Below are 511,895 nucleotides of genomic sequence, written 5' to 3'. Positions count from 1 at the left end.
ATTTAGTAGATTTGGCCGAAAGCGGGAGAGTTCTGGTACAAGCAAAGTGAAACAAGCTGTACTGACGATTTTTGCAACAAAATGTCTTGAAAGGATAAACCGATAATAGAGCTTCTGCTGCCTTTATTACGCATCTTTGGCAAAAAAGGCAAATAGCTGAACGCACTAGTTCTTCCTGGAAATAATCGATTTTAAAATTTCCATTTCCCTGCCCAGTTTTATTTACTATTTTTTCGCAAAGCCGAAGTTCACAGAGTGCACACCTATTTTTTTAATGGAAACAGAATTATCATTGTGCAAAATCCGTTTGCCTTTCTATTAAGCGGGCCAACTCCATTTTCCAATTATGAATTTCCAATCAATTTTACAGAGAAAACATCTCATGGCACTTTAAATCATAATTTTACCAAGTTCTTGCTAACTTGCAAAAGACGATAATGATGTTCGAACTTCGAATCCACATGAAAAGCTGATCCCAGAAGCAGACTACATATTCTAGCCATGTTTTTGCTATTTAAATTCCTTAGTCTGAGCAACCACCTATAGGAGCTTTTATTTCATATTTAATACATACCATATTTTGTATGAAACAAACCGATTATTAGTAGTGCATTTAGGCCATTGAAATGTAGTCTGCTATTTTTATATAAATTAATTAATATTTATGAGATCACATAGTTTTAAGGCAAAAGCCCTGGGGGGGAAAGCTCTTCTGAAGAGAAGATGTTCCTTATCGCCACCGATCTTATCTAATCAAAGATTTCGCCTGGCTGAAACGATCTTTTGTGTGGCGACAGCTGCGGAAGATCAAGGTAGCCTGAATAGACAACCGATTGTAGTAGTTATATTTCCATATAACAATCATGTCAACTGTGCCTTTGTTTATGACCGGTGGTGTACACATAAAGAACAAACGAGATGTGCGCTTCTTAGCGGATTTATTAACAACAATAACAATGGGTTTAAATATAAGTCATAGGTACTAGAGACTGGCCAAGATGGCATCAACTGACTTGCCCTTGGTTTCGGGCACGAAAATAGCGATGAAAATTGCTGCGAGGAAGGATAAGCTGGCGAACATGAAGACGGTTCCGTGCATTCCTAGGGTTTCAGTGAAAGCGGGCATTAACTGTTATGGGAGAAATGAATTGGATTACTTTTATGAACTCGAATATCTGTGCATATCTTACCTTTACGGCGCAAGTGGAAATTAACCAGAGTATAGACATAAGAATCATAATGGCAGTGCTCCTAATCTTCTGCGGCATTATCTCCGATACCACCAGGAATGGCAGAGAGAGCAGTCCGACCGCAGCCAGGAACAACATGAAGGAGAACCCGGCAATGGGCACCCAGCTGAACGATGCCACTGGGTGTCCGAGCATCTGGAAGTAGCTGTACGTGCCCATCGCACTCTGGCCCAGTCCGATTCCCACGGCCGAGACCAGGAGCAGGATCTTCCTGCCCAGTCGCTCGACCAAAACGGTGGACGCATAGGTGCCCATTAGCTGGATGACACCTACTATGATGGCAGCCACCGTGGGCGGCAGGCTGGAGCCGGCCTGCTCGAAAATCACGGCCGTATAGTTCAGCATGGCGAAGCATCCGCACAGCTGATTGAAGCTTATCAGTCCGAGTCCGATTAGGAATGCCTTTCGAGTCTTGCCCTCAGCTGGTTCAGGAAATTAAGAAGTTAGATACATTCGAGATATGGTGCACAGAAGTCAAATTACTCCTAATACAAAGTCATAGTCATGAAAAGCTAATTTGCCAACTTATTTGAATAAGTTCATTGCATTTTGGTTCAAATTTGCAAATGCATCGAGTTGAAACCTCATTATATCGATCTATGTGGTTTGTTTTCATACACGCCCCAAATGAAATAACGCATTCGCAGCGTTGTACAAACTAGGTGTTTGAGGTCCCTTTTGAAGTGAACAGTTTTGAATTGGTTGGTCAGTGTGGTGGCTTCGGGCCAGCATGAATTCGAGTTAATATTACGCTACGTCCTCTTTAAAACTCCTGTGGAGACCCCTCTGCTACTTATTCAGTCCTCATTTAAACCACTTTATATGCCATTATAATTCACTCTGCTCTCACCGAAGTCGGACCAAGTCACGCCGGTGGCCGCGTCCTCGTCATCATCTCCATCCGCAGTGGTCTTCTCGGTGGTCTTCAGCTTCTGCAGCTCCAGCTGCAGCTCCTCGCTGAGTTCCTTGGCCGGGTTGGACTTGATGTTGCGGTAGTAGCGCAGCGAGTGCTCCGCCTCCTCAAGCTTGTTTATCTTGGCCAGGTGCTGCGGTGTCTCCGGCATGAACCAGAAACAGCCGACGAACACAAAGGACAGCGAGGACACAATCCAGGACACTTGGGCATAGTTGAAGTAGTAGCCAAGGACGAATGCCAGCACGAGACCGAAATTGCAGGTCAGCACCAAAAAGACGCCCAAAATGCCGCGAATACTGCAAAAAAGGATTTCAACTTGATTGCTGCTGGTTAAATTCTGGCGAGGAACCTACTTGTCCGAAGCCAGCTCGGCTATATAAATGGGAATCACGGTAAAACAGCCACCGCCAGCAGCTCCGCCAATAAATCTAGCGATAATTAAATGCATTGGGGTGCGCGCGAACGGTATTATCACCCAGCCCACCTGTAAATACATAGTATTTTAATTAAGTCCGTGAAATATTTCAATTACCAATTACCAAATTGGGCAGCGCCATCCACATGAGGCACCATTTCCTGCCGATTCTGTCCGCCAGCCACGTAAACAGGAAGGTGCCCACCAGTCCTCCCAGGCATATATTCGACGCCACCCATCCCTGGTCCGTTGGAGTCAAAGGACCCGTGTCCAAAGGACTATTCTCGGATGACAGTTCCAGGAAACTGGACGATGGCCAGCCGCAAAAAGCGCCATACGAAATCGAAATGATGTTGACTGTGCAGGTGATGCGGAAAACAGCAGTTGAAATGCCGTTCAACGATTGGTTAAAGGCGATTATGGAATGGGAAGAAAGATTACTTCAAATGGATTTCTCAAATTTCAAACAATTTAAAAACTTTAATTTTGGGTAAGGCGCAGCGTTTCATTGGCACAGAATGCATTCGCATTAAACATGGTTTTCACTAAAATGCGCGGTTGTGGTAAACCGTCTACTAACCACTAATGGCAGCTAGATACTGGTATTTGTCACCGCCGGCGGAACTCATTTTGTAGAATATTTAAATGAAATCCTATTATCGGTGGTTCATAGCACGACGAGTCCTCCTCCGTTTAGGCTGATTTTGACCCGGACCCGGCCGTCAAATATCCGTAGGTGTTCGCGTTTAACTAAGCGAAACCAGTGGCTGGATGATAATATTTATATAGTGCACTAGATCGTAAACGAGCTCTGCTGAGCTAATGGTACGAGTGGCGTAGATTATAGACCGTTATCGCCGCCTCATTATGCTCCGGCCAAATGAGAGCAAAAGCGAGTCCGCCACATGCAGTGTCACAAATCTAGTTAATTACAGCCCGGGGTGTCAGTGCAAATTTGTTGTTGCTAACCCTCTGACGATTACAATGGTTTTTACAGCTTTTGTTTGCCTTTTCCTGATTTGATATGCGTTCAATGGGAGACTGGGACTCTCTCTGTTTCTCTCTATAAAACGCCTACTAGTCAGCGGCGAGAAGAGAGAGCCACCATTGTAAATTACTCGTGCGGCCTAATCGTGGCTAATATTTGGCCAGTCAAGATACCCAGTGCAAACAAAAGTCCCGCATTTTGGGCCAGCTTGGTCGTCCGTAAACGCGTAAATTTGGATTAGGGGCTGCTGCGAATTAAATCGGATCATTTACACGCAAGAATGATGCGTGTTTCGGTGAGATTGGCGCCATGAAATTCCCCAGTTTCCCTTAATGCACCCAGTGCAAATAAAGACATATTTAAATATGAGGAGCAACAAGTGGTAAACTCATCCTCTTTTATTGGCCTGGAGTATAACTTTGATTAGATTGTACACAAAGCATGAGACAGGGGCTCAACTCGGATGATTTGGGATGAAACGAACTTCCTCGCTGTCTTCAGTAGTTACACGTGCACCGAATGCTACCTCTTCAAACACTTTTCCACATAATCGCAGACGAAGCTCACTGATCGTAAGTTTTATCACAAGTTATTCCCCCTTGGGGTTACCTTTTATGGCCAAAGACCGTAAGGCTGATAAGACCCGTGGCAAAACAACAAGATTCGGCGTAAGTGATAAAGCTGGTAACTCAAAACTCAAGTGACGTGCGCGTAATATAACTCTTTTGGATTCCGGATCTTGCCGTTGCCAGCCGGATGAGTAATCACGAATTAATCAACTACTCCATGCACTTCGTTGCATACTTTTGTGGGTCGAATGCGGTGAGCAGCATCACTTGGAGAAATAAGTGCTGGAGAAAAGTGCTTTATTTTCATTATTTGTTTATTAAATAAGAGCCGCTGGAGGATTAAAACTAAATTCGTTACTAATATCGTTGGTAAAGCTAACAGGAGGGAGTACTCCAGCCTCTCAGATGTGCGTGGCGATGTGTCCGTTCGTCACCGCCGATCCCTTGGCCACTCCCCCATCGTCCACATAGCCCAGTTCGCGCTGCACCGCCGAAGGACGACGGTTGCGGGTTTCCGGCAGAAGTGGCAGGGAGATCAGACCCACGAATATGGAGGCTCCGGCAAAGACCCACAGATACAGCAGCAGCCCGGGGGCAATTGTGGCCTTAACCGCATTGAATGCCTGCAAATAATCCGCGTTAATAGACTCCTTCCGCAAGGACTCACTTCGGGTACACCCACCTCTATCATGCCGAAGAGCAGAAGCCACGAAACAGCGGATGCCAGTGAGTACAGCAAGTCGTGGAGCTGTAAGGGGATGGCAGTCAATTAAATGCTAACAGCAGGTGTTAAATTTAGAATTAACGTTTTAGTCTAATTGAACTTAACACGATGGCTTTAAGTAAGGTATGGGGTGGTACACTAAAGTTCATAGTTTCCCCAAGCCAATTTGCCAAGTCAAGACATTGTAATATCCTAATGGATTACCTTTGTGGGCAGAACTTCGCTGCTAACGACTGCGGCCAGGGGATAAAGGCCAAAGCTGACAAGAGCCAGCTGGATAGCCAGCAGGACAATGGGCAGATACCGATCCGCCCAGTTGCCCAGCAGCCAAAGATGTCCGTAAGCCTTGAATAGAGCCAAAGCAATGACTGCCGCCGCAGCAAAGAGCGAGGAGAGGCACAGCAGGAGCTGCAAAAGGGGATATTAATTGAAGGTGAGCAGTGTAAAGGGTGTTCTTGATGCAACAACGCATGTATCTAATCATGTTCACTACATTGTGATTTAAGTGCACACCAACCTTTCGCGGCAAACGCGGACCAACGAGCCGCGCGAGTAGTGCTCCGACGCACTGGGCGCTGGCCAAAACCACATAATTGGTTTCCGTGGAATAACCGGTGCGGCCGAGGAAGTCGGCTGCGTAGTTGAGCTCCACGAACACGCCGCTCAGTTTGGCGCACACGGTCAGCAGGAAGCTGACGAAAGTCAGCCGTATGATATAGCCATGCGACATGGGCGTGGAGCCCACGTTCTTGTCCCTGCTCCTCAGCTCCGCGTGGAACTCGTTCAGCTCGCTGAGATACTCCGGCTTCTCGCGATCGTCGATGTCGCGGATGCCGCGATACCAGCGCAGCGACTTCTCCAAGCTGGCCATGTTGTTCGTGCGCAGATAGTAGTGGGGGCTCTCCCGGACGAAGGGGAACGTCATGGTGAACACAAAGGACACCGCACAGCCCACGATGTTCACGAAGGCGTAGGGGACATAGAAGCCCAGGACAAATCCAATCAAGATGCCCAGCGTGCGCCACAGCTCAATGGTGAATGTCAGGCCGGCTGCCTTTTCGCGCGACTCGGCAATTTCGTTGATGAAAATCGGAAGCACCACAAATGCGGCACCGGATGCCACGCCCGCAAATAAACGGGAGGCGTATATGTGCACGATGTCGTAGCCAAAATGGATGCAGGCCCAACCCGTCTGGAAGGAGGTATGGTATTCAGTTTTATTTCCATGAAAAAGTCGAATATTTTCCCTTCACTGATTCAAATACTTAGTAAGATAAATTAAATTACGGGTTTTCCCTATGGAGCTATTAAATTTATGCTTTGACTTGGCTGTTTAGACATCACAACTAAAATTTTCGTATCTATTGAAATATATTCGTGAGTTTAATAAGGCAATTCAATATGTCTTGTACTAGGTCATGCGTCTTTAAAATCTGTTTAGATATTTACTTTCACTCTACAATATTTCCAACAGTGTTCTTTTCCACTTCAAAAAATGCGACACACTGTTAATTTAAATTCCACGCATTGTACAAAAAAAATGAGAAATCTCGATATACATGCAAATTTTCCGATTCAACGAACCATGTGTTGGAATTGATGCAACTACTGACATCCGCCTACCCCTGGCAATCATTCTAACACAAGCCCCCATACTAGTGCCACTTTTTACTCACTATTTGGAGCAGGCCAGAGCAGAGGAGCACGGACTTGGGTCCGATTTTCAGGGCCAGGAATCCGGAGACCAGGGCTCCCAAGGCGGCGCTGAGGAAGAGGTATCCCGTCAGCCACGCAGTTCCCGCCGGATCGGTGGCCTGGTTCAGCGGGGTCCTCTCCTCCGACTCGTAAAGCGTCATGTGCGCCGGAGTAATCCCAAACATGAGGCCAAAATTAAAGCAGAGAATGTTGCCTGGAATGGGGTAACAAAAACATTTTAGCATTTTATTACGTACAGAGAAAGTAGAGCGCACATCTAGTGGCCACTAACTAATATTAGTATGCAATTTATGCTGAAACTACTTATTTCTCTTTAAGCAAGAGTGAATCCTGTGTAGCTCACCTAAAGCCGTGGCAACGCTCTGGATGGCCAGACCACCCACTCTTTTGGGCAGGCACATTTTAATATAGCTTCTGTATCCAAAATCCAATGGGGGAGCCTGGGGGAAAACACCTGTAATTCACTGCACTGACTGCTGAAATGAGAATCAGTTAATGGATGCTGTGGGGTATTTATGGCCATGGCATCGGCGCCGTTATCTCACCCTCGTCCAGAGATAACAACCCTACTATGCGCCACCAGTTGAACCCCATCCACGGGCCACGAAACGGCCGTAGACTGTGTCCGGACGTGTTTTCGTATAGTTGGCAGTTGAGATGGCCGGGATGAGCAATCTGCAGATATATATTTGCCCAACGTGAGCATACAGACCGATTTGGCGATAAGATCTGAGGACGTCTGCCGTGGCAGCTAGTTTTGTTTATGGTGAAATCTGAGGGTGGCTCACAATGCTTTTTAATTAAAAAGAAGCGAACCAATTGAAGGCAATTGAACGTTAATTGGGAAAAACAATTTAACTGAAAGGCCAAAGAGAAAAAGCATAAAGAAGCTAAAAAATATAATGAAGAATATACTAAACAAGCAAAAATAACCAAATAAATAAACTTAATTTCTAAATTCATTTTGAACTCGATAACCACAACGCATGTGATAACGATTTGCTTGAAATGTGATTAACGATTGGAAGTACTGCAAGCAAGTGGAAACATGCTGTATGGGTAATCGATAACGATACCAGCGATCATGATTGAAACTTGGCTAAACAGATGATTGCTGTATTTGCCGGGAGTTTTACTTTTTAATTTTGTTCAGAAACTAAAGCGTTTAATTATTCTAATTGCTATAAAATGAGCGACGAACAGAGTTTGTGGCGCTCCCAGCTGCTTCTCATATGCCAGCAAACCAGGTAGGTTTAATTTCACTATTATTCTTACCTGAAATCCTAAAGGACTCACATGTCTCACTTCAGATCCTGCAGCGAGTCCACCCAGTTTGCTGCGCTGAACGATCACCATGCCAGGCTGCAGGCTTGCGAAAGCACGGAGAAGGCGATGAAGGAGCACTGCCAGGAAAAAATAACTAAGAGTCGCAGGACGAGAAGAGGGATTAACCATGCAGACTACTTGTTCGAGATGCCCCATAACTCAGTTTTTGAGCCAGAGTGTAGGGGCTTCTACGAGAGCTGCCAGCAAACAGAGATGGCCTCCAGTGATCTGCAGGCTCCGCCGGTGGAGGTTTCAAGCACTTACCCGGACCAACAGCCCCTTAAGGTCAGACCGGAGGGGCAGCTCCCGGAGTCAAGGATTAATTCCACAAAGAAGATAGATGCGCAACATTGCCCGTCGGAGAGCTCATCCCAAAGCGGCTTTGGCTTTCGCACTGCCCGGGAGCAACTAATCCTGGACGAATTAAAGGTTTGTTTCAGGCGAGATGGACGTTTCGGACGAAGGGGATTCTGAAGAGCTAGAATACATTTTCCCAGAACTGAGAGCATTTCATAACTTGCACTTTAAAGCGTTTCAAACTCTATGGCCTCTATTTTCCAATATTGCAGAAAAAGAATCGACAGGCGACAAGCGAAGTGGATGCAGTCCCAACCGGCATGATGAACTTCAGGAAAAAAACGCTGGGTGGCAAGCGAACTGTGAGCTCGAACTTCGTGTCGCCCGTAGCGCAAAAGGAGAATTCCACTAGCTCGTGAGAAAAGTGCAATAATTCACAGGCCTAGCATATTTCATTGTATCCAATTCCCTACAGACGGAGCAGCAGCATACCACCCGCATTGGCCCACTTGGATTCCAAGATGGTTGAGCACATTCTTGGCGAAAGCATGCACGATTTCAAGCCTGTCGGTATGGTAGTAATTAAACAGGGTCCCTGACCGTTCCGTTCATAAAATACCTGTTCACCGATTTCAGCTTGGGAAGATATTGCCGGTCTGGAATCTGCAAAATCCACATTCCTGGAAGCCATTATCATGCCACTCCGGCGGCCTGACTTGTTCACAGGAGTGCGGTGTCCTCCACGAGGCGTTCTCCTGTTCGGGCCACCTGGCACAGGCAAGACTCTCATTGCCAAGAGCATCGCTTCCCAGGCAAAGGCAAAGTTCTTTAGCATTAATCCGTCCAGCCTGACCTCAAAGTGGGTCGGCGATGCCGAGAAGCTGGTGAAGACATTGTTTGCCGTGGCCGCTGCACATCAACCGGCTGTAGGTGAAACATGGCAATAGCATTTCATCCTTTTTGAACCCTAATTAAGCTGATAGATTTTGCAAGATAACTTTACAAAACTGAATTGCAATTTTTGTTATGCATTTCAGATAATATTCATAGACGAGGTCGATTCCCTGCTGTCCAAACGTTCTGGGAACGAAAACGAGAGCACTCTACGCCTGAAGAACGAGTTTCTCATTCACTTGGACGGTGCCGCTAGTAATGAGGAAATCCGAGTGCTGGTAATAGGAGCCACCAACCGACCGCAGGAGCTGGATGAGGCTGTGCGCCGCCGATTTGTAAGGCGTCTGTACGTTCCCTTACCCACGAGGGAAGCGCGTCAGAAAATCATAGAGAAGTTAATTCGTCAGGTGAAGCACAACCTAGATGTTGTGCAAGTAACCGAGCTGGCTGAGCTTACCGATGGCTATTCTGGAGCGGATGTGGATACGCTTTGCCGCTATGCATCCATGGCGCCACTTCGCTCATTGACACCTGACCAAATGGAGGTCATAGAAACGCATCAGGTATGCACTGTTGTTTACTAGCTTGTAAATTATGCCGTGCACTAATCGCTCAAAATTGAATACAAAGAAAGTACCTGGACCGTGCTAAGAACTTTTCAGGCGGAATAAGGATACTTATTAAATTCCGTGAATCTGCACATCCAATAACAAAATTACCGCTTCGTTGAGCCCAAACGACGTTAAATAGTGGGGATATTTACGCCTTGTTTATTATTGTTCCGTTTTTTAAGCTGCCTGCCGTAACTATGGCTGATTTCAAGCAGGCTTTGCGGGTTATATCTAAAAGCGTTTCTGCGGAGGACTGCAAACAATTTGAGGCCTGGAATGAAATATACGGCGTCCGGCATTAAAAACAGACACAGCAACGGTAATCTTTTGAATTTTATTAATACTCTGAAGTAACGCATAAACGCTTAATAAAGACTAACAATAAAATATGAAATACAATTAATTTCAATATATTTCCATCGTTTAAAACTCACAGCACATCAAAATTACGTTCGTATACGGATTGTGACAGACTGTGAAGTCCGTTTAATGTCCTTAACTACCTTAATGTGTACACAGCTTGGGAAACTTCGCACGTCAAGTTAATCCGACACTGTGCCGACAATCTAAAGCCTACTGACTAAACACTAACTCAAGTTGTACTTAATTCAAACTTTGTTCCGGCACATTTTAAACTCTGCATTATGCACACACAGACGGAGATATTTGTACACTTCGGATAATCGTATAACAATTAACGAATAAGGACGTTGGGGGCAGCGTTCCATAATTAGCAGTAACGATTAAGGACATAGAAACTATTTCCTCAGTATAATGAGGTCTACGCGAGCTTATTCTCTATTTTCACTGATCGGCGGAAAGACGTAATCATCACTAAGACTGTTGATGTCCACGTAGGTAGTCTTTGGACTGAGCACCTTGTACAGGGCGTCGAAGGTGGGTCGCTCCTCGGGCTCCTCAAGCCAGCACTGCAGCATGATGGTGTACACCTGCGGGGTGCAGATCTCCGGTCGCTCGAGGCGGTTTCCCGCCATCAGGAATGGGATCAGCTCACTGTTGCTGATCGTCGGATATGGCGAGGCACCCAGGGTGCCGATCTCCCAAAGCACTACGCCATAGGCCCAGATGTCGCTCTTGCTGGAATAAACATTTTCGCGAATCGCCTCAATGGACAGCCAACGAAGAGGGAGCTAAGCGAAGAGATAAACAAAGTGAGTGCTGATATTTATTTTATATTCTAACCTTGAGGATATACCTAGAATAATGTTTATAACTAGCTTACCTTTCGCGTCCTTGTGTTCGTGTAAATTCCGTGCCTGGAAAGGCCGAAATCTGAAATTTTAAGGGTCTTATTGCTGTCAATAAGCACGTTGCGTGCAGCCAAGTCGCTTTAAGAGGGAAGAGAAGTTATAACCGTTTCACAGAGTTGCTGGTAGTGGGTCTTACCGGTGCGTTATTTCCTGCTCTTCCAGGAAACGCATCCCATTGGCAATTTGCAGGGCGAAATTGTGAAGTTCCTTGTTGTCCAATATGTACTCGAATGCATCTTCGTCCTCGACAATGGTGTAAGTGGCTGAAATTAGAGTCTCATTCACTAACTTTGCCCGACTAGTTACTCCCAATGCTTCCAGCTTACTTTCGGCAAAGGAGGGATGAGGCTGCCGAATGCCATTCATGTGTGCACTGGAGTCCTCCTGTGGCATTTCGATGGTCTGGCTGGACGCTTTCAATTCGATGTAGTTCACGCTTTGTGACTTGGGCGAGGACGTGCTGTTGGTCCTGGTCGTAATCGGTCTGCAGGAAGTGTAATTGGCATTTCTGTTCCTCAGTTTGCTGGCCTCCTGACGCACAGTTCGCAAATAGCTTAGCTAGAGGGAAAACAAAGTCAGTTTTCATTGTTTGTTATGACTTTGAATGTTAATTATCATCCAAATTACCAGGTTTCCCTTGTTTACGTATTCCATTATCATCAGGTATGGCGGCTTAATGGTGCAGCAGCCCAGAAAAGAGACCACATTGTGGTGAGTCCCCACGCCCTTGAGCATCTCGATCTCTGCCAGGTACTCAGCTACTTCATCCGCCTTCGGATTGGCTAAAAAGAAAAGTTTTCGCTCTGGATTCATCCAATTGAACTTTCGACTTTTGCTCACGTTTTAGTTGCTTCACTGCCACGATGGTGGTGCCCCTCATCCGGCGCAAGTTGATGGCAGTGGCCTCGTGCACCTGGCCAAAGGCTCCCTCTCCCAACATCCTGCCAATCTGGATGGCCGAGTGGGGAACCTCGAAAATGTCTGCCAGTCCCAGGACCTGTGACTTCTGAATGGATGGTTGTGACTAGGATTCAGGTTTATAAGACTTTCTAGTGACTTACCTCCACATATTTGTCAACGTAGTTGACATTGTCCTCCATCCTGAAATGAAGAAGTACATCTAGTAACAGCTCCATTAAGTACACGTTCCAATACTTACTCAATGGCGGAAGTGGCGAAGGTCTGGATGTAGATCTGCTCCTGCTTGCGCAGCTTGGCCGTTGTCCTGGCTCTTCGGCGACGAAGGAGGAGCATAATCAGGCCAGCTAGGATAATGGCAATCAGCATGGCGCTCATCACAATTATGGAGTTGCTCTGGACAGGAAACAATAGGGAATATTCGGAGCGTATACGGACATTTAATCCTGGCTTACCACACTATCGCCTTCAGTTAGCAGCACAGGATTCGCAGGCACTTTTCATGTGGAAAATTAACATTTTGGGTAAAGGAAATCACCTTCCAGTGTGCAATTCACTCACCTGGCACCTTGGTTACACTGCGTGGTCCCTCGCAGCCCGTAGGATCGATAATCACAGCCTGCAGACTGAGGGAAGCCTTCTCCTTGAGTTGTGTGCCCAGTCCCAACTTCATGACGCCCTCGAATCCCTTGGGAGTTGCCCTGAAGTTCAGTTCGCTGAGTTTGTAGACGCGGGTCATCAGATGCTTCAATACCCCGCCCCAGGGAAGCGAGGGGTTTGTCTCCTCATTGATTCTGTAATTTCAATGTTATTAGCTTAGTTATAGCTATTATTTCACACCTCAATCTCTTTAGTTTGGAGTACATTTTTGAGTGGACAAACTGTTGGCGGCAGGAATTTGTCTGCAGTTGTCATTTAATTAAATGCCAATCGAAGTTCAAAAATACTCGACTGTATGGCATTTTCAATAATCTTGAATGATTTGGGTCACTACAGGACGCCAATGCAATTTCAGGATTCTATTGAAATGCAAACAAAAGTGAGGTATTGATATGTTGTTGCAATTTGCATAGAATTGATTGACTGATTATGTCTACTGTATTGAAATCATGTGAAATTTAAAATTAAATTTTCGAGCTTCAGTGGAAAACGTCATTGCATTTAACACAGTAATTTCAATTACCCGTGTTAATTGGGATTATGATGAGTCCATTATGGAGCGCCCTTAACAAATAACACCCCGCTGCGATTACTCACTTCAGCTGCATTTTATATGTCCTCAATGTCTCGTGCAGATGGGAGTCCTGTTCCTTGCGCAACAGCTCGCTGGCCAAAATCGAGAGGTTGATGCTGATGGTCTCGTTGCTAAGCATTTTGGCCACGGCCAGGACTTTCGGCGGGGTGGGCGCCAGTTGGCAGGAGCACTTGCCCTCCAAGCACTCTGTTGGAATTATGGATAGAAGTCATCACAAGGAAGGAACTCACACCCTTAAGGAGGGAACTCACGTGGAATGTAGACGCGAGCAGATCTTCTGACCATCGCGTTGGATGTCTCCACAATGACCTGGTACTGGCAGCCGAACATGTAGTTGCAGTCCACGGACTCCACGTTCAGGTTGGGATTAACGGGCAGGTTGACGAAGTGGGTCTCCGAAGACACATTCTTCTCTTTGATTCCGTACTCGCTGCACGGCGCATCCGGACAACGACTGTTGTTCACCGCGCTTACAAGGACATTGTACGAAGTGCCTAAAAACAACAAGTCCCGGGATTAAAAAGAATTACTTATGTTTTCATCATATTTGGTACCAGTATTTAAATAGCACACCTAAAAGCTTTTGGAACTGACAGGCTACTCACTAAACACAAGTAGCATTAAGGACATACACTCACCTTCTGGCAAATTGTCCTGCCATCGCACCTGTAGGCGTGGTATTTTCTCCATGTAGAGCGTGACATTTGTGGTCAGCTCTGTGATTTCCCCATCAGGATTGGGCTAAAAAATTGTACAAATTTAGAAATAGTAGTTCCCAGCTGCAGCAACTTAATAGCACAGTTGGTAATTCTAAATACTCGGTCGGAATAAATCCCTTAAGGTGATTTGAATAATATTCTTTGACATTTCTGAAACCTTCGGGTGTACTCACGTTTAGACGCATCCTGGTTAAGGGTTCCAGGGCTATAGGGTCCGGCAAGCCGGTGACATACCGATGCGACTCCATCTGCTCAGGCTCCTTTTCCGAGCTCCGGACCAGGGATATCAGTGTGGGATTGGTGGCGTTTTCCCTGGGAACCTGGCCAACGGCATTGCGTGCTAGCACCAGCAGGAGAATCAGCACAATCCTAGTCGGAACGTTGTTCGAATGATGCATTCTGCTGGCCAAGTTTCCACATAGTTAATGGCGTTCACTGCAACAGAAAGGAAAACTAAGTTATCTATTTGTGCTCTTTTCATGGGATTACATGTGTTTTTCCCCCTCACAAACACGTTTCTAAATGCCGTGAAAAGGACCTACTCCATTTAGAAACCAGCGATTGCAAAATCCTTTCGGTTTTTGAGTCGCTCTCTATAAAAAGATTATAATTAAGTGCACTAACAAAACCATTCACTGGATACATGATTCATTTTCCCTCTAATTAATCGATTTGTGATGACACACGCGATCCATGTGGCGCTTATTTTTTTTCGCACAACGCGACCTTTGCCATGTTATCCTCCCATGAACTCCGAAATGCGCACACAAATTAGGTTACCTAATACCTCTGTAAACAGGAATGGAAAGTGCACAGGTGGGGTGATGGAGCTAAACAAATGGATCCAAATTAGGGTCGTACACATTTAATTTTTTCGTTGAAATTAACTTTTCAGAACGGCAAGAACTACTTGAAATTGCGTTATAATTATACCCACAATGCGAAGCCAAACTAATTATACAGAGTTTTTCCCCCGGCTAAATGTTTGCACCAGTAACTGCCTCTAGTTCTAAGCAAAGTAGCAGCTCAAAAGTAAGAATAATGCTGAAAATAGTCGACGGCACTCAGAAAAGGTTGTTTACTAAACAGCAAAAAGCGATACCTTTTCAGGTGATTGCACGTTAAGGGAGCACGTGCACCCACTTTCTTATCAATTACCATTTTGCCATTTTGCCCATAAACAGCGATATGTAAACCTCTTTTCGCTGGACAAGTGACATTTAAGGGACCGGACAATTGGAAAACTTTACAAGCTGACCGCTGCTTCCATTTCCAGATGGGTTTCCACTAATATCGATTTTCTCGAATGTATATATTCACAATATTTGCTGGACTTTTGTAAAAATGTTAGGGGTGTTAAAACTGTGCTAATTTAAGAAGAGTTAAAGCTTAAATTTCATACATATTTTAAGGTATTTTATTCATGTGGCACAGTGTTTAATTTTATAATTAATCGATTCGTATAAAAGGAAAATATTTAACTATTCATCAATTATAAAGATTTATGTTGATAGAACTTAAATATATACTTTGATCCCATTCCGGAATATCTATGAATTCTTTCCCCATTCGTTTCTACAATCATAAATAACGAATCAGCTGCTATCGCTGATCCCATCGGTAGACAATCGCAATCGTGGTGATTCAGCAGGTTCTTGATATTTATGACTCTTCTTAATGTTGGAAAGCAACGACCTACTCCAAGATAACTTGGATTTGAAATTTGGGAAAATAGTGGACTAAAAAACATCGAGTTCACTTGAACTCATTATTTATTAAGAAATGCAGCACATGGACTAAATTAAGTTTGAGCTTACTGAGAACTATGTTTTCTCTTCGAGTTGAGCTCCTTAATTGATGGGATGCTTGTTTAAAGGATACGACGAAAATTAAATAAATATCTTAACCGCCATTCAAAGTTTTGGTCATGTTGAATGCTTTTAAAATTCCAAAGATTTCCATAGCACTTGCACATGTCCCACTCATCCGACGCTGGAGGGGATTATGTCGAGTGCTGATGAATAAAAGCGCCAACGAGCCTGTTGACAGGTGGCTAGTGTGGGGGTCATAAATCAAGCCCTGTCTGCTCCGCTACTTTATTGGGTGCTCCTCCCGCGGCTTCTGTTTCCAGCCCGTGCTTTGTTTTGGTTTAATGCCCTCCCAGTCCAGACAAAAACACACTCCACATACATACTATCTGAACTTTATTCCGCGCGGAATTAGTCATACATGGAGCGACCCTTGGTCTCCTCCAGGCAGACCACCACATAGAACAAGCAAATGACGCTGACGGCGCCACAGAACCACATGGTGGCCGCCAGACCCAGGTGGAACATCATCAGCGGGAAGGTCTTCAGCGAGGCGAAGGCAAAGAAACTGAGGCAGCCCAGACAGAAGCTGGTGGCCACCGCGCGGATCTTCTGCGGCAGGATCTCCACCAATACCACCATCGTCACCGAGATAACGCCCACGTTGGCAATGAAGATGATGAAGGCCATCAGGGTGACGGGCAGCCAGGCGGAGAAGGCCGACAGGTCCACCTTCTGCTCCTCCGCATAGAAGGCGTACAGTCCAAAGGCGGACGTTCCGATGCCACTGCCTGCACAGGACACTATCAGCAGGATCTTGCGCCCATAGCGATCCACCAAGTATATGCTGGCCAGTGTGCCCAAGATCTGCACCGCTCCAATAATAATGGTGTTCGTATTGGGATCCAGCTGAGTGTGCACGGCATCAAAGATGTTGGACATGTAGTTGTTGAAGGCGAAGGTGCCCGTGAAGATGTTGGCTACCATCAAAACTAATCCCGTGGCCAGGGCTTTCAAGGAGCGCTTGGTGACTGCAAGGATGTGGATCTAAGTATGCTTTCGAGTGCGTTCGGAAAACCTCTTACGGAAATCGGAAATTGAGAGGCCGTTGTCGTCAGAGTCCTTGTTCTGCTGCTGGATGGCCAGCCGCATCTCGTCCAACTGCTTCTGATAAGCTCGCTCCTCCTCCTTGGAAACATTGGGTCCGTCGCAACGGCGATAGTACCTCAGTGACTTCTCGGCCTCCTCCTCGCGCTTCCACCTGATTAATTGCTGCGGTGGCTCCGGGTATCGCGTTGCCAGGAACACGTACAGCACGGGCAGTCCCACGACGGCACAGGGTATCACGTGATAGGCGATGTGCGAGGACACCACGAAGCCCACCATTATGCCCGTGTTCATGGTAAGCGTAAAAAAGGAGCATAGGCGACCGCGAATGCTGGTGGGTTTTGTGAAAAAATCTATTATTTGTCAAAATTCAATTTAGATATATTCCATAGACCCTTTGAATCCACACGAACCCAAAGGTGTTCAGCTGAAGATTACTTTTTTGTCGTCAAAAACGTTAACATAGAACTATGCAAAAGCCAGGCTTATGTGAAGTTGCTATGCGAAAATTAATATTTTCACTTGCCACGTTTGCGTGTCCATGTCATGGTATTATAAAAAGCGTCCAAAAATGTAAGCTCTTATTTGATCAAACATACAACCAAGCTATCTTTCCATTATCCAAGGACAATGGCAATGCATACAAAAACTGGCTTACATGAAATTACGTATACGACGTGTTGGACAGCAGAGACAAGGAACAATGGTTTTGGTATAGTACAAAAAGTCAGAACTCAATTGTCTGCCTTGGCACCAGATATCTTTTAAAAATTCCTCCTTTTCATGACACTTTTCTAACGCAAATGCAATATTTTCACTTTCACTCACCTATTGTCGGCGATTTCGCCAATGAAGATGGGTAAGACGACAAACATGCCGCCACCAGTTAGGCCGGCACACACCCTGGCCACATAGAGCCACTCGATGCTCTGGGCGAAGTAGAACAGGAACCAGATGCACTTCGGTATGCAAGGGAGAACCACATGAGATGCTAGTTACCATCGAAAAAGTTCGCGAAAACTCACCGTGTGCGGCACTGCGAGGGCGTAAATCGACACTTTCCGGCCAAAGCGGTTCATCAGATAGGAAAATGAGAAGTTTCCGCTAATGCCACCGATGCTTATGACTGCTCCCAGCCAGGAGGCCTCGTTCACGTCAATGTAGAAGGAGAGTGGCGACTCCTGGGGGGAGAGCAGCTTCGGCAGCATGGGCGACAGCCAGCCCAGGGCGATGCCATGGCAGAAGGTTATCAGGGTGGCTACAAGAACATTCAGATCAGCACATGACATCATCATCTCTGGAGGGCGAATCGACAGCTCAAGTGCCTCATTTGCATAGGCACACACGTGAAATTGGAAACTTAATTTTCACCCGTCAACTTTGTGTCGACTTTGGGGACACTTGGTTGCCATGGCCGCCGCAAATCGCATTTGGGAAAAGTTCTTTGTCCACAACCTGACATGGATATGGATTCTTTCCATATCCACTTTCCACTTCCCAGTTGAGCTGTAAATCCGTCTTATCTTCATTAACATACCACTCAAAGAGACCAGCAGTTGGCGGCGGTACTGCCACTGGAAGATGCCCGATTTGAATATGCTGATCAGCATTCTGGCGGGAGTCCGTGCGATTTAATTTAATTATCCTATGACTTATAACGTCTACGGCTAAATCCTTGAATCTCGTATATCACAGTTGGAGAGCCTCGGTGTGAAAAAGGTCCTAGGTTGCCTTAAAGCACTTGCGTGTAAACTTCCTGCTCAAATGTCCTTTTTCCATGCTCTGTGTCCTTGGTTGTTCCGCGTTGACTTCAACGGAGTAGCTTTCCTACGAAAATGGCTTGTGAAATAGGCGGCGATGCCGCCTTTATACCCAATCCATATCTAAATCTGTGGGTAAACATCTACTATTTCATCTAAGAAACTGCCAACGATTACGCAGTTTGGGAGTCCGGAGGCAGCCACAGATTACGGGATCCGTCATACCGCTTGTCTAGATGGGTGGTGCCCGCTGCCCAGAGCTGTTGCTCCGTAATACTCGGCACACATCAGTAAATCTTCCGGATTCGCTTGGCGTCTGTTTGCCCTTCTGTTTGTATCCCAAGTTCACGATGTGTTGATTCGCTTCAGTTGTGAAGATTCAGTTGTGACGATTCAGTTGTAGTTATGTTCCGCGGATTCTGCAGCAGATTCCCTGACCTACGCGCATCTATTTGCACTCCAAACACCATTTGCGCGTTCAAATAACAAAACACGCGCGCTTTTAAGGCGTCACTCAATGTACAAAAGAGTAACACTATTACGATAAGCAAACACGACGGGGTGACACTGTTATTATATGCAAACACACACGTGGCAACACTTTTCTGCCGCAAAGAAGAACAGTTCGCGAAGGTAATTTCAACACATTGCTGAGATAAATTAATTTACAATAGTAGAGAACATATGTATGTGGGTTTCGATTTGACCTGACCAAGGTGAATTTATTGACACTCGTAATAACACTTATACATATAGTTTAAAAATGGAATGGAGCCCCAGGGCTTGTTGCTTATTTGCAGACAATTGCAATGGAATTTAAATGACTTTTACAAAAATACTAAAATGTTTGAGCATTGAGCAGAATGCAATGCAAATTAATAAACAAATAAATTCAGCTTGCCCACAAAAGGGAAAATAGAAATTCAGAAAATACATACAACTTTGACATGATTTTTGGAAATAACGACCATGATAACGCACTGCTAATAAGAATCGATTGACTGGTTCCATTTTATTGCCCTGATGATTTAGTATGGACTTTGATTTGTCAACAACCCCTGATTGTGGCTGATTTCCTCCAGTGTTCACTTGTAAAAGATATTGTTTAGTGAACACTGAGTGTGGCCTTAAGAAGGGCATTTTAACAGATTCGAATCCATTATCGCAATGGTCCTTTATGATCAGGCTCAATGGTTTTTCAATATCACATCCACTTTGGCCGAATGACCAGCACTTTTTTGTATGCACATATATCCATTTGGGGCTTCAACTGCTCCCACATTTCAGGCATGACGCATTTAAACCATTTTGGGGCGGTAAACACGGTCCAGATAATGGCTCGTGGGAGAACGGGAAGAGTTTAAAACTTTTTGTTCATATAGTGTGATAAGTGCAAAGAACACGGCAATCAATGGGAGGAAGGTGGTTGGGCGAAAAACATACTTATATACGCAGAATTTTCAGATATTGTTAGCCTTAAATAAAGCGTGCTGATACGGCTATCAGCCTTTCAACGTGAGGTAGGTGCCCTGATTTCGATTCTGTCTAACCACCTGACTTTTAAAGCCCAGCAAAGGTGAGGACGGCGAGACCAAGTCGTGGGATACTCGTAAATTAAATGCCCTGTATTTTAATCAACTGATAAGTTTCCAGCCACTAAGTGCCAGCCACTGCCAACATAACTTACTATTTACTAGATTTCTTAAGAGAATGTGAAATCATTCTATATCCATATACATATGTTCCTGTTCTCGTGTTCTCGTGAGGATCGGGGCTTCAATACTTTTGCTTTCCATATGCTGCGTTCGGGGGTGCTAAATGAAAAATATACAACTGTCAAGGGGAACGACTTTAAGCCCTTATCTCCCACCACTGCTGTTTTTTCCACCTGTAGAAATTCGCTGCTCTTGGGTTTTTGGGCTCGCTTCGAATTTTGGTCGCGTCATTGCGGGCTTTTTTTTTTTGTTTCTAATCGTTATCGCCCACTCGATTTATTGATAAGTTCAATTTGTATTCCATTTCACGGCAACTTGAACAATTTGTTTTGGTTTGCCGGTTACGATGGGAAAAAGTACACACAGCTTTCGACGGCCGCAGGCCAAAAACTAAAAAATGGTCTGTTGCCGAGGCCACAGTGTGTACATATGACAGTATTAGCGCCTTGCAAAAAGATTGTCTGTGATATGCGGTTCATAAAGTAAGTAATGTACAACTAATTTGGGGCTTCGTTGGCTATTTCTGCGCAGACTTTGGAAGATAAGCCAGCAAACAACCTTAAGTGCCCCAAAGTGGACTTTAAACCGGGGATGAATGTGCGCTGGCCACCAAACTGGTGAGGTCCAGTGTCCATAAAACACGAGTTGGAAAATCCCCCTAATTGCCGATGTATATCAGCCATATACACCCGAACAACTCGAATTTTGGCTCACAACTTTTCAATGGTCAATTGGTCAGGGCTTAGGTCAAATGCATGCTACATAACTACTAAGGTACTTAGAACAACATTGATTTGCCAATGTTGGGCTCATACATAATTCATAGTCATAAAAGCAAATGTGTCCCTTAGTTGAATGCTTTCCTTATGGCCTTTTTCTGTGTCCTAGTATTGTAAAGTTTCTTAAAAGCACATTACCAGTGTTAGAATGATTCATAATTCATATTCAGAAATGCTAAAGTACAAGCATTGTAGTGTGTTTGTGAGATAGTACACGAAATACACACGAAGTGAAAACAATTTGACAATAACAAAAAATCAGAGAGAAAACTCGACTATGACGCTAGCAAACATCTGTGTGAATTGCGATTTATCAGGACTGAGTTATTTTGGAAATCACTATGGTTTCTTTTCAACATGTGAAGCATATGGCTTCGCAGATCGAAAAACTAAAAGAAAACTAAAAAACGAAGGTTTATTTTAAATTATGAACAGCAGTACTAAGGTTTGAATATTACTTTAAAGTTTGGAACTTTCATAAATTAACGCCATTGTTTCTGGAAAACCATTTTCTGTTTACTCAACTTTGCCGTTTAGTTGAACAAAGTTTTTATTTCGGACTTAAGGCTCTTTGATTTACATTACATTTAAATGGCTCTTTAATCTTTCTGCTCTCGGAAATTAAAAGGAATTTCGGCTTAAAAGGCTTGCGGGACTTAATTTGAACTTTGCGCACATAAACTTTGTTTGAGCTTTGATGAAATCAGTTACAAACGCACTCGAATGGTTGAGGCCAAATAGTTTTAGGCTCCTGAAAAAGCATTCCTCAAAGGCGAAATCAACCTCAAAAGTTAAAAATTGAGGGTTCGGGGAATTAGAATGATGAAATCCGGCTAATTCCAGGCAATGGGCCCAGAAATGTCGCTGTTTAGTCTTTGCCATTATTTATCAATTGGGGCGCGTGTTTAAGTAGATTAAATGGGGCTACTTAATCATGTGCTATGCCCTGCAGCGTATATATATATATATATTGATACTGTACTTGTGTTGTTGCCTCCGCCTTTGTTGACCATGCTCTCAATAATAAATAACATGCTTTTAAGCTGCAATAAAACGCCGGGGAGAGAGAACCCCTGCCAGGTGCGAGCATGCTAGAGCAGTGTGATAATTTTCAGTTCAATAATTAGTGGAGTAACTGGCCTGACAGAATATAGTATGTACATAATATATAGCGCCTATATACGACGCACAATCACAAATGCTGGGCGAAAATGGCGACACTTTGCTTATCACTTAAAGTGGCCGCTACCGCGCCGAAAAAAAGAATTGCAAGCCAAAAATCGAAATCGAAAATAACCATGGCACAATCTAATAAAAATTGAAACACCCCCCACCCCGCATCCATTCCCCCGCCATCCAGCACGCACAGAATATCGAAAGGGGAGAAGAGCAATTTTGGTGTCCCCCAAGGGGGCGTGGCATGGGGCAATTACCTGGGTGAGAAATCAACGCCCCATCTAGATTGATCGGAGTCAACTGGAATATCAATTACGCAGTTTGCGCCGCAATTGGAGCGATCATCAATAACGAACGATAAAAGTAATGCACTGAACATGAGAAATTACTAGGGGAGTTCCGAGAAATTCCGCGGGCTTTTGTGCCACCCGAAAAAGCGAGGGTTTCTTCGCTATCTAATCAAGAACTTTGAAGGCTCAAGCCCAGGAACCCAACTCAATCAAGTGGGATTCTTCTGCTTTGGACTCACCATTTGCGATTCACTCTGCGCTCGAGTCTCCTCCGAATTTGTTGACTTTTCAGCTGATGGCCTCGCGGGCAATAATTTTAGGTTTTCAAGTTTTTGTTTACGCCCAACACTCTTACGGGCTCTTTGTTTTTCCCCCGACCACTGGCCGGTAAACATTCACTCGTCGAATTTGTATAATTTTTTAGAAATAAAAGAAACAAACACTGGGTGGTTTTCGGGGGCGGGAAATGGATATTCCAACACTCGGCACTTATGCGGGATATTTGCAAAATAATTATATTTCCGCTCGTCCGTTTACGCTTTTATTCATATATATTTCACAAACAATTTCCACTTTTTGTTTACTCTGGATATTTATTTTTAATCCTACTTGATTTTCATTATTTAGGATTTCCTTCACTCTTTCACCATAATTAACGGGTCACTCACTCCCTTTATGCATATGATTTGCATTGTAATTTATTCCATTTCCGTTTCCGCTTCTTTCGCGCGGAACACCGAACGCACTTTGCACAAACTTGCACCAAAAATATTATGAATCAATTTAAATTTCCTCCTTCCATTCACATTACCTGTTGTGCAGGCATAATTAAATCACTCAATTCAATTTTGAATTTCCACTGAGTTCCGCGCCAAATTCCGTTCGCAGACGATCAATCGATTCGGAAATTCAACCGGTAGGTGGGAAAAGTTACGTAGCCGACGCGGAGTCCGGGACAAGTTGAAGCAACAAGCGTTTTTGGCCGAATGATAACAATTGCCGACTGCCAACCTTTGCGTTTGCATTTACTGCGAGCTTTTACGCAAAAGCTTTACTGCACGCATTGTTTTTCGGGCGTCAGATGCGTGGGATAGGTACAGTCGGCGCCTGATAAATGGGAAATTGAGGTGTATCCAAAAGAACAGGGAGCAATCTTCTTGAAAATAATAAGAAAATGGTTATATTTTTTAAGTATGAACTGTGAACTGCATTAGAAACTGGTGAATATGTTCATATTCTTGAATATTTTAAAGTCTTACTATTAAATTCAGCATCGTCAGTTAATAAATATATAGAATAGATAGTTAATCGATTAGAGGGAATCAGAAAAGCTTTTTTATATTAACTAAAAACTTTAAAATGGTCAAAACTCTTTTCTTTTTCCTATAACATGAATTTAAATTTTCCCGCCATTGGGTGTAACTAAAAATCGAGTATGGCAATGCTGCAGATTGGTGGTGGGTTTTGGTGCTGCGATAAATGTGCTAACGCCTTTTTTTAAATGTTTGGTGTAAGTTGCCAGATGGCAAGCGCAGAAAAACGTTTTATTTCAAATTCTGGGGGTGATGAAAAAACAATACTAAGGAAATAGCAAAGCATTTACGTGATTTTGGCAAACAAAGTATATACGCATTATTTACTTCAAACATTGTGGCGGGCAGCTACCAGATGAGCACTGTCATAGTCATAAAAAAAACTGGTTTGACTGGTTTTTCGTCGTTCTTTGTTTGACTGCGATTTGTAATTGCACACTGGCGGGCAGGAAAACAAAGGAGTTTGGATGGAAAAACCTCCCCGCTTCAGGAGTTCTTCAAAAAGAGCAGTGAAAACACGGGTTAGAAGAAAAACACCCCCGCAGAAGAGAGAGTCGTAAACAAAAACCATGAGCGTCCCTCTGCGAGGGGTTTCGTTTCGGTTGCCATTGGAAAGACAGCTGATTGCGGCGCTCTCGCGCTCTTCCTCGTTATCTGTGAGAACTAATACTAATCAGCGCAGTTCATATTTTCAACTTTCCTGAATTCATTTTCATTCCGTGCCATGCCAACGGCCGCTAAAGATCGCGCTGTTCTTCGGTTCTACACAAGATATAGCCATCTATATAATTACGCGCGGTAATTCTCAGTCCAGTAGCAGTACTGTGTGTGTGTGTGCGTGTGTGAAGTGTGTGAGCTGCACTTGGCTTATCAGTTGTTGCATTGCCACAGTGATAATCGCTCGGAATCGAACTGAATATTTTTGTGGTTTGCCTTTGGTAGCCTTTGGCCCGCATCGCCCCCCTCGCAACCAACACCCTTGTACCTGATAAGCCGCAAAAAGCCTCAGAACCTGATATACTTTTTAGTGAGAACTACATACTAAACACTTAGTTAGGCCGTCTAGAGCAACAACAACGCGGTGCTACTACCCATCGCGAAAGACGTGAAAATGAAGGAGGGTCCAATAAGTCGGCGGCTAGGCCAACACACACACACTCGCAGATAAATCAGCTGCTTTTTGGGAAGCATGGCGAAGAAATAGGGCCTATTGCGATTAAAAGTGCGTCCCAGTTGCTCAAAACAAAGGCTAAAGAGAGCGACGTGCTAAATATACATAAATACACACGATTTGCATCATAAAGAAGAAGATCGAGTGCATTTGCGAGCGCTACACAGCAAAACCAAAACAAAGGGCATATCGACATTTAGAGTAACTTCGAAGCAATATATTTATTCATATATGTGTGTCCATATGTGCATTTGTTAAAAAAATTAATACAAGTTCTTATAGAGACGAAATTAATATATAATAGAACCATTGTCTGTAATTCCATCAAAAGTATTTATAGGCCGGACCGCATTTGCTGTAGCGCAATAATCTGGTGTCTTCTCTCCTCCTCCCCCGCAGAGCACGTTCTTTGTGAGCGGCGACTCTACGTGTGGCAATAACAACAAACATTGTTTATGGCAGTGGCGTAGAAAGGGGGTTTGAGGTAGCGCAGATACTGTAATTTATTGTATCTATGTGTTTATTATGCCCGCTTGTCTTTAGATACACAAATAACTTAAACATGTAACTTAAACCCCCTTGAATCTGTTTTAAGTCCGCCCCTGTGTGATACTCTCTCGTTTTACATGTGAGACCATGTGTGTTGGTGCGCTATTCTTGTTTTGGGGCATGGTCTGATTAGCAACAGGCGACCGAGTGTTCTCCGCCGTTCGACTTTTTATTAAATGGGTTGCCTGCAGGTCTCCCAGAGCCCCTCCTCCGTTGAGCCCCCGCCCCTACGCCCTTGGCATAAGATAGAATGGGAATGAACTCACGCACACATAGACACGAGGAGAGCGAAATTAAAATTCAAATGAGCAACAGGCACGCACACACTCAAACACCGCGAAATACAAAATATTATTTATTCTAATTGCTTGACGCGCCTCAAAAATTAACGCAAAAAGCAGGCCTACGACGAACAAACGGAAAGCGCAAATTAAATGGAGAACGCGAGCTAAAACAACATAGAGATAAAGAGAAAAGTGAAACCAACATTGCAGTTAAGGTTACAAAGCCGAAGTATCAAAAGTGCTAGACAACATATTGAAATCTTGAAATCACGACATGTCCAGTTGGAGTTTGGCCAGTGCCGTGTCGCCAAATGTCACCGGTGGCGATGTCATCCGGTTGAACCACCTAAAGTCCAGCTCGGAAACGCATCTGCCATCTCGGGGATCCGGATCGGCGTCTGGAGGGTCTGGAGCACTACCTCGTCCCACGACGCCCGTGCCCTCCAAGAAACTGTCATCCAAACGACCTCCGCACTTGACCCTCAACATAAAGGCCAAGTCCCACGATGCTCCGCTGGCCGAGACGGAAAACACAGTGCTCTCGACCAGTGAATCCGTCTATGGAACTCCGCTGGGCGCCACACCCGTTTCGTCACCTGCCAACCAAAGTCAACGCAGTCAGGCGAGCCAGCATAGTGACGAAAGCCGCCACAGCAGCAGCACCGCCACCAGCGGAGGTTCAATATTCCCCCACGAACAGTACAAAACCATCAAGAAGATCAACATCGGCTTCGAGAATATACGCTACACTACCAAATTCGGAGTCTTCCAGAGGGGTAAGTTCTTCCAATCGGTACTTATTTGGAGGTGATCATTGTCAATTTGGGACAGTCTTTTGACTAGTCTGATCTAACTATGGAAATAGGAAATATCATCTTAAATAACAGCTCATTTTGATAGAATGACAAACTTACTATACTATAACAAACCCTATTTACTGTTTAGTTTAGTCTTTTAAACAATCTTGACATTGAAAAACAAACCCCTCACGTTTTTGTTTGTTTTGTTCAATTGGAAATAGGACACGCGCCACTTTGAAAGAAAAATTGTATGGTATTCAGAAAAGAGGAATAAATATGATCCATTCATAAAGTGTGTATTTGGAATGGTATTTTCACTTAATGGTTTCAAAGAACGAAATGTTCGAAACTAAGTTAAGGGGTTTCCATAGAAAGTGTATCTTTATACTCTTTGCGAGCTTATGTAAACAAAAAAGATTTTGATATTTGCCTGACAAGCCATAGACTATATGGATTTCGACACTCTGAGAAGCCGTCGCTTTATACTATATATTTTCGGTTCAAAGTTTGGAGTCCTACTTGAACAAAAGCTGTCATCTGGAGAGCATTCCCCCCAAGGTCATTAAATGGTTTTTTTGCTCCCAGTCACGCATTGTCGGCAATTATAATTAAGGGCTGGCTATATGCTACATATATGAACATGTACATATGTGCATACTAGCGTGGTAATGTCCAGTAAACCCAATTAAAATCGGCCAGTTATATGACACTCGAATGGGTCTTTTAAATAAATGGTCAAATAAATGGCCTTAATGTCAAAACCATCAAAACAAAAATAGTGCCACAATTATTTAAATCGTCAGCACTTAATGCTGTGATATCTGATAATGTTTCGGTTCATCAATCTCGAGATAAAGCCAGATAAAGCTGCACCTAGGTAACTTTGAGATTAGGACACTTGCGTAGTATCAACTTCTTGACGCTGTTCATGGGATCTGAATGTGGGGCAAAGTCCGTCTTGCAGGAAACAAACTGGGCAAAGTGGGGAATATCGGTTGCCTTTATTGGATATATGTAACGATATGGGACTCTTCAATTCAGTATATTGACATGATGCTGATTGGACGAATCACTGGGTTCAAAGAGCCTGTTAAATTAAATTGAATATATCTTGGGCACACGCAGAAAATAAAAAAAGTGTAGTTGCAGGGTCGGGTCTAAATTCTTGGGGTCAGGTGATTTTATTTAAGCAGAGCCCATGGACCTATTTGCACAACGTGGAGTGTGGCGGCTTTACTACACTGTTTGTTTATGATTCGCCCATCCCAAAGTTTCAATGGCGATAAGACCGCCACTTACAACATGAATAAATACCCAGTCGCAGCTAGTTGATACTTCCCTGGAATACCATTGGTTATCGTGCATACAAGAAGGGACATATAGCATGTGACTCACGATAGTGCACCATTGATAGATAGGCATTCCCGAAAAGATATTTCCCCGAACAGTGGCCCAATAGAGTATCCCAGGTGACTAACGTTCTGAGTCATTCGGGTATCCGATTATGATCCTGGTGGAAATTATGACACGTGCCTTTCGCTGATTATATGCACGATAAATCATGGGCAGTCATTATGGGGGTGATTACCATGAGTTCGTGTTTGGATAACCAGTGCTTTGTGCTGCGTACAAGACTAATTGAGGTGGATAGCTCCATGTGTCCAATCCTGCGTAATTGCAGCTCACATTAAGTTAGTACACTCGAAAAACTTTTAACACGGCCCATTTACCGATTCGAAGGCGAAGCATAACGGAATCCAAAGTGTTCCCAATGTTACTCGTGTTTCATATCTGCAAACTACTTTATCGCCCACACAACTATTGATAATAAAATGTACTGCGTGTATAACATACATCAGTTCTTCGCCGTTAATGTATTTTCGATTATTCAAAGTCGGCAGCCGGTGAAAGCAAATTGATAGTTCGGAACAAATGATATGAGATTTGAACGACACGGTTATCATTACAATTCCCAGGCATGTTATTATGACGGCGAATAAAATAATACACCATATACATATGTATTGCCCCAGTTAGATATCTGATATGAAAACATTTTATAGCTGATTCTACGCGCTATGAAAAAAGGCGCAAGCGTTTTAATTGAAGTCACTTAAATTCCATCCTAGATTTCCCGTTGCTCTTCGCGTGTCTTCATTGACTCACTAATTAAGTGAATTTTCTCATTTTCCCTTTTCAAGCGCTGCAGTCTATTAAATATATTTACAAAAGATTCCGACTTTTAAAAACAGACTTTGGATATGAGTCAGGTGATTTGAGATTGGAGCTTCCTATTTCAATTAAGATATTAGCACGCTTTGGATGTAATTGCTGGTTTCAGTTTCCTGACTAATACAATATAGGATTTTAAAATGACCGGAGATCTTTGGTTTGGCGTGCTGAGATTTTTCGGAGGCTTAAATAGATACTTTCGCTTTCTTGCAAACAATTAGATACTTCTTAAATGGATAGATTCGTTCCTAAATATAATCAGTTAAAATTACTAACAAAGAGTTTGGCCGAAGTAAATCTAACCAGAAATTTCCAGATAAGGCTTGTTGCATTCTCAAAATTGTATTTAATTACTAGCGCAATTAGCAATCAATTTGATAAGAAAGCCGATCCCATAACTCGATGCCACCTTCTCGAATTCGAGTGGTAATCCCAATGTAATATGTTGTGTAAATATGGAAGGTGGTCAGATGCAGGTGGTACTCATAAGCCCCCCTTACCAAATGCAGTTCCAAGTACAAGGCCATAGAAAACACTGATAAGGAGGCCAACTCCAGTGGAAGTGCAATAAACACCGCTCGTTGTACACCTGTTGGCCCAGCGATGAGTCTAGTCTAACATCTGGCCCACGGCATTGAAAAAAGGCGTAAAGGCAGTTTAACGACATTTTTGGTCATAGAACTTGAGTGCGATAAGATTCGACTACGGAGTGATTGATAAGTGCGCGCGCAGACCCCTGAAATCTAAATTGGACAGGAGCCATGGCTAATCGACAGATTAACCGGGCACATTCGACATTCAGAATGGGCGCCTACAATGTATTTGGCCCAGCGAAACGAAAAATTGAACTTATTGAACTTAAGGTTTATATGGCATTATCATCCAGCCAGTGGGGATTCAGAAAAGCGTGCAAAACGAGATTAGACAGCATTGAACGCCAGTAATCTGAGGCATTGGGATTTCCTTATCACTCGGGATGTACGAGTTAAGTTAATCTGGGAATGTGGGGCACTATACAATGGGAATTAACTAAATAGAAGCAAAGTCAATCGGACTTCGTTTGCAACTCATTAATACAAGATATTGCTGAAAGTCATTCATGTTCTTATGTAAAGCAGCCACCCTCAATATTTTATGAAATAATCTTTTAAAAAAAAAAAAAAGGAAAATCATAAACTAATCTAGAAATTCAAATAGTAGCACTTCGAGTTTGATTTAACACTTTTAGTGAGTAATCAAATTAAGCTGAAATTCTTGAAAACTGTGGTCTGTCAATGATTAAGTAAGTTTATAGAACTGGCTTACTAATCAGCTATAAAGCAGACCAATAAATGTAGTGTGACTTCTTGAGATTAAATGATTAAAAAGTACTTTTTTAATTTGTAGTCTTAACGACATAAGTTTCGCTTTAATTTTCTTTGCTTTAATTTTTTGACACTTACAGAAACCAAGGATGTGCTAATGGGTTTAACGGGCTACTTCAAGTCGGGAGAACTTAGTGCCGTAATTGGACCCTCTGGAGCTGGAAAGAGTACTCTGCTCAACATTCTGTCAGGATACACGTAATATATCCTGCATCTAAATACTTCTATCAAACTGAGCTAATTTCTTATTGCAGAACATTTGGCTTTTCGGGGGATTTCCGGGTCAATGGCAACAGGCGGGACTTGAAAGCCTTCAAGCCGAACGTGGCGTTCATCCGCCAGGATACGAGTCTTCAGGCTTTTCTCTCCGTCAAGGAGGCAATGCATTTTGCGGCCAATTTGAAGATCGGCACTCACATGACACACAGCGAGAAAAGGGAGCGGGTAAAGTGCATCCTGGAGGCCATCGGTATGTACGAAAACCGGCATACCAGGACGGGGCAGCTCAGTGGAGGTCAGAGGAAGCGTCTTGCTATTGCCCTGGAACTGGTGAACAACCCACCGGTGCTGATCCTGGACGAACCTACAACGTATGTTATTGTGCATCAAAACGTAGCTAAAAACTAATGAAATGCATATACCTTTCAGTGGCTTGGATAGTTTCACCTCGAATCAGCTGATAAATCTGCTAAAGAAGCTCGCCATCGAGGGACGCACAGTCATCTGCACGATCCACCAGCCAAGTGCCTTGACCTTCGCCATGTTCGATCATCTTTATGCCATTGGCGAGGGCAGGTGCATATACGCCGGAGGACCCCAAAACCTGCTGCCCTTCCTGGGCGCCCTTAATTTGCACTGCCCGGAATCCTACAATCCAGCGGATTACTGTGAGTTCGGGTTGGTAACCTCCGTAGCAGATTGAAAATGATCAATATTCATCTAATTAACAGTAATGGAAATAGCAACTCATGACTATGACACGGCGGAAGACAATCAGCTGGAGAAGCTGGTGGCCCTGATGGACAATGGTCGCAATGAGGATTATAGACAGAGCAAGACTGCGCGAGTGGCCCAACTGGCGGCCATGAAGAAAGTTGGTAAGGCAATGGGTAAATTGTTAGTATACTTCAATGGCTAACCAATAATACTTTGTAGACCAACTTATGGCAGCGGGACTGATCACACCGGTGACAGCTCCTGTGATGTCCACATCCGTGCCAGCGCATTTCATGCAGGGCAACACCTTCAAGCCACTCACCCCCATCAATGAGCTGTCCTCCCGTGTGTGGGACAGCCAAACGGCGGGAATCGGAAAATCTGGGAGCTGCTGCAAGCCAAAGAAGAAAAATAAATCCAGGCCAGCCATAGAATTGGATCCATCGCATCTATGCAAAAGGCAGAACATCTACGCCACTCCGTTCTACCGACAGTTGAGCATTCTGCTCGTGAGGACATTCCTGCTAATTTGGCGGGACAGTTCGTTGACTACGATGCGCTTCGCTATTCACCTGATCACAGGCATCCTAATAGGAACCCTGTACTTTGGGATCGGCAACGATGCCGCCAACACGCTTAATATCTTCCGATACCTCTTCTACACGATCATGTTCATCATGTACTGTGCGTTCTCAGGCATACTGGTGAAGTGTAAGTATGGAAAATGAGTGAATGGAAATGTAGTTATCATTCTATCGCCCGCAGTTCCGCTGGAGTTCCCCATCGTGTCGCGGGAGCACTTCAATCGCTGGTATTCCCTGCGGGCGTATTACGTGGCCATCACCGTAGCAGACCTGCCCATCCAGATAATCTGCAGTGCCCTGTTCATAGTGCCCACATATCTGATGACCCAACAGCCGCTGGAGCTCTGGCGATTCGGAATGTTCTTCCTGATTGTGTTCGTTACGGCTCTGGTCTCGCAGAGCATTGGCTTGGCGGTGGGAGCAGCGTTGAGCCTCAAGCTGGGCTCCATTCTGGGACCCTTCTTCATCTGCCCGTTCCTCCAGTTCAGCGGGTTCTTTCTGATGGAGAAGGACGCTCCGGTGTATCTGCGCTGGATGTTCGACATATCGTTCCTCAAGTACAGTCTGGAAGGGGCCACGATGGCCATTTTCGGATACGATCGCGAGCCCTTGGCCTGCAATGAGCTCTACTGCCACCTGAGGCACCCCCAGTTCATACTCAAAAGTCTGGACATGGCCAACGGAAACTATACGCTGGCCCTCATCTTTCTGGTCGGCGTTTTGGTCTTTCTGCGCATCCTGGCGTTCTACATCATGTCCTTCCGCCTCAGATTGTTCAGATGAGGCACACGGCTCGAGCGACCAAAGGAAACCTGCCACATTCCGCCGACAGTTAAATGTTTTACTTTTATATTTGTGGTTTCTATTTAAGCATTTATTCGAGAGAAACATATGTGCCAAAGATTGGTGAAGCCGGTAGAGCGTAAGGAAATCGTGATATATATCAGAGACACAGGATCATAGAGCCCTCACACACACTCACACACACTGACAAGCATACACACACGGCGGTAACCGAGATCAATAATTGTAAATAGAACATTTTTATAGCGTAGCATATAAACAATTGTATTTTTGTAACGTATTAATGAACCATTATTGACTAGTTGTAAAACTGACCTGATTTTCAGGCGTCGGCTGCGAGTATACATTTGAAAATATTATAAAAATATTTTGCCATGAAATCTGAAGATGTCTGTTTTAATTGTTTCTCTGACCTTTAATTGTTTCACATTTAATTATTTCCCATAAAGACTCTAAGCACCTAATTGTTTCGAGTGCTTAGCAAGTTTATCTGCATTCAAGCTAAAATATTCGAAGTCTATGAATACAATTTACATTAAATGTTTTATATATATAAAGTTCTTACTTTTGAAACAGATCGCAGAAGTATGCCACGAATTCCGATCCAACTTGATTGCAACTAAGTGCACTTCAAACATGTTGGCAGATGAATTGCGATTAATAGCAGTAGCCGGCTTTCGACTTCCGAGCAATTGAAATCAGTCGCGTTTTGAATATCAACAGAAAGTGGTCGGCAACCGGGGATCGCAATGTCTCCTCTCTCTTTGAATCGGTTAATGTGATCACGACTTGAAATCTTAATTGGCGAGAGGCGTACGAAACAAAATGTATACAAAGTCGCGATCAAATGTCATAAAATATCGATTTAGGAATATAGGAAAACATTTGAATATTAATAAGCATAATTGAATGCAAACTTGGAGTTACAAGCCCGATTCGCACCCATCACTGGAAGCCTATGCAAACCAGTTTTCCAAGAAAATAAGTCGTGCAATTAAAAAAATGTAATCACCAGATTTTACAGTAGTGCATATGGACTGACTGCTGTAAAAGCAAAAGTTCCGGGTAAACTAATATCATTGATAAGCACCAGCTGTGCGAAGTTAATAATGAACAAAGGCAATTAAAGGGTCTAACTTCTATTATAATACGCAGATTGGGCTGCACAAGTGCAGTCATGTTAATGGGTGTGTATTATCAGCGGTCTTTGTTTCGTGTTGAATACTGTGTATCAATTACCCAGTGGCGTCGGCCAATTGTTAATTTCACTCTCTAAAGAAGGTCATTTGGTTTCCATAAAATCGGTGCTCACTTTCAGGCGGAAAATTGAAAAAAGTGGGTTTCATGTAATGAAAAGGTAGTCCCATGGGTAAGAGTCTAATTGATTAGGCTATCAATACCTTTGGAATTATGCCCGCATTAATATTCCTATTCTATTCCCCTTGGATTATCGCTAAACTATTTTCAGCCCACTAGTTATCTACTCGCCTGACCTCGGAGAAGATCCCATCGATACGGAGTGGGTGGAACTGCAGTGGATTGGAGAGCCAACTCGTCAGTCGAGCTCATGCACGTTGTTGTCCAACAAGTTTGTTTGGGGTTGGACGACCTTGATCCAATCCATCCAACTTTGTGCGATAAGATTATCCGCGATCCTCCTTATAAAAGTTAGGTGAAAGCTTCGAAATGTATCAGTCATTAGGAACAAATATGTTCTGCATTTATTAAGAACTGAGCAGTCGGTTGTTCAGTTCGCTGGTTTATTGACCAGCTCAACGTTCAGTCCCGCGCATAAACAAAAGGCAAAAATCGAATAAAAGCAATTCCCCACACGGGTATCTGGTTCGTTCATAAACAACAATCTGCTGCCGTCTAATGGCCGATAACGCGGTGCAAGCTCAGCCAAATGGTCTGGGCGAGAAGCAAAAGGCGCTGGAGCTGCACTTTAGCCAAGTTAGCTACAGCTTGAAGGGGGCCACCAAAGGATCCACTCCCATTATCAACGATGCATGCGGGGTCTTCAAATCGGGACGACTCACTGCCATTTTGGGTCCCTCGGGAGCTGGAAAGTCTACCTTGCTTAATGCATTGGCTGGTTTTAAGTAAGTAAGAAGTTGATTTGAAAATGGTATTATTATAATTGTATCTACCATTTATAGACTACAGGGAGTAACGGGCCAGTTTCTGTTGAATGGACGCCCCAGGGATATAATGAGCTTTCGGAAAATGTCCGCCTATATTGCTCAGAACTTTGTGATGCTGAATCTGCTCACGGTTGAGGAAACGCTGCGTGTGTCTGCGGACCTGAAGATGCCCAGTTCCACAGCTGCTCAGGAGAAACAGAAAATTGTATGCTTTTGAGATAAATATCCTATATGATTGGAAAATCTAATCGTAAACCTCCCAGATAGACGATATTATCGACATACTGCAGCTGCAGGCCTGCCGCAGGACCCTGGTGAAGAATTTATCCGGAGGCGAGCACAAGCGCTTGTCCATTGGCATTGAGTTGGTAACGAATCCGCCCATTATGTTCTTCGATGAGCCCACCAGCGGATTGGATTGTGTGGGCAGCTACCAGGTGATTTGCCATCTGCAGCGACTGGCTCATGATGGCAGGATAGTTGTTTGCGTGGTTCATCAGCCAGGATCACGACTCTTCCAACTCTTCGACGATGTCCTGGTTTTGGCTCACGGAGAGGTCCTTTACGCTGGTGAACAGCGGGAAATGCTTCCCACCTTCGCACAATCCGGCCACATCTGTCCACAGTACTACAATCCCGCGGATTTCGGTAAGTTTTGTCTTCGATCTTTAGCCTTACCCAACTTAGTTCAATATTTTTGATAGCCCTGGAAGTGTGCAGCCAGTCCTCCACCACAGAACGCTGTGAATCGCTCATCACTCAGAACAAGATGATGCACAGCACCGCCAGTAATGTTGTGAAGCTTCAAGTGGATGAGGAGAGTAAGTGGTGATGACCGGCATAATTCTCAGGATGGCTTTTCTCATACAAGTCCCATTTCCGCGCTCCTGCACTCGTAACTTACTATTTTCCCCTACTGCACTTCTATCTTCTCTGCTCTATCTGTCGCCTTTCTCTGCCTGCTCTAATTTTATTCCAGCAGCCTTGATTGATGTCCACAAGGATGCCTTGGACTTGTCCCACCTGCGCGGTAAGGAGCAGGTGGGTTTCTGGACCCAGCTAAGTGTCCTGCTTCGTCGTCATCTGCGCTCCATGTCCAGAGATATGGTGAGACTTGGTTTGATGCAATCAACTATTGTATAGCTTGAATTATTCCGTGATCTTCCAGTTTGCTGTCCAAATGCGTCTGGTGATGCACGTGGTGGTGGCCCTGCTCTTGGGCGTTGTCTACTGGCAGATAGGTGGCGATGCGCAGAAAATCGTGTCCAATGTATCCTGCCTGTTTTTTGTGATACTCTTCGTGTTCGCCGGCAATGCCATGCCTTCGATCCTGCTGTGCATGCAGGACTCTGCGGTGTTCATCAGGGAGTACTACAACGGATGGTACTCCCTGGGAGCCTACTATCTGTCCAAGGTCCTGGCCGATCTGCCCCTGCAGCTGACTTGTCCCACAATGTTCATCAGCATCGGCTACTTCATGACGGGTCAGCCTCCGGAATTCCAGCGATTCGCCATGTGCTGGGCCCTGTGCGTAATGACCGCCTTCATTGGTCATTTCATCGGAGTGATCGCAGGCTCCCTGTTCACCATGCAGTTGGCCATATTCCTAGTGCCCAGTGCCACCATTCCGTTCCTCCTGTTCTCCGGCTTTTTTATCCGGTTGAACGAACTCTCCTGGTTCCTGCGCCCCATCTGCGACGTGTCCTTCTTCAGGTACATCTTCGAGGGTCTGATGAGGGCCATCTATGGATACGATCGCGGGGAACTGGAGTGCTATGCCACAAACAACTTCTGTTACTACAGAACGGCGGAGCAGTTCCTCAAGGACTTCCAAATGCAGGGCAATGAGTTCGGTTGGGATATGACTGTCCTGGGAATGTTTCTCATCCTCCTGCTGCTAGCCTTCTTTGTAACCCTGAACGCAGTCATCCGGCGAGCTCTTCGGTGATATGGTTAGTAAGGAATCTGGTCTTTGACAAATGTAAGAGATATTGTTAGTGAATGCTAATAAAGTGTTACGGATTGTTAAACCTTTTATCTAAAATTCTTTCTTTCGACACATTTTTTACATACATCTTACATTGCTTATTATCTACAATTTAGTGGAGTCACGAACCGAAATACTTGAACTCGACATACAACTTTTATTTTGCTATCTTGAGTTAACAATAGATTGGTAAAACTAAACAATTGTATTCGAGATATATTATATTTTAGATAATATTAAACTTTTCGATCAAAAGTATGTTCTACCAATTATATATCTTATTATATGCCCTTCTTAATAATTAAAAATATTTTTAATTCCTTTTAATGGCTTCCATTCTTCTACGAATATTTCCTAGAATTCAATCCCATAGAATCTCCCATGGGTTCCCATCAACTAACATACTTGCAGTTTAAATTAAATATTAAATTTTCATCCATAATTTTCAATGTAGATCCGCTCGCTTTAATCTCTTTGATGTTGTATCCGACTGCCGACAGACTTATTTTCTGGCAGCGACATAATTCAAGCCTCGAAAGCGCCGTTACTTGCAGCCAAAACACACACACTCATCCACACAGACATGCAGCATATAGGCAAGGACATCTTGGAATTTGGGCTGACTTACTGCCGCTGTAGTCTGAAGTCCCGTGGCCTTTCTGCATCTTCGACACTTTTGGGCTTTGGCCCGAAATGCATTTTGCCAAGCTTTTTGTGCCGTCTGCGAAACTTCCGGTGGAAGGGGCAGAAATTCCATTATTTTATCCGCAGTCATGTTGCAAATAGATAGCAAATTCGTTTAGGAACATTTCCCTCTGAGCTTTGCACTCAGAAATATATGTGTTTGGCTTGTGAGCGAAATCAATTAGCGTCCTTCGGGTCGGCGAAAGCCCTCAATTTAATTATATTTAATGAGAAGCCACCTGTAAGTCAGTTTCGGAGACCTACGGCAAAAGTTCCATGCATCGGAAGCCATTGCCCCCGTCACATAATCAATTTAAAGAACAAACAATTTGGGCAGACAGCAAACGTTGGCAAAGGCAAAAATAAATTTTAAAGTGAATTGAATATATCTGCAAAATTTAAGCAGCCAATCGAAAAGTTGGGGCCTCTTTTTTGAGTTGGCAAAAGCATATGAAAAGTTCTTGAACTCAGTAAATCCCCAATGACCCAAATAGAAATGCTGGCGAACTAAAACTTTTTGGGTGTGAATGGGAAAATGCGGACACGTATTCAGATTCGTAGGTGGAAATTTGTTAAGTATTTACGGGTGGGATCAAAAATTTGCGATTTAATAACATATACATTAAATAGTGAAAGGACCTTTGAAAAATAAATGTTTAAAGCATTATGTATTCACAAAGTGATTAAATAATTTAAGTTTTGTTATGTGTCCTTACATTTATAATATACCATTAATTTATTTATTAAACCCCCAATGGACATTTGTAAACAAACATATTGTGTGAGTAAATGCATCACTGCAGACAAACAAATTGCTTTATGCAACTTTATAAATGGTATCACAAACTTGCCATGTTTTCGTATAAATCAAATCCAACATATCTGCGAAAAGTGCACAAAACTTTGCGGGCAAAACACTTTTGCTTTTATTTCATTTATTTATTTTGTGGCTGCCTCAAGACGCTGCACCACCGCCTCCGGCAACCTTGGAAATTTATGTGCAACACTTGTTACACATACGACATGTTGGACGTGTGCAGTGGCTAAGACAAATCGATTGCTGTTGCAGCCACTTCTTTTGTGGCGCAAACAATGGCAAGGGCGTAATTTATTGAACACTTTGTTGCACTTGCCACCGCCGAGCAATTCTCGGATTTAACCTCGAACTAGGGTCAGATAATCCCCATTTTCTATTGAGATTTATATCGGCTTTGGGTCCTTGAAACTTGTAAAAAATTGCTCCTCTAATTAATTTTCCTTTGAGCAATTAAACGAGAATTTTTTCGTTCGTATATATACAAATAGCCCAACAAGTGGACATTTTGTATAAACAGGGTTAATTTATTTTATTGAAGGACTGCTTTTGCTTTGAAAATTGTAGAGCTTATGAATTTATTCAGAACTGAAAACTATGCTCAAAGCTAACAGCCCTTTCAAAATGAAAGGATTTTTCATGAATGAGCAACTATGTTGTTTTTTTGATATCCTTGTTATTTGGTTATTTGGTAAGCTTCGCCAGGATAAACGCACTTCTGGCATGCAAACATTATGGCCGCCATCGGATTATTAATGGACTATGCGCATTTTGTGCACTTCATAATTTATTTCTCGCCATTAATGAAATTTTAATTGTTGCAGCCAACGCAAACAAAATGTTGTAAATTTTATTGACACTGTATGCGAAAATGAAATTATAATGAAGTTTTCGAGCGCAATTACCAAAACATTTATTAAGTTTATGGATTTCGCCATGGTTTTACTGGCTGCAACATAGAATGCTTTGGCGGTGGGTTTAATTGGACCATTTGAAAATGTCTGAAATTTAAGCAGAACAAACAAAGCCGGAAACAAAGGAAAACCAAAGAAACTAAGACAATAAAATTGAAATTGTTTTGCAATTGCATTCTGGTTGCCTGGATTGTTGCTTCGTTTGCTTTGGGTTTCTATTCTTTCAATGGCATACTGCCCCAACGAAATGTGTACTATTTGCACTAAGAACTGTATTTTAGCTAAATATGTTGTGTATGAGCCGACTAATTGTGCAAGCTTATAACCTGTTTTAAGAGTTAAGTTAATTAATTGGATTATACATTAATTTTGCCAGCAGGTTTAAGTCCACAAGTCCACTTTCGCCGCCAACAATGAGAGCTTCGCATTCCGGAAGTGAACTATCCTTTCATTCGCTTCCGCTGCCGTTGGACAACCGCACACAAGCAGTGCGTTTCCGGTTATGAATGGTCGATCTGCTTTTCAGTTCGATTGTCTGCGGCTTTAGTGAAATGCAATGTGCGCTGTTGTTTGGCTGCTGTTCCATTGAAATTGCATCCTGTTTGTTGGCTGCCAAAAACTTACATAAGTCCGGAACAGCAACAGTTTTTTGTATGCCGCACAGGACCGGGATTCGACTATTTGAAATCCGTATTTGTAGATCTGTAACCCAAAGTGTTGGGGGCTTAGCTTTCAGGTGGACAGCAAAATCGCTTCACTGGCTTCTAATTCTATTGCCCCATCGCCGGGTTCCGCTTATTTTTAGCTCTTTACCGGCTTCCCACTGAAAATGTGTCCCGAGTAAATATGGAAATCCTCAATCACAACAACACAGCAATATTGTGTCCGTCTCCACTTGTTTACTCTTGGGCATTGTGGCTGCCAAAAAAATCTATTTTGGTTAGTCTTGCGGTTTCCCCAGTTGGCACATAAATATGCATGAAGTAGGGATGTGGCCAGTGAATTTGCATAATGGATATTTAATTGATTTGGGTCTGCTTCAGTGAATTGACACGAAGCATTTGTCGAACCAAAATAATCAAAGATTTATGTTCAACGACTGGCCAATAATAATGGAAATCAATGTCTAATTAAACTGAACATAAAACTTATTTAACACATATATAAAATTACTATGAAATGAAAAATATTTGATATTATCCTTTTGCACATTTCAAAACGGAAATATAAAGCAGAGACTACTTATTAGATTACACCCTGGGGAATAGTTGATGGTGAATATGTTTCTGCTCGTTGCCAAAGCCCCGAGAATAACTCCACTTGGCCATAACTTCGTCTCAGTACTGAGTACTTAATTTGGATTACATTCTCTAAAAAGGGCAAAGGGGTAATAAAATCTGTTTATGCTCGTTTTATGCCAGCCCAAGCTGCGAAATATCGCACAGCTGGAACCATGGGACTGTGCTCCGTGGCATTTTTGGCATTCACTTTTATTGTGCGAGTGGTTCAAGGTCTTCAGGGCGGGCTTACATGGTGGGTGGTGGTGCAGAGCAGTTTTGTCTAAATGGTTGCAGTCGAAGGGAATTTTGGAATTGTGGAACTTTCGGGCCAAAACTAAAGATGCATAAGAGAGTGGTAATCCCGGCAAATGGCGTCTAAATGCCCAAGTTCACCCAGAGGCACTCGAAGTGCCCTAAATGTCTCCCTGCCCTGCCACTTATAAATGAGCGAGTATTTATATTTTTCATTTTGCTGTTTCTATCGCAACTTTTGCCGAGCTTGGAGCACTTTGCCATGGAAAACAGGCGGGCAATTTTCCATGCCAGGAAGCAGCTGCTCCCAGTGCACTTGGCACCGCAGAAGCCATCATTTAAATTACTGAATTTCAACTGCTCCGACATCAATCAACAGCGTCCAGTGGCAGTATTAGTTTTAGCCGGGAAACTTTTATAATTGGCCGCTATAAGGATAATGTCGAGTGCAAGGTAAAGTAATTAAAGACGAGCATGGCATTGGCCCGAAAAATCCCCTAATCAAGCAAATAAATTGGGTCTTAACCCGGGCTCTGTGCCACTTTCAATAAACTTTCCAGACGCACCCAAAGTTTTGCAGTGCAAACTGCCAGCAGAGACCAACAATTAGCTTGCCAGACTAATCAGGCCTTTGAAGTGGCTTCCTAAATGCACGTATTCATTAGAATCTGCCCCCTCCAAATGTCTCTTGCATATTGAAATGGACTCAAATTGTGTCCTGTCACATGTGATTAGTAATTCAGTTCGACTGATGCGATGCTGGTCGTATATCCTTTCAGGCGACCGGAAACAGGAAGCTCTGGCAACTCTCGTTGCAATTAATTTAGAATTTTTGCAATACGGTTTCGTAACTCAGTCAGGAAATTGACAGATCCGATTGCCATTAGTTGCACTGCCTCCCTTGGGGGTAAACTACCTACTTATTTATTTTTAGTTCACCCAAGACAAACTTCAGTCGTAACATTATTAATAGTTTTTACTTCACAGCTCTGATTGAAATTGCTATTTATATTCCACAAAGCCGGACGTTAATTTCTTATGTAAGCTCCAATGAAATTGTGGCAGCAATCCGCATTTTGTCACAACACATTGGCGGTGCAAAGTGTCCATTACTGTGAGGAAAATGAAATTGGAAATCCCACAGTCCGCAGTCAGCCTGTGGCGTTACGAATCTGCATTGCATTTTGAAAAGTATGCAAAAAGTATGAAAAGCCACACAAATGCAGATACTGCAAATATGAAAATCAGTATGGGGGCCAAACTAAAAGTGTTTTCGCTGAATTATTAGGCGAACCATAATTTCATTGTATTTTTGGGGATTAGATACCAACACTGCTGTTTACAAACGAAAGTAGACATTTTCGTAAACAATTCCATATATTTATTTTGTTCGCTGATTATGTGCCACTATTTTAATGGCTTAATATTATTTTTTGTCGGTTGAGAGAAGTTGACAAAGATTTATGGCATACTTGAGGCGTCGTCTAGCAAACACAGAAGAGCATCATCAATTTTAATAAAACCCCCCATTGTTTTCGCACATGCATGTGTGCATTTGAGTTTGAGGATGAGCAAGTTTTTTATCACACAACTTCACTGCGAAGAGGAAACATTTGTCAGGCGAAGATGTGGTGGTTAAATCGGAACAATATTGTACAAATTCACTTAAATTTGAGTTGCTGCGCTCTTCATAAAAAATTATATTGCACATAAAATCCAAACTAAGCCATGGAGACAGCAATGCGCTATTATATTTCCATTTTGCTAAGCTCGATACAATTGAAAATTCCACAACGGGCATATGAAAATTGATTCCGCTCCGCAGGATTTCCAGCTGCTTTTCCCCAGTAGCATTTAGTTTTGGCCAACAATGGTCGCCGATAATAACTCAACAGCTTTTGTATTTGACGGCCATTTAATACAACGAGACGGAACGAAATGAAACAAAGGCAATGACAGCTGCGAAACAATTGCACAACTAATCAATGACGGCCATCAATGGAGTGCAGTGGAAAATGGCGGGAGGGGGCGAAGGGAGAGTAACGAAAAAACATTAGGAAAACAATTAAACTAATTGACGGCAATTTATACGCGGCAAGGAGACAGAAACAAAGCGAAAACAGAGGACCAGCCGAGAGAAACTTGCACAAAAACCAAAAGTTTTATAGGAGAAAATTGGAGCTGGAAAGTTCGTTCGCAAAGTAAACCGCTGAAAATGGGGGCAGCAAGCGAAGATATTGTGATAAAAAAGGCAGTGGGGCTCCATTAACTTGGCCACTAATGAAACCGCATTGAAAGAGCACCCTGCACCGGCGGAGAAGAAGCTGTCTAATTGACACTGTCTGGTCTGAAATGCGAATTAATTCACTGCTCGGGAAATTTCTGATTGCATCGCTCATACGACCCGTGCGCCATACTTTATTCGCCTTGCTACCACATTAAATGCGCCGATTGTCGCGAGACTGAGCGGCGAGTTTAATTAAAGTCCGTATTTAATTTAAGCTCAAGTATAGTTGCAAAATGCACCAGTTACCTTCAATCCCCGCAGTTCCTTGCCACAAAGAACACACACACCGTTCCTAATCCCATTTCCGCCATGAAAGGCACACACACAAAACCAAAGGCAACTCAAAGGCAGCTGAGTTCCATCTTCCTGGCGTCCTTGTGGTCCTGGCGGATACTGAGGATACTTGCTCAAGTGCTCATAGAGAGTTTAAGGTGGGACTTTTAAAAATGTTAATGTATTAAATATAAAACCCATATTAAACCAAATTAAAAAAAAAAACAATTTTCAAGTTTTCAGCCTCAGAAAACAACAGCAAAGAGTTGATTAACATTTTCCGCGTTGATGAGCGAGATTCTCGCTGATTTCACTTAAATTGATAAGAGGCGGCGTCCAGTGCAAATAATCTTTTCCATTCCTTGACTCATTGCGAGCCTCGATTGTCACTCGATAATGCGTAGGCTCGTTTTTTCACATTTATAGCATTTATTGCCTGATTGCACATTAATATCTGATGACACTTTTATGTTGTGCGATGTCAGTTCAGTTTATAATACAGCTTCATATGCTGGGATAATTGCCATTTCCCGATGCATTTAATAAAGTCCGATATCGTTATTATCGCACTGTCGCCAATAAATTAGTTATTGGTATTTCGCTTAATAAGAAAAATAACCATCTTCAGGGCAATTCAAACACAAATTCCGGCAATCAGCCCGAGTCCTTGGGATACTCGTCCTTGGAAAAACTTCCATAACAGACCATTACACTGGCAAAGCTGTTTGCCGTCCGCATTGCGGTGTCCTTAGCTGCTTGTGCAATTGCATTAGGGGATCGCCCACTTCCCATCCCGCTGGACACGCCACACACCACACACCACACACGCATAGACTCATATAATATTTATTGCACTTTTGTTTACCAAGCGGCGTGGTGTGTGAAGTTTAATAAATCTTAAAGCTTGCCTTGCAGCATTTCCCGGCTCTTGAAATTTATGCGACCTTTAGAATGTGCCAGCAATGTTATCGGATGAGATAAGTGCGTTATCACAGTGGCAGCATCAACGGCAAGTGGCTTATCCGCTCATCCCGCACCCAGAATCCCCGATCCACTTAGAGTCCTTCGAAGGCGGAGTCCTGCTGTTTGCTTTATAGCCCACCCGCCTGCCGAGTGTGACACACGTCCATACATTTATTAGCATATTGGCAGCAGCCAACTCCCCGCCTAATGATGCAGAAATGTAAAACAACTGGGACTCGGAGCTTTGCAGCCATGGAGCTCCATTTCAACGGTTTCCCCACATTGCTCCATCTCATGTGGAGCGCAGAGGGATTGTCATTGGCAATTGCGATGTGGCATACTGATTTTGTTATTCTACGAGGTGACTCCGCGTGACGTACGCGCTTTTTTATCTCGCAAACGTGCTGCGAAATCGAAAACTGCAAAATAACCGGGGTGCAGAACTATCACTGGAAATGCGAAATCATCGCCATCGAGTTTTGTCCAGCTTGCCGGATATTTGTGTGGAAATTTCCTAATAAAAGTAAGAGTCATGAGGGCTACTTTAAAAACTTGAATTGCACGCACTGAAATATTACCCTTACATATAACGAAATGCATTTTTCTCTCTGTCTTTCAGAATTTCAAAGTTATTGGTGAGATTTTCCACCTTTCTGCGGAATGCCCAAGTTACCAGTAGTCAAAACTCGAGTCATGCCATGAGTTCCTCTGAAAGGGTATTTCCCTTAACTCAAGTATTGAAGCTGAGTGTCTAAAGTTTCTACTGAAACTTTTCTTTTGGGCAGCAAAGTGGCGTTAAGCTCTACTGTTCGCTGTTTTCTGATGTAAAATTAATAGAAATTTATGAAAATGTATTTTTCCAAGTCAATAAACAAAATGTATCCTATTTTCAATAATTTACTTCATATTTAATTACACCACGCTAAGTCCCCTTTTGCGTTTTTTTCCATAATTCAATCGTGAATACATTTTTTCAGCTCATCTTATGATTGACTTCTATGTCTGCCTCTTGGTGAATGCCAAAATAAATGCCAATTTATACACCTACTTGGCCAAATTGAATTACACGAAATAGGCTTATGTCTGCCAGAAATGAAAGGTAAACTCAATTCTCTGGCAGTGGCTTGCAATTTTGGCAACAAAAGGGAACAAAACGTGGGGAAGGTGGTATTCAAAATGTATATTTCAACGGAAAGTGTAATAAACCTTTTGTTAGCGATATAAATCTATCTATGTTTATTATCTGTTGCGGTTAAAAAGTCGGGCCCAAGCAATCGTTCATTAACAAAATTAAGGCACCATAAATTAGAAACCTTGAGACTCTCCATCTGGCCAGACAATTTATTCATCACCTTTTTCATTCCCGTTTTCATTTAAGTTAAAAGTTAAGAGTCCTCTTCGGAATGCATGAATGAATTTCGAGGGAAATTCAAATAGAAGCCAGATGAACGGATCAGCCTGAAGTGAAAGGTAAATGCGTGAATAGTTGGCTGATTAAACGAGTGCCTAAAACACTTAACAAACATGCCAAGTGCCCTCGAACTCTTTTCACTGTCGCAGTGAGTTGAATAATTTGAATGCTTTGGACCCGGTTGAGTGCATATCTATAGTGACTATTAGCGAACAGCAACTTTTCGCAATGCAACTCCTTGGCTCTTTTACAATTTTCCATCCGACGTGCCAACAGTTTTTGGCCACATTATCGCACGCCATTGAAAGCACTCATACGCAGCGTAGGCCAATAACCGGGGCATGATTTTGGCACATAGCTGACGATTTCATTAGGCCAGGCTGCAAAATATTCGCTGGGCTGGCAGAAAGTTTCGCCACCACTGGAAGCACCACTTACCAAAAACAAAAGATAAACATGATTTCAATTTGCTGCCACGAAATGTATTTCTCCATCCCAGTTCTGGCTATTGTAACCCCGTCTTTAATGACGGAAGCCACTCAAAGTTCGACATGCAATTAATGGCGTTGGCCCAAACTGTTTTGGTTACCTCAGTTTACCTAGTGGGCACCACAACTGGGCGTCCAGATAAATCTCCCCCTGCATATTTTCACCAGGCGAGCGCAGGCAGAAGTTAAAAACTTTGCAGCAACAGTGCCATGCCAGGCCATTCATTAGCATGCAAATTTGAAAATTTATCAGCTGGTGGTCTACGCTCCTGCACTGAGAATAAGGTTTGCTAAGTATAGACTACCAAGAAACAAAAAACCATGAAATATTGATCTATTAAGTTATTAAGTTAAGCCTTAGCTTAGATTAACAATAATAATAATATTTTACCATACAACAATTTGGTATTTAGAACAACTTTTTCCTGAGTGCCTGTAAACTTCCTCTCATGGTGCAGACCCTGGTTGTGGTCCTGGCTTGGGTACTGCTCCTGCTCCTGCGAGCGTAACTAACCCATACTCCTTGGAGCGAGGACTGCATCTGGGCTGGTGGAAGCTTCACTAACTGCATCAGCTCACATGACAAAGTTTGTCGCACAAATTATACACAGATCGAAATTGGGGCCAGCTGGAGCAGCCTGCAGACTAGCTCTATGTTAACGGGTTGGTGGAGCATCTGCTCTGGGAACTACATATTTATGGCCATGACCTCGCAAATATGCTCAAGTGCTTTGGTTTGATGGCAGTTGGCTACCCACATTGTTGTGGTGGTTCAATAAATGCGAATGAATTGTTCGCTTGCGCCAGTCATAAATTATATTAAGGAGACAAACATATAAATTTTTAAGTAATGATTCATAAACATTGAGGGATCCAAATAGTTACGCATATCCTACTCAAAAGTAACTGACCCAAAAATAACCACCTGACGCGTTTTAAATTATCTGCAAATTACATGCCATTTTATTTTAATAATGGCGAACTTGGCCGCCTTCCCTGGTCTATTTTTCTTATCGTAAGGTCCAAAGATTGGGGGGCTGGGAAATTATATGGTAAAATCGATAAAACAAGAGTGTATGTGTCTTGGCAAATATTGACAGAAGTTATTGATTACAAACGTAAACAGAGCGGCGTCTGATATGGCTGCACTGATTTTAAGGCAACTGATAGTGCCAATAAACACTGTTTTGCCCATTTGGAAGGAGTGCTTACTCAGGGTCGGAATGATGACCCTTAGAGAGATAAGATACTTGCTACTGTCTTGGTTTTTCGGGCATGGAACCTCTGCTAGTATCTGGGTATTAACTAACCACAAATTTACGTGTGCCAGGGCGTTGGCTATCTGTATCTGTATGTTGGTTTCAAAAGCATGAGGAAGACCCCGAAGATAAGAATCGATGTCTGGGTTTGGTTTTAGTTTTCCCAGAACTTTGCTGCCATCTGCACAACTTTACTAGCGGTTGATTTTATTACAGCACCATGAACCTTCGTATTAAATTAGCAGCGGAATAAACGTTTTTATGTGAAGTTGATTTAAAAAAAGTTTAAATTTTACATACCCTGATAATACATTAATGGTGGACCGCAACAGTGGAGTTCAATACGAAAGAATGCCGACTGTTACTTTCAGGTAAAGTTAACAAATATAATAATAATATTCTCATAAAGAACTTCCCTAGTAAGTTAAACATATATGATCATGTACTATTAATAAAATGAACTCTAATCCAGATACTTAAACTTGTGAATTTTCGTTATATATTTTGCTAAGTAAATATGGCGTAATATTTACACCTAAACTCGACTCGCCATTTCGATTTCAGACGCTCCATAGATGTGTTAGGTCTTTCATAATATTTTGACCAACATTTAACACTTGTCACGTAACTTTCTCTGAGGCTAATGAGTCAGCCTCCAGGTTTTTCCTTTGTATTTAAAACTACAAAGCTTGGGCTACCGTTGTCACCCAAGTAAATTCACCTACAACGTCACATACACGTACAATGAAAAAAATTAGGAAGCCTAAAAAGTGAATCATATGGGTAAACATTAGCGTTTCTTGTGATCGCCAAACTGATCTGACCCAGTAAACAAGCCAAGAGCACTGAGAGCCAGACTGCCAAAGTGGCCGAGAGATAACCGGCGAATTCTGCTATGGGAAGGCAGAGATTTTTACAACCCTGTATATACGATAATTAACAACATTGATGAGCTTGTTGTGATGACATCATATTGCCGTCGTATTGTTACAGATTTCAAAACAAATTCAAAAACCGAGTAGCCAAAACACTATGTACAACATGCGGGTACATGATTCAGGTCCGACTGATGAAGTGCCAATAGGCTAATAAATTAGGGCAATAATAGGACTGCAATAGATGTATTTACATACACGGATCACACTCATACCTGTACGGTAAAAATAGCAGGCTAATAATAACGCTAATCAGTTAGTCAAATATCGTCTGCCCGATAGCTCCGACAATTGGAGTAACTGCCTCAGAAAGCCTCAGTCTTCCCACTGACACGAGTCTGTAAGGGCGCGGAAAATCGCGTCTCGGAGATCGGTGATCGCGATCCGTCTGATTTCATAAATTGAATTGCGACTCGGCCCGGAAATGTCGCTAATTAACTTGAAATCGAAAGACATGTACGACGAACCCATTAATCTGTGGAGGACCAAACAGCGGGTCCATTACCACCACGATGTGATATCGAAGGGAAATGAGTTAGTTTCGCATTAAAATTCTCAACTGCAGTGGCACATATACACAGCGAGTTTTGGCTATAAAAGATCTCAAGATAAAGATATTTGTAGCAGACTAGCAGACAGTAGACTTTTCCATTCTAAATATTTTAGAGTACTATATCTTATCATAGTGGTTCGTCAAACCCCTATAGATGTCGTTCTGTGACATTAGCTCTTTTTCGTGTGAAAGCCCTGGCTCAAATTCCAGACACTGATTGCAGGCAACAAAAGGAAAACGTGATCACTTAATGTTTATGTAAACACCAAGAACTTATCTACCCCTTGATTGATGGGACAACATACCCCCTTTTATCTGTCCACTTATATACAAATTAGAGGTATTTCCGAAGGAACACGCGTGGTTTCTTAGCCAGCTGAGTGATAATATCTCAATGGACGTGCAGAAATCGATCAAAAACCAATCAAAGCTGCGAAATACATGAAAATGTGTGCGATTCCCTCAGGGTCAGGTTGAATCCACATATTGATAATACCAGGCACAAGAATCCAAAGTCGGTATAGAAAATTCAGTTCATCGGAAAGCATTGAACCTGTCGGGTTGCGTCTATATGTGCCACTGGCCGGAAAATTAGATATCCCATATCCTTATTTCGCTCCTCAAACAGCAGCCACAGATCCTCCGATGCCTGCGAATACATAACCATAAGTGCGCCAAAGAAGTCGGGTTCGTTCTCGAGATCCCCGCCAAGCTCGCTGCCCCCCTCGGTACCTGGTACACCTCGTCACTCGGTGGCCGCCACCTCGAATCAAGTAATCCGATACGCCCGAACATCCTGTGATCACTGCGGGCACCACAGCATTCCGGTCATGTCGCCGCATCCCATCTCTCCGCTGGCCAAGTCCCAGACCAACCTTGATCTCGTGGAGCACGGCAGTCAGCGGCAGGCCCTCCTCCCGCTGCCCACCGTCGGGATGCACCACGAAGACTCCGCCTGCACCTTGCAGGTGTCCCGCAGGCCATCGCTGCTCCTCCAGGAGATCCTCACCCAGCGACCGCCGCTCTTCGGGCGCAGGGACGGCAACGGCTTCTTGTCGCCGAGGACTGCCAAAAATGGGTACATTTATGGTTCCCTAACATAAAAATGCCATCAAACGGCATCCAAATCGCATTAAAAACTAACCAATATTATGTGTTTTTATTCTTATACTTCCCAAATTGGACATCTAACACTTTACATATTTCTAGAACTTCTATTACTTATAGTACATATTACTTCTTCTATTTTTCAGTAACCTGCAGGGAACAGCGAGCGGCAGCACAGCGACCATAAATTTCCAGAGTGGAGCCACCAGTGCCAGGAATGGATCCACGGCCTTTTTCGACAATGGGGCCAAGAGCTTTCAGGCCAAGCAACAGAAGGAGAAGAACCGACGCACTGGCAAGTAAGTTACATAAACTTATATTAAGTTAAATAAACTTCTTCTAATCTGTTAATTGTATCTTTTCAGCGATGCCATAAGTTCAGCGCTATCGGCAACCTATTGCAAACTGTTAGTATTGCTAGGAGTTTGTCTGCCGATCACTGAAGTTATATCCGATCAGATACCGACCTATGTGTACCAGGGATTCTACGTTTACCTCTATGTGGGCAGCATTCTCTTTGTGATCTTTCTGTACATCAGTGCCTTCCGTAACCGATCGCTCTTCAATGCCTTAAAGGACTTTCGTAAGCTATAGAGGAATTCTTAATATAATTTTGTCATTACAAATACGATGTTCCACATTTGCAGACGAAAAGAACAGCAATGTGCATCTAAAGCACAAGGTAACCCACTTTGGCAGCTTTTACTTGAGAGTGGGAGCCATCGCCTTCGCCATTGGAACTATGGTGTATTCGGGCCTGGAGTTTGGCCAGTTCTTCGAGCTGAATGGCCATCCCGGCTGCCGGGATGTCTTCGTGGCCATTACACCCATCTGCCGGATGGTCCTGTGCATCGCCCAGGTGCAGTTCATCTTCTTGAACACCACCTACATGGACATGGCCCGGCACAAGGTGACCTCCCGCTTCGGACTCATGCACATGGTGGCCACCAACTTGTGCGAGTGGCTGTACGTCCTGGTGGAGGAGACCAAGCACGAAATTTTTCACATCAGCCAGCACGAAGTGGATCCCGCCCACGACCTGGTCATCCATAATAGCTCCCTGAGTAGAACGGACTGGGCCGCTGTCAATGAGTCCCTGCATCAGCATCATCACCATCATGCCCTTAATAACTCCCTGCTGGCCAATGTGAGTTCCGTGATTGCCAATATTACCATTACTCCCTCGCCCACGCCCACGCCCACGCCGGCTGCCTTCAGCGGCTGCTCCCGCACCACGATTATGGGTGCCCTGGTGCAGCAACTATCGCCATTCCTGTTCCCCTGTACCATCGAGTACTCCCTCATTTGCGCCGTAATCCTCTTCGAGATGTGGAAGACGGTGAAATCGATTCCGGACATCGACAAGACGCGCAAGAATTCCGTCAAGCCCGCTGCTGCCAAGCCTGCCCATCACTTCTCCGTGGACTGTTCCCAGTCGCACAAGGGACTCTTCTTCGGGATTCTGATCATAGTCATGACCATTATCTCGATGATCATGTACTTTGTGCTGTACACCCAGCCGGGCTACGAACTGGTGGCCACACAGGAGGTCACCCTCTGGGAGACCTTCATGTACTTCATGTGCGCAGCGGCTGTCATAACGGGTGAGTGGATATACAAGTTGTTGTGTGTTGTGTGGGCACCTACATCGATATTTATCTTTCTAGGCATGATCCTCATGCGCGATCTGCGCTACATCAAGAACACTAGCGACGAGCACCACTCAATGGATCTAGACAATCTCCTGCTGATTGTGGCCCAGACCGGTGTGTACCTGTACGGAATGTTCAGCATCCTGGGCAGTTACTTCGCCAAATGGGACACAGTGCCCGACCGGGTGGAGGGCATTATAGCGGAGGTCTTTGGAGTGGTGCAGACCTCGCTGCAGACCATGTTCATCCTGCACTCCAGCCATCGGCGCTGCAAGGGCACCAACCAGGTGAGAAGGAAACCGGGCAGGGAGATCATCACGTTCCTGCTGGTGGCCAACATTGCCATTTGGTTCGTCAACACCCTGATCAAGGGACGAGCCGTCTTCAGGGAGAGCCATTTGGAGTTCTTTGGAGTCTGGGGCTGGACGATCATCACCCACATCTCCATGCCGCTGGCCATTTTCTACCGCTTCCATTCGACCATTTGCCTCTTCGAGGTGTGGAAAATCACGTACAAGGCCAAGGCGCATTAGTGGCTTAATCGAAACTGTTGATTAGTTTTTACAGCTTTCATTTGAATAAGTTAGTTTAAAACTCAGTCGACTACTTATGAACATTAGTTAATTTATGCATAAGTGCGAAATTTGTTGACAATGCTAGCACAAAATAAAGATTTAATTTATTCAGCAAGATGGTTTGTTAAAATTTTTAAAATATATCTTTTATTGGAAGATTTTAAAGCATATTTAATCACGCTAATATTACGTGATAATTGTTTACTTTCTAGTTATCGGCTGAGGTGTCAACAGATTAAACAGTTGTTACGTTGCGATTGACTAATATCAGTTGACACTTCAAATTTTAATCAGCCGAAAGTGAAATTATAGTTATAGCTCATTAAATTTGTAGCCAGATAAGTAAATAAATCGGTGTTCCGATTATTCAATTGATTCCCTAACGAATTACCTTTATCCATGAACACCTCGTAAGAAATCTCATGCACCAAAAGCAAAATCAGGTATTCGTGTTTCAAGTTTATCGTGGCGCACATAAATCTTGGCCCACACAATTGACAAATCGGCGTTTCCGTTTCCTGTTCCGTGTGCACCGCCAAGAAAAATGTCAAAAAAGGGAGGCTATTGAAAGGATGTGAATGGGGGCGGGGCGGTGAAATGGGACTATGTCACGGGCATACATTTGATACGCCCAGAATACTGGAACTGACATTGATGTGTGCGGGTTATTTTAGGCAAAGGACCTTCGAGCGGAAACATTAAGGTAAATAAAAAGGTATCGAACCATGAAGCTGATGAATTGGCGCATTTAAATTATGTATTTATGGGGAAATCGGAAAAATTGCTATTCAGGTGGCTTACACAGCGATAATAAACGGGCAATTCGGGGTTAACAAATCGAGTGATGTATGCCTTTATCACGTCCTTCCGCTGAACACGTGATTGGAATACCAACAGAAAGTCCAAAGCCAAACAATCAATTTATTCAGTAGACTTTAAGCTACCGATACTCTGACCCGCCATTATACTTCATAATTAACATTTAAATAATAATAAACAGAAGGCAATTTGTGTTTTTAATAATATTCCGCTCACGTGCCGAGAAACTTAATGCCAACTCAAACACAGGACGAAACTCACATGTTTCACACGTGACCTACGCGTATTAAAGATGCAATTATCGAGTAAATATGAGAAACGATGCCAGCAACGAAAAATAAATATCGTCTTAAACAATATTTGCATGGAAAGAATACAGCGAAATTTTAATAATTTTCCATTTCAATGGAGTGGTACTTTTAAGATGTTTATTTTAAGATTTCACTAAAGAATGGTCGGATATGTGAGTTTAAATATTTGCAACAATTTTAAAAATACCTTAATTAGAACACATTCGCCACTTTCAGCAGACACGTGATAATCGCTGGCAAAAGAGTATAAAACGAGCAAAAGGTGAACTGAGGAAACTAATTAGAGTACTGTGAAGCGAATTGAAACGGCGCAACATTCTGCATTATAATTTAATCTAGAGTGTAAATAACTCCACAGGCTACCGACTCTAGTTCAAGTTCAAGACGAAACAACTCCATTACATTGGGATTGCGTGGGGCGGGGGCAATGTCAACAGACTGCCACGATTGTCAACATTAATAAATCAGCTGGGAAAAATTGCAGTCGATGGCGCTTTTTATGATGCCATCACCAACGCGCCGACTATTCCAGATGTCAACCACTGCCCCCCAGCCGGAAAATAGAAAATGGAATCGGGAAAAGAGCACGAGCGAAGGACTTGTAAATGAAAATGACGCGGAAGCGCTAAGGACAATGACGGACGTCGACGTCGACGTCTAGGATGACGAGTTTTCAGTTTTCAGTTTGAAGCTGATGGCCTCCCAGGCGCCTTTTCCCGCCGGAAATGACATTGCCATGGAGTTGACACCGCCAGCGGAAGCGGAAATTTAAAAACAGGGCAAATGGGCCAGCAAAGCGGGCAAACAACCGAGGAATGCTAATCAAGATGGGAAGTGGGGAAAGGACTCTCAAATTATCGAGTTATAACCAGGAGCCCAGCTTCATCATCGCTGTCGTAAATGTACTCTTAAATTTTAGTTAATTATTAATTATATATTCGCTTGAATGGATAACACCCTTTTTTGAAGAAGTTCGTTCTCCATGACTTGTTAAACTTCTGGTAGCGCAAGTAGTACAATGTCTATTCTGGCCATCTCAACTTCATATGGGGCCAAAACTTTATCCAGTGGTTGCTGGCAAAATCAAGTTTTGAGAGGGCGAGGAGTTTTTATTTGTTCGATTTGAAAATGAATTTCCAGTTCCGCCAAGTTATTTGAAGCCAAGAAGTTTGTAGCCGGATATTGTTGCCTAAAGTTGCAGCTCGCCAGCTAAAAGCTGATGAAAACTTGCATATACGCAGTGGAAATCTATCAAAATTGCATGAAATCAATTGGCAAGAAATTTAGATACAACTGCAACTGAAAGCCTGACAAGAAAATGTGAGTTCTCTAAGAGCATTCAAGCTGCAACAGAAACCCAGCCAGTAAATAGAAATAAACCCATTCACTCCCCATCAAATGAAACCTAAGAGGAACGAGCATCACGTAGATCGAGAGCATTTTTCTTGTCTTGAGGACAGAGACTGAAACAAGACGTGTTTCTGGTGGCAAATCCTTTGCGGCTCCCCTGTTTTCCCTCCTTTTGCACCCCAAACACGTAAGCCACGCACACGGATGGCCAAAGACATTAGGACGACACAATTAACCTTTTTAAAGGAGGATGTCAACAGTTGGTGACGGGTTGTGGTGTCATGGGGTTGGTTTGGAGCTTAAAGGGCGTCGAAACAAACCTTGTGTAATAATTTAATTTCCATAATGTTCAAGGAAACTAGTGAACGAACTGACTTACAATAAATAAACATATAAACTTCAAATATTTGTATAATGCCCACCTTGATGGAAATTGGAAGATTTAAGGTTAATGAAATGAGCACTGTCTTGGGAAATTTAATCTCAACGTTTAATTTTTTTGCAAGCACAGTAAGGCAAGTATTTTAAAATTGTAATAAGCCACCAAGGACACCTTGAGGCGCTTTCAATTTGTCCTCAACGACGTGCACGAGGAACTCCCATTCAATCTGGCCACAAAGCAAGCACATGGGACAATTTCCCCACCCGGAAAGCATACAAGACTCTCTTGAGGGGGTAACGTAATATTTTTTGTTGAGTAGAAAATTAAACAGAAGCAGACGAGCAGAAGAAGAGCAGAAGAAGACGACTGACATATCATATTGCAATGCGACGGTAATAAGATTACTTTAAAGATTGAAATTTGGGGAACTCAAATCGGCTTAGAAGTAGACAGGTAAAGTTTAGCACTTTGTTTTAGTCGAATCGAAAAAGTCAGCTATCAAATGTAAATGAACCGTGCAAATTGTCCCCTAATTGGACATTAAACTGCACCGAACTTTAGTTATATTTTGCAGCGGAAATTGACATCTTGCAATAAAAAATTTAGTGGCCATATCTAGTTATTGCAGTTATTTTTTATGTCCGCATTTTACGACAGTTGCCCTGCTCTCTGGGAGCTGGAAAACAATATTCAATTGCGATGCAAGAAATGCGCAGAGCTGTCAATCATTGTCACGGTTTTTTATTTCTGTGCCGTAACACATGGCGTATGAATGATTGGCGGAGTAGGTGAACTATGGATATGAGTAATGAAATAAAAGCAAATGCTGCAAATGACAATTCTAGAGTCAATAAGCCGGGGCTCAAATCCCAGCAGCCGAATAATGAAAACATATCCTTAGGACACACATAAAAGCTCACTCGTATATCAATTTTATGGGCGGAAAATAACTTTCTCAACGTGTGAAAAATCGTAAATGGTGAAAACAAATCAAAGCGCTGCCCGCAAGCCAACCGAAATAGTTCCTCTTATCTAAATATTTCCCTTTCGTTTCTGTAAGATAAATGTGGCGAGCGAGTATAGTAATAAAATATTTATACTCTCAAATGCAGAATAGAGACGCAAATGTTCGCTAAGCTTGGCTTTTTCGTTTCGGCCATTGTTCCAAACCATTGACTGATGGAAATTTGATGGAAGGTTCACATCACGTATACGCCCCAGGGGACGTGCCAAAATTGAAACTTTCGTTGGTCAACAAATGTGACACATTCGGAGATTTATTCTTTAAATGTTTCTTTGATTTTACAGCAGTTATGGGGGGAACAGATAACCGAAAAAGTAAACTGAACCCGGTGTTTAATTGTTATTTTATAAGTATATATAACATATATAATATATATAATATAATAATATATAATATAATATATATATATATATATATATATCTTATATTATATATAATAATACATATATATATATATATAATGTATATAAATTATAAATATTTAGAATGCACCCGTATATTTTTCCTTATTTAAGTCACCTGTTGCCTGACGTAGGTGCTTCTCCGATGCAAGCTTTATCATCATTCTCTTCCTGGCCAACTCGGCCTTCTCGTCTTTCGACATATTGGACACTATGCATCTAATGGCTTTGATTTTCTCATCAGTAAGTGATAGTTTTCTATATTTTTGGTAAGAGGTTGGAAGCACAGGGTTCATATTTCTAGAAGAAGTCCCCGGGCTTGCCATACGACTAACTTCAGTCGATTTTGGTTCAGAAGTTAATGGACCATCCACAGATATCGTTTGTGATCTGCGCACTCTTTTCTGGCCTGATGGGGGGGAGCTAGTGACATGTTTTATCTTAAAAGTGTTTTTTAGATTAACAGGAGTATTGGGTGCTGTTTTAGATGTATTCCTCGAATTCCTGGATGACTTGGGAGACAGAGAATAAGTTCGCTGGGAACTAGTCCTTTCTTCCTTGGCAGTCTTATGTTTAGATTTCTGTTGTGGCTCCGTTTCAGATTCAGATTCTTCAAGTAACTTCCGTGAGCTTTTAGACCTTGATGAATGAAGTTCTTCTTGGAGCTTGGGCTTTTTAGCGGCAGTTGGGGAAACATCTGGGCTACTGCTCGGACTACGATATCTCGATTTTCTTTCTTCCGACTTTGTCTTTTTAGCCTTTGTCTTGGTTTTTGTTTCTGACTCAGAAGCCTTTGACTTTTTGTTTGACTTGTGATTATTTGCTGAGTCATTGTCATTCTGAAAAATTTGATAATTATAAATACCATATTGCTTCAATTGCCTAGCCATTGCTGCATTTATTGGTGGTATTTTAGGTAAAACGCCAAATGAGGCTAGATTTATGACTGCGGTCAAGTTGTTGCACTCATCGCAACAGTAATTAGAACGGAGTCGAGCCAATCGCTGGCAACAGTCTGAAGAACAGGTGCCCTTTTTCTTGGAGTTTTCGGGAGGAACATACTTCGCAAACTCTCTAAACATGTTGCATTGTGTTCCCGTCGATACGAAGACCTTTTTAATTGTTGGTTTTGGAGCATCCCCTGTGACTTTATCCTCCGGCTTTGGGTTCTTTTCCTTCGCAGTCCGTTTTGGTTTTTGATCCACCTTTTTAGCTTCTTCTGTAGCATTTTCATATTCGACTGCTTTCTGTAACTTCGTGGATTGTCTGCGAGTTCTTGAAGCCTTTGGAGCAGGAGTGCTCGGATTGTGTACCTCTAAAGGCTCCTGGACAAACGTGGATCTCCTGCGTGGATTCTGCCTGACACCGACTGAATTGATAATCCTGGCTCTTTTTGGAGTTTTGGGGGATTTTGGAGTTTTTGGAGTTTTTGGAGTTTTTGGAACTCCTGAGGTGGATGAACTCTTCTTATAGGTGCACTTCAATAGTGGATTTTTGCGGAAGCACTCGGTGCAGTAATAGGTGTCGTGCTGTACCCCGATACTTGCGGGCAAACCGATGCAATCTCCATGGAACCACTCGTTGCAATTGTCACAGCATCTATAAAGGATCAAATACTGCGGTTAGGAGCAAGGATGAAGGACATCAGCTACCTACATCATAAATCCATTGCTGTGGCTCTGGCGACAAATGCAATACACATCCTTGGCGGATACCACAGAATCGGCTTCCTGAATATTATTATTATTATTAACGCGTATATATCTCATTGTTAAAGAAACTTACACCAGAAACGTTGCTTTTCTGAACTGGGACCATTTTTGATTTCCGAATGTCACTCACTTGAACAGAATACTTTTTTATTGTGTGCGCAATTCTATTTCAGCTTTGATTACTATGACTCGCCTACTTTTCCCATTTATCGATAAAAAAAAGTGTGACCCCCCATATCGAGCTCGGCGAAACAGAAATCACGCCAAAAAATATTTTTTATTGTATTTCGGTCGCTCAGAGCACTAAAAATTCATGCAACTTCGATGTGCTACACTCCAATTGCAACTCCATTTCCATCAGACTCTCTTTGGGGCATGAATTATTTATTTGCGAGTGTACATGGTGCAATTTTGTATTACCAGTTCACTGCCGGCGGTACATTTTCAATGAACTTGTCACGGCTACTTGCTAGCTAGGGACGAAAATTTTGTCTCTGAGGCCCTGGTTCATCTGTCATATCTGATAGTTAAGGCTAAATAAATATTATGTTCCGAACCAAAATAAACACTAAACATATCTTAAAATTGAATTGAAGATGATCAAATTGCAGCCAATTGCGATGGCTGTTGGAAAGAAGAAACTTATTTAAACACGAGATTATGTTTCTAATTAGCTGTTTCCAGAGTCGTTCTGCATTTAATTATTTCACAAATTTTGCCTGTAGTTCCTTATCGCATTTAGTTCTTGCGCAAGCAATTAATTTTCTTGTTTACCCACATGGCCAACAATTTTTGGGAGCTAATGCGGTTTTTATGCCCACCCACGTTGGCTTCTATCTGTTTCCCCCCATTTTTTTTTTTGTTTTTTGATTTTTCGAGCTCTCTCCCAGTGGAGCCATTAACGTTTTTCCATCATGTGCCTGGTTTTTGCAATTTAGATAGTTGAATTGCGCCATTGCTGCACTTGGCACAGCGCAAAAGTTTGATGGAATTTAAAATTAAATAAAATGCTCCTAAATTCCCGGTTAAGCTAACGCGCATTACTCGGCAAATTAAGCATTTATAGCACATGTGGGCTTAAAAAATCAACGAAAGACAGAAACGCTTTCAGGAAGTATTATTGGTTACCTGACACACCCAATTAGCGGACTTCCGATCGAATTAAGTTGACCCCCTTTTTCCACCGCATGTCGCATATTTCATGCCATAAACATTAACCCACTCGATTTTATGTCACAATCGCTCTGGCTTTACTTTTGCAGCGCCCCCAAAAAAAAGTGAATTGGACGTGGCACGAACAACATTTACATATGGCATTTACACTTATCAACATTATGTTTGGCGACGCCTGTTTGTGGTTATGTGCCACACATTCGGGCTAACAGTGGGTATGAATAATTGAATATTCCTCGTTTTTGCTCTCCGTTTTTTGCCAGTTGTTTGATTAATTGTGCACACGCCGCGTGTCCTCGCGCTGGGTAAAAAACGAGATGGCTTCATCATACTTTAAGGCCGGGACAGCAGATGAATACAATTGCATTTTGACCGCAGAACGACGGCTTCTGACCTAAAAAAGAAAACGATTGACAGGTGCACAAAACGAATGTTAAGGCTCAAAGGCAGCAGCACAAAACCCGTACACAATATTGTGTAAACATGGCTTGCTCAAAGCCAAAAATGGCATGTTTCGAATAGCTACTTAAATGAAAAAGTACACGGAATGAAATTGATGGATAAATGCTTTAGAAAATAGGGAATGTGAGATTTCAAAAAAATTTCTTTTGGTAATTATTTTCAATACTTGTAACTCGAACAATGAGAGACCTTAAGAAAGGGTAGATAAACTTAAGATTACGAGTAGGAAAAGCAAATACCACAACTTCGATTTGCATTTGGGTCGTAAAGGTAAATTTTGGCTGAACTTTCTGTCGGCGAATGGAAAATGCAATCGACAAGCGTTTTGGAAGGCAAGAAACTGCTTTTGTGAGCAGTCAAAAGGCAGCAATAAAATTACTTGCGTCACACAACGAGCAGGGATTTGAAATCGAATTGCAGGCAGAGATAAAAAAATGCCAGGAACACACACTCTAATATTGTACGTACATATGAGCGTGCTGGAGATTGCGGATGTAGAGTCCTGATTAGAGAATTTTGCTTTCAGCTCGATTTGCATTTGCTGGCCAATCTGCTGAAGAATGGAATTAAGGGATTTTTGGGATTCCGGCATTTCCTGCAGCGAAATTTAGATGATTTTTAAGCAGCTTGACTTCTTAAAAATACGATGTACCCCATTCATGAGATGGAAGTCAAACGTGTTCTTTAAAATTGTAGAAGAATCTAGCATTTTAACTCGTTTCAGGGCTTAGGAAGTGTATTTAAAAATACAGCTAAGCAAAGGCAAGAAAATAAAAGATAATAAATATTTAAAAACAAAAACTGAAATCACTAGCAGAGCAAGGTTTCGATCCTCGGACCTCTGGGTTATGGGCCCAGCACGCTTCCACTGCGCCACTCTGCTGCTGCAAATTACGGGCGTAAAAAACTAACAAGAGCTACGGTAAGGATCCTTAAAGCTTGCAATTAAAATCAACCCTATTTATATTTTTGGTTTAATAATCTTGTTAAGATTTTAGAGGCAAGTAAATTGGGCGTATAATTAGTTCAAGTTCTCTAAGCAGATATACGACCAATTACATACAGTATTTTTGAGATCCAGTTATATAAAGTAATAAAAGCAAACTGTAATAAACTACTTTTATGTGGCCATATAATGTAAAGTTTCCATTTTTAAAGTCCTCAACTCTGAAAGTGCAGCTATAAAAATAAGTCTTCTTATGACTTAAGAAAACGGAAATGGAAATTGGCATATAAACTCTACTAGAATATACAGTCCACGATTGTAATAATTTTAAAGTAATAGATTTCGGATACATTTAATGAATGCTTATTTTAAAAATGCTTTTAGTGCGTGTTTTACAAATAAGCTCAAATTTAAGAAAAAAAACTTCTACATATAATTGTATTATTTTTTAATGATATGCCGGGACTGCGTTCGAAAGCAATAAATATAGACAATTTTGTACTGATTGCGTTGCATTTGGAAAATTAAATCATAAAAATGCAAATTAGTGCTCCCGAGGCTATAAAAGGAAATATCGTGCCTCTTGAAATAAACCATAAAAGTGAAGTGAAGGATTTGTGAATAATCTATTTCCCATAAAACGAACGTGAATCGGAAATGTTTATTGAAACAAAAAGTTACTGCCCACTTTATATATCAGTCTAATTGATTACTTTAGATATTAACTTTCCAGCTACCCAGCTGCCCACTAGCTAATCATCTTCATAATCAGTTTATTGTGTGTGGCTCATTAATTAAAAAACAAAAACTTGCGTTTTCCCCAGCCACTGAGTATGTCAACCAAAGAGTGATTGAAAAAGTTTTCCTCCTTTCTTATTTTCTTAGTTTCTTTTCAATGGAAAACTCGGTTGAGCTTTTTAGTGGTTTATAAATTTAAATGGGGCTTCAATGTGAAGCAACATAATACATCTTCAACTTTCAATATTGTGATTGGAAGCAAGGGTTACAAATTGACTCCTGCTCATAGTAATTGCTGTAACTTATGAAGATTATTTAATGGCTAGAGTTGTTGAGCCTGCAAGCCTTAAATTTTAAGTGCTCAAACCCAATCCTTTAATTGGAGGCACTAAACTAATTTAACGTGCTGTAACATTTTGTCAACGAAAAATGCATGTCAAAACCATGCTGGTTGCCAAGTTGAGGCCGTGGTAATTTCATTTTCTATTCAGACACGCACTGACATATTAAATTTCAGAGCCTGCCGCATAAGTGGGTCCTCACTTAGTTTCACTCCGAGGGCAATGAAAAAGTTTCGCCTAGAAAGTGCGGCGGTTCGTCAATGTTTCGCATGAAGGTTGTGTGTCTGACAGAGTCATTACCAGCCATATATATACACTCGGATATATGTTGGCTTACATATATGTGCGTAGTGACACATTTCAGCACACAACACACTTATGCACTTAGTCGCTGATAGTAATTTGCTCATAATTTTCAATTATAAACTTGTGGCGACAATGACTTAATTGTTGAGTGTGGCAAGCTGGTTGATGGAGCAAAATGGTTTGATCCAAGAAGAATCCATCAAGTTTGCAAGTTAGATTGGAGGGTATTTTCCCCAATAATTAGCAACAGGTTTCCCTTTTAAAAGAGACCCGTGGATCTGTGACAAGTTCCACACAATGCGTAAACAAATAAAACGATGTGTCCCCATGCAACATGTTGCAGCGAACGTGTTGCACGGTTGGGAGAGGTCTTTCGACCTTTTCCCCGGAAAAATTTCCCTTAGCGATTACATTATTATGTTAGCCGACAAATCGTTAGTGGACAGAATTAGTGTTAAACGAATGCTCTAAGCAAACGGTTCACTGGAGTTGTAGATTTTTAAAAACACCCCCTGTAGAGTGAGCGAAATACGAGAATATGATTTAATTTTTATACACTGAATATAATGCTAGTTCTTTTTTTCGATTTTACATAAGCCGCATAAATCCCTGAAATGCGCACTTTATTGCAGATTTTTTCTCCGAAAATTGGTGTGAAACAAAAGGGTTAAATGTTGTACAAGCGAAGGGAGTTTGAAAAACTTCATAAATGCGACAATCCATAATTTAAGCACACATAGTGATTTTCCAGAAGCTGCTCCTGAACTAAGGACTGCGTACTAACTTTAAGCAGTAAGGGATAAGCTTTAAATATAGATTATATAATAGTAAATGGGCCGGCAACTCGTCCTAAATTTTGAAATCTTGACAGGAAATCAAATGAATTTATTGTTTACTTATCAAATAATGAATGCAATTATCACGTAACTTATAGCCAAGGGAACGAGACTCACAAACTTAGGTAAATAATTTGAGATTTCATGTTGTTCCAGAAAAAGCGAAAACTGGAGTCAAAGCGGCTTAAAGTATCAGCCATCATCAATCTGCAGCGCTAGACAAATGGTATATTTACATTTCGATTTAGAATCGTTGCCAAAAAGCAGCTGAAAGCTTTGCAAATATTTTTAGTGTAAAGCGGAATAAAAGTGCTGAATGGCAAATATTTTGTTTAAAATCATTTTAACCCTTTAAATGAAAAAAAGTGACTGTATACAAATGTGCTACAAACCTTTAAGTCTATCAAGATATTTTGCCTTTGACAAAGCGAAAACCGCTGAACAGCGAACGGCAATTGAAATTGGCAATGGCTGAGGCTAGGGCAGAATAAAACCCCAATTGATTTAAAATCCAGCCAATAAAACTGCAACAAAAGCGAAGCAAAGTGAAAGCAAACAAGTTGCTTGCACGCCGATAAAATCAAACGAAAATGGGGGAGAAATTTTAAATAAATTCGCGACGAGGTGAGGGTTCGCTGGAAAAGCACGCGGAAAAACAATAAGAAACCGAAAGCTTCAAATATAAAATCTAAAATTGACCATAAACCCAACGGTGGCCCAGAAATGAAGATAAGCGGCGAACGCGAAAAGGAAAACACCAAATTGATATACGCTCCCTTTGTTTTTGGGTCTGTGGATGCTCCTTTTTTGCCAGGACGAGCCGTAATTTGCTGGGAGGATTCGTGGGAGATGGCAGGGCCATCATAATAATTTAAAGTGGAACTGATAATCTTTGGCAGGCTAAAGTGTCCTTGGCTGGCAGGAAAAGTCGAAAAGGTGGCTGCAAACTGGAGGCGAAAGTGCTTAAATAAAGCTGTTTTTGTTGCGTTCGCTTGGCGAGTATTTGAGCCATCTTTTGTGTTTTGGCTGCCAAAATGTTTGCCAGCATTTTCCCAGAGACAAAACTCATGTCATTCTGCTGATGTTCAAGCTGTTGGCTTTTCGGGAACAACATAAGTTTAGTTTATTATCAGTTTTATGCTAATCGATTTGAAGACACTTGACACAGCTGTCACCTCCAGTTAAAGTTGCAAATTTTAACAAATTTATATACAATGTTAAAAAGTTTCATACTAAAATAAAAATGATGACATTATTTATATGAAATAGAACTGCTGCTTACTGAATATTACGAGTATGAGCGTCGCTTGTTTTCAAATTATACAACTGGAAGAATTTAATAACCATACCGAGAGGCACAATTGTGTACCAAAACCAATTTACATGAAGCCATAACAAGCCAGCTCATAACTCAAAAATTTCAGCAATCAACAATGCCCTCATATCTATTATTTTCTTGATGCACACACAATTTCGCAGCCAAAATTCAAATGAGGAATGGTGGAACTACAAGGGGGATATTCTCACACAAATTCACAAACAATCGCACTCTAATGCATGTGGGCCTTGGTAATGCATTTACAGATGAGTCGGTAACTAAAACTGGCCGAGTTTGAATGGCAAAGAAGGCCGTCGAATAATATGGGCTAATACGGGGCATTCAGTCGCAATGTTTCACATAAAATGGGTTCGATTAAAGGCAATCAAGAAGCTGTTTTATTGGTAAGCAATTATAGTGATTTCAAATTATACTATTGAGTTTTTTAATTTTCCTGCAAACTTGTTAAATTTTTATATATTAAAGTAATATATGAATATTATTCAAAAATACCCCTATTTCAATTTTGTATTTACTCACAGATGTCCGAAAACGTACAAAAAGTCAAAAATGCCTGGAAAAACAAGCTGTGTACTGTGCACCCTTTTTATCAAGTCAAATATGCAAATGAGCTTGCCAAATGTGCTTGACTCAAGTGGGAACATATGCGAGCTCCGGTCAGTTTCTTGCCACTTTTTTGTTTCGACTGACAAATCTGATTATGTTATTTAGATTAGCCGCACAAGTCGGTTGTCAGTTGACAGTAAACCTTTTTCAGCCGCCTTCCTGCCACATGGGGCAATCATAAATTATTACGTAACATGCCACTTCTTCCAGAGGCACCAGAGTGACCCAAATTGGGTGAATTTCAGTGAGCTTTCGGCTGTCAGATCAAAAGGGGAATGGTTTCAATTGATGCTCACCTGCCTGCTTTTTGCCCGGGGCGTTGATTGCAAATCTTCAAGTGGGTTTGACAGCCACCCCCTGTTCTTGTATCCTTGTATCCTTGTATGCAGACAGGACATGAGCAGCAGAGAAGGAGACCGAGGAGCTGCTCCAAAAAAGCAGAAGACGCCGTGCAAACACGCAGGGAGCTAACAGAAAATTGGATTTTATGCTTATTTACATTTGCCGGTTGCCAGCAAAAAGAGGTTACGATGCGAATGCGTGGGGCATATCCTCCTGTTTGATATATGCACATATATTCATCCGCACCAGACTTAAAAGTGAGCCATAAAAAGTAGGCAACTTTCCGCTTTCCGTATCGGATCCATTAAAGCCAACTGTTGCTGGCCATATTCTGTGAAATTTATACGCGCTTGCATATCGATTAAACTTTCATCGCACGATGATTTTTACAATGATTTTTAAGCAGCAAGCTGTTGCCCTCGTTCACCTCGTGCCATTGTGGAAAGTGGATTTCAGTTTTTTCAAAATTAATAATAAATGTTTTTACGCGTTTCACCCAGGCGCCATGTAAAGGTACACATATCAATGGGATGAAAATGTGTTGCAGTAAGGGGATTTTCAAATTCAGTTGGGCACGCTTTTGTAAATTTCCTTCGCCTTTAGCTGCTTATAAATTACCAAAGATTTTATCGATCCGAGCAGAAGAAATGTTGCGTCACCGTGAAGGTCGTCGCAGCAGGAAAACTTATTTATCTTTGGCTCACAAATTTATACACTGCTATTGAGCAGGACCAAGTGGTCCCCTGGGTATAATAATAATGATAGCAGGCGGCCGCTCGAACGGGGCGTATGAGTAATTTATGGTAAGCAATTGACTTGTTGACATGACCGAGGGCGTATGTGTGCGCCGAGTATACGCATTTATATATGCATTCCAAGTAAAGATTGCAGATAGTCCCAGAGCACTCATAATCCTCTCAAGAAAAAAGAAGACCGTGCACAAAAGAGCCACAAATCCCTGGTAATCTTCAGCGTAATTGACATCTGATTGAAGAAGCATCTGGCTGCTTGCCAGGTCCGCTACGTGCCACCTGGCTAATCACACAGCCAGGCACGACAGGTGTGGATAGAGATGTGGAGATGTGGCGCTCCGGAGGAGCGGCGCCCACGAACAGGTGATGAGCTCGTGGCGGCCGGGTGCGGCAACTGAAATCCACGTGAAAGCCAACACCTTGTCACCCGGCGACACCGCGCACAAAAACCATGGCTGCCACCCAATCCCACACCTCTTATCCACACATCAAAAGGACTCGGACGTGACATGTGCTTATATAACTCCTGACGACCCAAATATCGGGCAACGCAGATGAAAAACGACCGCGGTCAGCGGGATCATTGAGTTCCACAGATAAAAGCTAAAGAATCTGACGGATGCTGCACAGCAGGATATATTTCACAGGCCTACAGAATTACAAAACAATTAACTACCTGGGGACTATCCGTTTGCATTTCTCTTAATACTTATTCCATTCTGATTTTGCTTTTATGATTTCTTTGCTATTTGTCCATTTCTCTTGCCTCGAGATTTAGGCCAGTACTACTGTGCTCCATATTTGACGTACCCAATTCTATTGAATGCCTAGGTAAACTCTGAGTTTCTCCCTTAACCGGTCGTTCTCTATTGATTAGCCGGAATTCTCGGGGCTGGGACCAAAACAAATGCCACGTCCTCCAAGTGGCTGGCCAACAATGACGGCAACACACACGAATAACAAAGCAATCTATGGGCGAGTGGAGGGCAGCTCTAGTTGGTGTTGCAGTCGCCCACGAAGGAAGTCCTTGGGCAGCAGGCAGTGTTTGTGTTTCCCTCGCATTCAGGCCGGAAGTGGCTCGTGGACATTCAGAGCAGTGCCAAGAACATGAACGCCGCCAATGTTGCAACATGGGCCCGCATCTATATCTATTCCCCCAAGCGGCTTTCACGCCCGGACTCCCAGTGACCCCCATGTCTTGCCACCGACGATGATGATGTCGATGTCTCAGTTGCCTGCAATAATGCCACAGATTTCCTATCAGACGTTTGCATTACGCTGGACTTGACCCTCCTACCCGGGATTGTTGCCTATTTAAGGCGATTTCCTGCTGCCATCATCCGCTGCGGAGTTTTTCACGGACATGTTGGCACGTTCTTGTACACAGTATATTATCACTTAATTACAGAGGTCCACAAAGGACTCTGGGTGCCTTGCATTCCAAATACTAAAATTCTAAATAAATATATGGGTATTTTATAGCTCTTGCAGAAGGTGTTCGGTCCTAAAGTTATTTGGGGTACTATGGGTACCTTTACCAACTTGCGCTTACCAAGATGGGTCACTACTTTTATGGTTTGATAACTTTTCCACAACTGGAACGAATGGGTGCATTACATTTAGTATTGCTAACGAGAATGCTCGTTGAAAATCAAGGGATTTTCCGATGGCCAACTAACACGCCTTTTTGGAATGCACACGAAAAGCCGTAAATCTGCGAGTCGCATTGAACCAGATGCATTAGGCTGCATAAATATCTGCTGATGCGGACATAATTTCAGTCATGGGCTGCACTAAGTACTCGCACTGACTGTGCATATATTGCTGTCAAACACTTTCGGCTTTTGGCTTCCGACCGAATACGCTTTTCCAGCTTTTCCGGCTTTTCCGGCCCTCCGGCCTGGCCGCGCCCCTTATCTGCGAATGCGAAATTTGGCCATAAAGGGAAAATGCAGCCGAGGCACGCGGATGCCTTTGAATGCTGTCTTCTTGCACACAAAAGAGCGGATGATGAAATTTTATTGTTTTAGCTGGTTGTCATGTTACGCAGAGATAACAAATTCGTTTACGATAATTCCAGTTAGTTTACAGCCAGGACATTCGAACGAAAGCATATCCTTTGTCTGACTGCAGATCGTTAGTGAGTTTTATGCCATCCTTTGGCAAACTGCAATCGAGAAGCCCTGATTGCACCACCACACTATCCAAGGCTTAAAGCTTGATATCCCCTACATCGAACTTAAATTCCGGCCGAGTTGTGTCTGCGACAATTGCTCACAAATTATACAAACATTTCGCTGCCTTTCACGTAGTTTGGCCATAAAATTTCAGTCAATTTAATTTCCAGCATTTGTTTTACATACATATTTATGTGGAGGCACGTGCCAGAACGTCCAGAACGCCTGTCTGTCTGCTCCACACTTTTGCTTTTGCTTGTCAGCCGCCGAAGGACGAGGGTAAGAAGTCCTTGTTTGGGGGCGCAGCCAGTCAAGGGCGGCTCCAGCTCGGGAATTTTCAGTCATGTTTTTTAGTGCTGAAATTAAAGCAAACATGGGCGACCCATGTTGGGAATCGTAAGCAGAGGAAAATGGATATTTTCACAGTCAATGCACTGTCAAATAAATTATGTGTCTTAAAATATATATTAATAGTTTCGCAATTCCCGTTGAATTGACACTAAGCTTTTCAATGGCGCTGCTTCTTTTAAACTGAAAATATCCCTAAATATAGGTTTTAATATTTCTTTGATTCGAACATTGCCTGACTGTTGGTGCAATCATGAAGCCGGAAGTTAGTTAGCCAACATTGGAGTTTATAAAATTACACATTGTTGACAGTGCGAACAAAGATGGCAGAAAAAGTCGTCGGAAGCGCGTGACTCGACTGGAAACTTGGCAGCAAACTAACCAACAGTTCTCGGCTAATATGCAAAAGTCACACGACCCAGTCGGTGGTCACGTACTAGGTCTATATTTAATGTGTGTGTGTATGTACATACATATATCGCTGCATGCTATATGCCATGTTTAACTCGGGAATCGCGCATGAATGAAGCCTGCTGCAATCGTAACCTCACCTGGCGGATGTGGAAGTGGCGATGGAAGGGGAAGAGGAAGTGGAAGTGGAGGTTGGGGTCCAGTTGGAGGCAAAATAAATTGTTGTTGAAATGAGAAATGCGGCTGCTGTTTGTTTTGTTAATGAAGTCGCTTGTGGCCCTTCAACTGCATGTTCTTTTGTTTGATTTCGAGAGAAGTTTCGGAAATTATTTGCTTAAACAACAAGGCATGTACATATAACTTTTGGTTTTACGAATGGAGCTGAAAGGCAGGGAGAATGCCTCAAGCTCTGAGGCGATTTTACCTGAAACATTAGCATTTATACAGACTTATATATATAGAAGTACCAAATCCATTAAACTTTTATAGAGTTAACAGTCACGTACTTTATTGCCCAGATTTTTCAGCTGTCCCATACTTGTTATATGTAATTTTCCTTTAAATTAATTGAACGATGTTAGAAGAATGCATTAAAATGTATCCTTCATCTGGACAAAGTGCCGTTTTTTCCCATGCCACGCAATTAAGTGATTAAGAAAGTGCAGTGAAAGCAGCTGCAATTTAATCACTTAACTTAACACTTTGATTCACCTTTGCACCACTCCGGCATTATTTCAGTCGCAGACTTGACTCCTTTTCGCCTGCCTCCAAACAGCTGTCGCTAATTGAAACAAATGAAATAATGAAGGCAATAAAACAACCAACTTTGACTCGAATTGTTCATAAAACACCATGGCAAAGTTGCCCGGTCTTCGCATTCAACAATTCATTTCCGCTCCGTTGGCCGCCAGTGCAGAACTGAAAATGAAACCCAAACCCGGAGCCAAACTCAGCCGCTTCCCTTCGGGGTCCTGCAGCCAGGATCCTGGTTTCTGGGTCCTGGATCCTGGGTACCGAGTCCTTGGTCGTGGCGTACTTCTGCGGCCTGTTGTAAAGTATGCCCGGAGCCATAAAGCTCACAGCACGAGCCCTCCACTCGTACTCGCATATTTTTTCTGTTTTTTGTTTCATTATTGTCTTCGTTTTTAGCATAATTAAAAGCAATTTAGTGTAGCGCCGCCACTCCAGGACGAGCACATGGGACCACTTGTTGTTGCTGGCGGAGATGGAGTTCGCAAGATGGGTCCACGTTCCGGGTTCCATCAGGTTTTGGCCCTGAAACGTCTGAAGAATTAGTCATTCGTGTTGGTCTTCGAGGGGCTGGGGGCTCTCCATTAATTAACAGGGGTCCTTCTAAGCATAGAAAATTAAAATGCAAGAATATATTTTCATTACTAGAAACGTAAATGTTCTTGGCTGTAAATCTAGCCCTAATTAAGCATTAGTTCAAAGCATTCTGTAAATTATCATGTTCCTACCACACCAGAATATACATAAGCAACATAATTTGCAACACAAATTAATAGGAATCATACAAAACCCATTAGGTGCACCCACATAAATTGATCATATTTCATGCTATCTAATGGCAATGAACTATTCCAAATAAACAATTAAAGGGAAGCAAACAAACGCAATTTAAGGGAAAATTATTTAATAGTCCGAGCAGCAACAAACTTGCAAAATAATCTAGCCGAGTGTCGTAAATTCTGACAGGCGTTTGCATAATGCCACACTTTACGACAATTTTATGCATTTAATTTAAAGCGAATGACATGGCTGCTCCCTGGTCGGATTTTCACCAAAGACCTTATCAATTGTTGGCCTACAAATGTTTATGCAGTTTGCCAGTGAGGGGGGAATTTGGGTTTAACTAATTTGCAGGTGTGCAGATGACATTTCAATTGTGCCTCGAGCCTTAAGGGGCTAACCCTTGGGCTTGGGCTTTCGAGCTGAGCAAATACTACGGCCTGGCATCCATAATTGTGCAACAACCGAGAGTCGTTGACTGGAATGAGGCCTGGGATATTTGCTTAAATGTCGCAATATCCTGCGCCACTCCAGCTGCATCCTGCTGCAACCGGCTCATCCGCCCCAGGGATCTGGGCAATGCGTGCCAGCTCCGCAGATGAATTAAAAAGGCTGCAGCCCACAAACGCCTCCTGTCCTGACTATTAAAAATGAATATTCCGAGGTGGGTGGAGGGGGGTGTTAAATCGGGAGGAGCCCAGCCAGACGACAACGGGCGGTGCTTAACCATTGTCTAAGCACTGCAGGCAGAAATGTCAGGAAACGGGTGCAGAAAGCATTTGCGATGGCAACAGAATGACGCCCCGAGTGTTTACACCAATTCATTGGACCGCCTCCGCAAAACAAAGGAGCTGCAAAAAAGTGAAGTCGGGAGGGGTGAAAAAATATAAAATAAAAAGTAGACAGGATGCGTTTGATGCCGGGGCTAAATGATTTTGGCCTGAAATACTTTAAAAGCTGATCCGAGAAAAACCCATGGACAATGGAATGTCAACAGGATATCTCTCGAGGGGCCGAAGGATGACAGTGCGACAGTATGACAGTGTACCTGACAGTTCGACAGGCGATGGGCCATCCTGCGGTCAGGCCGGAGTCCCTCGTCCTGGGAACGGGATGAGCATGGCTACCAGTTGTGGCCACATTTATTTACCTTCTTCTAGCCGACGGGATTTGGCCACACTGTGCAAATATGTGAGTTCATTGTGGCGTTGGGCTATCGTCGGGATGTCCCACCTGTCAGGAGGTCGGCGAAGCCCCCGGCTGGTGAGGCAATTTTACAGCAGTTGATTGCAGCAACTATACGGCTCCGGGGCCCGGCTGATTCGCCTTTGATGTTTCGCCCTGGGCAGGTAAATAGAGCATCAAGTGCCCGATATGAGGGTGCTCTCATCCGAGCCATTCGTACAGATTGTTGACCGGTTCCATTAGTTGGGGCAGTAATTCTGCCGGAAAAATTGCAGCAAACGGGAGGGGTTAAGAAATATTGAAGGGTCTGTGGGTATATACTTTCAAAATAAACCGATAAAAGATAGTCCAAGCAGTGCATTTTAAAAGGGGTCCACTCTACTACTTGCTTTTGGCAGCATACTTACGGGCGGTTGTAAATAAATGAGAAACTATTAATTGGAAAAAATATTTACTTTACATTAAGTTAACCTACGTATTTCTGCCATTTGGAAGTTTTAAAGCAAACTATGTGGGACACAGCAAATTGGTTACTTGTGTTAGTGCTTGTCACAGATGCTTTTCATATCAGCCGACGAACCACCAAACCACCATAAATACTCCTCCACTTTCGTCCTGTGATAAAAGTTGGTCCTCGCCAGCGTATGTGTGCGTGCTCTCCGGCTTATACAGATGAGGTTGGTCGCCGGAATAAAAAAGGATTTCGACCGCCAAACTGATAAATTTTCAAATTTGCATGCTAATGAATACCGCGGATCTGCGTAGCTCTGCCAAACTTTTCAACTTATGCGTTTGCTACTCTGGCGCAGAATATTTTGGCGAGTGTTCAGGTTTATGCCAGCACAGTGGGTGGCTTATGCATATAGCATATATATATATATATATACACACATATGTACATATACAAACTGAATGAAAGGTGGCGACACAACATCCCGTGGCGAGCAAACCGAAATGGATTTTGTTCAACACTTTACAATAGACATGCACACGGCGGAAGTTTAACCGCCCGGTAAACGGGAGCTTTGTTTTGAATACTCGAATAGTTAGCTGAAATATTTTAGAAACTTCGCTTTTGCGGGGCAAAACATAATAACTCCGTGAATTATAGACAAAGTATTATGAAAACTTTTTGATCGGGATTATAATTATTCCCTAATTTGTCGCAGTTGATTGTAACATTATAACACCCGTGATTGTGTGGTTCAAAAGCAATACTTTGCTTACAGCACAGAAATGGCGATAGATACGAATTTACCACAATTTCTTCTCTAGTTTTTCCTTTTTTTAGCATTTTCTCTATGCCACTGTTATTTGGGTGATTTTTCTTTTGATTCTGCTGCATTTCAATTGAACTTTGTTGCGGTTTTTGGCTGCCCATTTGGGAAACTAAAAAACCGCACTTTGAAATTGAAGTATGACCAGCAATTGTATCTGTCCATGCTAGTTGTGCAATTTATAGTCTCAGTCTCCACTGGTGTAATCACTCCTCAAGCGAGAAAGCAGAATGTGGGCTAGAATTAATTGCGATCGGTCGGATGCGTTAGCGGAGAAACGCAGCGAAAAGGTTAAACGTTGACAGCCATTTGAATTCAGTTTATTAAAATGCTCCCCCTTTTCCGGATGGGGCTTTCCCCATGGGGGAAAATCTGTGTGTTTCCCCGCTGTGTCAGCATATAATTTGGCTCGTCGCAAGACAAAAGAATGCCATAACACATGAGTTGCCATCGCAGACGCGAGAATCTGAATGAAAGTGTCAGCGACTGGAGAACTGGGCTATATACATGTACACTTGCTTATATATTCGCATATTCTCTTATATGGAGAGACAGCGACTCTGCGAAAGGACAATGTGTGTGTGCGCTGGATTATCCTAAAAGTCATGGCTTAGACAAATGTTTTATGCTCCACTTGGCTGCATTAGCCTCGCGTATTATGCTCAAGTGCCGCTGGCGCACGCTGCGTATGAGTTATTTATTGTTTATTTAAGCTATTTGGCTTGATTTTCCAGCTGTCTCTGCAAGCCAAAGCAATTTATGACTAGGCAAAAGTTTTTTCGCATATAAAAACGCAATCCGGATTGGAAAATATTCAATTTAAAGCTACTGAAATCGCTCTAGGTTATTACCAATTTAACTTTGCAACTGCAAAATAATATAACTATGAAAATGTTTATCAACTACTGACAGCTATTTGGCAGGAGTTAATAAAGATAAAATTTTACTGCGCCATTCAAAAAGTGTTTTTCAGGAACTGCGGTGCATCTTAAATTTGATGCGACCGCATTTCCGCAATTCGCGGTAAGTAATTCAATGGCATTGGCTTGAAATAAATTTTGATGCCCCTCATGTGGCAGTTGGTGGCTATGCATATGGCTCATAAGTTTTCATCGTTCTCATATCCAGGGTACATCAAATGAAAGAACCTTAATTCACATTAAAGGACGCAAGGACGGAGGAAAAGGAACGAGACCTGTGTCGATGCATCCATCAATTGCCACTGCACATAGGCCAAGGACATTTCTAAAAGCAGGGCGTGCCACGCCCAGAGCCAGCAGTCCAAACCCTTTGGCCGCCCCTCTACAACCCTCTTCACTTATTTACCCAGTCAACTGTTCAGGCATTCACTTTTGCCCGGGGCACAGGGGCGTGGGTTTTCGAGGGGGCTTTTTACGAGGGGATTGTTCGCAGGAGCAGGGTTTCCACTTCTCGACGCATTCATTCAAACACGGTTTGTATTTGAATTTCACTCATTGCGCATTCAGGCGTTTCATGACCCCCTCAGCCAGCGGCCAACTTTTAACCAAAGCCAAGGCAACGCAATACACCCAGATTATAGTTGGACTGCGCCTACGCCCTTGCGACACTTAGAGAAAAAGCTGCTAACTTGAACCTTTAAAAGAAACTTTTATCAATTGTTTCACAATCACGTTAAGAAAGCTTTGGTAAATATAATATAATGGCTTTGAATATTATATGTAATAGGAATAAATTTTTTTGAGTGTACAAGCCCTAATCCATTGGCGGTTGGCAGTTAACATTGCCGTGCTGGCGACCGCCATGTGGCCTAAATAATCGCACGTTCCAATTGGCCTACTCGGTGGCCAGTTAAAGCGAGGAGGTGGCCAACTAGAACTGGCAACGCTCTCGGAACCTTTTGTCACTTCTTTTGTACTGTCAACAATTGCATTCCAGCAGATTCGGATTCGGATTCGTATTTGGATTCGGATTCAGATGCAGCTACAGCTGCAGCTGCAACTGCAGAGCAACTGCAGACAAGTTGACTGCAAACATTACGGCTGCTTGCCTTCTGTGCTGCGCTGTTCTGTTTTGATGAATGTGGCAAGATATTCCTTTGTTTGGCGTGACGTGACGAAAATTGTTGCCCCAACTGACGGTCCCCCACTATAAGGGACTGAGTTGTCACAGAACAAAGTAAAGCGCAAAATAATATAAAGGAAGGCAAACAAAGAGACCGCAGCAGACTGACATTCATTTAAGTTTCAGCGGTCTTGAAGGTAACTTGGTGACAGACCCGCTTAATAAGAAGTTGCGCTCCCTAATTGATAGATAATCCCCATAAATATCAATTCCCCGGTTGGCCAAGTAAATCCGCCTCATCCACTTTGCCTCCTTCCAGCCGACGGAGCGTGAAACTTTTCTAATAAATATGCGCTCGGCTTGGAGGGCATAATCCATTTATATACACTCGATAAAAGGCTTTATTAAATTGACAATACAAAATTGCTTTATTGGATTCGCAGAAAGTGCGTGGGCAAACGGAAAGCAATTTGCGTTACTTTGATGTAAATGGATGGATCTTTCGCTAACTCAAACAGAATTGTCCAAGTGCAAATGTTGATGGGGAAATTACAAGGCGAAGTACTCAGAAAAATCCTTTCATCCGCACCAATTTAAAAATTAATGCCCCTCAAAATGCAGGCCACCATTAGTGCGGATAAGTAAGTCTAGCATTTCCCGAAAATCTTTTCCATCATCTGGCCTAGTGCAATTTAAAATCTATAAATCTGTAATCGCCATCATACATCTTATATGTAGGCGAATCGATTTCACCCACGTCCACCGCTCGTATACGTGATGCGGTACATGATCAATATTCAATCGACACACTCGGGAAAAACCCCATAAATTACCTACAATACCCATAAAGCTCCCCTGTTCATTGCATCTACTCCAGGTCGTCTGTCCGCAGGCTTTACACATAGATATACATATGTAGTGAGAGCTCATGTAGATATAGATATATGGGGATTTGATTACACTCTGCGCCACATTTATCTTAACCGTGCCCCATAAACACAAACAATCATAAAATATGAATGCGACAATGTAGCGAATCGAATTGGTTATTTATGATGGGAAATATATTTGGAGGGCTTGCTTTTACAAGGTTGTAAATAAAAGAGTTACGAAGTAAAACAACCCGCGGTATGTTGTTTGAATTAACAAAATGAGTTGGTTAATTGTGAGACTAGTTCCCAGCATTTGTTATTTTAAAGCACTCCTCTGCCAGCCAGCAGTGTCCCTTTGAATTAGTGCAAAAACCACTCGCCACATTGCGCATCCGCCCCGTATGCACTCGTTCTAATGCACAGTCATCCTTGTGTGGTGCGGTTGCCGCTCCCAGCCACTGGCATTAATGTGAAAAATTTAAGTTTTCAAAGTCGCCAGCCAGACCCCTTGGAACGGCCCTCCCTTGGATCTCCTGCCCCACGGCTGTTGCCACTGCCATTAGCAGAGTTTTACTCGCAGACGCGTTAATTCACTCACATCACGCCGGCTGTTTGCATAAATCAACGCTCCCCGGCTGAAAGCCGAGCTCCATGGGCTATGTGTGCAATATCTGTGCCGGCTTTGGTCGCATCAACTTTACGGCTCCTACTTAAAGCCGCAAAAATCAGCATAGCTCGTTACGCAGCACCCCGTTCTCCAGGTGGGTATCCGGATTTCCACCTGGGCCGCAGCGTATGCCGCCGCATTTATTACACGGCCCGCTTGCCAGCGATTTACAGCTTGTTTCCTGAACGGTTTAAGCCCTTTAGCCCGGCTAACTCGAGTGGGGCGACGTTCCTGCTCATTTGTTAAATTATAATGAGTTTTGCTGAAGGGTTGGTGTGTGTGTTGGTGGGCGTGGGGGGGATGGATCAATAAAATATAGCACCTGCAACATCTACGGCTTGCGGTCACCGAAAACCGACAAAAGCCTCCGCCCCCGAAAACACAAATATAGGTTTTACCACGAACAAAGGAATTGCGGAACGCCTCCGGGTTTTCGGCGACAGTTTCCGCGGCCAAAAGTTTTGCGGGTCGAAGTTCTGTGGCAGCAACTTGGATTTCTCCCGATGACGTCCACCAATTTCAAGCGGCATCGCGGTCTGGAATCGCAGCTTTAAAGGCGGATTTAATTACTCACACTTTCCACGCACTCTTTGCTGTGCTCTATTTTTTCAAGAAAAGGATTATTATTTTAATAGGCACGAACTTTTGTGTGAATTTCAGCAGCTGCCTCTCGTTTTTTGCAAACGCCTCCAGGCGAAGGACCAACTCTAATTAAATTTCAATGTGAAAAGTGCTGTCCTCAATTAGAATTAGATAAGGAGAAAAAAAATGCGCCATAAAGCGCAAGGATTAAGCCAGATTGAACATCTTGGCGGGTCTGTGTGGCCCAGAGACAATTTGCATACTTAATTGGTAATCATTTGACTGTCGACATCTCGAGGGCATTCTGAAGAGGAATCCGGTATTCGAATCGGATTCCGGCGTTTAGTCGCCGATTGTGCAACAATTCTTTCGCCTGATTAGCAGAATATTTAATTTAATCCTTTGTGCTGGCAGCTGCAGCCGGGAAAAGCGGTGGGAAAGCGAGAAAAACTAATGAAAAGAAAGCGTAACGAGAGCAAGGCTGGCTTTGATTAGCGATGAGTCGAGTCCCCCGATTGATTAATCACATTCGATGCCTGGCACTGAGCTATATTTTAATTGGAAAGCCACAGACAGAAATGGCAGAGCAAGTTTCCGAATTTGAATGGAATATCGCCCAGGTTTATTTCCCCTTTCCCAATCCCTTCTGGCTGAGCGAGTGTACTGAATGGGGAAATTGATGTGCACACACTTGTACCTCCGAGTCCTGGAGTCCTGGCGCCTGGGCACTGCTATTTTGTAATGAAAGCATAACAAAAACAGAAACGTAACACGGGAACAGATGAAAATCTCTGCATGAGAAATGTCTGCTCAACGGCAACCATCCAAAGCCGAGCACAACCCCAACTTTGCCGTAGTTTGTAGTTTCCGTTCACGTTTCTGACATGAATAAATTGGTAAATATAACCGGGATCAATACGCCCCGTGCTCATTCGTCAAGCGAAAATCGCAGCCACGGAATTGCATCTGCGAAAGCCAAAAATAATATGTATCTAAGTGGATACGCAGAAGGAAAAACAAGTATTCATAAAGCCGTTCGAAATTAAAGTTATTGAAAACTTTTAGACACCTTTATCCGTGATGCTCTGCATCAACCTTCAAAATATTGAAAGAATCCTTACAAATAATTCCTAAACATTGTTCTTTCAAGGAACAAGGACTTTTACTCCAACCCATATTTTCTGTAAGTGCATGAGTAGAAAATCTGGAGCTCTAGCTGGCATAATCAATGGCTTGAAAGCAGCGAGCGTGGATTTTGGCCAGATTCCGACTCTGGTTACATTTCTGCATCATTAAGTGGCAGCCGCATGGCGGGAATACAGAGGTGGTCAAAAGTATTTTCACAACGCACAATATTTGCAAACTTCAACTTCTTTTTGTTATATTTCTTCTTGTTGTTGTCCGATTTGCCTGAAATAGTTCTTATCGCTTAGCTTGATCTATGCAGAAGGTAGTCGAAAAGAAATACGAAAGATAACGGTTCATAGTACAAAGCTTAAAGCAAAAGAAAATATGCATGCAAGTTGTCAATAGTATTTTCACATGTTTATTGCGCTTCAAAAGTATTTTCACTCAACTTAATTTAGTAAATTTCAGCTTAACATCTAATTTCAACATAAGAATTTCTTTATTTTATATAAATACAATACTAATATTTTGTAACACCACCTTTGGCATCAATAACTGCTTGAAGTCTTTTTGGTATTGACCTTACCAAAGTTTGTGCAAATTCTAATGTCAATTTGGACCAAATCTCCGCTATTTCAATGATGGCTCCCTCTCGTTTTCTATTTTTATCAATAGTTCGTTGGTTTTTAATAAAAGCCCAAACGTTTTCAATGATATTAAGGTCTGGGCTTTGGGGGGGCCACGGAAGAACCGCCAGATTAAGGTCGTTTAAAAATTTTGTTGGTATCCTACCCTTATGGCATGGAGCATTGTCCTGCTGAAGAATCCATTCAGTAGTTGGAAAAAGTCTATTTCCAGACGTAAAAGCATGGTTGTTTAAGATAAGAAGGTATCCGTTCTGATTTAAAGTTCCTTCTATCGGTACCAAGTCTCCGAATCCATAATAGGAAAGACATCCCCAAAACATGACTGTGCCCCCACCAAATCTATTGGTTGGCTGGGCTGCCAAATGCTTTTGATTATTTTTCAAATGCATAAAATGCTTGCTGTATGACCCCTGGTACTGAAATGCAGACTCATCAGTCCATAAAATATTAAACCAAAAGTCAAGAGGCTTCTTAACATATTCCAACGCAAATCGAAGACGTTTTGTTTTGTTGGTTGGTGTGATCTCAATCGTTTTGCGAACAACGTATGTCTTAAAATCAGCTTATTTTAGCCTGCGACGAATTGTAGAACTACTAACTTGTTTGCCAATTGTATTTTTTGATTCTAAGGCAATTTTTACCGGACTGGCACTAGGATTCTTCGCCACAACTCCAAGTATTTGCCTGCATTGCCTTTGATCCAGCACAGGTTTTCGGCCTGATCTTTTTTTATTTTTTAATGTGCCAACTGTATCAAACTTTTTTATTAAGTAGTAGACAGTTCTACGCGAAATTTGATATATTTCAGCTATTTTGGCCGCAGGTGTACCGGCTTTAAACCTAGCAACAATACCAGCCCGGGCCTCAACTGTTAACTCTTTTGTTTTGGGCATTTTATTTAATAACTGTAATAGGAAAATGATTAAATCTAATTTTTATTCAATAATTTAAATGTATTTAAGCAAACAAACCGGCACTTGTCACTCTAAACCAATCACTGAAGAAGAAATTGCGTTGTGAAAATAATTGTGATGCGACGAAACCGTGTGCAAATACTTCTGACAACTGATAAGGATCTCTTCATTTGCCTCTTCCTTGAGAATAGGAACAGTTATTTTTTCAATTCTTCTTTCATCTGAATCTGCATAGGTTTGAATTTGCAAAAGCAAAAGTTTTTTTGCATTTCACCTCCCCCCACTTGCTGCACAAGCAACTGTTTGTGACCCATGCACAAAAATGCACTTTGTGAAAATAATTTTGACCATGACTGTATGCTAATAGTCCTGTTCGGAGAGCCGGAGCCACTCGGCGGGTGGCCATGTGAGTTGTGCACAACATTCCGCTGGCACATCCTTCGGGGACGCGGTAAGACAATCGTCCTGCCCTCTCATGTGCCCCTGCCCCTGTCCAAAAGAAAGTCTTAAGGGATCACACGGCTGGGAATGCTTACCATTTCGCATTGGAACGCGTTTCTTTTTATGGCAAGGATTTGGCAAATACTTTAATAGTTGGCAAAGGATTTTATTCAGCCGCAGGCGATATTCCCGAGTGGAATCTGACATTTCTCTTCTTCCGCTTTAAAGTGCACTTCACTCGGCGATGCCATAAGTATCTATGAGCATTCTGCTGCTCCTCCTGCCGCGATAATTCCCCGATGCAATTTCACAAACTGCGCCTCAGGTCGAAGGCATCTCAGCTAGCAAAAATGTACTACCATGATATTTGTGCATTTAGTACGCGTTTTTCTATATATTTACCTTCGTCTCGACCCAGTTTGCTTATCCCAACTGGGCCTCGGTGCCCCGCAGAGTGTTGATAGCCAGAAATTTATGGGGCTGTAAGTATGGTCAGTTCACTCCTGCTTTATGTGCACCTGTAAGAGGAATTTTATTCACCTGCTGGGATTCAACTCTGCGGTATAATGTTGAGAAATTGCCGCAGGCTGAGGTGCCAAGTTTTTAAATGGCAGGGCAGGGAAATGTTTTCACAGTGCTAGGTGTCAGCTTAAAGTTGTATAGTAATGAAGATCCCTTAAACATTCTGTGGTGCAAAGCCTTTTCCTACTTAATTTTCCCTTTTCCATTGCGCTGCTCTACTTCAAATTGATTGCGGAAAATATTGAACTGAAGGACAAATATCGAAAACATCCGCTTGACATCGCATCTGCCTTTGGTCGGAAGCAAAGGACCCTTCATTTGGTTTTTAAATCACCAATTATGCGGAACTTCTGAATGAGGCGATGGTAAACGAAAAGTGATCCCTGCAATCAGGCGAAATGCAGTGCACTTTTATTGAAGGCAAATCGAAACCTCTTTAAATTATTGGGCGAGGAAAGACTGACGAATATTAACAAATGCTCATATTCCGGTTAATTAAACATGTCTTCTTGGGTACACACATTTATAAACAAACACGATTTAATAAGCTTTGAGGGATAAATGTAAAACACGACTGTGTAAAAGCATTTCATAATTATTGAGAACAAGCTGAAGCCACACGAATCGTTTGAAATGGAGCAAAAAAGGCCAAACAATGAGCGGTTGTTATTAACATTTCGAGTGCAAATAAATGAATTCCAATAAAGCTGTAGTTCCATGGGAAATCCATAATGACGACGATGTAAGGGAGAGGAAAAAGTCGGCCCAATTCTCGATTCGTTAGCCTGTTAAGTCCTTTGTTCCCGCGATACCCGTTGTTATGGTTTTTAATTTTCGAAATATTTTTACTGCTTCCCTTTAAGCGACGAGAATCGACGATGTGCAGACTCCAATAAATGTGCAGAAAAAAAGCAGAAGGGCCATATACCACTTGAATAAAGAAATAGCCACATGTCGATGCCAATGAAGTCCAATCGAAAAAATTTAAAATTTTCATAAAGTTCTCTTTCCCGACATCATCGCCATGACAATCTACTTCTCTGCTCTTTTTCCCGCTTAAAATTATCTTGCATATGCGATGTGCCAGCAGACTCATCCGATTTTTGGCCAGAATTATTCAGCCGGATGTAAGCAAATTGAAATTGCCTCAAGCCGCCCCTTTTAAGTGCACTTTGGTGTTTCACGAGAACATTTGCCGAAAGAAACTCATATGTGTATTTGCAAATTGCCGTCTTGTGGGTAATAAGCATTTATTTTAGTTACATTTGCGCTCATAGTTGGTTGGTAAATATTTTCCAGAAAGTTTATTGCAAAAATAAACAAGAAACATACGACGGCTGCGTAATTAAAATTGTTACTCATAAGCAAATGTTCTTCGTCGAGTTAAAGACTTCTTGGGATGGTATAAAATCGCATTCAGAAACCTTTATTTCAAGTCCTTTAAGCTTTTGCTCACAAAACAAACAGTCGAAATAGTTTTAGTCGGGGAATACAATACCAGACATGTGTCATTTTAACTTTCCAGATGAATGAACCGAGGGAAACCCATTGCACACATAAAGGACTCAACGTGAATGCATTCATATCTTGGTTTATTTTGCCTGGTGTGTGCTACATATTTCCAGAGCGCACATTGCGACCTATTTCTGACTGCATGGGGACTCCACACGGCGTATACGTAATTTTAAGTGCGAATCAAATATAATTGGCTTACCAATTCGCAATCAAAACGGAGCATGATTAATTATAGCACATAAAAGCCTGAAAATTTGCAAACTATTGCGAACTACTATGCAAATTAGAAGCAACACCAAATTGGTTCAAGCTTTAACAAAAACAAATTGTCATAGGACAAGAGGCCACAAATCACATAGTACATTTTTGCAATTTTAATTAAAACTAAACGATTTTGGGTGCAACAAACAACTGTCACCCACTCGAAAAGCACCTCCCTTCCAACCGCCCACAGGTCAAGAGCGGGTTCACATGAGCAATGATGTTGAACTGCATTTCCCAGAGTTTCCCCCGATCCTGGTCTGCCTGCGGAAAGCCCGCCATCTGACCTCATTGCCATGCTGGTCAGCATTCCCAATTAGTTGGTCGTCCCCGTTTTATTTTTGTTGTGTATCATTTTGCTGCTGTTGCGGTGCAGTGTGGTTTCATTAGTGGTTGGCTCACTGAGTGGTTGTCCGGCGAATCTCCTACCTTTATTGTCAACAATTTGGCCCTTCAGCTACGACTGCCCCAAATTCGTTCGTTACCTTACCTCCAGCATTGTCGCATACAGAATAGTCAGATGTAAACCCCATAAAAAATAACGTTAGATGCTTCTCAGGGGATTTCCTGATGATTTGTAAACTTCTTAACAAAAATTGGCCGAAATATTGATTTTCTGAATCGGCAAAGCACCATAACACCCCAAAAAATGATCGGAAATGGGAAAGGTATACCTCATTGCACTCGTAATGAAATTCCAAATCGAACTGCATTCCAACTTAGAAATCTTAGATTTTATCAATTTTTGCAAAAAATTATGATGTTACCCCTTTCCAAAAACTGAAAAAATTAAAAAAAAAAATTTTTTCGAAAGTCAACCAAAAATGATACGAGTTGTTAGTTTGGGTCATTAGCTATTCAAAACAGTAAAAATATTGATTGTAAGACAATTTTGAGCCAAGTTATGGCAAATAATTCTAAGGAAAATGTGGAAAGTAACTTTTAAAAATGCTTGAAATTGGGAATGTTAGACCTCGTTGAATCGAATCGGTTTTAATCGAAGCCGTTAAATGCCTAAATCCAAGCGAGGACCTGCAAAAACTTAGCAAGTGCGAAAAAACTCGCTGAATCCGATTTGAAATTGTTGGGCTCAGCGAAAAAACAAGACTGCAAACGCAACTGCATTCCGCCACTTGTATTGTGTTCACTCGATTTGCGATTCATTCGACAGCTGTGTTCAACATCAAATATATTTCTCTTAAATATTTAATATATATTTTTTTAAGACACCTTTGTATTACCAAAGGGACAGTCCAGTTTACAAGATGCACAGTATTAAGGTAATAAAGTTTTATATGTTATATTGCCTTTAAATACGGCCACTGCTACTATTTTGGCCATGACTGTAGGTGTCGGATGCGTCGGTGAATATTTGCATGGCCAGCAGAAGTGGGCAGCTGTCATGGCATGGCATCTCGCAGGACAATGAGAGTAGACCAAGGCGTGCAATTCGAACGCTGCCACGAATTGCCTTTTGCGGCACGCTTTCCGCTCTTCGAAGTTTTCCGAGCTTGCCACCAACTCACCGTGCTTGCTTCGACTTCTTTTTTCGCCCACTTGCTGGTCAAACAACTAGCATAGATAAGTGGCGAACGCTGGGTGGCAATTAGGGAACTATCGCTGCACCTGCGTACAGCTAGCCAATTAGCGCTGTTTATGCCCACGCAATTAACAAGCCTGTTAACGTCTGTATGTTTACACGCACACGCAGTCACACACACACACGCACACATTGTCAACCTTTGACGCACACAAGCACACTCTCTTGAGCTGGGCAAACAAAATGTGAGTGAGTAATTGACGCTTTAATAAGTGCCACTCGACGGGTTGCAAGCGCCACGTGCCCCGCGTTTCATGCAAGGAAAAGCCTGTTGGAAGGAAGCAATTTTTCCAGGAAACATAGCTTGTTTTTTAAAATCGGTTAGCTGCAACTTTATGATTTTTCAAAATATTAAAGTTCCTTCAACTGCTAAAAAGAATGATAAAAGCTGAAAAGGTTTTCTTATTTTTATGTTTTTATTGTGCCCCATATAATCCTAGGGTGTACATCATGCCCAATTCACTTTCCCTCGCCAAGGGGTTGAGTACATATATACCAGCTTATACAAAAGGATATCACTTTGGAATTGTCAGCTGGCTGCGCCGGCAAATTAAATTATGTTGACACAATACAAAAGCTGGGTAACGTATTGTTCGACTGGCACACGCGGCGTATGCGTAATTTAAGCATATAAATGTTTACCCTGCTGACAATGCACAGGCAGCTCACCTCATCCACTTTAAATGTCTGCCCGAGGAACACCTGTGCCCTCGTCGAGGTGCCCTAAAAAATGCACAGTGCTCCGGAGGCTGACAGGCCAGTCGACTTTGACAGACTGACAGCAACAGGATGACTTCCTGCCATGCCGGTTAATGCTGTCTGCAACTAAAGATAAGCAGCAGAACTGTAGAGGATTGAAGGAAAGTGAATATTAAGGTTAAGTGGAGCGAATCTGGCTTACAGACTCAGTCTTAAGCCAGAAAGCATCTGGAAAAAGTTCCATTTAAATGTGTTTAACTTTGATTGCACTAGTATCATACTGCTAAAAAAGATAAAAATAAATTGGAAACTATAAATAATTATTTTGAAATGCGAAAATATTTACTGACTTAAATACTTGTCAAAATAAATAGGGCGTAAAATAAACATGGGAACACAGTCAACATTTTCATGTTAATGAGCCCCAAAACAAATACGAAATAATTTGGCAATTGGTGGCCCGAAACTCGCATGAAAATTGCCATGCAGCAGCAATTTTTTCCAGGGAATTGAGTCAGGAGAAAATTGACAGAGCTTTCATTTGTGCCGACACATTTGCTCAAGCCGTCGAACAGGACCTCATAAATATGGAACGAGTTGGCGTGTGGGGTAAAAATATATTTGCGATCTGAGTGGATATTTTCTGGCGCAACGTGAGCAACTAGACAAATAAGCTGGTTATGAAAACACAGATGTAGACCGCCACGGAAACGCATTTATATTCAGAGTCCTCGCACTCCGCTGAACTCACATATCGATACGATGCCATTTGTTGTGCGTCCGTGCTCCGATTGATTTTGGGTTTTGTTTTTATGCCCGACGTCTGACAATGCGCAGCATTCACACGCTCGATTAACCTCCGAGGATAATACTCATAATTGGAGCGGGGGCCAAAAGGACACGTCCTTAAAAACAACAATCGAAAGAAGCGCAAAGGTTGTATTTAATGTGCGTCATGAGATTGCCTGGCCTAAGCACACTTGAATCCTGAAGTACTTGCACTTTAAAATGTATCTTTAATACTATCTGAGCGACTTGGCACATTCATTTATGTGAAGTACATCATTTATCACAATATGTCAAGCTGTCACTGAAAAATCCCGCACATTCGCCAATTTTTTGGGCAACAACTCCATCACAGTCAAAAACAAAACTTTAAAATGCAAATGCACTTTCTGAGTGATGCATATAATTATGACTGCTCGCCGCTCAAATCGTATTTTAAAATCGTTGGCTCGCTCAACTGAGGCGGAAAATTATAGATACGATATGCGTATGTAGGTGCACATAAATGGGAAGTGGGGGCCGAAATATGGACCAATCAACGCCATCATCAATTTTCAAAGAGTATAGACACGGAGCCCCTATCCATTTGCCCGACACCTCGAATGTGTGCGTTTCCGCATGCGAAAACAAACAGTATTTGCAGGAATGAAACTGAGTACAAAAAAAAAAAATAAAATCAAACATCAAAACCAGTGTATCTAGGTAATTCCACTTGCCTCGAGCGGAGAATTTAGTGCGTTCACTGCAAATGGCATTCGAAATTATGATGAAGCCAATGTTGGCCAAAGCTTAATAGTTTCAGTTGATTGAACTTAAAAGTAGTGCACATTGATTTGATTAAAATTAATTAACCGCATTGGCATGTTTTTCACTCCGGATTGCAGAACTAATTCACTGCTGCAGACGATAGGCAAACTTTAAGATTCGTTTAAAACACACGTTGATTGTTATGGAAATCTCACTACCGTAATTGGCAGTGGTTTCCGGAGCAGCTTTGCACAGCAGCAATTAAAATTCTATTACCATTCTAACGTCCTTACTTTAACCTAGGAATTTATAAAGTTTGCAAAGCTAAAGATAAACAAAACATTTTACTGAGCTGCAGAGGACTTCTCACGACTTAAAGCTATCTAAAAAGTTTGGCTGTTTACACAAAGCTGAATATTTAAACAAAACAATCTCTAGTGCTCGAAAATGTGAAGTCTCTTTACTGCATCCTTGATAAATAATTACAAAATCTGTGGGTTTAGGTAGTTCATATTCTATTTCATATTTTACATGTAGCCCAGAAAACTCTCGCACACTCCGATACCCTGGCATAAATATTCATGCGACCAATAGTTTTTGTCAAGTTGTGCAGGAGTGTGAAAAATTTATGAATAATTCCAGGCCAACAAGACAGAGCGGATATTTGATCAGAATGAAAGGACTAATTTCGCTCAGGGCGAAAGCTTTCAACCTTCCGACATTGTCTTGCTTAAATTGTGTTTATTGGTTTTGAAACAAATTGATTGCCTGACTGGCGTTTCGGAATAATGGAAAATCTTGACTGGGCAATAAGGCCAACCGGCTTAAGCAGAGAGCACACAGAAGTTCCATTCTTTCAGCCATGGATTTGTGCCATTTCCCCAGCAAATATCACTGGGATTTGGTGCCAGGAGGAGGTGGAGAAGGAGCAGGAGGAGGAGGAACACACACAGAGGCCCCAGTTAGGCTCTGCATAAACACTTGTTTAGCCCGAAGTGCATTTGTTTGCCATGCCGATACCAGTGGAAAAACTCAGTGGGGAAAGCAGGAGGAAAGCGGATGGAGCTTTTCCAGCCAGACAAAGTTAGTGACATGCTCGCTTTTATTTATTTCTTCTGGCGAGCTGGGGGACTCCCACTCCAAACTGAAAATCCAAATCCAAATTCGAGCTCCAAACTCTCGAACTTTGTTCGGTCAGCGGCAGTCGAAATGTTCATTAAAATGCAATTGAACTTTTGCCCCGACGCATGACGAGCTGCAGCGCCAGTTGCATTCGAGTTTCAATTACTCGAATGCCACCTGGGGAAATGGGACAAAATCGCATTAAAGTCAGCTCCGAGTGAATGATGATTTTGTGGCCATTTTGATGCTGCTGCAGCGCCGTAAAAAAGTTTGCAGCTCGCTGGCCAATTCGCCGGCGCTTCAATTTCTTTCTTTCGTTCGAAAACTTTGCCCCGGCTTGTCTTAATGACTTTGAAATTGTTGGTCATGTGTTGCAGTGGCCGTGGAGCACCTCGACGTGGCCAGGATGCCACAGGAATCTCAACCGCAACAGGCACGTTTACTCCTTGGCTGCCAGTGCAGCTGCACCACAATGATCTCAATTTACGTGATGGCCGCCCTTCAATGCGCTTGATTGCAACCGAGTTTTCTTTAACTTTTCCGCCAACCAATCGACATTAGGCAACTGTCAGCCAGTCGATCGGTTCTGACATATTTGCTAGCCAAATCTGGCTATATGAAAAGCCCTTTATGCAATATTTTAGAAATAGTAAAACTTGTATTAACTTCTTAATCATTTTATAGACACTTTTATATGCTATTGCCAAACCGTGGTTTTTCCTGTTATTTCACAGATTCAGCGACTTTTTGTAATCCTAGTTGGTCAGCACCACAGGTGATAGAGACCTGAGTGAGTGGGTGGGTGAATGGGAAAGCTTTTAGTGACTCCAGTGACGAGGATTGAGGCCGAAACGTTAGATGGCGCTGGCTGCCGGCCATGTGTCAAGTATTACGCATACGCAACGTGTGACACGGTCGAGCAGAAAGCCATCAAATCATAATTGAGGCGCCCCGGCTGTCCATCAATAAAGTCAACCAAGAGAGTGACGATGACGATGACTATGGCGATGGACCAAATGACAGGTGAAACACGAACGGATCCGGATAAGTGCAGTAATAAAAGTGAGAAATTATTGATGCACTTTAACGGAGTGGGTTTAAAAACAGTATGAGTTACCTGTCACTTAACAAGAGATTCAACTTTAAAGGCACAATGAAAGCAATTAGGTAAGGGTCACTTCCCTTGGGTGAAGACAGGAGCACAAGGAAGGGTTTTTGTATAAATTTTGACTGACGGGTCTTGAATTTCTCAAGTGGCTTTATTGAAGGTCTTTACCTAATTACATACTGGTATTCATGACTGTTCTTCCACAACAGCTGTCACAATTATTTGACACTGAGCTGCTAAATTGAAGGGATTTCCTTTGAACCCACAACAAAATGAGACAAGTGTTTCGTTATTGTCACAGTATTATTTACCCACTCTGGGGTCTTTGTTTAAGGCTACACAAAACAAATACTCCGTGCCACGTTATGTAATTCATATTTTTTCATCACAGCGCGGTTTTTACGCCACGTTGTTTGGCCAACACGACCATTAATATAAATATTCAAGTGCTTACACAAAGCATTGCTCCATTCGAGTGCCTGAGTGGCATGTCATCTGAAATTTAATTAAAAATGCTGGAGAATTCTTAAATCCGTGCATGTTTCTAACATCTTTTGCTGCTGCTCCTTGCAGCTACATGCAAATCTCGGAAAGTGTCAAAGAAAACGCTGAAAGGACTGAAAGTCTAGAAGGAAACACAAAACTTAATTGGCAGGAAAACTAGCAGGCTAGCACGAACAAGAACAAGATAAGCTGGACAAAAAGGCCAACGAATTTAAGGTTTTCCTTACAGCACAGGAGCCATTGAAATGGGAGCAAAAAACTAGGGGAACACTCAAAAGCTGGGACAGTTTTGGGTAATCTAGCACTCGCTTAATATCAAACCGAAAATTGTTATGAAAATGGCAGTTGCAAAAAGACGGTTACAAAAAATAGTGACCCAAAATGGAAAAAAAAAAACATGGAAAACACGAAATGAGAGCAGCGGCAGAGTTGTCAACTTTTGCGAACACATAACCGGCGGCTAAAATCACACAAACAGATGGGTACATGTGTGCTCCTAATACGAACATCGGGCGAGGACACGTAATCAGGATTAAAACATAAATTTTAATTAAAATCCCAGCCACAGTCTTGGCGCTCCCAAAATTTGCTTGTCAAATTTGGAGGAGGAATAAGCGTTTGGCGAACTAGAAATTGTGGTGTGGTGGGGGTGCGAATTCATTTACATAAAATGTACATTTTGATTACAATTATGAAGACAAGATTACAACGGTTGTTTTCACAGCGATTACAAAAATAAATAAGCCCGAATTAATGCCCAAATCCGTGGCAGATATGTAGCAAAAGAATGCCCGAAACCAGACGGACCAATATTATGATTGCGTCCTCTCCAGACGCCTCCAATGTTTCCATGAACAGACACTCCATAAATATTGGTCTACTTTCGGGGCAAAACCAATACGGCCTACAGTCCAGACAGTCCTCGATTTAATTCGATTTATGGAATAAGAAGATCCCAATGTAAACACTCTGGCGAATGCAAATTAGAACAAATAAATTTGGCAAACAAATTGCAAACAAATTATGGCCACAATAATTCTCGTAATAATGGCAGCAAAATCAACTTGCCGAAGGACACGCGTTCAGCTGAGGAATAAAAACGAAACGAATTTACAAATTGATTGCGCTAATTTCGTCGAGATGGCCATTAAATTTAGATGGAAATGCGGCGAAAGAAAGTTGCGTAAAATAAATGTTCCAAATCGATTTATGGCTGAATGCTACTGAATGTGTAATACTAGAATTTAGCTTGCAATTTTATTTCTAGAATAAATTCGAAACAATGCATATAAAAATATTCAATCACTTGAAACGCCTGCTTCTCACTGTTTCATAGATTTATATGTGCACATTTTGCCTACGCATTATCTAAAAATGCTATATTTTCCTTGCACACAGTGGACATTTAAAATTCTCGCCCATTGTGGACTCGGAGCAACTTTAATTACAGGACCTCCAGCTGTAACTAAACACCAAACAGTCTGCACCGAATACCCACTCCCGTCCACAGGCGACAGTCATTGCTCTTAACACCTGATTCAAGGATACTGCCACTTAGCCACTTGTTTGTGGAGTCCTCGGACGAAATCCGAACGAGGAGAAGGTGTTTGTGGTGACTGAGTAAACAACGCTATCAGTTACACCTGGGGCTTGGGGCTTCTATGGGGGCTTCCATGGAGGCGGACAGTGGGATTCTTTTCGCACAAAGGCGTGTGTAAATTGTATTACATGGAGAGAGCCCATTTACTTGTGAAAAGGCCGCTGTTTATGCGTGTGTGCGTGCGTGGGTCGTAAGGTATTTCTAATTATGCAAAACCAAGTAGCTCGGCGATGCGTTAATGGGCCAACTCCCACTCACCCTTTCAAGGACAACACGTGCCCCGAAAATTGGGCGAAAAGGGCAGGTCCTTTACGCCAGCAACTAACCAGTTTGCTCCTTGCAATTAATGTCAAGACTTTAAAGGCCAAATCCCAGCCTCAAGTCATTTGCCCCTAATGACTGCCAGATTTGTCAAAATGCGTGTTTAATATTTTATGTTTTCTTCCAGGACCCCAACTAATGGCTTATCCCAGTTGCCCCAACTATTTCCTTGCCACTAAACATGCAACATGTTCGAGGCTGCGGCCACAAGCGAACTTGTTTGATACTCCAGTTGGATCTGTTAAAACTTAAAGGAAGTTGATGGTTTTACAAAACTCGAAATTGTTGGCTGAATTTCCACTTGACCACCAAGTATTTGAAAGATGTTCTTGTAGAAAAATGCATTGCTGAATTGGATTATGCGCACCCGCACCACGAGTCATAATGAAAAGCACTTGTCACTTTGATTAAGCCCACAAAATCCATCTCGAATCATCTTAAATTTATTTGCAGCTTTGTGAAGAGCCCGGGATATATTTTATTTAACAGTTCATTGCCCTGCCGCCAGAGGCATGCCAATCAAATGAATGCCAAGCCTCTGAAAAATTACTTTTCTCATTTGATTAATAACCTGGTGAACAATGCGTGGCCCGAGCTCTGAAGAATTTTGGCCAAAAGTGCTCATAATGGTCCTGGTCTTGCGGTGCTGGCATATTTTGCGGTTGCCAACGAGTTGGGCGGGTTGAAGGAGCGGCACTTTAATTAGGGAAACACAATTAGAAATTGCCACGAAGGGTCCGCTCGGGGTTTTACGATCAAATCCAAGCTTAAATTCCAAATTAAGATTGGAAAATCCGGGCAAGACCCGCAGAAAATTGTATCTTAAAGGGGGAAGCGAATGATGGGAACGATGATGATGATGACGATAAAGTTGCGGACCGGTTGGCAGTCCTTTGGCTTTGCTTTTTCTAGTTCGTCTCCTCCTGCGGGATTTTCCGTAAGGACACGACACTTTACGTGACTTCCTTAACATAAACAATTTGTTTGCAGGTCTTCTACGAATTTCGGCTTAATTCCAGCATAAATGGGCGGGGCAGTCGTGCCTTTGTTTAGTTTATGGCCCGGTTCGCCGGACAAGGACAACGACAGACTTCCGGTCCGCTAATGCCGGAGACAAGTGAGGAACTCCGCTTTTCCGGCCGTGGAAGGACTGGAAAAACGAATGCGACCGTTGACAGCTGACGTACAAGAATTCTGCCTCCACGATGCCATAACAAGCTGATAACCTTCGGACATATTTCCCTCCACTTGGCCACTTGTCCACTTGACACTGGTGCTGAGCACGGCGCATAAAACGTTTAAAGCCTGTTTAGCTATTGAGCTTTTTCAATAGCTGTTGCGAATAATAAACCACAAGAAAGTTTGTTTTATTACGACAGTTTTATTTTGCGAAATAGCGATAATTTACGATAGCGACAATGGTAAGGTTGGTCTTTTCCGAAAAGCGAAGAAATTGCAACAGGCGGGCAGGCAGCCGAGAATGCTGCGCCCAAGCTTAGCGTAGGTAGCTAACAACAACAAAGGAATGAGCGCCGTACAGATAAATGCACGCGAGAGCAGCGGTTTGCACTATGGGCATGCTACTGATAATTTGGCTTAAATATTAACAAGTATGAAATTAGTCTACTGCACAGTTTTGGCGGCTGCATGACCCAACATCCTCCCCCCGTTGGAAGCTTGTGTTCCAACAGAGTCCTTAAGGGGGAGCAGACACAGCTTGTTCACTGCCCGTCTTATTACTCCAGACGCGGTCCTCAATTCTGCAACTCGAGCGACGCCGTCTCTGCCAGGAATCAACTGCATGGCTCTCGCCAAAGGCCATCTCATTGGGGGTAGATTCTCGTCCTTAACAAGAACGACGTTGTCCACGGCTGCGCCAGGCTTTGGGGTGCGCCACTTGGAACGCTGCTGGAGCAACGTCAAGTACTCTTCCTTCCATCGCGACCAAAATATATGCTGAAGAAAGGAGATGCGCTGCCAAGAGTCAAGCCGATTATAGTTTAGGCCCGTTATATCTGGCTCGTCAAACGACGAAGGCGGACCACCATTGAGAAAATGCGCCGGAGTGAGGACATCTAGATCGGCAGGGTTCTCTGAAATGGGAACTAAAGGTCTGGAGTTAATAACTGCCGAGATGTGGCAGTTATTCGGGTGGCGGCCATCAAAGTCCAACGACGAATTCCGGAGGCGACCGCCAACTCTAAGAAGTCCGAATTGATCCAGGAACGGCGAGAGTGATGATATGGGACTAGACGAGGAAACTCTTCCCAGCGTTTTTAGGGACTGCAGGTCCTCCCATAAATGCGCGCGCTGCACCAACCGCAGATGTTGGAATTTCTCAACGTTGGAGAGGTCCGGATCGCTGTCGATTATGCTCGTGAACACGGAGTGAAAATCCGCCCAGTTTGCGTAGCCGCCGCCAAACGTTGGCAGCTGCACAGGCGGCAACGGCATCGGCCTCGGCCGCGGCTGCGTTTGAGGACCACTACACTGGTGGGGCACAATACCTTCCGCAAGCGTTGAGTGCGGCGCGAAATGCACATTGCGTTTGGCTATTTCCGCGCGCACCCTAGCCTTGAATTCAACGATGAATTCAAAGAAAGACTCGCTCATTTCACTGCCAATTTCGTCGAAGTCCAATTCCTCCAGTTCTGTATGCAGAACATTGAAGGCACTTTGCAGCTCATCAATCTGCTCCAGCCTCACCGTAAGAGTGAATTCGTCGTATCCGCTTAGCGTCTCTATAGACAGCGACGTTTGTAGCCTCTGCAACCTGCTGAACAGCGCATTGGTTTTGCGCTTTAAAAAGGTCACCCTGTTTTTTTCACCTTCAGCGGGCATAGCAACAAATCGCCTTTGATTCGGTTCAGCGGGAAGATGAGCACAAAATAGATGCCGAAAATGCAAGCGGGGTCAATGCACGCAACGATATATGTAGCAATGTATGTATATATGCAATGCTAGCTAGCTTAAACACAGCCACTATCACCGAAATCTCCACTCACTTGTCCAACCGATTGCGATTTAATGTATTTATATTTATTTATAACAGGGATAAGTGCATTAATTACTGCATGCAAATTAACACAATCACGTCGGGGTCACCAAATGTTTAGCTATTGAGCTTTTTCAATAGCTGTTGCGAATAATAAACCACAAGAAAGTTTGTTTTATTACGACAGTTTTATTTTGCGAAATAGCGATAATTTACGATAGCGACAATGGTAAGGTTGGTCTTTTCCGAAAAGCGAAGAAATTGCAACAGGCGGGCAGGCAGCCGAGAATGCTGCGCCCAAGCTTAGCGTAGGTAGCTAACAACAACAAAGGAATGAGCGCCGTACAGATAAATGCACGCGAGAGCAGCGGTTTGCACTATGGGCATGCTACTGATAATTTGGCTTAAATATTAACAAGTATGAAATTAGTCTACTGCACAGTTTTGGCGGCTGCATGACCCAACAAAGCCTTCGAATAAACCCACCGAATTAATACTCCAACTAGTCGGGAACTTGAGTGCGCAGAACAACTTCTTTGGCTCACTTCCGAGCAGGCAGCTTCCGCATAAAGATAACATAACAACGGCTAAGTGTGCGAGTATCTTTTGTGCATCCTTGGGCCGCTCCTAACATTTCCTTTTTGGCTGCAATTGCCAGCGCACAGGCGAACGCCATCGCCAGGTCCTTTTGGCCATAAATGAAAATGGTAGTGGCGAGAAGCTGGCTAGCATGTCAGAGGTTTCTGGAATCGAAGCTTCGAAAATGTTTATATTCTGTGAAGAACAATAAAGTTTTGGTAATTAACTCTCCTTGAACAATCTGTGTCTGTCAGTTTTTCAACTATTATTTAGCCATTATTTGTGTGGAATCTCTAAGTGATTAATATATTAAGCTTTCCATTCTTGATATATACTTTTAAAATCTTGCACAGTTCAGCCCATGAGCTAGCTGTAATCCATGTCTTAGCCACTTTTTCTGCAGCGCCTTGGTGGCCAACACTGGTGTCAGTGCCAGCGGCAAGGAGCTTCGTCCTGCCGCCACTACTTTGGTCCTGCCCTGCAGCCAGTTGTGGTGGTAGTACAACTAACGTCATAATCAAAGTGCCTGAACCTTGAACCAGTCGCACAATAAAAGTAAATGTCCTGGGCAACGGTGAAGGAGCAAGGAGCTGCAAAAACAAAACATGGCTAAACAATGTCCTGGCTAGTCGGGAACAATTGTTTAACTGTGTGATATGCCGCAGCTTGTGTGCTCATAAAAAGAGCATAAACATTTTTATGGCTTTTCCCCTTTTTTCCCCGATGTATTACATTGGATGGCGCTCAAATTGTTGCAAATTAGATGTACTTAAAAGCGAGTGGCCTAATGGAATACATTAAATGCGCTTTTTGTTCTACATTTATATTATATATCTGTTGCTTATTGAAAAAAATTGGGCGTGCCATTGGGGCAGTTCAACAAGTTCTCTATTAAACTGCTGGTCTTTTGTTGAACTTACTAAGTCAGCAGGGTCATAAATAAGTATTTGGCCTATTTTTCTGCTATCAGGAGTTAAAGCTTTATAGTTATAAAGGCTATTTAATGAAGACCAGATCTTTTTTCCTCAATGCGTACGTGCCATTGTATAAATCACATTTTTTCCTTATGCTATGCTTTTCCCCCATTTATTTCGTGGATAATAAATCATCTTTTTGCCATTTTCGATTTGTCTTCATATACAAATAGCAAACAAAAGTTTCCCATTCAAAAAAAGAACCATAGAGCTAACCAAAAAAAATGTTTATCCGCTGGGTAAACAATGACTAAGTCAAGCTGAGTGACTGAGGAAAAATTTTCGGGACTTAGCCGCCTAATGTTAGATAGGAAATGAACACGTAGCCTTATGTAATAATTGTTATCGGCCTGTTTGTTTGACTTTGCATAACTGAGTAAATTGTACGGTACACAACCTTCAGCATTTCGTTACTAATTATTTATTGTCAATAGCAATTACTTTACACAGGCAGGTAGGTATAAGCTAAAATTAAAGCACAAGCCATTCGATTACTTAGTGGCCGATGAATTGTTTATCTACCCAAAGCTGATTAGGCACCCCGAGGATATTTCGAATGCCGGCACCGATATCTAGGGACTGCTAGCCCTTGTCCTTGTGAATGGAAATATCCTTCGCTGGTGATTAGACCACATATGCACAAATGCACCCCGAGGCGCAATCATCAGGCGCACTTGAGCGACGTGTTATGTTGCGATTTATAATCTTCAAATTACCAGTGCTGTTTGTTCAATATTCAACAGCACCGCCAGGCACACAAGCAGCTCCCTTACACTGCGACAAAATAGCATCTAAGTCGAACGAGAAATAAACAAATAAATATCCAAAGCAAGTGCGAAATGAGAATATATAAAGAGTAACCTAAAATTCATTATCAAAATAAGTGAGCCTGATTAGACAAGTTATGATCCTTGCAGGTCTTCTTTTTTTTGGTAGTGCAACGACGAATGCTTAATATGCATGAAGCTGTCTGTTTCGGGGATATTTAAAGACCATCAAAATGAAGATGAGAGTGGCGGCGCCGAATCGCGGGACGTGGCAACTTAAAATGCCGGCAACGTAAGTAAAGTCGGGCATATCTCATGACCGCCAACCACTCAAAGTTGCACGAGCACGGAGCCAAGTGAGCAAAGTGGGCAAAAGGACCAAAAGGGTGGGGCATAAAGACAAATTGCATAAAGGATAACGGATACAGGGTATGGAAGGGCTGCAACGGAATGGGATGTGATGGGCCCAAGGAGCAAAACTGCAGTAAAGGACGCCTGTCTCTCTATGCCAGCATGATTGGCACTGTGTGCGTGTGTGTGTGCCAGTGAGTGTGTCAGTGTATGGGTGCGCGGAAAGGAGTATCTGTGTGAATGGCCGCCCGAGAGGGAAAATCGCTGAAAACGTAAAACCAACGAGCGCCAAGATTTAGCGGCCACCCATTGTACAATTGGGGTGTCGCCGGGTAAGCCAGGCTGGAACTGCCACTTTCCAGTGCAGCCGGCTAAAAACCGTCTGAGAAACTGCTGAATGATGGATCGAAAATAATGTAGAATAGGTAGGGAAAATTAAAAGAAAATATGAAGTAGGGGGATTTTGCTTCAAATGTTTTCCTTTTACCAATGATTAAACCATAAACTCACCTAGTGGTTTGGGTATTATTCTTACTACAGCATTCACAGAAGTGTATTTTATATGGTAATTTGTAGATTGGTTTTAAGAGCGTCCAAATTTGCAGCACTATTCCTGCTGTTGCAGACATCCATTGCGAAATCCGCAGCGTAATTGACGTTTGATTAACGCATAGCTCAGCCCCGAGTTTCCAGCCCCCAGTTCGCAGTACTCCCAGCTTCCCCAGCTCCCCCCATATATCCACAGATAGAGACAAAAGCGCAAAGAGCAACGTTAATCACATCGGCAACCCGAAACCGACTCAGATAAATTGAAAGGCAAACGGAACGCAATAGCAGGTCCTTCGGTGTGCCGGAAATTTCACTTACGTTCACTTGCGACGTCACACGCCCCCGTGCTGCTGACCAAAGTCACAATTTTAATGAGTTTAATGGCCCTGCGGCGTAATGATATGAAGCGCACTAAATGGCATTTTAATGGCCGCAAATGTTTTTTAATTACATCAATGTCAGGGTGAGACACTTTATTGCATTACATTCAATATAAATTTGTTCAGCCAGATAATGAGATTCAATTTAAACTGATTTCCAAGCTGAAAGTATAAGGTTGGAAGGCCAGAGTTCAATTTTGGTATATTATCTAGTTAAAAACTATTATTAAATACTTTTTGCTCCACAGTTCAAATACAGCACTTTTGCAGATTTTCCCTTTTGGGAAAATTTGTCGTTGTTGGCGCTCGCATATGGAAACATTTGCACTTTAACTGTGTTGATCTTGTGGTGAAACATGCGGAAAAAGGCCCAAAAAAATGTGTAACTATTATTTATAGTTCAGCAGAATGTCTGAGGGAGTGCCTGCCTTTTTTGGCCATTTTGCTTATCTGCAGTCCGCCGTGGTGGGTGTAATAACAAACAACAAGAGCAGGAAGCGCTTTTTTCGGTGATGTCGTCGACTTCCATTGGGTCATTCGGCCAAAAAATGGTAGCAATTTTTCAAAAGCGGAAACGTTTGTTTACTTGCCTCGACCAGAAACGAACCGGAAGAGCCAGCGCCAACGCCAACGCCAACCCATCTATATCTCTATATGTATGTATCTATCTACATCTATAGCTATGGTGCCGGATCTGCCCAGACTGTATCTGAAACCGAGTACGAATCCGCAAATGTATCTGCTGCGATGCCAATGCCAAAACTCAATGTGGTTTTCCCCGAAATGCGGTAACTCGCCTTCATCTCTGCGTTGTCCTTGCCGCCGTTTTTGCGTCCTGTGCGCATTAAAGGTCGATATTTAATTAAAAGTTGCAATTAGTAAATGGAGTTTTTTACTTTTTTCGCTCCTCTCTCAGCTGACAAAAACTTTTGATATATTGTTTTTTATGGTCGGTGGCTTGTAAATCAGGCGAAAGCCATTAAAGCATTATTCACGCGCAATTTTTGGTCAAACAAGCAATTATGTGCCGTCACTACATAAATAGTTGTGATTTTTAATGATTTCATTTGTTAAAAAACCGCAGGAGTAAATTATGCTAGAAAAAAATTAAATTTTAATTACACACTCCCCGGAGATGTTCTGATTAAAATCACTCTACTTCACCGCCAGCCGCCTGCATACTTGTATCATAAAAAATGTAACAGCTGGCAGTCACTTTTTTAATTCCAAAATAGGTCGCTCCAATTTCTAATACAAACCACAAAATACACACGACACTTCCGCACGCGACGTCGCAACTAAATAATTGCTGGTTTTAATAAATGAAATATTTCCGCTATTGTATGATAAAAAATTCAGTATTGCGGTGGAAATGAAATAATAGATAGTCAAATATATTCAAAGCTAAACTTTAAAGTTTTGTAAATTAGTGCATATTTGAAACGAATTTTGCTTCACCTTTCGATAGATTAGATCTTGTGATTTTAATTAACATCCAGCTCACATCTTTGAAAATAAATCTGAAGCCGCATCGCACACCAAAATATTAATTAGTATTGTCCACATGCTGTGCAGCCAGGATGTTCTCAGTTCACTCAATCTACGTGATTAATATTATAAAATATGAATAGCCAGGATGCGATGCATTTGATTATTTGATTGAATCAATGCCAGCAATTAATGCTTATTGAACCAGCTGGCAGTCTGTGTGGAATACAAATTAAATGTTAAAAATGTTTACCTTTGGCTGTATTCCTTGTAATGGCACTTAAATACTCTTATTTCATATACAAAGTATGTAATTTTATCTGTTACATTCCCTTCAAGAAAAGCCATTTTAATGTTGCAATAAAAGGCTATGCAACATAAGTATCCTGGCAATCGAGAGAAGCGATTGACATGCTCGCAAGTAAATGTGTAATGTAGGTAAACAAAAAGATTCGGTACACGAATTCTGACTATTATTTCTCAGTCATTTCCGTGACTTGTTAACTCAACGAAGACAATGGAACTTTAACAGCTTGTCAAATAAACATTTACATACACGAGGACACACATTTTCATATGCCACTTGCCACTGCCAACTGTTGTTGCAACTGTGCAACGTGCACCAACATTTTCCGCACACCCGAAAAATATGCAATAGAAGCGGAAGTTAACAAGTGGAAAAGCAAAGTAAAAAAGCTGGGAATGCTGAGGAAATTGTTGCTCCTTCGTAAAACATATAGCAGATCCACAGACAGATTGATTGTTCATATTTGTTGCCAGACAACAGACAATTCTGCATCCACTAAACTGAAGGCAGCGGAAATGCAGATTATTATCGAGCATAAGCAGGAAAATACTTCTCTTTGTTTTCCACGAAACAGTCTTTCCCCAATTGAGCATTATAAGGCACTATGCAGCTCGCCTAATGAGAGATGACTTTTGAAAACCCAGTGAAAGCAAATCCCTCATTTAGTGACTGGTTTTTTCAGGCGCTGAATTGCTGCAGTAAAGTTGAAAAGTTATCGCAACCCGTTGCCGTGGCATTAATCTGACAGGATAACCCAAGAACCCGAAGTACAAAGTGCTTGACTTTCACTTTCGCACTCAAAAAAGACAAAAATGTAAACACAATGCTGTCAAAGGGTTCATTTCGCACTGGAAAACTTTTTCCAGCCTCGTCACACTTCCGAAAGATTTCGAGTGTGACGAAGCGATCGCCATCGATTAAATTAAGGGAACAAAAAGGTCAGAGTGACTATAAGCGGCTTGTAGGATAATTTCGACTTGGCCAGGAGTGGGCTCAACTTTTTGGCCAACTTTGCCACAAGGCGGCAATCAATTTGTCATAAGATGCCAGGACTGGACTTTGGGCACGTGCACTAGTCCAACTCCATTCGAAACGGCCTCAATGGCTGGGCGTAAAAATAAAATTGAATTTTTATTTATTTTGCAACCGGACTCGGAAGGTAAGCGCTTATAAAATATTTAGTGACAAGCTCAGCACAAACACAAAAGTTGCCATGGGCCCCCAAACAGGGTATATACCCATAGCCATGTGGACATACTTGGAATGGCGAGTGTGTCAACACAATCAGCATAATAACCGAGGGTCCAACACCCAGCCACCCAGGGGCTGCAATAAAAGTGGATTAAATGTAAACATGTGTGAGATTGCCTCCGCAGCGGCGATTCCTTGAGTCCCTGAGAACCCGCAGGACCCTCAGACGGATTGATCCTGATCCTAATGCCAATGCCATTGGCATTGGCCAAGTCAATGCCTAATGACTTTGGTCACATGCCGAATTAGGCAGGACAAATGACATGCTAGCACAATCTCGGGTTACCAGGTTTAAGTGCGCATTTCGGCCCGAATGGGTCAGCCTTTTGGCCCGACTTATTGTGCCCATAAATGGGGGCCAGGGAATGGCCTGGGATATCTTTGTGTGTTGCCAGCAAATTAAATGTACTTCAAATAAATTATTTAAATCTTAATCTTGGCAAAGGACCGAAAAGCACCGGAAAGGCGTGCAAATTTGGTAAATTATTTTATACACTTATGTACCCTCTCATAAGAAGTTAAAACTCATCTGCAGTAACTAAAGCAATAGCCTCGAGACATAATCATTATAATTATAATTTTAATTTTAGGAGAAAATAAATTCTATATGGAACTGGTATTTTAATCGATATGATTTTTTCTTTCGTGTGCTAAATATTTATTTATTGCCCATAAGTTTGGGGCCAAGCTGCCCAGTCCAGCTTCCTTTCAGTGATTAGATTTTTCCGATACCGTGGTTGCATGCCCCAAGGTGAATTCGCCTTAATTTAATTAACACGCCCTTTGTTTTTTCCTTTGACTCCATTCCGCAGAAAGAAGTGAACAGCCAAAAACACAAAGGCAAACCAAACAAAAGCTGCAAAGGAAACCCGAACACTCATGGGGGAAAAATGGCTGTGGGAAATTCAGCGGGGAAGTCGAGACAATAAAACGCTTTTTTATGGCTCTTTTAAATGCTTCGCTCGAAGACATTAAAAAGTCTTCAAAGTTGGTGGAAAAGTTTTCCCTCATTGTGTTCCATTGTTTTTCCGGTGGCGGGGCCGGCGAAAGGAAGTCGCCAGTTTGACTTGAACTCGTCATGAATAATGGTAATTATGAAATTGGACCTAGCTCCCCCATAATCCGTCGGGTGCACTGAACTCCGGCACCTCCTTGTCTACATCTATTTTGGCCCAGAGCACGCCAAATGGCTAAAATCAGTTTAGCCACCGAATTGCTCACACCAAATAATTCACAACTTCTCGAGCAGCTCATCATTGGCGCCATTTTGTGGCGCTCCTTGGTCCTCCGTGGTCCTTCGGCGCTCGGCTGACAGCCACCAGAGCCGCCGGGAAATTGCAAGAAAACTTTTCCAGCCCCCTCCGCCGCCACTCACTTATTCATGTACACTTTTTAAGAATGTACAAAGGCCAGCTACTGTCTGCCTGCTTTATTCTTCGGGCGCGAAATGTATGTCAGAGCTGTCAGCGGAAAAGTCCGGGGAAAACTGTAGGAATCGGGACTCGAGTGTTTTCTCGGGGCCAAAGTGCAAATTTAAGTTCTTAACGTTGAGTAAAATACGGTCAGGGCTGGCTGAAATTAAATTTTCATTTGCTTTAATTGTTTCCGGGCAAGAAGTTTGTACTTTCGGAACAAGGCGCGAACAAAAAATTGTTCGAAAAAACGCCAAACAATTTTATAAAACTTTAAAGTTCTCTCTAAGCTCTTTTAAAATAATAAATTCCACTCTCTTCGTTCTATTTTTTGTACAACTAATGCATTGTTAAATAGCACAAAAATTAACCCGGTTGCCAGTTTAGTACTTTTAAGTTGAGTACAATAACCACATAACCATTTCATAAGCCTTATTGCTTTTTAGGCAGTATGTTTTGGCTTGCCAAAAATAAATACAAAGCAACAGCAGTGAACTTTTTGGTTAATTTTACAGCAAAAATCACAAAAACCCAAAATTATTTTCACAAATATGTTTTGCCTATTATGGGTATTTAAATGCGTATTAAATTTGTACGGCTCAATAATAATTATTTATCGAATAACCAATGCTTTCCAGCGCGCAAATGTAGCAAACGAGCCATTTATAAAATATTCGAATTAATTATTAAACATTTGATGTACAAAGCAATATGTATCTGGAGTTTCTTAAGCTTTTTAAAGAGCTCCTAAAAAAGGTGGCAAAGTTGTTTTCGTCCCAAAAACTTCACAGATATTGTAGTCACTTGTTTGACAATTTTCCGACAACGAAATAAGCTGCTCAAGAACAATTCACAAGGGTCTCACAGAGAAAAATGAGATATTTTATCAAAATATTTTTTATTTTAGCTGAGTTCGGGGTCTGCAATTGTTTTGCAATTTCATTCCTGCTGCCTTTGCTTGGCTCTCAACTTTCGGCTTTAGTTGATGGCGTTTCATTTTGCTTTATCCCATCATATTTTTATCAGCCCTCAGGCTCGCCTTAAACTTATAGCTTGATTGCAGGAAAAAGTAAAAAAAAATAAAATAGGGGGAAAAATAAATAATTACCCTCTTCAATTTGCATGGCAATGCCACCAAGTTGCTGACCGAAACTACCAAATAAATATTACCATAGCTGAGCAAATTTCCAGAACTAGGAGACTTTAAAACTTTATCCACGATTGTGCAAATTGTCCATGTACACACTTTTTGCAAACCGCACAGCAAATGTATGCAAAAGTAATTTACAAGACAATTTCGCAGCGGAAACTTTCGACTTTTGCAAATGGCATAAACTTCAGACCTAATTGCACATTAATATCAAAGGAAAGTGCTCGGAATATATCTTTGTGCCAGCTACGTTTCTTAATTAAACAGCCAAACTGAGACCACAATTTCCGCACTTACCCACATTGATTTACTCACAAGTGCAAATCTAACACATATCAAATCCCCTTCGATGACGAGGGTAGCGACAATAATTCGACACTGTTTTAATTAAAACAGGATGAAAGTGGAGCTGCTCATGGACTCCAAATGCCAGTCATCCTTTGGGCCAGGAATTCGTACATTTGGCCATACATTTCGCCTCCTGCAAAACAGGCCGTTAGTCGGCAAACGTATATGTTTTCGAGCAAAACGCAAATGCAATTTTGTGGCCAACACAACGTGTACGGGCCCATTGCCGTTCCCACTGCGATACCACTACTCTTGATGTTTGTTTATGGCCAACGCCTTTCATTAGTGGCCAACTTGTTGGCAGCCTGACGGGATTGGGCGAATGTCCAGCCTGTCAGTGTGCCAGTATTATGTCATTTGTAGCCCACGGCATGACTGCGCCGAATTGTATAGTAATTCAATGAAAGCCCTCTGAGGGCTCAAAGAGCCCGAATCATCGCTGGCCGGACCCACTAGTTTGCAGTCCGTTTGATGTAATACATAAGCTATTAAACATAAAAAACATGCGCAAGACTTCAAGCTTTAATATTAATCAAAAATTGTTACTTATTTTACCAATTTTTCTAAGCAAAGCATGCAGAACGATCTATATACATTTCTATTTATTTTTCAGATCCAACCCAAACTCTCTCTAATTGAATATTACTTTTGTAGTCATTAAATAAACTGATACGACCTGCTAGGTTTTTTTTTGCTTTTTGCATTACGGGCATGACACGAACCTTCGCATCAACGCAATTTAAGGGATATCAATGGTTTTGTGTCCGCCGCATTCTGAAAAAAGAATCCCATAACTGTCATCGTATTGTTTTGGCTTCAATGAGCCATGGGCTTTCTCGTCGGCTGAACTGGACACAAATATCCGTCGCCGTTTCGGTTTTTCACTTCCACATAAAAACCTTGACAAACTGTCCCACTATCCGCATTCATTCTATTCGTTCCATTTCGCACAATCATTTATCTATCTCTGCATTTTTCGGGACAAATGACCCACATGGATAGCTGAATATGCTTATTTGTGGCTTAATTATGGCAAAATTAATACGATATCTCATTAAAACAGAGCTATGATACCAGAAAGAAAAGTATTGATACCAAAATGGATTTATTTTTTGATTAAGCTAATAGAATATATGTTAAAACTAACCTTCCAACGAGAGGGCATCAGTGGTTTTCCCACAATCAAAAGTGGTCCTAGTCGCTTTTCCCTTCAAGCATTCAGCTTGCAGTTTAATTGATTTCGATTGTTGCCTTTCCGTGGATCGCATCGCAAACTCTCATTTCCCTGCAACGTGCAGTTTTTCCGATTTCCAGCGTCCAGCGGACAAAAACTCATAACTGTCATTGTTATTGCTTCGACGAGGTCGCATTGTGTGCCAATACTTTGCATCAAATGAGGCGTAGGCATCGTCCCGCCTGATGAAGTCCACACAAATATATCCCGTGAAAAGGCAATGTGGACCGAAAAAAAGAAAAAAATTGAAAAAAACAGAAGCGGAAAAAGGAAAAACTTTTCCCTCTGCTGGTGTCTATTTTCCGTTTTTGTGGGCGAGCCCATTTATCAGTCTGTGTGAAGTCGTTGAATGAAACTGTTTTGCTGCTGAATGCAATTTAGCGTGAAATAATAGTTTTTCTCCCACTTTTTTGCCATGCAATTAATGGCGGGATGGGAAGCCTGTTCTTGTATTTATGGTTGCATAATTGCGGCTATAAGCGACTGCAGTGCAGCTCTAAAAGATATTTCTAATTTTCATATGCACTACCATCTACATTCATGACCAGATAATTGAGGCTCGCAAACACTTGCCAGCCCAGCAAATCCTTTTAGTCCGAGGGTAAGCCACCAGCTCACGGAATCCATCACAATGAAATCAGCCTAAGTAAAGGAAAGTGTTTTTCCCCGCCGCCGAAAAGAAAGGAAAATTTCACAACAATAAGACCAAGGGCACACACACAAAACACTCATCGAAATTGGCCTGACTAATAACATTATTGAGTAGAAATGGCCGGAAAAAAAGAAAAGAAATGAAAAGAAAGGAAAGAAATGGTTAGCAGCCCGAGGGCATTAGAAACCAATTTAGTTGTGCGGGCCTAGAAAAAATTAAGGGAAAATATAATCAAAATCAATTGTATTGCCCACTGCGGACTAAACAGAAACCATTGAAAGCTAAACTTTGCGGCTTAGCAACGTTCGTTTCTTCGTTTCACTTTCTTATCGTTTTGGCTTTAATACGATTTTAATTAGAAATGGAAACTTTGCTTGGGCCCCCGAATCAGTGCTTAATTGGAAGCACTTTTAACGCTCGACTTGACTGGCAAACAGAGGGCGACCCACAAAGGTTGCCCCCGGTGACCTTTGCCCCCGGCCACTTTGATTTTCCCCCCGACGGAGCATCTGTCAAATTAAAGTGCATTTAAATAGCCCAAAGGCTGGCCAAGTGGTCTTCTGGCCAAGTCCCTCGAACTCCATTCCTGTCAATGGCAACGATGACGAGGGTTTAACCCTTTATCGACGTGAAATTATGGGGCCCAGAGACGGCTGGCAAAAAATGGAAATAAATTGCTGTAAATATCAAACAACGACAGCAAACATGTGTAATTTATTTATACACATATACATTTTCCGGCGTCCGTGCATTTTTCACAAATTTTAAAATGGCCAGCAATGCAGTTTCATCCGCGCCTCTTTATGATTGCCAGACGCCAGCGACATGTGCGGTTTATGAATGTCATCCAGCGATCTACCCTGTCCAGACAGATATATACATATAGTACTACACACATGAAAATCTATATGCATGTGCATACATATGTGCCACGGAAAATAAACACGAACAAAATGCCGTTTCGTGCAGTTTTTCGCCCGAGTCTCCGGCTTTTTCCCGGCTTGCATTTGAAGTTTAATTTAAAACTTTTCCCCAGATGATAAGATGATAAGTCCCGCTGATGTGTTTCGCCCGTGGGGCGAACTTTAAGTCAATATTGGCTGTGTAAATGGATGAATTTGTTAATTAACTTGGCGTTGACGCGCGTAAATATATTACATATCCGTGCAAGATTTACCTGCTTACCTGTTTGCATTCCGCGGCATGCACATTGTTCGCCTGTCAATGGGTAAGTCAGCTTATCGCATGCATTATGCAAATTACCCACTTGCATCTTGTATCCGCGCCATTGTAATGCCATAATGCGCAAACAAGTTGAGCTGGAGGAAACCGCTTTGATACCTTATGACAGCTGGCCAGCCCTTTGGGCCGCGCTAATTAGCCATCTAATTAAGCCAGTCAAACGCACTGGATTCGCCGCAGTTCAAACGCCAAAGGACGAGTCTCTCCAAATCAATATGACCACTCCGCCTCGATTGCCACTAAAGTGACTTTTACTGCTCCATTTAACTTCTCAAATGTTTCGTAAAAAATCTGTCACTCCATTATGATTGATGTGATGATGTCTTCTGACTGCAAATTATCAACGCTTGATTGGTTGACCTTTTTGGCATTCCGCCTAAAGGGACGAAAACGAAACTGAAATTTAATGTGGTAGCTAAAGCTCTGAATGCTCCACTTTCACTTTGGAATAATGACTGCAATTACGCGGCAGGCACTCAATTATAAATCCATTCAATAGTGTCAATATAATTTGCTGCTGCATAAATAATGCCATTAATGAAAGAGCATAAACAATGCTGCACTGAACATCTGACGGCCTATTAACTAAGAAAATAAATACTTGTTAAGTACAAGGTATTGGCACAAATACTTGTAATACCTAGTCAATGTACTTAAACAATCTAATGCGATTGCATTGCATTAATGTGTAAGTCAGCAGGGTTTGGCCTCCTGAATAATAAATGAAATGATAAGCAATGAAATTACATTCAATGATTCTGGACACTTTTCACACCTGGTCTGCGATGCGAGTTTGCAATTGCAAATTGCCAGTTCGTATAAATTATTTATAAAATTAACGCCGCCTATTTAAAATGCAATTTAATTCCTCGCAAGGACAATGACAGGGCCCCCTGCACACGCACTCGCGCATTTTTAACACAAAGGTGGCGCAAAAAGGACTCCAGGAACAGGACCAAATTATACGGCAGTCCAGGTCCGAGGTGGAAAACTGAAAACTGGGCAGCTGGAAAGCTGGGAAGCTGGATGCTGGATGCTGGGTAGCCGGTGAACATTGCAACGAGAGTCGCATTGCAATTGAATTAATTAATTTTTAAATGCTTCCCTCGGTTTGCACACTTTTGCCTGTCTCTTACATGCAAATTTATTGGTCTTTTGCCCCACTGGATGTGCCGCACAAATTGAATAAAAATACAAAATAAAATGGAAGCGGCAATGGCAATGGTAACGGATAAGGATAAGGAAAAGAAGTGGCCATTTTATTCAGCATTTGGCAAAGATGCACTAACGAATTGGTCTTGAGTTGAACTCACAGACCGGCAAGAATTTAAAGCCGATTTTAATCTTATTATGTATTGTTTTGTTGGCTGTAAAATTGTGCCATTTGCCGCAGGCCATAGCAATTAAGCTGAAAATAACTGAATATCAAGCCCAGGTAAATTGCGAAATCCTCTACTCCAGATGCAAATTCCATTCAAGACGGAAATTATGTGGTCCATTCCCGTCCTTCCTCCACAAACCCATCAATCTCATGGCCTTTGACTTATTTATGATGCAGAAAGACAGCTTAAATCAGAGTATCTGCGAGGACTCGTGCCGGGGGAATTCAATCAAAAGTTGCTCGTGATGTTGATTGCTTGCATTCCAAATGGAAAACGTGTCAATAAGGACTTTAATATTCATACAAAGCACTAAAAGATCGAAAGAGAGAGAGAGTGAAATGTGGCTGCGAATAAAAGTTGCATGGATATTCTTTAATGAAATTTAAGATGACTTCGGCGCGCTGGAAAATGAACGTATATAATATTCTGTCTCACGTGTCCGATATACAAACGTCCATAAATGGCAAATAAATTGCATTTGCAAATAGAGCTGAACTTAAACTTGGCTTGCCAATCGAATTGCACAATAAGCTGGCCGAACTGGAATTAATTAAATATATTTTCGGAGCTTCATTTTCCACAGCTTCGGAGGCTCCTGTCAAATGCTGCAAGTGCAGTGCAGATAAACGAAGCTAATTAGCAAAAATGTTGAACTTTTCGCCAGCAAAAAGCAAACTTTGAGCCACGTTCCAGTGCAAACTTGGGCAGGGATTCTCGGCTTTTTAGACAAAGATTGGCTCCGCCGGAAACGGAAAAGGCTCCATTCATAATCATAATCACCGTCGACGTCGCGACGCCACTTGTTAATTTTTGCTGGCAAGTTGGGCCAACTTTTTCCACGCTCTACTGCCAAGATTATCTAAATGATGTTAATAAAATGTTTAATAAAGCTCTCAGTTCATGAACCACCCACGCATGACTGCAAGCTGGTGGGGAGGGGGGCCAAAAGCGACATTGATGGCGCTAAAATATTTGAAGGCACTAATATTTAGCCTAAACTTACTGGCTTGCCATTCGAAACGTGCAATTTGTATTGCGCCCCTCCGCACTAATTATTGCCGAAAACTTTGAGGAAAAGCTCATTAAAATCATCCAGGTCTTGCATTAAGCGGACCTGCATTAACTTTTTTGTCTTTGCCCCCCGGCAAAGTTTGCCTGCCAAACTTTCACACACCTTGTGACGTGGCAAGGATGCTGCGACAGGACAGCTCAAGGATAAGGGCACAAAAAAGCTGGCGAACAGCGGAAAAAGGGACATTTTCACATGACTAAGGAAACTGGATGCAGGCAGCAGCTGTGCAAGTTTCAGTTGCGAGGGGCAAAAAGTTTCGAACGCAGTTTGATGTCTTCGCCAGCTGCGATGCCAACTTCGATATCTTCTGGCCAAATCTGGCCTACAGACTTCGAAAACAGAGGAATGCCATTTTCCAAGTGACAGATAAGTGTGCACTTTAAATTCAGTTGACAGTTTCGAAAGGTAATTTCACTGGAGGTTTGTTAGAATTCACATAGCACCGATAAATCTTCATTCTATAATGAAATCCTTAAATTATTTCTAGCTCTCGAAAGTGACTTCTTGATAGGACAACACTATGTGGTAGCTGTATGTTCCACTCCAGATGCTGGCTTGCATTTTTGTGGCACTTTTTTGGGCTGACAAATTCCCAAGGCAGTTGTAAAGTTATGCTAATTTCCAGAGCAATAGCAACTGCAAGAACAGTTTGAATTTTATAACAACCGAATAATAAAAATTTCATGGCTGCATTACGATTCAATTACCTTCGTGCGGCAAAAAAATCCAACTTATGCAACATTTTGTTGTGCCAGTGAAAGGAATTTTATTTTTATTTTCGGCGAGCAAGTCCTCTTACGTGTGACATTTCCTTCAAATGTCTTTGGCTTTTACCGTGTAAGATGCGGAACGTGTCGCAGGCACGTGACAGTGCGGATGGTCAGTGTAAGGCCAAGCGAGTGGAGTGCATTTAAGCCCTCTTTGAGCTGTCAATATTGTGCGGGACTTTGTGGCTTAAAACTTTTGTTTTCCATGGCCAGCGGGAAAAGCGTATTGCTGCATTTCTCAACTTATCCCCGAACATCTCAATAGCTTTTCATACTTTGGCATTTCCTTGTAATTTCCACTGCATAAGTAGAAAATTGCAAAGCAACGCAGCTGCTTGGGGGCCATGGCACTTTTTCCGGATTTTTTTTCCGCCTCTTCCTGTTGCCGAGGAAAATTGCTTGTTGCAAGAGCTTTTTGCATTTTCATTAATTTATTGGGAAAACTCATCGCCTGCCGCCTGTTCGTCCTTCTGAGTTTTCGTCCAACACCCAAAGTTCGGCAGCAATACAATCAGGCGATTGCCCGACGCCAAGGAAATGTGTTTCCTTCTAGCCATTAGCATTAATATTTCAATGCCTTCGGGGAAGTCCCGGCCCCGAGAACCCCCTCGGAAACCCCCTCCCTGCCCCACCAGAGCTGTGCACAACCATTTTTGAGCTATGCGATGGCGTTTTCGGGCAGCGTAACAAGCTAAAATTCTGTACTTGTCAGCTGCTGCCAGATTTACGTGTTGTTATTGTGCCAGCAGCAGCCAGAGAGGAAAAAATTTGGCTCGAGTCTAGTGAGAAAATATCAGATTATGTTAAGGAAAACCCGAGAAAAGCGGAAAATATATACATAGGGTACATTTGGTTTGCATTGGAAAATCTACAATAAAAAAGAAGTTTCTTTTAGGCTTTAGGTTGTTTATATTTTTATTAAATATAATTTACTAGCTATAATCTGAAACTTGAAAATGCAGGTGCATTGCAAATATGGTTTTCCAATGAAGGTGAAATCTCTCTATAATTTTTCTGAGTGTTGAAGTGTCACCGCCCTTCCCGGCCGCACACACACTCTCAACTTCTCGCCTGGACTTGTTTCATAAACAAGTTCTGTTCGGTTTGGTTGAGATTTTTCTTTTTTTTTGCCGTGCCGCCCTTTGCAATATCCCCAAGTGAAGGGAATGGTGGAGGGGTCGGGATTTTAGGGAAATGCCGGGGCCGGGTTATAAATTTACATGCATAGTTATAGTTCTTTCCCCGGCCCCAAGGCGAATGGCAGTGGCGCAGCTGATGAGAATTGCCGAGCTGCCTGTAAGGCTTCAAATGCAACTTACTCGCATATAGTGGCACATAGATGTGGCCGTTGTTGTTTTCCCTGTTGCCTCTGAGTACGTACAAAAGTTTCACTGAATTTATTATGAGTGCTGTAGTTGCTGCTGCATAAATTATTGTTATTAATTTATAAAACTGTTGCCAGCCCTCAGTACAATTGAAATATGTTCGCACTTTCCACAACTTCCCATTCCGCATTTGGCCCCACTTCCTTAATGCACATTATTCAGCTTAAAGCTAGGCCAAGGCGCTTTATGACATGCATTTGTCATTTCGGTCAGCGGAAAAGGTTCCGCTGGGTTCGTTTCCGTTTCCGCTTCATGCTGCGTCACTTAATTGACATTTTATCTCCATTAGGACTCACTTCGTCACGCTGATCTAGCTTCGTTTTATTTAGCCAGTAGAAACCCATGTTGCGATTGCTCTCTGAGTGAAAAAGTGCTCAAATGAAGATGTACCCACTGCGTATGCGTAATGTTGGTCTATATCCAGATACCTTAATAATAAGGTCTAATTAATATCCTATTTGAAATAACAGCCAGCAACTTAACTCGATAATAGGCCCAGGTCAAACATGGCGTATACTTAATGCGAGCATTCAATTAAGTATGCGCAACGATCAAGATGTGTCGCCCACCTTAAGAACATTTCCTGACGGATAAACTGAATGCCTGGCGATAAGCCCGAGGCGAGTTGCCTTCGCCAACAATCTTGGCTAAGTGCAGTTGCATTCGGGCTCCTCTCATGTTTACAGATTTTAATCTAAAGTGCGAACTCATTTTCCATTTTACACTTGACTGCAGTAAGCGCATGTAAAACGCAGCCAGCTGACTTGTAAAAGCGATGAGGACATTAAAAGTGTCATGGCAACAAGCCGGCTGCAGTGCGTGACATTAACTTTGCCCAGAGATGGGCGAAGCGACCTCCTATTCTAGAGTTTGCATAATAATCCCGGCTAAGAGAAATTGGAGTGCATCGTGTCTGGTTCCAGCCACCACCAATCAATTAAAAATTAATTACTTTGCTACAGGCCACCGCAAAACGAGAGATTCTCTCATTTCCGCTGGAAGACGTAACCCTTTTACACCGCCAGGCACAAGAAAGAAAAGACATGTTTCCATTACAGAATGACATAATTTTTGAAAAAATGAATTTTAATAGAAAAATTATGCTCATCGTTTTCTATCAATTTCCTGGCGCTTTCTTGGAATAAATCAAGTGCAGTTTGCTTAATCGATTTCGACGATGGAAACAGGAAATTAAAAGTCCAATAAGCCAAGATATATTCCGACTGAATGAAGGGAAATAATATGCCAAATTATTTAACACATTCAAATGGCAAAATTTAGCTCTAGGAAAATAGTTCGCCTTTTTAAAGTTTCCAAAATTTAAACCACCTGCAGACAAGACAGACATTTGAAATTCTTTTGACGTCGGCAAATAGCCTTTTCCCCAACTATTTTCCGCTTTTCATTAGCCACACTGGCAACAAAAAAATGCCAACTGCCGGCAAATGAGTAACATAATTAACACCGGAAACGAAGGGACACAACAAAAAGCTGTGGCAAATTAAAAATTGAAGTGTGCAGCTGAGGGGCCCAGGAAACGAAGAAGGACCCTAAAAGGAGGCGGCCCAGTCCTCGTGCTTTCCTCGCATTTTGTAGGGCGCCGGCACATATAAAATTCCCTCACAATGTTGCACCAACAGAACTGAACGGCACACACTGGGCAAATAATAATTTGCATGTTAAGCTGCGCCGAAAATAAAGTGCAAAAGAATTTGCAGTTCGCATAAAATAGTCATAAACGGAATTCGCTCAGCCTGCTCGGAAAATGCCCCTCGCCGGAAAATGGAGGAGGCTACAAAGTAGCGCATCGGTAATTTCATTTTCTATTTACATACAAACCGACACACGTGCACTGCATATATAGGGTATGGTATATAGGAACTCAAGCACATAGGTGCAGAGCAACGCATGCACAAATTAAAAATGCATTAAAGTCAAATTGCAGCGCTGCAACTCGCATATGCCAGCCGAACAGTGCGTGCCATGGCTGTAAGGCAGATTAAGAAAAAGCAGGGGGATTGCAAAACTTTAAAAAGCTTGCAGGCCAAATATGTAATACATAATTTTGTTATTGAAAGAAAAAGGATGTTTTGATTTATTATTTATTTTATTATTATAAGCTCTTCATTTTGTAACGAACCTTGCATTTATCTGCCAGCGAGTTGTCATTAAGTTACGAGCCCCAAAAAGTTTTTACAACTTCAAGGATACATGTTTGCCAGAATGGTTACATAGCCCAATTTTTTGGCGTATCTTAAGATTGGAGTCCCAGCCATTAACTGAAACATCATTCGGGTTTTATACGAGTCATTAATATTAATTTAAAGCACATAATGAGAATAAATTAGTGGCTTATTTAAAGAGAAAATTGTGTGTTTAATTATTGTCCCTAATGCCATTCTGATTTGTGCAAGTGTTCTCTAATATATTTGTACTAGTTAAGCCATATTTGACCACGAACTGATTCCAGTAAGTATTGTTCATCCATTTCCATTTGCATACTCCATATTCGGTATTTGCCGTCAATAACTCACGAATGTCAAGCCGGCAAGTAAACACAAATTAATTTCTCCTGTCAACGGCTAGACAAAGCCTTCCGCCGATGACTAGGCAATGTGGAGGCCATGAATTAGCAGTCTACCCCCATATTTTCCGACCGCCCCCTTGGATGTCCTTGACAATGGCAGGATACGGGGAAAATTATCAGCTCATTTGTCAGTCGGCGCCGAGAGGTGGAAAATAAATTACGCGACACTTCAGCCAGCAAGCCTTGTAAGTTGACAATTCAGTTTGGGCTGGAGTATGTGGTCTGGTGGCGCCAAAGTTGACAGCTAGGTGGGTGGTTCCAGCGGCTCCTGGGTTGTTTTAGGGTGGCCTTCTGGTGGGTGGTCGATTGCCTACATCCACACAAAGTCACGCACAACAGCAACAAGACGTGTTCCCTCTGTCTGGTTGGCTGGCTGGTTTGTTTGTTTGTTTGTTTATTCCGCGCGGCTTTTGTTTGACACAAGCCATTTGTCAACTCATTATTAGCCTTCGCAGCAAGTGTTGCTAATTGAAAACGTGTTTCAAGTCCAATTCCGCTCCAGCCGTAAATTCATCCGCTTTTTATTGGGCTGTCACATCGCTGACCGCTGGCCAAGAGCATTTCCCAGCCGATGGCACTAATTAAACCGCAACGCAGGCTTCACAAAAATCCTTCATCGGAGACAGAAATTAAACCGTGTGGATATACAAGAAATCAATTGAGAATGACAAGCCAAATGCTCTTTTGGAAAATGGGTTTTCCACATTAATGGCCTTAAAATTCAAGCCGACTAAAAACATGGCTGAAAGTCCTTAATAAAAAGGTTTAATGACACTTATGCATTTTAAACCCATTTTTCACTAGTACTATGAAGTAAGTATATTATTTTATTGAAGTGTATAGACAATAGTATAACCATATCACTTCGAAAGAGTATTCAACATAAACAATTATCTTTAAATGGCTTTTAATGAGTTTCATTCGACGGATCGCTTTTTTCCAGCATCGCAGCATGTCAGGTGGATTTTGGTTTTGTGGCCATGTTGCGCAGGACATCCGTAGGGAGATAAGCCCATTTAAAATGCATCCCATTGCCGAGTGACCCCGGGCAAGGGTCAGGGGTCACTAAGCCGGGCCTTGAGCTACGTGATGCTGTTCCAGCTCGCTCGTAAAATCTGTGCACACATAAAACTTAAGCAAACACACAGCTTGAGCTGCTTTATTTTCGGGTGAGCTGTGCGTGAGTGTGTGTGTGTGTTTCCTTTAGCCCCGATTCTTTTGGTTATAAAACTTCCAGTCGAAATAAAAGGGTCAACATTGTGATTTTATGTGTGTGGAGCAGGAGCAGCAGCAGGAGCAGCAGAAGTAGCAGAAGCAGCGTTTCCGTTTCCGCTCCTGGCCTGCCGAACTACAACTTACTTAGCGCACACACAAAGTGAAGTGTAACATGATATGTTGACATGTGTGGGTGCGTAATTCAATAGCAAGCTCGAGTATTTGAAGTGCTGTGGTGCGTAAAGATGTGGAGTCCAAAAGCCCCACCAGCGCATTACCCCACCACCCAACCATCAACCCACTCGACCATCTTTCAACTTGGCTCTTAGTGTCAGTCATGGTGGATTAAGCAATCGAAATTGGATTAGACGGAGTCTTCCCACTCAGTCCGTCCAGCAGCTTCAATTTGCATGTGTCGGTAATCCCGCTATCTGAGCCAACCAACTGACATGTCATTCCGCAGGCTTATAGCCAAGTAACCCCGCCCCTCACAAGTCCACGTCCAAGTCCTTCGGCCACTGCACTTTGCTGCCCCTGAGGTAAACAGAAAGCTCTCTTGCAGCTGGCAAATAAATTAATGTTGCCTCCTGAGTTCGAGTTCAATAAATTATGGACCTGCACGAAAACACGCCACTCAGCGAAAGCTCGAGTGAGATTTCATTGTAAGCAATTTCCACAGATATCTTAATATTTCCAAATTGCTTACATGTATGCAGTGAAAGAAACTTTAAAGTGTATTGTATTACTTAAATATATTGCCACAAATTGTAAAACTTTAGAGTGCGAATTTTGCCCATGTGCTCCATTCATCGATTTGTCTTCGCATGGATAACAAGTGTAAGGAACATAAATACCATTCAAGATGTTGCCAAGCGACCGCAGGAATAAAAGTAAAAGAAGTGAGTAAAGTTGCGCACTTTGATTTGGCCAGAGGTAACTGAAGCAGCCGCAGAACACGGCCAAGTATCGAGAAAGCGTTTAAAAAGTTCCCGAACGAAAACATTTAACATTTGGCCAGGCCAAAAATAAAAGGAAGGAAAACTTTCCCAAAACTTGGCCACAAGAGAGCAAACATTAGGTTAGACAATGGATTGCCAATTCACGTAACCGATCCGGCTGATTGTGGAACGTCAGGTTGAAATACAAGAGCAAGTGACACTACAAAGTGGTGAGATACTTTGTTAGATTCCAAAAGGATTCCATTAAACGAACTTCCATACTTTGCAGTAAGAAAATGTCAAACTTTAAACTTGTTGCTCCTTGCAAGCACACCATCTGCTAAATAGTAAACCCAGCCACAAGAGGAATTTTCACACACGGTTTCCTTATCAAAACCCGCCCAACATTTTGTCCTCGTAAATATGGTTTTCAGCTGTTTCCCTGCATTTTGCTAATTGGCGCAGAGACAAAAAGCTTGCGGCTATCTTACACTGAGAACACACAGAATTTCATTAATTTAAGAGTCGACCATGCGACTGCACTTAATCCACACGGCAGCCGAGTGGGCCGGGCATATTTTATAAATGAATTAAAATTCCCAGCAAACATTTAAACTTGCCAAAGCGGCCGACAAAAAGTCGCATTGGATGAGAGGGGGGTGAGTCTGAGCGAACATTTTGGTAGGAATATAAAATTTAAGCCACTACTTAAAAGTTTCGCCTTTGCATCGCAAAGTTAGCCCGGCATCAAAACTCAAACTCGCAGTGACCTCAAAAATTTCTGGCCAAGGGCCGAGCCGAGGTGTGTTTGTGCCAGTCCTAAATGCTGCTGACCCCAAGGCAAAGTTAGAAGACTCAATAAAATTTTCAAATTGATTTCGCTAATTTGTTGTGTGAACTTTTGCTACTGGCCTAGACGATTTTTCTGCATCCACACATCCAGCTCGATCCACGCCCACAATCGTAGGAATTTTCCACAGCCAAATAGCAGGCAAAAACCACTGCCAGACGTTTTGACAACGCAGCTGAGTAAGCACAGATATCAGTTACCAAGGGATGTTCCAGGGTCCTAGATAAACTGCGGGCAAGCTCCCTTGCCACCGTCCAACGCCCACCCATCAAGTAGATGAGCTCCCATTTACATGGCACGCTTCTAAATTCTTTTAGGTGTTGTGCTGGCCATATGAGCCCGGCTAATTAAAGCAATGCGATGACGGAGTGCTGTTAACATGACAAGCAATTTGTTGCGCAGGATAATGTGGCAGGGTGGAAGTTGAGTTGCAAGAATATGTGGCACTCGAGAAGCGTGGATGTGTTGTCACAATCTAAAGGCATTATTTAATAATGCTACCAACACTTTCGAGGGCTTAAATATCCTTCCTTCCTGCCTTCAGATATTTAATTCTTAAAGTATGCAGTATGTTTACCAAGCACAGTAAATACAAATTACCAAATCTTTCTGATTATTTAATCTTAAATGGAAAAAACAGTACTTTGAATAATTTAATTGTATGCATTACTGTTAGCTTCATTTAAAAAGCGTGGAAGTTATGTTAGTTCCACAGAAGCCGCGTTCCCCAATTCTTCTAGCCACTTGCAACATGTTCGATGACACAGGTCCTGTTCAGCTTTCCCATAAAATTTCCCTTCGAACAGTTTCAGGACTCTGTTACGTTGAACCAGAAACAGTCGAACCTCGCTTAACATGCCTTCGAAGTTGGCACTCCACTTCAGTTCGTCGTGGATTCTGTAAGTGTGCGGTTCTGAGATCGGATTTATCAGTGCGGCCACAGATTTGGGCATTTGAAAGAAACCAAAAAATAATAGTTAAATAAGTGAGAAGAGAAATGGCAATAAATATTTAAAATAGTAAAAGATAAATAATAACCATACCATACAAAATTGTGCAAAATAAGATCGGATTAAATGGTTAACCCATGAATACTTAGTTACCAAATCCCTCAATTTTCCTAATGGATAGTTGGCTACACTAAAAGTTGATCGGACAATACCACACCCAGTCATTGGATTCAACGCTCTTGGAATTCATAGGAACTGGAACTGGAGCAGCGATTTCTTAGCCAAGAAATCAATAGATATGAATTTAAATTGCTGAAAGTGTGTTTCGGCGAGCATCAATAAGCAATATCGCATATGGTTCCAGCCGACTGGCTGCCCCCGTAAGTATGCAACGTTCGATTAACTTGTAATTTCAGCCTCTCCCAATCACACACACACACACGCGCGCATAAGTGGGGAGGCATTTCACTCGCTTAAAATTCATGCGATAAAAAGGAGCAAAAAGAAGCAAAAAGGAAGCAAAAATTGGCAAACGCAGCACTGCGTCGCTTCGCAAAAATCATGCATAATTTATGTGTTCCCGTAACCGTTACTGTTGCTGTTACATTGCCGGTTAATGTCGATAATGTCGGGTGCCTCATTGCCTCCGATATGCCAATATATGCGCGCGTCAATATACACATGTATGCTGTGGCCATTTGGCCAACAGTTTGTTCAGCGTTTTCGGGCCCGCTGGACGCCTTCATTAACCCACCCCTGCGTGCGCCATTGCAGTTGGCTTAAACTGTTCATTTCCGCACTCGGACAGCGACTGCCATTTACTTATGCCTGTTTAACAATAATGCATTCTCGATTAATGCCGCACACGGAGCTCTGGCGGGCGGGAAAATCCTTGGCTTCAACTGCAATCGCGTAATGGAGAATCATTAATTGATGGAATATCTGGCACACATCCGAGCAGATACATCCTGTAATTAAGTCTCCCCACTGCGAGAGCTCAGAAATGTCCTTGCCTCCTTTATGGCACTACCAATACATCAGCGGAGTTGAGGACTTCCTGTTGATATGGAAGAAATATCAAAGATATCCCATTTATAGCGAATCGATCCAAGTCCATCCAATTCGTATATCTATACCATAAGCTTTAATTCAGCTCGTTTATTCTCATTGTAAAAATTTCCACCAACTCTCAGCTGCATTTGCACAAGCACAACCCCAGGAAAATGCCATCGGAAAACCCTATCGTCAATTTGTCAATTGTCTTGGCAGTGCAGTTGCCAACATTTCGGCGAAAAAGATTGATGATGATGCCAAAATACTTTTCGACTTTGAGCCGATTTCCCTGACTTTTTTTTCGTCAGCTTTGGAGCTGCCATAAAAATGTGAAGAGCAGATAAAAAATCAAAAAAAAAAAAGAGAACGAGAATAATTTGCATGGCTTAGGTTTATTGCGGTTGCCTGGTCGATGCGGTGATTGTAATAAATTGTCTGATAAAACAATTCAAAAGTCATTAAATTGGCTTTCTTGTCGCTGGCATTGCATTAATTTTGGACATGGCCAGAATTTAGGGCGCTGACCCAAATGCATTTTTTATGCTCCGCCATCGAAAGTCGAAGTAATTTAATTTCGGTTTTCCTCCTGCGCCACTTTTATGACACACAGAGCCATGGCGTTGACAGTTTTCTTGCCACTTTTTTATTTCAGTTTTTTTTTTTTTTTTTGCTTGAGGCTTTTCTCACATTTAAGCTGTTCCTAGTGAAAATCGGCAGCCAGGCGGAAAAGTTGTGAGTCGAGTTGGAAAACGAAGGGAAGGAAAAATCAAGTGAAAAGCGCTTTTTTAACTTTGCCTTCGTTAAAACCTTACAAATGGCGCCAAGTTTACAAGCCCAGAGACAATGTCAATGTAATTTGAAGGCAGCTTTTATTAGCACACGTTTCTGTCCGCAGACAAAAGCGTGAAAAATGCTAATTAAATCTAATGTAAATACTGAATGCCCTTCGAGGAAGAAAAGAAAAGTCTTCTGAAGAGCGAGGAAAATGGCTGAAAAGTTCCTTCGTATTCAAACACTTAGAGAGCCAAATTACTTTTGTGGAGAAACTTCTACTAAATGAAGTATAAAGTGCTCGGCAGAGAACTAATTCAATAGAAAAATTGTTATTCTTACTACTTGACTTTAAATAAAGTTGTAAGTGTCAAATGTGGTTAATTTTTTAGTATCAAAGGCCTATTAAAAAAATTATTAAAATATATCGGCTTAGTAGCATTACAACGCATATGAAATGAAAAAAATTGTTTTGTAAATAAAAAGTTAATATATCAAATTCTACTGTAATATTATTCTCTTTTTAAAGTTGAAATAAAAAAGTGCTAATTAAGTAATTTTATTTATTTAAGTTATTTTCTTACAACTGTTGAGTAAAAAAAGAGTGGGAAAATCAATTTAATCCAGCAGTTCTGTAAGCCTATCAAAATCGCATATATTCCGTAATAAAAAACTATCATTACAAATCAAAAGTTGTAAGTAAATAGATAAATGGATACCAAAGCATTTAATCGAAAATTCCCATTTGCGGGGCAAATGCAATAAAGTGATAAATATGGCAAATCAATGGTTTTTTCCGATTCGCTGGGTCTATGCAAAAAGCAATAAATAACAACAAGAAGTAGAAATAAAGCAGAGCATAATTGATTTTAAATCCCGGGCAATATTAAAAAATTGAGAGCAAACTACAAAAAACAAAGCAAGCGAAGTGAAAGTAAACAAAATAGCAAAACATTCGAATAGAACGTTAATGGAAAATGGGGAAATGTAAATAAGCCATTTAAATCGTGGAGCAAAATAGTTATATAAAACGATTCACCACGATTTAACTAAAAAAAAAGAGGCAAAACATAGAAATCTAAAAAAAAAACTGGATCATTTAAAGAAGAAAACTCGATTTAAATTCAAAACAAAAATTTGAATATAAAATGATAATAACATCCTAAACTTAATATTTTAAACAAAGGAAACTTAATTCAAGGCGAAAATAACTTGACCAAGATGAAGTCCTAAAAATGCAAAAGCGTCGAAGGTTCCCGCTCCTGGATTTTACACCAGTCTGCGGTTTCTTCTTGGCTAAAAGTACTTAGCCAAAAGCAACGCAAATTTGTTGCCACTTTCTTGTTAGCTGATTGTTGTTGTTTGTTTGCCGCTCGCTGTTTGCACTGCCAGTGCTGCTTGTTGACAACGGCGACAACGACAACGACATCAGTTTATTTTTATCAGTTTTATGCTAATAGATTCGAGGACACTTGCAGCAGCTGCTTCTTGGGGTTCCGAATCGACGCCATCGACCAGGACGAGGGCCAAAACCGTGACTTGTTTGGTGACTCCTTGGTGGCCAAAAGTTGAACTGAGACTGGCGTTAAAATATGCAAAATATTCACGATGCCAACATTCGCAATGATGTTTAACAGGCAAACTTGCGTACAATGGCATTCGTTCGTCCGCAGTCACCACTTGAGCCACAAACCAATTTATTTCTGAGCAAAAACACCAGTCTGCCATCACCAGCTGCATTCTGCTCTAATTATATTATTAATAATTAAGCTTGTCCTGCGGCCGAGAGCAGGCAGGGCAACCAACAGGAATCTTTGCGGTCCTGCCACAGACTAAACGAAAGACGAATTATTCTTGAATCTGTGATAATGACGCCTGGCCAAAAGGATATGTTGTGTGTAAATGGCGCACTTTGCATACGCTGTGCAGATGCCAATTTAATGCCTTTAGAACACTAATCAAAATACATTTATCTCTCGTGTAATTATTAAAAGTGGTACATTTTGCCATTCATTTCCCTTTCTATGCCATCAGTTGTGGTGCCTGCGGAACCTCACATCACTTAATATTCATTCCGCAGGACCTCAGTGATTTGCAATCAATATGCGACCTTCTCGGAACAAGTTTATTCTGCTGCGTATAATTGATTGATTTTTTCCTACGAATAAATTCTGTTTTATTTTTGGCCTTTTGAGCGAAGAAAGTGTAGACAAGGGCGTTTGGTAATGGGCATTGAAACGAAATAAAATGTCTCAGCCATATTGATATTTTGTCCTTATTCCCCCAATCTGTCCCCCCATCGATTGTATTGTTGCCGGGTTAGTCGGCCCAGCAGCAATAGAGAAAAAATCCAACGTTGTCAATATTAAAATTGAAAATATTTCATTTGCCAACCTTTTGCATAGATTCGAGCCTGCAGTCTGCCGACATGATTGGAATTATAATAAGCTTCTGTCCGAGCCAACACAAAAAAAATGCCAGAAAGATTTATCCCATCTCCTTCTTTGTCTATATCCTTGGCGATGGGCGTCTCCGTCCGGCACAACTTGTAGTTAAGTGTGCACAAGTTTGGCCCGAATATATATCATAAGTTCTCTGTGTGTTCCGCCCTTGTTGCGCTCACTCGAGCATGGTAATATTCTGCTGCCCCGAAATGTAGGCAACGCCAAATGTAAACATCTACAAACGCGCCACGGAAAATAGTGCTCTATGGCAGGGAAATTGCATTTAATTGGAAAAATAACATTTTTATGTTTGAGTTATTGCTGAAGTCATTTTATTTAAATCTGCATCACATAACAATTTATTTATCTGAAACCTATTTTTTTCCCTGCATGTTTAAAATATTCGAATGTTACTAGTATTTTGTACACAGCTGTATGCAGATAGGGGCGCACATCCTTACGTATTGATGCTTATAAGCATACCCACATTTGTGAGCATTTTCTTTGTTCACAGTCATATCGCATTTCCCTTACAATGGTCACTTTACCACTGTTTACTGGATTATGCAGCTTTTAAGATTTTCATTTTTACATTAGAATACATCAAAATAGAAGCAGTCTGTTTGCCATAGTTCAACATACAACTGCAACATCTGTTTGCTTAGAAAACTACAAAATATTCTCTTATGGAATTATCCTTTGATCCAATTTGACACACACACACAAAAATGGTTCCATTTGCTAAGCTGCAAAATTGACTCATTCAATATTGTATTACACTCGATTTATTTACAGACTCGCCAAGAATAAATTTTATTTGAATGGCAAAGCCAGTAATCCCTTTTCGTTGTCAAAATTGAAATGCAGATTGTACGCAAAAATCATTTATTATGCATGGCTTGTGTAATGAACAAAAATAAAAGTCGTATGTACATTCATGTATATAAAAATACACATCGAGAGTAGAGTGTTGGCTTAATTGGCAATTTGTGGCTGAGAATGTCAGGGTGAATGAATCAGGAGTGGATCAAAGGAGCATTCCAATCCCCATCTGCCACTGGCACCATTGACATTGATTTTCTAAAGATTTTCACGCTGACAAAAGACGCCCACAATAGCCGAGTGAGCATTAACGTAATAGAAATTGAGTTTCCTTGCCCATTTCCATACTCCGTTGGTCAGGTGCCAAGGACCACATCCTGTGTGTGGAATTCCTTTTAGCCAACTCACCCGGCGTCTTCCGAATCGTGTGTCTGCATATTTAATGGGACATGTAGATTTCATCCATATACGCTTTCGTCCACGGCATCGTTATCCTTTGTGCGTGGTTAATCTTCATTAAAGCCAACTTCCGCCGTTGCCGGTTTTCCATTTCCGAATGCCTCAAAAACACCGCGAACGTGTTGTGGAATTGGGGAATGGGTTTCTCGAGCACAGCCTGTTGATATTATTCGCTCTTTATGCCCATTTTTAATGCATTTCCGTCTTGTACTTATTTCTGAGTGGATTCATTTTGCGTTATTATTATGCTGTACGTGTTACAGAATCCATTAAAGTTATTTCACTACATGAAGTTACCTATAATCAAAGCACAAATGGCTTAATTCGGTGCCGTTTTGTTAACCCAATTCTTACCAATTTTCCGGAAAATTTTTGCTCATTGATAACCTTGAACCCATCCATACATCAGTCGTGATTTTTGCGCTTTGGCCCCCAACGCATCTGCAGTGATTTAATGACTGCCATCGACCCTTCGACCCAACTCCTCTTCCCTTTTGTGTACGCCCTTATTGATGATCCGCACATGTCTATGGGCTGATGAGTCGCAAGTGGCCCCAAAGGGATAATAACCCTGACCATAACCTAACGCACACAATCGCGCACACGCGAAATGGCCGACACGCAGTGATTTAAGCTTCATTCCTGCCCCGGCCACGCGGCGTATGAGTAATGTGCTGCGATTGACCGCAACGTTGACTTGTTGACGCCGCGCGACCCATTGAGCCATAAAACGTCGCACTTTTTCGCAGTTTTGATATTCGATTTGCCCCCTCCACTGAGGTGGCTGGTGCTAAACCAAATGCCGCCTATATGGAGAGCGTAGAAATTGGAAAACCGATGTGGGAACTAAATGAAATTGAAGCTTATGTGGCTCCAGAGATTCGATCGATGCGCTCAGTAAAACCTGTGCACTTAGAAAAACTTATCCTATAAGAACTATTCTTAAAAAAAATATGTGCAACCGCAACTCCCACTTAAAACAGAACCATTTATTTTTAGGAATAACTTTCTAAATTTCTCTTTGTGCAGGCAACTTCTAATCCTTCGCGTAATTGACGTTTGATTGGACCTGCCCGGCCATGGAAACGGCCAACTTGCCACCTGCCCGCCACGTGCCCATGCATTAAATAGCCAGGGCAGTTAAGCCGCAGGTCCACCCACCCACCGCCCACCAGACCCCCCCTCCCGAAAAGGAACACACACAGCCCCACACACATGACCGCGTCACGAGCGGCGAAACGAACGTGACACATGGCGATGTACTTTTATGCCAGCAAGATATCAGCCATCGCCTGCGGAACGCGTTGCAAGCAGACCGTGCTGCAGAAGTCGCGGGGTCAGCGCGACCGGGACAAATGCCACCATGGCCATCATGGCCACCACCAGCACCACCGGCGCCACCACCGTCGACGGTGCCGCATTAGCAGTAACAGCAGCAGCTCGGACAGCGAATCTGCGGATGACTGCTGCCTGGAGTTGGGCGAATCTGGAGCGGATTCGAGGGAAGGCGGAGCAGGCGGCGGAGCCGGATTACAGGGAGCCCAAGGCGGCATATTCTCCCTGGATCCGGGACATCTGACGGCGGAGACAGCTCTCCTGGGTGGCAATATTCGCTACAGGCGACGACACAGCGCCGAGCAGTTGAGTGCCTACGATCTGGAAATGGGGTTTCAGCAATTAGAGGTGAGTGAAACTCCCTGAAAACGCATTTTAAGCTGTCTATGAGTATGAAACAATATTTTTAAGTCCAAAAGCATCAAAAAGCTGTAGAAAACATTGAAATGCCATCATAAATATGTATGTCCTTGTGGCTTCTGTGGCACAAATATCTGCCAAAATGGGAGGAGGAAGTCAATATTTTGAATAGCTCGAAATATTTCATTGATTTTGGCTTTGTTTGTCTGACTTGCAGCTTGGCACCACAATATCGGTTGGGCCGAAAAACGAGGATTTGGTCCAGTACGATGTGCCCAAAAATCCGCACAAACGCAGCCAATGTGATATTAATTTTGAGGTAAGCTGTGCGGTAATTAAGAGCCACTGTTTGTCCCCATTTGCCAATTCAATAATCATTTTTAGTTGGCCGTCAACGAGCCAGCATTTAATTAGCTAAGTAAATTGGTTTGATTTCAGTTTCCATTGTTGAGCAGCAAACATTTTTCATTAAACTCATATTTGACTGCCGTTTGTTTCTATTTTCACAGAGCTCGGTTTTGGGCTCCGGCGGCATTATGTACATAAATGGTAGAATAGTTTCCGGGCCACTGGACTCCCTCATCGAAACGCTGCTGCCCAAGGATGTTGTGGACTTAGATAAGGTGGGTTTACATATTCGAAAAGGTATTTCATAACGCTCTTTAACTGCTTAATTAAGCGTAGCGAAATACCTAATAATATATTTTAAAATATTTATCGGCGTAACTACGAAAAATGAATCAATGTACCCAATGCATATTTCATAAATTCCATCGTGTGCAATTAATAAATATTAAGCTTTTCATTTCAAATGTGCTTTCGCATTTCATCATACAAATAAAGTGCAATTTTGCTATCCATATTTCAACTGGTGAATAAGGCAATAAGTTAAACGAAAACATTTTGGCGCACATAAAGATGACATCAATTATTTTCATTAAAAATATATGAAAAGTTTAAGATTCAATTTCTCGAACTGGATAGCCTTTCCGGGTGTTTTGCTCCTTTCCCCGCCGTATTGTACACGCCAAATGGAATACAAATCAGTTCTTACTTAGTCGCAGACACTTAAAGACTTGAACGCTCGCCAACTTGCGTTTGTTGGCACGAGCCAAAAACCACAAACCAGAGGGCAACCGACAAGCCGGCGAGTCCTTTTCCCAGGATCAAGGACCCCAGGCCCAAGGGTCTAACGAAACAAGGACCAAAAGCCAGGGAACAAGGACATTCTTGTGTGTAAGCACGACCATTCAGAGGCCACAGGCAGCAAGTGCAAAAATAATTAATTCGTTGCAAACAAATCCAGAGATTAGCGCTAATTTGATAGTGCTGAATGTGGAATGTGGCCTCCGGTCAGGGAAAACTTCTGAGAGCTGGACAAGCACAACGAAAACACCACTAATTGGGGGGATCTTCTAGTTGAGGCAATTCACTGAGAATATCGCATTTCCAAGTGGAAAACACACATGTATAATGTATTAGAAAATGAAAATGTGCTTGGTTGTTATAAAGTTATAACAAAACAGGATAAATTCGAATACATAATTGTATCCTTTAAGTTAATTGCTCTAGGTAGTGAGTGATGAACTTGAGCAGTGCTCTACTCTTATTTTGTGGCCTACATCCCTTGTTTTTCCTTTTAACCTTGTTTCCTTTCTGCTTATTTGCGACTTGCAGGAATTTGTATTCTCGTTTTTATTATCCTGCCGCTTGTTCCTGCGACCCCACGAATTGCTGGGCAGACTGCTGGACTCGGTACCTGATAGCGAATGCTTGGAGTCCCTGGTGTCCCTGCTGGCCGAGTGGACGATGAAGTTCCCCTACGACTATCGGGATGAGCGGATGATGAGCCATGTCAAACATATCGTTGCCAGGTGAGGAGAAACTGCTGTCCAAATGGCACCCAATCATGAACTCAACTCTCTTCCACGCAGATGTTCCAATTCGCATTTGGAAGCCGCTGTCTCCCAAACACTGAGTGCCTTACTAAAACGACTGACTGATTTAGAGAGACATGAGGCGGACCTACGAGCCTGCCAGACCAACGACAAGGTGAGTGGATGGTTGGTCAGTGCTGTCAGCTGTGAAAAGCCATGTCCCAAAAATATTTTAAAAAAATTTAAAAGCATATACTTCCTTTTGAAACTTAAACCGATATAAGTCTTACTGTAAGCTATAATATAACCTTACTGAAAATAGCTTGGTTTCCAAGGCAAACTATCCAAGTTGCCAGCACTGACCGGCCTGAAAGCAATCTGCCTAATCTCCGGCAATTGTCCTGTTTTCCCTTCTTTTTCCATTATGTCTTTCTGTGGCGATTTTCCCCGCAGTCTGCATCAGAAACTCCACTCAACTGTCCAACGGCCACGCAGTACGCACAAATCGTTTGTCGGGTGGAAAAGAAACTGGCCAAGCACATTGGTGGCGAGGAGTTCCTCCAGTGCAGCAGCATGATCCTCCTCGATAAGCAGGTGAGCACCAAGAGAAATTGAAGTGGAAGTTACTTAAAAACTCGTTTAAGAAATCACAAGATATGTCTTTTAAATTATACATTTCTCTACTAATTATGCAATTAAAATATATATATGCACACCATTTGCATTTGTAAGAAAAATATATGGGGAGCTGGCCATATTTTCGCCTAAATGAACACCCCTCATCTGAATTAAATTATATTCTCAAGTTAAATACTCTCCTGATGGCCAATGTTTCCCTCTGCATAAGTCAACGCAAGAAGAATCTGCAGTTTTGCATAAATTACACCGAGCACTCTCGCACATAAACAATCGCACTCTCACGCACACACTCGCACAAGCGCCAGGACCTACAAGGACATGCAATTAAAATGACGACAAGCCGCTTCATTAACAATGCCCCTCGCCATTCCACTGCGCACCTCATTTCAACAACCATTCTGAATCCTGTGCCATTTTCCATTCTTTAATGCAGAAGAAGTGGGACCAACCATCCACGTCGGGCGCTCCGCCAGGAGCCCAGGATCCGAAGAAGACGTGCAACCTGGAAACCTATCTGGATTGGTCGGCACGTCTGCGTCTGTTTGTCTGCAACGAGATCCTGCAGGTGAGTGGACGAGCTCATAACCATTTGGGGGTCAGCACGAACACTGCGCCGCACTCCATGCCAACCGAGTCCGATGCTGAAGTTAAACGGAGCGCATGAGTCCTTAGACCCAGTGGATTGAATTAAAATTCCCATGCATGTTGAATATGCTGGGAGAGCACGTCCATCCAAGTGCTGCTCCCTACATCCGCGGTCGCAAGAATAGGAATCACTTAAGCTATCTATAAGTGTGTGTCTTACAAATAGTGATATCTTACATCTGAACATATCGCTTACTTCTAGTTCAACAGTAAAGAGCTCATTTGTGGGCTATATATTTAAATATCGTTCCTATTCTTGTGGCCGCTGCTGTTCGAGGGCTGTATGCATACAGAACGACTGGTAAGATGGCTTATAATTTATGCCGTTCGTAACTGTCTCATTGACAGTTTGCCAGTTGGCCGTGTAAGCGACTCGTTAAAACTTTGCCCAAGTCACGTGGGTCCCGGCATGTCCAATGTCCTTTTCCCTCCCTCCCCTTGCCCATGCTGATGCCCCTGCCCCTTATCGTCTAACTAACTTCCGTAATCAAATAAATCTTTCATTTTGCCCGTGCCCGCTGCAACATCATTGTTTTCCCCCCGCTTTTCCAGAGCGTCGGCATCGAGGGACGCAGTCGAACCGTGGAACTCTGGAGCGGAGTGGCCCAGTATTGCCTCCTGGTGGGCAACTACAATAGTGCCACGGCCATTTTGGAGTCCCTGGAATCGCCGGCCATAGCGCGGCTTAAAATTACGGTAAGTTTGGCAAATAATATCTATTTAATTTGTGCAAGCCTGTAATTAATGGCGACGCCCGAAAAAATAGGGCTGATATATATGGCATCATGTATCAGCGAGCGATAATGTCTAATTTATATTGGTTTTATTTATCGCAAACAAAAACTAATTTGATGAACAATTTATTGCTGCGGGATATAATTTGTTGGCTGTAATTAACCAGCCGCTGGGGTTAGCATTCAAAAGGAATTGATACAATTTGGTTCGATCGAATTATCCTGATGACGGAAATGACTGGCTTTGAAATCAATTTAATTAGAAATTTAAAAAATAAATTGATAGCAAATAAATGCACAAACAAATCGTTCTTTTAACGATACTACAATTTTAAATGCGACGAAATCACTGCATTTCCTCAACTTCCGCAAAAGAAAGTTAAGCCATATTTTCTCCAATTCCGAATTTAACTATAGCGAATATCACGCAGTACGTGCTGCTTCATAAATTTGAGAAATAAGCGCTTGAAATTAAATAGACAGCAGTTTTATAGGCAAATTACGTGGCAAGGCAGCGAAATGGGTTCCTGGTTCATAATTTCCCATGGCAAAGTGCGCAGTGAAACTTTAATTGGACTGAAACAACACAACGCCGTTCTTTGCATAATGTGATGCGTAAACCAAATGGAAAATCATTTGGCCCCCGACATCAATTCCTGCCTGACATTTCCACATGACGTACAGCCAGCATTCGAGGAGCAAATTTCCATAAACTCGGGGATCTGAAACTTAAGCTTAGCTAAAGTTAGTCGGTACAGTCGAGGAAACGAGCAAGGATAATAAAATTGTTCCCTTTGCCATGTGAGAGTGCGACTGGATCCTTACACTCGTATGTGCACTGTAATTGTATGCTGTTAAAAGTTAGAAAGCAGCGCCTTGGGCCATTTTCATTCATGGATTGAGCCAAAAGCGCTGCTGTCTGTTTGGTCGAAGGCACAAATACACTATTTTTTATTAAATTAAGATCTTCAAAGCTGCTAAGCTATGTGCAGTAAAGTAGTAATTCGAGATATTCACTTTTGAAAACTGAGATTTGAACAGATTTGTTCGTCCAAGGAAATGAAACTAGAAATGTGATATTAATGTAAAATGTTACTTTCAAATGAAGGACTTTAAAATGCAAGTCAAAGATGCGACTACCTCCTTGTTTCTCCCCAACCATCATATCCTTTTTCTTGCACTTTTCTGTGTGTGAATCCGAAGCAAATCCTTTTGCCTCGAGGCTGGACGCCTAGTGCCTAGGATATTTGTTCGTGTCAGCAGATATTTATGCAGCCTAATGCATTTTGGCGAAAAGGAGCTTAGGAGATTTAGGCTGAGTTCCTTGAATTAAAGTCAAATATTGAAAGAAGTAATGGAGAAGCTTAGAAAAATGCTGGTTGTTTGGCCTGTAAATTAAAGTATTTGAATTCGTAGATACTCTCCAGAAATACGACTTTCTCTTATTGCAGTTGGTTCTTACTTACCAAGGAATATATTTAAATAATAATTTTGCGCCACTTTGTCACAACAACAGAAGTTTTCTCCAGCGATAAAAAGATTTTTCTCCGGCTGCCAAAAAAAGAAATGAATTGCGGGGGCGAACTGAAAGAGAAATGACCACGCCCAAGCAACCACATTTTCGCTGCAGTTGGCCCAATTTCATCAAGTTTATATATTTACTCACTTATTTGGCACATTGCCCACACCTTCGTCCTTCGTCCTGCGTTCGGTGTCCTTCCGCCCACTCCTTCAATAGACCGCAGCGTGTTGCCGTGCATTCAGCAGCAAATGAAGCTAGTTTTCATTAAAAAACTTTTTAATTAGTTAATGGATTCCGCATTTCAGCCCTCCTTTGTTGCCGCCACAATTTAACACTAGGCTTGGCCTTCTTTTCACCCACTCATAATGAAAAAATCAAGTTAAAAGTTACTTAATGTTACTTTTTGGTGATTTAAATGCCTTCGGCTTCTGCTTTATACATTATGAATGGCTCTTCTTTTTCCCACTGCTATGTTGTGTGTGTTCTTTACTCTCAGTACAAATGTGCAGGTATTTAGAGAGCAAACAGCACTGAAATATTCCAGTAAGAAAGAAAGAAAACTTATAAATCAAACCCAATTAACTTGTCCAGAAGCCGCACAACTTTCTGCTTTCGCCTGTTAGTTGCTTTAATGAAAGTATGTAGAGAATACAAATATTTAGTGCACTTATTGAGATATAATTACTTTTCATAATACATACATACTCCCAACACTTTGTCCACCTTTTCTCTGCAATATTTAATTCCTAGTGCTGCTGCACTTTTTCCTCTATAAATTCTGTGCACAATGGGCGCTGCAAAGTATGCAGCGAGAAATGAAAAAAGGAATCCTCTTGCCAAATAAAAAATGAAAGGGAATTGCATAAATTTACAGAACTATGCAAAATTCGAGCAGCAAAAAGTGGGCGTGCATTGTACTTTCGAGAGATATATGTGTACAAATATATTTCTATAGCTGCTGTTGAAATGTTTATGTGCTCGCATTGGATGATGGTAATAAATGTGGTCGGAAAACTGAAAACTTTAAATTATTCGCCATGGTGAGAGGTGTAAAAAATGTTATTATAAATGGGCTTCTTAACGAGCAGCCAACTTTCGGATTCCGTGTTTACAACAAAAAAAGAAATGTTTTCTAATGGAAAAGCACAATAAATTCGCTGAGATCCAGATTAAGATGCCGTCCCTTTTTCCAGTTTAATGCGTGTGAAATCCCGCAAAAGCATTTCCCTGATGCCTCGGGAAATCCTAATTAATATGTTATCACGCGAAGGCCAAATGTAGCCCATAAAATTCGATCTAAAGCTTTGCGGGGCAAAATTACAAGCATAAAACTCGCACAGACCGACAGAACAAACAAAACCATAAACTTTTACAGCCCCAAAAAGCGAAACAAAAAACAAAAAAACACCCAAGTGGGCGGAAATCGGGGGAGCGTATCAAGATTGCCACTAAAAACGATGCTCATTTATGGATTTCGATTTGATTACAGTGGAGCAAATTGCAAGTGACGTGTCAACAATTGGACTGCATGCAGCGCCACGCCGAGGGTCATGGACATTTATGGCAGAAGCAGGCCATCTCCCTAAATGAGCAGCAGGAGGGTCTCAAGACTGATAAGCAGCCGCCCAAGCAGCCGGCGGCCCAAGGAGCAACTCCAGCGCAAGGCGCCGTCGCCATCGCCATCACAACGTCACCCGACTCGGATGAGAAGCCATCGACAAGTGGCCGAGTGGCTGGCATAGCAGGTATTTCCGGTACGAATGCAATGCGGTACACTGGGAGAAATACTTTAACTCAGCTGGTCTTAGTTGAAGCAAACTCTATATATACCATACATGATTATCTATAGAACTATATACAATTCATAGTGCTTATAAGATGATATTCCTTTTTCTCCCTGTGCACCCACCAGCTGCAACAATGGAATCCGCTCCAGTTCCTGTGGCAAGTGGCAGCAACGTGGATGCTGCAACTGCGGCAAGTTCGACGGCGGCAGCAACCACACCATTAGCAAGTTCGGGCAAGCCAAATGATTGGGTTGTTATTCCAGTGTTTGCGGATATTGTTAAACTGGCGTTGGGCGAGCGTGAGAACTGTTTGCAGCGGTAAGTTCAATTTGCCTGCCCTGATTGATGGCCAAATCCAGGCCAAATATATGTTATGTGCGCGCGGCCAAAGGGTCGTATGATTAATATATATGGCCCATCCGCCATGGCCAACTATCGCATTTCCAGTGGACTTTCGTTTCACTTAGCGCCCAATCGTATTTACATACACGCTTGTATTTATTTACGCTTTAAATTAATTAACCACAGAGTGGTAAAATAAATGATTATGTGCCAAACGACAGGGCGGAAAATCATTTTAATGGATGTTCATAAAAAATAACATAAATATAAAGCTCTTTAGCCGTTGAATTTATTTGTTTTTATGCCGAGCGTTGAAGAGTGAAATCGATGGAAATGCGTATTTTTTCGCATTTCTAAAGCATTTATATTGAATTGACTTTAACAAGTGACCGAACAATCGGAAAATAATTAAAAGAGATTTTGTTTTTAAAGCCTTTGTTCATGAGTACTGTTTAATGTTCTTAATAATAAAACGGGATTGAAGTTTTTGAACATTAATTGCTGTTCTTATCCCTTAATTGGGTTGTGATTATAATCAAAAAAAAAATCAATAACATAAATCATTTGGCAGAACAAAAAAAGTAAAATCATTTGAATACTTCCCGAAAATAATACATGTAATTGAAATGAATATATTTCAATAATTAATACTTTTCTGGCTGCCGCTATTTTCCCATCGAATGCCAAATCTGAACCATATCATCCCCTTAATGGGCCCCAATCCCCTCATATGCATTGCTCCCCTTAGGACCTAGCGATACGGAGCTCAAATAAACAATAAAGTATGCACCACCGACCACTGGTGGTCACAATTGACCTCATTAGGCTGGCTGGACTGCGGGTATACTACACATTCCGGCGTTGCAATTTATTCCCTGAAATATAATCAGAACGCAGTAGTTGCCGCAGAAATAGGCGAAATAAATCCGCATTGATTCAGACAATTTCAATGTCGCATTCAGTTTCACCGTGAAATGTAGCGTGTAAGCGTGAATCGAGTTCTAAAAGCGCTAATTAAGCGATTCGCTGTTGCATTAATTGCGAGGAATGCACTGCAAAACGAAAGAGACCGCTTCGAGTCCCTACTAAATGGGATGCTTAAAAATTTTATGTCTTTAATAGAATACAGATGGTGATAAATAGCAGCAGCACTTTTCACTGTAACTCCGCCCTTTTAAGCCCTTTTTGCATTGCCTTTTGCATTTTCCATTTTGCATGGCAAACACCAGCCATGGCTTTTTATCAGCCAGCAAAACATACTTTTCCCACAACTCGCACTTATGTTCTCCGCTTTTCCTCCCTTTTTCCGCCCTTCCAGCTTAGCAAATGGCCACATCAATATGGCTGCCTTCGATCGAATGGCCGCCATTGTTGGGGCATTCACCAAACACATGCAGGCGATGAAGGCGGCCCAGGCGCCATCTAGCGGCGAGTACGAGCACTTCTGCCGCCACATGCAGCAAACAACGAAACTTGGCGAGGCGGGTAAGTAATATTCGCCGGGGGGTCAAAACTTTTCACCATACCCTCGGACTTGTTTTCCACTTGTTTTTTATTCGTTTGCACTCTCCACGTATTTTATCGCATTTTTGCACATTTTTCACCGGCATTTGGTGACTGAAGGAGTCTTTGTACCCTTCAAGAAAAAGTGGTTTTTTCAAAGAGTGCAGAAAAATAGTTCAAGATAGACGAATCTACTTGGGGGAGGTGACCAAATAAAGTATATAAAATAACTTAGAATATTAAATGTGTGTAAATGTTGTTGAAGATTGTATCCATCGATATTTCAGGTTAATAAATGGCTTAGACTCCTTTGGTAGTGACATAAGAGTCCGAACGAAAGGGTATTCCACACTTCGGCTTTATAAGACAGCTGCAATCGCCTTTCCATTGTTTATTTTCCTTCAGTTTGTGTAAACTTTTAGAGCAACGTGGCCAACAGCCTGCGACTTTAAGTGGAACAGAAGAGGGACTTCCCCTGAACTGCATACATACATAGATATGTATGTATGCGCACAAGTTAAATTGTTTGAAAAGCCTGTGGGAAAAATTAAATAAATTCGCGACTGCTGGCACAGGACAATTTGAGAGTCGTTTTACTAAACGATAATTAAAACACAAACAAGGGAAATATGGAAGCCAGACTATGAACATATAGGGCTAGAACCGCAATTTTTGTGGTAAACCAAATCTGGTTATTCCGCGTGCTCCAAATTGCTTTCAAGTTTATAGTATTAACGTCCCTCTATGTTTGCAGAGCAGCTTATTTAATATCGCACTCCATAACTATTTTCTTTCCGTCCCTTTGGCTCTAAACCCAGTTTGAAGCAGATTTGCCGCTAATTAATTCAAATTAATAACCGCAATAAAACCGCGGACAGACACTTTACGACCACCAAATGTTTATGAACTTGGATAAAACTTGGCGAGGGACTAGTTCCATTCCCTCGTTTGCCAGTAGTTTCCATAGTTACACCCCCTGCCCCCTCGTGAACCCTTGTTTTAATAACAATTCATTTCCGGGCTGTTGCCTCTGCGCTTTGTTTTTACTACTGATGCTGGCAAACTAGGAGAACGCGATTAGAACGGGATTTGGTGGAAAATATTGTTTGTTATTTATGATAAATTAAATGGCGTTTTCCTCCTGCAAAAAATATGCATGGGAGAACCTGGTAAACAAATTGACTGAATTTAAACCCGCATAGTAAGAGGGTACCATCTGAGTAAAGGGTATTTGATAGTAGCGACTATTTCCTTGGTGTGATTTTAGCTTGTGAATATTTAATTGCAAGCCTTAGAAGCAAAACGTGCCTCAATGAACTAATTTTTTGGTAAAATCACTTTGCTTTTATACTTTTCTAATCATATTTCTGGCAAATAGCCCGCTGCCCAGGCCCTAAAGTTGCAATTAATCCGCACATCCTGCATCTTGAAGATAGAAAAGTTCTTGCTAGCTCTGTAAATATAAACTAGGAACTGGGGAAACTTGCCATGTCCTCAAGCCGGAGACAGCGCAACAAAGATATAAAACAGCGCCCACAGAGAGGCAACAAAACAACCTTGCAACAAGGTGCACCACGTGTTTTCCAAGAGCGTAAAAAGTTTTCCCGAGCGTTCTCCTTTTTTTTCGCCCTGTAAATCCTTCTTGGAGCTGTCGGCAATGCCCGGCAAGTTGATATATTTTTCACGGAATGTGCACATGACAAAAACCTGAAAAACTATGTGGGTGCAGCGGGGCGGGGCATGTCGCATGAAAGCGGGCAAAGACATCAAACAGCAGCAAGAAAGTGCAGAAATGAAAAGCGACAGAGATGATAAATAAGCTTTTTACATGTCTATGCAGTTCTGAAAAATAGTTATTATTACTTAAAACTATTTGAATGCATAAACAATTATGTTAACTGAGATCCTTGAAACGGCAGGATTATAAATCTACATGAGTTGCTAGGTAGTTTTAACAAATTTGGAAAAGTATTTGAAGTGAATTGACGCTTTATTTATTTATTCCGAAACAACATCTCTCAGATACCTAGCTACATTTTGAAACTTTGAGGCATCTCAGATGCTAAAGCAAACTCTGGGCACACATATACATACGTAGGATCTACGAACTCATTATAAACCCAGGCAGTAGAAGGCAACTTTTAAAGGCTTTTGCCACTGGCGAAAACAGCACAAATACCAACAAAGGCGTGGAGTGAAGTTGTCTTTGGGTGTTGCGGCAAAACGCATCTTGACAGAAGCGGAAGTTAAGAAGTAAAAATGAGAAAAAATGCCGGAGAATGAAAACTTATGGTGGAACGCGCGTTTTTTTTTTTTTTTTTTTTTTTTTTGTTTGTTTGGAAAATCAACAGCCTGAGCCTCGAGCTGGAAAACTTTATCGGGGAAAACGCTTCATGTCGTGCATAACGGGGAGGTAAATGAGATTTGCTGGGAAAACACAAAGCGAGGGCTCAGCTAACCAAGAAAACTCTATTTACACGTATGCAGTGAACTTTTCGAGGTGGAAAATGTTGGGGGAACGCTTTTCTTTGTGTATTGCAAGGGCGCATTATTTATTTTTTTGCATTTATCCTAATCAGGTCAAGGGACCTTTGAATTTATTTAAGTAGGCTTAAGTAGACTAAAATGAAATAAGCCTATGATTTCTAAACACATTTTCACCAAATCCTGTTTAGCAATCTTATAAAAAAATATAAATATCTTGAGGCGTAGACTATTTTACTATAATCCTTCTTTAGAAGTTTCTTCAAGAGAATTCATGTAGCAGCTGGAGTTTCTTGAAAAAAACGGATTAAAAGCCATTTGCATTCGTTTTGTTTACGGCATTAGGACTTGGCCAAGTTCCGGTTGAAAGTTGGACTTGTTATTGTGGTTATATTTGCTTTCGATGCTGCATCGATGTCAAACTTGTTTTCCAGGCTGTCCAAATGGCTTTCCACCTCTCCAGTGCTTTTTTCTTGCTCGGCTTGGTGCCATTCTTTTGGAGTTGCTTGTTTAGCCAAGTCAAGCGAACATCTTCTAAATCAGTTTCCTTTCTAAGAACTCAAACGAAAAAACTGTCCACCAAGTTGAAAAGTTTGGCTAAACTTTAAGCCGACGTCAGCAACGCAAATGCTAACCAAGTCCCATGAGGAAAAGAACTGTAGGAGTCCAAAAGTTATTTCCAACTTTGATGCACTTTCGAAAACTGCATAAATAAATGTTGGTCTTTCTTACATCACTCGGCGTCTCGGAGCTGAAGGCATTCGCAGTTCCTAAATTATACTGACCGAAATGAAATGGTTCCTCTGCGTCATTTTAAAGTTTCCGCTAATGAAACGGGGAGGGGCACCCCGCAGACTTATTTATCAGGTCCACACACACACAGAGAAAGACAGTGACATAATTGGGTTTAAAAGCAGCGAAAACGGAGGAGCGACCACCAAAGCGCCACCTGCTGGCTGCTGAAAAATACGCCATGCGAGTATACTGTGTATGTTCTGGAATTTCTTTTTGCGATGGTCAACCTCGGCGGGGCGGAAAAAAAAACTTTAATAAACTTTCTGCGGAATTACATGACTTTAATCAACCTTTGCCGTCTTTATAATCGCTCCTTGTCTCTGGTATCCTTTTTTATCCCCTCGTTTTATTATCCTTTGGCCCCGTTAGACCACTTGTACTGCATTTTAGTTGATTTAAGCCATTCGTGTTTTCATTCCCTCCCTGCTACTAAACAAGTGCTTATTCTCGGTTTTTATGCTCTTAATCTTTAGAGGCGCATTCTTGAAACTTTTTACCTGACATTAAAAAGCAAACAGCAGCAGTGCAGCCCAGCGAATTATATACACTGTGGCCCTCCTCCCCTTCGTCCTGCACTCACTTCACCCACTGCGAAATATGTTGGCCATGTCGGGAATTTTTTAATAACAACCCCTTAATGTGGAGGTAATTGTCTGTTGGCTGGTTCACTCTGTTAAGACCTCGGGGGAAAAGTATGTCGGATTTAAGTCGACTGAAATGTCGGTGGAATGCATCGTTTGGTCGGACCTGGAAAATGCAATCAGGAAAATCTCAAAAGAAACAACTCGGATTTATCTCCCGCTGGTGGATAATTTTGACAGCCATGCCAAGGCAGAAAACAAAAGATATTTCACCTGTTCTATAAATTCTATTTAAATGAGAATAAGATAACATTTTAAATATTGTTCCCAAAATGCAAGGCGCACGAAAAGGAAAAAGCTTTTAAATCGCATCAAAGGATCAAAAACGCATTTAATTGTTTTCCCCATTCGCTCCGCATTTCTCTGGCCTTATTTTCATTTTTATTTTATTTCATTTTATTTTATTTATTTTGCCTTGCAAATCTAGCTGCACACACTCTCTGCTTTTTTTGAAGACATGAGCATTGTTATGTGAACCAGGCACTCCAGCATGTGATATGACTGGCAAAAGGAGGAAGGAGTCAAAAGGACAAACGTGGCACCGAAAAAAAACGTCATTCGCTCGAATGTGTGGCAGGTCCTTTGGCTGTGCTCCTTCCCTGTCCTCCTGATCCTGGCCAGCAAAATGTGAGTCTAGATGTGCCTATTCAAGGCAGCACGTTTGCAAGGAGAAGGCAAAAAATGGAAAAGTTGAAGCATCTCACAAATGCGAAAGCACAATGTATAGGAATTGCATTTGGATGTGCGAAGAAAGTGGCCAGGAATACAATTTTCTTGCGAAAATGTTTGCATTTTCCAGTGGCTGCTAAAATAATAATCGCACACACACACACACACACAGTGGGTGTCAAAAGTCAGGACCACAGAATTTGCACTCGTGCTGCATTAATCGTTAATTGCCACCAACAAAGCCAACTTCATTCGAGAGCAGGCCAAATACCACATAATCAGGTCAACAAGTCCGAGGAATTTCCCACAAGCACCCCGAAATTCTGGCCAAACACCACAGAATTAAGATTTCTCCAGCATATTGCAATGGGCCATCGAGTTGACCGACCAAGCGTTATTTCAATTGTGCTCATTAGACTCTGGATATGGTAATTAGGGCCGAACCAATGATTGGAATCCAAACCAAGGCATTAGGCCGGAATCCTTGGCCAAATCATCCCTGCTTCAATGGCGGCGCAAAGTCACTCACTAATTTTCATCATCATTATTATCGTCATTGTTTGGCCTATTCAGTACATTGTTTGGCCGAGAAATTAAACTATAAATTGCATAGCAAATTGCAAGCCAGGTACAAATGGCTCTTATGCTAAGCTTGGCCATATGTGATTTGGCCAAATGGGATTTCGACTTGGGAATTAAGTGCTGTGATCATGATTAATTTTTAAGGAGACTGTATTTAATTAGAAAATCACTCCAAACGCTTTGGTTGCAACTTTAAGATGTGTTTAAGCACACAATAAATTTACTGGATATTTTTTTTAAATTCAAACATTTAATAGATGGAATGCAACCTACAACTCTCTTTTCCCATTGAGCAGTGAAAAATGCGCAGATTTATATTGTTTTAGACACTGTCGGCAGAAAAACCTGACAGGTCGGCCGACATTTCAGACATTCCAGATAAATACATACAGATAAGTCGGAACTGCAGTTAGTAGTAACTGCCCCCCCTTTTCGCCCACCGGAAAGTCACATCCCATGGGATCCTAAGCCCACTGACAGCAGCACGTTATTGGCATTCAGTTGTGGGCAGATTTCATTTTCCTTGCTGCCTCACTCACTGGGCAGAGTAAACTGAATTTCGCAGGACCTCCAGCTGGGGTGTGGAAAAATGACCGTAGACTGTCCTCGTTATCTATCACCTGTCCAGCCTGTCATCCTTGAAGCCCTCATCTCGGCCGGAGTCAAAACAATTTTACAGTAGTTACGGCTGTCTGTGGCCATTGTTTGGTCTTCGAGCCGGAGCAAAGTAATTGATGCCTGGCTGAGTCTGAAAATATATTTCTCCGGCTACGGCTAGATGCCCATTTTTTATTGTCTTCAAGGCGAATCTATTATAGTTGGTCAAATGCGTGACTTGTGGTCTTTTGTCAGCTGACATGAAGGCAAACCAAAATTGGGCATAATTTTTAATAGGTTCCAAAGTTAATGGACTCCCAAAATGATAAACTGAAACCACAATAGCTATGCGATGCTCTCTCTAAGTGCATTCTGAAACAAAATGACTGTTGCACTCGAGTACATTTTTTTCGAGTTTCCAGGGGATTTTTTCCCAGCTAACCGCTCGTTAGACATTGTGTGGGTGGGAAAAACACCATGTTACGCCATCTAAAGTAACCAGATCCTAACGCAACCGAACCAAACCGAAACCCAACCAAACCGAACCGAGCCGCCTCACAAATCTTCAGGCGAAAGGGGAAATATTTACACGCCACACACGACTCCATTAAAACTAAACAAGAGCGTGGAAAGAAAGTGCTCAGTCCGAGGTCCTCAATCCTGGCACACAAGCACAAAAAAAAGAATGAGAAAAATGGAAAAAGGGGCTCCATGGTGTTAGCCATGTTCCATAACCAACGGCCACATTTCTTCATGCTGCTGGCTCAACTCGAAAAAGCTCATACTCCGCTCCATGCGGATGTTTTGTAATTTTCTGTGCTCAAGCATACGGAGTATGTGAACACAAATCCGATAAACACACAAACCAAGGCAAGTTGGGGGGCGGTGGGGATTTTCGGGGCAGCAAGATAGTGGCCAGGGGGCAGGACATGCCACATTTTGCGGCAAGTCAAGCGCACATCTGCTGGCCAAAAGCGCTGACCAAACGAGGCTGCTACCAAACATTGTAAAATTTTAATGGGACTCATGGTGTGAATCGGACACCACCACCTACTGCCCCGCCACTCTAGTTTACCCATAAAACTGCGTGGAAAAATTCGCCCCTTTTTTCTTACAACTTTATTAAATTCCCTTCTATTAAAACGCAAGTGGTCCGACCCAAAAAAAAGATGCCACACTTGTCGCCACTTGACCAGAAGTTAACCCATCCCGAAATGAGTTTCAGTTGGGCCAAGTCCTCTAAAATAGTCGTATGAAATTGCACGGAAATGTAGCACAAGTTATTTAAAGGATGGTAAAACACTGTTCCCATTTTCGAGAAAAACTCCAAATTTATCATGGCTTTAAGTGAGTATTTATCGCAACTTAAATATGCAAATGATCTAACTGGCATAAATTAAAATGATTATCAAACAGCTTCCCACGTGCTTAAATAAAATAGCTGTGCACATTAAATTTTAATATTTTTTCCTGACGGGGCGTCTAAAAATAAGTAAACAAAAGTTTTGAAGGCCTGGAATTTCGCACGCGCTGGTTGAAAGTGCTGGTCACTATAAATAAGAATCGAGAAACCTTTAAGTCGAAGCTCTAAATGCCCTGCAAGTGGAATTTTCGAGGCTTCTATTGCTATAAATATCCTTTGCCAAGCAAGTACGTTTTAGCCAGTAACAACTCTTTTTAAACCAATCATGGTAAACAAACTGAAAGGACTTCAGAATCAAGTAACCATTTACATTTGTTATTTTTGGGAAGAGGAGCATCAAGCATTTTGGCACGCATCACTGAGATCTTTTCGGACAATTTGGATTGTGTTTGCGTGAATGTATTTATTTTTATTTTTGGGCCATGTCCTTGGGTCCTGACTACGCCTGAGTGTCGTTTTCAATCAAGTGGACAAGTGGAGCAGCTCGAGTAACTGTTTTGTTATTTTCCTGATTTTTAGTCGGCCCACTTCGGTGGACAAGCAGCACTTGTTTTACCCATTTCTACCAAGTACTTTGATAACCAAACCAAGTTGTTTGTTTTTTTCCAGAACTAATGATGGCCTCATTCGACTGCGAGGAACCCAATAATGCCGAGAAGCTAATGTACGATTTAAACTAGTAGGATATGCGTAGGCTTCACTAATAATAGCGACTAAGAAAGCATTTAAAGTTAGCCTAAGCAAGTACTGTACATAAAAGTTAGGTAAAGCACTTGGATATTTAGCGTTAAGTAGATAACAATAAACCAATCAGCTGTAAAAACTATTCAACACAATTAATACGTGTGTACATGGACTATCTGTAAAGTAATAAAGTATATGAATATTTGGCATATATATTTCTGTGGATTTTGCTTACAGCGGAAGATAATTAAGAAAATAGAAAGAAGGTAAGTTCGAGTTTAATACATTTTTACAAAAAGTTCCACGACAATCAATAAATTGATAAGCAACTGCTGCAAGGTAAACAAAAACATCCTTCATCAATAACACCTGTGCAAAAATATTCGATAATTTTGGACTTCGGCAAATAAAAATGATCAGCTGCATAAACTAATATTTAATAAAATCAATAAGGCGGGTAAATAATTGAATAAATATATGGGTCATTGTATTAAAATGTGGATCAACATTGTCAGCTGCATAAACTAATATTAAATAAACTCAATAATCAGCTGTAAAAATGCCGGAAAATAATTAAATAAATACATGGGTTATTGTATTAAAAAGTGGATTACAATATTTACATATATGTATATTGAACCCGTTTAATAAAAAATGCATTTGATATTTTCAGGCCAGCGATTCTTGATTCTTAAATGACTTTTTCAAAAAATTTCAATTTTATTATTTTGAATAATATATTCCTCTGGAAAAGTATTAAATATTTTAGAATTTAAATAACCATATTAAATTTACTAAATTAAATAAAATATTAATACCGCCATAACCCTTCTACTTGAAGGTTCTATCAAATCTCTTTAGGCTTAGTCCATAAAATGAAATACGGCACATGGAGTGATAAACGAGAATTTTGACGATCATACATTTATTTAAAAACAGACATCTTTAATCTTAGACTTGCAGAACAAGTTGCAGCAATTCGGGTGCTTGTGGGTGTTGACATTGATTTCCAAACACTCCCGACGGCTTCGATTGGGCAATCTAAACAAATCTGCAGGAAAGTGTGATTGTGAATGGATTCTGAATTTTATCAAGGATATGAGTGTCCGAACTTACTTAGCTTATTTCTCTTGTCGCGCACTGAATTGATGTCGTCGATTTCTTCAGGACATGTAAGGACCCAGTTGCAGGGCTTGTCCCACTCGGAGCAAGTGAAGTCGCAAACGCATTGATACTGAAGTTTTCCCTTGCACCGGCAATTCGAGTTCGTGACCGCTGGGCACAGGTTTTGGGAGCACTTGGCTGATACCAGATCGGTGACAACAGCAAGGAGCAGCACGCTCAGCAGAATCTTGGCAACCATTTCGAAGACTTCTCAGATAAAGTGCCAGGAGGGTCGAGCCTTTTATAGTCTATCGCGGCTTAAGGAGGTCTATTTTTACTTTGGCAATTGTGTAAATATAGGGCGATATGCGGGTATAAAAGCAGGCTGATTTTGGGTTGATCATTTGAGTGACCTATTAACCAACATGAGGGCCACACGAGTTCTGCTGATTTTCCAACTGCTGGCTTGCCTAATGGCCGTAATATCGGCCTGCAAGCAGGGCTCCTGCCATCCGTTCATTGGCCTGAACAAGTGCAATGGTAATGGCTATAAGGAGCCCAAACTTCCTCCTCGGGATAACGCCTGCTGCGGTCCCCATTGCGTCTACCAAGGTCCAGGTTGTGAAAATCCCGGTCCATGCGACTGCAAACCCGTGAATCGTTGCATCCTGGACACGCATTGTGGCAAAGGCGTGGCCTTCTACTTCGTATGCAAGTCAGAATGTGAAATGAGAAAGGAAAATGAAGCTCGCCTGGCAGCTGGATATGCCCGTGAGTATTTAGATAATTTGACGAGTTCGTTTGCTTACTTATATAACTTATTTTTCCATGTGGTTAGGTCTTCTTTCATTTTCGTGGGGCAAGCAGAAATGCGAGGGCATGAACTACAAATGCGGCATCAATTGTTGCTGTCGTGAAGATTGTCCTAAACGGTTTTGTAAATTTTAATGCGGTCAATAAAGGTTATTAAAAAAATTAAAACCCGTGTACTGGAATGAAAGGGAGAAATTAAAGGGATTTTATGTGTCACATTCAACTTGGCGCTCAAATTCAAATAACACACACATGCAGTGTTGTCAAATCCGCAAGATTCCGAAATGTGTGCTCACAGTGTTTGATTCTCCATGCAATCAAAATTAGTTGCCAGTTTGCCCAAAGAAACCAACAGCAGTCGTGGCCGAGCGGTTAAGGCGTCTGACTAGAAATCAGATTCCCTCTGGGAGCGTAGGTTCGAATCCTACCGACTGCGAGAAAGTTACAAATTTTTTATTTTTTAACATTCTCGACTATACCATTTCTGAGGAAATGGTTAAACTATTATAATAATTATTATAAAATAATAAACATATGTGTGCTGTTTGTTTACAAGTAGTTATATTTTTCATTCTCCAAGTACACAGAACACCCTATACTCACTACATTGCCAGCCGTATGTTATCGATAACCGATGAGAAAACATCTGTTGTATTTTTATAGAAGGAAACAAGCTACTATATCTTATTTCATGAAAATAAAAATTTATAGGAGAAATGAGAGCGTAAGTATCTGCTTTTGTAAATGTGCGTATCCTAAAGTCCTATTTCGCCATTTCAGCGCACTCAAAGACAGATGCCGAGTCTGCCTTGGGTTCAGTGAAAACATGGTCAACATTTTCGAGGCAAAACAAGACCTGCTGATTTCAATAGCACAAATGATCTCTGAATGCACCGACTGTGGCATTGAAAAAGGGGACACTCTGTCGGAGTTAATTTGTGCATACTGTTTGGAGGATGCCCAGAGTGCATTCGATATCATCAGAAAATACGAGCGCAGCTACACCATCTTCTGTGAGGCGCACGATGCGGTTCTTGAAGAGGATTTCCTAGACGGAGAGGTGTACACAATATCGGACAGCGAGAGTGGGACGTCGCACGATACCAATTGGAACCAAAAGTGCATCAATGCCGATGAAATCTATGAGATATCAGAAGATGAATGTGATCAGCAACATGATGAAAAGGAACCCAAAGAAAATGGCATATTGGACAAGGATGTCCAGGGCACCCCACGAAATGAAAGTTTTGCACCGGATCATCAGCAAGGTGAGACTGACACCGAAAAAGTGACTTCCGACGACAGTGAATGTGTTCGGAGCGGTGCTCGAAAGGGATACAAGTGCTCCCACTGCAGTAAGTCCTTTGCACATCCATCCACCTTAGAGGCGCACATACGCGTCCACACGGGAGAACGACCATTTAAATGCCCCAGCTGTCCGATGACCTTCCGACTGAAATCCTTTCTTAAAAGGCACAGCATCCTGCATTTGGGAAAACGACCTTACACGTGCGACATTTGTGCCAAGTCTTTTGCGGACAGAAGTAACCTGCGCCAGCACAAGATGACACACACCGACATTCGACCCTTCGAGTGCCCTTTCTGTCCGAGTTGCTTCCGTTTGAAGAGCCACCTGGAGCGCCACACCAAAGGTCACACGGGCGAGCGGCCATTTAAGTGTGACCAGTGCGGTAAGGCCTTCGTGGTACGCTGTAACCTCGTCAAGCACATAAGGACCCACACCGGAGAACATCCCTTCAAATGCTTAATATGCCAATCGGCCTTTACGGCCATATCGAGCCTCAATGCACACACGAAGATCCATTCGAATAAACTACCTTTCGAGTGCGATTGCTGCGACAAGCGGTTTGTGGATAGGCTGCGTCTGGCGGCACATAAAATGACCCACTCGGGGGAACGAACCTTCAAGTGTCCTGACTGCCAGTCTTGTTTTTCAACGTCATCAGACCTTTACCAGCACGGACTAGTACACAAGGCAAAATGACCTTTAAAGTGAAGTGTGAGGATTGTCAGGCCAAGAGTCACGACAAGTTGTTAAAAATGTAATCTTATTTTAGCCATAAGCTCCTTTACCAAATACCAATTTATTATAATTTTGTTGTTTTTTGTTATTCAAGAAGCGGTTTCAAACTCGATAACAGTTCGGTGAAGTAACATACATATTCTTTTGCGCCTAACAGCCCACTGTTGTGGGAACAGGGTGATCATTCCACTAGCAATCTGAATGCTAAAATGGTAAACAAACTATTTCCTCTAATATATAAAACGTCTCATTTCATTTTAAAATATCTAAAATACCACTGCATATTTGTAATGACGTTTGATCGATTTATAAAGGCGGCAAAGTAAGATTTATTCAAATACAGGGTAATGGAGAATAAGTGTCGAGTTTGCCTGGCAAACTCCAAAAACATGGTGAACATTTTCGAGGAAAGGCGGGATCTTCCAGCTTCAATAGCCCATATGATATTCACATGCACCGGCTTCAAAGTTGAAAAAGGTGACTCATTCCCGCACTCAATTTGCCCACCTTGTGTGAAGGATGCCCACAATGCGTTTGCGATCATAAAAACTTACGAACGCAGCTACCAGGTCTTCTATGAAGCCCATGACACGGTTCTCGAGGAGGAACTCTCTGAGGATATCATCGAGCTATCAGACTCCGACGATGCAATACTCATCGATGAACAGGAGGAGAAACTCCATTTGAGTGAAAACAAGGCACCTACGAATGAAGTCAGTTTCCAGGAAGAATCTAAAACTGCTCACTCCGAGGAAGTTTCCGATGATAAGCGTAACGTCTGCACACAGTGCGACATGTCCTTTCGTAGACCTGGTCTCTTAGGGCTACACATACGGCGACACCACACGACGGATGACACTACCAGCACGAACGCGGTCAAAGGAGAGTTAAGGAAGAAAGCCAGGCAGCTTTCAAAGAATTCCTCGTACACCTGCTGCCTATGCAACAAGACCTTCTGCAGCATATCAAACTGTCGCCGCCACCAAAAGACCCACACGGGGGAAAAACCCTTTGCCTGCGAACTGTGCCAAAAGCCATTTGTGGATACTGCCTCCGTCAAAAGACATCTGAGGACTCACACGGGCGAAAGACCCTTCAAGTGCCTTACCTGCCAGTCGGCCTTCTCGGGTGCATCTGCTCTAAGGCAGCACATTCTAATTCACACGGGAGAAAAGCCGCACAAGTGCGATATGTGCGATAAGTTCTTCCGGGCTCGGTCAGATCTTCGAAAGCACATGTGGAGCCACACCGGAGAAAAGCCATTTAAGTGTTCCCAATGCGAGCGGTGTTTCCGCCACCAAAAAAGTGTGCGTAAGCATGTGATGCTTTGCCATAAGGACGAGGTCGAGAACGCGGCTACATCTTAAGCTTCATTTAGTTTAAACATTTAAAACACTTAAACAACGCTCAATAAAAATGAATCCCGGTCTGGGCTATATTTCAAAAACGTTATTTTTCCAATAGTTTACGCTTGCAAAAGCGAAAAAACAAATCTAGCACAATTTTTTGAATACATAAAAAAAAGAAAAAATTAATAAACTTTAAATTTTCTTTTCTTTAAAAATTAAAAAAAAAGAAACTCTTGTCATCGCAGTCGGTAGGATTCGAACCTACGCTCCCAGAGGGAATCTGATTTCTAGTCAGACGCCTTAACCGCTCGGCCACGACTGCTCTTGCAACGAGTGATGTAAAAACCAGTGTTAGCTTAGGTGTAGAGAAACTGTAAAGTAAAACTGCTTACCGATTTAACAGCGAAATTTGAAATGTGCAGAAATCAAAAATGAAATAAAGAAAATATTTTTGTCCAACTGTTATTTATTTGTTTTAATATACATTTATAAATACGTTTACAAATACATTTATAAATATTCCTCCATACTCCACTACATTGGTAAACAAATCGCGCATCCATCTGACTATCAACTTGGTAAAGTTCAGAAAAAGTATACAAAAATGAAGCCGACGTTGGGCAAACTTTCATTTGGTTTCTCTTTGATTTCCGTGAAATGCATCGTAGTACAAAATGAATAGTTAAAATCATATTCACACTTACAAAACGAGGTCTACACTAAGGCAATATTCTTGCTATTTTATATACTTGTGGTGCGGTCGAGGACTTATAATTTATAATTACTGTCATACATCGTATATTGTGTGCGGCTTGTGGTGTACATTTCACATATAAAAATATACGTAATTAAAACCTGTTAGATCACAAAGGAAAATGCTAATAAATAGGAATTTGCTTAGACATAAGTACATGGATACATGTGGTCGCGTTTACTAACTAAGGTACGAGTTCAACTGATACATTGCATGTTTGGCTCTTCGAAAAGTCATTAAAAAGCATAAAAACCGTTGTCAAAAAACTGCAATTTCCATTTTAAATGCACTTTGCAAAAGTATACATCAATTTATGTTTAACTGCTTGCGCGGCTGATAATTTATAATTGCTGCACAACGATATCATATGTTAGAACTATATGTATGGGGTCTTTCGGGCTCTCTTCCGTTCCGATGTTCCTTCAAAGATTCATATCCGACAGCGACAACCAATTTTGACACAGAAGCGTTAAATAGTCGTGTGTGCGTGTGAAAATAGCGACCAGGCCTAAGGGGCCACCTTGCCCACTTCCTGCATCATGACCAACGACCCAACCATAGCCACAAGCGTGCGATCCAGCCAAGTGACTGGGTTCGGGTATAGGAAGCCGCCCTCATAGAAACCCAGATGACCGCCATGGGCCACCTCCACATAGGCGGTGTTTTGGCGCGTCGCTGAGGGGAGGAAAGATTGAATAAGCAACGTGATAGCGAGGAGAGACCTGTCTACTTACTGGCATACTCCTTGATGGGGTGCAGCAAATCCTCCGGGATCAAGGGATCATCCTTAGCGTTGATGAAGATCATTGGCTTCTTGATCGTGTCGAAGTAAAACAGCGACGAGCTCCACTTGTACAACTCCTGGGTGGAGGGAAAGTTGTACACTCTCCGCGTGTAAGCCTCATCCAACTCGGGCAGAGTGGCAGCCGCGATGATCTCGCGCTCGTTGAGATTATGCCGAGCCTTGACCTCGTCGGACAGGAGGACATGTCGATGTCGCAGGATAATGCTCTTCACGTTCTCAGTCATGATGTATAGGTAAAAGCGGCGGAAGTTCTGCCAGTTAAGCAGCCACTTGGTGCCTCTGCAATATAAGTACTAAGTATTTAGCTCTGATTTCCTATATAAATAGTTTTTATATCAACTCACTCGACGGCATTGTAGCCTTGGCATATGGATATGCCTCCAATGACCTTGTTTGGCTTTGTCTTCTGGTCCTCGCCCATGTACTTGGTGACCAGATTGCCGCCCAGACTGAAACCAACCGCGACAATTCGACTTTGGCGGTACTTCTGGTGCAAATGCTCCACCATGGCCGCGAAATCCTCCGTGTGGCCGTAGGTGAAAATGCGCGTGGACGTCACCTGGACACTGCGCAGTGCGCCAATGTGATTTAGCACCGCACAGCGGTATCCATTGCACTGGGCCAAGTGCACGAAGGTGCGAATGTACACCGATTCCGAGCTGTTGGCGATGCCCGGGCATATGGCCACCGTGATGTCATCTATGCGCGAGATAGATACATTTAATACAGGCAATGCATCGGGATTAGGCTGCGTAACTCACCCTCCTGTTCGTTGAGTGGCTGGTACAAGTCGTAGGTCAATGTGGAGCCATCCTTCAGCGACATGTAAACACGTTCTCCGAGTGGCCAGGGACATCGCACTCGGCCAACAATGCTGTGCAAGACCGTCTGCACGTGGCCACTAAAGCCCCAAAGTCGCGGGGGAACGTATCTGAAAAGAGTGAAGAGAATGGGATTAAAAGTAAGCATGACGTACTTTAGATTCTTTAATCAGCAATTACGGTATACTATAAATGTTGATTAAGCTACTTCTCTTCCGTTGGCCACCTATGGTAGATATATTTCATTTTATTCCGAACTTGTTTGCCCTTGACATTGCACTCTGAATTATGGCAATAATAAATCTGCGCACAATTGCTTCCAGTTTAGTTAGCAGGCAATTTGCCAATTTTGCGCAAATACTCGTATTATTCATACAAATTGAATTTTGATCTGAGTCCAAGTTTTTTCAATGCGATGCCTTACAAATTCGCAACAGAATGCCACCAAATGCACAAAGCCGCAATTCAGCAAGCAGCATTAGAACCAATTGAACCTAATTGAGTGCACGCAGCTACACCAGAATTAGATGGAGAAAGTCGGATGTTCTCTGCCAAAGGTACTCTCAATTGAAAGGTATATATTTTTAGAATTTAGATTCAATAGGGTATAGAGCTACATGGGGGTTTATATTCAAGCCTTCTTTTTCCAAATCAAGCCCTATTTGATTGAGTTGATTTAAGCACTTTTTCCCTGCGTGCATCAAGAATCATGTCAGCCGTGCAAAAACGTGATACAATTTTGTGTATCCACTTGTGAGCTCAGCAACAGTAGCCATTCAATTAGTATCAATCAAAGTAAAATGGTGAAAAGTTTGTGGGCAGGGGCGTGGCCACTTTGGGAACTGGCACAAATGCCGGCGTATCTGGCTTTTCAATTTTTAATCAGTTTCAAGCATGAATTTCCGAACAGTAATCAATATGAATGACACCGTCTACTTAATGAATAATGCCCTCGCATACATATATGTAGAAATGTATCGTTAAAAGTTAATGTGTCGTTCGGGGTTCGCCAGCCAAAAGGCAAAAACAGCTGCAATTCTTTCCCACCTTCAAGTTGTCAACTAAAAACGAGCAGCACACGGTGCTAATGAGTCATCCTCCTGGGTTTCTATCAACGCCGCACCTCCAAAACAATCGTCTTCGCGGAAATTAGAACCCTGTGGAACCTTTTGACACTTGATCTTTGCCCAACATAAACTTAATATGTTAGTGTTCTTATAATGGCCATATAATCCCACGTTTTATGAGCCTACTTGGCAAATTTTCTACGTAACTATTTACTTAACTTAAATACCCTTTTTTATAATAGGAGGAAAAGTAACTACAAGTAAGAATATACAACCATATAAATGCATCGCCTATTGAAAATAAAATCAGAAAAAATTAACTACACTAGAAAACGAGCTCTATTGTTAAAATTTCTATAGCATTTCTAATCTTTTCGTGGGCAGAACAAATGCACAGGAGGATGACGGAAATTAACTGGCCCTCCGGTTTTTTAGCCGAGTGAATCTCACCTTTCAACCGGTTTGTCAGGTGAGAAAACACAGATGAGCGGGGGTAGAAAGCAGCGCAGCCAGTCGAGAGAACTCTGCTTACGCAATCTTTGTTGTCAAACAAAAGCGGCAGACGACTGGGCAGAAAGCCAAAACAAAAAGCAAAAACATTCACAGGTAGTGCCGGCATTTGAATGGGCCAAAGTGCCAAAAAGAAAGAAATCGCCGGCAATCTTTTCATTATCAACCTACATTTCCATACACAAACATATACAATATATGTATCTTGAGGAAACCCCACGCGATTATCGAGTGACAGGGAAAATTTGTGGCCAAAATCGGGTTGCTAGGCGTTAGTCGCAGTCTCAACTGCGTAATTGCGGTGCGAACTTTGAGCTATATTGTTATTAATCCTTATCGCGCCTGCTGGCAGACGTCTTGAAAAAAAAGTAAATTAAAAACGAAAGAAAAATTCCATTTATTTATGCGGCTTCTGGTCAACGAAAGAGAAACGCCGCGGGCTTTCACAGATTTACACAAAATAATGCAAACAGAATGAAAATTTTCCAGCCAACGAGAAATGTTTATCAAGGAAGTGATAAAAGTTAATGAATATTTGTGCCATTAAACTTGATTTCTCTATCGGTTGGCTGCTGATAACCTTAGCTATACTGGCAAATACAAATCCTAATTTAAAACAATTTCTACACACAAGATAACCTATTGAAATATTTTTAGCCTGTGACCGCAGATGTACATATATAATGAGTAAGGGTTACTATATCGCCGATAACGAAACCTCAGACCTCAGGAAGGAGTGCTCTCTATTTTATAGAGGGGTGCATATATTGAACACACCAACCATTTTATTGGCTGATACTGTTGGAATTGCATTTAATCAATGGATTTGTAGCTGCATTTCATAGATATAGATAGTAGTATGAGCACATGCTGATGAGTTAGTGAATTATTTAGACAGCGACATCAGTTTTATTGACTAATTGCCATTCATGATTCATTCGCCAGCTGGGAAATTCGACGGAGTGCGTGAAACAATGGCTTTTAGTTTGCACATGCTACTTAATTGGCGGTTTAAAGTAATTTGAGGTGATTGCTGATTTGCTTATCAGCGAAACCGACTGGGGCAATTATGAAACCTGAGGAAACTAATATTTTGGCGCGACTGTGATGCTGATGACATAGTTGGCAACTCAGCTGCGATGGCATGAGCAATACAATCTTTTACCAAATTTATTAAGCTCCTTGAAACATGAGTCGTTCACAAATGAGATCATAATTACCATATGCATGATATAATGATGATATGTAAGGATTAAAACAGGAAATCCATAGTTCAGCTGTACTATAATATCGATTTCGACGGATGTAACCCTACAAAAACCGAAGGCTGCTATAAATTTTGGCCACACCTGTGACCCGAAATGTGTTATGAAAATGAGGAAAAAGACCAAAGGATGATTACAACATGATTTCAAGCTGATTGTGTCCGGATTACTTACGGTTCCCTTAGGACGGGCGCGATCTTGTAGAGGCAGTCGAGGAAGTGGGCATCCAGGCACCACACACTCGGCTTCAGCGGCTGGCTGTGGACATTGAGGATGCGGAACAGGATGCACACGATGACGGCGATGACGGTGAAGAAGGCGGTGGACATGGTGGCGCTGGGTGCTGCGAGTTTCTAGCCAGGATCCGAGGAAGTGGCCCGCCTTGTCATCCAATCGAGCTCCACTTATCCTGCGATTTGGTGCACCTCCTTGCGGCTTCTCTTCGTGTTTTGCAGGGCAATCCGCGTTGTGTTCGTCCTTTCTATGTGCGTTTACTACGTTTTTGGGGTGGCGTAAATAAGTTAACACTTTCCACTGGAACCGGATTTAAATGCTGCTCGAAATTTCCGAAAATTCGCCTGCTGCGATTTTTTTTCAACTGCCAGATATGGTGTGACCGCTGGCGAGGCCATGCGAAAATACCAACTGCGTGGGCGGTGCTACACAACTATCGGTTGCGCACTTGTAGTATTTTAAGCTTTGGCGCCAAAATTTACGCATTTAAAATGCTGGCCATAAAAAAGTATTGATTCTTATTATAATTTTAATAAAATGAATATATAACATAATGGCTGTGCCATTACAACTTTTGGTTTTGTTTTAAAAGTCTAAGTAATGACAATAAGCTGTGGTATTTTGTGCGCATCCTGTAACTTTACCATCTCTAGTCACCAATAAAAAACAAACATAATATTATTAAACAAAAATGCCTAACTATATGCGCAAAACGCCGAAATGAGATACCGCCGATTTTCGCGGAGCAGTGGCGGCCATGAAATCGGGGGTTTCCTTACGAGCGGCCTCCAGTAGATTCGATCAGCACTTGCCACGAATGTCGCCGAGCTCTTTGCGAACTACTTTTCCGTAGTGAAAACTGAGTGAACTCGATAATAACTTAACTATTCTTTAATTAAATGTACAGTAAATAAATATATTTAACGAATTCAAAGAAATTTGTGAGGCCTTGAAAGAGGTATCTTAATCTCAACCTTGTAGGTAATCCATCAGGAAGGGCTTATCATCTGGAGCATAGGGCGTCAATGGAACGTCGTATGGTAGTGGAAACGCGGGCACGCCATCACGATTGTTGCCCAAAGGAAAGGTGTCCTCGCCAGTCTGGAAAGCAAAGAGCACCAGTTGCATTGAACTTTGATTCAAAAATCTCACAAGACCTACCACAAATCTGGGCAGGAATAGGACGCCAGCCTCATAGTTGGCGATCCTCAGGCAGGGTTGGATATTCGAGCTCTTGTTGAAGCAGCCCCAGGCTGCCTTCGAGAGATTCGCCGAGGTTAAAACGAACCAGTACACCGACTGGTCCTCCAGATTGAAGCGCGTATAGCTCTTGATGTGTGGCATTGCGCGCGAGCGATAGCGATCGCTGGACTTCCACTGCTGCAGATAGTCCTTGAGCCAAGGCTGCTTATCGTTGGTGTTCTTTCCGTAGGGCAGACAACCGCCGCCCAGCATTCCATCATGACTGCCCGAGACGTTGCCGTAGCTGGGATAGATCATCTTGAAGGGCGGCATCTGACGCAGCTTGCCCACAGGCGTGGAATCCTTCTTAAGGCTATTGACGAAATCTTGCTGAATCCAGGCCTGCACGTTGGCTCCCAGGCTGCCGATGCTCGAGCTCTGGCAGACGACCGGTATGCGATCGTCGATGGGTGCCGCGTGCTTGGCGAGCAAGGAGGCCAGGCGGGCGTGACCCCACGGATGACCTCGCACGCTGCCCTCGCGATGACCTCCGGGCACAGAGCCCAAGAAGAAAACGCTGCGGAGGGAAACAATTGATAGGTTTAAGCTGCAATACTTAAGTTGTGTCCTACTTGATGGCACTGAAATCGCTGTTTCGAATCCTTGCTATCCAAGGCTGCAGCTGGCTTATCTTGTACTCCACCAAGTAGAGCATCAGATCCTGTTTGAAGCCCGTCAGACTTTCGCCAGCGCCCGTATCCGCATCGACCGGCAGAGCAGGCAGCTTGGGACTGATCCACAGGCCCTGCGTGCGGTTGTGCCAGTCGTCCTCGTACAGATTAGCCGTGGAGATGACCACCCGCATGGAGCCATCGCTGTAGCCGAGGAACATCATCTTGGTGTGCGAGGTGGCAAAGGGCGTGGGCATCTTGACACGAATGGCCGTGACCTGCTGCTTGAACTTCCCAATGCTAAGCAGCTCCGGCGATTCGTCGCCGTAGAGCAGCAAAAGTGGCTTGTCCCTGCAAGTTGAGAATTTTCATTACCCGATTAAGTAGTTTAGTTAATTAGTTATTACTTACAGTATCCCCGCAAAGTAGTAGTGTCCCAGGAGCCAGCCAATGTCAACCATAAAGTTAATCTGAACGGTGCTCTCAATCTCGCCCAGACTCTCGTCCAGGATTTCCTGGAGCGTTATGCTCAATGGTTCCGAGTGGGTGGGCTTGGAGTCTGTGATCGCAGTGAGGAACATGTTATAGGGAGCTGCCCGCTCCAGCTTTTTGGCCATTCCTCCCTTTTCGATAACAACAGGAATATAATCTCTGATGTTCTTGGCATTCAGCTTCTGTTTTTTGGCCAGATTTGAGGTGTCTTGGGAAGCAGCTGGCCTGGAGGTTGAGGATCCACTGGGCTTGGTATCCAAGGGCACTGAACTCGAGGATCCACTGGCAACCGGAGCAGTGACGGCTGGTTTTGAGCTAGATGAATGAGCTTCCTGCTGCTTCTTGGCTGTCTGCTTGGGAAACAGTTTCTCCAGCAGCTTCAACTGGGTGTGGATCATCTCGCTGGAGTACTGGTCCGGTATCTCGTAGTCCCCCGATCCATTTCCCTTGGCATAAATCGCATCCACTGAATAAAGCGAAAAATATTTTTTAATGCTCCATTTTATCGGAATTTACTTACGGTGGGCATGGGAGAACTCGCCAAAATGAATGGGGTTCTTCCTGTAGCACTTTTCACCATAAGGACACTCCTTCATGTTGCTAACTATTTATTATTTGATAACTAAAACAAACACAATTAACACAAATAGAATTTCGCAAATGCTGTGCAAAAAAAAAAAACAAAGCGCGCTCAGCTGGCGATGGCAATTAATCGATTGCAAAAATACCGTTGGCAAATTAAAAAATATCAAACTTTTGCATGACTTCCTTTAATTTAATTCAATATCAGCAAATATAATTATAGAAAAATAAATCACTCACATTACAGTTCCAAAAATTAATTTACACATAACATCGATAACTCAATATATATTTAGTTGAGCTTGTTTCTAATTGTTTTTGGCCATAATATATATATAAATAAAAACCAATTTTAAATTCAAATAATAAACGATAGTTTCCGGCAAGGCGATAGTCAGAAAGGTACATCTCTACCTATGGTATACCGTATGGAAGCTAGTATATTTCGGCAGTCATGGTCACACTGTTTTCAATGTGTGTTGTGTGTGTTGCATTTCGTGATAAACAATTTTGAAAAACAATTTACGCACATTTGCGTGTCGAAAAACCAAACAAAATGTCAAAATAAACGAGCAGTTAGTGCCTAAATCCACGCGTGAGTAGCTTCCAGGCCGTTTTCAACGATTTTCCCCACAGAATATTCGGTTTTTAAGTGCAATTACGTTTGTGTGAAAGAGAAGAAAAAATGTTTGCCTGTATTTGTGCTGTGATGCTGCTTCTTCTTCATCAATAGCTGCGACCGCCACACATTTGTTGTTATTCTTGTTGTTGTTGTTGCTATTATTGTTGTTGTGTTGGGGGCAAAAACAGAATTGGCTTTGTAGTTGTTTTTCTTTGCAGGGACGATCACCGTTGATTTCTTCCTATAAGAATATGCTGCAATATGTGTGCGCGGATGTGTGCTCGTTGTGTATGTATAAGTGCGTGCGCGCCATTAATTCAACCAAAAACAAGAAGAAAAAACAAAAAAAAATCGAAGAAAAAGTAGCATCACTTATAAATACACACAATAAAATTAAATTTTTATTATGTTTTGAAAATACTCGAAATTCTTGTCTGAACATTTCCCTTCCAATTCCACTTGAGCCTCTGCCGCTGCCTCGGTCGGCGTCGCTGCCGCCTGCACAGGTGCGGAATTTCTAAATATTATTATGCATTTCAAGTGTACCAAAACAAAAACCAAACGAAATGCGCTGCACATTTGGGTGAATAATCGAATTAGAAAGGGAACTTTGCTCTCTCTTCTCACCTTTATGACTCAGCTTTTGGGCTTAATATTGATAAGTGCGCTCTCCACCCTCTGGCTTTCAAACGGTAAATAATAAGCAGCGCGGCGGCGCTCGAATCTTATCAGAAACGTTGCGGCCAGTGATGCCCAGCTCCAATTGGAAGCAAAAGGGGTGAACCAAAATCTAAAATTTTGGTATTTATATCTTGATTTGTATGACTTAGCTGAAATGTATTTAGTTTAGGTAGATGGTCATAAAATAGAAAAACTTTTTATTATTTATTTATTTCATTTTGTGTGCACTTAGTGTGCTTATCTATGCTACGCCGCGTTGGATGCGCTTTTATTTGTTATCAGCGGGGGAGGAAAATGAGCGGGAACCGTGTGCATTGGAAATTGAATTGCAGTTGCTGTCGAAATAGCTACTGCAACAGCAGTTCTGTCCAGAAATTACAGCTAAAAACTGCATATTTCGGCTTCAATTGTAAATAAAACTAGATTGATGCAGATAAACGAAGAAAATCATAAAATGAAATGTAAGGGAAGTATTCGAATATTTTAAACATTGTTTAAATATCATATATACCTTGAACTATCCATGTTGTGGGCGGCAAGCCAAGCGCACATCACTGCACTTGCAGCCAAAGTGGTTCCTTTGTCGAATGCAACTGAAGCGAATCGCGACACAAGACGGGAATATTTGCAATGTGTGCACTCAATTCCACTTGGCGAACCGCTCGACATGTGGGTGGGTGGGTTTGATTTCTGTAGTGGTTCCGATCTGGGTTCTCTTGGGTTTTACTATATTCCATTTCTGCGGTTTGCTTCGGTGATTTAAGACAGTGAGCACTGGCTTAAGATGCATTATTATTATATGTGAAATAGATTCAGAACCTTAAGAGGCATAATATTATAGGAAGAGATTAGGACTAATGTTAGATTTCACCAGCTTTAGATTACTTGGTAGCACCTCAAATCTTTTTCTGCACGCTGAATCACTTTAAAAATTCCAGCTAATCTGATTTGTGACTTGCATTCGCTATCTGCTGTGGGGTTTTTCAATCCCATTTTAGTTGTCGTGTTAATTCCCGGGGCAAGACCACAAATCATTTGGCGAAACGCCGAAAGAAGTTCTCAATAAGACTTATGGTTGGTCTGAAGTAACGCCCCCGATCCAAAGTTTCTGGCGCCCACGCAGGACAGTTGGTTTTGCCTTATGCTTAAAATGCTTTTCTAATGATTGTTGCATATTGTTTAGCTAGAAATTTGCCTTCAACTTATCGTCCCTCTCTTTGATTGGCAATGCAAATTTGCCAGGCCGAAAATTATGTGCGCAAAGTCAATATTTCAATTTAGGCATAAACCAACAGTGGGAAAATAAACCCAAAATGCATATGGGCAATTTGCATACGACGCTGGTTGGTTGGTTGGTCCAAGTAACTGGTGATTTGCTGGTTTATGTGGCTCAGCTCGGCCTACGCACCACAAAAAGTGGCAAATGCAGTCGCTAACTCAACGGCGGCCTCTTGAAATTGGCTTCGAATGCTGGCTGCGTTTTGCTTGCCAAATAATTATGTTATTAATTGGATTTATGCGCAGTTTGTGCAACAAGCGACATGCAAATTTTCATGTCAGTAACTCGGCGAAATTAATAAAAACCTAAATCAAATGTGATCAAGTCATTACATTATTTATGGCAAACAACTGTAGGGTATAATTTGATAGTTATTATTACACAATAACTTAGTTTCTTCGATATCACAGATAATGCTGAATTCTCTAAAAATTTTATTTATAATTTTACACTTGTTTTTTGATAGTTATATATGCTTTTTTACACCAAACTCACTGCAATAATCTGGCTTTGGCTTATCGCCGGAAACTAATTTTAGATCTATCGAAAGCGTGATTTACGCTTTTCGGTCTTGTATTCCCATTTTGCTCAACCAGCGTCAGTGGGCGGCCCCTCTTGTTATTTTTTGATATCCACATAAATGTGTTTGCCCCACCATCCGCCTGTTTGGTCCTCCTGCTTTTGATCTTCTTGTCGCGATAATCCGTTCGCGCAATGGTAATAAAACGGCAAACAAAACTCGGCAAAGCCCAACGACAGAAAAAGCAACCTAAAAATTGTCAACACGAATTTGAACTTATTTTTAGACCCTGTCGCAATAGGATTTTCGCTTTGATTGTCATAATCCAGGCAACAACTTTATTAAGAAGTACTCCAAAGCAGATTCTTATCAACGTCTTGCTGGCTTTGGTCTTGGCTTCAAAAACTCGCAGCATTGGCTTTTAAATCAAAGATCAAAAGTGGCTGCCTTGAGCGCAGAGCCGAAGTGTTGTATACTCTTTTTTGTAAAATAAATAAATTTATGGAAAAGTAGCTTTTGGAACACTTACTACAAATGTAAACCCAAAACTCGTTCCAGTTACATATGTAGGTGCTTTTATGCGTTCTTCTATAAACCAGTAATACTCATATTAATAAATAACATTGTAATAACCCTAAAAAATATATATTCCCCGCCTGACTCGCTCGTAGCCCGTAAAAGTGCCACATTGAGGGCGCGAAATTGAAGCAAATGGCAGCTAAAAGAGACAAACTGCGCCAAAACTTATGAAAACGCAACTTTAAACTGCAATAAAGTGGGAAATTGCAGCGCATAAATCTCTGTCGCCGAACTGTCATGGGAATAGTTATGGTTTGGGTGGGGGGGAAGGGGCCTAAAGGGGCTGGCAAGGCGGCGAAGTCATGCAACAGGCGGTGGAGCCAACACCCACGCAAAGTGAGCTCGTCTTGAATGAAATTAGCCCGTAACTAGAGTTTACAGTTTGGCAGCTACTGGCGATCGCTGTTGGCCAGCTTGCATACCAAATGCCCGTCGTCTTAGCCACACACCGTGAACTGGCTAAGACTGATTCGATATTCCGGCGCAGTGCTCGATCGGCGCTTCATTGCCCATATAACGCTTATAATTATTGCATTTAAAATCTAATAAATTTGTGCATTGACAACGCGGAGTTGGCTGACTGGCGATGGGCAGAACCACCATTCGCAGCCGCTCCTATTTTAATGGTGTAGATATCCATCAAAGGCTGGCTAAGTGGTGGTGGTAAATTTGTCTTGCAACTAGTTGGATACTCTAACTTAAGGATTTCACTATTAGATTAAGTGCAGAGTTAAGGGATTTGGCAAGGTTTGATCAACTTGCTGATCACCTTCCTTGTGCTGAATCCCCACCAGCTTCGGGTCTCTTGGCGCTCGTCTCCAGTGGATCGCCGTCCAGCTTTGACCATAATTGTGGTGCTTGTCATTGTTTGTGTCGCATTGGCAACATTGAAGTACAGACTGCCCCGTGCGTGTTAAATACATGTAATTAGCCATGTTTGTGCCATTTAATCCACTCGATTGTGGACTTCTCCGCCCCAAACTCCCTGTTTTTTTTTGTTGCCCCATGTTCAGAAGCCGCTTGGTCGCGCGGCGACGCTTTTCTAAGAATTCTTTTACGTTTTGTTTTGGCGCACGCATTAGGCGCCACACTGAAGCAGCACGTTTAACCCGCAGGACAGGCGGAAGGGTTAAGAGTCGGTGGTGGCTTGCGGGGTAGGAGGGGAAGGTGGGACAGGGGGCCGAGGGGCGGGTGGAGCCATCTCGGAAACTGTGGCGCATACTCCACATATTTATGGCTATTTAAGCGAACCGAACGAATCGTGGATGCCGATGACGATGACGAACTTGCTGCTGCTGCAGTTGCTCTGCTGCACGTTGCACTTTAGGACCTTTTGCCCAACACAGACGAGCTCAGCAGAATAGTGACGAGAAGTTTTTAATAAAAGTTGTTAGTGCATTACATATGTGCTACTATTTTCATTTATGTTGAGGCACTCAGAGTAAATTCAGCAAGTTATGTTTAGTTGAAGTAATTTAGTTTGTTTTACACCATACTTCGACTAAATGATACCCATCATTTTGGACGCAAGTGTTGCTCCTGATTCCTGCCACTGCTGCTGTGGTCCGGCAGTCATTGGCATTGATTGGCAGTTGAACACGCAACAATTGTTGCATGTTTAGGCGTCGGCAGTGACGGTGAGACGAAAACAACTGCACAACAACACAACGATGCAACAATGCAACAGAGGAACAGTTCAACAAACACTGGGGCATAGGAGCAAACATCACAACAAAGCTGAAGACTTCAGCTACTGGCAGTGGACTTTTGTCACATGTTTAGCGAGCTTTAATTGGCATCGAAATTTGTCCACTTCTATTAGAAGATCTGCCATTCTATTTGATGTTAGGATGGAGCAGAAGAACAGAGGTGTCATCATTTATAATTTATTAAAAAGAAATTCAGTTTGTTATTCTTAGTAGTATATCCTACTTGAAACTATGATTAGTTTGTATTATATGTACGCATACGCTTATGGCGCGTTTCGTTACTATTCAACTTGTATACTAGTCATAAATGTGCATCAAAATTATTTTTTTAATCAAGATGGAAATGAAAGCTATTTATTTGAAAGTAGTGTAGACCACCCACCACCGACTGGCAATTTTTTTCTTTTTTTTTTGCGGAAAAGCGGTGGTGTCCCCGTGTTGACAGCTCAATTACTCACATGACAAAGCCTCTGCGTGGCCCCCTGCAATTATCGCGGCAATTATTTGCAATTAGAATTGAGTTAATTTACTAAAAAAAAGGATTTTCTGCCGTGCCTGCGCATTTTTGCCCCTTGACGTTTGCACTTCGGCACGTGTGTGTTTTGAGTTTTCCGCTTTTGTGCAATTTGCGTGCATAAATTTTTATTGTTCCAAAGGGACTACATAATTATTTTGTTATTTTTCGTGGTTTTCACTTCTGCTTTCGAGGGGAGCGCGCTTCATTACTATTTCGATTTTACTGCGACTGTGTAATGCTACCCATGTTGGCAATAAGTTCGCGTTTAGTAGTGTTAAACACGCAATAAAAACGGAGGGAGGAGCGATCGCACATAAACATGCTCGCATTCTAAGCACACCTACAGTCCGTGCCAAGAAAATAGGTTTGCTTGACTTTGTAACGAAAATACTTGAGCTTCATCTAACTTTCGTTGATAGTTTTAGGAAAATTTCAATATCCCTCCTGATTTCCCCATTAAATAGTTGGCAGTGCATTTCGTTTTGTTGCCGTTTATTTTCGTACCGAAAACACTCTGCCGGCGGAGAGCTCCATCGAATTTTAGGTTCAATTACTCGCCGGTCCCACGCACGAAAAAATTCGTTGACGCTGCCTTCTCTTAAACTCCTCCCCTGAAAGTCCCTTCCCTTCATTTTTGTTTTTGTGGTTGCGGTGGGGTGTTTACAGTTTGATTGTGGCTGTGGGTTGACGCCACCTCCACCACCACCAAAGGCCGTGCACTGCAAACAAATTAGTGTGCATATAAAAATAGTATACAGCAATGTCTTTTACTTAGAAAAGAGTAAAGTAAAAGATATGAGCAAGCTATAATTCGCTGATATGATTATAGAGTACTTAAATCTTAAATGTTAGTTCCTTAAGTAAAATTGTTACTCGAAATGCTAATTTTGCATATTTTTCTCGCCGTGTAATCTGCTGCACACAAACACGTTCGCGCTCACGTGCAGGCGCCCCAACTGCAGATAGGGCATTTGATTTGTTTAAAACAAAACTTTCGGTGCCTGCGTAGTAGTGGTGTGCACTTGGCGGCCCCAAACACACACTGAAACCAATTACGAGCACAGGGATACGAATACTATACGTCACTTCAGAAATCAGGGCTGCGGACTAGCTGGTGATAAAGTGGGGATTCACTAGGGACCCATACACTAGAAAGGTGAAAATGAGATTTTATTATAATACTTGTAAAATAACGAGTTAGGACTACAATAAGTAAATTACTAAACGGAGAAATATTTGGAAAATGGAATATAATAAGTACATTTTCCAGTCTTAAGCTGAGTAATATATCCAAAAAATTAATTGGCTAAAGATTGCGTTACCTTTAGATACTTTAGGGTGGACCTGCTGCTTCGCATCCCTGGCGAACTCACACAGATACGCCATACGAATGCAGTTTGGGCTGCGTTCAGTTCGTCACTCACTCAGTCAGTCAGTCAGTTCGTCAGTCCGTCAGTCAGTCAGTCAACACTCGGCGCACTCAGTTTGGTGGGCAACCCGTTCGGCATTCGTTGTCGATCGGTCGTGTCGTGCAGTTGACTTGTGATTCGCGCTCGCTGCCATTTCCACTTTGCGTAATTTGCGGCGAAAAAAAGAAATAATACGGCAAACGGCTTAAATAATTTAAGTTATTACCGGTGATAACGATTGAATAAAAGACGCGCATTGGAAATGTAACTGCCGGAGAGACTCGATTGGATGCCCCGATCGTCGTGGAGGGTCGCGTTTGCGATTTGCATACGAATAAAATAACATTTTGATGCTGAATTCGATTTGCGCGCCCGTGTGTGCGTGCGTGCGTGTGTGTGTGTGTGCGTGCAATAAAAATAAATAAAATAATATCTGCAATCTCAACATCATCATGTGTAGGTTCTTAGTTCGTAGTTCTCGTTTGCCTCGAGTTGCTCGATTTTTGAGTTTTCCTCCTCACATCAAATCGAAACTTTGGCCTGTTTGGTTTGGTCTTTATCTCTGCGTTTTTTGTGTGTGCATTGTTTGTTTATTTTTAAACATGGGTCCAAGTCCCTATTTTCTCTGTCTGTTCTCTTTTTGTTGTTGTTGTTCTTATTATTGTTGTGGCACTAGTGGTAGTACCCCTTCACCACGCTTTTTGCCCGCTTTCAATGGCAGCGGAAGTGCTTCTGTACTTGTGTACTTGCCATCCATCCACCTTGATTTCTACCTGGCTCCCATGATTTACGCCTTATTGTCACTGCCGCATTTATGATTGATTATCGATTGGAATGGTATGATACGCATGCGCGAATGCGTGCCTGCCATAAAAGTGCCTCGATATCCTCGCTCCTCCGCTCCTCCAGTTGAGTTATGATCCCTGACTAGTGATGCACTGAAAAGAAACTGGCAATGATTGGAATCACTAACCAGATGAATATAAACCATTTGATATGCACTTCTTCAATCTAGTTACTCTAAATATAAGACTCAAAGTTAATTCACTTTAAACCAACCATCTATTGGATTTGCTCTAAAGTAATGAAGAACTTTCCTTCGAGTGTGGTTTTCTTGGAAGCAGAAAGAAGACTGGGCCACTTTGGGCGGGGCAAAATGGAAGGCAAAGGGAGTTGGGTACGTGATCTCAGCTCGGGTAATATGTAATTGCGAATTACGATTATTGATCTTTAATTGATATGGGGAATGTCCCATATGACAATGGATCATAAAGGACTTATTATATTTATATTTAGTATCGTTCAACTCAAGAAGCATCAAGAGACAAAACAAGAAAATCGTTTAAGTGCCCAAAGAAAGCCACTTTGTTGTTTGGAAAACCAGTAAATACCCGAATAAACATTATAAATATGTTGAATATGTTGTTATGCTCGTGTAAATAAAGTTTTTATGCAATTCCAGCGAATTAATGGTGTAGTTTCCCCCTTGAAAATCGACTGATCGAGGAGAACCCCACCTGCAATCAAGCTTTGCACAAACAAGCCGGGGGCATTATCGAAATTTGTATGCCTGCCCCATTCAAATCAATCGAATTCCACAAGAGCACCACTGCCACCTAAAAACACACGACACCAGTCAGCTGGACAAACACATAGAGTTCTCTATCTTCATTAACCCCCTCGATAAGTCTGTCCGCCAAGTGTCACTCCGTTTGTATCCTGAGCTACTGAAGAGGCGAGACCATGTGAACTGATTGTTCGCCAGCTTGGAACTCGAATTTATGTTTAATTTTGGGATTAGTTATAAGGAAAGAGTACCACTTTCGGTAAGGTACTGATTGTTTGTTCCTAATCCTAATCTTTTGGAAGAGGTCTTTAAGCTAGGGTTGTTAATCAATATTATATGTGAATATCATTATATTCAACATTGAATATATTTGTGTAGGGTAGTGATGAAGTTAGAGCTTTCTTAAAGTTCTTATATCTACCGCCTGAGGCTCTGGTTGACTTTGGGCAATTAGAAAAGTGGCTGCCCCGATCCACTGGTCCCCGTTGACCACGCCCCCTTCCATGGGCGACAACATAAAATTGTCAATGCTGCGAGAAAAAAAAACGGCAACGCCCCAATGTTTTAGGCCTGCGTTGCGCGCGAAAATCGAAATTAATTCACGCAACGGCTAATTTGGCCAGAAATATGCGCCATTTGGTCTGTCGGTCCAATCGAGAGGTGTTTTCTTGTTGTCCAAGTGCTGCACTTGTTGATTTATCGCCGGCATTTAATTGCTTTTGAAATTGGATTTACCAGCCCGTTTGCTTGCCACAAAAATGGGTGGTTCAACCGAGCAGGCTCGCCTTGTGTGGCTCGCCGATTTTTGCTCCAGCGTGCACAAATTAATTGCTACTACAAATTTTCATTCAATTAGGTTTTGTCACTTTTAAATTTAATCAAACATTTTTTGACACCTTGAGTAAAACTACGAGATTGAGGCTAAGACAGCCAACTGGAGCGGAGCCACTTGGCCAACGGGGAGAAGTTCCTCAGAAATGCTGTTAACATTGAAATGTCATAATTCAAATGGAATTGTTGTCTTTGGGAGGGGAAAAGTCGGGGGACTTAGAAAACAGGGGGGAATACCCACAATTGTGGCGCTGACAAGTCGAACACCATTTGGTTATCATTTGCGCTAATTATGAGATGCAGTTCTCGCCACTCGGCTCGGATATTACTGCAGTACAGTGGAGCCTGACTAAATATAATGAAGCCAGTGGGTTTTTATTACCATAGTTTAGTTATTTTTCTGTTGATTACCCAATTTCTTAATGCCAATTTTCTAAGAATCGATAAGGCAGGCCGAAAACCAGCACATGAAACTATTATCTGTGCTTCATAAATTTACCTTAGACCTATGCCTATTATTCATACATTTTAGCAGAATTGTTGTTTTCGAAAACTAATGCTATTAAAAACGTTGAAAACTCTTTTCGTTCGCAATCTTTGTGGTTTTTTTTTTGGAATTCAAAGAACTGCCAGACCTCAAAAATACCCTTCTTACAATAGAATCGTTTCACAAATGACGTCAGCTGCGATTGAATACGAACAATAACCATATTTAATAGATAAAAATAAGTTTCCAACGAAATCGGGTTTCGATTAATCAGCTAGTTGGTTAACTGAGGCAATAATGGCCATTATTCTCAATGAGAAAATGTTGCAGGCAATTTGCATGCAATTGGCCGCCAACATCGAAAGTGGGAGGAGTCCGTTCATGACAGGAACCTCCCAACGACTTCATTCACTAGCCAGAAACACGATCCATTGCCAGACCCCATGGATACTCACTCCTCCTCCGATTTCTGCTGGGCACTTGGCCAAGCGGGTAAAGACACTCGAAGAAAAAGGGTCCCCTTTTGTTGGGTATAAACATGTGCACCACTGAATTGAATTAGATGGGAAGTTTAGTATAACATTTCTCTCAGTGCATTCGAATTTTGCATGCGTTGTGTTGTGGGCGTTGCTGAGACAATCTAAGCTCGATGATGAATGCCTGCAATTCTATTTGTATTTATTATTTATATTTGCTTTTTACTTGCTCTTTCCACAGACTATCCGCCCGCTGATAGTTATACCGGTTATCGGGTGACTCCACCCCAAATCAACGGCAGCACTACCAGCACCATCAGCAGCAGCGGCAGCAGCAACAACAACAACATCCACCACATCAACAATAACAATAACCACATCTGCAGCAGTGGCAGCAGCAACAACCTCAGTTTGACGACAGCAATCAGCGGCAGCAGCAACAGAATGGACACCGACGATGTGGAATCGAACACCAGCAGCGCGATGTCCACACTGGGCTCGCTATTCTCCTTCACATCGCCGGCGGTGAAGAAGCTGCTGGGCTGGAAGCAGGGCGACGAGGAGGAGAAGTGGGCGGAGAAGGCCGTCGACAGTCTGGTGAAGAAGCTGAAGAAGCGCAAGGGCGCCATCGAGGAGCTGGAGCGGGCGCTCTCCTGTCCCGGTCAGCCCTCGAAGTGTGTCACCATTCCACGCTCGCTGGACGGACGATTACAGGTGGGTCACCCGCCACATGGTGGCGTAACTAAGTAACTATGATTATTAACTCTTATGTCCGAATATCAGGTCTCCCATCGCAAGGGTCTGCCGCATGTGATCTACTGCCGCGTTTGGCGCTGGCCCGATCTGCAGTCGCACCACGAACTGAAGCCGCTCGAGCTGTGCCAGTATCCGTTTAGCGCCAAGCAGAAGGAGGTGTGCATCAATCCGTACCACTATAAGCGCGTGGAGAGTCCGGTGCTCCCTCCAGTTCTCGTTCCTCGCCACTCGGAATTCGCGCCCGGACACTCGATGCTGCAGTTCAACCATGTGGCCGAGCCCAGTATGCCGCACAATGTGAGCTATTCGAACAGTGGATTCAACTCGCACAGCTTGAGCACCAGCAACACATCGGTGGGCAGTCCGAGTTCCGTCAACTCCAATCCCAATTCGCCGTACGACAGCTTGGCGGGAACACCGCCGCCCGCCTACAGTCCCTCGGAGGACGGCAACTCCAACAATCCGAACGACGGTGGCCAACTGCTGGATGCTCAGATGGGCGATGTTGCCCAGGTCAGTTACTCGGAGCCCGCCTTCTGGGCGTCGATAGCCTACTACGAGCTGAACTGCCGCGTGGGCGAGGTGTTCCACTGCAACAACAACTCCGTGATCGTCGACGGCTTCACGAATCCTTCCAACAACTCGGACCGCTGCTGCCTCGGCCAGCTGAGCAATGTGAACAGGAACAGCACCATCGAGAACACACGCCGTCATATAGGTGGGTCGATTTGATCACTTAAATTAACTTACTCATAGAGATTTCCCATCAGCAACTATCTTTAAGTAGTTAATAACTAAGATTACACTTTGGTAATCTTAAATTAGAAAGTGACTTGTGCTTATCAGTTATAAAAATAGACATTAGAGGAGCAGAAAGCTATGAACTTGAGGAAACTAACTACCAGTCTCTAACTATCAAAGTATTTTTCTTCTTCCGCAGGCAAGGGCGTTCATTTATACTATGTGACCGGCGAGGTCTACGCCGAATGCCTGTCCGACTCCGCCATTTTCGTGCAGTCGCGCAACTGCAACTACCACCACGGATTCCATCCGAGCACCGTGTGCAAAATACCGCCGGGCTGCTCGCTGAAGATCTTCAACAATCAGGAATTTGCTCAGCTGCTGTCGCAGTCGGTGAACAATGGATTCGAGGCCGTTTACGAGCTGACAAAGATGTGCACCATCCGGATGTCGTTCGTCAAGGGCTGGGGTGCGGAGTACCATCGCCAGGACGTGACCTCGACGCCCTGTTGGATCGAAATCCATCTGCACGGGCCGCTCCAGTGGCTGGACAAGGTGCTCACCCAAATGGGCTCTCCGCATAATGCAATTAGTTCGGTATCCTAAGCTTAAGATGAGGCTCGAGTCCTCAATGGAGACGGAAGAGAAGGAACACAAAACCGGTAGCTAAATGAGTGCGTGTGAGTGAAAGCTAAGTGTGAAAAGACGTAGAGAACACAGGACAATGGAGAGAGCATAGGTCTGTGCCTGAGGATGGAGATCCATGCCACTCAGCTGCAGATTTATATAGATGTACGCCAGCTACTCCAATACCCGCCCTTTGCCCATATTTTATAGTTTATCGTATGATTTTCTATGCGAATGTCATTCCTAATGCTAAAACAGAGTAATGAAAATGGACAGCGAGCTAAGAAACCAATTACAAAATGGTATAACTATTTACAATGATCTACATGCTATAATATTAATGATCTATGCCCATTGGCAAACAGTTCTTGTTCGAGTCTATTTCAAGTGCTAATTATGTGTCATTGCAAAACTGCTTTAAATATAAAAACACATTGAATTAATCCTACCAACTTTAATTACATAAGGAACAAGAAACTTACATAGGGATATGAAAACACTTATTGCAATACATTTCTTAAAATGATTTTGAAGAAGCCCTAGCTTATGTTTTATTTTTCTCATTTGCGGTTCGCCTTGGATCAACGAATTCAATGTTCAATATAGTTGATTTAAATATATGGTTTAACTAATTTTAAGTTGCAAACAAATCGAAAACATCAAACAAGAAAAGATACCAGCGAAATTTAGGAATGGGAAAATGCTACTGAATCAATACGTTTTTCCAGACAATGATCTTTTGTTATCTTAAGTAAAACTAATATTGTTTAGACCACGAGAAAATTGCCTTTTTATATAAATATACATGTATAATTTTACTCTAGTTTTCGTAAGCTTATGATTTTCTCTGATTTTGTTTTGAATTACACTTTTTGTGCGCAGAAAAATAAGTAGACGATAATAAAAAACACAAAGGAAATGCTTACTTCTTAAATAAAACTGTTTTGACTTATGAGTTCTTTTATTACTTTTTACGCTCGGATTTAAGTAAGATATACAAACTACGGAATGTAAAAATAGCTGTATATGAGAGGCTTGGGCAAAACTTGGGCCTTACTTAAAAAAAAAACTAATAATATTGTAATATTTGTGCCTGTGCGATATTCCACGTGGGCCTTTGATGTTGTGCAAAGTGTGGATAAAACAAAAAATTTAATAATGCCTTAATATCCAAGCAGCGATACTGATTACCGAACGAACAAGAAACAGAAATAGTTGCCTTGAAGTTTACTAGTTTTTGAATGCTATAAATTGCCTTAAATACGCCTTGCATGCCTCTTAATGTTAAACGTACTAATGTAATAATAAAAAAGTGAATTCAAATAAAATTTAAAACATAAAACCCTTGCCTAGATATTTTTCATCTGGACAACATTTTTCATCTGTTCGATGTGGAAGAGTCCGTATCCGAACTTCTCGAATCCGGGATACTTCTTCAACAACTTCAGGTCATCCTGCAGCTGCAGCAGAGCTTTGCCATAAAACCGCGGGCACGTATTTCGATCATTTAAATAAATATATGGCTAATTACCTATTACCCAACAGATTGCGTTTAAAACAAGTTATATATTTGCATACTTTTAGAATTGTAAGTTACAATTCTTCCTTTTATGAAGGTAACTAAACCTTGCAAATAAAGTTCAGTTTTTCTCTACAATAATTCGTCGCTATTCCCTTGTTAGAATTTGTGTAAACGCAAGCACCAGTTTTAAGTTTTTTGGGCTGGCCTTTTTCCCAATTTAGGAAGCGAGCTGGTTTCCCGGTGGTCTGGGATACGAAGGTACCGTTTTTGTTCTCGGCGATGCCAATCCAGTAGCTGGACCCGCTGGCCGCCTTTGCCATAACCGCCTGGAACTCCTTGTCATCCTCGAATTCGGCCAGTTGTGCTCCCTTCCTGCGGCAAGATGATCTGGCTATCACAAAGTTTGTTTCTCTTTCCTTTTCGAAGTAGAAGCGTCCGTTTCCGATCTCTTCGAATCCTGGGTACTCTTTCTCTGCGGAAATGCCCGGAAATCCATGCGGACTTGCGGTGAGTACCGCGTAAAACAGAACTAGCGACAGTATCCGCATTTCCAAGATGATTCACTTCGAATTCGGTGGATGCGATGCCAGCCTACGGCCTTATATCCAACCCAGCAGAGCTTTTTTATATAACAGTTGTCACGTTTCTAGCCATTTTAAGTATGCAAATATGTGGTTTATGGTTAGTTGTTGAATATTTATTCTGATTTTGGTGCGGGAGTGCATAATTTGTAGTTTCCAATAAAAAAGGGACCAAATAATTCAGGAGATAAGCCCATGTTTATTTATATTATTCAAATTATTTACAACTCACTTTTTAAATCATCGCTACGGAACTAGTTCAGTTCGCACGCTATCGATAACTGAGAGTTCTGCCTGTGCCATCGCCAGGTGTGTCAGTTGCCCACCTCTATTGTTTTTCATACTATCAACATGAGTGCCGTGAACGATCCGCTGGAACTTTTGACGAACAAGGGCACCCACGAGCCTTCTTTCCTCTCGCCGATATGGAATCCGCTGGCCTGCGGAGTGGCCGGCGTGGGCGTGGCCATTTTCGTCAACTGGGGCTTCCGTAGGCCCGTGTTTTCCGGTGAGTTTTCGCCCCGCTTCCATGTGACGTAACGATTGTTTTTGTCGCCTATAACTAACTAAATCGCATTGTGTTGCAGGCATCCAGAAGCACATCGCCTTCGGAGCTGTGGGTGTCGGCGCAGGAGCTTACTTCGATCAGAAGAGGAACGAGTACCTGGCCAAAAGGGACGCCGTCCTCCGGCACTACATCGAACTGCATCCCGACGATTTCCCGGTGAAGGGTGAGTGCTCCATGGATGCATTCTAGCCAATACTGATCCTTTTTGTCCCTTCTAGAACGCAAGACCTATGGCCAAGTGCTGGAGAGTTGGGTGCCAGTGCGCTAAGTGGATCTAAATCTTTGTTGTCAAGCGAACGATGGAAGTAGTTAATAAAACAGCTTTAATTGTAAAACATATGAACACGAAAATGGAGCAAATGGATTGGGCATTCTATGTTTTTTTCAATGGAAAGGAATTGCATGCATATTATGGAATTTGTTAAGAGCAGGATTTATAGAATATTGGTATAATGTTATGGTTTAAATTGATGGAATGTACCTAGGGCTTAATTTTTTCGCAGCTCTTTAGTTTTGAAATAAATTTGTTAAGCTATGTTTTGGTTTGAGTCTCAGCTAGCGATTAGCGCACTTTTGTACCTGAAATCGGTGCGCGATACCCAGCAGTTATCGATTGCTCCATCGGCCCAAGTGCCACCTCCAGAAAGAGGCTTTGGCGAACAAACGCTCTTTTGTCGCGGTGAAAAACGGATCGAACTTTTGGTAGGATGTGTCTGCGCAAAATGTTTGTCCGCGAATAAATTACCATTTTTGAATAGCAGCCAGGAAGCTGAAAGAACGCGCTAAAAAATCAATAAAAAATTCGAAACCCAACCAGCCAGCGATTGGATTTAAATATATACGCAACAAATCTCCGTGAAACAAACAACGTAATTTTAAGCCCAGTTTGTGTGCGTGTGTGTGTCTTCGTTTTACCGTTACAATTTACGAAAACCGAAATAAAGTGTAATCAGTGAAAAATAAATGCCAATACTAATAGTCAAACACAGCGAAACGAATTATTGCTAATTAATTGGCATTATAAGATTGTTTTTTTTTTTTGACCCCGTAAAAGGTTAAGCAACTGAAAGTTTGGCGAAAGCCGTCGGCTCATTTTACCTGCAAATTTTCTTATCAGCAAACAACGATTATGGCGAAGGTAAGAAAAGGCCGAGCTCTTAATTTTATTACCAACTTATTTATTTATGAACAGATGCTGGGCTTTCCTCTCCCACGGCAAATGTTTGTCAATTTGGTTTTTATTTCATTGCTTGTGTGCGGGTGGTTCTGGTGGGTGGATTCGTTTGTATAAATTATGCATGTTCAGTGCGGATTCGCATTGATTTCCCTGGATTGCGGCGAATCGATTCCCCAGCAACCGTTACTTTATGATGTGTAAAATTGAACGGGCATCGCATTTTTGTGTAGCCATAAAAACAGTTATGCCAAAAGGTGCTCCCCGTGCGGGGGAGTGGGGCGGAGTTTCGGGGGCCGTCGTAAAAGAAACATAGAACATAGAATCGTAAGCGCTAGAATAGCAGAGTAAACAGTGTAGTAAAGTTTGAAATGATAACTGCGCTTAACTTCATTCTAGAATTTTGCTACTAACAAACAAGTTTTGCAGTGGTATGGTATTTAATAAGATAGCAGCGTAAGTCTTGTTCTATCAAATGAAGTATGTATTAGTTAGACAATTTCTCTTATAAATGCCGCATCTTACATAACAGCTCTCAAAGTTTTCCAGCTGGCGACATCTCTGCTCCTTTAAACACTTTACTATCCTCTTCATCAGGCTAATGAGCGAGTTTCTCAAGCACTTGCCACCCACTCCGCCCGGAAAAGCGGAAAATTCCGCTTATGGCCCAATCTGCACGCTATTACGACGTAGGGCATAAAAAGACAAGGAGCTCTCAATCCCAATCAAGGGATTAAAGCTCCGTCCGCAGGACGTCGAAGGAGTAAAGCCATTTCTCACTGGCCAGCTACTTTTTTCGTGGCCGAAATGAGGCACATTATTCTCGAGGTTCTTGGCTTGATATGTGCAGTTCGAGCCAATTTGGCAATACATTTTTTATCACCCACCACGTGTGGGAATCGGGAGTGGGTGGTTATGGGTGGTTGTGGGTGATTGTGGGTGGTGTGCCCATCCAACCACTGTCGCGTGTCTGCCTGAAGAACTTTCGCTCGTGACAGGTTTGTTTTGCTCTTGATAAATTACCTTGCCACTTGTCGCTCAACATGAAATTACTTTCCTCTATCTTAAAGTTTTCCACTTTTACTCAACCATTCAGCTCTCTCCATTTTCCTCCCTTCGTTGGCTGGCTATGAAATTTTGATTTGCACGCCAAATGCGGCCAAATGTCCCCAAGTCAAGTTCATACTTTACAATAGAGATTCTCGAGGCACTGAGTTAACCATAGGTACTACTATTATTATGTGCTTAGGACGGAGTGTCCTTGAGTGGTTTTCCCAGACGGGTAAATACGATGCTCAAGCAGGGATATAAAATCCTCAAAAACCGAAAAATATATAAATATCACTGATATGTGTAATAAAAGTCTTATTTTCCGCACTGAATCGAAAGTTATGGCTTTAAAATTGATTTCAGTATATTTTCTTTAGGCAATTTTACTTTTAATCCAATCAGAACGCCCCATCGTAATGTCTACAGGGTACATCCAGAATATATGTACTATATCCTTCAATGAGTGGGGTTTTACTTTTTTGCCTTTGCCTTTTCCAGCGACAGCCTCATAATCATCCGAGTTCTTGCCGCCCACTTTTCCCCCACTTTTCATCCATTCTGTCGTCTTGCCATGGCCCCTATATCATTATGTGCAGCCTGTAGCACTATTATATTCCTCTCATACAATTGTCGACAGGGGGGCGCCTCCTACATACACTTTTTTCCGTGTCAACAGCAGCAGGCGCAACCGCAGGACCTGCCTGCAAGTGCAAGGATAACGGGGCGAAACTAACAATAAGTTGAAGCCATTTTTCTTGTAGACGTACATGTTTGTTGCTACCACCCACTTATGCGGAAAAGATGAAGAAAAACAGCATGAAAATTCGCTCATGAAAGGCTAAGGGTGATTATTTCGAGAAAAGCTTCGGATATATATTTAGTTACATAAATTGAAAACTATTGAGATTCATGTTCTGCACTTCGAACTTGACCTTAAAGGTATGCGAAATACTACAGCTAAGTAGAATTCGCTATGGGAATAGTATTAACCATAAATGTATAATAATACATATACAAATAATACTCTTGTAATGGCATCGTTTTTCCAGTTTGTAGCATCTGTTTCCAAACGAAGAGCTTACCCACTCCTCTACGTTTCCACAGAACCCCTATATATATGTATATGTATACTATTCCCACTAGCTGATCCACTATTGGCTTGCCATTTATGATATATGCTGGCGGCGGTGGCATTTGTGTATTGACTCAACGCGAAATGCGTTGCATGCCACCAAAAAGGGCTTCTGGCATCCATTGCGAATCGCAATTTTCCATTTATTTATGACTGCGTTTGCAGCAGGAAAATGTATGGATACCGCTTTTCCTTACCGCCCACACATTGAAATGCATCTGTTGGAATTTGCATTGGTATGTATTCGCATTAAACAAACAGGTGAACCCCATGTCGATATAATCTATGCTAATTCGCAACATCATCGGTTTCGGTTTTGTTTGCTCTGCTGTATGATTTGGAAATTGTTAATTAATAAAGTTCGCAGCTGGGGAAATGCTTCCATGCTAACCGACAAACGTATGGTTTAATTGCTGCAAAAATCTGGAATTAGTTTTCTGATATTCATATGTCTGTAATTAAAACCAAATTCGTTCCAAGAGATATATGTAACTTGAATAGCTTATTTCCCACCAAATTGGAAAAGTTAGCATAAGATAAAACATATCCAACCAACTGCAGTCTAATTAAGATTCTTTTCATGCAGTAAATTCTGCATAGAAATTGAGTGAATTAACTGCACTGAAATGTGTCTTATCCTTCGCTTGGAAGCTCTCCAGCGTCATTATCCTTGCATATTTGTGGGCGTCGCATGCAGCGTGGTTGCACCTCCTTCCCCCTCCCCCGCCCTCTTGCACCGTTCGGAATTTTCCAGGACAAACACGTGGGTCGCCAGAAACGCGGCAAAATGTTGTAAGATTCCTAAGCTAATTTCATTAAAAATTCATGGCCACGACACGACAATGCACACAAAACTACACCATAGACGGGGCCATAGACGTGGATACAGCCACTGACGTCGTTGCAGGTTCTCATCCGCTGGATGCTACTGATACACTGGCAAAAATATTCAGGAATTTCTCGTAGAGAGAGAAGATTACCTAAATCATTCAGTCTAACAGTAAATCCTTTATTACAAGTTTAATTGGGGTTTCCTATTATATTAATACGGTATGGAACATTATTACCTTTGCATATTTTAAAGAACATATTTAAAATCCAAGTGTAACCGCTGTCAAAATGTCAAACGAGCTTAAAGTTGCCTCGCCAAAATTTGGGCGAAAAAGCCGCACATGTGTGGCTTAGTCGATAAAAGGAGGAGGACGACGTTAAGTTCTTGAGAAAGGGGAGGTGTACACACATCCTTCATTCATCCATTGTTGTGCCGAAATTAATAGTGTTTGCATTTGGGACCCAGCCGCGGCAGCTGCCCCTGACAAATTTTCATTCAATCATTCAGCGCGGGGTTTCTAGGTGACTTGATTGCAATTTGATAGATCGATGTTTGTATAAATACAGAAAAAAATGTACAGACATGTGATAAATGTTGTAGCCTCTGCTAGGATGCCAGCCAATTGTCTAATGCGGCATTTTGCACCCTGAGCTTTTTGCCCCTACACCACTAATTTAATTAAGTGCCACAAAAAACAGGACTTGGTGCGGTTGAAGTGGCTGAATTGCAACCGGGTGCATAAATAAAGGGTGGCGCAGATAAAAACCCTTGGAACAACATTGGGGCTGACCCCAGACAGCAAGTCGTGTCCTTCCGACCCGGAGACCATTAAATGGCCTGACAAATGGTATATTAGCATTGGGCAAATTTAGCCAGAGTGAATAGGTTCACTGAGCTGAATGGATACTCCAGCTAAGTGGACAAGACCTGCAGGGATTTGGGATGAAGCTTGATGTCCTGTGGTAATTTGATTCCACTGGGAAATCAAATCCATTTATTGATTAGGTAATAAACAATTACTTTTCAAAATATTACTAATATTGCATAATAAAAAAATATATTAGACTATTTTACAATAAAGTACATTAGTTTCTGATATCAGTTATCAGTTTCAGTTTACTTTATTGTTTTATTTAGAGCATTTTATAGGGCAACTTATGGTCATTCAGAGTGCTTAGATGTTTTCCACTTTCGCAGCACTGTGAGCTCCACAAATTTATGGAGTTTTTGTCTCCCCATTTAGAATTTTACAATTTCTTGCCTTGTTTGTTTTTTGTGCAGAGTGGCGGGGATTTGCTGCCAACTTCTGTGTTTTGTTTGCTTGACTTGGGTCTTGGCAAATTTCTTTGGACAGCTTGAGAAATGGCAAATGGATAAAAGTAGATTGAAGATACTCATGTCCACAATAAATTTGTGTGCCATGCAAATTTATTCGACGATTTAATTACATAAATATGGCGCTGAAATCGTTTTAAATGGGCAAATAAGTTTGGCCCTAATTAAATATTAACACGCACACACATTTTATGGCAGCAATTTGAATTAATTGTAGTTCCAGGTTTACTAAAAGCGCAATCAGCATAAACCGTGTGAAATCCAATCAAAAAATATTCAATAAAGTGAAATGAAAACAGACGGCAAGGTAAACCGTAGCATGTGGATAGAGAACCGTCTTTGTGGACTCGCATGTGTGCGGAATGATAAAAAAGTTGTCATTTCAGTGCTTTTTGGTTGTATTTTTTTTAACTGTGCCCGCTGAACACGGCACGGCGAAAGGTGCGGGTGAAACCGGGTTAGAGAGAAGTGGGTTCATAAACGAATCAGGTTGTCTTTAAAGACTGAGTAAAGTGCATTAAATGTGTATTTTAATGGGAATTTTAAGAGCTAACCTAATCCGTTCACTACCGTTTTTAATATTAGTCTTGCCAAATCAAATTACCATCATTTTTTGCAGCACAGAAATCGCCGTGAGCCAAATTAAATAAAAACGAATGTGCTGAAAGGTGTAAAAACCGTGTAACTATCCGCATTTGTGTGTGTGTGGATATGGGCGGATATATGTGGTTGGTGCACCTGACCACATGATGGCATTATAGCCGGGTGGTGCGGTGGCTCCGGATTGGGTGGTTGTGCGATTTAGTCCGCTTCTCGCACTTTATGTGTCTGTAATTGAAAATTAAGCGCCTGTCATCGGGCCAAGGCAGTAAGTGTTCAGAGCCCGAATGCACTGAGAGAAATTTTAGCTTGTAAATAAAGTATTTCCTTTTTGAGAGCTTGCTAGGATATACTATGATAATCAAATAAGTGATAGTATTTAAATGAGTTTTTTCGCTGTGTACTTGTGCTGCATCGGGCTACTAAGCTGCCAGATATGGGGCGTGTCTTTGGGTCACACATTTCCAGATACGGATATACACGGATAGGTGAATCGCATTTCGATTTGCTGCCTGCACTGGGAAATTGCCAACTAACCATGCCGTGCACCCAAATCCCCCGGGTGCCTGTAGCTCTCCATTCCTGCGGTTCCTGCCATGTGCGGTTAATTTGTTTCAAATCAGCTTGGCGAAGAAGGATGACGTGGAACCCGGGTCCTGGCCGTGTGGGTAAATAATTTCACCACTTGCCGTGGAATTGGGAGCGCGGACTACGGGGATATAAACCAATTAACTTGTGGCATGATCTGACAACTCGATTGAATAACCGGGTGTGCAATGAGGAGTATTTGAAATTAAGTCAGTAATGACGTACTGATGACCATTAAGCATATAATCATAAAAAATCGTTTTTATTCGCTGGTTATTAAAAGCATGTTTTTAATTTTCCTGAGCATCCTCTCAAATCCTTTCCCTCTTGCCAATTCATGCAAATTGAAAGCTTCCGCTAGGAAAACATCCATAAATCATAATGCTCAGAATGGAAATCCCTAGCTGAAATTTGCACTTGCTGAAAGGCAATTGTTTTCCTATTTTTTTGGTTTCCTCGCAAGTGGAAAGACCGAGAAATGGGGAAAAACAACGGAGCACCGAAGGGAAAACAATGGAAACAGAACTTACTAACCCAATTTAACTCCCATGTATATAACTACAATAATAGCAACAAGCGTTGAAAGCGGAGAGTGGGGGCGAAACCACAATAGTAACAACAGCACTACTAGAAGCCACTGCGAGAACCAAACACGCGATGCCAGCATAAAATATGAACGAGCAAAAGGCGCAAATAAAAGACGAAAGCGTCTAAAATTACGGAAATACCCGGCCGGGAAAAGTCGGGCGGGGAAAAATGGTGGAAAAGCGCCTCCAAGTCACCGCAGTCGCTAACAAAATACAAGCACATAAATGCGGTCGCTGTGCGGCGTTCATTTTCCTTTGCCGAGGTTACGAACAGCGTTTTCCCTCAAATAAACGAAAACTCTACGTCCGGCTTAAATGTACGGAAAGTTTGGGGCCTTTCGTCCTGAATGAAAGGATTATTTTCATGTCCGTACTTAGTCTTAATTATATCAGATTTTGTATACAATTTGAAAATAAGGAGCTTAAAATCGAAAATATTTACCCTTTACCTTGACATTAAGTCATAGAATTCAATCTCAGTGAATAATAATAATAATACAATAAATAACATTAAAACCAAAATCAGTGGGTAATTCATATTTTTACCTCTTTCTTAACTTTCATTCAGGGTATCACATAACTTCATTGCTTTAAATACCTTGTAAGCGACAAGAAAATGAATTTCGCCGTTGGGAACCGGGATTGTCTTGGGCAGACATTTTGTGCGTTTAGCAGGGAATTCCGAGTTAAATATTATGCTCGGTGAATAATTCTACCAGTTGCGCCATAAAGCACTCAGAGGTAGCCAAGTTGGGCAGTGTGAGGGTTAAGGGGCCTGCTGGGGCCCAAGACAAACTAAGGGTTAGGCCACAGGCGTCCGTTTTAATGCCCATTATAATTATGTGTGCATGTGTGCGTGGCGCACGAAGCTTTTATGGCCTCTTCCCTGAAAACAACGAGAAAAATCAGAACAAAAACAAGCTTACTTAATGACTTGCACCTTCTTCTTCCCACTTGTGTAACACGTCGCATTTCATGCCCCACGTTGGGCGCCACAACAAATGTTTATGAATCGTATACGAGTGTGAGTGAAAGCTCTGTACACCTGAGGTGCTGACACAACTCGGTTGCAGTGCATTTAATAGACTCAGCGTGCAAATTACACGACAAAATGTGTGTATGATGGAGGTGCAAAAAAAATGTAGCACAGTTCGAGGTTAGTCAACTCTGCGCGGAGTTCAGAGCGTTAAAGCCGGTGATATCACCGCAAATGAATGCTTAATTTGAATGTCCTTGGAACAGTAATAGAAGGGGAAGTACTTCATAGAATTCATATTTTATTTAAATTTTAATTTCATTTAATACATTTTCCCTTGCATTCTAAACTGACTAAATCGTATTATTTTGTTACGTTCTGCATTTCGTTTTTATGATTACGACTTGTTTGCCTTGCGTAGAAAGCTGATATCTAATGTATCCAGACGTTCTCAAAGACTTTAAGCCAGTCATTAAATATGTAGCATACTTTTGTGAACGTCGCACGACCTTCGTCCTTGTGTCCCCTTTCTTCTGCTGTCCCTCCGCTTCATTCGAGCATAATTGAAAAGGATCGGTGAAGGGTGTGGGGAAAGGAAGGATAATGGGGGAAGGACAAAATGCAAACCAAAGCTAGGTAGAAAGATGAAAGGTTTACAAAGCGTTTGACTGCTGGCCTGAGTCTAAAATGTGTGTGCACCAAGACCAGCGAACATCCTGCATCCTGCAAATAGACACAGACAGATATCCTGGCGACCTTCATAGAACTATGCAAAGCAGCTGCCAAGGGCTACATAAAATGCTCGGAAAAACTATATAAAATTGAGGGAAAACGTATGCTATCTTTTGTGCATGAAAATCTTATTTATGCGCTCTGGCATATGTAAGATCACTGGAATGGTTTATTAACTAGATTAGTTTATAGTCCGAACTTTCAGAATTTTAATGCAATTATTTCTGTCCAGAAACCCGGGCATTATCTTAAGCCACAAACTTGAGGGGTTGATCTGCGGACTACAGCATAGGTCAAAAGTCGAGCTGCATATTTATTTTCCCCCATCGCCAGATGCAATTGCATTGCCGGGAAAGTTTTCTCAACCAAAAGTTCAAAGTGAAAACTATGTGAGCTGAATTTGCAATGCGGCAAACTGAGAGAGCAAAGAGAAAAAAGCATCAATATTTTTTGTTTAGTAGAATTTACCATTTTCACTGCAGTCAAGTGCAAATTACAAAGTTACTAAAACAACGCAAAAACATCGATGAAGCAGCAAAAAATTAAAAACTATTTTTGCAATTTCTCCAGCTTTCTAGTGAGATACTTGTTGTTCGAAATGATGCAAAAAGTTTTTGGTAGTTAATTTTTGGCAAACAATTTAAGGCATTATCACAGACTTTAGTAAAGTTAAAGCAAGCTCAGTTTAAAAATTGCGAATTCCGTTTGATTCATGTCTTGTACGATAAGATGGTTTTCAAATGATTTAACTCGCAATCACAGGGAAATAATTCATAAAATATCAAGAAGCCAAGGAGAAGCCTTTTTCGTTTGCGAGAGAAAAACTATTTCTCATTTGCATAAATTTCAGCCAGCTTGCCCCGTTCGCTGGCCAAATCAAAATCATATGGAAATTGAAATCAAATTTCCAGAGCACTTGAGGGGATTCCCAGCTGACTCGGCAAATGTCCATCTGCAATGAGTTGCTGTCACACTTTCCACAACTTTTACTCTGCCTGACTGGGTGTTTTTTTTCCAGCTGAGCCCCCTTCGTTTTGTGTCGGCGACAGTTTGAAAGGCTCAAATTGCAGTCGATAGTTGACCCAAATGCCCAACCCATTCCGCCCCTCGCCACGCCCCCGAAAAAACAAGCTGTCACGAACGGAGACGAAAAAGAAAAACCAGACTGACACACACACAAAGGCCGAAAGTTTGGGGAAAAGTGCGAAATTCAGAGGCGAAACGAAGTGGAAAAGATAAATTCTAGCATTTTCCGTTTTCCGATTGAACTACCTAAAAGATATTCTATTAAACTTGAGTATATAAATATTTGTATTTAAGTCATATTATAGTTCCCCAATAGCTATATAGCTAGATATAATTCCACACAATAACCGAAATCTGCCACTTTCTGCGAAAGTGAAAACTGGAATGACAGATATATACGTTTTGTGCAACTCATGGCTTTTTTCGCCTTCGTTTGTCATTCTGCAATGGTGCAGCGCATGTAACTGTCAAAGTTCGGGGCAACACAAACTTGAGTTGCTATATATCTCGCACTCTGCCCCGCTCTCCGCAGTCCATATATCTCTAATCTTTTTGCCTTTTTCTCTACTGACAGACAACTGCGGGCTTCTATGTGACATTGTTTACCTTTGCCAACACCCCAAAAAAAGAAAATGATTTACGATTTGAGTTCTGTGCGCTGGGAAAACATTGTCATTTCATTTTGGCACTAGACAAGGCTAACGAGTACTGGGGAAAATAATAACAAAACGTAAGCGGAAAGTGCAGCGAGTGCAGCTACGTAGAGCTTAGGCGAAAACGTGACCACGTGGCGTATGAGTAACGAGATATGAAAGGGCTAATATTGTCATAACGGGCTAATTTATAGGAATGCAACCAAAAGGGAAACAAATATGAATATTTAATAGGGTTGGAAGATCTCTTGCCATGATACAAAATATACATACAAAAGTATCAATATGAGTTTAGAAAACTGAACGTTACTGATATAAAATGGGTTTTGTGTTAGTAATGATTTTCCAGGACTTTTTCTCTAAGTCCTTTAAACAAAATTATGAGTGCTGACACATGTTCGACCCACAGGAGAAAACCAAGTGGGTTGCTAAAATCTTGTTTACAGTACACAGCCAACATTTCCAGCTACAAAACCGCACTTGGGCCACATGTGTGTGCGATGTCCGTAAATGCATTACGACAATTTCAGGCAACCGCAGAGAACTAAAACTGAACAATGACGCAAACAGTTCCAGACTGGCCCAAATGCACCCCAACCGATGGTAGAATAACTAACGCAGCAACAATGACAATGAACACAACCGCAAATGTTCATCAGCTTCATTATTGTCAACAATTTTCTCTCGCAAAATGCCATTAGCAATTGCACGGAAAATTTCACATTTTTTGCTGCATTCTATGTTTAATTATGTGAAATGGGAGATTCCAATACCATAAATGAGATTAAGTAATATTGACAGTTTAATGGGTATTGGTATAATGGAAAATATAATTAAAGTACAAAGGGAATATTTCTAAAACTTATTAGAAGAATGTTATTAATTTACAAAATTTTCGTAAAATAAAATGGGGGTAACAATTATAAAAACCCATTGCTTTCACATTCACACTTCAATTATAGAAACCATTAAATATATTGACCGGTAATCAAGGACGTGTGTTTACACCTAATAACGAAAGATTGCCACCAAGTGCAATTTCTATTACACGGAGTTCCGACCTTGATTGATGTGTTGCTGGCTTGGTTTCCATCTCACACGGTTGCAATTCCATTAACCGGAGCGGTTTTCCTTGGCTTTTCCCAGCCCCCTCATCCATTGACCACAACAAATTGCGCATACGCCGTGTTGCACTTGTCCGAATGGCGGCAGAGGCAACAGTGCGATAATATTTCTCATCTTATTCAGAATGCATAGAGTTGGCAGAAGGTGGGCGAGGGAAACAACATGCTTTGGAATCAATCGCAAATGCAATTTACAAAATTGATTGGGGACGAAAATGAAGACACGAATGCAGCAAGAAATGCTGATGAAGATGAGAAGGGGGGCAGCCTTTCAGAAAATGGATGCCCCATAGAAAGGCCGTGGGGCATAACAACTCGTGTTGCAGCAAGCGATTTACATTTTAAATTCGCGTTGCTCCAAAAAATTTGCAATGTCAAGGAGAGCGGAGAAATATATAGTATGTACGCAGATCCTTGCTCGAGTTGCACACTTGATAAATGTCGTCGTCTTCGGATTGTCCTTCCCCTCGGTCTGGTCCTGTTCTGTTCTGTTCTGTGCTGTTCCCTGGAGAATAATAAATTATGCCCAAATGCTTCTTACATACCAAATGGAAGCATATTCTAGACGATTTCTATTGGTTCCTTTGGGTTAAAAATGTCGTAACGAAACGTATTCGAATTGTGTGTGCTTAGGCTAAGTTAACTTGTCTATTTTGGAGAATAGCAGGGAAATGAATATAAATTCAAGTTACTTTTCAGTTCAGTGAATGGACAATTTATAAATCGACTCATGACATATGTTCAATTTTAATAAGTACTAAAAGTGAATTTCTTGCAATAAATAGCAATGAATGCAATAACCTTTAAAATGGCTGCCTGAATGAATCCAATTCCCTTATAATCCAGCTTTAATCCTCTTACTATATTTCTCTATAATCTTAAGCAGCTTAGCCACATGCGATTCTCCTTGGAGGCGCATTAATTAGAGCTTTATGTCGTCAAAACTTAATTACAACATTAAATAAATCGTAAACTCTTGGGCGAGCACACAATGAAAATTCCTTTACAGCAATCGTGAAGAACACGTTTACACAACACTTGAGCAGTTTTCCCTCTCTTCGCCAGTGTTTACACAAAACGAATTAAAATGGAAAACTGGGGGCTTTTCTTGCTACCTACTGCTTTGTTCCGACCTTTGAGTTCTTCTCCCCGGGGCCTCTTTAATCAAAGCCTGGCAGTATACTATATGTTCTTCGTTCAGCTCGGCCGATTTGAAACTTTAAACCAGGGTAATTTCTTTACTCGTTGAGCTCAGCCTTAACGGCTGCCACTTGAAACTAGTCAAGATGCACATAAATCTGATCCAGCCAACGGATACAGAAGGACAGTGTCTAGTGCGAAATATATATGGCTGGACGGGAAGGAACATTAATTGTCAGCTTGACAGCGGAAGAACGAGAATAGGTCTATAAAAGTGATTTAATTTTTACGCACGCCGGCAGCTGGCGCGTCTGGAAAAACTCGGCAAAAATCATAAACAACAAATGATGGTCTACGAGAAGTCGCAGCTTGTGGCACACATCTCGCAGAGATATTAAAAAGGTTATGCCGCAGACATTTCGGCGATTTATCGAGGCGCCAACTGGCGCAGCGCATTAAAGTATGCTACAAAAATGGCCTGCAGCTGCGCAATGTTTCTTTTCGGTCGGATTGGCTCTTTTTTATTGCTCGGCAAAGTATGCAAAGTATATTGGACGGCTGCTCCCATCTAATTGCAAATGCTTGCCACTCTGCTCGCCGGTGTCCTTGTTGTTGCATCCTTGTAGCTTCTCGTTGTCCTGCACGAGATAAACCGCTTAGTGCCTCTGATGATGGATACGAGCTAATGGCTTGTGAAAATGTTTTCTTTTTTGTAGCTCCCCGAGTGAAATAAACAGGGAGCCGGCAACTTTAGTTTCCATAAGTTGATTGAGCTCGATTCTGGATGAACGTAGGTGGCTGGGTGGCGAAAAGTCATTAGGGTAGTTTACCGAGTATGTGCTCCTAAAGCCATACAAGTGGCCTGGAGTTCTTCTACATGCGAAATATGAAGCACGAAAATGCATTTACTACGAAAATGTTTACATTCGTAGAGTGACTGTATAGAATGTATGCTTGAAAAGCTAGGATAACAGCATTGGAAAGTAAATATTTGTATATAACTTAAGTTTTGTTTGCCGAGAGCCCGAACCTTTCAATGATTTTGCTATTGTTATACAAAAAAAACAACTTGTTACTTACTTACTCCCCTTGTGTAGTATTTACTTTATTTATGGTCCGTGTATAATAGGGTATCTAGATTTCTAATATGCATATCAAATGAAATCACAGCCAAGGCTATTCAGATAAAGTACTTTCCTTCCAATCGATTGAGAGCGGGGGGAAATCATTCAATAAATGTTAAACCAGTTCAGCATTATTTCCCCCCTTTGCCTTTTCATAACCTCGACAATCGCTATTGATTGAAGGGTGGGGCTGGATTTGGCGAAAGGGGGCCCCAAGTTGGCAATGCAAATTATTCATGCATAAGCTCTGAACACAAACACAAGCAGCCGTTCTTGGGTATTTCATGCCAGAGAACTGCAGCCCGCCACTGGCACTCTACGTCCACCCGATAAACACTCGGTCTCTAGGCACCCCGTCTTTTTTGACACCCTACTTGCGGCAACAGAAAATATTCGGGTGTTTTACCAACGTTGTGTTTTTGTTACGAGTAAAAAAACCACCCGAGGCCTGCTGCGCAAGAGCCGTATGGGTGAGTGGACGCACAGTCAACGTTCGGCCGCAGGTCATTTTTTGTACGCCTAAAATTTGTATGGGTGGAAGCGCGACGGGTATAAGAAATGAAGGGTAAAAGGGAATACCCAAGAAAAATTTCGTGCTCATGTCGGGTGCCACCCGTTTCGAATCATTGCCTTACTAATTTTTCACAAGTCGCTAGCTGAATACTCTAATGACAAATATTCGTACATAAATTCATTTTTGAAATGAATTTTGTGACATTATGTACATAGATTCGGCTATTAGCATTATTACTATTACTATTATTTTTACTATAATTTACATTTAAATAATAAAAACGTTAATAATATATATATTATATAATAATATATAATATAATATATATATATATATATATATAATAATTAAATTACATATATATATATATTTATAATATAATAAAATATAATATAATATATATAATTATAATAAAATATAATAATAAGATGAAGGGCATATTTTACAAAGTATTCGACAAAGTCTAGAGCCACGCCGAAAGAATAGTGTATAAACGTATGGAGTGTAAAACGTATGGAGTTACGCATCTTGTCTGTGACTCGACTATCTACAAGAGTAGATAGACTGATAGAGACTATCACCCGAATATTTTTAGAAACACCCGAGTATTTTTGGAAACACCCATGTGTTTAACGGTAAACCCACAAGTGTTTTTGTTACTCATCCCTTTTTAGGCATTTGTCTTTTTCTGACTGTTTGTCTTCTCTACCCTCCGTTATGGGTGCCGAGTATGATCGGCACCCGCGACGCAGGTCACCGTATTGATTCGGGTGCGGGCACAACGGGGTGTCTTGTCTACATGTGCAGATGTATACTGTGTGTTTGTAAGTACCCGCGATGTGCGTGGCGGGTAGCACCCGCACACAAAATTGTTGGGTGTGAGTCGAGTGGTAAAAAATGCCACCCTTGCAGTTCTCTGTTTCATGCACTACTAGGAGTAGAAAATCGGCTCCCTTCGCCAGACGCTATTAATATCGTTGGAAAAATGAAGTTTTATGGTGGACAAGGGGCGGTTCGCTGGGCCATCTATTATAATTCTCCCATAGAAATCGATAAATTTTTATTCGGTTCCGCTCAGCTCTCCCACTTCCACATCCACTTCCGCTGCCTTGTCATGACTACAGGACATGCGTTTGCGCTTAACCCACATGCAACTGCTGGTTGCTCGGTGGTGCGGTGGTTGTGGCGGTGCCACTCCATGGTGGTGGCAGGTTCACTCTGTATTCCACCCCCGATTTCCCGGATTCCATGGGTTGCACCACCGGCACTCAGTCGCCTTCTGTCGCTTTGCTGTGTCAGTATTTATTTGTGTTTCAACCGATGCGTGTCCTCATTGTGTCGTATCCTTTTTGTCCTCGCTAGTAAACACACACGTTGTTGTTGTGACAAATATTTGGTGCATCGAGTCGATTGCTACTCAATTTTTTCTTGTCCAGAAGGTATAGCAATATAGTTTATTAAGATATATTTAGAGAAAAAGTAGATTTATAACTGCAATATAAAGTTAATTACGAAGCATACCGGAATTGGTATTCCAACCTACTGGTCCGAAATTTCCGGGCAATTCGTTTAATTAATTGTTTTCGCTTGAATTGGCGGTTCAGTAAGCCCCCCATAATTTACCGCTTAATCGGAATGTTTGCTTCATTATCCTGCGCACGAATGCCCCAAGGACTCGACTCATATTGCACTGCCAAAAGGTCATTATGCAAATTCCCCAGCGTGCTTATCGATAACATTTCATATCCCAGAAGCAGCTGCTCCAGCTCCTCGGTAATCGTGCCACATTCGAATAATTATGGCCACATATGGTGGCGTTGGCTGCGAAAGGAGCAGTTCCTTGTGTGCCCTCGTCCTTTTGGCGGAAACTTTTGTGCAGTTTGCACTTGATAACAATCGGCACTCGGTTGGGGCACAGGATGGCGCAAAGTTTCACGCGAAAAGTTCAAGGACACAGAATGGGCCGGAATGGGTGTGGCAGCCACATTGTAGATTTTATTTCCACATCCCTGTCCACCAAATCAGAAAAGTTCGGGACGCAGGCGGCGCTTGTTTAACTTGTCTGTTGAAATTGCATTTTCGATTAAGTCGGCCTGTGTAAACTGCCATCGAGTGCATTTCATATTGTATGGCATGCAGCAAATTTCAGCGCCTCAGTAGCCCCAAAAAATAGAACCCCGGATGAAGATGAAGAAACTTTTCCTTGTCAGTCTAAACGTTGGCAAAGTTTGCGGTCGGATATTGTTTGGCAAGCATTTAGCACATTAAACTAACTTTTCAGGCCGATGGTGTCGATGTAATGGAGCGGATATAAATTGGTTTTCCAAAAAGTTCTTTCTATTCGCCATTTGCATAATGGAATACAAGATGGAATTAGCCCTAGTCCTGCGGATCTACGCTTTCAATTTGTAATTTTCTATTAAAACTTGAAATAAGGTATTGTAACAGGTAGCAAGGAAATACACTATGTGCTTTTTGGCTTCAGAAGTCCCTTGGATCGCAAATACCTCACGATGAACGGTGTGGTGCCCAATGTGATGCTGATTCTGGCTGGCGCAAAGATTTTGTGAACGGCAAAGGCCACAACAAAGGTGCTTCCTGCGGCAACTTTCTCCGCAACTGCCGATGAACCCATTCCGAGGTATTCCAGTACGGGCACCAGGTTTATTCCACTGGAAACAAGTGCATAAAAGCCTCCAAGAGAAATGACGGAAATGACCACATGAAAGACCACAATGGTTGCTCCATACTCCTTGAATGCCCGCTTCAGTTGTTCCCTTTTGGTCAACTTTAAGGTCGTTGCGGTGCCCGTGGAGGCGGATTCGGTACTATAGTTTTGCTTAAAGCATCCATGTTTCGTCCAGTTCATGTCTTGATATGAACATTTGTATTCTTGTCTTCTCTTGATTGAAATAGGTTTTTTTGTTCCACTTATGTAGTTTTGCATTAAGGCCGCCGAGTGAAAGAGATGAACAGGTGACATCGTCTTGAGTTGATTAAACGCAAACCCATAAGGCAAACGGGCTGCAAGAAGCACACATGTCTTTCCCGACTTTGGGAACATTTTTTCGTAGTTTGTAGAAAATTTTTTATCTGTGAACTAAAAAACTAAGAAGCCCTGAATGATGACGATAGATTTTAGGATTAATTGTAATCGAAATGTAATGACATTTCTTCAGAGTCCCTCCCTTAAAATGCAATTAGCTGTGAGGGGTTGAAAGGGATATATGTACTCCACACAAAAAAGAGAGCTGTAAAGTTTCGGTGACATCAGCAAAAGGATTTTGGCTTTTTGGGAGAGAAACCACCCCGTTTCTGGATACTGCTTTAAAGTGCGTTGAACTGGTGCCAAGTGGAAACGCCCCACTGAACTACTTTGCACCATATTGGCCACTGCCAAAAAGTCTGAGCACGTGCTGAATGCGGATAGCTGAACAGATCTATGCGGCGCCAACGCGACAGGCTAATACACAAGAAAAAAAATTAAAGTATGCGCCAATAATTCGTAGTACTAAAGAAAATACAATAGGTTTTCCTAAAATCGCCCTGAAATCGTAAATTATTAAAAAATGGTCTGAGAAACTTTTATATTTATATATTTTTTCAAAGTGTACTTATTCGAGGTCATGGAAAATCCTAGTGAAGGGAAATCAAGCGGATAGGGCGCACACCATCTGGAGTAATTTGTGTGCAGCAAGCGTCTCTTCTGATTTTGCACTTAATTACGTGTTTTCTCTTTTCTTACAGGATCCGGCCACAACTCGCATTCCCCGCCTGGATGGCGTCTCCCGCCTTCCGAAGCCGAGTACTTTTGGCCTGGCCAGCAGCAGTGGCAGCACCACCAACAGAACCACCACCACCAGCACCACCCAGCACATACGACCACCGACGAGCGCACCCAAGGCCACTCAGATATTCCGAGCACCCGGCGATCCTGCCAAGCCGCGTCCCGCCAGCTCGTATGCCCCATCTTCAGCCGCTCTGCGGGATTTGGGCAGCAGTCTGAAGAAGAGCGCCAGTGGAGAGCGGATAAACAATGCGGTGAGCCTGCTCAGCAAGCGGACCACCACCGTCCTGAAGAAGTACTTCAGTCCCAAGTCGAGCGCCAGTGCAAATGCAGTGATGTCCAGTCCATGCGACATGACGAGCTCACTGCCAGTAACCCCACTTCCGGTGGGGAAACGTGATATGGTGACAAACGATCAGTTGACCAGCAGCACGCCGATGCCCCTCTTGAGATCCGAGACCTTTGTCTGCGAGGACGAGGAGCAGTCGAACCGAATGAAACTGGAGAGCACACGATTGTCCACCTTTGGACGAACAATGGACATCGATTCGCCAGTGCCAAATGAAACCAAAGTCCTGATCAGAGACGGCACGAGAATTATGAAGGGTTCACCATCGACGGATATCACTCAGATAGTGAGACCCGCTCAGAAAACACCATTGATGACATTCTGCTCATTGGATACCACTCATGAAATGACAGTGTGTTCGAGAAATAACGCAACACACTCGGTTAACTCGTCGGGAATAATGGGTAGAACAATGCCAGTTATTCCGGCCAAGGATGCCACCAGAACAATGTCTGCCAATTCTTCGGGACTTGGAAATCTTACGAAAGTCGTGGGAGGAGTTGGAAATATCACCCAAACTTTGGAGGCAGCAGGAAATATCACAAAAACGTTTAAGGGAGCTGGAGATCTCACGAGAACGGTTGAAAAAGAATCTAGTATAAGTAAGACTTTTGAGGTGGCAGCAAATTGCACTCAAACATTTACAAGAGGAGTAAATCTCACAAGGACAATGAATGATAAGAATGAAGAAGTCTCTAGGACAATAGACAAAGGACGAAGTAATACAAAAACCATACAAGCTGGACAAAATTTAACCATAACAATGGACACAGCATCCAATCTTACAAAATCCATTGATAGAGGAGCCACATTGACGAATCGAGGGGCGAATCTAACAAAATCGGTCATTGAACCAGGTGACTTCACAAAGGTGATCCACCAAGGAGCCAATTTAACCCTGAGCATGGATCAGCTACCCCTGCTGGAACACATATCCATGCCCTCTGGCTTGGACATTCTGAGTTCCAAGTGTTCCGGCAACGTTGAGAAACTGGGCCAGGAAACGGACGACGCGCTGGACGTGACGTTAACCAGTTTGGCACCGGACAAGACCAACATGAAGTTGCCGTTGAACTCCACGCTCAACACTGAAAGATTGCTGGACATCAGTGCGTTGCAGTCGCCAAGGCACATCCAGTTGTTGAACCTAACCCAGGAACTGGAGAGGGGAACTCCAAGCAGGGTCCACCTTCAGTCGGGGCGAAGATCCATTCCCCAGCACTCGCTGCTGTGCCTATCCCCCCAGTCGGCCACCACAACGCCGCATGGAATGAGAATGATGGGTCAGGCTACTCCGCAGCCAGTTCATCTGCTATCACCCCTGTTGAAGCAGGCACAAAGTGCCCTGGTTTTGCCCACTCGAACGCCGGATGGTGACATCACCATGGATGGCAATGGAGCTCTGGACAATACACTGACCTCCACATCGGTTAGGGGTCGGACCCGCTACAGTTTCGGACTTGATTTGCCAGACACCACGCTGGACTGCTCCATAGAACTGGTGGACAACTCGTTTTCCTCCTCAACCCAACTGCAGCAATTGCAACAGCAGCTTTTGAAGAAGCAGAGCTCCTTCGATCTGGACGAGAGCTTGGGCATCCTTACGCCCGATCAGATGAAGGATTTCCTGGACTCTCCACACAACAATCTTATGCACAATCTGGAAATGATCAGGATGCATCATCCGAATCTCCTGCAGTTGAGGATGGAGCAGACGCCATCGCCGGAGGAACTGCCTCTGGATCCCATTGAGATTAAATCAGAGATTGTCAAGCAGGTGGAGGCGTCCCAGAACCAGGTGAACACCTCGCAGCACTCGAAGCTGAGCAACAGCTTCATAACGAGCGTGACCAGTGTAACCAGTTTGGATACGGGCTACCAGGGCGATGGTGAGATGTCGCGTCCCGCTTCTCGCGGAGCTTGTGATCATTCCCCAAGCAATGGACCCCATTTGGGCCGAGTGAGTCGCCAGCCCAGCTTCCCTCCTCCGAATCCGGCTCCTTTGAGACGTCAGGATCCCATGACAGACTCGGATTTCTTTACCGAATCCGACGCGGATGATGTACTGCATCGCGGCGATCGTCGTGCCCAGGTGATCGATGGCCAGTTGTATGGTCCGGACATGATGCAACCTAGTGCCTCCGTGCCCCAGATGGAGGATTCATGCATGGAGTCATCGGGTATTTTCACGGACGTCGAGAATCGCTGCGACGAGGAGATGCGCCAGCCGGAACTGGAGTTGGATGTCGATATGGACATGTCGCCAGATGACTCCTCACAGACTATGCGCAAGGGTGAGATATTATCATTTATTACGAAGTTCGATCTGATATATAAGCATGTAGTGGCTATGATATTCAATACTTCTGATGAGCCCGTCCAATGCTAATGCCCTCTCTCTCCCTTCTCCTAGGTCAAGGTCAGCCCACTCCCACCCAACAGCAGCAGAATCAGCTGGCCCCCCAGCAGCGCCCGCCCAGCAGCTGTCTCTCCTCCTCCTCGGCGGCCACCACGCTCTCTCAGTCGCTCTCCAACCGCACCTCGTACTGCAGCGTCGACGGCGGCAGCGCCCGAAGTTTTTGCGGCGACGAAGCTTTCGCAGCGGGACGATCGCCGACGACGACGGCGGCAGCAGCATCGGCGGTGCTCTCAGTTCAGAAAACCACCTCGCCGCGTCCACACGCATCGCTGTCGTCGCTCTGCACGGTGGAGAATTACCGCGGTTCTGTTTCCTCGAACTCATCGATCGCCTCTCCCAAGTCGTGCAAGTCATCGGCTACCAAGACCTCTTCTGGCAAATCGCGCGTTTTAAAATCGCCAAAATCCCCAAAATCACCCAAATCGCCGCTAAATCGCAAGGCGCACACCCCAAACAAATGGGATGCCGTGATGAATAAGATCGCTAGCAATAAGTCTCTGATCAAGACAAACTACAACGATGTAAAGTCAAAGGTGTCGACCACACGGATCATGACCCCGGCTTCCGGTTCGAGTCCGGTTTCCGGTTCCGGTTCGGGCTCCGTTTCGCGTACCGCTTCGAGTCCGCGCGCCAGTCCCAGTGTGAGTGTCCGGCGTTCGCCCTCGGCCACGCCCAAAGTGCCGCCCAAGGTGCTTCTGGCCAAGCGACCGAGCAGCAGCAGTGGCAAGGTCAATGCCACGCCCTCGCCGCCCCCACACGCGACCCCGCCAACACGGCAGCCACTGGATAAAGGCTCAGTTGGTGCCGGGTCGGTGGGTGGTGGTGGCGCCCGTGCGGGGAAGACACCCAAGTCGCCCACCTCCCCCACTACACCCACCACGCCCACATCGCCGCCCGCCAAGAGACTCCAGTCGAGCCTCGTCAGTCGGTAAGTGATCACTGATAGGCGATACTATTTGATTTATTTCGAAAAGATAATGGTGTGACAATCAGCTGTTACGTTTATGGGCATGTAGATCCATAGGAACTTGGGGGAACATCATCAGTCAATCTATCACAGAAGGGCATTCGTATGCCCCCCAAAACCCAAAGTTTTCTTCCTTGCTTTAAGCATATCTCTTGCATACTTTCTTATCGCGGCCAGAGAACATACCAAGCTTATCAATCTTCCACCTTATCACACCAGTCTTTGTTGATGGACTTTTTGCGTTTGTTTTGGGCGCTCCACATTTCGAAGCAGTTTCGATAGGCCAATCGAGTGGCCATTTACACACCTGTCTTAATGAGTTCAGGGTCGTTTGTCTTGTGCGTTGAATAGATAGCGTAGATTGCACCCAGGTCTTTAAATAATTCATCAAGCATTTCGATTCACTTTGAAATTCAATGAGTTATGAGCGAGGAATAAGTAAGCAGTTGTGGAAAAATGAGAAATGGGGCGTGCCTTTCGCCCAGCACTATCTGAACTTTCTCAAAAGGTGCGAATACATTTGCCACATCTCAGTTTGACGTCACTTGGCGGTGTGAGCTAATAAATAAATAAATAGGCTTAATTAGATGGGTAATTTATCGAAGTGCGTAGGAGGTAAGCAGACTAAATCCAAATAAACATTAATTAGTTTCCACTTAGATTGAGTGAATTATTCAGCAGCGCAGAGAAAGTCAAGTGCGCCACAGTACGTAGTTTATTAAACATTTAAGCAGGAATTAGTTGAATGCGAAGAAGATATGGATTCCTGTATAGAGCGAACTATCCATGCTAATTTCACAGCTTTTGCGCTGTTTCGTCATGTGGACACAAATCTCGCTTGCGGTTGTCGAAATGATAATTTCGGTTCCCGAGGTGCATGCATTATACAAATTAAAACCAAAGTCACACAAACAAACGGGCGAGTTAAATACCACCAAAGTTTGACTTTTCAACTGGAGAGGGTTGAGTGCCGAAAGCAACCCACAAATTGTTCACAGACCCAAGAGAAGGCAGAACTAATTTCCATTTAAATATATACATTTTTGTTTTCGCCCAGGTCTTTCCTGTTTTGTTATTTTTCTCGCAGTTCAGCTAACATGCAAAACATTTTCAATTACAAATTTTTCCGCAACGCAGCGGCAGGGAAAATAAACAGCTTACAAATTAACAAGGCCCAAAACAAAGCTTGTCTCTAAAAATTATCATCTTTCGTCTACAGATTTGTTGTATTTTCATTTACATGACGAACGCCCATAAAAATGCATTAGATAAGAGATTTTCATCTCGGGTTAGCCACGATTCGGGGAATTACATGTAGTTGCTAGTTAGCTGTTGTTTTTTTTACCGCGACTTTTCTTTAATTTCAATCTGATGTCCATTATTTGAACAAGCCAAAGCCGCAAGGCAAAGTATATATGTATATACTTATCATCTGAGCCGGCAATAACAAACCGAGCAATGTGAATGTATCTTTGAGTGTGTGCTTTGTTTGACTCTCGATTCCGATTCCAATTCCGATTCCGATGAGCGTGAGTGTGTGAAAAACGCCCAAGCTCAAGCTCAAAGCGAGTTAATTTGAGTCAACTGGTATGCTAATATATATATGTATATGCGTTTGAATATCCATACGGCCAAGGTGTGTATGTAGCTTTGGTTTTTATTTTGAATGGCATTTGTCGGCAAATTACGTAAATTCGTGTATTGTTCGTTAGTAATGAGAGAATTTGTGGTGCCGAGAATTTTAAGCGAGGTTTCAGCTTTAGTTATTTAAATGGAAATTAAAAGCGAGTCTTTAAAGTGGCATCAATAATGTACATTAGGTCATATCTAGTATTGTGCCTAACCTTATAACCAATTTTCATGCATCGTGAAAAAAGCTGACAAAAATAAAGCAAATAAAGGGGAAATATCTCAACACGAACACATGTTATCAGCCATGGCGAACAACGTGTAACTTGTAGATAAACAAAGCAAAGAGCCCAAAGCTGGCCCAAAAAAATATCATAAATTTCGACAAGGTCAACAGAAATACCAGCAATTAGACAGGCACACGAAAAAATTACGATCTCCGGATATGAAAAACTTCAAACTCAAACTCAACGGCCACTGAAATGCAAATATTGGTTTTGGGTCTAGAAATAGATGGGGCATTTCCTCTGGAATCAAAATGAAAAACAGGAGAGTGATGAAAACTGGCAAGGGGAATCAAATTGGAAATCGAACATTAGTCAGGCATAAAAACAATTTCTGCCTTGTAAGCGGATTCATTAACACGTGCATGTGAAACTTGGGCTTTTCCATATGTTTTTTTTGTCAGGCAGTTAAAAAGATTTTTATGTTGAGAAGTCATAAACAAATGTCTGATAAGCTACACAAAGAGAAACTTTATTGTATTTTTTAACTCAACATTGACCCAAGGGTAAGCAACCAAGATATTTGAAACCATTTTTTTACAACGATAATAAAATAGTTTTCTCGCCGTGCATTCATTAACATCCATCAGATACAACTGTCTATATTGTGTTTACGACTTTGACCTTTCGCAATGATATGGTAGTTTAACTCTAATGACGTCGGCGATTGTCTCTGCCTCTTCGATAAAATAGCCATAAATGTCATGGTGTTATTAATAAAAGTTGCCCATCACACTCAATTGGATTCGCTGTTGATTGCGATGCGATGCGATTGCGAGAAATGGCATGGAAAAGGCTAATAAAGTCGTTTCCATCTGGAAAAAGTTGCTGCCGACTTTAATTCGCATAAAATTCACAAATTCACAAACCAAGACAGACATTTTGAGGAGACTTTAAAGCCTGGTGGCAAATATTGTGACAAGTGTCATGGGGGCTGTCAACACTGTAAACTCCCCTTAAACGCCCACAAAAATTAAAACGCGAGCGGTTTTAATTGAAAATGCAACCAGTTTCGTTTCGGCTAGTTTAAAGTTTAAATCATATTATGTAACATTTTGCCCGGCAGCAGTAACAAGAAAAGTTGTGTACACAAAAAAGGCAAACTTGTTCGGCAAACAAAAAGGAAAAGTGCGAAAGGTGGAAAAGTCGTGTTCATTCTGTGGGCTCTTTTCATTTTTGTTTACCCTTTTAATAAACAATTTTTTCGTTTACATAGCGGGGGCCATTCATAAATGCTTAATGGGATTAAAAAACTAATGGATATAAATATTAAATTAGCTGCCTCTGGACAAGCAAATAAAGATAACATTTTTGGACGGACTTGGCAGCTGAAAAATATATGAATTGGAATAATTTTATACTCTCGAGAATCCCGTTTACAGATAATATTTATGCGCTTTAAAAAAAACCAGTATTCGAATTGCTCAGATCAATTAATCGATTCTGAGAACAATTTTTATGGTCGGTAATTGTTCATTCTTTTGTTCATGAACAAAAGTTTCTACTTTAGATCAGAAGTAAATTTCAAAAGGAACTGGAATAAAAAACTTAAATGGCCACAGAACAACACTAAAAACTTAATCAAATATAGCATGAATTTTATTAATGTTTACTTTAGGCTTTCTACTGATTGGCCAAATTTAAAACGCAAAATATCTGCGCAGCATGAAATGGAACACATGTGTGCGCCGATTAAGATCTAAAAGTTAATAATCAACTGAGTATGGGTGAATTATAATAAATAATTAAGTCTTAGCTGATTGCCAACCAGCCATGATCCAAATAAATGTTAAATTTTTGATTGACAACAAATGCTGTTAAAAGTTGAAACTCACAGAGCTAATTGGCAGCCCAATTGTTCGGCAGCTTGGCCAAAATAAAATGAAGACCCGAAGTGTTTCAAAGTGCCGAAAGTTAACAAGGAACTAGTTGAGTAAATTTACAATTTACGTGTGAACTTATCCCTTTGCGAAAATTACCGAAAGTGTGGTTAGCTGTTGTTTGCCATTTGCAGTTTGCTTAAGAGAAAAACCAACAGAGGAGTTTAAAAAGTTGTTAAGCCCATCCAGCTAAATGCAAATGAGTTGCCATCGGTCTGGCTTATAATACCTTATCTGAACTGACCCTGAACTTGGCCAGAAAGTTGAGCTCCCCAGTCGAATCGAATCGAATCGAACCTCGTACCAATTAGGCGTTGCCTGAATATTTATGCGCTAATCAATGATCGGCTCATGTTTACGAGCGTTTCTGGCTGAATAAAATAAAATTCCAAAAACCGTAGGGAGGGGACAGCCCATTTAGGGGTTTGGTGGGAAATTTATTGTTCGCCTGAGTTGTGACCCCAAACACACTCCCCCTTTCGACCTTTTGACGAGTGGCACTTTTTGGGTGTGAAATGCGGCCAAAATGTGCAGGAACAAGCTGGAAGGCCATAAATCATTATTAGAGTGACAAGTTTAATATTTTGGTTGGGTGATTTTGGGACTGAAAACAAAAGAACTTTACAGTGACTTTGTTGCATATTAAATTGCACAGATTTCTCAATTTTCAAACGAAATAATTTAAAGGCGAGGCTTATTAGCAGCATATTTAATTTATTTCAATTAACCTGCCACTATAAATTATTCTGTGTCTTTAACAAGCTCTAAGTGGGCTTATAAAAGAAATCGTTTTATATTTCGCCAGCCTAACAAATGGCAAAGCTGATTGGGTTGACCCCAAAAAAAATGGTAGAAATGTCTTGTGCTCGCAGTTCTAATGGAACGCAATAAATCTCTCGGACACATTTACATTTAAGCGCTGTAACGAGTTTCACAAACGGGCAAGGCTTTTGTTTCATATGATTTGATTTTTTTTTTGTATTCTCAAAAGGTTTCCATTTCGATGGATTCAGATGCGAGGTCGCTCGGGGGGTTTGCGTTTAATGAATTAGACAAGTTTTGTGCCTTGTGGCTGATTTGAGCCATGTTGTTAGCCCATTTGAAGATTGAAACCAGAACGCACCCAATAATACCGAAATTCCCAGCAAAAGTTTGCTTTGCGAGGGGGGCCAACTCAATCGAGCGAAACCGAATCAAATGGTCAATCAGAATTAATGAAATTGCCGCATGCAAATCGCAGCTTTTGTTGCATTCTGACGTCAATTAAGCGTTTCATTCAGACCGCCATTCCATCGGATTTCCCCTTGGCAGCCGGCAACGCCTTTAGAATTTTCATTTACGCTCGTTGAATATCGCCGCCAGCCGGACATTTTGCAGTTAGCATTTTGCATTTTGCGAATTTGCATTAACAATTCATGCCAATTTCCAGCTATATTTTCGCTGTCGGTTTTCAGCTACACAGAGTAATTACGAGTGCGAGTGGTGGGGAATTTACAATTTTACAAGTTTTGGCTTCTTCGTTGAGTGTGCAAGAAACAGAGAATTTGAAATTGTAATGAAGTTGGTTTTTGCGGCGGCCAAAGTTTTCCAGTAGCTAGAGAAAATTGTTTATTAGCTGCTGGGCGGGGAGAAGGGCGTGGCGAAGGGGGAGGTGCACGGCAAGGTTGCCAGTCAGCATAAATTATAAGTGAGAATTTAAAAAAATATTACGCAGTTGAAGTTTTGGTTTGATAAATGAAACTTAAGCTAATTTACAGTGCGATAAAATGTATCCCATAGCTATCAATTTACTTCCAAAGCTGCAAATTCCTAAATACAATGCAATCTGATTATACATTTTGTGTTGGTATTAAACAATTTCTTAGTGACACTTTTACAATCAAACAAATCTTTGCTGATGACAGCTTACAGTCTTAAAATCGCCTTTAAATTTAAATTAAATTTCCATTGCAGGTAATTGGATTTGTGGGTGAATTGCCTTTGCTGGCATTAACTACTCATAAATCAAAATGTGCTTTCAACATTTAACGATAAGTTCCACATTTCTCAGTGCCTCTATTTGTGCCTTGTGCAAATTAATTTGAAATATGTGTCACATTGCCCGGTTTACTTGGGAGTTTTTGCTTTTGTTGGCCAGACGGGGTACATTAATATGTAATTAGCAGCAAATGACCTCAATTTTTGCGGAGGGCTTGCCGTTGGCAGCCAGGAAAGTACTCTCTCTGGATTGGGATGATGAAAGTCCCACGTGTCCAATGGCATTTGATGGCGTTTTAAGTGCCACCGAATGAACAGCTGAGTAATGCCGCCCTGCGGCATTCGTTGCTCATCATCGACATCATCATTGGATACTATATAGCCCGAATTGAGGTTCCATAACAAAAAAATGTGGAAGGAATACCTCCAAAACCATAAATTTATGTGAGCGTGGCAAACAAATTGCCTTCCGTATGGGAAATTATTGCGTGTGTGCACCCAAATGAAGTGGGAAACAGACGGTGGAGTGGAAAAGTCGGAAAAATTGTGGAAAGCCGAGGCAGCGGGTGGGAAAGTGGGCGGCAACAGGGCACAGGAATCGACGACAAATCATGAATTTGTCAAGGCACATCAGCAAGCTGGAAATACCTGAAAATACCTGAAAATACAACCATGACACGTGAGCATTTACACAATCCACGTTAAGTCACCAAAATTGTGGACAGCAAACGCTTAATACGAGTAGTTCTTTTAAATATTTAAATACAAAAAAATATTTTAAAAATTTAACAAAGATAAACCCTAACTAACTAGTTGTGTATTGCTAGCTGCCTAATATAAGTATTTATTTATTTAAAGACTTACCCAAAAAGATCAAAACTTTTTCCGTGTGCTTAAACAAGCAACAGAAGTCACTTGACTTAACCCATGACATGTGTCGCTTGTTTTGACCCCCTTAACACCACTTTGCCTCGCTTTTCGCCAGCTTATTTCGTTATTGATTTCGGGGTGTTGAAAGATTTTCCTTTTCCCTGGGGCGTTGGCAACATTTTGACTGCCATTAAAGTTCACCAAATCTCTGGCATGCGATTTTTCTCACACGTTTCGTAATGTCGATGGGAAAAATCTTATGTGGCAATCGTCTGGCGATTTTAATTTGTCGCCTTCTTTTCGATTTATCTGTGTGCTTTCGGGAAAATGTTTTACAAGTTGGTGAAATTTCTCGGCATTTTCGTTGCGTTGTCTTCTTGAGTTTTTCCCGATGATTTTTGATTAATTGCTCCTCGCTGCCCGAAAGCGATTTAAGTTTTTTGTCTTTGCTTCTGTTCGCTTCTTTATAAATTGGATATTAACTAATGAGCTTAAGTGATTTGGTTGCATTTTCAGCTTTTTCCGTTTGTTTTTTGTTTGAGCATTGTGAAAGTATCAGAGCTGAAGAAAAATGTATTTTCGCTGTGTGTGTTCTATAGAAAGGGAAAATTAAGTTGCTGTTGATGTGCGCGTGGGAATTACGAAAGTCATTCATGGTTGCATTAGGTGAGCCATCAATGGATTATATAAGTCACTAATTCATTTTATTTCGAAGTAATTCTATTTTAAAGAAATTGTTACTCAATTCTAAACCGAATTTAATATGTTTGATGTGCACCTACCCCAATTCAATTTCACTTAAACGCCCACAAATCTCTGTTTGATATCTCTATGCCCATATCGGTGGCCTGTGGACTTCAAAGCGACTTTTAGCCAGCCACTTAGACGCCCATCAAAATGTTCCGACTTGGTAAAATAAAAACGGCGAATAGAAAAAAGAATTGCTTGGCCCACAACAAGCAGGGCACAATGCCGGCTATTACACTATACAGACAAATAATTCCAACTCATGAATCACATGACTTATTTATAAACGACACCAGCGGCCCATCCATCCGCGGCACTAACTCAACAAAACTCAACCCAGCGCAGCCCAAACTCTATTTTTGCCCGATTTTCTCGCTCGATAGACCCGGCAAAAAATAAAAAACCGGCCATGGGAATAAAAAAAAGTTTCGGCGGCCGAAAAGAGCAGCAAACATCATCGGTAGTACGGAATCATCTATCCCAACTAATGCAACAAAAAACAAAACAAGCGAAATTAGTTCAAATTCTATATTTAAAAGTAGGACTGTCGGCAAAATGTTGCTGCATCTTTAGCTCCACCGCTTTTCCGTCGCTTTTCCAAACGAAGCGCAACGCCGTGGAAAACACTTGTTTCGCTTTTCGGCCTTTCCGAAATACGAAAGCAACACAAACTTTGTTGCACGGTGTTTGTGAGTGAATGTGGCAACATCCGCAAGGTGAAGAGAAGACCATCAAACATAGGAATTATATAGATTAAAGGAAATTTCATAAATTTTATTTAATATAAAATATATATTGGAGAATATCAGAATGCTGTTGTGCTGCAAGATACTTTTATTTATTTTGTAGTATATTTTAAAGTGTTGGTTGACTTCAAAGCTAATGTGATAATTACACTTTTTATTATTATACAAATAGAAGAGTATCTTCAAGTGGCTTAGGCCAAACTTTAATCAGAGCTCGACTATCTTTTGTTCCACTATTCCTTATCTCGCCGCAGAAATCGCCATTGAAAGAGTTGTTGAAATGTTTACGCTCAGCTTCGTCCATTGTACATGGATGATGGAAAATATTGGGGGGCACTCGAGCAAAACGGCGCCGGTTGCCGAGGCCCAGAATCAATTAGGTTTTTGCTTTGTAACCAAAGTTGGCCACTTCCCTCCTCCATGGAAAGAGCAAGATTTGGCAAACTTTTTGTACACCAATTAATACATTTATGCATGTTTTTAATGGACACTTTTAGCGTTTCTGGGATTTCCGTTTCGAGCTTTTCCAGTCGAGTGCGCTAATGTGCTAAATTCTGCTCGAAAACCATTTCACATTGCTCGAACTTGGCTCTTGTTTTTGTTTGCACTCAAACGAAAAATGTATGTATGCGTTCTCTTTGGAAAACAAACAATTTGAAGAATAACCATAATTCTTACAACGAAAAGACCGAGTGGAAAAGCCAATATTTGGCTGGATTGCTATTTATACAGCAATTCTTCAGTTGACCGCAATTTCGACGAATATGAATTTTAATGTTTTGCTGGCTCCTCTGCGATGCGATCATAATTTAAGACCTTGGGGAATATGATGCAATTTTGGTATTTATGAATGCCTTAATGTTACGGTTTATACAAACATGTGGCTGTTTTGGTTTCTTTAATTTTAAACAAAATTACAGAACTTCCACTGATCCACATTCAAGTGTCAAATAGCTGTAAGAAAAATTAGAACAAAGCCTCTAATTAACACAGACACGAAGGCAGCGGCGATAGATCTTCCTACAAACACCCCGACTAATGACGACTTCAGATGAAATTCCGCCTAGGAAAACCAACATTTACATTTCTTATCGCACAGTCACTTCAATTTGCACATTTCTGCGCTCCGTCGGCTTTCTGTGAAGTATCTATCTCAATCATTGAATCACCGAGTATAGCGTGCTGTCTTCCCATCCAACATTTCCAGCTATTTGCAATGGTTTCCTAACCCCAATGCTATTGTAAGCCATATCCCACTGCCCATATATGACATAAACTATTGCAGTATGGAAGAAAAAGTGTGGCACTGCCAATGAGCAGGTTGTCAGCCAGCCAGCCAGTCTATATGCCCATCTATGAGACGGAGTCATTAGACTTGGCTAACAAGTGGGGGAGTGCTGGCTGGTAATACCCCTTCCGCAGAGGGGTCTTTGCCATTTGGTAATCGTTTTGAGACCGCTAAGCAAAGTCTGACAAACTGATCAAACAGAATGTGGCAAACAAAAGTATGATTGTGTGAATAACCACTTTACAATATTAGATACAAGATGTATCTATGTACAGTAACTTATATATTGATGAACTCATAGTAAAGTGCGCTATATCATAACCGAAACCCATTCAAAACCCATCTTGTATCGTGCGAAATTAGCTGAGTTATATGAGTAGATCTAATTGAAGTGAGCCACTTCTACTTCTCCAGCCACTTGAACAGACTTATGCCCACTCCACCTCCGCTATGACTTCCATTAGAGCTGCTTAGTTCTCGGATGGAGTGTCTCCGGCTTCATGGCGACCACTTTGGAGCACTGCACTCCAGTTGAGTGTCGTTATTGTTACCATCTACCATCTACCATCCAGCATTTACCATGGCGATGACTTGTCTGCGGTCTGCGACGACATCAAATGCTGCTAATGTTCATTAATAACTCATGCGTTAAACAAAAGCTGCGATTCTCGTGTGGTTTGGTTTGGTTTGGCCGGTTAGATTGGAGCTCTCATTGTGCTTCACTCTTGAAGTTGTCAGTCTGGTTATGTTGTCATTAAAGAGCATTTAATTTGAGATAAATGAATCGAAGTTTTTAAATCTATATATTTGAAAATGAGATAGCCTGTTTTACTCTGCTGCTCACTACGCCAAATTCCACTTCATTATTTGATGTTTCTATTAGAAGTGAGTAGAGCAATTAGATTCCAGCATAATTTAAAACAAAGGGTCACCTAGTTACGTTGGAGAACAAAAGAATTGATTAATGAGAATTTTCGCAAGATACAAACCGTGTATATATGTAAATAAGATCTCGCATAATGAACTCATTGTGCCGCTCTCCGCAAAGGAAGTGAACAATTTAATTATTCTACATTCGCAGAAGATTCTTTTGAGGTTAAGAGGGCAACCGCGAAGTGCAATCACTGCCAGTCGCTTTCAATGGCCATTAAATCGAATTGGCCTAGCCAAGTGAAAGTATGCAAATGAGTTAAGTACGCAACGTTTCAACGAGAGGATATAAACTTCAATTAAAATTGTGGCTTATCGATTGGGCATGTACGCAAATAAAACCAATTTTGAGTATTTAAGTACACTACAAAAGTTGTAATACCACTAGAAATGTGCTGTGTACTACTGGGTATGCAAAACACAATAAAGCAAGAAATGCAACGAAAATCGAGGGGGAATACGTTGTTTGGGGGATAAATCCCTCAAACGTTTGGATCGTCCAATTCCCCACTGCCATCTCCTTCCTTGTAGAACGAACAAACAAAGCTGAGTGCAAACAGAGCTGCAGCTGCAATTAAGTTTAATGGAAGCTCATTAAGAGTACGAATTGTTTCTGCTCCGACTGGAGTCGAGGGAGATGGCAAACGGTTGCATAATGAATTCAGATGCATATACAAGCTATGTATGTATATGCAACTGGCCCGTGGTCTGCAGATGGATGCCTGCCACAGCAATAACGACGAATTATTGAGGAAACTGCAATTCGAAGTTGCTGTTTGCTGGCAACGAGAGGAAGTCGCCTAATTGCCCCGTCAATTTTTCTTTTCACTTTTTGCATTTGCCAAAGGCCAAAGATCAATTGCTGGCCTGGCCAAGTGCCATCAAAAAATAGTCAGAAAAAAAAACCTGGAAAATGGCAGCTCAGTTGTCAGAATTTTTATGGATTTTGTCATGGCTCTTAATGTCGTCTGTGTCCTTGTTGCTGTGGCAATTAAAATGCAGCCAGTGGCATCTATTCGCAAAAAAAAAAAAAAAAAAAGACAAGGAATTAATTGTCAGCTTGTAAAAGTGAACATTTACAAGTGTCGCAAGTGAAGAGGGAAACGGAATTGCTTTGGGGATTTCGCAATAAACACCTGATTCAGGTGACGAAAGATAATCCTCGTAAAACTAAGATTTAAAAAGAGTTTTCTTTGATTCAACAGTCAAAAAAAACTACTGATGTAGTGGATCTTTATATTTTCATAAAACGCGTAAAATATTAAAAAAATATATTTTAAAAAATATATTTCTCAATTGCACATGAGGTGATAAGCCAGTTCTCGCGAAGAGAAGGGAATGCTGGCCATAGTAATCCTGATGACTGGAGGAGTTGGGGTATCCAAAAACCCCAATCGTTCTGGCCAGAAAACTGCCTTCAAAGTGGTGGCAACATCGGTGAAAGGGTAAGCGTGTTTCTCCAGCCCAAAAAGCTGACAAATGAGAGGCAAAGGTGTGTTCCTAGCAGGTGAAAATTTGGGCTGGAACTTTGCCTTTGCCTGTGATTACATTCCTACACAGTACAGATAATTCTAGGGGATTGTCTGTGCACTTTGAGATACCTTTTAGAAAAGGGGTATATCCGAATAGGAACTCACATCATTCGCCAAAGTGTTGGTAATTACAAGGAGTGTATTGAATGGATTTCAATTTCAGTAATTTAATTTTTATATCTATAGTATACGTGCTTAAATCGCGTACTTGTCTCCCCTCTTAGGTTTTCGTTAATGTCTCCCCTCAGATTTTCATGAATGTCTCGACATTTGCATTTCATTAATAATGCATTTTAATTACGAACCATCGCAGTTGCAACTGCTCCTCAGCTTTTGCACTTTGTGGTCGGACTGGGGATGATATAATAAATATTTATAACAACGTCACGGGTTTAAGGCGAAGGAACAGCCCCATCATCGGTACATTGCTATTTAAAAATTTACAATCTGTTTATAATGCGAGTACGCCCAATAGTGCCCTCTCTTTTTCGGCAGCCTCTAGCCGACTCTTTCTGTTCAATCGATTCTCTCACTCGATTTCCGCTAGTGTTTAACGCTTCAGCGAATTCTTCAGCGTGTCGATGGGTTCGTTTCACGTTTTGCATAATTAAATCTATTTACCGCCCAGTCGCCGACTTTCCACCCGCCTTTCCCTGGATTTTTGTATAATGCCTGAAAACTCCACATTTGTAACTCGCACTGGTTAGCTGTGCTGATGAACTTGTTTCCTACTTCAGCCTTCCCAGGCGGAAATGTTCGCTTTTCTTCGGGGATTGGCGTTTTAGCTATTTCTTGGCTTTGGCCAAGGCGGCGCCTTAAATGGTGACACAGAAAGCAAACCTTGGCAGTGAAAATATAGTATTGCCAAACGGTAGCTGGGCTTGCCGGTAAACAATGTTCGCTGCAAAAACTCCGAATGACTTGGCATAGTTTACGCAGTGAAATTGATTTGTGTTCGCTTTTATTTTCTTTATGCACGCGGCTTTGCCGACAAGAAATTAAGTATTCTGAACTAATGTTGATTTATGAGGAGGGGGGAAAGTTGCGTGCTAAAAAACAGATTTTCTTCCGGAAAAAAAAAACCAAACTCGAAATAAAATTGCTTTGTACAATTTGGTGGTCATTGCTGAATTTTTATTTATAATTTATACATTTTCCATGTAGTATCATCAAGCAGTAATGCCATTTTGATGCTTGAGATGCTCATTCATGAAAGTGAAATTGTTACTTGATGATAGTACATTTATAGCGAGATGATCTATCCTTTTGGCTCTGGTCCACAATTTGAGATTACTGAGCTTCCAAGCTACTGCTAATCTTTGCAGGAATTGATAGTTCAAGCAGCCTTTCCGTCTGTTTTTCAACTTATGGGAGAAACGTTCCCACTTCTAGCGACGACTCTTCGGATGTCGCCCCGCTGTATATCGAAAGAGATAACTAGATCCTTGTCCACGCCCATTGAAGCCCCTGCGTTGTCGTACAAGCCACAATAGTTGGGTGCCGAGAAGACGGTGACCAACTGGCGTTTGGCAAAGAACTCGTATCCATCCTCCACCACCTGGTGGGCACGACACACCAGATCGAAGTCGTTCTTTTGCAGAAACTTCTCGAGTACATCGCGCCCATAGAGGTAGCTAACACCCCGATCACTCGATGTCCAGCCGAAGCCATAGCGATCCGGATCGCTCCACAACAGATCGCATAGCAGACCCGTTTCGGGCACTTCTGTGGGACGGGCAATCGATTCGATGTTGCTCAGCTCCTTCAGCTGCGGACTTAGGCCGCCGTGGCAACAGAAGATGCGGTGGGAAATGATGGCTGCCACGGGCATGCAGTTGTAGCAATCGACAAAGGTTTTCCACAGCTTCACCGTGTAGCGCCGCTTGCACTCGTCGAAGAATCCGTAGACTTTATTCACCGACTGCGACTCGTGATTTCCACGCAGTAGGTAAATGTGCTTTGGGAACTTGACGCGCAGTGCCAAAAGCAGGGTGATCGTTTCCACCGAGTTCTTGCCCCTGTCCACGTAATCCCCAAGAAATAGATACCGTGTCTGCGGCGGATATCCGCACTGATCGAGGATCTTCATCAGATCGTGATACTGCCCGTGTATATCGCCCACAACTCTAATGGGTGCCGTAACATTGAGCAGCATGGGCTCGTCGAGGAAAAGTTCACGTGCCAGGGTGCACAGTAAGTTCACTTCTGTCTCCAACAACGGAAGCCTTTGCATCTTTGAGCGTCGGAAGCTCATCAGTTTATTGAGCAGATCATTCAGATTTAGGGCCGCAGGCAGACGGTAGTCAGTACTCGCTTCGCTGTTCGACAACTGCCCCGCGATATGTAAACTTTGCATAAACACGGCCATCGTTTTGGTGTGTGAAATCAACAAGTGTATTCTCAAATAATAAAAAACTGACAGTAAATGGAAAGCCAGGAAAAATTATGAAATTTTTGACTAAAAAATGTCTTACATTATTGTAAATGGTAGCTCATCATCAACTCATTTTAACTGCAATTAATGCGACATGAAGTTAAAAGTTAAAACTAACGATTAACGGTCCCTAACTCGGTCCCGTACTGGTCCCGTACTCGTCCCGTACTCGTCCCGTACTCGTCCCGAACTCGGTGGTTTCCAGTGGTTTCCTGCTGAAATTTTCCCCTTTTTTGTAAAGTTTTTAATTATCGAGCTGTCGACGGAAGTCGTACGTAAAAAAGTGCAAGCGAAAAAATAGTTGAACAGCGGCGACGCAAATGAAATTTCACCCACTTAACGGAAAAACGGCGGTGCATAAATTTGACGCGTCTTCCAATTGATTTTCCAATTTTCACCTGCTTTGTTTGTTTTGTGATTGCTCAGCGACGCTTGAAGAATGTTTGCAATAATTTCACAGTCTTATGAATTTTCAAGTGCCGTCGCTGCGTTGCGAAGTTTTCAGATTGTTCGAAAGGCTACGGAAAATGCGAAAATTATGGTTGTGGGGAAAAACTAACGATGACCGGTTGAAAAGTTTGCATTTGTTATGGGCACATTTTCAGTGAATTGATTTAATGTTTATTGAGCAGACGATTGTTGAGTAATTAATTTGAAATTATAACTAATGGATGTTCATTGTCTTTCCTTACAGTGGACGCTCGTACAGCAAGGACAGCCACAAGAGTTCGCACAGTGACTTGAGTTTAATGTGCAATGCCTCATCGTCCCGGCCATCGAACCCTGCGTCTGGAAGCGGATCGCCGAAGCTATTGGCAAACACTCAATTGCGTAAGTATATTTATTTATATAATGTAATAGTGTACCTTAATATTATATATGATATAGTTTTGATTGGGTGTCAAACGACTGTTAAAAATTATATTTTGTTAGGTTTTTACCAAATGAATCATTTGTAGCCATCACAGTTAAGTATTCTACAAAGTTTTGCATATGAAATTGAGGTATTTTTACTTTAATGTGAAAGCCTAAAAGTATGCTTCACAATTTAAAACTTCTGATCGCACTTGTAAACTTTCTAGCGCGCAAGCAGTTCACAGCATTGCGACCAAGCAGTGCATGTTGCAGCAACATGTATAGTATAGTGCACTACCACAACCAGATAAACGAAACTATCTCTCACCGCAAATAAACTTTGATGTCTCGAGCCAAACTTCGAAACTGCTAAGTAGAATACTCAAAGTTTTAACGCCGCGAACCGGCTTTTCATCGACCACCAAGCGGCTGCTCGCTAAGAGTTCCGTTTTATGGCGAAGAGCGCTAGTTCGTGAGCGCTGAAGTTGTAGATACAAATGTATCTGGTGTCGTCGATAAAACGGCATTTGGCTTTTGCCTACAGTTTGCTTTTCGCCGCTGTCTCTTCAGTCGACGGCGGGTTTTCAATGCTAACGTGTGCCGCTCGCTCGCCGTTCTTCGCGTTGTTCGTGTTCTTCGTGATCTCGATTAGATCGCGTTTCGTGATCGAGAGGGAAAATAATTACCGAAATTGGTCATGAAACAAGGCCCAAAGTGTTTTGTGTGATAGTGATGGATCAAAAATCAATCATTTAATGTTATCTATAGTCCATTGAAACTACAAATTGCAGACGGGTCAGACTATGCACATAAATGATTCATAGTTTTTACTTAAAATGGCTCCCCTTTAAAGCCCTTTTTGCACCCCTAAACCGTTTTTTACCTTTATATTAACCCCGTCTGTAAAACAGGTTTTCCAACTTTTTCATAGAATGTCGGTTGGCTGGTGTTTCTTATTTATTTCGAAAATGTGTGTAAAATGTTTTCAGCTGAAACAAAAGCATCGTCTGGCATTTCCAGACTCACTTTTGACCACCGAAACTCGAAACCCATCCAACCACCTTCGACTGCATTATTCATTTGGTCTTATTTCTCTGCTCTTGACGTCATCTCTGTGTATTTCAATTTGGTATTTATTTCGCTTTTTACGTGTTGACAATGGATACCCAAAGAATATAAAAACACATACAGGATTTTTAGAGTAAAAATCGCATTAGCTTGGCAGGGCAATCAATCAATCAGTGGGTGCTCTCCCCCTTTCATTCCATTTTCTTGCCGACCCGACAAAGAATTCTTCTCGGCTTCTGCTGGCCATAAATTATGTTGGTCGTAATCAGTTTTGTTACAGTTTGTGCCTTGGCTTTCTCACGAACTTTTGCGAAGCCGCAAAATCACCCCAACTCTCTCTGCGTCTCTCTATAGACCCGATTACCGTTAGCTTTTGTCTAGGAGAAGAATCCGCCAGGTGAATGAAAAGGGGTGGGGAGAAGAGTTCATTTACCTATGGCAGTTGAAAACGTGCCTCTCGTCGCAACTCTGGGATCAAACTACATCGGCATTCAATTGGAAGCTCTGCAAGGCTTCTACTTACCTGCCTACCTTTGTCCAGCTGCCAAAGTTTCGCGAAGTGTAATCCCATAATGAATGGGTAAGTCGGGGGTGATGGGATGAATATAATGATGCCGGGATATAAGCTTCTCTCGACGTTGATTTGGGTGTGCGGAACATTACAATGAGATCACCTCAACACCTGGTGACATCAGTGGGATGGAGATTAAAGTTTTGCTTCTCTGTTGCTTGCTAAGTACGCATAGTTGACAAATGAATATATCGATGTTTGTCTGAGCTTAAATCTTCATCACTTCGGTAACTGACGAATGGGTATGAAACACTGCAGTAAAAAAGTTTGTTTAGCTAAATACTCATACGTTTGCTGGTAGATCAGAAAGGAATTAAAGTTTTGTCATTAAGTCTCGTATCAATTCTGAATAACAGCTTTAGTGTCAGATCGTAAAGTCCAAGAAGACTATTAAATCACTTATCCGCTTATGTTATTACGGAAATCATCAGTGGGAAATGGTCAGTAGGCGTAACAAACAGTTTCCACACAGAGGAATCTCACTAATGTTCTATATCCGTAGCTCAACGGATATTAGCCCTATATGGTTGGGCATGTTTAAGACCTTATTTATGGGGTTTTCTAGACTCTCTTACCTCCAAAGACGACACCTGTTTCCGGCCTTATCTACTGCTTTCGATCGGGCATCTTTTTGAGTCCACTCTGCCGTTGGCTCTGATTTTTCCACAACTGGCTGCTGTGGCTATAATTTTCATCAAACAGTCGACAGTTCTCGTTGTTGCTAGAAAACAAGCGGCATTTCGTGGTGTGCGTGGCTTTCCATCTGTGTGCATTTCTCTTCGTCTTTCATCTGTGTGTTTGTGCGGCATGAACGACTCTTTCTTAATTTTCACTTGACGTGCTGGCATGCTTTTGTGCTTTTTTACATTATTATTATCATATTTGCATTTTTTCTGCATCTCTTGTCTGCTCGGCTTGTCGTTGTCCGCCGTCTCCTCTCTTTGCCTTGCATTAAATTATTATTTACTGTGTACAGTGGGGCCTCGGTGGGGAAGATGATACTCCTGGGGTTCGGTCTCGGCTTCAGCTTTTGTCTCTGCACTGATAAAAATATTTGGGCGGCAGAATTTTCAGTATTAAAATCATAAAAGGAATAGTTTGGTTAATCGGAATTTACTTTGGAGCGCAGACTGCCTCTTTAAAAGTCATAAGTGGTTAAATTAATCTCTACAAACGAACATATTTACCAATTCTTTCTTTAAATTATTGTTCTCTGTGTATTTGGGTTTAAAGCGCCAACTCTTCAACTAATTTTTTGCTTTCATTTTGCTCTACCTCACCCTATCGCCCTTTCACTCTATCTCTCTCGCTGTCCCCCTCTCGCAATGGCGCTTAATAATTATGTGGGAAATTGCAAAATAATGCTAGACAGAAATATTTCTAGTATTTCTTTCATTTTCTGTGCTTTGTGTGTTTCGTTTCGTTTTGCACTTGTGTTTTCTTTTTTTTTTTGCATTTTCCATTCGCTGTTTTTGTATAATTCGCTTAACTATGCGAGAAAGTGTTGTGGGCGTTATGTTGTAAAAAATTATGCTGCAAAATATCAGCAGCAAAAAACTGCAACACCGCCGACCAAAGAAACTAAAAATGAAATGCATTCAAATGGAATTGCGGCTGCTTTTCAATTTGCCAACATTGTAAAGTGAAGTGAAGGTTGCTCAAGGGAAAAACTGAATTTCCATCAAGGAATTTTCCAGTTTTTCCAAAGGAAATAGAAATTTAAGGAAATTTCAAGTAAACAGATCATTTACAGATTATTCTTTATCAAAAAAAAAGGAAAGTTGATACCTCTATTTATAATAATAATAATAGATTAATTCGCATTGATCATTTGATCCCGGTAACTTTCTCATTCCTATACCTTTTGGCCATAATGCGATTACCATAATTGCATGGAACACCCAAAAAACTGATACCTTTTCCGATTCAAGTGCAAGCTCACCTCAGGAATAAACTATACAACAAAAATGTATCTTTAGATGGCTGTCAACTTTCACTTGATATTTTTCGATCGATGCAATCGGAAGGTGTATTGTCTGTGTTTTTTTTTACTTTGTTATGTTTTTTGCATAATTTCCTACGGCTCTCGTTGTTGGATAAGAAACGAAGGCGAAACACTTTTCATTTTGCCATAATGAAGCGCTTATATGCCGCGAACATCATGTGTCTGCCAATCACAAAGACCAAAAATGGTCAGAAATCAGCTGTTTGTGTGCCGGCCAAACAAATTTCAACTGGTCACTGAACCATTCACTCCATTCAGAGAGCTAGCCAAATTGATCAAAAAACTGGGCTGCCGATGTGTTGATAATGTTAACGAAGATTGAATCGGCTGGTGTTGTTAGAGTTGCATGTACCATGAATATCGCATTTCAATTCTAGCGTGCCGAGTCTTATGCTGCTGTCAGTTTTTTAACGAGCTGTTTAAATAAAAGTAAAATGGGAAAACTAGAGCAGTTTATGATAAGGTTTACGAGACACTTTGTTGAATTGCTGTGTTAAAGTCAAACGGAAAACAAGTAATAAGTTTCAGGCTGATTGATTTTGCATGTGATGTATTTATGTGCATGTATGGAACTAAAACTGGCTAAATATATTTTAGCTGTCTAACTTTACCTCTACTTTTTATAGGGTATTTTCTTGGCCATTTACCATTGGGTTTTCCATTCCCAGAATCACCTGCATTTCGTGTTTGATTGATCGCAGCATTTAAAGCCGAACGTTGTCTTCTTGCTGAGTTGTTAACGAGTGAAAGACAGGGAAATGAGATGGGACCCCCGAAGATCCGATGCTTTTAAACTCTGCTCAAACAACATCAACTTGAACACGCATTCGTGGCTAATTTGCATATCGAAGTAAGCCATTGAATGCCGGGACTTGAACGAGTCAATTGGTGGGTCTCGACTGGTCAAATGGATCCGCTCGTCGCGGAGTCATAAAGTGCATTTAGTGCTTAGTATTCGGTTTAATTCAATAAATTAATTGTGTCGTTAGACTCGCTCAACTTTTACCACACACTTCCTGCCGACCAAGCACGTAACTTGCGTTGCTAGAAAATCTATGCTATAAGTGCTACAGCCCGACAATTGTCATACAGATGGTTATTTAATGACCCAAGCCAAGGGCCCCGCGTTGGGCGCCAAATGTTTCTGTTTGGGGGTCGCACGTGCGGTCGCTTAGAAAATATCGCCAGACAGCCGGAAGCATTTCATAGGCCGTTGTTAATAATCACTCTCGTTAGATGCCAAAAAACACACACTCGACCAACTATATTGTTTGTCTAATGGAAATCTGTGGGACTGTTTTAACAGGTGCCCAACAAATTGATGGCCGCAATTCGTTTTGGCTTTGAAAGTGACTAGACAATTTTTTGGGTTTTCAGAAAGCGTAAAGGTCTCGAATCGAATGGATTGGATTTGGCTTTTTACCAAGATTAGGTTTGATTTCTAAATTTAAGTTGTAAGCAGATATCTTCTTCTCAATTAAATATTAACTTTGCCTAATTTTTACTTACATCAGCTGGAAAGTTATTTACCTCTGTTTATGAAGTTAACTCTTTGTTTGTTACTTAGTTTTTAAATAAGAATTGTATTGTCAAGGCAATTGCACAAATTGGCCAAATTTGAGGTAAAGTGATGTCGACAGCTCAATTAGACCACAAATGAGGTTGCTGTCGTCATCGAAAGAAGACGGCAACCTACTGAGGGATGCAAAATTAGCGTTTGAAAAAAAAGTCAAAATGAGGCAAGTGTTGGCTTATGCAATTCACACATTGTTCCAATGCATTTTAAGTCACTTGCTGTGCAAACAGTGCACTCAAAGAAAATGCCAATGTTTTCAGTTAATAAAAGCCACTTAAAATGTCATAGAGCTCTTTTAAATCAAAGATTCTGTTTTATACATCATATTGTAATATATTCATTTATACTATATGCACATTTTTTGTTAGTTTCCAATTCTTTTTGCGTGCATCTATTTAATGGATATTTTTTGAAAACAAATTGCCGCCACTTGCGCAGTCAGAGGAAAAAGTGTGCCACATGAAAATGAAATAAGGAAAAATTAGCTGGCAAATGTACCCCCCTTCGCGGTTGAAAACAAAATCCCGGGGGCAAACGACAGCGTTTTAAAAATAAAATTGCATTATGAGCGCATTCGCATTTGTATTTGCCATTTTCCCCTTTTAATTTTTGTTTTGGTTGGCAATAAAATTGTGTGCGGGATTGCCCAACTGTTTGTGTACTTGCGAATGGAAACTTTATTATCATTTGCCGGAAAATTGGGTTTCCCATTTAAATATTTTATTCGAATAATTGAGCACTAAAATGTTAGTGTTTCTATGCAATTAAGCTGAATGTGATTCATGCATATGATTATTTAAATGTGTGTTTTTTCTCTTGAGAGTGAGTTCCCTATCTATTCGCTCAGCTTTCTAAAATCATTTAGAGAATATTAACCCCGTTTAGAGTGGTTTCAGATTTCCACCAACTTATGAATCATCAGTCGGCTATCTTTCCATTCTGGTTCTTTTCCACTTACAGGGTATTAGCTTGAAGATCTATGCCATCTTCTATATTTATAATATTTGGCCCAGCGCCCTCTTTTTTGTTCAATTTACTGGAGCAAATGCCGAGGAAAATGAACATTTCAATGACATCATTTGGCAGTTTTTGGCGAAAATCAGAATTGGGGTTTACGAGTGTGTCTCAGTTGCTTGCCGCCTGGAAATTTTTAATGTCCGATGCAGTTTTCCGCTGTTTGCTGTCAGTTTAACGATTGTTTATATCGGATCTGCGGGGGTCTAGCGGTCGATTTTATTTCGGTACCGTTTCCGCGGACATCGGGCGGAGTTTCCTTTTACTGTTTTGCATGCGCATTGGCAGACCCCAGCTGATGGTGATTTTTAATGGGTGCACACTTTTTATTTTTATGCACGCCACATTAATAAAAAGAGTGGGAAATTTGTTTTCCTTTTCGCATTGGTAATTGTTAATTTTTATTGCCATCGGACCGGGGGTAGCCCCCCCATAAAAACTCATCTATGGGTACAACGAACTCACAGTTTACGATAGTTGCTGGTCACATAAAAAACCATGGCACAGATCGAACTGAAATGGTGAGCCGTAATATATTTTATAATCGCCCAGTGGGTGAGGTTTAAAGAAATAAAATGTGGTATAAAATCCAGATTAAATGGATTATTGTACTGGCGCAAACTTGGCGTTTCTCTTCTATTTTATGGATCAATCGAAAGTTGGTCTGCATGGGGAATATTTATGGTGCTTAAATCGGCTCAAAGTAAGAGCATTTAAGCCACATTTAGTTGCGGGTATTATTCAATCTAGAGACGCCATCGTAACTTTTCTCCTTTTGCTGCACTTGTCTCGGCTAAATTATGTAGATTTATGCCCACCTCCGCCTTTGTGTTGTCCTGGCTGGAAAGTTCCTTCCGAGCTCGATTAATTGCTTTTGCAGCTTCCGCCGCTTTTCACCTGCTTTTCACCCGCCGGAGGAAAGCTTGCCAATGAAAAATGTTTGAACGCCCACACGACGGCAACGTCCAACTTTTAATTGAAAGTCATATCCAATTTTTGCATATTAATTTACCGGGGGGCCCGCGGCAATTGGGTTCATCAGCTGTCATTGGCAGAAAGGGAAAATAAATGTAAAAATAAAAGAAAAAGCAGCTGCAACACTGAGTTGCCCTTGAGGACTATCCCACAACTTCCGTTTCACATTCGTTTTTGTTGCGGTGGAGAACTTCCGGCATTCGAGGCATGTGACATTCGGTATAGAATGATGTGCCAAGTCATGTGAATTATGCTCCCCAAAGTTTTTCAATCGACTAAATTTGGAGCCAACAATAAAATCGAATGGCACTCGAATTCCCCCCGAACATTTGACACCTTTTTGTGTTGCATTTCGGGCTAATTATAGTTGGCCTGGTCGGATTGACATTTGCAGGCCTGACTAAACTCACTAAAAAGCCAAAACTAAAGAGGGCGCCGATGCTATTCATAGCATTGAGGTTGTGCCTGCTCTCTGGGATACTGCTGCCCATTAGTCCAAAATCTGTGTGGGGTATGCTGGGTTTTGTATTCAACTAGCTCGACATTACCCAAGTAGCATTGTCTTTGATGGCACAAGTTATCCTTCAGTTAAAAAAAAAGGGATAGATAAATATGGTTATGAAATTGTTTTGCCATATATTCATCAGCCAAAAGATAATTTTGAAATATGCGCATATCTTAACCACTGTGCCAGCATAAATTTCGCTTTTTTTTCGAAACCGCTGGGAAACGCGTGTCTTTTCCGCCGTTTTGTCTTTTCACTCAGTAGTTTTCGGTGTCGCTGTTCCCAATTCAAATGCTCTGCCACAAATCATAGCGTGCAATTTGTCAGCTCATTTGGGTTTGGGTTTCGCTTTGGCTCGCCTTTGTCCGTCGCGTTATGATGACATTCAAACCTGTCAGCAACTGCCGTGCAAAGTCGGAAATTCAGGCACTTGGAGTGGGAAATGGGCATTTTCCTCCGCTCGAAGATTTATTTGGACTGTGTTGCAATGTTTTCTTGGCCATCCATGCACCTGCTTCACTTCGCTCTGCTGTGCTTTTTCCGCAGCCAAAAAATCGGGGTCGCATTATCGCATAGAGTGCCTCCTATTTTCTAGACCATTTATCATTCATGTTGCGAAATGCAGCCTGCAGTTAGTACAACAAACAGGGGCATTTATTTTTGCACACACAATGTAGATTAAATGGGATCTGGTGGATGGGATAGTCGAGTGTCCAAATCTTCAAATACTCTGGCAGAAAATTGTATCTTAAAGTGGATCTGGGTAATGTATCTTTCAGATATGCAAGTTTAATTTGGAGCATACCCTCTGGAAAGGTGTGATAAATAGTTGCATTAAAACCGCACGCTCAATTAAATGTAAAATGTCTGGGCTATAAAGTATTCGTCTATTTCGGATTTGTGTGTCTAGGATGTTGGCATCCTAAAAAGATTTTATGTCTAATTCTTGGAATGCCTTTCGCCTTTAGTATGTGTAAAATGCCATAAAATTGGAGCACCCATGGATAGCGCCATTAACAATAATTTAATTAATTCGGATTACAGGCCAAAAACCAAAGGGGGTTTTTGTGGGGGAGTCATGAGTTAAATGAGGCGGCTAATTGAATCGGCTAATGGCCGCCAATTAAATCTAACCATTATAAATCCATTCAATGTCAACAACAGGAGGAAATATGTACATGGCAATAAAAAACTAAACAAAAAACAGTATTGAAAATGTCAACCTTGTGGTAATCATAGAGCAAACGTTGCTTTGCAAAAAAAAAAGTGGTACACCGAGTGCACAAAGCTAAAAAATGCATTCAAGCGGCAATTGTCAGCGACATCAAATTAAATTCGCCGCCATCGTCGACGTCTGGAGATTGTGCGCGGGTGTATTAATCGAGAGCCTGTGAAAGTGAAATTTGAAGTCGTGATATCGATCAGATTCAGTTGAGAGCAGGCACACACTCTCCGGAAAACTCTTGTGCGGATCAAAGACACTTTGTACAAATCGAAAATCCAGCCAGTCAAAATGGGTGCCCACAGCTCGAAGGAGAAACTATCGCGTTCGTACTCCGAGCGCTACATCCACAGCCAAATGATCGAGCGCGAACGCTTCGGAAGTTTTGGCAAGCGGGCCTCCAAAGGCCTCACCAAAGGTGAGTTTCTGGCGGGGATCGGGGCTGTCAATGCTAATGAGTGGAGTGGTTATGGGCTAAACCCACATCGAGGGCATTGGCTTGCAGCGTAAACAGAGCCGGAGTTGCGTAAGCATCAACGTGGTTATCTTAGATGATAAGCCATCACCTTTTGGTGACAAAGGGGGCAAACAACTTAATGTTAAATAAGAGAAAATTCCAGATAAATATAAATAAAAGAACCTGGCAATGGCTAAAAAGGTTAACTTTTATAGGATACATAGTTAGCAAGCTCGGAATGAAATTTTACCAAATGGCTAGTATTCAAATTTGTCTGCACTTAATGTTCAACTTCGTACAAAAGCAGATCCACCCAATTCACATAACCCCCATTTCAAACTTAATCCCTTAGCACTTTTAAGCTTTTTTGGAAATTCCAACTGCGGTCCGCTTATCAAACCCCCACTATGCCACAAAAGGATTACGTGACTCGGTGCAACGCTCCGCGCACATGAAAAAAAAGATTTTCATTTTCATTTGGCCTAAGCCAGGTTGCAGCCAGCGTGCAACTTTTATTTCCATGTCCATGTCCAGCACAATTAGCCGTCAGCTGGAATAAATTTATTACGTTGTCCATGCCGCAGCTGCTTCTGTGGTCAACTCGGAAATGCATTTTCCCGCCGGCTCCGTTGATTAGCGGCCCTAAAGTGGCCAGCCAGGCCCACAAATGGTGGCTAACAAGTGCCGAGTTCGGGCCAACTGGAATTGAAGATGGACAATGGATGGTCGTTAAGGAGGCCCCTAGTTTAGGTGAATCCAAGTTGATTAGTGGCGAGCAGGGTATGAAATATGATTGATTGTCAGTGGAGATTTGTTGCTACCAAGTGGAAAATTAGATTAGCCAATATGCGGAGTAAAGAAAGTTATAAACTGCTGTGTATTGTATTGTATTGTATATATAGCTTTTTATTAGTCATTCAAACTGTTGTAATACCAAAAGCTAGAACTAAAATATATGTTTAAGTACCACCAGCAATGTCTAAATCATTTCTTGAAATAACTAAAGTGCACTCAAGATCTTGAGATCATATGCGATGGAACTCGTTCTCCACACCCGTTGAGAACTAATGGACGTCTGCCCGGGCATATTACGATTTCACCCTCCGTTTGTGTACATATGTATGTACATCCATTGCGGGGCAGACACTTCAATTATGGAAACGCTTTGTTTTAATCCACAAAATGTTAAAATGCAAATAGCGGGACCCCCAACTGTTTGGAAACAAGTGTGATTTTGCCTTTGAGTTATTAAATGGGAATCCGAGTGCACAACTCGGTTCAACCCAACCCAAACACTTTGAGGCTTTGCGTTTCGTGGCAACGTGTTTGCGCATAAATTACGCATCCGCATCATCCACATATTGATTTCCCAGCAATTTTTTTTCACATTTTCCCCTCATTTTTGTCTCTTGCAGGAGCTGCCAAAAAGCGCGATGTGCGCAATCTGAGCATATCGCCAACCGATCTGGGTCCGCCACCAAAAACCCAACAGACGACCAAGGGACAATCGACGCGCAGCAAATCATCGGCCACGCCCACGCCTACGCCCACATCCATACGTAAGTGCAGAGATTTACATATCATATTTACTAGGATAATTTTGAAACTTAATGGGTAAAGCCTTAAATACAGTGCTATTGTCGTATATTTCATATTATATTATTTATTTCAAGAGTTACCAACTTGCTGAGCTTTGAGCAAAGTATAGCTTTGAATATTTTAGAATAATATCAACCGAATAGCCTCGTTCCAATTATACGGCTGTGACTTGAGCTATGCCACTTGAAATCCCATAAAATCTCCGACATCGTTCTTACTCTGTTCCAGACGGAAGACACTTTTTACAGCTTCTTGGAAATCCCCTTGAAAGGTGTCAACTGTTGTCAAGAGTCCGCCCTGCAACGCCCCACCTTTTTCGCTCACTAGAGTTGTTATAGCTGGCTAAATGCGAAATCATCACTCAGGTGAAATGCTGCACAACTTGTTGCCCTCAATGAATTGCTAAATCTGTCCACCTGGCCGTCGGTCTGTTCCCTTATATCACTCACCTTGCTCCGCCGTAAAGGTGTCGTATCTTGAAGTCACTGTAATTCAATTGAGGGCGTGTGCTGGCTTCCAGTTGGAGTTGGAAAAACAATTTAGCGCTCCATTCCCACAGTTCAATGTTTCGAGCTGGGGGGAAAACTGGGAAAAATCTGTGCCAGCTGCAGTTGGACAACAGCTGCTGAGGTGACACTTTGTCTGCAGGCAGGCTCCTTCGACGCAGCTTGCCCCAAACTCCAAACTCCTGGCAGAGTACATGTTGCCACATGTGCCTGCGAATTCTGCGCCAATTCGGCTCCGTTGACTCATTCCCTGTGAGTCATCTTAAATCCCCCATCAAGTTGGATTGAATGTGGTAATTGCTTCATTGATTTTGTTGAGATGTTCAGATGTTTAAGAGACAAAAGATAAAATTTCTCGAAATGATTTGGGAATTCTACGATTTTTCAATTTTTTGTAAAAAAATATTTGGTATTTTGATCAAAACATTGGAAATAATTACCCAAATATGGAATGTCATACCTCGTTGAGTTTGTTTTTTAAATCCCAATCGATTGGCATTCAAGTTTCGGAATTCTAGGATTTTTCAATTTTTCGCAAATTTTGATGATGGTACCCCTTACAAAAAATGCGAAAATTTGGCCAAAAATTAATTTTACAAAATCAGTTTAAAAGTGAGAGGTGTTGTTAGTATTGGTTGTAAGGAGTATAAAATGGTACTTATTTTTGCTCTGTGACAATTTTTAGTCAAGTTATTACCAAAAAAGCAAACTTGAAAATTAAGTTTTTTGCCAAAAATAGTTTCCCAGATTTTTTGTGAATAAAATATTTGGTATATTGATCAAAACATTGGAAATAAATACCCAAAGGTACCTAACATAAATCTAGAGGAATTTTAAAGTACTGTGTTGATAGAAATCATCACGTCTGCGGAAAACCCAATTAAATCATTTTTGCCACTTACTCAATTAACGCATTTCGTTCATTGTATTCGAATTTCGATGACCCCATAACTTTGTATATTTATGCTGATACAAAACTGGGGCAAGCAAAACTGAAACTCAATAAATCATATATCCGCTACAATTGTTTTAAAGAATTAGAAAGAATTGAAGAGTTAACTTCCCGGAGTTTTAGTGGTAGTTTTATTATTATTTTTTTTTTTTTTTTTAAGTTTCTGCCTGACTTTGTGCGGGTTCCATGATTTTGTTTCCGATAGTGTACGGGTCATGCAAATTTCTGCAGGCCTGCATAAATTAGCCTTAATAGGGAAATGCATTGTGTTCGCCTGCCGAGATGTTGCTAAATTGCCTGAAATGTCGCAGGGCTGGAAATGAAATCGCTAAGAGAATGCTTGCCCCTCCGTTGGAATCTATTTATAAAGTCGGACTAATTTAAAATGACTTCTTTTGTCCCGATCTTTTTTACCCCGATGATGATCACATTGTCCAGTAGGAATTTCCAGAGTGCACATGCTTATCGCACCATTTTCACAAGCAGAAAAGCATGAAAAACGATGTGGAAACGTGTTTTGCATACACGATGGGGAAAAACGAGCTTTTGGCTTTCGGCTGGAATTTCTTGTACTAATTAAGATTTATTTTGCCAACATGCAATTTCGTGCAATTAATGCCGCTGTAGATTAATCAAAAGGAAAGCATATTTACAAAACTGAGTGCTGCCCATTCTAAGCCAAGACATGATATACATATAGTTGCTCTATTTATTAATGGTTTATCAACCAAAACGTGCCGTGGGTTCTTTCACCTCGCCACTATCTCCGCTGATAAGCAGAAGTTCGATTAACACACCCATTCCAGCTAATTGGATGGCCCATAATCGAATAACTATTCAGTATTCACTGGACAAGCAGCGCGATGGGGCAAACGTGATGGTTTTCAAGCCCACACTGCACTCTATTAACCCACGTCTGCCGGTTTTGGCCAAAAGAAAACCACTAAAGAAATGATTATTGGCATAATTGCGCAAGATCGATTGAGTCGTCGGCACTTTCGCACCTCTTTGTATCGTTCAGATTAGCTGCCCACGCATCTGATTTTTGTAAGAGTGTTGAAAGAGATCCGGTTAGGGTTTACCTGCCATATGGGTTTAATTCACCCATTGAAAGATGCGGTGGTCATAGCAGTTCTTCATGGGTGGTAGCTCCAATAAAGTTCAGAACTCTCGTCTGACATTGACATTCGTGGCATTGTAAACTCTTTTTTCGGCCTGCACAATTCCATTGTTTGTACTTGTGCCCGGTTTTTTTTTCTAGACTTGTACTAGCCATTTATGGCTTCTGGCGCTGGTTTGTTTAGCGTTTTGTTTTGCTTTTTTTCTCCTTATTTTTGCCTTTTTGTTTTTGCGGTTAGCATTGAAACCGAAGCGGTGACAACCGGGCTAAAAAGATTTCAGCACGAGCTGGAGAATTGCAAAGACAATATGGGAGATACATACGTCTACATATTCGTATTCGAATTCCCAAGTGGAAGTGGTCGTGAGGTCAGTTGGTGGACAGTACTATCCGTACAGGAAAATAAACATAACAAAAGCAGCAAATTATGCTAATTATTCAAGGAAACCTGTATTGTCTGCAAGTCGAAAGAGAAACTTTAGAAACTAAAGAGTTAAGCTAAGAGTTGGAAACTTAAGAGAGCTGTCATATGGCTTTCGTGTTAAGAGAGATCCTTAGCAACATTTAACTGCTTGCCTATAATGCTTTAGCAACATTTTAATGCATTGGAGAAAATGACTAGATTAACAAAAATTAGATAAATTCTTATAACATATTTAAAACGAATGCACATGAAATAAAACTCCGCAACATGTTGCGCTCTCTCGCCCAGCAACGTGTGAACTGCTTTGTGGCACTGCTTGCTGCACGCACCTGCCTTTTTCATGCCACTCCAAAAACAGGTGTTTCTGTTTTGGCATTCTTTCCCTGTTTTGCACCTTGTGTTGCAGGCAATGAAAAAAAACGCATGAGCACTGCAACCTGGAAATGCAAACTGGTTTTCTTTTGATTTCATTAATTTGGTCAAATTATGACATGCTGGGCGGCCAGCGACTCGGGATCGCTGTTTCCCCAGCACCGAATTGAGATTCGGATTCAGTTGCAGATGCAGATTCTTGCGCTTTCTGCGCTCCCTGCCACTTGAGCGTTCAGGTGCATTGATAGCCGGAAAGCGGCATTTTTATCATAATAGTTGAACCAAGTAGGCTCAATGAATGTGACACAAATCGTACACAAATTACAAACTTTGCCTTATACCACTTTGAAAAAATATATATTGCATCCGTATTTTCAATCTTTATATCATATTTCGAATGAGACTCGGTCCTCGGAGTGGTAAAGTGAAAATATGGGCTTAAGTAGGTTTATTCGCAAGCATTTTGGCAGTAAAAATTCATTGGGCAGTGCGGGTAAAATTATAGAAAACATAGAGAACGACGAGTTGGAAAGTGAGTTTTTGCTGCTGCCTGAAAGTATGCCGCATTGTTTATTACCAATTCATTGACCAACAATTTTTCTCGCCCATTCATTGCAGATAAACGTTTAAATGGCACCTTGGCCAGTCCGGCAGCAATTGCGACACCCATCAAAGGAGTGGCCACCAAATCCGGAGCCACAAACAAGCTGCAACAATCGGCAAAAACTAAATCAACCTCGATTATCAAAGGTCCAGCATTTGTCGGCGTTTCCGAGGGTAAGTGTCAACAGAAAAGTCAAACATTTCGAATAAGTTAATTAGCCGCGCGAAGGGAAATCGAAATTGGAGCAGCTCAAATTGTAACCCCATTACTTATTTCCTATTTCCCTTCGGCCAACGCGAAGTGAAAGCATACGAAATTCAAGTTTACTTCAAATCAAATTAATTTTTATCTATCTGAACGTGCCGCCAAAGTTTTTTGTCTGGCCAAAAAAATTTGTTACATTGGCGCACAATCACACAATGGCCGATGAACAAAGTTGGCTGGTCCATTGCAAAATGCTCTCCTGGGGACAGTTTTTGTGCTCAAAAGTTGGCTAACTTTTGTAATTAATATTAAGGCGGCTAATTAGCCGTTCGGGGATTACGAACTGAGGAGCTTCTGCGCCACATTAGTTATACTATACAGCTAGTTCTATCTTGCCTCACTTGCTGGTGTCAAATGCGTGGCACGCCTCTAAACGATTTCAATGGCAAACTCGGCACTTGGCTGTGGGTTCGTTGTTCGTTTATAAGCAAATAAAATATTTATATACTCCCAAGTATATGATTTGCATTGAGGTGGGGCAGAATGCCACTAATAGGCGGTGATTATCTTTATGGGATTCGTCTATACGACTTGTTTAACTAATTAGGTCTTCTTCGATGAAAAAATATCTTAAATTTTCAGGTAGTAATTAAGCCAGCTTGGTTTGCAAATACTACAATGATAAGAATTATCTAGTAATAGTTTAAAGACGCTCTTAAGTTTTCCCATTCGATTCAATTTTAGTGGCCGAACTTCTTGGCTTTTTAGCTATCAGTTGCGTTCTTTATCTGCAGCCCGTTCAGTAGTTGAGTAAGCCAGTGAATTTAATGGCCAAGTTTTCCCACATACGTATATGTACACATGTGTGTTTTGTGTGCTTACATAATCGTGTGCATGACCCCCACTTGGCAGGTGGTTCTACATTATGGCCCACACACACACTGAGAGAATTCCCCCCCTGGTTCTGCGCACAAATGTCACAACTTGTTTATGCCGCTTTGCGTTCACTTGTGCTTGCCCCTCCAACGAAATTTGCTTTGATGTTCAGCGAGTTGTGGCCGCCGTGCGTTTTGTTCTTGTTTTTCATACTGGGCGTTGGTGCACACTCCAGTGACCCCTACTCCACTTGTGAGCCACTGCATCGTTTTGGCTTATTTGAAGTTAAATTGTTTGTTAAATGGCATAATGCGCCCCCGCCCTGTAATTCTCACCACAAACTCTGGGAATATTAGACGAAAGCCAAGCTCGAAGCAATCAGTTTTCACCCACATCTGTTTTTGGCGCTGAGTTCGACTATTTTGTCGAATTTTATTTATTGCTTTCACACCATCCACTTTGGGGGAGCGATCAATTAAGTTGTCATTTAATTTTGATTGTGCGTGATTGTGGCCCGCATGTGAAGTAGACGTTGGGAAAGTTGCGATGATATCTGAATGCTCTTCTGCGGTTTGAAAGAAATAGTAATGAAATCGAGCATATATATATATATATTGCTGCTCATCTTAAAGACTCCTACACCAAATTCAATCTTAAGACCAGCTTCTATTATTTTTGATAGGGTATAGAATAAACATAGATATAATAAACATAGATAGAATCGGGTCTGTAGCTTTGTGTGGCCACAGGCAGTCCATTCCGCGTATCTGAGCGCTTGTTTTCACTCTAATTTATGGCTCCACACATCAAGTTCATTGATTTCAGCGCGGTGTCGCCGCTATCGTGGGCTTTTCTTTATGGCCACTTTTCACGCTCTTAACCGATTGATTGTCAAGCGCTTTTAGCCATCTGCGTGCGATGGCACGCTTCGAGAAAGACAACATCATCGTAATCTATTAACTGTTTTGCATTTTGCAATGGCAAATTGCTGTTGTACACTGGGTGGGGAAAAAAGTTAATGGCCGCCGCTCTTCACAAGAAATCAAACACCAACACGCACCTTTCCAGTATCTTTGCGTCGTGCCTTTTGTTTGGAAATACTTTTACTTTTCTTCGACGGGTTTCTGCCATGCGTAACCAATATGAAAACCTATTACTACTTTTAGTATTGAGTACGCCAGCGTTTCCACAACAATTTGCAATTCATTACGGGCCCACACACATGGAACGCTTTTGAAAGCCCAAAGATTTGCAAGAAAATGGCTGGGCTCTTTTAGCAGATTGCTTTATTGGTGGCACATAAAGTAATTGAAATACTGTCGCCCCAATAAACTATGCTTTCCTACATAATTTTAACTACTAAAACAAACAAAAAATTAACCCACAAAAATGTATTGAACTGTCAGCGGTAGTTTCACAAACTCAATTCGCATGAGAAATTTATGCAAGTTGAGAAGATGGGGATTTCTCGGTTTCTTATAATTTGCACACAAAAGTTGACTTAAACCGAAGCCAAATATTGCATAAATTGTTGGGAGCTCTTAGGGCTTGAGTAATTTCGCCTTTGAATAATATATTTTGGCGTGAGAACTGCGATTTGCGGTAGTTATGCATAAATTTCGATCGGGATATTTATGGGCATATACATTTTGAGCCAAATTTTAAGCCAAATTTCGCAAGCACTGCAATGCGAGTTGGCTTTCTTCGATTCAACAATTGTTTCGGCCGCTTATGTAAGTCACCGCGAGTTCCTATTAATCTGAAACTTTCGGTTTTCGGATTACCTACAATATCCATCCGGCACACGCCATGATTATTTCCTTGTTAAATCAATTTCTGTGGCCTCTATTTTGATTTGAATGTTGGCTGAATCCGGGTCGAGTTGGTTAATTCTATTCAATAGAAATGCTTTCTTCGCGCTCCGTAATTATCCCAGCTTAATCTCGGCAAACCTGATAAAGTTTATAGCCCTCGATCTTCTAACTGGAGCGTGGCTCTTAATGAGCCGCTGTGTTCTTACCATCCGTAATCATTATAAACTTTTCTCCACTTCTGTATGTGTATAGCTAGTATTTTGTATTTTGCATACACACACTCGGTCGAAAAACAACTTTTGCTGTTGGCCAACTGTGACGCGAAAGTCATGGCGACAATATTTGAAAAACTCAAAAAAAATATATAATTACATTTGCCGCAAAAAGGTAAAAAGTTGATATGGTTTCGTTGATAATAGTGAAAGGGGCGGTTGCTTTCGATTGAATGTTGAATCCATTTGGTTTCCGAAATCTGTCATTTGAAATTGACACTTGGGTCGTGCGGGTCGCTGGAAATTCAAAATATTTTAATAAGTTTCGACAAAATTTGTTTCCGTCGTAATATCCTGCTATTCTAGTTTCAAAGCGTTTTTGAAATTCAAATTCAATCTTTCGTCGAATGTGCTAATTTACGTTTTACTTGAGGACTTTTTTGGTGGCCCGCAAGCTTTTGCCATATCAGTCGCTGGGAATTCGAGTTGGAGTTCGAGTTGAATTGGAGTGGAGTGGAGTTGGAATCGAAATCGCAAGACCAAGTTAAAGCCGGCGACCGAAAGCAGCGACGTTGGTGTCGACAGAGAGATCGAGAGATCGAGAGAGAGAGCGATCACTGTGGGGATACACTTCAGTTGCGCGGCGAACTCCGAGAGCAGCGGACGTCTTTTATTCGCGCAGTGTATGACCAGTGGCTAAGCAAGCAAATAACCAAGTAGCAACTGTGTATAACAGTGCAAGTGCTGCCCAGTTTGAGAGCCACTGAGAGCCCCAGGCGCATGCTCCAGAAAATGGGTCTCAACGAGTTTGTGTCACTTTTGTACGGCTCCTCACAAAGTCTGAATGCCCACAAGGACGCGTCCACGTCCACGTACCCATTGCCATCGGTCGCGGATTGGAAAGAGTTCCAGCAGATGTTGAAAAATCACAAAAATGTGCAGCCCAAGAGGTACGGCTTCAAGGATTACCATCACTCGCAGGACTTTAAGTATGGAAAAATATATTCGGGAATCGGACGCACAGCAGAAGGCGCAGGCAACGGCGGCGGCGGAAACGGAGTAGGGGCAGTGACCAAGGGACATGCCTCCGATGGCGCTGGCCAAAACAAACTTCTGAACAACAACAGCAGCACGCATAACAACAACATGGCCAAGACATCGCGGATACCCACAACCACCTCAAAGTCCATGACTTCCTCGGCTTCCTCCTCCGGCAGCAGCGAACTGGACATTCTCCGCTCGTACACAAAGAACACCATCAAGTCCTCGCTGACATCGTCGACGCCATCCAGCTCCTTCCTGTGGAACTCCTTTCGCATGCCACGCAAACAGAAATCTCCGCTGGCCGAAAAGAAACGAAGCGGCGGTGAGTAGATGAAAAAAATCAATTCCCACACTGGGAAAGTCGGTTGTGCACAAAAATAGATACTAGATATCAGAGTGATGTTCCTAAACCGTACTATCTGTACCCAATTGTTAATTGCCTGGAGCTGATTGGGATTCAGATTAAGATTCCGAGTGACCCATTTAGTTCTCCTTTTCTCCTTCACTAAGAAAACAATGGGGATTGTTTTTTGGCTTTTGGCCGTCGGCTATTTGGCTAACAAGTGAGTGAAAGATGAGAGGCGAGATCTTTGAGCTGGGCTACACAAAAACCAGCGAATCGCATTGTATAATTCGAAAATTGCTTGGGCATGACCCACAACCCAAAGCAAGAAGAGGAAGAAGAAGTAGCATAAGTCTAACGGCATCCGAAACTATCTTAGTTACAGGGTATGAACAATCTTATGTTCTCGACTAATGCCAAACGAGGCGTTACAACAATAATTTCCACTGAAGTCATTTGGTGTTTGTGCTCCTAATTTCCTTTTTTTAATACTCTTCTTCAACACTTCGTTTTTTTTTTTTTTTTTTGAGTTATTATGCTCAGCTTGGCAAATACGATTTTTCGTCTTTTTGCCATTTCATTATTTTGGCTCAATTATGAAACTTCGCCTTTGGCTCAACCGCTAAAAATAAACTCAACATAAGTAAGAAATAACATCTTAATTGCTGGAGTTTTTCCTTTTTCATGTGCCAAGTCATTTATTTGGTTTGAATGTTGACACATAGTGAGATCACCAAGGCAAATAAGTGATTTGACAAAAGTTTTGAGGGTTTTAGTTGAACGATCGTTAGATATTGATATGCTTATGTTTTGGCGGGAACCATTGCATAAGAAAAGTTACTATAATAGATGGACATGATAATGATATATCTCTTACTCATTTCAAAGTAGTGGTCATACTTTCCCTGTCATTTCTTGGCTCTATAAGCTGTTCTTGATTCTTTAAATATGATATACTTAACTGATTGGCAAGTCTTATTTAGTATTTATGATTCCAAACACATTTACACGAAAACATTCAGACATATTCTGCGCATGTCTCGCCATCCGAAGGCGCAACAAGAAGTGGAAAACCGCAAGCTGGCCGGTTGACTACTCCTCTTCTTGGCCATGGACCAATATCGATTTTCGTAGGGCGCCTATTCAGATGCCAGCCTGTTTTTTTTCTGGTATCTTAAGAATCCCCTACTAACTACCCCCATTGATGATGATGATGACGATGATGACTCATCGGCGGCGAGCTACCCCAACAAAAAAGTATCCAAAACTTTCTCTCTCTGTGTCGCTTGGCTCAGCATAAAAATTGCATAATGTACTTTTTCGCTTGTGTGTTTGTTGTGTGACACACTGACACTCATTGTGTATGAGATATATGACAGCCGCAGCGGCAGGACATGCGCAGTTCGTTGCAGAGAGGCTCCACTGTTATACGCTCTTGTTTACAGTGCCCGCCAAACTGTACTGAATCATTTATGGTGCGTTTTCCCTGGGCTTTTAATATTTTCATAGCCCGAAGTGAATTAATACATCGAAATGAGTGAATTATGCCGAAAGGTAATTAAATCATAGCTGCTGCGCTCATTAACGGTGCGGTTGCGCTTTTTGGCGCTACCAAACTGTGACCACATGGCTTTTCTTTAATGGAGTCAAGTGCAGGCAGAAAACAAACGAAAGAAGTCCGCATACAAGTGGCGGCTTCTGGCCAACGGAGCGCAACAAATTGTTGCCACTGGCGGGCCAGTGAATCCAGTGAGAATCCGGGGGGAAAGAGACCGCCACTTGATTGATCCATGACTTTCGGTCTCGATTTTTGGCCGACGGCCAAGTTGTCAAGCGCGCACAACGGGGCGTATGCGCAATGCCATTAAATAGCTACGGATAAGCATTGAACTTGCCTTTCTTCTGGCCAAGATTTGCCCCGATAGCCCCTATAATTAAGGCCATGTGCCTGTTGCAGCTTTTTATTAAGACACCAATCGATATCAAATGGGTTTTGGGGACTATTAAAAAAAGGGGATTACTAGATTGCAATAAACTTAACTTGGCTTGCATTTAAAATAGTGAAATGCAATAGAAATAGTCAATTAAAAGGGAACTTCAATTGTGAATTGTCTGCCACACACATTTAGTTAGCCATAAATATATTTTTAAGCTATTAACACATTTATTAATTAGTCGAATTAATTAAATACCTAATGGCTTTATAATTATGATTTTCTATCGCACATGGTTTTATGGTTTTTCTAATTTCGCAAAAATTTCCAGCGATTCGCCACGCTGCCCACCGTCCATTTGCGCGTTATAATTTGAAATTTGTGCGTGGATAATTTAATAACTTTGTGTTACCCATCCGAAGTCTTTCGCCACTACTCTGGCCTGTCATTCCCCCCATTTCTATTCGATTCTTTGGCCAATTTGTCGCGACGTAGTGCTTTGCGAATGGCTCGACAGGCCAAATAAAAGCGAACAGAGACCCTAGATAGTAAACCGTGCCACCAACTTTTCTATTGAATTACACACCGCGACGTGCAAAGTGTCGGGCTTTTCGCTCTGTGTACTTTGTGTCTGCCGATGGCAGTGCAATTAACACTTGTTGACAAGTTCACTGGGCCATGCTTTTACTTAACGTATTTAACTTATTGCGTGAACCGCCCACGCTCTTTGTGGAACAACAACAGCTGCCATGATTTTGCGGCATTAAATTTTGATTTATATTGGGTCATTAATTAGCCAACAGTCGCCCAGTCTTTTGGCTTTTGTAAGCGAAACGAACAAAAATTAATTAAGCATTGCTCATACGCCGCGTGGCCCGCTCGTTTCGAGCGCCTGCTATGGCAATTACGTGACCCCCAGTGATGCACTGCGCCATCCTCGACTGCTTTTGTCACCAGAGCTCTCCATTGAGCATGATAATAATTTACTATGCCTCTGTCTCCTTCTGTGACTGACGTCACAGTTTGATTTTGTGTCTCTTTTAATTATGGACGATTTTTGTTTATTAATGCAAGGCGTACATGAAAAATACACTAGAAAAAATTGGGATATTGGGGCTCTTTACTTTATTAATTGTTATTCTTTCTTAATGTTACTAGTCTTACTACAATTTTCCCTAACGTGAGTTAAAACTCTCTCTTAAGTTCCAATGGGTGTCCCATTTTTTTTCACTGTGTACTTGTGCGCCATTTGTGGGATCCCATAATCCACCACATGGTGAAATCGGACCCAAATTAGCAACAACTGCGTGGCGAACGATCAACAACGGCGAACAACGAAGATCGACGATGAACAACGAAGACACAACGACAGCGAGAAAAGCGCGCCTCTTTCGTTTGATTTAAATTCACTAACAGTTTATGCTTAGAAGTTTGCGCTATCGCGTCGCTCGTCGTTGTTCGATTAATGAATTTCCACCGGCGGTTAACCATTTTTTATGTTGTACGTACGCCGAGAATCGGAAATCGGAAGTGGAAAATGTGAATGCGGTGATGATAACCAGTGCCTGGAAATCCCAGTCAAAGGGCTCAAACTCATTAGCGAGGTCCCCAAGTGTCGCCAATTAAAATCGATCCATCCGCCATGGCAGCTCCGCGTCCATTAATTGAAATCCCAGTGCGGAATTAAGCCAAATAGAGCGGAAGCACCATGATGGCACTGTGCGATGTGGGCAGAGCTGGATCCACTGCATCCGATGGAGCTGTCAACGCAGATTTGTTTGTGAACTGCGATTATGAGGACGAGGGAATTGGCGGTAAGCTGGCGCAGGGATTTCAAATTGATAAAAGGGAATGCTTTAGTTTTTCTTAAATTGCTGAAATTAAGCTGTTCAAAAATATCAAAGTTGCGTCGCAATTTTCGTTTTTCTCATTCATTCGTTTTTCAATGCACTTTATGTTTGTATATCAGCAAAATAAATGTTGTGCAAAATAAATAAAAAGGCCGACAAATATTAAAAGCAACAAAACTGAAGCCACAAAGCATATATATGTACAAATTTTGATGTCTGGCCTAGAACTTTGGCACATGGCACAAACATGAATTTGGCATAAACATTTAGCCAGTAGCAAAAAAAATTAAATTATGTATATGAATATATATTAGAATTTTTATTAACAAAGCACTGCTTGTGCTTTCACAGCATTTTATATATATATTAATTATTTTCTTTAATTCAATGTGCCTAGGGTATTGCACATTTCAAACCATTTCAATGCCAATTTCCTTTACTTACTCATTTGCTTTCCAGTCATGAAGCTTTTTTCTGTGGTCTTTTCTATCGTGGGACTTTGGTTATTATTTTTTTCATTCGTATGGCAACCGCAAAATAATCTGAAAATCATACATAAACCGATGATATATGCGTAGTAAAAGTTCGAAATTAAACGCACACTCGGTCATGTAATGATTAATTAGACATTTTGTATATATAGTGCACTGATTTCGTCTATTTTGCGCGCTTTGTTCTGTTTTTTGTATTTTTTTGGCTTGCGAAGGCAGAACTTATCTAAAAATAATCATTAGAACTTGAGCCAAAAACGAAAAGTGTTTTAAAGGCTTATTTAGCCGCTGAGAAGAGATAGGAAAATGAAATGGAAATGCGCCAAGCGACTGGGCGACCTTGAAATGTGCGTTGGCCGAGTGAAAATCATGAACTACAAACGAGAATTAAATACAATATCTAGCCATAATGGATGAAATAAAAAATCCATGCCAGAAATCCCTTGATATGCGTCTTTCATCACCGCCGACATCGTGGGCAGTTTGAAGCGATGATCTGCCCATCATGGAGTTTTTCCGCCTTTTGACTCTGCCTGATTGACATTCTGCAGAAATCGATCGTCTTCATCTACAGATATATCTAAAGATATATATATATCTGTAGAATGGGCTGAAGAGGTCTTCCGCTGGTCCTATTACCCCCTTAATTCGTATCCACTGTTTATTGGGAGTTGTTTATAGCGACCCAGCTGCTTTCCTTGACTTTCAAGCTAACAAATTGGTTGGCACAAAGCATAATTTAGTGCAAATACTGTTTACATTTTGTCTCATTAAGGGTCGGTGAAAAACGATTTGAATGACGTGCTCATCTGTTGTTTTCAATTTCAATTGAGGGAAGTGTACATTTTGGTTCTTCGAATGTTGATGGCTCTTCCGGTTTGTAAAATATATTAATTATAGCACTACAAATCTTGGGCAAACTTTTTGTATAAAAAAGCCTACATACTGCACCACTTAGCATTTCCTTTAATTAATTATTAAAAGCTTTTTGCTATCAAGATCCTTGGAATTTCCATGTATTTTTTTTACACTAATGAATCGCCTGCATACTTAAGATATTTCTTCATAGCATATTTAGCTCAAATACGTCAAGTAATTTGCACAAAATCGCCGCCAGGCACTTGACTCTCGCCCACAGAAAGTGCTTCTGTCTCGTTGCTAAAACAATTTGTTGTTAAATTGCAATTAAAGCGTTGTCTATTTCGCTACGCACCCCTGGTAACCCAACCCCTTCCCCCTCTCTCCCTCGACTGAAAACACTGAAATAAAACAGATACAAAGTTACATTTACAGACAGTCGAGTCCGAGTGAAGTAAAGTGATTTTGGCTGCTTTTTTCGCTTCTCCCAAAACGCAGCTAATTGAAATGCCAGTTTGCCAGTTGCCAGTTTCGACTGGCTGCTGTTGTTCGCTTTTAATTACGCGCATTTTCATTGGACATGTTTTTGTGGGTCGCCATGGGTTAAGACGGGTTGTTTGCTGTCGGCAGCAACGAGCCGAGTTTTCCAAAATCAAAAAATCCGCTAAAAAGGCGACGGCAACAGCAGCTGCCTAATGCCAAATAAGATATTTCGGAATTTCAATTATTTTCCATCGCCCAGTGGCAGGTACGTCCGCCCCACAGTCCCGCTGTCCCACTGTGCAGCATTCAGTGTCACACAGTGCCCACTGTGCACAGCACAGCATCGCATCGCATTCGCATTTACCTCGACACATGGCGGGTTTTGGCGAACCGAAACCCAAACTAAAACTCAAATCCCAGCCCAAACCGTCATTATGAGCTCGGCTGACCGAATGCGAACCCTCCCGGAGACACTGACTCCGAGTCCGAATCCGAATCTCTGTGCGCTGATGTTGATTGATCTTGGGTGGGGGAGAGTTTTCCACACCTGGTGGATGGTGGATGTCGGATGTCAGTGGTGACGATGGAAAGCCACCAACACTTTCTATTGGCTTTCGCAGTCAGTGTGTAATTTGCGTATTTTCAAAAGAGAAGTGATTTTTGGGGAGAGATGAAACACTTTATATATTATTTCATAGCCTTTATGAAACTACAAGTAATACAAAACTCATACGAACCTGTTTCAAAAACAATTACACCCATTCACACCAAATTGTCGGTGGTATTTGGGAAAATCCGCGCGCCCATGTCAACCAAACCAAAAAAAACCAAGCAGGACGAAGAATTTCTGAATGAAATCACCCGCTGCTGAGTTTTTCCGAGACCCATAAAAATCCAAGTGTGAAATGGGCTGGGAAATGGGAAAAGCATGGATTCCGGCCATATAACTACTGAGGTGGTCGGTTTCTCAGCCATAAAATGCAGACCCATCGCCATCAGGGGTCTGGGTCACTCCTTAGATATGTCACCAACTTGTTGCGATTCTACGGGAACAAAACAGGGCCGTGAGAATATTCTGTGCGAAATCAGGGGAAAATCCGCAACAGGATTTTCTCGGCCTTGCAATTAATTGGTCGTAGCTAATGTCACTTAATTGCCTAATTGCCATGAGAAATGCCGTCTTCAAAAGTCGTGTGCCAGACTTGTTTCGGTCGTGTGTCATTGAGTTTGTTTCAAAGTCGATGTGGATGAGGTCCACAGGTGATGCTGAAGGTCGGTCTCCCATTAATAATTATTATTAAATATGTTCTAGGAACATTCATGGAATTATCAGGGGGAAAATCCAATTGCAGTGCCTCAATAATGTCTGCAAAATGTCCAACTTGTCTTTGCCCAAATCAAAATGTCATTCGGAATGTTGAAAGCCAGCAATAATTTATGTAATAATTTATGCTTCGATTTGCTAAACATAACACATACATTTCAGACGAATCCGGTTTCGTTAACTTACCGTTTGATTGGTAAACATTGCACAATCAATTAATGTGGCTAAAATCGAACGCCATCATTTTATAGCCACTTTGCTGGTTGTCTTCGACCAATTTGTTCATTATTTTACAGCCTTAATTAATTTCCTGAAACAGCGGGTTTTGTTTTATGGAAGAGATGGTATTTCTTTCGTGGAAAACATAGAATATAAATCAAATCTGAAGTTAATCCTTCAAAGAAACTGCTCTCTCTGATTCGCTATCATCTTAGTTAGTATCTCATGACCAGTTAATTTACTTTCGATGTCTAAACATACATCCCGGGGTAATGATCTTGACGACAACTGCGGAAGGCTTGCTTTCGCTGCGAGCAATTGCGATGCCAACATAGCAAACATGTGCAAACATTGACAACTTTGTATGCGCGACTCTGGCTATGAATTTATGCGGTAACATAAAACCGTCAACGCTTGATTATGGCCACACATCGGATATACATTTGTGTATATCCATGCCGCAAAGTTTTGGGCTTGGCCACAGCTTCGATTTGGAATCGGGCAGACGGACGGCGGCATGGCTAGTAAGGAAATCGGGCCAAGTTATGGCCAAAGCAGTCGGCCTGGCTGGCTGGCTGATCGATGGTTTGATCATGGCGGGGTTGCTGAACTTCCTCCCGCCACTTTCCATGCCACATAAATATATATATATCTATATCCCCCCCAATCTGAGGTCTTGTCAAGGCCAATTTGTTGGCCAAAAAGTGGCCACGCATCCTCTCTAATTGACGGCCCCCCGGTGCGAGGAGCCATAGCTATCGGGTAATTGATGATGATGAGATGGCCCGCCTCTGACCCAAAGTGTTATTAGCTGGTGACGGAGGGCGTGGTGCTCTTTACACCTAGATATATAGCTTTCCCTTTTGTCAATGGAATTATGCAAAAAGAAAAGTACTCTCATTGCTGTTTTTTTTGTTTTGGTCTTTTTGCGGCCACGAAGCAATTACTCATGTAATTTTTTTTGGCCTGGAGAAGCGACGTGGATCCACAGCTGCGTGAATCACGGTTAGCTCATCATCGTTAGCTCATCTTCACAACAGCTAGATTTTCATCTGCCAGTTGATGAGCGAAGACTTTCGCCACACGAAGCTTGCGTAATCCTAGGGATTTGTTGGGTTACAATTTAATAATAGATGGCCCTTTCGATTTCGCGTTCGGCAATTCATAAAATGGTTACTCGTTGAAATAAAGCACTTCTGACTTTGCTATTTCTTGTGCCTTTCCAGAATCCCTGCGCTCTGGTGTGGATCAAACCGAACTCCAGGAGCTAAACAATGGACAATCCGCTAGCGGATGTCCAACTCCGCCGATGGCGCGGGACTCAAAACGTACGTCCATTGGAAATGAGTTACCCTGTGAGACGGAGGCCAAGTTGAAGCGATGCGAGGAGCAGCAGGATCCACAAGCATCCACGACGACATCACCCCTAGCGCTGATCAATCCACAGGAACAAGAGGCCAGTGTCCCGTTCAAAGAAGCAACAATCACCACTGCAAATGAGGTAAATCGATCTTAAATGTATATATATATATATATTACCGAGAAAAGCGAAAATATTTATATTATATTCACAATCTTCTTTATTTCCATATTAATTATTAATATTAATCACAATTAATTTTAAAAACCAGCCAAATGCCTTGTCCTTGCCCGACGAAACCAGCAATTCGATCAGCTCGACGACGATGCTGGCCACGCCCCGCGTAGATATAGCCGCCCAGTATCCCGTCCTGAAACCGTTCGCGGAGAAAGGAGAGCTGGACTGCGCCCGACTGGCCAAGTTCTTCCAGGACAACCAGCTCAAGCGGAAGGAGGAGCACCGCCAGATTATGGGCCTCGCCGTAATTGTGCAGTTCCTGTCCAAACAGGTGAGTCTTAAACTAGCGAGTAGCGAGTACTGAAGGATCAGTGAGGGATTTGCCAGGAACACAGGCGCCAGGGATTTATATCCCTGCCGTAGCCCTTTGAAGGCAAATCGAATAGATGCCGGTATAGACACTTTTCGCAGTCCTTTGTAATTGCCAGGCACATGTGCCGGATCGCCTCGGATCGGGATCACCTGCTCTAATAATTCCCGAATTGTTTCACATACACGTGCTCGTATGCGGGCCGCATTGTTTGAGAAATTTGCCTTAATCTACGCTTAAAGTTGAGCTAATTTTGTTTAATTGTGTCAGTGCCGGCTAAGCCGAGCCCCTGAAAACTGAGCCGGGGATATGGGTGCACTTTTTGTGTTTGCACTAATTAAAAACTATACGGAAATTGTCGAACAAAAGTTGGAAAAATCCCCCGAACCTCTACTATTCCGTATCCGTCCCTTTCGCTTTGTGTGGAAGCCTTTCTCCGGCGAAAAATGAAAGGGTGTGAGACGGTGGCACTTTCAACTTGGTCCACGAAGCAGCTATTCAATTAATTGTTTGCCATTTTTCGGTGTAAAGGATACTGATGGAACAAAACGGGGAATCATGGGTGTACGTGTGAGTTTTGGCGAGATTTCTGCTTGAAAAGTATAAATGTTAAAGGATACGGAAAAATGCGGCTTAGTGGCAGGCTTTTTAGTAAAATTTTACCTGTTATTTTGCAGGCAGGCAAACCTCACTTAAATAACAATAACAAGGCAATAAAAATCCGCGACAAACGCGAAAAACATTATTTTAACATTTGCATATATTGGCGGAGAAGGACCGCCTCTACAGACATCATCTACACACATCATAAATCGATTTATGATGATGTTTGTCTGCTGACTTCTCAACCACAATTGATTTAGGTAGAAATGGCCAAATTCCGATTTGCCTCAACTTGTCGGAACAACAGACACATTTCCCCAAGCCACCTACGTGTGTTACCGAAAATGTTGACAACTGCGTATGGCCATTGTCTTCGGGGCAACACATGCAGAATGCTGTCAGGATAATGGAAACAATTGCCAGGACCAAGCTGCTGCTGCTTCAGCTGGAAAATCAACCGATTTAGCCGGTCTTACGCAAGCTGAAAGTGACACAATACACAGAATGAAAGGATAATTCCTTGTGCCATTGTATTGATGTCATTTGAGTTGGCCATTTGCGAACGATTCTCTTCTCTTCACTTTTTTTTTTTTTTTGAAAGGAAAGTCATTAATGTGGGGAAAAATTCCAGAATCCCTTAAGCTGTTGTCGGAATTTTTGCACCTTGAGCTGGGGGAATTTGCAGGAAGTTGCAAAGTAGGAAAAAAGGAATTTAAATCATTTAATTCTTCAGCTGGCAAAATTGCTTTCTTTACCTAAGTAAAGACATATATAAAAATATATTTTCAATGATTCTTTTTCATACATATATAAGCTATTGAGACTGCTTTTCATGATTTTCAACAAGTTTTTTCGCCATTTTAAAAAACAAATCTGTAAATGGCATAGAATAAATTGCTTAAATCCTTTCGTTGCGCAAGCAATTTGCATATTTGTTCAGAGTTTCTTGTGTTTGTTTAAGGCACGTTTCGAAAAAACAAACCCGGCGTTATTAGAGGGAATTACGGGAGAGCACACCACAATATTTGGCTAACTTGTTGGACGCGGCTACCGGTCAGGCCGCAAATGCAAACATGCAGGGGATTTGTTTGGCCGGATGGAAAATTCCAGGGAACGCGGCAATCGCGCAATATTTTCCCACTAAAAGCCTAAACTGATGTTGCAATAGTTGCAACACAAATATTTATTTAGATGTGATCCAGCGAGATTTCACAGCTCGGTGTGAAAACCTAGGAAGCAAGGTAGGGACAAGGACATCACATCGTTTGCGGAAGGACCAGGCTCGTGTGCATTTTTATTAGGTTTTTACGATGCACTATTAAATGCGAAGGACAATCGCCGTTGCTTTAAATCCATAAATTACAAAGTGCGCTACGTGAAATTGCCTCAACTGCTGGCGAAAGGATTAAATCATCCAGTCGAGCCGAGTCGAGCCAGTTTCACGGCGGCAAGTCACTAATTTCAACACTTTAATTGCGAACACGTCCTTGTCAGGTAAATGTCGCTGTCTTCGACTGGCCATCTACAATCCACTCCGACTGTCACCCATCGAGACATTGAGATTTCGCCGGAGACAGCCACATGATGGCTATTAATTTGCTGGACAGGATCGACGGCGACGGCAGGCGTGGTTGAGGCAATTTGCAATCGCTGGTCGGCAACTCTTAATTGGGGATCAGATTTGGCTAGGCGACTATCGACCACAGCAATTTAAAATCAGTTAAATAATAATTTTGATAACTATAGTGCACACGGGACTTACATCTTAAAAACTAACCTAAATTATTTGCCTACACTTAAACACAGTTCTTTACGCTAATTTGTTAACTTAAGTGGCAACTAAACTCCTGTGCAAATTGCGATTTGCAATAGCCAGTTCGAATTTGTGACAGGCACTTGAGAATCGATTCCATTAAATACAGTGTGAGATCCTTCGAGGCGCTCCGAAACTTCGACACGCATCCACCCAAAGTGTTGCAGAGAAGGTGCGCGCCATTACGGCGGAATTGAAGTGCCTTCTGGACGCCCCAAAAACGGAAAATTGCTTTCCACGTTCAGCTGGCGGACGCGTGACCAATGCCTCGATGGGTTGATCCCAAACCACATGAAGTTGGCCAGCTAAGATCGCTAAGCCTTTGGGTGGATCCGCCCCTGAGAATCCTCGGTCAGGCAGGGCGTGGCCCACCAAAAGGGATACACCCACCCATTGCATGGCTCAGTTTTTTCGGTGCCTGTTCATGCTGGAGCAAGCATACCGAACCCTTCACCCTTTTCCCAGCATGTTTTTAGAATCGCATTTTTACTTGGTCCGTCTGCCTCGGAATCCCTTGTAAATATTTTGCTGGCCATATCCGGGGAGGTTTGTTTGATCCCTCGCTACCTGCGGAAGTCCTCCTCCACTCTGATCTCTTCCTACCTGCTGGTCTCTGCTATAAAAGCGGATGCTGGCCAAAAGTGGCCATCAGTCTACTACAAGTATTCGTGTTCAACACACAACTCTGCGCTCAGAACGAAGACAAAATGTTTGAGAATTTTGAGTTCACCAACGAGAATCTATCGGCACAGACCATGGATCTTGACATCGATCTTATCAGTTGGACCGTGCCCAGCACTCCGACTTCCACTACTACTACGGATAACTTTAACTTTGCTCAGGCATTCGAACAGCAACAGGTATGATTAGCATATAGCACAAAGTGGACACCAAAAATGTATCCAACTTATTTACATAAAGTAAGATTTTCAAGAAATGGAAAATCACTATATCCGCTAAATTGAAAGTAGTAGAAATTTATTGAGTGGGATTTTCCCGGCAACCTTTGGCCATGATACGAACCTCTCGAACGAGACCCTCAAGCCATTGTCTTGCCGCGGAAATTCCCTGGCTCAGAGACATTGTCTCCGCGACATTGCCACTCAAAAATTTGCCTTTGTGCGACCTCCGCGCAAACTCTCGAGATCGAAATGGAAATTTCTTTTAATTACCCAAAGAGGCTACCTGCAAGGACGCCGAGTTTATAGCTGGATTTATAGCGACTCTAACCGTGGCTGTTTGTTTCTTTTTGGGATTACAGCTGGATGCGTTTGCCTGCAAGGAGACCAAACATCAATGCGCCCGGACCAAGGAAACGCTGGAGAAGACTATATTGCTGCTACAAGATACGCAAAAGGATTGCGAGCGACTACGCGAGGATCTGGAGGATAAGGGCCTAGAGTGGACTCAGCGGCAGCAGGAAAAGGAATATCTGTATCGCACTGAACTGAAGCAAGGTGGGTACTTTGATTCTTTATGCTCTTATGAATGGTAGCTAATAAATTCCCTTCTGCTTTTCAGCTGAAGAGAAAATATTGGAGGTGCAATTGCGTGCCAAGCTAAAGTTCTGCGAGCTAGAGTCCCAACTGCGTGCCAAGGACGAGGAGAGCAAACAGGCGCAGGAGGCCTACAGAATGGAGGTCTCCCACAAACTTGCACTAAAGCAGGAACATCTGCGCACTGCCGAGCAGAAGATCCAGGAGCTGCAGACACGTCTTCAGCAGGTGGAGACCAATGAGCAGGGACACCGCGAGGAGCTGATCCGCAAGGAGAACATTCACGCCGCCCGGCTGGCCGAGGCCAATCAACGGGAGCAGGATTTGATCGACCGGGTCAAGAGCCTTACCAAGGAGCTGAATACCCTGAAGGCCAACAAGGAGCACAACGAACGCGACTTGAGGGATCGGCTGGCGCTGTCCCAGGACGAAATCTCTGTGCTGCGCACATCCTCACAGCGCCGCAGCCCCTGCGCCAGTCTGCCGGAAAACGCGTCCGCCGAACTCAACCGCTTGACCAGCGAGGCCGACAGCTTGCGCTGTGTGCTTGAGCTCAAGCAGGCGGAGATTTCCGCCCTCAGCAAGGCCAAGGCGGATTTGATTCATGAAAGCGAGGAGCGGCTTAAACTTAGTAACCGCGTGGCTCTTTTGGAGGCGCAAAACGAGATGATGCGCACCGAACTGGAGGCCAAGACCGAAAAGGAGAAGTAAGTAGCAAGATGTTTTTACTTTTGCATTTATAAAGATCTCCAATTCACGTTCACTTGAGTCAAAACTAACCCACATTTGATCTCTTCCAGGGAAATCCAGCAAAAGATGGAGGAACTTCAGAAGGCCTACAAATACGAGAGCATTAAACGCACGCGGCTGACGTATGACAAAGAGGAGCTACAGTACCACCTTAAGCAGAGATCATTGCAGCTCCAGTCGGCTGAGTCAAAGTTGCTAGATCTTTCCACTGGTTCCCACGATAACAGCCTATCTGGCCACAGCCGATGCAGCCTGGGTCGCAGTGGCCTGGAGATCGCCGTGACCAGCTCCTCGCCCACTTCCCCAGTGATGAAGGGAATGATTGAACGGAATGATTCCGTCAGCTGGACGCTAGAGATCGAAGATGAGTCGTTCAAGGGCAACACTTCAAAGATTGTGCGCAGGGCGGGATCACTGCGAAGCAACAACGAGCGGTGCCCCATCCAGCGGCGACAGACATTGACAAGCAATGGCCACTCCAATGGGACGGCCACAAATGGCGGCTCTTCCCCCGCTCATCCTAATCCCCTTAGCCAGAGCATGTCGGCCACGGCCCTTCTGAGAAGCAGCTGTAATTCCGGGGAGTCAGAGGGTCGTCCTTTGTCCCGGGCTCGCTCCAAATCGATGTGCATCAAAGCGTCCGCCACCAGTCCGGCTGTGTGCGAATCGTCTGGTCAAAGGAAGAAGCCACAAGACGAGTTGAATCTGGCCGACTGGCCCGAGGATATTCCCCTGTGCTCCAGTTCACCACAAGCGCCGGGAATAGAGATGCGTCCGCGCAGCTCCACCATGAAGCTAATGTCCAGCGAGGCAAAGAAGTTCCAGGAAATCCAGGAGTCCGCCGGCGAGGCCATGGTCTCCGGTGCTAACTCGGAGGACGAGAGCTGTTCGGCCTCATCCGAGGACATAATGCGCAGCTCTTCCGCCTCCAGCACCGCATCGGGTGGATCCCTATCCAAGAGGCCAAAGCAACCACCATCCCGCATGTCCATCGAGGAGGCTCTGCCCTGCACCCCCATGGAGGTAAGCTGGTCAGAAGACGCCACCGATGCCAACGGACTGGCATGACATGCTGCCTACGAGGAGCACGTCGACCAGATCGCCGAGGCGGCTGAAGAGGCTTACGAGAGCGAGGACATTGAGGAGGATCACGATGAGCTGATCGTGGGCGAGGAGCAGCCGGAGCACAGCGACAGCGATGATAGCTTCTAAAGCGCTAAAACCAATTTGTAAAACAAAATAATGAGGCAGTTAGAGTCGGCACTTGCGGCGAAGGTGGAAGTCATAGTCGGAAGCATAGCTTAGCGTTTTCACTTCTATAGACCCCGTACATAAACTTATAAAGATACACAAAAATATATAATGCTAATTCGTACGTTCTTAACTGAAATGATTGTGTAAATAATTGCATTTAGCAGTATGGTAGCTCATAGAAGGCGCTCATGAAATATAATAATAATCTAACAATTAGTCGAGCACAGCAAGCGGAGCCGTCACAGCAACTGGGGGGAATTGAAAAACATAAACGAGGGATGTACTTTTTTAAACGGGCGCGGACGAGGATCGAAGCCACACCCACACACAAAGCTAAACCAAGTTTAGAGCGTATAGCTGCGTATTTAGAACAGTTTCAAACTACACAGAAATCAGTAATGGGTAGAGCATTTAGATGAAGCAGTATGAATATTTGCATAAAACCAACAAACTTATTACTATACCACACACTATAAGTATTTGTATGACTAGCGATATTGATATTGTACTCTAACCGCAACTCGCAATCGCCGATGTCGAACATGTTACTCGATCCAACCCAGATACTAACCTCTCTTGAGCTCAAATATACCACTCACTCGATGTCCTTAATTGAAAACCTAATGCCACGCCTATATTATAATGTACCAATTAGAGTGTCAGAGGTCTGAAGCTGCATCGCCGACCGAGCTAAGCTTTAATTTGTGTTTTATATATGTATGTATTTATTATTTAGTCTTTAATGCCTTATGAAAGCGTTAAACAAATGCAAGAAATTGAAATCACTTAGTTCGTACGGAATGAGTTATATATTAGTTCTAGCCTAACTACATTAGTTTATGTTACGTTTTTATTTTGTTATCATTGAATTGTGTCCGAAATATGCGAGTTTTATATGTATAGGTTCAGGATACGCTAACTTTGTAACATGCAGCATTGTCATTAACTTTTAAGTATGTTATTTTTATTATGTGTGAGATATTAAGAGCTCCCGGCACCCATCAAAATGAATATTATGTAAGAGACGGTGCGGAAACTGTCAGAAAATAAGTTGCAAGAGAAAATAAGTAAAATGGTACAGTTAAAAAATCACTATAAATATTTTTTGCTAAATAATTTCAGAACCCTTAAATAAATAAGTAATTGTTTCAAAATGCATAAATTTTTTTATATTTTCGGGTATTGGGAATGGACCAGAACCATTTAAATCATCTACAATAAGTTCTCATCTCGTCACGCTCAACTTCGGAATTTTGCTAAAACGAGGACCCTGCCCATCTTGTACAAATAAATAAAACAGCATTTTTTATTTTTTAGTATGGTGTAATTTTAATATCCACAATATTCATGAGTGATAATTTTTGGGCGATTATTTTATACATCAAGAGAGATAACGAATGTTGTAGTCTCCTTCTTGGGTTAGTTCGAGGAATGAAATTCATTACATGCGCGACTACAAACTGTAGGCTTACAACTAGGCAATAAAACTATAATATGCGACATACATTATAGATAGAGCATAAAAGATATATTTGGTAAGTTGGGACGTCTGCTGCCGTCTAGCTCTCAAGGAATGTCGGGTACTGAATTGTACGGTGCACAAAGCGTTAAGTGTTATGGACTGGGCCTCTCATCTTGCATCATTTCAACTGCCCGGAATCGCAGCGACTGTAGACTAAATTTTGGACCGAAGCCTACAGCCCTGCAAGACAGCAGTTAGGCAGATTCAAGCCGATCGGCGCAAATCCAATCTGTTGACTTATCTCTTCTAGCTGTGCGTAACTGGGATGGGGCGAGCCATTCCTTGCAGCTCAACAACGTAAATTCATTCACTAAGTATGCTAACTAGGTGTCGATGTGTTCCGTGGTTCCACATGGTGCATAGAACCCGAGTATTGGGTGTGAGTGACGGTGAGAGGGTGATGATCGTGTGGGTGTTGTGCTATGCCACATCCACAACTCTTATTCTAATCCTCTTTCTAGCTTAGTTAAACAGACGCTTCAGTATGCTCTGGATGGTCTTCAGGGACTGATCCTCGATGAGGAAGGTGCGGTGGTTGCCCTCAACAGTGTGTACTTCCACGGGCTTTGTGCAGACCTAAGAATGTGAATAACCATTTAGAATTTGCGTGTTTATTTTGGGTTATGTTGAAACTCACCTCCTTAAGGCGATAGTCCTCGTCCAGCTTGGCAGAGTTGTCTGTGGGCTTGACCAAGGTCACGTTCGTCTTGAGCTTCAGAGTAGGCTGGTAGCCATCGGCCAGCTCCAGTTTCTTGTAGAACAGAGTGGCGGATTTCTTGATCTGCAAGTTGGCGTACAAATCGTTTAGTAAGTTGTGATATATATTTGCAGGAGTCTCTGTGCTCTTACCGTTTCCACGGGCTGTGTGATCTCATTGCTCATCAGCTCAGCGAACCTCTCGAGTTTCTCCTCCCATGTGGGGATCACTATTAGCAGACGCACCAGCTGTATAAAAAATGAATTTTTAATTACAATTCGAACTATGGCTAAATTTAATGCAGCTACTTACCGCTTTGTAGTCAATGTTGGCCAGCACGATTCCAAAGTAGGCCAAGCCGTAGCTCTGGTTGTCGTTATCGGCGTTGGTGCCGTCAGTGTAACGCTGCTTGAAGCTGCTCGTGTACCAGTTGACGTAGCTTGGGGCTCCGTCCAACATGATCACATTGGCCACCTCGTTGGTCTCTTCCAAAATACCGGCCATCACGTAGGTGAGCAGGCAGCCGAAGGAGTATCCTGCTAGCTTGTAGGGACCCTTTGGCTGGACGGTGCGCAGTTGCTTGATGAAGAACTTGGCTGCTGATTCCAGAGAATCGGAGGGCACGGCTTCCGTGAACTGCAGTCCATAGGCGGGCACCTCCAATCGCTTGGCCAGCGGCTCCAGTGCGGAGGCGAAGCCCTCGATCGGGGAAATGAAGAAGATGGGGCTCTGTTTGCTGTTTGCAGGTGCCTTTGTGTCCAGTTGAACAATTGCCTCGGTGGGAATGAGGGACGTGGTGAACACCACCTGCGTTCCATCGCCCAAGGGACTAGCTGTGCGCGAGGATCCACCAGAGGTAATGTTTGCCTCTGGGACTCCAGCGGCGGCTGCGGGAGCAGCTGCGGCTGGCTTGACATCAGCGCCACCATCCATGGCCTTGAGGGCTCCGAAGGTGAGCTGACGGATCTCCTGGGCGGACAGAACAATGTCAAAGTTTCGCTCCAATGTCTGTTTGATCTCAGCGCTCATCAGGGAGTCCATTCCGAGATCAGCAAGCGATGCTCCGTCCTGGATATTCTTGGTGTCCCGGAGACCAAGGATGTTAGCAATGGTGGCAATTAGGCTGACTCCAGCCGACTGATCCGACTTGCGCTTCTCGGCCACAACCATGGAGGCAACCACGGGATGGGGCTGTTGCAGGAACAGGTCGATGGTCTGCAGGCAAGAGGGCATCCTCTGGGGCAGGGTTCCTCCAATCACGGTGTCATTGTCACCCAAGTTCTCCAGTACCAGACCGGTGTCTCCGATGGCTCCCCACTGAATGGCGGTGCCTGGGAATCCGCTCACCTGGCGCTGCTCGCAAATTCGCTCCATTGCGGAGTTGGCCAATCCGTAGTTGGTCTGACCAATGTTACCACGACCGCAGGAAACACTGGAGAAGCAGATGAAGTAGTCCAGCTCTGTGCATATAGCGCGAGAGAATTGATCCAGGTACTTGGTGGCCGTCACCTTGGGATCAGCCACTGTCTTGAAGTCCTTGGCGGTCTGATCCTCGATCAAAGCATCGCGGAGAACAGCGGCCAGGTTGAAGATACCTCCGACCAAAGCCAGTTTGTTGCTGTTCTCCAGCAGCTTTTTGGCTCCAGCAGCGGTGGTCACATCACTGGTGTCAATCACCACCTTGACGCCACGTTCCTGCCAGCGACGGATCATCAGACCCTGGTAGCCGGTCTTAACTCCGGAACGAGAGGTCAGCACAATGTAGCGGGCTCCACGCGTCACCAACCAGTTGGTCAGCTCCAGACCGAATCCTCCAAGACCTCCAACCAGGATGTAACTCTTCTCCGGGTGCATGTAGGTGCGTGGAATGGCGTTGATCAGGCGCGGCTTGGGCTGCAGCGCCTTCTTGCCTGCCTCCTCATCACGCACCTTGATCACTACCTTGCCGATGTGCTTGCCAGAGGCCATGAAACGGAAGGCCTGCTCCACCTGCTGGTCGTTGAACACCGAGGTGGGAAGGGGTACAACGGCTCCGGTCTTGATGCCCTCAGCGACCAGGGAGACAACCTGGTTTTGCATCTCCTCCTCGCCCTCCATCACACTGTCAAGCAAAATGCCGTGGAAGGAGGTGTTCTTGAGGAAAACGGACATTCCGAGTGGGCTGTTGTTGCTCAAATCGAACTTGCCGATCTCCAGGAAGCGCCCATTCAGACCCAGGCAGCGGATCGAAGCCTGCAATTTCTCCTCGGAGAGCGAGTTCAGCACCAGATCGACTCCGCGTCCCTTGGTCTCGCGCAGGACCAACTGCTCGAAGGAGGTGTCTCGGGAGTTGCCGATGTTACGCTCCTGCAGCTTGGGGAATCGCTTCAGCAGGAACTCGCGCTTTTCCTTGCTGCCCACCGTGGTGAACACGGTCAATCCATGGGCCAGAGCCACAGAGATGGCCGCCTGACCAACTCCTCCGGAGCCAGCGTGAATGAGGATCTTCTCACCCTTCTTCATCTGTCCTCGCACAACCAGAGCGTAGTAGACGGTGGAGTAGACGCAAGGAACGGTCGAAGCCTCTTCCATGGTCCACTTCTCAGGGATTTGCCACATCATGCGCTTGCTGGCCACGCAGGTGGTAGCCAGTGATTTGGCCGGCACCATGGCCATTACACGACGACCCTGGGTATCGCGTCCAGCGAACTCCAGACCCAGCACACAATCTTGCTCAGCCAGATCTCCAGGCAAGGCATCCGCGGCCAGCTTACCAGAGGTCAACATAACGTCACGGAAGTTGATGGGCGCATAGTAGACGGTGCAAGTTTCCAGGTTCTTGTCGACAGTTGCAGCGGTATCCGCCTGGGCAGCCTCGATCCACTTGAGCGAAGCAAGATCACCCTTGACCAGAGCGTTAACATAGGCGTGCTCCACTTGAAGTGTGGCCTGCTGGGTCTCCAGTTTCAGGTGACGGAAAGTGCCCCAAGCGCCGTTCTTCAGCACGTTCGAGATGAGGTCCTTCTCCAGCTGCTGGCGGTACAGGGTCGATGTAAGGGAGAACTTCTCAGCCTTGGCATCTTGCACGAAGACCAGGCGAGCCAGTTTGCCGCCATTCTCGTTCTTGATGCAGGTCATCAGACCCACGGCTCCAAACAGCTCCTCTCCCTGGCAAACCACGTACACATACTGCTCCTCCGTGGCAGCAGTAGCCAGAGCGGCCTTCAAGTCATCCACCCAGTTGAAGTTCTGCTCGGTGGCCACAACCACAACGGACTTGCGGGTTTTCAGATCAACAGCCTTGCGGGCGAGGGCCAGGACACGGGTGGCTCCTAGACTCTGTTCCTGAACGGCAACGAATCCAAATTTGGTCAGCAGGGCACGGCCGGTCTTGGTATAAGTGGGCAGCGTCTCCTCAAGGATCAGGAAACCGTTCTCGCGAATGCTGGCGATGGAGTTCTCCAGGGTCTTGGTGTCCGGTCGGGAAAGGACATCGATGCCAAAGACGAAGTGACAGTTCTGCTCTACCGGTTCCTTCAGCACATCCTTGGACACAACTCGAACTCCTGAATCTCCTAGGGCGGCGGTTATGGTCTCCTCATTGTTGTTCGAGGTGACCACAGCCACATCACCAGTGAGCACGGGCTCACCCTCGATAATTTGCAGCAGGCGGTTGGCAACCAACACGTCGGGGTTGCGTCCGTTGGCCAGTTCCACGCCCTTTAGCTTGACGGCTCCGCTGGAGTTCTCGATGATCACCTGGATGGCCACATCCAAGGCATGCAGGCGAGCCTTCTCAGAGTTCTCGTTCAGATCCGTGGTGTTGATGTTGGGCACAAACTGGTAGCGCTCCAGAGTGGGAGGTGCCTGTGTGCCAGGACGACGCTGGGCGAGATTGGCCTTTAGACCGCGCAGCTCCACGCCCGCACTCTTGATCACGTTAATGTCGCTGTACCACTGCACAGGTAGTCCAGTCTCAACCTGTTCCTCCTTGGTGAGGGCGCTCAGCAATTCAAAGTGCTTGGCGGGATTGATCACCGCTCGCTCGATGCGAGTGGGCAGGTACAGCTCACGAAGGTTCTTGCTCAGGATACTGAACTGCAACATGGTGTCCATGAAGCTAATCCAGTTGTCTACCCACTGAAGCTTTCCAGTGGAGGCCACCGTGTCGGAACGAACAATGCCGCGGAAAATTCCAGCATAGTCGTAGCCTCGGAGGCGCAGCTCCTTGTAGACATCGTTGGTGCCTAGATCCTTGGCAACAGCGCTGGGAGTTTGCTCCTCCAGGGGCAGCTCCTCGTTGTCAATAGACTCGGGAATGGTGATTTTTCCAGAAACCGCCAAGCTACCGCTCTCGCAAATCTCAAAAGCGCCAGTTCCATCGAAGAAGTTAATGCCAAACTTGACCACTGCGTTCTTGTTAAGAATAGTGGCGCGGTGGAATACGAGGTTCTCCATTACCACCGGGGTCTTGTGGAACTCACTTCCCTGCATCTTAGCGAATGTCTGCCAAGCCAGAGTCATGTAGCCAGTGGCCGGGAAGAGTATACGTCCGTCGATCGTGTGTCCAGCCAGGAAAGCATCATCCTCCTTTGAGAGATCGACTTCCACGATGGTCTCACCAGAAGAAGTTTCCTTGCCGAACTTGGCCACCAGCCACTTCTGGGTGTGGTCCCATCCGACCTTGGAGTTCAACATGGGGGTTCCACGACCCACCGGGTAGCTAATAGGACGCACTAGAGTAAGTACCTGAGGTTGGGCTCCGGCGGCGAAGAGTTTGCCCACATTGGTGAGGAAGAACTCAACGTTGTTCTCGTGGCCGCGCTTCACCAAGCTAAGATTGGTGGCATCAGGACCCAGGGCGCGCTTGAGGATAGCCTGGAGCAAGCCGTGGGGAGCGATCTCCACGGAAATGGCGTTCTTGGGAACGTGCTGAAGGGCCTCGTGGAAGAGCACCGGCGACAGCAGATTGTTCACGTGGTAGGCGGCCGAGGATTGCTTGGCCACCGGTGTGTTCCAAGCGGATTCTGGGATGCTGGTACTGATCCAGCGGGCGGTACGGTTCTTAGCGTTGGGAATGATCTTCTCCAGGCTCTTACGTAGTTTGGGTCCAGCCTCAGCAATGTACTTGCTGTGGAAAGCGTAGCCGGATGAGTTCACAGCCTTGGCGAACACTCCCTCCGCATTCAGTTTAGCGACCAGAGCCTCGATGGAAGCCTCCGGGCCAGAGATGGTGCAGTTGTCCTCGCTGTTGTGGCACACAGGGAAGCAATCGCTGGGCACACGGCTGTGTGCATCTTCCCAGCTCAAGCCCACAGCTGCCATCTTGCCCTTGGCCAGTTGGGTGTCCAGAATGCTCTTTCCTCGCCAGTAAGCAGCCAGCACGGTCTGCTCCGGGGTGAAGCAACCATCGGCGTAGGCGCATCCAAGCTCTCCCACCGAGTGTCCGACAATTCCGTCGGGGTGGATGCCCAGCGAGCTGAGCAAATCGGTAAGAGCCACCTGCATGGCAGCAATCGAGATGAACGAGTTCAGAATGTTTTCGAAGCTCTTGTCCGTGGAACGGGTCAGAACATCGATTAGATCCACTCCCTCGGGCTTTAGGACATCGGCACACCTCTGAATGGTCTTGGCGAAGGCCTCGATCTGCATCAGATCCTTGGCCATGCTAGCCCACTGGCTGCCCATGCCGGAGTAGATGTACCAAATAGGACGCTTATCGTCGTTGGACTCGATCACCTCACGCTGGTGGGTGCCCTTGCTGCTCACCACTCCGTAGCCACGGAAGAAGTGATTCGGAATAGCCTTTGAGTGGATCTCGTTGATCAGTTGCAGGTACTCATCATCATCGGCATTAGTAGAGGCGGATTCGAGCAACTGCTCCACAGCCTCAAAGGTGCGTCCTGAGGCAAGGACCACTTTCAGTGCTCCATCCTTGGGGGTCAAAGCCTTGGGCTTGGGGTTCGACTTTAGGATTACGTGGGCGTTGGCTCCTCCGAAACCAAACGAATTCAGGCCGATGATGCCACCGTTCCACGGCAGATTCCTGTCGACCACCTTGAGACGTCCATCAACGAGTCCATAAAGATCGGGGTTCGGCTTGTTGTAGTGCAAGTTACCGGGAATGACGCCCTCCTCCATGGCGATCAGGATCTTGGCCACAGAGCAGACACCGGAAGCGGGCTCCGAGTGACCCATGTTAGACTTGACCGATCCAATCAACAGAGGGGTCGTACGGTCCTTGCAGAAGAAGTCAGTGATGGAGTTCACCTCCTGGGGATCGCCCACCTTGGTTCCGGTTCCGTGGGCCTCCACGTAAACCACATCGGCGGGGTTAAGACCAATCTCTTCGTAGGTTTCGCGGATCAGACGATTTTGCATCTTGCCAATAGGGTAGGTGATGCCTTGCTCCTTGAAACCATCCGTATTGGTGCGCACATTGAGGATGGAGGCATACACACGCCTGGCAGCCGAGGTGCGCTGCAGGAGCAGCACCACACATCCATCGGAACGGACGTATCCATTGCCAGACTCATCGAAGGCCTTGCAGCTGCCGTCCGGGCTCAACATGTTCAATCGCTTGAACTGCAGCGACATGGTGGGCTTGAGGATCAGTCCAGCTCCGGCGACCAGGGCGTTGTCGACCTTTCCTTCGCGCATATCGGAGAAAGCCTGTTCCAAGGCGTAAAGAGAACTGGAGCAAGCGGTGTCAATGCTGTAGCTGGGTCCCTTGAAATCAAAGGTGAAGGAGATGCGGTTGGCAAACATGGCACGGGCACATCCTGTCAGGCCGTAGCCGTTCACCCGGTCGGCATCGCTGCACCAGTGCTGCTCAGTCTCCGAGTTCGACACACCGATGTACACACCAGTGCGAGAACCGCGCAGATCACTTGGGTTTAGGCCAGCGTCAATGATAGCTTCATGGGTGAGCTCGAGCAGCATGCGGAGCAGTGGGTCCATGCACTCAGCTTGCTTTTGGTGCACACCGAAGAACTGCTGGTCGAAGTTCTCCAAATCGCTCTCCTTGAGCTTGCCAATCCTGTCGGGAAGTCCATACAGACCTGAAATGAAGGTTGTAAAGTCATTAGTTAGTCACTACTCAAGAATGGTATTCTTCATGAGAAGTGCATTGGTAGTTGATCTTACCACGCTCCCAACGGCGGGGGTCATCGTTGACCATGTCGACGCCGTCGAAAAGGTTCTGCTTGAACTCCTCGATGGTGGAGCTCTCCGGCAGACGGCCAGAGAAACCGGTGATGGCGATCTCATCGTTGAGGTGCTGCTGGCGGGGCACATAGTGACCACCACCCAGGTCCAATTGGGGGGCGGCACGCTGTGCGGGCTCAGCGGTGATGACTTCCTCGGCGAATCGGGCGGGCATATTGATGGATTTGGGGTTGAATTGGGAGTTTAGGTGGTCCTGTCTATCGTTGGGTGCAGAGTGCGGGGTGGACGAGGAGGTGCTCGGTGTTAGCTGCGCGTCGGTATCCCGGAAGGCGTCAGGTTGCTGCGAATTCTGCTGCTGCTTGTTGCGTCTGCGGCGTCGACGGCGATTGGCGCGAGCGCTCTTTCCGTTGTTCTGGGTGCTGGGTGAATGTTGGGGGTGATGGTTGCTGCAATTGTTGGGCTTGAAAGCAACAGGATGCGGCTGGTCCACGGCTTGCAACAGTTTTAGTTGTAGGGGCTGCAATTGGAGAAGAGGACGCGAAAGTCTTGTTAGTATTAATAATTTCGTTTATTAAATATTTTAAAACTGTGATCATTCTGCCACATCTGCAACTTTTCTGCCACCCCTCGCTGTTAAGCAAAAGCTCTTCGCCACCCGCAAGCGCAGAGCTTTCGCTCTCTGGAGCGGGATGCCGGGCGATTAGTTTTTTTGTTTGAATGTTCAGCTGGTGGAAAGTTGGTGTAGAAATTGCAAATCAGGTGATGCCGCGCCGGCGGAGCTTTGACCGCGCATATACCGGCACACGGCATTATTTGTTATGGGCGGCCTGCCGCTTTGAAGCCAGCGACTGGGCTGACAGTTAACAGCAACTTGTGGCAGTCGCGTTAACAGTGCAACACCATTCGCGTTAACATAGGCCGCACACACTCACACCGAGCGACAGCGAACGGCAAGCTGCTTTCTTATTCGCCGAGAAACTCGTACGATGTGCGAAATCGAATGATTCAACAAAAGAAGGGAAACTATATAATGAGCGGAGCTGGCGGAGTCGCTTTAAGCTGAAATCTGGGGAAGCCGAAAGCGTCGTTAGAAGAGGAAGAACGAGAACATGAGCGGTCAGCAACACAGCACAAATAAACAGTACACTCAGAACAAAATGAAATACGAATCGTGCAGACGTAGTTTCTTTGGAATTCAAATGCTATTGATCATGAATGTATATATTTAAAGGAACCATTTTCATATGATAACCCTTTTTCTTTGCGTGTAGCCACTACAAATTGCCGGTAAAAATCGGGCGACTCAGCAGGCTTATCTATCAAATGGCCGTTGGCTCGGCCAGACTTCTATGTTTATGTTTTGCTATTGTAATCGGCATCCGAATCGGAGGTGGGTGCCAAAGAGAGCGGCGTATAGTCAAGTCGCAGCCCCAAAAGTCCCCACCGCCATGTGTGTGTACACACACACACACAGACACACGAGCTCGACGCGTGTACCATTTGTTTAGTGAGATAAGGTGGCGTGATTTCTCAAGTTCATTGAAGTATTATTTTCCTAGTCTCTCCAGATCGGTTGATCTACCGGTGAATAAACTTGCAATCCGATGGTGAGAACTATCCTTTTACAGCAATTGAACGGGGTATATTGATTTGTCGATGGCCCCCGCCCCCAATCGATCCATCCATCATCAGGCCATATTGCGAAAGTTGCGTCATTGGATATGTAAACACGGGCGACAAACATAGCCCCCTCCCCTTTCCACTCTAAACTGTGTTTGTTTATGCACTCGGTTCCATTCCCGCAGCCATCGATTGGGGCCCAAAGTACTGCTGTACGCGTCAGCACAGCCCCCGCCCGAAACCCACATCCAACAGCCCAGCACATCGAATGTGGCTGTGACGCTTCAAGTTCATGAACAAGATGATAACGCCTCTGACTGGGACTGGGCCATGGGGTGATTCCGAAACGCCCTGGTGGTGATAAGAGTGATAAGGCAGCGCTGCCTACTCATACGACTGTGCACCTGGATCGGAAATGTTTGATCGCCGGCGGACGCGTGTTCTTCAGGAAGCGACGACTCTATTAGCCGATAAAGATTAGCCAGACACTCGAAATTTTCCAATCACACAATCGCACGATTCTTGTTTGTTTTTGGCTGCGGAATCGGGGAGTGTGGCCGCCTTTATGGGTTGCTGCTGGGTGTTGTTGTTTTATGCAAAGCGATCGCTTGATAACTCACATTGAACTTTTTGGGCATTCAGCTAGTAGAGCTAAGCAGTTTCTGAGAAGTATTTTACTTTAGGTGCTCAAGTTTTGCATTTGATTTTGTATTTAAGCAAACAACTTATTGTTATTGCACATTTATCACTGCAATTTCAAATGTAATTACAGTAAAATTTATAATATTTGTTTGTTTGCTTGACTTTAGCTAAATACGCAGAGGTTAGCTCTATTTTCGTATTAAAAGCAATTTCAAATTTAATTTTTAGTAACTGTCTTAATGGCTGTGCAGTTAGCATGGTTGTAAAATAATGAAAATGGCACACGCAACCGGAAAATTGTTGGATTTGTCATTTCAGAAGGTTTTGGTTTGTCGCAAAAATGTCACCGGACTTATTTACATGGGAATATTTAGCAAGGATTTCCGAACTGCAAAAGGACTATAACGTTGTCTGCCAAGGAAATCGTAGAAATAAACCAGCTCCTGCGTGGCAATTAGAAAGGGAAACCCTATCGCGAAGCCCCTACTATATGGAGCACTTCTTATAACGGCAGACGCGAGGAGACTGGGACTTGGACTTCCCCACACCGCCACCCCCACAACTTGCAATTAGCGTGTAATTTGGTGTCTCAGCGCAGCAGGAACTGCTGTTTTGGGGGGCGTTTGGAGTAGTAGAACAACACTTCTAAGGGTCCTAAAGGTCAAAAGCACTGGAGGGCAAGTGCGAGCTTAGTAATTCGTATTTTTAGCCGACTTGACGAATGATCACTTGGAGACGCTCGATCTAACCATTTTTCTCCTATTTTTTTCACACTTTTCCGTTGTTTCTGCTTTTTCTTATTTTGTTTCGTTAGCAATTCACTTTTTGTCCAGCGAAAATTTCGTTTTCATTTTCTCTTCAGCACACCAGCGCACACACACACATTCGAACAGGGGCTGTTTTATTCCTGCGGCTGCCATTTTTTGTACATACCTAGAAATCAGGCGATTCCTCGACAGCTGTTTTTCGAGTTCTTGGAGTGGAGCGGGCGGAGGGCTGCGCGGAGGATTCGAATTCGGATTCGAGGGTGTTCCTTTACAGTTGGTCCTGACTGAGTGGGGAAACCGTTATAATCCAGAAACTGAAGTTGCTTTCGACTCGAAGTTCTCCGTTAGCTGCCGTTAATAGCTTAGTTAGTAGCTATTATTTTTTGCAAATTATTCTGCCACACACAGTTAGTTCTTTGGGATTCAAACGTAGCGTACCGGCTTGTAAAACCACGACAACGACGGAATGCTGCGACGAACGGAAATGCGAGAATCAGGTGAGCGCCGGCCTTTTTATATGACGCCCGCCGCCTCCAAGAAGAGCTTTTGGAGAGCTTTACGCTGCGCTGCTCTCTCCCGCGCTGTTAAAAGTTAACCGTAGCAGGATGCCCTTCCCCTACAGAGGGTACTTCGAATTCGGTCCGCCGCTTGGGCTGTCATCCTCGACCTTACCTTGTAGACCTTATTGATAAGCCGCTGTTTACGATCTACTCACGGATCTACGGTTTCATTCGATCATCCACAATCTACCTGAAATCTGTTACTTGTACATTTCGCTTATTAAGCTTTAAAGTGATTGGTTATAGATTAATTAGGTTGTAGGTTTTTTAATATTTATAGCATTTAGAAAACTATATGTGGGTTCAATGAAAATACGTATAAATAATAATTGATAGTGTTTAAAAAGAAAATTATTATTTAATTAGCCGAATTAAATTAATTATTATTTCAAAAAGCAGCAGGTCCTAGTTTAAGCAGACTGCCGAACATTTATTCCGCAGTAGGGTGTTTTTAATTCGTCTTAATAAAGCCACTGTTATTGGCGTAAACCTCTGTTATAGTTGCTGGACTCTGTGCGGCGCTTAAATTCGCATTAACAGCGATAAGTGGTCAGCTGTTGTGTGCGTGACGGAGATGTAGAAATTTTGATTTGCCCGCCATAGTCGGACCACTTTTGCGCCGATTATTAATCGTCTGGCAAGATCACTGTCGCGATAGAGTGGGCGGCATTATCAATTATGGAAAGGTACGCCGAAGTCGGGTCAATAAAGCCAGCCAGCACGGGTCAGAATGTTCGGATCGCAGTGATTCATCGTGGAAATCATGCGAGTACCACGCGAGTAAAACTGGAAACACGAGCGAACTTCTCCGATCGTTTTATAAGCCAATTACTTTGTGAAATGCCTCGCGATAGTATAAATTTGGAAAATTATCTTGTATTAGACAATGTTCTGATTAGTGAAGTTCGACCGTACTAAATGCGTTCATTATTCTTAAACAATCAATGCGCGATTGCTACGTGTATTGTATGGTTAGGGTATATGTACATTAAGTTCTACAGGATAATTCATCAGCATAATCGTAGGAACTACTTCACTTCCACTAGGGACGCTTCCGCAGGACGCGCTCGATGATCTGCAGAGTGTGCGGCTCCTTGAGGAAGGTCCTGTGTGTGCCCTCCACCACATGCATGTCGATCTGGGCACTGCAAATCTGCAAGGATTGAAGGGGAAATAGTCATTAGATAATGCTGTAGATAGATTGATCGATTTGTTAGGCACTTACCTCCTTGAGGCCATAGTCCTGGGCCATAATCGCATTGTGCTCGGCCGACTTGATCAAGACCACGTCGCTGTGGAGCTGCTTGGCGCCCTTGTAGCTCTCAGAAAGTAGGAGCTTCTGTTTGAACATGCAGGCGGCCTTCTTGATCTGTGACGATGTTCAAATAATATGGTAGGTTAGGTCTATAAGCACAATATAATGCAACAATATGTTTTTAAGTGCCTCAAGCTAATTGCGAAGAATATGCACCATAATAATACACGAACTATTTGCCCGGCATTTATTCAGGCACTTTTTCCCGTCTGTTAAAAAGTACACACTTGTGCAGTGACTCCCGGTAATAAATACTACTTGAAAGTATAAACACACCCATAAGTGCAAGCAAATGCATCAACTTAGTCTACAAGTACTATAGTTAAGCCAGTACTTAATCATCAATCAAATAGATAGATGTTCAACAAATGCTTGCCCTTTTACGGTGGTTTGGAAATCTAATTGACACATATATTATCAAGCAATATTGTAATTAGAATCGCTAGAGACCCACCACTTCTCTGGTTTGCTGCGTGTAACCAGCCAGAGTGTCTGCTAGCTTGTCGAGCTTGGAGGGCCATGACTGGACTCCATCGAGGAGTTGCAGGAGCTGTAAGGATCAATATATTTATAACAACGATTCATAGGATCAAGCACAACAAGGAGCCCCACCTGGTTGTAGTCCACGTCGGCGAGCAGAGCACCAAAGTAGGCCAACGTCATGGACTGCTGCCGGTTGAGGTCGTCCGTCTGCTTCTTGGCCTCCTGGACATAACCGCTGGCCATGGTGGGCGCTCCGTCCAGCATGATGACCTTGACCCCGAAGCGGCGCTGCTCCAGCGCCACAGCAATGGCGTGGGCGAGCAGGCAGCCGTAGGAGTAGCCCACGATGTGGTAGGGTCCGAGGGGCTGGAGCTTCTGGATCTGGCGAAGATAGTAGGCGGCACAGGCCTCAATGGAGTCTAGGGGCACTTGCTCGGTGCACTGCAGCCCGTAGGCGGGGCAGGTGAGCGAGGCGGCCAGCGCCTCCACGGCTATTGTGAATCCCTCGATGGGAGCCAGGAAGAAAACAGCTGGATCCTCGCTGGCCACGGGCGCCTTTGACCGAAGGCGCACCATCACCTCCTGGGGTAATACTTCCTTGGCGAATACCTTGCGCGTCTCATCGCTCTGGGGCTGAACCTCCACACAAGCCTCCTCCTTAATCCTGGATAGGTTGGAAGAGGCTGAGGGCGATGAGACTGAAGCGGAGGGCGGTTCCTGGGCGTCTATCTGGCGCAGGGCGCTAAAGGTCAGCTGGCGGATCTCCTGGGCGCTCAGCACCAAGTCAAAGTGACGCTCCAGCGTCTGCTTGATCTCTGTGCTCATCAGCGAGTCCATGCCCAGGTCGAAGAGGGTGGTCTTGTCGGAAACACTCTTCACATCCCTAAGTCCCATGATATTCGCGATCGTGGCTATCAAGCTCAGGCGGTTGGCCTGCTCCGTCTTGCGCTTCTCTGCCACCACCATGGAGGCCATGACGGGATGGGGCTGCTGCAGGAACAGGTCCAGGGTCTCCAGACAGCTGTTCATCCGCTGCGGCAGAGTACCACCCACAACTGTTTCGTTGTTGCCCATGTGCTCGATGATCAGTCCGGTGTCCCCAATGGCTCCCCATTGAATCGCTGTGCCCGGATAACCATATTCCTGCCGCTGCTCGCAGATCCTTTCCATCGTGGAGTTCGCCAGTCCGTAGTTGGTCTGTCCCATGTTTCCCCTGCCGCAGGACAAGCTGGAGAAGCACACGAAGTACTCCAGTGCAGGACAAATTTCCCGGGAGATCTTGTCCAGGTGTATGGTGGCCATTAGCTTCGGTGCACTTACCTTTTCAAAGTTCTTCGGGCTTTGATCTTCGATCAGTCCATCCCGTAGCACTGCCGCCAGGTTGAAGATGCCTCCAACCAGGGCCAACTTATTACTAACCTCTAGGAGTCTCTGACAGCCGACAGCGGTGGTCACATCGTTGGTATCGATCTGAACCTGGACTCCACGGTCGTGCCAGCGACGAATCATCAGGGCCTGGTAGCCGCTCTTCACCCCAGAGCGAGAGCTCAGAACCAGAAAGCGGGCTCCTCTGGAAACTAGCCAGTTGGCCAGCTCCAGACCGAATCCCCCAAGTCCCCCCACCAAGATGTAGCTCTTCTCTGGGTGCATGTAGGAGCGCGGTATGGCCTGAATTTGCCTAAGTCGCGGGAGAGCCGCCTGCTGTTCCTCCTCCAAACGTACCTTGATCACCACCTTGCCAATATGTTTGCCGGACGCCATGAAACGGAACGCCTTCTCGATCTCCTGCTCTGCAAAGACTGTGGTAGGCAGCGGCTGCACTGCTCCACTCTTGATACCCTCCGCCACCAACTTGGCCACCATTAGCTGCATGTCCTCCTCCCCTTCCATCACGCTGTCCAGAAGGATTCCGTGGAAGGAGGTGTTCTTGAGGAACACCGACATCCCTAACGGAGTGTTGTTGCTCAAGTCAAACTTGCCGATCTCCAGGAAGCGGCCATTCAGAGCCAGACAGCGGATGGAGGCTTGCAGCTTCTCCTCGGAGAGAGAGTTCAGCACAAGTTCCACTCCATTTCCGTGGGTTTCGCTCATGATTAATTGCTCGAAGGAGGTGTCTCGCGAATTGCCAATATTCTTAGCCTTCAGCTTGGGGAATCGCTTCAGCAGGAACTCCCGCTTCTCCTTGCTGCCCACAGTGGTGAAGACAGTCAGTCCGTGAGCCAGAGCCACCGAAATTGCCGCCTGACCAACTCCTCCAGAGCCGGCGTGGATGAGGATCTTTTCACCCTCCTTCATTTGACCCCTGACCACCAAAGCGTAATAAACGGTGGCATAAACACACGGAACGGTCGAAGCCTGCTCCATGGTCCACTTAGATGGGACTTCCCAGAGGAGATTCCTGTTGGCCAAGCAGTTGGTGGCCAAAGATTTGGCAGTAACCATTGCCATTACACGACGGCCACACGAATCCCTGCCTGCGAATTCCAGACCAAGAACGCAGTCCTGGTAGGCCAAATCCCCAGGCAGAGCATCCACTCCCAGTTTACCGGAGGCCAACATTACATCCCGGAAATTGAGCGGAGCATAGTAAACGGTGCAGGGCTCCAATTGCGACTGGATGGGACTGGAACGAGGACTCTCGATCCAGCGAAGTGATGAGAGATCCCCCTTGACCAGGGTGTTTACATACGCCTGCTCCACTGGCAGCATGGGCGCGCGGGATTCCATCTTCAGGTGACGGTAGCTACCCCAGCTTCCATTCCTGTACACATTGATGACCATATCCTTGGCCAACTGTGCGGCGTAGAAGGGATCGTCCAGGGAGAACTGGGGCACACCTTCATCCAGAATAAGGTATAGCCGTAGGAAATGCCCTCCAGCTTCCCTCTTCAGGCAGTTCATCAAGCCCAGAGCTCCTGAATTGGGATCACCCTGGGCCACCAAGTAGAGGTTCTTCTCTTCAGCTTGGGCCTTGGCAAAAGAGTTCTTTAGCTCGTTGACCCACTTGAACTGTTTATTGGTGAGGTGAAGGGTCAGGGCTTGGCTGGACTGCACCTTCGATAGTTTTCTGACCAGGACAAGCACTCGGTCTGTACCGAAGAACTGCTCCAAAACGGGAACCAGCATAAGTTTGTTCAACTTCTCCTTTCCTATAATGTTATACCGGCTGGCTGCTTCCTCCAGGAGCAGGAATCCCGAATCGGTCTTGAGACTATCCAAGCAGTGCTGCAGATCCTTGACAGAGTTCTGGGCTAGCATATTCACAGAGTATACGAAATGGCATTGCTGCTCCACTGCACCAGCTGTGATATCCTTGGCTATCACCCGAATACCGTGCTCCTTGAGCTGCTCACCCAGTTCGGATTCATTGGAGGAGCTGGTAACCACCGCCATGTCACCCACCAGAATCGGTTCCCTTTCGATCAGCTCGAGAAGGTGGACAGCACTCAGCGCATCCAAAGTGGACCGGGATCCAGCCAGTTCAACGCCCTTGAGCTTTACAGCTCCACCGCTGTTCTCGATGATCAATTGAATGGCCACCGCTAGAGCTGTGCTCCTTGACTTTTCCTGCTCCTCCCGCTGACCCAAGTGCTGGTAATGAGGCCAGAATCTATAGCGCTCCAAGCTGGGTGGAGATTGGCCACCAGAACGCCTCTGGGTCTGGGCGGTCTTCATCTTGTGTATCTCCACTCCACCGCACTTGACTACGGAAATGTTGCGATGCCAGTTGACAGTTAGCTTCTGTTGGTGCTTCTTAGCCAGCTCCAGGTGCTTGAGAGGGTCTATCAGCGCCCTCTCTATTCCCGTGGGCACGTACAGTTCTCGGATATCATTGCTTAGGATGCGAAACTGCAGCATGGTGTCCATAAAACTGATCCAATTGTCCGCCCACTGCAGCTGACCCGTCACCGCCGAAATATCCGACTCCAAAATGCCCTGGAAAACACCAGTGTAGTCGTAGCCTCTAAGTCTTAGCTCCTTGTAAATGTCCTTGGTGCTCAGTTTGTTCGAGCCGGCTATTCCCGGTAGAGATGACAGCTGAAGCTGCTCCTGCTGCACATTGCTCACCAGACGGATCTTGCCAGATGCCACCAGGCTGGTGCCTTCACAGATTTCAAAGGAGCTGCTGCCCGGAAAGAAGCTGAGTGTTAGTTTTACCACAGTGCCCACGCTGAGGATCGTGGCCCGATGGAAGACCACATCCTCGAATAGCACGGGCGTGCGCAAGTAATCCAACCCCTGCTGTTGGGCCATACTCATCCAGGCCAGGGTCATGTAGCCGGTTGCCGGGAACAAGACTCTGCCGTCGATCGTGTGCCCCGCTAGATAGGCGTTATCCTCCTTGCCCAAATCCAGCTCCACACTGAGCTGTCCCGCCTGTCGGCCGCCCTTGAACTTGGGATAGTTCCATTTCTGTGAGTGATCCCAGCCCACCAAGGAGCCCAGCATGGGAGTGCCACGTGAAACGGGATAGGGGATCGAAGGGAAGATCTTCAGGATCTGCGGCTGCCCTCCGGCAGCGTAGAGTCTGCCCAACTGGCTCAGCAAGAACTCAAAGTTATTGGCATGACCTCGCTGCATCAGACTCACATAGCTAATCTGCGGACTTAAGGATCGGAGAATCGCCCTGAAAAGTCCATGGGGTGCGATCTCCACGATGAGAGCGTTTTGGGGAATCCGCTTGACGGCTTGGTGAAAGAGCACGGGGGATATGAGGTTGTTTATAAAGTAGCCAGCCGATGCCAGGTGGTTCTTATCCGACTCCCACTCCGCTTCTTTCACACTAGTACTAAGCCATCGAATACTCTTCTTCTTGGGCTCCGTGATCAGTCGCTCCAGACTGCTACGCAGCATGGGAGCCGCTCCTTCAATGTACGGACTGTGGAAGGCATAGCCTCCAGAGCCAACCTCCCTCACGAAAATTCCCTTTGCCGTGAGGTCCTCTATCATCGCGTCCATGGATGCCGGTGGCCCAGATACCGTGCAATTGTCATCACTGTTGTGACACACCGGATAGCAATCCTTAGGGATCTGTGATCCGATCTGCTCCCAGCTCAAACCTACAGCAGCCATCTTTCCGCGCGGCAAGTCCGGAGTGTCCAGGACGCTCCTGCCGCGCCAGTAGGCGGCCAGCACTGTTTGCTCCGCCGTTAGACATCCGTCCATGTAGGCTGCCCCCAGCTCACCAGCCGAATGGCCAATGATTCCATCTGGCCGTATGTCCAGCACCCGAAGAAGATCCGTCAAAGCCACCTGCACGGCGGACACGGAGACGAAGGAGTACAGCATGTTGTCAAAGGTCCGCTCAGTGGAACGGGTAAGCACGTCTATAAGATCAAAGTCCACCTGGGCCAGAACCTAAAAAAGATTATGACAGAGAAACAATTATATGCATAGTATATACAAATCTATAAAAGTATTAAAGATGAGAAACGACTTTTAAAATCTTGCAAAAGTTAAAGAGATGTCAAATGGATAGGTTGGCTTATAAATAAATAGTATTTTATGTATAATAAGCTGCATTATAAGCGATAAGGCTGGCACTACGTAGCAAAAGCTTTTATATTTTCAAGGTTACTTGGGTGTCTACGTAGAATTAAGCCAGTTGTTGTTTGTCTAGCCAAGTTAAAATATCTTTTTTTATTTATTAATTAATAGCAAGTTGCATTACGTTTGTCCAATGTAGTAGAGTTATAAAGTTGAATTTATCACACAAATTATAATCACATTTTCAACGACAGTGCATTAACAATTTTAGTCATGGTGCAAGTGAAGTGTGATCTTTATTTGCCTTCGATCAAAACATATTACAATATAATAACGAAAGAAGAGAATGAAAGAATATAAATGGGATATTTCGGGTATAAAATGTATTATTTATGGCCCCAAAGGCAAACGCCATCGGGGCTCTAAGCAAAAATTGTGTTTAGACTCATTAGAGTGTTCCTCTCCACGGAAATCTTTAGTAAAAGGCGAAAGATTTATTCGACAATTGAAGAGAAACCAGAGTAACTTTCAGCTCCTGCCAAGGATCCCTAGACTCGTTCTGTGATAGAACTTTTTGGGAATTCTAGGGGACGAGAAATCGAAAGGTACGACCCGAAGGTAGGCAATGCTAATGGAAGAGGGTTGGCACTCCAGGTAAGAAACTCGATAGAAATACTAAGGGATCTTTTTCGAAAACAATTAAGTTGTCCGATCGAAGCATGATTTTATCTCATAAACCATTAAGGAATATATTATTTTATACAATAAAGCGAATTGCGATGCACTTAAAATAATAATAATGGAACTTACCTCGGCGCAGTGCTGTATGGAGTTCCGGAACACCTCCAGCTGCATGAGATCCTTGGCCATGCTGGCCCATTGACTGCCCATGCCGGCGTAGACGAACCAGATGGGTCGCTCCTCCTCCTCGTAGGGCAGCACCTCCTCCTTAACGCACCCGCTGGTTCCGAGGACTGCGTATCCCCTGAACGGATGCAGGGGAATAGGATGCGAGTGGATGTCATTGATAAGGGTCAGCAGCTCCTGATCGTGCCTCTGCTCGGTGGCCACTTTCAGCAACTGATGCACTGCATCCTCCGTGCGGCCGGAACAGGTAACTAGCCTCAGGGACTGTTCGGCTTCCCCAGCCTTCGGGCATGCCTTAGGCTCTTTGGCTTTAGTGTGGGACTTTAGTACCACATGGGCATTGGCTCCTCCAAAGCCGAAGGAGTTTAGACCCACAATGCCACCCTGCCAGGGAAGATTGCGATCCACCACCTTAAGCTTACCCTCGACCAGAGCCGGAACCGAAGGATTGGGCGTGCGATAGTGCAGATTCTTCGGAATAATGCCCTCCTCCATGGCGATGATCATCTTGGCCAGGGCACTCACTCCCGAGGCTGGCTCCGCGTGGCCCATATTCGACTTCACTGAGCCAATGAGCAGCGGAGTGGGTCGCGAGGGGCGGCAGAAGAAGTTGCTCAGCATGTTGGCTTCCTGGTCATCGCCCACCGGTGTGCCGCTGCCGTGTGCCTCCACGTAGACCACCTCGTCCGGATTGAGGCCGATCTCGCTGTAGGTCTCCTCCAGCAGGGCCTGCTGCATGCGGCCGTCTGGGAAGGTAACGCCCTGCTCCTTGAATCCGTCCGTATTGGTGCGCACATTCAGGATGCTGGCGTACACCCGCTTGGCCTCCTTACGCCTCTGGAGCAGCACAACGGCGCAGGTGTCCGCCCGGGCATAGCCGTTGGCCGCCGCATCGAAGGTCTTGCAGGCGCCGTCGTGGCTCACGATACCCAGCCTGAGGAACTGGAGGGCAAAGATGGGTTTTAGGATGAGATTCACACCCGCCACCAGGGCGTAATCACAGCGACCCGCCCGCATGTCCGCGAAGGCGTGGTTGAGTGCCACCAGCGAGCTGGAGCAGGCGGTGTCCACGATGAAGCTGGGCCCCTTGAAGTCGAACGTGTAGGAGATGCGATTGGCGAACATGGCACGCGCACAGCCCGTCAGGCAGTAGCCGTTGATACTGCTCGGCTCCATGTTGGGGATCTCGTGCTCCGTCTCCACAAAGGACAGGCCTATGTAAACGCCCGTCCGGCTGCCGCGCAGCTGTGCGGGATTGATGCCTGCATCGATGATCGCCTCGTGGGTCAGCTCCAGCAGCATCCGCATGCAGGGGTCCATCAGCTCCGCCTGCTTCTGGTGGACGCTGAAGAACTTGTCGTCGAACTTCTCCAGATCGGAGTCTTTCATTTTGGCCATACGCTCGGGAAGTCCATAGATGCCTTTTAGTGTTTGATGCAAGTTTTAACATTAAAATCGCATTTAAAGTCTTAGTAACGTGTTCGTTAGATGGTTTCATATTCATTTCTAACGGCCCGGCAGCATTTCGCGGCCAGGCACTAAAAAAATTGCCTCGGATAACTACTCATCACTCCGCTCCATTGCGTAAGCTCTCGCTCCACAACTGAAGCGGCGATCGAGATAGATAAAATGATCCCCTACACTCGATGGGGACTCTACGTTGTATTGGCATAACCAGTTGGGAATTACTTGGGCGCCTGAAGGAAAACGAGGGCGCTCGAAAATATGATCGCGAAAGCGAACTAAGAGGGGTGGATGTGTGCTATGAGTCACCCACTTGAGCGCCTCTAGAGCGGCTTGCTTTCAAACGAGGGGAGACTCAAGCGATAGTGTTATGCCTTGCTTGGCCAATGGAGCACCCGATCGAAAGTATATTGTTCTCTTTTAATTTCTTGATATAACATTCTCATAGGCATAAGGATAACTACCTCTATTAAAAAGCTGTACAAAACAGTCCACTATTAATCCATTATCAAATATTGTCGTGGGATTAAGTATAATTAGCTCTGTTTATTAAATGCACAAAACAATCCAACTTTAGCTCTGCGATCTGGGTTTTTGGTCAAATTGTGCTTAGAAAACAGCTCGAAAACTATAGTACTTTTTCCAAAAGATGTCATCCCGATTTTTTTATATAAATAATCAATATTTTGTCTATAACTATCTAAAAAATGATGCAAGAGTGGAGTATCATAGCTCCCTGAATTCGTAATAAAATTTACTATCGATCTGTGTTTAAGCCTTGAAATTTTTAAATTTTGAAATTTTTCGCAAAATTTGATGATGGTACCCCTTATCAAAAATGCGAAAATAAGTCAAAAAGTGAAATTTCGAAAATTAGCAAAAAGTGATATGGGTGGTTACATCAGTTAATTAGCTGCATAAAACAGTAATTCCCTCAGCTCTGGGACCTTTTTTGGCCATATTTTGATGAAGAGACCCATTGAATTTATTGTATTTTTCCCATAAGTTTGCATTTTGTTTCCACTCCCCCAAAAATTCCATTTATTAATGTGATCTATGCTTGGTACTTGCCTGCCTCCCAACGGCGCGGCTCATCTGTGACCATGTCGATGCCATTGAGCAGGTTGTACTTGAACTCCTCGATGTTGCTGCTCTCCGGCAGCTTCCCGGAAAGTCCCGAGATCACAATGTCCCCATCCTCACCAGCGGCCGAATCCGCCTGGGCTTTCTTCCTGCTCGGCATTTTGACGTTTCTTTTGTTCTGGCTCAGTCTGTATGAGGATCTAGAAATATCGCAAAAGAACCCTGGGTAAATATCCACAATACGTGACCTTATAGCATCCATGATTAAAAGGAATAGTTTTGAGCATATACAAATCCATTTCGCACTTAGTAATTCATATCTATATCTAAATGCCAGCAAGGCATAGAAAATTTGTTATTTTCAACTACAAATTTAACCTTGAATATGTTTTAGAATTTCCAACAACTCGATTCAACTTAATCGGACTCTTACTATCAGCATGTAAACAACATTTCCATCACAAGAAATTGGTCACCTTAGAGTAAAAAAAAAAAAACACTGTTAGCTGATAAAGCTATTGTTTTATGATTTGGTCGATTTTGTAGAAATGGGTACAAACAAATTAATCTATCTATCTATAATATGGGTGGAGTGTGAGTTTGTGGAATTTCAGTGGCCTGCACTTCATATGACTATCATTTCAGAGGCGATCTACTGAAGTGCATAGATAAGGTGCACCATTAGAAAGTGCTCAATCGGCAAATCATGAGTAATATGCTCGAGATCGCAGCGATTCAGACCACTTGGTTTAATGAATATTGTCGCCCTGCTGATAAGGAAGCACTGCACCGGAGTCACCTTTCCTTCCCCATCAACACTACGGAAACGGATCGTACGATTCCAACACTCAGTAGAATCCAACCTGGAGCCAGCGAGCAGGGAGCAGGGAGCCGGGTGCGGGTCACTGGGTTCCCTGTTGCCAAGTTACGGGAGTCGGCTCTCGAGATAGTCGTCCAGCTCTCGACTGCGTGCACTGCAACGGGTCGGGATCGCGGACGTGGACGCAGAGGGGCAGAGATCCGATAAGCTCCTGATAGAATATTCCCCCAATATGGGGACTCAACACTCCAATCAGCGAAGGCGACGCGTGCCAGAACTCACACAATGGACACAACGTACTGAATGTTCGCTTTGCTGGGTTCAAAGGTTACCGGAATACAGATTTAAAGCGTTTTGAGAAGTAATTGCGATTGTAGGGGCAGAATCTTTTATGATCTTCAACGGTTTCTCACTTTTTAGAAATGTTTCTTGCCACTTTTTATATGTTTAAGGATTCCTAATATCCTAGGAGTTCGATTTTTTGGTAATCCATGGGTTTTTGGCAATTTTTACAGGCTTTGATTGGTTTCAAAATATTTCGAGTCCTTATTTCACAAAAAATAAATCCAAAGGATTCGTAATATCCTAAGAGTTCGATTTTTTGGTAATCCATGGGTTTTTGTGAATTTTTTAAAGGCTTTAATTGGTTTTAAAATATTTCGAATCCTTATTTCACAAAAAATAAAAACCAAAGGACACATACATATGGTTTAATATATTCTCCTATTAGCATTCACAATTCATTGGCATTTTTCGATTAGGGAGCCCACGTTCGGTTAATTGAAACACTACACCATTCTCATTAGACACTTGACGAAATTCTTTGAATTAAAGATAAGTAGCCTGACTATTGGGAACTTCAGTTTCGTGGATTCGATTTGTATGGCGTGTTATCCTGGCTGGGGGAATTACGTCTTGGTTTTAACAATTCGCTTTTCTCGGGAAAAAAATATAGCTCGCATTTTAGAACACGCCACTTCTTTGGTACACTTCACATGACTCACATTTCGTATGCCACTAATTCGGATCGTATCGTTTTTGGACGGCACCTTATTCACTTGGGTTCACTGATCGCGTATCCTTTTCGAATGTGCCGTGTGTTTTGCGGGACAACCAGGATGTCGGTTGGGCTAGTAGGTCCTTCTAGTTGGCTGTGGTTGTATATCCTTTTGGTGGGCACGTATAGATCCGACTTGTTGCGCAGACAGACTGAACAAGGGCTGCACTCGCCGGATTCCTTATATATATCCGGTTTGCGGGGTCCGGGGACGGCGGTGGCCACCCGATGGCGCATTTTAATTTCCCCGTAACCATAGCATATAGAAAACCCACCGATCTCATTATGGCAACCAGGCGCGCTGAATTATTCATTTCTATGCAAAACGCGCCTCTAACTTCGACCAAATGAAATAGAAAATGCGACGTCGAGCAGGACAGGTGTATCCATTTGGTTTTCATTTTTCCGTGCCCCTGCCCTGGTAATTAGTCCAAGTGTGCGCATCGCAGCCGACTACGCCTAGTTAACCCAGTTGCTCCACAGCCCGCCCGTCTGGTTCAATAACACGCCGGGGGTTGCAAGCCATTCGCAATTGTATTATTTATTGGACGGAACAGAGATAGCCATGGTTTGTCCCCAAGTTACTTCTTTGGCGCTACCCCAGCAGTCTTCTTGGCCCTTTTTAGGCGTCCTCCTGACCGCTTCTTGGCCGCCAGCTTGGTTGCCGAGATCATCGCCATCCGCTGCTTGACCAGCTGGCGTCCCAAGCGGACAGGGATCCTGTTGCTCACGGGCACCTTAGTCTTGTGTGTACATCTGCGATAAGTAGGGGGAATGCGGACCTTCCTAGCGGCCAGCGAGATGATGCCCAGGTTGACGCCCAACTCCAGGGCAAACTCCACCGCACGCTTGAGGCTCCCGAAGGCTCTGACGTGCTCCTCGAGCATAACGTCCTTGATGTTCTCAACCAAGTCGTCCACAGAAGAGCCTGAAAATTTGGAAAGTTATTCTTTAATCGAAAGCTCCATTAAATCACTTACACATTTGCGGCTCGCGACTTAGCATGTCCATAATAAACGGCAGCAACGTAGGTTCATGTTTATCCATTAAAAATTTGGGTTTACAACTCGTAGTCTCAAAAGAGGAGTGTTTGTGTGCCGATCCAAATAGATCCAATATATTGAGTAGAATAATTTTTTTGTGTTGGCCCTGTGAAGGTTTCTTGGACTGGGAACTTATTTAAAACACCACGCATCCTTGATCGAAAGTACTTAAGTGTCAGACGGCTGCTTTGATTCGCCCGTTTCACTGTTTAAAATACAAAATTAAATCAAATTAATACACTAGACGAAAGAAATGCGTGCTAACGAAACCCTAATACTCTTAATCGTATGCAAATAATTTCCGAAAGAATGCCATAAGAACCGCGACGTTGCTCCAATTTCGGTTTAATATCGGAATGGGTCATCATTAATAGATGAATTCGGGTACTTGAAAGTACACACTTCCTACCCATCATCCTGGCGCTACCCCAACAAATAATATTATTGCGTAAGGAAACCCAATTGTGCACATCGTAAACACGTTGACAAGTTCCATTATCAAAGCAACAACAAGCTCACTCAGTGGATGATATTATTATGTTTAAATGCTTACATATCTCAAGTACTCGGGTTTGTTACCGCCTTGACAATTTTTCCCAATAATAGCTAATTTCATTCAGACATCAGATAAGCGCTGGGATTTCAAGGTCTTCCGACAGCTCAGACTAAAAGTTTCCCTCAGCAATTTTGGCTACTCTAGTTGTGGGTACAACCAATATCAGGAGAATCTTAGGCGTATTATTCCCTGAAAGAACAGAGCATTTTACTATCTATATTGGTTGTGACTACTTTAAGGGTATTTCCTCATCGGCTAGCATCGGTTTGGCACCACTCCAATCATATCAAGAGTGACGGGCCCGGTAACAAATTGAGAGCTATTAATAAAAACCAAAACAAAACAGAGACGCGTGCATTCTTCGCTTTTTTCGCCGGCTATGTCGGATGATAGCGGCGGTGGAGAGGCTTTTCGTTGGCTTTTGGAAAGCCTCGACCCCGGCGATAGCGGCCTGGTCGTGTTCCGATGCTCTGGAGCGTTGCGAACGCATGTGAGCGATGTGATTAGAGCGGGCTGGCCGCGTGCTGCGGAATCACCCCGCCGCCGGCCACTCAACCTCTGATAAGGAATCTGTTTATCGGGCGCTGCCACGGCAGCCAGCCAGCCAGGCGATGGAATAAATTTAGACGCACGGAAATTTTCGCAGGCCGCTGGCGTGTGTCGTGCCTCGTCAACATTGGTCCCGGAATTTCACTAGTTTGCGATGGGCGCACGACCGGGAGTATGCTTGCCGAAGTTGAATCATTTAAGCTGCAGCTACACGACGACCTTCAGGTACAGGGCGCTGCAGGTCCGTGGACGTTCACGGTGATTTAAAGGTGATCCCTGACGGAGGCCAGCGCTCTAATCACGCAGATCGTCGATTATTTTATATAGGAAATATATTTATATGCGTCAGTGGCTTGGCCTGGAACTACAGTCTTTAACCCGCGCAAGTGATGCAATGGAATGGCGTCAAAGTTTTACTGTTTCACTAAGTAGATTGCTCTAGTGTTTTAATTAACCAACACAAGCCTTTAATGCAACAGAAACAACAATATCAGCCTGCTAGTCGCCAGTTTCCTCTCGCAGCTTCACCACAATTTTGCCCCGGAGGTGCCCGGATTTCATCTTCTCAAAGGCCTTTGGCAGCTCACTGAAACCGTAGCTGCTATCGATCAGCGGCATCAGCTAAAAAGGAAGAATGTAATTAGTTTATAGAGTAGCTCGGGAGAACAACTCTTACCTTTCGCTGCTCCACTAGTTTCTGTAGGAATTGAATTCCCTGGGGGGCGGGACTAAAGAAGCCCCATTTGACAAGGCCTCCGCGCTGCGTGACGGACCTTACGTTGGTCTGGAAAAGATCGAACACATTCTTAAGCGCTCCCACTCCCAGTCCCTGTTTGTCGATGTTGGCCAGCAACGGAGATGAGAAGGTGATGTACTGGCGAAAGTCAAACTTCGATTCCGCAGCCTTCTGACCTCCTTGTCCAGCGCAGTCCAGCACAATGTCATAGGGTGCGTATTTGCACAGCTCCTCCATGGCCTGCGGGTTGTTGTAGTCGACCACTAAATCGGCTCCCAGATTGCGAACCATTTCAATGGCATTTTCGCTGCAGGTTGCCAAAACTTGTACTTTCTGGGACTTGAGGATTTGTATTGCCAATGTGCCAACGCCACCGGAGCCGCCAAGGACTAGGACCCGCTTGTGGGCACCTCCACCGGAAGCAGTTGTGGCTCCACAAGGACCACCAAGGCCTCCGGTTATGTACAGACCCGACCAAGCCGTCAATCCGGCATACAACACACTGGCGGCCTCGCTGTCATCCAGTTCTTTGGGTGCAGGAGCAAGCTATGGACTACAAGTTACTTGAAAGACCTTGTAAGTAGTTCAACTACTTACACAGTATGAAGGAACAGCTACGTACTCCGCATGCGAGCCAATGGTGGCCTGTAGGGGTACCACTCCCCAGACGCGCGATCCCAGAGGCAGCGAAACACCCATTCCCGTCTGCACCAGCTCACCGCAGAACTCGCGGCCCAAGATAAGTGGAAACTCGATGCCGTCGCCAGGCTGGCAGCGCATCTTGTTTAGCACTGTGGCCCCGTAACCACGGAGCATAGCCAGGTCGATGGGGTTTACTGCCGTCGCCCTGATGCGTACCAAACACTCGTTGGAACTACGGATCTGGGGTATCTTTAGCATGTCAGAGAGCTGCAGCTCGTCTATATCGCCGTAGTTATGCAGCTGCCATCCGCGCATTTTGTCCGCGGATTTCGATGTCGGTGGTGGCGCTGCCGGGTCATTTGTTTGTGAGCCGGAAAGCACGGATTCCGCACGGGCTGAAAACTGCCGTCTGTTTAGGCGGACTAACTGCCTCAGGCAGAGGATCGAATTAACGCCGACTGCCGTCATCAGCGGGTTTTCGATAAAAACGCAATAAGAATTAAAAATTAGAGATATTGCTGAAGAAAATATGTTCCTTATTTTGTTTTGTTTTTGTTTGCTGGCCAAACAGCTGATATTATGTCAACAATAATCGCGCAGAGCCGATACCTAGTTTTTGTTATCGACCGTTCAAATCGACCAATCAATGGTTAAACAAACTAAACACTAGGGTTTTATAACTACATACAAAGATAGTTGGCAAACGGTCTATGTTAGTATGTAACCATGGCTTGGGTAATAAGAGTACAACCTAAATGCATTATATAGAACACCAATTTAATTTCTTTGAGAGTAGTGAGGTATTTAGGGGTTGCTAACTTAAAAAATCGCTTTACAGCACTCTTTCGCAAAACGCAGTATGGAATATTTAGAACAATTTCTTAATTAAAAACAAATCAAACGCGAAATGCTGCAAGTTTTGTAAATAGCATAGGAAAACATCGTATTTTTAAGTGAAAAGCGAATTTATAGTGCAATAATGTTTCTGCCCGAAACAGCCACCTTCTGTATCACCCTGTTGGTCTACGGAGCAATTCTCCTACTCCTGATTTACTATGTGAGTGTGGTTTTCCATTGAAGAGAAACATTCTGAAAGTACAATTTTTTAGGTCCTGACACTGGCTGACCTGGAGTGTGACTATCTTAATGCCCAGGAGTGCTGCCGACGCCTCAACTTCTGGGTAATACCCAAGTTCGGATCCCACGCCCTGCTCTGTGTCCTTTTGCTACTCGGAGGCCACTGGGTGATGTTCCTCCTGAACCTGCCGATGGTTATTTGGCTGTTCTACGAGCTGCATCGCCAGCGGCGCGATAGCCTGGGTGTCTACGATCCGGTGGACATACACAGTCGGGGATTGCTGAAGGTCCACCTGAGAAATTGTATGATTTATCTGGGCTACTACTTCGTTATGTTCTTCGTGGGGTTGTACTGGTGAGTTAGAAGTTGAAAACTGCATGTTCATCTCTACGAAGTTATCTGATCCTTGTCTTTACAGCCTTATTTCGTCACTAATCAAGGGAGATCCCATCAAGCGTTATGAGGACGACGAAATAGTAACGGATTTCTGAAGTTTAGCCAAATAAGCCTGCACCAAAGGGCTTCCAGCAAATTTCTTCATCCTAGGCCGAACTACAAAGTCTGGTTATAGTTTCTATCTGAAATTCTGTAACTAAAACTTAGGCGTACATCTAACAAAACAAGTATCCTCGAATACTTTCGCAGAATTTGATTAGAGCATTTGACTGCTTCTCACAACCTAAACCCAAAATGGATTGACAATTTTCCTTAGACTAGTTAATTTATTATTTTTTTTTTAAATCATTAAAAAAGACTGTAACACCGCAGTGTGTCAATCGCGTTAACAGGATAGACGAAACACTTGCCCAAACCAACCTAGTCGCACTTCATCTTCACTTTATTTATTTAATCTTTAGCAATATAAGCGTATTCGAATAGAAATCACAAAATACATAACCATACACAGTAAGCTGTTCTTGAGTCGATCCTCTGTTATTGCAAAAAGTCGACAACCTCCTCCAGTTCTCTTTGGCGAGCCTGTTTCTGGGCCCAGCGCGCCTCCGCGGTCTTTACGCTGACCACCCAGCGATCGTGAGCCAGCTTGATTCCGCACACAGTGTCCTCCGGAGTTTTTGAAACGTTGGCTCCTCCTCCCTGTGACCTGCCCATATAGGTCTGGGCATCGGAACGAGGATGACGGCGCGCGGCGGGACATAATTTGCCGCCCTTTGGAAACGGAGGCTCTGACAGGTATTTCTTAAGGCAGCCCTGGTGAAAGAGATGACCACAGTAGACACGCTCGATGAAGAAGTCCGCATTGTCATCCTTTTCTATGTCCTCTGGGTACTCGGGTAGCACGGTACTATCACATATGGGACAACGTTCTGTGTGAAAGTCACGGGTGGCCTCCAGGCAGAACTTCAGCGAGCGTTGCAGACTCCTAACAGGCCGAAAATTGGCTAGAGCCTCCTTGCTCATACGGATCGGCGGCTCCACGCACTGCCGGGCTATCTCCTTCGACTGGCCGTTTAGGTAACGCACGAGCACGGCTGGGAGATTGGAATCTTGGCCGCGCAGTTCCACACTCTGCATGGGATAGCTGTCCGGAACAACAGCGGTTACTCTGTAGGTGTAGCGTCCGCCCTTGGCGACCAGCTCTACGCTTTTGTTTTTCTGCTTCAGCTTCAACTGGCTCTCCGTGCCTCCAGTCTTGATGTCCGCTCTCAGCTGCTTGATCTCCTCCAAGCACACGCACAGCGGATTATCAGTTAAATACTGTTGGGCGAAGGCCAGCACTTGCAGTGCCTGTGGCTTCCCGAGGAAATCCCTGGCATAGTCGTCGATCAGCCGGGTAAGCTCCGTCAGAAGCATTTCGGAGTACACACGACTCTTCAGCTCCACCAGAATTTGGGTGCTCTGCGGGTAGTTTTCTGGAAATCGAAGGCACATAGTCATCGAGCGATTCGGCCGCTCCGGGTATATGTCAACCCGGATCAGGGAGTTGGAGCAAATAATGATCTTCGTGTGCGGCACCTGCTTCTCACATTTTGCTCGGAACTCCGTGACTTCTTGGTCAATAAAGCTCATTGTTGAAGTCGGAATCTTTTGCGAATTCGCTGCTGTTCTCCTATTGGACTGTTTTTGAACAGCTGCTAAAAGCAAGTAGTGTTGTGAAAGGGTGATATGAATGTTTCAAATGGTGACGAATAAAGTGTACGTTTTAGGCGATATTTACATTGTCAGTTATGTTAATCTGGTTAAAAAGGGTATTTCTGGAAAGAAATGGCTAAACGGAAAATATTAAAGAACATTGGTACAAAATTGTTGGGCTAACTTTTCAGAAGCACTTAGAAATTTGATGAGTCACAAGAATGCACTTCGTCATAATCTCAGCCATGATATGCACTTACCCCCATCGCTTTCCAGCACTGCCCAGCTGACGAAAAGCCTAGCCACGTTGTGAAAACGCCGACGAAACGCGAGAGAATCGAAGCTAATCCGCCACTGGAACTGAAATAAAGCGTAGCTAAAATGGTGCTGGATCTGGATCTGTTTCGCAGCGACAAGGGCGGCAACCCGGACCTCGTGCGCGAAAATCAAAAGAAGCGCTTCAAGGATGTGGCGCTGGTGGAGACTGTGATTGCCAAGGATACGGAGTGGCGTCAGTGCCGCCACCGTGCCGACAACCTGAACAAGGTGAAGAACGTCTGCAGCAAGGTGATCGGCGAGAAGATGAAGAAGAAGGAGCCGGTGGGTGCCATGAGCGAGGACCTGCCCGCAGACGTGACTAAGGATCTCACCGAAATTGTGGCCGAGACACTGCAGCCGTTGACCGTCAACCAGATCAAGCAGCTGCGCGTGCTCATCGACGACGCAATGACAGAGAACCAGAAGTCGCTGGAGCTTGCCGAGCAGACAAGGAACACCTCACTGCGGGAGGTGGGCAACCACCTGCACGAGTCCGTGCCTGTGTCTAACGACGAGGACGAGAACCGCGTGGAGCGCACCTTTGGCGACTGTGAAAAGCGCGGCAAGTACTCGCATGTGGACCTCATCGTGATGATCGACGGCATGAATGCGGAGAAAGGAGCCGTGGTATCCGGCGGACGTGGTTACTTCCTTACCGGAGCCGCAGTCTTCTTGGAGCAGGCTCTCATCCAGCACGCCCTGCACCTGCTGTACGCCCGTGACTACGTTCCCCTGTACACGCCCTTCTTCATGCGGAAGGAGGTAATGCAGGAGGTGGCCCAGCTGTCACAGTTCGACGAGGAGCTCTACAAGGTGGTGGGCAAGGGCAGCGAGAAGGCCGAGGAGGTGGGCATCGATGAGAAGTACCTGATCGCCACCTCAGAGCAGCCCATCGCCGCCTATCATCGCGATGAATGGCTGCCGGAGGCTTCGCTGCCCATTAAGTATGCTGGTCTGTCCACCTGCTTCCGCCAGGAAGTTGGCTCGCACGGACGCGACACTCGCGGCATTTTCCGCGTCCACCAGTTCGAGAAGGTGGAGCAGTTCGTACTGACCTCCCCACACGACAACAAGTCGTGGGAGATGATGGACGAGATGATCGGGAATGCGGAGCAGTTCTGCCAGTCGCTGGGCATTCCATATCGCGTTGTTAACATCGTTTCCGGTGCCCTCAACCATGCAGCCTCCAAGAAACTGGATCTCGAGGCCTGGTTCGGCGGCAGCGGCGCTTACAGGGAACTTGTCTCGTGCTCTAACTGCTTGGACTACCAGGCCCGTCGTCTGCTCGTCCGTTTCGGCCAGACCAAGAAGATGAACGCCGCCGTCGACTATGTGCACATGCTGAACGCCACGATGTGTGCAGCCACTCGCGTCATCTGCGCCATCCTGGAGACCCATCAGACAGAGACGGGCATCAAGGTGCCGGAGCCATTGAAGAAGTACATGCCGGCGAAGTTCCAGGATGAGATTCCGTTCGTCAAGCCCGCTCCCATTGATCTGGAGTTGGCTGCCGCCGAGAAGCAGAAAGGCAAAAAGGAGAAAACCAAGAAGGACCCGGCCGCCGGTTAAGCCTAAAGTTCACATCAATTACTACGAAATATACTGCAAAACTAAGCTTGCAAAGTCCACAAAATTTTTGTTACTTATCGACTTATCTAATATTTATGGCATTTATAGAAACTATAACGATTAAACTGGATCAAGCTGTGCTTTGAATGCAATCGCCCGTCTTTGTTATTTGGGGGTGAAGGTTTTTTTAATGGCGGTATATAAAATAATATCTGCCCAATAGATCCTAATCTAGAATGTAGGTCTAAACATTAATGGTTGATAGGGAAAGTCACCCCGGCCGGCAGTTTTCGTTGTCAGGACAATAAGTTCAACTTGTTTACGAAATTTTTCCAAGTTCACATATCAATTTTAAATTGACCAGAACTACGTAGACATTTTGAAATAATTGTTTTACAAAGATGTCGCATCCTAAGCGACGTGAGAAGCCCAGCAAGGAGACTCGATGGGACCGCATACGCAAGCGCCACCTGCAAGCGAATCCTTTGGGACTGAAGACGGATGCAGTGCGTCGCCTAATCGAGACGGACTACGTTGGACGGCGACAGGAGCGGCTTCTGATTGAAGGAGAAGATTCTAAGCAGCTGAATCCTGGTCTGATAATGGACATGCGGCATAAAATGGTAAATAAAATATATGTACTTCTGAGGGATTATTCTCTGGACTATGTATATATCCTAGCACTTGAAATTATAGCCTTAAGTACCAATGAATAATAAGAAATTGAAATAGTTTCAGAAGATACCACACAAACTTCCCCTGGCAACCATAGCCCATGACCCAAACAACTCCCTGGAAGCCACCAAAGCGCACAATCTTGAGGTGGAGCAGCGTTTCATTGATAATCAGCTACAGAAGTTTCGCCAGCAGTTGTCCAGGCAGTTCCAGCGGAGCAAGTCCCACCGCGTGCCGCCCACCAAGCCGGATTTTAAACTGAACAATGGACCGCTGGTGAAGAGTCTGGCACAGGCAGCCCAGCACATAGATAACTTCTATAACACTCCCGTCCAGGCCCTGAGTCAGGTGGCACAGATGTGCTCCGAGACCAAGTCGGAGGCAACCAAGAGTCTGATCCAGCAACTGAGGGCGGAACCAGAGAAGGAGGCAGAGGCGGACATGGATTGTGAGTGGACGGAGAAGGAAGCGCAGGTGGTAGAGATACCCGCGTTTGTAGAGGAGCAAGTGATTTCATTTAATGCCCTTGAGTACCGTAACTTCACCAAGCAAGTGCAGGCGGATGAGAGCAAGGCGAAGCTTCTGCGGTGCCGCACTCCAAGTCCGCTGACTTCCACCGAGGAGTTCTTTCGTCCCATGCGGGCGGCTGCCGAGCGCCAGATGCTCCATGTCCGTACCGTGCGCCACGAGGAGGAGCTGCTGCAGGAGAACAAGCAGGCGCAGCATCCAGAAGGCGAACCAGCATCGCTAAAAAGAGAGTCCTCCACCTGCTCAAACACCAGCGATGGCATAGACTCCGTAATATCCGATTTGGCCGAGGAAGCGCTATATGAACTGCAGTTGGAAGCAGCTGAGAAGGAGAATAAAGAGCTTGAAAAGGAGTTACCCATTCCGCCAAAGCTTGTGCAGTTTCAATTGCCCCCAAAGAAGACTCCAACACCCACAACACATCCAATTGGAGATTCGGAAGCTGAGCCTGAGCCAGAACCGCTGCTCATCCGCCGCATAGACCTGCCGAAAGTAGTCGTCAAGCCCAAGGAACCCGAACCCAAACAGCCGTCCAGCTCCAGTGAAGATGAGTCGGATGTTGAGCCCACACATGAGAAGCAGAAGATCATCGAGCAGTTGTTTCAGGCCAGGGCGAACACCCAGTTGGTAGTGATGCGCAAGTACTTTCTCAAGTGGATACACTTCACAACGATGGAGAAGATTGAGAGAGAACAGGGGCAGTCGTGTCAGGCGCGAGACACCCGGGTGCAGAAGATCAACGCATTTCTGGACAAAGTGCGACAGGAAAAGAGGCGCCAGCGCACAGAAACGGTTGCCGAGACTAGCAAGATCACACAGAAATCTCTGGAGAAGCGCGAGGAGGCCGTCAAGATGGCCAAGCAGTTTAAGAACAAGTAGGTCTCAGCTACACACAGATGACACATGTTTCTAAAAAAGGATTTCCTTCTTCCAGACTCAAAGTGCAGCAGGACATCATTGACTTACAGCGCATCAAGCTGGAGCGGCAGGAGCGACTGATTATGCAGCTTAAGTTGACTAAGCTCAGCGACGAGGCCAAGGAGGCGCGTGAGGATCTCAAGCAGGAACTCAAAACGGTCATCCGGTGCGGGGATCCCAAGGCGAAAGCCAAGGCGAAGTGCTTGCAGCTGATCGGCAGCCTGCGCGATGCGGATGACGAGGAGATGGACCGGCTGCAGGGCAAAGCCCTGCTCCAGCCACGGTTTCTGCAGCACATGCAGGAGCGGGCCACAGAGCGGAGCATGCGTCATGAGCAGGCTCGTCAGCGGAGGGCTCAGGCAGAAGCCGAAAGGGAGGCAGCCAAGCAAGCTCTAGAGGAGGCTAAGGTTTGTTACTACATTGATTTGAAGCATTAATCTACCTGAACTTGTAAAAACAGCGCCAGGAGGACGAGGAAGCCAAGCGCCTCAGAATGGAGATCCTTAAAGAGAAGCGTCGCCAGGAGAAAATGGCAAAGGTGCTAAAGGAGCGCGAGCGACAACGTTTTATTGAGAACCAGCGGAAGGCCGTGGAGTTCAGTCGCAAGCTTCTAAAACGGACGGGCATGGAAGGCTTCAAAAGACTGCTGGAACGAAAACGCGAGAATCTGGTTAAGAGCGAGGAATTCCGTTGTCGGGTAAGCTTTCATATGGGTGTAGCTTTTCCTCACTGACACCCTCCCATATTCCAATGGCAGCTGATCACAAAGAACGCATTCAGTTCGTGGCACAGCTATTCGACATACAGACAGCGCGAGAAGATCATCAAGGCGGAGATCTGTTGGCACAACATCCTGAAGCGCCGCGCTCTGTACGCGTGGATTTTGTATGTGCAGAATGAGAAGAGCAAGATGCTAGTGGCGATCGATTGGTATGCGCTGCGTTCCATGGAACACTGGTTTGCGCGGTGGCACAAGTATTCCACGCACTGCCGGATGATTGAGGACAGCAAGACTCGGCAGGCCATCTCGCACCATGAGTGGTGGGTACCTGTAAAATACAATTCACTGTATTATGATCATTTTCAATTGAACCAATTTAATAGGCACCTGAAATGGAAGGTCCTGGACTGCTGGCGACGTTTGCCGCAAATCCTGAAGATCGAGAAGGAGACGGAGGAGCGACGCCAGCGGTGGCGCATGAAAATCTGGGAGCTCTTGCCTGACTACAAACCGAGAGAGGACAGCTTGTGGTAGCTACTAGGTAGATCATTATTACGCTTGTTCGTTGTGCGTTTTAAGTTACTTAATTATATTTATTTTGAATCAAGTTTAAATTGCAATTAAGACGTTAAAGCGCTACTACTAAGTACGACTACCGAGAACAGCGTTTAGATTTGAAATACTTTAGTATCTGGGCGACAAGCTTGTGCTGTTTGCTTTTTGGTGTGTGAGTAGTCACTTCAAGATGGCTCGCCAGTTGCTCCAGATTCGGTTGCGACCTGCGGCGTTGGAGGCGCGCTTGTATTCGTGCAAGGTGGATCCCTTCCACCACAAGTAAGCCTGTCTAGCTAGTATAAAGGCTATGTAGGACGAAATGAGCAGAGCATAGCAAGCCACCACAAAGGAGATTCCGAGACTAGACACGGAGTGTGGATAAGAAACGTTCATTGGAAATAGAAACAAAGTATCTACTCACTCGAAGCCTTCGAACACCTCACTGCAGTCGTCGGGCAAAAGAACTGGATAACCAAGCGGTCGCACCACCATAAACGGATGGCAAATGGAAGTGAGGGTCAAGTTTGCGCCGAGCAGCAGAGCGATCTCCGACAGAGCCAGTCCAACAATGTACCACACGTAGTTCCGCTCCCCAATGCAGCAGTTTAGCCAGTAGCTGTGGTGATCGCGCCTCTTCACGCAGGTTCCGCAGACGGGGCAGTGGTATGCCCGCCTTGGAGTCACCTTCCGGCAGATCTCGCAGATATTGGGCTGACCGTGCATCAATCCCGATCGCTCAGCAGTGTCCATATCCACCACCTCGTCATCATTCAAACTCAGCACACTCTCCATCTGGAGTGTGGTCTGGGCCTCTGCCTGTTCCTCGCCACTTGATGCCTCGGCGATGCCAGGCAGCTCATCCTTGGGCGTGGTTCCGTATTGAGCAGAAACAAGATTCAAGGGCGACAGTGCCTTGGCGGAGTAGAGGCAATACAAAGCGGTACAGGAGAAGAACATTAACGCGTAGTTCTCCTCCGGAGCCAGCTCCAGTAGAGGAACCTGAAACTCAAATATGATGATCATGTAGAACACCGAGAAGACCAGCCAGCTCAAAAAGAAGTTTGTCCGCGTGGCGGTCCGCTTAGCCAGTTCCATGCCCCAGATGGTGAAGCCCACCAGCGTGAGCATCAGCACTATGGCGGTATTCGAGTTCAGAGTGGCCAATCCCAGCATGAGGGGGACAATGAAGGCGGGAGCAACGGCTGCGGGCGATATTCGCTTGGCTCCTCCGCGCCAAGGCAGGCGCAGTCTGTCCTGGAAGGCGATGAGCATGCCGTCGATGTTCCTTCGATCAATGGCTCGGCAGGTGACAAGTCTGTGGTGGATTTAATTGTAATTGCAGGCGGCCTTTCTTGTATGTTTCCTACCTCGTGCAAACTAAGTCGAAGTCCACGCAGTTACAACAGCATCCTAGGATGTGGGATCGCTGTCGACTGTCCTCAGCCACGTACTCGCAGCAGCAGAGACTCCCGTTCTTTTCCCGCTTGGACTCCTCGGCCTCTGACCTCCAAGCTGCAGACACAAAATCGGAGGAGCCGGCTGACATCAAGAACATCGATTTGGACAGCAAATGGCGCGGCGATTGAGCGTATTTTAAGGAGTTCCGAGCAGCGTGTACGGAAACAGTTTAGATTAGATTAGTACACGCCCTACTGGCCAAATGGAGAAATGTTTTAAAAGCAATTATCAGATCCGGGCGAGTTAATTTCAATTGTTTTATTGGAGTACAACGAACATGCTTACAATTTCTCCGGAATACCGACAACTACAACAACACAGCTGACGAACGTCCCTCCCTTACAGGGTGCCCCGCGTAAAGTGGGCTGCCAACGTGATTTTATGCTACCGTTATGTTTTGAACTTAGATCTCTTATCATTATTACAAAGTTTTAGAATTGTGTTAAAATTAATTCCAAAATATATTTTATTTAAATTTCAATTGCAAGATTCCTCTTTTTAAGTTTTCGTCTGCCTGCCAAACACTCTCACTTTGGAAAACATTACCCAGCCTAATGATTTCTGAAAACTGTTCCAGGCCGCCACCAACTCCAAAATAATGAGATTTTGCAGCAACCAAAATGACTCCATCGGATTTCAAGCGACCAGCAAAGGTATCCAAGAGCTTTTGCTGATTTGCAATATTGTATATAGTCTCTGAGGTAAGTATTAGATCGTATTTCTCTACATCCCTTGTTAGTTCAGCAAAATGAGACCAATCTCCAGAATATAAGGTTGTACTGTTGTCCAAAAATTTCAGCTTTTCGTCTTCAGATAAAGAGTCGTCTACATTTAGCAGGATATTTGGATATGTTATGTATTCCAGCACATCTTTGTTCTGAAAATTTATAATTGAAATCAAACTATTTCAAGACTTATTGTTTGCTTACGTAGTCCTGAAAATCCACTCGTGCGCCGTGTTTCATTGCATATATTCCCAGCAATCCGCAGCCACATCCCAAATCTAAGACTCTTTTCTCCTTCCAGAATGAGTCCTCGTACTTTTCGGATAGATATAGTAGAAGATCCTCTGTGCATTCCCATATTTTAGCACCCCCCTCGTAGACACCGGAAATCAAATCTGAGTGCTTTTCCTCAGACTTCCTGAGATCCAGGTTTACCAGGTGGGATTGCTCCTTCAAATCCTCTAGCAGAAACCCGGCCACAAGATGTTTTATCGTCGTCTTTCCCACCTCCATTTCCTTGGCGTTAAGCTCATAGAAATCCATTGCCGAAATTATGTTATCCAATGGTTGTACTTTCTCCGACTGGTACCAATCTATATCCTTTGTGATACCCGACTCACGTTCTTCCGAATTTTCCTGCTTGCTAAAAATATCAGTTTTAACGGCCTCTGGATCTTCCGAGGATTCCGCCTTCACATCAAAATTAAATTTGAACATGCTTAGAAGGTCGGGGGTTGAACTGTTTTGATTTTAGCGGATGCAGCTTGTTAAATATCGTACTGAAATGGACAAATTAGCATTGTTAGACTTCTAATCTATTAAATATTTTAATATTTACCTCCTTAAATCAGCTGTCGGCAAAAACCACGCTTTTCGTACTAAGATCACCCTGTCAAATTGGGTTGCCAGCTCGATTTGGCGTCACGCATTTTCACATCGAAATATATCGATATGCCTCGGTGGTACAAAAATATCTTGTCGCCCATCACTAGAATTGTGGTTTATAAAAAAATTTCGGCTCGGTTTGGGTTTTTATAGATTAATTTAATTTATGGCGGACCAGTTAAACAACGAGGTGAGTTTGCTGCAGAACCAAATCGGCAAGACATCTATTGAATGGCAATCCTTCCAGCCCGGCCAACCCACGCCGCTCATGTCCATTCGCTTCGACCAGCAGCAGCACGAAAATGCGGCGGCCAATGGAAATGAGAACGGCAATGGGAATGCCAATGGCGACGGCGATGCCTCTGAAGATGCTGTTGATGCCGAGAAAGCGGCCGGAGAACTGGTCCTGCCCAAGGCCTTGGAGGACGTGCTGGCTTTGAAGGATCAAAGGGCAGCCGAGTTTACGGTGGACGCCGATTCGCAGGGTGGCAGTGGGGGTGCTACCCACGACGGCGACGAAGCGGATGTGGGCGAGGACAGCGAGGAGGATGCGGATAACCAGGTGAACGGGAGTGCCAGCCAAAAGCCCGGCAAGCAGAGCAAGGCGGAGCGTAACAAAAAGAAGAAGAAGCGAAAGAAGCAGAACAGGAAGATACGCCACCAGATTGAGTTCGAACGGCAGCAGCAGTTGGCCCAAGCGGAGGAGAACGAACCGGAGGCCAAGGACTCGGAGACAAAAGCCCAGGGCAGCGAGGACGAACAGGTTGCCGAAAAAGAAAAGAAGGACAAACGCAAAGAGAGTCGCAGCAAGCGCAGGAAGGATCGCGGTGATGAGAAAGATACGGACAAAAAGGCTGGCGAGGCCAATGATGAAAATGTGACCATTGAGTAAGTCATAGCAGCTCGTTCCGAGGATCCACACTAATAAACTTTTATCCCTTTCAGATATGTGCCCGAAAAGATAACCATAGCCGATTTGGCTCCAATGTACCGCCAGTTTTATCGTGTGTTCGAAATCTTCAAGCTGGAAAACAAACCAAAGCCTGTGGAGAAGGACAAATCTTCGCACGATTCTGAGTCCCATCCCAGGGACAAAAAGGCTACCGACAAACAGCTCGAGGACGAGGACGATGACGGCGATGATGACGAAGAGCGCAAGGAAGACAAGGAGAAGCTGTCCAAGCGGAAACTTAAGAAACTCACCCGTTTGAGTGTAGCAGAACTGAAACAACTGGTCTCTCGTCCTGACGTAGTGGAGATGCACGATGTCACAGCGAGAGATCCCAAACTACTGGTTCAACTGAAAGCCTATAGGAACACAGTACAAGTGCCGCGGCATTGGTGCTTCAAGCGAAAATATCTGCAGGGCAAAAGGGGTATCGAGAAGCCTCCGTTCGATCTCCCCGCCTTCATCAAAAAGACGGGCATCATGGAGATGCGCGAATCGTTGCAGGAACGAGAGGACGCCAAGACCCTCAAGGCTAAGATGCGTGAACGCGTCCGCCCCAAGATGGGCAAAATTGACATTGACTACCAGAAACTTCACGATGCCTTCTTTAAGTGGCAGACCAAGCCCCGCATGACCATTCATGGCGACCTCTACTACGAGGGCAAGGAGTTTGAGACGCGCCTTAAGGAAAAGAAGCCCGGAGATCTCTCCGAGGAGTTGCGCATTGCTTTGGGAATGCCCGTGGGACCCAACTCACACAAGATTCCGCCACCATGGCTCATTGCTCAACAGCGCTACGGGCCGCCGCCCTCGTATCCGAATCTTAAAATTCCCGGCCTGAATGCTCCGATCCCAGAAGGAACCTCGTTCGGGTATCATGCAGGAGGTTGGGGCAAGCCGCCAGTGGATGAGAACGGAAAACCGCTGTACGGTGACGTATTTGGAACCAACTTATTGGACCTCGATGTGAGTGGCAACATTCGCGTGGCACTTCCTGTTTTAATTGAATTGTTTTATATAGAATGGCGTAGACGAAGCTGACATCGAACGTAACCAATGGGGCGAACTGGAATCGGAGTCCGAAGAATCATCCGAGGAGGAAGAGGAAGATGGCGAGGATTTGGGCGATCAGCAGGATGAGACTGGCCTGGTAACGCCAGTAGAGGGACTAGTAACACCCTCTGGACTCACCAGTGTTCCAGCTGGCATGGAAACCCCCGAGAACATTGAGCTTCGCAAGAAGAAAATTGAAGCCGAGATGGAGGAGTAAGTGAACTAATATTGCTAAGATAACATCACGATTAAGCCCATTATTCCAACTTCTTCCAGCAACGAAACCCCTGTTCTGTATCAAGTGCTGCCCGAGAAGCGCACCGACCGCATAGGGGCTTCCATGATGGGATCAACCCATGTCTACGACGTCAGTGGCAGTGGGGCTAACAAACAGCCACCAGTTCGATCAACCACAGATCGCGAGGGCATTGTGGAACTGGCGCTCGATCCTAGCGAATTGGACTTGGACAATGACGCAATGGCCCAGCGTTATGAGCAACAAATGCGTGAGCAGCAGAATCACCTGCAGAAGGAGGATCTGTCAGACATGTTGGCCGAACATGTGGCGCGGCAGAAATCGAAGCGCAAGCGACAGCAAACGGATCCGGCCAAGACCACAAAGAAGTACAAGGAGTTCAAGTTTTAGTTTGACAACAAGAAATACAACTTTTCCATTTGTGCGCTTGTCAAGGATGTCATTAAACATAGTAAAAACTACAATGAGTTCGCTTCATTCAATTTAAATGCGATGATTTAAAATAAGTTCTTCAAAATGTGAAGTTAACACAAAAAAGCTTATAGAAGAAACATGGAACAACTAAAATCGTTATATGTAATTACGATAGAATTGGTTTATTTTGATGCAGACTCAAAATCATTTGCGTATAACTTAAAATTTGACTCGTTAGGTTTAATTCTCATTTATACATTGAAACTTATTGCGACTAAGAAATTACAATTTGTGGTTTGTGCTGGGACCAGGACAGTATCTAAACCAAACGAAGCAGAGTGCAGTGGAAGGCAAGGACTGAAAAGAGAACTTGTCCAGCAACTGAGTCCAGGGCTAGCTGCCTCTCCCGATCCTCCTTAAGCTAGAGCTGGAGAGTGCCACACGATGTCGATGTCAGCTTTGGCTCAACGCCTGTCAGCTGGTCACTCGTCCAGCTGCTCGCTGAGTTGGGCTAGAAGAGCCGCTCGCTTTGATTCCAGCTCGCCGTCACTTAACGCCAGCTCCTCGTTTCGCGATCCAGCCGACTCGACGGACTGGGCAGGACTGAGGGGCGTGCCGGATCGATTGTGCCTATTGTGTCGCTTGTCCTTCTTAGCTCGCTTCTCCTTCTTCTTTTTCTTCGCGGGTGAGTGCGAGTTTGAGTCGTTCTGGAGGAGAGCTTGAGTTCCCGGCGACTGGATGCCTGGAACCTCCGATTCGCAGGAGGACTGAAATGTAAGCCGTGTTAGATAGTATAGTTATACAAAGACTGTCCGACTTGCTACGTACACCTCGCAGTTTGTTCTTGCGCTTCTTTTTCTTCTTCAGTAATTTTTCGCTCTCGATGCTGCCAATTGAGGTCAGGGAATGCTGTATGTGTGTGACGTTATTATTTAATTTAATAGTTCCATTTAATGTTATGCTTAGCATACTAACCGATCGTGTCTTGGAAAGCCTTCGCTTTGACTTCTCCACTTCTATATGCTCGTTCTCGATGTCTGATCTTGAGACGGACCGTACTCGTTTTTTGTGCTTCTTGTTTTTCTTAGATTTTCGTGACCGCGAATGATGATGGCTGCACGCATCTTCGCTTTCCTTAACAAAGTCCTCCCAGATCTTCTCCACACCGATTTCCTTTTCATACAGGGCAAATGCTTCAAGGTGCTCCACCAGCTTCTTGGCGCTCTCATAGGGTTCGGCCACTGAGACGTTCGCCTCCAGCCATTCGTTTTTAATTTCATTTTCTAGTTTCCGCAACCTTCGCACCTCCTCTTTCATCCGCTCCTTTTCGATGGCCTCTGCCTGTAGATAATAGACAAAATACAAATATATACATATACACATATATTCCCACTTCATAGTTACCTTTTCCAGCAGGGAGTTGTATGTGAGCTTCACATTTCCCGCGTCCAGGCTGGCTGACCGCTTATCTTCACACACGACCGTGGCAAAGTCCTCGAAGGATGTCTTCGCCTGGACAACAAATACTTTTTCCTTGAGGATCTCCCTTATTATTTTCTTTTCATCATGGAAGCGGGCTTTCAGGTTTTCCACATAGAACTTGAAAAGATCCAGGGGTGTAGACCCGCTCTGGCCGAGCATAGCGGAGAATCGCAGATCGGCTGATATGATGGGATACAGCTCCACCCACAGCGACATGGAAGTGAGCTTTCCCTCTTCATGCAGGGAGTCGAGTAGCGCCAGAAAGGAGTCCCTGTTTTTGCGCTGCTGTCGCTTCATGCGCTTCTTTTCCCGCTCACGTTCCTCGTCCTCCTCCTTCTCCAAGGTGCGAATGTGCTCTTCGAAGACAATAAGGGCGTCCTCCTTGTCCATACCCAGCAGGGTCACATCATTTTTAAATGCTGCGTTGTCCAATAGCATAACCTGGGCCTCTGACCAGGTGGTGGCATGATTAATTGAAGTCATCGACTCTAGCAGCTCGCCCAGAACCTTCATGTTGCGTTTTTTCAGCAACCGCGCTTCTTCCTTCTCTCGCTTCGCTAAATTAAATATACAGTCCTCGTATATATCGCGCCGATCAGGTTCCGGCACCGCGGTCCATGTTCGCGTTCCGGCAAACACTTCTTCACAGCGAAAATATTTCATCTGCGAGTTCATTTTATCGCTGGACATAAGGAACTGCTCCAAGTCCTCTTTTGCCTTCTTGGCTTTTAGGCGAGACTCCTCTCGCTCGTCCTTAATCTTCTGCGTCTTGTAGGCATTGAATGTTTGCTTGCGCTCGTTCAGATTTTTGAAGGCTGCGTAGCGCGGATCCTTTGATATGATTTTCACACACTGGTCCCAGTTCGCATTTGATGGCACATTGCGGTCCCGCAGCAGCTCCTTGAAGGACTCGATGGCCTCGCGTTTATCCTTAAACACCACAGCACTATCTGACTTGTCGTCCTTCTTAGCTGCAAAAAAAGACATGTGACTTGGACGGTATATTTTTAGAGCTTATTTTATTTACCATTTTGTTGTGGCACCTCTATAGCCGCTAACGTGGCGGCCATGGCTTGATCCATCGCTGAGGACGAGTTCTCATTGCTGCTGGGTGTCAGCGGCGAGTGAATCTCAGGAGTGGGTAATCGGGGGGCAATAGGCAGGGCAGCGGGAAGAATGCTAGCCAGAGCAGCGGGTGGCACCATGCCGGCTAAGCTGGATGATGTCATGGCTGCCACGGCTTTGGCAGCAGCAGCAGCTCTGGGTAAACAAAGAATCATATTACTAAGTGGCAAGCGATGCACAACTAATTTACTCACTCTTCCGCCTTCGCCTTAGCCTTCATGTCCACGTACTCCGGCGGCGGCTCCCAGCAGGTCTCCTTGGTGGCCACGTTGTGGTAGTACACTTTGCCCGTATCAGAGCGATACTCCTTCCAGGGACACTGGTTGTGCAGCAGCTCGGCGGGCGTCATCAGAGCCTCAGGCTTCTCCCACGAGCTTTGCTTCGTGTTCTGATTGTAGTAATATGGGCGTCCGTCCGGCGCCTTGTGCTCCGTCCACTCGGTGCTGGTGGCCATCACCCCGAAGGCGGCGGCCAGCTCCGGCGGGGGTGGGGCCCCGAATCCGGGTGGTGGAAACTGCGGCACGATTGCACCGGGCGGCGTGTAGCCCATGCCCCTTCCCGGTGGCGCTCCTCCATTGCCCACGCTAGGAGGAACATTCATTTCACTATTTTGCTATATGGGTAATGGGTGCACTAAGCGTCTACCGGTCGTTGCGTGCTGCGCCGGCCAATTCACTTTTCGTTCGGTAAATGAAAAAATCCGTAAAATTCTCAAAGCGAATGCCGCTTTCCACGCCAGAGATGTCGATTTTGCTGTGGAACTGCCCACCCCATCGACTTATCGAGTCCGCACAGGAGAACTGTCCACCCGGTCGAGTTTCTGTTATCGATTAGCTTCCGCGGAACGATAACAGCGCTTTTTGTTGTGGTTCTCCGCTTTGTGCCTTTCAATTGTGGGAGTTTTCTTGTCGTCGAGGGCGATTAAGGCATCTTGCCCAGCCGACGATGTGGCGTACATAGAGTAAGAAATAGCTGGAATGTACAACATTTAAGTTGAATGACGGTTACACTCTTGCTTGCCAACAGATCTCTCTGCAGTCATGCTCCTCCGGTTGCCCAATGTGGTGGCCCGTAGGATGTTTATCATCCTCGTCCTAATGGTAATTGTAGGCCTCTTCTACATCTACAGTTCGGAAAATAAGTACCACTCATGCTTCATGGAGGGCCAAGTACTGGCAACTCAGGAGGCGTTAACTGCAGATGGCGAAACGAATCTGTTGGACGACGTCCTCCAGGCGGATTCCAAGCCCTCGCCCGGAAACAGTATCTTCTTTCATGAGACCAGTTGCCGCTTATCTGAGAACAGGCAGCTGGAGACGCTGAAGGTCACTGCCCGCCAGGCATGCGCAATCGAGTCGGCAGCGATGCATAATCCGAATTTCCAAGTGTTCGTCCTGTTCGCCGGCCCCACCTATCGAATCTCCAACAACAATAGCCATCCCCAACCATTGGTGGAGGCCATTCTCAGTTACAGCAATGTCCATCTACGACGACTGAATCTTGAGAGTTACGCATCCGGTACGCCCATGGAGGAGTGGCTCAAAGATGGTCGCTTGTCGCGGTCAAAGTGAGTTTAAAGACACTCCCTAGTTATTACTCATTGATGACATTTCCTTTCCAGATATTTGTTCTCGCACATATCAGACTTTCTCCGCTACCTCACCCTCTATCGGTATGGCGGTCTTTATCTGGACATGGATGTGGTGGTGCTTCGCAACATGGAGAAGGTGCCGCCCAATTACACGGGTGCTGAGTCCAACACCCATTTGGCAGCTGGCGTTATGAACCTGGCAGCCACTGGCTTTGGCCACGAGATCGCCGCGTCCTGTTTGCGCGACTTTCAGCACAACTTTAACGGCGAGGACTGGGGCAACAATGGGCCAGGGGTGATAACCCGGGTGGCTCAGAAGATATGTGGCACCAAAGACATTGCTCTGATGCAAGAGGACCCCAAGCGCTGCATGGGCTTCAAAGTATTCGGACGGGGCGCCTTTTACGCCGTACCCTGGAAGCGGTGGCGCGACTTTTTTGAGCCGGAAAAGTTGGAACAGACAATGGCCCGGTGCAAGGACTCGTATGTAGTGCATGTGTGGAACAAGCACTCGAGCAAGCTGCCTATCAAACAAGGATCTAAGAACGCCTACGCCTTGTATGCCGAACAAAATTGCCCGAGATCGTACAAGGCGGCTGGCGAATACTTCTAGAATTAGTACGGTTATCAAGCTCTTATCATTTGTATATGAATGTTTACCGCTGCAAGCCAAAGTCGTCGCCCTGCAAAGGTGCCATTGCTAAATGTATCCCCACCCATTTGCTGACATGCAGTTGGCATTAAGTTTCATTGTCATTCCAAGCGATGTCAGCTTACCCAAACGCACATCCGCAGCACATTTCAAGACAAACGAAATGGTTTTTTATTTTATAAGCTTTACCTCTCGTCCAATTGCACATTATACATATGTATGAATTAAATACTGATTGTGAATATCATTCGACAATATAAGCAAACGAACAACTCACAAAGACAACAACAAAGAGACAATTCTGTAAATTTGTCTCAACTGCAAAGTTAACTAACCTCGAATAAGTTGGAAAATCTTGTACATACTATTTATTCAGGGAATGTTACTAGCAACCCACAAATAAAAAACACGTATTTAAGTCATTACTAACATAGCATCTGAACTCAATTTCGATAATTGAAAAATAATTTGTTAAAGCGAAATGAACGTTAATAGCCCCGCAAGTCATTACATACATTGCACTTGGGAATATCGCAGACAGGCACCCACGTTATCCTCTGCGTTCGCCTTGCCGGCGCCCTGGCCATTGCCGAAGTGGACACCAATATAGAACGGAGTCACAGTGCTTTCAATGCGACAGGGCCACACGCCCGAGGAGCAGAATTGGGCGCCGCAGTGGACGGGCTCGCACCCAGGAAGTGGGCCCAGACCGGTTCCTATGAAATCCTCTATGATGCACGGCATTGTAATCCGGTCGGAGCAGGTGCTGAAGAACTGGCGGGCCTGGCGCCGTCGCCACTTCAGCGGCAAATCGATGGCATTCCGAATAATACCCATGATGTCGAAGCCGCCACTGGGACGGGGACGTCTGGAAACGGGAGATCTCTCCGTAGTTGGACGACTCCTGAAGAAGAGAAACCCACCGTCGTCATCCTCATCATCGCCAACCTCACCACCCGATCCCTCCACATCATCGCTGGCTGGCGAAGATGCAGGTGCTGCCGAGGTGGTAGATGCCTCTGTACTGGATCGGAGCGGTGTGGGAGTGGTTGATGTTGTCGTCGTGCTCATGGCAGCGGTGCTGCTACTGCTGGTACTGCCCGATGATACTGAACTGGCAGCCTGGGTTGAGTTTCCGCTCATCATGGTCATCAGCGTTGTGGTTGTGGAGTTTGCCATGTTGGCTAGCATCTGCATGAGGGTGCTAGAAGTGGGTGCTGTTGTGGTCACTGCAGCATTCCCTAATGTAGCTGCTGTTGCACCTGCTGCATCCGACTGGGCTGGAGCAGAACTCGACGTTGCCGTTGTCGCCGCTGCTTCAGAAGTGCCACCACCTCGGCTCGCCATTCGCCCACCTCCGCCGATGCGGAAGGACTGCTCATCGCATGGCTGGTACATAATGGAGCACATGTCCAGCTCCTGGCGCACACAAATCCTATAGTTTTGATTGGCCAAATGTCGTCCATTCTCGGCGAAGTTAAAGGTCTGCATAATGCCCTCGGTGCCGGTGAGATATTGTAAGCAACCCGCCGGAGCTCGCTGGCTGAAGGGGATCTGCACCACACTCATCTCCCAAATGCGGAGGGGCAGAAGGCGACTGGACAGGCTCAGACTGATGTCGATGAAGCGATCGCCCGTGGGGGTGGAGTTGCTAGGGCCAGTACTCGCATCCACAGGGCGCAGACTGCCGTACAAAGTAGATTGCCGTGGCGACGACCGTGCCCCCACATCGTAGTACACTGAAAAAATAGGAGCATGATTTAAGTACTCAGGCAGCTTACACACATGTATACTCACAGTGCTGACCACTGTTTTGGCCGCATAGGGAGAAGTTTCCGCCCGGTCCACCGCCTATGCTGAAGACATCGCCTTCGCACACTCCGGTTCTTCGGTTTGGCTGGCCCAGTGTGAAGTGATGGAAGTCAATCCGCACCTGGCTGATCTCGTCGCTCATCATCTTCACCCGCAGACTGCAGCCAGTGAAGTTGCTGGGCATGAAGCTGGGAAATTCCGGCGACACAATGTAGGTCACGTTGTTGGTTATCGTAGTGTTGCAGCTGGCCAGGAACACGCAGCACACCCCGAACCCCATGGCGCACTCACCCTTCGCCTGTCCGTCCTTCTGGCGGCACTCGTAGGCATTCAGGCAGTTGCCAATACGCCGACCATCGCTGGACATGCAGTAGCCATCCACGGGAACCGGGAACAGATGGATCACTAATGAACAGATTACTTATATTGAAATATTTGGATGAGATTTGTAGCTCACCTTTTCCCTGTCTGCTGTTCGCCTGTCTGGAACTACGATCAGAGATTTCCTGCAGCGACATCTCCATGTCCAGTTCCTCCGGTGTTCCCGTTTGCAGCCTAAAGTCCGCCTCATCCACGAAGGAATCCTCCTCAAGACCGCCCGGCTCGCCCAAGTGGTCGTCCCAAATATCGTAATGTCGCATTGGTGGCCAGGCCGTCTCGTTGGCCGGCGACCTGGCGCTGACTGCAGGAGCCAGTCCCACCTGGAAGATTAGTAAGCAAAGTGCGGCGGAGAGGGACGGCAGTAAGTGGCCACAACCGGCTCCAGTGACTTTCTTTTCACTAACACTGCACTTCTGGCTGAATAAAGCTTTTGCTCTGCCATCGGGTTTCCAGTTGGAGTCGGACTGGTTGGTAACGTCTTGGCTCGACGTCAGCGCTTTTATGGCTTCCATGTCCATGTCCACTGCCATGCCATGTGTTCAGCTGCGACTTCTTCTCTGAGCAGACTCCGAATATTTTATTTGCGCGTGCGATTCACTGCGCAGTTGAATGGTAAGTGCGCCCGTCTCCATCTTCCGAGATGCGCGGATGCTGCTCGATCTGAACCAGATGACAGCTGCCCGATGATGGTGACTCTGCGCTTGTCTGCAACTGCTTTTCTCCGCTTCTCGGGTTTTCTCCCATAATACCCGCCTACTTACTATTTTCGGTGGTCCCATGCTCCATTTCGAGTGCGCACTAAAAGAAGTGTGTCTCGTACGAAGAGCGATCTTTTCACCCGACCAACTAAGCAGATCAGTTGGCAAATGTATACAATCAACTGTTATACATCGGGTATGAGCTCTTTTATGGCAGATACTTGAAAATATATTCATTTTATGACGATACAAATTGTGTTATTTTTGATAAGTAGCTACTTAAAGTAAGGATCGGAGAATAAAGAGGGTCGCTGTTAGAATTCATATCTCTTACTGTTATCGCTTACTGTTATGATAACCTTGAGAGCAATGGGAATACAGTCCACGGCGATATTTATGTGGGATTCCCCTTATTTTGATTACCCTTTGCGCTACGGCCTTGCTTCCATGTCGATGTTTAGGTTTCCGAAACATGCATCCCACCCGACCGAAATCAATAATGCACGGGTATCACATGATCGTGGTGAGATAGAGCTGTGGTGAATAGTGGAACTGCATGGAAGTGCACTTGAATAGATCTAGAAATCGGCGCAGTACTTTGAGTGCACCCGGGCGTAGGTGCTGATTCGTTGTGTTGTTATTATCAAATATACAGATACATGTGGTTCTGAATGACACACCCCTATCTTTGTATAAAACGTATATTTATATAAATACATTTATTGGTAAGAAATACATATACTATCTACATATAGAAAGCTCTTTGTAGGGAAACTAAAGAGAGTGTTCTTAAATTATATGTGTTTGTAGGTACTATCTGAAAATGTGCAAACAAAAGCTTACTGAAAATGTAGACAAAAATGAAAAAATTCAGACTTCTATCCACATTTAACAGGAACCACCGACGAATCAACTCAAAATGTCTGATAAGTAAGTACCAACCGCTACAATAAATTGAGAGTATTGTGCGAGATTTAGTTTTCAGAACCGTCAAGTTGAATAATCCTCATTTGGAAACCGCACGATCGGATTATTTGTACCACCTGGACATCAATGTGGCCAATACCCGAGACACCAGTGAGTTGCAGAACAGATTCGGCGATGTTAGGGTAAGATAGTGCCAATCAAATGCCATCGGATTGCTAATGTGCGGGAATCCGTAGGTCATCTGCATGGGTGGAACGGGATCCAGAATGCGGCAGTTAGCCCTGCACCTACGACATATCCTGGTAGTACCGGAGTCCGGCGATCCGGTGGATTTGTGCGAGCGTGGCAACCGATATGCCATGTACAAGGTGGGTCCGGTGCTGTGCGTGAGCCACGGCATTGGATCCTCCTCCTTCAGTGTCGTGCTCCACGAGCTGATCAAGCTCCTCAAATACGCGCGTTGCCAGGATCCCGTTCTGCTTCGGATTGGCACCTGCGGAGGACTTGGCGTGCCTCCCGGCACAGTTGTGGCCACCAAAAATGCCTTCAATGGTCTGCTACGCAACGAGCATGAGATCGTAAGTTACAGTTTGACTTTTCGGTTTAGCAGAAGTATCTACTACAATTAACAAACATTTTAGGCAATTCTCGGACAGCGAGTGGTGCGACCGGCTCAGTTTTCCGAGGACGTGATCAGGGATATAATTGCATTCGGTGTCGACGCCAACGATGGATTTCAGACCATAAGTGCCAACACAATGGGAACAGATTGCTTTTACGAAGGTAGGTGGGACCTTTACCCCGAGCCAGAGGTACTTAATGCAATGGACTATTTCAACCAGGTCAAGGTCGCACCGATGGAGCAATATGCGAGTACTCGGAGAAGGATAAGATGGAGTTCTTGCAGAAGTGCTACGATCTGGGAATCCGGAACATCGAGATGGAGGCCAGCATGTTCGCCTCCGTCACCCAAAAAGTGGGAGTCAAAGCGGGCGATGTTTGCGTGACCCTGATCGATCGCCTTAAGGGAGATCAGGTAAGGAGGGAGTCCCCAGTTATATAGCCGTAAACTTTAATCACCTTGCCCTTCAGGTTACTATTACTATTGACCAGAAGCACGAATTCGAGCAGCGCCCCTTTTTCGTCGTGGGTCGCTACATTAAGAGGTTACTGCAGCAGTGAATCCTCAAGAATAATACATCTTCTTTAAAGCATTTTATATTGGTTTACAATAAAACTGCATGCTGCACTTTTCTCTGTGCCATTCCAACTAACAAAGTAATAACTTTCAATCCAAGTTTCGACAAAAACAAGCTAGACAGAGTAGCACTTTGTGCCAAACCTCGATACCCTGTTTTCTTACCTGAATGTAATCAATATTAGCAAGTTTCTGCTCAATAAATACAACAATTGATTGCAGTAAAATATCCAGAAAACATTTACACTTAAGTCTCAGCGCAACTCTCCTCACCCGCGTCCCAACTGATCTTTATCCGCCTAAGCCAATCCCCACCAGAAAACACAGAAAAAGGAGCCAAATGAAAGGTTGCATATTTAATGACCCCAAAGTTAAGACTCACATGTTCGCACCTGGAATCTGCGAGGCGCGACCGAGACCAAAACGGCGGTGGATTGGATAATGCATGAATTAGCCGATGAGCAGCAAGAGCGGTAAAACCAGAACGGCCGAAAGTGGGTTGGCTTGCATTTCGAGCCCTTTACTGCCGCATCTTCCTGTCCCGCGAGCGGTGATCTTTCTGAATGAACGTGATACGGGCAAATTGGCCAAGCAGAATCAGGCCAAACAACTCGGCGGTAGCTTAAGTTTGTCCCAAAAACCACGTAGCAAAGCGAGGAAAGCGTAACAGTGGACCTGTGCTCATTGGTCATAAAGAATCGCAATCAAAGTACTTAGGAAATCAAAGGCCCATTGATGAGTATGGAAATATGTTATTTGTTGCATTGTATTTCGAGTTAGCAGATTTTTCATGAAAGTGGTTTTCCTCTTGGCATTCAAAAATAACAGTCAAAGTTTACAATAAGTAAATAAAGTAATTGTGGGCATACTCCATCAACTGATCAGCAGAGTTAGAAACTAATTAAAAAGAGTGACCCCAAGAAAGTTGCTCCAAATCGAAAATAGACAACAATTGCGTTGATTACTTGATTCTGCGGAGTCATCGCCCTGAACAGTTTATATCGATTCGCATCCAAATCGTCCAGCCTTAAGTCCAGTTAAGGCTGGAATTTGAATCTAAGCTGATCTAACAATATATGCACAAAATGAAGTCTGCCATCGAAAGTGATGTTAAAGTCTACGTCAATTTATTGCCCTGCATCATGATGAATCAGTTGCTGGAGTATCCCAAATATTTGTTGAGTATTCTTTCGCCTTTAGCGGTAGCTTAAGCTTAGGTTGTGGTTTGAACTTTGTACAATGTTTAGGGTTAAATATTACGGCATAAGTTAGCTTTAAACATTAGAGTCTAGGCGTTAGCCCGCCTTAGGTTGCCTCCGCCCCTGGCTATCTCCGCCGGCTTAGAGCGGCTCCAGGGCCGCCGGTCCATGTGGACTGCCCTCCAGTTTGCGCCAGACCACGTTGCACATCTCGCGGACCAGCGCCTTCTCGCCGTCGTCCATCTGGTCGAGTGCGCTCCCAGCCAGGTTGCCCAGCCGATCGCGCTCCAGCTGCTCCCGCACCTCGAGCACCTGGAGGGCTCGGACCACCGCCTCTGGGCGTCCGGCAATCGGCTCCGGCAGTTGGATAGCAGCTGCTGCCGCCGCTGCAGCGGCCACGATGTCTTGCTGCTGCTGTTGATGTTGTTGCTGCTGCTGTTGCTGTTGCTGCTGGTGGGGCGATGCCGCTGATTTGGCTGGAGTGGCTGCAGATGTGGCCGTTGGCGTGGGCGTGGCCTGCGGCGTGGGCGTCGTCGGCTGCTGAAGATGGGCCGTGGGCGTGGTGCGCTCCTCCTCCAGTTGCTGGATGCGGCGCTCCAGCGAGCGCACATACTGAAGCGTCTGGTCGTTCAGCGTGTGGGCATGACGTAGATCCTGTTGGGAATCAAATTAAAATCGTCATAAGGTCATGTTCTTATTGGTATTCGTTCTATTTGCTCACCTGGGGTATTTGCCGCTGCTCTGCATAGTTCCTCAATGCGGTGATGGTCTCATCTGCATTCGTGCTGGAGCTGGAACCATCGCCGTCATCTCGAAGCGCATTCCTAGTGGCTGCTCCGCAACCGGCGCACAGCGCATTGGCCGCCACATGGGCACGCTCCTCGTCCAAGTAGAGGCAGAGCTCCTTGAGCTCTAGATTATCGGTGATTAGCTCCTGCTGCTTATCATCCAGCTGACGTAGTTTGTTCTGCAAAGAGAAAGTCAAGTCAATTAGTACTCAAAGATCTGGAGTGTCGTTCGGGTCTGGACCCACCTGGTAAGCGGCCACCTCCTGCCGCATCACGCTGGCCGTGTATCGCCCAAATCTCTGCCATTCTCGCGCCAGCTTGCGTCCCTTCTGCCGGTCGTCGTCCAGGAAGCAGCACAGATCCCGCAACTCCTGGTTATCGTCCAGCAGGCGCTGATTCTGCTCCTTCAGCGCACGCAGTTCATTGACCAGCGACTGCAACTGGCGGTTCTGCTCGGCGGTCAGGCGACCTCCGCCATTGGCCGTGGGTATTCCCGTGCCGCTGGACGTGACCGAGGCATTGGGCGATGGGTGTTCCTGGTCCGGCTTGCGCACAAACTTCAGCATATCCTTCGCTCCCGGCTGGTGTGCTGGCAGATATCGCGACTGTTGCTGCTGCTGTTGTTGCTGCTGCTTGATGGAGTCGGGAATGTAGATGCTAGATAGCTGGGGGATATCCGGCGGATACTTGAGTGGCAAGTGCGGCTTGAGGATCCCGGTGGCCGGCTGGGGCGGTGGCTGGTATCTCGGCGGGATGGAGTGGGCGGGTGCCGGTGCCTTCAGCTGCGGGCTGCGCAGAGATTGCTGCTGATGTTGCAACTGGTAGTGGAAGCTTCGGCGCTGCTGGCCGGCTAGATTGGGCAATTCTTTAGCGGATTGCTGCTGGATGGGCAGGCGGGAAGTCAATGCCTGCTGCTGCGTGGAGTGCGGCTGGTGTATCGTGGCCACCGTCTGCAATTGATGTGATTGTTGCTGCTGCTGCTGTTTTTGGGCTGCCGACTGAGCTGTTGGCGTTGGCGTTCCGCTTTGTTGCTGCGATGAGTGTGGCTGGTGGGGATTTGTTGCTCCTCCTGTTGCTGGCAGCAATGAGCGTCGCTGGTGGATTTGTTGTTGGTGCTGCTGCTGCTGTAGCTTGTTAATTGCCTGCGTTGCTGCCTGACTTTTGCCTACTATTTTGTCAACGCTATTTAATTTTATCAAATTATGGCCCAAAGTGGTTGCTTCGTTTGTTGCTGCTGCTGCCGCGTTGTTAGTTAATGACTTCTGTTGCTGTTGCTGCTGCTGTTGATTGCCGGACATTTTCGTGTTGGTTCCTTGTTCGCCTTGTGTCGTTTCGGTTTTCCGTCCGTCCTCTGCCCGTCCCTCGCCCTGGTTTCCCGGAGTCTACGACCTCGCAGTCATATTGTCAAGTCACTGCAAGATAGCACACAAAAAATGGGCAGGGCATTAGCGAAAATCTTAAGTGGAAAAAGCTATAGGCCAGCCATAAATCAAGCCATTGCTCGGTGTAATTTATGCGACAGTCGAGGGCATGCCGCCGGAGCAGCATAATTAAACCTCCATTAGACTGCCGCGAGACGCTGATAGAAAGTGAAATGAGCATTTATCGCACCACTGGAGCCATGACATGGCACACGAGGCGGGCACACACGTCCACATCCACATCCACATCCAAGTCCACGTCCTCGCCACGAAGTGCTCAACAAAGTGCAGCGAAGCGTCGCCAAAATGTCGCCAGCACACGGAGAAAAAGGGTCCCCCCAACTTACATATATTATATATTATGATTATTTCATGTGACTCATGGCATTTTTATGTTTTTCTTTTCACTGAGAGTTGCCATTAGGATTCATGTAGGACATGCCATCATAGAAATTCTAAAACAACACTCTGACATATAATAACTTTTTTTGGAGGCACCTATTTCTTTCGGTGTGGCAAAGGGAACATGTCGTCGGTCTCCGCTTTCTGGCTGGGATCGGATGGGCTGGCGCTGAAGCGTCTAATCACCAGATGTGCGTCGACTAAACGGAGGCTTCCGCTTCTGGTTTGGAAACCGAAAGCCAGACCGATGCACTGAATCACCGCATATCACCGCATTTGTATCTGGAAAGTGAAATTGTTCATGCTTTGATGGATGGCGGCTCTCTGGGGCAGGAAAATTGAAATGTTGCAGAGTTCGGAGATTGACGTGATTATGGTAGTTAGGTAGGGCAATTTGTGGTAATGTCAAGATTGGTGTTGCATCAGAACGTTTAACCAAAATATGTTTTGGGCAATATATTTATATAATAGTGTATGCTGTCAGCATTTTTAAGGATCCTAGTCATATCAATGATCTCCATTCGAAATGGAACAGCAACTATCTAGCCAGAAGATGTTTCCCCTTGAAGATGTAAATTGGCTAAGTTAATAGCCAACTACTAAACGCAAAGTAATCAATTTTATTTAAGTTCAGATAGGCGAACATCTGCATATCAGTTACAGCTGACATATGCCATAGGTGGGTCTAAGCCACTCTTTCCCCTTTCGAGCTATTTAGGCTGTCAACTTGTCCAAGGACTCCCCCTTTTTGAACGCAAACATCACAGCAGGGCGAGAGAAATGACAACAGGTGTGAAATGTAAGATGCCCGCGAAAAAATTTACAAAAGGCGACCACTTCCCCCAGTGCACCAAACTCATTCAGATCTTCGGGGTACGCGGGAATTACAGCAGTACCCAGCGAAATGAAAAAGAATCCTAAAAAAGAAACAATAAGAGACTGGGGAAACATTGCAAAAATAACAAAGGAATGTGGCGAAGGCCTGGTCGAGGCTGGGCCCTTCATTGTTGCACCCAGAGACGCAGACACCCGGGGTCTGAGGCACACACATAAAGCTGCGCTGGACAGCCAGTGGGATCTGTGGCATTCTGGAAAGAAAACTTACAAAACAAGGCAGCGGTTGTAAATCATCGAATTACCTCAAAATAATAGCAATCGCTCTCAGCCCGTTTGGGGGGCCTGAAATTGGCCAAAAGGAAAAACGAAAATGCAAAGCGAAAAGACGAAGTGTCAAGAAGGCAGCTATTCGGATACCCTATTTCATAGAATAAGTGTCTAAAAGTGTGCAATCATATATATATTTATACAATCATAGTTTCCTTATGAATTTATTTGCCTAGTAAATGATGTAAGTCACTACGAACTTGAAGGAACCATCGCAAGAATACTCATACCCTTCGTAAAGGGTAAACAATACAATGCAGCAACTCTTCTCTCTCAAAAAAAAAACAGAAGGGAAGAACGGGGTCTGGGGGCCAGATCTTGAGTCACAGCCTCAGTCGAAAAAAACTCAGTCCCGTTGGCGTAGTTTTTGGCGACTTGCGAAATGAAGAAACCCTCCAAAAAACAAAAAACTTCGTGTGTCAGTTACGCTTAATGAGCACAAATATTGCTCTGGTTGTTGTTGTTAGCCCGGCTATTGTTGCTTTTGGTGTAGATTTACTGGCTTTGATTGCCATGCCGTGTGCAAGTTGAAACTGGGATCCAGTCGGGTCCCCAGTCCGATTGTGAGGCTCTGAGCTTTGAGCTCCGAGCTCGATTTCAATGAAGACGAGTCTCGGTCTCCCAGTCGGAAATGCCAATACTTAACCCTCAACTGCCCCCCAGACCCATTCGCGGCCAGCAATTCTCCCTTTTTTGGCCGGGCCATGGGAAAACGAGGGGAGACATCAAATGAAAAGCTTCGCGGGCAGCAAGTAATGATGAAGGAGTGAAATTAAAGTTGCGAGTCACAGGCAGAACTCGGTATACTCTAACTATGGAAAAAGGGATGTACTATAATGCGTAAAAGGGTAGTAAGCCAGTTCATATTTCTTAAGAAGTTTATGATCAATTATAATGTATAGTTACCTAATTAGAGCATCAAACTACTTGTAATTATAGGTTTTGGTGACTCATTAGTCTGCTGATCTATAGCCCAACTTATTCGGCCCACAAAGGAACCCCTAGGGCAAGGGTAGACCCATAAAAAGCCTTCAATTTGTAGCACATGTACACATACTGCGTCTTAACCTTTCCAACTTCCCTCCTTAACCCCTGGCGCACCGAAACGAGTCCCCTTTCCAGCAAATAGCGAATCATCACCTGGTGCCTGAAGTCGAGTCCAACGTGAAAAGGGGTAAATAATAAAAACGCAAAAAAAAACAAAAATAATAAATAAAAATGTACACATTTCAATATGCGTGTACAAGAGCTTGTTTGGCCTTCGGCGATAGATGTGTATGTCCAACGTATTTACTCGTTTGTTTTTGCCTTTTATAATTTAAATATTTTACCACTTTGTGCGTGAGGGCGTGCCTTTCCCCCGCCCCACACGATTCCCTTCCTTTCGCTAATAAACTTTGATCTGGCCAAAAGCTAACGACCATCGTTGTTGATGGCTTAGAAGTGGGCATGGGCGTTGGCCTCAGCTCGTTTTGGCCAATAACAAATTGCCATAATTAGTGCCATTTTAATAAGGGGTTCCAGCTCACAGCTCTCGCCCAGCTCCATGTAAATGTGAATTCCCAACGAATATGCCCCGTGGGCTTCCGATTCTCAAACAGGAGGAGGTGAAGGTGTCGGAGTGCAAAATTATGAAAATTACTTTTCCCACCACTTTGTGGGTGGCTTCCTCCGGCTGGGAGACTGGGAACCCGCAACCTCCAGCTCCCCACAATGGACAATAAAACCAGAGTGGCACACAAAAAGCATAATAAGCTTTTAATGGGTCTAGCCATGAATTTATTTGTTATAGATGGCAACTGCCAGATACAAGCCGAGTTAATGGAAAACATCTTGAAGGGTTAAACTGAAAGTTACACGCAACGCGATGGGCAGAACAAAAACTGGTAGCACGATATGCAAAGGAAGTGGATCTTATATCATAAATGCAAGGAAAGTATGGTTAACTTATTACTTTGGTACTTTTACTTACTTACTTACTTAAATAAAAAAAAATCGAAATCATATTTTTCAACAAATCAACATCGTGTCATTATTTTTTCGCAAAGCTAGCTCTTTAAAAGTAATGATGCAGCAACTTTCTAGTGAACTTGATAATCGGTTGCTAGCCATTGCAAATTGCTGTCGATCGCCTTTACATAATCTTTGAATTTAATCGCTTTTTGCCGATTGATCATTATTTCTGCAAATGAGCTTCATCAGCTTGAATTTTTTTTTGCTAATCTCTGGCATTTTTATTTATGAAATACCTCTTGGATTGGCCAACGGACCGTGAAACAAGTGTTTAATTAAGGAAATGAGCGTAGAGTCAAGTACGCGGACACGCACACGTGCAATCGGTAATTTAATAAACCCAAAATACAATCAGCGAAAAAATTGGTTAATAAACGCAGAGCCAAAGGGGGAGCATAAATAAACATGGACGGATGGATGGATTGGATTGGATTGGATGGCTGGCTGGCTGGCTGGCTGGTTGGGAAACGCTCAAAGTCACTCAAGGTTAAGAAATCTCTTTGCGCACGCATACGCACTGTGGCCACAACTCAACAGATCGCAGGCAATGACAGCTTTTTGGCCTTTTCGAGTGATGACAGCCACGGGCAGAAAGCGAGTTGTTGGCCCGCACTGAGGAAGGCAGAACCGCAAGTCATGTGGGTTAAGTACACTTACTTAACAACAATCCCAAACTGACCGCGCGCCCAGACAATGAAGTCCGTGATGAAAAGGCAGGCACAGGCTCTTGTTGTACTGCGCTATGCTGAATCGCAGGGAAATAGGCCAGAGCAATGATTCCAGCTACTTGCAGGATGATAATTATGGTCAAAATTTAGATCACTTAATGTACCGAAAACAAGAAATTCTAGTTGTAATAAACTGAAACTGAATTGACATACCCAAGTAATTAAAAGCCTTATTTGAAATCGAATATAGTTTACAGCAGGAAATGGCGCATGGTTATACATTTATTTTCCCCCTCAGCCCTCCCCAGATCGCCGCCAACTCCACTTGGCCACCCACAAGCCATGGCGAATGCGACAAGCAAACCTGCACACCCACATCGAAACATAAGAATATGGTAAGGTAGGTACAGAAAGTCTCCGGATCGGGGCTGCACGCTCCATTGGATTTGGAATTGGCTGCGGATTTGCATTGCACGCACCAGAAAACGCGTGGTACAACGTAACAGCCCGTCTCCATATATCGTTTTTCAAACGCTGCTCCACAAAAATCCGGGGAAAGCCTGCGAAACACACACTTACTTACGAGTATATATCAAACGCCTTCGCTGCTCGGATCGAATGACAAACGACAAGCGTCGCTGTCGGCGTCGACATTAAGTCATACAGATGACTTTGCCTTTGGCTCCGAGGAAAATAAAATAAGTGAGAAACTTTGGCGGAAGAAATGAAGCGAAAATATTCGTGAATGAACGAATGAATGAAGCGCAGACACAAAAGGATCCACACACCACACCAGCGCCATTCAAAAGACTTAAGACACAAACTCGCCCCTCGGCCTGAAGTTCCATTTATCAACGGGCTCGGCTTGAGAAGATTTGTAACCATCGAAAGACGATTATGTTGCACGTGACACTCACTCCGTCTCTGGAGTTCTCGGAAAAGAATTCAATCCGGGGCCATGGAAATGGATACGCTTGAAATGCATACGCCATACGATTATAGACAAAGTCAAAAATGATTTGACTCTAATTTTCAATCGCTCACGAAGAGGCCACCCACAAATTTGTCTTTTCCAAGTTAAAGAGCCATGTGTAGCACAGTAGGCAAGACTCAAAAACTAAACAATGCAAAAAGCTAACGAGTTAGACAAAGGCAGGAAAACAAAAGACGGTAGGTGAGAGTTAAAACTGAGTGAAGGTTAAGCGATAAGTCAAAACTGTGATGGTGGGGGTTGAGTTGATTACCAATGCGGCGGCTTTTCCCAATGAAAAGCTCCAAACTGGAGCAGAAGCTGCTGCACAGCAAACAGCTGTGGGAATTATAATTTTCAGCTGGCTAATGGAAAGAAGAAAGGCTGAACGATAAGGGATTAAAAAGTTGGGACTTGGGTTCAATAAAGATTAAACATAGATATAGATGTGTATAAACATTGGCAAATTTACACCTAAGCAAGCCAAGTGAATTAGATGATGATAGGTGATTATACAGATCAAAGAACCATAATTTTATACAATTTGTCTTGCTTTCTCTACTAACTTCTATAGCTTCTCCCAAACACGATCCCCATGGGTCTAATGGCCAATAATCTGCTTAATTATGTGCTGAGCTGAACAATATAAAAAATGTATAAAACTCTGAACGGAATTAATATGTAGATTATGTTGCAAACCTAGTGGAACTCTGGAGGTCTCCTATCCATATTTCATTCAGTCAGGCCTAATCGAAGCGACTCAAAATTAACCTGAATAGGCATCAATTCAGAGCCACTCCCTGGGCAAATTCGAATTGGAATCGAGAAACCATAGCTCTCGCCAATCCCTCAATCGCCGGAATACAACTTCCATTTCTCGGCTCTACGTTGTTATGGTTTATGGGTATCATTTGTGTCAAGTCTGCGTCGCATATTTGATTTTTACGACAGCCGGGTAGACGGGTCTCCGAGTCTTCGGGTCTCCGGGTTTTGTGGACCACCGACCGCCCGTCGATAGCCATAAACTTGGCCATTTCATGCGCGAAACTCCCAGGCAACGGCAAACACTTTTGTGCAAATTGTTTATGCATGTAAATTACCCGAAACGGACAAAAACTTTGCCAGCAAATGAAAACCCAAAATCGTTTCGGTAACTTTCGAATTTATCGCATAACGAGAATCTTTCGGTGAGAACTCATTACCACGCCCTCCGAAACACACACAAATCTAAAGGGGGATCTATCTGCAAGCAGTTACAACATCCACATTAACGAACAACAAGCCGCAAATTGTCGGAATATGCAAATTTCGAAGAGCCGGCGTACGGGGAAACATTAATCTTAAGGCCAGCATCGAATGGAGTAACTTGTAAGGCGACTTCTCGCCAAAAGCGAGAACATAAAAACCCAAGATCAAGCCGGACTTAGTAGAGTCCCCCCTCTTTACCATAATCTATAGACATTTTTTGTTCATTTTTTGTTGGCCCCGTAACCCAGTAAAGTTCATATGTACAAATATTTAATTATCATCGGGCTGGAGGCGGTTCAAAAACATTCTTCATCAGCAAAACTAAACATTTCTTTGGCTCAAATTTCTGTTTCATCATGCCTCCGCTCTCCACATAAATTAACCTCACAAAATTAATAAAGGGGAATAAATTCATGTATGCTAATGTTTGAATTCTTTTGTTGTCTCGGCATTTCATTAGTTTTCGGGCTGCTGAAATTCTTTTCGAACTCCTCTGGCCAGCTACTTTCGATTTTTTGTCTTCTATGGCTTTATTTAGAGAACACAAAACCTCTCCACATAGTTCACAATACCCAAAAATTTTGAATAACGTGGGCGGCAAAGAGCGCGTGCTCCATATGGTGTGATTTTTTGGAGATTACAGGTTGCCACAAGTGTGGGCGGAGTAATCAATTATATATGCTCGGATTTGACAAGAATTCAGCCTGAGTATTGTTGAGTTACAACACTAACCTAACCTTATCTGTGATAGTGATACATAATTTATAGTAAATAACTCATATACTCATGCATATAAATGGGATTGAGGATGCTAGCTGTTAATATTAACCAAGAACTTGCACATGTTTCTTTCACTAGGGGGTTCTCAATGGAACGATCCTAGGAAGGTCACAATTTATACCAAATTATCCCAATTGAATCATATAAATCACAGTCACACGTTGATTTATACCTATGAAAGGTTATCTGGTACCATCTTCAACCTTTCACAGTCATAAAAGGAACTGGATCAAACTGTGAATGGGAACAGGGACTATTCATCATTTTCCTAGGCCATGGGATTACGAAACCCGAGATGATAATTTATGAGGGCCCTAAAATGTCCTCGACTTTCTCGCCCTTCCGCCCAACTGGGACTACCTCACGTACAGAAGACGTGAAAAATACGTGAAAAAGACGTGAGAAGGGCGGCGAGGAAACAATAAAGAGGCCCGAAAACAAAGCATTATGTAAGCATTAGCACGCTTTAACCTCCCGCACGTCCAGTTAAACAAAAAACAAAGACCGGAGCGTGAAGAAACCATAAAGAACTACGAACTCCGACAACCCAGAGCAATAACACTTAGCGACAGCGAGAAAAGCTGCGCGCATGCGCAATAAATGCCTAAAGAACCAATTTCCCCCCGACCCCACGGGCCCATCCAATTAAATTTCTATTAATTTTTTACCAATAATAAGGCCCGGGCAATGCCATAAAAAGCGGAAAGCTCAAAGAAGCTGGGTTCGGAAAAATCGAATTTTTGAAATTTAAAAGCTGGAATCGTTTGCCCATTTTTTGCCCATGTTTGCCCACCAATTAGTTTTTTTTGCCCACGTCCAGTTTTTGAGATATGAATTTTCGAACAAGTTCGAAAATTTTCGAAGATCAAAAATTTCACTTTTTTCAAAATTTTTTTTTTTTAATCGCAATAACTTCGTTTGCCCACGTTTGCCCACCCTTTAGAATTTTGAAATTTTCGAAAATTTTCGAAGATCAAAAATTTCACTTTTTTCAATTTTTTTTTTTCAAATCGCAATAACATCGTTTGCCCACGTTTGCCCACCCTTTAGAATTTTGAAAAAATTTTTACTTTAGAAAATATAAGACATTCAAGTTTACCTCGGTCTACTTCGCCAAACCTTTAAAATTAGTTTATTTCGTTTGCCCACCCTTTAAAATTACATTTTAATGTTTGCCCACCCTTCAAAATTATTTTTTTTCGTTTGCCCACTCTTAAAAATAAAAAATTTCGATTGCCCATCTCTTAAAACTAAATAATTTCGTTTGCCCACCCTTTAAAATTACATTTTAACGTTTGCCCACCCTTCAAAATTATTTTTTTTTCGTTTGCCCACTCTTAAAAATAAAAAATTTCGATTGCCCATCTCTTAAAACTAAATAATTTCGTTTGCCCACCCTTTAAAATTACATTTTAACGTTTGCCCACATTTCGAAATTAGCTTTTTCCTTTGCCCACTCTTAAAAATAAAAAATTTCGATTGCCCATCTCTTAAAACTAAATAATTTCGTTTGCCCACCCTTTAAAATTACATTTTAACGTTTGCCCACCCTTCAAAATTATTTTTTTTTCGTTTGCCCACTCTTAAAAATAAAAAATTTCGATTGCCCATCTCTTAAAACTAAATAATTTCGTTTGCCCATCCTTTAAAATTAGTTTATTTCGTTTGCCCACCCTTTAAAATTATTTTTTTTCGTTTGCCCACTCTTAAAAATAAAAAAATTTCGATTGCCCATCTCTTAAAACTAAATAATTTCGTTTGCCCATCCTTTAAAATTAGTTTATTTCGTTTGCCCACCCTTTAAAATTACATTTTAACGTTTGCCCACATTTCGAAATTAGTTTTTTTCGTTTGCCCACTCTTAAAAATAAAAAATTTCGATTGCCCATCTCTTAAAACTAAATAATTTCGTTTGCCCACCCTTTAAAATTACATTTTAACGTTTGCCCACCCTTCGAAATTAGTTTTTTTCGTTTGCCCATCATTTAAAATTTGTTTATAATGTTTGCCCATCGTTTAAACTTAGTTTTTTCATTAACCCACCTCTTTAAAATATATATTTTCAGTTAAAAACGTTTGCCCACCCCTTAAAAATGGTTTTTTCGATTTTCCATCTATAAAACCAAATTTGTACATATGTATGTAATAACTGTAAGTTGTGGCGCCAATTTACATATGTATCTTAGGATCGGCGGACAGAAGCACTAATATTATATGATTATGTATGTACATATATATATATATATATATATATATATATATATATATATATGTATAAATATATATTTATGTTCATCAACACTTGCATGAAATTTATCAATGATTAAGAAAAATTGATAATTGATCCGCCGATCCTAAGATACATATGTAAATTGGCGCCACAACTTACAGTTATTACATACATATGTACAAATTTGGTTTTATAGATGGAAAATCGAAAAAACCATTTTTAAGGGGTGGGCAAACGTTTTTAACTGAAAATATATATTTTAAAGAGGTGGGTTAATGAAAAAACTAAGTTTAAACGATGGGCAAACATTATAAACAAATTTTAAATGATGGGCAAACGAAAAAAACTAATTTCGAAGGGTGGGCAAACGTTAAAATGTAATTTTAAAGGGTGGGCAAACGAAATTATTTAGTTTTAAGAGATGGGCAATCGAAATTTTTTATTTTTAAGAGTGGGCAAAGGAAAAAGCTAATTTCGAAATGTGGGCAAACGTTAAAATGTAATTTTAAAGGGTGGGCAAACGAAATAAACTAATTTTAAAGGATGGGCAAACGAAATTATTTAGTTTTAAGAGATGGGCAATCGAAATTTTTTATTTTTAAGAGTGGGCAAACGAAAAAAAATAATTTTGAAGGGTGGGCAAACGTTAAAATGTTATTTTAAAGGGTGGGCAAACGAAATTATTTAGTTTTAAGAGATGGGCAATCGAAATTTTTTATTTTTAAGAGTGGGCAAACGAAAAAAACTAATTTCGAAATGTGGGCAAACGTTAAAATGTAATTTTAAAGGGTGGGCAAACGAAATAAACTAATTTTAAAGGATGGGCAAACGAAATTATTTAGTTTTAAGAGATGGGCAATCGAAATTTTTTATTTTTAAGAGAGGGCAAACGAAAAAAAATAATTTTGAAGGGTGGGCAAACATTAAAATGTAATTTTAAAGGGTGGGCAAACGAAATAAACTAATTTTAAAGGTTTGGCGAAGTAGACCGAGGTAAACTTGAATGTCTTATATTTTCTAAAGTAAAAATTTTTTCAAAATTCTAAAGGGTGGGCAAACGTGGGCAAACGATGTTATTGCGATTTGAAAAAAAAAAATTGAAAAAAGTGAAATTTTTGATCTTCGAAAATTTTCGAAAATTTCAAAATTCTAAAGGGTGGGCAAACGTGGGCAAACGAAGTTATTGCGATAAAAAAAAAAAAATTTTGAAAAAAGTGAAATTTTTGATCTTCGAAAATTTTCGAACTTGTTCGAAAATTCATATCTCAAAAACTGGACGTGGGCAAAAAAAACTAATTGGTGGGCAAACATGGGCAAAAAATGGGCAAACGATTCCAGCTTTTAAATTTCAAAAATTCGATTTTTCCGAACCCAGCTTCATTGAGCTAAAGCGGAAACCATTAAAATGACTCTGAGAATCTCACTCGACTGATCGAGTGAAAAGGAAGGGGCGCGGTAGGAATTCTATTTCCTTTCTTGGGCACAAAAGCCGCTTAGAGCCGCACTTCTTTTGTCTGCCAGCGCAACAAACTTCCGGATTGAACGATCTATTGAAAGACCCGCGTCCCGGGACCAGGAAGGAAGCCACTTGGTGGGCTTAGCCCAAAGACAGCGAGATACTGTACTGGAAAGGGAAGTGGAAGTGTTACACATCGGCGGTGAAACTGCGTTCCAGCTTTTTCACGCTGAATTTATGAACTAATTAAAAGACAGTTCCTATCGGGCGGCGATGAAAAGAGCAATATGTGGGGTAACCCAACACCAGTACGGTATGTGCACTGGGGAAAAATATTACCAAGTATCGATCGTTATGTATGCCAAATACTTTTTGAAAACCAACCAACAATGGCAACATTGCAGTTGGTAGACGGAGATTTGAACAACGTAAGAGTTGCAATATCAGATCGAATTTCCCCCAGTGTTCCTTTTGGTCACTGAGCCATGTCGATCGGCTGTCTTCTGCTCCTCGGTGTCCAGTGGTTGGTCCACCGATGGAGGCTGCTCTTGTTTATAAATCAAGTCACATTAAGTGTAATAATAAACGCAGATCGAGGCGAACTTGAGCCGGTTCTTTGGTTCAGCGTCGATTGGGTTGGGGCTATATTAAGGCTGTTCTGCGGCTGGTGGCGAATTGAATAAGTCATAACAAGAGAGAATGCTGAAGTCGAGCTCACCGACTGTCGGATACCCCTTACCCAGCTAGTGAAAGTACCTGTTACATACATTTTGAACGAATCTAGTATACCCTGCTACTTACTCCACGAGTAACGGGTATCAAAAGGGGAGGGTGGTGGCGCAAGGTGGGAATTAATAAAAATCTGGCCAAATTGTGGCAGCGCGTTCTTCTCCGCTTCGATAATTATGGAGACCAGAGCAAGCCAAAAGAGAGAGGCTTTGGCAGAGCTGGGGAAATGTCAAAACGTACGCTTCATTGCCGTCGCCTGTCTGCTGTCTTCTGTCTTCTGGCTTCAGTCTTCAGCTCAGTTCACAGTCTTCTGGTCTCTACTAACGATAACGACAACAAAATGCTGATGGCACAAATTATAGTCAAGCAAGAAAGAAAAACGGAGCCGGAGTTGGAGTTGGAGTAGAAGTTGGAGCTGCAGTTTGAAGCTTGGAGTTGGAAAGAGCCGCGGCTGAAGACCGGCAGGCCGGCAGTAGAAAGCAGAAAGCTAGCCAGAAAGCCTCCGTCTTTGGGTCCCCAGTCCCCAAGCCCGCTTTGTCTCGAGCCCCACAATTTCCGCCATTTATGACAGTCACAAATCGAGTTACACTCACATACCCACCGCCTCGACTTTGTCTATAGCTATAGCCATAGCTTTGGCTTTGGCTTCAGACTCAGCTTTAGCTTTAGCTCGGCCTCAGCCTCAGCTCCAGCCCCAACTTCAGATTGAGCCTCTCCTCCAGACCGCCGCGTACTTTCTAATTTCTAGGCGCACTTTTTCACTCGATGCTCTGCCGCCTGGCTGCCGTTTTTGATGTTTAATACCCTAGAAAATGGAGGGGCACACGAAACTACACAATACATTTGCACAATATTATAACTTCAATATGTACTCCCATTTTTGTATTTTTAAAGCTTGTCTTCAAACAAGATGTTTGTTTCGAAATAAGCTTACTATCTACTTCTGATTATGATAGTGTATGCCACATTCGTCATCTGTGGTTTGCATTTGTTTACCAATATGTTTGTTGTCACTGCTTTCTGTTGAGCAAACAAGTTTTTTGGTATTTTTTTTTTTTATTGTCCATCTCTCGAGTCTCCGCCAAGTGTTAATGTTCATTTGTGCATGAGATATTCACCAAATTGCATGCAATAGAAATTTGTTGTCGAGGTCGCACCGCTCCGCCAAACGAGCATCAAAACAGACCCAATGCCGCCACTCGGTTCCGTTGATACCCCGGTTGGTGCCCAGTACCCCAGCCCCCCTCCAGCGCAGATCTCGAACCCCAATCCACAATCCCCACAGCAACCATAACCATTCACAATGCCAAAACGGCAGCAGCGGCGGAGAAAAACGACGCTTTTGGAGGAGGTTTTTTTGGTAGCTAAGTGATGGGAGGTCAAATCAGTTACAGTTACGTGAGGCTGTTTTGGGCCAACAGGAGAACGTTTTGGCCAGAAGCAGAGCGAATGGAAAGTAAAGAAGGGGGCCTCCTAATGAACGCCAAGTGGAGCACCCCTCGAAGCGAACGAAAAGCGCCGGATCTCATGCGATTGGAGACCATTTGATGATCTAATGGCAGTTCCAATCGACTGGTCTCATTTAAATTCCTTCGGCATTTATGTCGAATGGGATCATTGCCAATTACAATGATATGTGTAGAACCCATCTGGCATATCATTTTCGATCGTAGAGTAAATAGATTAGAATGCTTAACCATGCATATTTTACCTAACTGCAACTTACTGGTTTCTTTCAGCAATTCTATAATGATCATGTTCCATAAAGAAGACTTGCACTTATCATTTGCGGTGTTCTTTATCTGATTTACATGCTCAGAACATGATATGTCCATCTATAGATCACTTATCATACATTTCAACCGGTTCCGTTTCGATCATTTCTGGAATTTATAGCATCCCGAGACGAGACTTGTTTTTTTTTATATTAGAGCATTCTGATACAGTTATTCCGAATCAATTTTCCCGGCGAATGCTTAGAATATTTTTTTAGATTTCCGTAATTTAGTGGAGCTGCTAGCTGCTCGAGACGCCCCCTTGTGCTTCCTTGTGGGCCGGAGCCACATGCTCATGACCGTTTGTCATTTCCAGAGGCGCGCCAATTGCCAGAGTGGCCTGCCAAGTATTTCTGCGCTCTCTGTGTGAGAAAATGTGGCCAAACGGTTAATAACAGGGGAGTGGGTTGGCCAAAAGGGGGCTTCCTCCAGGCGACCGCAGAAACGGCAGCAAGAGTCAACATAACTTAGCCCAAAGGCAAAGTCACAGTAGCGCTCAAGCGAATAGCACCAAAAATGTCACTCAAAGATATTATAAGTTTCATAATCTTGCTGATGACTTTATATTTTAATTACTGGCATTCTAATATTATTATCTTATATCATGCTTCATTAAAGAACATTGCAAAGGTTATCCACAGATCGCAAAGCGAAGCTTTTAAACTAACCTACTTCTAGCATTCCCACCGCCACTATAAGCATGCAAGTATGTGACCATGTGGAGGAGATTCCAGCTATAGCTGCCGGGACAGGAAACTTAAACTAGTTCTAGTTCGAGTAGCTGGCTTCTAGCCGTTCCACAAACTGGGACACTTGTTGCGCCAACTTGGACACTCGATGGCTGGATGACTTGGCTTGGCTCGCAAGCAATCAAACCTGCAGCCCCAAGATGACAAACAGACGAGGCTTCCCACGCAGCAGTCACTCCCATGCCGCCCCTGCCACTCCCACGCACCCGATGGCCGAGTCCCGAAGGCCCGGAAAAGAGAAGCCAGCCTAAATCGTCTTAATGGACCATGAAGAGGAGCCCGCGGAGACGTAGAGATCCAAAAGATCATTACACTCCAAAGAGATTCTGCAGATGGCGGCAGGCGCGCGTAAATCTCGAAACCGCCCAATTAAACAGAAAGATATATGTATATGGATGGGTGCTTATAGGAATATAAAAAGCAGGGCGACACACAAAACAAAATCACCGGCGAGGAGGACAGAAAACGAAAGAGTGAACGGAGGCCCGGCGGCGATGTTGGCGTGGATAAGCCCAAAAGAAAGTTTTCTTTCATTGACAAAAATTTCTTACTCGACTGAGCTGTCTTTTATTTGCCGCCGCGTACAACGAACTTGGCCTCAGTTGCCCACGGGCGCGGATCTTAACCCATTAAGATGCCGGGCCAAGTCAGGAGGAGATTCTTGTGGATACTTTAGAAAAAGCCACAAAAAAGGTTTCAACTCGGACGAAGGCTATATACTCGGATGAGTTTATAATTATTAAATATTCCACTTAGACCCCTAAGGAAACATACTCTTTGTCCGAGAACTAATAGTGTTAATAATTGTATTTAATAATTGCTATTTACATTTTCCCAATTCAAACGATGCCTGACTGTTGCATTGTTTGTGGTATGTGGCCAAGCACTTTTCCCAACTACACCATCTCCCGCCTTTCCATTTAACCCATGGAAAATGCATTTGCATTTCTTGGCCGATTTCTCCCTTTCGCGTTAATGGGTTAATGCTGCTGCTGCCTGGCATTAGTTACAGTTTTCCGATACACGAAATTGACTTTACATATTTCAGGCAGCGGGCGATGTAACAGGTTGTTGGGCGCCATCTCTTTCGCTCTTGCGGGCATTTCGTTTCGAAACGGTGGCGTCGCTGCTTTTACCTGTTGCATGCGGCGTGGTTGTTGCTGTTGCTATTGCAACTGCTGCAGCAACAGCAACAGCAAGAGCTACAGCATCAGCAGCAAAAACAACGGCGATGCTGCAGCGTAGTCGGTTTTCGCTGCTGGTTTTGTTTGATCTTGTGTCTTATTGTTGCGCGTTGTCGTGTATCTTTCTGCCTGTTATTTGTTGCTTTCCTCGGATGCGATACTATCGCCATCGCTCCTGCTGCCTCTCCTTCTCACTCGCACCAGCAAGCAACTGTTGAATTTATTGGCGCATATAAATGCCTCAAAATTGATGTTATTGTCGTCCGATATTCCCTTGCTTGCCCCCGCGCCGCGTCGCTGGCTCGTTCCTTTGTTTTTGTCCTGCTTGTTTTGAAAATTGATTTTTACTCGGACTTTTATGGCCGTAGTGGCCGAGCGATAAGTGGAGGAAAAACCCGCCTTCGTTTGGGCACCGTAGAGGGAAAAGACAAAAGGGACCAGAGACAAAAGAAGAACAAATGGGCAAGGTGGGCGTAGCGCTGACAAAGTGGGCGTTCCCGAGGAGAATAGAGCAATTTTCGGGATCGAAGGGAAAAGTGGGGGCAATGAGTTAATTTTCCGTGGGCCGAGGCCCATGGATTTTCAGCCGACTGACGTGGGCTTGGTACACGTAGAAAAGTATTGATTCAATGTTTTTTCAATAGTTGAAGAGCCTGAATTGAACTTCTTGTAAGTGAGTTATCATGTATACTATAACTATTCAAATAGTTCCTTGCACTCTTGTGAACTTATGTACATATATTTATTTTTCTGTGTGGAGAAACGTGGGCAGGGAAAATGGCAACTTTGGCCAAGGCAACTGCAATTGCTGCAATTGCCAATCTAACAGCAAAACTCACCTTTAGCGAATGTTTTTTATTCCAATCCGATCGAGCGCTCTCTCTCTCTCCCTATCTATCTATCTATCTCCGTTTCTCGCTCCTTCTCTCCTTTCAAAACAAATCACAAATATTTGCGCATGCGCGACTGCGCATTCCAGGGATACAGATACACACAGACACACACAATACACTGGCACACAGGGGCACTCGATTCCGGCGTTTGTTTTGCGGCTAATTGTTTATACAGCGCAGATTATTCTTCGCACTGGATGTATTTGTTTGTTCATCCGGCTATTTTCGTTTGTTTTTGCTCCCCACGAGCAAATTTGCAGCGCTCACGCAGCCGAGAATTCGCGCAATCGCTTTTTCCTGTATGTATCTTTTATTGGCCGCAGTTCGCGAGTTTTCATGCCCTTTTCGAGAGCCCAAAAGACGCGTCGCCTGCTGCGTTTCGCGAACTATTTTCGGTTGGCTAGAAGCCCGAAAAGGCGGTTTCAGCCGGTGTTCCCCTTGCACTTAACAAACACTCAAGCGGCGATCGCAACTCAAGAACAAAAAGTTTGCGAAAATGCAGGCGGTGTGATTAGTCGCCAACACGAATGTTCCGAGTGCAGGGCGGGGAGAAGTGTAGCATAATTTATGCGAAAATTTACAATAAAATAAACACAACGCGATATTTCAGCCGACAATGCGCACTTTTATGTTTTTTGAACCGCAAACGATCGCAACGATCGCAGTTTTGTGACTGAAAGCGACCGATTTCTAGAGATGCGTTCAACCAATCCTCAGTGCTGTCGACTATCGATTGTTTGTGATCGACTAAAATATCGGAGTGGAACGTGTTTTTAATGTGTGGATATAAATCGGTCTATCGATCAACTTCTATTTTAGTACATATTCAAATTCAAACTTTTACGTTAATGAACTAAACGGAAATTTATCTTGGCTGGTCCTTAAATAAGAATAATCATGAATATCTTGGCTTGACGCTTTCATAAGAAACCCTTTTATTAAAAAGGATTACGGGTAATCTGCTGGTGTATATATTTTTGATATAGTTTTGACCATTTAGCCAAAGACCCAGTGTATTCCAGTGCCGGAATTGTCCTCGTATATCGCCGCCACACCCCAAAGGCAGTTCTCCCAATGGCCCTCAAACCTAAACTGTGTCTCCGATGCTGGCAGCTCCTCCAACTTCAGCTGACTCCCGCAAAATTTACTGAGTATATACGTGTCGCACCAAAAGAAGGTGTACCCAGTGAGTCCCTTTGACTCCTCTGGTGGTTGCCATATTAAAGAATTTGTCCTCACGTTAAACCTTAAATTCTGTGGGTCTCGCCGCTGGGAGTTGGCCAAAATGGGCACTTTAAGGACCGAACTGTTCACCGACCTCCCCAAGAAATTCTGGCTCCAAATAGACACGTTGGCCGGCTTTGTGGGATCCCAGTCGTAGAAGACTGCATGGTAGTCGTTCTCCAGCCGCGCTCTGTTGCTGAAAATGGAATCACATGTACCATATACGTTAAAATTGATACCTAATGGCTTACCCCGTATCCGATTCTAAAATGTACGTAAAGTCGGGACCTCCAAATTCCAGCAAAGACAGACCCACCCAATAGACATAAAGTTCCGTAGAGCGCGGTTCGTACGAAAATCCATTGGGCACGAACTTCGGTGGACGATCTGGTACGGATGCATTCCCCGATACATTGAAGGAGTAGTAATCCTTCGTCCAGGGCGAGCCTGCAAGATTGTAGCGTGTCCAGAGACGCACTTCGTACTGAGGATAGCGATAAGGCGGCATCCTGAAGCACACATCCTGTGGACTACTGAAACCAGCTTCCAGGTGGCTAATGATACGAGCATCATAAGCTTCGTTCGATAGCAGGCTAACGCGCCACTTGAAGGTGGAGTTGCTATTCCGCGAACTCCACTGGCCATCCACACAGACCACATTGTCCCTCCTTGAGATGCTGGGTGAATAGTTTCCCCACAGTGGCCTTGTCATTTGGTCGTCGACCAGGTGAAATTCGTACCATCGTGCAGCATCGATGGCTTCCACTGCAAAAGTGAAGTTATGTTTTACGCCGGTACTGTTGATCGGACGCGGCAGGGTGCAGTGGGCACCAGCATTCGCATCCGGCGGCTTGCAAATGTGATATGGAGAACTATCCATGCTCAGGGAATAGTTCTTGTTGTTCGCGACTCCCACTATGCGAAGGGTGGAGATGCACACCACATCCGGACGTGTGTCCTCATAACGACACTTAAATTTCCAATAGTCGGATGCCCAGGTGCTGGGCACCAGCAGAAGCAGCAAGCTCGTCCGCCAGTCCATGTCGACGGACGTGAAATGGCAATCTTTCGCTGGGGTGGAGGTACTTATTGGCGCATCATATCAGCGCCAGATGTCAAAGTCCACTGAACTCTGCGATCAAGTAATAAATGTCGAGTGGATCTATCTCTTAGATTTTAGTACATTTTGAATTAAACTCTAGGACTTATAGCTCATGTTCTCCTGTAGAAAGTCGAGCCAAGCTAACCCAGATTATATTGTTCAGATAACTTACCTAATCAGCCGCCGTTCATTTAAAAATAACTAAATCTTCTTGGCTGTGCATTTACTTGGACCAATTTAATACTTTCAAGTTGGCTTTACATAACTTGTGTAATTTGATCTTGCTTATGTATGTACATAAAAGCATAAAATATATTGCAAAAATACATATGTATACATGGTATGTGTGTTATATAATTCTCTCTATAAACGTTGTAAATTTTGCGTACGGCTGGTAATTAGAATATTTGTTTACATCTGAACACTTAAGATCCACCGTCCTGATTCACTTAAAACATTTAACCTAAATCTATCTGTTTAACGCGTTGAGTGTTTCTCGTTTTCTTTTTAGTTGAGTCCGTGTGCAATAACTTGTAAATCTGTTCAAAACTGCATTGTTCGTTAAAAGTTGTTTTTTAAAATATAAATATCGATAATTTAACAGGTAAAAAGAATAATTTCGTAAGAGTAGCTGGTTAAAACAAACAAAGGCTAACAAATCCGTAAAATATGTATACACAATCTTTCCGTTCCAAGCGATCATAAAGACCCCTGCTCCGTGACCAGCACAACGCTCTGTTCCTGCGCAATGGCAGCTAGCTCCTTGAGCCACTCGTCCATGAGCACAGCGCACAGGGCCAAGTCGCGCGATCGCTCGGTGCCACTCGTGCTGGCGATGATTCCCATGGAGGCCACCGAGTCCAGGGACGCCGGCTCCGAGTTGAAACCACCCGTCGACGGGCCGCCATCCAGTCCGTGCAGGGTGCTCGCCGAGTGGGTGGTGGTGTTCGACTGGGCGGAGAGCGTTAGGGTGGAGCCTGCGATGCTGCTGTTGCTTCCCGATGCCGCTGTCGACGTCGCGTTGGCTCCTGTGCGTGCTGCTCCCGCTGGGGGCTGCGTACTCAAGCTGGTCTCGCATGTGCCTGCGGACGTCTGAGCTTGGGATATGCCTCTTCCATCGTTGCTGGCATTATTCCCCACCAGATTCGAGGCAGCTCCTAAAAACGTAAGTAGGGATTAGCAACAGCGCACGAAATTGATCTTTTGGGTTAATTAAAAAACAACAATAACCACATGTATATATGGGATTCCACAAATGTTTTTCATATTCTACTAATAACTATTTTTTTAGTGGAAAGCATAATTTACAAAGCTCTACGAAAGTAAAGATACTACGCACAAATATTAACAAGACTATGCCATATTGGGTTAGGTTTGATTAAAACTTTAAATATTTTATCAAGCGTGAAATATTTACCGGTGAAGAATGCGTAAATTTGTGATAAGCCAGATGAAGCTAAGATTTGTTTGATTTTTTGATCGATTCGATAAAAATAAAGAAATAAAAGAAATTAATTTATTATAAACGATGCCTGCGGCATTTTACAGAGATGTGTGTCAACCAAATTTAGCCCTGAATGAGACCTGTTTACTATTATACCTTTAATAGTTCATTTAAATGTTAAAATGATTGCTTAGGTTTACTTTGCATTAGCTAGTAATTAACCAGGCTCTAATGCAGGGCTCAAGTACGTGTGTGTGAATGTGTTTTTGTGAGTGAAGTGTGTGTGTAATTTGACCCAAAACCAACTTTCTTCCAACATCCATCGCTGCAGATTTGTAAACTGTTGGTAATATCTAGTTTGTTTGCTTGGTTTTTCTTTTTGAAAAATATAGAAGTTGTGCAAGAGTGTGAGAAAAACAGGCACCCGATTCTGTTACTCACCGGAGGAGCCATTGGTGGTGGTGGAGGCGGACTTTCTGCTGAACATGTTGGTGATGGATTTGCTGATGCTGCGCCGCTTGTTATCACTGCGCTTGAACGGATCGTAGGCACTAGTGGGCGTGGCCTGCACGGGCGTGGCAGCCGAGAGGGTCGCGTAGGCGGATCGCAGTAGTCCCTGCTGCTGGCCGGAGTTCGTTACCATCTGTTGCTGTTGGCTGTGATGCATTGGTGAGCCCTCGTTGCCCTTGCGCGCGTTTGCCAAACGGAACTCTCGATCAATCAGCGACGAACGCGCCACATCAATGATCTCCAGCGAATCCTCCGTCACTGGCAGCTCGGCATCTATTTGCTGCTTCAGAATGCGCAGCACCTGGTGAAACGAGGGCGTATCCGAGGTGATGGCTATGTCCGAGCGCAGCAGCAGCGAGTGAATCAACGGCAGGGGATACCAGGCCAAGCGAGTGATCAGCCCGGTCAGGTGGAGATTGACGTACAGCGAGTTGCTCGTGAAGGTTTGCAGTTTGCCCCAAATGGCATTGAGAAAGGGACCTGGAAATATACATAGATACAGCAATTATTTATAAGGAATTACGAAGAACAATTTAATTCTCACCTAAGCTTACGGTGCCCTGCGCAAACAAATCTTCCGAGAAGTCAAGGTCCGTCAGTATTAATTCGTTGCGATTGTTGTTCGAAGTTCGCCATGCCTCTCGTTTGCCGGATGCACCCAAAACGCTGCTAAGACTGCTGATATTGTGATCCATATCCGCCTCGCTGGCTGTCGTGGCCAGAGTTGTATCCGTGGCTTCGCTTTCCTCGTCCGCTGGCCGCCACTTGAAGGATTCGTAGCCGCTTGACTCGCCAATTGACTGCAAGCTGTCCAGCTGCTTCTCACCCGTCTCGTTGGCGGCGATGGGACCGCCACCGAACTCACTAAAGAACTGTCGCGCCAGCTCTAAGGCGTGGCCATGGACTCTTCCTTGCCCGTGACGAGGCCACTTTTGGTAACGATAGCTGTTGGCCCACTTTAGGCAATCCTTTTGACACTGGGCGATTCGCCAATGAGCCTCGAATAGATATGCCTGTATATTCGCATACAAACTATCACCCGTGTGCACTCCATAATAGTTCCAGTTGGCTCCAATCGTCTTGCTCATGACCGGAGAGGGGAGACTCGGCAGAGGCGTCAGTTCACTCAGCACAGGCTCGTGGACGCTCTTCGGCCTGGCCAGATCTCTGGCCCTCTTCATCACATCGGGCGAGAGCTCGAGAAAGAACTCACTGCTATTCAAATACGGATCGATTTTGTTGATCTTGTGGCGATGTGAGATGGGCACATGCTTGCCCGGCAGCATGAACTTGAGTAGCAGCTCCAGCATCAGGTCCTCGCAGTGCAGACCCAGCAGGGTGTCAAACAATGCCATCGTGACCATGCACAGGTTGGCATCGGGCGAGTTCAGGCGCTCAACCAGGGCATCGAGTATCCGTTCGCCGTCAAACTTTTCCGTATCGAGCAGAAACCGAACGAAGGCCCTCAGCAGTCCGGGCTCCGTGATGGAGCGCAGGATTAGGTCCAGGTACGACATTGCCGAGATTTGCGAGTCGATGTTCGTCTGAAAATGTTTGCCCTTCAGTGTCTGCGAAAATGGAGCGCAAAAAGTTGTTTCGAGATTTCGAGGTGTGTGTGTGGTTAGCTACGGGGAAGGAAAAGACACAAGAAACACACAAGAGACGGAAAGCAGAAGGCGGTGCAGTTCCCTAGATTAAATACGAGTCTTACTAAAAAAGAAGATATCGGTTAAGCAATACTTGCATTGTATCTTTAGTTTTACGCTTTCTTAACCAGTATCTAAATAATGTTCTAGCTTAAGGACAGGACATAAATGATTCGCTTGCAACCAACACCACAGAAATGCATCGAAGACAAATTTTCACGAAGAGAGACCGAGACGAGACAAAAGCGTGACTTCACTCACCTGAAGGATCGCAGGTCCCAGCACGGGAACAATGAAGCCCTGGTACATGAAGTCCAGCAGCTGCTGCTTGATCATCTCGTGGGCCACCTGCACCACTGCGTTGCAAAACTCGAGGGCGTTCATGAAGAGCGTCAGCTCAGGGATCTCTGTCACATCGTCCGGCGTTATCCGGTGCCAGTCGATGGAGCTAATCTCGATGCTGTTGGGCAGACGCGAGTAAAGCCCACCCAGGCCGGTCACCAGCAGCGGGCAGATCGAGGAGTACTGGGCTATGTACGTTCCAATGTTGGAGTTCTTCTGCGAAAGCGCCATGCACAGTAGCAGAGCATCACGCGCTTGGTGACCAAGGCTGCCCTCACGATGCACGTACGGGATAAGCAGCGAAAATATTATGAAGCTAAAACAATAAATACAATATTTATCAGACACAGAAGATACTTAGAATAGAATAGGATAAATGGAACACGTCCAGTGCAGTCATCACTTATAATTGGAATATTACAAGGTCACTTTTTTAGTATTGCCTTATCTGGCTAATGTCGCTATATTACTCGATGAATCATAACACAAATATTAATTTATCGCTATTCTATTTTATGCTGAATGAATTGGAATGTTTAAAATTTACTTACTTGGTAGTGGTTCCGCTTTTGGGTGGCGCCACGTTGCCATTTAATATCTGCTCCTGCACTTGCGTCTGGGCGGAGAAGAAAAAGAGGTCCAGCAGGTGGACATTCTGCATGAGAACCACGCACAGTTGGTTCAGCAGAATCACGAGGCGCTTCTCGAGATCGGGCGGAAAGATCTCGCCCTGGCTGGATGCCAGTATCTTGAGCAGGGGTCGCAGGAAGGGCTCGTGGCAGAGCAGCTGGTGGCGCGAGTGGCTGACGAGTAATTCGTACAGCTTCAGCTGTTCCAGCCTCACAGCGTTGGCATACCGTCCCGTGGTGCAGGCCCACTCGTACAGCTTGTCCAACAGATTCTCGCTGAGCAGGAATTCCAGGCAGGGCGCCGCAGGCGGACCACTAGCCTCTGCCGCCGGCAGCGAGACTTTGTTGCAGTGATGCAGCTCCACGAGCAGCAGGGTGACCATGTAGTCCAAGTGCGAGACCACGCCCAGCACGTCGTCGTGCGAGGGCGGCGCACTGTGCTGGATGATCTCGAAGGCCTGCTGCCAGTGCTTGCAGAAGCTGTCGTAGCAAGCGCGCGGATCGCAGTCCGTGGCAGCGTCGATGGGTCGCTGTCGCAGTGGGCCGCCGTGTCCGGCGGAGGCAACGCCTCCACCGCTGCTCTGGCGCAGCCACATCGTTGTCGATACGGTGTGTGTGCGATTCGGTGGCTTTTAGTGGCGCTGGTCCGCTGATAACTGCTCCGTGTGCGTTTCGTTTGGCATGAATTGGTGCTGGTGCTCTGTTATCTCGCGTTTTGTGCTTTTGTCCGACTGTGTGAGTGGTGAGTATTTCAATGTTGCTCGCTTTGTAAATATTTAGAAGCTAAAAGAAGACGCACTTTAGTTGAATATTCGCTATTTACTTTTTTCTAATGTTCCCAAGAACAACAAGTGACACACTTACGCACACAGCCACACACACACCTGTGTACGTGTGCCCACCTATTTGGGCACTCTCTGTGGTTGTTGTTGCTGCTGCTCGCTCACCTGATGAATTTGGATTTGATCGTCGTCATCGTCTCCGCTGCTGTCCGCTCTCCGTGCATCGTGCATCTACGTCCATTACTGTTTAGGGGCCCTTCTTAGATGGGTTTTCACGCTTGCAGCATTTGCAGCGCTTTTTTTTGGCACTTTGGCAATTACAATTACAAATACAATTAAGTGGTAGTACCAACACTTCCGCAGATTTGCGGACTAGATTTGCGTTCTTGCAGCTCGAAATTCGCGCATTTGGCGCGAGTTTTGGAGTCAAGAAAGGGAAGGCAGTCCGGCCCGCACTTTATTGCCTCATTTTGCACTATTTTAGTGGGTTTTCCAAAGCAATTCTGCGTAAATATTTACAATTATATCTGCACGGAAATAGAAAGTTAGCGATGTGCAGCTACCAATATAACATATCGATGTTTCGATTATTCCTAAGCTATATCGGGAATTTTTGGCTTCGACGTGTAGCAATTACATTTTATTTTTATTTTATTATCTTATACTTTTTTTAAAACAGCGTGCTATAATCACGAGTATTAGTTTATTTGAATGCGTTCTGTTTCATAATTCCAGCATTCCCCTTCCCAGTATTTCATATCGCCTGTGTGGCCAGATTTTCGCATTTCTATCAGCTGTTCGCGCTACCGCCATTTGAATTTAATGAAATGGTAAATACAAAAATTTGATTTATTTCATTTCATTCCCTTAACCATTTTTTCCTAAAGCGGCGCAGTCTGGCTCCTAGCCAACGTGGACCACTGCGTCCCGAGTCGCGCCACTCCTTCACGCCGCCACTGCTAAAGAAGAACAAGCGATCCTGCCAGCAGGAACTGGAGCGAGAGCAAGAACTGGACAGGAGACGACTGGGCGCCCTCCGAGATGCCAGCAACACATCAGAGCTCCCACTGCCTATTCGCTTCACGGCGAACAGCGAGTATGAGCTGGCCATTGCCAAGGTCCTGGCACGGAAGTTCAAGGTGCCCATGGACAATTATGTACCCGATTACGGAGGTAAACGGGTCCTGGGCGTGCGGCGCTGCATTTCCCGGCGACCCCTACACGATCCGATGGCCTGCAATGCCCTGGTACTTTTCCATCCACCCGCCTACACAGAACATGAGCGCATGGGCATGGATCCGACCAAGGTTCTGGTGCACGTCGTCGTCGATCCGCTGCTGAGCAACATATTGCGGCCGCACCAGCGCGAGGGAGTGCGCTTCATGTACGAGTGTGTGGAGGGAAAGCGGGGCAACTTCAATGGATGCATCATGGCCGACGAAATGGGTCTCGGAAAGACGCTGCAGTGCGTTACGCTGGTCTGGACACTTCTAAGGCAGGGTCCCGAGTGCAAGCCGACGATCAACAAAGCCATTGTCGTGTCTCCATCGTCGCTGGTCAAGAACTGGGAGAAGGAGTTCACCAAGTGGCTTCAGGGTCGACTCCTTTGCCTACCCATGGAGGGCGGGACCAAGGAGAACACCATCCGAGCACTCGAGCAGTTCTCCATGACTTCTGCCCGGCTGGGGACACCTGTTCTGCTCATCAGCTACGAGACATTTCGCATCTATGCGGAGATCCTGTGCAAGTACGAGGTGGGAATGGTGATATGCGACGAGGGCCATCGTCTCAAGAACAGCGACAATCTCACGTATCAGGCTCTCATGGGTCTGAAGACAAAGCGACGGGTCCTGCTTTCCGGCACTCCCATCCAGAACGATCTTACTGAGTATTACAGCCTGGTGAACTTTGTAAACCCGGAGATGCTGGGCACGGCGGCCGTGTTTAAGCGCAACTTCGAGAGCGCTATTTTGCGGGGCCAGAATACCGACTCCACGGAAGCGGAGCGACAACGGGCCATAGAGAAGACACAGGAGCTGATAGGTCTGGTCGATCAGTGCATCATTCGTCGCACCAATCAGATTCTAACCAAATATCTGCCGGTTAAGTTTGAAATGGTTATCTGTGCGAAACTAACGGCGATTCAGCTCGAGCTCTACACGAATTTCTTGAAGTCTGATCAAGTTCGACGTAGTTTGGCGGGTAAGTCATTACGCCATATTACCACAATATTCCTACCACGTACAATTCCTTTCAAGATTGCAATGAAAAGGCTTCGCTTACGGCGCTGGCGGACATTACAACGCTTAAGAAGATTTGCAGTCATCCGGATCTTATATATGAGAAGCTCACTGCGCGGGAAAAGGGATTCGAAAACTCCCAGAATGTACTGCCTAGTAATTACAAGCCAAAGTACGTTGTCTGTTGCGCGCGAATAGCAATGGCTATTAATGATTCTTTTGTGTTTCAGGGATCTCAATCCAGAGCTAAGCGGCAAGTTCATGCTCCTAGATTTCATGCTGGCAGCAATACGAGCAGAGGGCAACGACAAGGTGGTTCTCATTTCCAATTACACACAGACCCTGGACTTGTTCGAGCAGCTCGCGAGGAAGCGAAAGTACGGATTTGTCCGGCTCGATGGCACCATGTCAATCAAGAAGCGATCCAAGGTTGTTGACCGATTCAATGACCCGGAGTCGGACAGCTTCCTTTTCATGCTGAGCAGCAAGGCAGGCGGCTGCGGCTTGAACTTGATTGGAGCCAACCGCCTGTTTATGTTCGACCCGGATTGGAATCCGGCCAACGATGAGCAGGCAATGGCCAGAGTGTGGCGTGACGGGCAAAAGAAGCCCTGTTACATATATCGCCTTGTTGCCGTGAGTATCTGAATTACTTCTGCATTGAACTTTTTTGTTCAACTCGAGAAATCTCTTTCAGAGTGGTTCCATCGAGGAGAAGATCCTGCAGCGACAGACGCACAAAAAATCCCTGTCGAGCACCATCATTGACAACAACGAGTCGGCCGAGAAGCATTTCACCCGCGACGATCTGAAGGACTTGTTTACATTCGATGCGGACATTCTGTCCGACACACACGACAAGTGAGAACTGGCTTTGGTTACCCTTTTGATCATTAGTGTAACAAATTCTTTAAAGGCTCAAGTGCAAGCGCTGCGTCCAAAATGTCCAAATGAAGCCACCGCCCGAGGACACGGACTGCACCTCGCATTTGTCGCAATGGTACCATTGCTCCAACAACAGAGGCCTGCCAGACAATATTCTCGCCCAGGCCTGGATGGATTGCAAGTGCGTGTCCTTTGTCTTCCACCACCGATCGCAGGCTAAGGAAATTGTGCCGAGTGCTGAGGAGGAAGCAACAGATCAGCCAGAGGAAAAACCAGAACGCCGCAAACGGTCATCCACGCCCCCCAGTGATGACAGTGCCGATGAGGACTTCCGTGGATTCTAGCAATTGTTTGCAGTTTATTGTTTCTCGAATTTCCTTTTTCTTCGCACTTAAGTCTAGACTTAAGATAACTTTTCTGGCTTCCTTTGCAATCTTAACAAGTTATTCGTTTAACATTTCAAAAATGGAACCAGCACAAAATGTTAACGTGCTAGGGGTGAAGGCTTCTATGAACTAATCTGGCAATGTAGGAATCAGTCCAGAAAATAGTTTACTTTTTGTGAAATACTGATCAATTTCTATACTCTCAACTGGCCGCCAATTGGGCAAAGTAGTAGGTTAACACAGCTTAGGACAAATACAAACAAACATCGAAATTCGGATTCTAGTGTGTGTTCACTTGCTTAAGCGCAAAGTTACTTAAGTTGGTTACTTAAAATCAACAGCCATCTCCGCTAGCACGTTATTCTCTGCACATAAAAAGCAATTTGGCGTATAGCAACGTCCGGATTAAAACCCTGTCAGATACAGATTAATATTATGCGTGTGTATATATATAAGTATTAAACCATTCGCAGTGTTAACACAGTCAATTGAACACTTGATGTATTCGGGTCTATACATCAATGATTTTATGCTCCAGCTCCACCCAGACGTTGCTCTTCTCCGGCGCCTTGAGGAGCGGCTGCTGCTGTAGCTCGGCCAAAAACCCACCGATTGCCTGATAGTATCTAAAGAGCAAGCACACCCATGGATAAATGGGAAAGTGAAGATTAATTGCCGGCCATACCCGTCCACTATCCAAGTGTCGTTGTGCGATCCGCCGGGGAACTCGAGCAGGCGCTTTATCTCGCTGCCGCATTTGGTATACAAGGCACGCATCATGCGCGGTGGCACTAAGTTGTCCGCAAGGCCCGAAATAAACAAAAAGGGAACCGAACACTTGCCTATCTTGCTCATGGAGTGATACTGCATGTGGATCAACAAACAATAATGTGGTAATTCGATAAAGTTAACAGAGGCCTTAACCGGCGACTACTCACCTTATTCTTAAATAATAGATTTGGTATATACTTCACAGCGGGATGCACCAGCTCCACGGCCATTTCCGGTATGCTGCTAAAAGTGTTCTCCACAATAGCGCACATTAGCTTCTGTCCATATACGGTATCGGCTGCAACGTCGACCACCACAGCTCCGCCCAGGGAGCGTCCGAAGAGTATCAGTTGCGAGTGGTCCAAGTCGTGGCGGGTGTGCAGGTAGTCAATGGCCGCCCTGGCGTCGGTGACCAGACCCCGCTCGGTGGGTACACCGGTGGATAGACCATATCCGCGATATTCCACCATCAGAACATTGCAGTGCAGATGGTGGTAGATTCCCCACACCTGAGAAGCGTGTCGGAGAATTGTAAAATAATGTTGTTATCAGTATTGGCGCTCCCCTTACGTTTTGCATGCGGTGTCCCATGTTGCCAGCGTTGCCGTGGAAGTAGAGCAGCGTGGGCGCCGACTTAGAGCGCTCCTCCGGCTGGGTAACCCAGAAGGCGTGCAGAGTGACATCGTCGGGTGTCTTGATGCTGACCGTAATGTGCGGCAGGTTGTGCATTGTCGGAATGGGTATGTAAATGCGGGAGTTGGCTGGCAAGTCCGGATGGTAGAGAAGCAGGTCCTGGGCATAGTAGAATATCACTGCAAGGGCAGGCTCTTAGTGACGAATGGCTGGTCAGGAGCAGAATACGTACGCAGGATGATTCCAGCGAAGAGTGCCAACGTCATGTAACCGCCGTAGAAATAGTAGAAAATGAAGCACAACAGGAAGGCAGCGAGTACTCCCACGCCCACGCCGCGGGACTTGGGCAGAGCGATGCCCACTTCTTTCATGTTCGCCTGTGGTCCAGCTGCGCTACATGTCCAACGTTCTACTTTAATTAAATTGCATCAATTCCAGCGCCAGCAACACAAACGATTTGTAATTGTACACCGCCCACAGCTGATTTCCAAGACACCTGTGCAGTGCGAAAAGTTATCGATAACGCAGTACAGTAACTACTAACGATCAGCGACACCGATAGGGTTGTGATCTTGTGACTATACATGAACTACTTTAAAAATATTATCGTTATTATTTAACGATTATTATTCAACGATGACTTATTCAAATCATAAAATTACATCAGTCAAGAAATTACATAGTTTATTTCTGTGTGATATATTCTAGATAACTTTAAACGCTAAATTTATTATTTATATGCCTGTGGAAAGGAAAATATAATGTGAATATAAATTCTATTCTAGATTCTATTTATTCTATTTTATATGTTTATGTTGTACATGTTTTTTTTTATTATTATGCAAGCGATATATTCCGCATCATCACTGTCGCGCGGTGTGCCATCTCTACTGCAGCACGCACGGTCCCACTAATTCAAGATGGTGGAAAGATTTCTGCTGCGTCGCATGAGTAAAACGTGAAAAACGATCATTTTGTTTCGAAAAAGTGCATTTCAAAACAAGTGGGAAGTGGGAAAAACATAAACATTCACCAGCGACCGCATGCAAGTGAGCTCCCTGTATTTAATGAGCGCTACAAGGCAACTGTGTGTGCTACCACGACAATATAATGAGCCAGGTGAGTAGGCCTTGAAAAAGCTGTGGATGTCAAACATCGGTGTGTGTGGAAAAATCGCAAAAACTATGAATTTCTTCTATCATTCGAAACCAGACAAGTCACAACAGTTTGATCCAGGCTGTCGTGTGAGTAAATACCAAATCAAATGCTACACACTAAGCAAACGCTCAGTTTTGTGGGCGTGGCTGCTCAGCACCGAAGTCTGTAGAAGTCCCCTCGTCGCGAGACACCTACACTTTGATGACTGGCTGTGCGGCTGCTGGCGGAGCATTTGGATAAAAGGATGGATTTCTCCACTATCCCGAGTGTGTTCAATCCTTCCGACAGTGCCTGACAGTTCCCAAGGCTTCAACGTGGCAGCCAATGTGGATTTTGTGGAAATCCATTGGGTACCCATTTTCGCAAATTCTACTCAAATTCAAGAATTTCTGTTTGTTTTCATTAATAGCGGCTGTTAAAATCCTTCAATTTCCATGGATTTCCTTCCTTTTTCGATCAAATTGAAAATTTTCACCGATTACGTAATCAGAAATGGCTAGGTGCAAAGTTTCCTCTCTTGTACTTCTGACCAAATTCCAGGGATTTTCGAGCCCGCCAAAAGGCTCCAAGCAATAATTTTCCTTAATTCCTCCTCTTTTCGACAGTTACGATGATTAAAAATAGTTTTTCCCGATTTGCCATTCCTATATCCACAGTTTTGTGCTTTTTTCAGGGACAGATTCCGCCCAGAACCTCGAATTCCCGCTTGTTTCTAAGGATATCCGGGTTTCTAATCACCAGGAAGAATTGTCGCGTGATAACCGCGTTTTGTTCAAAGTAGTCATGTGATTCTGTCGTGTGCTTCCTGGAACAACAAAACGTAATACATTTTGTCTTACCCTTTTGGCCAAAAACTGCCATAAACTAATTTCTGGAGAGGATTAGTCCTGTGTAAGCCATAAGAGTGCGTTTTTATGAAAGTTTCTTCACGCCGTTTCGTTTTATAATCTGTTCAGCACGGCCCAAGAGCCAAGTTTTCGAAGTTATCCGTGGTTTTTCAGGATTTTGTGAACTCTAAAGTGCGACCTCATTCTGGACAGGATTGAGCCATCTTCTTGTTTTAAAATGTCACTTTAAGTCGTTCCCTATAGTCCAGTGATTGTGTAACCCATTCCTTACATCTAAGGAATTGAATAAGTGGAATATTAAACATGTTATGCCAATTTAGATGCACTCTGACCTAATACTCACAATTTCTGGCCAGGATTGGCTGGTCCAGAGCCGGTCTGTTACTTCAACCTTTTCGTATCCGACTGTTTATCCTTAACCAAGATTGATTGATCTTCAACCTAGATTGATTTTGAAATTATTTTCATCTGACCAGGCACTCAATGAATCGGCGAATAGTATTGGCTCAGACGAACAAGATGACACTCGGGAAGAGGCCAATGGCACCGACCATAGTGGCAGTGGCAGCGGTAGTGGCTCCTCTGGCTCAGACTCAGATTCAGACAGCTCCTCGGGCAACTCTAGCGATGGACGTAGTTCCCCAGAACCCGAGGACAAATCGTTATCGGTGGCAGGGTTTCCACCGACAGCCGCTGCTGCCCAGGCGGACAGCAAGACGAACGGGTTCACTGATGACCAGGAGGACAGCTCCAGCGACGGGTCCAGTGGCAGTGATTCCGATTCAGACGCCGAGGGCCTATCAGATCAAAGGAACCAGAGCATCAACAATGCCACAAGCAGCAGTTTGCCTAAGCCGGAGCAGAATGAGGAGGAGGACAATGAGACTGAGGCTGGTCAGCAGCAGCCAGCCAGCGATGCCTCTGCCGATGAATCAAGTGATAGTTCTGCCAATGTCTCACCCACATCCTCCAGCAGCAGCAGTGTAAGTTTGGGCCGGCGATTTCTTCTTAAAAAGTTCCTAACCATTCCCCACGCAGGAGGAGGAAGAGGAGGACTATAGACCCAAGCGGACGCGCCAGGCGCGCAAGCCACCGACTGCTGCTGAGAAGTCCAAAAAAGCTCCAGCACCCAAGAACAAGAAGAAAACGTGAGATTCCCAGCATCTTCTTACCAAATTATTTTCTTCAAAGCATTCGTTTCATTTTGCCAGCTGGGATTCGGACGAAAGCGATGAAAGCGAGGACAGTGATGACGAGGTGTCCACCGCCCAAAAGCGAAAACCGGCAACAACTACCTCTCGCAGCAAACTCACACAGCAACAGCAGCGGCGCAGGGTGAAGCCCTTTAGTTCTGAGGACAGTGATGATGACGACGCTAGCAAACGGTAAAGATCCCAGTCCTTTGCTTTTTGCCTTTCCCTGACCCATGTTCATGTTTTCTAAAAAGCTGCGCTACTCGTCGCAAGGGTGCTGCCGTTAGCTACAAGGAGGCCTCGGAGGACGAAGCCACCGACTCCGAGGATCTGCTGGAGTTTGAGTACGATGAAAGCCAGGCAGCCACCACTGCCGCTGCGGCTGAGGAGGAAGAAAAGTGCGAAACCATAGAGCGTATCCTGGCGCAGCGTGCTGGGAAGAGGGGATGCACGGGCAATCAGACAACGATCTATGCAATTGAGGAAAACGGCTTCGATCCACATGCTGGATTTGATGAAAAGCAAAGTTCAGACGCGGAGACCGAGACCCAGTTCCTGATAAAGTGGAAGGGCTGGTCGTACATCCACAACACCTGGGAATCTGAAGCTACCCTGCGTGATATGAAGGCCAAGGGCATGAAGAAGCTGGATAACTTCATTAAAAAGGAGCAGGAACAGGCCTGCTGGCGCCGATACGCTGGCCCCGAGGACATCGACTACTTCGAGTGTCAGCTGGAACTGCAGCACGAGCTGCTAAAGTCGTACAACAACGTGGACCGCATCATTGCCAAGGGCTCTAAGCCAGACGACGGCACCGAGGAGTATCTGTGTAAATGGCAGTCGCTCCCGTACGCCGAGTCCACATGGGAGGATGCCGCCCTGGTGCTTCGCAAGTGGCAACGCTGCGCAGAGCAATTCAACGACCGCGAGTCCTCCAAATGCACTCCCTCCCGCCACTGCAGAGTGATCAAGTATCGCCCCAAGTTCTCTCGAATAAAGAATCAGCCGGAATTTCTGTCGGCGGGCCTAACTCTAAGGGATTACCAAATGGACGGCCTGAACTGGCTGCTGCACTCATGGTGCAAGGAGAACTCGGTGATCCTGGCCGACGAGATGGGCCTCGGCAAGACCATCCAAACTATTTGCTTCCTGTACTCGCTGTTTAAGATCCATCACCTGTACGGCCCGTTCCTGTGCGTGGTGCCACTTAGCACAATGACGGCCTGGCAGCGGGAGTTCGACCTTTGGGCGCCGGACATGAATGTAGTCACGTACCTCGGAGACATTAAATCCCGCGAGCTCATTCAACAGTACGAATGGCAGTTTGAGGGCTCCAAGCGGCTTAAATTCAATTGCATTCTTACAACGTACGAGATTGTGCTCAAGGATAAGCAATTTCTGGGCACGCTTCAGTGGGCTGCGCTCCTGGTGGACGAGGCGCATCGTCTTAAGAACGACGACTCACTGCTCTACAAGTCGCTGAAGGAGTTCGACACTAACCATCGACTGCTCATAACAGGTACCCCGCTGCAGAACTCGCTGAAGGAGCTCTGGGCTTTGCTGCACTTCATCATGCCGGATAAGTTTGACACGTGGGAGAATTTTGAGGTGCAGCACGGCAATGCGGAGGACAAGGGCTACACTCGGTTGCATCAGCAGCTGGAGCCGTATATTCTGCGGAGAGTGAAGAAGGATGTGGAGAAATCGCTGCCGGCTAAAGTGGAGCAGATCCTGCGAGTCGAGATGACGTCGCTGCAGAAACAGTACTACAAGTGGATCCTCACTAAAAACTTTGACGCACTGCGCAAGGGAAAGCGCGGCAGTACGTCCACTTTCCTCAACATAGTCATCGAGCTGAAGAAGTGCTGCAACCACGCGGCTCTCATCCGACCCTCCGAGTTTGAGCTTATGGGTCTGCAGCAGGATGAGGCATTGCAAACTCTTCTTAAGGGATCCGGAAAGCTTGTGCTGCTCGATAAGCTACTCTGCCGACTGAAAGAGACGGGCCACCGCGTGCTAATTTTTTCCCAAATGGTGCGCATGCTGGACGTGTTGGCTGACTATCTGCAGAAGCGTCACTTCTCTTTCCAGCGCCTCGACGGCAGCATAAAGGGAGAGATGAGGCGCCAGGCTCTGGATCACTTCAATGCAGAGGGCAGCCAGGACTTTTGCTTCCTGTTGTCGACAAGGGCTGGTGGATTGGGTATTAATTTGGCCACAGCCGATACGGTGATTATCTTTGACTCCGACTGGAACCCTCAAAACGATTTACAGGCGCAGGCGAGAGCGCATCGAATTGGTCAGAAAAACCAGGTTAACATTTATCGCCTGGTCACTGCCCGGTCGGTGGAGGAACAGATCGTGGAGAGGGCCAAACAGAAAATGGTACTGGACCACCTGGTCATTCAGCGGATGGACACTACAGGACGCACTGTTCTGGATAAGAGCGGCAACGGACACTCGTCTAACTCGAATCCGTTCAACAAGGACGATCTTTCTGCTATCTTGAAGTTTGGTGCAGAGGAGCTGTTCAAGGACGAACAGGAGCATGACGACGACTTGGTTTGTGACATTGATGATATCCTGCGCAGGGCGGAGACCCGCAACGAAGACCCGGAAATGCCAGCAGACGACTTGTTGTCCGCCTTCAAAGTGGCCAGCATAGCTGCTTTCGAAGAGGAGCCGAGCGATTCAGTTAGCAAACCGGACCAAAACGCCGCCGGCGAGGAGGATGACAGTAAGGACTGGGACGACATCATTCCGGAGGGCTTCCGTAAAGCAATCGACGATCAGGAGCGAGCCAAGGAGATGGAAGATCTCTACTTGCCACCCCGGAGGAAAACTGCCGCTAACCAAAACGAAGGGAAGCGCGGAGCCGGCAAGGGGGGCAAGGGAAAACAGCAGGCAGACGACTCCGGTGGCGATTCGGACTACGAGTTGGGCTCCGACGGCAGTGGTGACGATGGACGACCTCGCAAGCGCGGGCGGCCTACCATGAAGGAGAAGATCACCGGATTCACGGATGCGGAGTTGCGTCGCTTCATTCGCAGTTACAAAAAGTTTCCCGCTCCTCTCCACCGCATGGAGGCCATCGCATGTGATGCTGAGCTGCAGGAAAAGCCACTGGCGGAACTGAAGCGCCTCGGAGAGATGCTGCATGACCGCTGCGTTCAGTTTCTGCACGAGCACAAGGAGGAAGAGAGTAAGACTGCGGCGACGGATGAGACGCCGGGCGCCAAGCAGCGCCGCGCACGCGCCACCTTCTCCGTGAAGCTGGGTGGCGTCTCCTTTAATGCCAAAAAGCTGCTGGCCTGCGAACAGGAGCTTCAGCCGCTCAATGAGATCATGCCCAGCATGCCCGAAGAGCGCCAGCAATGGAGCTTCAATATCAAGACACGCGCCCCGGTCTTCGATGTAGAATGGGGCATCGAGGAGGACACGAAGCTACTGTGCGGCATTTACCAGTACGGCATTGGATCCTGGGAGCAGATGAAGCTAGATCCCACGCTCAAACTGACCGACAAGATTTTGCTTAACGACACGCGCAAGCCCCAGGCCAAACAGCTGCAGACGCGTGCCGAGTACCTGCTCAAGATCATCAAGAAAAACGTGGAACTGACCAAGGGAGGACAACGCCGACAACGGCGCCCCAGAGCATTGCGAGCCAACGATGCCAAGGCGGCAAGCCAGTCTGCTAGTTCGACCACCGATGCTAAGCCGCACGATGGCGAGGACGCTGGTGGCGATGCACGCACCGCTGCCGAAAGCAGTAACAGTCAAGTAGATCCATCTACCGCGTCGCCGCACAATGCTCCAGCTGCGGAACAGCACGGTGACCCTGCGAAGAAAGCCAAAAAATCCAAGGCTCGCTCGAAGAAAACCAGCGCCTCGGACAACAACGGCAACAAGCCGATGCACTTTACGGCGAACAATGAACCAAGGGCTTTGGAGGTGCTGGGCGACCTAGATCCCAGCATATTTAACGAGTGCAAGGAAAAGATGCGGCCGGTGAAGAAGGCCTTAAAGGCGCTGGACCAGCCGGATGTCAGTCTTTCCGACCAAGATCAGCTGCAGCACACGAGGGATTGCCTGCTTCAAATTGGCAAGCAGATCGATGTTTGCCTCAATCCCTACGCCGAGACAGAGAAAAAGGAATGGCGCAGTAACCTTTGGTACTTTGTGTCCAAGTTCACTGAGCTGGATGCCAAGCGCCTCTTCAAGATTTACAAACACGCACTAAAGCAGAAAGCGGGCGGCGATGGCGAGGCGAAGGGAAAAGACAAGGACTCTTCAGGAAGTCCGGCCAAGTCTAAACGCAACGGCGTGACTACCGAAGAAAAGGAAAAGGAGCGCGACAGGAGTGGGGGCAAAAAAAAGAAAAAGGACAAGGACAAGGAACGCAGTGGACAGTCGCGGTATCCGGAAACGGGTACACCCGCCTCGGGTCGTTACGCAGACTCTCCCCTAAAGCGTAAGCGGGATGAGAACGACGCTGATGCAAGCAGTGGACTAGCAGGTGCCCCCGGCGCAGGCATCGGCGACCACCTCAAATCCATGTCCTTCAAGCGGCTGAACATGGACCGCCACGAGGACCGTAAGAAGCACCATCGCGGTGCCGACTACTACGGTGGCAGTGGCCCACCCATGGGAAGTGGTAGCTACGAGGGCGGCAGCAATTCACGGCGCCAGGGCCCCACCTCCCCATCCACACCCCGTAAAGGCCGGGGCGGCTACGATCCACCGCCCGCGCCATCCGGCTACACGCCGGAAATGGAGCGGTGGAATTCCCGCGAAAGGTAATGATCCAAGTGGCCTTCGTTCCTTCAAGTGGATTTCTAATATGCTTTACTTTTGCAGATACAGCCAGGATTACAAACGGGATCGCTACGATGGATATGCGCGCAGTGGAGGAGGTCCAGGCAGCTATCATCGCGAACGCGACCGTCGTCCCGACAAGCGCAGGTAGTTAATCACCCAAGCATACATCCTTCTCCTAAATTTGTTATATATTGTGCATCATACATTGTGCATCATTTGACTCATTTGGTGATCCTTCATTTCAGATATCCATCTGGCTTGCCACCGCATCCTTACTCAAGCCACTACCTGCCGCCCAATTACTATGGATTGCCGAATGGAGGCGTTCCAGTCCTGCCGCCACCGTCGTCCGGCTACCGCAGTGACCCACGCGGATATCCGGTCATGCCGCGAGACTATCCTGCCGACTACAGACGCAGCGACTACGAGCGGCGCACACAGACCTGAGGGGTCGGCTCTGGGGGCCGACTGTCGATTGTACATAAAACACTTAGACTTAAGCGCGGCTGGCGGGCCATCGTCCTGGCCAGCCACTCGACACAGTAAAACCAACCTGCATACAGTACGTTAAGCGTAGCTCCATACACCTGTACAAGTAATACCTAGCAGCTAACTATACTTCTATAAATAACTATACATCCGATCGCACAGAGGGCCGGCATTGCATCATCCAGGGTTTAGTGGCAATACCTGCAACCTAATCTTAGACTTTCTGTGTATAAATCCGTAGCGTAGGCTTTAACTCGTCGTTCATCATTTTTATACTGGCCAACTGCACGGAATGTGCGTCTGTAAGGTTTATTAGGTGGCCCACGGTGCGAACCAGTCGTTCAAAAGCTTTTAAAACAACAACAAATTCTCACTATATTTAAACACTATCATATGATTGTAAACACGAAAGCAATGGGTCCCTTGAAGATTCGTATTAAGGTTATTAAAGCAAGCAGCAGACTAATCATTTGTTTAATGTCTCCATTGCATTCGAACTTTTATAAGACGTTTAAAAATAAAGGAATCAGTGAATGATCCAGAGAATTGTAATCTAGTTAAAATTAATTATATATAAATATTTAAATTACGTTGTAGTGTCTGAGAAATCTATTATATATATATATATCAATAAATTATAAAATATATAAATTGAACCCGACGTGTTTATCTGTACATAATTCTAAAAAGCATCCTTAATATTTAAATTGTTTACAAAATAAAATTCCCCAAATTCCTAATTTCCCCGTTCCATTTTCGAAACCAACATTACGGCGCTATCTTGACCCGACGCACATGCATCTTCAGCTCAGCTGTTTCGAACATCGAAAACATAGGATTCCGCATTTGATTTGATTGCTGTGAAACATCTACAAAATAACCACGAAATAATGGATAGCGAGCTGAACGGATCGGAACTGGGCACCAAGGAGTTCTGGGAGTCCAGCTACAACCGGGAGATACGGAACTACAAGAGCCACGGCGACGTGGGCGAGATCTGGTTTGACGAAAGTGCCCAATGGCGAACGATCGACTGGTTGCTTAATGAGCAGAAGATCGATAAGGAGGCGAGTCGAGTGCTGGACCTGGGCTGCGGCAATGGCATGTTCCTAGTGGGCTTGGCAAATGAAGGCTTCACCGGAGACCTGACCGGCGTGGACTACTCTCCCAAAGCCGTCGAGCTGGCGCAAAACATTGCGCAGGACAACAAGCTGAGCATCACATACAAGGTGGCGGACTTGACCCAGCCGCAGGACGAGCTGGGCCACTTTGACGTGGTGCACGACAAGGGAACCTACGATGCAGTCAGCCTCTGTCCGGACAATGCCAAGGAGAAGCGTGCTCTCTACCTGGACACGGTGGAGAAGTTCCTGCGAACTGCTGATAGCCTGTTTGTAATCACGTCGTGCAATTGGACCGAGGACGAGCTGGAGGAGAGCTTTGCCGAGAAGTTTGTCAAATACTATACCATTCCCACGCCAACCTTTAAGTTTGGCGGCAAGGTGGGCAATGTGGTAACCTCAATTGTTTTCAAAAGGAAAAAAGAATAAACATGTTGTATCTCAAAGTGAAAAACTTTTTTCTCCGAGACTGGGCACTTTTAAACAAATATACTTATTATAAAAACTTTTTTAATTACAAATTTAAAATCAATTTTTAAAATCCTACATTATAAAAAATATAATAATCCATTACATTTTAAAATGAAGATCATGCTGGAATAAAATTGGTTAGATTGCGCTCTTTTTTCGACAAACAGGAGAGCCAAGTGGCACCACTTCCTGGAATGGAATGGCCTGCTCCTCGGCGAAGGCCAGGAAATCAATGCCGTAATGCTGTATCAGTTTTGTGGTCATGGCTACATCAGCCTCTGCCTGGTGGGCACTAATTGCTGGTATCTTAAACTTTCTGGTGTACAGACTTCCCAAATTATAAACTCCGCGGGGCGGATAGCGTTTGTTCTCGGCGCACTTGCATCCACTGAACAGCTGACGTCGCGACCTGAACCCTTCGGGTTTTCGCTTGGGAGGGGTCTGCCCCTCCAAGTCATCCTCATCGCCGTCGCGTAATAACGCACGCTTGGCGAACGCCTCTTTAGGCTTTAAAATTGGACGGTTGGGAGTGGTTTCGTTTCTGGTTCGCCAATCGATGTTCACGACCGCTTCTGGCTCCTTGAGGCAAGTTTCAGTATCCTGTTTGGGTTCTAGTTCCGGAATGACGAGAATTTCCTGCACATCGTTGGGGACTTTGAACTGACTGGTTTCTTTTTGTTGTGTGTCGTCAATCTCCATGAAGGCGCGCAGTGAGTCTACACAAGTCAGGGATTGGGGAAGCTCTATGTTCAGTTTCTCAAATGCCTGCCTCAGAATGGGAAAATCGAAGCCCCAACCATTGTGAGCCACCAGACAAACCGGACTCGGCAAGTGCTTTAGAAAGCTGACGATGAGTTGCGCGGCGTCCGTATCCAGCTGGGACTCCCGCTCCAGCAAGTAGTTGCTCAGACCTATTGGGTGATGAAATCATTACGTGAATGATTCACGGGTGCATTTTGTAGCTAACCTGTTATTCTCTCCGCTTCCGGGTCCACTACCATGGACGGCTGGAAGAGCAGATTCAATTTGTGCAGCACCCGCGGTGCCGCTGGCAGCTCCTGCTGCTCATCCTGGTTCTGCTCCTCCTTTTTCTTCGTTAGGAGCGCGGCTTCGAAGGCGTAAATGCACAACTCCGTAATGCTCACTCGGTTGTTCCTGTAGGCAGGCAAGTTGGTGGTCTCCAGGTCCAGAACGGCAAATGTGGAAATCTTTGGCTGCTCCTCCGCCTGCTCCGCAACTGCATCGTTCGGAGCCATTTAGAGCGCAACTGGTGGCTAAAAGTGCATGCATATTCCGTTTTATTCAAAAAGTTTGAGGACCAACACGAAGTTCTCAGTACACTTACCAACACTACTGTCGCCTTGGCAACATAGAGATGGCATAGTGAACTATCGTGACAAACTTATTAACTCAGTGTGTGCACTAACAAAATTTATAATTTAAAAAAAAACGAGTGGAGAATATACCAGATAATTGCCCAATCTAGTCAACTATAATACATGATTAGCAAGGAGGCGCGCTGGCAACACTAAACTTAAATTTGACACTAGGGTTCCGTGTCACGCAAAGCAGGCCAGGATTTGCTGTCTCTAGTCCAGCGGATGAAGTACATCTAATTCCTCACATTTGCAGCGAACGCCGACAAGTGCAGTTAAGATTTTGTGTGAGTATCATAACTAATTAGAACTATTAGGAAATGGCGGCCACCTACCGCCAGGAACGGGAATGGCTCAATGCCCGCGCTCCCATGAATGGCAATGGTTCCGCCAACTATGGCATCTATCGCGGCTATGACGGCTTTTCCGGTCAATTCGGCCAATCACAGATCCCGAATCAGACCCAAATGGGTCACACTTTGAACGGCTCTGCCTCCTGGTCGTTCCCCTCCATGTCCTCTGACTACCATCAATCCCCTGCTGCCCCGCAGGCAAACTCTAACTGGATCCGCGAAAGAGTCAACTGGAACAACGAAATGCGTCGCGACGCCCCGTATCAAGCTGAGCCAGGCAACACCATGAATCGCTCGTGGCCCGGGAACGGCGGCCCTTCCAACGGGAGCCATTGGCCCACTTCGAACTCATCCATGCAGGTGCCAGCGGGTAAAGGGGGCCTGCCGGACCATATTCGCAGGGAGCTAACGCTCCTTGGCGCCACCAAGCGCAGGAGTTTCTTTCGCTATCTGGACACGGGCATCAGCATTGAAAGGGCCCTCATTAAGGCCTCGGAAAAACGCACCAGTCCTGCACGTTCTGAGTGGTACGACAAGTCAGTTTCGGCTGACCGCGGACGCAGGCGTCCGGAGCATACGATTTCGGAGGATCGCGTTCGCAAGCGTGCGAATGATGATAACGCGTCGGGCGGTAGAGCCTGTGAGGAACCTAAGAAGCAGAGGGTCCCAGGGCCGTTATGGACCTTCAATCAGAATAGTATTACCATGGCAGTAATGGCGGAAAATTATCCGGATTGCGAGCTGACCAATCAGCAATTGCAAGAGATCGAAGCCGGCCTTGTGGAGGAGTTGAAAAAGGGTTGGAAGTCCAGCATCAACTTTTGGGGCATCGAATTCCTTACTGGAATGATCCAAGTTGTCTGCATGGACAAGAACTCCCGCGAGTGGCTGGAGCATGCGATATCCAAGCTCACGGCGTTACCGAAAACTAAACTAATTTGTTGTCCGGAGGATGAGGTTCCCGCCACCAAAGGAATTACTGTGAACTTACCACGTTCAGATGATGAGCCCGATAAGGTCACTTTTCAACTCTTAAAAGACCAGAATAGCGACCTTCTGTCGAAGACTTGGGAATTCGGCCGTATTAGCCAGACCAAGGATAGAAAGGTGATAGTAATCAGCTGTGGCATTAAGTCTTACAACCTGCTGCAGAAGAAGGGCTTTTGCCTTAGCTACCGTTTTCACCAGTTCACTTGCCGCGAGATAAGTGGCAAGGAGGCCCTCAAGGCGGTTCGCAGTAACCACCTGGAGGCAAACAAGTCCACCGCCGAGTCATCTGAAATTGACCTAACCGAAGAGGACGGCGAAGAGTTCATTTCTCATCTTGATCTGACCGTTGTGGACGAAGTGAGGGGAGATGACGATGATGAAAATGAGATGACTGAAGATCATGATGAGGTAGAAGAGGTAGCTGAAAAGCAACACGATGATGTGGAATTCATTGTAGAGGAGCCAGGTGAAGAGGTCAATGATGAAGAGGTCACTTCTGAAGCGGAGGGCGAGGAATGTGAAGAGCCTCATCAGGAGGAAGAAAATGGCAACCCTGGCGTGGTTGAGGATGAAACATGCTCCTTGTAAGCAAGCCGATGGGCAACGGGATTCATGGTAACGAAAAACTTCCTTAGTTTATAAAATGTGCTTTATATTTCAAACTATCTTTTCTTCTAGAGATGACTTAGGCGCATCAATACAATAGGAAATAAATAAAACACCCTAAACATATTTGACATAAGGACAGCGGCAGCGGAACAAGGAACATCCAGACTTTACACGGCGGACAGCAGTAGTATTGTGCAGTTCATAAATCCTCACGCTTCATATTATAAAATACACCAAAGAAATATGTAATGTGCTTCTCAATAAACACTCACTACCACATTTTAAAACTCTTTATTATATAATGTGTCATATATTGAACATTTGATAGGGAATTCTCATGTGTAATTGTGCAACAAGGGAAATACGATCGTTAAATATCGTAAACGTCGAAACAGCGTTTAATACATGCGAGTCTTACCAACAATCGTCTTTTTACTAATTAAGGATTTCGAATCCCATCGTCATTGGAGAATATTACATATTAAAATACATTGGTGAAGATGCATGGCACGCGTTACTTCTGGCACAAGCGAACTAGGAACCGGCGCTGGTCTTAGATCGACTATCCTCCGACTTGGAGTCAGCTTGCCCATTACCCCGCTTCACTGAAAACTGCATGTAATCCTCACGGGTGGCTGCCTCATACTCTTGCACCAGGCAGTCAACAGTTTCGCGAGATTCGTCCAGCTCATTGAGGTCGTCCTTGAAGATGTCCTCGCGTCGAAACTGGTCAAGAAAGGCGCCGCGCTTGCGAAGCTTGTCATACTGATTGAGAGCCCGCTCGAACAGCGAGCAGATGCTGGTGTGGTTGGCCAGCATCAGTCCGGACACTCGATGGTTGCTCTGCACGTAGGGCGATGAGCGGGAAAGTGCCACCTGGATAGAGGTGGGGCCCCAGGGAATGAACTGGGCCATCTTGCGGTCGCGGATGCGCTGCAGCGACTTGTGCACTTGAGTGGGATCCACCTCGCCCTGGATAATGTTTAGAATGGAGATGTAGCAGTGATGATTTGACTTGTCCGGACCTGTGGACACCATCATATTCTTGGGCTGCAACAGACGCCGCATTACATCTAGAACAGTAGTCTTTCGCACATTAACCTGCTGCTGGGTATTTATATCCGAATCGCTAGTCAGCGGCGTGTAGCCAGTCATGAGAAAATGCAGCTGTGGTGTCGGGATTAAAGGAGCCGTCAGCCCAATGAGATTGTTGTTCATGTATGATGGATACCTCAGCGTAGTGGTGCTGACGCTCATTATGGTGGAGACCAGGTTGTTGATCTGCGAAAAGCTGGGATTCTGAATGTGCAAGCGATCGCAGGCAATACGATTAAGAGCAGTGTTGTCCAGGACAACCACACTGTCCGCAGCAGTGGTCAAACGTTTTAGAGTGAGCATGGAGTTGTATGGCTGCACCACTACATCACTGATCTCGTCCTGATTGGGAAACACACTGAATGTTTGGATAAGTTTCTTGGGATAGCGGTCCGCCAGGCGCTCCATGATGAAGGACCCCATTCCCGAGCCTGTTCCGCCAGCAATCGAGTGGCAAAGTATAAAGCCCTCCAGCGAATCGCTCCCATCGGCCTCACGGTCGATGATGTCGAATACCTCTTCTTGCAGCTTTTCGCCCTGGCTATAGCCGGAGGCCCAGTTGTTGCCCGCGCCACCTCCGTGCTTGGATAGGTACACATTTTCCGGATTGTAGAGCTATGGGAATTAATAGTAGGTTTGGCACAAAGAATTAAAAGTTTATTAGCGAGGACTCACCTTGGAGTAGACGGAACCCATTATGGTATTGATCACCCTCGGCTCCAAGTCAAGGAGCACCGCGCGGGGTATGTAGTGGTCGTCGTCCGCCTGGTAGAAGAACACATCCTTGCGGTCCAAGCCATCATTGGCAAAGTCCTCCAGCACGCCGCTAGGGGAGATGCCATGCTCCAGGCACAATCTTTTCCAGAACTCAAATCCAACTGCGTATAAACGATTATAGCAATGCAAATGGTATTCGTCCTGATTTCAGAAACATACTTTGATTTCCGCACTGCCCAAGCTGCAGAGTAATTATTTCACTTGGCATTGTGGTGCGTTGTTTCCGGCCAGAGTCGTCAAGTAAAATTTCTCGTTTAAGGTCAAATTACTGGAAATTGAATATAACACAACTAAATAATCGTCGAATTATAACACAATTTTTTAAAAATCCCACAGCGGGACGTACAACACAATTGGACAATTTTGTGAAAGTCCAGTGTTGGTAAAACGGCAGCGTTTAATGGCGTACTTCATTGAAAGGTGACGCAGTGTGCCCTTGTTATAAAGTATATATGATTACTTCAGACATTTATTGTGAATTATAGATTAAAAAATTAAAGAAATAAAAGTAAGCAATACATTTTTCTATTTTGTATTTTGGAAATGCGAAAAATGCTTGCAAATCTAAGACTATGAGTTCGAAATATTGAAACATGTCATGAATATTATCTAGCATTAAAATATTAAGCTTAACTTAAATATACTTTGTCTATAAGAAAGTTTTTCAATTAGGTTACTGAGCTCCACCCATTTTGTACAACCAATGAAGTCGAACTTTTTGTACTACTAGTGACGTCACAAGGTGCAATAATTGCTACACTAGGGACGGCACACAAATAGTGTTGTAAGCGGACCACAGTCAAGCCGACCGGCTTGCAAAAATCGCGTTGCCCGCGCAGTTTTCTTTTTGTTGATATCGGGTGCTGAAGCAAGCGGCATTGGCTGTGCAAAATAAGCAAAAGAAATAACTGGAAAGGCTGTGAAAGTAAATACAAGTAATTTTTGAAAACCTACCAGTCCGAACAGCAGAAGTCCATAATGCCGCGTGTCAAGGCCGTGAAAAAACAAGCAGAGGCGTTGGCATCTGAACCCACTGACCCCACTCCAAATACCAATGGGAATGGAATCGACGAAAACGCAGACTCTGCCGCCGAGGAACTCAAGGTGCCGGCGAAAGGAAAGCCGCGCGCGAGAAAAGCCACCAAGACAGCTGCATCTGCGGAAAAGTCCGAGGAAGTCGAGCCGCAAAAGGCGCCCACCGCAGCCGCACGTGGCAAGAAGAAGCAGCCGAAGGATACAGACGAAAACGGCCAGATGGAGGTGGTGGCCAAGCCGAAGGGACGCGCCAAAAAGGCAACTGCAGAAGCAGAAGCAGAACCCAAAGTCGTTCCACCAGCTGGAAAGGCATCCAAGGCGCGATCCAAAAAGGAGCCCATTCCTGATCCTGACGAAGTGGCGTCTTCACCGCCTAAGGGACGCGCTAAGGCTGAGAAACCAACGAATGCCCAGGCCAAAGGACGGAAGCGAAAGGAGGTGCCGACAGAAGGAAATGGAGTGGCCGAAGAAGCAGCAGAGCCGCCGAAACAACGGGCCAGAAAGGAAGCAGTACCAACGTTCAAGGACCAAGCTGAACCTGGGACAATTAGCAAGGAGAAGGTACAGAAAGCTGAGACAGCTGCCAAGCGGGCACGCGGTACCAAGCGTTTGGCTGACTCTGAGATCGCAGCTGCTCTCGATGAGCCGGAAGTGGATGAGGTGCCGCCAAAGGCTGCTAGCAAGCGAACCAAGAAGGGAAAGACGGTTGAGCCATCGCCAGAGACTGTAGGAGATTTTCAAGCAGTACAAGAAGAAGTGGAATCGCCTCCAAAAACTGTAGCTGCACCCAAGAAACGCGCTAAGAAAACAACCAATGGTGAGTCTGCGGTAGAACTTGAGCCAAAGCCCGAGGCAAAGCCCACTAAGCAGCGCGCTAAGAAGGAAGCCAAGGAGCCAGCACCCGTGAAGAAGCAGAAGAAATCCGCTGATAAGGAAAACGGTGTAGTTGAAGAAGAAGCCAAGCCAGGTGGGAAACTGTCAAATCAATGTAAATATTGAAACCATGATTAGCTAACTTTAATCCGCAGCTAAAGGACGGAAAAAGGCTCCAGTTAAGGCAGAGGATGTCGAAGATATTGAGGAGGCAGCAGAGGAAAGTAAACCAGGTGGGCACATTGTCAACAATTAATATCAGTGCCGTGCTAATCATATTCTATTTGCAGCTCGAGGCCGAAAAAAGGCGGCAGCGAAGGCTGAAGATCCCGATGTCGATGAGGAGAGTGGATCGAAAAGTATGTTAGCGGAGCAATCCGGCTGCGGTGGAGCTGCCGTATTAAAAAGCTTGCAAACCATGCTCAACTTTTGTTTTCCAGCCACCAAGAAAGCCAAGAAGGCCGAGATCAAGACTACTGTAACATTGGATAAAGACGCTTTTGTCTTGCCAGCAGACAAAGAATTCAACTTGAAAATCTGCAGCTGGAACGTGGCCGGTCTGAGGGCCTGGTTGAAAAAGGATGGTCTGCAGTTGATTGACCTCGAGGAACCAGACATTTTCTGCCTGCAGGTTAGCTATAGTAGATATCCACACAAAATTGAAAAACACTAATTTCATATAATTTAAAGGAAACCAAGTGTGCAAACGATCAGCTGCCAGAGGAGGTGACCCGACTGCCGGGATATCATCCCTATTGGCTGTGCATGCCAGGAGGCTATGCCGGCGTCGCTATTTACAGCAAGATAATGCCCATACATGTGGAATACGGCATTGGCAATGAGGAGTTCGACGATGTCGGGCGCATGATTACGGCTGAGTACGAAAAGTTTTACTTGATCAATGTGTACGTGCCGAATTCAGGCAGAAAGCTGGTTAACTTGGATCCCCGCATGCGCTGGGAAAAGCTCTTCCAGGCGTACGTGCAGAAACTGGACGCTCTTAAGCCGGTGGTCATCTGCGGCGACATGAACGTTTCCCATATGCCAATTGATCTGGAAAACCCGAAGAACAACACCAAGAATGCCGGCTTCACCCAGGAGGAGCGTGACAAAATGACAGAGCTGCTGGGCCTCGGCTTTGTGGACACGTTCAGGCATTTGTATCCCGATCGCAAGGGCGCATACACCTTCTGGACATACATGGCCAATGCGCGAGCACGCAACGTTGGATGGCGTCTGGACTATTGCCTCGTCTCGGAGAGATTCGTGCCCAAGGTGGTGGAGCACGAGATACGCAGCCAATGCCTTGGAAGCGACCACTGCCCGATCACAATATTCTTCAATATATAAGATGTACACTTCGTTTGTGTTTAAATGTACTTCTGCATTCGTCATTATTACTTTGTTTCCTCTCCATATTTGGTTTTTATTGTATTTGATTATCCATCGCTGTATAAATTTACGTCCCTATCTAATCATTTGAAATTGCCATTACTCTGTTACATTCTGTTGTAGACCCACCATCCAATCTCGTATTTTTTTAATAAAGTGAGCTACATGCGAACTTTTTATGCTCAAATTATTGGCCATAATCGTTGGATTCAAAATTTGAAAATCGCTAGTGGTGACATAACCGGTTGACGTCGATAAATGTAATCGCTTGCCTATCGGCTCGAACCGAAGCAATAACTAATTCCCGCCAATTTTCGAGTATTACTCGATTTATTTTGGGGAAAACATACATTTTTGCGAAATGGTTTCAACACCAGAGAAAGATCGGTCCGACCAAAAGAGCATTGCGTTGCCGGCCGACAATGAGGAGTCACCAAGTAAACAGCAGGCGCCTGTCAATCGGGATGAGATGAACTACTTGGATCTTCTGAGACACATCATCGCAAATGGAGAGCAGCGGATGGACCGCACGGAGGTGGGCACTCTGTCCGTGTTCGGCAGTCAGATGCGCTTCGACATGCGGAACTCCTTTCCCCTGCTGACCACGAAGCGTGTCTTCTTCCGCGCGGTGGCCGAGGAGCTGCTGTGGTTCGTGGCGGGCAAGACGGATGCCAAGCTGCTGCAGGCGAAGAATGTGCACATCTGGGATGGGAACAGCTCCAGAGAATTCCTGGACAAGATGGGGTTCACGGGCCGAGCCGTTGGCGATCTGGGCCCGGTGTACGGCTTCCAGTGGAGGCATTTCGGGGCGCAGTACGGCACCTGCGACGATGACTACAGCGGCAAGGGAATCGACCAGCTGCGCCAGGTGATCGACACCATCAGGAATAACCCCTCAGACCGACGCATCATCATGTCGGCTTGGAATCCGCTGGACATCCCAAAGATGGCCCTGCCGCCGTGCCACTGCTTGGCGCAGTTTTACGTCTCCGAGAAGCGCGGTGAGCTGTCGTGCCAGCTCTACCAGAGAAGCGCCGACATGGGCCTGGGCGTACCCTTCAACATCGCCTCCTACGCCCTGCTCACCCACATGATTGCCCATGTGACGGGTCTGAAGCCGGGCGACTTTGTTCACACCATGGGCGATACACACGTCTACCTCAACCACGTAGAGCCGCTGAAGGAGCAACTGGAGCGCACACCGCGACCCTTTCCCAAGCTGATCATTAAACGTCAGGTGCAGGACATCGAGGACTTCCGCTTCGAGGACTTTGAGATAGTCGACTACAATCCACATCCAAAGATCAAAATGGAGATGGCCGTGTAGGCGTCCTTGGGCAAGCAGAATCTTCACAAATATCTTACTTTCGTTTCCATTTTCAAAACGAAGGGAAGGAATACTAAACTAAACGAATATTGTTAACCATATATGTATACAATAAATATTAATAAAGTCTTCACGAAAACAGTTTTTAAACACATCATTTCATAGCTTTATTTGAATAAATTTTTGCTTTCATTCATCGTGTGTAGTGTGTGTTTGTTGTTTGTAAATTCTCAGAGTAATCCATAATGAAGTATAATTGATTCTTAATAAATCTTGCACAGAGTATACCGTAAATATGCTATATAAATTTGCTTGACATTTTCCGCACTTAATATTGTGATTTTGTTTTGTTTCGGTTTCTTGGTTTTTGTCTTTTAAGTAATATAATGCGAATTTGAAGAAAAACGTTAAGGTTTCGCGTCCATATGAGAGAACACGACAATAATTCAATATACAATTTATGCACTTTAATTAAATTGGAATAATTGTTTTCGGTTTTGTTCGGTGATGATTAAAGGTAAATACATATTAGCTACTACAATACGATACTGTCCACCAATATTTCGACTATGTTTTATAACGACGAGAAAAAAGGTTGCATAGTTCTTCATACATATGTAATATGTGGCATAAATGTATTATGCAAGCTAACCGATAGACAAATATAAATAAGTTTGAATTATTATAATCTGTTATGTGGAATTCATATGTTCATTAACTTATGTTGAGCTTGAAAGAGCGAATGCCACTAGAGTTTCTGAGTTTCAGATTCAGTTAAGATTCAATATTTTTGTTTCCGTTTTGGCTAAAGTGATTCTTCATCCGTTGCCTTTTGACTTGCGTTTAACAATAGTGCTTAAAATTAGTACCTTTGACTAAGTTCGTTTCGACTAAGATTTGGTTTTAATTAATTTATAATATATCTTAAGTGTTTCCATTTCTTGCTTGAACATTTAAACATATACATATAAAGAGCGTATTTCCGTCCGCAACTTACTGATGACTTGCACTACAAAATGTTATTCGATTCCTTGCAATATGATCGATAGCCGGTTCTTCTTAGAGGATGCTACAGCCGAAACAAAGATCTGGGCCGGGATAGATAGTTTGTCCGCACAGTTCAAAATCAGGCGAAAATGAGTGGGGGCAGGCGATTTCCTGCCCCGATAATTCAACCGATCTGGGGGCGCCAGTTCTTTGTATGTGCGTAGCTACGCCTAAAAGCCATCAATTACACATCTCAGATAGATCGCAACTGCTAGACTTCCGTTTTCGTTTCGTTTGCACACGAGTGGCTCGTGGTACATCTGGTTTTCCTTGCTATCCAACATTCATTTAAGTGAGACTAGTGGGTAAGGATAAGAGTGTGTCTGTGTGGGGTGTGTGTGTGATCTGTGTGAGAGAAACAGACATTTCAAGCCGAGTGTAAACGATGCAGCGGTTGCAGGGTTGCACGTTTGCATCGCTGCACCGCTTACAAGCCGCCTAAAGAGGGCGCTCTGCAGACGTTTCCGTTTCCGGTAGCGTCTGCAGGCATTTGCACAACCATATTGGCTTCAGAACGCGAAGGTGCATCGAGAAACGATTTTGCACGGTTAAATCGATCGCCATTTATACATACGTCTTTGGTTTTTGCTTTTGTTTCGTTTCGATTCGTTTCTTTTGTTTTGGTGTAAAAGTATAAAAGTGTGCCGTAATTAAGCCATTCACTTGGTAGTTAAAATTTGTGGTAACTTGTCGATTTTTGTGTCTTCGATTTCGTTCCGTTGCTTGAGATCCCTCCTCAATACTCTTCCTTTGTTTTCAAGATATGCTCTTTGTTTTCGTCTTCTTTAAATGTTAACATTATTGCGATTTCCATGTAAAAATTATAAATTTGCTGGTTTCATAGTTTTCTCGATTCGTCGTTAGTCTTTTCTGCATTTAGTTAAACATTCTCTTCTGGTATTTGTTATTATTTACGTATGTTTCTCCCCTCTTGACGTGCCATTCCCTTTCCTCGATTTCGTTTTGTTTTGTATATTATTGTGCGGTGTTTTTGTTCGTTACCCAGTAAGTATTTAATATGTATATATAATTTAATATTTTGTATATAGTACTCATGTATATATTTAAATTTTTAAAATACTTTCTTGGTTTTCCTCCATTTGTATTTATCATTTATAAAACATTTCATCTTAAAAAATGTATATAATCGATTGCTTTTTGTTGTTGTTCATGCTTTTCATTCACTTAACCGCGTATGCCTGGATATCATGTCGAAGCATGTCCATTCACGTCTATGCATGTATGTCTGCTATCCCCCGTGCCACACGCATGCACCAAAAATTGTGCCTCAATTTTTTACATCTTGTATAAAAAACGTTTCATTTGGTGTTCTCCTTATAGCTTTTACGTTATGTTGAGTTTTCTTGAACTTGCATTGAGACTTGCTGGAAGGTTTTACGCCTAATTTACCTTACGCTTAAAAGCCAGAATTTCTATTTTAATTTCAGTCAAGCTTTTGCGCATGAGTGTGAGTAATGTGGGGTTTTCTTTTTTGTTGGATTTTCTAGTAGATTTAGTGGAGTAGGGGAGAAAAAGCCGTTGAGCTCTACAAATATTGGAGGCTTGGCGTTCCGGTTTCTCTATGCGCTACACACATACATACCTAATAATCGCAATATATATACTTGAATATATAATTTGTTCATGGTAATTAGTTTTAAGTAGTATGCAATAAATTTACTTGACGTATACATGAAAATGGATTTCCGTTATTCGCATGCCATGAATTAGTATTCGTAATAATTTTCGCGGTATGTATGTATGTATAAACATTTAAAATTTGCAATACACAACATCAATATATTGTTAATCATATGTAATAGTTTTCATAAATAGTTATAGATTTTATAGAGAGATATAGCATAGTAAATGTTGAGTAACATCTCGATTTTTCCATTATGGGGTCACGGCACTTTAAAGGAAAGGATCAACTTGAAAACAGGGAACATAAAACTGCATATTACAAATACTATTTATTCTTTGCATTTAACTTCTTCTACAAGGAATTCTGTGAAGCACCATCATATGTATAACTTGTCTTGTCATAACTTGTCATTGCCAGGCTCTTGAAAAACTTCAATTCTCATCCCCATTCTTTCTCATTCCATGTCCATTTCTGTTTATTAAAATTTGCTATATTTAGTTTGGCAATTTGTTTAATTTGTTCGTTACTTTGTGTTTTGTTATTGCTGTTGAGTTGGGCTTAAACAAATTCGTTAGGCTGAAACGCGTTTTGTCATCTATGTATGTAAGTTTTCATTTCATTTTAATTTTCTCACTTGCTTGTCTAGGGAGGGACTTTGTTCTGATCTTTGTCTTTAGTTACATTAACTAACTTCGATTGGAGTGGCGTGCTTAGCGTACTTAGCTGGCTTTTGTTTAAGCTTTACAATCGCTGGTTACTTTGTATTTGAATTCTCTCTCTCTCTGACTCGACAGGTGTTGCATTTCCACTTGCTGGTTTCAAATTTTCTTAAATATTTATTCGTTGTATTTGAAGAAATTCTCATGGGCCCTTCCTCTCGGCTTTCTGTCCCTCATGCTAATGTCCCTGTTACGATTTTAGAGAGTCTATATTTAAGTGTAGTGCCGAAGGATAGGTAATGGTTAACATATGAAAGTGGCTAGGCGAAGTTTAACTGGGCAATCGAACAAATGGTAATGGAGAATAAAAGGTTTACTTGTAGTATTATGCATACACCATTTATTTTTAGCAAAAGTTTTACATTAGATTTATGAAACATAAACACGCGTATGTCTTATTTATTTTGCTTTTCTGTTTTCTTTTGTTTGGTTTTCTTTCGCATCTAGCTGCCTTGTCATTCTGCATTGTCTATTTGCAAGTGGTTTGACTATAAGCCAAACGCCTCTATCTGTTTACTCATTCAGTTCTGTTTTCGTATCGCTTTTATACATTTATTTATAGCTTAAATATTTGTCAAGTTTGTTTTCATTCTTTGGTGGATTTGGGGCTTCTATGCCTGCAAATTGTATTTTTACTCTTTGTTTAAAAATATCCGTAGAGTATGCGTTTCCTACACCTCAAACAAAAACTTAACTATAGCATTATCTTTTCTGTATTCCCTTTTTTCCTCATGGAAGCTTTTTTCTTCGGGAGAGTCGACTAGACGGTTTAAAAGTGCATTAACGAAAGATGTAAGTTCTACATTAAATTGAGTGTAATCTTAAAAAAATAATAGGGGCATAAGCAAAAAAAAAACATTTCAGAACTTAGTCAACGTAAGAAATTATGGTTACATTATTTCACTGAAAAAAAAACAAATTCATAACTCAAAACGTGAACAATTTTGTTACTTCGCGCAATTCAAACTTATATCAATAAACCAAAAACTGAGTGTAAGTTGCCTAAAATTACAAAGGATCCGTGAAATGGACTGATGACAAACCAAAGTAAACTTTAAAAGAACCAATTAGACCAGGTTGGCATATAGCCATTGTTACTGTTTTTGTTGCCCGATCCTCCGCCGGCTGAGTTGGCCGACATTCCCGGACCCATGCCGATGGTTCCTCCTCCATTACGCTGGTTTGTCGAGTTGGCCGAGCCGTTGCTGGATGGAGTTGCGGCGCTGTTGGCCACGTTGGTCAAGAACTGGGCGAACTCCTGCTGCAGTTGCAGCTGTTGCTGCAACAACTCGTAGTGGTTCTGGGGCTTGTTGTAAATAAATTTCGTGGATGTCTTCAGGATGTTGTTGTTCGACGACGACGACGACGACGAGGATGCGGCTGTGCCGGTGGCTCCAGCATCGCCGCTGGACGCCGAGTGACTGCTGCTACTGCTGTTGGTGGCAGCAGTTGCGGCCAAGTCCCCCGTTGTTGCAGCAGTGCTGCTCGCTAATCTCTTTGGTGGCGCCATTGATTGTTGCTTGTTGCTCGAGGAGGCTGGCTTCGGTTTGCTCGTGTTGCTAGTGCTATTGTTGATGTTGTGCTGCCTGTTGTTGCTGCTGTGGTTAACGTATTTGCCAAGTGGAAAGGCTGCTGCGTTGCAGCCGTTGTTGTTGTTATTATTATTGTTGATGCTACCGATGTTGCTGTGGTGGTGATGATTATGGAGGACTAGACCATTGGCCGCCAGAGCTGCCGCCGCCGCATTGGCATTGACAACAGCAGCCAACTTGGTTAATAATTACGTTTGCTTGTTCTTGTTGGTCTTAAAGCTGACCTGAAGCACTCGGTTGCCAAGTGTGTAGCCGTTCAGCGACTGGATGGCCAAGACAGCCTCTTCGTAATTCGTCATGGTGACGAAACCAAAGCCCTTGCACTTGTTGCTCTGCAGATCACGAATCACCTGGTCAAAGATCACAAGAATTCAGTAGTTTTCAAAATATGCTGGCGATTTGACTTTAGAAAGCACGAATTTCCAATTGAAATGGGTCTCACCTTAACAGACTGCACTGCTCCGAAGGGCCCAAACAGCTGCCACAGCACGTTCTCCTCAGTCTCGGGCGCCAGGTTGTAGACGAAAATGCACCAGCCGGAGCTGGCAATGGTGTTGCCTTGGATCATGCCATTAGTGATCAGGTCACTGGTCAGCGGTGAGTACCGTGAGATTACAGAGCTGTGGTGCGAATTGAAGTTAGTTCGATTACAATGTCTTACAGCAATATCATTCGATTCATTTGGTGTATATATAAATCTATTCCTGACCTGTATCGGCCCGCGTTGGGGTGGATGGCAGCTGCAGCGGCGGCGGCTGCTGCTCCGGCAGCAGCGTTGGCCGGAAATGCTCTTCCGCCACGTGTGTTTTGGGGCGCTATGTAGGCTGCCAAAGGCTGCATGCTGTTCTTATTGCTGCTAGGATTGTTGGCGAACTTGACGGTTATGGGTTCGGTGGAATTCTTCGGAGTGGTGCCGTTCAGCTCTTTAATGGCCCGGTCGGCCTCAAATCGCTGATCGAAGCGTATAAAGCCAACGCCTTTGGAGAGACCTGAAATCAAGTTATATTGCAGCATATGTATATGGAGTTTGTACATTTTATGCAGGCCATATGTGCAGCGAATGATAATAACTCCTCAGTTATGCGCAAAATATGTTAATACTTTTAAGCCATGCGTTACTAACTTTTGGTGAGTGTTGTTTAATGTGCGCTAATAATGTTATTTTAATATTTTCCCAGAGCGTCTGGTCTGAATAAGTATAGCATAATAAGTGTTACTTCATGATCGATGAAAAGCAATTAAAAATAGTGGAACATAGGAAAAATAAAATAAAAACATACCCGCAGCATGTTCATCTTATTTGGTATTACATGTAAAAGTAAAAGTGTAAATAAAATTTGCATTAATTATAATTCATGGAGAATATATTGCGGAGCGCCAGCAAAAATAGAAACAAAAGTGTGCTAAAACCCATAGACTTAAATTAATTGAGCAAACAAATCTTAATAGATTTTAGATTGGACATGCTTTTAAAAGAGACTACAACACGCGATAATCGAAGACCCCTTCAAATGGTATTTAAGCCATTGTATCTACCATATACTCGCGCCTCTTAGGATCACAACTCACCAGTGATATTATCACAAAGAATACGCGAGGTTATGATCTTGCCGTATGGACTGAACAATGATTCCAAATCCGACTGTGTCATATTTTTTGGAAGACCCGATACATAGAGATTGGCACCCTTGATGCTCTCGGAGCTGGGGCGTGCAATGGAGACCTTGATGGTTTTGTTCTGCAGCCTTAGGCCGTTCAATGCGTTGATTGCCTTTTCCGCATCCTCCTGCTTCACGTAGTTCACGAATCCGTAGCCCAGACTTTGGCCTGCAAAGATGTTGGATTTAATACATGCAACTATAATTTATAATCATTTTGCATCATTCCTACCTGTCACCTTGTCGCGTATCAACTTGCAGCTCTCCACCTCGCCAAAACTGACGAACAACGAACGGATCTCGTCCTGCGACATCGTCTGTGGCAAGTAGTTCACAATCAAATTGGTCTTGGGGTCTGGCTCATTATTGTTGTTGTTGTTAGCAGTGGCGTTATTGTTATTGTTGGTATTAATATTATTATTGTTGTTGCTCGCAGCATTGTTTGCTGTGGCCTGGCCGACGGCCGCATTTGTCGTGGATCCGGTAACCGGTACGGCAGTCGTGGTCGCAGTGGTGCCCCCATTGGTTTGGGCCTGAGTGTTGGTCACATTGTTGGCCGTAGTCGGTCCTCCAGCGGATCCGGTAGTGCTTCCCACGCCGCTGGCACCGCCCGCGCCGGATGGTGGTTGCTGCTGCTGCTGCACGGCTGTCTGACCCTCGACCATCTTGCGAACGCTGCTGTTGAAGGGATGTGCTGGTTAATTATCTATAGCTGTATCTACAGACTTAGATCTAGCGTTTGAATCACTTCGCAGGACTCAAAAGTTTGATATAATGCTGTTAATGCGGTGAAAACTAATACCACAAATCAAAAGCTTTCAATGCTTTGAAATATTTACTAAATGGAGGATTCTGTGCTATTAGTTCAACCGCAATTGTTGAGTGGAAGGTTATCAACTTTACAGCTTTCTTCGAAAACTGGTTCAATAGACAGAAATAGAGATGGCGCGTAAATCAAATAAGTGACTGTAGATATAATACTGCTGTGAAGTCTGCAATGGAAAGTAATGTTTAGTTGAAGCTTCAGCCCGTAAATTCAACCCCTACTTACCCCTTTCAGATGCACACTCCTAGCAACGGCAGTGGATTAAAGAAAGTCCGCTGCCCGTTCTTGGCTCCTCCTACTATAGCCTAGTTAAAAGCGCCACACCAACGATAACCACTACAAATGAGTAATGTGGTATGCCAGAAGGTTTACTGAAAGAGAAATTAAGAGAATCGAAATACAAAGTTACAATAAAAATCAATTGTTTTAATTTAATTTAAATGAAATGCGGGCCTGCACTTCTTGGAAATGGGGGAAAATACCAAGAGTAAACATTTCGAGCAAACCCATACAAATGTCGAGGGCTCTTTGCCTCTGCGGTTGGCAAATTTGCTGGCTGACTTGGCTAACAGGCAGGCTGACTGACTGGCTGGTAAATGCAAATAGGGCCAAAATACACGAGCATTGACTGGAAAATCGATTCAATTAAATTTGCCCTCCTTAAGCGAATTGAAGGCCTACGGAGAACTATTCTTGAATTGGGCTTTTCACTTTCACTTAATGGGAAACATAATCAATTGGGGGATTGCGAAAAACCTGAAAGGTGTTATTGTTTATAGCTTGAAATAACCAACTGACGTATGGTTTCTTTGCTTAATGTGTGGTTGTTTGCCGCGTTCTTTCAGCGTATCTGCTTCTTTTTACCCAAACAATAAATTGGCCAAAAGCAGACAAGTATTTTTAGCCCACATTCAAATTGGCCTTTATAATTGTGGCACGCAATTAGTAAGAATTTACGATTGAATACACAGGAAGATTCTTTGCTTTTTTCGATAAATATGCATACGACGGAGCATTGAATGAAATAATATAAAATACGGTGAAAAACCTAAAAGTCAAATTTTCAAGAGGTTTACGTTTATTGATCAAGACATTTATGCTTGTTATTCCATAAGTATTATTCTTTCTCATCGCACATGAAATCAGGTCTCAGCCGTTTGTTGCATTCAACGCCGCAAATCGTGCGAAAAAGTTATATTTTAAAAATAAACAATCGGTTGGATGGCGCGACGGGGTGAGGAGACGCAGCAGCGTAGAATTGCGCCGCTGCGTAGCCGGCGGGATTATATTTTCGAAAATATTTCTGAGGCAACAACGATCTGGCCGATCTGATCGCAGCTGATGCGAGAGATGCTGACGTTATGTGTTTGAGGTTAAGTAGCTTGTTACCAGCGGCGACTCAGGGTAATGCAAAAATATTGGAATATCTGTTCGGATTATATAAAAAGTGAGAAGAGATTTCCGGCTTTACCTTTGATTTCTGTACGGGGAAAATCAAATAAAACTGGTTGCTAATCTGTAGGTTCCTACGCGATTACGAAACAATTTTCTGCCGATGTTTGGTTTTATATTTTTAATAATAACCGAACGAGAATGCGCTCCACAAAACAAAAGGCGAGACAAACGGAAGAGTTGTACTCATTCAAGTAGAAATAACCGAAGCAAATAATATCTGGAATATTATTGATCAAATTGTGTTGATGGTGTGTGCCGTTTAAAAATGAAAAACCAAGCCGAACCGAAACGTGAAACTAATTCGTAATAACAATAATAATAAGGAAATAAAACCGAACGGAAAGTAGAAAAGAACGCGTTCCTGCAACTCAACAGAACAGAAATAAACTGATTTGCCGAGCGGCGTGGAAATTATTTTTATGCCCCACCGACGAGGGCAATCGTACTGCTGCCTCATGTCCAAGAATCGGGAGAGCAGAGCCCCAAGAGCTCCAAGAGAGCGCCGCTTCTTGGCCAGAAACAGAAATCGTCATTTTCGAGCGCTCTTCGCCCGCTCGGGGAAGAGAAAGCCACCCGATGGGAATGGATCAAACTTACACGGCTATATGTTTTCCTACGGCACGAGCACATATATCCGCAAGGTGGATTCCGCAGATGCTCGACGGCGGAGGTAATTTATAATTGGATTTTGCGCAAACATACACACTTACGTGCACAGTATTTCTATAATTGCGTTATGGGAACTTGTTTAAAATCGAAATTCGACAGAGTATCTCCTTGACTCCAAAATGACGAATGCATTTCTGGTTCCAAAGACAGCTGCGCATAATCGGGGAAATCTGTTTTGCAAAGCAGTTGCTCAAATAAACCGCCTTCTGGTCATGGAAAATGCATTTGTCCTATCTACTATCTAATAATCAACTGTAAACTAATTTGTACGTTGATATGTTAATTTAAAAACTGTATCATATTTTAGACCTCATAGACTGCATCAATAATGGAATCAGTTTTCTTTAACACTCTTTAAGAATATCTGCTACTTCTTTAAATTTCACAAACTTTTTGGTAGCTCCTGAAGTCCTTTTCTGTTTTCAGTCAACCGAAGGAAGCTTCCTCTTTTCCTCCTCTTTCGATGCACGCCCACAAAATAAGGGGGCGCAACCATTAATTTTCATTCATAAATAGTTGGAAATTGTTTCCGGCTAATTGATGAATATGATGGCACATACCTATGCAGGCACACACACACACTCGCACTCACACTCACGAATACTGGAAGAATGGGGAAGAAGTGTTCAAAGGGCAGGAACAAAACAAAAAAGTGACACACCTTGGCAAAGGCAAAGGCAGAGGATGAAAGGAGAGAGAGAGAGCGAGCGAAGGAGTTCTGGACAAGTAACGGGTCAGCAAAGTAGAGGAACTTCTAAGGACGGCGGCTGAGGCCGCTTGCATTTGATTTGGGTGCGGCAAAAATAAACAGGATATATGGGCGGAGAGATAGAGAGAGACAGTGAGAGCGCAGGCTGCAGCGGAAGCGCAGCAGTCAGCTGAGCGCGCCACAAGATATGCAATGGCTATTGAGCGCCACAGAGAGAGAATGGGAGCCAGAGAGCGAGCTATACTGCAAGCTGGCGTCGTCGTCGACGCCAACTGCGCCGCCTAAGCAGGGCCGCCTCGAAGGGGTCCCTCCGAGATCAGGGCTCCAATAACGTCTCAGAAATCCTACTACGAAAATTTCGGAATTTCAATTAAAATAAATAAATTGCACTAGAAAATTTTAAGTCTTGTAACAAATTCTCGAACTTCTACCATTTGAAAATCAAGGAAACTTATACATATATGGGAAACAGGTCAATAAATCGTTTTTTTTTTGGGATCGACTCCCTCGGAAGAATCCGCTCCTGTGCGGCGTTTTTTAGGTTAAATGGCGGCTGCAGGCAGCGAAATGAAAACTGCGATGCCGGCGCTGCACGAAACGCAGCTGCATGGACTTCTGTGTGTTTGTGTGTGTGTGTAGGCGGCAAATATATATCAGAGTGTAGAGAAATTGAGATTTCGCCGACTGCGAGCCGCCCCATTGAGCCCCGTTTTACTATTCGCACACATACGAATGCAGGCGAAAAATCGACTTTGGGTGTGGGCACTTTTGCAAATAAAATGGTGTAACTGTAACTGTAACTACATATCCGCTGCATTCTTCTCCGTTCGCTTACATTTATTCGCCAGCGCCGCAAAGTATACCACACCGATTTTCCCAACTCGGCTCGAAAGAAAATGGATCTGGAACTGGGACTGGAAAATGTTCTTCGTTGCAAATGATGTAGTTTCGATTTGAAAACTGAATTGAGCACGCACACACTAAGGGTTTTCGAACTGATTTCGATACTGATTCGGATTCAACACTACGTGCAAGTGGACACACGTACATGTATATGTGTATGTGGGCGTAGTTGCGTGAGTATGCAAGATGTGTGTATTTTGATACCGATATACAACAATTCAGAAACGACGACAATACGACGAGAATCAAAAAACACAACTTGCTGCCGGAGAGTGCAAGAACTAAATGATTAAAGTGTTCGATTGCCGCCAGGATAACTGCAGCCAGGACCCGCGACAGCGCTGCCGCGCCGCAGTCCGCGGCCCCAGCGGCAGAGCTCCTCCTCTCCTCCAATTGGCGTACAGTTGAGCACAGCCCTGCAGAGAGCGAGAGGGGGGCGGTGGCGAATGCACAGCATAACTGCGTAGTTTTGCACTCGCATGCACAGTGGGACAAATTCAAACTCCTCGGGCATTGAGCGCGAAATGTAAACCTTCTACTTTCTTGTTTTGCACATATAGATAATATTAGACTGACTAAATAATAATGCTAAATCTCTTTATATCTAAAATGTTGTTCTATTTTATTTGAAATAATGGATCTCGGTCCCAACTAAACTCAACAGACAACCTATGCAACAAAGGTATAGGTATAGAAATAAGTAAATGCACCTGACACGTTTCAGGATAAGCTTAAATGCCATTGCACTGTAGTGGGATGCAGAAGTGCTGTTTTATTTTGAATATTCAGCTTGGGCAAAGTTGCACCATTGTACCTTCCGAGAAGTAACTGTCGCGAAGAAGAAGGCAGCGTCAAAGGGACTGCAAATAATAAAAAGCTGCAGCCGCAAGTTGCGCAGCCTGCAACAGCTCCGGCAACATAACGGTACTCGTTCGCTCGCTCTCTCTTTTTCTCCTGGCTCGGCACTTAACCGATGTACCCTACATTTGGCTTCGCAAAACATAAACAAGGAAATGCAGCCGTGAACACGAAACGAATTGCGGTAGGTTCTCCGTTCGGCAAAGAGCGAGCTCCAAAAGAGGGGGAGAGAGCCGGGGCTCGTAAGCCGGCCGCATTGCTGTTGTTGGAGCTGAGAGAGCCAGCACGGCACCCAAACAAACACTTAAGCAACAACAACAACGGCAGCTGACTGAAGGGAAGACGCCAGAGGGGCTTAAACCCCAAGAGCGCCAGCTAGAAAGAGCATCAGAGAGCGAGAGAGAGAGCAAGGCAGGAGCGTAGGACGAGCTCAACTTGACATCATCATCATTTGTGTCAAAAGACCATTGAACTTTGCGAGCGGATGGAACAGAACAGCTCCACCCCTATCCCGCTGCCCACAAGTATGCAACAATACCTCGCTCTCCTTATTTATATGCGGTTTGTTTTGTTGCTGCTTGCACACCATCACAATAACAGCAACCCACATGCATTGCATAGATGTTGGGGCCCAATGCATCTCAAAATGTTGCGCTTTTAACCCTTACCTAACTGATCAGAAATGTAAGGTCTTTTCATGAAAATGTCATGTGTTTGGGAAATCGCAAAATTCACGACGTAGTTAAAAATTGTTGTGTAATACATTCTTGTTGCCATACCTTACTTGTGATGGATAACGGTCGTGTTCCATTGATGTTCAATAATATAACCCCCATTGGAGGGTCCCTGAGGACGGTTCATATATGGGTTCCTGGCACTACGGCCTTGCGCTGAATATACGTGTTCTTGCCTCTGCGGATGTGCATATAAAATTCCGTTAATTTAATTATTTAAATGAATAATTGGTTTTCAGCTTACTGCTTGTGTTTGCCACTGCGGCTGATTCTGATGTGAGCCGCCAGAGTTCCAGCTTTGGTTATCACAAAAGTCTGGATTCCGGAAGCCCCCAGATTGGCTGGGATAAAGCCAAGATTGCGGTGGTTGTGGTAGATCCTCTTTCTTGGGCTTCCTGTTGTTGTTCCATGCTGAGAAAGGCTGCTTGATCTTGTTGCCGTGCTGCTCCTCGATATTCGGGGACCCATTCTCGCATTTAACTTGAATTTTGTACCACGAGGCGTCTGTAGGCCTACGTTTGATGGACATATCCTCATCGCTGGTGGAGTCATACAGCTGACTCTTGATGGGTCTCTTTCGCTGACAATTGTTTACTTTGCCAGCCTCTGGTTCTACTTTTATTAGACCTGAAATTTGCGGCTGTGCCTTACGTCGTTGGCGCTGATGTTGCCTTCTCTTGTTGCGAGTGTACCTCGGCGCCCCACCCACAAAAACACTTTGATTTTCCATTCCTTATGATGAAGTTGGAAACGGTAAATTCGAAGAATCGACACCACGCTGTCGAAAGCACAGAAAGTAACGCGCTGCGTTAATAACACTGTCTGACTACTTTGACAACTTACCAGCACTTATCGATTAATCATGCAAAAAATATTTCTCGTATCGATCGAAACTTTCTTTCGTCAAGAGCATCAAGTTGAATAATCGTTTTACTTTCATTTGGCTTCAAGTGTTCCCTTAAAGAACCGTAGTTAAGAAGTTCCAGCTCTTGTTTGAAACAGATGGACATTAATTTATAATCTCGCCTGGCCACACTGAACTTTTAAAGCATCTCCTTCTGTTATTATAAACATCCATAATGTTAAAAAAAAAAGCCAGACACAAAAGGCAGTTATGTAAATGTTACAATTTTTGATGTTTTATTCGTTTGATTTATCAACTACTGTTACGGTAATTGCATATTAAATTGGTTGTTGTTCTGTTGTTGCTTAAACTTTAATAAGTGTACTTGGTTTTAGCTGCGGCTGAATTTAATTATATTTGTACAAAATATATATTTACTTCTTAGCTTTGTCAATGAACAACATGTTTTGCATTCATTTTGGTTTTCTACTCGCTTTCCACCTTCCAAAGTCCAGCTTAAAACTTAATTCTGTTGGTTTTGCTGTTCGATCTGTCGGTTCGGTTTTGTTTTTGTTTTGTTTCTTTTGTTTCGTTTCACTACAATAACGCTTAACAAAATAGAATTATTAACTATTACTAGGCGCGTTTCGTTTGTTTTTGTTGTTGTGGTTGCTGTGGTTGTTGTTCTTGTCGGTTGCTTATTGCTGCACGTTAATCCTTGTCACTTCGAAAAAATTTAACTATAATTTCTACGTTGTTTAGTTTAATTCATCGTGTATATATATAAAAATATATATATTATATATCTTTATATATACCAATATATAGTTATTTATAGTTAGGCATGTAATTATGCTTACTTTAATTATATGCATGTGTGTGTCCGTGTCTTCCCGCCTACGTAATTGTATTATTTACAGCGTTTTAATAATTAACAATACATATGTATGTATGTGTACCAATTTATAATAATTACACTTATGTAGTTGCACTGTACAATAAAGTTGCGCAAATTCTCCATCGGCATTCGTCATTTTAGTGATAACTTAAAATTTGTCTACAATTTAAATGTTTGTTTTCGGTTTCATTTGTCGAATGCGAGCGAATGCCTTGTTTCCCCAGAACCATTACTAATATTAATTTAATATTCTTTCTTTGTTTTGCTTTCCGTTTTGTTTTTCGTTACATTTTTGCTTTGATTTTCGTAGTTTCGATTTCGTACATGCCAAAATAAAAGTCAACAAGAAAATGCTGGCTGCTCATCTCTGTCCATATATATATTCCAGAATCCTACCATTGTACCAATGTACCATTGTACCATTGTACCATCGTACCATCCTATCCCAATCCCCGCTCCTTCCAAATTCTGCTGATTGAAGTCGGCTTAAAGTAGTTTACAGCGCTCACTTTTTGGCATTTAAAAATATATTTCTTGTATACTGGCGGCTATATGTACAGCTTATATAACTATTTCGAGGGCAAGTCTATTTCGATTGATTTTTAACTCGTTTAAGTCTACTAATGCACTATTAGTTGTTGCGTCTGTGTGAGAGTTTTGAGGCACCCATTATGAATTTATGAATTGTGTTGGGGAGAGACCGTGGATGAGGTGGTTGATGGATGGATGGAGGGATGGGTTGAAAGAAATAAAACCAAAAGAGAAATACAATTGCGTGTGTATATTTGAAATATATATTAATATAAATATATATTGTTTTCATTCATGTATTTTGTTCTAAAAACGTGTTGTGATTGCTTTTAAAGAATTAATTTAAAATTAATAAAATAGTTGCGTTAAACATAATTCATATAGAAATATTATAAAGAATTATAACTATAACTTTTCTTTTTATATGCCATAATATGTATAATTATATTTGCTAACATTTTTCTTTACCAAGGCTGCAAAGTAAAATTAACTAAAACTTAAACAATTTAAAAAGCCGTTCATCTTCCTTACTGTACGCATACGAAAACAAAATTCAACTAAAATGTTTATGTTTTTGGGGAACAGGAAAAGTGGGTGGGGGCTGGTTGGGTTTTGTTTTTGAGCTTACAGACTAGACGTAGAGCTAATATAACTTTTAATGTGTGTTTTTGTTTTTCTTTGTGGTAATATCAATTAAAACTAGGCATAAATATAAAGCTTAACATGCCTTAAAACAATCGAAAATTGAGCATAAGGAAATAAGTAAATGGTGTGCATATACAATTACATACATATATAAATTATAAAGTATTAACAAATCAAATTTTTGTGTTGTTTTTGTTGTGGTTACAATCGTTCTGTTGGAAGGTTGTTGGTTTCGATTTCATTTCATTCGTTACTCCTCCTCATCTTGACTAACTAAATTAGTAGCTTGTAGTAGATAATAGTTGCTAATTTGGCCTGACTTTCATTTAGACACGTTTGGTGGTGCTTCCGTCTCCGCCTTCGCCTTCGCCAACGCTTCCGTTGCGTTTGCAGTTGATATTGCCGCTGTCGCTACTGCGACTGATGCGTCGGATGCGACACGGCATCCCTGAGCGTCTTGAGACCCGCCTGCACGTACCGGAACACCTCGTGCATGGTGCTATGCAGCGTCAGCGGGCCGTTCTCGTGATCCAGTTCTCGGATGAAATCTAATGGTGGAGACATTGATCATTAATAGATGCCTGTATATCAGATGGGCGGAGGGCTAAACAACTCACCTATATGATTGCCTGTGCGCACCAATCGATCGGCTTGATCCCACAACTCGTGAGCACTATTTAGATAGCTCAGAAACTCATTCTGCTTGCACAGCATATTGTGTATATCTGGAGGCACTATTCTGCCTGGCGGCGTATTCGAACCGGAGCCCTGAAACGGAGAAAAGGCACAATGAATAAATTAAATCCGCACATGAGTAGCTGCCACCTAAGAGACTCACCTGCGAGCCCACCGAGTTCGATGGTGATATGGAGGACGGCGTGTTGCCGTTGGCAATGTCCCCCCTGCCAACGCGAAAGAAATCCGTGAGGCTGTTGATAATGGCCCGACAATCCTTTCTTCTCAGCTTATAAAGCTTTAATGATATCAACGACTGGCAGCGCAAACTGCTCGACGAGATGGGGGAGAAAAGAAAAGCGTCATTAGCAAGTGTACTTGGACTTAAACTTTACTAATTGTAATGATCTACCTGAGAATGGCCACTTTGTTGTGCGTTTCGTGCTGAATGTTGGTCGTTGACTGCTGCTGGTAGGGACGAAACTTTGTGGAGATAAACCTGCAAGTTGATGGCACGTTATTGCTGAGTGCTGCTCGGACCACTTCCGTCTCCGTGGGCGCACATTCGTTGGCACACTTTACTCACTTAATTAGCGACAGGGTATCCTTGTACATGGTGTTGGTGGCCTGTTCGGAGCTGCAGCGCTCCATGGCATCGGCGGTCAGCAAGAAGTAGACAACGGCCTCCAGGTACAATGTCACCTGGTTGAAGGTGTCGCGCTCCGAGTCGGCGGCATGCTTCCTTTTGATGGCCTCCTGCAGGAACTGATTGTTTTTTCTAGAAGATGGAACAAAGCACATACATTAGATCTGTAGGTATCAAGTATGATTAAGGGACTTGGCTGATAATCACCTGGGATCGTCGCTGGGGTGCTCCACATCGCGATCGAAATAGGAGCGGTATATGAGCCTTGTGGCTGGCACCGGAGGAGCTATTGCAGAGGTTGTCGTTGCCGATGGCAGAGTAGTCTGCACTGCCTCATTGCAGGTGGCAGGCGCAACGGTGACGGTTGGCGGAGGCGGTAGAGGTGACATGGCCAGCAGCTTTTTGGTGGGACTGCCATTTGGAGCGGACACATCGCCAATGACGGCGGCAGCGTCCTCGTGAAGCAACTGCAGCTTGTCGTAAGACAATCGATCATGGTTGGGCATTCGCTCGTGGTTGTTAGAGGGCAGAAGCACGGGCACTGGCAACAGTTCCTTGCCCATCTGTAGCTGGTCGGCCTTCTCCTTTTTCCGCTTCTTCTCCTTGTACGGACTGGAGCTGGAACTGGAGCTGCGTTTCCGCCGACGCCCAGGAGGTTGTTCCCGCTCACGATCCCGCTCACGTTCTCGTTCCCGCTCCCGTTCTCGCTCCCTGTCCCGATCTCGTTCCTGCTTCAGCTGGAACTCCTGCTTGACATTGCCGGGCTTGAATTTGGCCTCGTAGCCGGCGTCCAGCTCGGGCTCCGGTTTCACCGGATGCTCGTGCTTTACCTTCGCCGCGGGATTTGTGTCGCCGGCATAGCCATTGGGCACATAACCCGCATTCGTCGCCTGATCCTTGGGCGTCAGATGGCCATTCTGCTGGGCGGGTGTTAGTTTCTTGAGTCGCATAATGCGCTCTCGCGAAAGCTTGCTTAGATCGATCTTGCATATCAAGGAGGTTAGATGTGGCGTTGTTGTCCTCGCTGGCGAGGCCAGTCCGGCTCCCAGCTGCTGTTGCTGCGTGGGTGTCATCCGGGGCTTCGCCATTACGGCAGCAGGTGCTGCAGATGGCGCCTGCGGGGCTGATGGCTGTGCCGCCGCATCCAACTTGCCCTGTTGTTGCTCCTCCTGCAGGTCTACGATAACGACCTGGCCCTGTTTCTTGGCGCCGCCTTCCTTTGGATTAAAAATCCTCGTCAGCGTATTAATCTTATTCTTGTCACTCTTGGGCTTCCTTTCGCGCTCCTTTTCACGCCGCCCCTCATCCTCCTCGCCGCTGCTGCTGCTGCACACAGCAGTACAGCCACCACTCGATGAGGAGCAGTCGGAACTGCTCAGGTGCTGACTATGCTGACTGATCGGCAGCTGTTTGTAGGGCGGCAGCTGCTGTGCCAGCGCCTGCCCACTTCCAACCTGTGACCTGGTGGTCTGATCTTCCGCCTCGCTGCCACTGCTGCTTGGTGAACTGCTCCCGCTGCCCAGCAGCGCCTTCTTCTGCACAGCGCCAGTCTTGTTCAGCTTGACTATCCGGCAGTTGGTGTTCTGGGTTTCCGTGTCGTCGCTGCTGCTCGAAGAGCTGCTCGACTTCGAACTGGATTCGGCGCTTGAGGAGCTGTCCTCGTCGGAGCTGCTACTGCCAGCAGTGACACTGGTCGGTTTCAGGGGAGCGGCGACCAGCTGGGGCGTGGCCACCTTTTTGGTGGGCGTGTTGCCGTTGGAGCTGCTCTGGCTGGAATGTTCGCGCTTCCTCGCCCTGCTCATGGCCAGCGGTGTCTTGGCGAGAGGCTTTTTGGCAGCGGTCAACGTGGGACCCTTGGTTTGGGAGCTGCTGCCGGCTGACGCACTACTGAGGTTACCACTGCCGCCGCTCTGCTGCTGCTTCCTGGGTCGTCCGCGTCCCTTTTTCACCGTATCCGTAGCTGGCTGCGTTTGAACTGAAACAGCTGTGTGATCCAGACCTGGATGCTTGGGCGGCGGCTCATCGTCGTCGCTTGAGTCCAGAATGGGGGCACTTGTAACCGCCTTCTTCTTTCGCGGCTTCTTTTGACGCTGTTTTGGCGACGTGGGCAGCGGGAGAATCGGCGTCAGCGTGACGCTGTTGCTCGGCGGTGCCTTTTGTGACTGCGTCGGTTGCACTCGCATAACAGTTGTGGCCGGTACGCCCGGAAGCAGAAGGGTTTCTCCAGGACCTGGCATGGGAACCACGTCGCCGCCAACCGCACTGTCGGAGCTACTGCTGCTGCTCGATGAACTGCCACTGACACTGGTCCCAGAATCCGAGAGCCGAGCTGAAAGCAAAGTCTCCGCCGACTCACGTTTGATTTGTGTTTTTGGTATCGCTCCAAGAGCCATCTCCGATACAGCGTCAATGGCCTCCTTTTTCACCGCCACCGGTGTGACACTCAGTCCGCTACCATAGCGCAGTTGTTGCTCATCGTCGTCATCCTCCTCCTCACCCTCCTCCATGGCCATGTGATCGTCGTGGATCTTCTCGTTCTTGACAATGGCCGTTGTCACATCAATGGACTCGGGTATGATTTGGGCTCCGCCTGGCAGGATGCCCGGCACCTTCATGCTTACATTGCCGGGCGAGACGCTTTCGGAATTTGTCTGATTTGCGGGCTTGTGGAAAAAGCGACTCAGATTCCACTTGTTGCTTTCCGTTGGCGAGGGCGTCTTGTTCGATGAGCTGCCTCCACTGCTTAACGTGCCGCCCGATCCACTTCCTGCGCCCACGACTGCATTGGAGTTCACACCGGCTGGTCCCACACTACCTCCGCTCCCGAATCCACTGGAGCTGAGGAGTCCCGTAATGGTATTACTGCCACGGGCAATGATCTCATGCCTAAACTTCTTGTTCTGGGCCCCGTTGGACGTCAGTGGTTGGGGCCGATGCTGTTGCTGGAGGACTTGCTGCTGCTGCATGGACGCCTGCTGCTGCTGCTGCTGCAGTTGGTGATGGTGCTGCTGGTGGTTTGGATGGTGCTGCAGATCGTTCTTGCTGCTCGACTCGCTGCCCGACTCACTGGAATCGGACTCGGAACTATTGCTGCTGTTTCCAGCCGATCGCCTATAAAGAAAAGTGTTACTTAGCCTATTGGGTTTCAATGAGCACAGCCGCACGACTTACCCCTCCTTCTTGCGCTGCTCATCCTCCGACTCGGACAGCTCCAGGTCGTTCTCCAGGCTAAAAATGTGAACAAGGTATGAACAATTTGAATGGCCAAGGTTGTAGGTATACATACCACGAGTCTTGCTTCTCTAGCGAGTGATTCTTTTCCGTTTTGAGCGGCTTGACCGGTCCCGGCGACGTGACTCCGGAAGCTGCTTTGGGCGGAGTGGGTGGCAGTTGGTGCAGGGGTGCCAGAGCCTCTCCCGCTAGTATCGTCCCACTTGTTGCTCCGCCCAGAGGCATTTGGCTAGCCTGTGGCGGTGTTGTCACCAACGGGGCGATGGGCGAGGCAATGGGCGCAAAAAGTGGCGTCATCAGCGATGAGGGTTCCGCGGAGGGTGGCGAGCTGGGTATGTCCATCGCATACTTTTGTCTATTGGGCGCCAGCAGGTTGTAGTTCTCGCGCGTTGGCGCATGTGGCGTCGCCGCTATCAATGTGAGTGGCTGCACCGTGAAGATATTTGCTATGTCGCTGATAATTTTGTTGACATCCTTCTGCAAGGTTAAAAGAAATCGTGATTTAGAAAAAAATCCAAATGCACGTTAAGTAATGATTACCTCCGGTGGTGGCGGCTGTTGGCCCACTCCAGGTCGCTTACTGGCCGCTGGCGGCACAAAGCGTCCGCCGGTGCCGTTGTGCAGCGCCGGAGCCGGAGGCCCAAGAAAGGACTTCTCTCGCCCATTCGGCATCTGGGTGGACAGGGGTGGCCCCAGCGGTGTGCTGGCCGGGACTCCGCCGCTGCTGGCATTGTTTGTGGCGCTGGACGAGTTGCTGTTACTGGAACTGGTTCTGGGCGGGCCGCGGGGCGGGGCCATGCCACTACTCGACGGAATGTCGTTCTTCATGGGCTGCCCAGGATAGCCGCCGCGACCATTGTACGGCGGCTTATTGTCCGCCTGCTTCACATACGTTGGCGGTCGCTGCTGTTGCTGGTAGTGCTGTTGCTGGCCGGGCAGCGAAGTGGTCGCGGACGCGGCAGTGGGCCCAGCTGCTGAGGAGGCGGAGGAGGGTGAATGCCCCAGGGATTTGCCTTGCGGCGCCAGATTGGGCTGCAGGCGCGGATTGCCGGAGCCGGGCGCACTCCGGCTGATCCCCACAGTCTGTTTGTTGATGTACTCCCGCGCCTCGAAGAACTCGCCCAGGGCGGCGGTGATCTCCGCATCTCCCTCGGTCAGCCGCCGCGGCTCACCGAATAGACTAGTCTCCCGATCGTCAATCTGTATGCCTTGTTGCCGCTCGATTTTCTCACGCTCACGTCTTTTTCGCCGTTCGTACTCCTCCATGCTGCAAAAAGGACGAAAAGTATATAGTAAAATGCCTAAACTTTGACTTTCGGTCTTTAATGTTGGTCTATATTCTTTGTACTGGTTTAAGCGATTATTTCGTGTGGCAGAGACAGTAGCAACATAAATTAGAACAGCAAACAAACATCACAGGTAGTACAACAACAACAAACAGCTGGCATTTTCCAATTTTCCGTCCAGAACAAACCTTTTGTCATGCATTGCATGCTTCACTTTTTGGTTGTCTAAGCGAGCAAAAACATAAATCGCTTTTACCCAACAAACACTTTGTTAGTATAGCCTTTTATGTTTATTTTCTTCAGATACCTTTTACAGAGAAAGTAGATACATTTATAATGCAGATTAGAAGTAAAAAAATATTCATTTCCCTTAGGATGCATTCCAAAAGAAATCATGCACTTCATGGTGCATAACATCTTCCCACTTCTCCTTTTCAGCTGGGAAACGTTGTCGCCCCTTTCTTAAACGCTGTTCGTTTGTCAATATTTGACCCAACCTTGTGGACATGGGTGTTGTTAGGTGCCAACAGTTTGACAAGCATGCGATAGGTGTCAACGGTTAGACATGCACACACGCAAGCACAGTTTGATGGCCATAAGGAAGCTTGTTGTTTTTACCACGTTTTTTTTTGCGGGGTCAGCGGGGGCGTTAGAATTGTGCAAATGTTTGCATTTGATTTTGGCCGGTTTTTAAGGTTTAGTAGTGGTAGTAGTGCAGACATGCTTGAGAACGCAACAAATATATCGTATAGGTATGTACACATATGAGGAGCGACAAAGAGGGAGACAGACGGAGACGGAGACAAACACAGGCAGTAACAGAGATAGAGTGCAGTGACTCTAAAACTTACTTATAATTTTGGCTATACAAATTGTTATTGTATTGCTGTAGTTGATCTAGTTGTTGCTGTTGTTGGGGCTGTTGTTGCTGAAGGAGAAGAATGCTGTTGTTGTTGTTGATGCTGCTGGTGTGGTGTTGCTGTTGTTGCTGCAGTTGTTGTTGCTGCTGCTGTGCCATAACGCGCGCTTAGTACAAATAAAATAATTAAATTATCCTCAGCTGAGAGAGCACACACAGACAGTCAGACAGACACACGCACACAGCCAAAGGGAAGAGGCTGAGGATGGGAGGGGGAAAGGATAGAATGGAAGAGGATGGGGAGCTGTGCAACTAGGCTTCTCCTCTCTTTCCCACTCGCTTTTATATCTATCTCGCTCGATTGCTCGCTTATGTTATCGTTGTAATTTTGCGACGTTGAAACGTCGCTTTGTTGTGGTTGTTATTATTGTGGCTGTTGTAATCGCAATTGCAGTTGTTATCGTTGTTGTTGCTTCTCTTGATGTGCTTTTGTTTTTGCGCTTGCAACATTTTGGAATTCTGCAGTTTGACAAGCACTGTCGAAGTTGCCTTTCTGTTTGTTTGTATTCCCGGTTATATTTTTTCCTATACGCAGACTTTTCTCGTAAATGCTGAATTTGATTTGTTTGTTGGGGCTTTTGATCTCGTATCTTCTATAGTCTTTTATTGCTTGAGTACGTTGCTAAAGAGAGTGTGTGTGTTTGTGTGTGTGTGAGTAGGGGAAAATAAAGTTGCAGTACCTGAAAGAAAAACAGAAGAGAGATAATGTGAAATTAGTTGCCTACTTCTCAGAGCGCTTGAGCTTAAAATTAAGAAAGAGAGCACCGACCTCTCTATACCCTGTAACATAAAAACGTAGCTTAAAATAGTATTTATATATTATAATGATAACTTATGCAATTATAGATTGGTATAACTTTTTCATTGAATTTTTTTATTGCTTTGAAAGTTTTACTTATTACGGTTCTTACTACTAAAGCCGAATGGATTCCATCGCCACAAAGAAACCTACGCACGTGCATTAGGGTGGACCTTAACAGCGTGTCAAATTTGATTGAAAATGTATATTTTTTAATGGGATATAAAGACATTAAAATTAAAATCGTGTGTAATTCGTTGTTTTATGACAACTTGACTTACTCCTGGCGCTCCTGAAAACAAGCAGGTTCACCCATAAGTACGTGTATCAGGCAGCAGTGAATGTCAGTCGGCTTCTCATTATGCAAACGGAAACCCAAACACCCAAACCCACCCACATGTGGCAGCGTGGATTATGGACAAGGAGCGTCACATTCCGTGTCCTTAGTACGCAGTGTTCACTGCCTCAGTTGCTGTCGTCATTTGGAGAACTTGCCACAAGAACTGGAAGCCGAGATCTGAGGAACCGAGGAGCTGGAGCTGCGGCATCTGCTTGGCTTGGCTTGGAGTGCAGCGCTTAGATTCACTCGAGCCGAGAATGGCAGAGGACAACGATGTCCTTTTGGGCGTATTCTCATGGAAAATTTGCAACTTGAACCACACTGACTACTAGGTGGCGCTTCAGTCGGAAAAAGATGCTTAAATTTGAATTTCACCAAACGGTTTCTTGAAACTCTTTGAATGCTTTAGTAACTTATGTCAATCCTGGGCTGAGCTTAAAATCATTATTATTATGCGTGTAAAATGGCTCAACAGCTTTCAGTAGATTGGACATATTTTTTATGCATTTCTATTTACGGTCCATTCTACCATTCTACGAATTTGTCTTTTTTGTGGGACAAAGTGTACTTTTTATTTATGAATGAAAAACGTGTCAGTTAAATTAATTTTCTGGTCACAAGCGACAGACGCACCACGCCGACCCTTTTACCCCTTTCCCCCATTTTCCCCATTTCCCCCCCTTTTTCTCGGTCGGAAAAAAAGGGACAGAATGTGTGCAGTCACAAATCTGCTGGCTTTTGGGCATTCGGTTTTTTGTGCTCTGGCTGCTACAATTTATTTGTCTTATAAATTTTGTTAACATCTCAACTGAAGGAGTGGCGGCGCAGCCAGAGAGACAAACATTTAATTATTTTATTTCGCAGGAACTTTCCCTGCCCCCAACCGCCAGCAACAGTGCTTGCAAATAGTTTATGCACGTCACCGAAAATAAATGGAAGACGACGAGTCGGCCAGTGGAGAAGCTTGACAAACTTTCTGGGCCGCCTCTTCGGGTTCTGGCTATTGCTTAATTTATATGTATGGCCATATATAAGTATGTATGTATGTCCAAAAACCACTGGAACTCAAACCGTCCAAACCCAAACCCAATCCCAATCCTGTGCGGCTGCTTTAATGTGCGCCCATTTAATCTAAAGCTACTATAATTTGTCCTTTTCTGTTTCTGTGTGCGTTTGTTTGGGCTCGTTGTGTTTGTGTTTTATTTGCATTTTGACTTTTGCTCTAGCCTGGGGATTGCAATTCCATTGGTTTATAAATAATTTTCACAGTCTATTCAAATAGTACGCCCCACTTGGTAATCTGATTGCGAACATACACGGGTAGTATTTGACTATGGTTACCTCTGTTATCTGTTATATTAAATCTAGATCAAGTCAGTTTAAATTCTTTAACGCTTAAAACTTTCATTTCCCTGCGAATTGCTGACTCCAACTTTCAATGAGAAATGAAATTTGTTTCCATAGATTTCTCTCTATTGGGTTTTCCATCGTGTAGAGCCACTGCTGCTGTTTCATTGAGCTTTTCCTTCGCAACTCCACGCTGCAGTAATGCGAAAAACACTCCAGCTCAAAATGAAGAAACACGGAGGAAAATCTAACTAAGATTCCTAAGTTATCTTGTAGATTTACTTATAGATAATAATCGTAGAACGTAGTTTCAAAATGGTTTCTTCGTTCATCTTGCAGATTCACTTATAGGGTAATCCTATCTCATCATTGATAGCAATAAAAACTGCAATTTCCTATATCACTTATAGTTTTTCGCTCAGTGCAGACACAGTTCGCACACAGGATAGCACCTCTGGCGCTTGTGTTGGGGCATATGTTATGAATTTTATGCAAATATGTTTGGGGAAAGAGTGCCCAACTCCTCGATGGCACTTCCATTTTGCCCAGCAAAGTTTAGCACAATTCGCGACGTTATAAATTCTTATTTGTTTGCCGTTTTCCAGTGGGTTCGCTGCTCTATTAACATTTAAATCGCTTTCGGGGATGTGTTGCCAAAATAACAAAAACCAAATGCGTCTGTGTTGTAAGCAAAAGTTGAAGTTACAAGTTAAGTTACTTTTAAGCTATTGGAAACAGCATTGCTAAATGCCTTATTGTGTTCCATTGTTTTATCTTCCTATCCACAACGATATTCCTCCAAGATCCATTCCTTGATGATAGACTGCCGAGGAAAGCAAAAGTGTGCACTGCACTGCACAAGAATAGTTTTCGTTTGGGTTTCGTTTTGATGAGCCCTAATGGCAATCAGGTTCACTTCATTCACGGCTGCTGCAGCCTGCTCCTCGTGAATCATTTAACAGCATGCACAAACATTAAATTACGCATGGCATTCCTTTTTGCCAACAGAGAGTGAGAGAGAGAAGGCCCAGGACACCACGACACAAGACACAGGCTGGCTCTTGGCATAGAAAATTCAATTCAATGCAAGGGGGCAGTGGCAGCGGCAGGACGACGGGCGCAGGATAAAAGCAGGCTGGCTGGCAGGCTGAAGACCAAGTCAGAAGCGAGCGAACACATGCGACTAATTTCATATTCATATGCATATTTAGACTAACTACCAGCCAGCCAGGCAATACAGGGGGTGGGGGGAGGTGGAGATACAGCACAAGATGATGACGCCGGGATAGAGTGGTGGCCAGGTCGGCCCAGGATGTGGACAAGGATGTGCGGCTGGGAGGGCAAAAGGCAGTCACTGCACACACATCGGCACGCCTAATTTATAACACAAAAGTCTACTTAACTCCCCAATGGAAACTACAAGCAGAGACGCCGCGCTAAGCCGCCAACTGGAGAGGTGAAAAAGGAATAAGAAAGCAATCGAGGTGGAGACCTGCTCCATAGATAGATTGATCGAAGCACGGAATACCTCTTACTTTATTATCTAGCACATGACATTATTAATATGGAGCATAGTTGAAGTGATAAAGAATTCGCATTTTATCAGACTTTTTTTGGTTAAAATTAAGTTTTTCATTGGAAAATGTCCAACCGAATTGGAATACCTTTGACAAGGGTATGCGGCAGTTCGGAGTAAGTTTGTGTGAGTCGGGGTGGTTGAATTATCCCCATTTTGTTGGCCAGTGCATAAACAAAGCCAGGTCCTTTTAGCTGGGAGTGTGTGTGTGCGCTGGACAGGATTTATTATCAAATGGGCGCCATAGACTAACGACCATGGCCAGCTCGCCGTGTGTCCTGCTGCCAGCCAGCCCACTTTCCCGCCATTTCCCACAACAAACATCCTTCGGATGGCAGCGCGCACAGTACTTTCGTCTGTCTGTCCGTGCAAGCAGAGTCAACAAATTTTATGGCAGTCATTAAACTTTCTTTCAGCAAAGCGCCTCAAACTCGAATTCAAACGGCTTAGGTGGGTTAATTTATATCCTTAAGCACGAAGCAGATACCTTGTGTTCGCGTCCTGTGCTTGCAAATTTATTTATTTAATTAATTTGAGCCGTTTAGCTTTCGGTCGAGTGCAAAATCAATCTGTTAGTTGCAAATTGTAAATTAGATAGAAATTAAAAACCTGCTTTATAATCGAATTAAGTGTTGTAAAATAAAATGCACTTCAATTCACTTTTGTGCATCTTACACACTAGTTTCTATCGTTCAATTGATGGCTTTAACCCACTGTTAACAATTGGCAACAATTGAATTTCTGCATATTATTTTACCGACCATTTGTCTTTCAATTAGCCCCGTTTGAGCTGAGAGTGTTGAATTGCCTACTTTTTTTTTTGGGTCGCCAGCACTTTCCAATCAATTTGATATGAACACGCATTTGACAGGTGAGTGGGTTGCTCGGGATGCCTTCACTCCTGTCAACTTGGATCAGTTTTCATGGCTATATATACATAGAGAGGACTATTATCTGCACATGCAGCGATTATCTGCTCGGTCCGGACACCACCTTGACTTGTCCGTTGCAAGTCCGGGAACGGCTTTGGAACACAAACAGCCTGGCTTCATATTGATGCTGACGCATATTTCCTGCTTCATTAACGGCGACGCCGCCATAAAGTATGCTACCGTACGACGAGGAGGGTCTAAAAAACTGCAATGCGTTCAGCAGCTACCATCGCCTCCTTCTCCTTTATCGTTTTTTGTTCCCACCTGGCGTTGGCTTTTAACGAGACGTCGTCGTCGTCCTAGTTCGAGCCGCCTCCTCTTCCGCGTAGCTGGGTCCTGTCAGAGTTTTCCCCTAGAAATTGCTGCCCTACTCCGGCATCCTTGGTCATTTTAGCTGGGCTGCTCCATTTCAGTCCATGTTTATTAATTCTATTCCCCATCCTTAAAAGCCTGACAATTTGGAACTTTGCGTATGTACTTAAATATTTACAATAGTTAAGCAACAAATAATTTAGTGCTCAAATGCCATAGGTGCTTTGAATAAGAGAAAGGGTATTTCGCGTTTTCCATTTACCTTGAATGTTTCTTCTACCTTTTTTTCCCCCTATTCACCCAGAAGAAGTTCTATCGCATTTTCCTTCCACCCTTCAGCCTGGGTTTTCCACGGCTTTTCATCGTTTTCCACACAACTTGGATTTGCTGTGCTTGCTGTTGTTGCGTTCGCTGTCCGACGATTTGATTTGATTAAAATGATAATAGTTTTCGGGATTTAACTTAAATTGATGTAGGTTATAGAGTCCTGTTGCCGTAGAACTGGCCAGCGAGGAGGATAATGAAGTAGTCGGGAACAAAGCGCAATCATTACCGCCTTTTGTGTCCGCATAGCATCCTTTTTTGGGGGCAAACAAATTTCGGCGCTTAAAGTGAGAGCGTTGAGATTCCGAGCAAGAAGGATGTGCAACATAAAAATTCCATTAATAAAATGGCATAACATTTGCTGCAATTTCCTCCGTGTTCCTCCTAATCCTTTGTGCCCGCTGGCCATGCTCTCCCTTCTCCCAGCGGATCTCTTAGCGAAATTGCACTGGTCGTGTGGCCAGGCCACTGCACTGAATCAAGTGCCTCAAATTGCCAGGCTTTGGAAATGAAGATAACTTTAAACGCAGGGTCACACAAATCCCACATCCACAGGTGCTAGCAATGGCCTAGGGAGTGGGCGTAGTGTGCGCATCCTGTGGTTAACCTAAGGTATTTCCACGCCCAATCCCTGGAAGATGTAGTGCGCAGTATGTACTTATATAGTAATCATGTCGAACTGCTGCTTTTTAATCTATTTATTATGTAATGCGTAGCAGTTCCATCGAAGTCCTAATCAATGTCAGCTATTTTCCAGCGTTTAAACGGAAATTTTTGCCAAGCTTAAATGCAACTGAGATGCAAACTGGTCTCTGGTCTTTTGGGAAAATATATATCGGGGGCTCTATGAATTTCAGGGCAAAGGGAAAAAACATCAATACATGGTCAGAACGATTTCCAATAAGCCGGCACGTTCATTGGATCACAATAATGCCCATTCGAGCGACGGGCGGGCACAGCTGTGCCGGCTAAAACAAAAACAAATCAGAGAAATTGTTCAAGTGAAATGTACAAAATAATAACAGTTTAAATTGAAATTGCATTGTTGCAAGAAGTACAAAACCGGCGAGGGGAAAAACAACAGCAGTCCGTGCAACAAAAACCCTTGCCACCACTTTTTTTTTTTTTTTTTTTGTATATTATTTTCAACAAAAGCCAGTGACGAGCGACAAAAGTTTTGCGGTTGGCAACAATTGTTTGTTCCACATTTTGTTGTTGTTGCTGTTGTTGTTGTTGTTGCCACTGTTGATTGCCAGTCTACAGTTGGACAGGCACTGCTTAATCATTTAACTGGGGGGTTAAAAATGAAAAGCTCTCGCTCGCTTGTTATCCTGATAAAGAGTGGTTAATCCTTTAACGGAAATCTTTCACCTTGCTGTAAGTAAATTACTTTGGAAATGAACATGATAGGATTCCATTTTAACCAAGTCGGGGTTAATGCCAGCTATCGACATCCAGTTAACATTATAATTGACCACCAAGCTGCCTTATTTTGTGCTCTCCTCCTTTTCATCCGAATGCTGGTCGGTTGAGTTAGTTACTCTGTTGCCGTGACTACATTTGAAATAAATGTATCTAAAGTTGGCTGGGAGTTTTGCTCTTTTATCTACTGCTCCATCACCATGGCCAAAACACACACATGGATGCAGTGGTGGTGGTGTTGGTGGTGGTGGTTCCTGGCTGGCACTTCCTCTTTAAGTTTGTCCGTGTATAATCTACATTATATCGTCCTCTCTCTATTTCACAAAAGTTTCGCTTTGATAGTTGGGGCAACATTTTTTGGCGCTTTGGGTCTGCCGCCGCCGTTGCCACTGCCGCTGTTTTTGACAACTTACTCGTGCGTCGCGCGACCGTCCACCGAATGTGCCACGCCCCCACTAAACTCGTTGCCCCTTTCGGAGGCAAGTTCGTAAGTGTGTATCCGCCACATACATACATATATAGTATATGCCCAAGCAGATAGCTTTGCTTGGCAGTCCTGCGTTTGGCAACACATGTGCGCGAATCCGAATCCCAATCCCAATCCCAATCCGAATCCCTATGTCGGTCTGTCCATCTCCTTTTTATATGTATGTCTGCCTCTTTTTATTCCCCCCACTTTCTAGCCGCCTCCTCGTAATGGCCATCTTTTTGCCCTTTGGGCCATTAAAGTTGTCGATGTAACTTTAAATTGTTTTTCGTTGCCCGCTTTTAGGCGCTGCTGAGTGATATAAGCGATTTGCGGTACATGCTCTTTTATGGCTCCATATTCGTGTGCTTAAGTGTGGTTTGTGTTCGTGGTGGTTAAGGGTTGAACACAAAAAAGAAATGGTGTTTTAAGAGGCGAATATAATGAGTTCATTGAGCGGAAATCAATGGCGTTTCGAAATCACTTTCAGAGCTGTTCAAAAACGCTTCATTTAAATACATATCATTTAAAATTTAAAATTCCTATGCACAAATCTAATTTGAATTTCTACTCACAACGCTCACAAGTTCAAAGCAGTGCAAATGCTTTGCCCCAAATGGCTTAAACTGATAGTATTTGCTCTGCTTTCTGTCCACCTTGCGGCCAAATCAATTAACTTAATGAAAACTATTCAGTTATGCACAAGTTCTGCTCCGAATGCATTTGCGTCTCAGTTCTCAGACGAGGCCCAAATCGAAATCAAAATTATGTTATGCTTTAGTATGGAGAGCAGATTTTTGAGACCAGTTTACCCAGTTTACCTGCTGTAGGTGGAATCAATAAATGATGAACCCGAATAATCCCACAAGCGATGCCATTCATATTTAATGCTGTTTTCATTACACGAGTTCAGTTTCGGGCGTAAATTTGTTTGGCATCCTCAACTTGACCGCAAATCGCGTACCGCTGCCAAAACGTAACTAATTCATCTTCTGTGTGTGCGAAAGAGAGAGAGAAACGCCGGTGTGAGTGAGATGGCGAGACCGAGATAATTACAAAACTGATGAGGTCCCCCGCCGTTGTCTTCTTCGCTCTCGCAATAAATTATCGCGCAATTTGTTAAGGGAAAACTATTGGTGAGGCAAGGGAAGGGGCAACCCGAAGGGGAGGGGGGAGGGTAAACTTTCAACAAGTTGGAAAATGGCAGCCCCAAAACAGCAGAACGGCAATAACAACGGAAACCATCAGCAATCGCTGGGCAATAAAAACGTTTTCAACATTAATCAATTAATTTCAATTAAATTGTGAAAAATCACAACAACGTGAGGAAAAACAAGCGCAACAAACATGTTTATGGTTTCCGTTGTGCGCAGAAAACTCCAAAGGAAATAAATATATACAGCAATAAAAAGTAAAAGTTATAAATTTAACTATGCTACCTTTTTCGTTTAAACGTACTTCTTTTCATGGGATTTTAGAACGTGACAAAAAGGAAAGGTTTGAATGCAATTATTACACTAAATTCTAGAAAACGTGACATGTAAAAGGTTGTCATAATTTAAGAGAAACTTTTCACTTTAAAATATTAACTAAATTCAAAAAACTTTGTGCATTTTTAGTTGACTTTCCTTAACTTACTATTAACTTCAAATCGAATGGTACAATAAATTATTATGGATGATTCAGAAATTATGGGCATATTATTTATGGGGAAATGAACGAAATCAAACAAAACGACGATAAAAAAGAAAACTTAAAATGATAATTTTCGTAGCCGCAATAAGGAAAACAGCCAAGTAAATACAGCGAAAAGCAAACTTTTATTTTCCCTATTTATTTATTTTCTTCGCCATCACTTTTCCGCATTTGTATTTTGTGTGCTCGCTCCGCCAGTTTTCCCTTGTTTATCTGTCGTAATTTATTGTATTTTCTACGCTGCTTTTCTGCAACATGTGCGCCCTGCTCCCTCGCATTCTTTTCTCTTCTCCACTCTTCTCCACACTTCTCTTCTCTTCTGTTTTGTTTTGGGGCTTTGCGAGGGGGATATGGAGGTGATAAGACCAGTGCTCGACAATACAGACAGATAGAGATACGAGTTCTTCGCTTTATCGACAGAACTATGCCCACTGTGCAGGAGGATAAGGGATAGCTATTTATAATTGGGCCGCTTGTATTGTCTGTTAGTATTTAATTCAGTTAGCTCCCTGTTTAATGTTTAACATCATTTTTATCTAAATGTAAAACGTAACTACATACAATATAGCAGAAATTGAGTTAAAATCTCTATGATTGCGAAATTTCAACAGAGATCAACGGTGCGTATGCGTAATGCTAAAATATTTTAATTGCATGCCGCCATGTTATTGAACCCAAAACCGCGCGAGTAACAGGATCCTTTTATTAGCAGCCAGCTAATGCAATTCATCGACCTGTTGGCCATATAGTCATCTATATACATACATATATAGATATATATATATATTGAGTTGGGTGGTGGGGTGTGCCACGCAGACTGCTGTTAACAAGGTTACATTAAAAACAAACTTATGCGGACGCTTTGGCGCCACCGACACAGGATGATGTGGATGTGGATATGGCCAGCTATCCCCGGAACAACAGGGCGTGTGGGTAATGGGGATTCTTGTGGTCCAGCCATCGCCACCACACGTTGCACTACTGTATGCTTTAGGGCTGACATTAGGAGTTGGCTTTTCATTCCCATGTGCACCACCACATTGCAACAAAACACAATTAAGCGCATAAATGCCAATGAAACTGTTTTTAGGGAGCGTGGGCAGGAACAATTTGCTGGGCCGCCAAAAAGGCCAATGAAATAATGCCATACAGGCCTTTGAACTGACTACTGCATACTGTTTGGTTTGTTAGTATCTGAGCTCGAAGTAATAGATTGTTTGTCCAGCTCTTAAAGCTGCAACCACCACACACTGCGACCACCCAGTTGTAACAGCAAACAGTCATTTCCGGTTGCCTTCATCTCCTCACTGCGGATTACTGCAATAGCAATTCTTCGCAGTTTCCACTATTTTCTTCCTTGCAATTTGTATGAAGATTTGGAATTTACTTTGTGTCGTTATTTTTAATATTTCCGCATAAATTATGCTTAATATTTTCCATTGTATAGAATGTATACAAATAAACTAAAAATTCCCGCCATCAATTATGTGTTGGCTACAATTTTGGAGAGTTTCGGTAGAGAGAGTTTGCTTTGATTATCTGAAGAAACGGCAGCCTATAAATATTAATTAAGGCAACTGGAATTAGCAGATGATGCTATAATCAGCATCACACATGGCTAACTCCAGCGAGGGTTGTTTGAGTAGTAAATGGAATGCGCACACTTTTAGCGTCGCTTTGTTTGCATTTCCCGATAATTAAACTAATTTGCAAAGAGTTTTCCTTCGCCATCTTCGCCTGTGTTCGTCCTTGGTCCTTGGTCCTTCGACTTGGCTTTTTCACTTATTTTTTCTTAATTGCGTTTATGCTTTAAGTGCTAGCTGCGGGGGGAACCGGGTAACTAACTTGCTTTCCCAGCGCACAGCATGCTTACGTCTGTCCAGGCACTTCTCCGATCTACTCCGCTCCTTTTCCTCTCGGTTTCCCTTGGCTTTTCATGCGCGTTGCGCGTCATAAAATATTGATGGCCATAAATAAAGAACCGCGTAGCCTTTAATGCGAACGCAGCGCTAACGTAAACAAATTGTAAGCAGAACGAACAGTGGATGCGCTTCACTTGATTTTCGAAAGAAATATACATTTTGTGTAAATATTTTTAAAATAAATACAGGTGTTCATTATGTTTGGTGTTCATCTTGCTTAGTGCTCATCTTCCTTTGTGTTCATTTGAATATTTTCTGTTCATTTTGCTTGCTGTTCATTTGGTGTTCATTCTATTTTCGTTACTGTTCATTAACGACTGCCATTTGATACGTAATTTAAAGCTGGGGCCCACTGTCGATTGCCGCAGGACGAGTGGCAGTTGATTACAACCGTGGACGCTGTGGTCGCGTTAAACTGTTTGCGGTTGCCATGGAGAAGAGCGAGACAAAAGTCGAAGATGATGTTGATAATGGAGCGGGGGTAAAGGGGAGGGACTGCCTGGAGATGGAGTGCTGGAGAATTAAGTTTCAAAACGCAGCTAAATAAATAAAGGAATTAAGAGTAAATTCTCGACAAGCAGTCAACGATTTTATTGCCATTCGAAGGTAGGAATGCATTTTAAGTGCAAATCATATATCATTCAGGCTTAAACTCTACGATCTAGATATGCTTATGCTGCGTTGTTCAATTTGAAATTGCCATACCGCCTAACTATTCCACAAAACCCCTAATTAAATAGCAAAACCAAAACTGATCAAAACTAAAAACTAAAGAATTTTACACATATGATAATTTGCGTGAAAACCGCTGGAAAAAACGTAAAATAATTCCACAATTTCCAGAGTGGCCAGCGAAATCAATTAACTAATTATTTAAGCGGCTTACGCCCGCCAACCATCAAGGCCATAAACTGCGGGGCGTGGCCACTGGGTAAATATGCAGCAGCCATAATAAATAACAATAACGATAATATTATTGCGAGTATATTGACACAGGCAACAAAACATAAGTGAGACACGCCTCATTAATTCGCATCTCGCTGAAGGGGTGAGCGTTAACCCACTCGTCGTTCAAATCAAATTTCCTCGGTGGTGTGAGCTCATTTCGCATTAGAATGTGAGTTCGCATCGCCCAAGAGCCAGTTCCTCTCCCTCGCACGCAAAATATGAAAATCATTTCGCCAAATGTCTACGCTACAACCACTTGCCACCACCCCACCGCTTTTGGCCATGTTTTCCCGGCCAAGTGACTGACTGGCATATTGAGCAAAACATCCAGTCAAGTCGGTTGAGCAGGGTGGGATCACTGAGGAGGGGTGGGTGTGGTGCAGGGTCATGCCACGGGTCGTACGTGCGTGTTAGACACAACTTCCCCTTACAAGACACTAGACACCAGGACACCAGCCAGCGGAGCAGTCGGACGCAGCTAGGGAGCATAATGGGAATTTCAAATATGGCAAATGTATAAGCACGAGGAATGCTGAGATCATCTAGCTCAGGCGGTCAAAACGACGCGGAAATACCCTTACCAGTACTGAGTACTAATGGCCTTGGAATGCATTCAAGCTGAACCAGATTCTTCTAGTGTCTCTAGTTTAAAATACGTAAATTCCAGCATTATTCATTATAAAATATACATTTTTTTTATTGTGACACCACATAGTCATCATCAATGTGGACAACTTTCTTATCAATTTGTATTCCCTATTGGTTCTCCACTTAGAATATCATCAACCCCTTTTCAAGTAGTGTGAATTACGTGGCTCCACCATCATGGTCAACTACTCAAAAGTCCTGACAATGACAATACAATCAAGTGGAGCCGGGAAATGCATTGACCAGGCCCAGATGCTCCTGCCAAAGGGTTGCTACTCCTTCTCGCCATTGTATCCACCACATACTTATATTGTTATGCGCCTGGTTAACTCATCTTGTCAGCCAACTTGTGTGTTTCGGTTTGGGTTTGTGTTTGGCTCCGGGCTTGGGTTTCTGCCTGTCTTTCGGTTAAAATGTCGTAGTTGTGTCGCTGTCTAGCGAAGCGATGTGTGCTGCTGCTGCTGCCGGAAATGCCGTTAAATGAAATTGTTTTCGTCAAAATTAATGTGCACAACAAAGCTGGAAAGGCGAAGAACAACAAACACAATGGGGCAAGAGCAACAGCAAACACGACATCGTCATCATCATGGGGTTAAGTGGCTGGGTGTGAGATGGTTGGATTCTGGATTTGGTATTGTGGATTCTGGTGGCCACACGTACGTGACAGATTTTGATGAAATTTTCGTTTGCAGCTCCTCGGCTGGGCGTCAAATGCGGGTTGGACTGGCCATATAATTGCCCGGGTGGCAAGACTTAAGGGTGATTCATGGTGGGCAAACGACGTTTTTCCAAAAGGCAAATTGAGCTTCTGGCATATTTTCGGCGATGACTTTGTGACTGACGCAAAATGGGGAGACAAAATGTTTATGTCGAAAAATTAGCAGGAAATGCTCGAAATACATTAGTGACGCCACTTAAGTGGGGCAGTTTGTTTACACACTTATTTCTAATCAAGAGGAAAAAGACTTACTAACATTTCTAATACTATTACGAATTTGTTGTTCAGCCTAGTCACTAATATGCTTTGTATATATGTAATTTAGTAACACTGCAAATTTGTTGCATTTATTGTGCTAATTAAATCCTGTTCATTTTTACAACATTTTTATGACTCAACCAGAATCCCTGAAAACGCAATCCACAAGGATATCAAGACTGGATTTCGCAAAGAACCTAATAAATGTCGTGTGTGTGGCATTTTGGCCTTAAACATAAGGCGAACACAAAGCCAAATTTCCATTTCATGCGCAAAAGTGGGACATTGAAACGCATTCGGAGTTGCGCAAATGAAGAAGGCTAGCTTATAGGTAATGCACAAGAAACAAATAAATAATGAACACTAAAAGGTGAAAAATGAATCAGCTACAACGGCAGCGCCAAAAACTTGAACAACTTTGGCCGTCCCCTTCACTTTTGTTCTATATCTTCCGATGTCGCCTGAATACGACATAAGTTTACACCAAAACGAGAGAGTAAAAAAAAGAAGGGGGGAAATACAACGAGTAGAGCGCTAGGAATTATGACACAAAGCCGCATAAATCTTGTTGAAGATAAAAAATTGCAGAAGCAAGAAAGTCCTGGCTTAAAATGCAAAGAGAAACAGAACGGCGCAAGCGGGAAATGCGGGAAAAGCGGGGAAAAGCCATAAGGTCAACAGCTAGGCCTATGGCCAATAGCAGAATTCGCTTCGTGGTGAGTGTGTCAGGTGCAGAGCTCCTCTTGCTCGTCGGCCAGGCAATTTGAATTGCTTTCTCCTGTTCGATTTCAGTTTGGTAGCGGTGATTTAATAGGGGAGTTCTTCAAAAGTCCTGATGGGGCAGCAACACTGATTGATGTGCAACAACAATGAAAAGGCTGTCTTGCCTCCTGATTGAATTATTGATTGAATGGATTTAGAAAGGTTACCGCAGATGATTGACATCAATCTGCAGTCATGATTGGATATTGAAAATACAATGCAGAAAGTGTTTCAATATCATTGTAACATCATCGACTAATAATCGTGTGCAGCCGTTCTTGCCAAGGAAATAAAGAACTTTATTCCATATCAATGAATTCACTGGCTTATTGAAAACAGTGCCAGAAAGTTCCATTGCCAAAAGCAAAAAATGTGTGCCGGAAGCATATGCGAGTGAACTTTTTAAGTTGGCATCGATTTTTGAGTGCCAGCCCATTTGTTTTCCACCAAAAAGTAGTGGTGAGTCGAGAAAACTATACCATACTTTGTGGCCGATCATTGGGTGTCCATTCACTTGGAAGTTGCTGCGGCTGGACTCACAGAACTCACATGGAATGAACAAACAAGAGCTCAACTCGCCGTAACACCACAAAAATGCGTAGCTCAGGGCAACCTTTCTCTGCTCCACTCTCTCGTCGGCGTCGGAAGAGCCCTAGCTCCAGTGGACACTGAACGAACTTCCCTCCTGGCCATGCCCTATTCCCATTCCGATTCCCATTCCCACACCCAAATCCTGCTCCTGTATACACAAAAGGCCATTCACAGTTCACAGACCGGGCGACGAGACGAGACAGACTCTTTTGGCTGCTTGGCTGGCTGCTTTTTGGTTGGCGATGGGGGCCAGGCCATAAAATTAGTATGACATGTTGACCCTGTCGAGCAGTTAAGCTAGCAACAAGAAAAACATTACTCCGAAGCAATTATCAAAATGTCTAAAGTGCAGTTGAAACTCCACTGCGTATACGTAATATCGCACATACGCCATGTGTTTCGCCGGCAAGAGAGAGAGATGAAATCCTGTTGATGTGCCGCACTCAACTTGGCCAAAAGTCACTGGAAAACTGCAACTTTTTGTGGCCCCTCATTCTGTTATTATTTTGCTTTTTTTTTGGGTTAGCCAATATTGAGTTGGTATTGAATTGCTTGAGTAGTGCTGGCGCATGGAAAGCAAACACAGTCGAGGGCAAACTTACTTTTTGGTCTGCTGGCTTTGGCATGTTCGATTTATTGATAGTTGTGCATCGTAAGCTAATAGACTGGATTGAATAGCTCCAGGAACAGGAGCTCGTATTTGCAGTTAATCCGAATGATTTCAGTTTACTTCCGCATATCCTACCCTATCATATTTCACTTTTGTATCGAAATTAAAGCATATTATTAAGTTGTTTAACCTTAAACCACACTCTTGTGTTAACTCCCTTGAATCACAAACGTATTCCATCAGGTCGGGTCATCACATTCGTGTGCCAGACCCCTATAAATACAGTATTAATGGCTGCAAAGCGCAATTCCCAAATTCGCCAATTGCAATTCAACTGATTGCACGCCGCCCGAAATCGCAGCACTTGGACAAGGTGCTTTAATTGCCACGCCCCGAACGACGCCCATTCAGGGCCATCCCATTAGCAAATACAACAGCGGCTATAATTATAAGCCACCCCCTCTCCCGTCGCCACAGAATAAATGGCTAACTTTGTTGCCACCGCCGCTTTTGCCGGTCTAAATGAGTCGGGTCATATCTGTTGGCCAACAATCACTCCCGTATGTATGTGCATACAACAGACCGCCATATAGCGAAATGCATTTGTATACCCGGACCAAAGGTGTGTGGATTTTCGCATTTCCTCTTCAACCTCCCAACCCCATTGGTTCGCATTGTTGTCATAGTGGGCCAATCCTCACAGAGGTGAATGCATTGGGATCAATACAGCTCAACTGGCAGGATTAACTTGGTTAAGATATGTAGCGTTAAGTAAGTACATGAAAAATGGGCAAGAATGATATTACAGATATTCACAGATTGAGAGAACTCCCAAATTCACTTGAAGAGATGTCAAAAAGTATGCAACACTTCAGTGTTTTCATTCTGATCAAAGACTACATCTCATCCTGATTGTTGTTGTTTTTAGCTGTTTGCGTTGCGCACACACCTTTACTGTGCTTTTATTACACCATTTTTATTATTATTTTGCACATTTATATCATTTCTATACGCGTCTGCACTACATACATATGTATGTACATACATATATCCAGACTCATATCCTGCATATCTGCTTTCTCTTTATCCCTCGCCGTTATTATTTCATACACCAGCCAACACACAAAAAATACACACCGACCACACTAGCCACACTAACGGAAGTTTACTCTTTCCCATTTCCACTTTCCTTTCGCCTTCGTGACCATTTACTTTGACTGGCCCTACACTTCTTGTTGCATCTACTCCTGATTTCGATTCGATTCGATTCCATTCGTTTCGAAGTCCACGAATGATCAAATGAAAGGGGGCTAGTGGGGACTATTTCATTTTATTTTACTTGTACTCTCTGTCTTTCGTTTTATTTGAGTTATTTGCGCTTTTTCATGGGCCTCCCTCCGACTGCCTTTGTTACATTACTTTTTTTATGATATTGCTGCCGCTGCTGCTGAGATTTATTATTGTTTTCGACAACGAGTGTATGTGTGTGTGTGTATGTGTGTACACGCGGGTTTTGGCATGTAGCTGAAGCTTTTTGCAAATCCACCAGTGGATTGGATTTATGCCGCCAATCGCCGTCTCCGCGAGCTACTCGACTTGGTCGTCATTGTCGCCATCGTCGAACGGACAGAAATGGCAATCTGGCTATTTTCCAGCTAACCTAACTTATTTTTTCTAATAGCGAAAATAGGGAAAAAATCAACTAGATTAAATAATAAAATACCCTTTTTAAAAAGGGTAACAAAAACTTTTTATAGCACCACAGAAGTTTTGAAATACTATACGAAGGTGTTTAAAACAACGCTATATACCAGAAACATACTTTTCTTACAGAATGCTTACTTTTATAATATATAAAGATATACGATGAATACAAATAATACATTTGATATTTATAGCATTTCCCACGCCTATTTAGCTTTCTAGCCACATTAGAGTTAGTGTTAGGAAATGCACCAGCACAGTTCTGCCTCTCTTTCTAGCTGTATTCTACCCGCTCCGTCTCTGTCTATCGCTCGAGTGTGTGACTTGGGCGCAGTTTAATGCACTCTACACAGTTGGTATGCCTCCCATTTCGCCGCCCGAAACCAACTTCGCCCCCTTTATTGTCCAAGCACAGCAGCAGGCTTTTGTTAGCATATGTCGGTTTTTTCCGTTCTTTTTTTTCTGTTATTTTGTAATGTTCTCTCGCTTTTAGTAGCATCATCGTTTTGGCATTGTTGTTTTAAAGGATCTGCCTACATTTGTTGCTAACATTGCAAATAGTCAACTCATCAGGCCCTTAGAAAGGATACTATTCCATCTCGCTCTGGCCTGAATGCTCTCTATCTCTCTCTTTCGCCGGCTATTGTTTAAAAAGCTCAATGGGCTTTCCACTATCAAAAGCTCAATTCCTGGACTAGACTTGCCCTTTGCCTATGTGTGTGTTTTCTGCAGGAAAGGAGCCGGTTTTGTTGCCCACTTAGGACTTTCGACCGACTTCCTCCACATGGACTTGTTGATGATGGGCGATGGAACGTGAAAGTCAAGTTGATAACTGGGATGCTCTGTTCATATAACTGTAGTACTCCATTTAGGTATCTTTCAAACTCGCTGCTTATAATTAATCGAAAACGAATCTCTTTATTCAAGCACTCACTCTTCTTCATTCGCGTTCGCTTCGAAAAGGTTTTGAACTCACCTGCAAAGAGAAGAAGTGAATTCGATTAAATATTAGTTGACGAAGGTAGGTTTTGCTTGCTTGTGTATCTACTAGTGGAAATAAAATTAATTAAATCAGCTAGAAAGCGATAAATAGCGAGCAACAATTTGCAAGCCAAATGTAAGCCAAGAGGCAGCGCGAAACGAAGGAAAGAAGCGAAACAAAAGCCAAAGGCAATGTGGGAAGTCGAATGGGCGAATGAGAGGAAAAGAGCGACAGATGGTGACGCAAAGCCAATACAAAAACAAAAAAAGAAGAAAAAATACAAATACAAATAAAAATGAAAATAAAGCAAAAAAAAAAGCGGCAGAATCAACGAGAACAAAAATAAGTAAAATATAAAAAAACAAGCAGGAAAAATGAAACAAGCCGAGGCATTCTCACACAATTCTCTCTTCAGCGACAATCGAATGGGTTTGACGCGGTTTGTCAACTTTTCTCGCTGTTTCTTTCTCTTTCTCTTTTTTTTTTACTTTTGCAATTGATCGCTCATTACGTATACGCCGCATACGCCGCCGTTGGTGTGAAGAAACATTGCGTCGCATTTGTTGATAAGCACCAATATAGACAAATATTAGCAAGGCGCTTTAAAACTTAGCAAGGCAAACACAAATGCTGTTTACTTTTGCACTATTTCCGCCGTTTTCTAGATGAGATTTGAACCCCTTCAGGTGGTTAATCTGCCAAGTGTTATATACATACATGCATGTATCTACATTTCTAGTCCACTTGGGCTTTTTGTTGCGTGTCCACTCAAAGGACACGTGCCCACAATTTTCAGTTCATTGGCCTCGCTGACGAGACATGCAACAATTAACGGCGAAAATATAGAAACAATTGACGATGGGAAAGGGATTTATTATGGACAAGGGGATATACATGACACTTAATGGTTTAACCCCAGATGGGCACTCATTCTCATTGGTATAATTTCGAAACAGGTATGATTCATGGAACGAGACCAGTTTCGAAATAGCTCGAGGGAATCACCAACATGGAATTGGAATTAAAGATTCACACGTTATATAGGACTAACATTGTTACCATAGAATATGATAAGATTGCAGCCGAAAGTTCTTTCCATGCACAATTTATCGGAATAAGTGCAATTTTAGTTTGAACCACAGTTGATCTATTGAACTAGGATTTATAGGATTTATCTGGCTCTTAACAGCCTAATGAGGGGATTAGCCCGATACCAACTCCCACTTTTGCCATCCAAACGGAGGAGCAATTGCTGAAACAAAGGCACTGAGATACATCGCTTTGCTTATTGGCCATGCTAATGGTCAAAGTGCGGTGACCGAATATAAAAAAAAAGTGCGGAAAAGCGTCGGAAAATTGTCACACGAAACTGACCACACACACACACATGCTTGCTTTTAGGGATGTGGTCAACTGAGGGGGGCGTGGCCGTTGTGGGGGCGCGTTAATGAGTGCCACATGTTGTACGTAGCCAGTGATGTTATGGCAGAGCAGTTAGCACAAGCAGGCCGGAAGCCTCATCCCGGAGAGTCCCCTCCTCACCCCTCCCTCTTCCCTTCCAACCAACCAACTAAGCCAACTCCTTTTCCGCCTGCTGACCAACCACGCAACAATTTTGCGAGTCGCGTTTTTCATGGCCGTGAAAAGGCGAGCGTATGGTAGCCAACATGTGTGTTGTACTTGTTATGTCCTTGCCAACGTGTTGCACGGAATGCGAACGCCTTACACCTTCCCACCTCCCTGCTACCCCACCTCCGCCTCCTTTTTTGGGTGCGTCCTTGGTCGTCATCATGACCGCTTATGGCCTTAATTGTCCAGCAATATCCTTCGTGTGCGCGCTACCAACTATTTTGAATTGTTTGCGCCCAACTGGTGGCGATTCACAACTAACTTAAGTGGCTTATGAAATTTAAGTTATTATCGAAGAAAGCTCCTCACATTTGCCTTCTAACCAATTGATTTATGTGCATTGTACGTGCGACTTTGTAATTGTTATTGCATTGCACATTGTATTGTTTTACAATCGATCAAAAAACAGCTTTTATTGCAGCAACGCGAATAACTAATTGAATGATTTATAAATTGAAGAGGATGGCTTTAAACTACTATTTAAAGCATTTAATTGCTTCTGTTCAACTAATTTGGAACATATTTAATATAAATGCTATTTAGAAAGCAGTAAATGCATTAAAACAAAACTTTCTAGGCATTTATTTTATATATATACAACTTTTCAAGGTTGATTTGTATCATTTTATAGCTCTCTCATTTGACTTTTAGTTTGTTTATATTTTTGCATGTACCTTTAATTTAGCTTTTGACATCATATTGTTATTGGTTCTTGTTTATGGTTCGAAAATGCGGCTTATGAAATGGCGCAATGCATTTTATTCCATTTGTTTACTTCTGCTTCGCCCGAATGCATTTTAATTAGCAAGCAAAATTCATTCCCAACTCGCCTTTTTTTTCACTTCGTGATTTGTTGTTGCCAATGCACTTAATATACTTAAATTTATTAGCTCGGCATTTGTAATTAGCTGCCAAATGAGTAATATAAATCGCATTGCATGCGGCAACTGAGGGGCAACAGTGGGTTAACGACCATGAAAGGTTTGTCAGCGAACAGCAGGGGCATTCATATGATTCACAAAAGGAAAAAAAATAGTAATGCCGATTTAAATACAATTTGTGTACAAAGTGTACACAGTTCGAATAATTCGAATAAATTGTTTTAATATTGAAGAAACATATCGTTTATCTCTCGCAATATTAAACTCGTTTTTACCAGATAAACTGTTGATTAATAGTTGCCATTATTGCGATGCTATTTTTTACAACCAGCAAATAACCGAAAGACAAATGAATTATGACATCTAGAGTCAAACCGACAATTAACCAAAATATTATCTGTTGTTCGAAAGTCAATAAGGCACAACTCAAACAACAATCACCTAAAAAAAAAACACCAGAAATGCAAAGGTCATTAAAACCAAGCAAACAACGTGAAAATGAATTAACGCAAAAAATGTAAATAAGCAATACTATGGAAAAGCAAACTAGCAACGGTCAGCAGCGTATGAAATACCCTTAAATTAACAGATTTATTTATAAAATTAAAAAGAAAGCAGTTAATGAAAAGGCTTGAAAAACAACAGAGCAAACAAAAAAATAATAACAAGCAGTAGTTATTAAAACTAATTTTGCCGGGTGGTGGAAATTGGCGTGGTTGAAACAGCTTGGTTTATTATTGGACTGGCACGCGATGTCATTAGAAATAATAATAAATAATACAATAATGAATGCAGCAAATCTGTTATTATAAGTACGAAACTGTTGTTCAGGGTTTACAGCTTTCCCAGCTGATTTTCGTCTTTCTACTTCAAAGTCGCTTTCAAAACCATTTTCATTTGTTGAATACAATGCAGTTAGCATTTAGGTTTTGTGCTCTGATCACAGCATTCAAATTTTCCAGATAATCGATCGAAATTGCCAATGAACTTTGGCGAGCATCAATTAAGCGAAGCCAACAAGCACTTTGCATTTTGCATTTCTGTGTACTGATGAAGCAAAGTTTTCTGTTATTCCGAAGTTGGCCCGAAAAGTGTCTGGAGTTTTGGCCCTATTTTCCTGCTGCTGCTGCACGTTTTATTAAATGCTTCCAGCGAACCCATCCGCCCATCGCCCCATGTCGACCCCCGTGGCATAAATTATCCACCCTGTCATCGGTTGCTCCACCACTCCACTCCGCTCCACTCCACTCCGTCCGCCTTCGTGACCATTTCCCCATTTTCCCGGTGGCCCCAGTTTGAAGTCTCTTCTCCACTTCATAAAATGCCGTTGCGACGCTTAATTTTGCCCGCCGTCTGTCTGGCGAAAGCAATGAGATAGACACCACCCACCGCCCACTTTCCACCCCCATATGCCATCAGCCACCCCCACGAAAGAAACAAAAAAAAAAAAAAGTGAGCAACAGCTGCCCCATTCCAAGTGCCCCATTGCCACTTGGCTAGTAGGAAGCGAAGGAGCAAAAAAAAATGTTATAAAATTTATTAAAAGTAATTTGCATTGCAAATTAATTTTCAGCTCCTTTTTTCGGCCTCCCCTCTTTTCTGCGCTGTCAAAATTACTATTTTATTTGAGTGGGGGATCGGCGGGGGTTGGGGGTTGGGGCGACACAGCGTGTGGCTAAGTAAACAAAGTTTAGAAGTTTTTAGCGTTTTCGGCTTGTTTGCCGGAGTTGCGATTGCACTTGAAACAAAAATATACCTGCATTCTAAATAAACAGCTAAATACAAATTTAAAGCTACTTAAATTTCAGGGATGCCACATAGTTAGAAACTGGTCAAAATGTATCTACAAGCTTTGGTTACTCTTTCATATCACTCCCTAAAGTTAATAAACAAGATCCATATACAAACGTCAAAAGTAAAAAGAGCTTATTTTCAAAATTCTTGCAATAAAACGGGTTGCCACCTTTCATAGGGTGTTGCCATCTAAACAGGGTTTGCAACACACTGTAGGAAATGGAAATATGGAGTTTAGCCCGACATCAAAACCAAATCCTTCTTTTTGGACAGCACAAAGTCATGCCATTAAAGTCAGTCAGTTATAATTAACAGCCAATTGAAACGGGTCACAATAAACAAATGCCAAAATCAGGAAAAACAAATAAAAATGTGTAATCATCGTCATAGAATCAGAATGGCTGAACTGAACTCAACTCAACTGAACTGAACTCAGTGCCGCCGGCTACCTACGACTGTTGACTGCAATGACATTCAGTCAAAACAAATTCTACTTTTCACTTATTTTTTACATTTCATTTTCACGTTTTTTTTTTCGCATTATTTGTTTTGCCATTTTTGCGGGTGGGAGGTGGCAGGTGTCTGCGACAGATGGGGAACAACTGATGGGGATGGCGAGAGTATGGTGGATGCACTGTTTGCTGGCAGCCCAAACCATTAACCCCTGGGCGCCGATGACAAAACTGGGAAAAAAGAAAGCACACACACACACAGTCAACAAAAGGACTTTTTGTGGGGACAAAATGTATATTGATACACTTTTGCACAGTGACTTTCATAATTGCCGGGGATGTGGTAAAAAAAAAGAGAATTTAAACGAAAATAAATACATCTTAAAATGGCATAAATGAAAAGCAGCAACTACATTGCACTTTAAATATCTATCGTACTTAAATTTCCATTTTACCTTCTGCTTGAAGTTCTATATTTTTAGATGTATTTTTCACGTGTGCCCGAATTTCAATAAGAGTTTTCCCCTTGGGACAAATTGCAACCATGTACATAGTGTTTTGCCAACACCACCCAATTTAGCCCACTTCCGAACGCAAATTGAAGTGTTTGCATTTTTCGGCCGGCATATAAAAATGTTTTGAGCTATTTTTGCATCTGTTATGTATTTGTAATTTAGTTTTTATTGATAGCCATCCATACTGCCTGTCCAACTGTCGTTTTGTTGACTCCCGTGCGGTTTGCTGCAGTTTTCCAAATGCCCTTGCGTGCAGGTAGATATGGTAGATCGAATTTTATTAGCCCCAAAATGGAGGAAATAATTTGGCAATCTATTGTTGCAATAACTAACTGCAATCTCGAACAGATATCTTGCCGCATTAATTCCAAAAAAATATTTATTCCTAAAGAGAGTGTGTTCAAATTGCCGACCATCAAATGTTCATAACTTTGCTGTTATTTTGTTATTTATGGAATACGCTAGTATTTTTCTATTCCTCTGTGCCAGCTAAATCGGAGATTAAGTTGAATTAAAACATTTCGGCTATTTGTCGAGTCATCAAACTGCAAGCTTTTACTGGCTTTATTTGCCAATAAATGAATATAGTTTTACGATACCAAGCTCAATTTATATTTAGATTGAAATATCAATAGGTGTAGTGTAACAAAGTCAATTGGATTTGAGTGTTCTTTTTTATGAATAATAGCCTTAACTTGGATGTAAGTTAATTTGAATCAATGCAACTTTATGTAGACATCATGTAACTTTCGAATTTGTTACATATATTTTCTAAATATACATTGAACTTAATTTAATTTGATAGCAGCGAGCACACTTGAAAAGTCAGTTTTTCTGGGCGTTTTGTCTAAATATAGCCGGTCACAACAAAGTTGCCACAAGGCACACACGCACTACTCCCCGTGGTAAAAAAAAAAAGAAATAACTTCAAGCTCTGCCTGTCAACGCCGTTTGCCATTTTTTCTGCAAAAATGCTCCCCTTTTTCTCCTTTTTCTCTCTTGGCATTATTTTATGTTGTTTTGGGCTAGGCTGGGCCTATTCATAGAGTGAATCAGTCGGTCGATGGAACAGTGGGACAACAGCAAGTGAGTTGTAACTTGGCGTCGGCTGCGACAACAGCGATGAGGATGACGATGGCGATGGTGGTGATGATGATGATGGTCCGGGGGTCGGGGTCTGTGCTCCATTACCATAAAATATAAAATAGGCCCACAAACAAATGTGTAGTGTGCGCTCCATGGAGGCGAAGGCAGCGAAACTTATTTAGGTTGTTAGATGAACGACCGCAAGACGTCACCAGAAGCCAGAACCCCCTTTACTTTCCTTTCAATTCATTTGGTTTCTTTTCTTTTCTTTTTATTTCACTGTTGCGCTTGCTAACCGAAAAAGATCGGAGGGGACACAATATATATATATATATATATATATATATATATGTGCTTATATTTAAGCAACAACAACAAATCCTGTCGCACAACAGTCAGTCACTCGCGAGGGGAAATGTTTTTCACGGAAGGAAAACTTTTCCCCCACTTGTATACCCTTTTGCATATTACTGCGATAGAAGTTAGGAGAACTTTTTCCAACTAGCCCAGATTTAAGTGGCAATATATTGGGGAGTTTCTGCATTGCCGAGGTTTAATTGGTTTCTTAAAATATAAGCATTCCTTAAGGTGTTTAAAACTATGCAACACTACTATCTGTATTTGCATACTTTGCAACACCTTTTCACTTTTGAAGAGTGTCTCCATTTCCACCATGACCAAGCTCAACTAACTTGGCTCAACGCGATTTTTGGCGTATTTGTATTTTTGTACTGGCATTCGGTTTCTGCAGAAAAATTTTACCCACTTTGATAAGACCCACGGAAATGCAACCTAAAAAGCAACAAAAATATGCTTTGATAATAACAAAAAAAAAAGAAAAAACAGATATTGTAGAACGTGAAAAGAAAGAAACAATCTAGGTGCAAAATAGAAAGCAGAATAACGAGAAATGCAAGGCAGCGTAAAGAAAAATCTTGATTTTAGCTTTGCAACACTCAAACAATGAAAACGAACCAGTGATAGTAGGCGGAAATAACTATGCGATAGGTCAGTTACATGATATATGCAATAAACTATTTGGTACCCTAAGGGTTTTCTTTACTCATAAAACTTGAGTTAAGAAATCTATTTTTACCTCACAATTCGAGTGTGTAAAATGCAGGCACAAATCAAAACGAGTCAACAAACCACAGTGTTTTCTTTTCATTTTTCCCCTGGCTTTTTTGCCGATGACTTGACATTTTCATCTGGCCGCAGCTGGCGGGTTTTTCCTGCCTGCCCATGGAGCCCACAAACGTGGCTCTCTGACCATCGACCCTATTAATCTGCAGCTTCTCAATGTATAAAACAACCCCCATCTTTGCTGAAATACCACTAACCTCTTTTCGAATTGGCCATACAAATGAAATGATTCATGAAACATTTGGCAACCGCTTTAAAAACACCAAACGATTGTCGTTGCTTATGGTTATTGTTATTATTATTGTTGTTGTTGTTGTTGCTGTTGTTTTTGTTGCTGTACATCGATACAATATGGGTTTTCATGTTTCGCCGTAAATTAAAAGCAATTTACAAGCAAATAAAGCGAAGAAGTCAACGAGCGGCAAAGAAATGTGTCAACGCAACGTACGAACGATAATTATTTCCGCAAATTTTTGTTCACAGGTGACAAATTAAAAGGAAAAATTGCTGCTCGCTTTTTTTTCCCCCGCCGACTTTTCATTTCCCCCCCGCGATTCGTTGGGGGAATTTCCTCGGCAGCACCAATAATTTATTTATTTTCCCTCGCACTACTGACAACAAACAAACAAGAGGCGAAGAAGGAACGAACCGTGTATGCTGCTCATCAGTTTCTTTCTTTTGGGTAAAAAAAAATAATAATAAAAAAAAACTGCGAGGTAAGAATGTTTTCATTCGACTTCGTTGGAAAATTCTTAAATATAGCTGATTTTCCTGGTTTTTCTGTTGTCGAGGTCAAAAGTTGTCGTATATAAGTTGCAATTGTGCTACAGCTGCGCATTTAAAAAAAAAAGTAAAAAAGTAACCAATAATCGCTTGTTGCACAAGTTGTTGATTAATTCATTTACATTTCTTTATGAATTACTCTACGCTGTGCTAAATAAGCTTAGTGCTGGTTAAATATTTCATATTTCATAGCGATTTTGGGTATTACAGGCTTGACCCGAGCAAAGGCGCAACTCCTCTTATAATAGCCGCCATTCTTTCTGCTCATTATCCTTGCAGCCATTATCCCCGCCCACCTGAACTCATTACGATTGCATGGGGAAAAGCGGAAAAACTTTAAGGTAGCTGAACACACTCTTCGCCCAATCTCATTCGGAAAAGTAGTGGCGGGGATGCGGGACCAAAAATAAACGGCCTACATTTCGAGTTTCTGATTCTGTGCCTCCTCCACCACACTTCCCCAAACCCACCATCGCACCCTACCCAGTTAACCCATTTCGGAAAATACAAAAATATCTTTTGCGAAAAGTTCAATAAATGCTCCATTTCCATTCGCCGTTCGCCAGAGAGCCTTCTCTTTGGCCATGTCTCTCAACTGAAATTACTACGCCCGTCAACCCAATTGCCTTTGGTGGGGTTAGTGGATGGATGGATGGTTGGATAGATGGGGCGCCGAAGGACCAAGGGACTTTCCGCGCTTTTCATTTTCCGCGTGTGTGTGTGTGTGTGTGAGTGTGTTTTTTTGCTGCTTTTCTGTTCTATGAACGCAGCAGTAGGAGCGATTTCCTGGCAGCAGGAGGCTCAACAGTAAAACCGGAAAATTTCCTACTTCCTGACTGACGAACTGGCTAGGAAAATGCACTAAAAATCAACAACAACAACAACAACAACAACAACTACGGCGAACTAACACAGAAAAACCAAAATGAAAGAGGAGATGGCAACTCAAATGAAACGCGATTTTATTCCCTTTTTTTCGCTATGCGCATATATCTATATATGTATGCATGTACACACATAGATATGGTCTATATCTATTCGTAACAGTGTCTGTACAGGCGGATATGCTCCTCCACTTTTTTTTTTTTGCAAAGTTAAAATTTTGGTCCGCCCCCGAAGCCCCTAAACACCCAGTCCCCCTCCCGCTGGCCACTCAACGCGCATAAAACTCTTGAAAATGCTTTTGCTCGTAAATTTTGAAGCAACTGGGAGCAGGCTGGTGGATTGTGGATGGTGGCTGCTGGATGCTATGAAAAGAGCACTGGAGATGAGCAAGTGTATCCCTGCAGGCGACCACTGGCTGCTGTTCGTTGTTGCCTTTTCGTTGGCTGGCAGCCGCGGGGGAGAGGAGACAGGGGAGTGGGGCAACGTGGCAGGACACTGCCGCAACAATTGTTGGCTTGCCGCCGCTGCCGCTGATGCTGCCACTGCTGCTGTTGCTGCTGCTGCTGCCATCGTCATGCAAATTTATTTTCGAATGCGGCCAGCAAAGAGCCATGTGTGCAAACATCCGACTTCTGTTCCGCCCTTCAGCAATATCGCCTGGCAATAAAACTAATTCCTTGAAAAATATCACACTGTTTGTAACAATGTTTTAAAATGGCATTACTCAACTATATTGTAACTCACAATCAGCTAGTACATCATTCGGATTGGAGTGACCACTCAGTCCTGAAGAATTCGCGACGAGTTCTTTTCAAACGAGTTCATACAATCGCCCGAACGGAAATGTATTACATCTGTGATGTAAAACTACCATTTACTCTGTGTTGTATACAAATATCTTTGCATTTTCTTCGTTGTATCCGACTGCGTTTTTCCGGACTATAATTCAACATTGCAAATCTGATAAGATTATAGTTGAAATATGGCTTTGCACCCCCTTGCCATCATCCTCACTGAAACTATTGCATTTTCCGCTGCTTTTATTGTTTTTTGCCGAGTTCTGTTGCCTTTATTTGTTTAACAACTCGCGGTCACGAAGCATGTATGTATACATCAATTTACTGTTTCGCAATATGCTGAGTCACAAGGTCAACAAACAAAATGTGAGTGAAAACAGATATTAGATTTATCACCCACACGATTTAAATGTAATTAAAGGGCAAACTAACAAGCCATCACATTTGCTTTCTAGCTTCGGATCCATTTCGAAACTCACTTCGTAATTAACCGCCTGTTAAGTCGCACCATTTTCAGAAGGACTTACCCATCGTCACTTGCTCAGTCAGTCAGCCAGTCAATCACTCCAATCCAATCCCCAATATTCCCTCCAGCGACATGCAGCGAGTCAGTTAGTCAATGCCACAGGCCAAATCACAGGAGCCGCGGCGGCATTCGTTGCAGGGGCAAAAGCGAATAATCACGGCTCATATAACCATAATTATGAGCTGACTGACGTGCTTTCTTCACCGTCGTCGTCGTCGTCGTCCTTTGGCACCCGCATCTGGCGCCCAACGCGGCGTATGAGCAATTTGCCCGCTCTCAAAGCGAAAATGCGAGCACATTTCGGAATGCCAAGCGGAGCATATGCTGAAATCTCTGCCCCATCCTCCCCTGCCACGCCCACACTAGTTTGCTGCCCACGTGTTGGTTCAGTGCCTCATTATGAAATTATGCACAGATATTTTTTATGCAGCACAGAGAGGCGGAAAAAAGCGATGCTTTCGCGGTGAATAACACCTGTTCCTCCTCCAACACTCAAATTCGCCCACAGTGGTTTACTTAGCATCTCAGAATGGGATTTCATATCACATATATGTGCATGTAGATGCATTTCACGGATAAATGGTATATTCTCTGCCGAAAGATCTTTTAATTTAACGTTGCTGCTTGTGTGTACCTTGCCACTAATTAATAGTTTGGCTACACAGCTCTCGAAATAGAAATAAAAGCTGAGGACAAACACCGAAAAAAGCGCTGCATCTTCTTCTTCAAAAAAGAAAAAAGTATCTCAAACGAATGCCGTTTGCATAAGGAGAGACCAGGGAAAAAATGCAAGCCAACAAAGAAGTAAAATGCAAGAAGTGGGTAGTGGGAGAAAGTAAAAGAAATTGGCAAAAAGATATTACAACGGCAAAAGCTGCTTAAACAAATCGACAGCCAAGAGTTTGACAAACTTTTTTTTTCACTTGCCTGCCGATGAAAAAGAGATTGTGTAATTGCAAGTTCGCTTCATGTTTGCTCACTGTCTGTCTGTCTGTCTGTCTGTCTATCTATCTGTCTTCCCCCAAATGCTCCTCCCTTTATTTTAGTCCCTGTGCTAATTCCTGGTCTAAGTAACCAAACCAAAACTGAACCAAACCAAAGCGAAGCAATCCGTGTCCTCGGAAATGCCGTAGCCATGGCTTGCTTCCTTGAAGGCATTTTGTGGGCATGCCCGGCAATTTGGCTAGCTACGACGCCGATGACATTTGAACTGCGAAACACCGAAACTTTGATGTCAACCTGTTCCGAAAGTGACACCCAAAGCGAGACATCCACATCCACTCGCCCGTTTCTCGTGGGCCTAAAAATAGAAGGAGCCGACTGCAGAGGAGGAAGCCCCAGACGAGAAGGATGGCACCCAACTCGATCCGATTTCACCTTCAATTCGACTCGATTACTTTGGCAAATGTGGGGATGGCAAAGGGAAAAAAGCAGGGTTGGTGATTCCCCTCCCATAACTTTAGCTCCGACTGCATTCAGTGCATTTCTTTTTCTTTTTATTTTTTAGGCGGGTTCTCCGTTTCGATTCGTGTTTTGTTGTAATTGACATTTCAATTGATTTAAGTTGACATTAAACGACACACATTAAAGGCAGCCCCTGGAAGTTCAGGTAAGAGATGTTGAGTTACTTGTAGGTCGATCGATTCGGTGGATTTCGCCCAATAGTTATACAGATTATTACCAGCTAATATAACTTTTATTTTTCTATAACATAAACGATAAACAATCAGCACTTCTACAGAACGAAATACCACAAATGTTTCTCAGAAATGTTTCTGCTTCATTTAACTATGACATATAAAACAAACGTCGAGTTCCACTTAAATGACCGATGCAAGTTATTTACTGTGAAATAAAGCTTAAAAGTCGTACAGCATAAATTAATAACGTAATTTATGCTTACAGCGCTTACATTGCGAGCAATTAAAATGTCACAACAATTGAATACAATTGCAAAAATGATTACAACTGAAATTAACAACACCAACAGTGGCTAACACATTCCGGCCTTCTCGATATTAAATGTCCATAAAAACAGTTAACGGATACACTTAAATGTTTCTTACTTTCAAATTAACGAGCTGCTGCTTTCGACAAAGTAAAAAAAAAGCAAACACCAAAGTTCGCATAAAATCAAGAAAAAAAGTAGATGTCATCGTTTATATTGATTATTGATTGGCAACCAAGTGCATAAAAATAAACAAACGCCCAATATTTGAGGCAGAAGTAATAAACTTGTATGTACATATGCCATACCAATCCAATCAAACTTATATATGTACATATATATTCCGTATACTTGGCAACCCATATCAATTAAGCCAAAAGACCGAGAGAGTGGTCAATAATTTTTCTCACCCAAACATCATTAAGATGATGGGGGTTGCATGTGGTGAAACTGCGGCCAGGAAGCGGGAGGAGGTAATGGGGTTTTGGCCCCAACCGGTTTGGGTTGGCACAAAACTGACACAAATGTCTGTGACACGTTTGGCTAATTTATATCAAACATAGACAGCTTGCGATAAACATTTTGTTGCGGAACTGGGTTAAAGTGCAACATAATCCATAAGTCAATAACAACTAACTTTCGTTATGAACTGCTGAAAGGTACTTCTTGATTGATACGTTCTTCATCTTAAATTTAACGACTAGAAGTTGAGATAAATCCGCATTTAATGCCTGCTCAACTTCAGCTTTTTAGCCATTAATTTATGACTTGGCATTAATCAATTAGCTAGCTGTGTGTACTCTCCTTACAGCTTTTGACCAGCGAATTGTTTGCTTAATTGCATCGGGCTCTATTTACATAAGCAGCTGAAAGCACCGCGAAACCACCTCGCAACGCAGTCCTATGCCTTACTTCCATTTTAAGCCACCTAAAAGGGAAAAAAATACGGCTCAAAGAGGGTAAAAAAAAAGAACTACCAATTAAAAACTCATCAAATGCTCCGCGCGGAGGAGGAGGCTGGGGCACAACGACTCCACCTGCGACTCTTCAAAGGAAAACTCCTGGCGGTGGCAACCGGTTGCAAGAGGATGAATCCGCAAACAGAAGGCGGAGTGGGTGGGCTACAACGCTGGCCAAGTGGGCGCCACATTGTGGGGGGATGGTGGGTAAAAGATTTGGCAACCAAAGCGACGACCTTATGCCCACAAATTCCCTCTGCCCTTTAAGCACCGCCCATCTGGAAATGAAGTTGAAGCTGTTGTCTTTGTTGGTGTTGCTTGTTGCTTTTGCTTTTGCTGGTTGGTTGTTGCTTTTGCTGTTGCTTTTGCTTGTTGGCTGTTGCTATTTAGCCGGCGGCAGTAACATTTCGTCTGTTTGCTTGTCGTCGGCAAAAGCTTGTTTCGTACATTTTCGCCTGCCGATGCCACAAGACCAGAAGACCCCCTCCCCTCCATTGCCACCTTGTACTACCAATTGCTCCCCCTGCTCGCTCCATTTGGCTCAAGTGCTTTCTTCTTGTTTCCTTCTTGCTACGCGACGCTTATTCATGCTTTTCAATATGTTTCACATACATATAATTGATATAACCATGTTACAGTTACCAAGAAATTCTACTGTTTCGAATCCCATTTCGTATGATGTAGCATAAAAGTATTTTTCCAATAATCTACAAATAATCAAACAGCTTGCACGCCAGCCATATCGCATTTATCTAAGAACCAACTACTTGACCTCATCCTGCACTTTGCTGTGTATGCACGTGTCCCCCTCGAGCTTAATTCAAGTATCTCTCAACTTGTCAGCTCCTTAAAAATTCGACCATCCTTTAATCAAAAGGCACAGCGCCATGGAGGCACTACTACTTCATTCCTGCCTGCTTGCTTGCTTTCTTTCTTTCCCCAACAAATGGGAAACTCACAGCGGCAATAGCAACAACACTCCACACAACTTTCCACAACAGCTGCTTGAAGTAACGCTCAGACTTTTCATCCCCACAACTAGCTCCTTTCGAAAAGGAGGAGACTGAACTGAACTGAACGCATCGTCCAGTTTTGACTTTTCAACTTCTTTAACCACTTAGACTCATCAACTTGTTTTCCTGCTACTTTTTACCATAGTTTTCCTCTAGTTTTCCTCCTCATCCACGGCAAGTTGTGTGGGTGTGATTGCTGGCATTTCCTTCGTTTACTCCTCTCTTTCGAGAAAAACTTCTGCATGCCACTTTAATTTGCGCCAACTACCAACAACTAACCATATCAGCAGGAGCTGGATATCTTGTCGAGGTCAGAATGATTTACACGGAAAGAATATTGCTCTTTGCTACATATTGAAAATAAGGTATAGCCTGTGAAATATGATGTGTATTTACGCTTTTAATAAACTTGTAACTAATTTATAAAAGGAAATCTTTTAAAGTATTACTTATTACTGTTTCTTTTGGCCAAGACTGTCATCGATTTGGGTAGTGTTGGTGATTCATTTAAGCCCGAGCGCTTTGGGTTCTCTCATCTATGGACTGCTGTGCCCAAAAGCGGCAATCCTCCCACTCGTCGTTGTGCCCCAACAACACCACCCACAATATTTCGCCACCCCAGGAGCCTGTCTGTTTCTCTGTCTGCCTGCCTCCGGCTCTCTCCGTAGCATTTTTTTCTCGTTTTTTTTTTTTGACAAATGACCAAATGACGTCGACCCAATGTCTGTAGCGTGCTGTTGACACCGTTGACAGTTGGCCGTAAACAACAAAGGCAAGAGAGTCGAACGACCCCGTCGTCTTCGCCGCTCTCTCTCACCTCCGCGCACAATTAACTAAGTATAGCAAATATTGTTCGATTTTGTTGTTCTTGGCCTAATGAAAAATTATTGTTGGCATTTTGGCTGAAGTTCTTTGAACTTGTACATTAGCAAAAGTTGGTTGGGGCAGCTTTGATTAATTAGTAATTAACTGCTGCAGGATGGCAGGAAGAAAAGTTAGTTAGGCTCTTGCTTGGCCTTAAATTATACAATTATGGATAATACAGCTAACAGCTTAAGCATTTGCACTTTGTGCACATTGGTCCTTCGAGCCGGATTCAAATATATTTCAACCTCTATTCACACAGTTAATAAAGCAAGTCAGTGTTCTTTAGCACTAAGATATATAAAAATCCTTGACCTCATTACTCGTGTCGAAAATTTCAAGAACATAAGATAATAAACTCGATAAGTTTTTTGGGTATTTTCCCTCTTTTCGGTTTTATTCGCTGTCTATATTCCACAAAGCCCCAAAGAGAGGGAAAACAACAAAAACAACAGCAACAACAAAATGTAGCATCAGCTAAATGAGCTGATGCCAACAACAAAAACAACAACAACACTAAAGAGCCGCCTCATCGTGTAATGGAGAAATTTGTTTGTTTTTGCGCTCTCTTTTTCGCCTTGGTTTCGGGTAGAAGGCAATAACCTTGAGGCAGGTTTTTCACATAACGACGATGTCAGCTCGAAGCGAAAGAGACGGACAGAGTGCGGGAGCGAGAGGGATGCATGGCAAGAGCGTCGTTCGCCGTGTAATAAAATAAGCTTCATAAAAAGGCGGGCAATACAAAAAGAAAAGAAAACAGGTAACAGCTTTGTATGTAAAGTATATATGCAGCCATGTGAAATGCCACAGCAAATTAAAGCACAGGAAAAGTTTGTGTGCTGTCTTCAAGCATCACGAAATCATGAAATGATTCAAACTTTTAACGAAAATACATTTTGCCAGCGAAGCCAGAAGAAAACTAAGCATAAGAAGGTCCCTTTACAACACTAAACTTGAATTGTGTGACTCAAGAAGTTATCAGTTGCGAAATAAATGATTCATATTTGGAAGTTCAGCTCTATTTTATACATACATACAAACGATCTGTTTGGATACTTGGTGAAATAAACCTACTCAATCAAAAGCTTTACATTCCCTCATAAAATTACCCATATCATTCAGATTCAACTTCATTTATGTACACACATTTGTGGACCGCGCACATCCACCAATGAGTCAGACAAATCAATAAAATGCTCCTCTTTCATCGCCGCCCGCTCCAGTGATGCCGCAAATTCTAATCACCCTCAAGTGTTGAATGGCAGCTGGCGAAGAAATGTTTCTGGGTCACTGGCAAAAAGAAATGCCAGCGATGTGATGTTCAGTTCTGTGTAGTTCAAGACTCGGTGCACACACCTTCTTGCTCCGCTTTGCTCTGTTCTGTCCTGCCTCATTGCCATTAATCATTGCCAGTTAAACAATAACAAGAGCGGGCAGAAATGGCAGCAAACAGCGCGACAGTTCATCGTCGAGATGGCGGGTAGGTGGGTTGGTGGGTAACTTGGTCCAAACAAGTGGCACACGCATCGCGTGCCACCAGTGAAAAGACAAGAAAAGTGAAACCCAAGGGCTGTCAAACTGTATGATGACAAACACAATAAGTACACGAAGACGGTGGCGGGGCCAGAAGGTCGAAGTTTGAGCAGACCAAGTGTTTACGCGCGGGTACAGCCTGATGAAAAGGTCAAAGTTGATGGCGAAGAAGCGAGAAGCCCAACGGAACGAGAAGCGCCATCTATTGGCCACGCTCCATCCAAACTAGTACATTAAAACTGCAGTTTATGGAACGAAATTGAAATCTAAAATAGCTCTATTCACACTCAAGCACTTTTTAGAGAACATTCCAAGCCACAAAGTTGACAAAATGTGCGTATATGTATGTATACTTTTCGTCTTCTCTGGTCTGCTGCTCAACCTTTTTTAATAAGCTCGACTGTGAGAAGGTGACTCGGAGTTTTAGAGCGGGTCAAAATGTCGTAAAAGTCATCAAGCATACGCCTCGTAAACTTTTCCTTGCAAGCAGCAAGGTTTGCGTTGTGAAAAGTGAAATCTATAATAAAAAATTTCACACAGCACTTTTCCTTGCGATTCCTTACTTACTTACTTACCTACACTGGCAAAACAAGACCACCCACCACAACAATGTTTTTACGTCTCTGTCACTTTCTGGATCTAGAAATGCGCTCGGATGTGGGCGCGACTTTTCACACGTTTTGCGGCAGTTAAAATTTTAATTTTCCCTTTTCTCATCCGATTTTGCGACTTGTCATAAATTTCCACTCAAGTGGTTTATCAACTGCAGCGCACAGACTTGAGCGAAAGAACTTGGCCATAACTTTCACTCGGTCGGATAGAAAATGAAGAGCTAACTTACATTCAACGGCTCGATATCTACTATTACTTTTATTATTTTTACTCCATATGCGTGTGACTCACCTGCAAAGAGAAAGAGATAAAAGGTATATTAAAATGGGCATTAATTCAAAATAAATGCTCGGTTTTATTCATGGAATTTAAACGAATGGAATGTGGTCGACGCTACGGTTGTATGCAAAATTGTTGTATAATTTTGACAACTCTTTTTTTTTCTCTTTATAGTGAAAGGAAGTTGTGGCTGGAGGTGATGGCGGATTTCATTTGGTTACATAAAGGTGGTACGTGGACGCTTGCTTAAACCCAACGGATTACCATCGATCCTATCATCTCACTAAGGGAACGCTTAAAAATAATATTTTACTAGGAAACTATTTGTACTTTTAATCTTAGACCAGTATTGAGTATCGTATCAAAAAACCTCAGCTAGCAAACAAACTTTTTTTCTTTAAATGCTCGATAAGCTGATATGGTGGTTCTCTACTAAAACTGCTTCCTAGTAAATGAGAGATTAGGAAGTAAACATGTTTGCGGTTTTAACTTAGTCCAACTGTTCTGACTTTTAATGTAAACTGTTAAAACTAAGATTTATTATCTTTAAAATTGGTATTGGTGATGATTACATGGTAAGGAGTGGAGATTATATAGACTCATTTGCCGTTGAATTCTTCCACGTAATCTGACTGGCGATCTGTCTTCTGGTTATACCCCTCGATTCCCAGACTTCTGTTTGCTCACTTGCCTGATAACTCGCTATAGATTCGCTCTATTTTACTTTAAGCGACTCGACTCGGCTCTCTTGATTCGATTGTATAATTTTAGCCTGTTATCAGTTTGTCATGTTTGCGGTTTACGTACACGTAAACACGAAACCACAAGGGAAAAAAAAGAATTCTCGTCTTGAAATAGGCAAAGTACTTGGAAAAATTCAGTCAAATATTTAATGTTTATTTTGCCAGCTGCTAAGATTTGTTTAATGTCACCGCATCTAAGTGGCTTTTGTGGCATTCTGAAATCAAAGCAATGTCCCAAATACTTCACTTTAATTCATACAGTAATGTAGTTAAATGTTTTATCAAATTTTCACTGGCTCCTCAAACTTGCTATTGCTTTCTTCCCCATTACGCCGCGAAGTTAACTCCCCCATTGTGGACGACCTTGACGGGTTTTTAATGCTGGTTCTACCCGTTTTTATACTTGGCCTATTTTAAAGTTGTATCGATCAAACTGCGTGAAATTCCATTGAAAGTGACAAATGGAACAACAACTCCTCCAGTCAGTCAGTCGGTGGGTAGAAAGTCGGCAGAAATTTATGTATGTATGTCTTTCTTGTTTCTTTGCTTGCTTTTATTTATGTTTTATTGCCTGCAAATTCTGATTAAAATATTTACGGAAAGCAAAAGCCTCAACACTTCTCGGTGGCCTGGTTTCAATTATTTTTATCTTATTCTCATTTCGCTTAACCCAAATGTCTGATGAATAAAATAAAAAGTGATTTCTTCAAGCCGAAAAATCAAAAACCCAAAAACGAAATTCACTCCGAGGCGAATAAATCTGTGTATATATTGCGTGAAATCAAATCAAATCATCAACAGCAACAAAGCGCTGAGCGGAGAGAAAAATAAAAAAAAATATAGACTCAAACTGACAAATGTGGGGAAAAAGCGAAAAACGAACAAAAAAATTTAGGCCAAAGACAAACAAAGCAGCTACCAAATTGCATTAGCCAAATCACAGCAACACAAAACTTTTCAAGCTTGAAACGGAACAGCAACAACCATCGACAAAAAGAAAGCAAGCGGCTAAAACAAAAAAGATAAATAAATAAGTGGAAAAAGTGAAGAATGAGCGCTTCAGTCCAGTGCAACCACTCAAGATACCCTGTAATAAATCTTCTGTCATATTTTATATTGCATAGACCAAATTGTCGCAAATTAAAGATAAAACTTTTAGCTCGTTATATTTATATTTAAATTTAGTTCAGAATATAATTAAAATATTCTTCTAAAACTAACCAACTATTATACCCCCTGTTTCTCCATAAATAATGGGCATAAAAACAGCGATGAGAGAAACAACAGAAGCAGTGAAAATACCAAAAGCAGACGTCAAAAAACGTAAAACATATGCAAAGCTCGAATGAGGAAGAAGCGCAAATGAGCAAAAACATAAACTAAATAAAGCAACCTTGACAACAATTAACACACATGTGTATGTGTGATCCAAAAGAGGGGGACAGGGCGACGACGGGCAGAGCGAGACGGCGAATGAGCGGGGCACGCGTGCAAAAACGCAACAAAAGTCGCGCCTCCGAGGTAATCAATCAATGTAAGCGATTTTAAACGGACACAACGGACACAGCGGACACAAAAAATAAAAGAGAGTGCATACGCTGCGTAATTGGTATTGATAAATTGAGCAAAGTCGGTCACTCAAGAAGCTTGTTTAATGAAGCGCCGTCTTGCTGCCACCGTTAAATGGGAACCAAATAAATAAATAAAAGAACCGTAAAAAGTAGCAGAACAAGTTGCAAAAACGCGTGCAAAAACCGCCGATTGGTATTTGCATTCCGCTTCGAAGCTCACTGGCACACAATCGGATTAAGTTGCTGCCCATACACTTGTGGACCCGCATCGAATGACACGCATTGACACACATAAACAGCATGTAAATGTTATTAAATATTTGTAAATATTGGAATGGCCTGACTTTGTCCGATTAATCGCTGTTCTAATTAGGAGGCATCGTGTGTATCGATAGCAAACAAAAATCAAGAAGGAAGCGCAATAATCCGTTCGATACATTCCCATAGATGGTCGTATATTTAAAACGCCATCGTATCAATCATGTTGGTTTTATGGCCGTGACCTCTGCCCACTCTTACATCTCCTTACTTCCCGTCCGTATCCTTGCTTCAAATCTGTGAGTTTGCTTGGACGCTCCGGGCTGCGAAAACTCCATTTGCACACGCTCAATTAAAGATTCGGAAAAGTGAAGCGTAACTGCCGCCAATGAGCTATAAAATACATATCAGCAGCAGCGGCAACAGTGGCAGGCATAAACAAGAACGGCGAGTGTGCAGAGAGGAGCCAGGAATAAAAAAAAAAAAACAGCTTCAAAGGACTCCCGACAAAAAGTTGAGTGGGGGTTACAAGCCGAAAAGAATGAAACTGCCACTTGAAGCAGAAAACGAACGAACGAACCGAAGAAGCGGCGAAAACGAAAACAAAAGACATGGGCAGGGCAGAAGCCCAAGGAGGAGTCCGCCCCGCAGGACCAAAGGATCTTCCCCACGACATCGAGCCCGAGGACGAGGACAACCATTGCCGAGGACGAGGACGACGACGACATCGAGTCGGGGCAAACTGAAAAGCAATGATGATTTATGTACGAGGACCAAGCCTTGGACTGCCAGAGTTACAGGAGGAGCCCTACAACGGAGCACCGGGCACCGGGAACGGGAACAGAAGGAAGCACTTGAGTATTCATGCAATTTCTGGGTTATAGCCACCATTAAACTTGCCCTAAACTAAGCGGAGGCCAAGCCCAGAAACCAAACCCGGGCGAAACAGAGACACCAAGCTAGCTCCATGCCCCCAAAAAAGAATCCTTTCGGGGAGCGACACACAAAAAGTGGCAGTGGAATGCACAGATTAGGGATGGGAATGTGCAATAGAATGCTTCAAATATTAAATAAATAAAGCACATCACATACATTGTTTCAATATCATAGTAATAGGATGGTAATTTCCGAAGTGAATTCCTCAATATGGTTAACTAAATAGTTATCGAATAGTTCGATAAGTTAGGTTAATGAACTCCTGGTTAAAGTACATCGCTTTACACAGAATGTACCCTATATTTCGTTTTAATTGTAAGTAGTGACCATTTTTTAACACACTTTAAGCCTCACGATATCATCTCCAGTGCGTAGTTACCCATTCTAAGACTTATGTAGCCATGCGAGTCCCTCGAAAAGGGACTAGTGAACAATTTTGTAGGCTGTGCGAGTAAGTTGCATTTGGAAATTGCATGCCAAACTGCAATGGATTGTGAGACGCCAACGACAAGGGGGGCGTGGCGCAAGAGGCAGTTGACAGTTCAATGTTGCGTTCTCAAAGTAAAAAGGATGTGTTCCGTGTACGTGTTGTAGTTGTTGCAGTTGCTGCCGTCGCATTTTAGGCGCTCAACTTAAAAGCGAGTGGAACAAGGACCGGGCGGGCGGGCGTGCGGTAAGGAGACCATATTAGAAAGGCACAAAGGAAAGTGACAGAGTGCAGCGGGGGGAAGGGAGTGTTTGAGGCTGCAGGATATGCAAGGATATGCCGCAAAAGTAGCGCCAAACGAGCGAGTCAAGTTGAGTTAAGGGCTGCGTGGGGGGAGATGGGCGAGTCGGGTTTATAGATAGAGATGGAGATAGAGATGGCGAAATGTAAATGTTGCTGCCTCTTTTGGGTGCGGTTTCTTCTGGCCTGGCTGGGCTCTTTTCGTCCCCAACTTGTGCCACGCCCCTCCCCTCGCCAAGCCCCTTTCCCTTTTCGAGTAACTGTTGCTATTTCACTTGGGATGCAGCTGCAGTCACAGTCGCCGTCTGCAGTAGAGTTTTGCACTTTGTTTGTTGTTTATGTTGATGCTGCAATTGCAATTTGCATAGCCTTTTACGTCATTGAGGTGAGTCTGTGGGAATGCATGTCTATGTAGGCCCCAGTTGGTGGAACAGGGGAATGGCCAAGGGGCACAAAGTTTAAGGGACAGGAAATAGCTAAATCAGTTGCTCGTAAGGAAATGCTCAAGTGTAAACCTCAGACAATCTATTTAAAGTGTCGTAGGCCAGAGCTCTATCGCAGATAGTTTATCTCTAAAGCTCCCAAAGTGTAATAATTACAACTGCTTTATTTATAAGCCAGGAAGAAACCCTCGAAGAAAAGTATAGTTTATATTAGAGCCTTTCTACATTCATATGCCACAAGGTGTGAGCAAAACAGAAGACGGTCGGGTATTAGTTTTCTTGCGAATTTCATACTCCACTGACGATCCGATGTGGGTGCCCCACATGCCCTTCAAGGGGCGGGCTCCCTTCTCTGCCGACCTAACCAATTTGCCGATTCTTTATTGACACGTGTGCCAGCTTGGGCGCCAAAAGGGGGTGTGTCACGCGTGGGAGTCGACGAAGCAGCAGGTGAACCAGGTGAAACAGGTGAACCAGGTGAGCAGCTGGGCAGTGAGAGGTGAGAGGGAGCCAAGGAGGAGGAGGTTCGGTCGGGACTCACGTTCCTCACATCTCTCTCGCAGCATTTCTGTCTGGTGTGTGCAGCAAGGACTTTGGCATTTTATTAAATTACGTGACTCGGAATCCAGCTCCTTGCTGCTGCCACTACACTCAGACAACTGGGCATTCAATTCATATTTTATAACTTAAAAAAGGTTAAGCCTGAAAAGCACTTGTAGTTTTTCACTTTTACTTGCAAAGTTTCAATTTATATTGTTTTATAGACCCACAAGTATTTTTTCCAGTGCAGTCATGTGCTGCGTGTTGTGTGTTGCGGGGGAAGCAACGAAAGGGGCTAAATTTGTTACTTCGAGTTTGGAACCGCGCGCGCGTTGAAAAGAAATGAAAATGTGTTAAGGTTTCGGTTAGTTCGGCGGAGCATGTGCCCACGGGGCGGATGAAATCGACGTTTGCCAGGCAAATTTATTGCCAAAACACGATGGTCGCAGTCAGTTTTTTGAAGATAAAAATATATGAAATATTAGCATTTTGTGCTATTGAAATAAATTATTAATTCTTATAAATTTGTTAGCCCTTTGTATATTACAATTTATGAGCACGAAAAACAAATGTGATGCCCACTGTACGCAGTGAGTGCAAGTGGAAGTTTGGTTCGATGTGCTGCTGTCTTCGCACGCTTGTCATAATTCGATTGGAAGTATAAATGAAAAATTGGCAAACTAATATGTGATTGCTCGCAGTTATCGATAACAAATTGAGTTGACTTGATTTACGGCCCCGTATTTTTCTGTGGAGAACTTACAGACGTGCTGAGATTTGATGGAATTTATGTTTAGTGAGCATACTAACCTACAATTTGGGTATCCAAAGGGACGAAATTTTCACTTTAATGTTAAACAATCTTATCGCCGGTCATTATGAAACTCCGCTATCGGATTGCACTTAAATTTCCACTTCCCATGCAATAACCAAGCTGAGCAAATACAATCCGCGCAATTCAGATAGCGAAGGCAACAAACAGAGAGCGAAAAAAAAAAACAAAAAAACAAACTGCAGCAGCGAAAACGTGCAAAAATGCCCAAGAATAATGCAAAGAATCACAATTTCCATAACAATGCGATCGCACAGCTCGCTCGCTCGGCTGTCTTATCAAGTGGCAACTTATCGGACATCTATACAGTTAAGTGTGGAGTAAGTGCGCCCGAATGCGTATCTCTGTGACCTCTCGCTGTCTCTGTCTCGCCCAGCAGACGCTCTCCCGCTCGCTCCGCTATCAGGCAGATGAAACGTGATGGCAGCAAGCCCTCAAATCGGCGAAAAAAATAATAATAAAAAAAAGATTATTAACTTGGTTAACCTTGAATGGCATGTGAGAGTTGCTACCTAATTCTAGGTGCTCAGCTGCTCAGTAAAAACGCATTAGCAACTTGATTATGGCGGTAATGGCGGCTCGGGCCAAGTTAAGAAGTTTGCTGGCGAAAGTAGTTTGTGTGTGATGAAAGCCAATTAAGTATGCGACGTGTGGTATCAACACTCTCTCGCTCTCTGTCTCGCTCTCCCTCTCTCTCTCTTGGCAATTGATTCGACTGAAATTATCAATTGATGCTAAAGTGCAGCGATAAGAGCCGGGTTACTCGTGATTAGCAAATAAGTTTACTTAGGCAACTGCCGCCAATCGCCAATCTTATCTGGCAAAACAGTGTGCTTTATATTTATATGTGGGCGTATTCTTGTTGAACTTAAAATTGAACGCGCCAAGCCGAAAATCGCTTGAGAAAGCACCGGCAAATAGAAGTTTAAAATAGAATTGCACAAATCGGTTGGCCATTATACGACCATATAATGGCGCTATGGGAAATTATTTATAAACCTCGAGGGGGTTGGGTTCGGTTTTTTTGTTTGCCAGCAGCAGACAACAATGAAATTGAAATTGGTTTATAAACTATTCCAAGCACAAATGAATCATTCAACGCACTAGTTGAACACGAACGATAATCAAAGTGATGTATTCGAATTAGTTTCACGGCAAATTGCATTTATCTAAAAGAAGGAAAGGAAAGAATCTTGTATCTGCTCTTGTCTTGTATCTCCTCTGCCATCCATCCATTTCAATCTCGCTCTGCAATTCTCTGGGCCATTCTCACCTAAGTTTCTATCTATTTTCTGATGCCGCGTGAGCTGCCTTGTCGATGTTTATTTTTAAAATAGCCGCCGCGCGCATTCACACAACAAACTTGTAGCTAAAATTACTTTTTTTTTCATGATTGTTATTCTTGTTGCCGCCTGCTTTTCATTTGCGTTAAGTGGGTGGTCAGAAAATACGGCAAACAAAACGCCACCGCCATCGTCTATCTGGATTTTGCGGAATTTTCCCGGAATTGGAATGGCATTGAATTGGAATACATATATGTATATTCTCTGGAAAAAAGCAAATCGCAACTAAGCGATGAGCAAGGACATGTGTGGCACCCCTTTGGAGATCTCAAATTGATTGGTTGGCTGCCTCATCGATGGGTTTATAATTCGGATGCTGATAGTGGGTATGCTACTTCCACAGAAATGATTGAACTGCACTTGTAAAACCAGTAAGACTAAAGTAGGAAAAGTGGAAAAACTAAAACGCATGCAACACACACTGCAGATTCCGGCCAATATAAAAGTTTTTCCCTTGGTGGCAAAGGCATTTCGCTTGGCCACTTGCCGTGCTGCTGGCAGATTAGGAATGTGTGGGCGGTTGTTTGGGTTGTCTGCGCTGGGCGACGACTTGCCACGCCCCCTCATCCATCACCCACCGCCCCCCTTTTGTAAAACCCCTTTTTCTTTCTGGCGCGTGTGTCGACATTCATGGCACATGCATTGACACGTTTTTCGCATTGTTGTTGCCGCAATGACGACGTCATCGTAGTTGTCGTCTTCTTGGTCTTTGGATCTTTGTCAGTGATTGAAGTTTCTGCATGCAAATGAAGTGTTAATCAGCAATGTTGGGCCTGCATCCAAGCGTATGTGTGTGTGTGTAGAAAAGGGAGCAGCACTTTCATCTGACTTCATTTTCTTCACAACCCCACTTATTAAGGACTTCACAATGATAAAAAGGATTTTTGCTTAGAGTTTCCAAGTTTCAAAAAGAAGAAAATGCTTTAGTTGCGCTATGGGGATTAATAAGATGAGTTTGCTGATTTTGCACTGTTTCTCCTACCAAATAATTATTCGCTAGAAGTCATTGAAAATACTGGGAAATTCCTAATTGAAAAGGGTTAGTGCATTTCTATTAGCCCAAATGTCCTGCGTGTTATGATTATTCCGGGAATAATAATGGAGTAAGTTATGATGATTGCCAGAATTTCCCACAACTGGTGAAAGCGGTTACTTTGGGCTGACTGACTGACTGACTGACTAACCCTCTTCATTCACAGTCGCACCCCTCTCTTTCGCACATCCTCTAGCCGTCTCTGTCACGCAACTGGGGCAACTCGGTGCGATTTCTCAGTGGAATTCAGGGGGTTCGGCTCGTTGGTCTGTCGGTTTGTTCGACTCAATTTTCTTGTTTTGTATTTACGAGAATGGAAATGGAAATGGCAATGGGAATGGAAATGTCTAACCCTTGCCGGTGGCGACAAACATCTCCACTCAATGAATTTTCATTTTCATAAGCGAAATGTGGGCTTGTTCCAGCTTCAAGTCAAAGTGCGTTGTTTATCAGGGCTACTCTATTAATTGGCTATTTATTACTATATATTAGATATATGTATACACTACAGATAGTTTCAGCTAATATGGTTTCTCTACACTCCCTCACAACATTTTGAAAAGCCATTTACACCGCATAACACTTCAAACTTACAGCACATGCATAATTATAAACAACACTTGTCGTATTGTTTAAGCGCACATTTCCACAATTACTTTTTATACACACGCCCAAGGGTTCCACAAAGTTAATCTCCTGCGGCGGGGAATCCCCCTGTTCGATAGGCAATCGATAAACATTTACGACGAGCAAACGTCTCGAATAATGTTCAGCTAAAAGCTACAACAAACAATAGAATAAACAAGAAAAGACGGGGAAAAACGGAAAACGAGTAAAAGCGAAAAGTACTACACATGGTGGTGTGGCCAAAGCAGAGTGTTTTTTTATTTAATTCACACCAAATACTTGTCATCCTTCTTCTTCAATTGAAAGCGATATATATTTGAAAATCATAGCGTGTAAACATTCCGATTCTAATTAGTTTTGGTTCAAACGAATCAAAATAGCGAGTTAACCCCCCAGCAAATGCAGACTCAACGGACCAATTTTAATCTAATTTTGAGAGAACTAATAAGCTTAGTTCACACAGCCACTGGAATATCCAGTTCATTGTAATCCATAGTTGCCATCGCAGCTCGCACGTTGAGGCATTTTCCCAGTGTTTACAAAATGCCAAGGCAGCGTGGGTGCGAGCGAGAGGGTTGGCGGGGAGTGGCAGCGGAAGAGGAGCATTACATTGTAATCCGAAAGTACCAATACCAACTCGCTGCCATATGCGGACACACAGATACGCACGCACACACGCGCACGGCGGGAGGAAACGCACATTGAGACAGTTTATCGATCGTTAAGCAAGCAACAACAAAATGTTTGAGAGCGAGAGGGCGCTACAAGTAAAAAGCACTTACTCATACAAATGCACTTAAATAATAAATAGATACACGGCGAGAAATCGTAAGTGTGTGGCTATAGGCCTAGTAATTGGTACAAACAACAATATTAGCCTTTGGAAATTATCTTTAGCTTGAGTCGTCTCTTAGTTTTTTCTTCCAGTGCAAGCACACTCGCACATTAATAGTGCACAAATATTCCAGGCTGGCAAAGCGTTGCATAAATATTTTAGCTTGCTTTTTGCTCAGTTGCTGAATGTCGAGCAAAATGTCATATTAACACCTAATTATGGTGAACGTGTGAGGCGGGCAAAAGCGTACAAGAGGTGGGAGGTGGGTGGTGCAAAGTGGGGGTGCCGACACCACCCACCCAAGTGATTTTGTTCCACAAGCGACTAACTGTTGTGCTGTGTGTGTTTGTGTGCATGACGCTGGAAAAACCCCACGAAAATGGCAGAAGCAACAAACCAACTAAATCGAGAACAACAAAAAGTGGCAAGCGGCAAAACGGAAATAAATATGAAATGAAGAAGATGAATAAAACTGGTGAAAAGAAACACTTTTCGTTCGTCTGCCATATCACAATCAGAAACATTTTCTCTCAAAAAGAAACCGAATTTCGTGAGAAACTACAGCGAGAAAATATCTCTTTTTTTGCCACAAAAGCATCTTCAGAATTTCATTGAAATTGGATTCTCATAAACCGGATGTGCACAACTATCCAGCGATACCCACGTTCCTATATATTTTGCATTACTATACTTGTCTTATTTAGAGCCATTCGATCAATTTATGGCGCAGAGCACGTTCCTCAGGTCAGCGAGATGTTGCTGAAAATCCAAGAAGCGAGACGACTTCCCTGCCAATGCAAACACTCATTAAAAAGTCCTTCAGCAAAGCTTCAGGTTACAATTTTAAACCACAACTTAAGACCTCCATGTCTCACCACCGGAAGTGGCAAGGAAACGGAGTGACTGGTTGGGCAGAGGGGAGGGAAAAAGGGGGAAAAGGGGAAGAGCGTTGCTGGAAGCGTCCAGTTTAGCGCATTAAGTCCTGGGCTTTCTCCACTCCCCCCTCCTCGATATTCCTAGCTGCTTGTCAATATTAATAACGACGAAACAAAGTCAACTGCAAATAAATGGCAAATAAGTTTTTGTTTTTGTTTTTATTCGCCGGCGCAACAAAAACCACCAAGGACACCCAACGCCCCATTTCTTGGGAAAACAAAACAAAAGAAAAAAAAAAAAAACTTGCAGGCTAACGGGAAATCCTCCCCTGTGTGAGCGGAAAAGTGCAACTTATTTACTGCTTCCTGGGATGGCCGCCATCCATGTGGGGTGGCTGGGTGGTTTGCTTTGGATTGGTTTTGGCCCAAGGAGGGGCGGCACTGGACTGGAGCATCAAGAACTTGCCAGGCGGAGGACATATGCCACCCCCCTTCAAGGACGGAGCGTAAGGATACTCTTTCAGCGAGTCTAAATATACATTTTATTATGTCAAGGCATTGTTTACTCAAAATGTTGCTACATTTACTACATAAGGTACTAGGTACTTCAGGGGTTCAATTCTCCATATTGCCCAGTTGGGTTAAAACTAACTAGAAAAAGGGTGGAATATAACCATATTTAACTTGCAACAACCTGATGAAGTGAAACATTTAATCATCCTTCGAGTCTTAAGAAACTGACTCATTGCCCAGGAACGCACATCTCAAGTTTTTTATTACAGAACGTCGGCATAACCACTCATCAGAAATGAACCAAGTAAACGTATATTAAGACAAAGCCCTAAAGCCACAACTAGGCGCTCCTAACTCGCTGAATATATCCAATCCCCGGCTAGAAGGGTATAAATCAACAAACAGAGGAAGCCGCCGTGGCGGAGGAAGACCCAAGACGGTGTTCCACAGTTCCAGTAGTGGTTCTTCTGTCTTCAGTTCGCCAGTTATCGCGGGTTTCTGGCTTAAAGTGGCGGCACTTGTGCGTGAAATGTGCGAAATCGAAGGAGCTGAGGGGGGAGGGGGTGGTCCCCATTGTGAGATGGGGAGTGGTGCTGGAGCCACAATGCAGTGCGACATGCACGGACATCGCCAAGGCAACAACTACGTACTGCAGTTAAGCCCCACACCCAACTGCTGACCTGACCTCCTGCCCGTCCACGATGGGCGTCCTTCAGCTTAACTGCAACTGACTGATGGGCGTGGCGCGGTGTGCAACAATTAATCATTGAGGGGGCGACACTGGGGAGGCAGGGGGTCACATCTCGGATGGCAAGGCCGTGGGAGTGGCTACTCGGCAAGGTGTGCTATTGCATTTGGCGCTTATGAACCCAAAGTAATGACTTAAAGGCTGCTATCCTATAATGCATGGCAATTAAGTTAGTTCCCCTTAATGGGAAGTGTGTTATTCGTTGTCTCTCGCTAATCCCAATCCAATTATAACAGCTGAAATCAAAATTAGTGCACACTTTCCACTCAGTTCGAAGCTGGAGTACAGTGATCACTAGGCAACCGCAGTGTTTGTTGTCCACCATATTGTTTAATTGGTTTCTCCCAGAGGTTCAGTCTGTGCTTCGATTCAGGTGGGTTGCCCTTCACTGTCCATGCAAACATACAACCATACACACATGCCAATGCCAATCCCCCTCCCCCCACAACACGTGTCAATTGTGGCTCAGATTCGCTAGCTGTTTTTCCCAGCTCTTTTGCTTTTGTTCTGCGTTTGGGCTTCAAGCACAAGCTTCGGGTCATTAAATAAAGCGACGGCCAATGTGCACAAACACACACACACACACAGATTGCAAACCTACGTATGTATGTATGTATATACAAGCGTAAACAGTCGGAGGACGAAGGACTCGTGTGGAAAACCCCTTGTAAAAAGTACGAAGCGAATTATTTGCAAACAAAAGTGCGAGCAGGGGAAGTGATTTACTTTATCGATAGACATAAAACAATTTGGCTGCCTCTCAATGACAGTTCTCGGTCCTCGTCCTTGTCCTCAAACTCGTCCTGCTCCTCTCCTCCTCGCCTCCTGCACTTCCACTTCCACTTCCACCCTAACATCTGTCATTTGTGTGTGTGCGCACATATCTTGCTTCGATTCGCTTTGTTTGCTTTGGTTTGCTTGAATTTTATAAGGTATAAAAATTACATGGTCGCATTCGAAACTTTGGAAGGGTAGTTGCCCCAAACTTTGATATATCAAATATATTTCATGAGTCGAAGGAGTATGATCTGTTATTTCTGTATTTTTAATCCCTTAACTTGCAAGATGCAAAATTTTTTATTTTCAGTGATTTGCTGTAGGGGTTATACTTTTTTTTTGTTTTCCCATGTTTGCTTTTCTTTCCAACAACTACCTTCTATTTACCACTTTTCCGCAGCGAATGAAAACAGGACTACCCTGCACCACTTCCTTCCTGCTTCTGCCCAGATACAATACTACTGAATCCCGGTTGTCCTGGCTCCAAACTGTTGCTGATTTATGGCCTGACATAAGATGGAGCACCCTTGGGGGGTGGAGGAGCCAAGTTGGATGACTGTTTAGTTTGCATGTTGCCGCTCCTTTAGCCTGCCCCTAACCCCCACCCCCCTCCCCCTTCGGCATTCGGTGTGCCTTTGTAGCATTAAAATGACATAATAAAATGTATAATTTCAACATAAAAAACCAAATCCCCCGAGAGATTCCTGGCTTCTGGCATCCAGCGCACACACATTCTCCACTTTGATTGCCGACTACACGTGAGGCATATCAATTAGGTGTGTGGGTCAATAGTTTAAGTGGGCCAATGCGATTGAGGTGAAAGGGCAAGGTGGCCCACTCTGATGATTCACAGTTGGCAGCGTGGCCAAAAAAAAAAAGGATTATATTTAGGGCTTTTGAATCAGCCTGATGAAAGTGTAGCCCAAATATCGAAACACCAGTAAAAGGTTTTGCATTAAATATATAAATGTGCCATAATTATTATGACTAACTTCTAAACTAGTTTTACATATCCATTAGCTAGTTTTTCTTGAAAATCAGTTAGAGAATGACAACTCAATAGTGGATTAAGTCACCTCTGAATCTTGCATAATCCATCGAGCAATCCGCATAAGTGGGATTCTTGAGCACACCCTTTAATACATATATCCAATAGATATATATGTATATATGAACTTATTCCCACTCCTTTGGCAAGCACTTAGCTATTCATAACTGGCACACACAACCAGACAAATTTTAATAATTCAACTCTATAATGTGGACGCAACGGAGCAAATTCGCTTTTTGGCCAATGCCAAAGGCGGCGAATGATAGAAAGTCGGCCAAAGAGGGGGCGACCGAAATGCAATAGAATGCGGGCAGCCAAGTGGGTGGCGGTTGGACGGGGCTGCGTTGGGTGGCGTTGGGTTGGTTTGAGTTGGGTTGGGGAAACCCGCAAAAACCCAAAACTTGTGCGCGTGTATGGCGGAGTGCCACACATAGGGTGTAGCAGCACATTTTCCCGGCAAGGTGGGAAAACCAGGGCAGGAGGAGGAGGCGGACACAAAGTGCAGTCGAGTTGGTGGGTAAAAGGGGTGCTGAACGGGGGTAAACCGCGCTCTAGACACACATTAAAATTTCAATTTTGGAGAAATTAAAATTTTATCAGTTTGTTGAGAGTGTCGCACACGTTTCGTTCGCTCGTTGTTTCTGAGTTCTAGGTTCGCAAACCCACTGGATACAAAACTAATATGCAGACAGCCAAAGTCATAAAGTAACCGAAACGTTCATATTTCTAATTGGCTTTAATTTATTTTCAATTCAGGACATAATTTCTATGAGACCCAAAACTATGATGTTCTGTAAAATGCACCCTTTTTGCATTCAACTTCTTGCGCCTGGCAAATTTTCGGGCATCAAATGAGGGCTCAAGAGTTTTGAGGAAGCTCTAAAGCTCAACTTAAGAAGAGCCCGTCCCGCCCTTCGCGACGAGGAAGTGGTCTAAAGAAATCTGTTATGGTTAAACTTTCGCATGAAAAAAAAGTGCCAAGTTTTCGACAAATTGCAGCGAAAAGTGCACAATGGTTTAGCCATGGGGAAACAGTGCGTGGCGACGCCGGCAAAATGTACAACAAAACCGAAAACCGAAAAACGAAACACGAGGCAAAGAGAAGAGGGGAGAACTAACTAGCAGGAGCGTTCTGAGGCAATTTTCCGACTTTGGGATACGCTGTGCTCAGTTCTAAAGAGTTGCAAATCCTACGTTTCGAATCCGTTTCACTTTCAAGATACTTTTGTATCTCACACTGTGATCAGCTCGGTAGTAGAGCTATAAATAGGGATGCTTGGGTATTTCCACAAGGGTTGTCACTTTCTACCATTTCGTACCCATTTGTATCCAAAAGATACATTTTTCTTAATTGTTATTTTAATTACAGTTGAGTGCCTTGAAGGGATTTTACTGCCCTCTCAGTTCCGAATGCTAACAATTGCCACATACCCTTTTCCAATCCCAGGGAAAAACGAGCATGAAAACTTAGATTTTTCCACTTTCCTTCAAGGTGGGACAACAGACGGCGGCGGATGGCTGAAAATGGGGGCGGTGGGTGGCCTTTCAGCCAACCGTCTGAGTTGGCGGAAAAGAGCAGGCCAAGAAAGCCCGCAAAACTTGGCAGCGCTCTCTCGCTCTGTTTATTGCATGGCGCTAAAAGCAACTGGGGACCGCTTTTTCCTCTCCTTTTTCAGCTTATTTTTTGGTGCGACTGCTCTTTATACGTATCTATTATATGGATGTGCTGCTTGTGCCCGTGCTTGTTTGTTTGTTAGTTTGTTTGTTTGTCAGTCAGTAAGTTTGTTTGGCTGGTTGTTTGCCCGCCTGTGTGTGTGTGTGTGTGTGCGCGCAGTAAATGTGGGCGTACAATTTTCAATTATACATTTTAGTGGCCGCCGCAGCTCATTGACAATAAAAAATGAGAAAACGGGGAAAGAACCCAGAACCGGAAAGAAAACGGTTCGCTTCGCAGAAATGAGAAAAGTTTTTAACAGATCCGATTCGATGTCGTGTGCGTAGCATTTGCTTTATTGTCACCGACGGACAATGGCGAAATGTCCACAGATTAAGCCCGCAATTGATTGGGCCCTAAACCTATTGGGTTCATTTTTCGAAGTATTAAATGGGGACTTAATCCCCTAATTTGACCCTTTTTTGAGAACGTTGACAGCCCCAAAAATTATGATACAAAACCTTAAGGTAGAATATATCCATTAACTTGGCGCCTTTACATAAGCATTATGATATTGAATTGTTAACTGAATAAACTTACCGTGGCTTAGTTAGTTTTTTCATATGTATATCCATATGGGGATCCGAATCCAAATCGTTGCTGGTGCTGCTGCTGCAAGTGTTGGTTGCCTCATAGAAGGGGATCCCTCCGCCCTAAGTGGGCGTTTAGTTAATCCAAGGCCGCTGGACTTCGTTGCAGCGGGAACTGCGTATCCTTTAGTCTGCCCCACTTGAGGATGATATCCGACTCCTTGGGGATTTTCTGTGCACTTTTCCTGTGGCGGGATGCTTAAGTGGGCGATGGATCCTGGGCACCGCATTAGTTGTTGTTTTATTTGTTGTTGATATTGGCAGGTTGTTAGCGTTGTTTGAATTTGAATTTTTAACGTTTAACAATGTACAGAGTTATTATTGATAATATTGCTCGATTCGCTGTTTGTTGAGGTTGTTGTTGTTTTACATAGTTTTTATTATTTTTAATCTTGATTTGGTTGTGTGGTGTTGTTGCTGTAGTTGTTGATGTTGTTGTTAATTAAGCACTTGGGGCGCATATATAAAATCTATTATTCATTACTTAGGCCTATGAATAATAGGATAATTTAAGTTAAATATTGGAAATTTCGTATAATTCTCATTATAATATTTAGAATAACTTGTTGCTATTTGCACTTGATTTTTTGTTTTTCTCCAATATTCGTATGTTTTCTTTATGCTTGTCCATTTACCGATAAAGTAAATCTCTTAAAGTAATTGCGTTGGTTGATTTTGAAGCTGCTTAAGTTTGCGGATTGTAAAAATTGTTGATTTACTTGATGGATGTAAGAAATATATATATATATATTATGTGCTATATATGTTAGTATCGCTTGGCTACATTAAGATTTGATTGCACCGTTAGCATATAACGCACTTTTTCCACGATTCCGTATCGTTCATTCGCTTCCCGTGTGGGTTTCACATTTTATAATTCCCTTCGACCGATGTTGTATATGTATATATGTATGTATGTAAGTGCTATGGCTGTGTATATGCATATGTATATAATGCGTGTATATATAATAACTATTGGAAGGCGTACTTTATAGGCTTGCTAAGTTCTGCTCAAAATTTTTACGCGACTTTGTTAAAGCTAATGGCTACGATTTCGTTAATGCAAGTGCTTCTAAACTTTGTTTGCTTTCTTTACTAGATGTTGAACTTTTTTCTTTCGGGTTTTATTTATATTATGTATTATTGCTTGTATTTGAGGCGAATTTTAATGATAACGTTGGCTGTAAATATGAAAGTAGTTCTTTAAGTTCTATTATCAGTACTATAACGATATACTTTTAAAATGTGTCAATCGGTTCGCCATGTTGTTTTGTTAATTGATTTATTTAACCTAGAATGTTAATTTTAGATTTGGTATCGATGGCAGATTGGAATCTTCCAAAAAAAAAACCCCCTTTACGGGAAACATTCTTCCAGCTGCAACAACAAAATGCCACAAAAGAAAACCAAAAGCAAGGACACACACATACATCCGCACAGATATTCACTCTTCTCTCTCCCTCTCTTTTTCTCTCCCTGCAACAGCTGTTGATCGCAATTGCAGCACACACACACTCACGTACACATTCTGATGCACTTATCTCATATGCACATACAAATGTTGATGGAAGAGCAGCAGGTGTTAAATATAAAATCAAAATGTAGCGTATATAATGTCATAAAGACGCCAGATGAGCGAGAAAATTATCGCAATGTATCTGCTCTGCTTCGTTGCTGTTTTTGAAGTTGCTACTTCGGCTACCACATTCATTCATTCATTAGTTGTTGTTGTTGTTGATTTTATTCGAAGAGCGCACAAGCAAAGGGCAACGCACCGCAACAACAAAAATTTTCCTTTCCATTTTGGCGTTGCTTTTGCCTAACAACAACAACGAATAAGAAGGTGAAGAAGAAGACGGCAGTTCCGTTAGCAAAGCAAAGAGAGCGACAGAGTGAGTGAGTGCGATCGAGAGCGAGTGAGAGAGCAAGAAAATCACACGGTCCAGGTCCAAGTGTGCCGTTTGAAAAATTGACAATAAAAAATGCGCATTTCACTTTTTTCGCGCTCTCTTCTGCTTGAAGTCTCTTCTGTTCCGTTTTCGAGCTGTTTGTTGTTGTTCTCGATGTTTGCGAAAACAAATTTGTTGTTGTATTTGTATTTGATCTGTTGATTTCCATTTGATATGCATTGGAAATTTCGCCTCCGAGCTAGCGAGCGAGCGAGACAAAGCGATGGGAGGGATGGGTTGGAAAGGGGGACTGTGGCACATGTGCTTCGTTTCGTTTAAGAATTTACACTATTCACTTCTTTGAACTTACGTTTTCGAATAACATTTGATTTAGATTACATTGATTTAGATTTGATTTTGCTTTTGCCTTTGCCTTAGCTACTTGCTATTGCCTTTTCTTTTTGCTTTTGCCTTTGAACTTTGCACACAGAAAAAACATGGATTGCACACACACACACTTCTTTGAAATGAATATATTTCAGATGGCAAGCACTTTCATTGAAATTCGATTGCAGATATTCGGTTGGGCGGCGCGATTTGTATTTTCTATATTTTTTACAAATTTATTTTGCTGTTTTCGCTCACATTTTTTACACGGCGCGACGACGGCGCCGATTTTCGTGTTCGACCGGCTGCGAAATCCAAAAAGTACTACATCTTTACCGTTATTATTCGACGATTCGCTCGCCTTCAACCGCATGCAACTCGAACTCGTACTGAGAGAGCCGTCAAACACCATCGAACCGCTATCTCAAACATTTTGCCGACTGTCAGTGCGAGCAGACAGTTAACATTGATGTTAGCGCAATGTAGACCTAACAGTGCCAAAGATCGTCTTTAATTTTGTTGTTAATTGATTATGCAAATTATAGTTAAATATTTAATCAAATTGTAACGAAAACTGAGTCGTGAATGAATTTCTTGAGAGAGAGAGAGGAAAAAGAGGAATGCTTATTGGAATTTGAATTCGAAACCGTGCAAATAACAAAAAAAAATGCTCTCCTCGGCTATTTCTTCTTCTTTCTTTGTTGGTAAATACCTTTTGTTTGGTAATTCGACTCCATGAATCAATTTTAATGACGTCGACATTTCATATTAATAACAAAAGCAAATGAAAGTGAGACTGGAGATGTTATAGCAAACATTACATCGTAAAATTATTTGGATCATTTAACAAAAACATTTAAAATGCTTGAACTCCCAACTTTTAACAAAGGAGTTCAATAAATAAGTTATTTTTTCATTGAAGACTATTCTATTAAACTGTTTGTTTAGAAAAATGCTATAGAATTTTCCCATTTCGTGAAGACTTTTATGTTGTCATTTCTTAGGAAGAACGCAATCTCATTTTCTTCGTAGTCTTCTTTTAACATATGTAAGTACTTGCATACATTGCGTACGTGATTAAAGTCATATTTCTAATTCGAAGTACAAAAACAATTAAAAACTCCAATTATATATTTCGATATTATCAATATAAACATAGAATCATATAGGTTTTAAACTTCACAATACATTGTTTAGAAAGTAGAAAATGGAGTAATCAATGTTAACATTAAGAGAAATCCGATATGGCATTTTCGCTTTATTCTGACGACATTGGGCATATTTATTTCATCAATTGGCGAAGAATCTCTGAGTTAGCTTACAAACACAATAGTATTTAAGTTTGTCAGGTTTTTATTCAATGGCTGTGCGAATGGACGTGGACTATTGGAATGTCGGCTTTCAAACAAATAACAATTGTTCTTATCAGAATTGCTTGAGGTGTGTGTGCGTGTGACTCTCTCTCTCCACATCCTCTTTATATCATTCCTCTTTATATTATCCTTGTTAAGTGTCCTTTCACCCATTTTTTACTTGGAGTATACAAGTATTGGCATTTTTCTGCGTTTCAGCTATTCTTTTTAAGGCAAACACCTAAATAATTGATAAAAACAAAAAGCTAGCAAACCCAAACACACACACACGCACGCACACAGCGACGGAGAGAGCGCATGAGAGAGGAATTGTCCGTCTGGCATTTTGACGTTTATTACTTTGCCTTTATTGTTGTTGCTGCTGCCTTTGCGTTGCCTCTTTTTTTGTTGCCTTTGCGCGCGAATTCGCTGCGCATAGCAAATTAAAATTAAAAGTTTGCGAGAGCAAGAGAGTGCAACAAAAAAGCAGGGAAAAAATATCAAAATTAATTTCTTTTCGGCGTGGCGGGAGAGAGAAGGACAGAGCGGAGAGAGAGGGAGAGCGAGCAAAAAAGAGAGGAAGAGCGCGCGACATGACGAACTTTTGACACATTTTGTTTATAACAATTGTCTGCTTTTTGCACTTACCTCTTTTTCGTTTACTTCAATTGCTCCTCTCTGCTGGTGACTACAACTTAATATTGTTTTGTGTGCGAAATCAGAAATGCCAGTTTAAACATTATTTAACACAAATACGTTTACGCACACTAGCATACATGCTGTAGTAATTTGTTGTTGTTGCTGTGCTGTTGGTGGTGGTGGCGATGGTGATAAAGCCTTGCCGTTTCAGACGATTTCTGGTCTCCTCGCATTAAATATGTTTAGTTTCCATTACTGTTTGTTGTTGTGATTGTTGTTATGTGGTGTATTAATAAAAAACGTACGCGAACTGCAGTCAAAGTCACTCACACACACAATCACGCACGCACACACTGGCATACGGCATACGGCACACACAAACGCACGCACGCACACACACAGCAACTAGTAATTCTGCTGTGCGAAAGAGACAACATGAGAGCGCTTACGAAAAAAAATGTTTGTGTAAGTTTCCCCGAAAACGCGATTTCATCCGGAAAATGCACTGCGCTCGCATTTCGGCGCCGCCGCGTTGGCCATTTAATCACTTTATATGATTCCGTTTCGATTACATTGTTTTTAGCTGGGGTTTTTAACCGAAATTTAGTTGCGTGTTTTGTGTTGGTGCAGAGAGAGCAGGAAAATACACATATCGTTATCGATGGGTCGGCTATCGATACAGCAACTATCGCCCAGCTGATTGGCGGGCAATCAGCTGTGCGGCGATAGGTCCAGTGCTGGTAATTGTCGGTACTGCATATTTGCTAAAAACTTAGTTTTTCTCCTTCTTATTATCTGTTAAATGAAAGCTTTTTGGAACCGGCTTGTCTAGTGATCTGACTTTTATCTAGCAATTTGTTTCTCCGAGCGTTTTTAAAAACTCATTAGCAGTTTTTGGGTGGCTTTTGAACACTGGCTTCTTATCACAATCCAGAAAACCAAATTTTGGAACGGGCAAGCATCTTAATGGGAAATATGATAAGCCTATATTATCTAATCTATCATAACTAGTTTGTCCATTTATCTAATTTGCACATAATTGCCGTGATGCTATTGCCATATTTTTTTGTGTCCGTACAAAATATTGTTTGATTAAATTGATTTAAAATGCGGATTCAGACCCAACGAATTGTCTCTTATATGAAAATTATGGTACGATGCACTGGATTTCTGCACCTTTTATCGGAATGCCGTTTGATAAATTTATCACAATCGCATAATTTCACATTTTTAAATATTTCTATGTTAACCACATAATTTTTTGGCATCCCTGCCGCCCCCGCAGTGTGACCGTATGAGCTGATAGCGCGCGCCGCTGCGAACAGCTGATAGGGCTGCAGCATATAAATGAGCAGGTGGTAAATAAATGTTTTTAGTTGATTTCGAGACGCCATTCCGTGCGCGTTGGCTTGCTGATCAAAGTTTTTCATTCGGCGGGCGCGCCCATCATTAGATTAGATCGACATTAGTGCGTTCCGCTCGGCGATCGGCAGCAATCGATCGGAAATAAACAAACGCTCGCGTATTTACATAATTTAAGTGCAAAGTAACGACGACAGAATGACGAACACCGATGTGCGAAAGAGAAAAGTAAGGAAAAGGTTAAAAGGGCAATCACAGCACACATTTAATGCCAATTTCATGGCGCTCTCACACACACACACGCACACATGCGAATTCTTTAAATTGTTGCTCTTTTGACGCGGAAGTAAAAAACATCAAATGACTCGCAGAATAATCGTTTCAAGTTCTATTCTATTCGATTGTGCCAATTTGCATCTCAAATTGTGTGTTTACAAGACATTTAAATATAGATACGCAATGGCCGCTAAGCACGCTTTTGTTAACAATTATGCAAATTTTGATTTTAGTTACGAAATAGATGACTAGTGAGTTTTCTATCATCATCTTGATGCCGGCCGGTTTATTTTGAAATATTTTCGTATTTTCATTAGGGTGACCAGTCAACAGCAACTTTCTCATTTGCAAGGTCATTAGGGGGACTGATAAAAAAAGCATAGAAAAGGCCAACAATTCAGTTGGCAGCCGTTTCGACCAAATCTCGCTAGACAACTTTTTCAATCGCTTTCTCGCATCGGAACCCAAAGATCACAGGCACACATAGAGTGGCCCATTTCGGGGGCGATTGGATCGCATAGTTTCGTCTGATTTGCATCGCAAGTGGGTGGAGAACAGGATGCGAGCAAACCGGAACCGGTTGCAAGTGAGTGCAGAAAGTGCCTGGCTGCTAACGTGGCCTTAACCCTCGTTTATCTACGTGTACTCGGTACTATATACTAGATACTTTTGTATCCAACCAGATATTTGTTGTTTTCACGACATCTGTGGCTAAACTTATCAGCATTTTCAAGATAGCGCCCTTCTACCAGCTTTCAATGCTGGTATCTTTAACACATTTTGTCTGTCCTATATATATTTCAAGCTACATTTATCAATTAGGGTTCTTTAGGATTTAAGATTTACTTTTCATCTGACGCAAAATATTGCTCGGCATTGAAATAGAACCGATTAAAGCATTCCCCATTATAAATATGCACTTTGCTATGGGAGCAGGCTTCTTAGTCACTGTGGATCGGCACAAAAGGCGCCCACGTCGCTTTTTATCAGTAGATTTATTGATTGCAGTAGCGTGCGCCTGGAAACATATGTGATAAGTTCACACCCTGAATGTTTAATGAGTTTCACTTATGCCATCAGTGTAATTACTTGGAAGTAGTATGTGTATTCAAAACTAATGGGTGTACTTGATTCTATATATATAGATGTATATATACCATTTACCTGTCAACTCCATTACTGCTTAATTATATATACTCTCTATGTTGGTTTGTTTGACTACTTTTCATTGGCTTTAACTATTTTTTTTTGCGTCAGTCGCTTACCAACAGCGGAACATTTGTTTAAACAATGGGAATTTCATCAGGTTTGTTTGGCAACTTTAATATTTAATCAAGCTAAAAGATCGCTTCGTGGCCTGCCCCACTTATGTATGATTGTTGCCAGTGGTGCCCAGACACGCCAGTCGCCCCCGAAAACTGATTGCGTCTTATCACTGTCATATCGCCCAGAAGGCTACGCGATAAGATTCTAGTCGAATGGACACTGGTGTGCGTCTTCCACAGCTAAAATGTGTAATTTGGCATGACTTTACATTTTGATAGAATTAATAATAGCCATAGCTAACCCATAGAACCAAATTTTTTACTATTTTTAGTGGCAATCTATTGTTTGAATAACAACCAATATAAATCAGTGAAACGTTAGGTAGAAATATTTAATATTTTATTACTTATTAAACTAATTGTGCAAATATCCAAATAATTCGATTTAAAAATTAATTTGTGCTAAGTAACGGTTTTTTTTTGCCAACTGCCTTGAATTACCGTTGCCAAAAGTGTGGCGCAGCCCTGGTTAACGTTATCGATGAGCCACGGACTCTGCAGCCCTGGCACAAGTTAACGATAAAGCCCGTAATAGACCGAAAAAAAGAGAAGAAATGAAATTCATTGACATTTGCAGAGATAGCAAACAGCCAGCGTGTTAATATTTGAGCAGCAAACAACTGAAATGTGTTCCGACCAAGAAACCGGCCATGCATAAATGTGGAGCCAGCAGAGGCAACGGAACGAGCCATGAAATACGAATATAAGCTGGTAGACCCGAAGAACTTGGCCAAGAAAAACCATCAATAAACCATTAGTAGTCGGTCACAAAACTAATTTGCCTTCCGCCTTTTCAGCTGGCCACGGATGAGAAGCCACCGCGGCGGAAAAGCAGTGGATCGCCAAATGCCAGCAGCGGTGGAAGCCGCGGGCCCAGCGGCCTCAAGATCTCCTTCCTGTGCCTGATCATCTCCGTCATCCTCCTGCTCTTTGTCTTCGGTGTGTACCATTTGTATTATGTGAAAGACGAAGTGCCCAAAGTTGTACTAACCAAAACCTCTGATTTCCCCACTGTTACCGTGCCCTACGCCCACGTGGAACCCCATTTTGCGCCACCCGTTCGCCGTGTTGTCACTAAAAAACCCATCGCCAACAAACCAACGACTGAAAATGATGCAGGCTTCGTCTCCGAGAACGCCAGTCCGTATCTGGCCCGTCTGGCCTCCAAGTTCGGCTACAGCAAGGTGCAGTATGCGGCCATCATCGATGCCGGATCGACGGGCAGCCGTGTGCTGGCCTACAAGTTCAATCGCAGCTTCATCGACAACAAGCTGGTGCTGTACGAGGAGCTGTTCAGGGAGCGCAAGCCGGGTCTGAGCTCCTTCGCGGATAATCCCGCCGAGGGTGCCCACTCCATCAAACTGCTGCTGGACGAGGCCCGCGCCTTCATACCCAAGGAGCACTGGTCTTCCACACCGCTGGTTCTGAAAGCGACCGCCGGCCTGAGACTCCTGCCCGCCAGCAAGGCGGAAAACATTCTGAATGCCGTCCGAGATCTCTTCGCCAAGTCCGAGTTTAGTGTGGATATGGATGCCGTGGAGATCATGGACGGCACGGACGAGGGCATCTTCAGCTGGTTTACCGTGAACTTCCTGCTGGGCCGCCTGTCCAAGACGAACCAGGCAGCTGCCTTGGACTTGGGCGGCGGTAGCACGCAGGTTACCTTCTCGCCAACGGATCCGGACCAGGTGCCCGTGTACGATAAGTACATGCACGAGGTGGTGACCTCCAGCAAGAAGATCAACGTCTTCACGCACAGCTATCTGGGACTGGGTCTGATGGCCGCCCGCCATGCTGTCTTCACGCACGGCTACAAGAAGGAGGATTCGGTGCTGGAGAGCGTCTGCGTGAATCCCATAATCGCCAATCGCACGTGGACATACGGCAATGTGCAGTACAAGGTCAGCGGCAAGGAGAACGGCAAGTCCAGTGCCGAGCAGCCCATCGTGGACTTCGATGCCTGCCTGGAGCTGGTCAAGAGCAAGGTGATGCCGCTGGTCAAGCCCAAGCCGTTCACACTCAAGCAGCACGCGGTGGCCGCGTTCAGTTACTACTTTGAGCGGGCCATCGAGTCGGGTCTGGTGGATCCACTGGCTGGCGGCGAGACCACGGTGGAAGCTTATCGCAAGAAGGCCCAGGAGATCTGCGCCATCCCCAACGATGAGCAGCCCTTCATGTGCTTCGACCTCACCTTCATCTCGACGCTGCTGCGCGAAGGATTTGGCCTCAACGATGGCAAGAAGATTAAGGTGAGACCTGGCGCACTTAACTCAAATTGAACTCTCTAGTAACTCGGTTTAAATTTGCAGCTTTACAAGAAGATAGATGGTCACGAAATCTCCTGGGCCCTCGGCTGTGCATACAACGTTCTGACTAGCGACGAGAAATTCAGTAATTCCTAATGCTCCTCCATTAGTCCGTAGTTGAAGACATACATTTTAAACGGATTGTTAGCTGAAATTGTTTATAGAGTGCCTTAGACGTGCATCGAGTATACTACAATCACAACACACCGCGCACACCACACACACACACCCAGAAACACTCGGACATTGCCCACAACATATGTATATGTGGTCGATTAATATTTGTTTGTGCTCTGCAAGATTCGTTTCAATTGCCTCTAATTGAGCTAACCCATACACGGTGACTACACTTAGCGTTTAGTTTGTAATTCCAATTTCGTGTGATTCGCCATATTCGTAGTGCAGTTTTTTGCCAACTTCTTAACTAATTAGTCCCTACACCCGTATCGTATCCTCATGTACATAAATTTACACATTGATATGTATTTACCTAATATGTATAACGACCTAGACTACTAGCGCAAACATTTCACTTGGTTTTCACACATGCAAATGTTAGTTTAGTTATTTTTGCAAATAAATCAAATGTTAACTGATCTGAAGTAAAGTAAAATATTTGTTTATTGCTGATTTTCGTTCGCTATACAAAGTATATTAATAATTGTGTAAATGCACAACGAAGAAAAGGAGTAAAGTGTGTTCCTGCGATGGAATTTTGGTCTTTTTACAAATAAAACTAAGAGAGGCTAGCGTGGGAATACGTCAGAGGTCTGCTGCTACACATTGGCTACACACTGGCTGCATGTGGACTCCATGAATCCCCTCATGGCCTCGGCAAACGCTGCGGCTTGATGCCCAGCCGGTCGATGATGTACTGCGGCATGCAGAGCGTTGGGTTGATGGCCTTCAGGCCGGAATGTCCCAGCAGCGAGAGGCCGCCGATGCCGAAGAGCGTGTGGAATATGTCGGGCATGTTGCCGGTTCTGTCCGAGAAGCCACCGGTCTCCGTGTCCTGGCACGACAGTATGAACTGCTGCAGCTTCTCCGAGCTGATCCAGTGCAGGCGACCCATGATGGTCAGCGAGGCGAGCACCCACCACGAGTAGCACACATCCGGCAGCTTCTCGGGCCGTCCATTTAGCCCACCGGAGGGCAGCTGCCGCTCGCAGAGCCACCAGCCCAGTTTGTCCACGTCGAGCAGGTGCAGGCGATGGGTCAGCGAGAAGAAGCCGACGCAGCAGTAGATGAGTCCTGCGGTGTAAAAGTAGGTTAAATTGCGTTTTTATGAGCACCAGCTTCATGAAGCAAAAAGTAGAACATTTTGCTAGATATTTTTTCTATTATACTTTTTGCTTCTAGAAGATTAATATGTTTAAATTGAAATGATATTGACTATGAGGGTGGAAAGTGCTTTAGCAGCATGACAGGCGATGTGGTGACTCACCCGCATGCGACTCGGCGCCCGGCTTGGAACCGAATCCCCCGTCCGTCTGGTTGCAGCACGAGAGCACGAACTTGACCGCCTTCTCCACGTCGATGGTCTGTTCCATGCGGCCGAGCAGGGTCAGCGAGGCCACCGCACAGAAGCTGAACCTGGTGTCCACCTCGCCCCACTTGTCGCCGAAGAAGCTGCCATCGGGCTGCTGCAGTCCGACCACGAAACGCACCACCGCCTCGCGGTCAATCTCCTCGAGGGCGTCGTAGGTGCAGAGAATCTGGATGGCCGACAGGGTGTACAGCAGGTGCGGATCGTGGCCCTCGCAGGGTGCGAATCCGCCCGTGTTTGGGCACTGACAACGCTTCACAAACTCGATAATGGACTTGCGCTCCAATCGCTCCAGCTGACCCATAATGTCCAGGGCAGTGGTGCCCCAATAGATGCCCGACATGCGCAGGAACTCGGTCATGCAGTACTCGTAGTCGTCCTCCTGCTTCCCATGGTTCTCGATGTACTCCACATGCTTCCAGAACTGCAGCTTCTGGCCGCCGACATCCGCATCGCTACCACCGCCGTCGCCTCCACCATTTGAGGGCTTTACGAAGGTCGTGAAGTCCATCGCTGATTGGGCTCAATTGAATGAGTATCGGGTGGCAGGCAGATCCTCTTCGGCGCGCTGTTTCGCTTGATTAACTCAATTAATTGGCAGGAATAGTGCTGCGAGCAAACAAATAACCCAGCGAATCCAATCGAGCCCAGCTGATTCATCTGCGCGATGGTTGGCAACGCGACAGTGGCTTATCAAACAGCTGATCGATGCAGTGGTGTAGTGAGAGGGGATTGCTGTAACCCCATCCAATAATGAAAATTTAACGTACTTAAATTTCAAATAGCGACCCGACTAGTTTTTTTTTATTGAAAACACATATTGAAGAGCACTATGCACTATTGCACCAGCAGGCTGGACTGCGGATCCGGCTCGTCGATGCTTAGGGAAACTATGTGCTGGCCGGGAACCATGACGTTGCCCAGCAGGCGCGGCTCCTGGCCCTCCACCAAGTACTCGGCGCACATGGACAGCACGATGTTGGCGTCGCGGTCCGTGCAGTTGAAGAATCCCACCAGCACGCGTCCGTCCGTGATCACGATGCGCAGGACTCGACCCAGCCACTTCTGGAGCTTCCTGCGTCCAGGCGTCAAACTGGCATCGTTCATCTGGTGCGGGGCGTTCGTTGTGATGCGGAAGGGTTCCGGGGGTGTGCATGCGGGCGGGGGCAGCACCTGCTGGCCACTGATGCTGAGGTCTGTCATGGTTGTGTCCACTTTGCGCGATCCAAACAAATAAATGCAAGAAATTCTCAGCTTTTTTTGTGTTTACACTTCGCGTATGTGTGATAAAGTGTGTATGTGTATGTGTGTACTGGCCAGGGATGCAAGCAAGTGTAAGTGGTTCGGTTCACTGGCTCACTTTTTAAGCTCATCAATTCAAAAATATATAAAACACTCGTTTGCTTGGGTCAAGGAAAACACGTTAGATTTAAAACACTTAAAGGAAATGATTGCAAATTAAATGCACACCAGCAGCCTTCTTTTTAACATCTTCATCTACGAGAACTAGTTCTTTTTATATTTGCATCCCTGGTTCCTGAGCTTATAAAAGTAACGGGCACCCTAGCCCAGTCAGCTGATTTGCATTTTGCGGCAAATTTTGTTTCTCATTTATCCAAAAAGCTTGTAATTCGTATCTTGATTTTTTCAAATATCCACCATGTCCGGAAAGGCTTTAAACATTGGCGATCAGTTCCCAAACTTTACGGCTGACACCAGCGAGGGACGGATCGATTTCTACGACTGGATGCAGGACAGCTGGGCCATTCTGTTCTCCCATCCGGCGGATTATACGCCGGTTTGCACCACGGAATTGGCGCGGGTGGCGGCATTGGTCCCGGAATTCCATAGGCGTGGAGTCAAGCCGATTGCCCTGTCCTGCGACAACGTGGAGTCGCACAAGGGCTGGATCGAGGACATCAAGAGCTTTGGCAGTGGGTTTGGTCACTGATTTCTGGGCAGGAATCGCTTCTAATTGGCGTTTCCGTTCGCAGAGCTGAGCTCCTTCGACTATCCCATCATTGCGGACGACAAGAGGGAACTGGCGCTCAAGTTTAATATGCTGGACAAGGACGAGATCAATGCGGAGGGCATTCCTCTCACTTGTCGCGCCGTTTTCGTGGTGGACGACAAGAAGAAGCTTCGCCTGTCCATCCTGTATCCTGCCACCACTGGGCGCAACTTCGAGTGGGTACTCCATTATCTAGCATTCATCACTATCTATAAAGCTGTAATGCTCTTTAGCAAGCAATCGTGCACTTAATCGCATTAGCAGATAATTATTTAATGAAGTATTATTGCTGAAAACTAAGTACTAACCTTGCCTATTAAGATGAAAGTTAAATAGGAACGATTTCAACGTCGATTAATCCGACAAATTACTTTATCCCCTTGCAGTGAAATCCTTCGAGTGATCGACTCGCTTCAGTTGACCCAAACGAAGAGCGTGGCCACGCCGGCGGATTGGAAACAGGGCGGCAAGTGCATGGTCTTGCCCACCGTCAAAACCGAAGATGTTCCTAAGCTCTTCCCTGATGGCATCGAAACCATTGAGCTGCCCTCCGGAAAGGGTTACCTGCGGATCACTCCACAGCCCTAAAGGATGACAAGCGTGCGCTCTCACTTTTTTGCTTTATTACAAAAATTATAATTAACAACAAATAATGCACAATAAAGTATACGCTTACAACCGTATTTTCAGTAGATCGGCGCTTTCAGGTTGCTAAAACTCGCCTTCTGCTGGACAAAAGTGCCAAAACATTCGACTTACAAACTAAATCAGATGGGGAATGTGACAAAAAGGTCGCGATTTGTGTGTACGAAATAAATATACATACAATATACATATAGACTTGTACAAAAGGGGTAAAGATATTGCAACTGGATAACCATGGGGTAAGAAAGGTATAAATAAGGCCAACTCTGTACAATAACTGAAGCGCTTTCTAGGACAGAAGAAAGCTAAAGACCAAGCTCGTGCCCGTAACCGAAGATAACTGGAAAGGAAGAGGGTTACATACGATTAACTTTGGCGATACAAACAGTATATGGTTACTTGTGATAGTGACCATTCATTTAAACTATTGATTGGAAACAGACGTATTACTGATAATTAGTTTAAAGAGTGGATGCTTAAGCACTTTCCCTTGCCCAAATACTCAAAGATATTCCACAATCTGAGTTTGCATAGAGATCGTTCCCTTGAATATGTTAATGAAATGCAAATATGAACAAAATAATGTATGATGTAAAAGCTTTCGCTACGAAACAGGTTCCCCATGCTCTTGAATTCTCTTGACTGCGGGAATACCCCTCAAATATAAACAAGCAACTCGATTTCAAGCGGGAATGATAACGTATGCCTTTGTCTAGTTGCGTTGTACTTACAATTTAACTACCACATGTTCCGCCCTCCGCAAGTATAGCTTTCCTGCGTCAGTGCCTGCGCTGCGGAGTGGACTGGAGCATCCGCGCGAACCGCCTCACCAGGAAAGGCCACAGGATGAGGACGGCAAACCAGAGCGGGGAGATGTTCCTGAAGGGCCACCAGGCGGGCAGTGATCGTGACTGCGCCACCGTTCCCTTCGCTGCCTTTTGACCGCTGCGCAGTTCGTTGAGCGACTGCTCCAGGCCGCGAACGCGCTGCTGCACTGCACCCACATCGCTGTTCATCCGCGTGATGGCCGCCTGGATTTGGCGCAGCAGGTCCGTGTTCTGGGCAATCGCCTGGGTCAGCTCGTGGCTGAGATCGTAGGGATCGTCGTACTCATCGTCCGAGGGCTCCACGATGGCCACGCTGCTGTTGCTCGTAAAGTTGTGCGTGTCGTTTTGTGTGTAGCTTGCGGTTGGCTTAGGTCCGTAGCCATTGGTCAGTGGCGGCGAACTGTGGCCATTCTCCTTTATCGTTTCGGTCGCGGCCAGCGGTGCGGTGCTGGAGGCCTGAGCCTCCGACTCCGACTCGCCATTGCAACTGGAGCCGTGCTGGGGACTGTTGGTGCGCGAGTGGAACGGCGAGTTGGGATGCGACTCGGCCAGCTCCTTCATGCCGGGCGAGACCAGCTCCAGTTCGTCCAGGCTGATGTTTCCCAGATTATCGAGGCTGCCCACAAAGTTCTGCACGTTCTCCGTGAACGACATGGTCTCGATGATCTCCTGCAGGCTCTCCACGTACCGCTGCATGGCCTCCTCCTTGGTCAGGTGACGGTTGTCGTTCCATGCCTGCCACTTGGCCTTGCCCACGATGTCCCAGAAGCCGGGTTTCTTGTCCACATCTGGTCTACCCTCGGTGGCCTGTTTGAACAGCCCGTAGAACTTGAGCATCATGCTGGTGCTGGGCTGGTAGGGGCCATTTTTGGGCAGGCCCTTTATCACATTGACTGCCGCCTGGAAACGCTCCTCAATCGCCGCCATACCTGCAAGATTATCCCGCGATTAGCCAGGGCACTCGATCGATAAGATACACAGGTACGATGGCTGCCATATAGAGGCGGTGCCAAGTTCACCTTGTCCAGGTGAACGTCGCTTACAAATTACCTAATTATTGTGTGCAATCCGCGGTGTTGCAAACCCCACTTTCGGCTCCCCCTTTCGTTGTTGTCGTTCGCTATTGATTCCGATTCCGAATCCGAGTCCCAATCCGCTGCTGGGCATTCATGAATTTTTGGGTGCGACGTTCGTGGATGCGCTGCTGTGGTGCCAAAGTTCGAGTTCTGAAGTCCAATCTTCTGAGCTTCGAATCGAATCGAGTCGGCTGGAGCTTTTTCTTAGTTTGGCCCCCGTTCTTATCGACCTCGCTGTGGAATTGATGTGTGCTGCGCCAGCCGCTGGCGTTCCAATCGAGTTGCAATCAAATAAAACTAAACAAAAACCAGAAAACTCTCTCTGCAAATCACTGAGCGCGTACGTGTGAGTGTGTAGGTGTGCATGTGTGCGGGTGGCGCAGGGCTGCAACGAATGTATCGATACAGGTGCAGCTTGGAGATGACATTATTGGGAGCGCGAATATCGCGGCTTAAACAATGAAATAAACAGTTTATTTGTCCAAAAATTAAATTATAAATGTATATATTCTGGAAAAGCTTAGGACAAATCAATGCATTTATAGAATAAGATTATTTAGTTTTATTTATTTTCAGCCAAATTTAATTATAAATTATAATTTAATTTATTTATAATGAATAGCCATCGAAAGTCAACTATCGCATGAGCACAGACTTCCATCTTCAATGGAATGTACCGCTATTCATGGTATTTTTCACCGTTTAAGCATATGGTCACTCACTTTTTCATTTCGTAAAAATCAGCAATCGAATTAAGTGCTTAATTATTTGCATTATTTTTAGAGCTTTCCGAAAGCTGCCAACGTAAAGTCCGCGAAGCGCCGTCACTGGCCGAATCGGAAATAGCAAAATCGAAGCACCAGAGATCGAAAGACAGCGCATTCGATTCAATTTCACAATAACTGCGAACCGAGGGCGGAGTGGGAGTGTCTGCCAGCGCGGAGAAAAGTGAACGCATTGCAATTAAACATGAAATTTGCTGCAACGACGACGGGAGTACGACATTTTTGTATTATCAACGCCAAGCAGCAGAGCCATCAGAATCAGCAGACTATATTTAAGATACGGCCGCACGAATCGCGATCGGAGTTGAACAATTGCAAACGGCAAAGACAGTCGTGTAGAATTGCCAAAAATTGGAAGCACCAAAGTTTTTGCATAGGTGCGTCCTGATCGGCAACGTTTCGAGTTAGAAAGACAAAGATTAAAAACTGACGGCTCGGCTCAAGAACGCAATTTAATTTCCTAACCTAGAGCATCAAAATCAATAAATCGGAACGAACACGTGCGTTTCAGTAGTTGCCGCCAAAGCAACGAAAGTGTAGACATTTTCGCCGTGTTGTAGACTTCGCCGTCTGTTCTCCACCTTCGGAGGACCCAGAACAGGAAAAGGACACTCGGCTACAAAGCATCTGTTTTTTTTGTGTTTCGTACCTTGTGTTTGAAACAGTAGGCCAAACAATAGAAACCAAAACGTCGAGTTCAAACAGCAAAATACCTGAACGACGCAAAAACAACAGCAACATGCCGCGACGCAACAAGAAATCAGCAGCAGGCAGAGGTGAGTCACAAAGAAAAGCGAGTGTGTGGGTGTGCACAGGAAGAAAATGCGAGGTTGAACGAATCCAAATGCGTATAAAATATCTATAAGATACGATTGTGAACTTCCAGCTGAAGCAATTGACTTCATAGGCTGAAAATGAGTTACTTGGCCTTTAGTGCAGCAACATTTTGGGTTTAACTACCACCTTAACCTAATGTTTTTCTTGGTTTTTACAAAATAAACGAATTAGATCGCACATTTGAACACTACATTTAATAGTAAATCCCCAAAAAAGCCGATCAGTGTAGGTGAATTTTCACAGCTGCTTTTCGTTTGACCTTTGCATTAGTCATGCACTGACTAATGAGTACCGTGCACTTTTTGGTGTATTTCGTTGGCTTCCAAACGAAGGAAGCTTCGCTGCCTACAACCTGTTTGGCAATACCCTCGAAATGAAATAATTATTTTCGTTTTGTTGCTGTGCTGGCACCAAAAGCTTCACGCGCTCAGCTGGCTGCGCAACAACAAGTAATCAGCGGTTAACTAAATATATATACACAATCGTATACATATATATATACAGCTGTGCTCGAAATAATAACAATAAAACCACAGTAATTTCGGAAAAAATTCCAAATTATGTAATATAAAGTTAATTAACTGCATTTCACCAAAGAAGGTTTTCAATTTCTGCGTTGTTTCTATGTTGAGCGCAGCTGTATGTATAAAAACATACGTACATATACATACATATATGTATATGTGTACGCTCAATGCCAGCTTATCAGAATCACGCCTATAACCGAATACCTCAGTGCAGGGTATCAGTGGGTATGTTTTCGTAGGGCGTATCAAATTATGCATTCTTTCTAAGTGCTCTGTTATGCTTAGTTATTATTAAAGCGTAGGTGCCTACGTTATTTATGTAATTAAAGATCCGAATGGGTATTTATAGGGTCATCATACAATTATTCACAAATATTATGTATAAAAATAAAGACGCGGAAGCTGTGGCTCTTCGGGGAACTTTCCTCGCATCTAAGTACCTCATCGGTGACCTAAAAACTTATGCAACTTTGTGTTATGCATTAGTCGCTCTCAAAACACAGATGGTTTACTCGCCCGAATCAAGCAAAACCAGCTGTTTTCCACTACTTTTGATTCGTTTTTCTAGCCCGCAGTTACCGCATGCTCTTGTGTTTGTGGTTCGCTCGCAGCTTTTGTGAAAGGCAAAAAAAAAAAAAACGAGGCGGAAACTACCTTGCCCCAAATAGAAAACTGAAAACAGGCACTGGGAAATCGCCACAATGAAAGTTGTGCTCTACGACGGGTTTTCTTCGACGCAGTTGGCCAGCAAACAAAGTGAAACATCGAAAGATGGATAGAAAACTTGTTGCACAACATTGGCGGCTCCCGAGCTGTTTGTCTTGAAGGTCATTGCTGTGTGGCAAAGCGTGTAATTGAATTTCTAATTTCAGTACACATACATTTCCCCATCTAAATGAGCACACAAGCAATTGAATGAAAAGCTGCTCGAAGATGACAAAACTTGATGCCTCTTTTCCGCTGGTTTGACAGTCACTGAGGGGAAATGTTGGCACTTGGACGAGGGTGGTCCCAACATTTTACTCCATTTAACAAGGAATACAAATGGGGTTCTGTAAATAGAATAAGCATTACATTGGTATTCACTGGGTTTCCATTTGCAAAATGTTTAGCTTACATTCCAATGGGTTCGTTGAATGTCTAAAATGTGCAATTAAGCATATTGTTCGAAACGATAGCTGTTTAAAAAGGCTTACAGGTCGCATTAGCATAATAAATAATTATGAATTATGCTTGAAAAACTGGCTGACTATCGCAAAATACCTCTGTTACTAATACCAACTCCATTAAACTACAAAAAAGCCTTATTAATTACCGAAATTAATTATTTTTCAGGCCGCACCAATGACTCCAATTCTGAGGACGAGTCCTTTGACAATGTGAGCGTTTACTCACATGTGTCCGAAGTCGCATCCTCGGAGGCCACCGACGAGCTGGCCAATGAGCGTTTCGAGGAGAAGTTCGAGAAGGCCCTGGAACAGGCCTCCGAGAAGTCGGCCCAGACACGTGTGCAGGCCCTGCAAGCGATTTGCGAACTGCTCATGCACCGCTACATGCCGGACTTCGTGGAGGACCGCAAGATGACCCTGATGGACTTCGTAGAGAAGAGCATCCGTCGAGGCAAGGGCCAGGAGCAGGTGTGGGGCGCACGACTCGCGCCCCTGCTGGTGCTTCAAATGGGCGGGGATGAGGGCATCTCCAAGGCGATGAATCAATTCCTGTTGAACACCGTTCAGGACAAGTCCGTGGGCTTCGATGCCCGTGCCAAGTGCTGCACAGCTGTGGGATTGTTGAGCTTCCTGGGCTGCGAGGATGTTGGGGAGTTGGTACACCTGATGCAGGGCTTCGAGGCCATCTTCGCAGGCAGTTATTTGCGTGGCGATGACAAGACACCGGTATCCGTCACCGCCGAGGCTGGGACTTTCCATGCGGAGGCTTTGAACGCCTGGGGGCTTCTACTAACACTTATACCTTCGGGGGACTTTGTTTCGCTGATGACCACTGGCCAAAACATGTTTCCGTAAGTTTAAGAAATTGCACACATCAAACCATTGCTATAATTTTTTAAACTACAATTTGCAGGTCTATTAAGAAGTTCTTGGGTCTTTTGCAATCTACACATTTGGACGTCCGCATGGCCGCTGGCGAGACCATTGCTTTGATTCTGGAGTCGGGCCGTGCTCACGAGGAGGATTTCCTGGAAGATGACATCGCTGAGTTGTCGGAGGCCGTCAAGCAGCTGGCCACGGATTCGCACAAGTACCGCGCCAAGCGCGATCGCAAGGCCCAGCGTGCCACCTTCCGTGATGTGCTGCGATACCTAGAGGTGAGTTGAAGATTTGCACGAGATGCACTAGTATTCGGACGATTACTTCATGTCATTGCAAGTGAACTTGAGCTCGTGCTTGCAGTACTTGGCCAAGCACTTGGAGTGATCGTGCAACTTGTTGCGCATGATGACGCAGCCGTTGCGACTTATCGAGTCCATGTACTCGCTGAAGGTCGGCACCTTCCGGTATGTGGTTGGGGCGGAGTTCCAGTGCGAATTGCTGCCGGATTCAATGGTCTGCGACGAGTCCGAGAAGCTGGTCTTGAATGGCTTGTAGTTCTTTTGGCATTCGTCGCTAGAAATCTCGTAGCCAGCGGACGCCTCCCGCTCCAGTTCGTTCATCACGTTCGAGCGGAACTCGTTGCAGGGCCCACGTTCGCTCATTAGCTTGCTGGCGTTCTTGGACTCGTCCTCCGTCTTTAGGCTCTCGTAAATACCCTCCGGGTACTCGTTCATGTCACAGTAATCAATCTGATAAGTGGTGTTCATACGGTTGGTCTCCAGCCTGCGGCTCAGCTCTTCCTTGGGCATGACCTTCAGGCGTTCATACAGATCCGGGTAGACTGTACGTAAGATTTTGAGAAAGCGGTTTGGCTGCAGCTTAAAGCAATCCGTCTCCGCCGAGAAGGCCATCTTGTCCACCTGGTCCTGCGTCAGCTGGGTGGGTATGATACGCGGATCCACCAGCTTTCCCATTGGCGCTATGCCCGTCCACTCGACGCCGCCACAGTCTTTGGACGCGTTCGGTGGCATCACGATCTTGGACTCGTCGACGCACTCGCACTCCTTGACCTGCGGACCACTGTGAGCGTCGGCGCCCCTGGGCCGCGTTAGGAACTCGTACCGTTTGGCATTGGGCGGGACATAGTCGTGCTGATAGGTTGATAGCATCATCTTGATAAAAAGTTATAAGAAATCTACAAAGCCAAACCTTTTTTTTTTATTATTTTTCTATCTGTGTTTTAAACGAGAAATTTGGTCTGGTTGAGCTGAAAGAGAAACTAATAGTGATACATTTCAAAATCGTACGAAATAAGATTAGAACTATTGCTCGAAGCCTAGTTTGATTTAAAAGTTTTTTTATCTTGTTGCAGGAGGACATTTCCCCGGAGATTAGCATTCGTTTCGGTACCGAGTCGCTGACACTAGATTCCTGGTCCATCCATCATCAGTATTCGGCCATGTGCACTGTCATGGGTCCCGGGATGACCTCGCAGCTGCAGGAGAACGAGTTCATCCGCGACATTTTCCAGCTGGGACCACGACCCACGAACACAGGCATCAATGGCAACGCCAAGGTCAAGCCGTCCAAGCTGGAGCGGGTAAGTTGATTGAAATGTGGTAACATTGGCTTCAAATATTAATATATTTATTTGTTGCTTTTGCAGCACCTTGTGAATGCTGCTGCATTCAAGGCACGCTCCATAACACGTGGAAAGAATCGTGACAAGCGATCGGCCGTCGTCACTTAAGCCTGTGCTCCACCAACTGCTCCCATCCACAGACACCCAAACCAACCATCTCAAACCCCGTTAGCAAAAACTCTGGACTTACTAGTTGAATTGTTTCTAATTTTAGCTTGAACCAGGCAAAGCGTCGCCAAAGCTGAAGAACTAAGTCTAAATTTAGGATAATTCAGTGTAATCTACAAAATTTCTATAGTTTATAAACCACGTGTTGGAGCCATTGTTTAAATAATATGAAATATTTATTGCGTGCACGCACTGTAGTTGTTTATGAGTAAGTGCATGGCTGGCTCCAGCTTGGATCTTATACTTCGTGAATTTAAATTAACACTGCGATTGTTACGACTGGCATTTTCGCTTTGCGATTTGGGTTAACCTCTTTTGTTGTTGATCTTTTTAATTAATTACAAGCGTAGGAAAACATATTCTGCTTTAATGCTGCAAAAAAGTTATTCATAACTTGACATGGCTTTTATTACGCATACTAAGCAGCTCTATGAATACATAAATTTTGTAGTAAATAAGTGTAAAATAAAGTTTAGGCTTAAACGAAAACTGCTCGAAATGCATTCTTACTGGTGGGGATACAACAATGGTAAACAAGATTTTACCACTCATTAAAAAACACTTTTACTTGGTAGCTTGAGTTTTATAAATTGTATTTTATTTGTTAGTTTTATCACAAAAATTGTATGGTAACTTAAATTATATGTTGGATTCTTTCCTTTTGTGGATTTTGTTTTGTTTTTCTTTGCTTTGACAAATTTTGTGTAGTAGCTACAATAAAATTTATATATATATATATTATATATGTTCGTGTGTATGTATATATGGGCGCAGCTTATACAAATCAGTTTCTTAAGGAGTAAACTTAAAGGGTAATAAGAAACGTATTTCAATCAAATACAAATTAAAAACATGTTTGCTTAATTTAATATTCGCCAAGTACTCGTGTTTTGCTTGCTTCTTGTTTGCATCCATGGATGAAACCGATAATGAAATGGAGGAGGTCGAAATGCTTTCATAAATTAGTTGTAAATAAAAGAAAACTATAAACTATAGATCAGCTGACTCATGGGGGACTGACTCACTGGCGCATCGAAGCACTATCTTCTCGCTTCTTCGCTCTTCAGGCTACTTGGCAACGCGTTCATAATCATAATCTCAGGATGTTCTCGTTTCTGTTTCCGTTTCGTTTTCGCTTTCGCAATTGATACTGACCTACACTTATTCTACGTAATATTTGGCTTCTTGTAATACACTTTGCTTCTGGAAATCTGCATGATAATTTGAGAGACGAAATTGACTCGCTAATCGAAACGCTTTTCGCTACTCTGCCTACTCGCTAGAGATTTAAACCTATGTACACGGTTGAGGATAGGGAGGCGGGTGCTAGGACCCACCTCGCGTGTGATGTGTAAACTAATAATTGAGCATTGAGCAAAACCTGTGCAAAACGCATGCTAAACTAGGTAAGTAAGTAAGTAATGTAATGTCTGTAGGTTCAACTGATGTGTGTGGTAGCCTCTTAGGACGCAGCTCCCGCGCGAACCGCCTCTGCGGAGGTGCTGGCGCTGACCTCCTCGCAAATGGTGTGCAGCTTCTCCATCTCCGAGCTGGTCACGATGTTGATCGAGCTGACTTTGGCCCGCTGATAGGCCACCACGGTGTTCTCGCCCAGACACTTGACGCACACGTAGCCAATGAGCACAGCGATGCCCACTGTCATCACGCGCACCAGCGGATCGACGTACATTTGGATCACCACCCAGGCGGTGGCCCCGGTTACGCACATCAGGGTGATCAATATAACCGTCTTGGACCAGTGCTGAATGGTGAAGCCCTTGTCCCATTCGAGTCTGTAATAGAGTGGGGTGTTATCAGTTATTTACCATCAGTTATAGCAGTTCTTATCATTAAATGGTCTAGCTGATAGCTATGTCGCGGTGACCCATTTGCAAATGGCACTTACTTTTTGGACTTCTCGATCTCGTAGGGATGTCCGCAGACCTTGCACGACAACTGGGCCTCCGAATTGCTGCAGCTCTCCACCAGCCAGCGCTTGAGACACTCGTGGTGCACCGAGCTAACGTCGCCAGTGCAGCGGCAGGGCTGGATGAGGGGCTCTGGCTTATCGCTGTCATAGCAGATCCAGCAATCCTTCTTGGTTAAAAACGATTGGCCCTCCTCGGGCGACAGCTTGTTGGTCTCCGCATTGAGAGTGGGTATCGACGGATCGATTTGGCGGGATAGAAGCTTGCGAGGATTCAAAATCCAGAGCTGTTCAGGAGCCATCGAGTTCCAAAGGCAGCAGGGAAACCAGAGAGCCACACCGATCTCGGCGATGCGAAAAATGATGTCATGCCAGTTGCGCGAGTTAACTGGAACCCTTTCGAGTGGCAAAATGAAAAGCTTTTTGTCAAATTGGCAGCTGCAAAACTAATTAAAAGCCTCTACTCACTTGGTCTTCCAGAAGTCGCCCAGTGTTTCGGAAGTCAGAAAGCCCACAATCACGATTAGCATCACGGCCTGAAACAGCAGTCCGAATCGCGACTGATGCAACTGCGAGGCATTCACAATCGCCTCGCTGGGACCGAGAATCTTGCCCGTCTGGTCGTAAACGAAGCCGCCGCGCAGCTTGAAGAACACCTCCACGCCGTAGATGAGGAAGAAGACCACCACGATCAGGAGTAATACTGCATAGCATCCGTTGAAGATGTGGGCGTAGTCGCGACGCTCTGCGTTGATCAGCGAGTTGAAGACCTCGATGCCAAAGAGGCTGTACAGAAAGAAGTTAAAGGCCACGAAGCCGAGGAAGCTCTTCGACAGGAACTGCGACTTCTCCCAGCGGATGTCGCGCAGGTGAAAGATCTGCAATGGCGAACGTAGCAAATGTGAATGAGTACCCACGCCGATTTGGTTACCCCTAAAAGTCGCCCGCAGTTACTATTTATATTCCAGATCAAGTGCTAATATACGTATGTACACCAGCCACCCAGCTTAATTAATTGTGCCAGCCTATCGGGAGGCCCCAAGATACGTTCTGCGAAACACAATAAAATTGGCTCGAGTTGCGGTACAATTGCACTCGACTCGTTATCGCGCATTCGTTAGATACGAAATATGGCAAGTACACTTGGACGCACTTTGATACTCGATAATGGAATTCACATCCCAGTACTGTAAGTTCCCAGGGTTCGGGTGCGATCCAATACGACTACGTCAGGCGGCCGTTCAATCGCCATTTTGGAGCTGATTACTATTTAAGTTAGTGGTGGACTCGTGACTTCAAATACTGCCTATAAGCTCTAACTTATCACCAAAATTTATAAGAGTTTGTAGCCCCGCAGATACGTTATCTGTATCTAAAGTTTAAAAGGCGCTTAGGGATGAGAATAAAATGAAATAGTGCAGGGCTTGCTTTCGTATAGTATTACTGGTCAACAGATATTGGATGCAATTGAAGAGGTATTATTATGTAATATTTGCAGATAATAACGTTTACTAGTTTACAATCTTATCTTTGGCCTACGATTGACATAGTCGTAATTGATACCATTAAGATTTCGTTTTCAAAAGTACACAACTAACCGAAATCCCTCTCTAAATATCTAGCTAATCGTGGACTCACCTCGGCCCACATGCAGACAATCAGCGAGGCGCAGGTCATGAGCAATGGATAGTAGGCGGACATCAGGGTGACGGCCCATTGTGGTTGCAGATCCAGCTGAAATGCAAGGAGATTCATGAAATCAAACGATCCGATCGAAGCGGGATTGGGATTACTCACGGGTGTGGTGAAGTAGGCCCCTCGCAGCGAGGCCGCCACAAAGACCATGAAGTAGAGCAGTTTCTGGGTGGTGATGCGACAGGCGCGGAGTACGGAGGGCTGCTTCAGCCGCTGATACTCGGCCACGATGCAGATGAGCAGCTGGATGACCGAGACGAGGGCCACCACGTAGAAGACTGTGGAGATGCCGGCGTAGTAGGGCAGATTGAAGATGTCGCACTCGTTGCCCGCGTACCGAATGTCGCAGACGCAGGTGTTGTTGACGCAATCGCCCCGTCCGGAGCAGCTGAGATCGTTGTCCGGCGTGAAGGGGCCGTAGATGCCCCCGGCGGCCGACTTGCTGTGCCCATTCCGCATCTGGCTGGCCGCCGCCTCCAGCGGCGATTGCAGAACTCGCTTCGAGCAACGCATTAAGGTATCCAGGCTGGGCAGCATCCTATGCTAAATCAACTGCAAATAGAGCGAACAGACATCTTAATTAATACATCAGGGCAGCGCAAATCGATAGCTCGGCTGGGCAAGCTGGGCAAACCAACAAACATCTAACAGCAAGATACCCGCCAAACGTGGGGCCAAAGGGTGTCATTTAAATAAACATTGAATTCTGGTGTCTGGACGGCTGCTCGCTGGCTCTAAAAGCAAATGCAAATGTTTGCACAGCCGACGCAGGGCAATGGTGGCATTAGGGGTACTCTCTCTACACCTCGAGTGGTTCACTTTCTGTGGCCCACAAAGCATGCACAAATGAAATATAAATCGAACAACAAAATTGATGAACAACTAGCTATCATAACTATGGGTTTTGTGTTTTACAAGCGGTTCTTGCAATAGGAATAAAGATCTACATTTAAGAACAAAACTACCTACGATTCATTTAATTCAATAAAAGCTGACCCATATACTATCTTCGATCTTAGCTATACACTATACCTAGAACAAATACGTTAATGGAATATGCTTCAACCCCTTGCAACCACAAACACACAACTGACAGCCACCCAGGGTGCTGATGGCACACGGAGGAGGATTCAAGGGGCTAACTGGGCCCGCTGGCACTTGGCATTATTATGCCAGCAACGATTCTAAGCCGGCACAGCCCAGCCGTCCGTCCATCAATCAAACAGCACACAGGGACATCTGAAATGGCGAGAGACTGGGGCATCGATAATAATGCCTGCCAGCAACTTGACACCCACGATATAACACAATGAAGTACGAAAATAAAACCGATCCAACATCGGGACAGGCCACAAGCTGCAATTCCATTGAGCTGTCGTTCTATATTAGCCAATTGAAATGCTCTTCTTGCTGTGGTCAAAACCCATTGATGAATGGCCGCAAATTGATGGAGGGGAAAGGGCGTACCGACAATTATTACCTATTAACTGGCATATTAATTACACTGCGATGCTTAAAAACCTTTTTTGCGCTAATTGCTAAATTTGTTTTTAATGTTTATGAGGTCGTTGTGTCCGTCACAGCCAATATATTTGCTCGTTTCGACTGAGCGCAAGTGTGTTTTTTATCATTGATAAGAACTTTTTCTTAGAAAAGCTCCTCTCTCTATTAAGTGCTCCTAGTTCGGCGGAAAAAGTGTTTATAGGTAATTGGGAAAAGCAAATGCCAAATACATAAACAACAGATTTTAAAATGTTTATCTGGGCTCTATAATAAATTTATTTTTGGAGCTGTTGCTCAACGCGCAGAAAGCAAACCAAAAGGGTTACTTGCGTTCCAAAAATTGTGGATTTTCCATTTAGTTAAGACCAAACGCAGGCGGAAACTAGAAATTTGTAGACAGAAATATCTTCATAAATCATGTGTTGCCATATTGGAAAATCCATTTAAGGCCGAAAACAAATAATAAAATGAGCCGGCTAACAAACCATAAATAAGGTGTTAAGGTTATGCATTTGCACACCCATTTGGATGTTTTTTTTCCTATTTTAGTCGAGTGTATTAGTTTAGCTTTTTGCTGACGGCGACAAACTGGCGATAAGATAAAGCCAGTCAAAAGTCAAAGACAAAGCCAACTGAGCGAGACTTTTTTCAAATGGAACGTGGAGCTTTTGCACAGGAAGAGAAGTTTATCGAGAAAGTGGTAAAGGAATTGTAGTTTATAGGGAATACAAATCGAATGATTCATGCTAATAGAAGTTTGTATAATTTGTCTTAATTTGATAATGATTAATTGACTATATAAACACACTGTATTCGTTGAGTTTGTTGATAAGATACTTTTATAGTTCAAGAAGTATATCATGATTACTTTGGCAATTCACAGGTAACAAACTGACTAGATGCTATAATTTATATTACAAGTCATAGCAACTGCGTTGCTGAAATTAAATTAGAATATTTCTAAGATAAGAAAGTATCATGCCTGCATAGCCTGAATTAGGTTTTGTTTGTTCAAATTTGGTCAAAGTGCGTTGCCAGCGAAAGTTTATTAGAGCGGAAATATTGAAATACACGTAGTTCCAATGCCCAGTTGGTCCGATTAGAGTCACCCACCATTGTAATAAATTCAATTTTCTGCGCTTCGCTTTCGGTTTCATTTGTGGCACAGACGATCATGGGAAACCGGAAAATGCAGGCGCGCAGCGGACATATCCAATAGTTTTGCGTTTATATCTTTTATTTTTTTTTTTTTGGGGCAGCACTATCTTCTGTTTTATTGTAACGAAAATAGCACTAGAAAGTAAACAGAATACGCGATATATTTATGAGTGCCATCCAGTGCACATATGCGATTAGTTAGCAGATACGATCCGAACGATCAGCGCCCGACTCGCAAAGTATTCAGACTGAAGTGAGTACATCTACGGGCGATCCTCGCCTGCTCGTGAGTCCGTATGCCACTCAATGTGGGTCTCCGGCTCTCCGGTTCTCTTCCACTCGCACTTTTGAGTGGCTTCTTCGAGTGCGGCGCGTACTCGAATTCTTTTTCTTTATTAACCCACCAGCAAGTCGGCAATTAATTTCCATCACGAGTCGGCGGCGCGTCCGCTTTGGCTTAATAAATGTATCCATAAACAAACAGGCGAACTTCTCGCCGTTTTTTATATCCATGCCAGTTTTTTGGAAATGGAAATAAATTCAATTCGCATGTAACATATAGCAGACTAGCAGCCTATCTCTTTGAGCAATTAAGAATGCCCTGCGTTCGAATATTTGAATTGCATAATGGCTTATCAGTGGCCAAGTAAGCTCGGATGCAGGAAGGCATTAATTATTTTTAAAAATAGCGATTGCAGCAGAAATGGAAGTATAATTAGGCAAACAAGTCGCTGGGTTAATAGCTATTAACTTCAAGTGCAAAACACTTAGTTGTGCTAGAAGTTATAGTTAGTTGTTAGTCAACAATTAAATGTTAAATATATAATATGGTATATTAGTAGATGCCTTAGAGGAACTCTTCAACCCACCCATGCAGTCCAATCAAAAGTGTGACTCCCCTGCACCTAAGCACCTAAACAACTTTTATTCCACAAAAAGAAAGGCAAAAAGCGCTCAATGGGCGAAACTAGTTTTCCTACGTCCGCAGCTGAGTGCTTTTCAACAGGTTTTCGAATCTGTGCAGCTCTCCGGAGAGACTCGAATAGAAATATATATAGATATAGATATAGATATATAACTATAGATCCCAAGAGCTCGGGGCCCTTGGTTGAACGAACGCTGGGCAGAAGTTGTGGGCTTGCCGTGTTTTATTTACACGTACCGAGAGTGCAAACACATAATGTTGATCACGTCACGACGACAGTCTTTATAAGCAGGTACTCCCCATGTTTTTGTTTTTTTTTCCGTGACTAGTCTAGCCCCTTTTAGAGTACGTTGGTTTGGAGTGCACGCCATTTGGCTCGCCCGTGCCCATAATTGTGCCTCAAATAATGCATGGTAATTTTAATTTGATTACGCTTCTAAGGCGCTCGTACGTATAAGTGATAGAATATTTTATAAACAGCTAATTGCTGCGACTTCCACGAGTCCATGAGTATGAAGTATTAAGTATAAAGTATAAAGTACGGAATGTGTATGGAAGTGGCGTGTCCGTTACGCCCATAAACAAAATTATAGTAAGTGCTTGACAAGCGCTGAACGAATAATGATACCCATTGGGCTGAGAGGAAAGTTTTGGGTCTGTAATTTGGCAGGAAGGAAGGAAGGAGCGGCTAATTCCTTGAGATAGCCAATATCTACTTGTACTCAAAGGTTAGGCGTACTGAAGTGAAGATTGCACAACTGCGACACGAGCCAAAGAATATTTGAATTTTAAATGCTCTTTTCGGCCTACGTGAGGCGTCTCGTTGAATTGATTGATAATAAATTGAACAAATAACCGAGGAATACTCGAAATGCCAGCTCACGACCTTCAAATTAACTGGAAAGCGGTCGGCTGAGCCAAAAAGTTTGCCACACTAGTTCGGCGCACATAACTCAATTAATTTCCATTTAGACGTCATTAGCGTTCATTAAAGGGAAAACGAAATAATCTCCCTGGCATTATTCGATCCCATGAAACGTGCAACTTTCGAGCTGCTAATCGAGTCTATAATGGAGCGAATGAATATTCTGCAAACAATTTTTTGGAAAGCCACGACAAATTAAATCCTCAAAACAAACAAAAAATGTCATATATCTACACATATGTATGTATCTTCTAGTTTATATAAAAGTAGCCGGTAATCAACCGGTTTGAAGCCAGTTAAACGTAGACTATAACCAATATTGTCAGCTTAGCTTGTTGTTTTCAAAGTAATTATAGATATAACACAATGATTAAATGAAAAGTAAGTGCTGCTGACCTTTATCTGCAAATTTGATTCAAAATTTGGCGCATTGTGACGAAATAATGGCATAATTTAAAAATACAGCAAAATGAGACAACTAAAACGCCATAATTACCAACGATTTTTTAATGCTTGCACATTTGGCGTAATTGCATAATTATTTCGTATATTACGCAAATCCCAGGATTGACGTAGCCATTAAATCAGGGAAGATAAATATTTCAGCTCAATCGATTTTGCAATTAGATATATAATTGTTTATCCACAACTGTAATAAATCAGCGAGCAAAACTGGAAACTACTATAAAACAACATTGCCATGCAGATTACGTACTAAATAAACAAGTCATGCGTTTTTAATGGTTTTTGGGGCAAGAAACAAACACCTGTTTCTACGTACTTACAAAGTATCCATTTGAGCGCTACGTTTTTTTGGAGCCCTATTGGGGGAATATGAGTGCAAACTGTGGCCCACTAAGTTGTGCTAAGCGTAAGCTGAAAGAGAAGCGCTGATGTTAGCCATAAACTCGATCGCCGAATGTGTGTCACAAATGAATATTCAAGCCCCAAAGTCCAGAGAAAATAAAACTAGAGTAGGAAATCCTCTCGTCGGGAAAAGAAAGCTAAACAGCCGTATTATATGAATATATTATTTATGGCTTTAATCGTGGTCAATCGTGATACTGAAAGGGCGCTTAGAATCCATTGATATCCCCATGGAAATTGTACTAGGTTTATTGCATACCTTTGAGAGCCTTATAGCTGATTTCAATATAGCATCTAGCATTCGAAAATCCCAAGGCGTAGTTGTTAAGGCGTTTGAGCCGCCAAAGTCCTTGAAAAAGGTTAATAAATTTAGCTCAGAATTTAACCTACAAACAAACCGAATTCCTTCTACTGCGCCTCCTCAGCTTTTCCCACCCAAAAGGCGACTCTTCCGTTTATGCGGAATACGGAATTACCTGAATACATTTGCATTCGATATTTGCCTAGATTACCTGGGCAGATGCCTTGCCTCAAAAGTTTGCCTTTGAGCGCGTGTCATCGCAACTTGGAAAAGCAAATCGTGTAATCGATGTAAGCGATTTAATGTACATATGTACATATATTGGCAAAGAAGTGCGCGGAAATTGACCGTTTGCACTGACCTGGGAAAATTGCGAGCGTTGCAGACAAATCATGAGTGTAAACAAAAAGATAGACATATTTTACTTATTCACGTACTTGGGGTGCCTAAAAGTGCACACACGAGTGCGATCAATTAAACTGATTGAATCACTTTTAAATGAAATGCTTCTGCGTTGCGTGTGTCGATTGAAGAAGTGAAAAGACACGGAGATCCCAAAGGAAAACACAGTGAAATGGATTTAAATAGAATAAAATGTTCCCAAATAAATAAATATGTTATGTATCAAAACTGAACCATATATTATTCACAAACTTTAAAAATTGCCTATCACTTTTTTTCTATTTTGGGTGCAAATATCGCAGCGCATTCTTGAGAGCTTACATTTTGATTTCAATTGAGAAAAAACTTTATTAAAAGTTAAAACGTAGTTTTAACAACAAATCACGTCGTGCTCATCGTACTTAAGGTACTTTTGATATCACAGCGAATTTATCAGAGAGTTTTATTTCGCGAATTCTGTGCCTTAATTCTTAGTCATAAAGAACCAGTCTCCTGATGACCGTTTGTCATTGAAAGCAAGGGTTCCCTGTACTCGCCAATCAACTTTTGAGTGCAAGTCAACAGACAGAAGATATTTATTTGCGGACACGTAGATAAGTTCAGTTCAGTTGCTTCTTTTTTTCTGTGTCTAAGTATGATAAAAATCATATGGGAGAGCAATAACAACAAAGAGAGCGTCGAGGCAAAAACAAAAACAAATTTGGCTGACTGGAGGTGGGCTTTTGTATCTGTGTGTGTGTATTTGTTGTGTGTGTGTGTGCGACATGTCAGTGTGTTTGAATGTTTGAAAGCCGTTACTAATGGCGAATGACGCGGCAGAGAGCATGGGGCGAGGAGAGCGGAGGAGAGAGAAAGGCGCCCGGTGCAAATTGAGTGCAATTTGGGTGCAAGTGCACCGGGCGGAAAGTGGGCGGCGCACAGTGGGGCAAAAGCAGCACACCTTTAAATGTCAAGGTTTTATGTAAGCAATTGTCCGCCCCTATTTATTTTTATTGCTATTGGCGGTTATAGGTTTGATTTTTGGCAACGATATAGATTGTAATATATTATTGAATATTTTGAGGCACGGCTAAATTTTAGATACAGCAAAAACAATTCAAAGGTAATCAATGTCAATTGCGAAAATAACTTCTAAGACCGAAGTATTCTTCAGCTAATGTAATTAGAAATGGGTTTTTTCGCCATTATGGTACTTATGATTATCACTGAGGACCGTGCACCTGGAACCGCTCGTTAGTGAGTCAGGAATTCAGCACGCGACAACGCGAGAATGGAAAGCTCGGCGAAAAGTAAGGGGATTATTATGCTTTTGTTTGGGGTGCACATGAATGTACATACATACATACATGCACATGTACATTAGTAGATACGTAATGCTCTATAAGGTAAAGAACTACTCACCATGTACTGTTTGCGGAAATATGCTAGTTACGAAGTCTGCCTAATACTGTCAAAGTTGCTGTGGCTTCTGTGTGGAAATGGTTATGCTATTGCATCACATTTATATATTCTTGTAACTGAGCAAGTTGCTTAACAATTAGTTGCCTCTTTGTTGTTCTTTGTCACATATTTTAAAGGACGCGCAGTTCCCGTTTCCAATTGGATTCCGTTTTCGTGTTGTTATTGTTGTAACAACCGACGGCTTGTGCCCTAAACTACTACAACTACAACAGCACCGTCACTTTTGGCCCCCAGGAATGGGTAAATGGTTGTTATGCCTCGCAAATTTAATATATATATATAACTTTTTTCGTTTCGCGACGCGATGAAAATCACTCGAGCTCCGAACTTGCAGTGTGACCGCGTTTGCCGAACTAGAGATGGCCAAGCATCGATTGCACTATCGATATCTCGAAAATTCGAAAACACAAAGCAGGAACTATCTGTTTTGACTAATGGTCATACTGGGCAGAAAAATTTAAATTTTGTTTATACTTTTTGCGGACGAAGTTATATATTCTGTTTATACAGGATTGCATTATTATTTAGAACATATAACATCTTTTGCAGCTGGTTGTTATATATTCCATTTCCACCAATAAGATTTGATTTAAAATGAACTGTATTTCATTGGCCTTTATTAAATATGCCTTTGCTTTTGGGATCCAGTGCAATAATTTAGTGTTTTGCCTAAGGTTTGCTGTTCCTTTATAATCGTAGTACAAAGCGTGTGCAATTTTGGATATAGAACACTAGTATTTCCATGGGCAAACAGCAAATTAATTGCTTCTTAAAAAAACCCGTAAATTCTTAACAAGTTGCTGAAAATTTCCAAAGGAAAACAGGATAACTGCTCCACACACTAATTATTTCATAATTATGTTTTGCTTTGAGCTAGTCCTGGTTTGAACTGCCACCGAAAAATGATTCCATTGTTTATGCCAGAAGTAAATAACACAATTGCGAACGTTATACGTTAAATTACAAAGGGAAATCGCTTTATTACCAAATCAAAATCTAGCTATGGGTACGCCACGCTTAGAAGTTCCTGCAAGGCGAAAAAGGGGCGATTAGTGGATGTCCATCCCGGGGATTCTAGCACAAACTCACTTGGTAATGATGCCGTCCTTCTTGGCCAGACGCACGATGCAGTCGTCGGACTCGCCCATGCGACGGATCTCGCCGCAGATGGCGTAGGTCTTGGAACCGTCGGTCTGGCGACCGGTCTCGGGGTCCACATCCACGATGGTCAGCTGCACGGAGGCGTGATCCTTGGCATGGATGATCCTGTTGGACGCCGAGCTGCAGGGAAGGGTATCGGCTGGTCAGTAATCCGTACGGCAAATTGCGCGGGGAACACGTGTTTCACTTACCATTTGCGGGGCACGTACAGATCAACATTCTCACCGGCGTCGTTCTCCATTTTAATGGTCTGAAAGGTAAGGGACACAATTAGCTTGTTTTTTAACCAGTTTTAGTGGCGGCCACCGTTGATTTACTCACTTTTTTGTAGAAATTTACAAATCTAGCGACCGCAACTCGTCGGTGGAGGCGAAAAAGAGAAAGAAATGACAGTTGGACGTGAAGTTGGTTGCGCTGCGCGTGGCGCCCCCTGCCGGAAGTTTTGGGTACTTCGCTTTGGGGTGACCAGCTAACAAAGGTTTTGGTATTTATTTAATTATGAATTTTAGTCAAATATATCCATTACCCTTTAATGAGCAGGCAAGTTTTAATATTTGCTTTGCACCAAAATGTATTTAAAAATAATATGATAATGAAGAACTATTTAAATTGTTTTTGTAAGTAAATGTCAATAAATTTGTATATCTATTTTCCCGCATTAGTAGAAAATACCAAAACTAATGAATTACTTATTAGATACATATTCCATCCAGTAGCGACTGGTCACACTTTCGAAGGCCTAAGCGAAGGCTGCAGATTTCGCGTCGGGAAAATTCTATTGCATATTTAAGGGCGCATCAAGTAAATGGCTCCCATTAGAGTGGCCCAATATATTATTCGCAAGCTCCCAACTGCACGGACTAACTTATTCAGCATGTGAGTATTGATTTTGCAAACAGCCATTCAGTCGTCAGTAAGTGATTTTGTTTTCGCTGGGTGGGCGTTTGGAGCGACTGCCCTTTGACCTCGCTCGATGTCAGCAGCGATTTTCGTCAATGGATGCGGACCTCCACTTTTTATTGCCACTTCGCGTGTGTTTGTGCGGCTGTTGGGGCGCCCCAAGTGGGCGGCATTGTTTTCATCGCGCGCCATGTCGCGGAATTCGCAGTCCACGTTGCCTATTTATAGGCGTCGCTCACTCAATGAACTCTCTGATCGCATTTCATTGTGATTTCGGACTTGGCTTTCTCAGTTGCTCGCCAACTTTTGAAGCAATCGGTTCGCTTCGCGTCGCTTGATTTCAAAAATCCCAAACGGCGTGACTTTTGCCTTATTGTTTGTTAGTTGTGTTTTTTCGTCTGAAACTTCTTGAGGTGAGATTTCACAAGTGGTTATGCTGCTCGTTGACCTTTTGTGTGTGCAAATTATGATATTTTTGCATAATATGTTTGCGACCAGCCCAGTTCAGCCGAGAGCAAAAAGATAAAATGAAATAAAATGAGATCATGATAACGTGAGATGCTATTTATAAGCACCTAAACAAGAAAGCAAAAATCCCGAGACCCATAATAAAGTGGCAAAATAGTAAATGAAACGAAATGAAAGTGAAACCAATCATGGTGCTTACAAAATACATTAGATAAATTATGTTAAAGTCCACCCATAGTGACCAGTCTGTAAAAAAAGCTATTGATCACTAAACTCAAGCAAAATAACAAGTGGCTGCCAAAACAATCTAATCAGTAGATATAACCGTGTACCATAAGAGGTATCGCATATTACGGATATTTTATCAGTTTGCTGGCTTATCTGTAACTTAGCGTACAAAGTTGGTAAGAAAATTACTACATATATTACACATTAATAACTTTAAAAGCACCTTAGGGCTCTAAAGGTGCTAAAATGTTTCTAAATTATACCTTTTCGTTTCGGCCGTATATTTGAGATATATTCCCAATGAAAGCCCCTTCTGTAATTATGTGAATAGAGCAATTTAGAGTCTTACTCAGGCTAAGAAAACTCTGAACTCATGATGTCAGCAGCAGCACACATTGCGTGCCTGGCCAGAAAGACGATGATGATGAAAAGCCGCATGAGGAAAAAGTCCGAAAAACTAAAACACTTTCTAGGTCAAAAGTTGAAAGGCACAAGGGAAACATCACCATGATGATGCCCATAAAAAAAGGCAAGAAGCGAAGAAGAAAATCAGAGAAAAAAGTGCGGCTGCATAAAATGCAATTAATAAAGCAGTGTACCCACAAAGTAAGAGACCAGTAAATGAAAAAGAAAATGAAAATGCTTCACTTTGTGACTGGCTTGTTGCGTGTTGATTGAGCCAAGTCAGCTGCGATCTGAGATGCCGCCTGTCAATTTCCAGGGGGAGTTCCTATTAACAACGGAGAAATTACAGCATGCAAAAAAGTTAGTAATTGTTGTGCTCTTGCAACAGGGGAAATCGCATGAGTTGCAAAAATCTAGACAGAGCATTTACTTTCAAGAAAGAGGGAATTCATTTGGAGGGGCAGCAAACCTTATCAAATTAATGGCATTCATGTGCAATATAGAGAACCTGTTCAAACACTGATGATTTTTATGGCCCTTTAAATAGCATTTGGCTTTAAGGGAGCCTTATTGATTGGCGGAAATTCAATTTGCCCCTCGATGAATTATTAAATTGGTCTTGCAGCGCTTAGCTAAATGTTTATGTGGTTGTCTAAACTGGCACAAAATAAGATAGCTCGACTAAAATTTAAACCTTTCACCAGAACTTAGATTTGGCAGCCTTCTGCGAGAAACTCCACCCGATGAGATTACAACTTTTCACTCTCCTACCATTTTGGCACTATAATTCTAAGCTACGGCTAACGAAAACCTGTTATTTCCGCAGCAACTTAATTCTAATGTGGCCCGTGCCTTTTGGCTGTGCTCCTTTTCCCCTTTACAAATTGCAGTGCTCTTGAGTTTCGGGAACTGGTCGCTTGGAATTAAACTTGGAATCGCACTTGGACAATGATGCCGCATCTGAAGTCGTCCGCTGTTGCTGGTGCGGCTGCTGGTTCCCATCTGATTTGATTTGGTGCCACTTGCCAGGCGATCTCGTTGCTATATAGCTATATAGTTGGCCAGAAGAAGTAGTTGCTGCTGCTGCTGGCGGAGGGGCAGCGTTACAGTTCGGAAAATCGGTCAATGGAAACGGGCTTGTAAGCAGGTGCAATCGCTGCGAGAGCCACGGAATAGACCAAACAGCCGGGGATCGAGAGGCCAGGAGAGCTTGGAGGCGCAGGCATGTCGCTTAAGGTGAGTAAATGCTCAGGTATTGACCCATATAACACTTAATTGACTCAACCGGATCGCGTTTGATGGCTCTTTTAATGGGAAAAACTCAAATAAATAGCAACTGGCAACTGCGAGCTATGATTTAATGGCACTGTCATGAATTTCAAATAGAGAAAATTGAAAGAGTTCAATGCATTGAAATCAGATCTTGATGCCCAGATTATGTCTGAAGCTTTAAAAGTGTTTCTCACCTGCTGCTACTCACAAACATATATCTTGGTCTTCGTCATCAGGAACGTGATTATCACGATGGCATCACCGTCTTCATTGTCATTATGTCACTTCAAAGTGCAGCAGCATTTGCATTGTTGTTCCCCTCGCAACTTGAGTCACGTCATTTTCATGCGAGGGTTTTCACTTGCCTTTGCCTTTCAACAGGTGCTTCAGACCACTTCATCAATGGCAGAAACCTGGCTAAAAAGCAAACACACACACACGCGCACATCTGGGCCACTTAATTCGCTTCATTAACGCAATGTTGACATTTCAAACACATTTAGCTGGAAAAAATATTTATTGCATTTCCTCCTTCAGCTGAAATGGTCATGGGCGCAACATGGGAAATTGGCATGCCAGTTAACACTCAAAAAAAAAAAAAAATGCACCATATCTAGATTTCGACACATATTACTCATACCACCCGTAAGCCGCCCTCTGCATTTCACATCACTGTTCAACCCTGTCCATCTGAGGGTTAGGTTTCATTTTAAAAAAATGCATTCAATGTGGCACGGGCATCCGCTGCGAAATAACTTTTTTTTAGCTCTGACCCTAATTACTGCAAACAGGAAGAGTAAAATTCCCACGCGGCGCCAAAATGCGGAATGGGGGGCTATGCAGTGGTAACTTTGGCCAGGAAGCCCGGGGCACGGGTATCACTTCCCCGAATATCTCTCTATTTCGACAGCTGCTGCACGGCAAGTTGATAATTGATTTGATTTCGTTTTCGATTTCGATTTGGCGGCTGCAGAAGGAGACGCCCTCGGATGTGCAACTGCACATGGCAGCGATGAGGGGAGATGAGGTGGCTCTTCTTCGCGTTCTGGACAGCGGCAAAGTGCACGTCGACTGCAAGGACGAGGTAAGTTATAAAAAGCATTTAAATCAGTTTATGCAATTACACGACTTCCAGTTATATAAAGTCGGTTAAATGCACTTTAGTTTTGTACATGCAATCGGTAATGCATGACACATGCGACTTCGAAGTGCTGTCAGTGAAGTATTACGAAATTGTAGCCAAAAACAAAGTATTTTTTAAAGCCTCTACGAGGCAAACATCAGTTAACACGTCGTTGCTAAATTAAGTACGCACCAATTAGCAAAGAAAACGAAAAATGCAGCAAACTTACATGCAACTGAAACAAAAGCCACAATATTTGCATTTTCAAAAGTAAACAGAAGACTTTTGAATACTCTAGCAATCGAAGATGAAAAGAGTTTTTAAATGTTGATAAAATTAATTAAAATACCTTAGTTTTATATCTTAACTATTTTGTTGCGAGCTACTGATATTTCCACCTGAATATCTCAGCTATAGTACCTTCTGTTAGTGTATAAAAATTGAAATTAAATTTCGCTGCCCACTCAGTGGAGCATGGACTCAAGTTCAACTGAAAGGAAAGTGGGCTGCGGGGGCAGTGTGCCATTGTGTTTCTATGTGTATGTATATAAATTTTCATATATATATTAGTATATTATTGTGCCAGTTGGTCTGCAAGAGTCCGCGGATAGGGTGGCCACTACGTGACTCCCCCATTTGGATGCAGACCACCGAGTGCATCGAGAGCGATTTGCACGTTGTGGCGCGATTTTCCCGCTGGGACATGCCTCAATTTCCCCTGTTGTTTTTCCTCTGTTTGGTTTTTGACGAGTCCGAGCCACGGACCTGCATGCAAATCTGCACGATGCGATTAAGCGTTGACTTGGTGAAACTAATCGCAAATTGCTATTCAAATCACTTGATGCCCAATTAGACAACTAAACAATTTATCGCTTTGAAGTTGAAAAAACAAACGTAAGCTGTCAATTTGTGATGTCAGACGATTGGAACTTTGTTTCATTGTATAATTAAAGATTTTATGGTTTTGATTGCACATTAATTATATTGGTATTATTGGTACAAACTTTAGCCAATTATGACATTTTACGCGGTTTTTTGGTCATAAGATGGCCTAAAAGAGTCACAGAGATGAAATAATGACTGATTTTTAAAGCTAATGATCCAAACTAACTATCCCTATCTCGTTTTTGCTGATTTTTGAAAATCAATTTTTGGCCATTTTTTTCATTTTTTGTAAGGGGTAACATCATGATTTTTTGCGAAAAATGGCAAAATTTTGACATTTACAACTGTGAATGCCATTCGAAAGAGAATTTTACAACGATGTATGACATTCCATATTTGAAACCATATTTTAATTGTTATGAAGAAAAAACGTAGTATGAACCATAACATTGCCTGAAATAAATGTACTCATTATATTATTGTATATTGTACAGGTTAATTGTGTATATAAGTCAAGAAATATCTATATATATCTATATACTATTAGTTATTATTATCTCTATAGATATCTTTTTAATTGATAAAATTATTTACAGGATGGAACCACCCCACTGATTTTGGCTGCTGCCGGAGGTCACACCTACTGCGTGATGGAGCTGCTCGATCAGGGAGCCGATCCGAACTCGCGTCGCCTCACTGGCACCACGCCCCTTTTCTTTGCCGCCCAAGGCGGACACCTGGACGTGGTGAAGATACTGATAAAGGCGGGCGCCAGCGTGGACACGCCCTCCGCGGATGGAGGCACGCCTCTTTTTGTGGCCTGCCAGGGAGGTCATGTGAAGATCGTACGCGAGCTCTTGGATTGCGGAGCGAATGTCAATGCGCACATGAAGGTGGGTGATCCGAGATCTCGATGAGACATAATCTAACAGTGACCAATTTCTCTGCAGGATCGGGCAACGCCGGTTTTTATCTCCGCCCAGAATGGCCATCGCACGGTTCTGTCGCTGCTGATTCAGGCTGGTGCCGAGATCGATATCAAGCGGATAGACGGCGCCACGCCCCTGTGGATAGCCGCCCAGATGGGACAGGATCACATCTGCAAGGTGCTGCTCCAGAACGGCGCCAATGTGGACACCGTGCGTTGCGACGGCGCCACTCCCCTTTTCAAGGCGGCCCACAAGGGCCACGCCGCCGTAATCACCGTGCTGCTCAAATACCGCCCTAATCTCGGCCAGCTGCCCAACGGGGAGTCCGCACTGCACGCCGCCGCCATGTTTGGCCACATGACCGTCTGCAAGCAGCTGGTGGCCGCCGGTAGCGATGTCCTGCTCAAGAACCACGATGGTCTGACGGCCCTGCAGCTGGCGCACCAGCAGAAGTACACCTCCATCTGTGATTATCTCCAGGAACGCATTCGGACGATGGTGGCGCGCAGCGCCAAGGCAATGGCCACGTCCGGCGTGTCGTCCACGGTCAAGACGATGTCGGCGTAAGGGGATATCGCAGTTGGGAGACGACGACTCCAAAGTACCTTTATGCACAATACCCTAATGTTCCAAAAACGCAAGAGGATGGAGAATCGAGTGTTTGGCAAAGGAATGGGGACTCAGATTATTTGGAGTCGAATTGGAAGCCAGGTGATTGCGGGTTTGGCTATATTCGAAGTACCCCGACTTGAATTGCTCAGTGAGACACTCACTTCCGCACAAAAATTAACCAAAAGATGGAAAAACCACTAGTAAGAACACGTCCAAAATCAACTTAATGGCCTCCCCCAAGGAAACCGAACTATTTATTAGATAAGCCGTATCATTCATATTAAAACCACTCGGAGCTTGTATTTTGAATTTAACACTAACCATAACAATAACACTAACGTTAAAGATAACAATTACTATAAAAATGTTAACATGGACCCGGAAAGAGAATGTTACACTGTCCCCTGTACATAACCATATATATATATATATAATTATATACCTATATTTAAATAAACCTAATGCTACTTATAGACCTACTCTACCCTAAGCAATTGTTGACGAGTGCTTTAAGTTTAAACGCCTTTTTGTCCTTAAATTAGCAATTAGTTAACACCGATGGTTTTCCGCTTGTTTCTTTGTAAAGTAGGTACGAGAATTAATTAATTTCTTACTTTATTAACACTTAAGTATAGTCCACAATTTTGCAAGTTTAATAAATTGACACACGATTACAAAAGAGTTTTATTTTCAACAATCATTCGGTGGTATCAATTTGAAAATCCCTCTATCTTTTAACTTCGGTGCTGAAGCGTAAGCCGCTTTTTGTTGACAAGTGTTAGTCACTTGATTGTTTAAAACTTGGCTAAAAAGCTTTAGATTTTAGCGCAGCTTTTTCAGTTGGTAAAACAACTATTGAAATTTCCAATTTACAACTATTCAAGTTGTTTTAATAAAAAGTTAAAAAGGAAGCTTAGAATGTAGATTTATTTCTAATACGCGTAGTCTGCTGGTATTTCTTGCTCAGCATCAGTAGATTGTGCTCCTAGATCCTTTTCTGCGCCGGGATTATACTTAGGTGGAAGCGATTCTACAATCTGTTTTCGTCCAAAAGTCCTTAATCTATTGATCATATACTCGAAACAGTGGATATAGCGATGTTGAACATAGTGAAACGAAACCGCATAGTTGGACCAAGCGAAAATTCCCTGGGATGAAAGCAAATTTTATAGGAATTGTAAGGTAGAATCTCTTAAGAATACATACATCTTGCGTTCTGTAGGCGAGGAACTTCCAAAACCAGTTTTTGGAATTATAGTGCAGAAACAGATTGGATCTGGCCTGCGGTTCGATGAGATACATGCGCCTGCGTCCCTCGGAATCGTAGATGTTGCCCGCCAGCACATTCACATTTTCGAGGCACTCCCTCAGCTTTTCTGTGGTGGGACCCGCATCCTTTTGCTCGCACTTGGAGGGATTGGGCAGGGACAGCTCAACCAAGCGACGCAGTGCAGCACGACTCATCACGGTGCCGGGTGAGCCGAAATAGATGGCTAGCTCTGGGTTGTAGGGATAGACCATGTACCGCAGGTTCTCCATCACCACGTAGGTCTCGTCGTCGGCCTCCAGGAACCAATCGGCATCGTTGAGGTGATGATCATGAAGGTACTTCAAGGCCATTTTCGTTTTTAGCCACGACTCCCGGAAGTAGGGACTTACGGGCAGTTCCACAGATCCAGTTAGATTGACATCAGTGCGACTGCTAAAGAAGATCAGCTTGTTGCATCGCCTGCCCCACGTTTCCAGAACGGCTTGGGCCTGAGTCTTGTGATTAGTGGGCTTGGTGTACACATAGCACAGGACTCGCACCTCCTCGGTCAAATCGATGTCCAGTGGAGTCGATGCACCCGTGCGATTCGTGTGCGATTTGAGATCCATTATTGGCCACACAAGAACCTGGGTGATCAGATAGCCAATTCCAATGCCCAGGAGCAGGAAGAGCACTGGGCGAGTGGATGATGGCGACGTTGTATTCGGCTGGGAATGATTGCTCCGATCCAGAAAAACACACTGCTTCCCTTCCATTTTCGCCATTACTGAGCTCGGTTTCTGAGTCCATATATTATATATGTATTTCTTATCGTCACACCTTTTCGTTACGCCCAGATATAAAAAATGCTCACTAAGTCATCTCCCTTACTATAACTTGTGATTAAATTTTAAAAAATTATATGTTTTCTTGTCATCTTTGAAATGGAAACGTGACTGAGTAGAGGTATAGAGAATTCATCGATAGGAATTTATATATGTTAATAATTTCAAAAAAAAAAATAATTCCCAGCCTAATTATCAGTATATACTTTAAATATTTTATTTTATTAGTCTTTTGTGTATAATTGCTTCAGCTTATCGCAGATGTCAAGTACCAGAATGGGTAGTAGAACTGCGACATCTTCTCCCAACCGAACAGATTCCTATGTTCGGTTGGGAGAAGATGTCGCGGTTCTTCGCTCCTTTGGTTATATTTCTGGGTCTCATCCTCTCGAGCGGTGCCACTCACATGTGCCTGAGTTCCGATCTGTGTGTTCCCAGGGAAAATTGTCGTGAAGAGGAGGCTTTCTTCGATTTTAGATCCACCATTGAGTGCTCCGACGCAGAAGTTTGCTGTGAAAAGTCAAATGTGGTAGGTATATATATATTCACATAAATATTTCTATCAACCGTATTTACGCGCTTTATTGTGTTTCAAAGATCGGCATGATCAGCCCTCCACAACATCCACTGGACAGACTCCTTGGCACGAGTAATCCAAATGGCCTGGATGGAAGCACACAGGTGCATGATGACCAATCCAAACCGAATCAATTTCCCTGGGTCATGGCATTGTTCGTGAAGGACTCTTATCTGGGAGGAGGATCTCTGATTACCCCAGGACTTGTGCTAACTGCTGCCCACATCCTGGTGGAATTATCACCCAATGACATCATGGTTAGAGCTGGCGAATGGGATCTGTCATCCAGTGAGAACCTAAGTCCACCGATGGATCGTCAAGTGATCAAGATCCTGAACCATGAGGCATTTAACTACAGCAGCGCAGCCAACAACTTAGCGCTTCTCTTCTTGGATTCGCCTTTCGAGTTGGGGGCCAACATCCAGACCATTCGCTTACCCATTCCGGACAAGACGTTCGATCGAAGGATCTGCACGGTCGCCGGTTGGGGAATGAGATCGTCGGCCGATGTTGATGTTCAGCCCATCCAGCAGAAGGTCGACTTGCCCGTTGTCGAAAGTCCCAAATGCCAGAGACAGCTCAGACTAACTAGATTGGGCTCGAACTACCAGCTGCCCGCCAGTTTAATGTGTGCCGGCGGAGAGGAGGGACGGGATGTCTGCTTTCTATTCGGAGGATCCGCCCTCTTCTGCTCCCAGGACGGTGATCCCAATCGCTACGAGCAGGCGGGCATCGTAAGCTTCGGCGTTGGATGCGGCCAGCCAAACGTTCCGACCACCTTCACCCATGTGTCCAAGTTCAGGGAGTGGATCAATCCGCACTTGAAGCAAGTGCTTAGCGTGCCAGGAAATACGCTTCCTGCCATGACATAATATCCTTGAACTAATGTTCTCTTGTATTTAGATTTCCAATTAAAGAAAATGCAAAAAACCAAGTTTTGCTGCGTGTTATCTATAAGCAAGAAAACTATACACACGCTATACATACTATATATACGCATATTAAAAGTTGGTTTATCCCAAAAGATTTTAGTATGTGCAAGAAATACAATGGGCACATTTGTAGTTTTACCTTTATATATACTATATTTACATGCCGCCATACGTGTTAATATATGTTTCAAGTAAATATTTTTAAAGCTATCACTTTATTGAATCAAACCGTTTTTATTGCATTATTGTTCTCTGATAACGAAGAGAGTGATTCTTTCTTCCCAGAACACGAGTTCGATGGAAAGACCTCTCAGGAATATTTTGAATCAGAGTTGAATCAGTCGTTAAGCTAGCAATGTGGCGACAAGTCATATTAATCAGCTGCTGTTTCTGGACGCTGACTGAGGCCGGAGCACCATGTGGCCTCCAGATGGAGTGCGTGCCCCAGGGACTGTGTAAAAGGAGCGCCTGGGATCAGAATGCTTGGCCAAGCCCGTGCCAGAGATCGGAAAGATGCTGTCACAGTTCTCAAATGGTAAGTATGCAGTGAACCAAGTTTGATTGTCAGATATATACTCGTAATATATAAATTGCAGTTAGTGATCGGTGCTCCGCTAAACTGTGGCAAGAGTAATCCCAATGGCCTGGGCGACAAAGTAGAAGAGGTCGTCGAACAGGCGAAACCCAATGAGTTCCCTTGGACTGTGGCTCTGATGCAAGACATGATCTACTTCTTTGGCGCGGGAACTCTGGTCACCGAAAACATTGTGATAACCGCTGCCCACCTAATGCAAGATAAGACCGTCAACGACTTCGGGATCATCGGCGGTGCATGGGACTTGAACCAGCTGTCTGGTAAAACGATTCAGTTGCGAACTGCGGCCAGGATTGTATCACATCCGGGCTTCAGCAACGTGACCGGGGCCAACAACATAGCCCTGATCGTACTGGCTGTTTCGTTCGAGATGAAGCCGCCCATTGGACCTATCTGCTGGCCCACTTTCGGAGTGTCCTTCGATCGGGAACGCTGCGTGGTGCCCGGCTGGGGCAAGACGAATTCCCGGGCCAATAACTATTCCCACAAGCAGAAGAAAATCGATCTGCCCATCGTGAGCAGGTCCGATTGCGAAGCCCTATTGCGGAGGACGGCGCTGGGTCGGAGCTTTCAGCTGGATCCCTCGATACTGTGTGCTGGCGGCGAGTTGGGTCGAGATGCCTGCATGGGCGACGGTGGATCCCCGCTAATGTGTCCCATTCCCGGCCACCCGGCGCTCTACGAGTTCGTCGGCATTGTGAACAGTGGCTTGTCCTGCGGACTGCAGAATGTGCCTGCCTTTTACACGAACATCTCGCACATGAGGCCTTGGATTGAGAAACAACTCAATGACGAACTCAATAAGCCGTACAAGACATTTCCCATATATGATATATCCTTTGACTAAAATAAAAGACCACTTTCATATCTTCCTAATTGAATTTCAATCCTACTTTCCACTTGATCTAAGGAGCTGTTCACAATAATGTAACTATTATCAACTGATAGAAAATGAAGCTAAGGGATTGGTTCCGGCTACTGATACTGTCAATCCTTTTTTGGCTGCTCGTCCTGGAAGCAATCATATTCTTTAATAGCACTACCTTCACCGATCTAATCGAGTTGGTTCAAACGCCGTACAAGGAGACGATCAACTCCTATGAGGTTGGTCTGCGAAGTGAGCACTGGGACGATGTTCGGATTGCGCGAATTCTTCAGGAGAATGTTCGTGTTCACTGCCTCGTTTATATGGACCGATCTGACTACAAGTACGGTGCTCAGAAGGCTAAGCATATCGAAAAAAGTTGGGGTCGTCGCTGCAATCGGCTGACCATAATCGATCAAAGGGATATCCCTCTGCTGCATGCATGTCGCCAGATTTACGTGGAATTCCACAATGAGCTCGACTGGCTGCTGGTGGTCTACTTGGACTCGTATGTCGTCATGGAGAATCTGCGCTACCTGCTGGCGCAGTATTCGCCATCCGAGGAGATCTACTTTAGTGCGGAACATGCCGTCCATGTGTACGCCCATGTGGGTCAGGTCTCCACCACGGACTACATCTTCAGTAGCGAGGCGCTGGAGCAGCTGGCCACGAGGAACTGCCTGCAGAATGAGATCTTTCTCAGGGAGTGCTTGACGCGGATGCGGAAGGGTCCCAGTGAGTGGTTCCTGCCATTTGATGTTCCGGATGCGCTGATCCCGTACAGCCTGCGCAATAACTTCTGGCATTGGCCCTGCTCCTTTCGCGTTGTTTACCATAATCAGGTGAGTGGTTATCTATATAATTTTATTCCATATTATATTGCCATTTCTAGAGCTGGGAGAGCTGCTTTGGAGGAGCAGTGCTCTATCCATATGCCCGCGCCATGCAAATGTATGTCCTGGAGTTCTTGCTCTACCATCTGCGTCCTTATGGCCACCTGACTCCCCTGCCGGAACTAAGGTCTCCTAATCCTCTAACGAACATAGCATCCAGGCCGCTGAACGATCAGCTGGCCAAGTTGATGTATAGATCGGTTAGGATTATCTGCTTGGTCTTGACCTGGCCCAAGAAGTATATGAGTGGCGCTAGGGCTATAAGTGAAACTTGGGGTCGTCACTGCAACCGAGTGATTTACTATGGCAGCTCCCCCGGAACTACTATATCTGGTTTGGAAATTGTGGGTCTGAATGCCAGTGATACCCGCAGTAAGCTGTGGGGCAAAACAAAGGCGGCGTTTCGTCATGCGTACAGGAATTATGGCCACGAGGCGGATTGGTTCTATAAGGCGGATGACGATACCTACGCCGTAATGGAGAATATGCGCAAACTGCTGAAACCCTACTCACCCAGCAATCCGATTTACTTTGGCTCCCCATTCAAGCTGGGCTTCACCCTCTACATGTCCGGAGGAGCCGGCTATGTCCTGAGCAAAAGTGCCGTGGAGCTATTGAATCTTGGCGCCGCCGAGAATTGCCAGCCTGGAGATCAGGGCACCGAGGACTATGTGATGGGCAAGTGCCTGAGCCTATTGGAAGTCCAGGCGGGAGACTCCAGAGATCTTCTCGGACGACAGCGGTTCTTCTCCCTGTCGCTGGAACACTTCCTCATTCCGAATCGCGATAATGAGGGCTTCTGGCTGCAGGAGTATCTCTACCAAACGACTGGAACGGTGAATATAAAGCGGTTTCTATGTAATCATAGAAGATTATGCACCTGTTCTTTACTTTCAGGGATTGGAATGCTGTTCCACCTATTCAATTTCAATACACAACGTCTCTCCCTATGAAATGCATTTTCTGGAAACGATTTTGTACAAAAGGCGACCATATGGACTTCTCGCTGGACATCCTCCTCCAAGAAGATTAAGGAAAAACCGTCTAAGGAAACAGCAGTATAATTTTTGATTATAACTAATATCGTGTTTTAAATATACGTGCATTTATACTAGATAACACATTAAAGCTTAATGCTAGATGGCATCTACTAAACATAATGCTTAAGTTCAAGGAGCTGTTTTAGACTCATTTACGATATCTTGGTGTTACTCTTTGGCATAGTCTGTTGCAGTCAATCCAAAATGAAAGAATTAAAGTGCTAATATTATTTCTTAAACTTGGAAGTGGTCTTGGTTCTGTAATTTGGTTTTGTGACGTTTTTGCCTGGCACCATTTTAATAAGAGCGTTATGGCCGGTTTCATCATTTGTGGTCTGAAAATGATTCCAAGTTGTTCTAGAACTGGCCTTCTTTTTTGGCAGTGGACCAAGTTCCCTGTTTATGCCAAAAATTCGTAGCTTGTATATGATATATTCGAGCACGTAGAACTCCTGTGCGTTGTTGTAGTGAAACGAGATGGCCGTACTCGAGCAGCAGTCACTGGAGTTCTACAAAGGCGAATAAGTGTTTAAATAATTTAGTAACTCATATTTGTGGGACTCCTTACATCTGGTGATGTGTAGTAGAGCAGTGGCTGGTACCAATCCGGTGGCTGTGGATACCAGTGAAGTGGCGAGAAGGGAATGAAGCGACTCAGCCCGTGCTCATCCCGGGAATCACCACCCACGACGCCCACTCCGGCCAGACATCGTCCCAGTTCCACGTCCTCGTAGCCGTAGTTGCGATTGGTGCAGATGCTGCTGTTGCTGAAACCCAGTTTAACCAGCCGGTGGAGGGCCATTTTGCTCATCACATAACCCGCTCCTCCAGACATGTATCCCTACAAAGAGAGAATGGTCATTTAGTGGACTTAAGTGGACTTGGAGCATGAAGCACACTTTTTGGCGACTCCGTGTAAATAATGGGCTTATGTAGAGAAATGAAAACAATCTAAACTAAATATGATATGACTTAAATATATAACATTTTTCGAATTTTATATTATACCTCTTTTACGTGCTGGCGAAACTTGTTTCCAAAATAAACCGGTTCCCTGAAATTGTGGGCGTGTAAAAAGGCTCGCAGGTTCTCCATGATAACATAGCTGAAACAGAAAATAAAATGTTTTATTTTTAAAAATTAAAAAGTATATTTCACTTACGTGTCATCGTCGGCTTTGAGGAACCAGTCGTACTTCTGAAAATGGTGCTTATAGACGTACTGCAGCGCCGCCCGGGTCTTGGGCCACAAATTGGAGTAGCCCTCCCTCACATTGAGCGCCACGGATCCCAGTTCCTTGTCCGCCTTGGTGCTCATGAAGATCAGCTTGTTGCAGCGCCTTCCCCAGGTGCGTTTGATGTGAATGGCGCGGGTGTGGTGCGTCTTCGGACTGGTCAGCACCATGCACAGGACACGCGTCTCGTTGAAGAGTCGCGCAGCCTGGATATCCGGCGGTGGATTTGTGGTCGAGGGAGCAGTGGTTGGTGGGGTGGGTAGGTTCCTGCTCCGCTGGCTGCTCGGAAAGGGACTGCTCTCCTCCTTCAGCCGATCCGCAGGGTTCTGCCATCGCGTTCGTTTCATCAGCTCGGACAGAAGTAGTCCCCACGCCAGACCGATCAGCAACATTAGCATCAGCTCCAGACGCTTTCGATTAGGTCGTACTCCCATCATTCCGATGCTCCTCTTTAGGCTTTACAGAGAAAACACACTTATCAGATAAACTTATCGTCACAGATTCAATATGATAAGCAATTTGATAAGCTATCAAAGTATCTATAAGATATACACTTGACACAGGGCAGTTAGGTTTTAGGTTTTAAGTTGCTACATAAGAATATTAAACAATCGAAGCAGATATAAAGGATAAATAAATATTTTGAAAAATTGTTAACGCTCTTTTCTCGGTGTTGTGGTATTCACTTTCATAGCTTAAAGATTGATGTATGGACTGTTGGATTCGCTTTGATTTTATCTCTGCTTATTTTCTCTTATTTTTACGATCCGCGTTTGTTTACTTTTTTATGCAAATTTTGCTGCTGCGACCGACCGACCAGTCGTCGTTGATATTGTTTTTGAATCACCGAATTAACACATTCTTGAGCCGGTGACGCAGAGTCGAAAGCCTGTAAAGATGCGGTCGACCTTCGGGAAAACACTCAGTTGGCTTTCTGCTCAGGTGTGTTGTGCTGTCGGCCGATTGGAGTTGGCTCAATTGGCCCGAGTTCAATTCGATCCGCAATTGCTGAGCTGCAAATGGCAAGTGACGCTTTTTCCAGCCGTTTCGAACACATTTGGGCCGTTTCGAATCGCTGGCTTCAATTATGCGACGGTTACTTGAAGTTCCTCACTCTTTCACCTCGGCGCACTGGCACAGAATATCAATCACAAGCCCTCAGCGCGAAGGCGATAAAAGTAAACGCGGCTCAAACGCGACTCGAAGCCCAAAAAAAAGGCAAAAAATAAACAAAGAGCCAAGGCAATACGGAAAAAAAGCAACTCGAAAACAAACAGCTAGCAACGTCTTCACGCTTTGCCGGCAGTTGACAGACTCGGCTTAAATCCAACTCGAAAATGTTGCTGGTGAAATACCTTAACGCTTCTCCCGATGCCATGTTGCCAGATATTTAACGACCATACACGTTTTTTCATTCCAATGAATTCCTCAAATTTATGGATTCAACGAAAAATAAAATATATACACAGTATACCAAATATCTAAGTCAGTTAATGTTAGTTTTTGGGAATACATACTTGCCAAGTCTAACAATAATGCTTTATGCAAGAAAATGCATATTATAGTTAGCTAATTATATTTATAATTATATAATGAAATAAAGATTTTTTGTTACTGACACCCAAATGCCAAATCAACTTTGACCTTTCATTGTTTGGGACTACCGATTGGCCAAAAGCCGTTGAGCCATTTTGATGGCTCCTTAAAAGGCTATAACACTTGGCACTCGCAAATTAATGACCTGAGTTATTCCGCAACACAGGCTTCACTTTACCACCTGTGTTCAAAATTTTCAAAATGCCAGCGAAAAGCTTTTGCCAAGCTTCTTGTTAACCATCTTAACTAAAAAGGCCTGAAGGTAGGCAACACATTGAAAATCAGCTATGGTGAACAATTTGTATTTATTTTTTAAAAAACTAGCAGTAGATGAAGCACAATGAAGGAATATACAAGGAGTGCGTAGCCCACGAGCAGGACTCAGGCGTAAGGACCACCGGAGGAGTCCAGGCCTCGCGGAGCATTGGCGTAGCTGTCCTCAGCGAAGGTGTTGCTCACGCCGGATCCGGAAGCGGAACCCGAAGATGAGCCGGAACCGGAAACAGCGCTTGATCGCAGGACATTGTCTGAGGCAGCTGCTGCTCCCGAGGATCGAATGACATCCACCGACTTGGAGCGCTCATCGCGAGCCACAAATGGAGTGGGCTGCGCCACCTGGGCCACAGGGACAACCACCGCCTTGAGGGCATAGGGCACCCTGTTGACCACAGCATTGAAGCCATGCACATCATCCGCCGTGTAGGTCGCGGTGCGCTTGTAGCCATCGGGATCGATGAGGCTGTAGAATCCGCGCACCACATAACCATCCCGGGTCTCGCTGTGCTCCTTGATGTCGCCAGTGCTCTCATCGTTCACGGCATAGTTGAAGCTGTAGCTGGCGGGCGGAAAGACCTCGGGCTCCTGGTGCTGGCGCAGAACGGAGCTGACCACCACCGGATCCGACTGCTGTTGCTGAACTATTTGCTGCTCCTGCTGCTGCTGCGCCGATGAAACCACCTCCGAGTTCTGCTCGTGGCGAAGCACAGGCAGCGGCGAGGGCAGAAGCACGGATTCGGCATTGGCGGCACTGGCCGCATTCTGGAGAAGATTGGAGGCCTGGACACTGGCCGTACGGCTGCCGGCGGCGAACTGATTCCTGGCGGGCGCCACGTAGTCATAGCCATCGGGCGTGGCCTCCGAATTCAGAGCATTGTTGCTGGGTGTGTGGTAGTCGCTCAGAAAATCCTCGCCAGAACTGGACGCACTGCGTTCCGACGGGCTGGCCGCCTTAGTCGTCTTCTCGTTGTAGTTGTACTCCGCTTGGCTAGTGGCCAAAAGTGCCAGAGACAGCAGGGCGAAAAACTAAAAATACACATGGGAATGAAGTTGAGTTTCCAGGAATACGATGTTTCATTGAATGTATATATCATGAATGTATCCATTAGGTCCTTACATCCTGATCCTGATCACAACTCACCTTGGCTGCCATCTCAAATCGTTTGGATCTTCCTTTCGTGGGAGTGCCTCTACAAATTGTCAGCTAACTGATGTCATAATTGAAGCAGCCCGGAGTTTTTATACTTCATCCCAATTGCAGTTCATTACCCAATGTTGGTAGTTATACAATGTCATGCGCCTCAATTGATTGATTTACCATTGTCCAAAGTCGCGACACAATATTGGTAACACTTTCGTTTTCAATTTGTGACCACTTTTATGCTGCGTAAGCGCCGACACTATTAAAAGATGATATGGAGGAGGTGTGTGATCGTGGAGACATCAGAATTGGGACAAAAGTTGGCCATAAAAGTGGAGAAGAATTCAACCATTTTTAAAATTCCAACCACAGCTCAAAAGGGCTAAAAATAGTGCCTAACTTCTCGATTAGCTTGAAATTAAGTATTTAAATTTATTCATTGCTTATTAGCAATTATAATAATATCCCAACCCACTTAATTCAGAATCCCATGTGCGTGGCGATCCCTAATCTCCCACTGAATCGCCGCAGTTTGATGCCTCTTGATAAGAAAACGAATCAAACCGGTTGCTGGCCAACTGACTGATGCCACCAAGATGCTGCCTGATTTTGGCTGATTGCCGTCTGGCTAAAACAAACGGCCAGCTGTCGGCAATCGGGAACCGATCGTCGCGGAGAACACAACGCTCGTGGAGAATGACGGCCAAGATGAAGTTGCGGTCCCAGCTGCATCTGCTCACTGGTTTCATGGCGGGATTCGTGCTGGCCTTCGTGCTGCTTCTCTACGTCTACGATGTCAGCAGGGTGACGCCTTGCTGGAGCAGCACCTCCACCATGTCCACGGCCACAACGGCTAGGATTGAGGATGATCCACCACCGCGCGTTCTGTGCATGGTGCTCACCTGTCCGGAGAACGTGCACAGCCTGGCCAGGAGTGTCTACGAGACCTGGGGCCAGCGCTGCAGCCGCCTGATCTTCGCTAGCAGCGAGGACTACGAGCCACTGGGCGTGGTCGGGGTGGTGGAGCCAGCTGGCGGTGGCTACGAGGATCTGTGGAACAAAACGCGCGAGGGATTCCGCCACGTTTGGGAGAACTACGCTGGCGACTACGATTGGTTCCTTAAGGCGGACGATGATACGTGAGTAAAGCTGGCGGAGATCGTTATGGATACATCTTTACTTACGTGTATGTCCACAGCTACGTGGTCATGGAGAATCTGCAGCACCTGCTCCGTGGCTTCGATCCGGATACGCCCGTCTTCTTTGGCTACAAGATGTCGCGATACAATGTGGTGAGTAATTCTACATAATCAGCATTAACTTCCGGATTTGGCTCGTAATTAATCGATAATGATTGCATCTCAAATTAGTTTTAGTACGATTTCGTGATCAGTGCTCGTGATTTATTTAATAAATGATCTAGTTGATCGCTGGCATTAGCTTCTAATTAACTGCTCATCTTTTCATGTTTTTGTCGCCCGCTTCTTTAGCTAATTTGAAATTCTAATTTTCGATTTTCAGTTTCGCTTTTTCGAAGCTGTTAAAATTATTTCTTCCGATCGAAGCCAAAATGCTCCCGGCGAAAAGAGTTTCTTACGGTCAATAAATTTTAATTAGTCTATAATTATTCAGAGCGAGTGAGCATATCATAATGATTTTCAACAGTTTTATAGCTATATCGCCTAATAATTATTTAGTTAGTTAATTAAATTGAACAAAAGGCGGTAATTAAAGCACTTTGAATTTGGGCGGAGTGCTTTTACGATATTTGCCGGAGAAATGTGCTAATCCCGGAATGGATCTCTTTGTTGGAAGAACCGGTCCCCTATTGTGAGTGTAATTTTCAAATATCCAATAGCGATTTATTGTGCATTGTCTGGCGGTAAACAAGCATTAAATCTATTATTGGTGCGATGATATCACGCCTAGCAGTTAACTTCTCTACTGGCCAAAAGCTTCTTGTCTTCTCTCGGCATTTTCCGTGCGCATAGATCAAGTGGAGGGAAATTAAATTCGCATTAACCATTAGCCATCCGAGCTGCAGTCTGCGCAGACTAATGGCAGTGACTCACCTGAGGTCATCGCGATCACCTGTCACGCATCTTTCACAGCCGCGCCTTTTGGGCAGCAAGCGCGGATTTACCTCGCCACTTGGCATTTCCAAGAGTTGAGCAAGCTCTTGGTGAGCCGAAGTACATCTGGACATCTGGGCTGAATAAATAAGTAAAGTCAATGGATGAGTTACTGAGGAGAGACTAAGATGTTAAAACGTTTTCTTTGTTTCAGCTTCTGCATCATCACACACATTTTGAATAGTTTATCTGACGGATTGATTATTCCTAATGCATCATAAATGTTTAATGATTGGTGATTGATTACAGTGATTATTTCGCACGACTCTGCTTATCATTATGTTTTATTTAAGTTTTGAATAGCGTTCGGATACCAAACCAATTAACATATTTTTATGCTCGCATGAATTATGCATCCACTACCAGGTTTTTTAAGATTTGGGGTATAATCGCTAATCGCTAAATCCGACGTAATCCCAAGTCATATGTGACAATTGAATTCAATACTTCACTTCCATTAATTTGAGAGCTTGGCTCGTTTACAAGTGAGTTTGATTCGTGTTTTGACACATCATTCCCAGCGACCTCCAAGACGGGATTAAGTTCCTCGTGAGTTCGTTGGTGTGGGTATGCTAAAAACCTCATGGCGTTACTAAAGTTTGGAAAAACATGGTCTTTCGGGCCTTTGAAGTAAATATTCATAGTTTAGCATAAGCGTTTTTTACGATATGGGAACGGGTTTGGTAATTTACCACTGGGCGGGTACCATTTCAAAATGACAATTTGTGATAATAGTGAATTTTGCTATTCTCTAGAGTTATATGTCCGGCGGAGCTTCGTACATTCTGAGTCGTGAGGCACTCCATAGATTTGCAACACAAGCCTATGAATCTGAGGTGATTTGCCCGCAGCCGAAAAAGATGGGCATCGAGGACTTTTACATGGGCATTTGTATGCAGAATGTGGGCGTCCACTTCGTCGACTCCACACAGGCTTTGGATGGAGACACGAAGCCAAAGTTTATGCCCCTGGATCTGGAGAACTACATGTCGGATGCGAATTACACCATTCCGGAGTGGCTGCGCCTCATGAGTCTAACTCGAGTTGAAACGGTGAGTCCTAAGATGATATCCAAACATGAAGACGCTGATGATATTTTATTTTAGGGCTTGGCATGCTGCTCCAACTACTCGGTGGCCTTTCATTATGCCAGTCGAGAACGCATGTTACTCTACGAGTTTCTAATCTATCATCTGAAAGTTTTAGATCCTAACCAGATTTCAGAACGCGGACACAGAAGTCGATTAACTATATCTGATTTAAAGAGCAGATTTCCACTGGAAGATAACTCCAATATAAAAGACTTGCTGCAAATGTCTGAGAAACCTGATAATTTCTAGATGCTTATTTGTGTTTTTTGGCTTAAGTTATTACGATTGTGATATGAACTAATGAATATATTTATGATATTTTTGTTAAACTATGATGTTTGTTTATATGGGGTTTATTAACTCGGTCCCGATCTCGGTATTAGAAGTATTTTTGGCCGCTTTCCCCATACAATGGGAACCACTGTGCAATGCCAAAACGCACTCAAAAAATAGAGCAGTAAAATCTTTTGCCTACTTTTAGGCATTTTGAAGAAAGCTTGTGCGATAAAAAATGGCCACAAAATAAACATAGTATCCGCCGTGTCAAATCAATCGTTTTTTACATTAGTTAATATGTCATTAAAGAATAGTGACTATGAAAACATATTCAATTAAGTTGGATAATTTTTATTATTTATTCTCTAAAATACATTTTAGTTCTTACTTTTCTAATTACAGAAACTAATTATCTTGGATGTAACCTTAAGTGCCCATAAAACGACAAGAATTTCTTTATACTCCACCTTGGTACTTGAAGTAATACGCTAATAAAATAATCTTTGTTTTGCATTTAAATAGCTGAATATTATTGGTTATTTTTTCGTTATTTATAGCAAATAAGGGTGTACCAAGCTCACCAGAGTGAATTTCACCTGCGTTTGATTAAAGATTCCGCAATTGGTATTAAGCGGATGGCACATGGTCCGTAATATATTTTTAAAATTTATTGCATTGACCTTGCGGGTATTGACTGCGGTATTTAACTAACACCTGCCAGCCAAACGTGGCAGCAAAATTGGCAGCAGCGGAGGGATTGGGCCTGGAAAATAAGGCCGAAACCCGGCAAGTAGCACATGGAAATCCTTCAATGGGGCCATTCTTGCATGAAGGGCTGACCGACTGAACTAGGCTCAGTTTTCATTACCAAAGTCAATGCCCCAGTCTCACCTTAAAGCCGCCTCACCTGCTTCACTTCACCTGCCAACACACATGAACTACATACATATGTTTGAATGTATGTATCTATGTGCTGTTGCGAAGCCAAAGTTAATTAAATCCAAAATCACGTACGCATGCGCGGTGTGTGTCAGTTGGCATTTCCACTCGGAATGCCTTCGGAGCAGATAGAGATGTACTTTTTAGAAGCCGGCTGCGAGACTACTTATGGTAAAATTGCATTAGAAACATCATTGGTGGGATGCGCCGAGCATGGCTCGTTAAGTACGAGATGCAAGTGAAAGGGAACTTGTTTCGCCGCGATCTTCTAGCAACATTGTGTGATTGGGTTTATAGTTAGACATGAGCTCAGTGTGTTAATGGGTTAACGCAAGCAATTGAACATAAATGCGAAAAGCGCTATTGAGGAAGCGAGTACGTATACTAATGCGATTGCGATTGCTCCAGCACTTGTGCAAACAGGGCGCTTAACTTCGAGAGCTGGGAGTGGGCCACAAGTGCACCTTGGTATCACACTTCAGTGCAGTGAGCCATGGATATGGCGATATGGGATGGGTTCTGGCTTGGAGCCAGCTCTGCGCACTCACTTCGAGCTTAATCGTTTGATACACTTATTCAAAGTGACTGTGGGAATGTTGAATGGGTTCTTAGCTCGTATTATGTTGCATATTTCGAATCTCGATTGCTTGTAATACTTTTTGCCACAAGTAAAACCATTTCAATGGCAAACTAGCACAAGCCCTTAGCGGGCAAATGGCTTGATAGTCCACTCTAGTGGCTGACTCAAGGAATCCAATTAGCGGAAAATGATTTAATTCATGAGACCTACCAACTCCGCACTGCAACTATTTGCTAACAAGCTAGGCTAACACGGCTACCAGTTGCAGCTACTAGTGACTAGTGACTAGTTAACTCAGCTTACTTATTTGCCCAAGCAGCACACAATGTATCAGCGCTCCAAAACGGCCGTCACACGGTGCGTATGCTTAATGCGTTTGGCTTAACTTTGACTTGCTCTTGCCGCAAATCCGAGTTTTCTGAGTGTTTCAATGGCGCGTGTTCCATTTTGTGGGCCAACACCAGCTTCGCAGCTTTTTGTTGCTGCTCTGGTTATTGTCACCTGTCCGATTATTATTATTATTATTACTATTTTTGTTTGGCCGCCTTGTGCGTTGGCCTGACCTTCGATCTCACTCGCTCTCGATTTGCAAGCCATTAAAATTGATATTTTTCGTAGCTGAAATTGAAATGGTATCGAAACCCAAACCCGAGCTGTAAGAAATCAATTACTTTGCTATGCGTAGCCGTGCCTTACTCATTGATACATATATATTTTTTTTGGTTGCTTTGGTTTTTTGTGCCGTGAAAGTTGTTAAACCATTTAACATCACTGTTGTTGGTGCTTTGAATTTGATTTTGCTGAGCAAGATAAATTAATTATTAATGTGGCTCGAATATTTGCAGGCCATTTCACATAAACACAGAAATTATTGCTCGTTTTTTTACCCTTCACTTTTGGTGGCCAAGACACATAGCCCAGGAATGCGATATCATTGTTGCTGTCTTCCACTTTTTTTTATTTATTTTTTTTTGATTGTGAGTTCTGTGTGCGTAAATTGTTGATCGAGAGCTTGTTTAGAACTCGTAATTGCTGTTGAGGCCGAGAGTGTTTTGGGCTTGGTAGTACCATTAAGGCCTCGAGTGGGTGCTCGAAACTTCGAGTCTGGACTCGGGACTGGACTATTTTTGGCACCACAATTCCCGGCTATAAACAGATTACACTAAATTGCGATTAAGCACCGAAATAATCATAGTGGTAAATATAGTTTCTAATTTTTTAGTACTTTTGACTATTACCTAACACTATTATTTCAGTTTATTGCACATTACTTGGTTGGTATTCTAATTTGGAATCGATAAATAGCCCACAGCTGCAGATACCAATCGAATTAACTTAGTCAACTTCAAATTGCCGCTTGGAAGGCCTCATCGCTAAAAAATCATTTACAAGTTGCCTCATTGCACGCACAGATAAATCACAACACTCGACGACAATCGGCAGCACATAGAAATTAATTAATTTAATTACTTATCCAACTGAATTGCTTTGGAGTTTCGAGTTCTCGACCTATGCTTGTGTGATTCCAATACATTTTTGCGATTTTTTTAATGACAATCGAGCATGAAACGTTCGAATCATTTTTTGTTCTTCGGCGCAACTCATTCAAAGTGCACTCAAAAGTTGGAAATGTGTATTTTTTTTTTTTGGTTTTTTGATTTTCCATGCGTGTCAAAAGTAAGCGTCGATCGTTCTCTTGCATTAATAAATATTTATAGATGCGCCCGTTCTGCTAAATACCTGGCTGCACTTGTTAAGCCCGGCTCGAATCGTAGATAAATAAGAATCTTAATTGATTTTAATGTGCACAGCTGCATTTGACGACTTCTGACTATTGACTGACATCCGAACAAAGATCGAAGAGGCTAGTATGGGGCCATGGAGGTAAGTGAGCTGTCTAGAATACTTGGCATAAAATATTGTCTCTGGACAATGGTTAAATGTTTCAGACCTCAATTATTGAATGATTGAGTATCTGGGAAACTTGAATGCTGCCCTATGTTTTTGTAATTTAAAGTAACCAGAATAATTAGGCACGTATGTTTGATGCAAAAATTCAATACCTGTTGTATAACTTCAAATTGGCTATGTTATTCATCATCCCATCATAGTAACGAATAGATATATTATAATTCAAGAAACTCCAGTTCCACTTAATATGAAGCCATCATATTAGTTGGATGGCACTGCGATTAGTATGCTAATTCAGAGTACTCAAAATGAGTTGGTTAATTCCAGGCGGTCCAAGAACCCACCGCTGGCATCTCCATCGCTCGCAGTGCAAACAGGAACTCTTCTCGCGCATGGGTGCCGGTTTTTACCACTCCATTAACCGCAAGAGCGGACAGCCGTTTGGGGATGGACTCTCTCTCTCGGCGGATCTCTACTCCACCTCCACCCGGTTGCAGTGCATCCGCCAGGCTGGGAAATTCCCGCTAGGCGGCGAGAGAAAGGGCGAGAGACACGGCAATGATTAATTCGACACGTCGTCATGTCGAATATGACGGAACCCATTTGGAGGCGGACATGGCCTGGGATCCAGTCCCACCACCCAGATCCCGAGAGCCGAGGCGAAATGGAGCAGCGGTTCGGGAGCCTCAAAGAGCGGGAGCGAGGACACACTGAGAAAAATGAACTAGTTCATAAATTTATGTCATAGATAGATACTTTGTTTTAGTTTTTTGGTAGAATAATTTTGAATTTTTTTAATGATTTTAATTATTTAGCTATGAATGGTTTTAAGTTGCTTACCTGCCTGCGGAATCGAACCCGGACCTTTCCAAGCATCCCACAAGTTGAACTAAGGCTGATGTATATTCTAAAACAAAAATTTGTGTAGATTTTTTCATTTGTTTTGAAAATGCTTTCACTCCTGTGGAATCAGATTCGCAACTTTACCAGCCTTATTTCCGGATTCGCATTATGTATTGTTCAAATTTCGTTTTCAGTGCATAACCGGTTCCATTGCGGACCGATTCGAGCTCCAACACGGAGGGTCCCCCGCACAGCTGGGCTCAGTTTCGAACGAACTCTTGGCCGCTGCGGACGTGTGTTGGAGCCCTCGATTGCGAGGCGGATTCGAATCGTGTGTGCTGTGTGTGCTGCTGGTGAGCGAGCGAACGCCGACGAGAGTGAATGTGAAACGGTGGAGGGCCGAAGCGCTGAAACGTGTCGCGCATGCGCCGTCTTCTTCACCGTTATCGTGGCTCTGTGTGCGGCTCTTTGTGGCTGTCGCCAGGCGAAATTGCTCAAATTGTTTGGAAAATAGTGCAAAAACGCGATAAGCATTGAACACCCACATGCGGAGATGATTGGATTGGATACTTTGTGTATAGTTTTTTTCGGCAGCTGCCCATCTCTTTTGCTCGCCCACAAGCGAACGATTCACCGATTCACCCTCTCTCTCGTCTGTGTGTGAGCGTGTGTGTGTGTGGTGCGTTTGTATTTGTTTTCTTCTTATTTTCGGGTCCCCTTTTGGAGTTCCGAGTCTTCTTTGTCCGTTGCTTCGTCGCCGTCTTGGCTTTGCTTACGTTTTCGTTCATGAATTTAAATTATTTTCGTGTTTAATTTTTTTGCTGATTTGCTGCTGCTTCTTCTTGCACAGCCTCCCATGCAACAAAAGCTGGGTTTTGCGCAATTTTGGCGACTGCAAAAACATTGGAGACCATCCACAAGACTAGGGCTACACAACTAGTGGACAAGAAGAACCAGCGAAACATAAACTTCTAATTACTTCAATTCCAGAATAATAACGAGAATTATAAGTGAGATAAATATATTTTCCAAACGAAGAAACGTTTTTTATTGACATTCATTCGAAATGCATTATCTTCGCATTCCCTAAGCTTGCCTTCGAAACAATAACAATTTCCTGCTATTTTAGTGATATTTTTAAATTGGCTAATTCTGGTTTTTGGATTGCGTCTTAGAAGCTGGTTGATCCATAGGAATTTCGGATTTATTCCATCTTTGCTCGAACTGCGGACAACAATTTCTGAAATTAGCCACAGAAATGTTTATTAATTAATGCGAAATGGCCGGGGGCGATGGCTAATGTTCGGAAAGCTAAAAGTTGTGGCTTCCAACTCTTGCCGCAATATAATTTTTCGTATTATACCGTAATTTCCAAGTGATTATGGCCGTTCAGTCTTCCACGCTTTCTGGACTTTCTCTCTCGCTCGCTCTTTGGATCTCTTTTATATATATATATGGGGATGTATATATATGTATTTTGGCCAGTGGATCGCCCACAATTTTAGCCGAGCACTTGGATCTGGCTTTTACCGCACAAAAAGTTTTCTCTGCGCGTCCATTTAATAATAGTTTCCAAACAAACTCCAAATTGCATTGGGCGGAAAAAAGTTAATGTAAAAATGGTAGAAGGTAGAAGGGAGAGGGTGTGGGGGTGGGCCTTATGACTTTGTTAGCTCTAGCACTCTGCAGTTGCTGTAATGTTAATTGTTTGCAGTTGTGCAATGGCATTTTATATGCTTTTTTGCCTTGCCTGGCACATATGCACACATGTATCTATGCTTTGTATCTTCAGTTTTCGGCTTCTTTCCGACCATTGTCGATTATGACTAATGGAATCTGGTCGTCGTTTGTCGGCTGCGGTTTGTAAGGCCGCAGAAGGTCAATTGCTCTGTGGGTAATTCCATTTGGGGCCGCCTCTTCGCCCTTTATTTGCTTTGCCATTTATTTTTGGCCATTCAGCACACTGCATTCGATAAATGCGATTTAATTCGTTCGCCTCACTCTGTGCAATCAATTTAATTGCTCGGCATTAACGAACCATTTCGCTATTTACTTTTGGCCCTCTGCGGTCAAGTCGATTTCGATTTTTATAATTTGACTACAAAATGCGGCTTAAAAGGGAATCAATGAGCTATTAAATAAGCTAGTTGTATATCAATTGGCATGTTCTGGTATTTTCCAAAAAAGCAAGTGACTATGACCGAAAAATTGCATAATAGATAACTTTATTAGGTTAATGGTAATTTAGTCGATCGTCAAGATTTTTAACGAGAATTGGAGTGAGTCGGTGTACGAAAAAATATGCAAACAAAGTGTGCGAATCTCCGCATGAATCATAGAGTTAAGAAGATCACTTCTCAAAGGAATCGATTGTTTTACTTCGCAGTGCATAATTGGAAAACCATGGAATCTCAGCCGAGTAGAATTTAAAGTGTGAACCAAATGTGATGAAACTCGAAATAATGCAAAATTAAGCCCATGCCCTCGAAGTCAATCCCAAACTCAAGTGTTGGTCTACCTAATTAGTTTAACAATACAAACGACCGAATTTCGTGCACCAAAATAGCAAACAAAGAATAGCATACGAAATAGAAGACATTGTTTGCAATCAATATGAGTGTTCCAAGTGCGCCCCATCAGAGGGCAGAAAGCAAAAATCGAACCAAGCTCCGGCTCCACTGGCCGGGGGCAACCTACGGAGGAGCCCTGCTGTTACTACTGATTAGTTACGGTCTGGATCTGGGCTCCGTGCATTGTTATGGTGAGTACCACTTCCCGATATCGTATGGTTATTCAATTCAATTAGGTCCATTTGCATAGACATGGATCGTGCCATTGGCGAGCTTTGTTTAGCCTGGGAATGGATCATATGCACAGATCATCAGTTTTATCACCCCAGTTCGGTTTATTGGTTTTATATTGGTTTTAAATCCCATAATTGGGCTTAGTTTCAAAGTGGAATTGTCCAGATTTACTCGATGACTCGCACTCATGACTTAAATGCAATTGCTGCATGGCGATTTATGTGCTGTTAGCGAAATAACGACTCAAAGGCAAATAAACCCATCATATTTGAACTCCGTAAATACTACCTGGTCCACATTGACGTCATCCCATAGACGCCTTGCATCCGAATCGCCAGACGTGCCAAGATCTCGTGGCTTCAAAATGACCGATTAGATCCCGCCACAAGCAATTTATTATGCATAAAAAAGTGTTTGTATGTATTATACGCACACTGTGAGAAATTGTTCTCGGGTTTCCTAACCCAAGTTAATAGTATCTGAGTGCTAGAAATTGGTCTCACATATATTATACTTCATTATTGTTGCACTTGGTACTTAAAACATCATATCTTATTCTCGCCTGAGAAGTTCAGATGCATTTTCGAGCTATAAATCCGCTCAGTATATTCTATAGATTCCACGATGTCTGACGATACTGGTCACGTCCCACCTGTGGATATGCAGTGGCTAGGGGGCGTGGCACGACACTCGATGCGAGTCAAATGTCAACGCACGATCAACTGGCTTCCTCTCGATTTAGCATTTGTATCTCATTTCTCACCCCGACATACATTGTTTTGCTGGCTCTGCCATTTCGCTTATGCATTGATTTACGATCGACCAAACGATTTTGTAATTTTGTTTTGAAATATTTAGCGTAATGAAATTACTGCAAACAAACGTGAAATGTATCCCATTGTGCTGGCCAGCCACGCCCCCCGCGGTGCGCCCTCTTCCTGGTCGAAAGATCGACGGCTTTCGGATCTCGGATTTTGGATCTCCGATCGCAGCAGGTGGCTTTTGGGGAAGTCGGTCGATTAATTCGACCCGCCAAATAATTTGTTTCATTTTGTTTCCTTCCATCAAATTTATTAGCATTCGCGAAGGCCTATTGTTGCCTCAGTTTCGATTGATTATTTTGAATTTGCTATATCAAATTAACAAAAAAGGTATAAATGCACAATAAAAAGTGATGCTAAAGAGTTCGAGCTCTTCAATTGCTTAAAAATATACTTCGTTAACTGAAATGATTATAATGTAGTTTCCCGTGTCGCACCAAAATCACCTTGCCCATTTAGCACACTTCAAGAACATTTCTTCAGAATCAAAACCATCAATTAAGTTGTGAATAAATCCCCCATTTATTAAAATCCCTCGTTTGGTATTGATCATCATTTGGACTTTTGAATTGAGTGCTTATTCATACATATTAGCAAAAATGACCAATACTAGAGTTCTTAATTAGGCAAATGGTATTTTGATTAACGAAAAAGCAAGCCAGTCAGTCAACTGAATCATTAACATCATGTAAACTGAACTGATCGTATATGTTAGGCAAGTGTTTCAATAGAACTTCGATTTGGGAATGACTGCATTCTTTGCGAAGCGCAACTCTTAATTAAGCCGCTGGAGATAAAATAAATTCTTTGGCATTCATTAGTACTGATGTTAAGCGGGGCGAGAACTCGCCCGGGAATGTAAAATTAAATTAAGTCATGTGCGCATTTTTATATGCCTTCCAATTTGGCAACCAATTAACAGCTAACAAATAGATGTCACTGTCTACATTCACTATTTTTTTTAAAGCCATAATAAGTCATAGTTTTGAGCAACTTGTTTGAAACCGAAAGCGAAAGTTTTCAGATTTTGGACTCTGTTCGCGAATTGAACATCTAAGAACAAAGTCTTGATAATAAACGTTTTTTCCATTTCCATAATAGTACGTTAGAAATCATGAGGCGTAGAAATAGTATTCAAGTAGGCGTGTTAACTGACTGAAAAGTATAAGCTAAAATAACTAATGAAGAGAAAGCGAATTGCTAGTCGATTGTTCAACATTTTCCTCTTGGCGGTTCTGTGCTATCTGATATTGACTTCCCTTTCTGATCGGAATAAAACGATTGACATAAGCGAAGTGCCCCAGATCTACATCAATGAGGAAGATGAACTCTTTGTCAACACCACGGGATGTCGAATAAGTGCGACGAAACCACTTTCGCTTTACGCCCTGTCCTTCATGGAGCCCATTGAACCCGTTTTATGTAGAATGGAGCAGCTGATGGTCGCCGAGACAATTGGAGACAGGAATTACTTGGTGCGCAACATATCGAGGCATGGGATTCTCTCATGGAGGCAAGTCTCCTGCATTTATCGGGAGTTTGTGAGGGTCGATGACGCACACAACAAGTACATATCCCTGAAGTTTTTCAAGCTTACCGATCGAACGAGATACCTTGAGGTAGGTACTGGTCTGCAACACATTCGTACTTGGTGCTGGGTGGACTTTGGCAGGATCATATTCCACGACGTTCTGTACTTCCTGCCACCACTGCCCCAGGCTACGAACAGATCAACAGAACTTCAGAAGCGAAAGCTGTCCGTGATGATCCTGGGAGTAGATTCTATCTCGCACATGCACTACATGCGATACTTTCACCGCGTGGCCGACTTCATCGAGCACCTGCCGCACACCGAATTCTGGGGCTATAATCGCGTCGCCTTGAACACCTATCCCAACTTGATCCCTCTGGTAAGCGGACTTAGTGTTTCGGAGATGGAGGAGTCTTGCTACAAGGACGAATTGAACTTTGACAAATGTAACTTCTTGTGGAATGAATTCAAGAGGGCGGGATACAGGACCATCTTTGCAGAGGACACGGATACCGCCGGGCTGTTTATCTACAGAAAGAGGGGCTTCCAGAAGCAGCCCACCGATATTTACATGCGACCTCTGATGACTGAAATCGAATCTCATTCGATATACCGCACCACATTCGATCTAAAGTGCACGGGTCATCGTCTCTATGGAGAGTTTTACTATGATTTCGTCTCCAGGCTGATTCCGCACATGGAACGCCAGTTATTTTTCTCATTTCTGTGGAATATGCACGGCATACACGACGTCTTTCCATTTGCCAAGTTTGTGGATAAGGATTACCTGAGTATTTTGACCAGGCTACACGAAAAGGGAGTAATGGAGAACACGTTGATCCTGTTTATGGGTGATCATGGCCTGAGATTTGATACATTCGCCCGAACTGCCCCCGGACAACATGAAATGTCGCAGCCCCTATTGATCGCCATTTATCCCGAATGGCTGAAAAGGAGATTTCCGCTCGCCATGTCGAATTTCGAACGAAACGCCAGAAGTCTCATTACCACATTCGATCTGCACGAAACCCTCAAAGATGTTATCCATCTTGATCGGCTGACCGATGCCAATGTGAGGAATAGAACGCTTTATTTGACGAACGAGCGCGGAATCAGTCTGTTTTTACCCATTCCTCAGAGCCGAAATTGTAAAACCGCCGAGATAAAGCAACACTACTGCCTCTGCAACGAACTGAAATCGGTATCCACCCACGAAAGTGCCATTCAAGAGGCTGCCAGTTTCGCAGTGGACAGGATCAACGAGCTCATCAAGCCATATCCTCAGTGTAAGGTTCTAAGCTTGCAGTCAGTTCGCTCTGCCTACCGCGCCAAAAGTAGTACCTACCGAGGAAACTACAGGGTGTCCCAGGTTATGGTCCGCCTGAAAACGACGCCCGGGGATGGAAACTTCGATGCCACCGTTCTCATAACCATGTTCAATGGGGAAAAGACGGATATGAAGCTGGGAGGTCCTGTGACCAGGACAGACAGATACGCCGATCAGGCGTACTGCGTTCAAAACTATCGCATTGAAATGTACTGCTATTGCTTATGATCGACTAATTATAAATTGTAAAAAGAAATTTGATGTTTTATTTAACTAGGTTACTTTTCACAAATTCGATACTAGTTCACTTAGAGCTTTAACTTTCGGTAGATTACAATTAGTATGTTACTCTGCATGTGTTTTCCAAAAACTAATTATGCAATGCCACGTGAAAAAAATCAGCGTCTTTTGTTTAAACGCCAAGAGTCACGCACGAAGCGAGATGAAAGTGAATTTTGCGACGTACCGGACTCGCATGAATCAAAAGACTTAGAAAACGAACGCGAAACAGCTGACGAAATTGAAGAGAGACTCACAGAAAGTACAATGCGACAATTGATGGCGCCGACAGAGTTGGGCACAAAAACCAGTAGTTTTTATATAGTATGTGAATATCTAGTTTTTTTTAGGGGAATCCGTGATGTCGTGCATGTTTTTACAAAAAAAAAAAAGAAAATAAATAACAGCAGCTTATGTGTGGAAGCTTTTTTAGCGTGCAGGTGTTGGTTAGTGATTCTTTTTTTGTATTTTACCAACATTCCGTTCGCCGCCAACGCATAGTGTTTGTGTACATATAGTTTTATATATATATAAGCATATATAGCTGATCGGAGTCAGCTGAGGCTTCCTCTCTCTGAGTCTCCTCAGCTGGCTACGTTTTTGGTTAACCGGATCTGATTCTGTTTGCCATCTCAGACCTGGAAATTAATGCTGTTTGTTGCCTTCGCTGTTGCTAGCGTGCCATTCATCACTCACTCACTCAGTGGCTCTCGAAAATGGTACGAAATATATTCATGACTTGTAGCTGTAGCTGTAGCTGCCAACGTCATATACATCTGCCATGGTTTGCTCACGACGAAGACGGCGAACCCACGAATTCGGCAAACAAACCATCTTTTTCTGTCCAGAACGGGGAGTTATGGTCGAATTCAAAAAGTTGACGCCGTAACAGAAGCTGTATTAAAAACAATAGAACAAATAAACTGGTTTAAATGTCTGTTGCGGGTATTCCATCTAAACACTTTTTAGAATGTTGGGCATGTTTTCTTTTTGGGCTGCGGGCATTGGCTTGTTAACTTGAAAACTGGTTTCTCGTAAATCTTCCCCATCCCCCTCACAATTGTTCGCAAATAAACCATAATTATAACGTTTAGCGTCAGAACAATTACGCCTTGCAGATTTTTATCACTTAAAGGTGTCTTCTGTTTAACAAATATTTATTTTACAACTTGTGTGCTTTTTTTCTTCTGTGAATCATGCATAAAGTCGGCATTAAAAAGGTGGAATTATTAATTGCGCTTGGCAAAATAAAAAGGTGCGATTAATTGGGGTTTGTTTATTGTGTTTGCGGATTTGAATAGTATACTTTAATGACATCCCTCAAGTGTGAAAACTATACCCTACTTAGACCCGAATTTATTCATTAAATGTCATTTTCCTAATTGCCGAACACAGATAGGAATTCTTTACAAATGTCCGGGTGTGTCCGGGCGATTAGTCGAATTCGATTAAAATTCACGCGATATTGTGTTGTAATTAGTTTTTATGATGACAAGTCGAATGTAGATAATTCCTCAAAATTGCTCAGCAACTTGTTAGAACCGTTAGATTGTTGAAATCTATGCAAATTGGCGCCATTCCTTACGTCCAGCCACTTGTGCCATTGGGTGCGATTCAATCTCCGCCATCTAAACCTCAAGTCAATCAATTTTCCAGTCAATTAAAAACCAAACTAAGTCAACCAAAAACAGTGTCTAATATCACAATCTACAATTTATCGGATCACTTTGACTTTGCTGAAAACCGGCTACTGTCCGCAGACAAGTTTATGCGTAAATTATTTATCTAATATGAAGTGAACATTTAAGGCATTCTCACATCTAAACTAGCTCAAATTAATGCGTCACTTACGCGCATAAAACCGAATTAAATTACGCAAATAAATGCAAAATTATTAGAAAAGTCGTAACACCTTGGTTTTATTACTGACAACAGCGAATTGCTGTGAATAAGATATGTAGGTTAAGGTGTTGTTTAAATTTTGGAAGTACATACTATTACTTTGCTGAATGTTCTGTTATCCGCTTGAAAGTTAATTAAACTTAATAATTTAGATCCATGGCGGTGACCTCAGATATGGTTTTAATAGGTAATAAACGAGAACGACTCCGTAGAACAGTTCCCACACTCAAATAGATTAAATGTAATTGCTCTAAGGCAGTAAACTTTAACATGTGTCACCTGCGTTCCTATCTTTCAGAGAAAATGTATAGTCAGACCGAGAAACAGCGCTACGACGGCTGGTACAATAACCTGGCCCATCCCGACTGGGGATCCGTGGGTAAGTGGACAGACTGGAATTTCCGCCAGGCCGTTGACAACTTTCGAAAAAGGGTGAATTGAGCCGATTACGCCGGTAATTAGAATCAGTTAGTTGTGAGCTTGGCCTGGATTTGCATATCGATCGGATTGCAATTACCATATTGGCCAGCTGTGTGAAGGCTAACCCTTGCCCCTCCCATTGTTTTCCAGATAGCCACCTGGTGCGCAAGGCGCCGCCCTCCTATTCGGATGGGGTTTACGCAATGGCAGGTGCCAACCGGCCCTCGACCCGCAGGCTCAGCCGGCTGTTTATGCGCGGAAAGGACGGCCTGGGTTCAAAGTTCAACCGGACCGCACTGCTGGCCTTCTTCGGCCAGCTGGTGGCCAACGAGATAGTGATGGCCTCGGAGTCAGGCTGCCCCATCGAGATGCACCGCATCGAGATCGAGAAGTGCGACGAGATGTACGACCGGGAGTGCCGTGGCGACAAGTACATACCCTTCCATCGGGCGGCCTACGATCGGGATACCGGGCAGAGCCCGAATGCGCCGAGGGAGCAGGTGGGTTACGGTACCATCGGATGGGTCTAACCACCACTACTGAAATCATACTCCGCAGATAAATCAAATGACTGCTTGGATTGATGGCAGTTTCATTTACAGCACCTCCGAGGCCTGGCTCAATGCCATGCGCTCCTTCCACAATGGCACCCTGCTCACCGAGAAGGACGGGAAGCTTCCGGTGCGGAACACCATGCGGGTGCCGCTCTTCAACAATCCGGTGCCGAGTGTCATGAAGATGCTCAGTCCGGAGCGCCTGTTCCGTAAGTATTGTCAGTTATAGTAACAGTGCCACGTAAAATATCTCTATTTGTTTTCAGTTCTTGGCGATCCTCGCACCAATCAGAACCCCGCGATCCTCTCCTTCGCCATCCTCTTCCTGCGCTGGCACAACACCCTGGCCCAGCGAATCAAGCGGGTGCATCCGGATTGGAGCGATGAGGATATCTATCAGCGGGCACGCCACACGGTGATTGCCAGTCTGCAGAATGTGATAGTCTACGAGTACCTGCCCGCCTTCCTGGGCACCTCGTTGCCACCCTACGATGGCTACAAGCAGGACATACATCCTGGCATTGGCCACATCTTCCAGGCGGCTGCCTTTCGATTTGGCCACACGATGATCCCGCCGGGAATTTACAGGCGGGATGGTCAGTGCAACTTTAAGGAAACGCCCATGGGTTACCCGGCGGTCCGACTCTGCTCCACTTGGTGGGACTCTAGCGTGAGTTCGAGTTTCTTTCAATAAGATATTATTTGTTAAAGACTCTATTTATCAGGGATTCTTTGCCGACACCAGCGTGGAGGAGGTACTGATGGGCCTGGCTTCGCAGATATCCGAACGTGAGGATCCGGTTCTCTGCTCAGATGTGCGGGACAAACTGTTCGGACCCATGGAATTCACACGACGGGATCTGGGTGCTCTCAACATAATGCGGGGTCGGGACAATGGACTACCTGACTACAATACCGCGAGGGAGTCCTATGGACTGAAAAGGCACAAGACCTGGACGGATATCAATCCTCCGTTGTTCGAAACGCAGCCAGAGCTCTTGGAGTAAGTACAAATCGGTTTGAAGCATTTCATTTAATTTAACCACCAATCTTCTCTAGCATGCTGAAGGAGGCGTACGATAACCAGCTGGATGATGTGGATGTCTATGTGGGTGGTATGCTGGAGTCCTACGGTCAGCCGGGCGAGTTCTTTACGGCCGTAATCAAGGAGCAGTTCCAGCGACTGCGAGATGCCGATCGATTTTGGTTCGAGAACGAGCGCAACGGCATATTTACTCCCGAGGAGATCGCCGAGCTGCGCAAGATCACCCTTTGGGACATCATAGTGAACAGCACGGATGTGAAGGAGGAGGAGATCCAAAAGGATGTGTTCATGTGGCGCACTGGGGATCCCTGTCCGCAGCCAATGCAGCTGAATGCCACCGAACTGGAGCCGTGCACTTACTTGGAGGGCTACGACTACTTCTCCGGCTCGGAGCTGATGTTCATCTACGTGTGCGTCTTCCTTGGATTTGTGCCCATCTTGTGCGCCGGAGCCGGATACTGTGTGGTCAAGCTGCAGAACAGCAAGCGCCGTCGGCTGAAGATCCGTCAGGAGGCACTGAGGGCACCGCAGCACAAGGGATCCGTGGACAAGATGCTGGCCAGGGAGTGGCTGCACGCCAACCACAAGAGACTGGTCACGGTCAAATTCGGGCCAGAGGCGGCCATCTACACGGTGGATAGGAAGGGTGAGAAGCTGCGCACCTTTAGTTTGAAGCACATCGACGTGGTCAGTGTGGAGGAGTCGGCCACGAATCACATCAAGAAGAAACCTTACATCCTGCTGCGTGTGCCCAGCGATCATGATCTGGTGCTCGAGCTGGAATCTTACGGAGCACGCAGGAAGTTTGTAAAGAAGCTAGAGGATTTCTTACTGCTCCACAAGAAGGAGATGACTTTGATGGAGGTCAACAGGGACATAATGTTGGCGAGGGCGGAGACACGTGAGCGGCGCCAAAAGCGACTGGAGTATTTCTTCCGGGAGGCTTACGCCCTGACCTTTGGCCTGAGACCCGGAGAACGACGAAGGCGTTCCGACGCCTCCAGTGATGGCGAGGTAATGACCGTGATGCGGACCAGTCTGTCCAAGGCGGAATTCGCCGCCGCTCTGGGCATGAAGCCCAACGACATGTTTGTTCGCAAGATGTTCAACATTGTGGACAAGGATCAGGATGGCAGGATTAGCTTCCAGGAGTTCCTGGAGACCGTAGTCCTCTTCTCTCGTGGCAAAACGGACGACAAGCTGCGTATAATCTTTGATATGTGTGATAATGATCGGAATGGAGTCATCGACAAGGGCGAACTGAGCGAGATGATGCGATCGCTGGTGGAGATTGCGAGGACGACGAGCCTGGGTGACGACCAGGTCACGGAATTGATCGATGGCATGTTCCAGGATGTGGGGCTCGAGCACAAGAACCATCTGACCTACCAGGACTTCAAACTGATGATGAAGGAGTACAAGGGTGACTTTGTGGCCATCGGACTGGACTGCAAGGGAGCCAAGCAGAACTTCCTGGACACCTCGACGAACGTGGCCCGGATGACTTCTTTCAACATCGAGCCAATGCAGGACAAGCCACGTCACTGGTTGCTGGCCAAATGGGATGCCTACATCACGTTCCTCGAGGAGAACCGGCAGAACATATTCTATTTGTTCCTCTTCTATGTGGTCACCATAGTTCTGTTCGTTGAGCGCTTTATCCACTACTCGTTCATGGCGGAGCACACCGATCTGCGGCACATCATGGGCGTGGGCATTGCCATCACCAGGGGATCCGCCGCATCGCTGTCCTTCTGCTACTCCCTGCTGCTGCTGACCATGTCCCGGAATCTGATCACCAAGCTGAAGGAGTTCCCCATCCAGCAGTACATTCCTCTGGACTCGCACATACAGTTCCACAAGATTGCCGCCTGCACGGCGCTCTTCTTTTCCGTGCTGCACACGGTGGGTCACATTGTGAACTTCTATCACGTGTCCACCCAATCGCACGAGAACCTGCGCTGCCTGACGCGCGAGGTGCACTTCGCATCCGACTACAAGCCGGATATCACCTTCTGGCTCTTCCAGACGGTCACCGGCACCACAGGCGTCATGCTGTTCATCATCATGTGCATCATCTTCGTGTTCGCCCATCCTACGATCCGCAAGAAGGCCTACAACTTCTTCTGGAACATGCACACCCTGTACATCGGATTGTATCTTCTGAGTCTGATCCACGGACTGGCCCGACTGACCGGACCACCACGGTTCTGGATGTTCTTCCTGGGCCCCGGAATCGTATACACGCTGGACAAGATCGTCTCGCTGCGCACCAAGTACATGGCGCTGGACGTGATAGACACGGATCTGCTGCCATCCGACGTGATCAAGATCAAGTTCTATCGGCCACCGAATCTAAAGTACCTGTCTGGCCAATGGGTGCGGTTGTCCTGTACCGCCTTCCGGCCGCACGAGATGCACAGCTTCACGCTGACCTCGGCGCCGCACGAGAACTTCCTCAGCTGCCACATCAAGGCCCAAGGTCCATGGACGTGGAAGCTGCGCAATTACTTCGATCCCTGCAACTACAATCCGGAGGACCAGCCCAAGATCCGCATCGAGGGACCATTCGGTGGTGGCAACCAGGACTGGTACAAGTTCGAGGTGGCTGTGATGGTGGGTGGCGGCATCGGGGTCACTCCCTACGCCTCCATCCTCAACGACCTGGTCTTCGGCACCAGTACCAATCGATACTCGGGCGTGGCCTGCAAGAAGGTGTACTTCCTGTGGATCTGCCCTTCGCACAAGCACTTTGAGTGGTTCATCGACGTCCTGCGCGATGTGGAGAAGAAGGATGTGACCAACGTGCTGGAGATACACATATTCATCACGCAGTTCTTCCACAAGTTCGATCTGCGAACAACAATGCTGGTATGTGCCAACACACATTAGAGTGATTGAAGTATTAACTTAATGAATTATTCTTGCTTTCAGTACATCTGTGAGAACCACTTCCAGCGACTGTCGAAGACCTCGATTTTCACGGGTCTCAAGGCGGTGAATCACTTTGGTCGCCCAGATATGTCCAGCTTCTTGAAGTTCGTGCAAAAGAAGCACTCATACGTGAGTACTTGGGCTTTTGCTTTCCTCTGAAAGAAAGCACATTGAAAACATTTGATTCCAGGTCTCCAAGATAGGAGTCTTCTCCTGCGGTCCTCGTCCGCTGACCAAGAGCGTGATGTCTGCCTGTGATGAAGTGAACAAGACGCGCAAGCTGCCCTATTTCATTCACCACTTCGAGAACTTTGGATAGGTGTGCTCTGTTGGCTGTATCCAATCTTTCACCCGCCAGCCTCACTGTCTTCCCCCTGCGTGTGTATTCCCCTCAACGAAAGCGAATTCTATCCGTAAGATTCATTCATTAGTTTTAGCGAATTCGGCTGCTCAAACATACAACTTAAATCTTCCTTAATCGTAGGCTAATCGTACAATCATAATTTAGTCAAGTTTTGCTTAGTGCGTTAAGAAAATGTATCCCATTGTAACAAAATCACTGCAATCATAGCAAGAACAACAAAAAGGCCTCTACTTATATATGTGTATGTATGTATATGTGTATTTATTGAAAATATGATTTGTTATCAGTTTTTGTAAACCGTTCACATTATTTATTAAAAATTTACAATTATCTTTATACATGAAAACGAAACTGTGTTTAATGTGGGGGTTAAAAACTATATTTCAAATTTCTTATAGATTGGCGCCATCAAGCAGTTGCAAGCAGTTGCGCTTTTAACACTTAAAGTACTAGACTTTATTTACCACCCCATTTTGCCGTCATGTGCGCAGGACCACAAAATAACAGCTGTTCAAGGATGTTTACCCGTAAACAAGTAGGCCATAACAAACATTTCATATTGGCAGAAAGTCTTGAAAACATAAAAGAAGCCAGTTGCTAAAATATTTTAAGACTGAAAACAATGGAGTCGATGGTGCACATTATTTCGGAAGCGTACCATAAAACGCTCACGCGGGAGCTTTTCATCAACGAATGGGCTCAGGAACGGTTCGAACTCTCTGAATTTTCCGCCTGAATATAGCGAATAAAAAATCCATTTTTCAGCTTGAGTTTTGGAAAGCCCCTTTGGCATTTTCTCAGCGTTCAGATGGAGCCAAACAACATGTTCAACATCTTTATTCCGCTATGTGGCATCTTCAGTCAGGAAATCCTACTGCACCTCTTCTCGGCATTTACCCTGATCAGCACACTGAACTCCTTCGAAAAGTGGTAAGTAGGAGAGAGAGGTCCTGAATTAAATCCTCCTTATTAATTCTTTATTCTGGACTCGATTTTCCGGACAGGATATTTCCGGAGACGCGTCCTTTGTGGTTTCTGCGAGAGCAGTTTGCCAATAAAGTGGTTGTAGAAAAACCGGCGGTTGCCTTGGAAAGTCATCAGCTGAGCTGCGAGATGACCGGTGGACTGCCCTGCGCCCACTCAATGACCTTCACGGTGTTCGTGCTCATCCTGGCCTCGTTCTTCTTCGTCCGCTGCTGGGATCGCTCCGAGGCCTGGCGCTCTCCTTTCTGCCGCTGCATAATGTACTTCCTGATCATTGGAATGGTGGTATGTATGTGGCTGAGTCGCCTCTACCTGGCCACCGAGTTTCTGCACCAGTGCATCCTGGGCAGCTACTTGGGCATCAGGGCTCTCAGCACCTTCGAGGGAAATGTGAAGTACTTGTTCGCGCGACCACGTCGCTATGCGGTCTCAGCTGTTTGCTTCTTGGGAGGATTGGCATTGTCGGTGTACTATGTGAAGCTGGAACTCAATATCGATCCCCATTGGTCGGTGCGCGAGGTAAGTTTGTATACACTATACGAAACCTTATTAAATATACGATTTTTCAGGCGTTTAAATGGTGTCCAGAACCCACATATTTGCGTCATGAAGTTGGTCCAATCTTTGCACTTGTCAGAGATCTGGGAAATCTAATGGGACTGGCCTTGGCCTCGCCACTATATAAGCTGTAAGTCTGATTATTTTGGATACACAAACTGCATCAACCTCATTTCAGGGAAATTAAACAATCATCATTTTGGCGGCGTTGCCGATTCCTTGGCGTCCTGGAGTTTGTCAACTATGGATTGCGCCTTTCCACGTTTAAGCAGTCTGGTCGCTTCGTTTTCTTGACATATGAGTTCTTAAGAAATGCCGTTCATTCCCTAGTACTGGTTAAGTACGTATCGAATTTTTACTAGAATAGACGCTTTTCTAATTTTGTACAGATAAAAAATAAGGTCACAGAATAAAATAATAAAAAAAAAAAAGTAAAATCACGATCTTCCAAAATATTTTATTTGATGATTACATTCAAGGCAACCAAGTTCCATTTTTCCGCGAACAGCTACGCATTAATACTCTTCTTATCTGCAAGGATAAAATCGATGAAAAAGCAAGAACATCCATTTAAACCCACATTTGAATCCTTACCACCAGGCTCCCGATTTGCCATCTGCAGGTTGGTGTTCTTACGAGAATGCCGCCTGTCCGACCGAAACAGGCAGTCCACGCGATCCGCCTCGAAGAAGGCGTAGACCACACGGACATTGTTGGTGAACCCGCCGCCATCCTTCCAGGCACTCACAATCACAATGGGATCGCCGTCGTCGATGATGCCCCACTTCTTGGCAGAGGTCATGGCGAACTGCACCCGAGCATCCACATCGGTGGCGTAGTCCGTGCTGGGCTCCGAGGTGTACAGAATCGGCAGGATTCCGCGATGCAGGTAGACCCAGCGGGCGGTCCGTTCGCAGCGCGTGATGGCCACGATGGGACAACGGGGTCGGAACTTGCTGACCAGAGTGGCCGAGCGGCCCGAGGTGGTCAGCACGATGATCAGGGTGGCGTTGGTGCGCTTTGCCGTCTCCACGGCTGCAATGGCCAGCGAGTGGGCCGCGTCCAGCTCGCCACGCACCTCGCTGACCAGGTCGGAGAATAGGTCCCGGAACCAGAGAACCTTCTCGGCCTCCCGGCACAATGTGTCGCAGGTGGCCACCGTCTCCTTGGGATACGACCCAATGGCCACTTCCGACGATAGCATGATGCAGTCTGCTCCATCGATGATGGAGTTGGCCAAATCGAAGCACTCGGCGCGCGTGGGATGGGGCAGAGTGCGCATGGATTCGAGGATGTGGGAGGCCACTATGACCGGCTTGCCTGCCTTGTTGCACTGGCCCAGTATGCTCTTCTGGGTGATGAAGAGCTTTTCAATGGGTATCTGGGTGCCCAGGTCCGCTCGCGAAAGCAGCAATCCATCCGCCGCACGCAGAATCTCCGAGAACCTGCTCAGAGCTATCTTGCTGTCCATCTTGGCGATGATCTTGATGTGCTTGCCCTTCTCGCCGAGCACCGTTCGCAGCTCCTTCACGTTCTTGGCACTGCGCACGGCGGAGGCGAAGAGGAAGTCCACGTTGGCCTTTATGCTGAACTGGATGTCGAACATGTCCTTCTCAGAGACGGCGGGCAGATCGATCTCGATCTCCGGCAGGATCACGTTGCAGTTGTTGTTCAGCTGTCCGCCGTGAATGACCTCGCACAGCAGACCATCCACACCCACCTCCAAGATGTGGAGCAGCAGCCTGCCGTCGTCGATGAACAGACGATCGCCCGTCTTGGTCAGGTTGATGATGTTCGGGTAGTCCACGTAGACCGCCTCCTTGTTACCCTTGTCGTACAGATCCCGGTTGATAGAGAGCCGCAGATTATCGCCGCTGCGCAGGAACACATCTCCATCCAGTAGGCCAGTACGGATCTGGGGTCCACGCGTATCCGCCGCGATGGCGACCGTTCGAATCTGGCCCGTCTCCTTATGAATCCTCTCCAGCGCCTCGTTGATCAGCTCGATTGTTTTCGAGTGCATCTCGTGCGATTCGTGGGAGAAGTTCAAACGGAATATGTTCACTCCGCGCATTATCATGGTGTATATGGTGTCGGCGTTCCGTGAACTGACCGATATGGTCGCGATCAGGGACACCAGGCGCTGATGGGACGCCTGCTGCACAAGGTCCAGCTCGCAGATGTGGCTCAGCTGGGTGGAGCCCTCCTTTAGCACGGATTTCGCGGACAGCGACATGGTTGTAAATTTGGGATAAGAGAAATAACTTAAAATTTTGGACAACTACCATTAAAATCAATCACTCTGCAGTTATAAAAAACTCTGTGACGTTTTACGAACAGGATAGTAAGCTGTTTTTTACAAATGAATACATTTTTACAAATCTATTGTTTAAATTGGCTGAAGTTCATCGTAAGAGAAGTTGAAATGCAGAGCTTGCCAAACTGTAAAATGCCCAAAAGTATGCTATATTCCATGGACTTTCTACAAAACAATTACATTTTCTATAAAACGTTTTAGCATTTTTCAATTGGTTAAGATATTTTCTAAGACCATACATTCCATATTGAAACTAAGATACTTGGTGTTGTATGCAGTAGAGTGCATTATGCACTTTCATGAGTTTGTGGATATGCTGCCCCTATAAAAAATGCATATCATACATATTTAAATTATGTTTTATTTTGCGATTTTCATGTTTTCTGCTAATAACTCAATACACGCTACTTAAACAATGGAAATCACTACTTTACGTTTAAAGATAGCTATTAAATTAATTGGAGCCATTGGCTAACTAATTACATACTTCGAGAGCTTAAGTACATTGACTTTAGCTTTTAACTATCAACTAGTGGCAGCTCATGCACTACAGGTAACTACGATTAAATGACAACGCTAATCGCTAATGTAAATGCCTTGCGAAATGAGTTTAAATTAGTTGGAGAGAAATGTAGTTGGATGGATGGATGCTGGCTGAAATGGAGCGAAATGGAGTCTACGTCTAATTTGTCCGATGTAACGTAAATGTAACTTGGCTAATCCTATCCGCCTCTCTATCTGCAGCCACACGACTCCACCACCATGTTGGGCAGCGTCTTCACCGTCGCCGTGTTGCTCGAGTCCATCACGACCAGCTGCAGCGAGGAATACTGTTTGGCGGTGCAGCAGGGCACCAACTCCAGCGACTTGTTAGCACCGCTCGTGGAGAGAATTTTCTGCAAGGGAAGAGGATGTTCATTAGTTTCATCATCAATTCCTCAGAGAATGGGCTACCTACCATTATGGAGCTGTGGTGGGAGGCCGCTTGCGTAACACTCGCCACCGAGCTGCAGGATCCGCGACAGAAGTAGGCATTGTAGCCCTCCGGCTTCAGGATCCAGTTGCTCCAGCCGATGTCCCGGAAGGAGATGTATAGGTGCTCCCGACAGCACTCGGTCATTCCGCTGGAGCAGTTGATGCTGCGTTTCTGGCGACTCTTGCGCCGCCTGTTCTGCATGTCGATCACGATGAACGGCCGGTAGTCCTTGTCCACCGAGATGATCTCCTCCATGTCGCTGACATCGCAGCCGCCGCAGGTGATTTGGATGAGGTGGCTCAGCTCGTGGCCGCTGATCCAGTGCTTGATGGGCCACTCAATGTCGATCTTCATCCACTCATCTGAAATTATGCGAAAGGAAAAGCAGAGCAGTTAGTTAGGTGTACCACAGAGGCTCCTTCTCTTCTCCCAGAATCGCAACATGTTCCTTATCTGGCAACTGACCCCAGGAACTCCCAATTGCGCTGGGTTGTGGCCAAAGTTCAGTTTTTGCACCCACGAATAATATTTTGTCAAGTTATTCACCCACATGAATTCGAGATTCGAGGCGAGCTATCAAGCAGTGCTATCACGAATCTGCGCAATGATCTGTCTAATTGAAAACACAAACAAGCGGTTGTCAACGTTGGCACTTATCGGCGTTCTTTATAATTTTATAATACCCATCTAGTATAGACATGTCACATATTTTGATTTGTCCCCCGAGGGTATTGGGGGTCAGTTTTGGCCGTTCCGCGGCTGCGACCAAAGGTCCAAACGTGTGCGATTCTTTTCTGGGCATGATTACGCTCTGGGGGGATGAGTGTTTATACTATACTAATGTATACTGCGTGTACCCACCTTGCACATTCACCGACTGGATGGCTATGGTCTTGGCCGCCGACAAATACTTGGAGTCCTTCTGGTGATCCACCTCCACCTCGGAGACGACGATCGTCTGCTGGGCACTGGTGCTGTTCACCGACGCCCTGTCGGTGCGGTTCTGCTTGTTCTTGAAGAGCCACAGGACGGCGGTGCTCACGTCGAAGCCCTCGGCATCTGCGTCGTCGATCTTGAAGGTGAAGCACATGGACGGATTTGATTTTCCGTCTCTCGCTCGGTTGCACTCGACCTCCTCTGTAAGGATAAAGGAGACTGTTAGCAAAGTCGGAATGGGAAAAGGGTTTCCTTTGAAGTTCTTGTGGTTAAATCTAGATTTGCTTACCTCTATTGAGCAGTATAAACTTCTTGCTAGTGCGAGCGTAGTAATCGTCCAGCTCCTTGTTCTTGGTGCTGTCGTCCGGATGGGAGAGAGTCATACCGTCGAAGATGGGCTTGGGCAGCTCCACGGCCGACACCTTGGGGCTCTCCTTGAGGCGCAGCTTCTCCAGGATCTGCTGCTTGACGAACTCGATGCGTAAGTGGGTCAGCTGCTCCTCGGTGATGTGCTCCACCTGGCGGTTGCTCTCGCACTTGGGGCATCCTCCGGCGCTGGACTTCACCGAAATGGTGATGTTCCTCTCACCCAGTGGGAGCTCAGGCTCTATGGGCGTTTCCGGCTTCTGATCCAGGTCCAGATCGAGATCAAGATCCTTATCCTGATCCTGCTGGTCCTCGGCCATCAGTTCGTTGCGTACGAAGTCCAGGGGAGACAGATCATCGAACTGATCATCGGAGGACACGGATGACTCCTCGGGGGCATCTCCGTACATGATAGGCAACTCCACGGGCGGGCTCACATGTCGGTGTGCCTTCTCCTCCTGCTCCATGAGATGTTGCCACAATCGGGGCACCTTCAGCTGCTCCGAATGGGAGCCGGGATGGTTGTAGCTCAGCTCCTGCTGCAGGACGTGTTGCCTCTTCTGGATGACGTGGCGCCTCAGGCGTGCATAGTACTCCTGCTTGGTGATCGGTACATCGTCCTCCTCGCTGGTCGGATCCGGTTCCAGGTGCTTCAGCTGGCGGGACCGTTGCTGCCGGATGTGGTGCTGCTGCTGCAGCTGCTGCGAGGTGTGTTGCACATGGGGATGCGGCTGGTGTTTGGGATGCGGACGCAGGATGTCGCCGCGGGAACTCGGATGGGAGCGGGCGTGGAGGCGATTGTATACGTTCCTGTTCTCCAGGGCCAGACACACCAGCAACACCAGGGCTATAAAGTACTTGGCCATTTCTGAATATGTGCTCTTGACTTCTCTCTCTTTCAAACTGTGAGATATTTTATATGTATCTTATGATCTTCTGGATCGCCTTTGGTTTCACTCTTGTTTTATCGGCTGGGGCTGATTGCTATCTGTTTGGCAGCATTAAAACATCAATTGTTCCGGCTTTCAGGTTTACAAAACTCATAGAATTGCAGCTAGTTTTACTTATTGTTGCCGTTTTATAGCCTTGTTTGAGCACTTTTAAAACGTTTATGCGTTTTTTATGATTTTATATAACAACGACTTATACGCTTGAATGATGCATGTTCAATAATTTAAACTTTTCGTTATGTTTCGTCTGCAAATAAGAAGAAATTTGTAACTTTATTAATATTGTAGGCACATTCCGTTCATTAATCAAATAAATTAAAACAGCTATGCCCTAAATTTCCTCATAAATATCTTTCCGAACGCGCTGCTCCAATTAAAATGCAATTTAATATGCCAGCGGCTCAGGTGCACTTATCACTATCACTCATTAAGCTCGAAGTCTCGCTTAATTTTTGCACCGAATTGCATCATTTATTCCATATCGTTGAGTTCGAATTGGCAGGTGGCAAAGTGCACATCGTTTTTTGACATTAATTCCGGGAAGATTTAGTTTAATTCAGTATTCAGTTTCACATTATCACTTGGGGCAAATAGTTTATCTGGACTGCGACTCGAATCGAAAGCGTAGTTGCGCAGATCCGCTGATAAGCGGGCGCAATTAGATGGCAATTAGGTGGACGTGGACCCCACACGTACCGTGGTGAGCACACTCCGACTTGCTCCAATGGGATCTCAATCTGCTCAGCCGGATGAATCCGCCGGGGGTTGCGGCATTAACTTTGAACCCGGACACGAAACGCGAGTGGCACGGGCCTTATAGCTATAGCTGCGATCGCGCGTCTATATAGTATTCCACTTGTGGTATGGTATATGGTATTAGAGCTCCACAATCTCTTCCGACATGCGGCAGCGCAAACGAGTTGTGAATGAATGAAGCGGTTGGCTGATTAGTAGAACAATTTATGTGACGATCGCCGAGCGTTTGATTGATCGTTCCGCGAGCGCCAGCCGAACCGCACCGAACCGAACCGAAACAATCCGAACCACTCGAATCGTAGCGTATCTGACGGATCGTTTCGTATCGGATCCAAGCTGAGCGGTTCGGCTCTCGATTTCCCAGACTACGACTATAGACCATGGTTATGGTTACATGGCGCTCTCTCTTTAGCCGAAGACAATTGGATATGCAAGTGGGGTGCAGCATTGCATCAGCTTCTTGAAAACGCCAAGCCACCGAATTGCATAAAATTCTTAATTGCACTTTTATTTTTAACCTCCACCTCCCCAACCTGACGATGCCACGCCCCCAGTGGGCGGCGTCACTATCTGATGGCATTTTTGGCACTCGCTTGGCCACAATGGGGCATTTTGATATCAAGTGAATTTATGATCGCTTCAAACCGAATTGAATCGATTCGAATCGAGTCGAGTCGAGTGGCCCATTCATGCTAATTACCCCGCAGCGTTATCAAGCTTGACTTTGATGATCCGACTCGATTGTGTGTCAATCAATTAATAGTGAACACGTTGCTGATAAGGGCGGTTTCCCACTTTTGGTCCACAAATCGGGAGCATGGAATATGTAGTGCGGCATTTAACCAATTAACTGCGCTTAGCATGCGATTCTGGGCAATCCTAATCGGATTCGATTAATAGATGCGCATTTCAAATACATAGTGTGTGTTTTCCAATTTAAATGCGAACGGGAAATTCATGAGTATTTCGGTTGGGAATTTCATCAGCCAGAATTTCTGGTCTCGGCTAAATGTGAAGCAGTCGAGTAAGGTCAAGAAAAGCATTTTGAAGGCCGGCAGATCACGAGTTGTATATTATACCGCCAATACGATTTAGCCTTAAACGCTGAACACGTGCCGGATTCGCTTGTCACGAACTGTGATTTTCTGAAGCCAATTAGATCATCGAGATGAATAGAAATGATCTATACTATAGGGAAGAGGTCCATTTAATTGATAGAAATTTTGTAGGCCTCAGCAAATTCTGGCAACATTGTTGGTGCGGCTTAACCAAAAGCAAATTAATAGGGGTTCTTGTCACAACAACTACGATCCACGATTTCATATCAGATTTTTAGCTATAGGACTATGGCAATTGCAGCTTTAACTTTAGGTATTCCTATAAGTTACATAAGGTATTACATTTTTCCACTGGCCCTTTTCCAATTTAAATGACGCCCTGGCCTTCAGCATAGGTCGCACCACTTATCAACTCATCGCATATTTTTCCACAATCTACGTAGATTGCCACGTTCCAAAATCTGCTCCATTTTGTTTTTTCCACCACAACCAACCTGACGTCGATTGAAGCGACTGGGGGCCACATAATGACAGATCAGATCGGATGGGCTGGGATCTGATAGGATGGGTTGCGATCGGATCAGGAAGCAGGGATTGGATGGTAGCACACACGCGACATGTGACACGTTTTGTACGTACTCTTCGTTTTTGACGTAACTCGAGCTGCCTGCACTGCACTGGACTCAATGACTGACTTAATGACTGACTTGACTGACCGACTTATCAAAGGCAGGAATCGAAGCCGAGGCGTGCGACTGCGATGCGATGGGGGTCAGGGGAAAAGGGGAGCCGCTGGGAAGGGGGCCAGAAGTTGAAGAAGGTCACTTAACGCCCGTCAGTCATGGCTACGTCATCGAGCACGCCACCAGCGCGTGATCAGAGGCAAAAGCTGAAGTGAAGACTCCGCGGTTGCCATGTCGATGCAAATCGGAGCAAAAAACTGCTGTGGCTGCGAATGGGGAGTTGGGGCGTTGGGGAGTTGGGGGTCTGGAGATGCGTCGAGTGGAGGTGCAAAGTACAGCCGCTTGGAGGAGATGGCTTCTTGACTAAGCGACTCTGCTTGGGGGTTTTCCATGGGCCTGCCCGTATCATTTTCGCATTAATTACGGGGCAGCTGGGACTGGATGTGGGGCTGGGACTCGGACTTGGAGTGGGGCTATCGTAATTGCCGGGCATTATCACTTGCATTTCTTCTTCGCGCGCTGCAGTTGAATGCACTGCGACAAAAACACGGCGGCTTCCATCGGTTTTTGGCAATAAATCACGGCGATCACGCCGTTCTCGCCGATCAGCGGTTGGGAGCATGCCACGATCTGGACTTTGGAACCGCTCACGGAGATTGCCCCGATTGCCAGAAGCCAGAGGCCCGAAGCGTCGCAAATTAATCTGCCATAATACTTTTCTCGCCACACGCTCATCGGCGATGCTACCATAAATCAAGTGCAGGATTAACTAAGATCATCATTGGTAGCAACTAAATTTGGCCAATGACTCTCGACGTGGCAGCGTTGGCCGAAATTCGCCAAGAGCTTTTGGAGGTTATGCGCCTGGGTTATAGGCTCGAAAACTATCAATCAATCAATCAATATAGGTTGATAGATAGGCCTCTGATCGATAAACCATTCACTGCATGATTAGTTTTTAATCACGGCATGATTTTCCAAAAGTGAAACTAGAAACTTCCCTGCGATTGGGTAATAAATACTTGATCTTGAGTCTTTAAACAAAAGATACAATTTCTAGTTTCCCATGTTTAGGCTGATTCCATAATTCGTCACTCTTCTATTTCACTTTAAGCTCTTTTTTGTCACTTTTATTTAATCTGGTTACACAATAAGCCCTTGTGTTATGTAACTCACCCAACTTAATAATCCATTGTCGAAATGCTCGAATAACTTAGCACATTGTTTGCAATCTTCTGCGAAAGGATGCTTATCAAATGTCCTTGAGTGATTCTACAACCGATTGTCCGTTTATTTGTTTTCGCAAATCACTTTCGCAAACTCATTATTGTTTTGAATTTCACCACTTGAACTTGATTTCCTCAAAGTGACGAGCTGATATTCTTTCGCTGAGCAAAAACAAATGTTCTGAAGAAACATACATTAAGTATTATTAAGTATTCGTTCACACCAAGTTTCATGTACGATTTGCACGATTTGAATAATTTTCGGTCCGATCGTTGGGAACGTCTGCGTGTGAATAATTCGACGATGGGCGGCGCAGCGGCCGCAAAAGCTGCCCTGGAGCGGTACGACTAACGGTATCTGTGGGGAGCGGTATGGGTTTGAGTATGGGCCTGGGCATGCGTATGGGTATGGGTATGGGTATGGCCCACTCTTCGGGCGGCAGACAGTTCAGTTTCAGTTTGTTTGATAACAGACCCGCCGCCGATCATTGGCGCACTCCGCTGCTCTGCGTTTTAAGCGATGCGCAATTCTACTTTGCTTCCCAGCAAGTGCGACAGAGAGAGAGCGAGAACCACTGATAATGGGTGGCTTTCCCCCCGGGCCCACAGCGTCGTTTTAGGTCCGGTTGGCTCCCATCCGATCGACTCCTGCATCGAACACCCACGCGGCTCGAGGCTGGAGCATCGAACACGTTCGCTGGCCGGCGCTCCATGTTCGATGGCCGCTCGTGAGTTCGAGCCGGTTGGGGATGGGGATCGAGCCCCAGCATTCGTCACCCAAAACGTGAGCTGACGTCGCGCCGGTGGGGTTTTATCGCTCGATCCAACCGGTCCAAAGTCCAGCGGCAGTCCAGTCCAGCGGATTGCCTTTCCCTGATAGCCGACATTGCCTAATGGCGATTGTTTCTCACAGCCAACGCGATACCATTGCTTTCTTTTGATGGCCCAAAGTCTATTAATACGCGGTACTAGCGAGGGGTATGACTAAAATTGAGGTATTACCACGAATTCTAGAAGAAAGTACGTATGCGTTCCTGATGACATCATCGATCTGGAGAATATGCAAACGATGTCCTGAATGTAATATACCGAATATACTATTAACCTCCCACTAAGTATCCCCAATTTCAGACTCCACCCAACGTCTGCCTTCCTGTTTTTGTTTAGCTCTTGGCCAGCTAATCGCTCTCCTCTTGACCATTTTACGATGTGGCTTTTACGACATTTGGGGTTTCTTGTTTTGAACTTGCTGGCCGCTTCCATTGATTAGCATGTGTGATATCATAATTTTGAAGTTTTCACGCCCGTCGAGCATGGTTCTCTTGAGATTACCCCGGAGGACTTTAATATGTAAATGGCTTATATTAATTAAAAGCTGGCTCTGATTGCGTATCGCCGTGTTTCACTTTTAAACCTCATGCCAATCGACTGATTAAGTCCGTCCCGAGTTTTGTTTACCTTGAGATTTCACAATAAAGCATTCACCTCAAATATAATGCGATGGAATCGCACAATATACCTTTCGTAATTTGTATACTCAGGATCGAGGCAAAATCTCACTTCAAACGTCTAATTTTTAAATGTGGCGCGCGTGCTGAAAAACACGTCACAATTGTCGGCTTATCGTGGCCGGGCCTCTGGAATTTCAGTTTTCATTAAAACAGTATTTTTGTGTCATAATTAAGTCAACAATATAAGATGTTCATACCCTTGATATGGGTACTATGACTTTAGTAACAAGTTTGAGCTGCAAATTATGGCTTAAAGTTAACTTAAACATTTAAAGATTCATTCTATTATTTTCTGTATTATTCATCTCGCTTCATTTGATTATAAATGGCCTTATTCGTCTAGACTTTGGCCTTGCATTTGATCAGGAAAATTATACGCCTGTCTAGTGAGTATTTGATTCAAATAACAGATCAGGAAAGTAAAGTCTAAAAATGTGAACTCAAGAAATAGAGTTATTGAAACGATTTGAATCTAGTTCTACTATTCCTGGTTTAATAGGTTAAGAAGAGGGCCAGCAGAACAAAGTCTTCTGATTACAGAGGATTTCTTGTTGACAACCGGAAAGTAGCCAGACAAAACACAAATATACACTGTTTTTATATATTCATTTTGATAACCATTGATAACACCCACGACTTTCGATTTAATTATAAAAAGTAATTTCAAAAAATCATTAAAACGTAGATTATTACAGTACATATTGCATAGTAAACAATTAATCAAGGCTGAAATATTCTATTATATTCAATTGCAATATTATTTGGAAACCGCCCGCTACATCGCCAAAAATAACCAGATTCAAGCTGTCATTGTTGTTGAAAATTACAATCAAAACTCATGGTTTGACCCAATAAAATATAAACAACAAGTAGCTATTTCAATCACAGTGTTGAAAATGGCTGAGCACCCATCGAAATTTAAGGGCAGTAATTAAAACTGAAAACTAATTAGCAAACTAATTAACACGTGCTCGACTTTGCGGGCATTCGACCGAACGAACAGGTGTGACTCCGATTGTGGTCTGTTCATGTGGACTGAGCGTGGATCCTCAAGGAGATAATCGAACTGGAGCCAAAAATAATTCTACAGCTCGGACTAAAAGAAGTGAAATTAATTAAAATTTTCAGCTGAATGAGGGGGCACTTAATCAGCTCGCTGGGGAAACTTTCCGCTCGCTCTGTAAGTGCGAACAAATTGATATTGAGCGTAGTAATTGCGGAGCCATGAACGGAATTGACAACTTGGACTTTGGAGCACGCGAGATGAGGCGCCTGCATCCACCCATCCCTCCATCCATCCCTTCATCCAACCATCCAACCAACCAACCAACCAACCATCCAACCAACCATCCATCCAGACAGACAGGCTAGACGAGATCGGGCGCAGATCGAAACTGAACCACGCACAAGCATATGTGAATATCTTTTTGTGGGACCAAAGTCCACTTACGAGTCATGCGCCAGTCGTGTGTGAACCAAATTCGAATCTTATTTTATCGAATCGTCTCACTCAATTCACTCAATCATCTGGGCTGCACCCAGAGCAATTAGCCAAGGCGTCCACGCATGCACCTCGTGTCTGCCGGAATTTCGAGTTCCCAACCGCTCGAGATGATGAACGCCAACCCGTGACGTTGCTCCTCCGCCAGATGACGACGATGACGGCGACGACGACGAGTTGCCTTTGTTGTCACCTCTTTTTGCATTTGTTCGAAATAGCACAACGCTCTTTATCGCCGACTAGTGTGGCGAGGCGACCCGATCTAAAATTAGCATCCACGAATATAGAGCTTCATTTCCACTTATTTTCGAATTGATGTGGTCAGTTTTTATGGTCCCCAAGTGACACTCGAGCCAATCCGTACCACATGCCCAAAGTTTGCGGGAAAGGTGCTAATAAATCTGTATCTAGATTGTATAAGAATTAGTTCTTACTTGGAATACGGAAAGAGTTTTTAGGTGATCTTTGTTTAGTTTACAATTAGAATGATATGATGACGCTATTGATTCGTATTCATAAGTAACAAAGAAGCCTTGCCAAACTTTGTTAATTAAACTGATAAAGTCAACAATTAGGCATGCATAGCATAAATGATAATTAATTAATGTCGATGGTTTCTGTGGCAGATAAGCTCATTAGCCATTAACAATCAATTGACCTTTGTCGTACACGTTGGAATCTGAATATATTTCCCAAGAATCATATACGAACGCAATCTATGTGATTCATGTATTCATGCAGCGAAGACAAAGTCTAAACCTGGTGAAATTATCAGCTATTTCATGTAGATTAGAAGAAGTGAGAACTTCACTTGCGCCTATTGCACATCTGGATTGCTCGAGTATAAGCACTTGATAAGGTGCAAGTGCCGAATAAACCACATATGCAAAGCAAATAAAACCAATGGCCATTATAGGTGGCACGTGTAGCCTTGCCATAACCTCGACCACCAAAACGATTGATACCACATGGAATCAGAAAGAAAACATAGGAAAAAACCAAACATTCGTTGATTGCGAGTCTAATCGGGTGATGCAGGCGGAAAGAACACTATTTTGGGGGGTGGGAAACTTCGCATTACCTCATCAAGTTGCCCCAAACCAAACCACAGCAATCATGCCAATTGCCCCAATTCAAATCGATTGGTCTCGATGACACAGCAACCCCAATAATGCAATTGCCCCACGGCCAAATCGGATCGAGCGCGTGCCGCCTCGCTTATCGCCATTTGGGAGCAAGTTCAAGTGACCACCGACCAAGAGCCACTAGTCACTGCTGCTCCCTGCTCACTTCTGTCCACTTCCCACTGATAACCGATAGTGATAAGTGCGTGAGCGAGTGCGTGTTTACATTCCGCTCTCCGCTTCAATCATCAATCATCGGCGATCGATCTCGATCGATTTGAGCCCGAGGACTGGCCGTTTA

The 511,895-nt window shown here is 43.8% G+C and overlaps 72 protein-coding genes, 6 long non-coding RNA genes and 4 other non-coding genes across 134 annotated transcripts; 35 read left to right on the top strand and 47 right to left on the bottom strand.

Moving 5' to 3' along the window:
• Positions 1-921: 921 nt before the first annotated feature.
• On the bottom strand, positions 922-3,350 carry LOC6730848 (facilitated trehalose transporter Tret1). Its single transcript, XM_002077976.4, has 6 exons — positions 3,162-3,350; positions 2,706-2,938; positions 2,520-2,650; positions 2,101-2,462; positions 1,191-1,672; positions 922-1,129 (listed from the first exon to the last, which is right to left on the bottom strand). The coding sequence occupies exons 1-6, from the start codon at positions 3,208-3,210 to the stop codon at positions 983-985; spliced, it is 1,404 nt and encodes a 467-aa protein (XP_002078012.1). The 5' UTR covers positions 3,211-3,350; the 3' UTR covers positions 922-982.
• A 1,064-nt stretch (positions 3,351-4,414) lies between these two features.
• Positions 4,415-7,343, bottom strand: LOC6730847 (facilitated trehalose transporter Tret1). 2 transcript variants are annotated; one of them, XM_016179473.3, is made up of 7 exons: positions 7,124-7,343; positions 6,922-7,054; positions 6,539-6,771; positions 5,380-6,054; positions 5,067-5,270; positions 4,821-4,886; positions 4,415-4,761 (listed from the first exon to the last, which is right to left on the bottom strand). In XM_016179473.3, exons 2-7 carry the CDS (start codon positions 6,977-6,979, stop codon positions 4,540-4,542), a joined length of 1,458 nt encoding a protein of 485 aa, XP_016023267.1. In that variant the 5' UTR covers positions 6,980-7,054; positions 7,124-7,343; the 3' UTR covers positions 4,415-4,539. The 2 variants fall into 2 exon arrangements, with proteins under 2 accessions (XP_016023267.1, XP_016023266.1); XM_016179472.3 differs by having other exon boundaries at positions 6,922-7,051.
• Positions 7,344-7,636: 293 nt separating this feature from the next.
• On the top strand, positions 7,637-10,283 carry LOC6730846 (fidgetin-like protein 1). Of its 3 annotated transcripts, XM_016179086.3 has the most exons (8): positions 7,637-7,825; positions 7,889-8,333; positions 8,474-8,616; positions 8,677-8,771; positions 8,838-9,127; positions 9,239-9,658; positions 9,889-10,025; positions 10,143-10,283. In XM_016179086.3, exons 1-7 carry the CDS (start codon positions 7,767-7,769, stop codon positions 10,006-10,008), a joined length of 1,572 nt encoding a protein of 523 aa, XP_016023264.1. In that variant the 5' UTR covers positions 7,637-7,766; the 3' UTR covers positions 10,009-10,025; positions 10,143-10,283. The 3 variants fall into 3 exon arrangements, with proteins under 3 accessions (XP_016023264.1, XP_002078010.1, XP_016023265.1); XM_002077974.4 differs by lacking the exon at positions 10,143-10,283 and having other exon boundaries at positions 9,889-10,119; XM_016179087.3 differs by lacking the exons at positions 9,889-10,025; positions 10,143-10,283 and adding an exon at positions 9,726-9,873.
• On the bottom strand, positions 10,022-23,619 carry LOC6730845 (macrophage colony-stimulating factor 1 receptor 1). Its single transcript, XM_016179471.3, has 15 exons — positions 22,744-23,619; positions 14,043-14,304; positions 13,789-13,891; positions 13,402-13,644; positions 13,153-13,336; positions 12,457-12,689; positions 12,351-12,391; positions 12,137-12,291; positions 12,039-12,078; positions 11,818-11,983; positions 11,605-11,759; positions 11,304-11,535; positions 11,114-11,240; positions 10,950-11,055; positions 10,022-10,857 (listed from the first exon to the last, which is right to left on the bottom strand). The coding sequence occupies exons 2-15, from the start codon at positions 14,265-14,267 to the stop codon at positions 10,498-10,500; spliced, it is 2,370 nt and encodes a 789-aa protein (XP_016023263.1). The 5' UTR covers positions 14,268-14,304; positions 22,744-23,619; the 3' UTR covers positions 10,022-10,497.
• LOC6730844 (facilitated trehalose transporter Tret1) lies at positions 16,057-18,641 on the bottom strand. Its single transcript, XM_002077972.4, has 5 exons — positions 18,322-18,641; positions 17,810-18,042; positions 17,613-17,743; positions 16,763-17,115; positions 16,057-16,708 (listed from the first exon to the last, which is right to left on the bottom strand). Exons 1-5 carry the CDS (start codon positions 18,392-18,394, stop codon positions 16,089-16,091), a joined length of 1,410 nt encoding a protein of 469 aa, XP_002078008.1. The 5' UTR covers positions 18,395-18,641; the 3' UTR covers positions 16,057-16,088.
• A 776-nt stretch (positions 23,620-24,395) lies between the features above and the next one.
• LOC6730843 (ABC transporter G family member 52) lies at positions 24,396-36,722 on the top strand. The gene is made up of 14 exons (XM_044922348.1): positions 24,396-24,615; positions 25,853-26,597; positions 30,298-30,415; positions 30,472-30,807; positions 30,866-31,104; positions 31,168-31,314; positions 31,373-31,864; positions 31,919-32,517; positions 34,396-34,643; positions 34,701-34,890; positions 34,949-35,333; positions 35,390-35,506; positions 35,665-35,792; positions 35,854-36,722. Exons 2-14 carry the CDS (start codon positions 26,096-26,098, stop codon positions 36,631-36,633), a joined length of 4,281 nt encoding a protein of 1,426 aa, XP_044778283.1. The 5' UTR covers positions 24,396-24,615; positions 25,853-26,095; the 3' UTR covers positions 36,634-36,722.
• A 10,725-nt stretch (positions 36,723-47,447) lies between these two features.
• Positions 47,448-52,234, top strand: LOC6730841 (proton channel OtopLc). 4 transcript variants are annotated; one of them, XM_016179101.2, is made up of 6 exons: positions 48,533-48,766; positions 49,417-49,863; positions 50,039-50,191; positions 50,258-50,475; positions 50,540-51,496; positions 51,560-52,234. In XM_016179101.2, exons 1-6 carry the CDS (start codon positions 48,657-48,659, stop codon positions 52,075-52,077), a joined length of 2,403 nt encoding a protein of 800 aa, XP_016023250.1. In that variant the 5' UTR covers positions 48,533-48,656; the 3' UTR covers positions 52,078-52,234. The 4 variants fall into 4 exon arrangements, with proteins under 4 accessions (XP_016023248.1, XP_016023250.1, XP_016023251.1 ...); XM_016179102.2 differs by having other exon boundaries at positions 49,414-49,863; XM_016179099.3 differs by lacking the exons at positions 48,533-48,766; positions 49,417-49,863 and adding an exon at positions 47,448-47,668.
• A 4,237-nt stretch (positions 52,235-56,471) lies between these two features.
• LOC6730840 (transcription initiation factor TFIID subunit 3) lies at positions 56,472-58,348 on the bottom strand. Its single transcript, XM_002077968.4, has 3 exons — positions 58,192-58,348; positions 58,063-58,136; positions 56,472-58,005 (listed from the first exon to the last, which is right to left on the bottom strand). The coding sequence occupies exons 1-3, from the start codon at positions 58,222-58,224 to the stop codon at positions 56,487-56,489; spliced, it is 1,626 nt and encodes a 541-aa protein (XP_002078004.1). The 5' UTR covers positions 58,225-58,348; the 3' UTR covers positions 56,472-56,486.
• Positions 58,349-60,564: 2,216 nt separating this feature from the next.
• Positions 60,565-60,636, bottom strand: Trnam-cau. Its single transcript has one exon. It is a non-coding gene; the product is annotated as a tRNA-Met (tRNA).
• A 17,938-nt stretch (positions 60,637-78,574) lies between these two features.
• Positions 78,575-80,106, bottom strand: LOC120285308. Its single transcript, XR_005544565.2, has 2 exons — positions 79,798-80,106; positions 78,575-79,731 (listed from the first exon to the last, which is right to left on the bottom strand). It is a non-coding gene; the product is annotated as an uncharacterized LOC120285308 (long non-coding RNA).
• Positions 80,107-117,721: 37,615 nt separating this feature from the next.
• Positions 117,722-142,172, top strand: LOC6730837. Of its 3 annotated transcripts, none has more exons than XM_039293594.2 (13): positions 117,722-118,171; positions 124,370-125,023; positions 125,253-125,354; positions 125,545-125,658; positions 126,713-126,909; positions 126,970-127,087; positions 127,366-127,506; positions 127,988-128,116; positions 128,749-128,892; positions 131,942-132,206; positions 132,365-132,557; positions 133,900-134,066; positions 141,885-142,172. In XM_039293594.2, the coding sequence occupies exons 2-13, from the start codon at positions 124,592-124,594 to the stop codon at positions 141,953-141,955; spliced, it is 2,073 nt and encodes a 690-aa protein (XP_039149528.1). In that variant the 5' UTR covers positions 117,722-118,171; positions 124,370-124,591; the 3' UTR covers positions 141,956-142,172. The 3 variants fall into 3 exon arrangements, with proteins under 3 accessions (XP_039149528.1, XP_039149532.1, XP_039149525.1); XM_039293598.2 differs by having other exon boundaries at positions 117,723-118,171; positions 127,985-128,116; positions 131,942-132,197; XM_039293591.1 differs by having other exon boundaries at positions 117,724-118,171; positions 127,985-128,116.
• A 695-nt stretch (positions 142,173-142,867) lies between these two features.
• On the bottom strand, positions 142,868-143,355 carry LOC6730835. The gene is made up of 2 exons (XM_002077964.4): positions 143,076-143,355; positions 142,868-143,010 (listed from the first exon to the last, which is right to left on the bottom strand). Exons 1-2 carry the CDS (start codon positions 143,320-143,322, stop codon positions 142,889-142,891), a joined length of 369 nt encoding a protein of 122 aa, XP_002078000.1. The 5' UTR covers positions 143,323-143,355; the 3' UTR covers positions 142,868-142,888.
• Positions 143,356-143,458: 103 nt separating this feature from the next.
• LOC6730834 lies at positions 143,459-144,044 on the top strand. The gene is made up of 2 exons (XM_002077963.4): positions 143,459-143,834; positions 143,902-144,044. The coding sequence occupies exons 1-2, from the start codon at positions 143,489-143,491 to the stop codon at positions 144,009-144,011; spliced, it is 456 nt and encodes a 151-aa protein (XP_002077999.1). The 5' UTR covers positions 143,459-143,488; the 3' UTR covers positions 144,012-144,044.
• A 186-nt stretch (positions 144,045-144,230) lies between these two features.
• On the top strand, positions 144,231-144,312 carry Trnas-aga. The gene has a single exon. It is a non-coding gene; the product is annotated as a tRNA-Ser (tRNA).
• Positions 144,313-144,480: 168 nt separating this feature from the next.
• Positions 144,481-146,192, top strand: LOC6730832 (gastrula zinc finger protein XlCGF52.1). The gene is made up of 2 exons (XM_016179104.3): positions 144,481-144,600; positions 144,657-146,192. Exons 1-2 carry the CDS (start codon positions 144,593-144,595, stop codon positions 145,879-145,881), a joined length of 1,233 nt encoding a protein of 410 aa, XP_016023246.1. The 5' UTR covers positions 144,481-144,592; the 3' UTR covers positions 145,882-146,192.
• A 61-nt stretch (positions 146,193-146,253) lies between these two features.
• On the top strand, positions 146,254-147,367 carry LOC6730831 (zinc finger protein 501). Its single transcript, XM_002077961.4, has one exon. It carries the CDS (start codon positions 146,268-146,270, stop codon positions 147,285-147,287), a length of 1,020 nt encoding a protein of 339 aa, XP_002077997.2. The 5' UTR covers positions 146,254-146,267; the 3' UTR covers positions 147,288-147,367.
• Positions 147,368-147,509: 142 nt separating this feature from the next.
• Trnas-aga lies at positions 147,510-147,591 on the bottom strand. Its single transcript has one exon. It is a non-coding gene; the product is annotated as a tRNA-Ser (tRNA).
• Positions 147,592-147,715: 124 nt separating this feature from the next.
• On the bottom strand, positions 147,716-153,113 carry LOC6730829 (abhydrolase domain-containing protein 2). The gene is made up of 5 exons (XM_002077960.4): positions 152,666-153,113; positions 149,590-149,759; positions 149,173-149,527; positions 148,758-149,107; positions 147,716-148,698 (listed from the first exon to the last, which is right to left on the bottom strand). The coding sequence occupies exons 1-5, from the start codon at positions 152,818-152,820 to the stop codon at positions 148,532-148,534; spliced, it is 1,197 nt and encodes a 398-aa protein (XP_002077996.1). The 5' UTR covers positions 152,821-153,113; the 3' UTR covers positions 147,716-148,531.
• A 480-nt stretch (positions 153,114-153,593) lies between these two features.
• Positions 153,594-155,772, bottom strand: LOC6730828 (probable tyrosyl-DNA phosphodiesterase). Its single transcript, XM_002077959.4, has 5 exons — positions 155,591-155,772; positions 154,990-155,536; positions 154,540-154,929; positions 153,887-154,484; positions 153,594-153,826 (listed from the first exon to the last, which is right to left on the bottom strand). Exons 1-5 carry the CDS (start codon positions 155,664-155,666, stop codon positions 153,695-153,697), a joined length of 1,743 nt encoding a protein of 580 aa, XP_002077995.1. The 5' UTR covers positions 155,667-155,772; the 3' UTR covers positions 153,594-153,694.
• A 312-nt stretch (positions 155,773-156,084) lies between these two features.
• LOC6730827 (protein mothers against dpp) lies at positions 156,085-170,308 on the top strand. Of its 2 annotated transcripts, none has more exons than XM_016179106.3 (4): positions 156,085-156,247; positions 166,571-167,043; positions 167,113-167,803; positions 168,026-170,308. In XM_016179106.3, exons 2-4 carry the CDS (start codon positions 166,774-166,776, stop codon positions 168,430-168,432), a joined length of 1,368 nt encoding a protein of 455 aa, XP_016023245.1. In that variant the 5' UTR covers positions 156,085-156,247; positions 166,571-166,773; the 3' UTR covers positions 168,433-170,308. The 2 variants fall into 2 exon arrangements, with proteins under 2 accessions (XP_016023245.1, XP_016023244.1); XM_016179105.3 differs by lacking the exon at positions 156,085-156,247 and adding an exon at positions 163,407-163,424.
• Positions 156,246-157,721, bottom strand: LOC120285007. Of its 3 annotated transcripts, none has more exons than XR_006541839.1 (3): positions 157,467-157,701; positions 156,902-157,356; positions 156,246-156,528 (listed from the first exon to the last, which is right to left on the bottom strand). It is a non-coding gene; the product is annotated as an uncharacterized LOC120285007 (long non-coding RNA). The 3 variants fall into 3 exon arrangements; XR_006541838.1 differs by lacking the exon at positions 156,246-156,528 and adding an exon at positions 156,647-156,845; XR_005544237.2 differs by lacking the exon at positions 156,246-156,528 and having other exon boundaries at positions 156,647-157,356; positions 157,467-157,721.
• LOC6730826 lies at positions 169,803-170,523 on the bottom strand. Its single transcript, XM_002077957.1, has 2 exons — positions 170,238-170,523; positions 169,803-169,924 (listed from the first exon to the last, which is right to left on the bottom strand). Exons 1-2 carry the CDS (start codon positions 170,521-170,523, stop codon positions 169,803-169,805), a joined length of 408 nt encoding a protein of 135 aa, XP_002077993.1.
• Positions 170,524-170,848: 325 nt separating this feature from the next.
• On the top strand, positions 170,849-171,463 carry LOC6730825 (NADH dehydrogenase [ubiquinone] 1 subunit C2). Its single transcript, XM_002077956.4, has 3 exons — positions 170,849-171,064; positions 171,144-171,287; positions 171,343-171,463. Exons 1-3 carry the CDS (start codon positions 170,908-170,910, stop codon positions 171,390-171,392), a joined length of 351 nt encoding a protein of 116 aa, XP_002077992.1. The 5' UTR covers positions 170,849-170,907; the 3' UTR covers positions 171,393-171,463.
• Positions 171,464-171,748: 285 nt separating this feature from the next.
• Positions 171,749-244,008, top strand: LOC6730818 (protein MLP1). Of its 8 annotated transcripts, none has more exons than XM_039294965.2 (11): positions 171,749-172,262; positions 189,459-192,141; positions 192,261-193,194; positions 208,245-208,381; positions 219,214-219,357; positions 223,390-223,548; positions 236,254-236,528; positions 236,659-236,895; positions 240,612-240,807; positions 240,872-241,553; positions 241,647-244,008. In XM_039294965.2, the coding sequence occupies exons 1-11, from the start codon at positions 172,254-172,256 to the stop codon at positions 242,662-242,664; spliced, it is 6,474 nt and encodes a 2,157-aa protein (XP_039150899.1). In that variant the 5' UTR covers positions 171,749-172,253; the 3' UTR covers positions 242,665-244,008. The 8 variants fall into 8 exon arrangements, with proteins under 8 accessions (XP_039150899.1, XP_039150896.1, XP_039150904.1 ...); XM_039294962.2 differs by lacking the exon at positions 171,749-172,262 and adding an exon at positions 186,824-187,150; XM_039294970.2 differs by lacking the exons at positions 171,749-172,262; positions 189,459-192,141; positions 192,261-193,194 and adding an exon at positions 204,904-205,029.
• On the bottom strand, positions 188,106-188,843 carry LOC6730824 (protein FAM210B, mitochondrial). Its single transcript, XM_002077955.4, has one exon. The coding sequence runs from the start codon at positions 188,773-188,775 to the stop codon at positions 188,176-188,178; it is 600 nt and encodes a 199-aa protein (XP_002077991.2). The 5' UTR covers positions 188,776-188,843; the 3' UTR covers positions 188,106-188,175.
• LOC6730820 (serine/threonine-protein phosphatase PP1) lies at positions 206,231-207,559 on the bottom strand. The gene has a single exon (XM_002077951.4). It carries the CDS (start codon positions 207,482-207,484, stop codon positions 206,477-206,479), a length of 1,008 nt encoding a protein of 335 aa, XP_002077987.1. The 5' UTR covers positions 207,485-207,559; the 3' UTR covers positions 206,231-206,476.
• Positions 244,009-244,152: 144 nt separating the features above from the next.
• Positions 244,153-252,732, bottom strand: LOC6730817 (fatty acid synthase). Its single transcript, XM_016179470.1, has 5 exons — positions 252,195-252,732; positions 245,382-252,109; positions 245,222-245,317; positions 245,010-245,153; positions 244,153-244,948 (listed from the first exon to the last, which is right to left on the bottom strand). The coding sequence occupies exons 1-5, from the start codon at positions 252,427-252,429 to the stop codon at positions 244,835-244,837; spliced, it is 7,317 nt and encodes a 2,438-aa protein (XP_016023242.1). The 5' UTR covers positions 252,430-252,732; the 3' UTR covers positions 244,153-244,834.
• A 2,719-nt stretch (positions 252,733-255,451) lies between these two features.
• On the bottom strand, positions 255,452-268,753 carry LOC6730816 (fatty acid synthase). Its single transcript, XM_016179469.3, has 7 exons — positions 268,328-268,753; positions 266,492-266,703; positions 263,900-265,377; positions 257,732-262,960; positions 257,574-257,669; positions 257,030-257,173; positions 255,452-256,957 (listed from the first exon to the last, which is right to left on the bottom strand). Exons 2-7 carry the CDS (start codon positions 266,661-266,663, stop codon positions 256,847-256,849), a joined length of 7,230 nt encoding a protein of 2,409 aa, XP_016023241.1. The 5' UTR covers positions 266,664-266,703; positions 268,328-268,753; the 3' UTR covers positions 255,452-256,846.
• LOC120284266 lies at positions 263,496-263,614 on the bottom strand. Its single transcript, XR_005543499.1, has one exon. It is a non-coding gene; the product is annotated as a U5 spliceosomal RNA (small nuclear RNA).
• Positions 268,754-268,895: 142 nt separating the features above from the next.
• Positions 268,896-269,571, bottom strand: LOC6730812. The gene is made up of 2 exons (XM_002077944.4): positions 269,361-269,571; positions 268,896-269,308 (listed from the first exon to the last, which is right to left on the bottom strand). Exons 1-2 carry the CDS (start codon positions 269,425-269,427, stop codon positions 268,962-268,964), a joined length of 414 nt encoding a protein of 137 aa, XP_002077980.2. The 5' UTR covers positions 269,428-269,571; the 3' UTR covers positions 268,896-268,961.
• Positions 269,572-270,970: 1,399 nt separating this feature from the next.
• On the bottom strand, positions 270,971-272,508 carry LOC6730811 (reticulon-4-interacting protein 1 homolog, mitochondrial). Its single transcript, XM_002077943.4, has 3 exons — positions 271,862-272,508; positions 271,205-271,810; positions 270,971-271,149 (listed from the first exon to the last, which is right to left on the bottom strand). Exons 1-3 carry the CDS (start codon positions 272,372-272,374, stop codon positions 271,027-271,029), a joined length of 1,242 nt encoding a protein of 413 aa, XP_002077979.2. The 5' UTR covers positions 272,375-272,508; the 3' UTR covers positions 270,971-271,026.
• A 234-nt stretch (positions 272,509-272,742) lies between these two features.
• LOC6730810 (protein cornichon homolog 4) lies at positions 272,743-273,894 on the top strand. The gene is made up of 3 exons (XM_002077942.4): positions 272,743-272,963; positions 273,016-273,338; positions 273,403-273,894. Exons 1-3 carry the CDS (start codon positions 272,886-272,888, stop codon positions 273,473-273,475), a joined length of 474 nt encoding a protein of 157 aa, XP_002077978.1. The 5' UTR covers positions 272,743-272,885; the 3' UTR covers positions 273,476-273,894.
• LOC6730809 lies at positions 273,805-275,177 on the bottom strand. The gene has a single exon (XM_016179467.3). The coding sequence runs from the start codon at positions 275,010-275,012 to the stop codon at positions 273,918-273,920; it is 1,095 nt and encodes a 364-aa protein (XP_016023239.1). The 5' UTR covers positions 275,013-275,177; the 3' UTR covers positions 273,805-273,917.
• Positions 275,178-275,325: 148 nt separating this feature from the next.
• On the top strand, positions 275,326-277,114 carry LOC27206524 (serine--tRNA ligase, cytoplasmic). Its single transcript, XM_016179108.3, has one exon. The coding sequence runs from the start codon at positions 275,457-275,459 to the stop codon at positions 276,960-276,962; it is 1,506 nt and encodes a 501-aa protein (XP_016023238.1). The 5' UTR covers positions 275,326-275,456; the 3' UTR covers positions 276,963-277,114.
• Positions 277,115-277,220: 106 nt separating this feature from the next.
• On the top strand, positions 277,221-280,338 carry LOC6730806 (trichohyalin). Its single transcript, XM_016179109.3, has 6 exons — positions 277,221-277,585; positions 277,695-279,040; positions 279,100-279,490; positions 279,544-279,780; positions 279,841-280,124; positions 280,188-280,338. The coding sequence occupies exons 1-6, from the start codon at positions 277,364-277,366 to the stop codon at positions 280,336-280,338; spliced, it is 2,631 nt and encodes an 876-aa protein (XP_016023236.1). The 5' UTR covers positions 277,221-277,363.
• Positions 280,339-280,372: 34 nt separating this feature from the next.
• Positions 280,373-282,173, bottom strand: LOC6730805 (palmitoyltransferase ZDHHC23). Of its 7 annotated transcripts, none has more exons than XM_016179466.3 (4): positions 282,095-282,173; positions 281,727-282,008; positions 280,781-281,674; positions 280,373-280,720 (listed from the first exon to the last, which is right to left on the bottom strand). In XM_016179466.3, the coding sequence occupies exons 2-4, from the start codon at positions 281,912-281,914 to the stop codon at positions 280,540-280,542; spliced, it is 1,263 nt and encodes a 420-aa protein (XP_016023235.1). In that variant the 5' UTR covers positions 281,915-282,008; positions 282,095-282,173; the 3' UTR covers positions 280,373-280,539. The 7 variants fall into 7 exon arrangements, with proteins under 7 accessions (XP_016023235.1, XP_016023233.1, XP_016023234.1 ...); XM_016179464.3 differs by having other exon boundaries at positions 282,103-282,173; XM_016179465.3 differs by having other exon boundaries at positions 281,727-281,898; positions 282,103-282,173.
• LOC6730804 (histidine protein methyltransferase 1 homolog) lies at positions 282,061-283,514 on the bottom strand. The gene is made up of 3 exons (XM_016179463.3): positions 283,381-283,514; positions 282,747-283,321; positions 282,061-282,694 (listed from the first exon to the last, which is right to left on the bottom strand). The coding sequence occupies exons 2-3, from the start codon at positions 283,257-283,259 to the stop codon at positions 282,284-282,286; spliced, it is 924 nt and encodes a 307-aa protein (XP_016023232.1). The 5' UTR covers positions 283,260-283,321; positions 283,381-283,514; the 3' UTR covers positions 282,061-282,283.
• LOC27207921 (splicing factor 3B subunit 2) lies at positions 283,477-286,149 on the top strand. Its single transcript, XM_016183550.3, has 5 exons — positions 283,477-283,617; positions 283,675-284,315; positions 284,373-285,342; positions 285,398-285,642; positions 285,706-286,149. The coding sequence occupies exons 1-5, from the start codon at positions 283,594-283,596 to the stop codon at positions 286,073-286,075; spliced, it is 2,250 nt and encodes a 749-aa protein (XP_016023231.1). The 5' UTR covers positions 283,477-283,593; the 3' UTR covers positions 286,076-286,149.
• Positions 286,150-286,255: 106 nt separating this feature from the next.
• Positions 286,256-289,500, bottom strand: LOC6739182 (pre-mRNA-processing factor 40 homolog A). The gene is made up of 6 exons (XM_016169024.3): positions 288,901-289,500; positions 288,609-288,841; positions 287,504-288,552; positions 287,075-287,440; positions 286,928-287,008; positions 286,256-286,866 (listed from the first exon to the last, which is right to left on the bottom strand). Exons 1-6 carry the CDS (start codon positions 289,305-289,307, stop codon positions 286,582-286,584), a joined length of 2,421 nt encoding a protein of 806 aa, XP_016023230.1. The 5' UTR covers positions 289,308-289,500; the 3' UTR covers positions 286,256-286,581.
• A 12-nt stretch (positions 289,501-289,512) lies between these two features.
• On the top strand, positions 289,513-291,378 carry LOC6739184 (lactosylceramide 4-alpha-galactosyltransferase). 3 transcript variants are annotated; one of them, XM_039295074.2, is made up of 4 exons: positions 289,513-289,667; positions 289,733-290,273; positions 290,328-290,931; positions 290,963-291,378. In XM_039295074.2, exons 2-3 carry the CDS (start codon positions 289,747-289,749, stop codon positions 290,908-290,910), a joined length of 1,110 nt encoding a protein of 369 aa, XP_039151008.1. In that variant the 5' UTR covers positions 289,513-289,667; positions 289,733-289,746; the 3' UTR covers positions 290,911-290,931; positions 290,963-291,378. The 3 variants fall into 3 exon arrangements, with proteins under 3 accessions (XP_039151008.1, XP_016023229.1, XP_044779079.1); XM_016169021.3 differs by having other exon boundaries at positions 290,328-291,378; XM_044923144.1 differs by lacking the exon at positions 290,963-291,378 and having other exon boundaries at positions 289,733-290,224; positions 290,328-290,626.
• On the bottom strand, positions 291,101-294,311 carry LOC6739185. Its single transcript, XM_016169023.3, has 3 exons — positions 293,219-294,311; positions 292,747-293,166; positions 291,101-292,688 (listed from the first exon to the last, which is right to left on the bottom strand). Exons 1-3 carry the CDS (start codon positions 293,670-293,672, stop codon positions 291,457-291,459), a joined length of 2,106 nt encoding a protein of 701 aa, XP_016023228.1. The 5' UTR covers positions 293,673-294,311; the 3' UTR covers positions 291,101-291,456.
• A 110-nt stretch (positions 294,312-294,421) lies between these two features.
• LOC6739186 (uridine phosphorylase 1) lies at positions 294,422-296,194 on the top strand. 2 transcript variants are annotated; one of them, XM_016169022.3, is made up of 7 exons: positions 294,422-294,565; positions 294,651-294,770; positions 294,826-294,949; positions 295,004-295,345; positions 295,409-295,550; positions 295,610-295,803; positions 295,860-296,194. In XM_016169022.3, the coding sequence occupies exons 2-7, from the start codon at positions 294,760-294,762 to the stop codon at positions 295,947-295,949; spliced, it is 903 nt and encodes a 300-aa protein (XP_016023227.1). In that variant the 5' UTR covers positions 294,422-294,565; positions 294,651-294,759; the 3' UTR covers positions 295,950-296,194. The 2 variants fall into 2 exon arrangements, with proteins under 2 accessions (XP_016023227.1, XP_044779088.1); XM_044923153.1 differs by having other exon boundaries at positions 294,426-294,565; positions 294,736-294,770.
• A 511-nt stretch (positions 296,195-296,705) lies between these two features.
• On the bottom strand, positions 296,706-316,343 carry LOC6739198 (heat shock protein DDB_G0288861). Of its 2 annotated transcripts, none has more exons than XM_016169028.3 (4): positions 315,581-316,343; positions 298,198-299,364; positions 297,886-298,131; positions 296,706-297,818 (listed from the first exon to the last, which is right to left on the bottom strand). In XM_016169028.3, the coding sequence occupies exons 2-4, from the start codon at positions 299,248-299,250 to the stop codon at positions 297,306-297,308; spliced, it is 1,812 nt and encodes a 603-aa protein (XP_016023226.1). In that variant the 5' UTR covers positions 299,251-299,364; positions 315,581-316,343; the 3' UTR covers positions 296,706-297,305. The 2 variants fall into 2 exon arrangements, with proteins under 2 accessions (XP_016023226.1, XP_016023225.1); XM_016169027.3 differs by lacking the exon at positions 315,581-316,343 and adding an exon at positions 299,564-299,646.
• Positions 316,344-316,540: 197 nt separating this feature from the next.
• LOC6730803 (cytokine receptor) lies at positions 316,541-317,923 on the bottom strand. The gene is made up of 2 exons (XM_016179462.3): positions 317,110-317,923; positions 316,541-317,054 (listed from the first exon to the last, which is right to left on the bottom strand). Exons 1-2 carry the CDS (start codon positions 317,898-317,900, stop codon positions 316,631-316,633), a joined length of 1,215 nt encoding a protein of 404 aa, XP_016023223.1. The 5' UTR covers positions 317,901-317,923; the 3' UTR covers positions 316,541-316,630.
• Positions 317,924-318,168: 245 nt separating this feature from the next.
• On the bottom strand, positions 318,169-323,854 carry LOC6730802 (FHIP family protein CG3558). Of its 4 annotated transcripts, none has more exons than XM_016179459.3 (7): positions 323,479-323,854; positions 322,454-323,314; positions 321,822-322,218; positions 320,459-321,482; positions 319,846-320,394; positions 319,378-319,416; positions 318,169-319,117 (listed from the first exon to the last, which is right to left on the bottom strand). In XM_016179459.3, the coding sequence occupies exons 2-7, from the start codon at positions 323,125-323,127 to the stop codon at positions 318,660-318,662; spliced, it is 3,141 nt and encodes a 1,046-aa protein (XP_016023220.1). In that variant the 5' UTR covers positions 323,128-323,314; positions 323,479-323,854; the 3' UTR covers positions 318,169-318,659. The 4 variants fall into 4 exon arrangements, with proteins under 4 accessions (XP_016023220.1, XP_016023218.1, XP_016023219.1 ...); XM_016179457.3 differs by having other exon boundaries at positions 320,459-321,458; XM_016179458.3 differs by lacking the exon at positions 319,378-319,416.
• A 153-nt stretch (positions 323,855-324,007) lies between these two features.
• On the top strand, positions 324,008-327,102 carry LOC6739181 (DNA repair and recombination protein RAD54-like). Its single transcript, XM_002076056.4, has 6 exons — positions 324,008-324,143; positions 324,201-325,515; positions 325,572-325,725; positions 325,784-326,189; positions 326,251-326,414; positions 326,470-327,102. The coding sequence occupies exons 1-6, from the start codon at positions 324,141-324,143 to the stop codon at positions 326,780-326,782; spliced, it is 2,355 nt and encodes a 784-aa protein (XP_002076092.2). The 5' UTR covers positions 324,008-324,140; the 3' UTR covers positions 326,783-327,102.
• Positions 326,775-328,764, bottom strand: LOC6739188 (protein ABHD13). Its single transcript, XM_002076055.4, has 5 exons — positions 328,461-328,764; positions 328,166-328,407; positions 327,763-328,104; positions 327,510-327,688; positions 326,775-327,450 (listed from the first exon to the last, which is right to left on the bottom strand). The coding sequence occupies exons 1-5, from the start codon at positions 328,597-328,599 to the stop codon at positions 327,336-327,338; spliced, it is 1,017 nt and encodes a 338-aa protein (XP_002076091.1). The 5' UTR covers positions 328,600-328,764; the 3' UTR covers positions 326,775-327,335.
• A 344-nt stretch (positions 328,765-329,108) lies between these two features.
• Positions 329,109-337,280, top strand: LOC6730801 (chromodomain-helicase-DNA-binding protein 1). Of its 2 annotated transcripts, none has more exons than XM_039294991.2 (7): positions 329,109-329,347; positions 330,711-331,217; positions 331,273-331,382; positions 331,446-331,619; positions 331,682-336,223; positions 336,285-336,389; positions 336,491-337,280. In XM_039294991.2, exons 1-7 carry the CDS (start codon positions 329,339-329,341, stop codon positions 336,690-336,692), a joined length of 5,649 nt encoding a protein of 1,882 aa, XP_039150925.1. In that variant the 5' UTR covers positions 329,109-329,338; the 3' UTR covers positions 336,693-337,280. The 2 variants fall into 2 exon arrangements, with proteins under 2 accessions (XP_039150925.1, XP_039150916.1); XM_039294982.2 differs by lacking the exon at positions 329,109-329,347 and adding an exon at positions 329,398-329,472.
• A 238-nt stretch (positions 337,281-337,518) lies between these two features.
• On the top strand, positions 337,519-338,301 carry LOC6730800 (EEF1A lysine methyltransferase 2). Its single transcript, XM_002077932.4, has one exon. The coding sequence runs from the start codon at positions 337,625-337,627 to the stop codon at positions 338,282-338,284; it is 660 nt and encodes a 219-aa protein (XP_002077968.1). The 5' UTR covers positions 337,519-337,624; the 3' UTR covers positions 338,285-338,301.
• An 85-nt stretch (positions 338,302-338,386) lies between these two features.
• LOC6730799 lies at positions 338,387-339,813 on the bottom strand. Its single transcript, XM_016179456.3, has 3 exons — positions 339,672-339,813; positions 339,294-339,600; positions 338,387-339,237 (listed from the first exon to the last, which is right to left on the bottom strand). Exons 2-3 carry the CDS (start codon positions 339,580-339,582, stop codon positions 338,465-338,467), a joined length of 1,062 nt encoding a protein of 353 aa, XP_016023216.1. The 5' UTR covers positions 339,583-339,600; positions 339,672-339,813; the 3' UTR covers positions 338,387-338,464.
• Positions 339,814-339,826: 13 nt separating this feature from the next.
• Positions 339,827-341,941, top strand: LOC6730798. Of its 3 annotated transcripts, none has more exons than XM_016179113.3 (3): positions 339,827-339,989; positions 340,254-341,660; positions 341,724-341,941. In XM_016179113.3, the coding sequence occupies exon 2, from the start codon at positions 340,299-340,301 to the stop codon at positions 341,631-341,633; it is 1,335 nt and encodes a 444-aa protein (XP_016023214.1). In that variant the 5' UTR covers positions 339,827-339,989; positions 340,254-340,298; the 3' UTR covers positions 341,634-341,660; positions 341,724-341,941. The 3 variants fall into 3 exon arrangements, with proteins under 3 accessions (XP_016023214.1, XP_016023215.1, XP_016023213.1); XM_016179114.3 differs by having other exon boundaries at positions 339,832-339,989; positions 340,152-341,660; XM_016179112.3 differs by having other exon boundaries at positions 339,911-341,660.
• LOC6730797 (tubulin gamma-1 chain) lies at positions 341,930-343,930 on the bottom strand. The gene is made up of 3 exons (XM_002077929.4): positions 343,686-343,930; positions 343,425-343,627; positions 341,930-343,364 (listed from the first exon to the last, which is right to left on the bottom strand). The coding sequence occupies exons 1-3, from the start codon at positions 343,732-343,734 to the stop codon at positions 342,189-342,191; spliced, it is 1,428 nt and encodes a 475-aa protein (XP_002077965.1). The 5' UTR covers positions 343,735-343,930; the 3' UTR covers positions 341,930-342,188.
• A 356-nt stretch (positions 343,931-344,286) lies between these two features.
• LOC27207633 (recombination repair protein 1) lies at positions 344,287-346,998 on the top strand. 2 transcript variants are annotated; one of them, XM_016183315.3, is made up of 5 exons: positions 344,289-345,528; positions 345,590-345,667; positions 345,725-345,793; positions 345,875-346,065; positions 346,125-346,998. In XM_016183315.3, the coding sequence occupies exons 1-5, from the start codon at positions 344,505-344,507 to the stop codon at positions 346,782-346,784; spliced, it is 2,022 nt and encodes a 673-aa protein (XP_016023212.1). In that variant the 5' UTR covers positions 344,289-344,504; the 3' UTR covers positions 346,785-346,998. The 2 variants fall into 2 exon arrangements, with proteins under 2 accessions (XP_016023211.1, XP_016023212.1); XM_016183314.3 differs by having other exon boundaries at positions 344,287-345,528; positions 345,725-346,065.
• Positions 346,999-347,112: 114 nt separating this feature from the next.
• On the top strand, positions 347,113-348,307 carry LOC6730796 (thymidylate synthase). The gene has a single exon (XM_002077928.4). It carries the CDS (start codon positions 347,188-347,190, stop codon positions 348,151-348,153), a length of 966 nt encoding a protein of 321 aa, XP_002077964.1. The 5' UTR covers positions 347,113-347,187; the 3' UTR covers positions 348,154-348,307.
• On the bottom strand, positions 348,296-361,713 carry LOC6730795 (putative uncharacterized protein DDB_G0267840). Its single transcript, XM_044923130.1, is given in 7 exon segments — positions 348,296-353,506; positions 353,599-353,776; positions 353,866-354,145; positions 354,726-354,983; positions 355,047-355,489; positions 361,019-361,146; positions 361,213-361,713. Coding segments are annotated over 7 exon segments (2,661 nt in total). The 5' UTR covers positions 361,699-361,713; the 3' UTR covers positions 348,296-352,618.
• A 372-nt stretch (positions 361,714-362,085) lies between these two features.
• Positions 362,086-371,323, bottom strand: LOC6730794 (AF4/FMR2 family member lilli). Its single transcript, XM_039294994.2, has 10 exons — positions 370,576-371,323; positions 368,979-369,705; positions 368,494-368,915; positions 368,379-368,435; positions 365,415-368,318; positions 365,148-365,339; positions 364,974-365,060; positions 364,725-364,890; positions 364,504-364,654; positions 362,086-364,434 (listed from the first exon to the last, which is right to left on the bottom strand). The coding sequence occupies exons 1-10, from the start codon at positions 370,740-370,742 to the stop codon at positions 364,298-364,300; spliced, it is 5,010 nt and encodes a 1,669-aa protein (XP_039150928.1). The 5' UTR covers positions 370,743-371,323; the 3' UTR covers positions 362,086-364,297.
• Positions 371,324-377,410: 6,087 nt separating this feature from the next.
• On the bottom strand, positions 377,411-388,945 carry LOC123327247. Its single transcript, XR_006541840.1, has 2 exons — positions 384,035-388,945; positions 377,411-383,974 (listed from the first exon to the last, which is right to left on the bottom strand). It is a non-coding gene; the product is annotated as an uncharacterized LOC123327247 (long non-coding RNA).
• Positions 388,946-400,805: 11,860 nt separating this feature from the next.
• On the top strand, positions 400,806-407,073 carry LOC123327249. Its single transcript, XR_006541842.1, has 3 exons — positions 400,806-400,925; positions 400,998-401,099; positions 406,873-407,073. It is a non-coding gene; the product is annotated as an uncharacterized LOC123327249 (long non-coding RNA).
• Positions 407,074-423,014: 15,941 nt separating this feature from the next.
• LOC27208276 lies at positions 423,015-428,352 on the bottom strand. The gene is made up of 2 exons (XR_001600785.3): positions 427,131-428,352; positions 423,015-424,035 (listed from the first exon to the last, which is right to left on the bottom strand). It is a non-coding gene; the product is annotated as an uncharacterized LOC27208276 (long non-coding RNA).
• A 138-nt stretch (positions 428,353-428,490) lies between these two features.
• Positions 428,491-432,986, top strand: LOC6730793 (ectonucleoside triphosphate diphosphohydrolase 5). Of its 4 annotated transcripts, none has more exons than XM_002077925.4 (4): positions 428,491-428,711; positions 430,882-431,023; positions 431,204-432,333; positions 432,394-432,986. In XM_002077925.4, exons 1-4 carry the CDS (start codon positions 428,682-428,684, stop codon positions 432,484-432,486), a joined length of 1,395 nt encoding a protein of 464 aa, XP_002077961.1. In that variant the 5' UTR covers positions 428,491-428,681; the 3' UTR covers positions 432,487-432,986. The 4 variants fall into 4 exon arrangements, with proteins under 4 accessions (XP_002077961.1, XP_016023207.1, XP_016023206.1 ...); XM_016179115.3 differs by lacking the exon at positions 428,491-428,711 and adding an exon at positions 429,304-429,345; XM_016179117.3 differs by lacking the exon at positions 428,491-428,711 and adding an exon at positions 430,583-430,795.
• A 7-nt stretch (positions 432,987-432,993) lies between these two features.
• Positions 432,994-434,598, bottom strand: LOC6730792 (geranylgeranyl transferase type-2 subunit beta). Its single transcript, XM_016179453.3, has 2 exons — positions 433,835-434,598; positions 432,994-433,641 (listed from the first exon to the last, which is right to left on the bottom strand). Exons 1-2 carry the CDS (start codon positions 434,445-434,447, stop codon positions 433,214-433,216), a joined length of 1,041 nt encoding a protein of 346 aa, XP_016023205.1. The 5' UTR covers positions 434,448-434,598; the 3' UTR covers positions 432,994-433,213.
• Positions 434,599-434,706: 108 nt separating this feature from the next.
• On the bottom strand, positions 434,707-435,365 carry LOC6730791 (N-alpha-acetyltransferase 38, NatC auxiliary subunit). Its single transcript, XM_002077923.4, has one exon. The coding sequence runs from the start codon at positions 435,137-435,139 to the stop codon at positions 434,774-434,776; it is 366 nt and encodes a 121-aa protein (XP_002077959.1). The 5' UTR covers positions 435,140-435,365; the 3' UTR covers positions 434,707-434,773.
• Positions 435,366-435,491: 126 nt separating this feature from the next.
• On the top strand, positions 435,492-436,630 carry LOC6730790 (peroxiredoxin-6). The gene is made up of 3 exons (XM_002077922.4): positions 435,492-435,870; positions 435,931-436,123; positions 436,334-436,630. The coding sequence occupies exons 1-3, from the start codon at positions 435,597-435,599 to the stop codon at positions 436,533-436,535; spliced, it is 669 nt and encodes a 222-aa protein (XP_002077958.1). The 5' UTR covers positions 435,492-435,596; the 3' UTR covers positions 436,536-436,630.
• LOC6730789 (acyl-CoA-binding domain-containing protein 5) lies at positions 436,554-438,890 on the bottom strand. The gene is made up of 3 exons (XM_016179452.3): positions 438,470-438,890; positions 437,324-438,348; positions 436,554-436,932 (listed from the first exon to the last, which is right to left on the bottom strand). Exon 2 carries the CDS (start codon positions 438,344-438,346, stop codon positions 437,372-437,374), a length of 975 nt encoding a protein of 324 aa, XP_016023204.1. The 5' UTR covers positions 438,347-438,348; positions 438,470-438,890; the 3' UTR covers positions 436,554-436,932; positions 437,324-437,371.
• Positions 438,891-439,177: 287 nt separating this feature from the next.
• On the top strand, positions 439,178-444,996 carry LOC6730787 (interferon-related developmental regulator 1). Its single transcript, XM_016179118.3, has 5 exons — positions 439,178-440,056; positions 441,980-442,664; positions 442,727-442,970; positions 444,068-444,295; positions 444,362-444,996. Exons 1-5 carry the CDS (start codon positions 440,020-440,022, stop codon positions 444,443-444,445), a joined length of 1,278 nt encoding a protein of 425 aa, XP_016023202.1. The 5' UTR covers positions 439,178-440,019; the 3' UTR covers positions 444,446-444,996.
• LOC6730788 lies at positions 442,702-444,023 on the bottom strand. 2 transcript variants are annotated; one of them, XM_016179451.3, is made up of 2 exons: positions 443,905-444,023; positions 442,702-443,846 (listed from the first exon to the last, which is right to left on the bottom strand). In XM_016179451.3, the coding sequence occupies exon 2, from the start codon at positions 443,724-443,726 to the stop codon at positions 443,013-443,015; it is 714 nt and encodes a 237-aa protein (XP_016023203.1). In that variant the 5' UTR covers positions 443,727-443,846; positions 443,905-444,023; the 3' UTR covers positions 442,702-443,012. The 2 variants fall into 2 exon arrangements, with proteins under 2 accessions (XP_016023203.1, XP_002077956.2); XM_002077920.4 differs by having other exon boundaries at positions 442,702-443,982.
• On the bottom strand, positions 444,842-456,042 carry LOC6730786. Of its 4 annotated transcripts, none has more exons than XM_039295019.1 (7): positions 455,610-456,042; positions 453,420-453,514; positions 448,230-448,679; positions 448,071-448,166; positions 446,901-447,310; positions 446,412-446,828; positions 444,842-446,298 (listed from the first exon to the last, which is right to left on the bottom strand). In XM_039295019.1, the coding sequence occupies exons 3-7, from the start codon at positions 448,662-448,664 to the stop codon at positions 445,968-445,970; spliced, it is 1,689 nt and encodes a 562-aa protein (XP_039150953.1). In that variant the 5' UTR covers positions 448,665-448,679; positions 453,420-453,514; positions 455,610-456,042; the 3' UTR covers positions 444,842-445,967. The 4 variants fall into 4 exon arrangements, with proteins under 4 accessions (XP_039150953.1, XP_016023201.1, XP_016023200.1 ...); XM_016179450.2 differs by having other exon boundaries at positions 453,424-453,514; XM_016179449.2 differs by lacking the exon at positions 453,420-453,514.
• Positions 456,043-456,620: 578 nt separating this feature from the next.
• Positions 456,621-457,307, bottom strand: LOC6730785 (40S ribosomal protein S21). Of its 2 annotated transcripts, none has more exons than XM_016179447.3 (4): positions 457,152-457,307; positions 457,022-457,080; positions 456,759-456,950; positions 456,621-456,696 (listed from the first exon to the last, which is right to left on the bottom strand). In XM_016179447.3, the coding sequence occupies exons 2-4, from the start codon at positions 457,069-457,071 to the stop codon at positions 456,687-456,689; spliced, it is 252 nt and encodes an 83-aa protein (XP_016023198.1). In that variant the 5' UTR covers positions 457,072-457,080; positions 457,152-457,307; the 3' UTR covers positions 456,621-456,686. The 2 variants fall into 2 exon arrangements, with proteins under 2 accessions (XP_016023198.1, XP_039151060.1); XM_039295126.2 differs by having other exon boundaries at positions 457,148-457,221.
• A 238-nt stretch (positions 457,308-457,545) lies between these two features.
• On the top strand, positions 457,546-464,333 carry LOC6730784 (ankyrin repeat domain-containing protein 29). 3 transcript variants are annotated; one of them, XM_016179120.3, is made up of 5 exons: positions 457,546-457,706; positions 459,722-460,067; positions 461,077-461,187; positions 462,708-463,004; positions 463,062-464,333. In XM_016179120.3, exons 2-5 carry the CDS (start codon positions 460,056-460,058, stop codon positions 463,605-463,607), a joined length of 966 nt encoding a protein of 321 aa, XP_016023196.1. In that variant the 5' UTR covers positions 457,546-457,706; positions 459,722-460,055; the 3' UTR covers positions 463,608-464,333. The 3 variants fall into 3 exon arrangements, with proteins under 3 accessions (XP_016023196.1, XP_016023197.1, XP_016023195.1); XM_016179121.3 differs by lacking the exon at positions 457,546-457,706 and adding an exon at positions 458,016-458,143; XM_016179119.3 differs by lacking the exon at positions 457,546-457,706 and adding an exon at positions 458,169-458,602.
• LOC6730783 (glycoprotein-N-acetylgalactosamine 3-beta-galactosyltransferase 1) lies at positions 464,309-465,826 on the bottom strand. The gene is made up of 2 exons (XM_002077915.4): positions 464,859-465,826; positions 464,309-464,800 (listed from the first exon to the last, which is right to left on the bottom strand). The coding sequence occupies exons 1-2, from the start codon at positions 465,684-465,686 to the stop codon at positions 464,585-464,587; spliced, it is 1,044 nt and encodes a 347-aa protein (XP_002077951.2). The 5' UTR covers positions 465,687-465,826; the 3' UTR covers positions 464,309-464,584.
• A 227-nt stretch (positions 465,827-466,053) lies between these two features.
• On the top strand, positions 466,054-467,255 carry LOC6730782 (phenoloxidase-activating factor 2). Its single transcript, XM_002077914.4, has 2 exons — positions 466,054-466,275; positions 466,344-467,255. Exons 1-2 carry the CDS (start codon positions 466,069-466,071, stop codon positions 467,193-467,195), a joined length of 1,059 nt encoding a protein of 352 aa, XP_002077950.2. The 5' UTR covers positions 466,054-466,068; the 3' UTR covers positions 467,196-467,255.
• Positions 467,256-467,569: 314 nt separating this feature from the next.
• LOC6730781 (phenoloxidase-activating factor 2) lies at positions 467,570-468,726 on the top strand. The gene is made up of 2 exons (XM_002077913.4): positions 467,570-467,790; positions 467,852-468,726. Exons 1-2 carry the CDS (start codon positions 467,611-467,613, stop codon positions 468,695-468,697), a joined length of 1,026 nt encoding a protein of 341 aa, XP_002077949.1. The 5' UTR covers positions 467,570-467,610; the 3' UTR covers positions 468,698-468,726.
• A 20-nt stretch (positions 468,727-468,746) lies between these two features.
• On the top strand, positions 468,747-470,764 carry LOC6730780. Its single transcript, XM_002077912.4, has 3 exons — positions 468,747-469,557; positions 469,608-470,444; positions 470,506-470,764. Exons 1-3 carry the CDS (start codon positions 468,802-468,804, stop codon positions 470,677-470,679), a joined length of 1,767 nt encoding a protein of 588 aa, XP_002077948.1. The 5' UTR covers positions 468,747-468,801; the 3' UTR covers positions 470,680-470,764.
• On the bottom strand, positions 470,654-473,304 carry LOC6730779 (glycoprotein-N-acetylgalactosamine 3-beta-galactosyltransferase 1). Its single transcript, XM_016179446.3, has 5 exons — positions 472,664-473,304; positions 471,811-472,338; positions 471,657-471,753; positions 471,217-471,489; positions 470,654-471,157 (listed from the first exon to the last, which is right to left on the bottom strand). Exons 2-5 carry the CDS (start codon positions 472,317-472,319, stop codon positions 470,876-470,878), a joined length of 1,161 nt encoding a protein of 386 aa, XP_016023194.1. The 5' UTR covers positions 472,320-472,338; positions 472,664-473,304; the 3' UTR covers positions 470,654-470,875.
• A 460-nt stretch (positions 473,305-473,764) lies between these two features.
• LOC6730778 lies at positions 473,765-475,349 on the bottom strand. Its single transcript, XM_002077910.3, has 2 exons — positions 474,896-475,349; positions 473,765-474,780 (listed from the first exon to the last, which is right to left on the bottom strand). Exons 1-2 carry the CDS (start codon positions 474,905-474,907, stop codon positions 473,860-473,862), a joined length of 933 nt encoding a protein of 310 aa, XP_002077946.1. The 5' UTR covers positions 474,908-475,349; the 3' UTR covers positions 473,765-473,859.
• Positions 475,350-475,359: 10 nt separating this feature from the next.
• On the top strand, positions 475,360-478,450 carry LOC6730777 (glycoprotein-N-acetylgalactosamine 3-beta-galactosyltransferase 1). Of its 2 annotated transcripts, XM_002077909.3 has the most exons (4): positions 475,360-476,034; positions 476,094-476,187; positions 477,783-478,079; positions 478,134-478,450. In XM_002077909.3, the coding sequence occupies exons 1-4, from the start codon at positions 475,481-475,483 to the stop codon at positions 478,365-478,367; spliced, it is 1,179 nt and encodes a 392-aa protein (XP_002077945.2). In that variant the 5' UTR covers positions 475,360-475,480; the 3' UTR covers positions 478,368-478,450. The 2 variants fall into 2 exon arrangements, with proteins under 2 accessions (XP_002077945.2, XP_039149625.1); XM_039293691.2 differs by lacking the exons at positions 477,783-478,079; positions 478,134-478,450 and adding an exon at positions 476,417-477,420.
• On the bottom strand, positions 477,027-491,831 carry LOC120284798. 2 transcript variants are annotated; one of them, XR_005544042.2, is made up of 4 exons: positions 491,425-491,831; positions 490,126-490,324; positions 489,903-490,067; positions 477,027-477,106 (listed from the first exon to the last, which is right to left on the bottom strand). It is a non-coding gene; the product is annotated as an uncharacterized LOC120284798 (long non-coding RNA). The 2 variants fall into 2 exon arrangements; XR_006542203.1 differs by having other exon boundaries at positions 490,130-490,324.
• Positions 482,903-496,994, top strand: LOC6730775 (dual oxidase). 5 transcript variants are annotated; one of them, XM_016179123.3, is made up of 10 exons: positions 482,903-483,020; positions 485,054-485,428; positions 491,630-491,710; positions 491,902-492,251; positions 492,310-492,514; positions 492,572-492,975; positions 493,031-493,308; positions 493,365-496,221; positions 496,285-496,413; positions 496,475-496,994. In XM_016179123.3, the coding sequence occupies exons 2-10, from the start codon at positions 485,281-485,283 to the stop codon at positions 496,601-496,603; spliced, it is 4,581 nt and encodes a 1,526-aa protein (XP_016023193.1). In that variant the 5' UTR covers positions 482,903-483,020; positions 485,054-485,280; the 3' UTR covers positions 496,604-496,994. The 5 variants fall into 5 exon arrangements, with proteins under 5 accessions (XP_016023193.1, XP_044779865.1, XP_044779866.1 ...); XM_044923930.1 differs by having other exon boundaries at positions 482,928-483,007; XM_044923931.1 differs by lacking the exon at positions 482,903-483,020 and adding an exon at positions 483,055-483,242.
• Positions 487,219-489,407, top strand: LOC6730776. Its single transcript, XM_002077908.4, has one exon. The coding sequence runs from the start codon at positions 487,474-487,476 to the stop codon at positions 489,376-489,378; it is 1,905 nt and encodes a 634-aa protein (XP_002077944.1). The 5' UTR covers positions 487,219-487,473; the 3' UTR covers positions 489,379-489,407.
• A 167-nt stretch (positions 496,995-497,161) lies between the features above and the next one.
• Positions 497,162-498,623, top strand: LOC6730774 (glucose-6-phosphatase 2). Its single transcript, XM_016179124.3, has 5 exons — positions 497,162-497,356; positions 497,414-497,578; positions 497,653-498,151; positions 498,202-498,320; positions 498,369-498,623. The coding sequence occupies exons 1-5, from the start codon at positions 497,271-497,273 to the stop codon at positions 498,550-498,552; spliced, it is 1,053 nt and encodes a 350-aa protein (XP_016023191.1). The 5' UTR covers positions 497,162-497,270; the 3' UTR covers positions 498,553-498,623.
• A 4-nt stretch (positions 498,624-498,627) lies between these two features.
• LOC6730773 (pyruvate kinase) lies at positions 498,628-500,550 on the bottom strand. The gene is made up of 2 exons (XM_002077905.4): positions 498,785-500,550; positions 498,628-498,721 (listed from the first exon to the last, which is right to left on the bottom strand). The coding sequence occupies exons 1-2, from the start codon at positions 500,424-500,426 to the stop codon at positions 498,699-498,701; spliced, it is 1,665 nt and encodes a 554-aa protein (XP_002077941.1). The 5' UTR covers positions 500,427-500,550; the 3' UTR covers positions 498,628-498,698.
• A 298-nt stretch (positions 500,551-500,848) lies between these two features.
• On the bottom strand, positions 500,849-507,785 carry LOC6730772 (inhibin beta A chain). 2 transcript variants are annotated; one of them, XM_016179445.3, is made up of 5 exons: positions 507,409-507,785; positions 502,709-503,982; positions 502,345-502,620; positions 501,466-501,845; positions 500,849-501,403 (listed from the first exon to the last, which is right to left on the bottom strand). In XM_016179445.3, the coding sequence occupies exons 2-5, from the start codon at positions 503,649-503,651 to the stop codon at positions 501,242-501,244; spliced, it is 1,761 nt and encodes a 586-aa protein (XP_016023190.1). In that variant the 5' UTR covers positions 503,652-503,982; positions 507,409-507,785; the 3' UTR covers positions 500,849-501,241. The 2 variants fall into 2 exon arrangements, with proteins under 2 accessions (XP_016023190.1, XP_016023189.1); XM_016179444.3 differs by lacking the exon at positions 507,409-507,785 and adding an exon at positions 504,432-504,677.
• Between the last annotated feature and the right edge of the window lie 4,110 nt (positions 507,786-511,895).

The sequence above is a fragment of the Drosophila simulans genome, chromosome 2L (genome assembly GCF_016746395.2).
Source record: "Drosophila simulans strain w501 chromosome 2L, Prin_Dsim_3.1, whole genome shotgun sequence".
Lineage (NCBI taxonomy): Eukaryota > Metazoa > Arthropoda > Insecta > Diptera > Drosophilidae > Drosophila > Drosophila simulans.
Note: the sequence above shows the minus strand (reverse complement) of the source record. Positions and strands in the feature narration are given on the sequence as shown.

What these genes read in the sequence shown, in the direction of transcription:
- LOC6730792 (XM_016179453.3), bottom strand. Translation starts at nt 434,447, where the DNA reads ATGGACTTCACGACCTTCGTAAAGCCCTCAAATGGTGGAGGCGACGGC. An exon ending in GGGCGCCGAGTCGCATGCGG is followed by an intron (nt 433,642 to 433,834) that starts GTGAGTCACCAC and finishes TTTACACCGCAG; the next exon opens with GACTCATCTACTGCTGCGTC.
- LOC6730820 (XM_002077951.4), bottom strand. Translation starts at nt 207,484, where the DNA reads ATGGCCGTGTTTATGCAAAGTTTACATATCGCGGGGCAGTTGTCGAAC.
- LOC6730783 (XM_002077915.4), bottom strand. Translation starts at nt 465,686, where the DNA reads ATGGCGAAAATGGAAGGGAAGCAGTGTGTTTTTCTGGATCGGAGCAAT. An exon ending in TCGCCTACAGAACGCAAGAT is followed by an intron (nt 464,801 to 464,858) that starts GTATGTATTCTT and finishes CTTTCATCCCAG; the next exon opens with GGAATTTTCGCTTGGTCCAA.
- LOC6730816 (XM_016179469.3), bottom strand. Translation starts at nt 266,663, where the DNA reads ATGCCGAGCAGGAAGAAAGCCCAGGCGGATTCGGCCGCTGGTGAGGAT. An exon ending in CGCAGCAAACCAGAGAAGTG is followed by an intron (nt 257,174 to 257,573) that starts GTGGGTCTCTAG and finishes ACATCGTCACAG; the next exon opens with ATCAAGAAGGCCGCCTGCAT. An exon ending in AGGACTATGGCCTCAAGGAG is followed by an intron (nt 256,958 to 257,029) that starts GTAAGTGCCTAA and finishes CAATCCTTGCAG; the next exon opens with ATTTGCAGTGCCCAGATCGA.
- LOC6730841 (XM_016179102.2), top strand. Translation starts at nt 48,657, where the DNA reads ATGTCGCTAATTAACTTGAAATCGAAAGACATGTACGACGAACCCATT. An exon ending in CCGAGGACTGCCAAAAATGG is followed by an intron (nt 49,864 to 50,038) that starts GTACATTTATGG and finishes TCTATTTTTCAG; the next exon opens with TAACCTGCAGGGAACAGCGA. An exon ending in CGCAGCGGCTGTCATAACGG is followed by an intron (nt 51,497 to 51,559) that starts GTGAGTGGATAT and finishes TTATCTTTCTAG; the next exon opens with GCATGATCCTCATGCGCGAT.
- LOC6730844 (XM_002077972.4), bottom strand. Translation starts at nt 18,394, where the DNA reads ATGCTGATCAGCATATTCAAATCGGGCATCTTCCAGTGGCAGTACCGC. An exon ending in ACTGCTGGTCTCTTTGAGTG is followed by an intron (nt 18,043 to 18,321) that starts GTATGTTAATGA and finishes ATGTTCTTGTAG; the next exon opens with CCACCCTGATAACCTTCTGC. An exon ending in CCCTCGCAGTGCCGCACACG is followed by an intron (nt 17,744 to 17,809) that starts GTGAGTTTTCGC and finishes TGCATACCGAAG; the next exon opens with TGCATCTGGTTCCTGTTCTA.
- LOC6730804 (XM_016179463.3), bottom strand. Translation starts at nt 283,259, where the DNA reads ATGTTCAAATTTAATTTTGATGTGAAGGCGGAATCCTCGGAAGATCCA. An exon ending in GAGTGGATTTTCAGGACTAC is followed by an intron (nt 282,695 to 282,746) that starts GTAAGCAAACAA and finishes ATAAATTTTCAG; the next exon opens with AACAAAGATGTGCTGGAATA.
- LOC6730788 (XM_002077920.4), bottom strand. Translation starts at nt 443,867, where the DNA reads ATGATGCTATCAACCTATCAGCACGACTATGTCCCGCCCAATGCCAAA.
- LOC6730840 (XM_002077968.4), bottom strand. Translation starts at nt 58,224, where the DNA reads ATGGTCCCAGTTCAGAAAAGCAACGTTTCTGGT. An exon ending in AGAAAAGCAACGTTTCTGGT is followed by an intron (nt 58,137 to 58,191) that starts GTAAGTTTCTTT and finishes AATAATATTCAG; the next exon opens with GAAGCCGATTCTGTGGTATC. An exon ending in CACAGCAATGGATTTATGAT is followed by an intron (nt 58,006 to 58,062) that starts GTAGGTAGCTGA and finishes GATCCTTTATAG; the next exon opens with ATGCTGTGACAATTGCAACG.
- LOC6730805 (XM_016179466.3), bottom strand. Translation starts at nt 281,914, where the DNA reads ATGTTCTTGATGTCAGCCGGCTCCTCCGATTTTGTGTCTGCAGCTTGG. An exon ending in TTCGACTTAGTTTGCACGAG is followed by an intron (nt 281,675 to 281,726) that starts GTAGGAAACATA and finishes AATCCACCACAG; the next exon opens with ACTTGTCACCTGCCGAGCCA. An exon ending in GAGGTGTTCGAAGGCTTCGA is followed by an intron (nt 280,721 to 280,780) that starts GTGAGTAGATAC and finishes CTCCGTGTCTAG; the next exon opens with TCTCGGAATCTCCTTTGTGG.
- LOC27206524 (XM_016179108.3), top strand. Translation starts at nt 275,457, where the DNA reads ATGGTGCTGGATCTGGATCTGTTTCGCAGCGACAAGGGCGGCAACCCG.
- LOC27207921 (XM_016183550.3), top strand. Translation starts at nt 283,594, where the DNA reads ATGGCGGACCAGTTAAACAACGAG. An exon ending in CGGACCAGTTAAACAACGAG is followed by an intron (nt 283,618 to 283,674) that starts GTGAGTTTGCTG and finishes CAATCCTTCCAG; the next exon opens with CCCGGCCAACCCACGCCGCT. An exon ending in ATTGAAGCCGAGATGGAGGA is followed by an intron (nt 285,643 to 285,705) that starts GTAAGTGAACTA and finishes AACTTCTTCCAG; the next exon opens with CAACGAAACCCCTGTTCTGT.
- LOC6730845 (XM_016179471.3), bottom strand. Translation starts at nt 14,267, where the DNA reads ATGCATCATTCGAACAACGTTCCGACTAGGATTGTGCTGATTCTCCTG. An exon ending in GCAGGACAATTTGCCAGAAG is followed by an intron (nt 13,645 to 13,788) that starts GTGAGTGTATGT and finishes TGTTGTTTTTAG; the next exon opens with GCACTTCGTACAATGTCCTT. An exon ending in ACGTTGACAAATATGTGGAG is followed by an intron (nt 11,984 to 12,038) that starts GTAAGTCACTAG and finishes CCATCCATTCAG; the next exon opens with AAGTCACAGGTCCTGGGACT.
- LOC6730772 (XM_016179445.3), bottom strand. Translation starts at nt 503,651, where the DNA reads ATGGCCAAGTACTTTATAGCCCTGGTGTTGCTGGTGTGTCTGGCCCTG. An exon ending in GTTTATACTGCTCAATAGAG is followed by an intron (nt 502,621 to 502,708) that starts GTAAGCAAATCT and finishes TTATCCTTACAG; the next exon opens with AGGAGGTCGAGTGCAACCGA. An exon ending in CCCACCACAGCTCCATAATG is followed by an intron (nt 501,404 to 501,465) that starts GTAGGTAGCCCA and finishes CTTCCCTTGCAG; the next exon opens with AAAATTCTCTCCACGAGCGG.
- LOC6739182 (XM_016169024.3), bottom strand. Translation starts at nt 289,307, where the DNA reads ATGAATGTTCCTCCTAGCGTGGGCAATGGAGGAGCGCCACCGGGAAGG. An exon ending in GCTAAGGCGAAGGCGGAAGA is followed by an intron (nt 288,842 to 288,900) that starts GTGAGTAAATTA and finishes TTGTTTACCCAG; the next exon opens with AGCTGCTGCTGCTGCCAAAG. An exon ending in GGCTTTCCAAGACACGATCG is followed by an intron (nt 287,009 to 287,074) that starts GTTAGTATGCTA and finishes ACACACATACAG; the next exon opens with CATTCCCTGACCTCAATTGG.
- LOC6730791 (XM_002077923.4), bottom strand. Translation starts at nt 435,139, where the DNA reads ATGACAGACCTCAGCATCAGTGGCCAGCAGGTGCTGCCCCCGCCCGCA.
- LOC6730780 (XM_002077912.4), top strand. Translation starts at nt 468,802, where the DNA reads ATGAAGCTAAGGGATTGGTTCCGGCTACTGATACTGTCAATCCTTTTT. An exon ending in GCGTTGTTTACCATAATCAG is followed by an intron (nt 469,558 to 469,607) that starts GTGAGTGGTTAT and finishes TGCCATTTCTAG; the next exon opens with AGCTGGGAGAGCTGCTTTGG. An exon ending in TCTACCAAACGACTGGAACG is followed by an intron (nt 470,445 to 470,505) that starts GTGAATATAAAG and finishes CTTTACTTTCAG; the next exon opens with GGATTGGAATGCTGTTCCAC.
- LOC6730843 (XM_044922348.1), top strand. Translation starts at nt 26,096, where the DNA reads ATGTCCAGTTGGAGTTTGGCCAGTGCCGTGTCGCCAAATGTCACCGGT. An exon ending in ATTCGGAGTCTTCCAGAGGG is followed by an intron (nt 26,598 to 30,297) that starts GTAAGTTCTTCC and finishes TGACACTTACAG; the next exon opens with AAACCAAGGATGTGCTAATG. An exon ending in CTACAATCCCGCGGATTTCG is followed by an intron (nt 35,334 to 35,389) that starts GTAAGTTTTGTC and finishes TATTTTTGATAG; the next exon opens with CCCTGGAAGTGTGCAGCCAG.
- LOC6730824 (XM_002077955.4), bottom strand. Translation starts at nt 188,775, where the DNA reads ATGTTCCCAAAGTCGGGAAAGACATGTGTGCTTCTTGCAGCCCGTTTG.
- LOC6730789 (XM_016179452.3), bottom strand. Translation starts at nt 438,346, where the DNA reads ATGGCGGCGATTGAGGAGCGTTTCCAGGCGGCAGTCAATGTGATAAAG.
- LOC6730837 (XM_039293591.1), top strand. Translation starts at nt 124,592, where the DNA reads ATGGCGATGTACTTTTATGCCAGCAAGATATCAGCCATCGCCTGCGGA. An exon ending in TGGGGTTTCAGCAATTAGAG is followed by an intron (nt 125,024 to 125,252) that starts GTGAGTGAAACT and finishes TCTGACTTGCAG; the next exon opens with CTTGGCACCACAATATCGGT. An exon ending in AACGAAACTTGGCGAGGCGG is followed by an intron (nt 134,067 to 141,884) that starts GTAAGTAATATT and finishes GTTTTTTTCCAG; the next exon opens with AACTAATGATGGCCTCATTC.
- LOC6730786 (XM_039295019.1), bottom strand. Translation starts at nt 448,664, where the DNA reads ATGCTGCCCAGCCTGGATACCTTAATGCGTTGCTCGAAGCGAGTTCTG. An exon ending in GGGCCTACTTCACCACACCC is followed by an intron (nt 448,167 to 448,229) that starts GTGAGTAATCCC and finishes CTTGCATTTCAG; the next exon opens with CTGGATCTGCAACCACAATG. An exon ending in TTGTCTGCATGTGGGCCGAG is followed by an intron (nt 447,311 to 448,070) that starts GTGAGTCCACGA and finishes TCGCCATTGCAG; the next exon opens with ATCTTTCACCTGCGCGACAT.
- LOC6730802 (XM_016179459.3), bottom strand. Translation starts at nt 323,127, where the DNA reads ATGTGGCTGCGCCAGAGCAGCGGTGGAGGCGTTGCCTCCGCCGGACAC. An exon ending in TGGGACCTGCGATCCTTCAG is followed by an intron (nt 321,483 to 321,821) that starts GTGAGTGAAGTC and finishes CCATTTTCGCAG; the next exon opens with ACACTGAAGGGCAAACATTT. An exon ending in AATTTACGCATTCTTCACCG is followed by an intron (nt 319,118 to 319,377) that starts GTAAATATTTCA and finishes TTACGTTTTTAG; the next exon opens with GAGCTGCCTCGAATCTGGTG.
- LOC6730779 (XM_016179446.3), bottom strand. Translation starts at nt 472,319, where the DNA reads ATGATGGGAGTACGACCTAATCGAAAGCGTCTGGAGCTGATGCTAATG. An exon ending in TTCGCCAGCACGTAAAAGAG is followed by an intron (nt 471,490 to 471,656) that starts GTATAATATAAA and finishes CTCTCTTTGTAG; the next exon opens with GGATACATGTCTGGAGGAGC. An exon ending in TCTACTACACATCACCAGAT is followed by an intron (nt 471,158 to 471,216) that starts GTAAGGAGTCCC and finishes TCGCCTTTGTAG; the next exon opens with AACTCCAGTGACTGCTGCTC.
- LOC6730776 (XM_002077908.4), top strand. Translation starts at nt 487,474, where the DNA reads ATGAAGAGAAAGCGAATTGCTAGTCGATTGTTCAACATTTTCCTCTTG.
- LOC6730799 (XM_016179456.3), bottom strand. Translation starts at nt 339,582, where the DNA reads ATGGCTCCGAACGATGCAGTTGCGGAGCAGGCGGAGGAGCAGCCAAAG. An exon ending in GGAAGCGGAGAGAATAACAG is followed by an intron (nt 339,238 to 339,293) that starts GTTAGCTACAAA and finishes ATCACCCAATAG; the next exon opens with GTCTGAGCAACTACTTGCTG.
- LOC6739185 (XM_016169023.3), bottom strand. Translation starts at nt 293,672, where the DNA reads ATGGCAGTGGACATGGACATGGAAGCCATAAAAGCGCTGACGTCGAGC. An exon ending in GAACAGCAGACAGGGAAAAG is followed by an intron (nt 293,167 to 293,218) that starts GTGAGCTACAAA and finishes TCTGTTCATTAG; the next exon opens with TGATCCATCTGTTCCCGGTT. An exon ending in CCAAAACAGTGGTCAGCACT is followed by an intron (nt 292,689 to 292,746) that starts GTGAGTATACAT and finishes CTATTTTTTCAG; the next exon opens with TGTACTACGATGTGGGGGCA.
- LOC6730785 (XM_016179447.3), bottom strand. Translation starts at nt 457,071, where the DNA reads ATGGAGAACGACGCCGGTGAGAATGTTGATCTGTACGTGCCCCGCAAA. An exon ending in CTGTACGTGCCCCGCAAATG is followed by an intron (nt 456,951 to 457,021) that starts GTAAGTGAAACA and finishes CCTTCCCTGCAG; the next exon opens with CTCGGCGTCCAACAGGATCA.
- LOC6730784 (XM_016179120.3), top strand. An exon ending in ACGTCGACTGCAAGGACGAG is followed by an intron (nt 461,188 to 462,707) that starts GTAAGTTATAAA and finishes AATTATTTACAG; the next exon opens with GATGGAACCACCCCACTGAT. An exon ending in ATGTCAATGCGCACATGAAG is followed by an intron (nt 463,005 to 463,061) that starts GTGGGTGATCCG and finishes ATTTCTCTGCAG; the next exon opens with GATCGGGCAACGCCGGTTTT.
- LOC6730796 (XM_002077928.4), top strand. Translation starts at nt 347,188, where the DNA reads ATGGTTTCAACACCAGAGAAAGATCGGTCCGACCAAAAGAGCATTGCG.
- LOC6730800 (XM_002077932.4), top strand. Translation starts at nt 337,625, where the DNA reads ATGGATAGCGAGCTGAACGGATCGGAACTGGGCACCAAGGAGTTCTGG.
- LOC6730774 (XM_016179124.3), top strand. Translation starts at nt 497,271, where the DNA reads ATGGAGTCGATGGTGCACATTATTTCGGAAGCGTACCATAAAACGCTC. An exon ending in AACGAATGGGCTCAGGAACG is followed by an intron (nt 497,357 to 497,413) that starts GTTCGAACTCTC and finishes TCCATTTTTCAG; the next exon opens with CTTGAGTTTTGGAAAGCCCC. An exon ending in CTGAACTCCTTCGAAAAGTG is followed by an intron (nt 497,579 to 497,652) that starts GTAAGTAGGAGA and finishes TTTTCCGGACAG; the next exon opens with GATATTTCCGGAGACGCGTC.
- LOC6730787 (XM_016179118.3), top strand. Translation starts at nt 440,020, where the DNA reads ATGCCGCGACGCAACAAGAAATCAGCAGCAGGCAGAG. An exon ending in GAAATCAGCAGCAGGCAGAG is followed by an intron (nt 440,057 to 441,979) that starts GTGAGTCACAAA and finishes ATTATTTTTCAG; the next exon opens with GCCGCACCAATGACTCCAAT. An exon ending in ACTGGCCAAAACATGTTTCC is followed by an intron (nt 442,665 to 442,726) that starts GTAAGTTTAAGA and finishes TACAATTTGCAG; the next exon opens with GTCTATTAAGAAGTTCTTGG.
- LOC6739198 (XM_016169028.3), bottom strand. Translation starts at nt 299,250, where the DNA reads ATGTCCGGCAATCAACAGCAGCAGCAACAGCAACAGAAGTCATTAACT. An exon ending in AGGAGGTGGCCGCTTACCAG is followed by an intron (nt 298,132 to 298,197) that starts GTGGGTCCAGAC and finishes TTCTCTTTGCAG; the next exon opens with AACAAACTACGTCAGCTGGA. An exon ending in AGCAGCGGCAAATACCCCAG is followed by an intron (nt 297,819 to 297,885) that starts GTGAGCAAATAG and finishes GATTCCCAACAG; the next exon opens with GATCTACGTCATGCCCACAC.
- LOC6730794 (XM_039294994.2), bottom strand. Translation starts at nt 370,742, where the DNA reads ATGGCACAGCAGCAGCAACAACAACTGCAGCAACAACAGCAACACCAC. An exon ending in AACAAAGTGGCCATTCTCAG is followed by an intron (nt 364,891 to 364,973) that starts GTAGATCATTAC and finishes CTCGTCGAGCAG; the next exon opens with TTTGCGCTGCCAGTCGTTGA. An exon ending in GCGCACAGGCAATCATATAG is followed by an intron (nt 364,435 to 364,503) that starts GTGAGTTGTTTA and finishes CTCCACCATTAG; the next exon opens with ATTTCATCCGAGAACTGGAT.
- LOC6739184 (XM_039295074.2), top strand. Translation starts at nt 289,747, where the DNA reads ATGCTCCTCCGGTTGCCCAATGTGGTGGCCCGTAGGATGTTTATCATC. An exon ending in GGTCGCTTGTCGCGGTCAAA is followed by an intron (nt 290,274 to 290,327) that starts GTGAGTTTAAAG and finishes TTTCCTTTCCAG; the next exon opens with ATATTTGTTCTCGCACATAT.
- LOC6730809 (XM_016179467.3), bottom strand. Translation starts at nt 275,012, where the DNA reads ATGAGCTTTATTGACCAAGAAGTCACGGAGTTCCGAGCAAAATGTGAG.
- LOC6730827 (XM_016179105.3), top strand. An exon ending in CGCTGGACGGACGATTACAG is followed by an intron (nt 167,044 to 167,112) that starts GTGGGTCACCCG and finishes TCCGAATATCAG; the next exon opens with GTCTCCCATCGCAAGGGTCT. An exon ending in GAACACACGCCGTCATATAG is followed by an intron (nt 167,804 to 168,025) that starts GTGGGTCGATTT and finishes CTTCTTCCGCAG; the next exon opens with GCAAGGGCGTTCATTTATAC.
- LOC6730793 (XM_016179116.3), top strand. Translation starts at nt 428,682, where the DNA reads ATGACGAACACCGATGTGCGAAAGAGAAAA. An exon ending in CCGATGTGCGAAAGAGAAAA is followed by an intron (nt 428,712 to 430,881) that starts GTAAGGAAAAGG and finishes CCGCCTTTTCAG; the next exon opens with CTGGCCACGGATGAGAAGCC. An exon ending in ACGATGGCAAGAAGATTAAG is followed by an intron (nt 432,334 to 432,393) that starts GTGAGACCTGGC and finishes TTAAATTTGCAG; the next exon opens with CTTTACAAGAAGATAGATGG.
- LOC6739188 (XM_002076055.4), bottom strand. Translation starts at nt 328,599, where the DNA reads ATGAAAGAAGTGGGCATCGCTCTGCCCAAGTCCCGCGGCGTGGGCGTG. An exon ending in CTTCGCTGGAATCATCCTGC is followed by an intron (nt 328,408 to 328,460) that starts GTACGTATTCTG and finishes CTGCCCTTGCAG; the next exon opens with TGATATTCTACTATGCCCAG. An exon ending in TGGGACACCGCATGCAAAAC is followed by an intron (nt 328,105 to 328,165) that starts GTAAGGGGAGCG and finishes CACGCTTCTCAG; the next exon opens with GTGTGGGGAATCTACCACCA.
- LOC6730797 (XM_002077929.4), bottom strand. Translation starts at nt 343,734, where the DNA reads ATGCCAAGTGAAATAATTACTCTGCAGCTTGGGCAGTGCGGAAATCAA. An exon ending in TGGGCAGTGCGGAAATCAAA is followed by an intron (nt 343,628 to 343,685) that starts GTATGTTTCTGA and finishes GTTTATACGCAG; the next exon opens with TTGGATTTGAGTTCTGGAAA. An exon ending in TGGGTTCCGTCTACTCCAAG is followed by an intron (nt 343,365 to 343,424) that starts GTGAGTCCTCGC and finishes TAATTCCCATAG; the next exon opens with CTCTACAATCCGGAAAATGT.
- LOC6730810 (XM_002077942.4), top strand. Translation starts at nt 272,886, where the DNA reads ATGTTTCTGCCCGAAACAGCCACCTTCTGTATCACCCTGTTGGTCTAC. An exon ending in TCCTACTCCTGATTTACTAT is followed by an intron (nt 272,964 to 273,015) that starts GTGAGTGTGGTT and finishes ACAATTTTTTAG; the next exon opens with GTCCTGACACTGGCTGACCT. An exon ending in TTCTTCGTGGGGTTGTACTG is followed by an intron (nt 273,339 to 273,402) that starts GTGAGTTAGAAG and finishes TTGTCTTTACAG; the next exon opens with CCTTATTTCGTCACTAATCA.
- LOC6730781 (XM_002077913.4), top strand. Translation starts at nt 467,611, where the DNA reads ATGTGGCGACAAGTCATATTAATCAGCTGCTGTTTCTGGACGCTGACT. An exon ending in GCTGTCACAGTTCTCAAATG is followed by an intron (nt 467,791 to 467,851) that starts GTAAGTATGCAG and finishes TATAAATTGCAG; the next exon opens with TTAGTGATCGGTGCTCCGCT.
- LOC6730777 (XM_002077909.3), top strand. Translation starts at nt 475,481, where the DNA reads ATGCCACCAAGATGCTGCCTGATTTTGGCTGATTGCCGTCTGGCTAAA. An exon ending in CTTAAGGCGGACGATGATAC is followed by an intron (nt 476,035 to 476,093) that starts GTGAGTAAAGCT and finishes GTATGTCCACAG; the next exon opens with CTACGTGGTCATGGAGAATC. An exon ending in GTCTAACTCGAGTTGAAACG is followed by an intron (nt 478,080 to 478,133) that starts GTGAGTCCTAAG and finishes ATTTTATTTTAG; the next exon opens with GGCTTGGCATGCTGCTCCAA.
- LOC6730801 (XM_039294982.2), top strand. Translation starts at nt 329,413, where the DNA reads ATGAATTTCTTCTATCATTCGAAACCAGACAAGTCACAACAGTTTGAT. An exon ending in GATGACGACGCTAGCAAACG is followed by an intron (nt 331,620 to 331,681) that starts GTAAAGATCCCA and finishes TTTTCTAAAAAG; the next exon opens with CTGCGCTACTCGTCGCAAGG. An exon ending in CGGTGGAATTCCCGCGAAAG is followed by an intron (nt 336,224 to 336,284) that starts GTAATGATCCAA and finishes TTACTTTTGCAG; the next exon opens with ATACAGCCAGGATTACAAAC.
- LOC6730848 (XM_002077976.4), bottom strand. Translation starts at nt 3,210, where the DNA reads ATGAGTTCCGCCGGCGGTGACAAATACCAGTATCTAGCTGCCATTAGT. An exon ending in GCCGAGCTGGCTTCGGACAA is followed by an intron (nt 2,463 to 2,519) that starts GTAGGTTCCTCG and finishes CCTTTTTTGCAG; the next exon opens with TATTCGCGGCATTTTGGGCG. An exon ending in CGTGACTTGGTCCGACTTCG is followed by an intron (nt 1,673 to 2,100) that starts GTGAGAGCAGAG and finishes TTCCTGAACCAG; the next exon opens with CTGAGGGCAAGACTCGAAAG.
- LOC6730812 (XM_002077944.4), bottom strand. Translation starts at nt 269,427, where the DNA reads ATGGATAAACATGAACCTACGTTGCTGCCGTTTATTATGGACATGCTA. An exon ending in AAGTCGCGAGCCGCAAATGT is followed by an intron (nt 269,309 to 269,360) that starts GTAAGTGATTTA and finishes CCAAATTTTCAG; the next exon opens with GCTCTTCTGTGGACGACTTG.
- LOC6739181 (XM_002076056.4), top strand. An exon ending in AGTTCGACGTAGTTTGGCGG is followed by an intron (nt 325,516 to 325,571) that starts GTAAGTCATTAC and finishes ATTCCTTTCAAG; the next exon opens with ATTGCAATGAAAAGGCTTCG. An exon ending in CTGTCCGACACACACGACAA is followed by an intron (nt 326,415 to 326,469) that starts GTGAGAACTGGC and finishes AATTCTTTAAAG; the next exon opens with GCTCAAGTGCAAGCGCTGCG.
- LOC6730775 (XM_016179123.3), top strand. Translation starts at nt 485,281, where the DNA reads ATGAGTGTTCCAAGTGCGCCCCATCAGAGGGCAGAAAGCAAAAATCGA. An exon ending in CGAATGCGCCGAGGGAGCAG is followed by an intron (nt 492,252 to 492,309) that starts GTGGGTTACGGT and finishes CATACTCCGCAG; the next exon opens with ATAAATCAAATGACTGCTTG. An exon ending in ACGCAGCCAGAGCTCTTGGA is followed by an intron (nt 493,309 to 493,364) that starts GTAAGTACAAAT and finishes AATCTTCTCTAG; the next exon opens with CATGCTGAAGGAGGCGTACG.
- LOC6730790 (XM_002077922.4), top strand. Translation starts at nt 435,597, where the DNA reads ATGTCCGGAAAGGCTTTAAACATTGGCGATCAGTTCCCAAACTTTACG. An exon ending in GGACATCAAGAGCTTTGGCA is followed by an intron (nt 435,871 to 435,930) that starts GTGGGTTTGGTC and finishes TTCCGTTCGCAG; the next exon opens with AGCTGAGCTCCTTCGACTAT. An exon ending in ACCACTGGGCGCAACTTCGA is followed by an intron (nt 436,124 to 436,333) that starts GTGGGTACTCCA and finishes ATCCCCTTGCAG; the next exon opens with TGAAATCCTTCGAGTGATCG.
- LOC6730817 (XM_016179470.1), bottom strand. Translation starts at nt 252,429, where the DNA reads ATGCCCGCCCGATTCGCCGAGGAAGTCATCACCGCTGAGCCCGCACAG. An exon ending in CCAACATTGACTACAAAGCG is followed by an intron (nt 245,318 to 245,381) that starts GTAAGTAGCTGC and finishes TTTTTTATACAG; the next exon opens with CTGGTGCGTCTGCTAATAGT. An exon ending in TCACACAGCCCGTGGAAACG is followed by an intron (nt 245,154 to 245,221) that starts GTAAGAGCACAG and finishes GCCAACTTGCAG; the next exon opens with ATCAAGAAATCCGCCACTCT.
- LOC6730803 (XM_016179462.3), bottom strand. Translation starts at nt 317,900, where the DNA reads ATGGACTGGCGGACGAGCTTGCTGCTTCTGCTGGTGCCCAGCACCTGG. An exon ending in ATTTTAGAATCGGATACGGG is followed by an intron (nt 317,055 to 317,109) that starts GTAAGCCATTAG and finishes TTCCATTTTCAG; the next exon opens with CAACAGAGCGCGGCTGGAGA.
- LOC6730811 (XM_002077943.4), bottom strand. Translation starts at nt 272,374, where the DNA reads ATGACGGCAGTCGGCGTTAATTCGATCCTCTGCCTGAGGCAGTTAGTC. An exon ending in TAGCTGTTCCTTCATACTGT is followed by an intron (nt 271,811 to 271,861) that starts GTAAGTAGTTGA and finishes TGTAGTCCATAG; the next exon opens with CTTGCTCCTGCACCCAAAGA. An exon ending in AACTAGTGGAGCAGCGAAAG is followed by an intron (nt 271,150 to 271,204) that starts GTAAGAGTTGTT and finishes CTTCCTTTTTAG; the next exon opens with CTGATGCCGCTGATCGATAG.
- LOC6730831 (XM_002077961.4), top strand. Translation starts at nt 146,268, where the DNA reads ATGGAGAATAAGTGTCGAGTTTGCCTGGCAAACTCCAAAAACATGGTG.
- LOC6730798 (XM_016179112.3), top strand. Translation starts at nt 340,023, where the DNA reads ATGGCGGCCACCTACCGCCAGGAACGGGAATGGCTCAATGCCCGCGCT.
- LOC6730782 (XM_002077914.4), top strand. Translation starts at nt 466,069, where the DNA reads ATGTTCGGTTGGGAGAAGATGTCGCGGTTCTTCGCTCCTTTGGTTATA. An exon ending in GCTGTGAAAAGTCAAATGTG is followed by an intron (nt 466,276 to 466,343) that starts GTAGGTATATAT and finishes TGTGTTTCAAAG; the next exon opens with ATCGGCATGATCAGCCCTCC.
- LOC6730806 (XM_016179109.3), top strand. Translation starts at nt 277,364, where the DNA reads ATGTCGCATCCTAAGCGACGTGAGAAGCCCAGCAAGGAGACTCGATGG. An exon ending in GCCAAGCAGTTTAAGAACAA is followed by an intron (nt 279,041 to 279,099) that starts GTAGGTCTCAGC and finishes TCCTTCTTCCAG; the next exon opens with ACTCAAAGTGCAGCAGGACA. An exon ending in AAGCTCTAGAGGAGGCTAAG is followed by an intron (nt 279,491 to 279,543) that starts GTTTGTTACTAC and finishes TTGTAAAAACAG; the next exon opens with CGCCAGGAGGACGAGGAAGC.
- LOC6730847 (XM_016179473.3), bottom strand. Translation starts at nt 6,979, where the DNA reads ATGTGCCTGCCCAAAAGAGTGGGTGGTCTGGCCATCCAGAGCGTTGCC. An exon ending in GCTCTGGCCTGCTCCAAATA is followed by an intron (nt 6,055 to 6,538) that starts GTGAGTAAAAAG and finishes ACCTCCTTCCAG; the next exon opens with ACGGGTTGGGCCTGCATCCA. An exon ending in TGCTCTTCGGCATGATAGAG is followed by an intron (nt 4,762 to 4,820) that starts GTGGGTGTACCC and finishes GATTATTTGCAG; the next exon opens with GCATTCAATGCGGTTAAGGC.
- LOC6730773 (XM_002077905.4), bottom strand. Translation starts at nt 500,426, where the DNA reads ATGTCGCTGTCCGCGAAATCCGTGCTAAAGGAGGGCTCCACCCAGCTG. An exon ending in GGCAAATCGGGAGCCTGGTG is followed by an intron (nt 498,722 to 498,784) that starts GTAAGGATTCAA and finishes TTATCCTTGCAG; the next exon opens with ATAAGAAGAGTATTAATGCG.
- LOC6730835 (XM_002077964.4), bottom strand. Translation starts at nt 143,322, where the DNA reads ATGGTTGCCAAGATTCTGCTGAGCGTGCTGCTCCTTGCTGTTGTCACC. An exon ending in CGACAAGAGAAATAAGCTAA is followed by an intron (nt 143,011 to 143,075) that starts GTAAGTTCGGAC and finishes ACTTTCCTGCAG; the next exon opens with ATTTGTTTAGATTGCCCAAT.
- LOC6730828 (XM_002077959.4), bottom strand. Translation starts at nt 155,666, where the DNA reads ATGAAGGAGTGTCCTTATGGTGAAAAGTGCTACAGGAAGAACCCCATT. An exon ending in CGAGTTCTCCCATGCCCACC is followed by an intron (nt 155,537 to 155,590) that starts GTAAGTAAATTC and finishes CGCTTTATTCAG; the next exon opens with TGGATGCGATTTATGCCAAG. An exon ending in TATTCCTGCCCAGATTTGTG is followed by an intron (nt 153,827 to 153,886) that starts GTAGGTCTTGTG and finishes TTTGCTTTCCAG; the next exon opens with ACTGGCGAGGACACCTTTCC.
- LOC6730846 (XM_016179086.3), top strand. Translation starts at nt 7,767, where the DNA reads ATGAGCGACGAACAGAGTTTGTGGCGCTCCCAGCTGCTTCTCATATGC. An exon ending in CTCATATGCCAGCAAACCAG is followed by an intron (nt 7,826 to 7,888) that starts GTAGGTTTAATT and finishes GTCTCACTTCAG; the next exon opens with ATCCTGCAGCGAGTCCACCC. An exon ending in CCGCTGCACATCAACCGGCT is followed by an intron (nt 9,128 to 9,238) that starts GTAGGTGAAACA and finishes TATGCATTTCAG; the next exon opens with ATAATATTCATAGACGAGGT.
- LOC6730825 (XM_002077956.4), top strand. Translation starts at nt 170,908, where the DNA reads ATGAGTGCCGTGAACGATCCGCTGGAACTTTTGACGAACAAGGGCACC. An exon ending in CCGTAGGCCCGTGTTTTCCG is followed by an intron (nt 171,065 to 171,143) that starts GTGAGTTTTCGC and finishes ATTGTGTTGCAG; the next exon opens with GCATCCAGAAGCACATCGCC. An exon ending in CGACGATTTCCCGGTGAAGG is followed by an intron (nt 171,288 to 171,342) that starts GTGAGTGCTCCA and finishes TGTCCCTTCTAG; the next exon opens with AACGCAAGACCTATGGCCAA.
- LOC6739186 (XM_016169022.3), top strand. An exon ending in AACAGATTGCTTTTACGAAG is followed by an intron (nt 295,551 to 295,609) that starts GTAGGTGGGACC and finishes TATTTCAACCAG; the next exon opens with GTCAAGGTCGCACCGATGGA. An exon ending in ATCGCCTTAAGGGAGATCAG is followed by an intron (nt 295,804 to 295,859) that starts GTAAGGAGGGAG and finishes CTTGCCCTTCAG; the next exon opens with GTTACTATTACTATTGACCA.
- LOC6730834 (XM_002077963.4), top strand. Translation starts at nt 143,489, where the DNA reads ATGAGGGCCACACGAGTTCTGCTGATTTTCCAACTGCTGGCTTGCCTA. An exon ending in CCTGGCAGCTGGATATGCCC is followed by an intron (nt 143,835 to 143,901) that starts GTGAGTATTTAG and finishes CCATGTGGTTAG; the next exon opens with GTCTTCTTTCATTTTCGTGG.
- LOC6730826 (XM_002077957.1), bottom strand. Translation starts at nt 170,523, where the DNA reads ATGCGGATACTGTCGCTAGTTCTGTTTTACGCGGTACTCACCGCAAGT. An exon ending in CATCGCCGAGAACAAAAACG is followed by an intron (nt 169,925 to 170,237) that starts GTACCTTCGTAT and finishes TTTATGGCAAAG; the next exon opens with CTCTGCTGCAGCTGCAGGAT.
- LOC6730829 (XM_002077960.4), bottom strand. Translation starts at nt 152,820, where the DNA reads ATGTCCACCGCCTTCTTCACCGTCATCGCCGTCATCGTGTGCATCCTG. An exon ending in GCCACTCAACGAACAGGAGG is followed by an intron (nt 149,528 to 149,589) that starts GTGAGTTACGCA and finishes TCTCGCGCATAG; the next exon opens with ATGACATCACGGTGGCCATA. An exon ending in CAAGGCTACAATGCCGTCGA is followed by an intron (nt 149,108 to 149,172) that starts GTGAGTTGATAT and finishes CTTATATTGCAG; the next exon opens with AGGCACCAAGTGGCTGCTTA.
- LOC27207633 (XM_016183314.3), top strand. Translation starts at nt 344,505, where the DNA reads ATGCCGCGTGTCAAGGCCGTGAAAAAACAAGCAGAGGCGTTGGCATCT. An exon ending in TGAAGAAGAAGCCAAGCCAG is followed by an intron (nt 345,529 to 345,589) that starts GTGGGAAACTGT and finishes TTTAATCCGCAG; the next exon opens with CTAAAGGACGGAAAAAGGCT. An exon ending in AGCAGAGGAAAGTAAACCAG is followed by an intron (nt 345,668 to 345,724) that starts GTGGGCACATTG and finishes TTCTATTTGCAG; the next exon opens with CTCGAGGCCGAAAAAAGGCG.
- LOC6730818 (XM_039294962.2), top strand. Translation starts at nt 186,839, where the DNA reads ATGCGTTTGCGCTTAACCCACATGCAACTGCTGGTTGCTCGGTGGTGC. An exon ending in CTCACAGACTATGCGCAAGG is followed by an intron (nt 192,142 to 192,260) that starts GTGAGATATTAT and finishes CCCTTCTCCTAG; the next exon opens with GTCAAGGTCAGCCCACTCCC. An exon ending in CAATCACCACTGCAAATGAG is followed by an intron (nt 236,529 to 236,658) that starts GTAAATCGATCT and finishes TTTAAAAACCAG; the next exon opens with CCAAATGCCTTGTCCTTGCC.